This window comes from Symphodus melops (assembly GCF_947650265.1).
Source record: "Symphodus melops genome assembly, chromosome: 14".
Classification (NCBI taxonomy): Eukaryota; Metazoa; Chordata; class Actinopteri; order Labriformes; family Labridae; genus Symphodus; species Symphodus melops.
In genome coordinates this window covers 15,834,660-16,411,375 of record NC_136704.1, presented here as the reverse complement: position 1 = coordinate 16,411,375, position 576,716 = coordinate 15,834,660, and the positions used below count along the sequence as shown (strand labels likewise).

At 41.0% G+C, this 576,716-nt stretch overlaps 23 protein-coding genes and 1 long non-coding RNA gene across 64 annotated transcripts in view; 10 read left to right on the top strand and 14 right to left on the bottom strand.

Moving 5' to 3' along the window:
* Positions 1-6,248: 6,248 nt before the first annotated feature.
* On the bottom strand, positions 6,249-47,361 carry LOC306834946. The gene is made up of 6 exons (XR_013780546.1): positions 47,171-47,361; positions 43,150-43,200; positions 35,574-35,684; positions 18,819-18,944; positions 16,738-16,909; positions 6,249-6,926 (listed from the first exon to the last, which is right to left on the bottom strand). It is a non-coding gene; the product is annotated as an uncharacterized lncRNA (long non-coding RNA).
* Positions 47,362-72,932: 25,571 nt separating this feature from the next.
* armc1 (armadillo repeat containing 1) lies at positions 72,933-80,774 on the bottom strand. Of its 2 annotated transcripts, none has more exons than XM_079361275.1 (7): positions 80,467-80,774; positions 79,668-79,879; positions 78,880-78,971; positions 76,878-77,070; positions 76,223-76,339; positions 75,766-75,840; positions 72,933-75,086 (listed from the first exon to the last, which is right to left on the bottom strand). In XM_079361275.1, the coding sequence occupies exons 2-7, from the start codon at positions 79,827-79,829 to the stop codon at positions 74,889-74,891; spliced, it is 837 nt and encodes a 278-aa protein (XP_079217401.1). In that variant the 5' UTR covers positions 79,830-79,879; positions 80,467-80,774; the 3' UTR covers positions 72,933-74,888. The 2 variants fall into 2 exon arrangements, with proteins under 2 accessions (XP_079217401.1, XP_079217400.1); XM_079361274.1 differs by having other exon boundaries at positions 80,537-80,771.
* A 664-nt stretch (positions 80,775-81,438) lies between these two features.
* On the top strand, positions 81,439-87,204 carry mtfr1 (mitochondrial fission regulator 1). The gene is made up of 8 exons (XM_079361269.1): positions 81,439-81,543; positions 82,759-82,865; positions 83,161-83,259; positions 83,954-84,084; positions 84,562-84,791; positions 84,948-85,203; positions 85,355-85,535; positions 85,955-87,204. Exons 2-8 carry the CDS (start codon positions 82,830-82,832, stop codon positions 86,000-86,002), a joined length of 981 nt encoding a protein of 326 aa, XP_079217395.1. The 5' UTR covers positions 81,439-81,543; positions 82,759-82,829; the 3' UTR covers positions 86,003-87,204.
* Positions 87,205-87,366: 162 nt separating this feature from the next.
* pde7a (phosphodiesterase 7A) lies at positions 87,367-107,927 on the bottom strand. 5 transcript variants are annotated; one of them, XM_079361250.1, is made up of 13 exons: positions 107,845-107,920; positions 106,808-106,904; positions 95,718-95,778; positions 92,690-92,779; positions 91,887-92,050; positions 91,726-91,789; positions 90,607-90,803; positions 90,345-90,476; positions 90,159-90,250; positions 89,894-90,038; positions 89,631-89,727; positions 89,415-89,495; positions 87,367-89,316 (listed from the first exon to the last, which is right to left on the bottom strand). In XM_079361250.1, exons 3-13 carry the CDS (start codon positions 95,722-95,724, stop codon positions 89,042-89,044), a joined length of 1,344 nt encoding a protein of 447 aa, XP_079217376.1. In that variant the 5' UTR covers positions 95,725-95,778; positions 106,808-106,904; positions 107,845-107,920; the 3' UTR covers positions 87,367-89,041. The 5 variants fall into 5 exon arrangements, with proteins under 5 accessions (XP_079217376.1, XP_079217374.1, XP_079217372.1 ...); XM_079361248.1 differs by having other exon boundaries at positions 107,841-107,918; XM_079361246.1 differs by having other exon boundaries at positions 106,808-107,927.
* Positions 107,928-114,837: 6,910 nt separating this feature from the next.
* LOC306835317 (uncharacterized protein) lies at positions 114,838-116,207 on the bottom strand. Its single transcript, XM_079361786.1, has 2 exons — positions 116,123-116,207; positions 114,838-116,018 (listed from the first exon to the last, which is right to left on the bottom strand). Exons 1-2 carry the CDS (start codon positions 116,177-116,179, stop codon positions 114,957-114,959), a joined length of 1,119 nt encoding a protein of 372 aa, XP_079217912.1. The 5' UTR covers positions 116,180-116,207; the 3' UTR covers positions 114,838-114,956.
* A 3,429-nt stretch (positions 116,208-119,636) lies between these two features.
* On the top strand, positions 119,637-125,584 carry trim55b (tripartite motif containing 55b). Of its 5 annotated transcripts, none has more exons than XM_079361357.1 (9): positions 119,637-119,726; positions 120,992-121,030; positions 121,510-121,679; positions 122,123-122,300; positions 122,939-123,034; positions 123,752-123,985; positions 124,105-124,127; positions 124,542-124,666; positions 124,747-125,584. In XM_079361357.1, exons 1-9 carry the CDS (start codon positions 119,703-119,705, stop codon positions 124,917-124,919), a joined length of 1,062 nt encoding a protein of 353 aa, XP_079217483.1. In that variant the 5' UTR covers positions 119,637-119,702; the 3' UTR covers positions 124,920-125,584. The 5 variants fall into 5 exon arrangements, with proteins under 5 accessions (XP_079217483.1, XP_079217485.1, XP_079217482.1 ...); XM_079361356.1 differs by lacking the exon at positions 119,637-119,726 and adding an exon at positions 120,343-120,695; XM_079361359.1 differs by lacking the exon at positions 120,992-121,030.
* A 1,169-nt stretch (positions 125,585-126,753) lies between these two features.
* crhb (corticotropin releasing hormone b) lies at positions 126,754-129,260 on the bottom strand. The gene is made up of 2 exons (XM_079361799.1): positions 128,046-129,260; positions 126,754-127,717 (listed from the first exon to the last, which is right to left on the bottom strand). The coding sequence occupies exon 2, from the start codon at positions 127,695-127,697 to the stop codon at positions 127,188-127,190; it is 510 nt and encodes a 169-aa protein (XP_079217925.1). The 5' UTR covers positions 127,698-127,717; positions 128,046-129,260; the 3' UTR covers positions 126,754-127,187.
* Positions 129,261-146,573: 17,313 nt separating this feature from the next.
* rrs1 (ribosome biogenesis regulator 1 homolog) lies at positions 146,574-147,923 on the top strand. Its single transcript, XM_079361263.1, has one exon. It carries the CDS (start codon positions 146,645-146,647, stop codon positions 147,674-147,676), a length of 1,032 nt encoding a protein of 343 aa, XP_079217389.1. The 5' UTR covers positions 146,574-146,644; the 3' UTR covers positions 147,677-147,923.
* Positions 147,924-149,979: 2,056 nt separating this feature from the next.
* LOC306834941 (uncharacterized protein) lies at positions 149,980-153,744 on the top strand. The gene is made up of 5 exons (XM_079361277.1): positions 149,980-150,291; positions 150,542-150,573; positions 151,037-151,204; positions 152,106-152,191; positions 152,877-153,744. Exons 1-5 carry the CDS (start codon positions 150,225-150,227, stop codon positions 153,118-153,120), a joined length of 597 nt encoding a protein of 198 aa, XP_079217403.1. The 5' UTR covers positions 149,980-150,224; the 3' UTR covers positions 153,121-153,744.
* Positions 153,745-158,445: 4,701 nt separating this feature from the next.
* On the bottom strand, positions 158,446-167,077 carry mybl1 (v-myb avian myeloblastosis viral oncogene homolog-like 1). Of its 3 annotated transcripts, none has more exons than XM_079361234.1 (16): positions 166,643-167,077; positions 164,218-164,317; positions 164,049-164,120; positions 163,718-163,810; positions 162,859-163,079; positions 162,562-162,763; positions 162,409-162,477; positions 162,030-162,140; positions 161,071-161,292; positions 160,597-160,962; positions 160,359-160,498; positions 160,123-160,237; positions 159,902-160,018; positions 159,673-159,777; positions 159,059-159,217; positions 158,446-158,734 (listed from the first exon to the last, which is right to left on the bottom strand). In XM_079361234.1, exons 1-16 carry the CDS (start codon positions 166,663-166,665, stop codon positions 158,609-158,611), a joined length of 2,241 nt encoding a protein of 746 aa, XP_079217360.1. In that variant the 5' UTR covers positions 166,666-167,077; the 3' UTR covers positions 158,446-158,608. The 3 variants fall into 3 exon arrangements, with proteins under 3 accessions (XP_079217360.1, XP_079217359.1, XP_079217361.1); XM_079361233.1 differs by having other exon boundaries at positions 158,447-158,734; positions 160,597-160,980; XM_079361235.1 differs by lacking the exon at positions 162,030-162,140 and having other exon boundaries at positions 158,447-158,734; positions 160,597-160,980.
* A 2,019-nt stretch (positions 167,078-169,096) lies between these two features.
* sgk3 (serum/glucocorticoid regulated kinase family member 3) lies at positions 169,097-179,978 on the top strand. Of its 4 annotated transcripts, none has more exons than XM_079361251.1 (17): positions 169,097-169,357; positions 173,641-173,823; positions 173,985-174,068; positions 174,184-174,256; positions 174,358-174,433; positions 174,620-174,695; positions 175,027-175,076; positions 175,175-175,232; positions 175,597-175,680; positions 175,777-175,908; positions 176,528-176,640; positions 177,167-177,203; positions 177,531-177,617; positions 177,866-177,961; positions 178,159-178,314; positions 178,526-178,615; positions 179,108-179,978. In XM_079361251.1, the coding sequence occupies exons 2-17, from the start codon at positions 173,728-173,730 to the stop codon at positions 179,276-179,278; spliced, it is 1,479 nt and encodes a 492-aa protein (XP_079217377.1). In that variant the 5' UTR covers positions 169,097-169,357; positions 173,641-173,727; the 3' UTR covers positions 179,279-179,978. The 4 variants fall into 4 exon arrangements, with proteins under 4 accessions (XP_079217377.1, XP_079217380.1, XP_079217379.1 ...); XM_079361254.1 differs by having other exon boundaries at positions 169,097-169,366; positions 173,644-173,823; XM_079361253.1 differs by having other exon boundaries at positions 169,097-169,372; positions 173,644-173,823.
* Positions 179,979-180,137: 159 nt separating this feature from the next.
* Positions 180,138-190,255, top strand: mcmdc2 (minichromosome maintenance domain containing 2). The gene is made up of 15 exons (XM_079361242.1): positions 180,138-180,323; positions 180,424-180,554; positions 180,641-180,700; positions 180,870-181,065; positions 181,245-181,367; positions 181,474-181,575; positions 182,647-182,775; positions 182,938-183,187; positions 183,273-183,478; positions 183,579-183,736; positions 184,434-184,610; positions 184,690-184,829; positions 185,145-185,254; positions 185,432-185,618; positions 190,117-190,255. Exons 1-14 carry the CDS (start codon positions 180,227-180,229, stop codon positions 185,596-185,598), a joined length of 2,046 nt encoding a protein of 681 aa, XP_079217368.1. The 5' UTR covers positions 180,138-180,226; the 3' UTR covers positions 185,599-185,618; positions 190,117-190,255.
* Positions 189,697-191,368, bottom strand: tcf24 (transcription factor 24). The gene is made up of 2 exons (XM_079361278.1): positions 190,024-191,368; positions 189,697-189,891 (listed from the first exon to the last, which is right to left on the bottom strand). Exons 1-2 carry the CDS (start codon positions 190,459-190,461, stop codon positions 189,784-189,786), a joined length of 546 nt encoding a protein of 181 aa, XP_079217404.1. The 5' UTR covers positions 190,462-191,368; the 3' UTR covers positions 189,697-189,783.
* Positions 191,369-191,964: 596 nt separating this feature from the next.
* Positions 191,965-197,883, bottom strand: ppp1r42 (protein phosphatase 1, regulatory subunit 42). 2 transcript variants are annotated; one of them, XM_079361271.1, is made up of 9 exons: positions 197,740-197,883; positions 196,445-196,648; positions 196,193-196,359; positions 195,951-196,089; positions 195,049-195,165; positions 193,334-193,451; positions 193,044-193,175; positions 192,891-192,931; positions 192,526-192,712 (listed from the first exon to the last, which is right to left on the bottom strand). In XM_079361271.1, the coding sequence occupies exons 2-9, from the start codon at positions 196,574-196,576 to the stop codon at positions 192,707-192,709; spliced, it is 852 nt and encodes a 283-aa protein (XP_079217397.1). In that variant the 5' UTR covers positions 196,577-196,648; positions 197,740-197,883; the 3' UTR covers positions 192,526-192,706. The 2 variants fall into 2 exon arrangements, with proteins under 2 accessions (XP_079217396.1, XP_079217397.1); XM_079361270.1 differs by lacking the exon at positions 192,891-192,931 and having other exon boundaries at positions 191,965-192,710.
* A 2,246-nt stretch (positions 197,884-200,129) lies between these two features.
* Positions 200,130-205,266, bottom strand: cops5 (COP9 signalosome subunit 5). Of its 3 annotated transcripts, XM_079361267.1 has the most exons (9): positions 205,176-205,262; positions 204,749-204,878; positions 204,297-204,531; positions 203,324-203,452; positions 202,870-202,935; positions 202,637-202,722; positions 202,331-202,442; positions 201,462-201,610; positions 200,130-200,416 (listed from the first exon to the last, which is right to left on the bottom strand). In XM_079361267.1, exons 2-9 carry the CDS (start codon positions 204,835-204,837, stop codon positions 200,326-200,328), a joined length of 957 nt encoding a protein of 318 aa, XP_079217393.1. In that variant the 5' UTR covers positions 204,838-204,878; positions 205,176-205,262; the 3' UTR covers positions 200,130-200,325. The 3 variants fall into 3 exon arrangements, with proteins under 3 accessions (XP_079217393.1, XP_079217394.1, XP_079217392.1); XM_079361268.1 differs by lacking the exon at positions 204,749-204,878 and having other exon boundaries at positions 205,176-205,266; XM_079361266.1 differs by lacking the exon at positions 205,176-205,262 and having other exon boundaries at positions 204,749-205,125.
* cspp1a (centrosome and spindle pole associated protein 1a) lies at positions 205,227-215,957 on the top strand. 7 transcript variants are annotated; one of them, XM_079361228.1, is made up of 27 exons: positions 205,227-205,286; positions 206,015-206,091; positions 206,176-206,273; positions 206,365-206,445; positions 206,994-207,095; positions 207,249-207,613; positions 207,722-207,799; positions 208,489-208,580; positions 208,663-208,759; positions 208,871-208,928; positions 209,198-209,526; positions 209,614-209,738; positions 210,632-210,707; positions 210,883-210,994; positions 211,174-211,321; positions 211,435-211,545; positions 211,698-211,738; positions 211,835-211,978; positions 212,076-212,228; positions 212,315-212,413; positions 212,521-212,581; positions 212,668-212,791; positions 213,671-213,810; positions 214,835-214,972; positions 215,044-215,078; positions 215,189-215,252; positions 215,781-215,957. In XM_079361228.1, exons 2-27 carry the CDS (start codon positions 206,028-206,030, stop codon positions 215,882-215,884), a joined length of 3,039 nt encoding a protein of 1,012 aa, XP_079217354.1. In that variant the 5' UTR covers positions 205,227-205,286; positions 206,015-206,027; the 3' UTR covers positions 215,885-215,957. The 7 variants fall into 7 exon arrangements, with proteins under 7 accessions (XP_079217354.1, XP_079217353.1, XP_079217356.1 ...); XM_079361227.1 differs by having other exon boundaries at positions 205,242-205,346; XM_079361230.1 differs by having other exon boundaries at positions 205,267-205,346; positions 206,018-206,091.
* Positions 215,958-216,984: 1,027 nt separating this feature from the next.
* On the bottom strand, positions 216,985-266,322 carry arfgef1 (ADP-ribosylation factor guanine nucleotide-exchange factor 1 (brefeldin A-inhibited)). 4 transcript variants are annotated; one of them, XM_079361211.1, is made up of 40 exons: positions 265,949-266,322; positions 248,623-248,653; positions 246,119-246,275; positions 245,722-245,868; positions 244,449-244,628; positions 243,904-243,957; positions 241,596-241,971; positions 240,919-241,047; positions 239,629-239,876; positions 239,151-239,284; positions 236,599-236,833; positions 235,583-235,682; positions 235,110-235,249; positions 234,901-235,009; positions 232,734-232,935; positions 232,533-232,644; positions 231,494-231,699; positions 231,274-231,358; positions 230,998-231,163; positions 230,552-230,703; positions 230,333-230,461; positions 230,077-230,235; positions 229,453-229,597; positions 229,222-229,312; positions 228,995-229,035; positions 228,678-228,847; positions 227,856-228,007; positions 226,626-226,798; positions 225,724-225,884; positions 225,308-225,438; positions 225,001-225,130; positions 224,460-224,595; positions 223,980-224,118; positions 223,641-223,713; positions 223,119-223,278; positions 222,891-223,030; positions 221,686-221,857; positions 221,285-221,423; positions 219,266-219,383; positions 216,985-218,239 (listed from the first exon to the last, which is right to left on the bottom strand). In XM_079361211.1, exons 1-40 carry the CDS (start codon positions 266,070-266,072, stop codon positions 218,030-218,032), a joined length of 5,856 nt encoding a protein of 1,951 aa, XP_079217337.1. In that variant the 5' UTR covers positions 266,073-266,322; the 3' UTR covers positions 216,985-218,029. The 4 variants fall into 4 exon arrangements, with proteins under 4 accessions (XP_079217337.1, XP_079217338.1, XP_079217339.1 ...); XM_079361212.1 differs by having other exon boundaries at positions 240,919-241,044; XM_079361213.1 differs by lacking the exon at positions 243,904-243,957.
* A 917-nt stretch (positions 266,323-267,239) lies between these two features.
* On the bottom strand, positions 267,240-280,973 carry cpa6 (carboxypeptidase A6). Its single transcript, XM_079361255.1, has 11 exons — positions 280,603-280,973; positions 277,477-277,552; positions 273,728-273,852; positions 272,706-272,820; positions 272,145-272,246; positions 271,954-272,058; positions 270,840-270,950; positions 269,527-269,617; positions 268,835-269,037; positions 268,575-268,659; positions 267,240-268,396 (listed from the first exon to the last, which is right to left on the bottom strand). Exons 1-11 carry the CDS (start codon positions 280,716-280,718, stop codon positions 268,182-268,184), a joined length of 1,344 nt encoding a protein of 447 aa, XP_079217381.1. The 5' UTR covers positions 280,719-280,973; the 3' UTR covers positions 267,240-268,181.
* Positions 280,974-289,265: 8,292 nt separating this feature from the next.
* Positions 289,266-374,967, top strand: prex2 (phosphatidylinositol-3,4,5-trisphosphate-dependent Rac exchange factor 2). Of its 2 annotated transcripts, none has more exons than XM_079361215.1 (41): positions 289,266-289,768; positions 304,723-304,794; positions 306,152-306,274; positions 308,105-308,209; positions 310,170-310,271; positions 310,841-311,002; positions 313,763-313,896; positions 314,806-314,909; positions 316,313-316,462; positions 317,031-317,172; positions 322,136-322,236; positions 323,241-323,344; positions 323,427-323,476; positions 326,841-326,916; positions 327,760-327,832; positions 329,153-329,295; positions 329,630-329,722; positions 330,668-330,816; positions 330,906-330,991; positions 333,386-333,522; positions 335,137-335,254; positions 335,866-336,050; positions 338,229-338,390; positions 341,685-341,907; positions 342,002-342,209; positions 345,261-345,440; positions 345,701-345,795; positions 346,338-346,420; positions 347,125-347,215; positions 349,373-349,501; positions 350,436-350,477; positions 351,537-351,634; positions 351,796-351,942; positions 353,940-354,042; positions 354,313-354,456; positions 354,554-354,668; positions 364,972-365,038; positions 365,435-365,625; positions 368,831-368,933; positions 371,683-371,750; positions 372,717-374,967. In XM_079361215.1, the coding sequence occupies exons 1-41, from the start codon at positions 289,631-289,633 to the stop codon at positions 372,760-372,762; spliced, it is 4,842 nt and encodes a 1,613-aa protein (XP_079217341.1). In that variant the 5' UTR covers positions 289,266-289,630; the 3' UTR covers positions 372,763-374,967. The 2 variants fall into 2 exon arrangements, with proteins under 2 accessions (XP_079217341.1, XP_079217342.1); XM_079361216.1 differs by lacking the exon at positions 289,266-289,768 and adding an exon at positions 298,631-298,816.
* A 412-nt stretch (positions 374,968-375,379) lies between these two features.
* Positions 375,380-426,925, top strand: cUnh8orf34 (chromosome Un C8orf34 homolog). 2 transcript variants are annotated; one of them, XM_079361829.1, is made up of 15 exons: positions 375,380-376,064; positions 386,785-386,860; positions 387,078-387,209; positions 389,192-389,311; positions 389,531-389,559; positions 390,492-390,655; positions 394,011-394,177; positions 405,242-405,377; positions 409,068-409,153; positions 409,276-409,349; positions 416,806-416,932; positions 420,624-421,114; positions 422,853-422,949; positions 425,623-425,661; positions 426,483-426,925. In XM_079361829.1, exons 1-15 carry the CDS (start codon positions 375,996-375,998, stop codon positions 426,488-426,490), a joined length of 1,815 nt encoding a protein of 604 aa, XP_079217955.1. In that variant the 5' UTR covers positions 375,380-375,995; the 3' UTR covers positions 426,491-426,925. The 2 variants fall into 2 exon arrangements, with proteins under 2 accessions (XP_079217955.1, XP_079217954.1); XM_079361828.1 differs by having other exon boundaries at positions 375,381-376,064; positions 386,716-386,860.
* A 3,423-nt stretch (positions 426,926-430,348) lies between these two features.
* sulf1 (sulfatase 1) lies at positions 430,349-505,643 on the top strand (the record flags this gene model as incomplete). Of its 8 annotated transcripts, XM_079361403.1 has the most annotated exons (22): positions 430,349-430,505; positions 450,448-450,640; positions 464,205-464,295; positions 469,169-469,387; positions 481,765-482,041; positions 482,387-482,626; positions 483,282-483,433; positions 486,120-486,289; positions 488,700-488,850; positions 488,949-489,124; positions 489,330-489,458; positions 489,862-489,918; positions 492,086-492,212; positions 494,079-494,292; positions 494,754-495,000; positions 495,097-495,193; positions 495,294-495,388; positions 495,558-495,626; positions 496,410-496,582; positions 496,762-496,904; positions 497,081-497,204; positions 500,775-505,643. In XM_079361403.1, exons 5-22 carry the CDS (start codon positions 481,867-481,869, stop codon positions 501,698-501,700), a joined length of 3,465 nt encoding a protein of 1,154 aa, XP_079217529.1. In that variant the 5' UTR covers positions 430,349-430,505; positions 450,448-450,640; positions 464,205-464,295; positions 469,169-469,387; positions 481,765-481,866. The 8 variants fall into 8 exon arrangements, with proteins under 8 accessions (XP_079217529.1, XP_079217534.1, XP_079217528.1 ...); XM_079361408.1 differs by lacking the exons at positions 450,448-450,640; positions 464,205-464,295 and adding an exon at positions 498,652-498,685 and having other exon boundaries at positions 500,775-500,932; XM_079361402.1 differs by lacking the exons at positions 450,448-450,640; positions 464,205-464,295.
* On the bottom strand, positions 503,981-541,313 carry slco5a1 (solute carrier organic anion transporter family member 5A1). Its single transcript, XM_079361417.1, has 10 exons — positions 541,205-541,313; positions 539,324-540,738; positions 519,712-519,844; positions 519,366-519,583; positions 515,116-515,280; positions 511,853-512,051; positions 508,271-508,430; positions 507,393-507,634; positions 507,238-507,302; positions 503,981-506,163 (listed from the first exon to the last, which is right to left on the bottom strand). Exons 2-10 carry the CDS (start codon positions 540,279-540,281, stop codon positions 505,706-505,708), a joined length of 2,598 nt encoding a protein of 865 aa, XP_079217543.1. The 5' UTR covers positions 540,282-540,738; positions 541,205-541,313; the 3' UTR covers positions 503,981-505,705.
* Positions 541,314-564,399: 23,086 nt separating this feature from the next.
* Positions 564,400-569,573, bottom strand: prdm14 (PR domain containing 14). The gene is made up of 8 exons (XM_079361778.1): positions 568,674-569,573; positions 568,415-568,468; positions 568,154-568,314; positions 567,798-568,068; positions 567,495-567,697; positions 566,916-567,017; positions 565,639-565,858; positions 564,400-565,178 (listed from the first exon to the last, which is right to left on the bottom strand). Exons 1-8 carry the CDS (start codon positions 569,278-569,280, stop codon positions 565,027-565,029), a joined length of 1,770 nt encoding a protein of 589 aa, XP_079217904.1. The 5' UTR covers positions 569,281-569,573; the 3' UTR covers positions 564,400-565,026.
* Positions 569,574-571,504: 1,931 nt separating this feature from the next.
* ncoa2 (nuclear receptor coactivator 2) overlaps positions 571,505-576,716 on the bottom strand; it is a 59,141-nt gene continuing 53,929 nt past the window's right edge. For all 6 annotated transcript variants that reach the window (XM_079360747.1, XM_079360752.1, XM_079360751.1 and 3 more), the window contains 2 exons: positions 575,826-576,027; positions 571,505-574,820 (listed from right to left, as the gene is read on the bottom strand). In XM_079360747.1, coding sequence (XP_079216873.1) covers positions 574,809-574,820; positions 575,826-576,027 — 214 coding nt within the window. In that variant the 3' untranslated portion in view covers positions 571,505-574,808. The remainder of the gene's footprint in view (positions 574,821-575,825; positions 576,028-576,716) is intronic.

The following is a 576,716-nucleotide window of genomic DNA, read 5'->3' as shown; positions in this document are numbered from 1 at the left end:
AATTTTGCATCCACCCAAATATATTTCCATTTCACCAAATTGACTTAAATGCAGTAGATGAATAACAACAAACCACAGAAAAAGATTAGATCGAAAATTTCATCCGTGATTTTTTTTTTTTTTTTTTTTTTTTTAAATCTGTTTTCTCAGAAACAACAACAACAATAATACTGTTCTGAACAGCGAACTATGGTTTTCTAGATCTCAGCTTTGTGTCAGTGTGGAGAGCCTTTCCGACAACAGGGTCATTACAGTGTCCTGTTTAATCCCATCATGCTCATGAATGCCACGAATCTTCACAGAACAGCTCTTAATCAAGAATGGGAATAATCAGAGCAGCTCTGGCATGAAAATCCTGTCAGCAGCTCAGTTGGGGGCTCATCTGGACTCTCATATTTAAACTTTTCAAGTAGAAATGCATTTGTCTTTCCACCTATAGGAAAGACAAACACTCTATGGTAACTGAGACTTCACAATAAGTATTAATTATGCAATATGCATTAATGCACAAATGACTGGAGCATTTAACCCATACTAATATTCATATTAACCCAGAGGAGGCGATTCCCCAGGGAAGAGACAGAGCCATATGCGTGGGGAAAACAGAACACACTTCCAAAGGAAGCAGACAAAAGCAGAAAAAGACAGTTTGAAGGCAAAGACAATCTTAAATTCGTTAAAGGGAAGACGTTGTCCCGCTAAAGCAACACAAGAGGAACGTGTGAAGGTCCTGGAAATGTTATTTTGGTGGGTCAGACAGGACTGAAAAGGGAACATCGTGAGGCTTAAGTTTCCTTTAGTGTCCACCAAACACAGCCAACAGTCATAGCAGGCAACATGGCTTCTATTCATGAGTCTAATAAAGCTGGATCTGTCTTAAAGGCGTTTACAGCCAGTCTAGGGGCTCATGAATAAAAGTGGAAGATAAAAAACAGCCCCTTTTCATAAACCATAAAATGTTCAATTTACCATATCAAGGGACAGCAGGGCGTCTACTCATACCGTGAATGTGATGAATGCCAACGATGATAAACATGAAAGTCAAAATATACATAAGAGTGTTGAATTGAAATGCCCTCTTCATATCAGTAAGAGTCCAAACTGGGGCGATGGATCCCTCCATGCTGTGTCAAACACTGAGTCTGGAGATATATGTGCTGCACCGACTGAGGCTCCAAATCAAGTGCTGGTTGGTAATTCACTTTTGTCAGGCCACTGATAGCAGTGTATAATGTTTTCTTTGTACCGTGTATACAGAATGCAGGTTCATAAAACTGAGCAACTATAGGACTTACTCGGGTTTAGTGTATTTCCAAGCACTTTTAAAGACTTGAACCTATGATAAGCTATGGAGGCACAGTAGTAATTAAATAGCTCTACAAACATGTGCTTCACATATGGAATAGTTTCAACTAAGAACCAATTTCTTTGTGACAATAAACCAGGAAACAGTGTTAGCTTATTAGAGAACAACTCAGTCTCCTCTCCTGTATTTAATGTTGATGTTTTTAAAAGGGTCTTGACTTTGACAGTGCAGACAGGTCCACCTTGCTTATTTGGTATTGTTCTAAATTTGTAGCCCAATTTTCAAAAGTCTGATCATTTGATGATCCCGGCAAAAGCTGACACTTAACTGAAGCCAAATAAATAAACTCTGTCCCTCTTCTTGGCTCAGTTTGATTATCTGGAGAAACCAGCAACAGTGCCGTCAGCCTGTTTTAAAAAAGCCGTGCAGCACTTTAAACAGCAGAAATCATGAAACTGAATAAACTTCATTTTTTTTATTGTTTTTAAAAGTCTAAAAGTTTAAAAACTACTATATATAACAATACCTTCACTGATCTTTCATGTTCATCTTTCCTGTATCTTCACCTGTTTTGTGTATTTTTGTTTCATATAAAAAATCTTGATTGGACATAGTCTCTCTTTCAGAGATTGTTTTCAGAATCTTAGAGATGTATGATACAAAAATCAGACAGCATGACTTAAAAGGCCATGACATGAATAAAACATGTTCTAGGCTTCGGACATTTAACCATGAACAAAACAAAAAAAAAATAAAGAAACTTCAGCTGGCCAATTTTCTTGTAATGAAAAAAGCTTGCTGTACATTTCTAATTGTATGTTTTGCTGCCTAATGAGCTCTTAATTCATTATAGTGGCATGTTTTTTTCTCTCTGAGGCAGCCTGGAGGTCAGGTAAACATATGGTGGCGTGTTTAGGTCTGAAAGCTTTAACAGGGTACAATAAATGACGTAGTAACACGTGATTATCCTCTCATCTGGAATACAATTGTTGAGTAACATCTCTAATATTCCAACTGCCTCCATATTAATCAGATTACAGTCCCAATCCCCCTAATCCCTGTTTACGGAGGGCTCCGTCTTTGGGGCCGTAATCTGATGTTCTTTTATTCTTCTGGGATTGAAACGTGTCGTTGCAGAGCGCAGTCATTTGTGACGTTGTTTGGACAGAGTCGACTGTTGTTGTTTTTTTTCACTACAACAATTCACTCTGGTTTTGAGAAAACAAACACAGGTGCACTGAACGAAAGTGCTTTCATTGTGCAAATATCAAAACAGAATAAATCACATTTGGAATGCTGACTGAAGACATTTCAGCAAGTCTTTGGTTGTTTTGGGACAAGTCGCACAAAAAAAACTAGATTTTCTATCTGAGTTTTAATCTGGATTTTAAAAAATGGGACTTAATTTGATCTAAATGATTATAAATTCATTGCCAAGATTCTTGCAGAACTTTTCATCGTTAGAGTCTGAATTTAACAGTGTATGATATTTCTAATTATACAGTAACACCAAATTAACTGTTGGTCTACTACGGCCTATTGCTAGACAGCTTTGAACTTTACATTCCTGTGACCTTTACGTTCAAATAATGTACCACTGTTTGATTAGAGCGGTCATACTGACACTGCAGCCTCTCTGGATCAAGTGAACAGACTATCAACAGTATTAAAAACTTCAGTCACACTGAAGTAAAAGGGGCAACAACTTGAATTTGTAAATGTAACAGCACAAGGCTTGCTGGGATCTCTGTATTTGCTGTAGGTCTGTGTGTGTATGAGCGTGTGTCTGTGTGTATGGGGGATCACTTGTCCTCATCAATATGCAGATCCCGAACCCACTCAGGGTTCATTAAAGCTAAAGTGAGGTGGATTTCATCTCCACTCTCCGATATTCATTAACTCTGGCTTCCAGATTGAAATAAAGACATGAGATGACACAATAAGAGCGTGAATCACTCACTGCTCACTTCATAGACCCACACACTCTCTCTTTGTTTCCCCTTTACACACACGCACACACACACGCGCACACACACACACACTCAGATATCCTGAGACAAATGAAAAGCTTGACCAATAGAGAGTTATAGTTGAAGCTATAAAGAGGTAACTGTCTCATAGAGCCTAAATGGTGTGTTGTGGTTACAGACAGCTACTTGTTTACGTGTTTATGAAACAACTATTCATTACCTGATTGCTGGACAGATTTCTGATTAGACTCTAATCTGAAGATTAAGATGCACAGCATACAAGGTTAACTACATAGTAAACAAAGGCATAAAAGCAATGAAAGCACTGACTGCTTCCAGTTCATTCACTGAATTTCAATCAATGGCACACTTTCTAGGGATATAGGATTACAAAGTGGATTTTGACATCAATGCGGAGAGAAAAAACAGACGACCTGCTTCCCTCTTGAAAAATCTGTCATGTTAGTAGAGCATGAAACTGTGGCCGTTAGTCTAACACTTGCTTGGCTGATCATCCTGATGTGCAGAGTGCTACTCCAGGCTTCAGTGTATCTGTCTGAGCAGAGGTCTTTAACAGCCATGAATGCCAAGCATGGGGGAGGCAGGCCAGGCCAAGCGTAACCAAGGCGGCCCAATGTCCTTGGCTCCGCGGCGGCCTTCACCTCACACTCCCTGCACAGTGAATTTTATGGCTAATTTCCGGCAATTTATCCTGGCACTTTCAGAAGAGACATTCCTGCGGGAATAATGTGCATAATTTGCATAAATCATCCTGATAGAATGCATATCAGTATGTCCCCCCCCCCACCACCACCATCACCACCACCCTGTCTTATGCTGCAGCGTTTACTTTGTAATCAAAACTGACTCTTTTCCAACAAGCGCATGCACAACAGCCATGAGAAAGGGGTCCCGAGTTTAGGCGAGTAATTACAGGGAAATGAAACAAACACAGAGGCTCTTGGACAAAAACTACATCAATCAATATAACCATCGTTTTTGGAAAAACAAACGCAGAACTGTTTGGAATTACCTTATTCAGCATTGGAAATATTTTAAAGTGAACCAAAAAACAAGTTTGTTGTGCGCTTGTAAAGTAACGCTACTATAAAAAGACCGCTACTGTCCGCTTCTGAAGTGCTACTGTTTTGTATAAAGCACAACAACTCTGCAAAAAGATTATTTACACTTTAACTAGGTGCCATTTAATCTGAGCTTTTTTTTTTTTTTTTTAAATCTTTCTTTGTCTTTTAAATTGCAGCTATGAGCCAACAGCCACAGTTTTGTCCACAGGCCTGATTTCAAAATCCTCCTCTGTGTAAGCGACCGGCTGTCTGAGGAGAAGAGACGGGGGTCAGCATGCTGCACCCCCCCCTTCCTTGCTGTGATCTAATTTGACGTACAGTGAGAACATGCATATTCTCTTGGACTGCCTTTGTTACTATAATCAGCTGTGGTCAGATCGACTGCTGGCCAAAGAAGTGTGAGATGAAGGAGGGAAACAGTGGACTGTTCAGCTGAGGTTTTAGATTTCAGAGCATTCAGAGACATCCGGCCTGATGGAAATACTCTACAACATGTAGGCTACAGAAGAGCTAGTGGCTTAACTAATCCGAACGGACACACAGGCAAAACAAAGCTGCAAAGGGAAAAAGCTGTGCACTCGTTACATGCATTAGATTTAGTGACTGACGGGAAAGAAGTTGAAGTGTGTGTTTTTGTGTGCATTTAAGAGAAGCTCATCAGAGTGAGCAGTTTTGTGTTGCTACGATTCCAGGCTCTTCCACTGGCCCTGATCCCAGAGTCTCAGATCAGATGGTATCACTGGTGACAACAGGACAGTCATCCGCCGGGTGGACGTTAATCACAATAATACAGGGCAGGCTAATCACGACTCACTGATCAAGCGCTAAATGACATGCCTGCCATACCCACTGTAACCAGCCTGCTGTAGAGGGACTTGCACACCAAGACTGGCCCTATTTCAGGGGGGAGGATGGAGGAGGAGGCGGACAGTGGTTATGAGGCTGGTGCACAGCCATCCAGACAATAATTACTCGATGACTGTGGTCACATTAGGAATCAGTCAAAGCAGATTAATTTCGACTGATAGCATTGGTCCCTCCTAAATGCAGATTTTCTTAATAAGAGTGAAATTGAGAGAGAGTTGGGGACTGTGAAGTCTGCTGTATGGGGGTCCTCCAATTATGTGGGGAGACTATGTCTTCCTATTTGCATGAATCAAACTGAATGTCAGTGTGCAGAATTAGCACGCAAATGTGTTTTTCAAGTGGCCCGGTCTGTGTGTTTGCATGTATAGACCTTATGTGCAGACACAAATAAGCCTGTGTGTGTATGTTTGTACGCCTGTTTGTTTGTGTGTGGTACAGTAGGCCTTTCACTAAATACCCAGAGACCCTGAGAATTACCCAGAGCAGAGAGGACAGCATCTGTTTGTGTGCTTGTGCCGAGCAAACAAGGCAATTTAGAAAACACCAAGGGAGCAGCTAATAAACACAACCTTATTCCCCCTTCCTCCTACACCTGGCTCTGAATAATGCACGCTGCAGTGAGAACGTCTGCCTGTTTTTGGTTTGATTATGAGCCTGTGTGTGTTTATTAATATGCCGAAGATTCTGCTTGACCTAACCAGGAGAGTCACCTGTAAGTTAGCGTGTATATGAAAAGGTGTGCATGTGTGTCATTTAGTGTATGAGCAAATGTGTGTCATAAGCATGTGACCATTCATCATCCTAGAGTGAGGGGCACACCAGTGCTGCTGGGAAATGGCAGGTCTGCATCCCATTATACCCTGGTGTCTTTGTCAGTTCTGCGAAAGCTGCGCCAAAATGTCTGCCCTGGATACCTGGCAACAGCACTGTACTGTACACAGAAGGTGTATGAATACAAGGCTGGCAGGGACTAGCTTCTCCCACAATGATGCTGGTCACAATGGCCTAATAACTGCATCCTTTACTTTTTTTTTTTTTAACAGGAAGAAAAAAATGGAGTTGACATCCGACAATATTTAACAAATCAAGGGAGCAATAAGGTTTAATATTCTATTAACTGGATTTCTTTTTGAGCTACAAACCTGCAAACTTGTTAAAAAGATTCACATCGTCTGTCCTTTTTTTCTGCTCAACTGTTGCCGTAAAAATGCTTTAATGACACCTGCAGATTCGCTCACCGCCGTCGCCACCAAGGATTCTGATATGTAGCCAATGTGACACCCAGTGAAACAATGCATGAGACCAGACACAAAATGGCCGTCCACTGCCAAACCACACATTGGCTTTCACTTCAAATCACACCACAGGACTGAAGGCTTTACAAGGCATTAAGAGGAAAAGCTCAGCCTCTCTACTGTCACAAACAGGTATATAAAGCCTTTCATGTTGTTTCAATGATCTACTTCCTTTTACCTGAACATATGGTGTAAAAAAAAAACAATTGTTTCCGTATCTCGTATGCATAGGCTGTGTTTTCTAGATATGTATTTGATCACAGCTCACAGACTGCTCTATGATCATGTTTGCCCTTCAACTATGAGCTCTTCAAGGTCTCCTCACCTCCTTGGTCACGTACCTGCCAGCCTCAGAAAATGGGCCTTGTTCCATCAGCCTTTGAGCCTTGGAGCCAAGAACATCCTGGAATAAAAGAGTAGGCGAAAATAAGTGCAAAAAGGGGAGATTATTCTGAGTTATTACATTGATTAGATTTCTAGAATGCTAATTAAAAGATGTTAGGACATGGGCCCAGCCAAGGATCAGTGGGTGCTAATAAGGACCATTAGGACTCTGTAATCTGTGCTGTAATGAGAGCGGTTTAAATGTTAAGTTTGCAGGGAGGAAAGTGGGGAGGTGGATGGACGGATGGCGAGCAATCCAGAAAAACCAATCCCACACCATCATTATAAGCGGTAATGGTGATGTTTCACAGCCTCAGCAAAAAAGATAGAATAAAAAAAGAAGATGAGTGAAATTCAATTATACCAAAGGGTTTTAGAACAATAAAAACATTTTATTATTAGACAATTATCAGAACAGTTTAATGGTTGAAGGTCACATGCCCCCCTGTCTTGTATTATCATGAGGTCTTTCAAAGTTACAGGGCAGTATCTTTTAACAGGGAACCATCTATCACACACCGCTGATTCTCTTTCTTCAGGTTTTATGATATACATACTTCACATGTTCTGCATAAAAGAGTGTTTTAAATTGTACTAAATTGTGTCAGGTGAAGAGTACGATGTCATTGTTTCTATGGAAATGTTCTGCCTTTTCATACCAATCGTATGAGTTTCATGAAAGTGAAGGTGAAGTAATTCACTTTTGATGGAGGCCTTAAAGGCTGCAAACTGTACTTATTTTCATAATCCAAACGTAAATGTATTTATTACATGTAAGGAAAAAGGATAAAAAAAAAGGTTTTTACAGCCAAGGTTTAAATACTGACCAACTGTCTAAAACGTTTTAATTTAATTGCTCATATGAATGAAACATTGGCGTTGAACATTTTAGACTGTTCAGCCTATTGATTAGGGTTAATTCATCATCATAAAAGGTTTCTGATTTATTTTCAATCAACTGTAGAGCAGACTGAATACAGCCTGAGGACTGACAGCAAACACAAAAATAATCATTCTGCAGCTAACAAACGGTAGACGCGTACAAGACAGACGGTTGAGAAGTCAACTGAAATGAGAAAGGTCGTTACTTATTCAGTGGATAGTCGTTATTAGTGAATGAGTCTTAATGACAGGTGCATCCCACTCATTTAAAATTAGAGCGTTTCCCTTTAATAGGCCTGCACATTTATCACAAATAATGAGTTGTGTTGAAAACAATCTGGTAAATACTCGGCCTAATGGCTCTTACAATGCACAGTGAGTTCAAAACAACAGACACTGAATACATGTTACGTCTCATGTTGGACCACTTCAAAGACTTCAGTCCCTTTAGGCCATCTTACAGCATGCTAACAGTCTGTAGCCACACTGCTAGTGAGGCACTAGACACAGTTTGCTTAGCTCAATGCTCATTAAGAGCAACGTTGATGTTTGGTGCGTAGTTAAAGTATTCATATTTTTGCCCAAATCAGAAACTGTGTTTCCGCATTCCTTGAACCTTGCATGATAGGGTTACTGATCGGGTTACTGTAAGTTTACCAAACTGACTTAGTAGCCAGCTCATGAATTAGCCTTGATCAAAGCATGTATTACTTGTATTACAATAGTTCTCTCTTCAGCTCAACCCTCTCAGCTGAATAAGATCAGCTCTCTTTGCTCATTTGACCAAAAACACAACATTTCACATTTAAGAAACAGTTTGGCCTGTTGATGAGGATAAACTAAAAGCATGGTTGGTAATTTTAGTAAACCAGCATGATTTTGAAAGTAGCAACCCCCTCCCCTCTGTGCTCTCTCAAAAGCCACACCCCTCACTCACGCACTATTGGTCCAGAAGCAGACCTCAGCTCATGCTTTGAGTGTGGGCTCATGCGTGCATGGGGTAGAGAATGATTAGGGAGACGGGAAGGCATGATTGGTTCATCAGATTGGTACCTCGTGGCAGACATTGGTCAAAGCTTTTACAAGTTTGCCACTGCTACAAATGACAGATTTTCTTCATTCCTTTTTCAGAGCACACGAGTTATTAATCTGTCTGTCAGGACCATAAGAATCCTTAAGAAGTGTATCTAGAGAAAATAACCAACCCTGCCTTTTATGAACAAAACGAAACTTTATCATTCTGCAGTCAACAGTACATTCGCTGATGTACCCTGCATTTGCACTTTTTATGTTTTCTGCATTGTCTGTGCTTTATTAAGTATGTTTGACTCTTCCTGCAGCATAAATTATCGGTCAGGTTAATACATACACATAGCGATATAAATGTATTAATCTGCTCATATCTGGACTAAAGTGATGGGCTGTTTGAATTGAGACTCTTCTTCAATCAGCACATCAACTTCCTCTACAGGTGATGACACATGGCACCACTAGGCACCAGATACCTGAAAGTCGCGTGTTTAACGGAGCTTAGGGCCTAACATCCAACCCGCCTTATGGTGCAGAGAAAATAGAGGCTGAAATTACAGCAGGGGTATGACAATGCTGATAGGCTATAAAACCATGTCATTTAATGTCCCCTCTCACTCCCCCTCAGCTTTGCACTCTGGTCTGCTCACCATTAAGCCAATTCATCATCTCCTCATAGAAGGCCATGAGACAGCGCCAGTCTATTAGTCACTCTCTTAAGGATGTGGTTACAAATCTGATCATCAAGGATTTCTGCCATATTAAACATGGAAGTGAGCGCTCAGACTCAATCTAAACAATGACTTTAGATGGCTGCTCAAAAAAAAGCATCTCTCTCTCTCTCTCTCTCTCTCTCTCTCTCTCCCTCTCCCTCTCTCTCTCTCTCTCTCTCTCTCTCTCTCTCTCTCTCTCTCCCTCTCCCTCTCTCTCTCTCTCTCTCTCCCTCTCTCTCTCTCTCCCTCTCTCCCTCTCTCCCTCTCTCCCTCTCCCTCTCCCTGGAAGAGGACAGTTTGAAAAGCTATGATAATAACAGCAGAAATTAAAATATGAAAACACTGATGTAGCAATAATGTTAGATTGTGTCTGCCACTTGAAGCCAGTTGTTTGATATGTCACTTTTCTAATGACCTCCTGAGAGAGGACTGTGATTTGCATTTGTGGTGCCTGGTCCTGTAATGGAAAAAGGTACAGCGGAGCATATTTTACCAGACCTGTCAAAGCCACTCACGCCCCTCTGCAAAGCACTCAGGAACTTCATTCCATCGCTGCCCTTTCTCACGGCCACGCTATTAAATTGACTATGACAAAATTAGCAGACCTAGATTGTTTGGACACACTTCCAATAGAACAGGTTTCTTTTTTTTTTTTCTTTTTTCAAAAAAAGTAATCAAACCCAGGAACATCAAACACAAAGTCTCCTTGAAAGTTGTTCAGTCTCTTCAGTGCAATATTCACAGCGGCCATAGATTTATGTAATCGTGAGCTTGTTAGGAAGATTTCTCAGGCCTATTGACAGTGACGTGCACTCAGGGTTGGCAGAGGTGACATCTCCGAAGCACAATTCTGCTGCACCACCACGCAAAAGCAATTAAAGATCTATATTCCCAGACAGGTCCAGACTTCCCTTCTATGGAGGAGGAATACATGCGGTCTAATGTCTTTATTAACATGACATGCATGTCCCTTACACCGTCTTCGAATGACAATCACAGGGTCAACATGAAAAAGGGGGGCAGCAATCAGTATAATCACGCTCTGAGGACAAGACTATGTTGACAAGTCGGGACCTCAGAAGGCATTTTCCAAGTGTACAAAGAAGATGATAAACACCCCACAGCAGAGTTTTTATAACAAAGAAAAACTGAAAAAGTTGTAGTTATGAGAAATGTTACCCCTGCTGAAAATTAGGAGGAGAGCATGATGGGTAATTAAAATGGTTCAGTTTCAGTTGGACAAGCACTGCTCAAAACACACCACTTACTCATCAGCAGTAAATGAATCTCGACTGGCTAAAGTAATTAGTTCAGACTATTAATTACTTTAATCACCCATTATCATGTAGGCCTTCATTTTAACATGTTTCATGGATGTTATAAGCTTGTAGGAGAGCCGTTCAAAGGGGATATTCTCGGAGGGCTAATTACTTTGTGTTGTAAGGATAAGCCTTGCATTTATCTATACGTCTTTACAAATCCCATTATAAAAGCTAAAAGCAAACGATGAGCAAGAGTGCCTTCAAACAATTCAAAATGATCTTCGCTTCCTGTGGAACTTGGCTTCTATCAAATGAGTTCCAGCTTAAGATGTCAATCTTAGAGAAAAAAAGGTTAATCTATTTTCATCTTTATTTTAAAAAAAAAACTGGAGATTGTAATTCAATAAACATTTCTTAAACTTAGAAAATAGTAAGGAACTATTTTCAGATGTGAATAAATGCACTTAAATTTGAAGTGACAGGATGGTGTGTGTGAGATCTGCTCAGTAAAAAACAACTGAAAAAGGGAAAAAGAATACTTTTATTAGTTGAAACTAATCTTTGGATTTGTACTTAAATGGGCTTTAATGAAAGCAAAATTATCACCAATATATAATATGTATCTTCTTAAGAGTTACATGTATAAAAGAAATGACAGTGTGGGACGCTAAAATATAGGAAGTAATAGTCAGTCATAAAAATAATACATCATGGTATCTGATTGACGGAAAAATATGAAAGTCTCCTTCAAAGTTTAACTGCATTTATTTTTAATATCCATATATTTTGCCGGCGATTTCATAATTGTATCAAACTAGTCAGGATGAGGAAATACTGCTGTATCAAAATTTTGTCTCATCTCATGTTAGATGCAGATGTAATACAACCCATGTCTACCGCATTGAGTTTTTCAGGAGCCTGATATTCCAGCCCTCTGTGAGCTGGGATGAAATGAGGATGGGGTCTGAGATGGAGGTAAACAAGGCGGCCCAGCTCCCCAGCTGTGAAGGTGACACAGGGACGCTACACGCAGAACAAGCCCTTTTGATTAATCACAGGATATTTACTAGCTCAGATCTAATCAAGGCCTGCAGGATCACAGGCTACATCATACACGGCCCAGGAATTTACAGAGCAGAGTTAACCTGTCACCTGCCACTGTCCTCCTCCTTACACCTATAAACAGTGTGTATAGATGGTCCAGCGGTTACACACCACAGGCAGGCGCACTGATATAGCCGCAGAAGTGATTGTTTTATTTCTGCAGAAACAATATAACCCGCAGTCAGATACTCAACACATGTCGTTAGATATAAAACCTTATGGCAGAGGGGAGAAAGAGCCATTTATCTCAAGGTGGTCGCGGTAATGGGACACAAGAACGTGAGCAGTTTTCTCACCAAGTTAACTACAGCGCTGTGTGTGCAGAAGCCTGACCTGCCAGCGTGCAGCAGCGGGATCGTTATATCTTAAAGAGGACACACAAACCAAAGACTACTACAGGATTATGGGCAAAAAGGGTTTAAGATATTTTCACCTCTGATGGGCTATAAATATGACTTTAACAATCATTTCAGCACTCAGAAAAAGGCTCCTTTTCAGAGAGAACAGCTGGTCACATTTACCCTCAATTTCACAACTTATTCTTTCCAGAAGACAAAATGATTTTACTTTTCTGTGTGGAGTTTAAAGGCTCAGATCGAAAGTTCAGCTCTGTACATGGTTGTCTTGGGAATCAGTTACAGCTAAGCTACACACAAATATGGGGCTTTAAATACATAGTTCAATTTAGCAATTTCTAGCATATACAGTATAACGTTTTGTTTATTCTATTAGGTTTCTCCGAATGTCAATGTTAAAGTGCTAAGTTGGTTGAGATCCTAGTAAATACTTAAAAGATGCTAAATAAATACTAATGTAAATGAAAATTTTGATAATCGTCAGTTTTTGTATTTATTATTGGTAAACTTTCAACTCTTGAAGCATGTTCATTCTAAAGACAATGGTACATCTGTAAACAATTAAAACTACTGAGCTACAATTTCTTTTTTTTTTTTTGATTGAAGAAAACGCAAAGCACAATTGCATAGGCTTAAAAACGCATCAATGGGGTCGCCGGTGGTGCAGCGGCAGTGCGCCATGTATTGAGGCTCAGTCCTCACGCGCGGGCGGCCCGGGTTCGCGTCCGGCCTGTGGCCCATTTCCCGTATGTCTCTCCCCACTCTCTCTCCCTGATTTCCGACTCTATCCACTGTCCTCCCTCTATATAATAAAGGCATAAAAGCCAAAAACAAATCTTAAAAAAAAAACAAACAAAAAAAAACGCATCAATAAGTCCCACGATAATGAGTAGGAACAAGAAGCAACATTCCTTTTAACCTACATGTGTTGCTTCAATAGGCTGACTGGAAGGATTTCTGTTGCCAATGTAGTTGCAGCCGACTTTCACAGAAAATGTAGCGTGTTCATTTGTTACAAGCATGCATCTGCAAGTGCATGAAATGGATACAGACATAACCTTTAGAGTGACCTGTGACTTGTCTTTTGTTGTTAGCACATGTACATGAAGAGACAGGTGCAGCGGTCTTAGTGCTGCCTGTGTGTTTATGAACAGCCGGGTAAAATGTGGTCTGCACTCTTGTGTTGCCTGGAAAATGTCACTCCGCAGGGGGTTTTGTCTCATTTCAAAGAGGTTTAAAGAGAACTCTGACAGCACTGACACAGCAAGACACTCGGTGTTAAAAGGATGAAATATGAGTACCAATGAAACAAGGAGAATTCTAGAATGTGTTGTGCGTACACTTTTGTTTCCCTGATTGTTTTAAATTGCCTTTGTCCCCCATCCATACAAATGTGAAGGAGCTCTCAGCGCTGATTTGAGATAAAACCCTTTTGTTTGTGTTGAATAACAAGTGATCTGTGGTGTTTAAGCAATAGATCACTTAGCGCTATTGAGCCAGATCTCTGCCGCATGAGCCCCGGACAAATAGTTAGTCTATTAGATGAGAGCGTTTTTGTCATTCCCCCCGTCTCAGAGATATTTCCTCAGAGTGACGAGCCACATTAGACGCCAGGAGGAAGAGTAATTTCTGTGTCACATCCCTTTAGGCCGACCTCGCTGACAATCACCAAGAAGAGGGCGTTCTCACGAAAAATTAATCACATTTGCCTTTTTAATGGCATCCTTCGACCCTCTGCCAAGAATTCTCAATCGTCTTTCCTGCCGTGTGTTGCTCCGGCAGCTTTGGTATCTCGGGCGGTGACAAAGTGATTTCAAGGAGTGTATCAATACTTACATCACCCCTCTGGCCCTCACTTTTCACTGTTGACACTGCAGCACTCGGAGCCAGGCCGAACTGGCAGAAGGCCATCCACTTCAGAGATAAACATGGAGAGATATGCAGCGCTGGATTTGAGGCACAAATACATCATGTTTTAAAATAATAAATTGTTATAGGGAGGGCTCTTAGGGTGAGAAATCTCAAATGTCTTCTTTAGCATGTAAAAACATAAGAAAATCTTTGCTGTAGGTTAAGATGAACTGCATGCTTAAGTGATAAACATCAAATAATCGATCTTTTGACACTTACTCTGGCAGCATCATTTTTTGTTTGTTTTATACAATATCTTGGACAATATTTTGAATAATTAGTTTTAATACGTGTAAAGAATTGATTTATTTTCTTAATATACAACTTTCTCATCTGGTTCATTGATCCACGACTCTGTGATTTTCCATAAAAAATTGTGTGTGTTTGAAACTAGCACTGACATGATGAATAATAATGTATATTTTGTTAAAGAATACTTATCCATACTTAACACTAGCGGTGGGAATAGCAGGGCCTATGATAATATAAGTGGTATGTGGTTGACGAGAACTTTAAAATCACATTACAGAAATCCAGTGATAGTTGATACAGTATATCACAGACTAATCATATAATGCATCACAATATCTTATTAACTAAAGAATAAAAAAATCAGAAATTTTATGTACAATATTGATATTTGGCACCAACAATTTGATACTTGCATCATGCCAGTCAGGATGACGATATATTGCAGAATCAGCATTTTGTCCCAACTCTGCTGCTTACTTCTTGTTCTAACTTGGAGACGAGGCCAGAAGGAATTGATGGATCTGAAGCATCTCGCTGTGCACCGTATTACAATTACGGCAGCAACAGAATTTGAAGTCGATTTTTGTTGATTCTCCAAGCAGTGATCAAATAGAGTTTAAAGTTTAAACACGAAGAATCACTAAGAGTTAGCAGTATCATAAACTTCCACTTGAACGGTTTCAAAGAACTGGGAGAACAAATGACTTGGTTTACGTGCACAGAAGTCGTTGAACTGTCTCGCTCTCTCAGAAAAGACAGGAATGGTTTCTGCTGCCATCAAATATTCAGACAGACTTGTAGTTCTTGTGAGTGAGGAGCCCTGTAAAATGACTGGGAAACAAAACACTTGTGGTAAAACAATGTTCTGAGGACATTCTGTCAGATTCCTCTCTCTTTTACAGATTTCATCACTGAGCTGCTGTGGCGTAAATGCTTTAAAACACTTTGACATTACGTGCTGCGTCCAGAGACTCTTTGCTCCTGAATAATGAATCTCCAGTATGTTCCGAACAGCTGTCTTCTTGCAAGAAGTTTTTTTTTTCTTTTTTTCTTAAGGCTTTTGGTCACATCTCAGGTCTTTTCTTAGAAACTGGCATGATTTGAGAGAACGCACATTTTTTTATCATCACAACAACACCTGACCAATAAGTGGTGCTTTCACTAACAACAAACCTTGTGATTGGCCAGGAAGCAGAGAAGTCACCTGCATGCTCCACTCTTGCTGCCCCCACTCTTCATATTTAATTCAGAGGTTGTGTATTTCTTTATGATTGCAACATCTGTTTGCTCCCAGTGCCAGCTCCCTCTGTCAGCTACCCTCTGTTCAATAATTCCTGTCCTGACCCCTAAGAGCCCCTGACATCACTGCAGCGGCTGCTGCTCAAACTTCACCGGGACCAGACACAAAGGGACAGGTGCCTGCCACCAAATCATCTGGTTTATAAACATGCATCACCTACATCACTGGCTCTGTTGTTTCTGGATATGTCAGCCAGATTATCTCTCTCTTAAGAGAAAAGTATAACGAACACATTTTTTAGAAAAATTAGTAATCTACACGATTATTTCTCCTCTGTAGAGTTTTAGATTTCACATGACATAAATTGGCAGCAACCAAGGCTTAAATACCTGCAACATGTTTGTGTGTCACTTACATGGGGGTGGACAAACCAATGTAAAGATCTGTGAGATTGAAAAAACAACAACACAGAGGCAGAGTCACCTGAGCTCAAAGTGAACGAGTACTGCTTATAAAAATGTTTTATGTCGAGGACCAGCAGTGTTGGAAAATGTGGAAGAGCAAAAAACTGCAGTTCCTCAAGTGTCCACCAAAAGACAAGGAATCTCTATTAAAGCCCGTATTTAAATGTAGAATATACGTTTGGGATTTTTGGGCCTTTATTGGAGAGATAAGAGATAGAAATTAGGAGGAGAGAGTGGAGATTGACATGCAGGAAAGGAGCCACAGGTCAGATTTGAACCTGGGTCACCCTCGTTGAGAACTACAGCCTCCATACATGGGACGCACACATGAACCACTGCACCACCAGCGCCACAATCCGATAGCTTTTAAATGGACTGTGCTCAACAATTGAGCTCCATTACACAAAGGCTATTGTGTGCTATGGTTTGATATCCTCTGATATAACTTCACTATAAGTAGAGGGACTGCATTGACTGTGACAGGTTAACCTACATCAGATTCAAAGCTTGTCAACACTTGTGACTGATCAAAGCATTTTGTCTGCTTTCTCAGTGTGATCCTGCTTGTCAGAGACATTGAAGGTGGTGGGGTCCATAAACAGATGCTACCCACTGACCTTAGGAAACATGGCGGAGGGGCCAGATGTTCGGATGACCTCACAACCTTGGGACCAGCTGATGTGGCAGTGATGGAGATGAGTACTGGCAGAGGAAACTGATCTAGTGGCATCAGAGGTTCTCGTTTTCCCACTTTTTTTATGTTGGTCTTAACCCCCGGAATGGGCAATCCTGGAAGGCAGGGAAAGATGGAGGACGGGGAAGAGAAACATGTAAATAGTCAAGAAAGAGAGACACGGAGAGGGAGAGAGGACTGGTCAGTGGTTTTGACGGTTGTCAGAGATGTTGAGTTCAGCACAAACCTTTGCCAGAAGCTATCATGTCAAGGCTAAGTTAGCTGAATGAACAAGAACAACTCCGGGCCCTGCCACTTTAAATCTCGCTCAAAATTCAACAGCTGTTTCTTGAACGAATGCAGATGCAAAATAATGATAACAACGCCTGCTTATAGCTCCTGCTTCGGAGTAAACGATGCTTCTTGACCACACCCTCTGCACATGGTGTCTCATTAGCTCTGCTGTAGCTCTTTTGGTGATTTAATTTTAGAGGCAGCGAGGCAGGGTTTGAAAAAAAGTCTATGCTCTAACAGAATTATTACTTTAGAGCTAACTATTTATTTCTTTAATCTTTAAACACGTTCCTTTTCCTTTCCGTTTTCACTGCCATAACAAAAGCAACCAGTGAGCGTACACAGCTGTCAGAAAACAAGCATCACATCTGTGTAATAAATATCTACAGTTGCTTCAACATCATTTCTCCTCAAATCAACGCCTGTGCTTGTCTACTCTGGCATCTGAAATTCTTAACATTTTGACTGGGCGCATCTTGGCTCCAAGCATCTTCACTCAGCTCAGAGAATGTCTTTGTGCCAAGGCCACAGCCTGTGGCAGTTTTCCTAGTGACGGATGAGCATGTCAACATGTTTGTGTGTGTGTGTGTGTGTGTGTGTGTGTGTGTGTGTGTGTGTGTGTGTGTGTGTGTGTGTGGTGAAACAATAGGCCTCATAAGCTGTGAGCTGTGCAGTTACGGACAGAACTGGCACTTCAACCAGTCAGTAACCAAAACAAAAATGTAAAGATGAGAAATTATTGCATGGGAACATCTCATTAAATATTAATACTACACAACAGAAAATGCATATACATGCACACAAACGCACAATGCAAGTGTACTGACTTCTTGAACATTCTTCCACAGACTGGTACACAGAACTTGGCCTCTCACAGATGGACTGATAACACCACTTGTTGTAATTGCTTGCTGAATAACAAAGCTATCTAAACATCCGCAAAGTGCCTTTCTCCCAAAACACATTCATGAGCAAATATGGAAGAAAGCATGTTGTTATCTGCCCAACAAAGATCTACTTAAACTATAATAGCATAGATAGTGTGAATACAATAAGTGGTGAGCTGCAGCAAAAGAAAACTGCGACATGTGGATCTAAATCTGTCCATCCTGTCTCCAGGCCTGTTGGCAAAGGGCAGCTCAGCTGTAGCAGGCAGATTGTGTGAACAGGGGACGACGAACATCTCTCCACAGGCCATACTAAGGTGTCTAATCCAGGAAACACTGTGAACATACACCCTGTGGGCTCCCACGGTCCACTGCAGAACCACCACCCCAGAATTCACTGGAACAAATCCTCCATCTTAACAAGACAGTTTTTCCTCTTAATGAGCCATAAAAGTCGAAACTCTTGATTTACTGAAACGATATTCTGAGCATGGTGAGACTTTTTATGAGTTCTTTCACATTTCAGTTTTTTGAAGACTTTTAAGATGTGTGACTTTGCAGTTACAGTCTGCCTAACTAAATAGCCAGAGGGTATCTTTTAAATATCTTTATTAATGTCCAATGAGAATCTTTAAAAACTCTGATCAATGATACAAGGTGTTAATTTAGCTTAATAATTAGATGGCTCATAACAACTATGTAAAAAAAATCTGAAAAACTCATGTGATGTTTGTTAAGCATTTTTCTTTTAGAGGATGATTGCACATCTCTGGTATGTGTTTGGGAATTTATATTATCTGTGATAAATTTAAAGATAATATTTTTACACATTTCAGCACTTTACCTGAAGAAATATAGCCAGCTCGCCTGGGAGTGCGTCTGCTGTCCAGCACCTGTCATATCGGCTGAGTGTCACCCACATCACAGGGTGTCGCGCAATGACAGCTCCCAATGTCTGCAAAGATGAAGCCTGGGGAGAGGAAAAAAAAAAAAAAACAGGACAGATCGAAATTTCATACTCGGAAGTATATCAAAGTGACTCCTGTCAGCATTGCATCAAAGCGCAGAAACAGGAACTGTTCATTTTTACAGTAGGACTGTGTGGAGGGGGTTTCTGGGGAAACAGGAAGGGAAGGTGAGGACTGTAAATTACATTGGGTGACTTACAAGAGAAATGGTGACAATGAGAATCACCTTGTCAAACTCGGCCATTTTGGATTTATGACAGCTGAGTGAAATAAGTGACAGAGGCTGAAGTTGACTGTTTAGACAAACCTGAGTGATTTTTACGGGATCTGCTTTTCTTATCTCATAAGCTGCGATGCTGATGTAAACCTAACATGACAGTGGAATTCTCCTGTTTGTAGTGTGCTTTATCATACTTTGTGGTTAAAATCTAACATCTTTAGCTTTGTGTATCCACAATGGTCAAGACAACATCTGAAAAATGTTGTCTTAATGTCTTTATGAAAACCATCTCATGAAAATGAACACTACAGAATACAAGGTTTCTATCAATAATACAAGAGCTTAAAACAGAGTGATAATTTTTGGTAGTGAAGAAAACAAGTACAGCAGGCACAAATGAGATCCAAACATAACATAAAACAACATGGACAGTTACCATGGGGCAAGCCCTTTTTACTTAAGCAGTCTAGAGAAACAAGAGTGTGCGCCTTTGCTTGTGCAGGCTTTTAGTGCGACAAGACACACAGATATGACTTGTGCAGTGATGATAAATATTAGCAGGCTTCAGGCTAAGGGAATCCAAGGGAACCAAAAATCAGTTTTTGTCCCAGGGCCAAACTCTGCACTGCACTGTGGGCCACTTCTGATTTCAGCACTAGCTGGTGTAACGCAACCAGCCATGCATTAGCATTGGCCCTGCAGTTAGAGCTGGCTCTTAGGATCCTGTCACCCGAACTTATCATACACTCTCACACGCACACACACACAAACGCCCAGACACTCACATGCAAACATGCGAGAAAGCAGCTCATTTGCTTCAGCAGTAAAGCAGACACTAATAGGTTTCATACCAGTCTCTTTCTGTTTTTTTTTCTTTACTGAAGCACATCAATTAGAGAGGTTATGATATTTTTTAAATTTCCGTTAATTTGTGAATCGGCTGATGGGGAGTACCAATCCAGTTCAAGCTCTAGACTCAGAAAACAAGTGCAGTTTACTATAAAGCCCGTACTGATATGGTTTGCTTTTTATTTGCCTATGTATGACAGAACTTTAAATATTCTATTGACAGTTTGCTGTCAGACATAATTGGGAAAGAGTATGAAAATAAACATATCTAAGTACAACATGTGTTTGACATTTCTGTTTTTGGAATCTGCTTAGGAGAGTTAGAGGAACAGATTTGTAACTTTACAACAGTAAAGCTGCTGTATTCAGTCGCTTTAATGTTTCTAACTTATAGCTGCTTGTTTTTTTAATAAAAAAAAGGACCTCTACATTCAGATCTGGATTTATAGGAATAATAGGGAATTTCTTACCTAGAAATAGGCAGAACAAATTTTAACTGAAGATAACATTTGCAGCAGCTTGACATGCAGTCTCTAATTAGTTCTTCTTTGATATCAGATTTATAAAACACTGTGTTGGGATGCTGGCCAGACTTCGTGACAACACTCAATCTGAAGTCCTTAGCAGCATCCCCACGTTTCGAGCATAGGAATGCACTATCAAAACTACCCTCTTATAAATGACACAGTATCTCATTCAGACAAGGGCAGTGATCTCACGGTGTTCGGACCAGACAAACCTTGCACAGGACCAACCAACAGCAGCTCTTCACACAGTCAGAAGAGACTTTCTGCCAGAGAACATAAAAGCCTGAATCTCCCCGTTTAAGCAGCCGGCCCATCTCTCTGGGTACTTAGAGGGGTGCCTGAGCTAGCATACAAAGTTCAACAACTGTGAAGAAGGAACTATTAAAGAGGACACACAAAGCAGTGACCTTGACTGACAAGTGCTCTTCATTCTGGCCATAAACAGCAGTGGGGCCTGATAAGTGTTCATCGGTGCGGGGAGTAATGACCTATCCGTCAGCAGCGGTTGGGCTGTGTGAGGTAGTATAAATGGAACATACATAATGTACAGCAATAATACCAGCACGCTCACAGCCTAATGTATTATCATTATTCTTGGGGACTAGGGGTTTTTCCCCCTCCCCGCACCCTGCGTAGTGTGCCTCAGTGCGGCGTGTAAATGCCTTCCGGCCACAATAATTTCATTCTAATCTTTGTTCCGTATTATAATTTTCATGATCAGAAATACAGCGGGAAGCAACGCCACGTTTCTATCAAGGACTAAACAGAACACAGGCCATAACCAGAGGTTTTATATGATTGTATAACCCCCGCTCTTAAAGCACCAGTCAATTGATGATAAGAATGGAGAAAGCTGTAAATGCATGTGATGTCCATCTTAAACAACATTATTACAGTCTGAACCAGCCTTTGGCAGGGCAGCTGTAACCATACCAGACACAGTTATCTTCTTTTAAGAGAATATTAGAAAATGCAGAAAGTGTTCCACATGGACTTAAAAATAAAACTAAGTTTGGAAAAAAAAAAGATTCCTAGCATCTTTGTCAAGACTTTCATCCTGACCTGGAAGATGTAAAAAGAAGGTAGAAAGTCATATCTGAACACAGACTTACACCGATGTCTTACAGACTTACAGATGGGGATTCACTTTAACCCACATTTTTAAAAAGGAAGATTGTAACGTAAATGTATTTTGAATGCTTTTAAGGGGAAAAAACATTGTATTTATCTGGTATAATTTCTTGTATTTATCAACATCCCAATATGTATCAGTGTAGTATGATAGTTTGCAAAATTACCTCATATGGTTTCAGAAAGCTCCCCCATTACAAGATCATGTGACATTGCACCAAGTGGACTTTTCCCATTCAGAATCACAAGTATGATTTGTGAATAAACTCTTTGGATGTGGAAGAGTTGCATTACTAAACCTGCAGAGGTGATATCTAGCAGACAGTAATCGCCAACCTTCTGCCACTCAAAAAGTGATGCAACTTATGACTGCCAGCCACTACTGTGTGTAATACGAACAGATGACTTATTGAAATATGTAACACCTCTAAAGCAGATTTTCTACAGATGATAACTGTAGAGACCAGAGTTGGGTTTTTTTTGTCATGGACAGTAATCAAGCTTATTTTAACTTGTATGTTTTACTATAAATATTGACTTACTTTTGAATCAAGCCTCACGTGTCCACTTGAGGGACAGCAGTTTTGGGTGCTTCAGTGCCATCTTCTTTTTCAGCCATATTTGTTTGCCCTGGTGACACAAGTCTACTGAAAGTCAACAAACAAACGTAGCGCAAAAAGCGTAAAAAACAGATGCCAACAAAGGCCTGGGGGGAAAAAAACTACTTAACTGTATGTGCACCCACACTGTGGCCTGCAATGACTACAGAACTGTAATTGATAGTGTAAAAAGAATGCTATGACAATAAAAAGGATGTTGTCAGGGGTCAGTGTGGGAGAAAATATATACTCAGTAAATCACATCGAAATGCTGAAGTCAGACAGCTGTCATTCAAAGATGAAAAGGGTTCAAAAATGTAATGGCAAAATATTCACAAACGTATTGGTTTTTTGTATTTTTGTATCTAAAATGAACAACGGCACTGATGGTGCGAAAGCTGCATTTCCAAAAATGATCAGATCCCAAATTGATACCTAGCGAAGCTTAATTCTGTCTGGAGCCTAAACTGATTGTGCAGACACCGTTAATTAACAGGCGCTTCTGAGGCCTCCCACACACATACTGCATCTAAGTCACAGCCAATGTCCTGATCCAAAACTCCTCTCTGCTCTATAGAAACAAGGATATGCAGTGCCACTACACAACCCATCATTCCTGCAACACTTGCTGCTTGTTGCAAGAGAGTATTCTTGGAAAATGAAATCAACTCCATTATAAATACATGAACAGTTGTGCTGCATTTCCACGAAAACAAAAAATCCCTTCTCATTATTTTTTACAAAGAAACAGCTCCTGTATAGTTCATGCGTTATGTTTTTAATATTTAATTAAGGGAACAAAGGCCTAATTTAAATGTGGTGAATATTGCGTGTTTGTGCATATCGTCCGGCCCAGGTATCTATACAGAGCAGAACAAAAATGAAGGATGCCTCCAAAGCTTGCAGACAGTAATCTTCCCTGTGGAGGTCAAATCTAACATGGCAGGTTAGTGTCTGTGGAGATTGACAGCCTGGAGAAATACTGCTGCCAGGCGCCCACAACGCACAGTGACAGTAAACACCTCCCAGGAAAAAGGCTGGTTACCAAGCCTTATAGAGCGACTGTCAGAGGGCGCCAGGCGTCAGAGCTGCTGCCGAGTCCTCACTGACAGACTCTGTCAACCTCTCTCTATCATATCCAAGCCGTCTCAATAACATGAACATCAAACTCTCCCAGGAAGTATACAGATCCAACATGTGTACATTCCTCATCACATCATTTAAAGGCTATTATTATTTCAGAGACAGTTTGTTAAAAGATTCACTTTGAGCTGAAAAACTTTCATATTTTTTCAAGAAAAATATTTTTGTGACCATATATGGTCATTTTAAATAAATTAAATGTGGGGGTTTTTTTTAGACACCATAACGACTCAAACTAAACTAAACATGCACGATTGATCGCTTCTTCATCTGCAAATTAATGTATTAATCAAATGTGCAGAGGCTGACGTTTGTAAATATTTTCTGTATTATTTTTTTCATGGATAGCTCCGTAATTTTAAAATGATTGGTCTCATATTGAACATAAATCCATTCTTCCTACCGCAACCCAAAAATATATTTATTTTTGAAAACATTCAGCAAATCATGTCGCTTAACTGAGACATCAGCAGTGCTAATATTTCTAGTTGCCGCCATTAAGGGAAAAACTGAATACTAAATAATGAAAATATACTGTAAATTATATCTTAACATGATTCAACAGTATTTCTTACAGAAATTCTGTGCAGTGCTTAATTAATTAAAACAGAATATCATCCAAGTCAAGCAGAACAAGAGAACTTTTTCAAAGAAAACTCTTGAGGCATCACATCAAGAAATGAATAAAGCATGTAAATAAATAAAAACTGCACAAACACTTTCATGTTCTTGTTTCTTGTTCATGTTTACTGGGCTTTGCACGGTAACAGGAAAGCAGTACAGCAGACAACTAATTGCATGAAATATGTTATCTTACAGGCTTGTGCTGTCTGCCTTTCATAAACAAAGGCTGACAGATCATGCCCTCAACCAGTGACCCTGCTGTGAGCATATGCACTAATGCAAGGTCACACTGGAGACTGGCCACATGAGGAGAAAACAGACCTACAATTTGCCTTCTGAGCCCGACACAGACACACACTACTGATTTAGTCATCATGCCCTACAATAAAATGTCAGTGTTTTAAACGGGGTCCTTTTTTCATTAGCAGCTCTAATAAATGGTGCTTCTGTAAAATAGAGGGAACCTTTTATGTCCGTGTGAGGAGAAAATGATAAAAGAGATATCACTGCCAGAAAATCTGTTGTACGCTCAATGTCAAGGGGGTTTCGCCAGCTCCCATAGTGCTCAGCTGTGTGCTAAAGCATAACAGACCCTGATTTTCATAATGGCAGGTGGCCATCTTTAGAGGCCTCCATTAAATAGATCTACATTCAGTAGCCGCAATAGAACAGTGGCCAGCTCCATTTAACAAGATTGTAAATACACATTATCCTGCCTTATATTCTGAACAATAACTAAAGCTCTGGTTCAACAGTAAATCAAGAGGGCTAAACAGTCATACCGCGGGCTGAGATTGGTCTGATTGTAACTATTGACAGAGGGTGAGTGTTGATAACAAATTGCCATTTATTGTTATTACCGTTTGTTTATTTAGTCAGTCACTGCACAATATCAGTTGACTCTTTAATACTCTGCAACAGAAGCATTTATTTATTAAGTATTTATTTAGTCACTGAACCTTAACTGTTCGTTTGTCTGATAAGCTATTTCTCTACTCATCCAATGAAGGACAACTGTTTCCAAATGTACATACATATGTATAGATTTTATTTGTACAGATTTTTTGTTAACGCTCCAATTGTTGTAAACAAAGTTCTATTTTGTAATTTTACACAATAATAATTAAGTGCCTGTCTGTCTATTAGCATGATGTAGGTTGTGTGGCGGCTGTGGGTAAAGGCGGCAGATAAGACTGGCAAACAGACAAGAGGAGCAGACCTCTATTCTGACGCTTTTCCCCCTCATCCCCTGCTTGCCCTTTGTCATGCACCCTCCTCACCTCCAGAGCTGTCACTGGCTTGTCAGAACCAATCACAGGATGCCATGCTGTCTGCCAGCCATGTACCAGTTTGGACAGGATGACATCAAATTTCTGGTGCTACGTGTCAAGGACCATATGAAAACAGATGTCCTCATTACTGGGTTGCCTTTGCGTTAGAAATACTACATGCCCTTCTATTCCTGGGTGAGAGGATTAAGAAATATTACAAGATTAATTTTTTAATTAAACATTGTTCTCCATGTAAGCGCCGTCATTTAAAAATGCCTCAAAATAATTATAACAAACTCATACGCAGTCTATCATGAAACACTTTTTTTTTTTATTCTTAAAATTTGCACACAAAAAAAATAAATTATCTAATAACCTCGGAAAAAATAAATCCACAAGCAATCACATTGTGATAAAACAGTGACATGTCCAAGCCTGCCATTATGCATATATGAGGCCCTCTGAGATCCAGAATGACAAAAGTAACTTTATTGAATGGGACAGATCGCTGCTTGTCTGACTGACTTAATCTGTTTGATTGAGCAACGGGACGCCTTCGGCTTCACAAGTCCTTCAAAGGCCGCAGATTCTGAAAGTGTGAAAAAAAGAGGGAGGAAAAAGGGAGAAAAAAAAAAAAAAAAAAAAGGAAAACACCCCTCCACACCCCTTCTACTGCAACACACACAGACGCCATAAGAGCTTCTGGAGGGTTTATTTATTAGCTTTAAACGTCTTATCCACTGCCTTACCACCCGAGCCCTTTCAGGTCATCACCCTCTGACAAAGACCGCAAGCCTGGAAAATCTGTCAACTGTCAGTGTCATTGATTAGAAGAACTCTGGGCAGTTGATGAGGCTTCATTGAATCTAACCGTTGAAGAGAAATAAAGAGCAGAGTTTGTCTGACAATAACACTTCTTCTGCAAATTTCCTCCTGCCTCCAAAGCATGCCAAATTACAGAGTCATACATTCATTTGCTCGTGCTTCACGATCTCATTATGGGGATCTAACTTTCCACTCCTCCCCTTTTTCTTTCACCATGTCATGCCAACACAAAGCAGAGCCCGGCTATCATTGTGCTTGATCTGAATTTTATTTAGAGCTCCATATGCTTCTCCAGCCTCCTCTCACAGCCTGGTGTTGCTGCTTGGCCTCTCTTGGCCCGTTAACCATTAAAAGAGGGGCCACTCTGTCACCACGCTGCCCATTGTGGGCCGTCGAGGTTAAGAGACAAAAGTGTGAGATCATGAATGAGTGTTTGGCAGTCTATTGGAGGTTTCCATTTACACAATAGAAGTGAGAATTCAAGCAACCAGTTTGAAGGGGAAATTGGTTGTTTTGTCTCAGCTGGAGTGGTTCGATTAAAAAAGAAGCCCCCAATCCTTGTGGTGCCATGGGTATGTTGAATTTGTACATGGCTTCTCTAGTCTGTCTCAGTAAATGCAGCTAGTAACCTAAGCAAGGCTCCTGGCTGCTGTAAGCACCAGACACAGTTATCTACACATGAGACCACAGAGGAGCTGGATGAGGCCCCACAGATACTACACACCTCACAGCACGGAGCAGACTGCAGTATTCCCCCTCCAACCGTCTCTGGGGGTCTCCTCTGAACACGCATTTCCCCTACACTTTCTCCCCTCGAAGTAGCCAAAGCTGTGTCTCTCAGTCTCAAGGTCCCCCCTTAGTGACAATTTGTCCACATCAGAGAGCCGTCATCCCTAACCAGATCTGACTCGTGACACACAGATGGGGAGGGGCCGGGCATGAACAGTGCTAGCGCTGGGTGCCTGGCTGCCCCGGGGCTACAGAAAAACGCCATGCTCAGACTGCCATGTGAGAGAACACAACTGCTTTCTGCTAAGCTCTGCTTTACCACCATAAGCTCTACCAGCCCACAGCCTGTAACACTGGGCATCAAGGAGAAAGAGGAGGCAATAATAGTATGAAAAGGAAAGTTATTTATATTTGTACACCCACACCAAGCAACATTTTACATACAGATCTGAAGTGCTGGAATTCCAAAGCTTTGGGATTTCATCAAGTCATATCAGCATACTGTTTGTCATTCAATTTAAAGCCCGGAATACGAAGAATTGTTTTCCACACAACCCTCAAAAACTCTTAACCATCTGCTGTTACTGATCTTACCAATTTCTACAAATGCTAATAAACTGCAAAGGATAATGCACGCCACTTCATTAAACCATTCACAGCAAGAGGCCACTTTCTCAGCACAGACACAATAAGTCTGTGACTAAACAGCAAATCAGGTGAAATAAGCTTTGCTTTGTGACACAAACAACAGACCCTTTCAGCTTCTCTTCCTTTTAGATCTGGACAAAAATCTTATTTGGCGCCTTCAGGCAACTTGACTCCATCTACTTGACTATCACTGACCAAGGGCTAGAACACAAGTCTTTTAAGAGGTCATAAACTTTTTTTTTTTCCTTAAAAAAAAAAATAAAAACCTAAACAATGTTACTCAATGTTTTATTTCTATACAAAAAACCCTTTATGGTAATTAGATTATAATGCTGACATATGCTGGCTTAGTGTCAGGGGATATAAGACACACACGCTGCACACCCTCTCACCCCCCTCTGCACGGCTTGACCCTGTATCCTAAAATCAGCCTCTCTGTTCCGGTCAAGTGAATCAGCCAGGGAAATGTATGCAATTAGGTCATGTTGGCCAGTGTAACACTTACAGGGGGCAACAGTCATTGTCAGTATCTTAATAAATGTTAGAAAGAATAAAGGCACAGGGGTGAAATAGTCGAAGAGAATCACCTTACTGAACAAGACAACAGAAAATAAAGCACACAGAGCAGAAGTGATACTCTGAATGCTAGAAATGATATACTGGTGCTTTAATTTTAAATTCTTAAAAAGATACTGTGGACAGGAAATTGTTTTGAAGGTGTGCCGTTTTGAAGCCTCCCCCTTTAAAACACATCTGCCCAGTTTTTTCGTACTTTCCCCCGAAACAAAACTAATTCACAGCGCCAAAGGCTCCAGACCAAGCGCCACCGCCATGAAGCCTAAATGAATCGACATTCTTCTGCTGTTTCCTCTCTCGACTCAATCTTTTTTTTTCTTTTTTTTTTTTTCATGCTTCCACTCTCCTCAGCCCTGCTGGCTGCTCTCACCTTTCTCTCCTGGCCCTCTGGCCCCCATCCTTGGCTCCGGCTCCTGACAACCTCACCCACTGAGCTACAGATTGGCTGGCACACAATGCCCCAGATCCTCATTCAGCTACACAATGCACTCACCAGCTACACACCTTCTCTTCTCTTTAACTCTCTCCCCACATCCCTTCTGTCCATCCTGCCATTCCCCCCCCACCCATTCGCTCTGTTCATTTAATTTCCTCAAGCTCTCTCCAAGTCCATCTCTCGCTTCTGTGACTCGGCCTTTCTGGCAACTTGGTGGCGACTGGTGGTCCTACAACAGAAACCATGCGCCTTATTCCGATGCGGGGCTGCTTGAGCGGGACGAGCCAGAGCTCACAAAGCCACCGCCGAGCAAAACAAAGGTTGTGTGCTACATCATTCAAACTAGGGCCACTCCGACAGCTGCCTCCGCCACGCTCACACTGACAAACGGCCAGAAAAACAGATGGTTTGTGCATTCATGACCAGTTTAGTGGAAGCCCAGGAGTCACCCCCATTCAAGGGGAGGGTTTTTGTCAGCTTTTCCATAATAAAGCTTTTCAGTCTGGTAGAAAATTAGAATGCATTTTAAAATTGTCACTTAATTATTGAGGTCATGCCGGCCCTGTGGAAGAGAGGGGGAAGAGCTGAGGCTCTGGCTTTGTGACACATGACTGATCTAAAAAGATGGGCTGCCTCATTTCACTTTTTAAACCCTGCCAACACATTAACATACATTTGTCAGTTTGCGTCTGAAAAGCAGATGCATTGAATATTGGAGGCCAACTATCCTCCAAGGAGATGAAGTTCATCATCACAACATCTGATAAGTATTGGCATTGAAATTGTACGTCTCACAAAAAGGGTATAATATATACAAATATTAGTTATAGTGTAAGTATATCTTACTGGAAAAAAAAAAAAGTATCGAATGAACTCGTGAAAGAGTTAGAAACAGCAACACACCCGGCAGGTGGAACACTTTTGCACTTAAACACTTGCGTGCCGTTTCGTTGTTGGCACTCTCGCATCATGCCAATCAAAGTGCCACAAATATGCGAGCACATCTGCACCCTAATCGATAGCAGATGAGCACATCCAACCATCTGAATCTTTAATCGCCTTTGCTCTCCAAGACCTAGAGGGTTGATCTGTGGCACGGAGGAAGACGGCACAGGTTAGTGTTTGGTATTTTTCCTGTAAAACTGTAGTCTTCGTTTTGTGTGTGAATAAGCAGGAAGTAGTTAAATAAGGCATTTACATGTATATGAGACTAAGTCAACCACAATAACAGTGTATGTCATATCATTAAAAAGAGCTTAGCAGTTTGTTTGAAGCACTGAGGCGTGAACCATACTGGGCTTCTGAGCATCATCATCAAGCTCTTGGCAACACACCCCAAAAAGTCATCTCCAATTGAAAGAGGAAGCACTCACCATGTTGCACTATATCATACACAATACTGCTAACGCAAATTAGTTGCAGTGCCAGCCAAAGTGACACTGACTAAAGTTAGTTTGTTTGTTCCCCATATTAAATTAGTTGAGCGTCTCACAGCACCCAGAGATAGGGCCTAACAATGCCGGTAGAGAGCGGCTGAGCAGATATGAATTAAAGATAACATCAAGCCACCGCAAGTCTGCCTGTGCTTGGAAACCATCTGGACGTTCAATATTACATCCTTGTCTACACTTTTCACGCTGATCAGGATCAAAGTTTTCTGACGGGTCTTCGTGATGCATCACACCCAGATGTGGTCGCTGGGCAAACGCATTTGTTGAGGTCTCACTCTCATTCTGAGCAGTCATGCGATGTTCCTTCAAAAAAAAAAAAAAAAAAAAAACCTCAGAGAAGTCACAGATGGGACACAGAAAAGATAAAAGGCCTCTTTCTTTTCACCTTAAATGTGACACAGACATCATGTCAAACTCTTACTACAGTGTTTTAAAGTAAAATAAGGAAATCATCAATCAAGAATAAATATCAGGAATATTAATTTCTGCTACATTTGACCTCAAGTCAGAGGTAGATATTTGTATCATGAAAAGCACTGCAAATGTGTATTCCCGAGTTGGTGTGAATCTTTTTGGCATAGACAATTCACATATAGACCGCGAGCATTTAACTATCACATGATCTAACATGTTGTGATCTTATTCATAATCATGTAGGCTGGTCATCATTGCAAAGGACTGGTAAAGTCATATTAACATAATTACTGTCATCATTAGCATAATTTCTGTTCTACTTTGTCCGTGTTACTTACTGTGATGTATAGTACAACAGCCCTGTATAGACAGCCAACAGCATGCTACACACCAAGATCACAGCAGACCACACATTTTTGTATTGACCTGTGAGGGCTCCACACACAGCTCACAGAATACAAACACACACAGCTCACAGAATACAAACACACACACACTGTATGGAGCTCAGTGTATCTGGACAGCTTCTGCATTGTTTCCACTTAAGCACTGCCCTCCTCTGACTGTCCAGGGAAGTGCACACATCCAACAAAACTGCTCCACATCACCGCTTAAACTTAGTACATGTCTGAAGAAAAAAGTGACTTGAAGACTTGGTTTTAGTACTTGCAGTCAGTGCACAGTCTGTCGTTGCAAGACCCCTCCCCATCCTGTTCCAGCCCCCACCCATCCAGTGCCATTTGTTGTTGGACTGCACCCCTTTGGCAGCGGAGAGGAATCACTTCCTCAGAAAATGATGTGGGAGGTGTTCAAAGATAGACACTGACAGAAATCTGCCGCCATTGCCAAAAGCTGGCATTTCCACGACACGAGCAGGGGCTCTGAGACGATCCTGATTTCATCAAAGAAATGTGACAAATGTGTGAAGTTGGAAAAAAATAGTCATAGGATTAAATAAATACAAGCTAGAGGTGGTTATGAACAACTTGGAAAATTAATCACAGTATGTTGCTAACAAAATTATCTTTTAACAGGAAAAATATATCTCTGCTGCCAGCACAGCTTTTTGGTTCCAGTTTCATTGGTGTTGATATACTTTTAAGCTCAACCAGCTGGTAAATAAATGATGCTCAAAAAAATGTTTTCAAGCCAAAGAGATACATTTTCCATCTTTTCAAAGTCTGTACAAACTGCTTCTCCAAGATTCCAACCACAACCAGCCATAACAACTAAGCAGAAAGTAATTAAACCCTCAGCAGCATTCATGAAAGGCATCAGCTCCCAGTATGATATACTGTACAGGCCCTGGCAAGGTGATCTCACTTCTCACTAGCTCCTCCAACAACTCTCACCATGGCCATCACACACACAGACACACACACAGCTGCTGGGCCCTCCCAAATTAATACCCACAATTGAAACCGTGACCTGCAGAAGGCAACCCCGACCCTCCGTCCCAGAGCTTCTCAGTGGATCCGCCCCCCCCTAGCGTGTGGCTCTGTCTGTCTCGCCCCCTCCTCCTCTCCTGCCTCCCCCAAGACTGAACAAGGACAAGAGCTTGGATGGGAGTGAATACGATTATCCCAGGCACAATATGTTGAAGTGTCAGTGTGTGCGTGTGTGAGAGAAAACATCAGTGTTCTGTTTGCTTTAGTAAAAGAAAAAAAAAATATTGTTACACCATACAGATGACTAGAATAATATAGAGCTATGAATATCAATTAAATTAGAAGTCACTTAACAAAGCAACACCTTTAAATTATGAATTATTTATTATTGAGCTAGAGTAATCAACCCTGTTTGTAGCCGCCTCTTCTACTCGTTCAAAAGTAGTTGTGTTGGTTGTCGTGAAGGACAGAACAGCGTGTGGACATGTGGAGCAAAGCAAGAAGTGAGGAGGCTCGACAGAGAGACAATAATAGACCTTGTCTGTACAGTCACCAAATGGTCACTGCTTGGTTAGCTGTAAGCCCCATTTTGGGACCTTTGGTTCCCATATTTAATTAAAAATCCATTATCACCTCTCAGCATAGTGAGCAGCACTACAGCCCAAAGTCTCCTCAACTGCACTCTTAATTGGTCTTAAACGGCCAAATAGCCTTTCCTGCAATTAGTCTTCCAGTTCTCTTAAAGGAGAAGTCAAGAACATTTCAAAAGTAGCTCATGCCTTCATATCAACCGTATAAAATAGACGCCTGATTGTGTTTCAACATAACAATTCTCAAATATCCGAGACCTTGTGGCAGATTTTGTTGTTTAGGTGGTGCATTAATATTCTAAAAGGCGACGCTGCCAAAGCACCTTGAGCAGATGTACACAGGCACACACACTGATGGTCTGAGTGAAGAGCTGCTTAGAAAGCAGTGCAAGAGACAGAAAGGTGTATACAGAACAATATGATGGTGGAAGAAAAGATTGAGAGGGGAAGAAAAAGGAGAAATATGGGTTACAGGTAAAGTAAGGATTAGAAGAAAAAGAGGAAGAGAGAGATGAGCTCTCCTTCACATCCCAGTGATGCTCTCCTTCATTGTTACAGCCACGAGTGCAGCCAGGCCCCAGCTCCCCTGGCAGAAACTAAGTGGCTTGCTGGCATATGGTGCAACCTCCATTTGAGTGCTAAAAGCTGGATATTGTTTTTGTGGAGCAGATGTTGGCGGGCATGGCAAAAGGCACAGCTGACTGGGCTGCACAGCTGGGAACTGTGTCTGTGACCCACATACAGGGGGAGCAGTAGTCAACCAAGAGCCACTATCTTAATGGGGAATGGAGAGACACGTTATCAAGTTTGTCCCTTTAGTATCTGTAAAATGCTTAGAGGTGGAAATGAAGTCTGTTCAGCTAGTATTGTACTGGCGTTTTCTACTGTCTACTATTTCATGATAGTAGAACGTTTTTGAAGAAGCTCTACGACTTCTGTTATGTGCAGAGAGAAGCCTTTGTCATTACTGAGCACAATCAGACTTAGATTTAAGCGGGGCTTTTTCCTTCAACTTGTTTTTCAGAGAAAAAAGACAAAACAACCTGAGCTCTTTGAATGTCTCCAAAAAACACAGAATTTCAACCATTTCAATTGGGATTAAATGAGCTTTCATGCCGAGATTTGAGCTAATGAAAACGAAACGAGGACACTTAAGAGTCCTGACCGATTTCCCAAACCCAGAAGTGTCCCAATGCCAAAAGTGGACAAATGAAGATTATGCTCAGATTATAATAAGGATGCCAAAGCCATTATCCAGTCTACTTTGACAAATGTTGTGCCTTTCTGGGAGCAGATGGGACCTAGAGTTTGGGTGTGGAAACAGGCAGAGTATCCTTCACCCAGTTGGCGAGAAAAGAGCAGGATAAACGGCAAGCAGGGACGCTGTCGAGACTCCCCGATACTGCATGTAATTATTGCATGAGTGCTCATCTCAGTGAAATACTTTCATTTAGCTGAATTAAAAATCTGACTGATCAAACAACATAAATACGAGACCATTAATCTAATTTATTACTATGTAATCCAAAAAAAAAAAAACCCTCTCTGTTTCAGCTCTGCTCAAAACTGTTTGAATATCATTTTTGTGCACTTTGGAGGGGGGGAAAAAAAAAAGTGTAAAATGTCAGCAGGACTTGCCCCTCTGCTCGTCTGTCACTCAGCGCCAGGCAGCCGATGGCCTCAGATTGGATAGAGCACTTTGGCTGCAGCTACTTAATTATGAGAGTGTTAAATGCCGTATGTTGAGGGCTGGGGGAAAACAAACTGACCAGAGGCTGCAATAAAGGCGGTTTCCCCTTGTGAAAAAGGATTAGAATGGCCTGTCACTCAGCTGGGTCATGCAGAGCAGAAGCACTACTTAAAAAGTCATTTAGAGAATTAAGATGCCCCCAGTTGGGCCTTCAATGAGGAAAAAAAGGAAAACAAGCTAAATAAAACACCAAATAAATAGTCAGCACAGCCTTGAGGCAAACACTATTTTTGTTCCCAAGTTCTGAATCTGTACCAGCTTTGGGTGCAGCTTGACTCAGGAGCTTTGAAGTTTTCTGACATTGTTTAGGTCAAGCGGCAACATTTCAACTTCTGCGCGCTTCTATATCTGAACGTGGAGCAGCCTAAACTGAGCAGGATACAAAGATCATATCCCGGTTACTGAACACTGCGACTGCTGCTCTTCACAGAAGCTCTGACATCAAGCTGAATGCTTTGACAGAAGTTATGAATACAGATCAGACCTCCTAACTGACAGGCCTCTTCTGATGGACGCTCAGGGGGACTTCTGGGACTGATAAGACGATTTGACAGGGAGATATAGAAACCTGCTACGATGGAAAAGGTGGACAGCGGGCAGGTGAGCACCAGCTGGCAAGTGTGTGAGCAGTAAGTGATGAAGCTTTTTACAACAGCTCTTATCAAAACTCAAAAGAACAAATTTTGAATTATCAAGATTTTACAAGCTTTACCATGTCTTTTTCATTTAAAGGATTGGGCTTTAAGATAGTTACTGTTTTGGATGATTGTACACGTTTTCTGCTTTGTCAGCTATTTGAATTTTCTTTAAATATTAGGATAAAGTGTAGATGTGCTGATGAGTTAATCAGAAGGTTGCTGAACAAACCTCAAATCGTATCACAATAAAAAAAAAAAAAAAAAGCTGTTCTGGAACATTTAATCTTTTTTTCTGCTTGACTATAACGAGTTGCTTTAATGAGAAAAAAACAAAATTAGAGACACATGAATAAGGCTTGATTATTGGTGTTTTGTGACCAATGTTTCACTTTTTCTCTACCCAAGCTATGACACATTCTTCTTGTATGGTAATATTTATCTTGCTCATCACTTGATTTCATTACATATTGTATGTGAATGTACTGCAGAAGTTTCTCCATAGACTCAGTGTGCCATGATGCAATGTGACAATGCGCTGTGCTGAGAGTGACGTGCTGAATCCTGATCTTCTGTATGAGTCAGTCCCACCCTTCCATCTCTGGAGCAGGCCTCAGCGCTCACGCCTCATATCAGCCTGACTTTGATGGACACATGTTCCATCTATGCTTGGCAGGACGGTCTTTTGAAGCAACTCAGCTAAAATGGCAACGACGATTGAGTCGACAAACACACACACACACACACACACACACCACCCAGACCCGACACCCAAAAATCACAGTTATGCACTTGTGCTGTCAAACAGAAACTAGTAGCACATACCTTTATTTCACAGGTGGATGTTCTTCTCGTCGTCCAGATGAGCTCTGGAAAGATGTGTGATGTGTACAGCGTCTTCATGTTTTAAACTTGACACTAAACCGGATAATCTATCTGAAACAGAAGAAGAATGAGGGTCTTCATGCTTATGTGTTGTGTGATGTCATACGAGAGATAACATCTGGCCAACTGTCTAAAACCGTTATTTAATTTGATTTGATAATTGACGTATATGCACTATTTAAGGTTATTGACCAAGTGCGAATGTATTTCTAAGTCACTCAAGGATTTCATGTACTGTGTTGTTACACTGTGGACGTGAAATGTGTGATTTGTGCATCATTAGAAACTGCAATGCAAGCCGTGATGTTAGTAGGCTTTTTTTAATTAAATTTCTGGTGCACCTAAATACTGCAAGAATACTTTCAACTGTGGCAACCATTGATAAACCTTTTAAAAAAAAAGTCACATGATGACAGAAGTTTTATAGAATACACTTGGTATGTGGATGCAGAGTCTCTCTTACATGCAGCAAATGTACAGTTAGGTTTCAGTGATTAGAGAAATAAATGCAAGGTCGAGCAAAAATTACTGGTCAAACTTGTGTTGGCCATTGCGACTTTCATATATTAACTGATATAAGATGATTGACAGACACTTGAAGTCTTCAAACTTATCGGTACTGGGATCGATTGTGTTCATAGGCCATACATGCCAGCACATCACCCACAGAGTTCAAACTCTTTACACTCTTCAGGCATGGAGGCACACTTGACTGAAGCGAGGCCTCCTCCTCCCCCTCCTCCTCCCAGACAAAGAGAGTCCTGCACTACGTCTGTGTCAGTCTGCTCATCCCATTATATCCACTCTGCTGCTCCCAGTCATCAGCTATGACGAGCCTTCACCTGAGATGACAGGTGACTGTCCTGAGGCAGCACAGCACCCAACAGGGGAGCCTTAACCTGCCAACTATCTGTCAGTCCCCCAAAACCAGCTCTGTCATGTCATCTCCTCAATGCCAATCACAGTGACACATCAAGTTTGTGTCAGGAAACAGTGTTGGAGATAACAATCTAATAAAACATCGCCCTGAGCCAATGGGAAGAACCAGGCAATTACTATGAGATTGAGATGATCATGTAAATGTTGGCAGGACACATGCAAACAATTACAAATAGGATATCTTTTCCTAAAGCCTCAACTCCTGCTTTAATTGCTTAAGCGATAAAATGGAGAGGTGAAGAGCCGTGAGGGCATATTTCTCATTTTGAAAAGATGACAGAGTCGAGAAGCAGGCCAAAAAAGGATTTCATCTATAGAGTATCATGTGAGGTTTTCCATTGGTGTCACAACACAGAGATGATTGTCAGTCTAATCTCTGCAAGAAAAAAAAAATGTTGCCACAAGGTCATTATAAGTACAACATTAAATATTAAAGAAACAACTCATCTGCATCAACTAGATTTCAATCACAGTCCCATAAAGCCTCTGCAGTCTTTTTTGTTTTTATCTCATATAATTACAAACCTAGAGGGTCCTCACGACTATAATCAAACTCCATGGAGCATTTTAGTGTTTGTCACCCCTCTCATTTTTCACTGCAGAAATGTATCATTTGGATTCACCATTTCTTAGTTTTTGGACAAAGCAAATGTTCTCAGCAGCCTCTAAAAAGTCCCTGAGCATTCCCCCCCCTGCTCTGCACCAAAGGGAAGCGCTCCAGAGCATGGAGTAGCTTTCAATAGCTGAAGAACCAAGTACATACTTTGCTCTGCAGTTGGTGGTGCAGAAAAGAAGTGTGAAAATTTGAAATCCACAAAAGGCTGAAAAAAACACGTCCAACAATGAATGAACGAATGCTAGTTGTTCAGTAGCTGACTGACGTGTAAACAACAAAACGTGATGTTTAGGTTTACACATTGTTTCCACTGCCTCCAATTTGCAATAAATATCTGTTCGTAGATATAAATACTAAAACTAAAGTTTGCTCTCTCAGAGTCCAACGACAAAGTGTCAGTGATATCGCAGCTCATAGCAATACAAGTCTCTGTTTTCCTTCTGACTCAGATTCATTTGTGCAATGGTAAAGGTTGCTCTGACCTAGCCCTGTAATCGCACATTTTTGAATGTTAGGAGGGGGGAAGCAGCCAGTGCCATATGGCTAACGATCACAATAATAAATCAATTCCAGGCACCCCGTCATAATTTATCTGAGAAATTGTGAATTTTTCCATTCAGTTGTTTCCAGTTTGTTGTCGAGGCGTTCCAGGACCTCATTTAAAAAGTGGCATCGAGGAGAGTGGGCAAAGTTTTAACCAACTGCTGGGGTTTTACATGGGACTAATCATGATGCTCTGATTGATTGAAGCTCTGTTATCAGTGGACGCTCCCCCCACCCATATGTAAATGAGTAACCTTTAGGAGGGCTCCGAATGGCAGCAGTGGCAGATGGGCAGTAACTGTAATGGGTTGGAGGTTGGCTTGAATAAATATCCCATAGTCTGGAACTTACCTAGTCTCTACAGCGTCACACCCGGCTGCACGATACAGCCCACCACAGGGGAAAGACTCAGTAATCAAAGTCATAAAGGTAGAGACCAAACAAGAAATCAATTAGTTGATGAGCAAATGTGAAATCATTTGGAGTATTCATTGAAGATTTTTATTGTGACTTGATGCTGGTATTAAAACTGGAATTTTAGAGCCCATAGGAGATGACTTATCAATTGAAGAATGAGTTTGGGATTGGTAAATACTGACAAAAAAAACCCCACTATTCAAATATGTCAAGCTGGCTAAGGAAAAATGAGTTAGTAATTTCACTGTTAGGTTTTAGTGGCAGCTTTATCATAAGTTGACTATGGGGAAAATGGGGGGGAGGGGCGCGCTTTTATGTTATATTCAACTAAAGTGTGATAATGTTCAAAATACTGTAATGAATATTTGCCAAACTAAGCCAACATTCAAAACACAGCTGAAATAATAACGACAACCTTAAGATAAGTCTCAAAGTTACCAATGACAATGGGAACCATTTCCTGTTCTTTTGATGCCTAAAAAAAAGGAACAGGAACAATCAAACATACCGACGATAGGGAGAAATGTCGGCCAGGTGTTACACAGAGGAAAAAAAAAAACAATTCAAATTACAAGGCCTCTTAAATATAAAATTGTGCAGCCTATTACTCAGCAGCGGTACTGACACCCAACATTTACTAAAACAGAAAAAAGGGCCTTCTCTATTCTACTAAATAAAAAAAAATTTAAGTGACGATTGTTCAATATGTTGTTTTCCACATTGGATTTCAGAAAAGAAAAGACCTCAGAGCTGAAGTATCAAGAACATTCATAGAAATGTAGTGGAGTCACTTCTTTGAGAAGCTGTCAAGTAAAATTTTCAATTTTCCCCCTTAAAAACTACTCCAGTAAAGAACAGACACTCACAGAATAATCTGAAATGTACTCAAAACATTTGCCTTGGTACTGTCCACCACTGAGGCAGAGGGACTGGGCTTGTTTTGGGCACCTTGCAGCGCACAGAGCAAATGAACAGCTCAGATTCAGGCCCCACTGTGAAGCAGAGGTGGAAACGTTCATTTTCCTCCTCAGCTTTAAATTAACATGACAGCCAGTAGCTTCTTGCTAGCTCAAAAGTGAGTGATTAGTATTATCGTTTAAATTGTAATTTGGCAGTTAATTAAAGTGACCTTGGTTTCTATTGCTGCATCCGTAAACGGGCAACCAGAGTGCCGTTCTGTCTCAGCCGTCTGTGAGGCCGCAGTCACCGGGGCCCATTACAGGATTAAGTCACCCCGATGACAAAACCAAATTAAGCAGCTGTCACTGCATACCTGCAGCCCGGAGCTTAAGATGATCAACTTGTGACCGGTCGGGGAGCGGAGGCTTTTCTTTCTCTCCCTCTTCCTATTATCATTTTGTAATTCATGATTAGTTTGAATGTTTTCTTTTTTTTCCCAGAGTGTCATTCAAAGCGAGATGTTAAGACCAAACTGCATGAAACTAGTGGAACAAGGCGTTAATGTTTGATGAAAAGTCTGTGACAACCTCTCTGAAAACCCAGTGGGGTGTGTTTAACAATTAGTCGCATAATTCTGAGTGTGGAGAGTTATTCACTGCTTTCCCCGAGTCAGATTACAGCGTGCAAAATGAATAATTTAACAGGAGTGCTCATGTTTGAGATTCCCGGTGTTTAACATTCTCTATACATTTCTTTCCTGAGGGAGGGATGAGATGTGGACTGAGGTAACGTTCATATTCACCAGAAGGAGAATCTGCTAAGTAAACGTAAAGATGGTGTTATGCATTTTTCATACTGTAAAGTAAAAATAGCGCATACACAGGATGTGAATTATAAACATGTGACCATCCACCTCACAGAAACATCTAAAATGCTGTGATCCTGCATACAGTACTATATTATATTATTTACATTTCAATGCTTTGTGTTCTTACTACAATCATCAGACGGCTCAATGACTTAAGTTCATCACTTTAAAAAGGGAACAAATGCGATTCTTGATTTCTCCCAGGTCATCATTCGACGACACTTTGTGAATCCTTTTTTACACAATGCATTTACACATGCATATCTTTTAAACCTCAGGTAAATGTGGCTGAATGGTCTCTGTGCAGGAAGATCATTGTAGGGCAGCTAATCTTTGTTAGTTTTGTTTCCACGTTATATTGAAAAGTAAAAGATGTACATGATGTCAAAGTGCTGACTTCAGCTTAAATTTGAGGATGTTTACGTCGACATTGAAGAAAATTCTGCAATTGAATAATATCAGACAATAACATCAAATAGTGAACAAAAATGAAAGCCAACATGTCTTGTGTCAAAATAAAAGTCAGAATTTACAGCTTATTTTTAGATCTATTCAGCTGACCATTGTCCTTAAAGTATCTGTAAGCACTAGTATACATGATAACAGCCTCATCTATGGCATGATAACTGTGAAGGAACTCCTTCAAGCGAGACTCAAAACTCTATAGAGAATCTTCCTAATGAGGAGCCCAAACTCTCGTCATGATTTAGTGGAGGTTGTTACAGGTGGCTGACTGTGTGGAGGGAGGGGAGGGGGTGTGTACGTGTGCCAGGTGTCAGTGGTGGTGGTCGTGTTGATGGGAGGGGGATCACAACAAGACCTCATGATAGAACCGGCCCATACGCACTGACAGCAGGTAAATTATATGTCAGAAAGGTCTGCATTTCAATCCTTGCATATTTCCAACGGGCAGCGATGAAAAGCCTCCCTGCAGCTCTGCCTGCAAACACTCTGATTCGGTGCTAACTGTTTTTGATTAAAACGTCAGTAAGGCTGTGGGCTCCTTTCATCTCATGGGGCCCAAGCTGTCTGTCTCCTCAACCCCATCCACCCCCACACGAGCAGGGTCCTGCTTGTGACATGGACGAGCATTTATCTACTCAGAGGATCGTGTCATATAATAAGCCCCGTCTCCAGAGAGCATTTAGCCTGATAGGAAAAGCTGATTGGGACAAAAGGCCCCCTGAATCTCATTCTGGCCCCCATAGTGGCAAGTGACTGCAGAGGTAAACACATGCGTCTGTGGACAAGGAGGGAAGTGCAGAAGGAAATACAAAAGAGACCATGGAAGAATAAAAAAGCAAGGCAGCTACGTGTAAAGTTTTAGGCTGATGGACAGGAAACAAATGCAAATAGCTACATAATTCCTGTGTAGCCAGTTATTAATGTTAAACAACTTCCAGGCAAGACTCGCTTTGTCGTGCTACATTTAATTACGACTACAACATAAGTGTGATAGGTCTTTCTGGGGTCCATAACGATATGGCCCTGATTCATCTATGTTCTATGGAGGCTTTATTCTGGCTCACTTCTGCGGTATGAGCCCGAAGAGTTAACAAACATTTCTTTCAATTCAATTCAACAAAAAAAAACTTCATTTGTTCCTGGGGAGCAATTCAGGGCACACAGAGCAGCAAATAACGACAGTGCAACTATACAAAAACATTTAACCTATCAACAAGAATAAAGTGTAGAAGAAGACTAAGTGTCAGGGTGTTAGTACAGGTTAGAATCCAATCACAGAGTTAGATACGAAGAACAGCAGAGAGGAAAGTGTCTAGATGTTAGTACAAGTTAAAAACACACAAGTCACAGTTAGATACAGAGGACAGCGTCGACGTGAGATGTAAAAAGACATGCATGTATCAGATGTGAACAGGTGTATATGATGTAAACATGCAGTAGACTGTTGAAACAGGTATAAACAGAACTGTAGTGCAGAAAAAGATATAAGTGGACAGTGATCGGACTAAGATGTGATCAGACACAATGCATATATGTAATGAACAGATGTGAAAGAACTATAGTGCAGTAATAGAGTATAAATATAATATACAATTATAAAGCTATATGCAGATACTAAATAATGAAGTGATAGTGATGCATGTCAGGAAAACAGCAGTCTAAATATATACTAGCTCTGTGTAAACAAGATGAATACTGAAGAATAAAGTGACCATAGTGCTATGATGGATACAATATAAGACCTGATATCAGACAGAATAAAGTGGAGTAGTGCATTAAGACCATAAATGAACATAATCAAGTGGCTCCAGACCAGTAGGAACATAGTAACAGAATAAATATGTGGAGTAGTGCAACAGACCAGTGTAAACATTATAAACAGAATGATTTACTTGTAATTTCTCTCATACAGACTCCATATTCACTAAGTTAGGAACATTAAATATCAGGAGGTACATTTTCAAAACAAACTAAGCCAAAAGAAACAGGAGTCTTATTCCCAAATCCAAAGCTACTGTATATTTCTGGTTCTCTTAACTTAAAATGACAGCAGACTGCTGTTAAAACTGAGTGTCTTAGGCATGGACTAGAATCCTGAGCTTTCATGCCACATAAAGAAAGCTCTGCATTAGCCACACACAGAAACACTGATGAAACTGTTTGCATTTTAAAGTGCCTTAGCTTAAAGGTACTATCTTTAAAGTTTATATTGTACTGCTCTAAGAACTGGGAAAGACGCTGCAACAGAACTTTTCCTAAAAACATAACTCGATCTTCATTCATGGACAACACTTTCAAAACATGTTTAAGAAGGCTTTTGACGCCCGTTCATCTCCAGAGAACTTTTCCAATCTTTGTTCAAATGGTAGATACAGAAAATAAAGGTTCAGATCCCGTCCTCTTTGTTTTACCTCCTGAATCACACTACTACTGATCTTTTTACAACAGATGTCAAATGTTAGAAACAAACGTCAAAGATCTGTTCTTTTGTTTTCTTGCTGTGTTGTTCTGCTCTGCAGGTGTAAAGTAAGTAAAGTTTAACATGTGGATGTCACAGATCGACCTTATGACCTAAATCATACATCTGACAAAAAAAAAATTTTATTAAAAAAAAAAAAAAAAAAACCCACAATTTAAAAAAAAAAGGCCCAAAACAAACTTCAAAGATGAAAAAGGTAGATGGTAGATGGATGTGGCTCTCAGCTGCGACAAAAGAGAGATATGAACTGGTGTCACAAACAACTGGGTGTGAAGATTGTAACACTTACCCGCAGCAGGCACATGAGGCGGCTGTCTTGTTTGGCTTTGTTTGTTTGTGCCTGAGAAAAACAGAGAGGAGAAGGCAGGATGGTCAGAGCGAGCAGCAGCTGTATCCACAGATGCTCATGTAAAAACATCCTTATTCATATGTTCCCCTCCACTTGTTTGTTTCCTGATAATTTAGCCCTTCAGCTGATGGAAGAAAAAAAACACTGCTTTGTTTTCATACTAACAAGCCAATTAGCAATCATTACACATTTCTACTCGGGGTGGTCTACAGGTGTAAACTGGTAATGATTTAACAAACTAATTGCTAATCTCTGATTCCTGCGTATGGGTATACATGTGCATGTGAGAGAACGTGTGTAAATTTGTTCATAAGAGCAATACGCGAAATCCTGAGCCACCACTGTATTTATCTTTCAGCATTCACTCTGACCCGTCTCCTCCTCTGTGTAATAGATTTGAGTGTCCTGAATAGGGACAAGTGTGGAGGAAGAGCAGGCACAGTGGGGAGGTGGGAATTAGAGCAGACAGGAGGCATTGACACCAAAAAGAGCTGTAAACGGTGCTCCTGGCTCCCCAAGGACAGTCTGTCAGGCTGTGATCACCGGTAACGCAGCCACTAGAGCGAGACCAGCGGCAGGGGAGAGGAGGAGGAGGAGGGAGACGTTCTGCACACATGCAAAAAAAAAAAAAAAAAAAAGTTAACATAAGTACATCGTAAAACACCTCAGTATGGGAGAGCCAAGGAGTAGACAGTCTGGAGACTGTTTTTAGATGAATTACAAAGCAGGAGTTACAGGGAACAGAATGAGGGTGTAAATTGCAAACCAACGTAAACTGCAGGCGCTAATATGGCTAGCAATCTCAAATAATTATTATTAGACAACAATTATACAGTGTAATTATGACACAGCGTTAGACAACAACAATCACTGTTTTTAGCATTAGAAATAAATAGAGCTCTGAGAATTGCAGCGCAGGGTGATTTGTGTTCAATTCAAGCTGACTGATCTCAATGCAAATTAAGTGACTTCATTTTGACTCTTTAATTTTAGAGCTTGCTGAAGATCTAAGTATTTAGGAAAGGCAACATAAGTCATAAATTAATTAACTTTTGAAGCTGGCTTGTGTTGAAAGTTCCTAAAGTTGATATTTTAAAGTCTGATTATTGACAACCTCACTGCTCTTAATTAGAGATGGGACAGAACTGATAGTTATTTTTTAAATATTGGACTGACGTCGCTGATATATTCTTCACTCACAGTTTTGCTTTGAAGACATTCAGACTGAACTGAAAGTGCCCACATATTGTCGTTACAGCGTTCAGGCGAGATGGGACAGCTCCTTCTTTAAGACCAAAAGTACAATTCGTGCACTTCAGTTGAACATATTTCATTTGAAAACCTGACAGTTGTTGTTGCTTCCCGTTTACATATGAAGCCAGCAAAATGAAATGATGGGTTTAATAAAGCTTTGTGCTTCACACATAATCCAATCAAATATAACACTATTAATCATTTATTTGTATATTTTGGAAGCGGTATTAATATCGGACAGGAATAGAAAACAGTGGATGGGTGCATCTCGATTCTAGTAGAAGAAGTTTTGTCAAACACTCACTTGTTCAAACCGTTTATTTAAGTACAGTGGACGGTTGATTTGCTTTCATTGACTTTTTACTGTTGAACTTGTTCAAATCAAACCAGGTGAACAAACCTTGTTTTTGAAGGTCATAATGATTATGATCCATCTCCTTATGTTTTACTAAATAGAAATAAAATCAATACATTTGTGCTTTTAACCACAAAAAGTATACAACTATACTTTGCTAAATATCATTGAACTGAAACACGTTTTCTCACATGAACTATTTCAAAAAAATTTAAATTTTAAAATGTTTTAAATTTAGCAATAAATGTTTGTCTTTTCTAAGAACCACACTGGATGTGCATCTTCCACCCTACATGTTCATGGTCCCTACCACTCTGTGCACTATGGCCTCCATCCATATGCAGGTTCAGCTGGCTTGGGACAGCGTGACCCTCACTGCTGAGTAGCCCAACAGAGTCCCCAGGGTCAGGCCCTCTGTTCGAGGTCCCGAGGGACTAGCCCCCCCTACCCTTTTTTACCTGCTTCAGTTCATATGTGCAGCTATGGCCGCCATATGTGAAGCTGTAGGAAAGCAGATGCTGTTTTTCCACTTGTGAAATCTAGTTTTTGGAAAGCAGTCAGCACGTTGATGGCCAGAGTCGAGTCAGTCAATGAGTGTGAAGAGGTGAGGGCATGCCGAGAGGAGGCAGCAGGCTCAGTCCTACTCTGCTGAATGCTTACTCTGCATCATCTGATTATCACTGTAAGGATATGCTGATGTTGCAAAGCGGTGGCATGGCATAATCGTGTGTGTTAACACTTGGATACGCCATTCAGGTACATAAAGTACGGAGATGCACACACAGCATTGATGTGGACCTGTCTGTATCCGAGCAGAGCCTTTGTCAGTCATCTGCTGATGCTGATAGACAATACGGGGGTGAGGATGCGTGTCAGAAAAGAGAAAAGCCTGAATGAAATGACAGACTCTCTTCCTCCGCCTCCATCTCTCCTTGTCCTCACACATCTCACCCACAGCAGCCTGGGAAGCCATGACGAGCCTGACACCTGTCAGTCATACACTCACAGACAGGCTGGAGAGGACAGCAGCATACACAGCTCCACATGTTACAGCAGCACAGCACTGAAACTCACTTTACAACTCATCCACACAAACAGCCGCTACTGTGGTTTACTGTGTGGCTGCAAGGTAACCAGTAAAAAGATGATTGTTTTCATCCAGACTAGTGGCACACTTTCAGAAAAACAGGACACGACGATAACAATAATGGAATAACACTTGGACAATTTAGCTATTTTTATAGTTTATCAACAGCCTGAAAGCAATAACCCATAAAGACGCACTATGTAGTGTGTTTTGATGTGGAAAATAATGATATAATAATTAAATATAGTGCCGCCTTGAAGTTTGAAAGGTTAGATTTCACACACTTAGATGTCACAGCTCTGAAAAAACCAAAGACATTGACTTCCTTCTGGCGACAAAATTCATTAACAAACCTGATGTATACAGCACGCACAGTTCAAATGGAGGACATAAATTTCAGCCTGTGGGGCACAACGGTCGCATTACAACTAATCAACTGCTCTCCTCATGCTCTTCCAAAAAAAACCTTCCTGTTAAGATGGGTGGGAGCAGATAAAGGAAAGTATGATGCTTTATTTCTAATCAGCATAAATTACAAGCATCCATCAGGTGAGTCTCAAATTAAAATCCTCATCTGACAAAGCAATGAGAATTGTGTGATCCCACTCATGAATCAGAGTGATTTAATTTGATCATATAAAGACCCCAAAGCCAAAAATTCCTCTCAGGGTCAACCCAATTGCCCTTCTTCAAATTTTCATTATTAGGTTTCTGAAGGGAACATTTGGTTCTAAAGTTTAACAGGGTTCAAACTTTCGGCACATTTTTTGTCTCTCAGAAAAGTGTGCCCAAAGAAAAAAAAAGCAACCAAAACATTGCATCTAAACACTTATTTGTCTGTAACATAGAATGCAGACTATAATTATTTACTGCTACTGAAAATGACACTATAACATACAACAGCAAAACCAAGTTCTACAAGTGGACAACATGACAAAGGGAGATTAATATAGATTTGTAAAGGGTAAAGTAAACCAAATACTTCACTAGTTTCACTTGAATTCTACCACAAAAACAACACAAGACAAATGTTATGTTTTATATTTATCTTTACAAGATGTTAAAGTTTGCAGGTAATCAATTTTTATCTGGTGTTGGGCGGGGGTCAAAGGAGGCTCATCCTCGGAGATGACATACACAGGCTTACATGCGGTCCCTGCTCTGTAGCCTTCTCAAAAGTGTTTGGTGATTAAAACTATTAAAAGTCAACAACATTTAAGAAGCAAAAAATAGACAGGAGGAGAGGTTATTTGTTGGAAGCTTACCTCTCTGCGATCGTTTTTAATGGACAGTGTTGAAAACAAGAGCTCAATCAGGCTGCAAACGTCTGAAACGGCTCCTCTCTGTTAAAACTAGTCGGTCGTTTTCAAACTAAGAAGTTGTCCACAGAGTTATGACACATATTATGGTCCCAGACATTTCAGTCAGTCCGCCAACACAGTGTTCTACAAGCACACCTGTGAGGTAATTTGTTAGCCACGCCCATTTCCGGTAATTTAAACCATCATGAAAAAAAGAAACTCCAGCCTGAATATTAGTTATTTTTAGACATTTCAACCCGCAGCTGTTGGATAATGTTATTTGAAAAATTATCTTTTTTTGGTACTTAGTTAAAAAAAATATTTTTTTTCCTGCAAAGTAGACTAACTGAGCCAAAATAAAGTATATCCACAATTAAAGCATGATAGGCTTGTTGAAAAAATATTTGATGCTCTCACTGAAAAATGACTCATTGACAATGAATTATTTATAATTATTCTTTGTCTCCTCTTCTTACATTCTTAATTTTGATTTACCATTTGTACTTTTCATTTGTTTTCATTGTCAACCACAATCAATTGCAATGGCTTCATATTGTCAAATTTTACTTTATTTGTCCACCTTCTATTTTTCCCAACCAAAAATTCGAGGGGGGTGACATTATTTATATGTACATAGTCTATCTTTTTTGTGTGTGGTAACATGGTGGTGGTGGGTTACATTTTGTTATATTACATTATGTTTTATAATTGTGTTTTGTTTGGGTTAAAAAATCAATGAAGTAACCTTGAACAAAAAAAAAAAAAAAAACAATAGTCCCATGACCGGTTAACCCAGTTTTTCATTTCCTTACGCAGCCAGACACAACATTAAGGAGTTTGCCTGAGACTTAAGCTGTGTATTTTAGTTGGTGCTGATTATGAGGCTTTTTAAAATGAATTTGATATGACAAATATAGTTCATGAGGGTGACATCCAAGTCTCAAAATTACCTCTTACTGTTTACATTTTTTCTATGATTATGCATAGATGGAAATTTGAAGGAAGCTCTTCAAATGTGTTTCTTAACTGAACTGAAATATTTGGTACTTGCCTAAAAGGTTTTCATTATAACTATATGATTATTGTTGCTGATATTTTCTGCTAGGCCTATCAAGACTTAGTCTACATGTATTTGAAAAAAACTCGGCCCAATGGAAATGCATTTTGACTTATAGCTCATATATATCCGTGCATAATATAACCAATACAGTGTGTTTTAGTATCATTATATTAACCTTTAGTAAAATGACTGGGGCACTAATGTCCTTGCAGTATAGATAGCCACTGGTCCCAGATTTAAGACTGGAGTCAAAGAGCACACTATGGATATGAAACCTGAAAGCTCTTTTACTGCTTTTAATTCAACTTACTGCGCTAATTAGTGTAATTGATCTAATTATTAGTTTAAGTGCACATATTAAACATTTGTAAAAATGTTTAAAAGTAGATGATTAAGAGTACTCCAGGACACCTCTATAAAACAGAGGGACTACAATGGAACTTGTCCAATTAATGAAATACGTGTGGCAATTAACTAAGTGAGTGTTAAAAAGCTGCAGCGTAAGAGAGGACAATTTAGGTCCTTTCATTTCATTAGAACTAAAGAGGGAGGATGGTCGAGGGTCTAAATCCAGATATACAATGTAAGATAAAAAAGTGCCTGCAGCTGAAATAAAGAAAAGAGGAAGAATAGACCGAACAATGCGTTAGAAAGTATTTGCTAACAAGGAAATGTACTAAACAAAATATGTAGAACGTGTGGAAAGACATACATGGACACGTCTACTTTTGCGAATGACAATACCCTGGGCTTATTCTGAACCTTGTGGCAGGAAGTTCAAAGACAAGAAACACATCCAATCAGGATGGCCTTGGAAGCAGCTCTGCATGCCTAGATTAGTTTTATTGAACAGATGGCGTTTCAATTTTGAACTTTTGCACTGGTGCAAAAAAAGCTTGGAGAGTCAGGCTGTTTTTCTCACATCACTGACAGAAGCTGCGCATCAGATGAAGGGGATGTGTGAAATAGCATTCCCAAGCATTTGTGTCTCCATGCTCAGGACTCAGACACACAGACACAGACACGGTGCGGAGGATGGACCATGCTGCTCCATCAGATGTTAAAACAAAAAAATATCAAAGAAGAGCAATTCAGTATAAGCAATCCGCTACATACACATCTTATGTGTATAACTCATGTTATAGTCATGAGTGCATTATATATAGTGCTATCCTGTTTTGTCTAGTCTAGTTCATGTGTGCATGTAAATGTGTAATTATACAAATGAATAGAAATCATGGGGGTCCTGTCATATCAAAAATAGAGTACCAGTCGGTTATTTAATGCCTCGCTCTGCCACCATCCGCTCTTATTGCCCCACATTAGCAGCATCATGTTCTCAATTTTCCCCCAGTAGCATTGCTCGTACTGGCAGCCATCTCGCCCACGCCGGCACGAGTCGAGAGGACAACTGGAGAAAGATCACAGTTCAGGCTCAGTCAGACGGAAAATATGGAAATCAGGCGGTGGACGGACGGACCGCTGTGTGTTCCCCCTGTTTCAGCAAGCTGCCACAGTTTGACTGACAAACTGACTTTTTGAGGGGCCTGTGCCCATTCCAGTCAGAGTTTATTGAAGGTGATTTTGATCTCCTCCATGAGGCCACAGCAGTGGTGCTGCCATCTGTCACCTTGATTGCATGGCGGCCTCTCTAGGGGGAGCGCCATGGCTCCTGATCGTTTACAGATTGCGCTGCTTTCGCCTCCATAAGGGCCACATGCACAGGGCCAGATGGTGAGCATACACGCTTATTATGAGTCTTTATCTCTGTGCAGGAAGGAGTGGAACCATTAGGCCTCCCTCAGGATCTCCACTCCTCTCTGCAGCCATGCTGTTCCTCCACAAATACAGTCCTCTTCTTCAGCTGTCACTGGCCTACTATAACACACACACACACACACACACACACACACACACACAGCATACAGGACCACTTGTCAAAAAACAAACACAGATCTACTCAGGGCATGTGATGGTTGTGTTAATACATCTGCATACACACACAGACTCACACTAACACCTGTTTGTAATCCTGAATAATAGGAAAATATGGCATGTGGCAAAATGTTAGGTGGGGACAGGGGTTGAAGACAAGAGTCTTACTGGTGACATGTAAAAGACAATGCAACATTTTTTACATACTAAATGTCACACCTTTATGTCCTATATTGACAGTTTCCTGCAGGTTAAGGGCAAAGGCTGCGTGACCTCACATGTGATCAACACAGATTTGTTGCTTCTGAAGGAGCTGCATTAAGTGCGCCTGAAAAATGTCATGATAAAATAATCAGAGCTGTGCAACAGAGTCTGTGTGCACAAATGTCCACTCATGCGTGAGTGTGATTCAAACAGATCCAGCCTGGTATGAGACATTGGCAGGAGGCTGTTGTCCCTATCCCTGACATATGTACTGCATGACCAGGAGGGTGAAGAGTATGTTCAGAATTAAAAAGTGACATGTGTAACGTCATCACACATTTGTCATGCTCCTTTAGAGTCTTAAAGTTCAGTAACTCTATCGCCGCTCACTGTTAGGTAAACTGCGCGATTTTATGGAAGGCAAAATGGAATTCATAATTATTCAGGCATTTACGGTGTAATGCTTTGATGAGCGTTCACTAAGCTCTTCATGAGAGGTAATATCCCACTTGATCAGAGATTAACAAAGAGCATTTCAGTGCACGCTTTAATGCAAAAGGCTTAACTGCTTGAAGCATGGCTTCATTTCTCTCAATTACATCTGATTTAATGTTTGGATACCCTCAGCAAAGATGCACTATTCAAGCGCAAAGCTGACCCAATGAGAAAAGAAATGCTCCCTTGAATAAATACACGTTAATGTTGCATTGAATTAAAAAACAACAACACAATTCCTTTGAATGAGTACAAGAATCTCACTAATTTGATGTTTGTTTGTCAAAAGAATGGATATCAACACATAAAGCAGGATCTCTATTGTCCTTTGCTGTCCCTGATTTTCTGTCCTGGGGCGATGCGGCAATGTGCTGCACTTTTAGTACAACAGCCGGTCATCTGCGAGGGTAAGCCCCCTCGTCAGACTCCAGCACAGTGCACAAACTGACATACTCTACGCCAGCCTGTGGTCAGATTTCAGCTCAGGGCAAAGCAGAAACGCTGCATGGACACAGTCTGCGGCATCAATTTGGCAAAAAAAAAGGCAAGGCAACCTTAAAAAACACCATAAGTACATACTTATGTCAGTTAAATTAGAAACACATTCCCAGTCATTTTTAACTTCACATATATAAAGTATCACTGCTCCAAAAATATTCTCTTTGTAGTCTTTGTATTAGAATAGGCTATAGAAAGTATTAACCCTTACCACTCTGCAATAGAAATAATCCACCATGTGCCTTCTTTGGTCCTATTGTGATGCAATATTTTAAGTATCTTCAGTTGCTTCATATCCCTGAACCTCCACAACATAAGCTTTCAAGTTAAGTAAGCCAATAGATGACAATGAAAGCAAATACAAAACCTGACATGTTTTTCCTTCACTTAGCAGAAATACAAAACGTATTGATTACTAAATTAATGAAGTCTTCACATTTTTAAATCTGAGAATATTCTCATTTTAGGAGCAGAGTGCAATGGTATCTCCATCTCACTAGAAATACAGTGCATAATTAGACATTTGTGTTGTTGCATTGTCATATATTGGTGTATCTTCAAAGTCTTATGTCTCTAAAACCTGTACAATGTAAAGTTTATTTAGGTTTTGTAGGTTCTAGCTATTTTTTTCTTTTTCATTTTAGCCAGACACACAAACTGATTTCTTCAGTTTCATTTGGTTAAAACATGGACTGCATAATGGCACCATAATGTCGCCACAGTAAACATGAAAATAATGGCTCATGAAAGAAGGTCAACGGGGCCTTTAGGGGGTGTACTGTACAGAGCAGCACCTGAACCGGACCCAAGTGCAGATCGGTGGGGTATCATGGAAAATGCCACAAGCATCCAGCCCTCACAGGCCTGTCACAGACTGAAGGTGTCACCCAGAAAACAGCAGTTAAATTAACCTCGGTGGGCTCCAACCAAACACAGCCTGCAGCATGCCAGCACAGTCCAACTGAGCCTTTTCTCATTCTCTGCCTGGTCCAGAAAAGCTGTGGTGAAACAATGCAGGGATAGTATTGGTAGAATGCAGTGAGGCGATGGGAAATGAATCCAAATGATTGATCACAGTGTTAATACAGTTTCTTTTGTTGTTGTTTTTTGCCACAAATAAAGACAAGTAAAGAGGGATAATGCGTACGGTCTTTTTGTTTCATTTTAGCCAAAGTTAAAATATCTACTCCATGAGACAGAAATACTGAAGCAGCATTTTGCACTGAACCTGGAATTTTCAACAACATAAAAAAAAGACTTTTAGATTTATGAGCAGGTAATTGCAGAGCTATGTAAAATACGACTTTAAATTTACAGTAAGTTAACAGACTAAAAAAAACCTGAACACACAAACAGTAATAGAAAAAAAATTGACATAAAATCAATATGAAAAGAAAAAAAAACAGCTGTTGGAGCTTATAGTATTATGTAGCGTCAAAATGTTAGAGAGGCTGCTGCAGAGGTCACTCTATAGCCTTTCTAACCTCCAGGCCTCACTAAGGTGTAAATTCTGACAGAAATCAGCCAATAACAGCCAATTTCAGATGAATAAGATCCAATCAATGTAAAAAAAAAAAAAAAATAGAAAAAGATGAAAAATCCATTCCTCACATTGCATCAAATATCTGTTTTAGAGGGGATTTCGTGGCCAAACTTCCCTGTAATTGAAGAGGCTATGTTAGACCCCACAGGAGAAATAGCATCAGAGCACACCAGAGCTGAGTTACTTAGAAGAAGCTTCCTCTTGTTTGTCTTGGAATTAGCTCTGAGATCACATACGCACACACACACACCCATCTCAGTACACACATACTCACTCTCAGCCTTTTTCACCCTTCTGCATCAATCTGTTCCCAAGCTGTTCCCACATTTTGGTGAATTTCCCAGGCTTATTCCTTGGCACAAGTGGATAGTGGGGCTGATTACTTTAGCATGAACCCATCAAGTCTGTCCAGTGTTTGCATGCTCAAAAACCCACCTTCTTCTTCACGCTTCTAAAAAAATCTAAATGCTATTAGTGCTGGGTTGCAAAATATCACATCAGCTTTAGCTTATTGACCATTTACATAACCAGCAGACAGATATAAGTGATAATCGACTCTTCCCAGATGCACCAAGACAGCACTCTACATTTATCCTTGATACGAAAAACTAGCAGCAACAAATCCAAACCTCATTAAAGAATATAAATTCAAACTCTATTCTGGCACTCAATCCCATGCATGATTTTCTCCCTCTTTTTGTCTCATAAATTACAGTTCTGGTGCACTGTGCAAATATTACCAAGCTGTAAGACAGCTGTGCCCCATTAAAATGTGTTATGGTTGCTGATTTCCTACAGCACATGGTCATCTTGCCAAATCTACAGCCAGTAATTAGCGGAGATGAAATGTTTAATTGTGCCTTAATTTTGATAAAATTTATCTGTCACCCGTCCTATAATCAGGCATTATGCTCACAAATCAACGTCAGCTGATTTAGGCAGGGAGACATTTACTAACTTGACAGACATGTGGAGATGTCACTGGCCTGATCTCCCTGGAAACAGGACGATATGTTAATACTGATAAGACCACAGTGGGGCTGTAACAGAGTATAAACTTCTACTGCAAAGACTAGTGATTATACAGCTGATTATGTATGTTTATGTGTGCAAACATGCAAAAGAAAGACAATTAACAGATAACTACATGTGTAGGAAAACAATATCTGTATGTGCTGTTTGCCTCCATGTGAAAGGACAACAAGAAGGAAGCATGTGGGTTATCTTGTCACAGTCACAGGACAACAAGGAAGAAAGTATTCTCTGACAGATGGATGACAGGAGCGCAAGAGTGGGAGAAGGTCAAGATGGGAGATACACAAAGCCTTCCACACTGACTGGGAGAGAGTGTGTGCGATTTCTTAGGGTGCTAAAGCCTGCAGGGCTGCCAAAGCACGGCCTGGGCAGCCTGAGAGGGGCTCTCCCGGGGAATACAGAGACTTGAGATGAGGCGGTGGAGAGGAGTACTTATTAGCTCTGACAACAAGAGGACCACTGAGGCTGAGAGTGATGGGTAATGGTAAAATTACGGATTCATTAATGGCTGGATTACTGGGAAATTGTTGAACTGCTCAACCAAGTAGACATTTTTCTTCCGCTCCAAATTTGTTCAGTCTTGTGCATCTTTGTGTAAGATTGTCTGATTTCCTTTCATGCAACATTTGTAACACTAAAGAGTGTCATTTGATATAAAAAAAAGTATAAACATCCTTGTGCATTTATTGTTATATGAAATCTCAAAGTATACAGTGCATGCAACCTTGAACTGAAACAAAGCGTGTTTGTGCAGTAAGGACAGCAGCCGTTTTGCATATTTATGACTAATGTTGTCCCTGAGAGAGTCCGCCCCCTCCCTGGGGGCATTATGGGTGATTATTGTCATCTCAGTGCAGCCAGTTATTCACCAACATGCACCACATAAAACACATCATTACAAAGGGCTGCTACAGGAAATGAGATATGGGGCAGGGCTCCAGGAGCGGCCCTTTTCTAATCACAATAGCCAACTGTCACCCTCTGCATCCGCTCGTCTGCCACAGCTTTGAGCAGTGTGGAAGGATTTCAGTGCAAACTTTTGAGTGGATCTGCAGTGGTAGGACATCCTGCATAACATGTGGCACCCATGATAATTACGGCAGAATTAACACAGGCGGGTTTATGGCCCTTCTGCCGCCAGGAGAAGGCTGCCAGATAGACACAGGCCTCGTGTTTGATCAGCATACTTGGGTCCAGACGCCCACCCGTCTCTAACACTTCTCACTACAACAACTGTTCTGGAGGAGAGGACCACTTTCTGCAGAGCTGCCTGTCACAGACCCTCTCATCCTCGCAGCACAATCTGAATAAATTGAGGACAGTCCTAGGAAACTGGCAAATTACAAACACAGAGTGGCCAAATGAATATTGTTAGTGCTAGACTTATAGGCTACATTTCAACTCAATATTGAACCAGCAAAGAGGAAATCTTATTTAGAGTTTTCAGTGCCTAGGCAAATCAAGATGTGATTTTTTTTTAATAAGAAAAAATTTAAAACTTTTCCTGCCATGAAAAACAACCCTAATAACAAAATCAATATGAATCTTTTATTTAGCGCCCATTCATAACAAATGTTATCTCAGGACACTTTACAAAAAGAGCAGGACTAAGTGTACTCTTTGTTTGATACACTGAAGACAACCTGTAAGATTATATGAACGGCAGCCTGATTAAAAGAACAGAGAGGTCCCTGCCACAGAGGACATTTGAGCATTTTTCCATATATATCTACAGTAGCGACTGAACTTGATAACCAAAGTCTATCAAAGCTTTTAGTCCTTCTCACATGAACTCCATGAAGCACCACTACAAGGGAGGAGACATCAATAAAGAAAAGCCGGCCACCCTCTCGTCCTTGATTTCTTGGTGTTTTGTTCATGGATTAAAGACGAACGTTTTTCATTTGCATTTTAAAACAGCATGATCAAAAACAATTACCCTCCTCCGGATGAATCTGATCACAGGCCTTGGTGAGCACAGGCTTCTTATGGCCTTGTTACACTGACAATATTTGAAGTTTCCTGCAGTAACTTCATTAGGCGTATTTTGTCCAGAATTAGCGGAGCGTGCTGAAAATTGCTAATGACAGATGTTTCTCCACACTGTCACACTCCTTGTATCATTTGATTTGGAAAGCAACATACGGTGTTCTGCTCCATCAGTATGTCACAGACTGTCTGCAAACAGCTGGTCATAACTCAGTTCAGTGAAAACCATTACTTTCCAATGAAGCCCTGGACATGATCCAAATTGGGTTTTGGCATGGCCTCAGTAGCCCCCATGATGCACTGCAGCTCAGTATTGCAGGTACATGGATGAGAGGAGGAGGAGGAGGGATGAAGGGAGCAGATGAGGAGGACCTCTCTGAGCTCTCTGAAAGAGGATGTAAACTGACAATAAATACAGAGCATGAACAAAGAATGAATTAAAGCTTAATTATGAGCTTAATGCTGTGAGGTTATAACATCCTGTGGTGTCTTCTTCAAGAGTTTGGTAGCAATGGGGCATCAGGGATATGTTTATTCGAAATAAAAGAAAAATGTAAATGGTTAAACTATAGCTCTGATTATTTAGTTAACTCAATAGATGTATTTTTAGCAACTAAGCTAAGGTGTTGAAGATACACATTCAATATGTTCCCTCAGTATAAATTGGAGATGCAATATATTTTCATGGTAGCCTACTTTGTAAAATGCAGTTAAAAACAATAGTTGAATGAACCTGCCTTATTAATATACAGATACTAAGGGAATTGCAGAAAACAACATTTTTGATAATCAATTAGATCTGTTCAAATCTTTGCTAAATAAAAAACATTAAAAGACAGTCAATGCATCAGGCGCTCGCTAGCTTGAAGCTAACGTCTATCTACACAATTGAAAATTTAAAAAAATTTAAAACTTTATGTCAAAACACACGAGTTCCACATAATTTGCACTGCTCTTAAATACATATACTGCATAGGGTTAGCCTAGCTTAGGATAAAGATTGGTAACAGAGATAAAGCTAACCATGAAAAAACTTGTACTTTAAAGCAACAATATGTGGGAATTCCAAATGGCCGCCCATTAAAGTCACTTATTGTGAAACGACTGCGACCTGCTGTCTAAGTAAACAGGCGAGTCTGTGGACATGGGAAAAAAACGACTGTTTTAAGGTAGAAAAGTTACATACTGTTGCTTTAAAGCTAAATAGTTTACACACTATATCCTGTGAATTTTATTTCTTAGAAAAAAAACTATTAGTTTATTTAGTTTCAGTTTATTTAATTTGGAGGACAAATTATTTAATTTCTTTTAATGGCCTGTTGCAAACCTAGGCAGAATGGTCTTTGCTATGTTAAAGCTAAAGGGGATCCAAAGAAACAAACAAGCAAGCTGATCTGCCACGTTTCAGCTATGTAGGTAAAATGAGGGTAAATATCTATTGGATTTAGTTGTTTTTTTTTAATTTAATGGAGACTGGGACATCTCATCTCTTTCTGCAAGAAAACAAATATCAGCAACAAATTCCTGAAAAGATTGAACTGAGAACATAAAATAAGAAGCTATCATTTAGAGCTGTAGTGCTCTGAACGGTTCACTTAAAGATCATTAAGCCATGGTCCAGTTTGTACTGGTACAAAACTGCATCATATGTTGGCTCTGAATATTCCTTTATTTAAAAGGTAAAGATTTTTGGTGTCTGGCTACAAAGACTGTTGAGTGCCAGGATATCTCACAGCTCAGCTGCTGCCTGCATGCAGCAGAAGTGTTATTGACACTTCCATCTCCAAAGATAAGGCAGTAATGACGTTCTGTAATTCCAGTCTGGGTGTTAGTCACTATTTGGCCTGAGTGGTAAAGATCTCAACAGCAGAATAGCATGCTGACAGCATATGCTAAATAAATCTTAAATGATTCATTTCAGCATCTTCCTGTCTTTTAACTCACAGTTTGAACCCTAACCCTAAAAAATGGAGGATTAAATTTTGTGGAGCATACAATTAAAAATATGATAAATATTTTAATAAACCATATAAGCCCTACTTATCAATAAGTGGTTCATATAATTTAATGTCACTATCATTCATTGCACTCTTAGTGTTTAAAGGGTCAGAAACACCAGCACCCAGGGGATACTCTCAGCTGCAACATGAAGCACTTGTATTTAGTGTATCAGTTCTGTGACCTCTGGCGATATCTGGTCCCTTTATCTCCCCGCTGACTGTATAACTGTGTAACTGTTTGGTTGCAAAAATGACAAAAAAGAAAAGAATCGCATTAATGAAGACAAATGTGTGAACTCGGTTGTATGAATGTGGCCTTTCTAGTCCCTCTGGATGGTATTTGTGCAGCAAAGGCCTGTTCTCTCAATCATTGTAATAAGGCTGATCCCAGTCACAGATTTGACAGCTCTGAGGCGAGGCTTTGCCCTCGTTCTGAAGCACAACGTTCAGTGCTAACAAACAGAGAACTGCAGTTTCAAGAGAACGCATCATAACTTAACACAAGCAGGGCTTGAATGAAAACAGCTATGCACAGCAACTCATAGAAACAATAACTTAGTTTTGAATCTATTTGAGGTCAAATTTGTCGGATTTTAAGTCAAACATTTTTTCCTGCTGATGCTGTGGTGGCTATCTCACATTGACTTCAGTTTTGTTCTCTCTTTTGATATACAATGTGCTCTGAACGGTATTGTTATATCTGGTAAAGACACATAAATATATGCAGATTTCATGATGAGTATGTGTGTAGTTTCTGACAAATTAAGGAGGAAATGACAACCAATAAACAAAATGTAAAAGAAAAACAAAAAAAACTGGATGATGGGAAGAATATTATGATTTATTTAAAAGCTTAATTTTTGACAAAAATAACATGTTTTATTGTTTTCCTCATAAGAATCATCACTCTCATAGTTTTAAAGCTTAGATCTACACAACGATGTACTCATTATTTTCAGACACACCGCAAACAATAAGGAGCCCCACATTGGAAGTATGTACATAGTATAAGTTGTACACTTGGTCCCATTATCGCTGCTCACGAGGTTTGAACCTTTCACTTCTTGTATTAACTTCTGTGAAGTGTAGCATGATGTGCTGTTGTTTAGCCACGAGGAAGTACACAATGAGACATCATTTGTGTTTTTATGGTTGCATAAGCATCGAGCACACTATCCACAAAGCCTGTTATGTCCCTGCTTTTAATGGGATGTTGTTTATTTGTAAGGAGTCACGTCTAATCGAGCGTCACCTGGCATTACACCATGTTTGTGAGTGTGGTGCACAGATACTGTACCTCTCTTGTTTTAAAGGCTCTATGTTAAGTGACAGCACTAATAATTCTAACACAACTAATTACCTTTAATAAACGAGATATTAAGTGTCTCAGTGTGACGATCCTCGTCTGCTATATCCCCTGACCCAAAACTGACAATTGTGTTAATTGGATCTGATGAGGTTAGTTGACACAAATTTATGTTTAACTACATTAAAGTGAAAGGAGGAAGACATCGCCCTCAGAGTCATCAACTCAATCAGCACTAATGACTCTAATGCTTCTTTGAATTTAATACTTATCACACACTTAATTGAGACTCATAGAAAAGGTGAAGCAGGGAGAATGTGTGAATGTGTCATTTTACATTCTTATATTCGAAACAGCTTTAGAAAAACCTTTCCCTTATAGAAATCATTTAGGAAAAGCTACAGAGATGACATTTTTATTTATTTATTTGTTTTTTTAGAAATTTCTTGATGTTATTTTTCTTTCTCTTGATATCTTGACCTTCACATTTCCTCCTCTGTTGTCTCTCATGCTTTAAGTGCTCACTTTTCCATCCAACATCTCTTCAGCCCAACGCTCTAAGGCTCTTTCTGATCCTCCATAAAACAAAAAGTCACATTTATCTCTATAATTGGCCTCAGCGTTTAAGTGGATAATACGGTTATTACTGCATTCTTTGTTTCATTTCTTCCCCTCCACCACTCCCTCCTCTCTTCCCTTATTCTCTCTGTTTTTTCTCTGAAACTGTTGAGCTGGTAAGTTCAATGCAGAGGCACGTATGCACTCTGGAAAGGTAATCTAGAAGCCACTTGAGCCATGACAAATAGGGACAGCTGGCCTAATTGAATCATTTGAGCTAAGACAGCTCAACTTGGTTATCCCCTCTGCAGCCCACACTGATATTAGTGCGGGAATCATTAGCCATGAAATCATGTCTGCTCCCTCTGACTGCATCCTTTATGACATGACAGCCAGCCCAGCCTGTCTCTTTCACTCTCACACAGAGAGCAACCCTTCATCACAAACAGGCAGAGGTGGAGTGGGATGTCTTTCTCTGGACACTTGTTCTTGTGAAACGATTTCATCAAATGCTATGTTCAGAGATTTTGTTGTTACTTGACAGCGTCACTGTACTGCTAAATTACAAACATGTATCTGATTCTTCTCAGGCTCATGATGTTATCCTGCCATCTAATGTATGTTTCCAAAAATAGACCTATTGCAAATAATCAGAGTCATGAGGCATCATTGACATGTGGCCAACCAGATCCTTTTTTCTTAGAGTTTGCCACAACCTAAGAAAATAGTAAGTTTCCTTTTGTTTGGAATACATGTAGATTAACCCTAGTTTTTATAGATGTCTTCATTGTTAGGATTCAGTCTTTTTAGTGGTAAAGTTATGTAAACTTTCCCAGATATATGATGGTTTTTTTAAGATGAATAACCTTTGCGATATAATATGTCTTGATTAATATAGTCTTGTTCACTTTCACTCTTGTTACCAGATAAACATGCAGATGAAACTATATCGAGGTGTGAGAGGCTGGACTAGAGGTCCTTGCCTTAGCTCTGTTTTACCCGACACTTCAGTCAGTCAGTACTAATCCTTGAACTATACTTTCCTAATGAAAAAAATAAAATCCTATCCAATCAAGAAATTGTTCATTACTGTGCACATGATCGTGTGCATGTGTTGCTTTTGAAGACGTTTTGCTCTTCTCCTTTGAAAATAAAAAAACTCAAACGTTTTGACTGACCTCTCACTTCGTAGCCCGTCAAGAGACACGATTAAGATCACTCCTGAAGACCATTTGAAAATAAAGCAATCTGGTGGTCATGACGGGCTCCAGGAAAATATCACAAGCCTCTAGATGCAGAAAGGGGTGCCACGTTGTCTGATGAGTGCATGAATTAAGAATTAAGTGTTTTAACATCATCAAAGGTTTTTTTTGTTTGTTTGTTTGATCATTTATATTAGCCAAAAAATGGCTAAGTACTCCTTTCATTGAAACTAGATTTATCAGTCTATCCTTTGGTCATGTCGTTAAATATGACGCACAGTGAGTTCAATGGATGTGCCCCTTTGCCAAGCGTAATAATGGACATCCATCCCAGAGTAAGAACGCCTAGTTTAATGGAGCTCAGACTGGGGATACTGTGCAATGTTCAGGCCCATTTACCTTTGACTCACATACCATCGGGGTGGCGTGACCCCAATGAGACGCCTGCTTTCCCCAGGTGGCAGTGAGCGATGCTCCTCAACAGCATCAGGGACGCAAGGGACCGAGGAGATCCTTTTTTGCCCAATGGGCTGAGCTGGAAAAACAGACGCCCACACAGACACACATTCTTACGTACACATTCATTCAGTTGCATCTGTTACACCCTCAGGGTCCCCAGGCCTACTTTCAAGGAAATTTGGATACAAGCAATTATTGAGGGTTAAGGAGTGACAGGTCTATTCCAGGTTAGAGAAGCAGGCTTAAAATGGTCTGGAATCATTGCTTGGGTTGAGGCAGTGTGCAAGGCTAAGTGAGCTACATGTCTGTCTGCCTCCATCATCCCTCCCTCGGGGCTTTTTAGACGAGCGCTCTGCTTCTCCCTGGATGTTTACACATCATTAAGGTTCCCCTGTTTCATCCCTGCTCTGTCTTTTTAGAGAGCAGGGCTGCTCTAATCTTAGGTAGGGAAGATGACAGTTTCTGGTCAAGCGTGAGAGAATGAAAGGAGAGCTGCAGAGGAAGCAGCAGAATCCCACAGACAGTAAGAAAACACTTCAGATCAAGTCAACGGGAGCTGTTTTTGAAGTTTTCAGGACAAACTGGATCACCAGATTTTTCAATAATTGCAACAGAACGACCGATTATAACTAAGAGAAAAAGCTTGAATGGGAAAAAATAATGTAAAAGAAAGAGGGGGGATGCCGACAGATCTTAGGACTTCACACAATTGTACAGCTTACCAAGTCTTCGTAAGGATTCTGTAGCTCTTACATATTTTATGTCATCTTCTTTACCATTTTGCAATATTTTGGGAACACGCAATTAATCGTCATTATTTGTTTTCGCAAATGTGCCTCATTAAGCTGATCAAGATTTTTTTTTTTTTAAATCAAAGTAGCGTAATCAGTGATTGTTTGCATGCTTTAAAAAGAAACTTTAGAAATCTGACTTCTGGCGGCAAAAAAAGCAGCAGCAGAAAAGTCTGCTGTGTGGCAGACACGTTAGACAACACTGGTAATGAAGCATTGGCAGAAAGTGATAATTATTTTAATTAATGATAATGGTTTTAATGATTCAACATTTTGGCTAATTGATTATGATTGATTGCACATTACTAAACAAGGAAAGTGAATCAGGGAGGTAATCAGGGAGATGACAGCACAGGTCAACACTACAGCGTGACGGAACATACACTACACATGCTAATCAGACCCAGAGAGACTCAGAGAGGGAGAGAGAGGCGGGCAGATGGAGGAATGGAGGAAAAAGAGAACTGGCTCTCTTGTAAAGAAATGCAGAGAGAAAGTTAATGCAGTAGATTATGCAGAAGTTAATATTAGCATTAATACTTTGTGTTACAAAAAGAGGAGGATAGTGTTAAAACTGGATTTGGAAAGATGGACTCTTAAGTCTGAGTCTGTTCTTGTTGATTCAAGATTTAAAGCCCACACTTTAGGAAATTCGCATTGTGTAATGTTTGTCTTAAGTTTTTATTAAGGGATGAGGCTACTTTTTGTTGATATTGTTTGTCAGGTTTGAAATACAAAATGTCTGTAACATAAGGATACATTAAATATTCAGCATAGCAGTATGTTTTTGTGTCCAAAAAAATCAATGTAGACAACATGAACTCTTTTATGTTTGTTCTTTGTTTTATGTTACAAGATAAATTAAATACGTCGTTTCTCTCAATTCATTTTTTCAGCTGGATTTTTTTTCTTATTTGCAAAGGCCGAACTGTTATATTTGCAGAGGACCTTGTTCTGCATCTACCGTAAGTATCACTGACATTCATGCCATCTCAAAGCCACATGAAGTTTTATTTGTCAGGGAGGAGGCATGGCAGCCTCATTGTATCACCCTGTGACCAATTCAGTGTTTATTACTTAAGAAGGGAGTCAGTCTCTTCTCCTCCATCATGCAGGCACTCGTCAGAAGGATTGCTTTTTTTCGTCCACTCCACACTCCACCTCCATCATCAGCTGCCATTGTCTAAGCCACTAGTTGTACCCCACCCTGAGCCCATGACATGCAAATCGGTCCCCTTGATTTCACTTTGAAGAGACGGTGAGTGGAGTGGTGGAGCGTCCTGCCCTCTGCAACCTTCCTCCTCCTTCTCCTCCTCCTCCTCTATCCCAGCCCACCTCCATCCCCAGCTCTCTTCCTCTGAGTGACTCCTCAGAGTGAATGGATTGGGTTCGAGTTTAATTAATGAAATGTATGATAATGTGATTTCTTTAATAGAATGACATAGTCTAATGGTGTTTTGTGATTATGATTAATATAGTAGTTTGGGGGGGAGAGAACAGCAGCCAAAGGCTAAATGAGCACCTCTTCTTTCCAGTTCCAGTCCTGGACACATTTCAGGTCTGCTCTGGACCTCAGAACAGTGCTTATCTCTGTCTTTTAGGATGAATAAACTTTGTAATTTACTTTGTCCTCTTTTTGCCAAAGCTTAGATAAGAAGCTCAATGCCACCAAAGGTAAATGTGAAGCTTTAAAGCCAGTAGCAGTCACAGGAAAAGATTCTCGTCGTGAAGAATTGACTTAGCGCTTTTCACCAAAGCTTAGAGGAGAAGATCAATAGCCTACTTATTTACATTATGGCTGTAAGGTAAAAATCTAACTGTAGCAAAACAAACTGCTTTTGGTCAGAAGATTTTTATCCTCAATTTCCGACGATTTTACATATTGCTTTTACATATTCTGAATACATTTATTTGGAGTCATGCTTCTGTACAACATCCTGCACTCTCTTTTTATGTTTTCCAGCAATTCTTAAGAAAATTTTAAAAAAGCTCAATCAAAATTAAAGAGCACTTATTTAAGCCACTAAATGTTCACTAGCTCAGGGTACATATATCAAAATATATAGTTTTATTCAATGGTACCTTCCTGATTAAATTCAGGAAAATAATTTTAATTACAATTACACACAAAGGGCCTAATTTTTAGTTAGAAGTGTTAGAGCTTCTTGTTGGCACCGCAGTGGTTTTCTGGAGTCTTTGTTGGTTGTCTGGTTACCTTAAAGTGACAGTGACCGTGATTTTGATGCCCTTCAGCAGAGCCAGGCCAGCTGCCCCCCCACCCACCCCTTCTTTTTAGTGTTTAATAGAAACTAAGCTTAGCTAAGTTAATCACGTTGTCTATAAAAAAGACGATTGTTTTGGTCGTCTCATCTGACAATCAGCAAGAAACAAGGCATGTATTTGCCAGAATGTCATAATTCTGAATATTTTTATTCCCCTTATATGTTTACAAATCTGTAAATAATTTTCTCGACCAGCTGCTTCTGTTACCACTATTGCTGTATGAACTAAAATGTTGACATGTAACATGTAGTATAAACATGGTGAAGATTGATGCCTCTAACTGATCGCTGATGGTTCTATATGTCATAAATTTGTAATGATCCCAATGGTCAAAGGTTACTCGTTTCTCTCTTCGATGCAGACTGGTGAAGTGGCAGTCATGCATGACTCATATTATCCTTGAAGAGATTAATGTAGCTGACTGAATGAAGAGGGTAATGATGTGGACATAGGCCACTTATTTTCCCTTAACAATGGGACTAACTGCTTGGGTTTTGTGAGGTGTTTTCCTTTGTTTTTTTACATTTTCAACCTAATTCAATTTAAGTAAAAAATACTTTTCATTTAAACTTTTCAATGTGGAGGCATGAAAGGTCCAATCCTACAGATTTTGAGCTTTAGAAGTGACTCCTTTCTTTTGCAGTCAGTTGAAGTTGATAAATGAAGGTTGATGTTCTCCTTCGATCACATCCACCTGTCTGAAGGTTGTTTGAAGGACAGAAGTGAAGCGCTCGTCTCGAGAACAGGAGGTTTGAGGGAAGTGTTCCTCTGCAACCGTTTGTCACTCTGATATTTGGTAAATGTGATAATTAATACTGTAATTTAACTAAACCCACTCTGCAAGGCCTGTAATTAAAACTGATGCACCTACTTAGCACACCAAGCATCACAGGTGGGCCCAAATTAATCTGCAAATAGAGCTAAATTGCCTGTGCTTAGCGTTTTCGTCAACGTCACTCACTTTGGGGGGAAATATGTGTAATTAATTCTGATATAACAAAGTCATAAATTTGAGGTTAAATGCAGCCTTGACAACAGACGCGGTGACAGCGAGAGACCTCATCTAGTTGTCCCAGATGGGATCCAAGACTCTGCTTTTCCTCCCCAGAAACTTGGCTGAGACTTCCTCTGACAACAAGAGCAGATTTAAAGATAGAATCATCTTTGCATACACTCTCAGTCTTTTTCAATTCTTGTTAAATCAAAATGAAATACAGTGAAAGCTGAGTTCCGGGCAGCAGGAGAGAAAATGAAATGATGAGTTCTGGATGGGGGCCAAATAATGAATGCATTTTTGATTTTGACTTGGACTGAAATGAAGCTGCATTTCCAACATTTTAAGATTGTTCTCTGTGCTAAACTGGATCCAAAATTACACGACAGAAATCCCAAACCAAATGATCGATTTAATATTGCCTTTGTTTTTTTTAAAAATGAACTGTCAATAGGTATTCTTTTTAAAGATACACAAGTTTTGATAATTTAAAAAAAATATTTTTCAAACCTTTTATTTTGTTCATGCAATACCCCAAGATCCGTCACGCGACCGATTGACAAAAAGTTTAAATCATCAGCATCCAAAAGGACACTAAATAAACACGGAGAATTTAAAATAAAAGTTAATTATTGATATTAAAATGCATATATTTTCAAAGACTTTGCGCTCTTCCTCCTGGGTTTTTGTTGCGGTTGTTGCAAACAGAGTATTCTTGCATGCCACTATTGTTTGGAAAATGGTAAATTAAACGGAACAACTGAGGAATCAAAGAAATAATCACATATTTATGAATATTTGATACGGTCGTGGCAAATAAGTAAAGTAATTAGGAGTTTCCATAAATTAGCAAATTGTTATTTTATGTTAATGAGAGATCTTCAGCTTTTTTCCCCTCATGAATAATTTATGAATCCACAAAAAGTTTAGCAGGGAAGGAATGAGGAAGTGATCACACATGTGCAGAGACACAGAAACACACAGCCTTTCCCTTTGTTTTGTTAAATTTGTCACTTGATATTTATCAGACTAGAAATGGCAGGTTTTAACAGTTGAATGTACAATGCAGCCGGCTGTGGAGTTGTTTTTGGAAGGAGAGGTGATACTGGCATTAAAAGCAGACACCACAAAAGCCTGTTCATGTCACAAAGAAGACTGGACGATTCTATTGTAAAGGTGGAAAACAAAGAGATCTTGCAAAAAGAGAAAAAGCAAGAACAATTAGGAGATCTAAGAAAATAAAGAATTAAATGAAAATAAAATGAAGTATTTGAGAGGATAGCACACTCGAGAGCAGGGAGAGGTTCCACTATAGGGGTTAATCTGAAGGCGGAGTGGGTGGGGCAGGGAGGGCAGCGAGTCAGAAAACAAGAGCAAAACAAATCTGTGATCTGGAACTGGGAGAGCAGCCACTCAGGAGGGATTAATGAGAAGTGGGAGGCTGTGAAATTATGTGGCCTTTGAGTGGTGGAGAATGGCCCTAGCAGAGCATGGCCCTGAAATGAGGTGAGACAAACTTCACCTGATCCACAATTAACGGCATCATGCGGATGGTGTGACACAGGGTCACAGCAGGGGGGGGGGGATGTGAGAGAGAAAAATCACAATTCACTTTGTGGCAAATTATCATCCTTGCAAAAAGGGCAGCCATCAGAAACCAGGAGTCAGTGAGAAGAGGAGAGGATTTTACACACCTTGTTTTTTTTAAGGCAGTGACAAGGATGAGAGCAAGCTTGTTAGAAAGATTTATGCTAAATAAGGACAGACAGTGGCGGGGGATGGAGACAATTAACAGTGTGGGAAAACATAAATAAGAGTGAAAGAGTGAGAGGCAGAGCAGGGAAATGGGTAGAGTTGATTGCACAGAGGGGTGAGGAGCAATAACAGGAGCACGAATGATTAAGTGGTGTTAGGGACTAAGAACACTTGTTTGCAAGGACAATCTTTGTGTGCTTTTGTTGTCTGCCGGCCGCCTTTATCTTTGTGTAATTCTCCGTCTGATGAAATGTGTTTAAAGAGATGAATTGGGATCGGAGGAGCCGTCCTGACATGATTATGAGGGATTCATCTGCAGCCATCTGCCACCGTTATGAAAGGGGGGGGGGTGGAGGGGTAGAGAGAGAAATGGGGAGAGATGGAGGGGAGGAAGAGGAAGGAGGGGAGTGCAGACCTTCTGTTCAGCAACCCTGCCACAAACCCACCATTATTACACAGGCCTCTGGCCTGCAGTTTAACATAAAGACTTGCTTAAACCCAGTGTGTGCATTCAAATTTAAGAAGCAGAAAATGGTTGTAAAGCACATGCACTCTTTGCGTTACAGGCACCAAATCCCGTAAAAAAAAAAAAAACATCTAAAAAGCAAAAATTGAAGTTTTGATGCACAGAAATGGTAACTGTTCACCTTTAAATGCCATTACATGAAAGTTAATCATCGAAGGATATTTTCAGGTATCACTGGTTTTACATTGCGACTTGGATATGGCACCTTCACACTACATCATATTCACACACCAGTTGGAGGAGAGGGCACAGCAGATGGGTGCGTTGCTCATCACAACGTCCACTTGTTCTAAAGGGGAAAGCGGGGGCCTCAGACAGCATGTCTTAAGTTGTGTAATAGGCATTTTTAGTGTCACATATGAAAGTCACACCTCAAATTTTTTTTCTCAGGTTGCTTGTTCTTTCTTTCTTTTTTTTTTTGGAATGAAAGATTTGTTCGCACAGCTCAACATCCATGTGGATAAAAGTGGTGTATAAGTGAATTGTATAACATAAACCAACATGATCACATATAGAGAGGAACAGACATCTAGATTTATCACTTTTGGGAGCATTGATGAGTATTATCTTACCGTCTAATCTGTCATCTGTTGCAATGGCAGCTGGTATATGCAGTTTTTCCCAGTTATAAAATCAGACTCTGTGTTATTTCCCTCTTTATACTTTCAGTTTTTACACTGACAGCTGTCTGCTTTTTATGATCACTTGTGTTAAAATTCCCCCTCAGTTCTCATGTTTTTAAAGCACCTATTTCATATAAGTCTGAGCCATCACTTCATATTACAGGTCAACGTTATGGTGCTTAATTATGTGCCGGCTGCTTGGGGCTCCTAATAACCTGTCATTGAGGGGGAATTTGAATGTCACACCATATTGTTGGCCCCTAATGGCAGCAGGCAGATCCACTGATGAGCCGTTTTGGGACAATTACAGCGGATAGGTATTCAAATCACAGGTCTGGGTTAGTGTGGTGGACAGGGGCTCACGTGTATGCATGCACACACACACTTGTTGTATCTTGACCCTGCAGCCCACCTCTCCTGACACAAAAGAAGACAGCCCCCCCCCCTTTCTGCTGAAACAGTTTAACTGCAGCCTGATCGTTTTTATTATCCTCCTAATCCAGATATCAGCGATTTCATCAAGCTGCAGGAAGATATGCATATCATGAATTATTTTGACACTGGGACCTTTTAATTTTCGCCGGCAATATTTCATCCCACCAATCAGCGCCTGGAGTGCTCGTCTGCGGGAGGATGGTGAAGCGGTGTCAGAGGACGAGACTCCCTCCGGCTGGATCCAAATCATCCTGGGGACAATAATGAGCTGTGGCCACAATTATGAGCTGCAGCCTGTGTGCACATGCATCTCATCAAGAGCCCCATGCAAGCTGCTGCACGAGGAGCAGCAAGTGCAGAGATATACAATGCCAGACTTATGCAACATAGAAATTATTTTGATTAGAAGAAAAAAAAGATATCCACTGAATTGTTAAATTCAGGTCCTGTCACTTTAAGTAGATAATTTAAGATCTTGCATTTCACTTCTGGATCTACTGCACCTTAATATCAGAATTTATTTTGCTTTACTACTTTCAATCAAATGATACTTAAGTAACTTCACACCGTAATAGTAGTGGAATGTTTTTACAGGCCAGCACATACTCATTTTCTTTACTTTTTTTTCCTCCTCTCATTGTATTCATGTAACTCTATGTTACTCTAAAGTATGGCTTTTTAGATTTGTAGCCCCTGTAGTTTTTTTTAAAAGTCAGTTCTTAATGAGATGTTAGAACATGTAAACATTTTCTATCGAATACTTCAGTAGCGTATATATATCATATGTGTGACAGGGGGGCTCTTGTTGTATGTCTAATTTTCCTTAAAAACAACAACTGACTAAGATTTGAAGGATACAGACTACTTGTTTCTCCCTTGTTTCATTGCAGATACTTTGCATAAGCAGCTTACAAGCAGCTTGATTTTAAACGAAAGAAAATATGACTACAACAGAACATTATGAAAGAGAAACACATGTGCAAGGATTATCAAATATGTGTAAACAATACTAAGCACTACATTACAAAAACATCACTAAAACCAAACTGATCTTTTAGTACAAGACATTTACATTGACGTAGCCTACCTAACACTTAAGGTTAACAAAAGCTGACTAATAATTTTTAACACGCTTTGGGTTACCAAGTTGTTAGAAAATCCATTTGACCACATTAAGAATAATCCACTTTTCAATAACGTATCACACTTTGTGATCATAAGACTCAAGTAAAGACTTATAAATAGCACTTACATATCTACACATGCATGTTTACTTGTCTAATTCACTGCAGAATATTCTGTTTTCTCTTTTTCTACATAAAACTCTTATTTCAAAGGTTTAAAATAAAACAATGTTAATATATGTTGCACAGTTTAAAGGTTAAAATGTCGATTACGACACAAGTTAAAACAAACTAGCTGCAGCATCTTAAGCTACATACACATTGATGCAGTTGTAATAATGGTGTTATAACAGCTTGTAATGCCACACTGCCTGTGTCTTAATGCTTTAACGTTCTAACTTGATGTCTAGGCCTGCATTAGAACCTATCGTAACCTATATTAACCATGCATTAGGCTACTATATGACAAAAAATACACCCCTGCAATATTTCACCTGAACCAAATTAACTCATAGTAATGGCTAGTGTAAGAGAATGAACCTTTTATAATATACAGGCTAAAGGTTGACATGTTAGAAAGTGCTAACTCTTGTTCCAATATACAAATATTAGACATGGTAGGTTTTTCCAAATTCCACATCATTGAGCAACTGTTTCCATTACATATAAAAAGAATGAGGATGTATTAAGTTTCATTGCACATTGGTTCATGTCTGAGTGTGATATGTGGACTGCTTAACTTAATACTGTGTCTTTACCCAGCTCCCTGCAGAGAGTGTATTACGTGAGCAAATTGGATGCTCAAACAGTCAGTCCGTGACCTTCCCTCATCCCGGATGTTGACCCCCGTATAAAGAGAGACATTACATCTCGTTACACAACAACACGGCACCAGCGCTCCACTGCAGATAAAGAAAAATGTCTCAATTAAATGTGCACCGGAGCCCCCCCCCCTCGCCCCCCCTGCACAAGAGTTATCGCCGCCCCCGTAGCGCTGATCGCTACACTCACACATCCTCAAAAGTTATTTGACATAAATTGCCGGAGTCACATCATTTCCTGCCACACCGTGAGCGGGATTTACGGCTGATCCCATTGACTGGGAGCTGAACCTCCAATAAAAATCCTCAAGAGCCCGCGAGCCCGTGAGACGCACCTATCGCCCCTCCATCAGCCCCTTCCCCATCAGAACGCAGATTAGCCATGCAAATACACACAGGTGGGAGGATGATACCGGCAGCACATTTATGCACATGTATGCAACTGGGCTGATATGGACAGCAATGCACAGGATAGGTTGATCGTGTCTTATCTGATGGAGGATGGAACAAGGGAAATGGGAAGGTGTCTTACCCAAGGAAGTCAAGAAAGAGTGAAAGTATTTGAGGCTTTGAAATGTAAAAGTAAGAAGGAAGCGCCACTGCCATGTTTTATTTAAATTTAATTTAAATAAAAAACGTTTTATATATATATATATATATATATTTGCATATATATATATATACACACACACACACATTAGTGCTCAGGCATTGTGCAGAAAGGTGCACACTGTATTAATAATTATCTGATAGCTATAGAAGCCAACAGGTATTACAGGCTTTAGTGTATGTCACCAGATGGAAATCTTTTTATAGCACTGCTCTCAATGGCACCAAGAGTTTTAGGTCATCTCATTACAGACAAGTGTTTACATCAGATTATATTCTGGAGCCCACACTTTGAAATCCTCCACCCTGGTCAGGTTTACTGTCACTCTCTAGTGGTGAGAAATGAGAAGTTTGAGTTCAGAGGCCTTGGAGGCCTCTTCCAATTCAAAATCTAGATGGTTGATATTTAAACATCTTAATTGGGCTACAGAGGTATCTTTAACAAAAAAAAGTTTAATCCAGGTTTATATGCAGATCAAAATTAATTTGATACAGTTGAAAAGCTCCAGAACTGCTGCTGTCAAACATGAGATGATTAACACTGGAAAGAATTTAAATTTTTTGTAAATAAAAATGCACCGACCCACTTTGTTTCCCGTTTTGATACAAATGTACCGACACAGATACAGAATCAGATATTTTTTTAATCATAATTAAAAGTGTTATTCTTCATGTTGTAAGGACACACAAAGATGTAGTAACCCTGGCATTGTATTGTGCGGCCTCGCAGGAAGTAGTAACAACTGTCAGGTTTTCAAATGAAACACTTCAAACTTAAGCGTAATAACTGTACTCTTGATAACATAGAAGTAGCTGTTCCACCTTGTCCAAACGTCTTGACGGAGACGATTTGTGGACACTACAACCTGAATGTCTTCACAGGAAGACTTTGCGAGCGGAGAATGGATTGGCACCGTCAGTCTGATATCTGATACGCAAATTAAGTTAATATAGGACCCAATACAGATTTCATTTCCGATTGGTCCCATCTCTACTTGTAAATGTGTTCTGATCAAAATCAGATTTATAAAATACACTACATGAAGACGTTCCAGATGTTTGTTTGTTTTAAATGGCCTGAGCAGATTAATAACATTTTGTCTGAGTTGTTAATAAACATGCTGTTTAGTCACCTTCCATCCAGAGATGTCAGCAGGGCAGTGAAGGCCTCCCCTCCAGCTTGGCACAGCATTTCATTGGAGCTTCAGCAGCAGCAGCAGCAGCAGCATCAGTGGCTTCAGGGCCTCCAGCTGGGGCTGGCTGCAGCCTCTGCCTGCCTGCCTACCAGCGCCACGGCTGGGGGAAGGTGGTGGGAAGGCCGCAGGACCGCCCTGAGGCAGCTGACTTATGCACCAGTGAAAACAACTGAATTTCCACTCTCTGACATCTGATGGGATGCAGTAAGGTGTGGAGCGTTGTTGTAATCACTGCACAAACCACAGATCATGATCAGAGCCACAGAAATGAAAGCACCAGAAAAGTTAAGATTTTAAGTTTATCATCATTTGCATGAACAGTGTAGTGGAATCTACAGTTTTAAGATTACATTACATTTGAAGACAGACACATGACGTCTGTGCACATGAAGTTACACATTTGAGGACTTAATTTGTGGTTTTGTCAACCTTACAGATGTGGTTAATGAACAGATAAGGGAAATGTTCACTTTGATCAACACAAAGACAGTTCTAAGAAACAATGTTCAAGTATTTCCTTACAGTATGAGCTGTGAAAACAAATCTTTTAAATGAAATTACATGATGGAACTTCAACATCGTTTTTGTGCAAATATGGGAAAATAAGAATTTTAATACTGATGAGCCAAACTTTAAACATAAGATTTGTTCAAAAAAAACATTGTTTTGATGGCTGATGCTGAGCTTTAATCACTACGTTGAATGCAAAACACAATATTATTGCTTTTGAAGAGAATCCTGACATTCGATTCAGGTCATTCCTCCACCAGTTTGATCACCACCCACTGTACTGTCTGAACAATACAAAGTCGCCTGGTCAGCATTGTGTATATTTATTATGAATGATATTTAAACGAGTCAGAGGAGCTCATAATTTAACCTAGTGTCACTGGGGGGGGTGTAGGGAAAAGGAAAAAAAAAAAAGCGAGTTAGCTTTGGCTGCTCCAACCTCTAATTCTTAGAAATGCAAAATGAGTATGAAAAAAGAATCCTTCACATGAGCTTTGGCGCAATCAGGCACCTTTTACTAAATGCACAGAAGCCAAAATTGTTTGCGTACTAACACTGATCATGTGAAAGCATTAGTGAGTCCTCTTTATCTGTGTGTGTGTTGGTGTGCGTGCACCAACGCGATCTTTGCTGTAAGGACACTGCTGGCCAAACTGAAAAGTGGACAGGGTGACTACAATACTGTAAAAATATGACTGGGCGTCCAGGTAACAGAGCGGGTCTTGACCATGCACATCTACGTTTGACTCAAACTACAAGAGAAAAGAAAAGCTCATAATGTGAGATCGATGGGCTGAAAGCAGAGGTAGCCTAAAGTCTGTGCAAATAACACAAGGAGCTGTCAGTCCGTTTAAATGAGTTCCACTTTCAGTATGCAACAGTCCGATGCATGTGAGCCAGTGGCTGACAGGGCTGCGGCCTCCTGCTGGTGTCTAAGTTGACTGTTTCTACTGAAGTGTCATCTGTCAGAGAGCTAAAAGCTTGCTGCTGCTGCTGCAGCTCAAGGAGGTATCAGAAGCACAAAAGTTAGTTCTGATCTCACCATAATTCGCCGTTCATTTGATTGAATTATGAAAAATTAATATTAAGTTAATTTTAACAGAAGGCACAAACAATAATTTAGGATCTAGGCATCACACGAGATTGGCACAAAGACTTATAGCATGCTAAATTTAAAAAAATGTAGGCGGGGAAATGGTTTCATTTTTAAAATTAAAGAATGAAAAATAAAAATATAGAGCAAAAGAAAATGAATGACAAAAAAAAAAGACAGCAGGAGGAAAGCAAAAAAAAAAAATCATGCAAAACTAAATTAATGGATCTCCCAATTTTCAATGTACTCAAAATCAGCCTCAGAAAAATTAAATACGCCTGCCACATGTCGGCTTTACACATTTCCAGAACGTTGTTTGGTTTCGGCTGATGCAAAGTCCTCCGGCTATGTCTTGTGAGTTACATATGCAGCTAGTATATAGTTGTGCACACACAGCCAGTACAGGGATTTGTAGCTCAATATATACACAAGTTTAAGTTAATGCAGGTTCCACTTGCCAGTCCAGTACTTGTTGCACGTGCACAGCTGGAGCTCTGCGCTCTGCAGAGGGAACTCTACACTAATGTGGGGGCCGCGAGGCAGGGCTTAGTCCAGGTCAAAACTGAGAGAGGCTAAGACTGCAGCTGGATGGTACCTTAGAGAGAGCCAGGGAGCAAGGAAAGGATTACAGGAAGTGGTCACCAGTAAAAGGAGCGCGTCAGGAAGTTGGCGGCCGTGCTGAGCCAGCCCATGCCGTCTGTGATTGAGCCGACCCGCGTCACTGCCTTGTCCTGCTCCTGGGACGGACTCTCCTCCTCTGGCAGGTAGTCTGGGATGTCTAAGTTTTCCTCTACAAGTACTGCGTCTTCAGAGTCCTCCTGGAATGGAACTATCTTCTGCACAAATACAGAAAAAAATATATATAAATATTTGTGATTTTCAAACAAATAACAGCAAAAACAATAATTTCTTTGTACAATACTAAATAGTGAATTTGCCAACCCAAAAAACAGAGCTGTTGTTCAACCACAGAGCCAAATAATCATCATCTGGAGTCAGATTATCTAACTGAGCCAGGTCTGACCCCTGCTGGCAACATTATGTATGACAATTAATGAACCTGTTCTAATTACTTTCAACTATTTTGAGCCCCAAATATTAGGAAAAAATATTTTTGTTGCAGATTATTGTAAAACATAAATGGATTTTTGAATCCTTTATATTGAACAAATTGAGCTTTTTTTTTTTTTTTTTTATCACCGTACAGTTTTGGTGGAAGCACCCAATTGGAAACACACTGTTGTAAATGGTCTAACTGGGATGGCAATGTGTTTGGCAAAAAAAAAAAAAAACAACTAGCCTAAAGGCTTGAGGCAGAGATGTGACTTGCTTAATCACGTCAGTGTGAATAAGTCTCAGCCACGGGCAAGGGTGGCTACACTCGCTGTACAGAGACACACACGACAGTGAGCACATTTACGGACCAGTTCTTCAGGATAAAAACCAAGGTGAACAATACAGATGTTTTTTTTTTTTGTTTTTTTTTTTAAATGTTCTCACATAAGCTATCCTTACCTCTCCTCCATTCTCTGTCTTCACCACCTGCTGAGCCGTCATTACTTTGGTTGAATTGATTGCTGTTCCCAATGCCTGAAATAAAACAATAACAAAATGCACTTTTATGATGCTCAGAATCAATGGTCATTATTCATTACAGCAATTTATAGGTTACTGTGTATTGTGCAAGTGGATGGATGCAACAAGTGTTGAAGAGGCCGAAAGTCAAGCTGAAACACAAAGTGCACAGTGAAGTGTTTGTGGTATTCTGGATTTAAGGCTTGGACACATAAAGTTGAGACAAGTTTTATTTGGGATTGAAAAATGAAAGCCTAATGATTTGGGTGCTCGTTCTGTAAATCAAAATTTGCGATGTGGCGAAATAATGTTCAATTTTTTTGATGTTGGACCTCAGCAAAAACATCGTACCCCCCAGGCTGCTGGGTGATTGCTGCACTGGGAAAAGACAACTTACATCAGCTTTAAGGTCAGAGCGGACCCTGACAACACATCTCTTCACAGCCATCTGGAAGGTGAAGCTGATGACCCCCCGAATCTTCAGCAACGCGTCCTCACAAAGGCTCCTTCGAGTCTGACAACAAAAAGGGAAAACAGATATAACGTTAATCAAATCGGCCAAAGTGTCATCAATACGTTTCAACGTAACATTAAACTGTATTACATAAGAAGAACGGAAAATAAACCTTCATTACATCAAATGACATTAAACAAATCTAAAAACATTCTAGTACTACATAAAAAGTCCCAATGAGAAATGCAGGTTACATGACTACAGTTCCCAGCTGGCACAGCGTCATGTGTTTCTGCTTTAGTGATAGTGCTGCGGCCCACCAGAGGCCGTCTGTCTGCTGTAATGTAATCTGGCTAGGTGAGAGCTTCCCACAGAGCAGCATTCAGGTTCCATCTCAGTGTCCTGCTGTTCAATGGCTGACATTTACAACCTGACCCCTTCCTCCCTCTCTATCCGATGCCAGATAGACACGGCTAAGTTACCCTGACAACGCTGTCATAATGACAGCAGCAAACACAAAGTGCCCCCCCCCAAAAGAGATTTTTTGGGGCATTAACAGACGATCACTGTGTCCTGAATGCACTGTGCTGACACTTACAGGGTCATCCAGTCCATCGATGTGCAGCACCACAGTTTTGGCCCTCTTGTTGTTGGAGCCCAGGAAGAAGTGGGCTTTACGCTGGCAGGAGGCCGCCGCTGCCTCGGCCTGCTCGGCTTCTTCTTTACCAGCTGACTGCAGGATCTCATAGATCTCAGACGCCAGCAGTTTAGTCTCCCCGGGTGAAGTACTCCTGGTGTGAGAGAAGATAAAAGCGGGGTGAGGAAGACCAAACTAAAATGAGTTAAGTCGTTTGATTCGTCAAAATGGGGATTACGTAACAAGAACAGTTTTATTTAACCAGCCAGATGTTGGTATCATTGATTGATCCTCAAATGTGGAGGTTAAATTTTGTGCACGTGTGAAATGCAATACTACTGTGCCAAAATATTTACTTTTACAGGCAAGCTAGAAACACACATGCAGAATCAGAATAAACAATGTCAGCCTCTGTGAGAAAAGGAAAAGTGTGAATTGTGCTTTAAAAACTGACGTTTATACAGAAATCTGTTATCTGAATGTCCTTAGTGATCCTACACTAGAGAAAATGTTCAACACTGTCCCTCTTTATATTCTATGTTCACTTTAGAACCACTGAGTGGAACAAAAGACAATGCTGCAATCCCTCACACGTCATTCAACTCATAAGCCAGGCCTGCATCAGGGTCTTGTTTTTCCATGCCCTTCTAAGGAAAGCAGAGCTGAGTGTTGTACTGGGATGAGGATTTGTTGAAGTAACCCATATAAGGTCAGTTGCAAATGCAGATATTGTTTGAGGGAGACAGAGATTTACCTGCAGGCGATACTGTTTTGTATGTCAACAAGTCATCTCTCCTTATTAACCACATACGACATCAGCTGTCTGGCTCGGCTGCCCTCTGGGATCCTGCTGCTCTGGCACCACGAAAGCATGTCAGCCTTTCACCCAGCCAAACACTCTCCTAAACACATTTATTTATCACCTCCGTGTAATGAACGAGTGGCAACATCTCCCTGAGCTTTAGGTCTTAATATGTTGAAGGAACAAAAATGGTATTCACACCTGTTAGGTGCAACTATGCTGCACGCTCCCCCCTCAGCAGTGTGTTCCCACTGTGCCCGGCTATGATCGACCTCTAACCAAAGTCAGAGCAGAGGGAGCTGCTGCTTTGTTGCTGCAGGGCTCGTCTTCATGCCATTCATGACAAGCTTAAGTGACTGGCTAACTTCAGGGCAGGCGAGAGCTTTGCCAAAGGGAAAGAAGGGACACAAAAAAAAAAAAATCATACAAGCGACAGCCGACCACTTGTACACAGGTCTATTCCTATCAGGGTGTTAATGATGAACAGCAGCTTAGCCAAACGGCTATGCACCTACGGGTAAGAGCAGCTATCTAACACCTCCTAAAACCAAACCTGTCTATCACCACACACACGTGAACACAACATGTTCATCATAACCCTATGAAAAAAATATACCCTGGATTTTGTTCAATGCCAGAACCGAAAAGTCAATATGATAGAAGAACAGCACATCCATGGAACTAACACTACAAGAGCCACTAATGATAATAATAATGCTGAAAATATAAGTAAGTGTGGAAATTGAGCCACCTTTGCAAAATAAACTGCTAACTCCATGACAAAACAAGAGCAACTATAAGCTCACATCAGTAAGAGCACGCATGTTGACTCATCCAGAAATTGTACAGAGGTGGCAAGGTGAATTAAAATCTCTGATATGCAGAAACAGCGGTTTTAATTGAAACCCAACCTATTCTGATTCAACTTTAATCACAGTCATCCTGACCAGGCGAGTGGAGGGCATCACTCTGACAGGAAAATCTGCAGACCGGCACAATTTATCCGTGCAAAATAAAAGAAATCCTATGTTATGGTTTTAGGTAAAGAACTGCACTGTGAGCATGTGTGTCTGTGCACAATTCTGTGTGTGTGTGTGTATGTGGGAAGGGGGGGGGGGGGGGGGGGGGTTCGAGAGTGATGTGGTAATGACAGAGACTTGCTTCTGCATGACATTCTGCAAACTCAGCATCATGCCCAGTTCGCCCTTCATCTTCTCCCTGTTGGCTCGACATTCTGCCAGGTAGCGTACGGCCTGCAAGGACAAGAGCAACGGTTATCCTCCCGAAAGCTGACGGATCCTTTCTGATACCATAAAAGAGATCAAAAACTAATGAGCATGTGCAACGGGGAAATATTTCACAACTGAGATCCATACACACACACTCTTGACTGTGCATTTACACGTCACTGGTTACTGTCAAGGAGCAACTGTTACATAAGGCCACTTCAATGTTTACTTACAGTAGAAGTCATGAACTGCACAAAAGAATGGTGCTACTGAATATGAGGAGAGGTTGCGATGTATATTTGTGTTGTTTTTACAAGAAAAAACAGACAACAGATGTCACCGCTGTGTTACGTTTCAAATATGTAGCTGCTTAAATGCCACAACCTGTCACCTGTGACAGTAGACTGGGGCACAGCAGAGGGGATAATGACCTTTCGCTATCTCAGCTGGACAGTTGAGAGGATGAGTGTGTGTGGGGGGTATAACATGAACACCTTCATCTCATAACCATTAGGGTTGTCGATGAAAACAAATGTAATCTAAGCGCTTCTGAGAGTTAAGTAAACTAGAAAAGTGCTATACGAGCATGTTCTGTTTATCTTTTAAAAATGTTGAATTTGTAAATTCACTGAATGCAACAGTATCTTTGTTGTTATCATAATGGTTTGTTGGTGTTTACAAACGAAGAAAATATATTTATAAAAACATATTGCTGCTCACCAATAGTGCCGAGTAGACGACCTGCGGGTTGGGGTGGTCCAGAAACAGGATGAGGCCTGGCAGACAGCCTTGGTCTTCAACTATGGCTCTTCGATTCAGGGGGTCTGCAGCAAGATCTCGCAGCTGGTTCACCACAGTCAGGGCATCCATCTCCGCACTCATGGTGCCTCTCGTCTGGACGTCACACACATCAAACCAACCTCATCCCTTTACTGTGGGGGGGGGGGGGGGGGACAGGTTAACCAGGGACTGAACATTAGAGGAACAAGGGATGTTTCAGTTTTATCTTAAATACAAATCTATTAACTTGAAGCCTGAGTTCAAACATAAGTTGACTAAAATGTCATGAAAAGTGTCTCTCTCAGTTCAGTGATCTTCATGAAGTCAAAGGCTGATCAAAATATGATTATATTTAAACATGTAAAAGGGCTACTCTTCACATGTGAGAGACCTGAACACATTTTTGACATTTTATATCAGTAACAAACATACAGTGACATCAAGATTGTGGAAACGTAATTCATATCCAATAATTGAAACACTAAAACAATATTGCTGTAATATAGAATACAGTATAAATGTAAATGTGCAATAAACTTTAAACTGGATGATAAATATCAGAATAAATGTAAAGTTAACACACTGACCCTTTAAAAGGTGTTTATGTATTTAGCTTAGCGTGCTGTGTTTTAACTCAAGCTTCGCCTCTAATAAGATCACATTATTAGTATTAATATTATCATCATCATTATTATAATATATAAAGCTCAAAGACCTTTTCTACGACCCCCAGCCTCACCTCAAATCACACCCTGTGCTTACAGCAGCTAAGCTAGGCTAGCTAACGCTCCTGGACAATGACAGCATACCTTTCTTTTTTAGTTTTCAGTGAAAATCATGAAACGAGCCCGGCTTGGTTCGGCTACATGAGAAGCAAGTTTGACAGGCGTAAAGACAGATGAGTCCCAACTAATTAATAAACAATTAAAAATAATAATAATGTCACCACCGCTGGGCTGGGCCTGCGTCCCTTTCTTTACTATGCTTCCTTAGCTAGCAGCTGTGTGTGCTAAGTGTTTGGGTTTTTTGTGGGTACAGCTGTTTTATGCTTCGGGACGTCACGGTCCTCCTCAAAGATCTAAGCAGTTTTGTCCCGCTCCGCCGGGATGTGTCGGGAAATACATCGAACATACACCAGCTTTCTGCGATATGATTGGTCGGTAAATAATGATTGACAGATAAATCCCCTTTCGCCAACAGATAGTTGTTGGTGTAAAGCCAAGTGTGATTGGCAAATCTGTCTGTCAATCATCGGGGATAACCAACAGTGGTGTTGCATGTTCACAACCTAGCTCGAGTTGCTGCATTCATGTGCCGCTCGGATAGTCCCACGTCTCCGAGTTGGAAGTCGTTCTTCTTCCTTCAGTGTGTTAAGTGTTTTCAGTTTATTAAATCTGAACAACAAACGGCGTGGATGCTACGAAGACGAGTTGGGATGTCTCTGTTACAAGTTTAAATCGAGCAAACAACTGATATTGTTATTAATAAAAAAACAGGTTATCTTAACGTTAACAAACATATTTTACGCCTCATTTATGACAAATCTGAAGTCAAGTTGGCAAGTCGGATACATTCTTCCCGAGTTTCCCAGTTGTTGTTCCTACTTTTATCTGCCTTTTATTTGCGTTTTACAACTCGGAACTTCTTTTCCCCACGATATTTCCGACACCACTTGGACGCACCATAGTATTCCTTGTAACCCAATTGGTTAAAATGTATTCCCTGGTTCCGCCCCCGATCTTCCCACACTGCTCCCGTCTTGTAGAGAGTCCCGTCGGGTGACAAGTTGGAAAAAGTTGTCGAATTGTCAGTTTAGGTAAGTTTGTTCACATTTTAACAGCTCTTCTATTACATCCACGTGACAAACCATTAGAGACGAGAGGTTAACCAGAGTTATATTTATATAATTCAACATATTTGAATATCCTGAAAGAGTTAACTTGCCTGCTGTCGTTGTTAGCCTCCGTTAGCTTTTCACTGCGTGTGTTATAAGTCAGGTCCACTTTATTCGAGCTAAGTAAACGCATTGCCTAGTAATTAATCTGATACGTATTTACACCCTTAACCGAGCTGTGATTTTTTAACTTGTATAGGTTTGAGATGTCATTATTTTAGATGTGAAATTAAAAAAAAAAAAAAAAAAAGACCAGCTGGAAAATGTTCCCCTCTCTAATCATCTCCGCACGGTGAGAAATAAACTGCGATGCGTTTGCAATGTTTACAGTACTTTGTACGCTGAAATAATCCAACTATATCAATTAGTTAATTCCTATTGTGTTATAATGATTTAACAAGTCAAACAGTATAAAAGTAAAGTTCAAAGTATTAAGATAAAGACATTGTAACACATTTATAACTTTGGGTCAATTGAAAGTTTTAATTTCTGATTTGATTTTTTAGCTGTTCTTGCTTTTAAAATTTTAAATAGTTACAATAGTTACTTTCACTTTATTTTGTCTTGCATGTTTGTTTGCCTTTTTCCCCCTTACTTTCCTTTTTTTTTTTTCTTGTTTCATTTCTTGCTGTTGCTCGTTTTATCTGGATCTTGTACCTCTGCGCCATTGCCAATGAAGCTTCTCCCTCAATGTGTTCCCCGAGGATTAAAATAAAATAAATGAAGTATTTATAAAGTTACATCTCTTTGTAGTTTCTAGCTGTCCTTTCGTTTTCCCCCAACCTTCAAACACGTATGGTGCAGTTTCACTCTGACATGTCTTCAATAACAATAGCATTTAATGCTGCATGTTTTGATTGTTATTGATATCAGAATAAATTGTATTTACTCTGCTGCTACATTGACAACCTATAACGTTTCCACTTGTTGGGAACAAAGATTGAAAAAAGTACAACTTGACTGATCACTTATTGGCATCAACAATGGCGTTGTTTAAATAACTATATAGCTCTCAAAGAGAGTATCTCAAGCATCTTCAAAATGTATGTATGGTGCAGTGTTGTGACATTAATCTCCACTTAAAGTAATTGTGGAGTTGTTGTCTCATTGTTACATCTTTCTTGTGTTACCCTTTAGAGAAGTGTTTCGTGATGAAGCCTGTGGTGTTGGGGCCCGTGTCCGCCTGTCCTCGTGAAACATAGTCAGAAATGAGTCAAGACGATGCATCGATTGAAATGGACCTGGTAGGTGACGAGTGCGAGTTGATATCTGACTGACCGAGTGTCTGCTGAATGGACCTTTTTTAAATAAGTTCAACAAATAAGAAGCCGCTGTCTCATAGAGGTCATGAGTTGTGTCTCAAGTTCTGGCTTTAATATGAAACGCTTGCTGTCACGGCTACGAGATTTTAAGAAGTACCACTCGTGGATCAACCCAAAAAGACTCATAAATGTAAACGCTAAAATGTAATAGACGTGCAAGGTTTTACATTTCCTTTTAGTTGTGATTAAATGAAGCACTTCCTCTTGTTTTTTTCAGGCTTTTGGATCAGCCAAGCCCTATGGCTCCTCAAGAAGCATTGTGAGGAGAATAGCTACGAGTCTTCCTCTGAAGCCCTGCCCCAGAGTTCACTTCCAGGTGAGTTCGAAGCAGGTTCTGTGATTGTCTAATTTCCCGTTTTTGAATTTTCCAAATGTCGAGCATGGGACAAGTCTCCCTTGCTGTCGGTACGCCCCTCTCACTGAGTCATACCCGTGTGACAAGAAATCCCACACCCTCTTCAAACGTTTGTTTACCTCTGCTTTTCTGACTGTTTTCATTTAAGAACCATAAACACAGGTCTTATAGTCAGTAGAGCAGAGAGAGTTTGCACTGACTCTGTGTTGAGACGTTGATTGACTTTTAATGAATCACACTTTTCTGTTCTTAATTCATTGCTGTGATTTTTCTAAACCCTGAATTGCTTCTCTTTGCCTTTTCTGCCTCCTTCAACCCTGTGCTTTCTCTCTTCTTCTTGTATTCCTTTTCCAGCTGCCCTCCCGTAGCTCTGAGGAATGCAGTCTGTCTGCTTTAGGTCAGTTTGTTCGGCAACCTTCGACGACTTCGACTTGATTATAGACCTACACAGCTATCTCAACCTTTCATACTCATCAGCTTGTAAGGAGTGTCCTCCTTGTGTTCACCTCCTCCTCAGTCTTCTCTCCGAACGACCCTCATGTCTCTGTTTTAGTAGCCGTCTTTGAATATGTCGTTGTGATGCGGTGTTGTTGTTTGTCCTGCTTGGAGCTCTTCTCTAAAACTTCTTTTGACTTGGCTGTCGTCTCTCTGTTAGCTTCATCCATACAGCGAGGATGCTGGTCTCCTGATTGGTGCCCGGAGGCAGAACGGTTTGGTGGCCTCTCTGGCTGATGTCGCCTGGATCGACAGGGATGAGGAGGAGGATGAAGACTTTGGCAGAGCCAGGTGAGAGTGGGATTTTATTTTTTTATATATATATATATATATATATATATATATATATATATATATAATGAGGCAACATTTTCCAAAGGAGATGTTTTAGATCCTTGTGTAAAAACTTTTTTTTTCTCCTCAAACTTTGATTCACTACAGTAGAATACATTTAAGATGCTGAAAATGTAGACAAGAGACGACGTATAAAATTAAAAACATTGACTCGAAAGACTGACTCGATAAACTTTGTAATTATCCCAAACGTGCAGTAAACAGACGCCTCTCGCCCCCCCCCCCCCATTTCATTAATCTGTTTTAAAGAATTTCTTATTTTTCCTCATGTACTTATTGTCTTGCTTTTTATTTTCTCATTTATTAAATCAACACAAACTTTGGTACCAGCGTGTTCTAAAGACACAGTTAGACTGATGGATATTTTAATCACAGCAATAAACATGATATTCTCTTTCTCCTGGCTGTGAATAGACCAGGCGTGCCACCAGGACTCCTGTTCCGAGCCCGGCAGCCTCACCCTCACAATTTTATCCGTCGGAATTCACTACCAAGCCTGCATCAGAGGCCTCCGGACCCCCAGGGGCCAACAGCCGCCAACGATGAGGCGTTTCAGAAGATCAGCGCGCTGGAGACAGAACTTGCCAAACTGCGAGCTCAGATAGCACAAATTGTGCTTGCCCAGGAAAAAAACCTGCAGCCAGGTATTTGTTACGCCGCCCTCCTCGGCGTTGTGTGAACTGGCTGTCTGGCTTTAGTTTGTGGTGTTGTAGTTCCATATTTTTTCCTGTAGATGGCAGCATAATGTCAAAAATCAACCAGCTTTAACGTTGGTCTTTTTTTCTTTGTTTTTGCCTCAGCTGCTTCCACAGGCGCACCTCCACCCTCTGGCACCCTGCCTCCCCCACCACCACCACCTCCCCCTCCTCCTCCTCCGCCGCCGCCGCCGCTACCCTCAAGTCTCCAGCGGACATTTTCTACCATTGACTTGATAAAAGAGCGCAGAGACAAGAAGACAGAGGGCCAGACGGTTCTTGAACAGAAGCAAACGGACATCCCAAGCATGCTGGATGTATTGAAAGACATCGGCAAAGTCAAGCTGAGATCAGTGAAAAGGTAGGAGCCCCGCCTCCAAAGTAAATCAAGGAAAGACATTCTGAGAGATTTGGAAATGATCATATGTGAAGATTTCAGTGTTTTAAATGAATAGATGTTCGTCAGAGCGAAATGACTTTTAAATATCTGGAACGTTTGGTCACTTCTCCAGTCGTCCCGTAGAAGACGACGCCAAGTTGAAGTCCAACGAACCGATAGATGCTGCATCTCTCATCGCCGAGGCCTTGAAACGCAAGTTTGCCCACCGCCATCGACACGACAGTGAGCGAGACGACGGGGAGGACTTCAAGCTTCCTGCTCCAGAAGTGAAACCTAAAACCCAAAGCCCTATGGTAAAAAAACACATGACTCTCTGATCAATGCTTTTAAGAAATAAAAGAGAAGGAAAAAAAAAAAAAAACAGGGAGGCAACAAAATCAGCTCTTCAGTTATTCCGAGACGACAAATTGCACGAACTGTGAAACACTTTGGTCCATATCACAGCAACACAAACACAAGTCTAGGTGTTCTGTGTGGGATCACCTCTTGTTCTTAATTGTAAAATAATGGCAGGAAAACTCCTTTACATTACAAATATGCAGTGATTATAAATGTGTTTTTTTCCCCATATCATCATAAATATGCGGTTGATAAAAGTGTAAAGTATTGAACATTTAGACGTGGAATCAAGCGTTTGTAATTTTGAACAATTTTGTCCAAGTGGTTCTCTTACCACGTCGTTGACTGTATCCTGTGTTCTCTCTGTTTTCAGTTCGGGCAGCACATGTTGAAACAAACTGGAAAAAGGAAGATGCTTTGAGAAGAGGATTCTGAATATGATTCAGGTGTACTGTGGACACTGAAGTGCCTGATCAGAATACAGGCTGTTTCAGGGGAAGGGATTACGTCGCCACCTCCAAGTGTCAGTCATCTTCTCGTGTCGTGATCAGTGATCAGTCTGACCATCAGTTTTTGTTTTTTTTTTGCACTTTTATAACTTATATTAGCGTTCATTTTTTTTTTCCCATTTTATTTCCGTTTGAATGTTCGCTCACAAGTTAGTGTCAAAGGCTTGACTTCATGTTTGAGCAACACTTAAACCTTTTATATTCTCTTCAATCATTGTGGCACACAGCATCACTGGTCAGCTGTTCATTCTCAGTTTGTAGGTGTCCATGAAAACAGAAGCACTTTCTTACTCGTGGAATAGTGTGCTGTGTGTCGTTGATATTTTTGTCAAGACTAATTTATGATCAGATGTCTTTATTTATGTTGAAGTGGATCATTATGATTTTAACAGGTAATTGTGTTGTCTATGTGTCTGTTTTATAGATAAAGTTAGGTTTAAAAGAATTCTTGATTTTCCGTTCAGTTTGTGTAACTTTAGTGTGAGTTGCCAGTCTTGCCAGGGTCTAATACTGGTTCCACAATATTTCCGTCCCAGTTTAATTTTCAGTGTTTCTCTTAAGTTGGGAGTCAGAGCCAAAGACATTCAAGTGATGTGAGATTTAACCTTTCAGTGCCAATGACCTTTTCATTTTCCCTCAGGACGGTGCTTTAATCGCGCGGAAACAGACTCAGCATCAGAGTTCATACATCTAGTTTATCAAAGGTGCAATGTGTTGTTGCTTTATCGCTTCATCTTGAACAAGATTTACTTTTTGTCTCAGAGTAACTCTCCCAGAACGTTTGTTTCCCAGATACACATCAGCATAGCAATGACACATTTTTGTAGTAAACTCTGTATTACCAACCGTTCAGTCCAAGGGCGCCCACCGTGTTATCAGTATCCCAAAGGTCTCTACTATGTTTCTGTGCCAGCGATCATATTTGTATGTCTCAGTTTGAAATAGTGAACATATCATATCTAAAGGGTGTTTCAGGCATTATTCTGTTGAAAGTGACTGTCTTCAGTTCTGTTCACTATAAAAGTGTAGCTGCTATGAGATTAGTGTTACTGTTTGTAAACGAGGGAAGGTGGACGAGGAGTGTCGATGCTAATAAAGTGATTTAAAATTATGATTCATGTCATCTCAATAAAAGTTTGTTTGTTCTGACTTGCATCGTTTGTGTGGCATAGTGAACTTTCAACCTTTGTTTTTAAGAGTTAATCTTAACATGAAGGAGAACGGTTACCCTGTAAGTGTGACTTTGAGGATTTAACCACGACATTCAAAGACCAAATTGTCAGCAACAGGTTTTATTATTCAAATCTTAACTGCAACAAGCATGTATCAAAAAGTTCAATACAGCAAAGCCTTTACAAAATCTGGCTCGACACTGAAGTCATCCCAAAAAATGGCTGTCACAACAAATTGTAAACAGTTTTTATCAACAGTCTTACAGCACTTACAGCAAAATACAAATCAGCGAAAGTAAGAAAAAGCACCTGTTATTTTCCAAAGTGTTTCAACACAAACACGTGTCACTGTACAGAGTCAAAGTCGACGAACCAAACACGAAGAAATGGAATGTTCAAAGTCACTCGACCATTTTGTTTCCGTACAAAAGAGAGAGAGAGAGAAATAAAGAAAAGGACAGCTGGAGTCGTTCCTCACAACAAAAATGCAAAGGGATCGGACAGTGCATTCAGAGACAAGCACACCATGCACTTGATGGGAACAGGAGCTGGTTTGGTCACTTAGCATAGTTTGTGCATAGTAATAAGGCATCAATCAAGCAGTCCTTTAGGTTGCATGGAGCTGAGAGAGACATTCTGCAGAGAGGGAGAGGTCCCATCAGTAGATCCCAGGAAAAAAAAAAAAAAAAAAAAAACGCAAACCTTGCTTCAACTGCAGTCACATCCTCTCCCTCTTCATAAGAGACTGGCAAAACCCTGAGCGAGTCGAGTTGCGTTGAGTGGAGTTTCCAGGTCAAGATGCATGTGCAGCGAATTTCTGAACTCCAGTCTGGGAGGGAAGTTCCCCCGAGTTCAACCAGCACTGGAAGATTGATCAGAAGAATAAACTAATTATCTACAATACCATCACAAGGTGTTGTGGAGAAGTAGGTGCACGTCCAACACCGTCATTATTCAGGAGTGCAAGAACACATAGTAGCACAGGCGGAGTTACTTATGGCATCTGGTGTGTTTGAATAAGGTTCTGCTCATGGCTTCAACAGTGGGATGACGGTTCAAACGAGTGGTTCTTCACATCTGTGCTTTGAAGGCAAACCGTGGAGCCGACATAATTCAGTTCAAGGGAAAGAAACAACGAACAAACAGGGAGATGCGTAAACAGTCTTCATAGAGGCAGCAAAAAGACTGGGCTTGTCACATTTTTTTTTTTTTTTTGATTTTTTTTTTTTTTTTTTTACATGAGGAAGAATCTTCAATACGAATGCAATCTTAAAGTCTGAGGAGGGTCAAAAGTCTGAATACTCCAGTAGTATCAGTCAATTCAGATCATTCTTCAAATCTTTGTTTACAAATGGCACTTCAAAATACCAGAAAAAAAAAAAAAAAAAAAAAAAAAAAAAAAAGTCTTCAGTTCTCACACTGCTTTCCCCTTAAGGTTCACTGACAAACAAAAAGTGGTGTGTTCAGTCAGTAATGCCAAAACTACAGTGGACAAATAAATAAAACAATGCAAATAAAAGAAAATACAGCAGTAGCCAAATGAGGTATCTATGTATTGCTCTATACCAACAAAGAGGAATTAAAATTAAATAAATTAAATAAAATCAGTGGTTTATCAAGATGAGAGGCAAAAGCAAATAAACATAAACAAGGTGTAAGGATCAGGTGGGGCGGGGCTGCAGACCATCACATGCCCCACCCGAGCCCCAGTGTGTGTTGAAGCCCTGAGGCCGGGGTCAGGGGTCAAGGGGTCGAGGTGAAAGGGCCCAATGAGGGGTGTCAGGATTCTCTGCTTCCCTGAGGTATTTCTATGGAGCTGGTTCCTCCTGTGGCTGTGTTGCTGTCTCTTCGGGCGATGGCAGCGGCGGAGTTTAATGTGTTGGTGCCGGCTGTGCTAGGCTCCGCCTCCTCAGAGACAGAAGTTTGTTCCGGTTGGAGGCCACCCCAGCTGGCCTTGTTCAGCCCCATGTGGCCCAGCATGGTCTGGGACAGACGCGTGTCAGAGAAACGGGCCCACTCTGCAAACAGAGGCTCAGCCACGTACGTCATGAAGCCTGAGCAAGAGGAGACAGAGGGCAAGATCAGGGCTAAATCTTGGAGTCGAGCTTCAAATTAAAGCTGTAATAAAAAAATACAGAACAGAAACACTTACCCATTTGAATGTTTCCAACTGTGTTTGCCTCTCTGTCACATAGTGGGCTGACTTCAAGTTTGTGCTTCTTCTCAATGTCTCCTAAGAGAGCATGACATTTTATAAGCTATGTATGGAATTGTGTTCCACCATTACAAACATTGAGACACTTTGAAAAATAATAACAAATACAAAATGAACGAGGAATGAGAATACAAGGCCGCAGAAATAGATAACCTTGCTGGAAGAACTCCTCAGTGACTTTCTCACTCCACTGTTTGCTCAGCTCCCAGGGTCTGCAGGGGTTACAGATGTCTGCACACTTCAGAGCCATCTGCACACGTGTAAGGAGGGGAAAAAAAGTTTAAAGCTAAACTGAGGTGCAGAAACTGTGTGTGTGTGTGTGTGTGTGTGTGTGTGTGTGTGTGTGTGTGTGTGTGTGTGTGTGTGTGTGTGTGTGTGTGTGTGTGTGTGTATGCGTTATCGATGAGGTAACAGACCTGCAGGACGAAGTGCCGGTGGCTGGCGTTGCTCAAGCACAGGTTGTCCTGGTCCAGGTGCAGGCGAAACCTGGATAGGTAATCATTCTGTCTGCTGATGTCTGTGGCCAGGATCAAGGAGCCCAACTCCCTCTCCATGTTCATTCTGAGGGGTGGTAGAAAAGTACTTTGAACTTACTGTGGTAGCATGTTGAACCGTGCACAGGTGCTATATCTGGTGGAGTTAGAAGAAAAGTGCTTCTCGTGTTTTCTGTGTCAGACTGACCTGTCCTCAGCGGGAAGGTGGGAGAACAGGCCCGTCTCTCTGAGCAGGCCAACTGCTGACTTCCAGTGGTGGTTTTCCAAAACGGAGGTATTCTGCATATTAAAAGACACTTTAGGCTCATAATTCCTTTTCACATTAAGTGACTTCATTAGTGAGTTCTGAAAGACAGCTTAGGAGCAGTTTTACCCTATACAGTGTAGTTAGGTAGTGGTCAGTCTTTATAAGAAAAGGCTGGTTGACCCCAGGATGGTCCAGGTCATGTGTGGCGGCGGCTAGGATTCCCAGCAGGATGTCGCAGGAGGTCAGAGACTTGGCGAGCTACACATGCAACAGGAAGGATACAAAAAAAAGACAACTCTTGAAATTGAGCACTTCAGGGTCTACAAAAGACACGTAAACTTCAAGCTTTGCAAAACTAAAGCCAAAGCATCTTGTTTGCGCGTCTCACCATGGGTTCCCGCAGGTAGCAGTACATGGCCTGGGTGACGTCTGCAGCGTGGACAGCGTTGTGGTAAGGGTTGTCTCTGTGGTAGTCCTCCTGGACCATGACCAGGAACCTCCAGAGTTTGACCATGTCCATCTGGAAGAGCTCGACCAGGCCGTACTGGTTCAGCAGGTGGAAGGTCAGGGTGATCAGGCTGTTCCCTGAAAGAGAAGACAAGCGCACAGTTATCATTTGGATTTTGGATTTCCTCATTTGTTTAAAAAAAAAAAAGGGGGGGGGGGGTTTGTTGTCAGACGTTGTGTTGTAAAAAATCAACAATCTGTTGATCTTGGTGCACTGCAGGACAAAGCTGTTTTTATTTTTTTTATTATTTCATGGTGTTCTCTAAATCTGCCTTGAATACCCATCTTAATTTCTCCTTTATTTTATCTCCCCAAATCACATATCTTTGTGATTTCTCATCCCTTCTTGCCCCTAGTGCATGGCGAATTTTCATGTCTTGCAACCCCTTTTCCAATTTCTTATTATTGAGTTACACAGCAAACATCAAGACAGATGTATCGTGAGCACATCGAAAACTGAGAGCGCACTCTTCTCTCATCTGAGTCATGCACTTTTTCCAAATATAACATCTTGTGAGACGTCTTTTGGTTGGACACATGTTTTCCTTTTGATATGCTGTTGGGATGGTGGTTGAAAATGAACGCACTGGAAAGGAGCTGCTCTTTGTGGACTGTAACCAAACATCACAGCAGCACTAGAAACATCAACAATAAATACTCTCCATACACTTCAAGTTTCCTGTTGTTTTCTTATGATTGTTGTAGATGTCACTTTTCAGTGACTGAATTATTATTAAGTAAATCTGCCCACAGCAAATCCTCTCTGTCAGCTTGCATCCAATAGATGGCACCCTTGGTAGCACATTCAATCTAAGACTGCTTAAATGTGAAGATCCTCGGTCAAGGATCACTGTTGTTTCTTGAAGGCTGCTATATTCAGTGCCTCTTACATTTTAACATGTTAACTTCTTAAATGTATTTTTTTTCTGTCCTTTGATGCCTTGCTGCAAAACCAATTGTCCTTCGGGAACAAATAAAGCTGAACTATTTGAAATCATACCGTTTGTCAGCCTATCGAAGAGGAAAATGTCAAAGTTCCACGTTCCGACTTTTTCCAGCATGCACTACGAAAGAGAGAAAATAGAAGCACAGAATTAATGACGTGAAACGAATCATATGAATGTCGTATTATGTTGGTGCATATAAAGGTGGATGGCATACTCTGGCTTGTCCAGTGTAGTCTCCATCCAGGAGGTGGAGGGGGATCTGCTGCGGGATCCCCCGCAGCAAGCGAGACGAGTGCAGGTACCTTTGGAAGCTGAGAAGCCTGTGGACCCTCCTTTCAGGAGCGGAGCTTGCTGATGCAGAGCCACATCCCAGCCGTGCTACAAAAACACATGCAGAAATTGGCAGAGGATGTCATATTTTGAGTATGTACGAGTGTTGTTTTGGTTCATGTTTATTTTACAAGCTCATTAGGTTCAGAGATTCACTTGGGTTGCTCAAACTCTGCGGGGATCTGACACCGACACGCACACACACATATATACACAGAGTCGCTGCTGACACAGCCGCCCACTCGTAAGCCGCTCGTCTGGAATCACACAGCAGACATGCTTTGTCAGTGGTCTCTCAAACACACAGCACACACACACACACACACACAAACAATAGTTCTGTCTGAGTAAACCATTGCTGCAATCCGGAAACACGTCAGCATGAGATAGGATTACTTGTGGGTCAAAATGTCAACACACGCAAACACATGCATGCACTTACACACGCACACACGTACACAGGCACATGCACAACCTCATTGCAACAAAGTTTGTTTTTCACGAAAACGAGTGTGAACGTGATCGAATCACACCTATTCACAAAGCTTTGATCAAAGTTGACAGTACACCAGGCCTTCATCAGCATCTAATAAACTGTGTGTAAACAGTGAACAGTTAATCCGGATGGACTGAAGCAAACAGAGAGTTGACTTATAGACGAGGTCATCAGATGTGGCTCATACTCACTGTGAAGAGTTCGAAAGTCGATGCACAGGTACGGGTGGGAGCTTCCTCGTTCCGGTTCAAATCCCACCTGACTTCTCACTCTCACATCTCCTAGAAGAAATCAACACTTATTTCCTCAAGATTCAAGCTCCTTCTGAAGAAACGTGTCCGAATACGTAAGGAGAAGGAACGAGTATTTAACAAATGCTTTCCATTGTTTGCTGGAATTTATTTTGCATAAGAGCAACGAAGATGAGCTGTACAAGGGACAACGTACATGTTGCTAATGATAATGTAACATCATAACAACAATAACTGGAAGTGCGTGTGAAATTAACAAAGCAGAAATGCTGCCCTGTTTTAAGCGCGCCTTTGTTCCACTAGCTCTGTGGTCGGCAACCCGAGGCTCGGGAGCAGAACGCCCCGCTCCAAAAGACTCTTGTTTTTTATCTTGTGGTTTCAGAGTATTTCATATTCTCTAACTTAACAAACTGTGCAGCCTTTTCATTCAATTATTAGACCATTAGGATTTCTTCAGCCTATGTATTTCTTCAGCCTCAATGTGCGTTACTTCCTGCCTCTGCGGCCGGTCGAAATACAGCATGTCTAAAATAGATCATGAGTTGCTCCCATCACGTTCCTTTTGATTGTATAGCTAACCACTGCTGTGGTCTCAGACAGGAGGTGAAGTGTACATACATCTACTGAACTTGCTAATAAAGCCTATTAAAAACTCATGGGAACTGTAGTTGCGGCATAGTTACACGCTAATAGAAACCAAACTATTCATATTTGTTGCAATAAGGAGGTTTATTTGTTTCTTGTAACTGACAGTGTGAATATAAAATGAGGATATCATGCCTTTTATAAGTGATGCAGGACTTCACCTTTGTGTATAAGGTCCAATGTCATAAAAGAAATAAGGAAGATCCAAATGTTGCCCTGTCTAAATAACATTGCCGCTGGGAGCTGAACCTTGTCCCACAGCTGTAAACATTTTGCCTGGATGCGGTGCGCACACTAGTTTTCTCTTTCCAATGTTGTAAAGCTCATCATTTCGGTGCTCAGAGCGAAATAAAACAAGCCAAAGATGTGAGTTTGTAAACACCGTTTTGACCCAAATCTAGTTATCCATGTGCCTGCACAGTCACGCACACATACACACTCGCAAATGGCCTGGAAGAGGATAGTCAGTCAAACAGCTGAGCATGCGATGCCATGTGAGGACAGTCGGCTCTACCAGCAGAACTCAGGGCGGGATTTATAGTCCATCAAAGACTGTCTCTAGTCAGGCAGAGGATCGGGACCAAACAGAGGCTGGTCTGCTTGTAGATTGCAGTCAGGAGCAGGGAGAGCACATAGATGGATGTATGGTGTGTCGTTACAGGCAACTCTCTTCGTGCTCATCTGTAGCAGAATGGCAGTTTTGCAGCATGCCACTATCTGATTGTTTCTCATGTGCGTTCGAATTTTAATCTAAGCAATCGCAGCGATTATTTCTCAAAAATACAAATGTTACTTACTTGGAAACAGCTGTTTACAAACTAAACAAGCTCCTATCGAAATATGAAAAACTGAGAATTACTATTCAGGCACCGTGGTCTTTACATTATGATGAAAGGCCGGATGTAAACCTGCAGGACATGAACGTGGAGATGGAGAGAGTGAAACTGTTCTTGACATTTTACGTGTGTGTGTATGTGTGTGTGTGTGTGTGTGTGTGTGTGTGTGATAGAGTTTGTCATACATCTGTCACATCTGCAAATGCATGTGCTGTGGCTCAACACGTGTTTATGTGTGCGCCTGTGTGACCAGTGTTTTTTTTTGTTTTTTTTTTTCTTTCACAGTCACAGGGTCCATGTTTCCCCTGATGCATTAGTGCTGGTGCTCAGGGTGGGGGGGTGGGTGTGTGTGTGTGTGTGTGTGTGGGGGGGGGGGGGGGGGGGGGGGGGGGGGTTGGATGTAGGTCATGTCATTATAACTGATGTGGCAAAAGCTCCGAGTAGTGCTATTTGAAAGCACATCAGCATTAAGTTGGCAGACTGAACCAACCCTGGCTCGAGCACACACCAGTCTGCATGAACGTGCCTCTCCTAACACTCCAATTAATATAAAAACCCATCGTCACAGACGCTCTGTGCTGCTGACGTAGGAGCCTGCAATCATACAATTGAAATGATTAAAAAAGCTGAAACGCCTTCAGTCGGCACGATAAACCGCTGTGACTGTGACAAACGCACGTAGCAGTCAGGGGTGTTATCAAGCTGCGGAGAAATACAGTACCGGGATATTACGTGAAAGCTACAGTAAACATAACAGTCAGTAAAGCCTGAAGCCCCTGCTGTTTAATGCTCCCTGCATACTCACTAAGCTTCACAGCAGCAGTCTAATATCTATGAACCACACTGACAGGAGAACACTGTGAGGAATTTGACTCTTTCTTTCTGGCTGCTCACTTCCAGCTGACACCATCTGATCTGTGAATCAATGTGGGAAAAGACTGCGCGAGGGCTCAGTCAGTGTGTATGTGGGACTGAAGTTAGTGATACAACAAGCCTCTAATCGCTCCCCAATAGCTTCACTGATCAGGAGGGGAAGGCTACCTCCAAGCCTTTGAGTCCACGTCCCTGACAGAGCAATAAACCCTGAGTCCTCTTATCCAATTTCTAAACTGCAATCTCATTCGGGCTTGCTGAGGACAAATGGACTGAGAGATAATCAAAACAAATATTTTTACATGTACTGTAAACAAATCTGATCAAACCTTTAAGACATGTAAAGAGATGGATTCAAAACGCACAACCCTGTTGTGATTGAGCGATTACTAAAAGGCTACAGATTGAGTGGATTCCTCGTGCGGCTTTATAATCTCTACATCCCTCACTCCATCCCTTCCCCATCTTGCGTGCTTTTAAGCCGCTGGGTATTAAGAAATAAAAATGAACATGGAAGAGATAAACCCCTCTGATGTCTGGCAAACGTGAGTTGTGCGTGTCTCTGCTGCTCAGTGCACGTGCGCTTACGGGATAGAGAGCGGGGAAACACTTACCTAGCATACGAATGTACAGCGCCGTCTGGTCAGAGCTGTCGTACGAGATGGCCCCTCGTCTCTGAATGAGTAAGAAAAAAACCAAACATCATCAATGACTTTCCAAGGTTTATAAAGACATAATACTGTATTATTACAACAACCGCACCAATGTTTTTGGTTTGTCTGAAAAGCACCTCAAAAACAGAAGAGCAAATTGTTATAAATAAAAAGTGCATGTAAAGTGGAGGGTGGGGAAATGTTGCTACTGTGGGTTCTAATCTGCTGTGCATGTGTGTACAATCTGTTTCACTGATAAACACGTTCCAGCTCAATGTCATCAGCTGAATACGGGCCTTACACCCCTGTTATCAGTGTACACACACACACACACACACACACACACACACACACACACACACACACACACACACACACACACACACACACACACACACACACACACACACACACACACACACACACACACACACACACACACACACACACACACACACACACACACACACACACACACACACACACACACACACACACACACACACACACACACACACACACACACACACACACACACACACACACACACACACACACACACACACACACTTTGGGCCCCATCAAATGAGCTTGATCCGCTCTGATCTGACGTCAGCACGTCATTTGAATGGATTTGAATCCGTGTTTGAATATCATGTATTTGCATTAGCTGATGAGCAGGATAGAGATCCTGTCCACCATCTTCAGACTTAGCAATAGATTGATGTTATGTTCATATCTATTATCAAGTCCGTCTATTGTTAGTTTAAAACATGACTATGTAAAAATAAAAGGCTCAATTGTTGTGATCTTCTTTTCTTTTTTAATACAAATAATACAACCAGATGACGCGTTCATAAAAAAAGAAAACACACAGCAGACATCAATTGGCCAATCAGAAGTTTATACCGACTCACTATGAGCACTGAAAGTTTGCAGTGCAGCATAACACTAACACATAACACATAATGACATTTCAGCTCCAAAGTTGGTTTTGGAGCAGGAACAAAACCGTAATAGAATTTATTGCGGTTTCTGGAGTACAGGTGTCCTCAGACATGCAAAATCAAATACTGTTGTATTTGTTGTGAACAATGGTGCCACTGTTTACTTTGGAATTGGAAAAAGTTGCGGAAATATGAATGAGGTTTGGAGCAAAGAGGGTCTGTTTTGTGTCCACATTGTCTGAAACAGTATCTAGTGTGAACAGTCTCTCTGCGCAGGAGGCAGCTGCAGCAGCAGAGTCTCCACTGGTAGCTGTAGCGGGTAGGACTGTGGTAAGTGCATATTTGCTCTGTCGACAGACAGCTGCTCCGGGCTACACTGAGGTGTTGGCTCACCTCTCCATGCACTCGACACATCCTAACCCCCATCCAGGCCGGCTCTCCGCTTTCCCTTCTCTGGCTACCCTTATCTGGTGTCACCCATTCCACAGGGAGTCTGTCTGACTGGCCGCTCGGCTTACGGTCCTCATTCTGTGACCATTTTAAGACGACAATCAACTGGTGACACCACAAACGCATACATGCTATAGAGCACATGCTTGTGCATACTTAACTTCATATCCTCAGGATCATTGTACACACACACACACACGCACACACAAACACACACACACACACACACACACACACACACACACCTGACACTGTCTGTTCTCTCAGGCTCATGACAGCCGCCAATCCAAAGCTAATATTTTACTGGCTAGCAAACAGCTTGACTCACGGTGGGTAATCTACAAAGCTGTATTTTAGTGTCAACAGGCCTCAATGTTTACACTACACACATACACACTTTGAGTGTGTATGTGACACAATGTGTGTATGTAAGGGGCTTCTATTAGCTGTAGCGTGTGTGGGAACTGTGTATAGCTGGCTCCAGAGCTGGGAATGGAAGAGTGACCAACCCCTGCCAGCACTTGCTCAAACAAACCTTTTGGCCACAGCTTGCTGCGCACACACACATTTAAGTGGACACTGGCATGTGCTCCATGTGTAAGCTAGTATGAAGGGGGCATCAGCGCAAACACTTTGTCAATGTCACATTCCCACTGTAGACAGAGGGGAGAGTCACGTTTTACCCTTGACGAGGCCCGTCCACAACACACACCCCCTGCCACGCCTCACAGTGTCCAGTGCCAACAAAGAGACACACACACACAAAAAAAAAAAAATCCAGGATGGTCCTGTTGTGGTCCGACATGAACTTAAGCTCCTTTTTAATCTTTGTTTTTGGCATTCATGCTTCACAGCTGAGGGTGAAGGGAAATAAGGGTGACAGCCAGAGATGCAGGATGTCAAAGTCAAACACTCATGATTCATTAAAGATAATTCAGCAGTTTGTCCTTTATCGAACAAGCTATTCATACGCTTCATATCATACGAAACACTCGGAATGCAGGAATGGTTAATCTTCTTTTTGAAATGCCTCTTTGTGTAAGCTGCCAGTATTTTCTAACATAGTTTTTCTCTTCGAATGTTGTGTGTTAGAATCACTTCGGATCAGAACTTGGTGGGTAAAATAATGTCCCATTCTGAGAATCTGTTTTGGATTTCTTTGAAACAGCATGTCATGCTTGTTGAATTCCTGTTGCGTAAGGGATTAAGACATTTTATTAAAGGCTAAACAGAGGCTGACCACATTTACACAAGCTAAGTTGCTACTTCAACAAATGACTTGATAAAACTTTGCTTCCTTTTTTGTCGTTTGATAAAACCTACCTTCCTATACAGTAGATTTAGACTTTTTTTTTTTTTTTTAATGTTTTGATCATGGTTGGTCAAAGCAAAGGTATCTAGTTTAAACGTCTGCCAGTTGTTCTTCAGCTGAATTAATAAAAACAATGGGGCTATGGGTTATTAAAGACAAGGCTTGGTAAAAAAAAAATGGCTGCAATATCTGTAAGAAAAGTTACTAAATAGATTCCCAAGTGCAGGGATTGTTTGGTAGATTTTTGTGGAGAGACAAATGAATTTGACATTTTCGGACAGAACTGTTGGATTGCTTCTCTTCCCCTCGGTATTGTCATGGATTGTGTGTGAATGGCTGTTACTTTCCTTTTGACCCATCGCCTCTGGTAACAAACCCAAAACAGGGCTATGATCACAATTTCTACCAATCTGTTGCCCTATTTGCAGTTTTCTCCCCAGTACAGACTCGACTTGGGTATGAAGAGAAAGATTTTTCTCATTTGGCTCCATCAACCCCTGGACAATGAAAGCATCCATCGTGTAGTTTATAGGCTTCTTCGTGGTTTAACTCCCCCCCCCCTCCTTTGTCTGGTTTTATTAACTCAAAAACTGCCACAAACAGGACCATTAAAGGTTCAGCTTGGAAGGACTGTTCAATCCCACTCAGCAAACCACGCTGTCTTTTCCTTCAGAGTATATTGTTGCTTCTAGACTAAAGAACACATGTTAATGGGCTACATTTAATTCTATGATGCCAAAAACATTTTGTAAAAAGAGACTGCCGATGAAAATTTGCCTTTCAGACAATTTGGTTACATTTACATCAGTCTGAATGTTGATTCATGTACCCTTTCTAAAAAAAAGGGCCAGATTTGCCAAGCCAGATGTGCTGATTTGTCGAGCCATATTTAGTTACCCTTGAAACATTTTCACACAATATTTTGGCTTTATAGTCAAAGAATTGCCAAATTGGAGCCACCTTAAGATATGATGCAGGCACATAAGTAATATTTAACAGTCACCATTCTGCAGTGGTGCAATGTTCTGTGTCCCACACGGGGAATTCACATTGCGTTTCAGCGTTGCAGAAGCACGGTACAGCAGGAGCTCCACACACACACACACACACACACACACACACACACACACACACACACACACACACACACACACACACACACACACACACACACACACACACACACACACACACACACACACACACACACACACACACACACACACACACACACACACACACACACACACACACACACACACACACACACACACACACACACACACACACACACACACACACACACACACACACACACACACACACACACGCACGCACACAGTCAGACATGCACAAACACAAGGCGCTGCACTCCGTTCAAACCGCCTCGTCCGTACAACGCCTCTGTTCCATCGTTCAGATTGAAGGCGAAAAAACCACAGGTCATACATGTCTTCAACTAAACATCATCAGGTTGCAGCCAGTAAGTGGTTGCTTGAAGCAGAGACACAAGAGAACGAGGCAAATTGACTTTTGTTAGGACTTTAACAGTCTGCTCATTGTGCTCTGGCCATTTTCATCTGAGCTCGTTTCCATCGGGCTCCGTTTCTTATCGTGGTTTATTCACACCGCTCGGGGTCAGGACGCTCATGTCAAAAGTCCTGACAGTTGAGTGAGTTGTGAGTTAGACCAGGCCTTCTGTGTTTATCCTTTTCTGACTCCTACAGTTAATACGAACGTCTGTTCTAGAGATGTTTGCTTGATGCAAACAGATTGATGCATCGTGTGTGTGTGTGTGTGTGTGTGTGCATCAAAAGGGCGGAGGCTGATATGCAAAAACTGAAATTCCAAACAGCTCAGTGGCTTTCTTCCAAACAGGCTCTCTTGTCATCATAGCATTGTGATGAGCTGATATTGTAGTCTGACGCCCAATGAATGGCATTCAACGGTCCAGTGCACTGTAAGGCATTCTCAAACTTCCTTTCCCCCCCCCCCCCCCAAAATGCACAGACAACAAAACCGGTTTTTCATGATACCTTTAAGCTTTCATTTGGATTCGAGCCAAGGACAGGGCTGTTTTAGATGCCGAGGAAGCCAGCAATATTCCTATAAACTGACTTATCAGAAATAAAGCAGAGCACACACTCGTGTAAATTCCCAAGACAAAAGCAGCTAGACTCAGCAGCACCATTTCATAAACTGAAAGCTTCCTTCTGAGTTATGGCCTCTTGCAGCGCTCGGCTGTGTGGGACGTGCACATTCCAGTAACTGAGTGCTAGGCCATAAATGTGGACAGGTGTGTGTGTGTGTGTGTGTGTGAGAGAGTGTATACAAAAAAAAAAAACCCTAGATGGAGTCTACCTGTTGTAAGAGTGTTTTATGAGAACTGTCCACTCTGACACACTCCAGCTGCAGTGAGTTTTGGAGGAGCAGAGGCCTGGGGTGAATTGGCCAGGTTCCTTCGCTGGCGGGTGACAGGATAGTGGCGACGGCAGAGAACAAAGCAGTATGCTTGTCTAGCAGTAATATATCTGTGACCGATGTGAGTCCCCCCCCCCCCCCCCCATTTGTTCTGGCTTGTCTTAAAATGATTTAGTCCTTCTTTAGACAGAATAAGTGGCCTTGTATAAATGTGCCTGTAGCTCTATGATAGAAGTGGAGTTAACGGGTGGGGGAAGGGGGCTTCATACTCTAACAGGCTGTTTGCCCTGCACAGGAATTTCATTCGTTTTTTAAACATCAACCCCATGCTCTAATTGCTTCTCTCGGCCTGCTTGCTGCCCCTCCTCCCTCGGATGTCTTAACCTTCCAAGGATGGCAAACAGAACTCCAGCCAGTGTGCCTCTGAACAGATATTTGGTGTTAAAAAACATCAATCAACGACCATCCTATATGATTAATATTCAGGCAGAGCAGCTGGCCTCTGACATTGTGTCTGTAAGTGTTTTGATGTGTGGAGCCACATTCTCATGGCCGATTGCACTCGACACTGCAGCACGAAAACAAAACGGTCATGTGATAAGAGGGGCCCCCCTTACAAAGAAAGACAGAGAGACGGGGAGGGTTTAAATGAAGACAGGCTGGAAGGGACAGCTCCTGTTTATTTACTAAATAATTCACATCCTCGCTTTAATAACAAACAAAAGAAGCCTGGCATTCCAGCTCATTGGCGCAGGCTTCTCAGAAATCCGGGCTCTGGCACGGAGAGAGTTAAAGCTTTTGTGAAAAGGTTGTGAAACATCGAGCTCAGAGTCTGAACGACTCCTTCAGCATTCTTACCACATCCTGAAACTACGTCATTCCGACTGCACTGTGTAGGAAGACAAAAAAAAAAAAAAAAAAAAAAAAGCCTTATCGGCTCAGTTCAAAAATCAACATAGTAAGTTATTTGGAGTGCAGCACTGTAGTGTGATGGCGCTCAGCTCAGAAACATCCTTAGTGTGGATGAAACACGAAGCGATATCTCCAGGCCTGACGCACGGGCCGATCAAGATCTCTCTAAACATCTGAAATATGAAGGAGTCACTCTAGGGTCAGTGGCCAACATACTGTGGCTGATATCTCCAACTGTGATATGATGAACAGCAGGTCAGTGTTTTCCTCCCGTGATCACTGAAACCATGTGACCGCACAGAGCTCATCAATACCCTGCATCTGTTAATTGATTCATGCATCCCCCCCCCCCCCCATCTTCTGTTTTGAACGAGTTGTCAATTACACACTCCTGTCAGAAACATGTGACTGTGTGTGAAATGCATCTAGTACAAAATCCTGGCAGCGGGCCAGCCACATGGCATGAACAATGTAGCCTCGCCGACTTCTTTTTCGGAGACGTTTACAGCGATGAAAAGAGGCTTGAGGTGAGAATGTGCACATTTTGTGCTTTCGCTGTGACCTCCTCCTTGTGTCGTCCTTTCATTACGCACCAATCTTATTCGGCCCTGTGTTTGTGCCTTCCCTCCAGCGAAAGCAAAACATTCCAACACGATCACAATATACGAGCCGAAATTCAAACGATCGTCTTCCTCACTTTTAGGAATTAGTCAACAGGCAGGCCAACGTGCATTGTTCGAAAACAATGGAGGCATTGAAAAAAGATAAATGAGACCACGTATTAATGCAGTTGCCGTTTTCAACGCCTCTTCAGCAGCATATTTACTCCCAATCAAAAGCATTCCCCAAACACAGAGGGGCATATTCTTCTGAGGCTGCTCAACCCGACTCTTTCGCCCTCTGTTTACAAGAGGAAATGTCTTCATCTGTGAGGGTAAAAAAAGGGGGGGGGGGCCTTCAGGATAAAGAATAAGAGAGGGAGAGCTTGTGAGTGAGCAGAACAAGATAGCCCAAAGAAAGAAAAAAAAAAAAAAAAAAAGAGAGACTGAGACTCTGGCCATCTGTGAGTCTGGCTGCGAGCCAAACCCCTGCCCACAGAGCCCAGGCACATGCCTAACTGCCTCTTTCTGCAGTGCTAGTCCAGAGCTGCTTCCACAAACAACAGGCCTGTGGAACCGCACATAAAAACACAGCAGCCACCAAGGACAAACGCACCCTTATTGTCATAAATAGGGCCAGAAACACAATATTTGTTCAAGTGTAATTGCTCTGGGGCAAAGGCTGAGTGACGTTGCTGTTCGCGAATGCATGTTTTCCAATTCACAAGATAAAATGACTTTGCCGGCAGATCCATGTTCAATTATTGAACTTTTTTTTTTTTTTTTTTGCACAAAAGAATGAAAAGTGGCCGTAACCCCTAGCATATAAAAACAGTGTGATTAAACTGTATCACCACAAAAATTACATGCTGAACTTTCTTCTAACACACTTGACCCCACACAGGGCCCGGTTGTTGCAAGCCTGATACAAAAGCACACACGCACACGCACACACATACACACCTCACGTTTGCCGATTTAAAATGAACTCTGTCCTACTTATAAACTATACTTGTAGAAATAAACCTGTGAACCCAATCAAGTGACGCAATAACTTCACATGCACTTATATCCACTGGATGAGCGACCTAGCATCAACCTTCGATGGGTTTATTTCCTGAGGTTTTGTGACCTCTCCAGGGAACCTTCCTTTAGGGCTGACGCTTGGGAAGCAAAGTCCAAGAAGCATCAAAGAGTGTGACAGCGTCAGGCTCTTAGATTAGTGTTAAACGTATTCTTAATTTACTATTTTAAAAAGTGATGATTGTGTTTTCGGATACTGAAGACAAGAATGTAGTGCATAGGAAGGTAAGTGAAGCTTCTCTAGTACCAATTAAGCCTGCAAAAAAATTTTTAAAAGTAATAATTAAAACCATATCATTGTTCAATGGTGCGATAACCATATGAAGTGTGATAAACATCTTTAACATATTAAAGAGCATGTGGACAGAACTCAGTTTTTATGTCTTTTTGCTGCTTTTCGTGTTCTAAATACCTCAAAATGTCTCTGCTGGATTCAAAGTAAGTCCAAATGATATTTTTGTCACATACAGATTGACAGCAATGAATCCGAGGCTAGAAGATAGCTAGGTTAAACTTCATCTGACTGATTTAAGCACACGTTACACTCGGGCCTCTATCCAAAGTATCGCGTCGAGTGTCAGAGCAATGATCGTTCACATGATCTCACTTCGGGATTCAGACTTCTACAGTGTGGTTATTTCACCGGCTCAGATTGTAATAAGGGTGAAAGTGTGCCACCCTACCAACCAATATGTATTTAGTATTGGGTACTGCAAGTATGCAAGTCAACTTTTACCACAACATGTGATTAAAATAAACAATTTAAGTGCAAGCTAACGCAGGTGTTGTCTTTGTTTGTTTTTCAACGGCTTCTCTTTCAATGGAAGGCTACCCAGAACTGGCCGACACTCATGTCTACGCATCAGAATCAGTATCAGAAAGGAAGAAGGTGGTACTGGATCATATCTAGGAAAAGCACATTCCATGAAATCTACCAACGTCACTAATAACCCTGTGAAGAAAGACCAGTGAGGATGAGCGCCGCTGCAGGCCTTTGATAACCATGGGTTGCATTAGTGTTTGAGGGCTTCCTGCGATGGTGTAGCAGGTTCAAAGCGGACACACATGGGTGGTTATGTGGTGCACAGGCTCGCACAAAGCACTAATGGACAGCCCATTGAAGAGGACACTCACACAGTCAAAGACAGTGACTTAATGCTTAGCTAATGTGTTGGCAGATGCCATGAAATGCTCTGGAAGTTTCTGTTCATGACCAAACTAGCGGGACGTGAACCAACAAAAAAGAAAAGAAAAAAAAAGAAAAAAAGAAGAGGAGGAGAATACACCCTGCTGCTGTTGTGAAAAACTACTGAAGCAAGAATGTGGATGGTTTTTTTTCCTATTTCAAAAACTGTAACGTAGAGTTCAAAATGAGTTCATTGACTCATGATTTGATGTGCACCTCTTCTCAACAGACACACGTGTGTTGCAGTTAGTCAAGCAGGTGAAATGGACAAGGGCCCTAATGGAGAGGACATCATCTGATACACATGCTTACACACAACAGTGACTCAGTGTTTGGCTAAGTCATAGGAGATACATTATACTGCTGTGGTGCTTCTTCTGTTTACACGAGAAACAAACAAAGCGTTGGCTCACAAAATGATGAATGTCGTTGTGGCCTATCTTTATATTTTCTGTCACCGCATAGTAAGAGAAGTAAAGGCAGGCTTACCAGAGGCACATTTTTTTTCAGAGTTCAAGACAGAGAGAAAGCAGGAAGTGAAGTATGACTCAATGATTTATGTTTCTTATGTCAATGTGTCAAGAGATGTAATAATAAATAACAGAGAGACACGTTCTCTCGCACAAATGTAGCCAGTCCCAGGGGTAAAAATGTTTTACTATACACACCATCAGTGCTGGCTAAAGTGTAATCCAAGAAGGGGTTTATCTGTGAGAAAGACGCAGAAATTCAAAGTAGTGTGAAGACATGGCAGGTTGGTGTGTGTCTTAGATGCAAGAGATAAGAAAATATGTGCTTCTATGCAAGTGAGTGTTAGGGCCTAGATATCCAACAACCACCTGCAAGATTCCAGTGGATTATTTACATACAGTGCATCCGGAAAGCATTCACAGTGCTTCACTTTTTCCATACTTTGTCATGTTATAGTCTTTTTCCAAAATGGATTCAATACATGTTTTTTCCACAACATTCAACACACAATACTCGGCAGTGACAAAGTGAAAAAGGTTAGTTTGAAATTGTTGCTACTTTATTAAAAAATAAAAAACTCATCATCCTTGGGATGTTTCTACAACTTGATTGGAGACGATCCGTGTTAAATTCAGTTGATTGGACGTGATTTGAAAAGGTGCACGTCTGTCCCACAGTTCACGGTGCATTTCAGAGAACAAATCAAGCCGCGAAAGGAATTGTCTGTAGACCTCCGAGACTCTCGAGGCACAGAAACATACAGACTACAGAAACATTTCTGCAGCACTGAAGGTCCCAATGAGCACAGTGGCCACCATCGTCTGTAAATGGAGGAAGTTTGGAACCCACCAGGACCTTCCTGGCCACCCGGCCAAACTGAGCGATTCCAGATAAACAACCGTATCTGCAGTACTCCACCAAGCCTGAATGCCACGGTCTGGAGGAGACCAGGTATTGTCCATTACCTGGCCAATACCATCCCGACAGTGAAGCATGGTGGTGGCAGCATTATGCTTTGGAGATGTTTTTCAGAGGCAAGAACTGGGAGACTCATCAGGATCGAGGGAAAGATGAATGCAACAACATAGAGAAGCATCCTTGATAAAAACCTGCTCCAGGCGGCTCTGGACCTACGACTGGGGTGAAGTTTCATCTTACAATGACCCTAAGCACACAGCCAAGATAGCCATGGAGTGGCTACGGGACAACTTTGTGAATGTCCTTTGAGTGGACCAGCCAGAGCCCAGACTTGAACCAAATTGAACATTTCTGGAGCGATCTGAAAATAGCTGTGCACCAACGCTTCCCAATCCAACCTCATGGAGCTTGAGAGGTACTGCAAAGAAGAATGGGAAAAACTGCCCAAAAATAGTCATACACCAAAGACTTGAGGCTGTAATTGGTGCGAAGGTACATCAACAAAGTATTGAGAAATGTGTTTTTTTTTAATAAAGTAGCAAAAAAAATCATTTTGTCATATGGGGTATTGAGTTTGAAATGTTGAGGAAAACAATAAATTCAATTTTGGAATCAGGCTGTAACATAAAACGTGAAGAGCTGCGAATACTTTCTGAATGCATTGTATTTGCTTGAAATTGATGCTGGTTTTTAAGGCTGTGGGATTCAAAGATGATTAAAAAAAAGAGACATGGCTTTTTTTTTTCCTTTACCTGTGACAGTTGTCTTGGATCGGGAGCCCCAAAGAGAGAAGAGCTGGAGCTGAAGCTAATGGCTCCCCTCCGGCTGAGGACATGCTTGGGAACCGGCCTGTCAAGAGGCAAAACCGGCAGCTGATAACATACTTCCATTGAATAATCAGGGCTGGATCCGGATCAAAAATGTAAAAAAAAAAAAAAAAAATGTAAAAAAAAAATGCTATAACAGATACAATGTGTATGAAGGTAAATTGTGAACTGGAAAATTTCCCCAAAAGAGAAAAAAAAAATCTGTCAATATAGTGGAAACGATCTGCTATCGAACAGCAAAGTATGTGTGTTCATTAAAAACGACTCAAAACTTGTCCAGATCGCCTTCATTGATGCCTCTTCTCATCTGCCTCCACCGTGTTTTACCTCCTTTGGTGTCATTCTGTAGGGGGCAAAAAAAAATCATGCTTCTGTTGCATTTGCTCCTTCCCTTTTCATTTTTACTCAAATCCGGGCCCACGGACGACGAGACCTTTTTGCCATTTTCTGGGTCTTTTTATAAAATCGCTTCCTCATTTTAAGAGCGGGGAGGAGGGGGGAAAAATCGTCCGATTGTTTGCGTTTCGTTGCTTTAACCGATCCGCATATCCCGAAATGAAAACAAAAGACACACGGCCACTTCCAAAAAAAATGTCATCAACATATCATAGTGAACGCGGATGAGGAGAGGCAGCTCCAGGATGTGAGTCCTTATCAGCCGTGGTCGGGGAGGTTTTCTCTCATGTAGGCTTACACCGGTTTCGAAATATAATCAACATGTTGGGCTTTTCCGTCTTTTTTTCTCCACCAGCTGCGTGATAATGAAGAAGCAGTTGTCTAATTCACGGCTGACCGTAAAGCACAAAGTGTCTGGCTCAGAAAGGGAAACCCCGACGTTCATCTCATTCACTGCGGCTCCGGTGGCTTTAATGGAAAAAGTAATGGCAGGTGACGAAAACTATCAACCAAAAAAAGCAAAAATTAAAAACCTAAAGTGTGTAAATCCCCCTATACCTACCTACCTATCGTCCTAAACATTAGCCTACTGTATGGTTTTTAAAGCGCACACCACCTGCCAGAGATGGTGCTGTTGGAGCGAGCTAAAAAAAACGCCCTTGTCTAAAATAGACCAATGACGTTAAGGCAGCCATTCTAACCTCAACGCTGATTGGACAAATGCGCGTACATCGTATTAACCGAGTAATTTGGTTGGCTAGGCGACCAGGGCGATCCCAAGACCTATATGAGCAGTCGTTTGCAGACGGCGTGGACTTTCTCAAGGGTATTCCTCCACAACGGGGCTTGCCCAGCAGCGGTCCACATCATTGCCTGTGATTACCTGACTCTCATGACTCATACTACTTGTGAGCTAAAACTCACCGGGAGTTTTAAATACAAGGGAAATACTGCAAAAAAAGGTTGCAGCTGTGTAAAGATGAAGCAGTTTTTCCACCGTATGACTGCTTTTGGTGATTTACCAGCATATTTGATGGTAAAGTAGGCCTATGTATGGATTTTTTCATCGTTTTATCTGCATCCATTGTTTGAGTTTTCCCCCAAACAAACTGGACCATTATACTGGACCAAAGCAGCTCAATAATAAGGTGTAGCTGACCTTATGCTGCAGCCCAGTGTATCATTGATTGACCAATAAACACATAAAGCATTAACAGGACCAGAAAATCGACTTTTCTCTTGGAGTTTCTGTTCCATGCCCATGTGCTGGGAAACAAAAGATGTGTCATGACAACAGTTAGGCTCAGTGCAAATGGAGGCATAATCCTCACCCTCCCGATGACTATGGGTCTGAGTGTATCCCCCTGCATTCATACCCCCCACATAGAAGTCCTGCATCCTTTCCTGGCAACTAAGGCAACACTACAAAACCCAACAAATGAGTTGCAGACAGCAGCAGGGGTGGAAAGAATATACTGAACAGCTAGCTCAAGTGGAGTAACCCTGTACATTTACTTTAGTTTTAATAAAGTCAATGTGGTTGAAACTACTAAATAGTTATTTTGACGGAGGGATAGCAGATAACAATTACACACTGTTCATTCATTTATAATGTAGACAAAGATCTGTCTGTTTTATTTGCAATGTGATTTAAAAAAAAGTTATTTTTTACATTTTGAAACTAAAAAACGGATTTGAGAATGCAGTCATAAAAGTCTGAGTGAAAAGGGCCCCATAACTGTTTGTGTACTAACCTCGTAATACAACTCAAAATTAATTGAATTTGATGTTGACAAATGTATCCGCTGAACTGTAAATGTAAGTGGTTGATGTGCAAACCTTGATTCTTAAAGCCATTCAGTGCAAACAGAGCAGAGAAAGTCAAACACACATGGGAACAGTTTTTGCATTCACAGTTTACAAACCTGATGTTGACAGACAACTCTGAAACAGCCTGACCAGACTACACGTCAAAGACGTGTGTGTGTGTGTGTGTGTGTGTGAGCAGCACATCTTTGACAATCACTTTGCAAAGTGTACAACTTGGAAACGGATTTTTAGAATTTATTTCTTCAATAACCCCTTCCCTTTTCTTGTCATGTTCACAAACATACAACACACCGTCACACACCTTTGCAACACGGCAGCTGTATTTAACCGCTCTATAGCATCTGCCTCAGGAGCTTTAAGAAGGCAGGTGAGCAGCATACCAACTGATTCCCCTCGGGGTCACAGTACAGTATCTGCTTGTGAGGCCTCAAAGGCCCCACTCATCTCTGGAGACGGATTGTAATCCACCAGGGTATCTCTAAGTGAATTACCTGTTACTCTCTGAAAATCCTAAGCGTCACATGAGACCTTAACTATCGCTTCAATGCCCCCGCAGCTGGATGCTTGAAGTCCTCTTTAAATACAGAATCTCTGGATGATCTATAAACAAGAATCCTTACAAAACTACTCAAACACGTGCGTGCAAACAGGCTTTACTGCTTTTAAACAACTGTCCATCTTTATTGTCTGACTCCTTTTTTACATTTACAGCGCAATGATCAAGACCACTTGCATCATAAATAATATGCCCTCGTCATCATCAGTATAATTTTAATAAAGTAGCATACTCTTGTCTTTAATGTTACAGTAATTGCACAACTTTTGTTTTGTGTATCTAGAGCCATCTTGTGGTGAGAAATAGTACCTACAAGGACACTGATCCAAACTGGATTATAGGACAAAAATTTTTTTTTCATAACAATGCAAATTAAACAATATCTATTAAGTGAACTTTTAAACAGTGTGACTTATTCTTCTAACTATTCAGAAGGTGTTTATGGTCAATTAAACTTTCCATTATCTAAATTTGAGGCAACTCCACTATGTAAAAACCAGCCAAAGAAAAACTTTTTTTGTGGTAAGTACCTTTTTTTTTTTTAAAACTTGTATACGTGAAATAAATAAAAGTTCCTTGTTTTTAGTGTAAACTATTTCACCTCAAAGTGCTAAACTTCTTGACTGAGCCATAGATAGCCCTGATGTGTGACAGCGAAGTGGCTTTATAGAAAAAGAGCACTCACCTGTTTTTCTTCATGTTATTCATATAATAACAGAATAAAGTATCATGAAACATAAAAGTCAAAATGCAACAGCATACCCATAACCACTATGTAAGCCCCTTTGGTTAGGCCTGAGATGACGTCAACATTCAGAACAGGACAAAGCTTCCCTTCCTCCTACCACTAGATAGCACTCTTTTATTAAGTTTAAGACCAACAGGCTTCAACACTGCTCTTAAGGAGAAACTACAGTATGATGCTTGTTTGATTAACATGAACATGCTTTGTGTTAAATGTTTTATTTTGGATTAGAAAATAATTTGATGCCATATGAAATAAAAAGAGTAGCAGCAGATTCCTCAAAGATAAATGTTCTCTTATAAGAGGCTCATTAGATTGCACTCCAGGGGGCATTTGTTACATCTCTCTCCCTCCCTCATGTGGTGAGTAATTGGCCAATCCCAGAGGATCATAAAACATCTGTAAACTATCGATGAGAGTACAGTAAGTATGCCTAACAATCCCACCATTCTACATGTTTACAGCACCCTCAGAGGAACCTGCTCAATGAAGGCTCTTGGCGTAAACACCTGGCTGCTGATGGTGAAATCCCCCTGCTTCACAACACTTTTAATCGCAGCGTTAAACAGCCAACAATGTGGACTGCACTTCTCATGGCTCCGAGGGTGTGAGAATTAAGCCCGGTTGAGAGGAGCACTTGCATGCTGAGCGCATCTCAGTTTCCCATGACTATGAGGTGCAGCAGCGCCTGTTAAAACAGACTGACGTCTCTTTTACGTCATTGTATGGGAGAGGATGTTACATAAAATTCCATAAGGGAATCTGGCTCTTTTATTTCATCTTTCTTATCATCAAGTGGCTGCATGTCAAATCTGAGGGTGCACACTGTATTATCACGCAAGTCCTCTATCTGTTACTCTACCTATGAATACACTGGCTTACATCATGTTAAAAACAAAAAGATTCTTTGTGTTAAAGTTAAACTACAGCCAAGTATGGTTATTGGGCTAACGTATAAAAAAAGTTAGAGTGACTGTAGCTGTGGTGTTGATGTGCATTTTTGTCCTCGTTTTCTTAGTGCATCACTGTGAGAATGGTTTGTAAGCTTTACAGAAAACATTCAAAACAAAAGACCTTAATGTTAGATACAAAATACTAGGTACTAATTTCTAGAGGCCAAAGCAAACTTTACTATAAAATGTCATTGGAATAAAAGCTTCTCTCATTTGATTTGTAGAAAACCAGAGTTAGATTCTTGGAGTGTGAAGACAATCTTGACTGATTTCCATTCTTATAATTAAGCAAATTGTTGCTGCTTCTGAAAGAAATCATTTCCTCAAAAGTTTATGAAAATGTAATTTAAGCAACTGACTAAAATATCAACTGATCCCATTTACTACTAAAGCTTTATTTTTAGAAATGTAACTTGAATGCCCGACTTCTTTTCTACATTAAAATCTTACTATTTTAAGGCAATAAAAAATGACGCTCATCTTTAAATATTCATCACAAACTAGTCCATGCAGGAAAAGAGTTTGCTCACACATCAATTCCATTTTACTGTTGAAATAAAGTACCATAACCAAAAAAGCCTTCTCTACACACTTCTTACAATTGTTCATTACAATCTTGATTTACTTTATCAGTTATTGTAGGTTATATTTCTACAGGATTACATTTGCAAAATAGTGGAACTTACTTTATTTCAGTATTTCCATCCCTAAACACGTCTCCAGTTATGTTTATAATTAACAGAATTTTATTTCAGCGGCCTTCCTCAAAAATTGAATTTGTCTGATCATGCTTGCAGGGGAAAAAAAATCCAACTAAAAGCAGTGACTACTTACCATCTGTATGAATACAATATGACTTCCACCGAACTGAAATATTCATACAGGAGAACAGATGGCACCCTTTGCACCGCATCTTTTTCTGGTCACATGTACACCTATATCTTGCTTACGAGCTTGTAGACCTTTACATGAAGGGTTTTCTGCAAGTGACTGTGTCACGCTTCCTGTTGTGTATTTTGTGGCTTTAACTGTACCTGCAGACCCTCTTTCAATCACATTTTTTTTTGTTTTTTCTACACCATACCATGTACCACCACAAAGTAAAATAAAGGAATAGAGTCGGAACATAACGCACTTTTCAAAGTGGCATCTTCTGTTCAGAACTTCACAGCATCGTCTGTCTGGCATTCAGACTGACCTTTCATTATTGAGACATTTTAGTGCTGCTCTTAATTTGTCAATCTTCAATCTCATTTCTACCAACAGGCACTGCAATATTAAGAGTCAGACAGTAATGGCTTAATAAAAAAAATAACTGTCTTCAATCACAAAGGCATAATTCAAAACATCCATCTGCTAATTTACCTCATTTGAATTCAATTTAGGAAGCAATCTTAATGGTGAGCATTTGAGCAGTCCTTTCTTGTTAATTAACATGTAGTAATAGTTTACAGACGCTCGATGAGTACTGAACAAAGTGGTGCTCTCAGCATCTCACAGCAAAGAGGAAACGCATGTTACTTATTAGTTTAGTTTATTAGTTTAGTTGTCAGGGGCCATGTACAAAAAAACATTAATCACACAAAGAAAAGATGCTTCGTACCAGATTATAGCAGTTTGCTAATTTCCATCTGCAGTCCCCAGGCATGTCAACACATACACACACAATACAATAAAACATAGAAAATCATCTCACAATACACATATGCTAAGACTCCACACAAAGGCTACATGTAAAATAATGTTTGCATCGTTAAAGTTCAAATGCTAAATATTAAGAGGAAACACATGCAAGAGAATAAAATCAATGAGAGCATGATTGGTTATTTATAATCTATTTCTTAATGTGTCCTGAGAACAGATGAAGGTTCATATGTGCTTTTAGTTCACGGGGTTTGTAGTTCCATTCTTTTATGGCTTTGTATGAAAAAGAGGACTGACCGAATGCTGATCCTCTCTTAGGGACTCTACACTTTATCAATTTATCATTCGACAATGTGTGATGTCATGTTTTTACAGATTAAAGTGTTTACAGTCACCAGCTTTATATGAAAGTGACAACTTTTTTTACTCTTATTTTGTATATGTCCTCAACTTTCAGGCGTTAACTTGGTACATGTTAATAGTGTCTGCTGTGATTCCTAAATGTAGTTTGTTGTCCCTGAAATCACAGACAAACATATGGACAAGGATAAATATGGACAAGTTAAGAGAAGATGGGCCTGGAAAATGAAAGTTGTTTAATTTTAGGGATATCAATTATCTCAAACAAATAATTCGCCCCCTATCTTGACTAATTTTTCTGAAAATTAATTTCAGTCATGAACACCCTGTACCTTGGGTTGAACAATTAGTGTGGATAACAAGGCAATAAAGAAATTTCTACCAACAAATGTCACATTAACAAACCAACAAAGATGGTGGGAAATAACTAAATTATATGTTGGGTAATGGAAAAAAAATGTTCTCCTTCGAGCCGGATTCGAACCAGCGACCTAAGGATTACCATGTACCCGCTACAGTCCTCCGCTCTACCAACTCCGCTAAAGCTGGGGAACAATAGACTGTATGGGGGGGGGAAGAAAGAGGAAAGAAGGGGAAGAAGGGGGAAGAAGAGGGAAGAAGAAAGAAGAGGAAAAGGAAGAAAATGAGGAAAAATTTGAAATAAATTAGAACTCTACATTGTCCTTCTGAGTCAAAAAGTTACTCCAAGTCATTCTTTTTTATTAAATTTCAGAAATTACCCAAAATTATTTGTTTTTCGTAAGGGGGAGAATAAGGAAGTTTGGATCTGAAGATCAGCGGTTCGAATCCTGCCTGGACCAAAATGATGCATGTTTTAAGTTGTTCATATGATAAAGTAATTTAAAATCAAAGCACTTATCCGTATCTAGTTTGAATTAAATCAATACTTCATTCTATTTAGCATTTATAATGTGTAAGAAAGTGATATTGTGTTTGTTTTTTTGTCAGAAGTAAAGTGGTATACAATTCAAATATTATAGGAATTGCAATATTATTATTCTATTACTGTGTCATACTGCTAGGCAATAAGTGAAATGAAAGAAATGTAGCAGAAACACACATTTATTGAAATATATACAAGTTTTATATACAAATTGAAAAATTGAATGAATTCTGAATGAGATAGAGTTTATCTCTTCTCTGCCCTTTTCTCCTTGATGTCGTAGAAGCTGGGGCAGCAGACGACATGCTGGTGGTGGTTGAAGCTGGGGCAGCAGACGACATGCTGGTGGTGGTTGAAGCTGGGGCAGCAGACGACATGCTGGTGGTGGTTGAAGCTGGGGCAGCAGACGACATGCTGGTGGTGGTTGAAGCTGGGGCAGCAGACGACATGCTGGTGGTGGTTGAAGCTGGGGCAGCAGACGACATGCTGGTGGTGGTTGAAGCTGGGACAGCAGACGACATGCTGGTGGTGGTTGAAGCTGGGGCAGCAGACGACATGCTGGTGGTGGTTGAAGCTGGGGCAGCAGACGACATGCTAGTGGTGGTAGAAGGCTGTGGTCTAGACTGGCTGAGAGTGGTTTGCTCCTGCAAGATGAGTGTGGGGTCAAAGCCAGAATGAGACAGAGTTTATCTCTTCTCTGCCCTTTTCTCCTTGATGTCCTCAAGCCACTGCTCCAGTGGCATCCCAGCAGTGGACGGACAATAAATGTAGCCACGGAATTGGCTGTGGCCACTTTCTTTATTTCTTGGCTGGTGGCACTTACTACATTTATTGTAATTAACAGTGCGGTTGTAGGGCCTCGGAGTAGGGGTTGGAGGGGGAAGAGGGCCAGCAGGGACGATAGGCCTGGCAGAGGGAACTTGAGGCACAGCGAAAAACAGGAATGGGCTTTGGGCAGGGGCTGGAATAACAGGGGCTGTAGCAGAGGCAGCTGCAAATAACTGTCTCTGAAAGGGCGCCTTTGGCCGGATGGGATGTTGACTGCTGTTCTTCCTCTTTGCCTGTCCTGCTGTACTAACAGGCAGATGATATGGATGCTGAGGGAGAAGCTGCTGAGGGGGAAGGGTAGGGCGCACAAGAGCTGGTGGCAGAGGCACAAGTGCTACAGGCAGAGGGGCAGGCAGGTTGACCCCCTGCAGAAGGACTGCACAATCCTGCCTCTTCAATCGGCTGTTGTGCCACTGGGTGAGGGTGGTCTGATTCACCTCATACAACTGAAGATTAGTGTCCTTCATCACTGTACCATTGTCCCGGACCAGCTGTCTTATTTTCCTATAATCTTCAAGGATCAGCGTCCATCTTGACAGGCTGCTGCCCTTTCTCAGCTTCTTGGGGCTCTTGTGAAGCTGACATAGTCTAATAAAGATGGCCTCTACCAGGCGACAACAGTCAGGCCACTGAGCAGGGGATCCAGCTGACCCAAGGACATAGCGCGTCATGCTGTCTGTTCCTGGTGTGAATTCGGCCTTTTTGGGTGACCTGAAATACCCCGTTTTTAGTTTTTCTTGGTGCCTCGCTGCATAGATCACCCGCTGCTGGTCATAGGGCAGAAGGTCTTGCCACAACCCCACAATGGTGCTGGTCTGCTGGTTGGTGAGCGTTAGGGCAGTCTGATTCCTCAGCCCCACCAAGAACTCTGCCAGGTTGTCAACATGCTCCATTCCTGGCATGTTGTGCTCATCAACCGCCTGGAAAATATTATAATATTAAAATATAATAATTCGGAAATTGGAAGGAAATCTAAGAAACAAATGTGATACAGAATGATGCAGTACATTACACAAACACTTACCAACAGTTGGTCAGGTGAAGCTGGAGTTGCACCTGATGCTGGGGCAGCAGACGACATGCTGGTGGTGGTTGAAGCTGGGACAGCAGACGACATGCTGGTGGTGGTTGAAGCTGGGGCAGCAGACGACATGCTGGTGGTGGTTGAAGCTGGGGCAGCAGACGACATGCTGGTGGTAGGAGCTGGGGCAGCAGACGACATGCTGGTGGTGGTTGAAGCTGGGGCAGCAGACGACATGCTGGTGGTAGGAGCTGGGGCAGCAGACGACATGCTGGTGGTGGTTGAAGCTGGGGCAGCAGACGACATGCTGGTGGTGGTTGAAGCTGGGGCAGCAGACGACATGCTGGTGGTGGTTGAAGCTGGGGCAGCAGACGACATGCTGGTGGTGGTTGAAGCTGGGGCAGCAGACGACATGCTGGTGGTGGTGGTTGAAGGCTGTGGTCTAGACTGGCTGAGAGTGGTTTGCTCCAGCAAGATGAGTGTGGGGTCAAAGCCAGCATCTTCAAAACCCTCATCCTCTGGTTCCTCCTCAACAGCCACATCCTCCAGCATTTGTTCCGTCTCCTCCGTGTCAGGATCAACATCCTGCATTGCCCTTCCTGTCTGGCGGTACAGGTAATCAATACCAATCAGCTCTCCTGGGAAGGAAAAGAGAATACAGAAGTATATAATTAAACAGATAAATCAAACAATTCTCAATTCATCATGATTTTTCTATTTTGATCTCATTGAGTACAAAAACATACTGTTCAAATTAAATTAAACAGAACCATAAATAGTCAAACACACTTTCATCATAGGACTACAAAGTCAGCACCCCAGCTCCTGCATACTGATCAGAGGGGACCTTAATCAATCATGTCTCTCTTTGTTCTTCCCCTATTCACACCTCTGCTGGAGACTCCTCCCTCCTTCCCTCGCTTCAAGGATCTGTTTACTGTCCCCTCTCTTAGATCCCCACCAGCAGCTTCAAAGAACAGCACCCCCCCCTCACAGCCCAGCTTCCTACTGTCACTACCAGCCAGGTACAAAGCGAACTCTCCAGACTCCGACCAGACCAGACAACATTAGCCCTATGATCATCACACATGTTAATTATGATGGGAAAGTTGCACACACCAGTATACACTGCAGGGGGTTGGAAGGAGGGGCCAAGTTTCCTTCCAAACACCTTGAGACTGTAGGTGTTGACACAGTGCACAAGGTCCCCTGAGTAGGTGAGGAGTGAAGGCGGTTTGACAGCCAGCGCTGCAGCACCACGGTCCTGATTCCACCTGTTCAGGCCTTCCAGGAGGTACAGCTGAAAATTCAGACTGTTGGCACTTGTTCCTTAAAATAAAAGCAATACATTTTTAATTAATACGGTGAGCACTGTGTACAACGCCAGGAGAAACATTTTATGCTAAATACTTTATGTCAAAGAGCTAGGTGACTGACCTGGAATGAACCTGGCCAGATGGCAGTGAAAGGACTCCAGAGATGTTGAGCCCCTGGCACACCTGTAGGTGGTCAGGCTGATGCCCTCCTTGGTGGATGATCCCGTCTCTGTGTAGAGAGGAACACCTGGCTCATCCTGGATGCACTTGACGTGCTTCCTCTGCTGCTCCCAGATGATGGGCATTCTTTCCCCATCTAGGAGTGGCACACCAAGGAAGTCACAGCCCTTCTCCCCCATCAGCTCATGCAGAAGGAGGTCAATCAGAGAGATGGTCTCCTTCTCTCCTCTTGTCCTTCTTCTGCAGTAGAGTGCCAGCTCACTCTTCTTGATGTTCTGGTTGACCATGTCGTCCGTGATGCCAGGAACACCCTCCCGTTTCAGCTGCTCCCTCTTGACCCGGCGCAGCAAGGCAACGTCTCCTGCATCCCACTCAAAGATGCAGCAGGACAGACGAGCCATGAAGATGGGGTAAAGGGGATGGGCATCTTTGGTGCATCCTGATGCCAGCCGGCGCATGAAGTGGTAGATGTCAAGCTTCACTACAACGTCTGGCCATCCACCAAATCTGGCCTTTAACTTTGTTTCCTCCCCATCCTGCTTACAACAACCACAGTCCACATACAGGAGCTTTGGAGGAGCCACAAACGTAATAACAGAATAAAGATTTACCATAGCCATAGTCAAAGAGGGCCTTTTAGGACTCTGCCCAGGTCCAGCTAATGCTGATGGTGAGGATGAAGGAGTGGCGCTTGAAGGGCCTTGTCCTTGAGCAGTGCCAATCATAGCAGTGACAGAGACTGAGCTGGACGGCTAAAGATGTATAAAAACATATGAAGTCATTTGAAAAAAACAACAAAACAACATAACTAGAATTTGATGTTAGTTTAAAAATACCTTAGTATTATGGAAACCGCAGCAACATGTCCGTGGCCCCCCAAAGAGAGATGCCTGTCCTCTGAGCTGCACTGGGCATTTCTCAATCTGTAATATTTCATGACAAAAAAAAAATCAAGTGCTTATTTAAAAAAAGGGGGGGAAAAGCCTTATCATGTGTGACTCTTATTGCTTTATACAACTATACCTTATCATAAAGTTGATGCCACTTTCTCTGGCGGGGAGCAGGCCTGTTTCCTGCATCCGAGGGCCAAACCCCTGAAGCAGCGAACCTCCGTAGACGTGACATCCACTCCTCGTCAGCCATAGCCCGGTGTTTTTTTGTTGCCATCCATAACCAAAAGAGATCAAAATTAATATCCGAAAATTGCGCCCACTGTCTGATTCCCGCTCATATTTTCTGTTATTCAGTCATGGCTAATATGAAATACAATTTCGCGCCTTCAACAAACAAACTCCACGCATCTTCTATCAATACATTTTTACGCATTAGCCTCGTTAAATAGGGCAATTCTATGATATATTGCGTTTTAAGATAAAGTGGCTCTCTGGACACCTGACGATACAACGAATGAATGAATGAATGAAAGAATGGCGATGGCACGGCAAAAATACGATAGAAACACAACTTCGGCTCTAACTAAGTCTTACAGCAACAGCTATTTTAGTGAATAAACACATACACTGTTTCAAGCAAGGTGCTCGGCCGCCTTTTTACAAGTTATGACGTTATTACACTGTCAGGTTAACGTTAAACTTGGATGACAAAGTTCGCTAACTAGCTAGCGATCTTTCCTGGAAACGTTTAGCCGAAGTAAGCACAACGAACGATCTAACTACGGAAAAAACAATAGTTTATGTGTGACAAGAATTTGAGGCATCTTACCTTGAGAGACAAAGTTCCGTGGATGAATGGAAATCTCCGGCGATGTACCTGCGTTATAAAGTGGGCGCGTTGATGGAGTAACTTTATGGGCGGGATGCCGAGGCAAGATTCTAGCTTGTGATTGGCTCGGAGCAAAAGATGGAATGCCAGCTTCTGATTGGCTCCGAGCGAAAGATGGAAAGCCAGCCCGGCGATTGGCTAACATTTTTGAAGAAAGATGGAAATGGGGCGACGCGATTGGCTTAGAATAATGAAGAAAGATGAGAACAGGAGAGCGTCGAAGGGAGATAGGCGACATATTGTATCTTGTTTATTTTATTTTTTAAGCATTTATTTATCAAAGCGTACGTGGTTAGCTTGAGGGGATGCGGGTTACGCGTCCGGTCCAGGTGTACATCGACTTTGATAAACGTGTTCCGGCTTTAACGAACCTAATTAAATATAGCCTTACACATACTTATAATATAAATCTATCTTTTGAGTTGATTTCGTTTTCGTACAATTACATCCTGGATTTATTCAGACGGTCGGGTTTGACTTAGAAACTTGTTCGGCTAGCTTAATTAAGTTAGCTAGCTCTTGTTTTGTCGGAGTCCCACGTGTCCATGGCTAAAACTTATTAGCTATAAAACTGTCCGTGCTTTTCGTTGTCCCAAAACGTATTAAACAAAACCACATAAAAGCATTATTTTTACTCAGAATACTTATTTGTTCATGTTTCGATGAGGAATTAGCTTAAACGAGATCGATATCCACATAGACATTTCCGAGTATTAATATTTAATAAATATATTCTTTCTCCAAACGTGCTTGCTAACAAGTGACGATATACAATACAGTCCGGCGATGTTTCAAATATTAATTTGACCACTTCCATAACTTAAATTATTTTAAATTTCAAAAAGATGCTAATTTGTCCTAGCTAGCATGTTGCAAAGACCGTCCAAAAAAAGTTTGCAAATCAATTTAACCAGATAACAAAACCTCACAATCCTTTTCTTTTTTTTCGTTGTTCTTGTTGGCCAGTATTGAACCATACCTGCCCATCTGCTAGATGTTAAACGTGACTAGTTTTAATTTGCATTACGTCATGCTAGAGGTCAGTAATGTATTAGTATGAACTATGAACAAATTTCCTTTGTTGTGCTTTAAATTCTAAGAACAGCTGATTATCCACAATTGCCTTATTAAAAGTTACATAAACCAAATCATTTCTGTTAGCCTAAAACACCCAGTAATGCAAAGTCTACAACTATCCCTTTAACATAAAACAATATAGCATACACTGTAGAGAGGCCCACCTCCTCATGCAGCTGTTCAGTTGCCTGCTGCTCTGCTCGTTTTCAAATATGGGCAAGGTAAAAATGGCAACCTTTGACGTGACAGCATGAGCTTCTAAAAACAGAAGTGACAGCAGTAAGATAGGAGCTCACACCCGCTAGGACAAGACAAGCAGGGCTAGCCTTCAGCATAGCTTTCAGAAAACGGACTATTTACCAGCTTGCGTGGCTTTATCTTTTGTTTTGCGTCTGTTGAATGTTTTGCTAAAAGCGTCTCTTAAAAAATGAATACTATGGACAACTTGGAGAAACAACTGATTTGTCCCATTTGCCTGGAAATGTTTACAAAGCCTGTGGTTATTCTACCCTGCCAGCACAACCTTTGCAGAAAATGTGCCAATGATGTTTTTCAGGTAATAAACTCAACACAATTATGTTTCAAGTATTAAATGGAGAGTTTGAAGAGACAATGTTGTTATGTATGTGCAGCTCCAGGCTAAACATACATGTCATTTGGCCCTTTGAAGCTTTATAAACAGGCCCTACATGTGTGATGTACTGAAGGCCAAACTAATAGCTTCAGGTGTGTATTCTTATATGTCACAAAGAGTTTACGACTCTTAGATTAGAACAAACTGCATTAATGAATATTTGAACTCAGAAAATATTAAAAACTTGAACTTAAGTGTAAAATTATATGTTCCACTTTAGGGTCAGAGCAATGTGATGTTTTCACAGGTTGCTCGTGTTATAATGGATCTGAATATGATAGGTAAACAGTACACAGCTGTTAGGTCAAACACTTTAACTCAAATAACTAACAAAGCTTATCTTATTATTATTAAATACTGTGACATCACAATACATGTGGATTTTTAATTGTGACTGACAGGCCTCAAATCCATATCTACCAACAAGAGGGGGCTCAGTGACGTCTGGGGGCCGTTTCCGATGCCCATCCTGCAGGCATGAGGTGGTTTTGGACAGACATGGCGTCTACGGGCTGCAGAGGAACCTGCTGGTTGAGAATATCATTGATATGTTTAAGCAGGAGTCGAGCAGGTGAGACCAATCGGTTGTTTGTTCAGTTGTATTAAAAGTGTCACCGCTGCTGATTGTTGTGGCCTCAGAGTCAAAGGCCTGAGGAGTCGAGTGTATGGTCAAAAGGCTTGTATGAAATAACATCACAGTGTCATTATTTAAAATTACAAATTTAAGTGGAAGAGGATTGACAGTGTTAATAAAAGTATTTTTTTTCCAAATTAGATATCATCAGAAATCAAACAAATAGCTATGCACCTGCCCCCTCTTAAGTTTAATGTTGATGTATTGATTCAAGTGTACACACTCTATGTGCATGTCCTGGCAAGACGGATGGCTGATCAATAAACAAGTGGGATGTGTACCTGTGACATTATCAAACTGACATGACATGTCACATCAATATGCACCGAAACACAGAGCCTTGACTGGAAGATCAGCTGTTTTCCTTTACACCTCAACAGCAGCAAACCAGCTCCTGAGAGGAAGGAAGAGACACCCATGTGTGATGTTCATGAGGATGAGAAGATTAATATTTACTGTGTGACCCACGGTGTGCCAACATGTTCCATGTGTAAGGTATTTGGAGCTCATAAAGACTGTGAGGTGGCACCCATCACCAGCATCTTCCAGACTAAGAAGGTGAGGCCTATAGATAGATAGATAGATAGATAGATAGATAGATAGATAGATAGATAGATAGATAGATAATGTGTAATAGTTGTAACAGTCATGTTTTGATGTTTCGCTGCATGGATGCCGTCCGTTCCTTATCAGTGTGGCCAATGGGTCACTATTCATATCTCGTTTTTATGTCATCTGTGTATCCCGTGGTGAGTGGTTGCTCAATGACCAGATTACCTCAAATGTAATTTAAAAAAGTTGCAGAAGCATTATTTTGTTTTAGGTTGGTGGGTCTCAGAGATTACTTTTGGAAGTGATCCTTGGTTGGACTCCAGCCATCAGCCCTTTCTCGCGTATCATTGTCAATCTTTATTCCAAATATTTCTTGTCCATCTACAGATGTCCTTTCAAATAAAAGCAAAAAGCAAAAAAAATATTCTCTTTAAAAAGAGTCTGCTTTATTTTAACATCCAAAACCGTCTACATGCAAGATAACTTCTACTAAAAGAACTACTAGAATGAAAAATTGAAGTTTGTTAAGTGTTTACATCAAGGCTACATTTAGTTTTCTACATTAACATGTATCATAACTTTGTTCCGGATTTAAATCATAGTTGGTCTCAGGTATTTACTCAGCCGTGTTCCTTGTTCCCCAGACGGAGCTGAGTGACGGGATCGCCATGATGGTTGGTAACAATGACAGGATGCAGGGCATCATCAGTCAGCTGGAGGAAGCCTGTCGTGCCATAGAGGTCAGTGTTCAAATGCTGCAGCTACTGGCGGCTTATTCTTCCAGCAAGCCCTGCTCTGTGCACACAAATGCACCTGCACTCACCTGCATAGATGTTCAAACAATTGTAATATGTCCTTGTAGCTTCCACATGTATTGCTTTCATCCCTCTGTAAGATCTAAACGCAGAAGTGGAGAGAGGAAAATATATGTTTAGATGCCTCTTTCTTTCTCTCTGTTCACACATTCTGAGAGTGTGATCTTCTCCATAAGCTTTGTAGGACATTAAAAACAAACATTGTAGTAGACAGAGGGAGAAAAGGGTTTGTCTGTTGATCCCATTCCATCGTCAGGCAGTAGAGAGGAAGCTGGAGTGGCTCCAGGTCCCGTGGTGTCACCCTCAGTGTTGTCACACAGGACAAACATGCAGATGAGCTTCCTTGCCCTTCCTACACATATGGTGCCACCAGAAGAGCGGAACACAAGAGGACACGAACATTTGTAGTTCATAGTATTTACATGACCTTACACAGATAGAAAGAAACAAAATATCTCGTAATTTTCTTTTGGACAAATCTTTGCTTTTGAATATTCTTTACTCTGTTCAACCTGGAGTTGCATTTACATAATTTTCCCACCTACGTTGGTGTTAAAAGGTGAATATGGCAGCCCTTTCAGAATGCATAATCTATTCCTGTGTGATTGAATGTGCCTCTGCTGCTTATTCATTCATGTTTAGGAGAATGGTCGGAGGCAGAAGACTATTGTATGCGAGAAATTCGACCAGCTGTACTCTGTCCTGGAGGAGAAGAAGAAGGAGATGAGTCAGAAGGTGACGGCCGAACAGGAAGAGAAGTTGAACTATATCCGGGGTCTGACCAGGCAGTATGGAGACCACCTGGAGGAGAGCTGTAAGGTCGTGGAGAAGGGGATCCAGACTATGGAGGAGCCAGAAATGGCGTTATTCCTGGAGGTCAGAGTCAATAACAAACTGCATTGGAGATTCTAGCACTAACTCACTGTTAACAAAGGTTCCAACAAAAAAAAGTTTTATTTATAAGGTCAATCAAAATGTGCTCTTTGTCTTTTCAGAACACAAAGCCTCTCCTCAAAAAGTGAGTACACATTTTCATGCATGTAAACGGACAGCTTTGAGGTACAAAGATGAGGCTTTGCAATTTTAATGTGAAAATGTTTTCCGACTTTACACCCTTTGAGCGGTTGCTGGATACGCCCCATTTTTAGTTTCATTTTCTTGTTCGTATTCTTTGTAAATGATTTCGCAAACAAATGCACACCTGCACCTACGGATTAAAACACACACCTTGTGAAGCATGGTCACACTTTTCTCTGTCGGAGCTTCAAATACAAGTCCGGACGATGTGGCTAATGTACATTTTTAGACTGAGCCATCTGATGAAATAGTTTGTGGGATGTGTTAAACACCCCTAACTGATGATACCTTGTTTATGAGGTGTCACATGAGATTTCTCCCCCATTAAAATGCAAAATGTCACCTTCGTTCGCAGGATCGCAGAAGCATCGAGTATAGCACATTTAGACAAAGTTGAGCGTGGCTATGAGAAAATGGATCACTACAATTGTGACTTCAAGAAAGAGGGAAAGGCCCTGCGCAGCATCGACTTCATCCAAGGTGATGGATATCTGTATGTGGTGGAATCCTCACGTTTGTTGTGAGCTTGACATTTATTCCCTTTCCCATTCTTTCCAAAGACGAGGATGATGAGGACGAAGAAGATGAGGATGGAGAAGCAGATGCTGAAGAAGGAGAGGGGGCGCAGACTGTTTTGGGAGGCAGTGTTGATGCATCCGCCTCCGACCAACCTTCTGTCCCCCAGCAGACAAACTCGTCCTCTAGCACAGCCAAGAGCGCAGCCTCAACCTAGCTGTCAGCCGACCTCCCTGACTGAACCATAACCAGGAGCAGGATGAGTTTTGCTCTGACTAAATGTTGATTTCAGGTCAGTTGTGATACGTTTGCTCCCCAGATTGGGGAACACTGAGACAGATTTAGATCTATGCCGAAGGGAAAGTTTGACTTGCTGAGGTAGATCTAAAGAAAGAGACGAAAGTTTCATTTCCCTTCTGCCTCTGTATTGAGATAGTGTTAGTTTGCATCACTGCATACTGAAGGATCTTTTTTCTCTGGTAACGTATCAATTTTGTTGTTTGAATCTTTTTATTTTTTTCAGCACATTGTAAGGTGTAACAGTGTCGAAACCTTATTTCCAGAACAAAGACATGTTAATGCATTTTTTTTTATGTCGCTGACCTTTTACCTTTTACAATATACTGCGTCATTAGAGATCATTTCAAGGTTTTCCCGCCTGTCATATACGTTTCTACAACCACTATAACATAATGAGAAGGGTAGCAGAGTACCAAACTATGACTGTGACATTTCAGATATTCATACATGCATAAGCCTGTATTATGTGTGCTGTTCTTTGTTGTTAAACACAGGCATATTTTCCTATTGTAGTAAAAACACCACATTTGCCCCATTATGTTTAAGCATATAACGTGTCATTAAAGCTGAATTGTGCAAACATGTAAGAGGTTTTTTGTTGTGTAAATGAAATTGATTATTAGTCTGTAGTTTCAGTGTTATACCAGGTGTGTCGCTGTACTTTGGACTGAACTACTAATGAAAGACATTTGGTGTTAGTGTGGTGAGTGTTTCCGCATGGGCAAAGGATGGAGACTTTGCTTTGCACCCTCCCTTTAGCTTTTCTGGACAATGTGTTTTTGTTTTGTTGTTTTCCTTGTGTCAAAGGAAATCCATTTGCTATTTTTATAGCTTGTTCAGATATTTTGGAGATATCTTTTTCTACAGCATGGTGTTGATTCATTTCTTGCCCACAACCAGCTTCACTTATCAGACCTCAGCGTTCCAAGTGCTGCCAGTAATCCATCAGCCACCTTGCAATAGTCTAACCTTGCTGTGACTCCACTATTGTAGTAGTCCCCCAATGAGTACCTACCATCTAATTACTGCACAGGAGAGCAGAATCCTTTACAAATGGGCTCAAAGCAGCATTAAGCCCCCAAGTTGATAAGTGGGCCAAATAGAACAGGATGACTCACATCCACAGCTCTTGTTTAGTTTACTCTGACACTGAGGGTCAAGGATCAACTCAGCATGCTCACACACACACAATATCTTTCATACTCCTTAGCAATTAGTGGAGCATCCATCAGCCATGTGTGGTGGTCATGCTGCCAAAATGAGAATATCTTCTGGAGGATTAAGGGGTTTATCAGAGCCACTGATGATTTTATATGTTCTGCACCTGCATGACTGCAGGAGCTCTTACAGCATGAACACCTTTGACAGATTATTGTTCTTCCATCTCCTTTTGTGTGTGTAAGGGAAGAGGCACGGTGTGAACCCACGACTTGACTCCAGAGCAATGCCATGGTTACACTATATAATATTTTTATATTCACTAAGAAAACCTTTTCTCTATAAATCAATATCTGTGTAGGCAAGACTCAAAATGCAGTTGCCGTTTATGCTCCCTCTAAACTGTTAAACTTTATTTTATTTTTTTTTACCTCAAACCAGTAAAACTATATTTTTTTTTCCCAGAATTAGATTCCATAGTGACACATTATGAATCTATGTGCCAGCAGGTTAACAACATTGGTGGATAAAGTAGCTGGGAAGTTTCTCCTAGTTTCATAGGAGTTACTGCCTCATATGTAAGGATATCCACAGAGAAGTGTAAGCATTGCTTTGAACTTTTTATTAAAAAATATAAATATCAGACGTTTTCTTGAACAGAAAATGACTGGTTGCACATAAGTTTATTAACAAACATAAATATCATAAATACAGTGAGTCAGAATCTAAAACAAATGCCCATTTGGTAAATGCAGTGTTCCATGTCTTAATGAGAAGTATTTAATCTCAAATGTGAAGAACAGTGCAATTCTACAGATTTGACACCAACATTAAAATGGCAAGGTACAATCGGATCTTTAGTCAAGCCCGTTAAACGCTCCATTGTTTGAGGTTAAAGCTATAAATAATAGATTGATAAAGCAGCACTATATTGTACAGAGCATGTTTTGTGCTGATGGTTAAATATGAAAATAGAAAAAAAGGAGAAGAACAGAAAATAAAGGGAAATCTTTGGCGGAGTGAAAATTCATTTCCCGAAGAGCTCCATCATTCTTCTGTTATTTTGCGCTTGTTGGGCCAGCTGTTCCGCCTTGGACATCTCCATCATCTCCCGGAGCAGGTGGAAGGTCAGATCCAGAGATATTGGCGGATCCTCGGACCTCCTTCCCCTCTCCATCGAGTCGTCACCGCGTTCTCCGAAGCCGCTTATAAGCGCCCTGATGTTCCCAACTTTCCCTTGTAAAAGACGCCGCGTCAGCTGCTGGAGTTGCAACGCTCTGTTGTAGATGGAAGGGAATCCTCCGGGATACATGGACGAGGAGGGGAAAGAGTTAGAGTCCCCGTTACCCAGTCGGATGAAATACTCCTCTCCGAGTCGCTCCAGGATGGGACCAGACTGCTGCTGCTGCTGGGAGTTTTGGGTTTGAGGTGCTGGGACGCGCAGGGTTCCGCCAGGGCTCTCAATAGCCCGACATTCGTAGCGGGGTAAGAAGGCAACAAGCAGAATTACGGTGGTACCAAGTAAATTGAGCTTCATGTCAGGATATCAACAGGAATCTGAGAATAAAATAAAATACAAAATTATTTTCACGCTACATGCAATAAATCTCAATTCTCGTGAAATATGCTGCGTAAATTGGACTTTACGCACGGAAAAGAGAGTTAGACTATTATATCCTGCAATCTCTGCTTGTTTCCAATACCGTCAAGCAAGTTTTGAATTACGGAAATATGATCCAGTCTACCTGTATAAAAATTCGACTAAATTGTTTCATTGTTTTTATTTAGAGTTAAACAGTACCAAAAAATAAGGTTTTGATATCTGCCCATGAAAGGAAATGCATAAACTAAAACACAGATTAAATTCAACAAAAGCTTTTCATACCTTCTATCTCTTCAGGAGGTCCAGCACAGCCTTCAAGGTTGCCAGGTATTAGTTGGCAAGATTCCGCCCTCCTTCACTTCTTTGAGGAAACAAGTATATAGTTACTTTAACAGTTGATGCTGAATGGACTTATATAGCCAACCTCACTATAAGTGTCGCGCTCCAAACCGAGATTGAGTCTGCGCGTTCTTGCATGGGTGTAACGTGAATGGACGCCTCTGACAAAGTGCTTTAGTTTAGACGAGATGAGTCATATGTGAGTGTGCGCGCGCGTGCACGAGCGTCTACCTCGGCGCTTTCTGAATAGCCCAAATAGGTGCCACACCTGCTGGCATTTTCACTTAAATTAGTTAAGTAGTTCAAACTCATTGCGGAGGGTCTTGGGCTCTATATAGAGGGAATAGTTAAAGTGAGAGGTTGTAATTGTGCTTTTTTGTCTTCCAGCGCAGTTTGAGCTCATCTTAAGAAAGAAAAAATGCATAGAATTAAATTTTATGTATTGCATGAAAACATTCTCTTTGAAATATTTAACTCTTCAGTTTGTTAGTTCTGCAACATCTACAGTGCCATTGTCAAGAAATATTAATAATTAAGACACTAAATGAACTGAAAATGTGTCCAATATGTGCATGTTTAACAGAGGTATTTTGGCACAATCTGCAGGACTGTCTTTGTTCCAGCAAACAGCACCAAATGAATGATTACAAAGCAGTTGACTTGTGTTGTGTTTAGTGAATGTGAATCTGCAAAAGAAAAAGAAAAAAACAACCTCATGGCTATGTGAGTTTGCATTGTCACCAAGTGATTCATTGTCTGCTGCACATTTACATCACTACTTCTGCCACCTCACTCTTGGGGCCTACAAACGATCCATTTCAAGAGGAAGGTTAAATTAAGTATAGATAAGACTCTCAAACTTTTTGTAAATGAAAGGAGAATTCTCACTTCTCTGTTTACTTAAGTGAGTGTGCAACAATAGTAATGAGGAAAGCTATCTGTGGATTTATAGAGAGTAAAATACCTAAAATAAATCATGAACACTAGTTGGCACTTTTCCAGCCAAACATAAACCACACGTTTGTCTCTTTCCATCAAATCTCTTTCCATCATCCTTAATAGTAAATCCATTTCACCAAGAGCCCATGTAGCCCAAGGAGATAATCCATACATGCAGTCAATGCAGAGGACAAAGTGACTTTCAAATACTGGGCACTAAGGTAACACACACCCCCCCCCCCCCCCCCCCCCCCCCCCCCCCCCCCCCCCAAAAAAAAAAACAAAAAAAAAACAGCTTATTTTAGTGAACCAAAGGGAAACGTTTGGGAAACGTTTACCAAACATAAGAAAGATTTTTCTTCAAAATATCTTTATTCTTCCAAATTCTAAATATTATTCTTGGACATTTTAAAGCTTAGGGGTCAGAGTGTAATCGTATGTCCACCTAATCACTCTTCATGCTGCTTCAGGGGCAGGTGTCAGGTCCCATCACGAGGGATACATGCGAGCTGCCATGAATAGAAAGCATTGTCAGATGACAAAGTGGCTGCTGCTTGTGGTCAACTCATGTCACCTCATTTTCAGAACACTCTTCCTGAGGAGAAATCCTCTGCTATGACGCCACACCGGAAGAGACTCAGGCTTAAAATGCTGTATCCTCAATTAGAGTCAGATGATTAGATTAGATTCGATCAAATTTAACAGCGCTCCACTGGGACTTTAGGACCTTTCTACCTATAATGACCTTTGCCAAGGACCTCTTTCTGAAGATAAAAAATAAATAAATATGGGTTTAGTGGAATACAAATCTGTGGAAACTTCTCCACAACACAACTCTTTGGCAGCTGCTTCTTTTAATTGATCATTTGCTTTTCAAATTTTGATCAGCTACAAGGAGGGATAGCCTAAGTGCTTCTCACCAAAATGTTCCTTTCAAAATAATTGGACAGCTTTTTCCAAAGGACCGAGGCGTGTTTTTTTAAATTCTTCCAGGGTGCTAAGTGTCTTTGACAAACTCATTTAAAAAAGTAGGGTCACTCAGGCTGTTTAAATCAGTTTGAACAGGTAGAGACTTTAAGACCAGGGCCTGCTCTCAGACCATCTGACCTCACAGTGCTGTAGCTCAGGCGTGTTTCTGCTTTTATAGTGCAGCAATATAACCTGTTATAAGAACATTGTCTAATAGAAGTGAACGCTTGGCCTTTCATGTTCAAAGAAAAGAAGACCAAACATTTTACAGAACTGACATTTCTTCTTTTATAGATGAACACAAAACCAAACAAAGCATCCACCCAACCAGTCCAATAGAAATATCAAATATAAATGTATAAATATGTTCAGTCATGGCAGTGCCTGGTTAATGGACTCAGAAATGAGAAACAAAGCTGCGGGCCAGTATTCTTCAGGGTAGTGCTTAAAAAATAAGCTCATTGGAATTTTTGTAGTTGACAATTTCACAAATGAGACATTCAGAACTGATAAAATAAAACAATCTTCTGCAGCTTTTGAAGTGCTCCCCTTTTAAAAATTCAATGTGGGCCAGCTGGCTTTCCTGTGCTTCTCCTATGGTTTGCATGCAATGTATCAGTGTGTAACCAGCCTGCATGAGAACGTGTGAAGCAAAGCTGTCCATAATGCAGAGAATTCCCCGAGGGCCGCACTGTCTATTTGAATCTAACATGTGCAGCTCTTAAGGTGTTAAACCAGAGGCTTTTACTAATGCTTGTTCACATAGTGGATGCCAATCTCCTCGGGATCCTAGGAGGAAAATTACATCGATAAGGACATCATTTAATCGATTTATGGGTCAGATCCTCGTAACATGACAAGAATGTTCATTTTAAACAAACAAAAAAAGGAGATTAAATATCTTTAGGACTCATATTTAATTTGTTTTATAACAAACCCTGTTAAAGCACCAAACTAACAATTTCCAATCCATCCTTGATTAGTCTCTTACGTTTACACTTTCTATGACACACATCCCCAACATTTTGAGGCTGTTGGTCTTTTTTTTAAAAGGTCACAGTTGTATTTATATGTATTTTGTTCTTTTAAAAAGCCTCAATAAATTCCCACAGCAGCTGCACTTTTTAGCAAAGGTTTATCAACAAGTGACATAAGACACACTTTCTGTGCAATGTGAAAAATAAAAAGCAGGCCCTGGACAGAGAAAAGAATCGTTAAAGAAAAAGTCTGTTTACTTTTGGTTTAATTTACAGGAAAATACATGTTATTGTGTACACTATCTTCAAAAAAGTACGATACTACTTACAACATTCTCGATAAAGGGACGGTCAGAGGCTGATGTCCTAGGGGCGGGCAGCCTGGGTTCGAGTTCATCTAGCGTCTTCTTTCCTGCTGTATCCACTGTCCTATCTCCAAATAAGGCATAAAAAGGCCCAAAAACTAAACTTGAAAGAAGGAGATCCCACAGAAGTTCTGTTTGGGTAAACATTAAAAATTGTTTGTTGTGAATAGAGGAAAGGACTAGAAATATTTCCTGAAAGGCCACATCACTTTTCAAACATCTGGGTTTAAACAATGAGAAAACAGTGTATACACTGAGTTGTATCATTTTTAAAAATGTTTCTACGAAGCAACTAGAAAATGAATTTCCCAGTACTTTCAACGATGCAGAATGTACCCCTCCCAATTTAGCTGAAATGCCGTGTTCTCAGCTGCTGTTTTTATTACATTCATATGTCCAAAGAAATATTTATATTATGTTAGGATAGGCTCCAGATGTTCTGCTCCTGTGCTTGATTTTGTTGAATTAAATACTGTTTTATGTCAGTGAAATGTGACATTTAGATGACTTAAAGTGCAACTCGAATGCATGGCAGCAAACGTCCACTCTTGGACTCTGACTTCTCCATAATGTGACAAGAATAACCGTCTCAGGAGAAATCTGGGGCAAAACCATTCTTCCAAAATTGTAACCCAGTTTCCTTGGACCCTTGGACCAAAATGTGCTCTTTTGATGTGCTTCAATTTGGACATATAATGTTGACACTTTCTTTCTTGTGTAATCTTATGGCTAAGTTTTAACTCATTCCAATCAAGTATTGTTCTCATGATACCATCTGTCAGTTTAATGCACACTATTGAGTCTGAAACGTGACAGAAGAACAAATGGACTTGGGGCCTTTGTTCAGAATGATGGACTGATACTAACAGTTACTACATGGACAAACAGGTCAGAAGTCAGCCACAGAAAGGAAACATGTCAAATGTTTTTCTTTATTTCAGTCTCAGCTTGTCTCTGAGCATCAATGACCTTAAAAAAACATCATTTTTTTCCTCCAAAGCAGCTAATTTCATATCATGCAAGAATGGGTCTCTTTCCATCTCTGCGGATGTCTGTCACTTTAATCTCTCTTACAGCGCCCAGTGCAACGCTCTGATATGTTTACACAAGAACAAACATGTTCATGTTACCAAACAAACTAGCCAATATTCAGATTGAATAAATTGTTATGCCTGATATTATATAGTCATTTATTAAAGAAAATATTAAGCTGTAAAACTCTTCCCGAAGTGTGTTTTGTTTGGAGGTCAATACAGTCAGCTGTGAAAGATGTACGATGTATTTATTTTCAAGGGGAGTTTCAATGAGAGAGAAAGAAATCAGTGTAGGTGGAAAAGCAAGGTTGATTCTTCTCATTTTCAACCGAGCATATGCAAGAGTTTTTTCAAACAAAAGCCATAGTGGTACAGCTCAGCATGAGGATAGACAAGACTGGATTCTAATAACAGACATTAAGAATGCCTAAAAGAAGTGACAAATTTAGTTTGGTTAGATCAGTGTTCATTTTGCTCTCTTCATAAGTGAAATCCCTGAAGTAATATTCTCCTTCTGAGTGATATAATTCAACCAGTTGACTGAAAGCTGCACATTTCTATGACAATTCTTCCTTGCCTGTGTTGTGCACACATGGGTTTCTTTCTTAAACCCATGTGAACAAAACGTCTCAGATGATCGCACAGCATCTGCTCCATAGCACACATAGAGGAGTGAATTAGACATGATGCAGAGGCCAGTAAAGATCCTGTGAAGTCAGCTGTGTTGGTGCAGGATCATATGCATTGTTGTTTTTCAGAAAGTGCATTTTAAAAAGCCTGATGAGGAAAAAGATAAATCCAGCCCTTCTGTGACATGTTTTAAAGAGGAAGCAAAAAGAGGTCAAGCAATACCTTTACAGCCCTTTCATTAAAAGAAAATGGACCTGCCCACACATATTTAGCCTTGATTTTGTTCATATTGCTGCATAAATTGATTAGATAGGGGTTGATCCAATGGAAATATGTTGTACATGACTGACCCCCTCATTCATGCTTGTTTTACCACAGAGTAAACTATGACTCATTCTTTGTTTTCTTCACTTCGTTTTACTGGTGAAGATCAGAAATTGTCTGAGGGTTTCCTACAGGAAGTAAGAAAAGTATTCCTCTTCTCTAATTGTTTGAGTAGGTGTGTATGTTCCAACTTTGTCTCTGATCATCAGCGAGAAGCAGATGATGTGCCTCTTTTTGTTCACAGGCACTGAACATGAAGAGGCACAGGAAGAAAATAAAATAAAACCCAGACAATTTTGCCAGACAGCAGCACTCCAAATATATCCAATAAAAGCAAAAGAAAATATATAAAAAGAAAGAATACATTAAGCATAAAAAAATGAACAAATTCTGTTACTTTCGACACTCAAAATGATTTGAATGAATAAGATTGTCATGGCGAGAGCATAAACCATGGCACATAATCATTGCAGGACTGAACTTTGATCCCTGTGATTAATTCAGCTGAGTGGCTGTAATTTAAAAGCTTCCTTCAATCAACTGACCTAGTCAAATATAACTAATGTAATGAATCAATCCTCAGAGATACACACAATAATCTGCAGCCCTCCTGTGTGGGGAGCCCTTCAACAACACCACAGCAGTGATTACAGTTTGGATGTTTATGATTAGAGATATAAAAATAACATTAGTGGGCTTCAGTAAGGACTCAGTGAACGTAGATGAGCTGGTCTTTTCTTGCAGAAGCACCAGGATGAACAAGAGTGGCCTTGTTTCCTGAGATAATAATAAGACACCGACTCTGTGCCCGGAACCTAGCAGTTTTTGAGTACACTTTATTCAATGATGAGGAGATAATCCTATCATTTAGAAAAAAAAACTGAGGATGTGTTGTGATGTCCCTGAGCTGTTATTTTAGAAATCAGTTAAAATGCTTGAGGAAAGGACACAGACAACAGGGCTGTAAAAGGTCAGTCATCTTAGCAGGAGGCAAACAAATACAGGAATTTAAAGTCTTAAACTGACAGACATGTAATGTAATAGCTTCCAAATTCACTCACCAACTTAAATCACTCCAACATAAAACACAATCACAATCATCAGTTTAATAAAGATCTGTTCATGTGTGAGTTGTAGATTTTGAGAATAACAAATTCAGCAATTTGAGTCAAACACAACCAAAACACTGACTGTACTCTCAATGTTGATCATAGATCTTTTTCTTATACCAAAACACTGACCACATACATCAGGAAATTTCACTTTTGACTGCTCTCTTAATAAATATTCTGCTTTGACTTGTTCGGCCAACCTTTAGCGTTTCCTGCTGGTGATCCATTAATCCTTATAGCTGTTGTTTTGTTCTTGTTGTGTTTCATACAGAGCAACATGTGTCAAGACTGAGATCTCTGCAGCCCTGCATTTCAACTCAGTTGCCTATTGTGGGTCTCTGTCCACCTCTTAACATTACCCTTTTGCCTTTCTTGCATGAAATTTTTTTTTTTTTCCTGCTTACACTTCTGTATGTAGTCTAAGCCACTAAAGACATCCTACCCCCAGCTGCTACAAGGCCTCTTTGTTGTTAGTTTTACATTACATTTTTTTACTATTCAAAAATGGTATCCTTACAATTCATTTATTTTTCTTTAGATGTAGTCTCAATTACAATATCTTTAGGCATGAAAGTTCAAGTCTTGAGGAGAAAACCTAAAACAAAAGTTTTCTGATCATAGAACAGCTTTGACTAATCCTTAAGGACTCAGTTAACAGGGACTGTACTCGGACTTGGATTTGATGTTTGGCTGAGATGATCTGGTGAAATTTCTGTTAAAGCTCTTATTACACCCTGTTTTTAAAAATAATATAGAAATGAAGCTGAAGTTCAAGCAGAAAAACTGTTTCATATTCAATTTATTTTCATTAAGTCATTAATTCATCAGTCATTATTTATTCCATCTCCATCAAAGAAGTACCTTCACTACCCCTCCGAGTACATGGAGACATCACGATGGAGTCTAATCGCCAAAGACATTGCATATTTTCTTTTTTTCCAAACTTGCAAAGGAAATAATTTTTTGATCATAGCCAAGTCTCTAAAATAAAGTTATTACTATACTTTTCTGTTAAGATATAACAATTTAGATAACATTCAACAATTCCTCTCATTCATATTGCAGCATCTTTTAAAAAACACAATCAGTGAGTCAGTTGTAATAGTTTTAGTTTGGTCTAAATAATGAAGAAGAAAAAAATTTATTTACTCCCAGGCCAACATATTGTAACTCATTGTAGTTTTACGTTCTTATCTCTGTGTGCAGAGAAAGTATTTTAATTATAGAGGTTACAGGGAACAAGTTTTCCAGGAGCTTTTAGTCTGGTTAGTGCACTGCCCTGTGTCCACTGTTTGAAAGCTGCATTTTGTAATTAGATTGTTTGTTTTTTTTTTTCGTCTCAATCCCTCCTGATGTGTCCAGTTCACTGGGCTGTGCATACAACTCCTACGCAGACGATTGTCAACTCAGGTAGGCTTCCCCAAGCTCCTTGACCCCTCTCCACTATGGTGAGCAAGGATTGCATTAGCCACAGTTATGTAAACATTAATTAGATGAGGGATTTCGATAATGGCTCAACACAAATCTTTTGTCCTGCACTGCACTGAAGGCTGTCGCTCTTTTCTTTTTGTATCCCTGTGCACATGGACGTATGCATGAGTATGTGTTCATATCATGACCACAACAATGCATTCTTTACATTGATTTACCTCCAGCACAAATAAGATGAGTTGAGATTTTGCAGCCATCTGCCTCATTGAGTTGTGATATAACACTGAGCCGCAGGGTGGACATAGTTTACTTTAACTTGGGTTGGCAATGACTTTCAAACAAAGCAGAAGAAACAGGAGCCTAACTAACCACAAGTAGGTTGTAGATAGCCTGTAGCCATTCACACAATTACAGTGGAGATGCTGCTTTGTTACATCCCTCCTCTCCGCCTGTAGCGACATGAAAAGAATCACAGTACGCACTCAGAATCCGTCATCATCCTGACACTGAATCCTCATGTTTTATTTGGGCGTACATATGGAGATGAGGCCTTGCGGCTGGCGCTCATCGTCATTGACAACATGTTTGCAGGGAATGAGAAAATGTCTGAAGTCTAAATGAAATATAACACTTAAGAAAGCTCAGAATGAACCTGAGATTAAACAGCGCTGATGTTGTTTAGTTTTACTTGGAGGTGCTTTTTTTTTTTTTTTGGAAAGAAGTGTGTTGTACTCTCATTTTAGAACTTTGTGAAATTGAAACACCCATTATAAGACCTTAGCAATGTTGATCATCACTAGTTTTATCATCTTTCTTCTCATCACTGTGAGCCCCACATATCAAAACCTCTGCCTCTCATCTTACCCGGGAGTCGAGATAAAATGTGATCAGAGCAGGAGAAACGCCTGCGTCACACTTTCCTTTGAAAACAGATTCAATCCCTCTTCCGATGCCGTCACAGTCCAATTTTTATTGAATAGAAAAAACCCTCTTTGAAAGATGAAGGTGGTGGAAACCCGCTTTGCATGCAGTGGTCCAAAACTTCACGTAAAGGTTCTTTGACTTTCAGATCTTTTTTTTCTCAGGGTGCAGCTTTAATGCCATCCACCACTTTGCGCTCAGGTTTTTTGGATAAAATTGGTTTCTTAAAGGCAGCCCTGCCATACGTTTGAGCTTTGTATGAGCTGAAGGTCAAGTTTTCTAGAAAATGAGTGACAAAGGTGCTGGCTCAATTGAGTGGCCACATTTGAGGCTGTACATTGGAGGCACTTAAGTGCTACACTTTGAAGGGTCCATTTGTGACTCCTCTCTGCAGACGCACTTTGTCTTCTTCTAGTACCTGCTGTCGTGATTTCTGCTAGGTATCTCATGTTTTTATCACCTTAATGCTAATCGTTTAAAAAGGATGTCTTCTGCTAATAGGCAATGATATTCAATTGTTATGTATGAATTCCATTTTTCAAAGGATGTTTTGTACAAAACTTGCAAAAAACCTTAATTGGCTTTTAAATGCAAATAAGGGAGGGAGCTGGAAGTTCACAGTAGAATAAGCCTCTACCTTTTTAGTAGAATCATAACTTATTGATCTGAATATACTGTCAACTTTAGGAATGATTTGTCCTGCAATTTCACACAGTTTAACACAAATGATGCTCTAAAATCAAATGTTATTTTGGGAACTACTGGTGTTTGAGTATCTCAGCCCGAGACGCCTTGAGAAATTCTTCTAAATTGTTTCACTTACTCAAACTCCAGGGCATGTGGGGGATTTCATTTCCATATCAAAGCGAGCATACCGGTGCTTGAGGGTCCCCGCATAGATGTATGTGATCCATATTATTTTTAGCGCAGGAATTTCCCTTGGGATCCTGATGCTGTTCAGCATCTGTCATGCTACGAGAAGAGGACACTTGGGTGAATGTAGCTTGCAATTAGCGACTGTTGCATCATGTCAGGCCAAAGGGGTGCAGGATGCGTGACCAACATTTAATCACAGCATTGATCTGACAACTTTTTGGAGAACAAAGCAAACGCGCTGACAGGAGTCACTTTGAGAGGCGAAGTCATGAGAGCAAGAGGACTATGTATTAAGGTAGCTGAAACAGAGTGCTGAGTAGAATATGGTCAAACAGGATAGTTAGCATGCCAGCGACACACTGTCACTTTGTTAGTGCAAGCGTCAGTAGACCTGAGAATGAGAGGAGCAAGGTGACTTCTGCCCTTTTGCTAATGAGCACTGCACCTCTGACTCATTAAACAACATTGACTGATTCAAGAAGGGTAGCTCACGTTGAATAGCGCAGTATTCCCTTGTGGGTTCTTGGAATCTCTGTCTATTCAGGCTGCATTGCTCTACGTGTAGCATAGAAGAGTGAAGTCACCTACGTAGGTCACCTGCTGTGGATGTAAAGTATATAGGTTAGGAAGGGATGAATGGTTTTCTCTGACATATTAATGACAAACATCAATACCAGGGTTCATTTGTTTTGCTTTCGTATCCCACCAGATCCCAGAAGTTGGCTGTCCACTGATGAGTCTGCTTCTCCTGGAGGTTTCTGCCTGTTAAAGGAAGTTCATCCTTGTCTCTGTTGCACATTGGTGGGTTCGAGATGATTATTTTCAAATAACATAACAAGTGTTTGGCCCAAACCTGATCCTTATATAAAGAATCAGAACATTTTGTGTGATTTGGCACAATGTAGTTTAAAATGGATTGATTGATTGATTGATTGATTGATTGATTGATTGATTGACTGATTGATTGATTGATTTAATGATTGATTGATTGATTGATCATAGAAATGATGGTAGAAACCACAAGCCAAAACTTGACCACTCAAAACTTTCCAGTGTTGGTTACAAATGATGACGTCCGATTGACTCTTCAAATCCCCCTTGAACCATCAGCAGTGTCTGACCTGCTGCCCACCAGAGAGAGATGACAGCACTGCCAATTTGTCAGTCAGAACGCCTGTTTTGTATAAAACAATTTCTTTCACTATTACTTTTTTCTTAACATTCCCCATGGTCCATTGCCATCAAATCAGCTGGCATCAATTTGAGGAGCACTTAGCAGCTAAAAGCCTTCTTATCTTTGATATAGCATGGGAAGGGGACGTCATCAGGACAGCTTGCTCTCTTTTCATGAAGCACACTTCACACAGAATGATAAGGGCTCATTAAATTGCATTAAAATCAGAGCTATATGCTACAATATATGTATGCACCTTGCCGAGCTGCCATTTATGAATTAAGTGTACAGTTTTCCCTCAAATATTGTCTGTTTGGTTAAATTCTTCCTTCTCCCTGCAGTGAACAATTCCCCAGAGGAATTAGTTCTTGTCTGCATTAATTAAGCTCAGTATCAGTCTAATTATGCGCCAATGTGCACCTACGGACTAATTAACAATGGATCAATGAGGGCCCTGGATCAAGTAAGGGCCTAGCACTGAGCCCCCTCATTATTGAAGCTGCACCAAACCTTCAACGAGGATTTCTTTGGCTGGACCCGAAGGGCTGAGTGGCACAAGGTGGCAGTTTTGGCAAAAGTTGGTGTTTTCTCCCCTCTGTCTCTTTGTGTGTGTGTGTGTGTGTGTGTGTGTGTGTGTGTGTGTGTGTGTGTGTGTGTGTGTATGTGTGTGTGTGTGTGTGTGTGTGTGTGTGCGCGCGTGTGTGCGTGTGTGTGCGTGTGCGTGTGTGTCATCTTGTGTGTTTTGTTACATCTGATTAGAAGTGTGTGAAAAGTACCGCAGGCTGTTAATGAAGATGACAAGCTATTTTAAGAAACTCCACAAGTCATGAGGCCTGGAGGAGATTTAATATGATTATGAGGCGAAAGACTTGAGAAAATCTGTTACAGCACAAATTTAACCACCATGCCTCTGCATTGCTCATGTAAGTAGTAATTTGGGTCCAATTTAATGGAACCATTTGACAAATTGAGGTACTTATTTGCTTTCTTCCAGCGCTAATAAAAAGACACCACTTTCATGTCTGTTTATTTAAAAAGAAATCATGATGATGATGAACATTAGCTAAACTCAGAACAAAAATAAAAAAGGCTGTGTACTACTTCAAATAAAAAATAATTTGTAAGCCTTAAAACCAAAGAATATTACTGAAAACGTGGTTTTAGTGAAGTTTACAGGTTGCAGATCCCACGGTCCCATTGCCTCTTTACTGCATGGTCAAACAAACCACATTTGTGGTGATATGCAGTCTGCAATCAGCTTCAGAGGCTTTGAGTCATGCTAGCTGTTTGATGTTTAAATAATTTACAACCTTTAGCTAACTGGCCGATGGGAGTAGCTTCATATGTTGAACACAAGAATTTGAACCTCTCATATAACCTTTTTGAGTATTCATATAAAGATTAATTTTAGCTGTAAATATATTTTTTAATGAGCATGAATGAAACATACTGAGCTTTGCTGCTAACCTCAAGTGGACACTTGAGGAACAGCAGTTATTTACACCTCTGCCTTGGTCACACTTCAAAAACGGAGGTTACAACTCTCTACTTAATAGCTACTTTACTTAATAGCTTTATTATAGTTGCATAAGACCACTGCAATAAAACAGAAAATACAGTCTATTTAACACCCCATTTTAAATCCACTACTTGGCAGAATTCCCACACTTCCTGAGAATCTGTAAAACAGTTCACCAATTTACCGTATGGTAATAATATGGAAAATGAGACAAAAAGCTAAATGTTCTGGAGAATCATGTGCTGTCAGTAAATAATTCAGAACTCTTAAAAACTGATGCCATTTGTTTTGTTTATTATTTAGTACTTTTTTCTTTTCTTTTTTTAAGAAAAAATAAAATAAAAGGAAAACAAGATTTTACAGGCCTAAATCACAATTTTAATGTGAAGATTAATAGAAATATTATTACAATTATCTTTTTATTGCCTCATAGTTTATTACTCATACTCTACTTTTTTAACACCATGATATTCTTCTAATGGTAAACGTCTCTGAATTTGATACTGATTAAAATAGTAATTGGATGGGTCAAATATGCTTTAAAGGTTTATATCCCACATCCTAAATGATTTTTAGTGGGGAAAAAAGATAATTAATACCAAGTGTCAGCTGTTGATGAAGGAGACAAAAGTGTTTTAGTCATTTCATCATCACTCTTGCAAAGTTTTAAAGGAACTTTGTGCAAGCCCTTGCTCAACAGAGAACAGGGCGTACCCAATGATGTCATTGCAATAAGCCCCCGCAGTGCTGCTGAATACCAAACTGAGGGACGACCTCTGGATGTTGCCATGCCACCAGGCACTAACCTGCTCTGTCTGCGTTCAACAACCAGCATGGAGCCACTGCTGCTCACACACTGTCACACAGACATGTGTCATGCACTCACTTGCAAGACCATATACCCCCTAACACACATATTGTGGTAATTTGGTTGGAATGATATCTCAAGGACTCTTCCCTCTGTGTCCTGCTGGTTCTAGGAACCCAGCCAGGTTTCGGGGAACAGATGAACTGTTTCACTTGTGTCAATTGGACACACTTCCGGCAGACGACAGCTGGGTTTCCTGCTCACCTGCAAACAGATGTTACCTGGCTTCAGGGAGCTGGGTAATACCATGCAACAACCTTTTGAGATGCTAGCAATTAAACTCTTGCACAAGAACCTTTAAACTATGTCTGATTGACTGCAAACTGCTGCTCTCAGTATTTGAGTAACATTTTAATGCTTTTATGCCTGTATTTGTTTCCTGTTTATTCTTTTTGTGCTTATTGTGAAATGTTTAATTCTATTTCTGTTGCTGTTATTCAATTTCCATATGAAGATTAATAAAGTTATCTGTCTATTAACATATTAAGCCAGTCTATACGTGCCAAAAACTGCAGTTCCTGTATTGACCACTTGAGGCTGTTGCCAAAACTGAGACAAATACCCATAGGCTTCACGTTACAATGAACAAAGTGATGTAATTTATCAATCTCATTTTGTGTTGTTTGTGCTCTTTGGGAATTTTTTCACACTAACGTTTGATAAATATATGTAATATATATTGCATGGTCTTGCTCCTCCTCTACACACTCTCTAATTCAAATATGGTCACTTTTGGCTCCAGAAAACCAACATGACAGTGGTACCATGCTTATGATGACGTTTAAAAAAAAACCTGTCAACAAACCAATGTCAATGTTGTGTTTGTGGTCCATTTTTTTGTATACTCGATTGGTAATACCTTTAAGCCCAGGCACCTCAAAATATGATGCCCTTAGTCTTCCCCTAAACCCCCCCCCCCCCCCCCCCAAAAAAAAAAGCATACAACACAGTTTATCCTCTGGCTTGACCTTCTCAGAGTGCAAGATGAGATCACATGTGGAGCATATGGTAGTTTAGCAGCTGTGAGGCATTGCACACAGCCAAATGGTGTTTCTGTCCCAACGCCGGCAGCAGATCGATAAAGGCTCCGACCTCAACTGTCAACCAACTAAACTCTCTTCACCAGGGGACGCTTATCACACTTTGGCCACGGACACAGGAAGTGGTTACTGTAATCTGCAAAAGTGCCTAAGCCTATCAGACCACAGTGCAGTCATGTGGATTTTTTTTATATTTACATGAGCAGCTTTGTGTTAACTTGGACAGGCAGTACTTTTCATTGATTCCAGTCTGAGAAATCATGTCTCGTAAAGCTGTTAGCAATATTTACCACAGTGATAGACCGACAGCTCACTGTATGTCCAGGGAACATTTCTAAAAGCCGTGGTGAAAAATTTGTTAAACGTTTAAAATCATCCTCTGCATTTGAGTCACTTATTTTTTCCTGTATATGAAGCAGATTCACCCAGTAGTCTAGCTTTCACAAACTCAGCAGGGATGTGTAAAAAAACATCTTCTCTTTCATCCAGCCAAGCAGGTCAAATCATTTTATGTAATAATACAGAGACTATAAATACAGCAAACTGTCATCAGCTAATCATGCCTCATTTACGCCAGGATGGTGCTGAGATTAGTTTGCACTCCTTCCTTGTCTTGCCCTCTGGCACTCGCACCTTGTCTTTGAGGCTAAGAGGTCAACTCTTGAAAGAAAGAAAAGAAAGAAATCTAAAGCCTCCAGCCTGTTATTGCATCAATGAACGTCATATCTTTCCCTCTCATGATTCATGGATCTTGATGGCTACCAGTCAGCAGATGTTTAAGGATGACGATGAGTGGGAGCCCACAGATCATCACAGAGCTTATGTTGTCTTTGCTCCCATGCAGATGTTACAATAACTTCTAATACAAACCATTGGGCTGAAAAAAGCTGATCGCTTTAAAGAAGTCACAAAAAGGCAATATTTTGCCCACTTATGTGCACTTATTCAATGAATAGTCTACATTATGAGACATGAATGGTCTTTGTCGTCATTTACATAAAGCAAACTGAAGATCCTTATGGGTCTGTTGCTGCTTAGTGAACCATTCATTCATAGAGAGCATACGAATGTGCAAAGGTCTCATAGTCGTCATCATATCTCAGTTATTTCAGGACCTCTTTCACACTGACTGATGACGTCTGGGAAGAAAATTCAAGGGCTATTACCTGGATGGCAACCGTTTAAGGTTGTAACTGAACATGTGCGAGGAAGTGTGCCTTAAGATGTTTTTCTTGTGTGGGAGAGGTTTATAAGATAAAGAGTGAACGCAAACACTTCAAGGACATTGCCTATTGCAAATACAGCTGCATAAGACGCATGTGAATAAAATCAAAGTGAAGCCGTGATCAATCCATTCCAGAATAAGCAAGATTTTTAGGAATGTATCTATTTTTATAGTGTTTATTTTAACTATAATCAACCACAAAGGGAAAATCCAATGATCACCTCTGTTTTCAAGGCCAAAAATCTATCTTGCTTCATGTTATAGCTGACATGAATCAGAGCAAAGAGTACATTACAAACGAAGACTTCAAAATTGTAATTCATGGTAAATCACACAGAGCCCAAGGGGAAATAGTATTGCATAGACATGTTTTAAATGTTGCATTAGATGACCTGATATTTTCAGTTTTTTGTTGCCCTGTGGGATAGTTCTGACCTTGATGGCTTTATGATCGCTGTTTGTTTGTTTTTTTTTGTTTCTGACACTTTTTTATATCTTCTCTGCAACAATTTTAAGGCAAATGATTTACTTTCAAACAAAATCACTGAAAGCCTTCAGAACAAAAATACAAAATGAAAAACATCAATTAATATTTCAGTATGTTTTACTAATGTCTCTACATATCAGTTTAAAAAACTAAAAGTGATCTTTAACTGGACAACAGGTAATGCTTTGTGTGATAATACTGTCAAATTAGTGCATCATTTAGTGTGACAACAATTTAATTCTGAAAAGGGTCAACCCTGCAATCAAGAACTGTTACTTCGCTATTTGTATTTTAATGCTTAAACTTTAATTGATTTTGAAATAGAGAATACGATGTGGTATTGCTTAGCTTAAAATGAAGTCCACCACTATTTAGTTGACTCTGTTTCAGCTCCACTGTAAACTCAGGTGACAACTGACAGATTAAAAACTTCCTTTTAGTCAAAAACTGCATTTGTTTCGGGATCTGGTGGGCGGGGTGGGGGGGGGGGTTTCAAAGAGGATTCGGTTCCACAAATAGTGAACAAATGAAAATATCAAAACCTGAAAAGAGAGTTATCCCATGAAAGCAGCAATATGTTATTGAGAGAACTATTTTTATATTTATCCTTTAAGCTCATTTACAAAAGGAGCCAATGGCTTTGCTCCATGGTCACAGCTCATATAAAGAACTTCATCCTGGCTGTGATAAAAAAGAATCCATGAAAAAGTAATCCTGTTTGGCCAAATTCACACGGGTTTTAAAGTCAGCAAAAACCCTCAACACTTGTGAAGACAGTGGATGACACAGGCAGTGAGGAGCAGCAGCTAAGTGGCCTCCTATGTTTAAATTGGGTGATTTTAGACAATATACATTCACGTCACTGAGGACCTTATAGCCTTTGTCAACTCAGGATGGGGACATTGAGCCGCTAATTACTCATTTTCTTTTCACATCTCCAAACACAGCATCACTTGTGACCTTATCTCTGGGCCTGTCACATTGTTAGCATTCACATGGCAAGTGTGGAGATGAATATAATTACTTCAGCCCAAAATAATAATACCATCGTCGCTACAACCAGTCAATCGTTAAAGGCCCACATTGTCCTCCTCTTCCAGTTTAGATGAGGACACAAATAAAGGTTTTAGATGTATGAGAGGATATAAGCTGGAGCAGGAACGATTATCACTTTTAAGAATTGCAATACTACTCCATAACTTCACAGTAATATGAAGTCAATTTATTTGTTATGATATAATGCTTTGACTAAAATGCCTGACATAACTTTTAGTAGAGGAAATATTCAGGTTTAAAGGCCTCCAAAGAATCATTAATTATTTGGTTTGGAAAAACCCCATTGCTCTTCTGTGTTCTTTGGAAAATTAAAATTATTAGTTAACATTATGCGTCATGTGTCTTGCCAATATCCGAAGACCATTCAGTGAATCGTAACACAGGCAACACCTCAACAAGGACTTTGAGGTGGAAAATGACTAATTCAAGGTCTCATCTTTGTTTGAAAAAAAAAAAAACTGAATTTATTGTAATACTGGTCTCTTTGTTATTATTATTATAATATTGAACACAATAACTGTATTGCACGAGTGTGTAAAAAGAGCCTTTGTTTGCCCATAATTCTAAGGGTTACTACCTTTATGGGTACCATCAGCCCACATGGGGCCCAGCTAGTTTGGGCCCCAGATGGGAGAAACCTGGGTTGCCCATGTGGGTCTAAGCTAGGGCCCATGTAATGCCCACCTTGAGCCCATATGGGCTTGCCCACACAGGGCCACCATGGAACCCCCGGACAAAATTAACTGGGACCCAGCTGGGCCGCCCAGATGGGGCCCATTCACCAGCCCATATCTGACCCACATGGGCCCCGCATGGGTGTGTTGACAGGGTCTACTGCCTGCCTACTGCCCATGTGGGGCCCAACAACGAAGCCCACTCTAAGCCCATGCCCATCCAAAGCCCAACCAGCCCAAGTGAGGCCCATGTGGGCCCCAACTGTATGTGTTTGCTGGGTATTGATGAAACTATCAAGAGTAGTAATCTAGGTCTAGGTTAGCAATATAGGTTCTGAATTAATATTTAATGTAAAATTGTAGAACTGGTTTTCTTACAACTTTGTAACATTGAGAAACGTCACACAAAACCAAGCTGTTACAGATTTATATTTTCAGAAAGGTATTTCTCTTATTTCGCTGAGGGATTTTTATGCCTACATTGAGTCTCATTGTACACATAGCCCTGTATATCTGTAATGATTTTGAACCATCACAACTGGCAGATAGAGAAACAAATCATGGGTTGATTATGCACGCATGTGAGGGTCAGGGTCAATGTATGTATGCACAGACTCTGAAGTTTATTGAAGACATACATACCAGTGTTTGTATGATGGTTGTTACTGTCTTAATTTTCATTGTTTTATATTTTAATATTTGTTTCTTTATGTAGAAAACATATTAGCCGGTTTGGGCAATATCTCTGTCGTGTGATACTTAAAAATCTAAAAACACCTAAACAAATCAAATAGATTGTACAATGTCGCCCTCTTGTGGCGACAGGCAGAACTTCATCACCTCAACTGTGACCCGGAAGTCATTCGATGTGTTTTTCTCTTTTGCACGTGTGAGAACATTTAACGGCACTTCTTCTTCAACATGGCGGCGTGCAGTGTGGAAGCGCTGCTGGCCAAAGCTGAGCAAGAGGAGGCAGAGAAACTCAAAAGCATATCTGTCCACAAAGAGCTCGACCTGGAGTTTGACATCGGAAACCTGTTAGCGTGTGACAAAAACCGCATCGAGGCGCGTGAGTTCAGAGAGCAGAAGAAAGACGAGTTCCTACGGGCGTTAGCGCGTGACAACACGCAGCTGCTCATCAACGAAATCTGGAAACAGCCCACAGAGAGAGTCCAGGAGGCGATAGTGGTCAAACTACCGGACACTGTGACACCTTTGCCTCGAGAAAAACCACCTCCGAAGCCCAAACCTCCCACGAAATGGGAAGAGTTCGCCAAGCTGAAGGGCATACAGAAGAAAAAGAAGACCAACCTAGTGTGGGATGAAACTGCTAAAGAGTGGAGGAGGCGTTGGGGCTACAAGAGGGCCAAAGATGACACCAAGGACTGGCTCATTGAGGTACCTGAAACCGCAGACCCCAATGAGGACCAGTTTGCCAAACGTGCCAAAGCAAAGAAGGAGAGAGTGGCGAAAAATGAATTCAACAGGCTGAAAAACATCGCCAGGGCACAAAAGGTCAAAATCCCAGGAGTGGGTCTGACCCCTGTAGCCCAGCAGTCCAAAGACGACCTGACCCGGGCTGTGAATGTGGCCAAAACCTCCACAGCATCCGTCGGGAGGTTTCAGGACCGCCTACCTAAGGAGAAGGCCCCTAAGAACCAAGGCAAGAGGAGGAAGTTTGAACCCCTGATTGGGGATTTTTCAAATGAGAAGAACAAGCAGCTGGAGCTCCTGAAACAAATGGACAGTAAGAAGCCAAAGCTGAACATTACCAAGGCTGTGAATAAGCAGATGAGAGAGGAGGACAGAGAGGAAGCCGCAGCTAAGTACAAGAAGGGAGCAGGAAAGAAAGGACGCAAAGGAAACATGTCTGGAAAAGGCAAAGGAAAAGGAAAGGGTGGAAAAGGAGGTAAAGCTGGAGGGCCGAAGAGAGGAAAACCTGGGAAGCGCTGAGGACTGTAAATATGCAGGACGTGTTTTGTTGCTCATCGGCATCAAAACATTGGACTGGACTCAAAAGATGCCAAATGAAATGACTGTGGGGTGTCATGTTGGGACACATTGCAGGACTTCATTGTGTTTATTAATAATCAACAAACATGTAGATGCCTGTCCCAGTCTTCTTGGAATAAAACTGATTAATATTTTTATTATCAATGGAAAAAATACTCAAATTAATAAAAACAGACAGGTGATTATTGTTCTGTTTATGTTTCTATTTAATTCATATTACACATTATTCATAAAATATTTAATTCTGAAGAACTTCAAAACACCGGCTGTTAAAACAATGACATAATTACCTCAGAGACTGTTGTAACTTAAGTGAAAATATTTTAATACTTGGCTCAACTCAAGTAAGTCGCTCAACTGGCAAACAACTCAATCGTGCACAAACAGAGTGTTAGGAGAGCTTCTATATCAGTACTAATGGGATCTCTCTGGTCCAATTAGATTGCTTGGCAGGAACTACAGGTTGTCACTTACTACAAAAGTCAACTGTAGTGAGTGCCTGCTGCAGAGTCTAAAATAACATGCCACAATTTACACTAGAACTACAAGTCTTTAAATTGTCAAATTAAATTGAGCCAAGTTGTATTGGTAAAAAAAGACAGCTTTGTGTCTGTTATCTCAAAGTATCTTTTGTATAAAGCGTTTTTCTTTGTCACATGATTAGAAGACATCTTCATTGTGTCAGCTTCCTTTCAGTGAACATTAATGCTTTCAGATATGATTGAATCAGAATCTGCAATCAGATCTGAATTTTTTTGATCGAAGAAGTCAGTTAATTGAAACAGTTAAAAAGATATTCCCAGAGGTAAATCACTATTAAAGTCTCTCTGAGCTAACTTTAGCAAGCACTCATGGTGTATCTGGATTGCCAATAAGAAATTCTGATTGTGCCTGACCTGTTAAAGACTTCCCTCTGATGGCAAAACGCGTCTGCACACTTGAACGCTGTCTAAAGTTTTAACCCCGATTTAATTCACATATATCCAATTAACTATTGTGATGAATATTTCCCCTAGATGTTACTGCAGCAGCAAACAGTTCAGCCAAACTGAGGTCAGTGGAAGCTTTTCATTAAAAGATTAAACAAATGGAGTGATCAAGAATGATGTAACAAGTGTGATTTAATAAAAACGTGTATAGCTCAATGTTAGGTGCCTTTTATTGGCTGCCTTGGAAAATGCTTAAATATAAAGGTGGACAGACCTTGTGAGTTTTCTTCTTCCTCGAAGTAAACATCACATTCCTTTCTAAGCTGCTTAGCTTTTTAGTTATGTAAGGGCTTTGCTCTGGCCTTGGTGTCTAGACTGGAGGCATCACACTGAATAAGGAGCAGTGAAAAGAGTTACCGACAGCTACAATCGGCATCACTGATCCATTTAGACAACATTTCTGTGCATACAAATCTGATTAAAGTACTTTTATAAAGATCAGTATTCTGTTATCAGAACTCCAACTGATGGTTTTTGACCTTTACATATTTGAAATGACCTGTATTGAAGGAGAGCCGGAAAGGTTGCAACCAATTCAAGTGTTTTTAAGGAGAGATAATGAGGTTAATTATCTGCCTCATCCTTTTACAGGTCTTATCTTATCTCTTTCAGAACAAACACACTTCTCCCTTTCAGATCACTCAGCTAATCCATCGTCCTCTACAGGATGCCAACCTTATTTCCTGCTCACATTGATGACGGTTAATAAAATGCATCTTTATCCTAAGCAGTAAAGGTTTATAAGAAAGAACTTTTACAATAGCTGGAGATCTGCAGCAAACATCCATCGTTCAGATCTGACTATCTGCCAGAGTGAACTGTCATGTTATTGATGGATGCTTTTTAATCGCTGACTAAAGCTTATAGCCAAGCTCAATTGCAACAGAGAGTGGAAGGGTGTGTGTGTGTGTGTGTGATTGGGGGGGGGGGGGTTGTTAAAATCACCATCTGTTGAGCAGTCCGCCAACCCCGTCCCAAGCCCATTCATCTTTGTCCCTGCTCACCCAGGCCACTGGAAAATAGGACACAGTCAATAACCTAAAATCAATCAAGCTCCTGTTGATGTGGTAAAATTGTGAATTCCCATGTCAGGCAAGCAGTGGCAGTAGCCCCCAAAACTTCTTTCTCATTTGACCAGATGGTCACAGATCAATAGACACTGGCATGAAGATGAGGTGCCAAGCTTGATTTTTGAACTGAAGACTGCTGAGCTTAAAAAAGCTGTCTGGTTCAAATTAAAGCCTGAAAATCAAGAAAACCAAAGTGTTCTTCATAAAATCTAAACATTTTCTGCTACAAACTCAAATTTGATTGGTCATTAGTCTTGTGTTGTGCATGCTTGTGTGTGTGTGTGTGTGTGTGTTGTCCTCAGAGGACATGTTATTCCTTGTGTCCTGCTCCAGTCTTTGCTGCAGTGGATTAGTCAGCTGCATTTATTTAAAGGTAGTGCAGAGGGAGTGCAGGAGCTGCGGTCAGTGTGCGATTGTCAGATCTTGAAGATGCAGCGCATCTACATGCACAGCAATGAACACTTTGAAGTCTTCACCACCGTCCTCGCTCCACAAGGTGAGTGGAATCATGCTTGCAGTGAAGTGTAGCGTAGCATGACATTACATGCGTTGTTAGGCAGACAAAGAAATCGGTGACAGATGATTCATAAAAGATGCAATGGATTTTTGTTGACTTTCTACTGTTCATTTACTCTTTTTATACTTGAGTGCATGCTTTTATTTTTATGAGATCTATAAGCAAACTTGCAGCTATACAAATTTCTAATTACTCTTGCTGATGCTTTTCCACTCTTAATGGAAAACAGCGAGGCCTCGATACAGAACAGAAGCTGAAAAGGCAAGTCAAACATTCTCATTTATTTATTCACTGATCTAACATGCAGGATGAAACATTTATCTCTGTCTGTAGGTTGCTTATTTAACATCACAGAACGGACATGTATGGCACTTGAGAATAATTGATGTGACCTTGATGTTATGTAAAATCAATTTTCTGTGGCTCCATTATGACTTTAATTTGTCTAACTCCTCTGATAAGCATACACCATGTTTAGGAGGAACAGATAATGAAGAGTACAACCAGATTTAGGGTTTCTCACTACCCAGCAGTTAATCTCTGGGTCTTGAACCATAATCCTCTTCATTCACTGAGTGTGACGTGTAGTGTGCAGAGAACACAGATAGGAACTGTACCTTTTACCTGCACATAAAAAATACAGCAATCTGTGCATTATCTATATTTAATATGAAATGCAGAATTAGAGCTCATATTTTATTGTAATCCTCACTCTGTCCATTAGATGGTAGTGGTGCACAGATACAGGCCCCACTGGCCTGATGAGCTGGAGCTGACTCCTGGTGATGTCATCCTGGTTCTGTCCAAACATGAGGAAGAGAGGTGGTTTGGGCGCCTGCAGGATGGCCAGCGGGGCTACTTCCCCGCCTCCTGTGTGATGGAGCTGAGCCAGGTTGGTTGGCTGCCTGAATGAGCTCAGCGATGCAGCATTACTGGACCGTGTTGTCGCTGCTGCTAAATGTCAGAGGACAAATTGTACTCAGTTCTGTCTTTACGCTGCTCCTTCAAAACAGCGTTGGATTTAAAGATCAATTCACATCTAATCTCTCAATTAACTCTTTCGAATAAGCAGTGACGTCTAACTAAAAAAAATATTTACGGATGATTTTGTCCTCCAAAATGAAAATCAAATAGTCTCTTGTTTTATAATTCCACATAAATACTTCCATGTGGCACATAAAATGCAGGTAACTCACCTGTGGGAGTACCAATCAGCTTTCAAAACCTGCTGTATAATCTAATCCGTTTCTCCAATTAAACAAAATAAATCTGATGATGTCACAGTGATGTCATCAGTGTTGTCCCACTTTTTTGGCTGGAAATAGAACATTTCTAATTAACATTCAGCGTCATATTATTATGTAGCTTTTTGTCAACAAGGAATGGATCATCATTAAAAAGGTATTTTGTAATGTATCATGCTTTACAACATCTGTCAAACAAAAACTTGTCCAGTCCAGTATGTGTTTCATTACGTTGATGGATTTGAGATTCATTTTTAGAAAAAAAAAATTCTTAATGAATTCTTTTTAAAGCCAGAGAGATTATAAAGACGCTGGGAATGATTCAGTTCTGCAAATAAACAGATCAAATGTTTGTTGGTTTTTCTAATGTCTAATTACAAAAGTGAACTAAAAGAAAATATAGGTCAAATTAAGGGAAGAAAAAGTTTGAGGTGTCTACTTGACAATTAAAGGACTTGCAGAGAATTATAAGACTGTGAAGGAGAAAGTGTTAAGTTTATTTCAGGACCTCATGTAACCTTTTTAACTCAGACACGCTTTTGTTTTCAGATTAGCCTTCCCCCTAAAGCCCTTCGACGCAGTATCTCTCTGAGAAGCTCATCCTTCAACATGGATTCATGCAGCAGACAAGGAAAGTAAGTGTACAGCTCCTCAAGAAGCAATACCAACTACAACACACGACCCCTTAACAAGTGCATGTGTACATATAATACATACACACACACACACACACACACACACACACACACACACAAACACCCAGCAGCTGTTCCAACACTGAACCTCCACACATCCCCCAACTCAAAATCTCATCTCTCCTCTCCACCCAGCACCCCTGAACAGGTGGCCCCTCTCATCCCTCATTAGTTGACAAAGCACACTGATTACTAACCCCCCCTCCATACATATACATGCGAGAGTTCGCACACACACAAGTCTTTGCATCGAATTGCGTCAGAATATGAGCATTAGGGGAAAACAAATACTTTGTAGTTTTCAATTTAAAAAATAATTTTGTGGCAGTTTGCAGATTTTTAAATCTTTATGTCAGCAATCGATTAAATTTTCCAGCAAATGTTGTGTTCATGGGTAGTTTATTTGAGTTTATTTGACAGCCTGCATCTTAAATTGTATACACACACACTTACACATGCATTGCACACACACACACACACACACACACACACACACACACACACACACACACACACACTGAGCCCTCTGTACAGCTCGGTGCCTGTCTTGTCTGCTCACGCTGGAATTTGGGTCATGAGGAATAAACAGGGCCTTTGTGTTTGTTATTTCCTCTTTGTCCCCCAGCGGACACATTCTGCAGGCACACAAGAGGGGGAGCAGAGGAGGTGGAGGAGGAGTGGGGATGGATGGGGGCCAGAGCGAGGGCCCCTTCCTGGTGCGGAGGCCCCAGATCTCTCTGCCTCAGCCCGAGGTGGCCTCCCAACCATCTACACACAGATCCCCAGGCTTGCTCCACAGGATCCTGTCAAAGTGCCGGAAAAAGAGTGAATGCCAGGGAGCCACCAATGGGGCCTTCGAGGGCGACTAAGAGGACCTTGTCTTTGTCCTGGGTGGCTAAGCAGAGTTCATGTTGGTGTTTCTGCTTTAGGGGAGAATATGGATGAATTGAGGAACTTCTAAAATAGAAAAAAAAAACAGTCCTGAATATCCCTGTTGTACCATATCAGGTGTTCTGGACTTTGCTGCTTTTTTAGATTTAAGAGATTAAATGGTGTGCAAACCTGTAACAGTGATGTCACAGAAGGTATTTTGCCCTTTACAATTAAGGGACTCTGCCTGGTGGCACTGATTGGGGGGCGGGTCCATGAATGCAACATGCCTGTGAGTTTTGAATGCATAGAGATAAGATGCTGCTCTATTTAGAACTTGATGATATGATCAAATGCCAGGCGTTTGCTTAAAACATGTAGAATTCCAATCATGGTCATTTAAAATTACAAAACCAACTTTTTTGTTCAACATAGGAGACCATAGGAGCCAAATGTAGCCTTACTCCTTTTGATGCTGTTACCTAAAAGATGTCATTTGAACACTGTGTGCATTTTTTTCCATTATTTTTGTTTAGTTATTCACACACAACTGTAAATATGTATATATGAAGCTACTTAATGTAACATTTTGATCATAAATGTAGTAAATGCTTACAAGCCAATATTTTGGTTTTTGTGTGTTACCTCATTCTTAAGCCCATCTGAACATTTTGGGTCTCCCTCCTATTTAACAGAGCTTAAGAGAAAAAAAACTGTGAAGCGAGAGGAAGTGTGATGGAGGCCTGCTGAAAGCCTTAGCAAAGGGGAAGGATTGTGCCTGTTGCTCCGGCAACGCTAAAGCAGCTCTCAGATGTCACATGTATACATCGTCGTCTTCTTCTGTGGTGCCTCCCAGCATGTCCTCAAAGCAAGGTCTCTATAGGGTGGGCTGTAGAGAACACAAAAAGCAAACCTAATCCTAACCTTGGCCTTGACATCAGTGAGGGAAACACACTCCTCCTCCTCCTCGGGCCACTGTTTGATATTCACTGTTGTATAATCCTTTGTAATAAAGACTGTAGGAGGCAGTCACTCTGGGGCCAGTGTTTGGGCAGCATGTCTTGCACAGAGAAGGGTGTCAATGTAACAAAGAGAGACATGGGCACTGGCTCTCGGAGCAAACTGCGATTTATTAGGCCTAAAGTTACAAGTTTGTGCCTAAATGGATTTTGAACTGTGGTCCAAGCTTCTTTTTATACCTGGGAGTAAAAACATGGATAAGTAGTTACTCGGGTTGTTAGATATAACTCATTCAAATTCAGATAAGGTCACATTGTGGACACTGTTCATTTTACGATTTTCTTTAAAAAAAATAACAGATCAACAGTCAAAAGGCATCCTGACTTACCTCACAGTCGGCTGTCACACACAAGTGGAAACTGTGACCTACATAAGACGGAAAGGCCAGGGTCCAATTTTAAAACCCACACACACACTCACAGTCCCAGGACAGTGGACTCTCCCGCCTAAAAGTGTTCTACCCTTGCTGTGTTGTGCTGAGAGTCTTTAGGGAGCGATGGGGAGGGGGGGAGGGGGGAATAACAGGGGGCATGCCAGATGACTACTCTGTCAGCCCGATAATGGGCTGCCATCTGCTGTCTAGCATACACAAAGGCAAACAGTGTGTGTGTGTTTATGCTCTTGCTTTTGGGTGTGAGTTTCGAGGAAGGTTTTCATGTCTTTAGTGGACACAAAATATAAACAAACTATGGCTATTGCGCCTGTATTGGGTAATACATTTTGTAGAGCACACTATCCCATGTCAGTTGTTTTTTTTTTATTGTAGATCAATCACATGATCAGCAGAATGTGTATCAGCAACCATCATGATGATTGTTTTTTCCCCCCAACTTTCTTTAGCAAATTTTCAAAGATTTTTTCCAGGTTCTCAATTGTAAACATATTCTGCTTTTCTATGTCATTATGATTGTTAATATCGAGTTTTATGGTTTGGGGCTCTTGGTTGTAGAAAATGGTAAAAATCAGTTAAATTTGATGGCATCACAAGACCTTGTTTTTTTTACGAAATGTTTTGATAGTTTACAGTCTAAACAAGTAATCAATTTATAGTGAAAATCATCTACAGATTAAATCTAAAATAAAAAGAAAGGAAAAAAAACAATTCTGATATTAGAAATCTCAGAAAATCAGACGTAAATGATGTCTACAAAAGATGGAAGTGTCTGTTTGTCATGAAGTCACTATAATCTAAGAATAGCTTCCCTTAAACACACACATGAAGCATAAGGTTGAGGGTCTGCTGCCAATAACCAATTAAGAGGCAAAAGGTTTCTGACATCTTTCAACTTTGAGAGCGGGTCACCCGAGAACAAAAGACCCTCTTGTACGAGAACGAAGGGAAGACAGATTGATTAAGGCGACATGGCGTGCATGCGGCGCCGGCGTGTTTACGTGCACATTGTTTGTATGCATGCTCACTGCTGCTCCTTCAGCATAAGGCAAGTCGTCACGTCCTTGGCCTCCCTCCGTTTGGGGGCAATTGAGTGAATGGGTCTGTAAAAACCAACAGGCCTCAGGACAAAGGAGCCCGGGGGCATTAAGTCATGGGTGAGTGGGCCCCTTTAGGGCCAACAGCTGACCCTGTGGAGAGGCCTCTTGTTCTGATGGAGGGGGCTCGTGTCCCCTGGACCCCAGGCCAAGTTGACAGCCTCCCAACATATACATACACACATGACAGGAGGTTCCATCTTAAACCTCTCTATCACTTTTAAAGCCCTCAACTTGACAATTCACCTGCATGACTGTCAAATGCACCTGAGGAAAACAGCCAAAAGTGAACCGATTTTCCCCAAGAACATTTTTTATTTTTTTCAAAGATTCTGTTTTGGCAAGAATTCAACAAGTTGCAATGCCTGCTGCGACAACTAAATGATCAACAGTAATCTTTATAATGGGAAACACCCCGGAAACTACAGGCACATTTGTACAGGGATAATTGGCAGTGAGACAAATCCACTTCATTTCACACATAAAAAATATAGACACAGAATACACTAGCAGTCGTGCAGCATATGCATTTATTATTTTTTCCATATTAAGAACACCATTACAAAGACAGTTGGCAGGACTTCTAGGGTACCTTAGTTATGCTCTGATTTCTGAAAATGCTACAAAATACAAAGTGAGTTATCTGTGATTCACCCTCAATTAAATAACAGTCCAGCATCTTCTGTATTGCTCATGCTTAACTACAGTAGTGTATAACAGCTGCTAGTATCCTGCATATGTTCTCACTTCCCTCAAAACCTATGACGTCACATGACCAAATGTTAACAGAAATAGTAACTTGGACTTCACAAATGGAATGTACAAACCAACAAACACACAATATGACACATCGTGTATATACAGGTGAAAAACATCTCGGTCTCTCGATTCAAATACAAACTTCTTACGTGGACGTTTGAGAGTTGCGTAGATTTCTGATCTTTCCACGTAATCCCCTTGACAAGATTCCCTTCTTATTCTCACTCTGATGCTTAATGCCAGATAATCCAGATTATAACTAATGCTGGATCTACAACCAACGTTAATACCAAGAAGACCATTTATAGCTGTATCGATACTTCAGCAGATTAGAGAATGCTTCATATCGGTGTGGTTAAAAAAGGACATCAGCCTGTTAACATGGAAGCACAACGCAGTACGTTATTTCAGAATTCAAAATGTGTGCATATTTACATGTTTTTCTGTTCTCATACAGTGTCAAATAATGAGGAGGGGGTTAGGGTTTGCATTTCAGCAGGATATAAAGTCTTTGAATTCGTGGCTGCTGCAGAGATCTAATTTGTGTTCTAAAAGGAGCGTCTGTGTTTTGCTGTGATTTTTGAAAACCGCCATCGGTGTAGAAAAGGCTTTAAAGTACCGTAGTGTAAAGCAAACATCTCTGCAGCAGAACAGGAATAAAGATCAGGATCAATTTGAGCAGCAACGTCAGCATTCCTTACAAAACGGAGAGACAACAATCTAACACAAAACCCACAAGCAAAAACAAAGCACAAAAAAAAAAAGGACAAGCGCTACATCATCAGAACGAGCAAATATTTAAAATTATATGAAGAATAAAAAAGTGCAATTTGTCTATGATTAGAGGTCGGAGATGGAGTCCTGCTACCTAATGGCAAAGAACACATTAAAGAAAACAAAGGGCTATCTATATGTTACAAGATGACAGATACAACTACACAATGATTATAGAGCGTGTCTGATCAGAATACAGAATTAACACATGAAATTATTGGCAGTGCACGTTCTAACATGGAGTAATGAAACTGAATGGTAGCCCGATCCTGATTTTGAAAGAGAAAAAACAATAAAATTCTTCAATAATTTCTCTTAAATGATTTTGTTTTAGAAATAAATAAATTATTAGACATTAAATAAATAAAACCTACAGCCTTCACATAACAACTCAATCCTTCTTGACCAGATGTTGTTTTTGTAGAACACTGATGATATGAAAACTGGTCAGGAAGTGTTAACGAGACATTAACAAACCGACCCAAACAATGTTGACCACTCGTCCTCTATTACAGAGAGAGAGAGAGAGAGAGCTGCTTTAGAGCTACAGAGGGTTTTTAGGCTGTTTTGTCAGCAAAGTTAAACTTCTTAGAAACTCACGGTGTCCGATTTATATTAAAAATCTAAGCTTTCGAGCTGTCAGATAATAAATAAACAGAAATAAACATTCAGGTACCCTTCCACTTTTAAGGTTCTCGCACATGTACATTACAATGTAATACATTCAACAGATGTCTGGACGGACACTATGGCCTTAAATAAGAAACGCTGTCATTTAAAAAGATACCCTCACAAGTGCTATCCAGTTTGCCCTTAAAAACACTGCTCCTGTCTCAGCAGTAAACTCAAGTCTGTAGTGCAATACTGACAGCTTCTTATCCTCATCCTCAGAAACTTTACATCACTGCAGACAGGCATCCAGCGACATGACCCTGCTGTCATAAAGAAATACGTAACCACTTTTATTTTCTGTCATTTGTAAAGCAGTTATTGATACTAAATGCTGTGTCATGTTAAAAGCCCATAAAAAGCCGATTTAAAAAACAAAACAAAATATGGATGTGGATATAAACAGATCATTTTGCATGAAGTGATGCAGCTGATGCAGCTATGTGGCAGTTTAGCGGAACAATAAGATAAAAGACAGAACACTATCATCACAGGCTACTGTATGTGCGTTTGTTTCAATATTACTGTCTAGTGCAGAAAACAAATCTAGCCCTTTTCATATCTGTACAAAATGTTGACAAGTTGTGTTTTTTCTAAAGAACAAGCTGAACCTACACAGAAAAGAATGACCTAGAGATGTGACGAGCTGTTCATTTTGTGGACACCCTTGGCAGTGTATTTCTACTTTTCAAAGTTTGAAAATAATGTTTTCACTGGATTGTCTCTTACAGGGTCAGGACAGAGTGTGGTAGTGTTTCCTGTGCAGCGGGGACGATTTTAAAGCACGAGGGCCCTTGAGGTAGAGCCGGACGACGGGTAAGGGTTCAGGTATTGGCGGGCCTGCTCTGTCATGATCAGCTGGTCTTCCGTCTTCCCATAAACCACTGCTTCCCACTCACTCACCTGCAGACAGGAAGAAAAAAAAAAAACAATCATTGGGGAGTTAATTTACCAAACTATTTTTCATAAAGTTGTAAATTAAACCATGGTTCTCAATAAGTTCACAGGCTCTAATGGTTCACTTATTCTGCTGATCAATTATTGGCAGTAACCTTCAAAGACATGCAGCAGATGTATCCAATTTGCCAGCAAACAATGCATGTTTTGAAATACTTAGAATTCAATCATTGGAAATGTTCAATAAGAAAGAAAATGCATTCAGCATGTATGTTCATCCTCGAGGACGCACACAGCTCATCAATATAAATTGAATACTCTCTTACGTACCTGTGCGTTGGCATGTTTTGGTGCTTTGTTCGAGGCGAGAAGCTTCTTCATTCGAGGGCTGGTGAAGCGATGAGGATCGACTGGGACCAAGGAGGACTCTTCTTGTTCGGGAATCAGGCTGATCAGCGAGGAGCTCATAAGTAGGTTTTCATCTGACCCCTGCAAACGAAATGAACAGAGGAACTAGAGCAAACTAAACAAGGAATAGTCCTGCTTTGTAGAGAACATGCCAAAGGGGAAGGTCTTTTACCTGCTCTGTTTGTAAAGTGTCTCTTGAGATACCATTTGTTATGAATTGACGCTCTACAAATAAAGTTAAGTGACTGAGTGAGTCATGATGAGCTAAATTCACATTAGTCTCATTTTAAAGTCGGGTCTACCATTACTGACCGTTTCATAGGTTGAACATTAAGTTGTTTATTGATGTTTATGAAGTCTGCATTTAATATCAAGACTTCATAAACTTACAGCACAGCCACAGCCTAACATGATAACCTACCCAGATACCTTTTTTGTGTTTCTACGGCCTACTCATGTCTACACCAGTGCTAGTTTGCTTCCTCATCTGAATACAGGATCTGCACCTGTAATTAAAAACCAGTATGGTGACTTACTTGTGCTTTGTTGAGCTGCTCTTGAAAGAGTTGGACGTTTAGGCAGTCTTTCCCCCATGGGTCCAACACAAGAGACTTGCGCACCTTTCTAGCTGGGCCATCAATCTGAAATTAAAAGTACCGTAATACAAAATAAAGAAAAGACTTAGAGGGTAAGCAAGCATTGGTCAAAAGAAATGTGCATCTTTCTTTATGTCATAGAGAGCAGGATAGTGTCTGCTACACGTACATTATGCTTCCATGCTCTAAAGTCTGGCTGGACGTCAGCTCTGTTAAAGATGTCCGCTCCCGTCTCCTGCTTAAGAACTTCTCGAATGTCTTCTTCAAGAAACGCCAACGGCTGCGGCTGAAAACACCGTAACACGTGTAAATATGACACCGAACCACAAACTGTACGACAGAAGAAATGAATCAAAGAATGAAAACACACAATGACATTAGATCTACTACCTCCATCTTTAAAGGCCCATGCATTTTCTCTTGGGCAGCCAGAGCATTTTTAAAGGGAGTCGGAGTCCTCGGGGTTGGAATCATGACAGTTTTACGGAATTTGGGGGTGCGTGGACTAAAAGTAAAGAAAGAACAAAAAAAATAATCAGATCAATGTAAGGTTTTTCTTTTGGGAAAGGTAATCAAAGCATAGCAACCTTCAGTGGCATTTATCCTGCTTAGATATATATGCTTACCTATCATTCTCTTTCTGGTGCTTGGGTGTAGTTTCTTTTTGGAGCGGCGTGTTCAGGAGACACCGTTGTCCACACACAGGAGTTGAGGTGAGAGCAGGGTTATCCAGATTTAGATGCTCCACCCCTGATATGTTGCAGAGCTGGGGAAATAACACGATATTTTAGCCACATGCTAAGTGCACCCTCGGTAAGTCTACAATATAAAAACACACGTCAGTGAAAAATATATTTCATTTACTCGTGATGGGGTGAACGGCAGTAACTTTGTGGGAGTTTTCTTGGGAGAAGTCGAGATATTTTCGGAGAAGGAGGAACAGGCTCTGTTGCACAAAGGAGATGACTCCCCCTTCTCTCTTCTCCTCCTCCTTCCAACTGATGCTTGGGTGAGTTTTGATGAGTTGATAGGAGTCAGGGAAGGGACATTGTCCAAGCTGAACGGAGAACAATTCTTGTCCTGATCAGAGACGGCAGTCTGAGAGTAGCTCAATGAATTGTTGAGCGTCCTCTCTTGCAGGAGAGTGTTGTATCCTGCCTGGTTGTGCTTGGGAGGCGTCGTAGTCTCAGACAAATCTAAGCCGGTCACATCACTCCATGCGACTGGATCCTGCAGAGCCAAACACATCTACAGTAGATTTTTAATACATTCATAGCTTTTACGAAACATCATGCATTCAGAGATACAAGTGTGGCTAGTCCAGCTTTTTTCACTCACTGAGTCGATGAGCTCCATGGTCTCTGCAAACTCCGGTATGGTCTGCAGGGTGGAGAGCACAGTGCTGGCCTCCACAGCGAGGAACTTGCTGGGGGAGACGGGGAGCGGCGGTTGAGGGCCCCTCCAGGACCGTACCTCTGCTTGCTCCTCTATGCTGCTGCTACTTGTGGTCAGTGTGTCGTCTGAGACGCTGTCGGACCAGGCCGAGTACTGCTCCAAGCTCTGAGGAGGCAGGAGGAGACCACGGCGGTTAGATCTCTCTCTGTAACATGGACGGTGAAGTATGCGAAACGCTGGCGATGCCACTACAAGTCAATCCAATCTTCACCATTCAATCATTGGATATGAAGTCACTGAATGACTTACAGCATGATTATGAATGGATAAAGATGAATGGGAGAACAAAAGAGGAACAGGAGAGTCAGAGGGGAGTGCAAGACTCAAACTGCTGGCTGAGCGTGAGCACAGGGGAGGAGGAAGGCAGCAGGTTCATGTTCTGAGCTGTGGTGATGAGGGTGGGTGAAACTAGGGGGGGGGACCAAGCACAGCTTCAGGCCAGTCTGTATGAGTATTGCAAGATGGGAAGGCGGTTACTATGGTTACACTACAGCAAATCAGGCTACAGACACAGACATGTGCGCCATTCTCTTTTTCAAACATATACACTGCAAAAAGTCCAGCACACTGAGACATTCAATTTTGAGTCTAAAACTCTTTTCCCTTAAGAGAAGTTAAGGAAGCCATTTTTTATTAACATGTAAGTAAGAGGTACACGTAATAAATAAGACTTGTTTCTTTAACTTTCTTTGATTCGCTTCAAAGACTCATTGTTTAGTAAAACGAAACATTTAAGGCTTTAAAATGACCGTTGCCAAACTTTTTACAGTGTACGTAAGCTACAAACACACTCAGGCTATGCTGACTAGATACGCAAACACACATTCGGAGTGTGTTCTTACACATGGAGCTCTGCACTGCACTTGTCGTTGGACTTCGCTCTCTGCTGACATAAGCAGCAGCTCAAGCTCCTTTATTCTTTGCTCTCTGTCGGGATCATCCAGGCAGGATGGCTGAAATAAACAAACATCGGGGAGGAGAGGTCCAGAGGATAGGAGGAAAAAAGGCAGTTAGGAAAAAAAACAAAACACAGATGAAAAACAGACACACACACAAAAAAAGGAGTATTTAAGACTTCCCCCAAAAGCAGAACATACGTGAAATAACAGGACATTCAAGGGTTTGGATTTGAAGTCCAGTGTTAGCAATCACAAGGATAACTAAAGAAAGCTCAGAAAATAAGGAATGTGATACATGCATGCAAAATAAGTGCAGACTCACCTGTATGAATCCTGAATTATCAGCGAGACTGTCCATCAAGCTGCGAGGGTCATAAGGATACCCCCCTATCTAAAAACACAAATAGTCATTTTCAAATACACAGGAATAAAGAGAAGAAGAGCACATGCGATGGGATCTGGAGAGTCAGTGAACCTGATTTGATCCGGGTACGGGCAGGGGACTGCGCTCACACTGCTGGGCCTCTGTTGGAGTTGAAGGACATGGCCTGTGGTGGCGTCTCTTCGCTCCAGCGTGAGAAGAAGTGAAACTCTTGCAGCCGTCTTGAAGGTACCCCTCGTGCTCCACTTTCCTCCTCATCGTGGAGTTCCAGTGGTTCTTGATGGAGTTGTCCGTCCTGTTAGAAAAATAAAACCAAAAGCATTTTCGGTTATTTTGCATTATTCCACAAGAGAATTCGCTCCCTGCGACACACACACAAGATCCTCCTACCGTCCGGGGAGAAGCTTGGAGATCTCTGCCCAGCGGTTGCCCAGTCGTTTGTGGGCTTCATAGATGATTCTGTCCTCTTCCTGAGTCCATGAAGACTTCTTCACCTCTGGGTTAAGGTGGTTGTGCCACCGTTCACGGCACTGCTTCCCAATTCTGCCCTGGAGGTGCTTGGCGATCACCGACCAACGTTTAGGACCATACTTATGCACCAGATCTATAACCTGAGAAACATCGACAAAAGACAGAAAGTTGCTGAACAGTTTTTTTTTTCCAAGTCTGTTTAAGAAAATGATATTCCACACACTGCAGAATATACTTCTCGTGTCCTCAACATAACATATCTCCATGCTGTTAGGAAAGCTTTAGCTGTTCATTCTAGGCTTAAACATGCAGTGATGTCATTACTGGCAGTCCTCACTGTTATTGATAGGTCTGTTAGGGTGCCATGACGGTGAAGGAATGGCAATCCGTTCCTGACATCCTGAAATCTATTGAAGGAATGTGTTGTTTATTTTAGAGCTGAGGAAGATGTTAGAGCTTCAGTCTAAGTATAAATAAGGGCTGGGCTCTGAGGTAGAGACTAGGAGGGTCTGTGTTTTATAAGGAATGACGTAGTGGAGAAATAACTGCAAATTAGAAGAACAAAAAAAAAAAAAAAAAAAAAAAAAGCTTTGGCAGGCTAAGAAAGTTTGGGCGGGATGTGGGCGGGATGTGGGCTTGAGCTGCGAGGCGTTGCATCGTGTTCTTCTTCTTGTAGCGAGCTGATTTCTCCCTGCAGCATCCTTCTGTCTCCACTATCGTTTACCCATTAGGCCACGCCTTTTTCCATTTAGAACAGGAAACTCCCAGCTCCCCTTACCTTCTGATCCTCCTCTTTTGTCCACGGTCCTTTCACCAGCTCCGGGTTGAGCACCTTCTGCCAGCGGTGCTGACACTGCCCATCTGTCCTCCCCTGTGACAGACACACATGAAGCACAACACCTCATTACACCACACCAACAACACCTTCTCCCGACAGCTTTAAATAAGGCCTCTCCAGTCTACGACCATCCTGGTTAAAAGATCAGATTAGTCATGAGATTACTAAATGGTTTAAATGATCCATAACAATGTTAATGGGAAGAAATTGACCAAGACAGCATGATGCATTACCATATGACTTTCACATCACATCATTTAGACACACTTACAGGAAAGAAGTTCGCAATTAATTTCCAGGAGTCTGTTCCGTGTTGCTCTACAAGTTTTTTCAGCTTTTCATCCTGAGAAAAAAAAAAAAAAAAAGGAGAGTGAAAACAATATTCCTCAAATACATCAAGAGTTTCCATTAAACTCACTTAAATAACCTGCAGAACTTACCTCGTCCCGGGACCACTTCACTTTGCACAGGGTCTTTTTATCTCTGCTGTTTTCTTTGCTCTCTGGATCTGTGGAGTGCAGCTCTTCATCCTCATCATTGCTAGAAATAAAAAGAGAGCACCGATTGAGCAAGATGACGTAATAACAAGAAAAAGTGATGGAAATTAATGAAAGCTTTTTGTCCTATTAACAAGTCTGAATAAAATTCAAGAAAGGACACACTGGTTACCACTAATTCTAAAAAAAAACAAAAACTCATCAGATTTCAAGTCAGATTTAAGCCCACGAGGCAGCATTTCAATGAAAATACACAGATATACAGTTGAAGTAGAAAATATAAAGGAGTAGATTAAACAATCTGACAAAGACCTCGCTGATGTAAAATGAGGGATTCACAATAAAACAGCAGGAGTCTAAATGTGAAACAAAATAATATTAATAAACAGACGAGGTATTAGAGGAAACGCCTGCTTTTAATATAACTTGTCAGAGTAAAAGGAAAAAACAGAGAGAAAGAAACTTGTATGACCGCATACTAAGAACACAAAATTCCTCTGTACTGACACAAGAAGTTGGCAGCTGGCATTGTACTCCTGTGTTCCCATAAAACTTGCTGCTGGGCAACACTTTCTTTGTGGTATAAGAGAGGAGTTTAATAAACGGAGGAGAAATGAAGTTAGCCGGTCCAGAGAGTTGTTAGGTCTTTGCCATCAGAAACACACACATGCACACAAAAGGGGAAAAGTGCTCTCCTCAGGTAAAGTGTCAGACTGTGTATCAACAGTTTTCTAAAGTGAGCAAGCTCGAACGTGGCGACTGACTTCTAGTGAAGCTCGATTTCCTATCAAGGGGGGAAAAAGGGAGTCTGAAAGTGAGTCTGAACTGGAGGCTGTTCAAGAAGGAGGTGAGTGAGTGAGCGGGCCGGAGGAGAGGGAGAGGGGGAGATCCTACATCAACAGGCTCTTTCACCTCCAGGTGTGTGTGTGTGTGTGTGTGTGTGTGTGTGTGTCATGAAGGAGGAGGCAGTAGGATGAGGTGTGGTCAGGGGACTGGCAAAGTACTAACGGTCCAGTTATTCAAAAAGTTTCAAAAACAGGGTTATATAACCTATTCAGATTTGGTTAAGCCCATTATTTACCTAGTTTAGTTTGAGAGAAAAACTATATATGTACCTCAAAGGGTGCAAAGGGAAAACATGTTGTATCAGCTGAACACACCACAGTAAAAGTAAAACCAATAAACATCAATTTACAAAGCAATCATTGTCAGATTATGTTGAACTTGTAAACTTCATCTGTTACATGATTTATTTTCCCCGGGTCAAAAGCTGAGCTCATCGTTCGTGCAAAGGAAAAAAAATAATTTAATAATAATAATAAAATAAAAAAACATGCACTCCAATGTTAACCTATCTCGATCATCAATGACCTTGTATTAGATACTGTCTCCTCCCCCCAAATTATATTTTAAAAGAGATATAAACAAGAATACTCAAAATCCATTAAAGTGATGAGCTGGAGCGAAAAAGTTCCACAGATTACTAAAATGTTCAACCATTAAAGTCGATATAGAAATCAATAAAGTGAGTTATCTTTTAAGATGAACGCTGTGTTTTGAAACATATAATCTTAAAACCTTGACTGCAAATTAGCAGTATTAATTTGCAACTGGCTGCTTTTGATGAAGACTGAAGAGGCAAACAATATAAAGGAAAAAACAATGAAACTGAGCCATCTTACCACAAAGCCTACAGTTATCTCAAGTACTGATTTACTTTACTTTTTTCCCCCTTTCTTTTTAAATTAAAACAATTACCTTAAAGACTAAGAATTGTTATAAGAACGTATTATCTTATCTTATATATTTTATTTTTGTGCTATTTCTGAGGGGAAAACATAAATCTGAAGTTGAAGCTATACTTATTGTGTCTCTAATCTGATTGGCAGGGCACTTTCAAATAATTGTTTTCCAATGATGCTGCTTCGCCTCCCATCGATAGCAAAATAGTCAATAATGTGACAGTTCTTTGTTATTTGAGAAACAATGGTGCAAAGTCAAATCATTTAAGAAATAAAGAACTTTAATGACAAGCTGTATTTTTCCAACTTAAACCATATTAAAAGCGCTGTTATTTATTTTCAGGTCACGGTAGGTTAATAAACATCAGCATGCATGTATTATTGTATTATCATTGCAGTATTATTATTACACCCCCCCCCCTCCCCCAGGTGCAGGTGCACGTGCAGGGTAGGGAAGTTGTCAATAATAAAAACCTGATGTAGTGTGAAAGCTAACGCTGTCTTACCAAAACATGGATAACAACACTTGCTTTACTTACTTAGAGGTGCATTGAAGCGCAGGTGACCGTGACATATACAGAATAATGAATCAGCACTGTATTATTATCATCATTGCTGGTACTCACCTGTGCGTCTTCACCTTGTCCATGACGGTCGGTAGGATGGTTTAACCTTTTTCAAAGACAAGCCTGTGTTTCGCAGCTTAAAAAAATCCCATATTACTAGACGTGCATCCATAGAAATCGTTGTTAGTCATTTCTTGTTTCCTCCAGCATCTAGCTAGCACTGTTCGGCTAGCTAGTGAGCTAACTTAGTGTACAGTCCATAACATTACGGTGTCAATGTAAACGCCCTTTTTACTGCAGATAACATTTCAAATGTCCTCATGTGTCACTGACTTCTAAAGATGCAGTATCGTGTATAAAAAGTCGATGTAGAGTATAGGAGCACAACACATTACTTTCATAGCTCGCTCTTCCTCTCTATTAATTGTCTCTACTTCTTTCTGGCATTATCATTTTTGTCCATCCCGCCGATTCTCGCGCCCAGCCCTCTACACAGGCGGCCTCGACTCTGATTGGTTAGATCCAGGGCTGCGATAAAAAGGGAGTAGGTACTCAAAAATGATAGGTCAGAAATGAGGAGATGGGTCGTGTGTGATTGGCTAGAAATGGGGAGTGGTTCAGTTTTATTGGTTATAATGTAAAAGGAGGCGGGCCCTGTATTGAAACGCTGCTCTGTCACGTTTTTCAGTAGAATGGTTCTTTTCATTATGGAGGTGGGGCTGCAAGTGTGGTGTGGGGGCTTTCAGGGGCCCTTGAGGGGATCTAAGCGCCACAATTTTACTTTAAGCAAGCGCCAATCAACGTTATGACACTGCTCTATGATGTTAGACGTATTTCGTTTAGTACTAATTGTTTGTTTCGTATTTTACATACCAGGTGATGCACATAAATTGGCCTATCTGAGGTTATTCTAAGATATTTTTTTCTTCTTTTTGATTCTAATATGCATTGTAGTTTGCATAATTTAGTTATCTTGCAAGACATAAGACATATGATTTTAATTTAAAGCACCATGCAGATAGAGATGCATACGACGTTTTAGAGAATGTGGAAGACACAATGCATAATACAATATAACTTTGGCTTTAGCAGCGCCTTACTTTTTATCTCGGTACATAAAGCAGCTCCTTTAAAACGAGCTTTGCTGACACCTTGTGGACAAAGCTTTTGCATCTGTTCTTTTATTTGATGTAATTGTATCATGCCAAGGTCCTACAGATGAAATTAACTCTGGTGCAAAGCATCAAATGGCATCACGTGTATGTTTAACGAAGTCCCTTTATAATAATAAATAGGCCTACATGTGTACTGCATATTGGTTAAATGCATGTAAAGTCCAAACAAAGACTGCCTGTATTCCATTTCTGCAGACAGCCCTAAACATTAATACAAAATCTCTTTTGATTAATCCTTTCCATAAAATATACTGGATATTTAAAATACAGCCCTTTTATTATTGTTATCACGTTGTCGTTGTTATAATTAATATAGTCTGTCTGGATTTTGATAGCAGATAGTAGCGACTGCATTGTGAAATTAGTACTTTAAAAAAAAGTGTCAGTAATTCTGAGAAATCAAATTACAATTTTTCCTTACCGGTCGTTCATTTTTATTTGATTAAGTTCATTCATTATTACGTTTGTTATACTGACAAAGTCATAATTAATCACACGCTGCTCTCAAACCATTCATTGCTTTATTCTGGCGCTAAAATATAACTATTGTTGGATTTTTAAGGTATGCTTTTCTACCATTAGGTGACACTGTTTGACTCCTCAATGTTGTCATTCATGAGTTTAAAAGTAGATGTCAAGTAAACACAAAAAGACCGGAAATAAATGATATGCTTCACAAAATAAAACCAAAAATTATCTACTAACTAACTAAAAACAACCAAGTGTTGTCAGTAAAATTTCCTTATATGTACGTACAATGAGATGTATATAAAGCCTTTTCAATCGGGACTTTTTTATGTGCAACAACTACATGTTATGACATAGATTATTTAACAAGATTACGGTATGTAAAGATCAACTGTACAAAAAACCTGCACAACTAAATGTATTAGATCTTATGAGATAAAGATGATCCAACTGTTCTGTTGGGGCAATCAACAATATAAACTATAATGCCAGATTTCCTGTTTGGCAAATGCCCCAGGACTTCGACTTTCAGGAGTCATAAATGTTTCATTATGAATCCCATATTTGCTTTGTAAGCCAATGCTCTACTGAATTATAATGTCAAACGCTCTTCATGAAATCAGTCGAACAGGTGCAAATTAAGTACCCTACCTGTTGTTTAAAACCTCTTTGCTTTAAGTGTAGATGAATAACTTGCCAGTTTGTCTTATTCTTAAATGCCACAGGATATCGAGTGAACTACTTTTCCTGGAAACTGCATTTTGTAGCATAACGAACATTTCTTTACTATGCTTGGTTAATAATTTCTTTGGTGTTATTTTGAAAGGGCGAACCGGATGCGCACCATCGTATCACCTGCAGGCGGTGAGTGACGGCTGCTGTAGTGCGGTCCCGTGACAAATTTCATTGGAACTTTTTACGGCCGGGAAGACTGATGTTTCCTGTTTCTCTCACTTCACAGACGCTTATAGACAGACACACATTATTACACTTTAGATTTGTGGTTTGGGGACATTTTTTACAAAATACAAGTGTAAAACTGTTCGATGTTTTGACTGTTTTAAATGCTTTAAAGCGAAACATCCCCACACTGGACCATCGGAAATAGATGAACACATCAACATACTGTACGGTACGTGATGTTCATGTAAAGCTCACCGTGCTCTCCTCATCATAAAGTGACTTAAGCTGGCTGTTGCTTAACTTTAGACCAGCATTTTACGCATCTAGGGTAATGGATGTTACAGTAATGTGTTTTTAGTCCAAGTAGTACGTATTTTGACCATTACATTATTGACTTCTTGCCGTTCAGAAACAACAGTAAACGGAAGTTAATCAAAAGCAGAATAGTATCCTGTAGTGTAGAGTGGAGGAAACCTGAATATTTAGTTATTGTTGTAAAGGCTCTGGGATGTGTCTACAGTTTGACTAACACACGGAAGCTTGTTAGAGCATGTCCAAACTTTCAATGTGTGTGTGTGTGTGTGTGTGTGTGTGTGTGTGTGTGTGTGTGTGTGTGTGTGTGTGTGTGTGTGTGTGTGTGTGTATGTGTGTGTGTGTGTGTGTGTGTGTGTCTTGGCTAGAGAAGGTATTCTTTTTCCCTGTTATAGTACACGTGATCTTTGCTGAGATTTTAAAGTAGTCCTGGTGTAAGTACACAGGTTGCCTAAGGTAAAATAATGATGATCTTATCAAAGGGCTCAGCCTAACTTAAACACGCATGCAGCCTTATTGTTCATGTAGAAATTAGGTGTCAAACCTCAGACTGTCGACATTATTCTTGATTCAACAGGAAGTGATCAACCATTTCTCAGCTAAATTAATGTATTTCCTTCTTTGATGAACTTACATTAAGGCCAGCTAACACCATACTACTTAAGAAAAGAAAGATGTTTGTATCGAACGTCCTCTTAAAAACAATTGGTACTATTTTCTACTGATGACATTTTCACTCAGTTTCATGAACATGGACTTATATCTGTTTGTTGAGTCGAGGAGGTTCACAAGTTGAAGAACATGTTTTATTTTAGCATCATACATTATCTGTGATACAAATGGCAAGAAAGGTGAAATGTTTTTTTTAATTATTTTTTGAAAGCTCTGCCTTGCATGCTTGCACTTGTAGAAGTAGCTTAGGTCTACTAATCTAAAGCTCTGTAGTCTCATTTGCTCCTGATGATGAACCTGTAGTTTTTTCATCGCACACTGTTTCTGGAAGGAAGTGAACTCCACAGTTTAGACACAGGGGATGTCTGTGAGCCGTCTGGACGTTCAGGTTAGGTAAGGAATTTTGTCCAGATGCTGGGGTCAGTTGCACAAACTGCATGGGGTTGAATGAGTTCATGTCCCTCACACTTCTGCAGCTGCACTTCCTCAACCAGAGATCTGTCTGTGTTGCATTACAATGAGACAACTTCAAACATGACGATAAATGTGTTGTAAATGTTTTTAATCTTAAATGAAGCATCACATCAGGCACGAGTTGGAGTTTAACAGAAAAGATGAATCTATATGCATTTACAGGAAGTTGTTTTTAAAGAACCCTTTTCATAATAAAGGTTTGGACTGTCTGCTTCTTTGAAATAAGTTACCATACTTTTTCAGGTCTTTTGTGTGGTTTTGTCTAATAACCATGGCTTTCACATCTTGTTAGCCATTGTAAGCTGACTTCTGCTTTGTTTTCAAGCTAACATGACAGCCACACACACACACACACACACACACACACACACACACACACACGCACACTCACACACAAAGAGAAAAAAATGTTTACAACGTCCTCATAGGATATCCACAGGCAAGGATGTGTGTGTGTGTGTGTGTGTGTGTGTGTGTGTGTGTGTGTGTGTGTGTGTGTGTGTGTGTGTGTGTGTGTGTGTGTGTGTGTGTGTGTGTGTGTGTGTGTGTGTGTGTGTGTGTGTGTGTGTGAACTAAACAGGAAGAATGCTATTTTTGATCCTGTGTAGTAGTCCAGCCTGTGCCTGTCAGCACAAGTCAATTCATGTTGTGTTGTGCATGCAGATTTACACTAGAAGGCATAAACTTCATCAGTCTCAATATGCCCTGTTATGTCCACGTTTATTTTCAAATGGAAAAAAAAAAAAAAATCCTCATGTCAGTTTGGGTGTGGTGAGCAGCAGCATTCCATATAAAGGAGTTGCATTATCAGCTGAAAATGTAGATTGTAGTTCCCGGTGTAGGTTATATTTTTCAGACTTGAACAGAGGGATTTCTGGAATGTTAAAAAGCGAGTTCTACCCCACTGACGTTTAGAGTCCATTAACCATGAAAACATGTACAGATGTGAGCCAGCACAGGGAAATACCCAAATATTTGATTGTGTACCAGGGACAGTCGCACAAACTTGTACGAGTACTCCTTCTCTGACAGATGGCTGGTTGAGAAGAAACGTGGTTGGTACATATTTATTTTATGCTGGGTGTTGATTTCCCACAGTATCCAGACTTTTTTTTTGTTGTAGTCTTTTTATTCATGTTTTTCTGAACAGCTTTGATCGTTCATTTGTTTTGTATGGCTTTTTCAAATGTTGGATGTAAAAGTTGGCGTCTTTTATTTTCTCAATTGTTTTGGTATTTGTTATCTCTGTGTAAAATGTCAGGACTTTCCTGAACTAGCTAAGCCCTGTACAGATTTAAGTTGTCTGTCGAGACAATCTTCAGTGAACACCACTCCAATGAAAACAGAGCCCAGTTTGAATTAGTTTTATATTTTTGAGAATAAAGGTAACGACTGTAATGCCAGCGTCTTTGTGAATTGTCTTAATGATCGTGAGGGAAAGTGAAACTAACAGAAAGTTAAAGCCGAAACAAAAGAGAAAATAGAGGCTTGTAAAGACGAGGGCATGGAGGTCCTTCTGAATGCACACATGCATTTCAAAGAGGGCCGCTCTTTTGCCTTACCCTCACCCCCAGACGTGAACAGAATGACTTATCCCTTCAGGATGCATTCAAGATCAATACGCACACGGAATTGGTTGACCCGAAGCAGGTTTTTCCGTGTGTTGCGAGCAAACAACAGTGAGAGTAAGAACGGTTGTGCCTCGAAACACAAAAACGACTGAACAAGCATCACTGACCTCACCGACCAGAAACAATGGACAAGTCAGAGCAGCAGACAAAGAGCTTTGTTGTAAAAGAGAAAGACATTACATAACTCATAGAGAGGAAAAGAGATATTCCCTCTCAGTGTTTACCATTTACTTGTATATACTTTAATATAATGCCTTGGGGAGGTTGTATTCAGGAAACAATATGTCTGCTGTGTAGTATTTGACTTTTTGAATCAGCAATGACCTTTTTCCTTTTTAAGGGAGCAGAGGTTTCTTACTCCATCTGTCTGAAGAAGAAGTCTATTATACCTCAGCAATGAGCTATATTTCCCTCTTTAAACGTTGAGGAAGAGCGACTCCAGGGGTCTCTCTCTTGACCTATTGTGTAACTCCAGCTTCAAAGAAAGTCTATTTAAAAATGCCTTTCTACTGACTGGAACAAGAGAGAATGTCACAGACACAGCATGAGTGCGCTGGTGTGTGAGTGTAAGTGTGTGTGTGTGTGTGTGTGTGTGTGTGTGTGTGTGTGTGTGAGCATGTGATGCTCTATCTAGATGCAGAGAAAATGACTTGTAGTTCTCATGTCAGGGAGGTAGATAAGGAAGCAGTCATTAACCAGTTCTTTCTTTGGGGATTTTTATCTGTTGAAATGTTCGATGAGAGGGAGGGTGAGATGTTCATGCTCAGAGGAAGGAGTTAAGTGACTGCTGGGTGGAGGCTGTAATGTTGCAGCTCAGTGACCTTACTGTTGTTGCCTGTGCTCTCTTGCTACAATCTTCAGCCCTCCAGATAATAAAGAAACCACTTTCTGAGTTTTTTCAACTAATTTAAAAGCCAAAAAAAAACCCTTAGTGTCTATGTCTATAATAACTGCCCATTAATGTTGTGTGTAGATATGTACATTCTCATGTCATAGTTTTGATAACCTAACATGGAACAGAGATAGAAGGACTTCTTTGTAAAGCCATTTGTGATGCTGCGTGATAGTTCAGGTGACTGCTTGAATGAAGCTGTTTCCAGAAACCTCGACTTATCTAGGAGGAAAAAAGAGAAAGGATTTCATTGAAGATCCAATCCAACTGTTGAAGGCTTTTTAGAAGCTCTTGCTTTTGATCAACCAGACATGTAGTAGTTCAAACATCAGAAAAAAACCCAAAACAAAACTGACTGAAACATCTCAGACTGAAATGTAGACTGAGAGTGAGAAGATGACCACTTTCACTTCCTCAATAACAGACTGCTCTTCTTCTTCTTCTCCTTCTCCTACTTCTTCTTCTTCTTCTTCTTCTTCTCCTTCTCCTCCTCCTCCTCCTCCTCCTCCTCCTCCTCCTCCTCCTCTGCAGCAGTGACCCAGGAGAGGAATGGGTCAGTTACACACTTGAAGCCTTATCCTGAGGAGGACACATTACTTTATGACCTTGCACCTTTGAATGCTGAGCGCTCTCAAGATGGAGGAGCAACCCAGTCAGCCCAGTGTGAGCATCCCCTGCCACAACGAGCAGAGGGACAAGAAAAAGCGTTACACAGTACGTGCAATACTTTTTTGTTCTCATTCAATTTACAGTTTTGAGTAAAAGACAGAAAACATTTGAATGCTTCGTTGCCATGAATCAAGTGTTTTTATTCCTGTATAATGAATCAATTGACCATATTAGCGTTTGATACTACTTGTGTTTGCCTTTTGCAGGTTTACAAAGTACTCGTCAATGTTGGTCAGCAGGAATGGTTTGTCTTCAGGCGCTATGCAGAGTTTGATAAACTCTACAACATAGTGAGTGGTGGATCTGTGTCTGTTTGATTTTCCTTGAATTTAGAACAATTCTACCACACAGAACATGGACACTCCTCATCAGTCACCTAATTTCCTTTCTTATCTTTAAATGCAGTTGAGGAAACAGTTTCCATCTATGAACTTGAAAATTCCTGCCAAAAGGATATTCGGGGACAATTTTGATCCCGGTAAGTGTGCAAGCTGAGCTGGTGTAAGCCGTGCACATCAAGAAATATTCAAAGTACGTTCTTTACTTTTTTTTTTAACAATATTTGAACCTGCCCAATAGAATTCATCAAGCAAAGAAGAGCTGGGTTGCATGAGTTTATAAAGCGACTCGTCTCACATCCTCAGCTCTGCAACCAGTAAGTGTTGCTGTTCTTTACTGTCATTATTTCAAAGTACATCTTGAATTGATTCGGAAGAAGAATAGCTTCAGCTGAATGTTTCCAGAGGTCTTTCGAGGTCAGGGTTTTTGTTTCTGCTTTATCATGACTCCAACTGCTTTGTAACTGATCTGATAACTACTTGGTCCCGCTTCAAATGTACAGTCCAGATGTGAGGACCTTTCTACTAATGGACAAAATGCAGCAGTTTTCCGACGCCTCTGAGGATGAGGATGAGAAAGTAAGTCACTAATCCAGTCACTGTGATCGATCACTTTCTGCTTTCTTCATTTCAATATTTCATTCCCCACTGACTGCATCCTTCCAGTTATTGTGGAGTATTAAGGCCACCTCTGTTTGTGCAATGCTCAGGCTGTGTCACAGAGGTGTTGATTCAGCCTTGTACACCAAGGTGTGGTTCATACTTTATAGACTCAAAATAAATATCCTCAGTAAACAAGTTTCTTTTTCGTCATTACTGTCACACACCAATAAGGATTGTATTCGATGATTGGCAGGGATACAGTGTTGCGGCGGGGTTTCAGTTTTTTTTGTTCTCTGCTGTTTGACAGACTAACTCTACCTCCAGAAACATCAACCTGGGTCCCTCTGGAAATCCACAGTATGTTAAACTCTCAAAAGCACTTTTAGAAAATATGTCTTAGCACAAAGCCTTGCTGTTTTTATACAGAAAATAACATGGTGTCATTTCAATTCCAGTGCCAAACCCACAGACTTTGACTTTTTGAAAGTCATAGGAAAGGGGAGTTTTGGGAAGGTATGTAAACAACTCCACTCAGGAATGTAATGTCACTTTCTCTTCCTCCCCAGTGTGAGAATTATCATAGATCTGTGAGAGATATGGTATTTTCTTGGTGTTTTTTTTGTTTTGTTCTTGATCAGTCGTCTTCACAGTTTTATAATTTAACAACATTATGTTGACTGGTATATTTATTTTCTACTTCAGTTACTACAGTTTTGTTTTGCGGTGTCTGGCAATGATTTTGTGTTGTTTTTATCTCTCAAATTTCAGTTCAGCATGTGTTCGCTTTTCCCCACAGGAAGTGATAATCACTTCAGAATGGACTTTGGTTTTCTCAACGAAGAAACGTTCAGTTGTCTCTTTGCTCTTTCTAATCCAGGTTTTCCTTGCAAAACGAAGACATGACGCAAAGTATTATGCAGTCAAGGTCTTACAGAAAAAGGTCATTCTCAACAGAAAAGAGGTAATTTTACCATCAAATGTGACACTGACAATATGAATATTACAAACATGCACTTGTGAATAATAAGCGTTTCATCATATCACTTCTTCCAATCAGCAAAAACACATCATGGCGGAGCGAAATGTGCTCCTGAAGAACGTGAAACACCCTTTCCTGGTGGGGCTCCATTATTCCTTCCAGACAACAGACAAGTTATACTTTGTCTTGGATTTCGTCAATGGAGGAGAAGTGAGTTGTTTCAGTCTTGTGAATAATGCGCTCACACAGATATGAGTCACAAGGTCAAGAAAAGCCGAGCGCGGCAGCAGAAAAGGAAACATATCAGAAATGGAATCAAATTACTGAAAGCAGCACTGTAGCGTGTTTACACACCTCCATGTGTGACGGTCTTACTGGAGATCATGATAGTAACTTGTACGGGTCTTGACTGTGACCTCCCTTGTTGAACTCCTTCTGTGCTCGGCATGTTTAAAGCTGCCCTGTGTGACTGACTACGTGAGAGTGACTAACTAAAATCTGTGTACAAGCAAATCTGCATCATACCCTTCTAAATAAAACCCATAACATGTCAATTAAATCAGATCAATATTTAATCTGCAAAGTCAGAGTTATTTGTATAATAACTGAATAAAGGACTGGTATACACTGGAGTGGCTTTAGGAACATTTCATGACATGGATAATCGTTTAATTTTCTTGGTATGCTCCAACCATACAGTTACCATGTTCAGAATCAGAATCGTTTTTTTATTGCCAATTACATTTACATATACAAGGAATTTGTCTTGCTGTATGTTAATACAATGATTAAATGAAAACCTAATTAAATGAAACATGTTCTTTTCTAGCTTTTCTTCCATCTTCAGAAAGAGCGGACCTTTCCAGAGCCCAGAGCAAAATTTTACATTGCTGAAATGGCAAGTGCACTAGGATACCTGCACTCTCTCAACATTGTTTACAGGTATGTTTTGGGGGTTTATTTCAGCTAGTCAGTCTATGAGAGCTGCTAACATCTCAAACAAAAGAGAAATTGGACAATAATTTAACACAAAGCTTTTTGTATGAAAATGAGCTCTATGAGACATTGATGCCATCTAGTCTGCTGTACAAGGACACTAAGTTGCACTAAGATGGACTATCTGACACATGTTGACCTTGTGTGTGTCTTCGGGGCAATGATTGATGATTGATTTGTAAGGGGGGAATATAGGGGGTTAACTACTTTAAAACCTAAACACATTTTACATTTATTTAACAGCAGTGTTATGGCTTTTTCACTGTTATCACATGATTTATCTTTATCGCTTTGCAGAGATGTTTTTGCATCTGCATTTAAATCAAAGGCAAACAAAAGTTTACTGTAGTATATTTTTTAACTATGTAATTGAAACAATTAAGACAAAAAAAGAGTTTCACTTTCTTTGGTGGATATTGAAATGTTTATCAGGGGTTCTAACTTTAGATGTGTTTGTGTTCATTTTGTCCAGAGATTTGAAGCCAGAAAACATCCTCCTTGACCATGAAGTAAGTTTAAAGGGTTTTTTTTTTTTTCAAAAATAAAATTGCAGTAACCATGATTACACCAAAAAACGTAACAGATACAGCTCAAATGTCATCTATCTCCAGTCATATTCGTGCCATATCCTGTCCATGCTGGAGACACTGTGTGTAATTTGATTAGGTCCTACTAATGATTTTCCTGCATAACCTGATTGGGAGAATGAGGGTCTGACTGAGCTGCGCCACAGCCAACATTCCTGTGTTACAATAGAATCCACAGTCCCAAAGGATAATGAGCTGCTTGTGTAGCACAGGTGGTCTAAAAGTGTCTCTCTGTTCCTCTCTTTAAAGGGCCATATCATTTTGACCGACTTTGGATTGTGCAAGGAAGGCATTTCCCAGACAGATACAACCATGACTTTTTGTGGCACGCCTGAGGTATGACTTATTTGTTCATATTTCTGAGTACTAAAAAATGCTTCACAAGGGTGTTCCAATGAGGCCTGCGTTACAAAAAGTGGAGTGAAGTGTGGTTAATAATTTTACAGGTATGAGTGTATTCTGTATATGAGAATAGTGCTGTGTGTGTATGCTTTAATAAGCAAACATACTTGTGGATATACATATGTTTGGTACATTTTAAGGCCAATGTTATATTGTTCCATTTGTTTGCTTTTTCCATCCAGTACTTAGCTCCAGAAGTCCTGAGAAAGCAGCCATATGATAATACGGTAGATTGGTGGTGTCTGGGTTCAGTGCTGTATGAAATGCTCTTTGGTCTGGTGAGTTTAAACTTTGAACTCACAGTTTCAGTGATTGTTATTCTTTAGTTTAAAACCTTGAGTGCTTGTGCTGACACATATTTTCAGTTTGACTGTGATTCGTTAAAGCCAATTTAACTATTTGTGTTAGTGCTGCACCTTAGTGTTGGGTTACACTCAACTGCATGCCGTTTCTTCTCTTTACTTCTTTGTCCCAGCCGCCATTCTACAGCAGAGACACACATGAAATGTATGACAACATCCTCCACAAGCCGCTGGCGATGCGTCCTGGTGCGTCCAGCACAGCCTGGTCTCTCCTCCAGGGCCTGCTGGAGAAAGACGGCACACACAGACTGGGATCCACAGATGACTTTGTGGGTGGTTTAGTCCAGCTACAGACACTATATGTACAACAGAATTTAGCATTATGTGGCTCCCTCTGGTGGCCAGCCTGTGAACATCATGTCACTCTTGTTAACACAGATTATTGACAGTTATTGATGTCTTTTATCAACTCACATTTTCAAGCCAACTTCTTTAAATGCTAATTGATGGTAAGTGTGTTTATATATTCCTCATTTTCAGAATGAGATCAAAGCACACAGCTTTTTCTCCTCCATCAACTGGGATGACCTTGAACAGAAGAAGGTCCCTCCTCCGTTTACACCCAATGTGGTAAATACATTTCTTTCTTACATACGTTTCTTACATACGACTGCTACCAGAACATAAACAAGTACCCCTTGCCGTCCTTAGACACAAAAAAAGTAAAATAAGTTACACATGTACAGTGAATGCAATTCAATAAAATACAACATAAAAAAGTATTCAATGAACATTGCTTTTGTTTGTCAAGTTATTGTACACATAACACTTTAGCGTAAAGGTGCTGTATCAGTGGATGTTGCAAAATCAGTTCCTTCTTATTTCATGGGTAATGAAACACATTTTAAAGGACATTAATTAATGTAAGAGCAATATAGTGTTTAATATTTACTTTAAAGCAAAGTGATCTCATTTTTATTGATGCCTTAACTCTTTTATCCCACTGTGAAGCACTTTGTATATTCAAAATTGAATGTAACTTATTTTTTGTCAAACATTTAACATATACAATGAATGTTGACTAACATTACAAATGCCCCCCTCCCATTTTTGTTTTTGCAGAGCTCTTACTGTGATATCTCAAACTTCGATCCTGAGTTCACAGACGAGATGGTCCCCAACTCCGTCTGCTGGTCTCAAGATCACTCCATAGTCAACGCCAGTGTGATGGAGGCTGACGATGCTTTCGTGGGCTTCTCCTATGCCCCTCCTTCTGATGACTCTTTTCTATGAAACATTCCCAGTGAGGACTTCATTTGCCTTAACCATCATAACTTCTTTTGACTAAAGGGAAGAATTTATTCCGTGGATGAACTTGTTCTATGATGCCAAAGCAAACACCTGAGAAGAGACAGCACTTATATAGATTTTTGATGGAACAACGTGCCAGAAAAGTAATTATATTTTACCAATTTGTATTTATATAAATATATAAATATTACTAAACAGACGATATATTTTAAGAAATAAGGACAGATATCCTCTATTAATGTTGTTTTTGATGGTTTCTATTATGAGACTTTAAACATAAAACCTTAAAGATATCCCTGAAATTAAACCAACACACAATTAACTGAAACTTGAAAAGTTCACTATATTTATAATCACACCATAAGAGGGTTAGATTGAATTGTGCTTGTCCTTGTAATTACTGTAAAAAAAAAAAAACCTTAATAAATCCTGTATCGTATTCATTTAATTAAGCTGGAAATGGGGATTACTTGAGAGACCACTAAATAGAGAATTATGCTTTATAGGTCACATTTGTACAAAAGATTTCTTCTTCAGTTACCTTTCAGATTTCTATGGTTTGTTTTATTGGATTGGATAATTGCATTATGTACAGAATTAGGAAACCCACTATTCTTTGCTTTACCTTACATTTTAACAAGCCTGTACTCCTGCAAAGAAATAAAAAATATACAGAAAAGTGCTCTCAGAGTGTCTGTGTATTTTGTACGTTTTTAAACAATTACGACTAATATATTGATGTAAATACATGTATAATAAAATATTTTAACAGATATATGAATTGCATTCGCAACACAAACAAGCTTAGATCCTTCGGGCTTGTTCTGATTGGTTGGTAACCGTCGCGCGCCAATCTGTAAACTCAAACATATCCAAGAAGACATGCTAGTTTGCTTGTAGCTGTGTACACATTTGTGCCGTTAAAAAGAGATGGCTGACATTTTGTCTTTGAAAGAATCAGTCCTTGTTTATTTAGATAGAAGCGGTGGCCTACATAGACTGGCCGAAGACTGCAAACGATTTAACGGTGAGATAAGGCCCTGTGTGAGGACATGAAAAACAGGCTAACACACCAAAAGTGCTCCGCTAGGATTTCATTTTCGACAATGTTTTTCCACTTCCTCCAGACCCCCAACAGATCGAGGCTGTTTACAGGTTTTGTATTAGTGTGCATCCAGCTGATGTGATGGAGGTGGATGCTGTACTGGGTGAATGTGTTCTGTGCGATCCTCTGAAAGCTACATCTTTGTTTCAGTCAGTGAGTGAAACTTTGTGCTATCTGAAGGAATTATTCACTTTCATAGTAATGTTGGTTGTTTTACATGTGCCTTGTTCCTCGTTCAGGTTTGCTTCCTGGCTATTAAGACACTTTCACTTGTTGAAAAAATACACACAGAGAACCAGGTAGGGCCCAATGGTAAATGCCTTCCTTCCATTTGTTTTCTGTAAGAAATTAAAAAACAAAAAAAAGCTGCTCAACTTATGACCCTTTAAGTCTATTTCTGACACTAAAGTGAATTTTATTTTAAACTGCAGTTGAGTAAATATGTTTGATCTGATTGTTCACTTTGAGGTGAATGTAATCCTGAAGCTGACACACCTGCCTCCATTCCCTGAGTACAACCTGGACCTGGGTAGTTTCCCTCGTGGGTATGGTCCCATGAGACCTGTCTCAATGGAGGGTCTGGTCATTGCCATGACAAGGGTCACTAAATATACTCAGGGTGCCAGATTCCTCTGCATTAACGAAGACTGTCCCTGCTCTACAGGTACCACATGAAACATACATTGTTACTTTTTTAATTCCTGTCCTCTAGTGTTTTTTTAGAACAGGCCGGGTTTGAGCTTTTTACTCACGCAATTTTATTTTTCAAGAAATTCTCAGAGGGTAAACATTCATTGTCTATCGGTGTCACATTTTATTTAATTAACTGAATACTGCCCATAGGGTTTCGTTACATTCGTGTCCATGCGCCTGGTGCCACAGAATCAGCTACCGTGAGGAACGACTTCAGCTGTGTGGTCTGCAGCTCCCCACTGAAAGAGGATGTGAAGTTTAGAGTACTGGGAGGTGGGATTGTTGTAGTGTGTGAATGTTACTTATTGTACATGCGAGAAGTGAAAATATCTGCATTGTGATCATCTTTATGTTTGGGAATGTGTCTTTGTGGAGACAGACAAACAGCTTGTGGAGCTTATCCATGTCAAAGCACTGGATGCTCTTAGTGCCCTTCAGAAAGGAGCCTTCAGATATCAGTCTGTCACTCTGTTCCTCAGAGGTAAGTCTACATCAGGTTTGTCACAAGTGTAAAGGCTTCACATTGTTTAAATTAAGGTCCACTCTTTAACCATGTCCCATTTTGCTGAAACATTTATACAGTATTTGTATATACTACATATATATATATATATATATATATATATATATATATATATATATATATATATATATTTGCAGCAACATAAAATGCTTTGATGGCCTATTTCATCTGAGAGGTGGGAGTAGTGTGGCGAATGCATAAGCAGAATGCATTCTTACCCACCTTATTAGACAAGAATAACAGCCTTAAACAAAAACACATCAGCAGAGTAACCTAATCCTGAAATAGCAAAGAATCCATCAACCAGTTTTTTTTTCAGCATTAAGTAACCATGTCAAGACCCCTCTGCTCCTCCTCATTGACTGTCTGACCAGTAGCTGACAGCACTGCTAACAAATTTGTTTTTGTATGCACTAGAGTAAAGAAAGAATAGAGTCACTGGGATGAAAAACTGAGTTTTAATTTGCTTTGAAAATGTAAAGGAAATGATTTTCCTAAAAATAAAATTGACATCTACAATATTTCCAGCCCTTTAAATGTAGTGTAATTGCTCACATGTACACACAGTCAGATGTATTAAAGTGTGTCTTTAATTTTCTCTAGTGTTCTAAATGAGTCCCACTCTTAAACACTAACTGGGAGAGAGTTCAAATAAATAGATTTTTGTGCAGCCAGCCGCACACTGTGCCATATGGTGGGATATTAAGTGTTTCTGTCCCCTCTAATAACATTGTCCAGCCAGTACCCATGAGAGTTTAACAAATCTCAGCACCAAGATTAACATATTCTGTTGACCCAGTCCTGTAGAGGAATTCAATACACTGAGCTCCCGTTACTAAATATATATGTTAATAAGTGCAAGGAACACTCATTAGCCAGTAGTGCAATACGCACACAGAGAAATCTTTGTTCTAAAGGCAGCACTCTGTGTTTCTCTTGGCAGTGCTTTGAAGGTGGCATGCATGTTTCTTCAATAATCACCCTGCTGCACAGAATCTCCCCTTTGCTTTGTTTCCTCCATTCATGCAGATGAGCTGTGTAAAACGATGAGAATCGGTCGACTCTACAGGGTGTTAGGTATTCCTGCGCATGTGCACCAGTGGCCCACTATTACCTGGAGTGTTGAGGCAAATAACATCCAACCATGGGAGCCAGAGAGTAATGCACGACTTTGTTTGACATGAAATCCTGCTCCAGATTTATAGAAATTCCTCTGTCTCTGGAGTAGTTATACCAGAAATCAATCTGAAGATATCTTGCTCCAATGTACTCAAAAATTCTTACATTTCTTTCATTGTAACATTTTGATGCATCTCACAGCTCTTCCAACAAGCCCCCAAAAAGTCAGTGACCACGTCCAGGATCTCTTGAAGGCCACAGAAGGTTTTCCCTGGAGGTTCTCTGCAATCGTGGCTCACTGCTTTGGGTTGCATGTGGCTCCTCAAGGCCTTTATAATACCTTAAAGCTGGGCCTTCTACTCAGCTTGGTGCAGACTAGAGCAGGTTCAAACGACACATTCAACAACTTGGATCTCCTCGTTGTCACCACTGACACTCTCATACTAGACAGGTGAAGCAGTAATGAGTGTTACAACCTTATTTGAAACCTGAGATACTGTCCTGCTCATTACCCTTCACCCCTGTGTTTGTGTTAGACTAATGACATACAGCCTGGGCCTGGCGTGTCGTGGGGTCAGACATCAGGCCACAGGGGAGATGTTTGCATCTCTATCCCGGGACGAACATGGGACAGGTACTGCTAACATCCATGCTGGCTCTGCCCTGCTAGCCACTGGCGGTGTGTGCATGTTGGGAGATCTGGGCTGTTACAAAAAGGACAGACTGGATGCTATTCAGTCAGGTGAAATAGCCAACGTGTTTATTATTTCCGCTAACGGTTCATATAATAATTTCTGCGAGTTTTGAAGGCACTGAACTTGTGTTTTTTCTTTTTTGCTCAGTTCTGGAGAGCAGCACAGTGTCCGTTTTCATCCCTGGGAAGAAGTATGGAGAGGATGCTGATCAGCAGTTGTCTTTCCCCGTTCAGTGCAGCTTCTGGGCCATCACAGATGCCTCTCGACGATCGGGCAAGGCAGACTGTGCTGTACTGGGAGCAGCAGTGGGTTCAATCACAACATAGGGTCATTACGTAGTGCATGATCTGAATTCAAAATCAGGACTGCATTGATTGAAGATTTTTGTTTTTTTACAAGTGTCATTATGCATGTGAACTAATTGCTTCTGTGGCAACTTTTTTTCTTTCAAATAGATTATTTCAGTAATTCAAGGCAAATCACATATGTTCAGCTTTTCCAATTACTATTTAATAGAAATACAAATGATAGTTACACAATTAGGATAATTGGTTGTGTATTTTGAGTTCAAGGAGTGCCAAACTTAATTTAACGCAGATGGCATGTGCTGATAATCGAGACATAACAGGAAATAGAAAATGTACTTTTCTCAAAGGAAGTGCCCTGCCCAGGGAGCATTAGATCACAGCTGAGCACTTCAGAACGATCGTTTTGTTTGAAGATTAAAATAAACCGGCCATCTGCAGGTATCAGAGACGCTTTAGATCACTGGTTCTCAATTTGTGTAGCCTCAGGTCCCACCACCTTCCCCTCAAGGAGAAATTGCAACCCACGTTTTAGAAATGTTTCCACTCCTTAGATTTCTTTTCTCCAGGTACACATACACAGCCCTCTGAAGACCACTGCATCCACCAGTTGAGATCCACTGACTGTTGTTAAAAATAACTCTTTAGCGACAGTAAACTTAACATCTTTCTGATGCCCAGTTTTCTCTTTTCAAAGGAATTGGGTCCAGTACCAATCCAGCTGGCAGACACTTTTGGCCTGGTCATTCAGTGCAGGGACACGGGAGAGCAGGCCCTTCTTGCCCAGTCTGTCCACACCCTACAGCAGGCAGTACAGCCAGGAAAACCCCTCTCCACATCCAGCTGGGAGTTTTCCACTCAAGACTACCAGAAGGTCAAAATACGCGTGTAAAATACACTGCTCTGACTTTGTTGTGACACTGACTTAGAATTATCTTTGATCAATTCACCAGCTGATAGCATATGCTCAGACTCTTCAAGTGGAGCTCAGCCCAAGAGCAGAGAAAGTAATCCATGGTTACTACATGGCCAGCCGAAGAGTCCGGACACAGAGCCAGGGTGTCAAGATGTCTGTGGCCTCAGTCAAACTACTGTAAGCCAGAAATTAAATGCAGCTTTAATATTCTTACATTGCACTGTTCATAAGTATACATTATGATCTTGACTCAGTCAACTGTAACTTCACTAGAATCCACTAGGTGGAGGGCTTTTGTACCCTGAGATTTTTCATTTGGTAATGAAAAATGTTTAAGGATCTATTTTGCTGTGCAGACATTTACTGTGAAGCTAAATCTTTCAAATTAATCATTTTCTGGCTACAGGACACTTGTTGCATTGATTTAAAAAAAGTAAATCCTATTTAGAATGGACTGACCGAGACAAACAAAAGGGACTTTATTTATTTAAGGGTCTCTTTGGCCGAAGCTCACTGCAGGTTGTGTCTCAGAACTCTGGTGCTTGAGGAAGATGCTGTGATTGCTGTGCTCCTCTGTGAAAACTCCGTTACCCTAAAACACGGTGAGTCTGTAAGAAATACGACCTGGTTTTAACGCACTTACTAGTCAGATCATGTTATGAATGATTCTTACGTACTCTATCCATTTGTGATTTCAATACTGTAGTTGACTCAAAGCATTTGGTCAGTGTGTTAATCAGGGCCGTGTTCAACTGTTCACCCATGCCTTCTTTCTACAGGGGCCTCTGCTCTCATTATTCCACCGGACGCAGTGTTTCCTTGTTACCTGGGAGATGTGGATGGTTTGCACATGAGGGACACGAGCCTGGATGAGCTCCACCAGAATATCCTACACTTCATCTACGCCTACGCACCAGGAGCAGACTCATACATAACTGAGGAATAGAGCTTTTAGGTGCAAAACAGGTAGGCAGCACAATCACCATTAACCCAAAACAATTATGTTTGTTTATTCCTTTTGTTACTTGAAAACAAAGCCTTCGAAATGTAAAACACCAAAACGCAATTGTGATTTACACAGTAAGCTGAACATCCATTAAGACAAGATACATTAGGGGAAAGTTAAAATCAAGGCAGTTTTTTTTTTTTTTTTTTACTGATTAACAACACAATATACATGTTAAAAAAAAAAAAAAAAAAAAAAAAAGACTAATATCTCTAACATTTCTCCAAATTGTGATCCATCAGCTCTGGAACATCTGTAACAACAAAAAAAACATTAAAATAAAACTTACATTAAGAGAAAAAAAAAAAAACATGGCAGTGCACATGTGCCAAGACTGGTTTGGATGCATACCTCTCAAATGAGACTACTCCACCTTAGAGGCCGTTGTGCTCCATTACCTTGTATATTAAAAAAAAAAAAAGTTGCATTAAATAATCAGCCCGAGTGTGAAACGTAATCTCTATGGTTCTAATTTGATCTTTTAATTCAGTTATTCACATTCTCAGCAGCCCATTTTGGTCTGATGGGTAAACGGCGAAAAGTTGAACTCATCATAAAAAGAGCAAAAGACGTGCCTTCTTAACCAGAAGCACAAACTGCCAAATTCATTATTTAAAAATGACATTTACTTACCACTGATAAGATTGAGAAACACTTTAGAGGATTTTTGTTCCAGCGCAGCGCTGACAGCTCATCTGTAGGAGATGTAGAGGATTGTTCAATTTGCCCTTTTCATTCATAGCAATTCCATAACGAAAGAGGACATTCCCTTACTAAATACAACAACTCAGAAAACATGCATTGAATAAAGACCCTCATCTCAGCAGTCCTATAGACGGTAAGGTTAAGGGTGCAGCTGGGAATTCAGTTTTCAAATTCTCACCACTCTGTTGTCTGATGGGTAAACGGCATAGAAAGTGAAATCATCATTATTCCAGCAGCAAAACTGTTTTTACAGGTTACACTAGTTGAGATATGCCTTTTAAAGTAATTTTACCATTTCTATTTTCTTTAAAATGTAACCGATACCTTTTGAAAAGCTACTCCACATAGCTGGCCTTTTCTCAGATACAATTGCATTAACTACATCACGTGACGTTTGAGCAATATCAATGCACAGTAGTACAAAATGTAGCAAGGCACTCACCTCTTGATCAGCACAAGCGACAGCATCTGACGCATCTCCTGTGACCACAGCGTGACATCTGAGGCCAAGAGGGAAACATTAAAGAATGGTGAGAGACACATTAGTGATCCAAGTCTTTGTTTTAAAAGTCAATAGTGATCCGATAATGCTGGCTTTTCAGTTAGTCACAGTGTCACCATATTGTTGTCTGATGGGTAAACGGCAAATTGTGAAGTCATCACTAAACCAGCAACAGATAATTTTAAAGCACACAAATACTGTTATGCTCACCTTCATGTTAACACTGCGAATAAACCAATATCATCCATCTTTGGAGCAGTTACTGGACATCTGGAAAAAAATAAAATTAGAAACAGCCCTTTTTCATTTTAAATCAAAGTTTTATTTAGCATTCTTTATATGCAATTATTGAACCAGATCTTACCTCGTCATGTGTCCCACTCATAGATTAGCCTTCTCATCTTCACCGGCACATCTTTAAATAAAGAAACAAACGATCAAAACATTGTTATAGTCGGACACTGAAGTCGAAGTGCATCCCTCGAGTTTTAAGACACGTTCATCACTTCTAATTTTCTCATCTATCAAGATCAGTGTCATGAAGTTTAACTATCAAAGCTCATCTGTAAACGCTACTCTCTGGAGTAAAGTATTGATTTCAAGCTTGCCTTACTAAGACGCTCTCAAGCAATAGCCAATATAGAGAGGAAAGATGACTGATTACTTTGAGGTCAGAGGGTTCAGCGAGATACACAGCTTGGGAGCATGGCTAACCTCGGATGTTTGAGGACGGGTTCAACAGCAGGTCACGACCTCTGCCATGACCTCAGGCCCTCAGAGAGAGCCATGGGGACTTTCCCTGCTTAATTAATGGGAGATCGCAAATCCCTGACCAGCAGCTCTTCTGCTGACCTCTGGACATAACCAGATATGGACATTGTTGAAAGAGGCTGAATGACACAGAGGGCGCGTTTCCCCCCTTTCATCTGTCTTAAAGATGATTTATTGCCTCACCTCACTTCAGGGACGACAATAGTCTAAATTGAAACATCGAACCAGGCTTACCAGAGGTTAATGATGAGGCTACCAGGGAATTTAAGGTGATAATTAAACGACCTTAAGACAAGTTCGCCACATATCCATGTGAACAAACTGAATATCCCAACATTGATCGATATTTGAGAGTTATTTCAGTCTTGTTTCATATTCACGCCACATCTTATGCGCCTCTTTTTAAGCCTTTAAGGGTATAGAAAATAAATACATTTGTCAATTAACAATTAGCTTCTAAATGTGCGCAATTTACAAGTAATACGTACAATCATATATTTAGAGTTTGATGTACATGTATCCCACCTTTATGTAAAGCTCCTCTCTCCCACGTGGCGGAGATTTGAGCTAACATTAGCTAGGTGCTAAGTGCTGCTTCTCCTGGACATAAACATTTGGCAAGCAGGAAACTCGGCTGTCAAACAGTCTGTATAAAAAACATCTAGCTTTTTCCTACCTTTATATTGAAGCTCAGTCATGATGCAAGCTTCTGATTTTGCAGATAATGATGACGAGGTGCAGGGCTGTGCTGCTGCTCGTGGCTGAGAGTCCAGTTGAAGAGGACGGATTTCCGGGTCCGTCCTCCTTTAAATGCGCCCTGAAGCTGCGCACTGCACATCATGACGCCCACAGTAGAGCACGCGCACATTATCTATTCTACACCATACTTCTTTGGAATGTAGGCACACATCTAATAGAAAAACGACCAAGAAAAGTCATTTCCATCATTGCATCAAACTAACGAATAAGTAAATCTAAGGTGGCTATTCAGCTCAGTGCAGATAAAACTGATGGTTTTTTTTATAGCTACTTTATTATTAATACAACCAAAACCTCTCAGACCTCCATCATATCCTTTAAACTTAAATAAACATAGTTTTGTCGATTTTTTTTGACAATTATGTTTTCTTATCAATGTAAGTCTAAGAAAAGTCAAGAACATTGAGATATTTTATGAAAGTCATTCAGGTAGCTTCATATAACTGTTGTTTTAACTGAAAAAAAGCATTTTATAACATTTTAATTTGAGGAGTGGATTTTCTAAATACTTAAGCCATTAATCTGTATCAATTCTAGTTTGCTTTCCTAATGTTGCAACTGTGACCAGCTGAAACAAACAGCCTTATTATACACATTTAATGTCCCTTATAAAGCGTTTTGCTTTAGTTTGGGACCGTTTAGGTATTTATTCTATTAACTCTATTTTTGTGTTGTGACCCAGTTTTAAATAAATAAATAATTTAGCCTCATGCTGTATTTTTTACATTTATTTATAGCTTGTTTGGATTTCTGTTATTCTCACATGGCCTGTAAGTAAATATTAAGTGTTGATATAATTAACATTAGAACAAGACATGGTTATTCCCTGAAAACCTCGTTTTTTTATTATTATTGTTTTTAAAAAAGACGCATATTTAAAGAGGTAAATAAGGATCCTATTTCGATTATAGTCGTCACAGGAGACTCGTCTTCTTTCACTGAAGTCATTTATTCACATTTACAACCATGCATGTTAAAATAAAAAGGGAACATGAGACGAAGAGCATCCATTGTTGACACTCTGACAGACCACTTCACATGACAGATGTCGAGTTATTCACACATGCATTTAGTGCAAAAGTCTCAACTGAAAGTGCACAACTCAAGCATGACGGGCTCGTTACCCCGTGGAATTTACAAATATCATACCTGGGACATGTAGGGAGCTGCACAATGCAGGGCAAACAGGATGAACCAAAACAACAACAGAGAAACGTCATGTCTCTTCAAAATCTATACAATAGAATTAATATATTAATTTACAACGTCTTCCTATTGGCAGGGTTTTAGTTAAAGTCACATTAGGTATTCTACACTCATAAGGCAACAATAAACAGCATGGACTCATGCAAATGTGAAATATTGTCTTCCAAATGATTTTAAGCCTGTTACTGGGAGGTGGAGGAGGAAGGGCCTTGATTCTCTGACTCTGAAAGATTTGTGTTGAGGAACTGTCCGGATGCTCCGACGTACAGTCTGGATCGCATGGGCCATTTCTGTGGGTGACATTTTATTTGTTAATCAAAAACAAATAACAAGGAAACGGATGTATGTCTATTTTTATTTTTATTATTATTATTATTATTATTGTTGTTATTATTATTATTATTATTATTATTACTACTGACCTTGACTGGGTGCAGGTAGCCGTCCCCCTTTAAAGAGTGTAATGCCTCTGTTTGTTTTGTGTTCTCTCCCTCCTCTGCTCCTTCCTCCTGTAGTGTTCGAGTCAAATGGGCAATATAGGTGGTGGCCAGTATCAACACGTCGAGTTTGGACAACTTGGTGTCCGGTGGTACGGACGGCAAAGTCCTTTGGAGCTCCAGGAACGCGGTTCTCAGGGTCTGCACTCGGCTCCTCTCCCGCGCTGCGTTAGCTGCTGCCGGGCGTCCTCTGCCGCCGAACCCGCCGAGCCCTGCGCTCTGCATCACCCTGCCGGCCCGCTGGAGATCCCGACGACGCCCGTCCGGACTGGGACTGGAGCTCGGACTGGATGCAGGGCTGTCATCCACCACCACCCGGGAGCAAGAAGCGTTGTCCATCCGGAGCGTCTGTCTTCCAACCATCCGGCTGATCTCACAGACCTGAAGAACAGTATTTATTCAGACACATCAAGTCACTTTAGTTAAAACTTGTCTAATGTGCACCTTTTTCAACTTAAGTTATAATCGAAAAATAATTTTAATGCACATTTTGGGATTATTATTTTTTGGGAATATATGCCAATGTCATTTGCCGTTTAACAATACTTCGAAAGAATATACACATGTGAATTTACTTTCTTTCTGTATCATTTATTTATTAAACTGTAATTCAAGATGTCTTGTCTGAAGTCAGTCATTATAAATATAAAAAGCATATAGTTTCAAGTTAAACACATCCAACGTTTATCCTAACAAACAAACTATTTAAATTGATTATTAGTTTAGTTGTCAGGGACCGTGTCCAAAAATAACACGAAGACAAATAAAAGTGATAGCAGTTAAAAAGTTGCTGTCAGGATAAAATGTTTTTGACACGTCTAAGTATCTTTAGCACAAATGAAGCCCCTGCCCGGCATAATGCAAAACTCAAACTCAAACTCACAAAACCAGATACTGATTTGTGGTTGTTAAGACATTTACCTGTGTTATCTCGCAGAGACGCTGTCTCGAAAGCAGACATACAGGCGATCTAAAAAAAAAAAAGAGCTCCAATAGAGATGTTTTACTTCAATGCAGAAAAGTCCAGGATGCGTCCGATTTCTCCTTTTAAAGGGGTGCGTCTGCAGAAAGAGGAGCGCAGCGGTCCCTGCACGCTCATCCAACACCTCACCTGTGTGCGTAAAGGTCTCAGGAGCCTTTCATTTATTGGATACACAAAGCGATGGATAAGTATTTCACTGCGGAGTTATTAATCACGTGCACTATAACACTCCCCACTGTGCAGAAGACTGCTCTCCCCTTTCTTAACTTCTCTCTGTCTGAGGGCAGCAGAGGCTTGCTTTCTACGCCAGAGGCAGGACTCTCCTCTCCTTTAGCTCTCACATGCGGTGGGCCAGACCCCACTCTAATTGGCTGCGGAGCTGACCCTGTATTTTCTTTATGAGCCTATCCAAGTGTGAAAGAAAGTTAGTCAAAATCGACTGAAAATGGGCTCGTCATTCTCCCGACTAAAAGTTAGTCTTTCACAGACGCTGTTTGCAGTAGACAGTGATAAGTGTAAGGCGATATGCAAGACATTTGACTAATTGCCAGTGTGTCTTGAATTGCAAGCTCATTGGAACAGCTAATAAATAAATCCCAGCGCTGCAATCAACAGGCAGGCATTGAGGAAATTCTTGTGAGACTTGTAAATTAATCACTGTGATTTCCGAGGCTCCTAACGGTGATGTCGGCAAATTAATGAAAGGAATTATTCATATGTATATCCTCGAACTGTTCTTAATAAACATTGTTTTTGTAAGGATGGAGTAACGGCATTGCTCTGGGCCACTAATTATTTGGAGAAGTAGAAGAAGGTTAAGGCAGCTTGTTTCCATAATAACCCCGCATCTTCCTGAGGTTAAACACCCACGTGGCTCCTTAAGACTCATTCAAACATTTAATGATGACAATAAACACATCCGGATCATTGCTGTACTTGCAATGAGAGAGGACAGAATCATTTATCACCGTTGTTTAAACAGACGGATGTATTGTTAGCATTTGATAATATAAAACCTTGTAACTGCAGGATAGTGTTTAGGTTGTGCCACTCTGCATCTCTCATTCACTTATTTACTGAAATTCATACAGATGAAAAATCACACACATCTCATAAATTGTAAGACTAGCAAAAATGAAAGATTGAGTTGGATTTTATTTTCATTTTAAATTCTCAGACCTGAAACATGAATAAATAAATCAGCTGAGAAAGTGAGGGAAGAAAATGTCCAAGAACCATTTTATTGTAGTTTTAGTTTTAAAATTCCCTTCTGAACAACAATACATTACAGTTGATTTGATTACTTAAAGGACTTTTGTCTCCCCCTGTACAATTACTTTACAAATGTTTAATGACATTGGCAGCGGTGCTAATCACACAAAAAAGCAAGTTATCACAAGATGGAAGAATGACAGACATTGAAATAAAAGGCACACAAATCAATAATGTTTGTAACAATAACATAACTTCTACACTAAAATGATCGGGTAGTTAAAGTGGAGTGATTTTTAACTGAGATCTGTGTGAACGATGACAGCAGACCTAAGAGACTTCTGCAGTTTCCACCTTTGCACATTAGCTTGACTGTAGAGGTGAGCAGGATGCGGAGCCAGACCTGCGTTAAAGTCACCTGGAACAAAAACAAAATCATACAGTAAGAAAAAAAAAACTTTTAAATGTGAAAAATAAATAGCTTAACAGAAAATAACTGTACTGTCTTTGAAATATAATGAATGCTTTTTGGACATTTCTGTTTGACTTGTGTTTTTAGGATGTGACTGTTTCTCAACACTGTGGCTATTCATATAACATAGTTGTTATCACTGAAGTTATTAATGGAGAGCTTGCCTGCTATACACATAGATGATGCCATACAGTCAGTTACCAACAGAATGATTAGGAACAATATAATTACAGATCTTACAGTGGATTGAAAAAGTTACTGATTCATTTCACAGCTTACTTGTTAAGGGGTAAGAGATCATCAGTCCAGTCAACAGTTGGTTGTTTTTGATCTTCTTTGCCTCTTTGGATGCTTTCCAGATAATAAGGAACTTCCTGGTTAACTCATTAATTTCCCGTCCATCAAGAATCTCTAAATATTCAAAGTAAACAATAAAAAATACATATGACTAAATTATCATTATTTTTATTATTAGGTGCACAATTAAATTTTAGCCTGGCTTAGTCAGAGGAGTAAAGTGAACTTTCATATTAGAATGGTGTTAGGTAAGACACAACCTAATCTCTCACCCAGGCTTGTGCACACAGTTATCAGGCGGTCTCTGTACTTTGCTTTTTTACACACAGGATTTCCACTCAAATCCATCCGAGTCAGCTCATGCCAACAGCCGAACACTTCCTCTAATTCCTGAAAATACAAAAAAAAGGGAATAATACTTTATCTGTTACGTTCATTTGACCCTATAATAAGTCAAACTAAGCACAAATGTGTCTAATGGTTTGCTCAGTAACTAAACAGGAATCAATGTGCAATTTAATTCTCAACAAATACAGGGTTTATAAATTATATAATCCCCAACCCTGGATTAACACCAGGAACGCTAGAAAAGCTGTGGTGTAAGTGAATGTTAATGTGAGGTACAAGGGCCAGTGGAGGCGCATAAACAACACATCAGTCCATTTTAATAAACAGTGTCACCGGTGTCATGTAACTACAAGTTTTCTCCTGGGGCGGTGAGAGGCTGGCTCCTCCAGCCAGTTGCCTGCAGTTGTATGTTTATCTAAAGGCACATTAATCCAAGCCTGGAAATATGAATACTCTCTGGACACGCTCTGATTGTTCATTGCCTTCCTGTCTTGGCCAAAGCGCTTCCACTTTTCCAGCTCGTGCTGCAATCAGTTCAGAGGGGACCCCTGAGCACCGCGCGCTCCCAGGCTTTGATAAATGATCGTGTCAGGGCCGTCACTCAGAAGGCCCTCACCGAAGAGCAACCAGCGCCAAATTGCCCCCCACACGGGGGCGTGGAGAACAGCGGAGGCAGGATACTCACTGACTTGGCCGACTCTCTTGCCTGGACTAATGATGGGCCAGTTATGAACCTGTATTTGACCAGGCCTTCGATTCCCCGTCCTCTCTGCCCTGCACACAGCTAACGGCCTCCAAAGATGCTCCCCATTTGTCACCCTGGCCGACTGCCTGTCATAATCTATTTTAAAAAATCTATAATGTTTTCTCTGGATTCTGAGCAAATGGTGCAAAAGAAGGGATTGATCCTTAGGAGTGCTGTCTTGCAGGATCGATAGTGGCAGACGGGTTGTATAAATTATAGGACATATCTGCTATGAATGACACGTGGACAGCAATTACCTGCACCAAAGTTCTCAAAGGAAAATTCACCTCAGTTATGAAGAGCCTGAAGTCATCAACATTTTCGGTTCATATATCAATTAAAACAGGGAGAAGAATCCGAGAGAGGGAGCTTAAAAAACCATAAGGTCATCTTTCAAGGAAGTCTGGGAGCATAAATCATATCTGTGCTTTAGATGAATCTCTCATAAAGTTAAGTAGTGCTGGTTTAGGGTATCAAATAGAGGATTCTGAGGCGGAGAGGAAAATTCAGCCTCTTAAGGAAAGAGAGAAACTTATGCTTGTTTAAAGCTGTCAGCAAGAAAAGTCTCCGGGGAATAGCTCGCTGATTTGTTGAATAATTCTGACCCTGTGCAACTCATGGAGACTGGGAACCTACGGCAGGATTTGCAGGATTTGGTTTTTTTGAACTCTGTTCTCCATATCATTTCACACATGACTTCAGAAAGCTACAGAACAACGTGAACGTCGACCGGACCAACTAATATGTGCGGTTTACTTTAATACACCATGTCATGCAAAGTTGCTCTGATGCAGCACAGTGAACAGTGTACAGGCAGTTCCGTCTTCTTTTGAACTCGACTGTTAAAACCGAAATTTGCTGACATTTTTTAATTTGATCTTATTGTATATTCACCTCCATTTCGTGCAATTTATTGTCAGCAGCAGAAAAATGCTTGAGCTCCTTCAGTACTGCCAGGTCTTTGATGCCATCGATGTTGTTGTTGTTGATGTTCAGGACATGAAGGGATTCCTGTGCAAAAAGAGAACAGACTTCAAAAAAACATTTAAAGTCAATATTTCAAAGTCATCCCCAAAAAATGTTTTTTGTTTTGTTTTTGTCTGTTTGTTTTTGCGGCCAAATGTTAATCCTGGCAGTTATTAAAATATGCAATGATGCATTTTCACAGTAAGAGGCAGAAGATAACATGACTAATGTGTCTTTGAAACAGTATTTACACAGACATTATGGAAACACATCACAGCACTATTGTTAATGCACAAATTACACATTCACTTTGGAATAACCATATAAATTTGCTCTCTTTTAATACCTACTAGGATTTTGTCAAAATCCGACTCTAGAAATTGCATATCTATATATTCATCCGGGTTTGAAGTTCTATAATGGCACGTTTATATAGGATGGAACTCTTTAAATTTGCACAGCAATTTCTTTAATTATCCAAACAAACAAGAAGCTGAGACTTTTGGTGTGTTTATCCATGGCCTGGGCAGTAAACGAAGTACAGTAAACAGACCTAACTGATTTGTCAGACCAGAGAGAGCAACAGAGGTCTCTTTGACATCATCAAACCCAGCACAAGATATGCTCTCACATGGATCACTGGCCTCGGAGAAATCTGAGATCTCTTCAAATTGGATGTGATAACCTACCACAGTGACACCCCACATGTATAATCTGCATCATCTGTATAAAAAGGTAATTCGGCTTTCCTCTGACCTTTTGATTGTCTAAATAATATAAAATTCGACTGTGCAAAAAATGTGCACGTCTCATACTATCTTTGTACATACAGCAAGAGAGAGGAGAGTCCTGGGGCCAAGGAGCAACCTTTGCCCTGGTGCCAGCCTTTGATTCTCAAGGTGAAGCTCCTTCAGCGCACAGAGATTCTCTAAGCCATCCACCACTGTGATCCTGTTTCCCCCCAGATACCTACAGAGCAGGAAAACCACACACATGTTCAGACACACCTAAGATTTAAAATGAGTATCCTGGCACCAAAAACCCCAAAATCACTTAAAACGTGTCTACTCACAGTTTGGAGAGCCTCTGTAGAGTGAAGAGATTATCTATTTTAGTGATGTTGTTGTTCTGCATATACAGATGGGTGAGGTTGGAGGCAAAGTCAAGGTTGCAAATGTGTGTGATTTGATTATCGTAAAGGTAGAGGACAGTCAGGTTTCTACACATGGAGATATCACCCTGGAGATAGAAAAGCATGTGTAATGGCATACAATAGAAAGAAATGCACAAACTTTAAATGTCTGCATGAATTATAGCTACTTACAATGTCTTCAATATTCTTTCCGGAGAAGTGGAGGTGGGTGAGGGCCGTCAGGTACTCTGGGAAGGAGAGGCCCCTTTTCTTTTTGAAGTGGTTTTTAGATTTAGTGATCAGATCGAGGGTCAGACGTACCATGTCGGCTCGTCACAGACACTGCTTTAGAGAGGGTCCTTTTCAGCACCAGCCAAGCATTCAGCCCAGAGCTGTCTGTATGGGAGAAAAACAGACACATGGACACAACTCCAGCATTTGATCATAAATGACACGCAAAGATTAACCTCTGATGGAATTTTAAAATTGCCTAAAATCTACTTGTCAATTCACAAAAAGGAGATAATTAATGATAAAAAAAAGCGTCAATATTCTCCTGGAAATGTGCTAAGAGGCCAAAGGTTGGATGACATCTCAACTTAGTGTTGTAATTAGCGCAGCAGATTCCCAAAGCTGACTGATAAGAGCTTACACATCTCAACAAAATAACACCCATGGGGCTTTGTTAATTAGCCCAACCTGACTTTTATATATATATATATATATATATATATATATATATAAAGGGACCATGTACAATATTAAACATAAATGTTGCCATTTGATGAATTTTACAAGAGTCAGCCTAAAGCAAGTAGCCTATACTACATGTACTGTATTACCTCGGCAGGTGATAATTTGCACCTTGATTTTATTTTGCAAAAAGGTGTAAAAACATGTGAACTCTACTGCTGTCATATATATATATATATATATATATATATATATATATATATATATATATATATATATATATATATATATTTATTTTTACAGCTGTCAGCATAGTTAGTGTATAGTTCAAATATGGTGGCTGGGTATTAAGGCGGAGATGTGTGACAGTATGTCTTTTACACATATCATATCAAGACATCACACCGAGGTTTTAGAAGACAGGAGAGCCTGATCAATAAACTCGAGCTGAACTCTGGACAGCAGCTATAGACTGAATGAACACATCTCTCCAGGGACTTGAGGACAACCGTTTATTACTGTCAGAGAAACTGCTTCAACACTTGAAAGTCCAGGTGCAGCACACGAGGGACAGGAAAATACCTCCAGTTAATTTGATGCACGCAGCAGAAGAAGGCCCGGAACAGCAGTGGATATAAAAATGGTAAAAATAAATAAATAAACAAATAAGAAATGGTAAGGGTGACTTCATATCTAGCTTGAAAGCTATCGTTAACAACCACACTGAGCCTCAACGTTCCTCTATATTTAGTACATTTGAACAACTGCAAAATACTAAATAACATAACTCCTACCTTTCAAGGTATTCAGCCAAGTGTGAGACTCGTTGTTGCTCAGCAGCTCGTTATTAATACGTTTTGAACGAGGTGACGGCTACTTGTGCGTCTTTGTTAGCCTCACGTTGTTATGGAAACCACGGAAGCCATCTTCGAAGCAACTCGTCATTGTATTCAAATCTAACACCTGTTAAAACAGAAGTAAACAAATACATTCATCTTCTTCGAGCCCTGGAAGTGATATTTTGGTTATCGTCAAACATTTACAGCTGATATTACAGAAGTATTGATTTACAGTAGGCCTATTAATAAATACAAAAAAGTATGATATTCTTTATCAAATTTAATTTATTGGATGTTCTTTTCAAATGCAAGCAACATATAAATAAAAGGAGACAGACCAATTGTGATATGGACCAGAACTGAGTGACTCCTAATCACTGCACTGCTGTGTAATGCAGACTTGTAGCTTGTTGTTTCATATATTGTTTAGTAGCTAGTAGCTTTAGTAGTAGAAACATATCTGGCCAACAAAGCTGGTTCTGACATGTCTATGTGTAAAAATGTTGGTTTATAGCAATAATTTGCAGGCACTTGTGCAACATTTCTTCAAGCTATAGCTATTATAAAGGCAACAGCATTCCTAATCAGACCCAAAGCCCCTCTGCCAGTGACTCCTGCATTGCTAATCTCTATTATGTCAAGACCTAGGTTTCCTGTTAGAGAGTGACTTGCCTCCACTTATGCGGGAGCACATGGCAGAGAGGAAGTGCATGGGGCAGCTCCAGGCTTGTGAGCTGAGTTCGACTTCTTCACACATGTGGCACAGGGCATGTTGAATTAATCCCCTTGAGTGACAAAGAAAACACAACATCACTAGATCCTAGAAGGGTTAATAGATTTTTAGGGCCTAAATACTGCAGTAACCCATTGCTATTAATCATGGGCCACATCAATCTGCTGCTCTCACATCAGATCAGTCATTGACAAAGCATACTTCAGCGCCTTATTGTGTGGACAGAAAAGTGCAGGGCATTCCAGAGCAATCTGTAAAAACCTCTTTATCTTAATGGGGAACATACTTTGGAATTTAAGAATTGCCAAATGTTAGAAAAGTAAGGTAAATTAGATGGGTTATAGATTTTTGGCTATCCACAATTTGACTTGATTAGAATTTACATAAAGGTTCCTATTCCACCTTTAGTCATGCATACAAATGTCCATCTGGTGATAATCACAATATTTACATGTCCAACGAGTTCAATATGTTTAACTGATTCTTGAATCACCAAGAAAACCCAAACATTAGATGAAAGTATTTCAGAAATGCATACTGCAAATACTTCCTCAAATGTGCGACAGTCATGCATGTAATACATTTAAATATTTGGCAAAAACATGAGCTGTTCAATAGACCGCATGTGCAGATAACATATTCAAAAATGTCAAATTTTCTAAATCACATGAAATATAATCGAATACGTTTCCTTTATAATCGAATACGTTTCCTTTTCTTGAACTTCTATACTGAACACCCTTCAATCTAAGACATGGCTTAGATAATGGTAAAAGAAAATCATTACAAGAAGTGGTGCCAAAACTCATGCACATGAGCAAAAACAGTTGCATCCTGAGTCCCACTGGGAACGTCCCCCCTGCAATACATGACATCAAAAATATACATTTAGCCATTATAATACCACAAAAAAAGACTTGACACAAACCCAGCCCAAACGCTCTGTCAGTAAAAGAACGCAGACTTGGAGATTGTCTGCTTCGATGAAGAGCAGACGTTTAGGCTGAATAGACTCCACTGTGTACAGCTTCTGTTTCTGCGCTGCATCACTGCCACGCCAAAACCTGACGAGCTGGCCACTCTGCCCGAGTGTCTACCACCTCAAGCTAAACGGAGCTATAGGAGTGACTCCGCAGAGACTTTTCACACTTTGCATTCCTGTTGAACCTACGCAGAACCCTGAGTTTGTTGTTTCCATTATGTAACCATGTGACAGGCTGCTTTTGAAGGACTGGTCATAAGTCATGTTGTTGGTCTGCAGAAGAATAAAGGCCCTTCATGCAAAAAGATTACTTTACAATTGGCAAAATATCTACATAGGACTCAGTGTTGAGGTAAAATGTCCATGTTGTACTACTGGTTTAGTTTTCCATCTGTAATATATATATTTTTTTTGCATATTGCCGACTACAACAAAAGAAAATTATTAGATTAAAGAAATGAAATATGTGCTGGTGGTTCAGTTGTATGGTGCTCCCACCCTATGTACAGAGGCTGACCTCCAAGCGAGTTCGAGTCTGACCTGTGGCTCCTTTACCACACATCATTCACCAATCTCACTGTCCTAACTCTCCAAAATGCCCCCCCCCCCCCCCAAAAAAAAGGAAACATACAGATTCAACTCATGTTTTATTTTTGCAGAAGTCGTGCCTCTATAATCTGTACTTATAGGGCATAAAAAGAGTTTGAATTTAAAAATCACTCCCATGAGAAATAATAGATACAATTACCCTTAGCATATACACACAAACAAGTGCTAGACATGCACAGTAAATCTAGGCGGATTCCAACTCCTCTGCTGTCCAGCTTTAATTGGCAGATGTGTTGATTTGATTGAAGAGTTTGTCCTTGATGACTTGTGACATCAGGCCATGAATGGCCTCGATGGTTGTCTTACAGCTGAAACGAACCATAGTAAAAACTGGAGGTTAGTTCAATAAATGCAGAGATATTTCAACTACACTCGCATCAGCACACTTTCACAGACAGCACAGCGCTTTGTTCAGTTGAGGTTATTTTAGTGGGCTATATAAATAAACTGTGACTTGACGACAGTTAATCCTGTATTGTAGGTGAAGTTTCATTATTCATTTAGAGTAAGATTATATCAGAGATGGCTGACATTAGTATAAGAAACAGATTTAGTTTAGATGCTCTTTTGTTTGGTTGAATCATTAAAATGATATTCCATTAAAATAATTAAATAAAATTACATGTTATAGTGTTCTGTTTTTATGCACACTCCTGGAATAACTGGAGGGTTACAAATCTAAATAGACTACAGATCAAGAAATAAGTCATTAGCAGATGGACAGATAATAACCAGAAGATATTTTGATAAACCAATTGTAATATTAATCTCCTTTTTGTCAAGGTTATAACTTAATTCTTTCTTGTTTTTCAGTCACTGTAAATCACATTTGATTTGTATTAAAGGTGCAATATGCATAAAGCTTGATTAAAGCGTGCTTTTACAAATAAGAATAGAGTGATGAACATATTTTGAAAATTTTAATTGTAAAAAAAGAAAATCTTTTGCCGTCTGAAATAAAATAAAAAAAAATACAAATTTCAAATGTAATTTCATACAATAACAATGTAAGCAATTGCCCCACATACCGTGGTATCTAAATAATATTGGTGTAAATGACCTGAAACTTCAAACCTTGATTTGAATTATAGTCACCAAAAAACAAGGACAGGAGATTAAAAACAACAAGGTTGAGTTGGCCAGTAATCTGTCAGAAAAACCAAATACACAGATTATACTAAAATCTATACCACAAACCACTTTCCCATCAGGTTATGTACTTGCAGTGCTTTCAGTAGAAGTGTGAAAATGATTCAGAGCCAGCGAACTTACATTTAATGCCCAAAATATTTATAAATTATGGCTTAAATTTTACTATGCAGACCTTATTTTCTGGATGAAAAAAAGATGTACCTATCTCGCGTTGCTTTTGCCAGTTTGTCCTCAGACTTCCTGTCATGTGTGTCCAAGCCAAGCATGAAGCTTCCCCTTCCCAGCTGGGCCTCCGACTGCTCCAGCTTCTCTGACAGGTCAAATACCTGGCCCGTGGTGTAGTCCGAGTTCTGACCATCCAACAAGCACACACACACACAAACATAAACACCCATGCATGCACAATTTGCCAACAAAAGATAGAGAACAGCTTTTCCTCAAAGAAAGAGAAACGCGCAGAATGGCAACAAATCTGTCTAACAAGCTGCGGGAACACTCCGCGTCTCGTGGTGAATGAGAAGAAGTCGGGAAAAGTTTGCTTAAGGTGGGGCCGTGTTTTTAGTGGACAAGGTAATTAAAACACAATGACACAGGGGGCCCCTGACGAGGGTGACAGTGTAGCAACTGACAAAGCCTGTCACCCAGAGAGCAGCTTGTTCTTGACATGTAGTCAATTCATCTTCATCCCGAATGCCAAAGAGCTCGCTGTTTGGATAAGCCTGATGCCTATTTAGACTATTTAGTCAAGCTCGGGACAGGGTGACTGCATCCACAATGGGAATTCGCATGAGGGGCTTTCAATCTTTAGACTATGGGTGGAAAGAGATGATCCACAACGACATTATCTGTATCAATGGAGTCGGGTCCAACTTTAACATTTAAACCTCAAATTAAGCTTATTACTTCTATCAATAAACAAGGACTCCTGGCTAATACGCAGTAATAAATCACAACATCACAAGCAGTTGACCACATGTCTCCATGAGTTATTGAGTAAAAATTAACCATAAATCAAAATGTCAAACAATTAGCACCCACACCCCCTTTTTTTTATTACACTGCTTACATACCGTGAGGAGACTTGAGGAACTTAAGGTATTGACCCAATATTTATTCCAAAGGAGTTCCAGTAGCTTTCTATCGAGGGAAGACTTGAAGTAAGTGACCTCCAAAGCATAATACCTAAATAAAAAATAAATCAGGGAAAAACACAAGTGTGGTCCAGAAAACAGTTATTCATGTATGAAAGTATTCCAAAATTAAACCTAAAAATAATAAAACTATCTAAAAATAAAATGTATGTTTTGGTACATGTTGGAGGCATTCTTGAGACTATAATTAGTGTGGTTATAAGAGATATATAAATTAATACTCACTGTTTACAGTGAACACCAAAGTCTTCAATCTTGCTCAAGGGGATCGTCTGATATTCTGACGGCCCCTCATCAGGAGGTTTGTAACCCTGAAAATCAAAAGAGGGAATAATGAGAAACAACAATAAATCTAAGTGCATCTCTAACATAACCAGATCATTTTCGAAACAAAAAATACAAATATCATAGTACAACACATATCTAAAAACTACAGACATATGCGGTCTTTGCTGTACCTTTGGGTAGGTCCTGAAGGCGCCAAGGTTGACTTTCCCTGCTGAAATAGTACGAGTCGGGTCGATCTGTACAGAGCAAGATACAGTACAACAGGAAAGCAAGGTCAGGGGTCAAACTAATCTCTAGGGACCACTCGAATCTGGCCACCAGGAGCCTTTTACTACGGCTGTCAGTGTACTGAAAATACACACTTAGTTGTATGCCGCCCATGGCATTAAATGAAGTGTAAATAGCATATATGGTTGCAATAGCAAGATATTCATCAGTACTGCACGGAAAGCGACAGTTCATACATCAATAATCTTGCCCCCTTCTCAGCAACACACACATGTACTTGTATTGTGCTATTCAAAGAGTAAAGATTGTACTTCTTTGAATACCAGCTTCAAGGGGTGCAAAAAAAAAAAAAGATGTAGCATGAAATAAAAATGATGACTTTATTTGCAAACTTACCACAACGGCAACAAATGGCTCCTGAAATTGCTGGTTGAGCATCTGAGTGCTGACATCGATGCCTGAGAGCCAGCACCCATAGCCAGGGTGACTGTGGTACCAGCCAATAGCGTTCTCGAGCCGGCCGACCTGTAGGATTCAAGACACATTATTCAAGGCATCAGATATGTTGTTACAGAAGAAAACAGACAAATTGAGAAGATCACATTTTATAAAAATAGATTTAAAATATTACCATAGCTGTTAATATTCTATGAAGTGCATTATTGGCGTGTTTTTATAAATATATTCTATTATATATTGGAAACAGAGGTAAAGTACATAACCCTCATAGTGGCATTATCAGAATTAATTACAACAATTAAAGAATAATCTTATCAAAGACTCACATAAATAAAAATATTAGACAACGGTTATTTAGGATATAAATAGCATTCTGCTCTCCCTGTTTGTGCTAGTAAATATTGTGCAATCGATAAAAGTGAAATAATATGGACCATACAGTAATCTTAATGTATGCAAATAAATGTTTTTTTTAAATAACCAGTCAAACCTATTGTTTTATCTAATTCACTAAGTGATTCCCTTCTTAAGATAAACGTGTAGTATTTGTAAGAATGTAACCTAAAACTGCCCTGCCTATTATTTTGAAACTGTTTCTATAAAAGCCTAATGCATCTAAATGTTTTTAAGTGGTCTGTGTTAATGCTCACCATATTGATCCAATCTAAAGACACATATTGGCCCAAAAACCCTTCCTGTCAACATTATAGTAAAATATAAAGTAATGCAGACTCACATACAAACTAGAATTAGATTTTTGGTTAGAGTCGAATGCATACATACAAAATGCAATATTTATTTAAAAAAAAAAACCCTCAATATAGTGAAATATCAAACTGTTTGTATGAAGAGCTTGGTTTCTCTTCTTCAAACATGAAATTCAAGAAGTTCCCTTCAATGGAAGTCCTACCTGTTTGGCATTTTCAATATAAGCAGCCATGTACTCGTAGGCTGCAGCCTGAGCGTTGACTCGAGTTTCTGTTCCCTCAACGGGCAAGGCAAAGCTGTCCATGATGATCATGGTTTCACCGTCCACCTTCCCCAACATCAGGCCCATCACCTCCAGGTTTCCCCCGGACCTTGCGTGCATTACCATCTTCAACAAGGCCAACGCTGAGATTTTGCAGTACTTGAAATAGTGATGACTAAAGAGTCAAAGAGACACATGTTCAGGATGATATGAATGAGTGCATTTACCTATATTCACAACACTGCTGTTTACAAATAAACCAATGCTAGTTTTTTAGCCAAGCTATCAAGGGCTATCAATTTAAAACACACAATAAACACGACACCAATGATTTAGCTTTACAAAAACACAGAAACCAACAGCGTAATGCGATATAAGTGACCTATACTTACTCCTTCGTCCACGGCTTCGCAGCAAGGATTTCTTGTTGTTGTTTTTTGTCATATTTGTAAATTTCATCTATGCTCTGAACTTCCTGCATGCTGTTAGTTAGCTCCCATGTTTTCTGCGCAGTGCTACTCCCTGCCATAATGAGCAGTGGACAATGATGACAAAACAAAAGTGAGTCGTTGAAATACCTATTTCTGATCAAGAAAGCGAGTCAACTTTATATTTTTTACGAAGATTCTGTTGACGCCGTAACAGAGCACAAAAAGCCGTGTAAGTCAGGGAGCCATGACAGTGGATCAAACCAATAGGAAATGTTCACACTAATCGTAAAATAATTGCTTGATATGCGTGTTGTATGATGCATGTCATGTCCTTAAATTAGTATGTCATTTTAAAAAAGTAATTGCATTACACTGTAAAGCATTTTACCTCAGTTATCACTTATATGAAAACACATCCACCCCTCTGGTAGAATACATGGTGCAGTCCTGGAAGCACCACAACCAACCGCTGGGGACACACTGACACCTAGCGCCCTCTGTAAGAATCACATGCACTAAGCCTTTTCCTTTTATGTCTTTTGCACTGCAGTTAAATAAGGTAAGGTCTTCGACAAATGACCACAAGACTGCAACTTTGATTTAATTAATGATTAAAATAGGTTTTTTAAAGCCTGAATGCAAGGTTCAAGGGGCCTTTAGTTGTTGCGTTCAAACTCCCTTTAGTTACTATTGTTAACTAATTTATGCCACAGAATCAAAACATTTTCAAAAGTCAACCACCGCAAAATACATATTACTAAATAGTTTATTTCCATTATAGACAGTGGGTATGTCTGGTCTCAGCTAATTTTCCTCTATTTTAAACTCTCCTTCTTTCCTTGTGTCTCTAAGGAAAACGTGTGTCGTGGTTTCCCATAGCAACCAAATGATGCTTTGCGCCATGTTGATCATTTTAGACATGAGCTAGCCAGATTTGCCAGATGATATCGTCTAAATTATGCATCGTATGATATTATTACGAGTAAATTCTGTAAACACGGCTAAGCTTGTTGAGCTTTGGAACAATGTAATATAAATACGAAGGTAGGTAATTTTTTAATAGCATGTATAGGAAGCTCCCAAAGATAAATATTCATTGAGGTGGGATGAACCACTCATATTCATATTGCAAGTCTCAAGAGTATGAGAGTATAAATGAGAGGATGACTAGTTTTACTGAAGAGCAAATTTATTGGATGATTGACAATAATGTGTAAATGTTTATAGTAGAGTGCTGGTAATGCAAACAACATTGGTGGACATGCCTCCAGCATCAGCAGCTCAAGGAATATCACCTAATGCAGGTATTGTATAAGTAAGGATATATTCTTTCCTCAAAAGAATAATATCTTATGTTTTATGTTCAATTTATTGTTTTAACTATGCAGGTTGTGAATTAAGTTTGCTGCTGGGAACTGACTATGAAAGGAGGAAAAGTAAACTGCAGCAGGAGCTTCAAATAGACTACAAACAATATGTTGCCAAGGTCTGTTGATGTGCTCTGAAACAACCTTTTTGAGATGTGTTTTATTTTTACTGACTCACCATATTGTCCTTTTTAATTTTCTTCTATATAGAAAAAGGACACAAGAGCTAGTGAACCTTGTCTGCAACCCCAAGGTCTCTCTTTACCTATTGCTGACAAAACATCAGTTCAGGTGGGGTTTTCTGTGAGCACTGTTCTGTTTGTGACAAAACAGGAGGGATGTTGTACTCCTATCAGACTGCAGTGGGTGTTTAAGCAGATACGAAGAGTTGATTGTGGAACGTTTTGTTTCACATTATTGTTATGTGGCCCGGTGGCCTAATGGATAAGGCATCAGCCTCCGGAGCTGGGGATTGTGGGTTCAAGTCCCACCTGGGTCGCTCTGTTGTCAGCCAAGCATCACAAGTGATTAATATTTATGAAGGAATATCATGATCTGTGAGCTATGATGAAAAAGAATCAAAGTCCAGCAGTATGTGAAAACAGTGATAGATAGATAGATACTTTATTGATCCCGAAGGAAATTCAAGATAAAACAATGTAGTATTAATGATACAGGTATTAGAAAATAGACACCTTCATGAGGAATTAAATTTATATCACAAACAAAATAATATTCTGTAATATCTGTAATGAAATGGTAAGCCACTGTATGTAGCTAGTGTTGTATATTTAGTTGGAAATATGAAAAAGACCGCTTTGAATTTATTCTTCTCACAGGAAAAACTACGTGAGGAGAGGAAAAAAGAATACAACCTATACCTACAGAATCAAGAGCAAAACAGAAGGTTGAGGAGGGGTGTACCTCATTCTGCTACAGAGGTAATACGAGCATGTTGATAGTTTCTTTTTTTTTAAAAAAAGGTAATTCCACTCAAAAAAATGCTGAGCTCCCTCTAAACAGGGTTTGTTCGAGGTTTTTCCTATGCTATGTGAAACTTCATATAAAAACAGTTTTTGCATTTTCACTTTCAGCCTAAACAGAACCGTCATCAACCATCAGGCGCTGTCTGCATTTCTCCTCCAGCACATCCTTCTCCGATCCCAGACAGGCATAGAAGTGATCACCCTGTTCCCTGGGAGCACAATGCACACAGAAGAGATGCTGCCACTCTTACTGATGCAGCGGAAAATGGAAAAGGGCAAGGGACTTTGGCACCAGTCCATCAAGGGCGAAAGCGTTGGCAAGTCGTTCGAACAAATGAGCCTTATAACTCTGACGAGGAGCTGGACACTGACAAGGAGGAGTTGGAGTTCAAACACAGAAGGAGGCATGGCAGACACACTCCAGAGCCCGAATACAATGGCGAAAGGAGGACAAGAGAACGCAGACCTAACAGGTGTTGCTTTTTTCTGTTGTTAAACTTAAGTTTACGTAGACCGATGCACAGAGGGTTACGTATGATTATATGAACCTTCTCCACCTGTCATCTCTCTTTTAATGGCAGAGCTCCTCAAGACATCAAGGAGGTGGAGGCCCCTTGTGGTACTGACCAGAATGACGATGACTTGTTTGGGAAGTCAGAGTAAGCTAAGATTAAGTTCTATGTTGGCGGCACAGACTGTAAATATTAAGGTTGACAACATGAAGATTAGGACTGCTTAAAGAATGATTCTTATTTGGAAAAGTATTCACTCTCAGAGGAAGTCAATAACATCCTCCATGAGAGTCACATTAATATTCTCAATCAATAAAGAAATCTGATTGAATGACTCAACACATGGCAGGTATTGATAATCGCCACCATAAGAAGTCATTGCTCTCTGGCACTCTCCTCTTTTATTGTTTCCTGTCTTGCCATTAAGTTGAGCCTCACTGAGGAAGCTGTTATGTGTTGAGCAGTGATTGAGGGTGAGTGTTGGCCCAGGTCCAGGCACTTACTCAACCCAGTTTTATCTCAGAACCTGGATTGATTCCAGCATGACGCTTCACTCCCTGTGTCCAGAAAACTGTGCAAGCAAACTAGGATTGTTACATGGTGTTGCGTATGTAACACGGTAGCTAGGTGTGGGAAACTTGAATTTCCCTCAGGATCAATAAAGCTATCTATCTATCTATCTATCTATCTATCTATCTATCTATCTATCTATCTATCTATCTATCTATCTATCTATCTATCTATCTATGGGGAACTGATCGCTGTTAACCTTATATCCTGTCTGTAAATAGATGAGTCTTGTGTAGTGTCAGGATATGCCTATCTGTGTTAAATAGTCTGAAAATGCCAGACAAAATGAGGACCACTGCAAGATCAGGATCTGCTACCAGCCCCCAAAAAGCACAGTTTGCTACCGGACTATTAATAGGTAAATATACTTTTTATGGCATGATGTTTTTCTGCCTTTATTAATGACATTTGCCAGTTGAAATCTCTCTGTTTTCATAAAGGAGCAACAGAGGACCAATCAGTCTCTCAGCAGAGGAAAGAACAATATAAACAAGAGCTGCTGAAACAAATGGCAGAAAAGAGAAATAACAAGATCAGGTGAGTTTTCACGCTGATTCAAGGAATCAGCATTTGAAAGTTTTACTGCGGGCACATCCCAGAGAGTCAACAAGACAAGTGATGGGATGGTTTTTTTTTTTTTTTTTCCAGGGAGAAGGAGCTTGAGCTAAGGGTTGCTGCTACTGGAGCCACAGACCCTGAGAAAGAGGTAGAGAAGGATAACAAAACCTGAATGTGATTCTCTAACTGTGCCATCTTCAGCTAAATCAGAGCTCATCACATGTATCTTGCCTGCACTTGCTGCTATAACTTTCATACAGTAGTTACTTGACAAAGTTTAATAGAAACAATCCAGCAACTAAGTAAACACATCTCACATTTAAACGATTTATTACTATTATATAGGCAATATATTTAATTGTACTTAATCTTCAACAGTTTCCTTCTTTCTTTTGCATGTTGGATATACTCTTACAGCCTGACAGAATTAAGCAGTTTGAGGCTGTAAATCTGCATTATGACAGGTGGAAACAAGATATCTGCAAAAGGCCTGGAATAGATCTGGAGTCCACAGAAAAGGACCCAAATTTACAAGCTAAAAATCCTAAAGCCACCGAGGGCGCAGAGCAGAATACTCCCCGAGGAATGTCCCACATGGACCACAAAACAGCGCTCGGTCAACTTACAGGAAGGACTTTGACTGAGTCAGGCACAAGGGCAGCACAAGGTGTCCCTGCATTCAACTACTTTAATGAGGACTACCAGAGGTACTTTACAAACATGCTGGGAGAAACGGCCATGCAGAGGTAGCTTACATGTATGTTCATTTGCATGAATAACTATAGTAGATCTGCTGTGATTTAATTTAAATGCTTGTGCTTTTTTCCCCCCAGGGTTCCTGCTGTTCCTCCTCCTGACCCTCCCATTGTAACAATTCATTACAAGACTCCTTATGATGCACCGTATTACTACTATGCCTCCAGGAATCCATTAGACCCTAATCTTCCTTACTATCAGAGTAGAGTATCACAACCATTTTCTTTTAAAGTTTGTTTTTTGTGACTTTGACTTTTAATACAAATCATGTTACCTTTGCATTATTGCTAACCATAGTACTTAAAACATTTCCATATCTGAAACAATTTCACTTTGTAAAATTGGCAAGTGTAATGTAAGTTATATGCATATTCGTGTGGGACACTTGTATGGTCTAATGTCCTCACAGTCCGAAACCGACTTGCAAAATCTCGCCGTTTCAATTTAGAGAGCAGTAAATCATGTTGGATTAAATAAGCTCACAGGACCATTTGCTGTGTTGCCACTTTATGGCCATATGAAGGGCCAAAAAGACTCATAGAAATGTTTAATTCAAAATTTACAGCCGAAATGATATTATTACCAGGCACGCCCCAGGCACGCCCCATGTCCAATAACAGCTGGGATTGGCTTCAGCCCCCCATTATAGGAGAGATAAGGAATATGGTTAGTGGATGGATGGATAGTATTGTTACTATATGTGGCTGTATAGTTTATTGAAATGAGTTCACCTGATCCAGCGACTGATCAATTTCATTGAATGACGGGCCTGCTTGGTTCCAATTATTTTCTTCCCATTTAGATTTTTGTGAGAGCAAACTTTTTTTTTTTTTGGCTTTTATGCCTTTATTATAGAGGGAGGACAGTGGAGAGAGTCGGAAATCAGGGAGAGAGAGTGGGGAGAGACATGCGGGAAATGGGCCACAGGCCCGACAAGAACCCGGGCCGCCCGCGCGTGAGGACTGAGCCTCAATACATGGGGTCGCGCGCACTGCCGCTGCGCCACCGGCGACCCCCAAACATTTTAATGTTGGAAAAGAATGCACAGATAGTTTTTAATGTTGTTTGTATTGATCATCTTGAACATTTTTAAAGATGTTGCACCTGGACAGGAGCAGGCTGTGAATTTCTACAGTCCTCCTCAAAGACCACCTTCTCCCAGACCCACCAAGTCAGTGCACATCTAACCCTCTTACTTCTTTCAGTTAGTGTGTAATATATTAAATAGATAGTCATGAGATGTTTTTTTTCTCTATCTCAGAGAGAATGCAAAAATGAATTTCAGTCAGTCGGTCCCTGTTGTACACCTGCCTCATTCAATGATCATTTGATCTCTTTGCTTGTAGAGCACCTGATCAGCGCAGAGAAAGCTCCCTGAATGTCGGAGAGGTTCTGGCAGAGAAATCCAAGCAGAGGAGAGAGAGCGTTCAAAGCTACCAAGAAGCACTCAGACAGCAGGTATGACATCTTATACGCAAGGCATCATCGGAGTGCACAAATGCTTTTTAGAGCACTCAAAAAAGTTTGAATGACAGTTAGCGACTAACATGGGACAGGGGCTTTTAAGCAAAGTCCAAACAAGCTTACAAACATAATTTGATCCGACTTTTGAAAAATCACGTCTTGTTTGTGTCCAGATCAAAGAAAGAGACGAGCGCAGAATAAGAGAGAAAGAAGAGAAGGAGCGCTACGATGCCAAAATAGAGGCTGAGTTGATGGCAAACAGTCCGTGGGGGAGAAGTGGAGGAGGAGCTCCAATCAAAGACCAAAACGGCAATCTTATAAGTGAGTCAAGAGTTTTTTTCTGTTTTAACAGTACCTGCCAAACCTAAGATGTTTTAACAATGAATTGTTATAAATACTTATAGTGCGACCTATAAATGTTTCCATGCTTCCAGGCAACCTGACTGAAATGCACAAGGTCAACGAGGAGTCATCTAGGAATCCGGTATACAGGAATAGTGGACATACACAGAGCTTTGTGATGAGGAACGTGCTCTCTCCTGGAGGTGAAGCCAAGGAGCCTCTTTCCCATCGACTGTCACTGTCACTATACCAGTGATCAGTGCCTGAAGAGGGTTGTGCCGTGGTTGTGTGTGAGTTCTGTAAACCATGCTCTACTTTAAAGACAAAACGATGTGTGTATCTTTTGCACTTACAGGAATCACTGAGGACAGATATAAAGACGAGCTGAAAAAACAAGTAAGAGCTGGGCCACAGCCTTCAGTCTTCGCGACAATCTGCCTGAAGGGTATTAATCAAACGAACAAACTAACAATACTGAATAATTATCAACAGATGGAGGAAAAGAAGCGAAAACAGGAAGAGGAGGAAGAAAGGATGAGGATTGTGGAGGAAAAAGAAGAAAAGAGACTAAAAGATGAACGGGCTCACATACAACGGGAATATGAGGAGGAGCAGAGGAGGCAAAATCAGGTGAAGGTGAGGAGCGCCTCTTTATTGTTTTTTACAGTGAATGCGAGCACCTCACATTTGGCGTCACCTGTGGTAGAAAACAGTTTTTCTCTACTCGCTGCAGCAGAGGCTGGAAAACCAAAGTAGGATCCATGAAGATCCTAAAACAGACCACAGGACGCAAGAGAAGGTGATGAGGAGGGAACAAGAGATGGATAAGAAGATGTTTGAGAGCAGCAGACACAGAGAGGAGAAACAAGCGGTTTTGAGCTATGAGGTGCAATAGGCCTGAAAAGTTATGGGTACCTTAGTTTGCAGCTTTATTTAACATCGAATGATGTGATTCTGCTCGTGTATCTGTAGAGAGAGCCATCTCCTCCAATCCCAACCTTGCAGAAGAAGAAGGCAAACCAAGTGGCATCCAGACCCTCCTCCGTAACGAGCCAACTCTCCCCCAGGACTGTATGTCACAAAAAAATGTTGTTGTTTTTTTTGTTTGTTTTTAAAAAACATCCAGGCTGTTAATTTGTAGATGTAGGATATAACATTGCTCACACTGTTCCTTACAGGAAGGCTCTATGTCTGCACCAAGCTACCAAGATGCCCCTGCAAACATACCCCAACTAAAAGGTAAGACTGTCTTGCCTAATCTGTGTGAACTGTAGCCTAATAAATGATACATCCGATCTAATGAATTTCCCCTATGCTTGGTTCAGATGGCCGGCAGGAAGTGTTCAGAGAGCTGTCAGCCCTCCGTCGGTATCTGAGGGAAAAACAGGGACAACTGGAGGCTCAGCTGGGCGACACAAATTCACAGAACAGTAACTACACTCCCAGCAGGTATTAAACGTACACACCCTGAGCAGCAAGGCTAATTTTCATGCAGCATGCTCAGAATAAATTAGATGCTATAATTTTCTTCCGATCTTAAAAAAGGCATTTAGTGAACTTATTAGAAATGCTCTACCCCTTAAGGTTTAATTTCCCCTAATACAGCCACTGATACATGAAGGTGAAGACACAATACTAATCCGGTCTCGGTTAACAGCAAATTTAATTTGCTATTAGTATTTAAGGACATTTTCTTGTGCTCTGAGCTAATGAAAGCGACACAGGTCATATTGGCTGTCTTCTAATCCCCGTTCACATTTGTTTCAGGGACTCATTACTGCTGTGATGTAACAATATGGTCCTCGAAGGGACATTTTCTTTTCATTCGTCTTCACATAAGAAGACCAGTCTTGCTCAACAGTATTAAGGCATGAATTATTCTGATCACCCAGAAAAAAACGCATGATAAAGTGTGTAACTAAGAGCCCGACTCCCCTTAAAAGAAGGCATCAATGCCCTACAAGCTACAACTAAAGTGTCTGTTTCTTTTCAGATACGTTTTTTGTTTTTTTTTGCAAATCTTTAGAGAAATGGCTTTAAACTGCAGCCAGTATTAAAGCTTTCAGTTTCTTCCAATATAAGCTGCTTACTCAGATGCCTCCAGCTTTATGCCTCATGAAAGCTTTTGGAAATGCTTAGCACACACAAACCAGGTGTTACATCCTAAGTGTTTGAAAACAATGCTCGTGTATATATCCTTCTGAAATGAATCTTAATGGCTAAGGCTGTGTATCCAGTGGAAATTAAAAGCCCGGTCATCGAGCAAAACTATACAGTATGTGAGAAAGTTTGTTATGGTGCTAATGTTGGCCTTTCCTCTTGGCTCAGGCCCAGAGGACGACCCAGAGTGGATGCTTTCGAACTGTCACACAGGCAAGATGCTCGACCGTCGACCAGGAGTCCTTCTTCTGGTGCTGCACAAGTTCATCTGCAAAATATCAGGGAGTTCAACCAGCTTAGATACAGAGGTAAAAAACTGACTCTTAAACTGATTGAAAGCTGGTTTTCATTTAACATCGTACTCTGTATGCCCAAAGTGTTCCCCAGACTGCAGCATCGTGAGCAGTGAGCCTCTGACTGCCTGTGAGTCAGTAGATGTCACAGAGTTTCCCCAGCCACATAAAAGGTCACACAATGCACTGCAGAAAAAAAAGCTTCTTTTTCATCACTTAAATAAAAGTGATGAACTGAAAATAATCCTTTCATGTCAAAACAGTTTATTCCATTTAGCTGCAACCAATTGGACACTGCTTACTCTGTTTACACTGAACTAACCACATTGTCCAACCTTCAGAAAACATTTTAAAAAGCTCTCCTGTAATAGCCTTAGTCATTGTGTACATGATGAGGACGAGGACAACTTTGGACTTTGTTGAGCATCACCAGTCCTCTGTGCCTCGAGCTACACTGCAACTTTAATCTTGTGAGGTCATGGGAGGCCTCAATCAGCAACAGGCCTTTTTGGCAGCAACAACTGAGAACTTACTGCAAGCGACCAAGGAAATGGCTTTGGATGGTTTCCCAGAAAGTTTCTGCAGGGGTCTGAAAAACTGAAACTTCCAGCTTCCAACAAATAAGAAGAAATGCTACTTTGGGACCAATTAACAAAATCACCTCTCAAACTTCCACATAAATATTATAGATGAATGCCACCCTTAAATCCAAAAACTACATTAGATTAATATTTACACATAGCAAAACTGTTGTTGCAGGGGCGCTGAAGGTTCCTTGTACAGAGGTTATAGTCTTTGCTCCCAACTTCCCTTAACATTTTCTGTCTCGCTTTACGCTGACATAAAGAGAAACGATCTTTTATACTTTTTAGAGTACTTGTTTCTCACCCTTTCTTCACTTTATTGGATTTATGTTTTGGCAGTTTTTGCCTTTATTGGAAAGGACAGCTAGTGTGTTCACCAGATTCTGATTGATTTTTCTTTATACCTGGGCTAATGAACTGCTAATGCTGCATAACAGAGATCCTTTATTTATCAGACACAGAAAGTAGTGAGGGGCTCCGTCACATGTATCCTGACCCACCCACTGATGCACAAAGTCTCGACATCCAGCAGCAGGCACTTCTTCGAGATCAACAGCTCAAAATCAGCCGTATGAGGAGAAAGGAGGAACACGGTGAGCACACATGGCAAAACTCTCTTCAGCATTTTTACCTTTTTAACTCATTACCTTGTGCCTTCATACAGATTACTGGGACCAAGAAATGAGAACCTATCATCTTGTAAGTGATCTTAACTCCGTAAATGCATTACTATAACGACCAGCTAGTTAAAACATCAAGCAATGTTTGCATTTCTGAGGGGGGAGTTTTTAATTTCTGTGTTTTCTAAGAGGAACAAACCAGGACGCTGTATCTACAGAGACTCCATATTACCATCTGAAAGTGCTTTCATTGGTAAGCCTAGCTAAACACATAGTGTTTGTTAAGACTTCCTCTGTGCTTATCCGATTTCAAGTATGAAGAAAGTGTTAACATCATCGGGGACACAATGTGCTTTTGGGCTTTTTTTCTAAGGCTGCATTTTCTACAAAGGCTTGGGAGGTCTGCTACACACAATACCGCACCAGTGCAGCCACTCTTCCAGTCTAATTTAGCTCTTTGTGTTCATGCCAGGATAAGAGGAGCAGATGCCAGCTCTGGTCACTGTGTTGCAGCTGCCGCCAGAGCTGGGTGCAAGGCTCACAGGCCAGCTGCAGGGTGTTGATAGAGCAGTGCCAGCCACTGGGACAGGGGGCAGCAGAGACATTTTTAGAAAGCATTGTGTACAAGAGGATGCCTTTGAAGAGTTTCCCCCCCCCTCTCCTTTTCCATCCCATGGCTTCCATATTCAGGATTTTGCCAAGCGGACTGTTATTATTTGATGTCATTTTACACTTTTTCAATTTTTCCCTGTGTCACTAATCTCTGTTACATGTTTGTCAGATGTTTACAATGGAGATGTGAGTGAAGATCCGGGTCATCAACAAAGACAACCAAAAGAGAGGAAATCAACACGTCAGAGACATGATTATGATGTATGGTGCTGATCAGTAAAGTGTGACTCATTACAATAGGGTGTGACCTCTTAAAATAGTGCAATAAACAAGTTCCATTAGTTAATTATGGTCAATCAGTTCTTTCTGCTCACTTTCATGTTGTTCAGTCCTTGGATCAGAGGGAGCGTCTCGCTGGTGATCACACCACAAGATCAGGTTAGAAGAAACTTACATCAGAAGTTTTTAAACAAGCAGTGTGCCTATCACACAAAAACACTTTATACACCTTTGTCTTGTGAATGAGCAGAGGGTTAGACTAATTTAACTTCAAATTGTCAAACTAACGCTTCACTATTACTTATGGATTTCTGTCAGATTCTCTGAGTAAGAGATGACATGGATCTGAACAATTTAAAAAAAAATCATGACAAATAGTTTAAAAATAAAATTGTAGAAATGAAACCTTCAAAAAATATTGCACATTTGCTGAATTGAATGCATCCTTTCACGCCATAAAAATGTGTGATGGATGACCTTTTGTACCCTCCAGAGGGGCTGTCTGGTGATGAAGCTGATGTCTTATCTCAGCGCTCGACTCTGGAGAGGGGCGAATCTGTTGACACTGTTGCCACCGAGCCTTGGCTGCGACCTGGCACCTCGATGTGATGCTGTGAACCACACAGGCTGCAGAGAAGCAAAACACCAGGATGGATCCTCCATCCTGACTGACATACAGCACAACGTCTATCGGATTGTGCCAAAAAACATAAATGCACTAAAATTGTAAATGCACTTCATGGGAGCGTTCTCTGGATGTTTTCAGTAGATGTGTGTGAAGAAACATTTTTGGAAAAGGCTGGATGATGTAGCCTCAGCAGCCTAGAAGACAACAGATTCTTCCTGTAGAAATATTAAATGTCTTGTTTAATGTATGGCAAATTTCTCTCTCTTTGATAAAACTTGCACTTTGAACCCCCATAGATTAGCTCTAAATGTCTAACAACATACACGTGTGTGTGCATGTTAATGAAGATGTTAAAATTATACTGTTGAAGTAAAAACGTTCATATTTGATTTTGTCCTGGGTCGTTATTGATAGAGATCATTAAAGCAGTTTAGTCATTTAGAAGTCACACAATCAGCTTTTCAAATCAAGTTCAAAAACTTTATTGACCTAGAACCTGATTAGAATGCCAGATGATGTTTTGTACAGAAAGTTGTACATAATCTTTTTTGCAACATAGAAAACTTTACATTGCTGTATCATATACATTTTGATTTTCTACATCCATGAGCAGGAATGCATCCCATTCATACTTAAAGCACAACTAACTTTTCTCATTTTTCTCTATACATATAACTTTCCCCAAACAAAAACAAAACAAAACATTAAATATATTATTAACTTTTGATTTGTACACATGAGTGAAAACTAAACATAAAGACAGACTAGTGAATCAAAAGCAGCTAGAATCAGGTCGCTCTCTTACCTTCCAGTTATCATTTACTGTATCTCCTTTAAAAACATAACATATAAAATGGAATAATTTAACCCTTCAATTTGCGAGGTCTTCTTCAATGACAAATCAAACTGTATCGGACAATCTACAGGAGATGGTACAGTCAAATAAATTATCACAAAAGTCAAATCTCCAGTGCATTCAAAAAGAGATCAAGTGCAGCAAATCCAGAGGAGGAAAACAATAAAAATAAATGAAATCTAGTGTTATAAGATTATGTTACATAGCGGCAGATCTGTACAACTAGTTCCATCCAAGAGGCTATCGATGCTAATGTTAGCCATCTGCTGTGCAGACAGAAAGATCTTCTCTATCAATGTGTCATCTCATAGTAACTGAATATGTCCTTTTGCAAGTTGTTCAAACCTTGACTTCTTAAATATACAGTAAGAAGCACAAACATGTTTCCTTCTGAGGAGATCAGATATGATAACTGTCAGTCGTTTATCAGTAGTTTTATCCAGTGGAGGCATACTCTGTCTGTGTTGTTAATGTGTACGTTTGTGTGTGTCTGGTGACGGGGTTAAGGGTGCAGGTGGGTGGTACCAATTAGCCAATGTAAAATCAGCTACGTAAAGTCTGGTTTTTCAGAATAAACCACGTGGAGGGACCTCCTTAGATCTCAGCTGTTGGTCTCAAGAGGAGCTCTGTATTCCAGGCTGTCTGTGGTGCTGCATCACTGGGCCTTCTCCCCAGCCTCCTCGTTCACCTCCTCCTCGACATGTGCCAGCTGTGGGATTGCTTCGGGCTCAGGTAGCTGTGCAATGTGAAACACTTGGCCAATACGCAGGAAAAACTTTCTCAGAACGGCCCGGAGCTCCGGGATCAGGTCGAATTGCATGATCTCACACAGCAGAGGGTAGTACCTGGAAGCGTGGGCCTTAAACTGAACGTGGAGGAGAGAAGAGGAACAGAGAGAGGGTGAGGCAAAGAAAGAGGCACAATTACTCTAGTGCTACACAGAATAAAGAACACTTTTAGGAAATTCTGTTTTAATATAATGATTAATATTTAGTAATATGGGAAAATTGCATTTTATTCCTGTTAACTTTTGATTCCTTCTCCTTGATCGTTACACTTAGAGGCAGGGTTTTCGAAAACGAGCATGAGTTTTGCTAGTTTTGAAAAACTAGCATGATTATGAAAGTAGCATCCTCTCTGTTCTCCGTATTCACTACGATTCACTCAACCTCCTTCCCTCTGCGCTCCCTCAAAAGCCACGCCCCTCACTTACATGCATGAGCACCATTGGTCCAGAAGCAGATTTCAGCTCATGCTTTGAATGTGGGCTCGTGCATGCATGGGGTAGAGAGGCTGTTTGAAGTTTTTAGATGTTTACAACAACTAAAGAGGATTTCCGTTTCTTTTTCCGAGCACATGAGTTATTAATTACTGCCAGGATCTAAAGACAATTACAACCAAAATCTTAAAAAGTATCTGGACGAAACTACCTACCCTGCCTTGAAGCAAACAGAACTGGGGTTTAGTAAGCTGCTCTTATGAAGGCCAGCGGGGGAAAGTGACAGCCTGAGAATCTTTAATGCTTTAAAGCAGATATAATTAATGAAAGGTATAAATACACTCACAATAAAGTGTACCGATGAATGTTAGTGTGTATCAATGATGTGAGTTGAACTTTTATTTTTCCATTAGCAGCATGAAATGTAACTTCTACCATTGTATGAATTTAATTGAAAAAAGTTGTTCCTTTTTCATATTTATTGTGTTTTATAAATGAAACAAACTTGGTTTTGGTTAATTAAGGATTTGTTTAGCCAGTTAATTAAGTTCACTCTGAACTGTTTTGATGAAGAAAATAATGATTTCTCTTTTTTTGTTGTTTTCATTTCATATGTGCCCTGATTTCTGCACGGACTCAGTAGAGGTGTTGTGAAGTGTTCCTGCTCCTTACCCGTTCATCGCTGATCTTCAGCACCTTGGTGAGGAAGAGCAGCAGCAGGTTGGTCCAGGCCTCTCTGTGGCTCTCTGAGGTCAGAGCCAAGAAGTACGCTACAGCCTCACTGCATACACTGCAGGAAGGGAACACGAAGAAAGAAGCTATTCAGAAATGTCCTTAAAATGAACACTGAACCCAGATAAAACAAAAACTTCATAACAGAATTAAAAACACATCCACTTAGGACCCCGTCGTAACTACAGCAACAACAAAGCATCTGTCTCCGTGTCTCCAAAATCGCCCTTATCGTGATGAATATGATGATCACTGTTTTGGCTCAGTAACTGCTAATTAAAGCCACTGACTGAGGCTATAACAAACATAATTAAAACATTTATTCCTCACAGTTTGATCTTGAAGACAACAGATGCAACCTCTGAGCCGTCTTCTCCGACCCTGAGGCGATCCTTTGACTTCACCAAAATCTGCCTTCTCGCCCTGCACTAATCAACCCTGGCACAGAGTCTCTGATAAAAGCGTGTGTGTGTGTGTGTGTGTGTGTGTGTGTTGTATATGTGTGTGTGTGTTGTATATGTGTAATTTAAGAAAAAATGTGTTTGTTTTTTTTCCTCATTGATGACAGGATGACGTATGCTTAGGAAAAAAGGAAAGACAAAAACAGGCAACATGACACATAATGTCTGAACAATGAATTCCGTGCTAATTGCATAAAGTAGGCACTTCCTCTACCTCTTTCCCTCCTTTCTAATCTCTCTAAGCCAATTGTTCAGTTTTATCTTGGTATCATCAATTCCAGGAGGAGAAAGGGGACGACGGCTGTGTGTGCAACACTGGATAAAAAAACACTGCAGTGACAGCAGTGCTGACTGAACAATGGAACATCAATGTGATCATTCCTTTGGATCTTTACAGCACACGGCGTCAGTTTCAGAGAACTGCCAAGCTGTGCACGCTTGTGTGTTGATAGTGACATCAAATCAAACTCCTCCAGCTCCTGTCCTCACACTGTGTTTCGATTCCTCCTTCCTCTGAGGTCAGCACTGACAGTTCTGCCTGAGGAAGTGTGATTTCTATATTAACACGTTACGAGAGAGTGATGGTGAATGTGTGAGAGACGTGTCGGCCTCACCGTAGTTTAACCGATATAAGATGCCCCTTAGCTCAGAGAACATATTCATGTGCTGACATGCACATACAGACTAAGTGGGGGAGTGAACTAATGAACATTAGACCAGAATTACATTTACAGCTGATTGGCAAAGACATGCTTGATAAGGTGTTGATTGATTCTGCAGGATTTTTTGTAAAAGGGAGAAAACATATCTGAAACATCTTCTATAACTTCAACAGCCCTCCGGATTATTAAAATCCTCTTTTTAGTCCGTTTTTTTTCCTTCTGATTCAAGTGAGGTTCTGTTCAGGCAACATTAACAGAAACTATTCCAACTGTTTCTGCTGTTTAATATTTTTACTTTAATCAAAAAAATACTTTCCGTTATGGGGACAAGAATGCAGAAAGCATCACTTGTGGGATTTGTGAGTGAAACAAAAAAAAAAAGATAAGATAAGGATCATTAGATTCACCTGTTTAAGGAGTTTAGACTGCTAAGCCTGTGAATGTGGGGGGGACTGAAAAATGATTCACTGTGCACTTCAGTCATTTGCTGTGGGCTGATTGTGGTCGAGTCATGTGGAGGCTGTGGGTTTAATGTGATCACGAGTGTCTGAACGATATGGGAAGAAGGTTATCTCTGTTAACAAATCATTTTTTTCTCATTTCATTCGGGGAATTTGGACGGGATGACACACAGAAAAGAGTCCTGGTGGGATAAAAACCAGAGCTAATTCGATCAGAAATCACCCTTAATGTGCACTCCACTAGGGCACTTAATGGGTTATCTACAATCATTATGAGTCTCAATGAAGGCAGCTGAGTAGGTACAATCTCAGTGTCTATTACTGCTAAAGGATCAGCAGGTGCAGTTAGATATGAATGTGTCAGGCGTTTCTTACTTGAGCAGCCGCCTCTGGACTTCCTCCCAGGCGTCCTGCCGACTCTCGTCTGTGTACATGCGAAAAAGGATGCGCAAGCCGCACGCCAGGCTGCTGGTCTCCTGCTTTAACAGGTTGGGCTTCGATTTTCCTTTGAAACCTTGAAGACAAACGTATAGATACACACAGTTATAGTCACTCACAGACCTTTAAAATCTGTCATCTTTTATGAGGAATTGTCCTCCGCACTGGCCCAAGAAGCAACACAGCACGAGGTAAAGTCACAGTCAAACTCTTAAAGCTGACAGGCGACGCACACACGTCTGGTGGAAGTCCTGTGTAACCCAGCGTACAGCTTCCCAAACAAACATAAGGCAAGCAGAAAAATGATGTGGTTTTCTTTTTTTTTTTTGTTGCTCTACCTGCTTTCCACAGTAAAGTCCTCTGCTCGTTGTTGGAGTTGAAGGCCTTGGCGAAGCCGTGTGACTCCAGCAGGCAGTCTAACAGCTTAAAGAGATGCTCTGAGGTCAGGTAATGATACATGCCATGGTTCTGGGTCTCCACTGGGATGTCTGCCACATACGCAGCATCCCGCTTCACACACAAACACATCAGACATTAGACACAGATTATCAGCTTAAATAGCATTGGTACAAAGTACGGAAATAGACTTAAAATTAGGGGTTAGCTTTTAAAGCTGAAGAAAAAAAAAAAACTCTGACAAATGATTATGTAAATACCGTAAATTCCGGACTATAAGCCGCTACTTTTTTCTCACACTTCGAGCACTGCGGCTTCTACTCCGGTGCGGCTAATGCATGGATTTTTTATGGGGGACAATGAGCTTCTGCCGCAAAAACATTTGACTTCGTCACGTCGGATCTTAATATCAGTCATTTTGCGCTTCATGCACGCACCCTCATGATGGAAAACACACGGAGAAATACATATGATGTAGCTTTCAAGTTAAAGGCGATCGACCTGGCTGTCAAAGAAGCTAACAGAGCTGCTGCACGTTAAGATGACACTGACAGCGACAACAGAGACTGAGGAAGTGAGTAATGAAGTCATTCTGAGGCAGTGAATGGATGGACTTTTTCTTGTGAAATATATTACGGTCATCTTTTTCATCAGCCGTGTTACAGACACCGTCGGCTAGGCTTCGTATTGTAACGGTTCATGTTGTAAAGTCTGTAGTTGATAATGTGTTCATAATTCCGATTATGTGGAGAGTCAGTGAATGCACCAGCGAGAACGTGTTGAGTGGCTGTATGAGAGAACGCTGGGAGAGAGAGTTGGATTGTTACGGCAAGTTATGTGTTGCTCTCTGCTGTAAACGGCGTGGTCACGGCCGACAGTGATCGGGTTAAGTAAAAGTTATTATTTGAACGCTCTCGTCGTCCTTTAACGTCCGTACGGACGCTACAGTATTTGCGGATGTTACCGGTAGCCTACGTCTGTGTAAATAGCTCTTGTTATAGCGTGGACACCTGCGGCTTATAATCAAGTGCGGCTTATATATGTACAAATACATTTATTTACTTATTTTTAGCCGGTGCGGCTTATATCCAGATGCGCTCAATAGTACGGAATTTACGGTACACCAAAGAAAATGTTGTGTTTGCACCTGAGCTGCAGCAAAATTCTCAGCATCTTCCTTCTTACTGGTGGCAGGAAAAAACACGATGTTATCAATCGTCTGGATGAGCTCCAGCTGCACCACACACTTTATCAGCAGAGCAGAGAATAAACGCTGCTCCTGGACCTCTGTGGGACAAACAGACGGATGTCCATCAGAAGACACGCACACACACACGCACACACACACACTCTTTCAGTAGAGTGGCAGGCCTACTTGTTGGGGTTCTGCTCCTGGAGCCGTCCTCTAACATGCCTGAGGCTGAGCTGTGCTGACTCTGCCGACGGCTCTCAGAAGCAAATCTGTCCGCACTGCTGATGGAGTGCTGGTCGTCAGAGCGGGATTGAATATCTATTGACTTCTGGGAAATTGAGTCCTGTGTGGAGTGGAAAAAAAGTCACTGCAAAACTTTACACATAAAGTACTTCAAATTAGACATACACAGTTAAGAATAATCAGAATCCTTCCATTGTCAACGCACAGTGTGCAACGAAATGATACCAGCATCCAAGTATACAGACAATGTAAAAAGCAGAGTAAAAAGTAAAAGGCAGTAGTGCGTTGTCAGCTTTAAAAAATAAATAGATAAATCAGGCATAGAAAATAACATGTTTATCATTCCTGGCAGTAAACCTCAAAGAGATGTGATATGCAAACAGAATAGAATAAATATGACAAAGAGCTTATGCTACCGAAATAAATGATGCTTTCACACTGAAACAGAAGAGTTTTCCTCACCAGCTGTTTGTCTGACAGGCTCTGTGTTGTCAAGTGTTCTCCCTCCGCTCCAGCTGGTCTCCATGTTAACAGCCTGAAAAACAGTTTACTCAGTAAACCACATTCAGTCCTGGACAGAATAACAAACCACTTACGACTTCTAGACTAGAAAGTCATGTGATCTAGAAAAGTCATCATGTCTTACATTAAGTCAAAGTCTTTGTTGATAAATGTTCAAAGTTCTTTAAATGTAAGTGGTATTATATATATAAAAAAACAACTGATTCAATTTCACAAAGGATTCTTGTCTTGCTTTGATAATAAGGTGGTAAAAAAAAGACAAAAGGTGCAGCAGCTTACGCATGTGGGATTGTGGTCTTGAAGATGTCCAGCATGCAGTTACACGTCTTGTCCCAGGTCTCTGGAGAGAACTTCTCTCCATTCAGGATGACCACATTCTCCAGACAGTTTGTGCCCGAACGGGCAAGCTGCTCATTATCTACAGGGGCACAGATGATGAGGGAGAAGAAGTCCAGCAAAGTGTTGATTAAAAGGTCTCAAGATTTAAAGTCTTTTAACATGTCTGCCATTTAAATACTTAAACAATATCCCCAAAAACCTATAAAAGATTGTTGATTATTTGCTGGGCTGTTGTCTTTTTATACAGTTTATGGTATACGTCCCGAAAGCTAATGCTAACGCAAGCAACACTCCTCATACCACCTATTATTTTGACTGCCATGACCTGCGTCAAAAGCAAAACCCCCTTAAACATCTGGAGCCAAACACTGGACACAAAATCTACCGAAAAGACCTTTAGACAAAACACAGCATCCTCACCTTGTTGCACACACCAGTAGAGCTGAGCCAGAATATCATCCAGCAGGACGTCATTTAGAGACTCAAAGTATTGAGTGAAGACATCACAGATGGCATAAAGTGCATGGTTACAGGTAGTGGTCATCCATTCTGCTTTCTAAGGGTTAAAAAAACAAGCTGTGTTAGACATTTTTAATCTATAGAAACTGTATAAAAAATTTTTTTTTTTAAAATAAAAATAAAAAATTCTGAGAGGTAGTTTCAATAAGTTGAAGAAACAAGACCCCTGAGTGGTCAGAAAGTTAAGTGCATGTTTTAGTAAGCAGAAGGAGCTAAACGTAAAAGAGACGGTGGACGTCTACTGTGTGAAATGACATCACCAGCCCAGCATGCCAGCGACCCCTCAGCCCGTTTTTAGGCTTCACTTTGGCACAACAGAGGAAGACAGACACTTGTCTCCCGTCTTTATATTCGGCTATATCACCAAAACGTTCGTCGTATGTGCTTTGAATTCCACAAGTATAGGAGGTGAAAACAGCTGTTAAAGGATGATTTTGTGTACCTCGGTCTGTTGTTCAGGCAGCTTCATGTTGTCGAAGATCCTGAAGACGATTCTGAACAGGTCTTGCCACCAATGTTTCTCAAAAGTGTGCCCGTACGTCTTCATCACCTCAAACATCACCGTCAGCCCCCTGCGAAACGCACACAAAACGCACACAGACTTTGCCTTTTCTTGTTGCTCCAGCTGACATTACCACACGCTTCAAGTCTTGCTTTTCTTCTCCTCGCCAGCGTTGGATGTGCGACCCTTTAAATGATGCCAACGATCTAAGCCTATCAATGCAAGGCTTAAAGTAAATCCCTCCTACCTGGTCCTGACATCCAGCTTACACCTGTTGATGATGCAGGAGAGCTCGAAAAGGATGGGGAACCACCCACGCACCCACACACGGTCCTCAGGCGCTACATTCATGTCATCACTGGTGTAGTCTTTGAAGGCCTGCCAGAGAAACAAGAGACACTGTACCATCTGTCTCAAGGGAGAATTTTCACTACTAAGCAATAACACACATTCCTATGAATGATACGAGTGTGTCTTATAAGTACAATACCCACACGCAGTCTGTCATGCTCTCCTGATGCACAGATTCTCCTCTTAATCATTTGCCAAAGCCTTTCTCCAGACACACACATACATTCTGTCAACAATATTTATTTCCTATAAAAGGTGATACATGGTTTCACCACTGCTTCTGCAGAAACCAAAACAATGCCTGGCACTGACCTGTGGCCTCTCGGACACATACTTGGCGCAGTGTCGGATGAGACGGATGGCTTCCATGCTCGTGTCGGGGAAGGAGGCATTACAGGCGAACTCGGACAAACACTTAACGGCATCTTGGAAGGAGTCGATGGTGGCCGCAAAGTGCTTTTCAAATACATTCGCTTGGAGACGCAGAGAGAGAGAGAGAGGGGGGGGGGGGAAAGAAGGCAGAATAACAAGAGGGGTCAATGAAGGGAGAGATGAATAAAACGCTGATGACATCAACAAAATGTCAAATAACCTTTAGAAGTCAGCAATAGAACAAGCCAAGACCATATTCCTGAATAGTCCTGAATTTTCCCCTTGGGGATCAATAAAGTAATATCTGATTTTATACCTATTTAATTATTATTGCTGATAGTGACATCCTTTATTGGAGCCATTTCTAGTTCAAGTTTAAAAAATGTGTCATTAATAAAAAACAAAAATAAAGAGCCAATTAAGTGAAAAACGTGCAAGACATTTTTGAGTTTCATTTGCAATAGAGATAATTCCTAAATTGAAGTTTTTGTTTACGGTGATGTCATGTAAATATTTCTTCCAGTATTCTTGAATACAATACAACCTTTGAAGTAATGTAGGCTTTTAAAGTTACGCCAGAGCTTTTTTTTCTTTTTTTTTAGATAAATCTAAACAGTAAGTGAATGAAATGCATCATCATCATAGATGACATCACGCAACATGAGGGCAAGAGAGAAGACCACCTAAACTTGTTGCTGCAAAAGAAAGGAGGGCTTTGGCTATCGCCCATAGATTTCAACCTGTTCGTACCACAAGTCCTCTCATGGGAGGTTTATTTTTCCAGACGGTTTAGTTATTACATTCTTAAATCTCCGGTGTCTGTGTATTCTGGTTTTACTCACTGACGATGTGACCAGTGGTCTGGAAGGCCAGCTCTACAATGCTCTCATCCTGGTCTGAAGCAGCCAAGTGGAAGACAGAGAAGATGTTTTTCCAGCCTGAGCGGATGTTTGCCGCCTGTGAGTTGACCATTTGGGCTATACAGCGCACCACCATGTCTCTGATGGTGGGAGACCTGGAATGAAGAATAAAGGAGGAAGAGGACGACGAGAGAAAAATTAGAAAAAAAAAAAAAAAACAGGGATCAAAAACAAATAGCAAAAGGCAAAAGGGCAGAAGCACAAGAAAGAGGCCAGACGAAGAGATGATTCAAGATGTCGCTCGCCTCTTTGTGACATAGCGTCACTCTCTGAGTCAAGTATTAGAGTCGACCTATTTGAAGGAAGGACCTCTTTATTGATGTCAATTAACTTAAAAAGCTTTTTGATAGCATCCTCCATCTCAATGTTTGTCAGATTCATTCTTACAGCTTTGGCCATTCTCTGCACGATAGGTTTTTACAGCAACTGTTGCCATAGTGAAGAGCACTCCTAATTACTCTGTAGACATGAATGAGCGAAAAACTATTCCTCCACTTAGCATTGCGCACGCACAAGCGCACACATGCACGCACGCACGCACGCACACACACACACACATACACAAAGAGGAGGGCAGCATGAGTGAGTCTAATGGACACTCTGCGCTGCAGGGTTTACATGGCTGCCTGCCATCTCCTTTCAGCCTGTTCAATCAGTGGGCAAAGTTATACTCACACTGCTACTCCTCATTCACATGAATGAAAAAGGATGCTGCAGTAAAACAGCTACTTTTTGACGCGCCGCACGCAGACATTTGCACGAGTCAACATTTAAACGCACTCATTTGAAAAGGATAGCGTATCGAATTCAGTGAAGAACGACGAGGACGGAACAAGTGGAAATAAAAGCTGTTTCCATGAATTCACTGAAAGGCATAATGCAAACAGACTGAAATGGGTCAGTCAAATGTTTGCATGCTGCTTTTCTGGGGAAAAAACAAACAACTGCTTACTCATGGCTTTAAAAAAGACAAAGAAGGAAGAGAGAAAGACAGAAAGAAGGAGACAGAATGAACAACAGAGGTGGAGAAGCAGCAGCTATGAAAGAAACTGTAACTCAGAAAATGTACAGTACTCAAAGACTTCGCACTGGTACTATAGCTTTACTGTACATTGTAGAGGAAACATTATTCAGAGACACTTGTCGTTTTACCTATTCTTTTTCATGATGTGCTCAAAAGGCCTAAGAAAGTCTTTCTGGAATCTAAAGTTGGCCAACTCCCCCTTCTCCAGGAATTTCATGGACAGCTGCCGGAGAGAGTCCACAGCAAAAATCGCCACATCTTCATTTGTGTTACAGCCAACCTGTACGAAAAGAAATATCTACTTCAGCAAAGGCACACCATCTATTTTAACACTTCATCTATGACACGTTTTTTTTTTTTTTCAATCAACAAATGAAAATAGACTTTCAGCAGGTTATCTGCTTTCTACATAATGGATGAGCATTTCACTTTACACATTCCAAACCCGAATGAAATGAAAATAAGCTTTCAATACAACAGAAGGTGTGAGAGAAATCAACAGTTCTCTACATCAAGAGCTGATTCACGGAAGCAAGCAGTTTTTGTGCACACTAAACCTGTGAGAATGAGACAAGAGAACGTCGTCTAACTCACAAAGCAGGTTAAATGCAGCCGAAATGCACTGAAGGGCAAATAGGGTCCATATTTTAAGGAGCCTTTTTGCATTTGTTCGGCGTACTTAACAATTATGCAAATTGACCTTTTGGAATAAAAAGTCTAATCCACAAACAGTGAAAACAGACGCGCTCGGTGAGAGTGTAAATTCTCCTACATGCTGAGAGTTGATGGTAACTTAAGCACATTTTTATAAAGGATGTCAAGTTGATGTGCGATTCTTTGAGCTGTTTTCAGCACACAATTAATTTATTTCTCCACAGAACTGAACTGTATGTACAATATGTGTTAAAAAAAAAAAAAAAAAGTTTCAGCTCCATGTCGTCCTCACCCACCTTGTTAAAGTGGTCGCCAATAACCTCCCAGATCCTCGACCACTGCAGCCTGATGCGGCCCATGTTGTAGTAGGAAATCTCGACTATTTTTTGCAGGCTGAACATGCGTGGGTGTGTGGGCGAGGCCAGCTCATCCATGGACACAGCACACAGCCAGCGCACAAAATCAACTGCATCGAACAAAATACAGACAAGATGTTTGCAATAGGGCAAAGAAAGGGTGCTTTGTACTGGCAAAATGACTCAGAGCGATCAGAAATAGCTAAGATGTACCTGTCCTTGGAGCAATGAGAAGCGTAGTGTAAAGCTTGACTCACCTATTGCGTTACCGTCCAGTCTAGTAGAACCAGTAAATATCCTGCAGCAGAAAAATATGGGACAGTAATTAGATGGTGAGATGTAAGGCAACATGCATTTGCATGTTTATCAAGAAGCAAGAAAACAACAGGGACAACACATTAGATTATTGAATATGACAAAGTGTGCTGCGCTGAGATAAAAATCTTTAAACTTTAAACTCAGTCCATCAGGCTGACTGTAGTACCTGTCCACGGCCACCACCACACTCTGAGAGCTCGTCTCTCCGATGGACTCCTGAATGCTTGCAATCTGCTTTCTGTCCACTGTCCCTCCAACTACAGAGACAAGCAGAGAGGATTACATGTTTAAGAGCAAACATCAGTTATGAAAATACTTTACAGTCAAAGTGCGTACACAAAAACAGCCCGTCAATAAATAAAGAACAAATGATGTGGGTTCACTAGCGAGAGCTAACCTAGACCGAGGTACTCGTCGTTGCTCTGCTCTTTTGTGGTTGTAATAAAGCCTTCTTTACTCCGCACCGTCCCTGAGATGTAGCGCGCCTTCACCCCTGTACCTATCAGCTGAGCCAGCTCCAGCTGACTGATGCACTTCATGATCTGAGAGAAGAAGAGACAGGGCGGGCATTGTTTAGAGTAAAAATGCAATAAAGTAATAGAAATGTAAAAAACAAAACAATTTGAGACAGAATGGAGGATGGATACTGCAACGCCTGTCTGATAGGTAAGGTCCACACTAAAAGGCTCCTGACGTCAGAATCAGTGAATGCAATATTAATGAACTCCCAGGAAAACGTTTTTTTTTTTTAATTGTTTTAAGGGCAACAGATGCTGTGTGTTTTGAACACAATAGTTTTAGGGTTGTTTTAAGTTATGAGCCACAGGAGGCTGCATTAATTTGTTTTACAACTTTTAAATCTAAGAAAACCACTCAAACATATGTGATTTGGTAAATTAAGCCAATTGTGGCTGACTGTTTAAATTAGTGAAGGAAGATATGAGGAAAACAGATACAATGAGTTTATATACAACACAGTTTTGCGAGGAAGACCGTTTGTAGCTGAAAGAGAATAGAAAACCTCATGCCAGGAGTTGCCAAGGTAGTTGCCGTCAGTGTGTGCGACAGTGATGAGGGTCTTGATGGTGTCGATGTTCTTCTGCTTCATTTCTGAGATGCCCGAGCTGGCGGTCAGCAGAGTGAACCTCGCCAGGGCCTGAACATATGCATCCCTCTCCAACTGTTGCCGAGACAAAAAGACAAGGCACTGTGTCGAGGTGGTTTTTTTCGCCAGCAGACACATTGATACGCTGATCCCTCACTTCCTACTGCAGTACCTGAATGGAGAAGATGCATGCAATCCTGATTGCAAAGCGGATTCCCTCCAGACACAGTGATGCCACCTCAGTGTCATCACAGTCCTGAAGCCCAACGCTGAAAGCAGCCAGGAAGGGCGTCCATGCAAGCTGAAGAACGAACAAAGAGGCGAGGTGATTAACATGTCAGTAAAACCGTACAGTATACGTCTTTGTGTCTCTCTGGTAGCTTTGTTTGACCTTGAACATGGGCCTGACGTGTTCAAGATGTGTCGCACTGGTGAACGGAGCCTGGACGTGGCTGACGGCCTCCATCAGAGCTTTTGCTGTCTTAGCCATCTGCTCCATCTCCACGTTGTAAAGCAGACGTCTCTGCTTCTCACTGGCCACACCTGAACAAGAACCCACATTTACCAAATACATACTTAAAGTGTTTTATCAAAAAACAAACTATTTGCATTTCAGGCCATGCAATAGGATTGCTTGAAAAAAAACCCATCTAACTGGAAATACCCAGTTTCACATTTCATAAGGGATCCCCCAAGGTTCAGTTATGGGCCCATTTTTTATTTATTGTTTAGAAAAATGCAGCAAACAGCCTCGGCTAAAAGCTGTGTTTAATTTCTATGGTGATGATCTTAGTATGTCGTTATATCTCAGAGACATCACATACTAGGGAGACTCACTATGCTTATTGGATTTCATGGTGAGCTCTTTCGTCTCCTTCATGGCGATTTTTTTCCCCGCAATCTCGTCGTAGATGGCTGAGAGGTATTCCTCGGGTAGGTCTTTGCTGTCGTTGATGCCGCGGTTCATCTTGATGTATTGCTCTTTTGTCATCTTGTTCTTCACCTTCGCAGACAACAACAAGGATACGGGTCAAAAGCTGCTGCTCTGAGGGAATGACAGCTGCAATGACACGCTCCCATAAGGCAGCTGCCTTGCTGAGGGGTAGTGCTTACCTGCGGACTATGAAGGTCTGTTGTCAACATAATGATTGAGTAGGCAAGGACGTACGCTGTGTCGGCACTTGCAAAGAGTGTTTGCCTGTAAAATTAAGGGGGAGGGGAGGATTGGGAGACAAGGAAGACATTAATAAAATGACATTTTGTAAGTGGGCAACAAAAGCTCAAATTCAGCTCTTCTATAGTCAGACTCTTCAGATACAGGACGTAAACCCACCCCTGGTTGCATTCAAGGTATCTTGCTGCGAATTTCTCCATGAGCCGGTCGATCTTTTGGGCCTCTCCAGGGAGTCGAAAACCCTCCAGGAACATCCGTAGTGCAGAGACAAAGTCTTTGCCCTGGAAGTCCATTTGATCTACATAGGCGTACATCACCTCTTTGTTGAAACGGTCATTATCCCCGAGGAATTCTCCTACTTGAGTCTAAGAGAGAAGGGGTGACATTTATTCTAAAGTATTGCTATGTAACATGAAAAAAAGATGAAGAGTGTTTAATCCTGCTGAAATATCTAAAGGAAATGCTTTTGCTCAACAACTGGTTTTAACTACGTAAGAACTCAACTTTGTTTTTTCCAAGCACTTATCTCGTAAAAAGACAACAAAAATGGATTTTATACAAAGATCAGTGTATATTTCTGTCTGTCTTCCACTAGAAGCTGTACTTTTGTGGATTAGCTAAATACATGTTAGACTTTCATTCTTTCAACAGTGTTTTAATGCCACTACATCTAAGGGCCCTTGTATCTAACAAGATGCTATAAAAGCTCTTTAATGTTGATTACTGCAATGCGCAGACACCCTTGAGGTTGTCCATTCAAAGCAGAGCGTGCTGCTCATTAGAGTTAAAATCCACTTGCTCTGGTTGAGAGTGGCCGGGGTTGCTGTTTTGTGTTGTTGGACAGAAATAACATTGTTGCGTTTTTTGTTTTGTTTTTTCTGTGTGGTTTTGCGAGATGATATCATGAAGTGAAGAGCAGAGTTGGTTTGCTTGCCAAGAATGTTGATGCTTCGTAGCTTTGCGTCACTAATGGTACTGAAGACTCAACAAACAAACCAATCAGATAAAGTTGAACATGCTGTGTTAATGCAGACTACCAGACACAGGAAGGAAGCATCTCCTATATCTTAGACTTAGACAAAGGTACAGCCTAGATATAATACTTACATTAACTGAGATAGATGCAGTTATAAAATCAATCAGGTCTTTTAGTCTGTTAAAGCGAAGGCATGTACTGAAAAAGGGGGTGATATGTTACCGAATCAAGCCTCTCTTCCTGGTGCAAGAACTGTGCAAGGTCCTCTGGAGTTGTACCCAGCATGCCTTGCTCTTGAAGGTACTGGATTCCTCTCTTTGGTTTTTTATTGAACCTGCAGACGAAAACACACATTACAGCCGAGTCATAGTCAGAACCAATGTGCGCTAGAAACGGCTTTTAAATGATGTGTGGACAACGCACAGGTCAATGCCCTGCTCGATGATCTCTTTCTGCTGTTTGAGGACCTCAAACTGCTCCGGGTTGTCAGTGCCAGACATCTGGGTGCTGTAGCTACCAATGCCAGACGAGGCTGTGGAGTCCAGAGAGTTAATGCTCCCATAGCGATTTATGGTCTCCGGGGCCTTGGTCTCTGTGCTCTCGTGTTCTACCGGCTTTTCTTGACCTGAGGAGCACAAAAAAAAAAAAAAAAAAAATACAAGATGAGACAACCTAGAAGGGATGAAAAGTGATGGGAAAAAAAGTATTTCTGTTGTGTAGAGTAAGAAGTAATCCCCTCAAACCATCGGACGGGTGAGAGTTTTTAATTTAAAGTGTTAAAGTGGCTAAAAAATAAGGAAACTTCAACATTGTTCTGCAAGAGTTTTTTTTTTTGTTATCAGGGAGGGGATGCACACTGGCATTACTCACATGCACATCAAACCAAAGTTTTCACTAACTCCAGGAAACAAACTTATTCACACAGCGCAAGGACCGAGCGTTACATGCAGCTACTGCTACAGCTAACATGAGGACGAAGGAGAAGACGCGTTTCCGCAGACTTTGAATCTGTGCGCATAGAACGTGCCTAAACATGCACGAGACGCCTGGAAAACACATGACAGAGTATATGAAAAGCAGAAAGAGCCGAATATGGGACCTTTAAAAGGGATCTGCTGTTTGCAGCTGCTGGAGCAGGTCCACCCTGTAACCCTGAGCTCTCAGTCGGGCGTCTGATTACATATCGGAAACTTGTTAAAACATTCAGGACGGTGTCACGGTAACATGAGCTGAGCTTTTATTCGTCGGGCTTACAGAGCACAGAGAGGAAAAGGGAGGAATACAGAGAAAAGGGATAGAAAGGAATCTAAAGTTGAAGCTGGTGAAACACTGATTAGTAAAATCAAAAGACATTTTAACAAACCTGTGTTGACCATTAGTTTACCAAAATCCATATGTAGTAGTTTTGGTTACTATTAATGGGTTTGACAACAGACTATTTTAGAACAAACACACGTTATTTAATGCAAAACAAGTACCAGACCTTCTAATCCACAACAAGCATGAAAACACATCTCCTCATCACAGCAACACTTTCTAGCAAACACTTCTTTCTCTTCTACATTTTTACCTGCTCTTGCTTTGTAGTCAAACCAAAAAGCGAGAAAACAAGAGACAAAGAGTGAAGATGACATTTTGTATTTACAGGATTCATTGTTTTGGATTCAACTCGAGTGCACTCCCACTAATAAGGAAAAGAAATGATATCTGTCTAAATACTTTAAAGCCATCAGAGCAAATGAATCATTCGAAATTCAAATTCTGGCCGATGAGCTCCCGCTGGATACCTTTGAGTTTTGAAAAGTTTGGGTGAGATAACACCCCTGTGCGTGAGCTCAGCTGGCTATCTTTGACAACTCAGCCCGGGGCGAGCTGGTGGATATTTCCTGTCTCATCTTTCCAGCCTTTTTACTTATACTTAGTTTGAGCTCCTCCTTGAGAAAAACAACCGACATGCTCGGGTTGGCCAAAGACCCGAGATTCAGTCACACAGAGTTCACCTTTTTTATCTTTAAAATGTTGGTCTTATTGCTCTGTTTCAGTCTGACCCAGTGAGCATTATCTCACCGCCTCCTTGGGCTGGAGCTGACCTGATGAATGCCAAGTGTCAATCCTGCAACTGATTTGCAGCTGTGCCAATGGATGCCAGCTTTATCTTTTTAACTCCAGTTAACCTGGATGATAAACTGCTGCTGAAGGAAAGAATAGGTGTAACCTTTACAGGCTCATCTCTGACACAAACCGTCAACAACAAGGGTTCTTTTTTTTTCCACAGAAGGAAAAAGAGTTTTTAAATTTCCAAAATCAGCAAAACATAACACTCTAGGTACACTAATATCATGTGTTTGTAAAGGTGCATCAGACACTTCTAATCACATCTTTGTATTAAAAATCTCTTTATAGACAAACCAAACCCTCTGCAAAAATGACTGAACACTTTCTCTTTGAATTAAAGTCATTCAGCACTTAGAAATATTTCTGTGTTTCATTATCTCACTTTAAAAGACCAAAGCAGTGGTCATTGTGTTGAGTTTAAGTTCAGGATTGATAGCTGCGAGCTTGATTACATTCCTGCACATCAGTGTCTTACCAAGGCTCGTCTGGGAGTTGGGGTTGACGTATTGGTCTTTACTCCATTCCACCATACATTTCAGGATGGAGACTAGACATTCAAGGCCTTTCTTTCTCAGAGTCAGCTCCTAGAAAATAAAAACAAAAAGTACAATTATAACTGTAGATATTTGGGGGTAAAAAAAAGAAGTAAGGGGGGGGGGGAGAGAAGAGAAGTACATGCGTCACCTGTAGGGGTGTTGTGCCGAGCTCGTGCCCCCCACGACCCTGTGCAATCTTTGAGAGGTCATTGACCAACCGCTCAAATATGTTAGCAGCATTCAAGTCACAATCGTAGTTCACGTAGATGTCCACCACGCTCTGGGCATCTGAGAGAGGGACAGATGGGACACAGATGGTGATTGTCAGTGAGAGAAGTATGAAACAAATTAAACTGTGCTGATCTGCAGTGATGGATGAAACAGTGCCCATTTTAAGAGGTTAATCATAATAATGAAATTACCTTCAGTGTTTAAAAATACGCTACAGGTATGTTGCTGTATTTAACCCAAAAATAGTTTGCAAAACAGAATATGTATATGTCTATATATATGACTTCTCTTCAAAATGTCAATTACTGCATAAATATCAGAGGAGGAATACTCATCTGTGCCACAAAAGGATTTTGTTCCTCGTTTTAAAGTAACAACAAAGAGACCAACCTGCACATATTCTGGTGAGAGTTTGTATGACCATCCACTTGTGGTCGTAGGAGCTCGTGGACGTCTCAAGAATGTAGAGGAAAATCTCTTTAAAGAACACCTGCAAGACAGAGTGAGAAAAACACCAGCAGCAGTCAGCATGACCAACACAACAGCAGGTGGGCCAACATTATACACTCTGAAACCAACTCCTCACACAATCCCAAACAACCAGTGGCAGAAAGAAGGTAGCGCAACCCTGTATTGCGCAGAGGTGGAGGAATGTTACAGCACAGTGTGAGAAACCACGTCGCACATTCATCACCTTTGTCGGCTGCCCGCAGCATTTGGAAAAGGGTACCAGTGTGTGAGTGTTAGATGTGGTGTTCTTCCGCAGGGAAAGACCAGAACAGAACTACTGTGTCTGTTAATTTCACATCTTAAAGCAGAAGAATTCACACCTAAAACTTGTTGGAGAAGGAGCGCTGAACGACCTCCGGTGCTTGTTATACGTTGTCCTGAAACACGTGCACTTCAAGCCATTGGTTTCCTAGTATTTCCCTGAAACACGTTCAGCTGCAGGAGAAGGTGAACAATGTTTGCTTCTTATCTAGAGGTGGTGGGTGGATATAAAAATATAGCAAATGTGCTATGCCAACTGGTTCCTCAGTTTTTTTCCCTGAATTTAAATGTTGAAAAAAGAACTGGAATAAATTAAGAAGAAAAAAAAAAAAAAAGGTGACCAAGTGTGACTTTTGGAAATATGCACGGCTTCTATTGCATCACACTAAAAGCCTTTGAGTGGAAATATGTGATGGTCGTGAAGAAGCTGCAGAGAGGGGCTTAAGTAGATGAGAAGTTTTTATTAATGTTTTATGTACTAAGCTGCTGACTCAAACATTTTGAGCTCTAATTCACCCCATCAGGGTAAACTCACGAGTGTCAGCATGGAAGTGGTTGTATTTTCCACAACAGATACACATGACATGACTTTTAGACTTTGAATTTTCTTGACCAGAACAATATTTGTCCAGTACCTCGATTTGCATTTTGAGGTGCGTCTTGAAGTGAGACAGCAGGGTGAGGAAAATGGAGAGCGAGAGCTCGAAGACCTCTGGCACGGAGGAGACGCCGTTCTTGGACAGGGCCACGCACAGGTACTGCTTGATGGCGTTGATGAACATCTCGTTAGTCTTAAAGATGGGCCCGGCGTTCTGCAGGATGGAGAGGAGCAGTTGGAGGGACAGGACCTTTGAACGCAGCTCGTGAGACCTGAGGCAGAAGGGAGAGGAGACAATCACAAAGTGTTTCAAGAAGGGTTTATGTGTGTATGTTACCGTTTGGTGCACACTAACCCCATGTGAATAAATGTGGCTCCTGAATGAAGACAAATCTGAAGAGCAGTAACATTTTAGTGAAACAATTCCTCCAGTGATAAAAAGAAAAATCTTGCTAAAACTGAAGCAAAGGGACAAATTATCCGTCCTTTGACAAAGTTTTACCTCAAAGACGCAGCAGTGTAATCCAAACTGAGACCACATAATACTGTAACGCTCTCCATTGGAGAGTTTAGACTTTCAACAGCCATCAAAGAAAATACTAGGGCGACTAAATCAAAGCTTTTTATTGCATGTGGAGCCTCTGCTTGAACTGAGCTGCGTTTCTGCAGCGGGAGGACTAAAAAACTGGAGCTCAAAAGAAAAAAGAAAAAAAACATTCTTTCTGCTACTTTATATGCTGAGATTGGCTGCCTCTCTGCAGTGTCCTCCATCTCTGGCAAGCAGACAAAGTGGGATTCATGTGGCACAACAAAATCGCATATTTAGTGCGAGTGCCAAAATGTTTTACTTTTTTCCCCTCCCCATAGAAAACGACTTCTGTCACAAAAGCACAAATGCATTCATATGGTAAGTTTATAAATAAAACAGCCTCACACGTGTAAGAAACAGACATGATATATATATTAACTAATTAATCAGATGCTGCCCAATGTGTATCAAATTATTACAATTTAGACAATAAGCAATGGTAACAGTACAGACAAATGAACCTCTATATGCATATATACAGTATATATTATACATTACCTACAATTCAACATGTGCACACAATACTAAAAACAGTGTAATAATAACTTGTTATTTTTCGATGAAAGCCTGATTGATACATTAATACACATTTATATGAAACTCTATTTTGTTTAGATTTCATATATAAATGAATCCACAACAGATTTTTTTTGTAGGACAAACAATTACAGATGTCTCATAGCAAGCACATAACATTTGCTCTTGCAAATAGAAAATGTGTTCCTTTTGATCCACCTTGACAAAACAAAGTCCAGATAATGTAATATAAATGAAGTGTGTGACAGAGAAGCCTTGTTAGAAGGCTAAAAGGTTTCTGTCACATCAGAGCCAAGGTAATTGACATAGCCTTTATCAACAGGAACAAGAGTTGTCTGAGCGTTATGTCTTTCTCAAAAACAAAGTGAAAATAATAGACTAAAAAATAGAGGTCAATCAAAACGTAAGCAAACACATTGAGTCAGTTTTCCTACAGATGCTGTGTGAATCGAGTTAAACAGAAAACCAGATGCAGGAAATCCTGTTTCACAGCTCTCAGGGCCAGCCAATCAGAAGCCTTTAATGCAACCAACCAGGGCATGCATGGTCAGAGGAAATATTGAATTATCACACAATCAGACTTTTTTTTTTCTTCCAACATTTCTGGTGAAACAGGAAACTGTTAAAAGGGGAATGATGAGGAAGTGATCCAGAGAGGGCTGAGTGATGCCTCATTGTCTTCTTCATCACCGTTTCTCACAACAGCAGTGCTATCACTGGAGCTATCCTCATTATAAAGCATGACTCATGTCTATTCTTATCGCCAACACACTCACACACAATAATAACCAAAGCAATGGAAGAGAAAGGGGGGCAGAGGAGCTGGAGTAGCATACAAAAATATTCCACAAAGTGTTCTTCGCAGATTTGAAGCTGAATATGATCTTTATGAATTGTTGTTTTGAAGAAGGAAAACTGGAATAATTCAGGTTTGTGAGTTAGATCAATTACCTATCAAGTATTAATGACAAATCTCTGTTACATCCTTAAAATAGCTCATGGTGAAATGTTCCTATTTTAAGATAAACTCTCAGAAACAAACTATAGATTTTGTTATTATCAGCAAAATCTGCAAATATTCTAATTTGGAAGATTTGTATTTCAGATTTTTGAAGATGAAAACAATTTAAATAGTTGTTTTTAAGATAGGTCGAGCCACTGACAAGGAAAATAGCCAATCTTAGCTAAGGAATCCGATTTCCGTGGGAGAGGGGCAGTGCCAACCCAAACCTTCATCCTGACTCACACAGTTATTGTAACATCGTCGTTGTTATCTTTCATTTCGGAATAATACTCGGTAACAAAAGTTTACAAATGAATTAATGACAAGGTGTCTGTGTAGGTTCTCAGTCATCCAGGTCATTTTAGATTGGAAGCTTGATCCAAAGGCAACTGGACAATTAATGACAGGGCAAATAAAACAAAGTTCCCATCTTTGCACACCACATTGAGTTCACTCTTACTTGGGATCTGGTGGTCCGTCTGACAGCGGTTTCATAGACAGCTTGCAGAGTGAGCGAAAGACAAGGAAGGCATCTTTCTGGAGGATGTGGGAAAATTTTGCACCTGGTTGCTGTCCGGGTGCTGCTCCCGATTCCTACAGGAAAACATACAAAATATCAGCGTCTTATTTCACCCACATACCTCCTCATTATATTCCTTGTGGTCTATTCGATGATTAACCTTGGTTAGTCATAGTACTCACAGCACGACTGTTGACAGAATTATTCATTATTTTGCCTTTTGATTAAATAAAATATTTTGTTCCCTTTGACACTCAGCCAGAAGAGATATTTGACAGGGCTGAAATTCTCCACGATCAACAGTAATTAAATATTTTTTGACACATGAACTCCTGCTGATTCTAACGAGTAGATCCAAGTCAGAAAAGCAGAAGTTATTTTTATCATAAGTATGGAACAACTCTGCTCCGTCTTTTACCTGAGTGTCGTTGGACGAGACAGACAGTCGGTCGTCAGGAAGCGAGGGGGTGAAGCTGGCAGAAATTGGCGTGCCGGGGATGCCGTTGGCGTGGACGTGCTCACTGTCGCTACCCAGGGTGCTCTCGTCTTCCAGTGAGCTCTGAGTGCCCTCTGTCACCGCTTCAGCCGGCTCCGACTCTGTGGGCTCGCTCTCCCCGCTCGACTCTTTGCTGTCAGAGCAAAGGTTGGTGGGGTCCAAGCAGTGTCCTGAGGTGATAACAGAGGTGGGAGGAGACGGATTAACAGGGTGACAAAGATACTTCATCATTCCTAAAACATCCTCGAACAGGGCGACATATTTTAAAACTTCTTTATCTTGGAGTTTGACACGACAGTCTTTTCAGATGCAGAATTCGTAATGGCAATGACAGCAGCAAATGTGCAAACTCCACGTTTCTGCAGCATTTACTAAACCTTCAGGTTAAGAGAGGGTACTACTATAAAGTACATTAAAGCCTATTTGTAAAAGATTCAGCCCAAGGGCAAAATTCTACTTCAAACGGATGCCCAAGCACTATTTTTGAGTGCCCAAGTTAATAAAGCTTCTTTGCCTCCTTTTTGTTAACAACTACAGCAACTTAAGAGAGCTGGATTTGCCTTAAAATTCTGACAAAGCTGCCAAAGAACTGAGAGTGTATTTCTTAACATCGGGCTGTGTTTAGAGTCTCCTTTTATCATTCCAGACTCCGAGCGGTGCTTTTCATTTATCCAACAAGGGCATCAGTCAAGAATGTATGGGACTTGTTTATTTTGTTAGTTAGGTGCACTTTCACTCCTCTTCATAAATGCATCTGTGACAAAAAACAGGAGGAGAGTAACAAGCTTGCATGATCCACATATGAGCCACATTGTGCCGATCGTTAAATGTGCAGTCTTGCAGCTCATTTTTTCTAAAGTTCTTTGTGCGAGGATTTTGATATTTCGCCGAAATGTCAAAGACGGCAGACAAAGGGAGAGGGTTCATAAGAGCTGCCCTGAACAAAGAGCAGAGAGGACATCGTAGATGCAGTACTTGAACTTGCTGTTCACTCATCTGCTTATTCACTGCACTTGACAGTAACTTTAAGGTCACTTTTTACAAGTACTCCATTCTTTGGAGCCAAAACAAAAATTACATTTACAATTGTATCATCGAATAAAAGTGACTATGAGCCAAGGAAACATTTAGAGGACTGCTGCCTTGCTCTCAGAAACAGATCCACATTGTTAACGTATATATATTCTCTAGTGAATGCAGAACACATCTCACCTCCTGCAACAGTATTGACCACATCCTGCAGAATGCTCTGCACAATTTCGTGGGCTTTCTCTTCATAGTTCGGAGTCTCCTCGTCCTCCTCCTCGCCCGCCTCTGGGTGCTGCTGGGCTGCTGCTGCTGCGTCGGGAAAAACACACACAGTTTAAGTAAAACCCACTCGTCCATATATTTTTTTTTTAATAAAAGGTGCAGAGGGAAATCAAAACCTGCAATCTGCTGAGCGCGGTGCCAGCATGCATAAAGTCAAAATATGATCGACAGACCATTTTTAATCCCGCCTTTCATATTCTCTACCAGCTCTCTCAGTGAATGAGACACTGTCGTGCTGAATGTGGTATCAGATGTTTTCTACAGTAAACAATGACTCCAGCCACTTTCTCTTCTTTGAATGAGTTGCATAAACGATAAGAGGAATCTTTTATTAGGAGTGTTCATCGTGTTTGCTGAATAAAAAGTATAAAAAGGTGTACCTGCAGAAGATCCAGTAACACTTAAAGGCTCAGTTCAAAAGAAAATATCACTATTTGAGGAGACTTTTTTTTAAAAATATTTAAGGTAAATGGGAAAAGATGCAGATTGTTAGTGCAAAAATCAATCTGTCTCCTCTTGAAAGACAATATTTAAAAAAAAAGAAAAGAATGTACAATAAAAAACAAGGGCAGGCTTACTCTGTGCTGCTGCAGTGGCTTGATCCGCTTCCGTCTGTTCATTTTCAGCCACGCAGAAATCAGAACCATTTTCTGGATCTGGACTCTCGTAAACAGGCCCCCGCTCCTCCTGCTCCTCTCTCTCCCTCTGCTCCTCCTGATCCCCACTCACAGACCTGCTGCTTCCCTCCAGGGCGGGTGTTGAGGGAGTGGACGGGGCGGATGGGATGTTGATGCTCGGAGTTGTAGGGGTGACAGGCCCGTTGGGCTCCTGGCTCGGACCTTTAGCAGGCGTATGGGTGTGAGTCTGGAGCTGGGGGGAGTCTGGCTCCGTGTGCTGGGCGACAGGGGAGTGTTGCCGGTGACGCTCCCGCTCCAGCTGCTTTGCTTCCTGCAGCTGGGAGCAGGCAGGCAAAACACACACACACACACACACACAAAATAAAAATAAAAGCACAAAAACACATGTGCATAAAGGAAGCACACACAAAAAGTATGCAAGGGAAAGCACATGCAACACACACACACATACACACAGAAAAAGACAAGTTAGGACAATTTTATCAATTTCAAAACAGCCATTACAAGTGTGTAAAACCTGTCTAGATTCATAAAGTGTAAAAAAAAAAATAAACAAGTTAGACAATCCAGATGCCTTGGCAGAAAGCAATAGTTCCTTGATATTTCTAACATCTACAGTGTGTGAGCATTATGGAAAACTAAATGAAAACACAGCTCACTGAGAAGTAAGACATGCGGCTAAAACAATGAGACAAACATGGTGTACTTGATTCATGCTGGTTTCTATTTCAGTCCAGCGGTAGCAGAAAACTAAATCTTTCAAGGAAAATGGCTCACACAGCCATGTCCTGGCTGACGTGTCATGGCTGACATGCGTTACCACTGCTTCTGATATGGAGTGTCGCATCAGCTGGAAGTGGGTCACAAGGCAGTTTCACACGGCCGAGGCTCATTAGACTGTTGTTAAAATTGCCCCATTTCTGATAATAGTTTACTTGAAAGAAACAGTATGTGTTGTGTTTGGTTTTTGTTTTTTTTGGTGCATGATTAAACACTTTTGATGGTACACACTTCACTATTACACAGAGAACACCAAAACAAGTTCCAAAAAAAAAAAAAAAAAAAAAAAAGACAGCATACAAATTACAAGCAGTGGAAATTCTCTCAGCCAAGCCAAACTAAAAACAGCCTGGTGTGCATTTCAAAGCGAGTGCATTTGTCTATTTGTCAGGCATAAATGTTAAAGACAACAAATTATAAAATCCAGTGACTTGTAGAGGGAGACGCACGGTAACTTAAGAGAGAGTAAGGTACAGATGGAAATTTAAACACACAGTGACACATTTACAGAACGGGGGTGATAGATGGCGATCCTTCTGTCCTTGTATGTATTATTCTAATTAACCATATCAAACCTGCTTGTTTCAGTGAACATTTAAATGTTTCTTGTTGTAAACACACTTCTTTCATTTAAGCCTTGATTTTCAAACCACCCTTCCACCAGCTGTTTTACTCTCATTCAATAAGCCTTCTGTTGCTGTAACATTTCAACTAAGCAATAAATTAAATGACACGGCACCCTAAATGAAACAATTAGTATTGAATATTTAGCAAAACAGACGATGACCTCGGCTGGAGGGGACAAACAAACTAAGCTCATTACTTAAATGCCACCTCAGTCGGATATGGCTGAAGCTGAGTGAGGGTGAGGTGTGTGTGTGCGTGTGTGTGTGTGTGTGTGTGTGTGTGATCACACCATGCCGAGCTGCAGTCAGGGGGAAACATCTACAACACACCAACATAGAAAGTGGATCTCCCCGTGCAGCTGCACAACACAACAATAGGCCTCTGCCTCAAAGTCTGCCTTGTCTCTCTATCTCCATCCCCTGACTGCTTCTTTCTATTTCTCCAACTCTGTCTAACTCAATACCAGTCGCTCATTGTTCTGAAAGAACTATATTAAGCCTTTGGAGAAACAAAACAGAACACAAAGCTGTCGGGATTGAGACGGCCATAGCTGGCCTGCGATAAAACATTCACCACGCCCAGGTGTGGATGTAAACTAAGATGTAAATCAGTGCGGGGAAAAGCGCAATGATTTGTGGGCAAGTCAACAAAAGCCAAAGCAAGCATATGGTGGCAAAATGACACAGCAGAACCTGCTCCTGTGCGGTGCAGGGAGCAAAGGAAAAGCAAACGGATGAGTGCATGAATGGATGAGGAGAGCTGTATGCGCAAAACACAGATACACAGAGAAGAGTTTAAGAGTTTGGATCAGGCAAGTTCACGGCAGTCCTGCACTCTTTACCTGGCGGTCACGCTTTCTGGAGGCCAGAGACCAAGATAGCTTGTGATTTGTAAGCTATGTGTCCAAAAGGGGAAGGAGGGAGGCAGGTAAGGAGGGGGGGGGGGGGGAGGGGGGAAAAGTGTCATTCAAAAAGAAAAAGATGACATTAGAGCAAGCTTTTGTTTTGAAGGCAACACCTTAAAGTGTCCCTCGCAGAGCAAACAGTAATCTTTACTGAAATCAGGAAGATGAAGTTTGAGTTCACCAAGCACAATGCTTTCCCACAAAGAATTTCTCTCTCATTATAACAGAATCCATTTTGACTCCATGTCCAAAACAGTTTTAGGTGTTGGCAACTCATCGCAGCACTTTATTTTTTATTTTTTATGTGCAATCTCGCTGATTTCTTTGTCCAAAAAGAGGCAAGATTTGGCTTTTTTTGTCAAATTTCAAAACGACTAACTCAAGAAAAAACATTTCCTCATCCACACTTTCACGTCTTTTCTACATTCAAAGCAATATATTAGTTATAAGTGAATGCTTGCAGAAAGGAGGGTTGCACATACTGCTTGATTTTCCATGCGTGCAAAAATGACGTTGAGCATCTGCGTGAGTGTGGCCTTGGCCGTGGTCTGGTTGATGAGGTTCTTGCTGGCCAGGTAGATGTTGTAACAGGTGCGGACGGCCTGCAGCACGGTGCCCTCGTGGATTTCTATGTGCTGGGAGGTCACTGCTGTCAACAGAGCCTGGGAGAAAGACATTGGGACAATTGTGAGGTTTACTAGCTCCATTCATCTTACTGCAGTAAAACAAAGTCAGCTGCAAAGAAATAGAAATCACAAGTGCAAAACCTTCAGTTTCTAAAGTAGACTCAATAAAGTCGATGTCAAGTTCTCTGGATATTTTACAAGTCAGTGTTATCAAGAGTCCTAATTCTTCTTCCAGGTCCCACTAACTGTTTGTCAAGCTCAGGACCGAGCTACGCATGTCAACAGTGGGACTCATTCACAGATAAACCTTTGGTTGAACATGTCTGTCAATGGAGATTTATACAAACAGATCAAATCCGTAAATGATGAAAAAAAGATCAACAGTACATGTTTTTACAGCCTGAAATTCTATAGAATAATAACCACTGTGTGTTTTATCAGTCCTCCCTCTAAGGCCAGGTAAGAGCAGCAGACACTTCTGGCAGGGAAAAAAGGCCAGTACTACAAACACAACTAAAAGTCAATGTATCTAATGTAGACGATGGGAGAATAAGGGGTCAGTGAGGAAGTCTAAACTCTACACTTATCGCCCAGTCGGAAATAATTTCTTTGTAAATAATGACAGTGACGCAAATAAAATGAGTTTCCAAATGACACATTGATCCTTGAGCTTAAACGATGATTGTCCCAGCAGGATTGTGTGCACTAAACGAAAAACAGCTATTAAGTGTTTTCAACTAATTCAATTCTATTTGATTAAAATGAACGTCATGTCAAGTATCACAAAGTTACGTTAGTGAGCTTTAAAAGAAAGTTTATGATCGTGATGGGGGATATAGCATTGTCAAGTGGGTTAGAGCTCCTTTGAGAAACTTTTGGTTTGTGGATATTCGTGACCCCGCAGACAAAAATGTTCAGATCTCGTCCTGTAAATGTAGCCGTTTGTTTGTTTGTTTTTAGCAAAAATCTCATTCTGCTTTCTTTGTTTAATCAGACAAATGTGTGACTCAAAACAAAGTTGTTGCTGTTGTTGTGGGAAATGAGAATAAACCACTGTTTCTGCAGCAGCAGCTCCTCCTCAGAGCCTTACATGTCTGTGTCGTAAACTATGCAGTTAAATGAGACCCACCTTGATAATCTGTAGCTGCACGCCCTCGTCCGTCTGCGGCCCTTGGAAACAGGCGCAGATGGTCTCGATGATCCTGTCGATGAGCTTCTTGCCTGGGGCCGTACTGTCGGGGGCGCTGCCTGTCAGATGGCCGTACGCTATCAGCTTCTACAATATACAGACACAGGCAAACATCAACACAAACACATGTTATGACACTTGAGAACATGACGGAGAAGTCTTATTTTCCTGATTATCTTATAAACTACGTGAAAGAAACTTCCATTTAGATGTATCTTTTTCTCTTGCTTGCCTCAGATAAGCAATAGATCTTTAATAAAGCACAAGTGAGGATCCCACAGGAAAACACTCCTGCAAACATTTGGGTGTCTGCGATCCGAAGTCTCCTTCTACTGACCTGTAAACAGTCGAGCGAGGTGATGACGATGCGGGGACATTTGGACTGACATGCCAGCTCAAACGGCAAGAAGTACTTGTCGGCTTCAATGAAGTTGGTCTTTGATTTGATTGGCGGTAAAGTGCTGGAACCTGATTTGCTATCTCCACTGGGCGGACTAGAGGAAGAACAAAACATGGACACACACACACAAAAAAAAAGCAAAACTTTGAGATAAATACAGTGATCACACGGTACAGTCTGTCAGCCTGACACACTCGCACTCCCAGTGATATCTCAGCATCAAAAAAAAAAAAAAAAAAAAAAAAAAAAAAAAGGTGAAGACGGGCATGTTCCAGACTACAGAAAAAACCCTTTTTCCAATCCATATTAAATTAACTCACCCTCAAACACATCTTGCTCCTCTGAGAAAATGCAGTGTAACAAAATCTTTAATGTGCAGCCTGATATTTTTTTACTTGCTCTCTCAGGAAGGGGCATTAATCCCTGAGGCTTGTTATTCAAGCTCAGACTTTGCCACGTGTTCGTGCTGACAAAGCACCTCCTACACCGGGACTAAATCTTTATAAAATGATGCAGCTATTTTTTTTATATATATATATTTTTTAAATACCAGAGGCACGGCCATAAAATATGGAGTAATTCTTTCAGCAGCCATGTATCTACAGCATCCCCACCACACCCAGACTGCACAGGCTGGGACGAGAAGAAGCGAGACAGAGAGGAGGAAGGGAAGGAGACAGAGGGATAGGGAGGGGTTGTATTGTTTATGTCTTGGCGATGAAAAAGGATGACTTCAGCTCTTTTCAGAGGGACGACCTCACTAAGTATAGCAGGGCACAATCGGAAGAAAAGAGAGAGGGAGAATGAAGTGTCTCGTAAGGGAAGTGGAGGGGGGACAAATTGGTATAAAGCGGGCGATTTGGAAACAAAGGAGGAAACAGGCATCCGATAGCATGAATTACAGAGGAATTAGAGAGAGATCAAGAGATCCTGGAAAGGAACAGAAAATGGGATGTAAAGAAAAAAAGAGTAAAAGTGGAAAAAAAAATAGTCAAAGAGCTTTCTGAAAACAAAAAAAAAGGAAACACTCTTAAACAGGAATTAGTGAGGGAATAACCTGCTGTAGAAAAACATAAAGATAGAAATTAAAACATTCTTTTCAAAACCTTTTGGACAACCACATCAAAGTGGAGTTGTGTTTCTTTTACAGGGTCATGAGTGTAATTTGACCCTCTCTCTGTATCGGTCTCTGTCAACTGTTGTGCTGCTGTGAGTCTGCAGGGAGCTCTTCTCCTCTGGATTATTCCTCAACTCCAAGCTTAATGTCAGCAGGCCTGCTCTCTCCCTTATGATCAGCCCAACGTCACACTGAGCCTGCTTAGAAAGCACAATGTGGACATTAAATGTACTTCAGTATGACAGTGTAGGACTACATTTACATTTTACTGGTGGAGAATTTTCATTTGAGGCCATCGTTCAGATTTCTCTACAGAGGGAATGGCTTTTTATGCACTAATCAATCCATCAGTATTACTACAGTATATAGGAGTATGTGTTATCTGGTATTTGGTTCAGGTGATATATCAACCTGGGAAAGGGTAAGTAGGTGTTTGCATGGGTTAAACTGCCAATCAGGCAAGCTAGCAAGCTGACATGCAATGTTTTTACAATCACCTCACATCTGCAGCTTCATACTAGCTACTGGCTACAAGCTACTAACTTCATGCTAGCTTTGAGTGATCTTCTTACCAAAGTTTTGGCAAGATAGTCATTTTACAAATGCATTTTTCCCACAGCAGAACTACATCTATTGTTCAATGTCAAACAATCTCTGACTGATGTCAGGGGTCTTTTAGGTGTTGCTTCATCGTTTCATTGGTTTGACAATGAGGAGTCTCCGAAAGCACCGCAGAGAGGCTGAAAAGGTTGAGTGGTAAAGTACCTGAGATGAATCTAAAAGCAGCAGCATTTGAGTGAGTTGGGTGTGGCTGCATCAAATCTTTGATGTACAAGTCCAAACCTTCAGGGTACAATCTGAATGAAGGAATTCGCTAATTTGGAGAGAATGGATAAGATAGAAATATAACAGGATAACAGGCGGAGGGTGTGAGACGGGAAACGGTGAGGGACAAAAATGTAAGATGGATATAATGGTGAAACAGCAGGAGGAATAAAGAGTGGGGAAGGGGATTCATTCCAAAGCCCACGTTACTTAGCAGCTCATACACGGGCACACCAAATCTAAAGACACACACTCACAAAAAAAGTTGAGCATTAGGCAGGGGTTTGTGAAGAAAGCCAATATTGAGAAGGCAAAGAGCTGCTGGAAACAAGCCAGGGTGTGAAACGAAAACAAAAACACACCAGAGAGGCTGCAACCCAAAGATACACACCCATACTTAGCACACACACTATTTTGGAGGAGAACAGACAGTCTTTTTTTTAACAGAGCCTGATGAGCCACCATTGCTTAACTGTGCTATAATAAATCAATTTCTTACCTTAATTTTTCTGATTCCTCTTTGATTTCCTCTGAAAATCGAAAAAAAGAAAGGGGATAGACGTTAAATTAGTCAAGCATGAGCATTGGAAAATTCAGCTGTGTTTTACTTAGCTAATGATACCTCGGGGAGTTAAGAACAGTTCAAGCCTAACAGCCAGGATGAGTCAACGTATTTATGAAGGACGCCGGGAAAAAAAACAAAAAAAACCCTCATCTGAAGCATATTAAAGCAAAACTTAAGCGCACACACAAATCATTAAAAAGGTATTTTCAAAGTTCAATCTGTGTGTTTGCAGGCAACCACCAACATACTGCATCTCCCAGAGGATTCAGCTATATGCTATACTTTGCAGACAGTTGGAGTAAATATAAACACACATAAAATATTGTAGCTGTAAGAGTAGAGTGAGAGTGTTTAAATAGACTTGGGATCAAATTATTCAAGCAGAAAAACAAGTGGAAGGGGTTTTCTTTTTTGCCTAAATGTCACCCTTGGATAGATGTGTCGACATCCCAGCGTTGTACAGAAAAGAGCCTTGTTCATGTGTTGCCTCAGCTGCAGCTTCACCCAACATTTGTGTTTATTTCACAGATCTACCAACATGAAAGCGGTTTTATGAACTCGCTGAGCGCTGGCACAGAAAGGCAGGGGGAGAAACAAGAGAGAGAGGGACACACTGAGGGAGGGGAGAGATAGAGATAGAGAGAGAGAGAGAGAGAGAGAGAGAGAGAGGGACACACTGAGGGAGAGAGAGGGAGAGAGAGAGAGAGAGAGAGAGAGAGAGAGAGAGAGAGAGAGAGACAGAGAGAGACAGAAATAGAGCAAAAAGAGAGGCCAATTGGTACTAGACATTAAAGGGGGGCTTGAACGAGAAGGCTTTTAAAACACAGTGGCAATCGGCAGAGTCCTCACAGAATTGAACCAGCCTGCAATGTTCGGGGGAAAAAAAAACTCGGTAATGCATCGACAGCCCAATTATTTCACTGCTGGAAGGCGAACAGTCCTTTCAAAGAAATACACTTGGCGAAAATATTTAGCACGCGATGCTCTGTGAAATTCAAATAATTCTACTCTCCATCGTCTTAAACTGTACTAACCATGAGGGGAAAAAGTCACAAGGACAAGAAGAGGCAAGAGCAAATGTCGCTTTTTGATTTGGAGCTGATTGATGCAAATGTATGCATTCGTTACATTCATGCAGTTTCTACAGTCCCTGAGGATCCAAATCTGACATGACAAGATCCAAGCATGCATTATCTTGTCATCTCTTCATGTCGTGACTCTGAGACGGCTTGAACGGGATTGTGGACCTCCACCAAAGTCACATCTATTTCCTTCTTCTGTTGAGAAGACGAGGCAAGCAAACCATGTAGAGACTGAATTGAAGCGTCTGATTCCTTCACAATAAAAGAGAAAAACAGCACAACGTACAAATAACAGAAGCTGTAAAAAAATGAGTAGCATTGAACACGTCAGGAGAACTTTATAGATCTTCTCGTCTGTAATGTTCTGCATTCTTGCATTACAGGTGAATCACTCGCCTCAGGAAATGATCAACGTGATCACAAGAGAGCATTAAACCGTCTTGTGCCGAAAAGCAAAAGGCTAAAGAACTTTTTTTTTTGTGGAGACGCCATTGACACTGCTCTGCATCGAGAACTGTAGGCGAGACTGTACCTGTTAGTTTTCTTTCCACAGAAGCACGTTAGCTAACATTAGCCTCAAGGCTGGAATGTTTTCGGTTGCGTTTAAACACAGTCAGCAGCTGTGTCTCCTTCTCTCTAATTGGCTATTATCTCTCTCAGGACGGTCCAACATTTAAATGTTTACATTTTCATTTAGTGTGACTTCTTCGACTGTCTTTGTGGTGCTGCAATACCCGGATTTCCCCTCTGGGGAACAAAAAAGGAATATCTTATCCTAATCATCTTGAATTCAAATGTTTAATATGTATTATTAGAACAGCCAGTCCCAGGATTGCTGGGTAGATCAAAGTTTGATATTTCTTGTTCTAAGAGTACTCTTGTAAAAATCAGACCATAGCAATACCTTTGCAAAACAAATACAAGTCCTAGACACCTCATGTTGGGTATTTCTTGTTCTGAATAACCAAAAAGAAAAAGCTTTCACACTGTCAAAATTGCCCAATGTTTGGTATCTAAACATTGCCAAATATATTTGTCCATTTTAAACGGGGAAAAGGAGTTTGTGACATCTAGCTTTTAACATTTGGCTCTGGATAAAACAAACCACTACGATAATGGACACTGTATAGTTTCAATACACACAGTCTTAAAATAGTATCAAGTTTTAAACATTTACAATATTAGATGGGATAAAAGCAGATATACCAGTATGTAGTAGTATGTAGTTTGACGTATGAAGATGAGTGGATATTTGGACTGGATGTAGTAGTAGTGTTTGATTCTTTTCTACTAGTTCTCTGCTGATCAAACTATCTTATAATGGCTTCTTGAACTAAAATTATTAGCCACCAATCAGCTCTTCATCTTTCCTCACCAAAGTGAATAATTGGTACCGTCTAGTCTTTTACCTCTCCCAGCTAGTCATTCCTCTTAACTCAACTAGCAGACAAAAAAGCAGACATCACAGAGGTGGGCCCAAGAGAAATGAAATGCAATGTCACGCTGTATGCTGCAACGAAAGCCAAAGCTGTACATCCATCTTCATCTGTTAAAGTGTCTGTGCACGTCTGACGTCTATAACATCAAAAATACAGCAGTACTCCAGAGGTCTCTCTTCCAGGATGTGTGAAATTACAAACTTGGACTGACCCAGGCTATTTGGCTTTTAATATTAGCTTCACGTCATATGAATTCTGCAGCCTGGGGTTATCAGATTTATGCAAATACAAACTCAAGTCAAACAAGAAGACTGCAGACAGGCAGACAGTTTGATGGGAAGGGTGGGGTTAGTCATATTGAATGTGCAATATGACTGTCAGGGAATTAGTTTGGTGTGTCAGGAGTGTGATGATGAAGAATTGTCACCAAAGGACTTAAATGAGGAACCATGGCAACGGTTATCAGAAAGTACAGATATATATATCTATATTTAGGTACTGGATGCTCCTGGGATGGGGCAGACACAAGCTGAAATGAAAGCTGTGGAATCACATCTGATCTGCCAGATAGTAGTTTGAAAACAAACATACAGTTATTGAGTGCAGCAGACAGACTGGAAAAGCGATGACATATTTTTGTCGGCCAACCCGGAATTATCTTTGCTATGGGCTCGAACGAGAATTTGCCCATGGGATTTTTGCATTGGATTTTGGATCATTGCAGAAAATAAGCTCTGTGGCAAACACATGTTTCTGACGTGTAGCTGTTTTTGTTCATCTGGACAGTCGTTACATATGAACATCACTTTTTTGAAATTTGAAGCATGTATGCGGCTGAGAGAAGTAAAAAGCTAACGTTATGCTACAAGCTAACTACACTGCGAACAGTTGATTTTGACGTCACAACGTGCTTCATCAATTTATTCTGCAGTTTTCACGAGCTAGCGAAACTGTAGCTTATTAAGTTGTTTATTAACCTAATATTCACCAGACGACTGAAAAACATGAGTAGAGGTTGTCAGGCTGATTAGTGAGACTTCTGAAATTTTAAGACTTAAATGGGTTTTGTTTTTTTTCAATTAAAAAGTTAAGTTAATAAAATAGGATTAAAAGATAAATTATATAAATCCTATGGTGAAAATCTAAACTTTTCTGAAGCTTTTCATCTGACAAAGGAAATCAGGAGGAGAGGTGAAATAGCTTAGCAAAGCTATTGTGCTGAAGTTCATTGAAGCAGTTCAGCTTGTTTTTAGGTTGCTTGTTTCTGCAATGTACTTAGCCAGAATGTACGAAAATAAAAGCAACCATATCCCTACTAGAGTTAGTGGTATTATTCTTAATACTCAATTACAGACTTGACTTTTGCATTAATAATTGAGCATCTGGTGAGAATGAAAAAGCTGGCCCACAGGATGCTCCTCTTACACACTACCTTTACCAAACCTCAGCGGTTAGTTGGTATACATAAAGCACCAATTTCCCTGACCAGATACATTAGAGAAAAGGCAACCTGCTCTCTGGTGACTATAGCTGACCACACCTCAACACAAAGCCTTTGAGAGCTGCATAATGCATGACAGCCGCCTGCCAAAGCCTGAATCGCCTTAGCCATTTCCATCATCTTCAAGGTAATTTTTTCTCTCTCCTCTGACTTTGACCAAAAACCTCATGAAACATTACATATCCCCCTTTGGACAGAGTCACGTTAGTGCCACATTTGTTCTTTCATCATCAAGAGACAAGTAATGGTTCAGCTTTATGGGGGAAAATAGCTTTTCCTCTCTGGGTTACTTAAGCCTTTGGACTACTGACATCACTACTGGAGCTGCAATGTCCACAAAGGCTAGCTAACTTGTCCAGTCCTAAAGGCGAGCCTTTTACTCTGGTCTGGGTTTGCATCCATTTAAAGTCCCACAAAAGCTGACATCAAGCTAGGGGAGGTCAGTGAAAGGCTGGCTAATCATTTCTCCACTCTGCTAAGGATTGGGCATAGTCTAAAGCCTGGAAATAGGCATGAGTTGGCAGACGGGTGATTCTGAATGCTAGCAATTGAGCAGTAAGGGAATGTATTAGCATGCTCCAGTCTGATATTTCCTCACTGTTTAAAAGATATACAGCACCTTAATCCTCCAAATGGGGAAATGGAACACTTCCTGATTTTCAGAAAGCATAATGTCCAACATTGGCTACTGTATTATCACACCATGACACATTTTTGTTTATTTATCCAGGAGAAGTCCCATTAAGGTTTAAAACCTCTTTTTCAAGGGAATCCTGCAGAAGACATGACTGATTATGTGTCAATGCTTCCAACCACTACAACAAGATTATCTAACTAAATACATTCTTCTTAAAAGCATATTTATTATAGGACATGCCAAAGCCCAGTAAAGACAAAACTGAACAAACCTCCTGTGTAGACTTCTTAAAACAAACATAATAGCCTGGCTCCCTCAGTACGACAAAGTCAGACATACGACACCCACATGACAAGGCTGTCTGTGAAAAATACATGAGATGCTGACGACCTCAAGAGAAAAGCTCCAGCAGCTCAGCCCGAAGTCATCTCACACAAAACAACCAAATGCCCCCTCTGTCAGTGTAATGGAGCACAGTGATAATGTTGCACTTGCATAGGGGTAAAAAAAAAAAAAAAAAGGTACACACGTGATGAGAAGACAAAAGCTTTATTAAAGTTCAGAAAGATAATCACAGTTTCAGGAGACACTTGTTGTCAGTGAATTTGACAAAGGGAAAACAGGTTTCTGCTGTGCTTCAATAATAATGATACATGTTTCAAAAGAGCTTATCAATGATCCCTTGCAGTGATCACACTTGCAGCCAGCTCGAGCGAAAGCTGATCATGGCTTAGATATCAAGTACACAATAGTGTAGTCAGCCTCTTACAATGCAAATGTGCAGCTGTAACAGATAAGGCTGATGAATCAGCAAGGGGAGTATTTGGCAACCCTAAGCTAAAAGGTTTGAGGCAGGATTGCAGAAGGGTTACCAGCTCAAATCCCTTATATATCTGCAGAAAAATCTGAGCTGAGTGAAAGAGGAATGCGCTCCACTTCTGCAGCTAGAACTACCAAAGTCCCTGAAGTAATGGAATTTACACCCTTTGACACAAATGTAATTTTATGTATGAGGAGGAAACAGCAGAGTGGGGTAAACAGCATGCACATTCATTAAGCCTCTTCTGTATATAAAGAGAGGCTAAAAGTAAAACATCTTAATGAAGCATTTCATGAAACACAACCTCCATTAACCCGTACAAGCATGTGATGCTTCCATGATGCATCACATCCAAGTCCAGCTTATTCTCTATACAGCTTGACAAAACAGCCTGCTCCCCGTCTCTCAATGCTGACAGGAGCTAGCAACAGCCAGGGCTCCATCCGGCCTCACTTAGTGGCATGACAAAGCATTCGTCAGCCAGCAGCGGCGGCAGCAGAGCACCCTGCTGGGAGTGTCCGCAAAAGGGATGACAGGTCCACATAAACATTAACAGTGGAAGTACAGGTCCTTCGAGATATATATATATATATATATATATATATATATATATATATATATATATATTCTGTGATTTGGCTCATGTTATGTGCAGAGCATTAAGTACATAAAATCAGAAACACGGTTTATTGCAGAGTTGGTTTACACTAAATGAAAAAAATAGGAAACACAGTAGACAATGGAGCTGCAGCTGTCGAGAAACAAGTTCAGATATATGTATATGTATGTATGTATGTATGTATGTATGTATGTATGTATGTATGTATTATGTGCAGTGAGTGAGTGGCTTGTTTTGGGTTTGGCCTTGGTGACCGCCACCTGACAAGGCATGTGTTGATTGACATGACCGCAGGAGAGGTGGTGGTGCACATTGACTACAACATATGTTCTGAAAAAGGAAAAAGTGCAGCGGCGGGTTTGAGACAGACAAAACCAAAAATCAAGAAAACGCATCAGAAACTTTTTTTGTTTTCCGAAACTCTATTTGTCCCCGTGGGGCAATTAGCGCAACAAGCGTTCGACCACAGGAGCAGCGAACTGCATACACCCTGACAGAGCAGGGGGAGCAATTCAGGGTTAAGTATCTTGCCCAAGGACACATCGGACATGTTGCTCGCAGGAGCTGGGGATCAAACCCTCGACCTTCCGGTTAAGAGATGATGACTCTACCCACTGAGCCACAGCCTCCCGCAACGCTACCTTATAATTATCACACTTTTGTCCCGCATCACTTCAAAGTTAATTGAAATTAAATCATTGTTCCAATATCAATACCACAATCAGAAATACCCCGATACAGCCTAAAATGCAGTATAAGGCATCAGCGAGTGATTTGCTGTTTCTTACAGTATGCATTTCACGTGCATACGGCAGTAAATTTACGATACGTTTAAAAATATGACACTGTTAACAGAGCACAACTTAGTGTGGGACCACGCACAGTCTGTCTATCAGAAATAATGGTAACTTCTCTACAATCAGTGATGTTTCCATTGTAATGTTTTTGAAGCAGTAAAAGTCAGGAACAGACAGTCTGTCGAAACAGGAAAAACAACAGCTGCTATCCAATTAAAGCCGTACCATTTAGATGGAAATTTTATTCAAAGCATAAACACATAAACACACAGATAACTTCCGAACACAGTTTTAAATCAGCGGATCATCTGTGGTGTGGCACATCTTCAAAAAGGACGTTAAAACAGAGGCAGAGCGACCATTAGATCCACCCAAGGGAGCTCTGCTTGCAATGCTGACGCATGCTGTCAATCTGCATGTCGCCCTGCAGCTGTCTTTGCAAAGCTGTTTGTAAGGAAGTGTAGAAATTAAAGAAGGCACACCTAGACAGCCGCAGAAACATGATATTTCAGAAATATGTTCCATCTGCTCATGAGAGAGAGAGAGAGAGAGGCAAAGAGTGGCTTTTGACATTGTGTTCAGCAGGTAGAGTCCGGTAATGATTGGCCGAGGGGGTTACACGGCTGCACACACGCCTTGGCAACTATTCCTGCTGACTAAAGCTGTTGGATCAACACTAATTTAATAAGTAGACACGCTGCCAGCAAGACTTTCACACACGGGATCAAAATCAAACATGAACTAATACAACATTAAAAGAAAGCACAAAATGTGCACTGCTACATGCACACAAAACAAAAAATCCTGGAGAGCTTCGCATGTCAACAATGAAGAGACAGCAGAGTCTGCACTGGCCTGGCTCCATCGGCGATGCACTGTACGTCACAAGACCAGCAGCAAGAAAACAGCTCGCTGGGAGGTGACAACGGGTTCAGACGTGGAGCCAGGAGAGAAATGGGAGAGCGAGAATGAGAGAGAGAGAGAGAGAGAGAGGGGACAAGGACGAGGCTGGGATCCAAAACACATCAGCTGTACAAACCTATCTCTCTCCAGCTTCACGTGTCGGAGTGTGTTTGTAGATGCTCACATTACAAGACTACAAGAAGGGAAGCCAGGGCTCGTTTTAATACTGCAGTAAGAAGTGTTTTGGTTATTCCTGCGCGTGGCCTTTTAAATTGAAAAGGCTGTAGAACAGAAGGACTAGAAGACAGGAAGAGAAGGGGAGAGGGCGAGAGAGAGAGAGGGGACATTTTGAAGGATTTGGAGTCATCCTTATCATGTCCTGTTCTTGCGGGTCACATTTTTGCAAGATGAAAACACAGACTCCGCCTTAATAAACACACACACACACACACACACACACACAGAAGTCATTTACGGATTCATTTTCCTTCACCTGAGCGAGGCACCGGACTCTGAGAGAGGCCGGTCAGCCTATTGCAAAACCATTTCCATTTCAAAGAGCCCGACCTTAACTGTCTGCCATGTATCCCATGGTTAGCTTTAACCCCTCTGCATGCGGCTAATATTCCATCTAGTGCCTGTTTTGCTTTTCCGTCAGATGCAAAAAGAAAAAAAAACAAAAAAACTAATTAGGCAAGAAAAGGAGCCTCAGGACCCAAGACGGACATCAAATGTGGCTTTATGTTCATGCAGAATGTAAATGTTTTATGTCTATTCAGAGTCCAACATCGACCTCATTATCCAGGCCGCAGACATTTATTTTAATGTCTCTCGTGTATAAGTTTATCATGCAAAAGGATATTAAAATAATCTGCAATAACATAATGTCCATTGGGATAATAATAATAATAACAACACAGTAGCTTTTCACAGCTAATTTTGGCAGGTCTAGGGAGGAATCTATGTGTAGGTGTCCACGACCATCCGAACGCAGATAAACACAGGGTAACTGCGACCACAGTGGAGAGAGCCTGAGAAAAAATCTGCCCCCTTGACATTTCATTGTCATGGCTGAAAAGGAGGGGTTGCACAGCGGTAATTATATTTGGAAGAGAAGAGGGAAACACTGTAAGAGGTTGTCTGGGCTACCTAATCCTGTGAGCGCTCATGTGTATGAAACATGCTTGTACGCTCGTTATGCATGTGTGCGAACCGACCGACTCCTTCGCACTCGTATACGCCTGTCTAATCAATAGTCTCACTCCAAATGGCTGATTCCAGGCACTCTTATTCCAGCCAGAAAGTCACAAAGCACTCGGCCTCCACAAGGCCTTGATTACTCAGCTGTCGGCTTTGTTATTGAAATGAATTCATCTCTATAACTCGGCGGCTGATGCATGATTTGGCACTTTTTCTGCTCTAGCGCTATGAATTGCACGTTCCGTCCTCTGATATATAAGGGGTTATGATGATTGTGCAGGACTATGCTGCACAAGCTGGAAATTAACGGCAAGGCAGTGTGATATTAATATGTGAACTGAGCTGTATCCTCCTCAGTTCATTCAGCTAGACTCTCCTTTCTGATCCAAGCTGCCTTCACATAGAGTCCTAGCGTGCTTAGCAGTGTGCTTTCATGGAGTGACAAAGAATAAGTGCTTTTTGCAAGACTTTTACAACCAGTTACTTCATTTAAAGTCAAGCCGAGTTTGGAATTCCCCTTTTAATGTGTAAAATCATTTTTTACAAATACATACACTGTTCATATTTGTAGGAAAGGGGTTTTGTTGCCAACCTTTACAACGTTAATTTCTGACACCTTCATATGTGTCCAGGTATTAAGAGCCCTTCGTAGCCCACAAGCTATACAAGGTGTTTTATGTCCCCTGTTATTATACAAGCCCCCCGAAGCATTGCTTATGTACATACAGGCACTGCACCAGATTCCAATTTTAGCTGGGCCTGTTCATAACCGAAATAAAAACTGTGTTATACTAGTTTCTACTTTTAGAGACCTTGCTTGAGATTTTCCTCTGAAAAATGTATGATACTGAGGCGGCGTTTTGTTTACATGCTGAATAATCAGAAATACATCAATGCATGTGAGCAAATTGCCCAAAGTAATGCACTGTTTATTTGTTGCTATGGATTGTGAAGCACAGCCATTTAAATTCTCTTTAAGAAAAAAAAGAAGCTCTTTTTATATGAGCTGGGTTTATTGTTTTTATAGATGTATATACAGTGGGTACAGAAAATATTCACACGCCTTTAAAAATTTCAGTCTTTGTTTCATTGCGGCTATTTGCTCAAATCAAATGTATTTATTTATTTTATTTCTCATCAATGTACACTCAGCACCCTGTACTGACAGAAAAAAACTGAAATGTAGACATTTTTTTAGAAATTTATTACAAAAGAAAAACTGAAATATCACATGGTAATAAGTATTCAGACCCTCATATTTAACTCGCATGTTGTCCATTTCTTCTGATTCTCCTTGAGATGGTTCTGCTCCTTCATTGGAGTCCAGCTGTGTTTAATTAAACTGATTGGACTTGATTAGGAAAGGCACACACCTGTCTATATGAGACCTTACAGCTCACAGTGCATGTCAGAGCAACTGGGAATCATGAGGTCGAAGGAACTGCCCAAGGAGCTCAGAGACAGAACTGTGGCGAAGCACAGATCTGGCAAATAATTTCTGCAGCACTCAAGGTTCTGTACCTAAGAGCACAGTGACCTCCATAATCCTTTAAAGGAAGAAGTTTGGGACAACCAGAACTCTTCCCAGACGTAGCCGTCCATGCAGCCAAATTGAGCAATTTTGGGAGAAGAGCACTGGTGAGAGAGGTGAAGATGAACCCACTCCGGCTGAGCTCCAGAGATGCAGTAGGGAGATGTTTTTTAGCAAATGGCTGCAATGAAACAAAGACTGGAAAATTTAAAGGGGTCTGAATACTTTCCGTACCCACTGTATTTATATTTATATATATATATATCATACTGGGAATAAACTCTCACAATTATCTCCTATTCTTTGTTTTGTCCGTTTTTGTTATAATCTCATTAGGAAATTATTTAAAGGGGAAATATCATGAAAATCCACTGTTACAGTGCACATTTATTTGGGTAACCTGAGTGTCTATCGACCTATTGATCCAGTCCTTTGTTTGGGGTCTGCTTCAGTCTTACCACACTGAGAAAAATGCTCAGTTTCAAATGTTCTCAGTTTGTGACATCACAAGTTGAATTCTGCTAGGCTCTTGAGTGATGTCTACTGGGAAAACTTGGGGGGGGGGGGGGTTCATTGCATTTAAAGAGACACACACCAAAACGGATCGTTCTGACAAAGCTGGTTTCTACAGGGTCACAAACCTCCTCTGGTGCTTGACTCATGTTATATTTGGACCAAAGCACAACACAGATGTTTAATTTAGTGCACATGGGATTGTTTGAAAAGATGAAAATGGGTATAATGTCCCCTTTAAGAGTTTTAAACCAGACTCAACTCTCTCATTAGAAGCAGTGTCAGTCACTATGGATGAGATTGAGGAGAAATTGATTCTTTAACATCATTAAAGTCATTAGCGAGTAAGTCAGTAATTCATTTAGGATGCCAGTTGCAGAAATGGGTCGGCCCAGGCCCATAATGCCAAAGCTGTGCACAAAACTTAAAAAGTTGCCTCTGCCAATTTTAAAACATTAGACTTAGTTTTTACAGAATCTGCCATGTGGAAAAAAATGGATTTCACTGAGGAATCTGAAGCTGACAAACAAAGCTATCAAGCTTTCATTATAAAAGTGAAGGCCTGCATATATTTCTTTATTGATGGATATAAATGTAACTGAGGGTTCGCCGAAGGCCAAACAAAGACTCAAAAGTGAGACATTTCCACCAATGCTGCCTATATAAATACATTCTAGACATCTTTACAATGGAAGTGAACCGTTCATGTTGTATATACACACCTATGTGATTTAAGTTTAACACAGTGGAGCAGACTCTGACAGACATTTATAGCTGATGGCTGCCTGCTCTCATGCTTATGTTCTCATCCCCACTAATGCCTTCAAGTTTCATAAACAGGATATACCTGATGTGCCCCTGCTCTGCAGCGTGGAAATCTAAATGAAGCTGCCTCATTTCAACTTCAGGCTTGATAAACGTCTGCCAGGAATATGAGGGATGCTGGTAAAAAAAAAAAAAAAAGGCTGTCAGATGCACAAATCAGGAAAGTTTTTGTGATTCAGTCAGAGTACAGACAGTCTTGAGGTGACAGCTGCCCCACCCCCACCCCCATTTTTCGGGGAGTGGGTCCTTAGGAAGTCATGGTAAAAACCTTAATGAACAAACAGGATCATTTATAGCCTGGTGCTTATCACGGGTGAGCATGTGGCGGCTGAGGTGCAGCTTATCATGAAGGAGCATGTGTTTGTCAACCTGAATCAGAGGAACATTTGGCCTGTTGGGTTTCTGATTGATGGAAAGGTGGGCCAGCTTCGAGTTTGGTTCAATAGAACAGCTTGTTCCCTACTGTTGATATCATCTACGTCTAAAGCTTTAATTAAATGCACTTCTGACTTCAGAAAATGGTTTTCCACAATGTTTACCACATGCCGAAATATGAGTGGATTCTCTCGTTGTGTTTATTGTGAACCAAAGCTTTAAATTAAAGTATATCCAGGTTATAAGGAACATAAAATGATGTGAATGAATTTATAGATGAGGGTTCGGAGTTAAATAGATTTTAAATTTGACAAAGCATGATTTTTATCATGATCTAATAAACAGGTGTGTAATATTTCCATACACTTGATGTTCTGATCTGTCATTTGTAAAAGAGAATCTATTTAGGAAACTGCTTAAAACAGGAATCTCTATTTCAGGGTTTTCTTTGTGATTCACACATACCTTCAAGGTATCTCTTCACATTAAAACAAACAAAACAACGCTATCCTTCTGCTATTTCAATTTTAAGTAGAACAAATATGTAGTCAAGAGCTTTCATCCCTATGACCACTTAAAAAAACTAGAGAAGTCACAATAACAAAACTAAACACAAACGTACTTCCATTCAAAAGCATTTAAACAAAACTAGACACTATGTTTTGGAAGAAAGGGAGAAAGTTAATTCAATTGGATGACACAGGACCAAAACATCAAATAATAGAAACAAGCTCTACCAATAGAGCCTGCCAAGAGTCAGTGAACCTTGTCCGCATAGCTGCTAGCACCAAAGTGATTGTAATTTCAATACTCATTATGACCGGCCCATGTTAAATATTCACATTTAATGAATGTCAAACTCCTCAGACCATCAGGAAAAGACACACCAGGCACTCACACCGTCAATATCTCAGAGAAAGCAAGCTGACAAGCCAAGACTGCCAAGTGGCAACAATAATGCTTCAGAAAAAAACAACAAACTTTCTGGTTTAACATATAAACACTGCACTAAACCTCTGCACCCCTATCAGCAAGCTTTCTTAACCAATGATGCTGGGCAAGTCAACAGCTTTTTCTCCAGTGTAAAGGAGCAGAAGAGAATGTGTTCCTGAAGAATAATAAATGTATTACTCTGAAAGTCTTCAGAATGTTCTCTTAAGACTCGGTGGCCAAAACCAGTGACAAAGCATGTAAGGCTACAAGTAATGCATGTTTCAATTATTGATTCATCTATAGAACAGTAACTGGTTTATAGTTTAATCAATACCTTGCTATTAAACTCATCATTAATGAGATCCCAAAATAACTTGCACAAATTACTCTTATCCCACCAACATCCCAAAACCCAAATACATTGAATTTACTGTTATCAATTCTAAAAAGCTTGAATTAAAACAATTATTCAATAATCCAGATTGTTGGTGGTTAACGTTGCCTTCGTGTGATGAACCAGCTCAGATATAACCAACATGATGAGCACGTCCATTAGGAGGGCTGACCAGATCTTGTGACATTAGAACCTGACGACATTTCTCATCAAGGTGAAAAGTGTATGGTGATTACAGTACATAAGACGCAGAGCAGCAGCAGTTATGAAGATTCCCCTGCCATGTTTAAGTCAGTTGTGTGGCGGCTAGTGGAGAATTGAATTGTAGCAATGAGCATATAGATGTGATACACTACTAATCGCGTTGAGTTACATTTTGAAGTGCTGTTAAAATGCATAGTTTAAATCATGGCTCGCCAAGACATGAACCAAAAACAAAACCAAGGACATGCTGAATATATGTGACAAAGCCACAAATCATCACGTGTGCTGTTAACAGAATACTATGTGCACATAACAATAAATGGACGAATGCAAGAAAAAAAATGCAGCTGCTAAGGGTTTCCAGGTTGTTGTGACCTCTATACAGCCGTGTTTCCACCGAGCGGTTCAACTCGGTTCATCTCGGTACAGCACACATTTTGTGGCGTTTCACAGCGTCTGTTCTTTCTTTTCCTCTTCTCCCTTTCCTCTCTCATAAAAAAAATAAATAAATACATAAATCAGCGACAGCGGTCATATTTCACCCAACATAAAGGGCACACGTTGGCTGTGGAAATGCAAACAGGCTCAAGTTTTACTGAACCAAACTGTCCTGATCCATACCAGACCGCTTGGAGAAAACGGGGCTGAGCTGACCCTCAGAAGGGAAAAGATAATGAGCAATGTGCTCAGCAGGACTCAACTCCTAATAGGTTCATTGAAACAAGTTCTCACTCTGGAGTGCTAGCTTGTACGGACTCCTAGATTGAGCTTGTTTTCATACACAGTATAGTCATCTTCTAGGTAGCAGCCATGCCCCAAAACTCTCCAGAGTCCGAAAGGACGGGTCGGTTTTGAAAACAATGATCATCCACCAAGCCAGCTTAGCAACAAGCCTGCAACACGTGATACCATGGAACCAAAGCCTCTATGTTTGTGTATGAGAGGAAGTGAGCACAGACACCCTGAGGGCCTTTGATATTTTAGTTACCTGTCAGTCTAACTCTCTATCTGTATCATGCTATCAGACAGCTCCTCTCAAAGAAGCCAAGTGTGGGATACAAAGATAATAGGACCCTGGCCTGCACCTCTTCAGGTTAGAAAGTGTGAGAAATCGAGATGGTATTCTTTTTGGGAAATTGCCTAGTGACATTTTGATCCAAGGGAAAGGTCAGTTACTGTCTGGTAAAGGTTGTCTCGCTGAGCCTTGTACCTTTTCCCTGTACATAAAAACCCTGCAGCAGTAAATACCAGTGGAGGATTCATCCAAAACCTAAGTCGGCTTCATCTATATATAAATATACACACGCAAGCTGACATCTGAGTGCCAAAAGCTTAATAAAAAGTCCTTCTTGTGTTATACAAGAAAAGTCACAATACGTAGTTTTGAACAATGTCAGTGAATGACAGAAGAACTTTTAGTGACAGCAAAGAGAAGACTCTGGCACAGGCACTCTCTCTGAGATGTCTCCGAGCCCCAAGAGCTGAAGGGGATTATGTAAGTCACTCAGTATACTGGGTCACCCAGTCGTTTTTTGATATGCACTACTACTGTAGAGCTGTTACGCTTGTTGCAGAGATTCTCACTTCGTAGGTTTGAGGTGTACGGCTGAGAGTCGGTATGACAGACAGTTTATTATAATTAATTCTACTACTTGGTGTCTGTAGCACAATGGACTGGACAACTACTGATTGTGTGACTGAATAGAATCAAATAGAACCAAAGATGTTAACTGGTGAATTGTATCTATACAAAACAGATAGATACAACCTGGAGAAAAAATATGAGGGTGCACCATAAATAGTAAATAATTAAACTACTGGTAAGATGCTGCTAACAGTCAGAAATGTCATACTATTTTACTTGTAAGTGGTTGGACAACCTACATTTTAATAAAACAAATAGGGTGAGTGACTAACTCCCTCACAATTGAGAGAGACAGTCACCTAACATCATCAATGCTCTGATTCCCAGGAAAAGAAACACTCCCTGAATAAATCACTGAGGCCGCAGCATGCATTACTATTTTCTTTTTGAATCTATTCTTGACAGAGCATCACTCTATCAATGAAAGCTAACCTCCTGAACCAAACACTGTTTTCCATGCTCTTACCACAAGTGGGGGATGGAATATATAATTTGTGTGGGTGGGTTTTCTTCTGAAAACAAAAGAGCAAGCTTTGACAAACACATCCGGTGTATTTAGCCTTTGGGCTCTTGCATACCCAACAACAACTTAATGAGTTAAACAAGAAAGCAACTGTCCAGGCAGGTAGGATGTGTAGCTGCAGCACACCATGGACTCATTGTGTTTTACTGGTAGTCTCAAGTTACTCCCTTTGCATGACAAAATCTCGATTGTTCCATTACAGAGAAAGGGAAAAAAACATAGGGTCACTTTAAAAAATAGCCCTTTTGAAGGAAAATTCGTATGAACTTGGAATGTTAACTTTAGAAATGGTTTAACTTCCTTAAAAAATGTCACGTGACAAGTAGTGACCCACAAGGTCGTATTTCGGCAAAAATGCACCTGCTCAGTAGCTTTCGTGAAGTTACCTCTCACGGTTAATGTAAAACCGGACGTGAGGTGACATCCACTTCACAATAAAAGCGCAGTCACTCCGACAACAGCTCGCATAGTTTCTCTATCATTGACTACAAGTGTGCAAGCAACGCAATTACGAAATGACTTATTCTTTTATCCCTTTCTATAGCATTAATGCTTTTTTCTGTGTTGTCAGTGTAGTTTAAATTATTATTATTTTTTATTCGACCGGAAATCATCTCTCATCATTTCGGAAAACTTGACGTTGCTCAAGCATAACAGGCGCTAAGTATATGTTACCTTTTGCTTTCGCTGTCCCAAACTCACCTGTATTTAACAACAGAATAATAAAAACGGGCAGAGCTCCGGGTATTCAGTGATTAGTCTGGTTAAACAAATATAAGATGTAACAAAGTAACAAATATGTCCTCCAACACTCCCTATACTGAACGGGCACGGCTACGTCTCTGGAGTACCAGGAAGAGACAAACAACTCACCTCTATGAGGTTAAACACATTTAAAAAAGAAGATCAGACAATAATTGTTGGCATAAGATGACTTTTTAAGATAGCAATATGGATACGATTGATATAAATAAGGGGGTGTCGCCCCAAGAACTTTGTTTTTTGTCCGGTGTTCGGCCTGTTGTCACATCACCACTAGTTTCGCAGCATCGGTTCGACACCCACCCCTCCTGCACCATTTCCGTGTTTTATCCGGAATCATTTCCATGGAGCTCGTGCCACGTCAATTAAATACGTAGGGTTTTTGCTGTATTATAACACAAGACAGTTGCACATCCAGCAATAGTGAAACAAGCTGAGTTGCTAAATGCTGCGACACTGTTGCAGAATAACCGGTTAATAAGTGAAAGGGTGCATGACGTGTCTAAATCAATGACTCCAAGACAGTTCAAATGTGATGCCAAAACAACACAACTTACCTAGTGCCACCTCACAGGCTTTTCGCAGTTGTGAATGGTGAGCCTTTTTCACCTCCTTGTCGGCCAGGATCTTTTCCAAAGCTCGTGTGAGGAACATGTTTTTCGTCTTTTTGCCCTCAAACATGTCGCACCGGAATTTGGGGCGAGGTGTGCCTGGTCCCAAGGGGGGGCTGCAGCTCCTCGACTGAAGAGGTATTCCTTTACAAATGTCAGCCGCAGAGCCCCGAACAGACAAACATAAATAAACACAGAAGGTGGGGTAAATCCCTCAGATTTCCACTAACGACCTGCCTCCTGCGCCATGTTGGAGAGAGGAAGCGACGTCACGTACGCTGAACAGAGCGGCCGCAGTGAGGCAGCAGGGAGAGAGAGGAGAGGTGTCATGAGTGTAGTCTTACTGCTAAGCTCTTTTACACACACACACAAGCATACATGTCCGCTCAGTCGGCCTATGCACAGAACTTAGCAAAAACATATTAAAGACTTGACTAAATATCTAAAAAAGTGCACATTGAAGTTTCACTATTAATATAATCTAAATGGGCCGGGGTGCTATAATATAAGCCTGCATTGAGTATACGTTTTTATTTGTGATAACATGTTATTCTTTTTCATCCTGTAGGAATATATAATAATGAAAGATAACTATTGTTTGATGATGCATAGTTTTATATAGCTTAATACTAGAAATGTGGCAATCAGTTTGTTAATGTCACATTGCAAATGTCGTATACCTAATCAAGCCTTTTATATGCATGCACTGTGCCTGGTGCCTACCCACAATTTACTGAGGTCAAGTAAAAATAAATGAGTTGAGTTGAGTTTTTTTTTGTAGATGAATAGTTTAAAAAAAAAACCAACACCCCCCTCCGCTTACAAAAAAATAGAGTTTTTTTATGTAGTTGAAAAAAAGTAACACTCTCCCCTCACGAAAAAGTTTTTTTTATGGTCAAAATTGAAAAAAACACAACACCCCCCTTACGAGAAAACTGAAAGAAAAAAAATCGTCAAAAATTGAAAAAAAAAAAAAAAGTAACAGCCCCCCCTTTTGAAAAAGTTTATATTTTTTTCATGGTCAAAAAACAAAACAAAACAAGTAACACCCCCATTACGACAATTCAACCATTTCTGAATCTGTAAATATGAGCAGAGCTGCAGACTAAGAGACCAACATAGAAAGAGGAGAATGTTTAAAATGAAGAGCAGGATTACAAATGTTCTGCTCATAGTGATCCTTTCATAATGAAATAGGTCAGTTAGATGAACACCATGACTTCAAGATTTTTGAACAAGACAAGCATAAAACACAAACATGGGCTACATCTGCATAATAAAAAATCTTATCGTTTATGGATTCACAAACTGAGATTTAAAAACAATATTAAAAGTGACAATATTTATGTTGTTATAAAACATTTGTTCATTAAGTCAGATCAAAATACAGTTGTTACAATGTCACAAAAATGAAATAACCAGTCAAAAGTAAAAAATTCGGACTCGGTCACTGATCCATACCTGAGTAATAATGACACAGTAAAGATACTGAAGTGATGGGGCAGTTCCCGAAATTCAGTATGAAAAAATGTAACAAATTAAAAACAATATGAACATGTCACTAAACCTACGATTGTCATGTGGCATATTCAAAATCCATAATGGTTGCAGTAATAAGGCATTAATACATTAACTTTATGTCTGAAATCTATTCTGGCACCTGTAAGACTAATTTTAAAATTAAAAAAACATCTGTAAATAGAGATAAAAAGCTGTATTTATCAAAAACAGTTCTTGCGTAGAAGCTGTTAAACATGACATATTGAAACCTGTGCTGTTGTATTATTACAAGTGTTCACATGACCATTATTTACTTTAGGTAGCTTAAAGTATGAAAATTACATTAATCATGTTTTAAACTGAGAAAAAAAGAAATTGCATGGGACACATGCTCCACTGCTCTCTGTCTCTGTTCGTGGGATCTTTAGGTACAATATATAAACAGGATGGTCGTACATAGGATACATGGTTTCACACAAAAAAAAATCCACCGCTAGTTTATATCTGCTAAATTAATCTTATCAGAAAAGGAAAATAAGGTGAACAACCTCAGAAACAAGGAAAGCAGATTAAAATTCATGCTTTGCTGGTTGTTCTCGGCTGATAATATCTGGGAGGAATATGAAATCTCTGAGGAATATGAGGTACTGAGATAAGTAACCTGTGAATGGCAGTGCGGTCATATATATGGAAATTGGTCCCTGTCTGTCTCGCACTTCTTCAACAGACCTGATGCAATGGCCTTCACTGCTCTCATAGTCTCAGTGCAGGTCGGGTTGATCAGAGATTCAGGTAGAAGGAAGCCGAAGTATCCCGTGTCCCTCAGCTCAAACGCGAATGTATATGGAATCCCGTTTCTATATGCCCAGTCTATGGAGCTGCCCGAGCTCACGTCTGTGGAAAAGAGAAACAAAGAGTTACTGTACATGTACTGTGCATGTATGCATTAAGCTCCTCCCTAAAGGTAGGTTTACAGAAAAAAATGAGAAATCATAATACCGGTTTTGTTTTCTGAATCTGGAAGATCAACCGAGAAAATTCCTTTAGATGAAGAGTAAAGAACTGTACTCACACAGAGTTGTTGAAGCAGGTCCATATTTGTACCTTACTCCATAAGCAGAGTAGAGGGCTGTCACTGCGTTATGAGCTGCTAACTCCTGCATTGACAGCATGAGACAAGTTTACATACATACACATATTTTATACGTGTCCTAAATGCAGGATTTTTTAGTCCTTTCCAGTCAAGTTACTTAAGCCTACAACCATACAGGAGTCTGCTGGGTAATGAATTAGAAAATTATCGACTTGTTGATTCTTTAATGAATGTCTTACCACACAGCTGAAGTTGGGGATAGTGGCGTACTTGTAGGAATAGGGGTAGAGCAGCATTTGGGCGTAGGCGTGCATGGATATATAGGCTTTGACATGTTTCTTGTGCTTGCGCAAGAACTTAACAACAGCCTTGACTTCGGGTTCAGACTCAGGGAACGGCCCGCAGTAGGTGTCGTCACAGGGATGTGAAGAGGCTCCTTCCTCTGGAGAAGCACAAAGGCCATTTGTTAATCACAACAGATCGCAATGCACATTACTTTTTGCACGTACAGTAAGTTCAATATTTGTTTCATCTTTTTCATTGATGAGTATTAACCCTCACAATCCTATAGTCTGTGCTGCAAGGCTACAATAACAGCATTGTGAAGTTGATACTGTGCTGTCTTTCTTTCCTTTTTCTGTTTTCCAACCAGTTTTTTTCTCACAGCAAGTTCTCCAAATGTCACAATTGAGCAGTCAAATAAGGGCAAAACTTGATTCCATAATTTCTTTCTGCATTACAAACTCTGCATCAAAAACAGACTGTTGTCATGACATAAATATTTTATCCACAGCCTAAACACATTAACTGAAAAAGCTACAACAGCAAGAGACTACAAGGATTCCTTTCAAAAGTTGCAAATGTTCCTGCCCACATGTACTGTGTGTGTTTCCTCCAGAGTTCAGCTGAAGTTCAGTGCTATAAAACTCACCACACCATTTCACCTTCCAGTTTCTGTTAGCGTCCACCCCTCGGCAGTGGAACTTGTGATTTCTGGACCTTGTTTTCCTCCAGAACCGATCCTACCGGTAAAATAAAGACACTGTCATTTAATGTCCGCTGGCTGTCAGACTCTTCTAATAAATGGAACGTCCTGCCGTCTCCAAAATAATTCATCTGTCACTCGTGAAGCTGCATGTGGTTGGTCTGTCCTTTAAATAACAGGTAATAACTAAGGGGTGCCTGCTCAGAGTTTTCTCCAGACTTGAATTTCAATCTAACAGCAAGTGGCTGATTACAGCCTTTGTAGTCGCTAAAAGGCTAATATACTGTAGATGGAAAGACCCATCAGCTCTCACTATTTTAGACTGGATATCAAGCACTTGGAAAAATAGCTGAACTGGAAAGAGTCATATACAGCAAAATAGATGCTCTGCATAAATATGATCAAATCTGAGGCTCTTTTCTCATTTTTATAAAACCTTTATCTGCGATTAAAACTGTTATTGAGTCATAAATGGAACACAATTCAATATAATAATAATGATGCATGTATAGGTATGCTGTTGTGTGTGTATGTTTGTATTTATGTGCACATGATGAATATGTGTAAAGGTGTGTGTATACATGTGTGTGTATATATGTGTGTGTGTGTGTGTGTGAATATAGACAGATGCGAGTATACATATTCATATATTTAAAGGAATATGTTAACAGGCAGGAACTAATAAAATACCATATTATTTAACAATAAATGTATACAGGTAAAACACTTGCTCTTTAAATGTGGAAAATGAACAACATATGTCACTAGGAGGCTCACTCTAGACCAACCCTTTTAAATATTTGTGAATATTATGCACATGGTCCTATGTGTTATCTATGGCACCAAGTGGCCTGTCATTCCAGAGTCTATTTTGACAACATTGACTTTTTTTCTTCTCTTTTACTTTACTGTTTGTGTAGGTAAATGTATGCACGAGACCGGGAACATGTTTGGGGGAGGGGGAACTTGCAGGCAGGCCTGGGAACATCCAGCTTCTGAATAATCTATGATAAGACTTGTATTTTTCTCATTGCCTGTTGCTGTACCCAATTAAAACCCTTCAATAAAAAGAGATTTAAAAAACGGTAGTAACTGAGTAACTAACTGCATTTTTGTTACTGTTATTTTAACTTAAGTGTAGAAATGTTTCAGATTTAAACCAGAAATATGAAAAATATTTGACTCGTGCTGTTTGAAAATTAGCCCAATCGAGGGCAACCTTTAGTCTGTATTGTGTATGTAAGAAGAACGATCAGTACCGTGGTCCAGCTGAAATGATATCCATCCACGTTGAAGACAGGCATGATGTAGAAGCTGAGCTGGTTGAGCAGCCGTCTCATCACAGAGTCATACTGATACGAGTTGATAGCCTGAATTTACAACATTAGACAGCATAACTATAGAGTAAATTCACTGCATTCAAAGTAATATTGAGTTGTGGTTCATTTACATGTAATCGCTACCCCCCTCTCTATTTTTTTGCAACTGTCTGTTACTCCATCAGTTCTTTTTCTGCAAAGCTGTCGTGGTTTTATACTTGTGCTGTAGATGAGGATTGCAGTAAGGCTATCTGGGCTCTAGGCTAATACTGCTGATATACCTGCCCTTTAATCAGTCCTAGGCATGAGGCCTGTGTCCTATGCCTAGGACAAAACAAAATTCATCAAAAATGTCATCCTGACATCTCCTGGCCAAACTTGGATACTACATCACAGTGAGCACACAGACACTGAGGGCACCACAGCAGTGCCTGAGAGGTGGTCTGTCACCTCTCCAGCTACCAGACCAACTTCTATATTTGTTGGTCCGCATCTGGACTTGAACCGGCCCGTAATAGCCTAAGCATGTTTTACTTTGTCTCCTAATGATTTTGTTTACATTTAAAGCGTCATATCAGAGAAGTGCCTGCAAACAGAATTACTCTCAAGCGCAACTAAACACTGTTTTATGAATAGTACGCTTTGGTTAACCATCAAACAGCTAACCTTTAAATGCTTCTTTATAGCGACATGTAAAAAAAAAAAAAAAAAAATTCATTTGGTTTCCACTTTTGACATTGTTGCCTTTGTTCAAGCATTTAAAAAAAATATTGCCTGTTGTGTACAACTGTGCAAGAATTAAAAAGAATAATAAGAAACACCGTGACTCATGTAACAAAAGTCATCTTAAGTTTTTCCATAGCTGTACTGTACATGAACAGAAAACAGATGTTCCTGTTTTGCAGCAGACGCCAGAGATAGATTGCTGCAGGTCAAATTTTAGATAAGCATTCTTGTAAGAAAAAAACAAAAAAACATTTTAAACATGAAAACAGGTCTAACTGTGTTTCCAACTGTGTGTTTTTTTTACAAAACAAATCTTAATCAAAACTACCTCTTTCACAAACCACTGGCAGAAGGCAGGTCCTATCCACTCTCTAGCGTGGACGCCGCAGTCGATCCACACAGCTTTCTTCTGATGGCGACTTTTCTTTCCTAGCTGACAGGAGACAAGCACTTTCCATTTGACTACATGCACATGTGCATGCAAATGTGTGTCTTTGCATATCATGCCTTCTCTCCAACCTGAAGCACATAAAGCGACCTTCCCTCATACGACTTCCCGATGGAGAACATGTCAACCAGGTCTGAGTGGGTTCTGTTCATGTCAAACATCCATTTCTGGATCTTAAGGGAGAAAAAAAGTCATTTAAATATTTGTTTACAATATTTCAAACAGTAACCAGGAAGATATTTAATTTATTTGATAAGCACTTAAAGTTTCAAGCGACTGAAAGGGAAAAGATAACATGTTGATTAAGTACATGTCTTTGTCTAAATAAAAGACTTGTGTCAATTCTGAAGAGCTGTGCGATAAATTCCTGCTGCTTTATAGCCCCCTTTTATGAACCAAAGCTGATAAACTGAGGAAATATAACACTCTCAATATTTTGGAGCGTCAGTAGTTGAGAGTATGTCTCTATTGGTGCAAGAGTAACAACTGCAAATGGAGGGAGAAACCTGAGGATTGGAGTTTTAAAAGCACCTTGAAGAGGGTATTACTTTACTGTGTGCATGCATTAGAAAAGAGAGCAAAAAAGAGAAAGAGGGAGATGAAGGTAGGTAGATGTTGGGCTTCACATCTACCTCTTCCAGTGAGTGGTACACCTCGTAGTCATACTGAGACTCTGACCTCCTTCTGCGAGACGAGCGGTATCCTGTCTGCTTCTCAATTTCACTCTGTAGATTGGAGATAAAAACCCTGTGGACGGAGATAGCCAAGCACTGACACACCATAACAATAATATCTAAATATGTGAGTTGAGTCAAGGAATTGCAGGAATTTCATTGCTGTGTAGGTTTTTCATTATATCGGCTTTTGTGCAAATACATTTATTGGTACTACTTTTAGTTTAGTTTTAGTTCTTCTCTGTGCATTAGGACTCAGTGTTTATCAGTATATGTAATGTGTTGTAAACTGTCTACTTTGCTCCCACTCAGACCAACAACTGACGATGTGATCGGTTTTCTTAGCACCTATGTGGGCAGCTTCTGAAACACACTTCTGCAGAAGGTTCTTATATAATCATTTCTATATATAAACTACCTCAACACCTCTTAAAAAGATGGATTATTTCCCTAATGTGGAAATATCTGATGTCTAATTTCCGAAACCCCAGCCACAAACCAAAGGCTGTCCCCTGCAGTGTGAAGCATTTTAAAATATTCTCAGCCAGTCAACACAGAGTAGGGGGGGAAAAAACCTCATTCTCAGATCTGCAACTCCTCCCTCAGGACAGAGATGACAATGGAATTCTTTCTAGCCGCAGCTGCTTTGATAAAGCTCCCATCATTTCAGCGTTAATTTCGATGAGGGATGGGGCAGAGAGATGAAAGGGTTGTCTGGGAGCAGATTGCGAGAGGGGCTCAGTTGTGCTCTGTGTGTGTTATTGTGTTACCCAGCTTTTGCATGTAAACTACGACCAATGCTGCATGTGCAAATCGTATATCCCAGCAGGGAAAATCCGGGTAATTGCAGCACCGTTTGGATAACACATGGGTTTCAGGGATGTACAAACTCTACTTACTACTTAAGGTTAACAAACGCTTACAAGTACACAAACAAGCATGCATGTACACTTTAGTCTATACTGAATTACCAGTCTTACCTATAGTGAATATGCTCGTGCTTTAAGCGTGCATGTAAACCTCGCGTGTTGTTACGTTTCACATGGACATCCACTGTGGCATTTTGTCTGATAAGAGTAGCACTGTTGGGCTGCCAAAGGTCCACCTAAAGGATCACAACAAATGTTAGGTCACCGGTAACAGAGACAGAACCTCTTTGTAATGATAAAATCCTACATTTAGGTAATAATAAATAGCAGTACAGTACAATACAATATACTGTATATCATGAAATAAAACATTGTCAGAAAATTCTATATAAAACCGTTCAAAGAAACAGCTTACAGGAATGTTTAATTTTTAGTTAATCAAGAAAAACAGGCTATAGGCAAAGATAACTGTGACCGCGAAGCTGTTGAATTGAATGATTGTAACTTATAGTCATTAATGATAACCTTGTCACCCTTTAAAAAGTAAAACCTGAGCAATTAACACTTCTCTGATCTTTATCTTCCAGGGCTGGAGTAAAAGGTGGAGGAATCGGTGTTAATGGGGCAAAACTGATAGGGTCTGTTAGCTTTAGCAAATGGGCTAATCTAGCCAGCTATATAAACACAGACTGAAAAAATAACAGAGAGAGGGAGAGAAGCTAAAACAATGGAAGATATCAGTATTCTTTAAACAAAAAAGAGCATCAACACACCCATCGGTCCCAGTAACAAGAACGCTGTTTCAGAGTTTTTTTGTATTTTCAGACGCATGTGAACGTCTTCAGCTGGCTTTCATTCACACTGTAGCAGACATGCAGGCCTGCACACATGCTTGTTAATGTGTCAATTGCTTTAATAGTTTACAGAAAGCACACCAGATTGATTAAGTTTGTTATAGGCTTGAATAGAAAGTCTTCAACAGAAATACTTGGTGCCCTCCAGAATGAACCACTCTCCATATGCTGCAAATCTTTACAGCGTTTCCAATTAAAGTACCCCAAAATGTTTCAGGACTTCTACTCTGTAAGCCACACAAATCCAAAACACAGACTGTTTGCCGAAATGCCCTGAAATATCCAGGGTCAGATAACACAAGCTCCCACTGACAATTCTCAGATATTAACATCTTTATGGCTGTATTTAAAAGCTTGAAACTCTTTTTGATTCTTGTCTTTCAGTGAGCACAAACCTAATTTGTCTTTTTGTGGTTAATTTAATTCTCAAATGGGTAGAACAAGAAAGAAAAGTTAGCAAAATAAAAAAAAGCTTGCCTTCCTAAAGGCAGCTGAGGTCAAGCTGCAACTGGGTGTTTATATAGAAAGTCAAAGAAAACAAGTTTATAAAAATAACGAAGTAATGGGTCTGCCCATTGTTGGTTTAGCTTTTTATATGATGTTGTGCAGAAGCAGGGAAACTGAGTCAAAGGGGAAGACACAGAAACAGAGACAAACTAGCTCACATCAAACACAAAGGTCCAATAGGTAATAGGGAAAATTAAAAACAGACAAGAGAAGGGAAACAAAGCAGAAGTATACTAAGTACTAAGTACTCAGTAATTAAAAAAACACTAAAGGGCACAGAAACTGAATAAAGACAAAGATAAAGTACACTGGGAAGGTTAATGAAGACTTGTATTAAATCCTAAAGAAAATTCTGGTACCAGGCTGCATCAACATTACGGTACAAAAGAAGAACATATAATCTACCGTACATGAAGTATGAAAAGCAAAATGTATTATAAATTATGTATAATTTAAACTGCATGATGGTAAAATGCAAACAAATGGTGCTGAAAAAGAATCAATAGAAGTACAATAAGCTCAGCCAGCAGCTTAATAACGAAGCACAAAGACTACGAACAGCTTGCCTGGCTCTGTTAGGTTATAGCACTCTTATATGATGTCTTTTGCACATTTAATATGATGTTCGGGCTTGCTGTAATCAATGTGAAATTGATTCTGTAACAATGCTGCTCAAGATAGGACCATGATCTTCAGTTGTAGCTCACAAAGGTGAACACTATAGATATGCTTTTATGGATGTGGTCCATCACCAGATAGTAGCCACAGATCTGAATCCGTCCTGCTCGCTGTATTTAACAGGCAGTATCACATGTCCTGTTTTAAGTACGGTCATGAACATGTTCTCCATGAGATGAAGTGGTTGTAAATCATGAAAGTAAGCATTAACTTTTAGTGAAATGTATTGAACTGCTTTGATTGACATTGTTTTGTTGAAGGTGTTCAACATATGTTTAATTTCTAGGTTATGTAAAGTTCACCCGTCAATCTAACAGTGCATCCTGGACTGTGAGGTTTACTTTCAACTTGTAAAACCTGTTAATGTGGATAAGTTCAGTAAATTAGACTCTGTTTAGTAGACTGGACCAGATTGTTTCATGTTATTATTGATCTGTTTTGGTGCTTTCAGGAACGCACATCTGATAGATCAATCTTTGGAATAATCAACTGTAAGTGTTTTGAGTAGCAATATTTAACAGGTGAATGTTACATGTTTATTACTCAGCCATGAGCAAAACCTAAACTGTCTTTTTAGCCTGAATCTGACTCAATAGTCTAGAGGCATGACAGTGTGGCCAAGCGACTGAAAACTGAAGTCCACAGCTGTCCAAACAGAATCTGAACCTGCCTTGGTTGGCCTTGGATCATTGGCTGACCAGCAGCCACGGCTCACCACAAATCATAAAAATGAACTGACTCAAATTTTTCATTGGCTTTTATTTACCCTGCTCACAGCTTTATTGCTTCTGGACCACCTAACAAAAATCTGACTTGAAACAAAACACATGAATTGAATTTATGTTGATGAGGCATGTAGCCGCATAAATACACACGCCAAGCAGACCAAATCAAGCAAGGCCATAAGAAAGTCTCTCGAATGACTTCAGAGGATGTTCAATAAGTTTTCTTATTGAACATCCTCTCAACATTGCAAAATCATAGTCAGTGACTTAGTTCTTTCCAGGAATAAATACATCAAGCAGCTGGAAATTGATCTTGCTCTTTGAAAGCCAGATAGTGGGCCTCTTGTAAAGATTCACATGAATATACAGTAGAATGTAAGACCTCTCACGATGCAATGAATGAAATTCTCACCCAAAATTCAATTGCATCATGCTTTAATGAGTCATGAAATTTTTGCTGTATTTTCAAACTTAAACAAGGTCATATTTGCTATTGTTTTCCGCCTTTTTTTAACCTCATATTTCTCTTGGGTTTCTGACTGAAATGTATCCATAGTATCCTATCTACAGTATCTTCGACTCACAGACGGAGTATATCCTCACTGTGACAGATTGCCACACTCGGCTGCTCCCCAGTCCTCTGTCAACTCCCCCCCCCTCCCCTCTCCAGTATTAAGCCTTACTCTGTCTGTGACTTGCTGTTTCACTGTCATTGACAGCCCAATGAGGGAGTGTGTGCTGGTGTGAGAAAAATAATAACAGATATATTTTATGTGGCATGTATGAAAGAGAAAACAAGAGTGAAATAAACATATTTTAAATACATTCTTACAAAACGTAACGAGTCTTACATCGTCCTTATGGAGTCTTACTTTGTTTAGATTAATATATACAGTACACAGGAGGGGGGACAGCGGCTGTTGTCAGATGTAACACATGTTTTATGTCATGCGTTTTTTGTAAGCTGCTACTGAATGATTTGAATTTCCCTCTGGGTCAATAGAGTACCAACCCATTCATATATCTTTCCATACACACATGTCAGAGTAGTGAGTGTGTGTTTAAAGGGGAAAAAAAGAATAATTTATTCACTGACCTTCATATGTCCCAGAATTTTCTTCAGAGTTTGGACCTGCTCAGCATCACTCGGAGAGATCCTGAAGACCTGATCCCTGTAAAAACAACAGCGATCCTCTAAGTGTCCATTACATGATCAAAGTGTCCTGAATCCTTTTTAATGGCAGTAAAATTCACTCCAACAGGCCTTGGATCCATTTTCTAAAACATTGGGGGCCATGCAGTCACAGGTAAACACAAGCTCCCTTTGTGCCGGTTGAAGTTGGCATTTGTAATAGCAGGTGTTTGGTGGAGGAGTGGGTCGGTCGTCGTCAAGGTCAAACCCTAATCAAACAATCAGTAAGAGACATCATTAAAGGATTTTATTTCAAGTTTCCAACTATGCAGGGGACACCGGGAACTGTTATTTTGGGGATACTAGAGATACAACCATGTGACAAAGCTCATGTATCAAGAGATTAAAGTATTTTACTTCTCTAATATTTAATTATTCAGAATATCGAATAACCTAATCATAGTTTAAAATGACACAGCAATTCAATTCTGCTTGAATCTGATCTCCTTTTGCATTTCAATATTTTTGAACCCACTCCCAAAAACAACTCTAAAGACTTCCCCTCACTTATCACCTTCAAGAAATCCATAAAAACTCACCTCTTCAAGTACAACAGGTAACAAACTCTATTCCCATCTTCCATTTACATTTCTTCATGAATTTGTTTTCACTGTTTTCGTCTGTTTATTCTTTGTTAAGCATATTTGAGTACCTAGAGAGACGCTATAAAAGTCTAATGAATCATTATTTATAAAACACAATGATGCTTGTGCCGAGCCTTTTATTTATTTTATTTCATTAGGAACAAAGATGAATCCTGCAGAGTAAAGTCCATCAGTTATTGTGAACATAAGTTGATTTGGTTGTAATTTCACTTAAAACAATGATCAAGCAGTGTAGCTCTTAACAAACATCTCATTGTTTGAAGAGCCTCTTTACTCTTCTGCCTAAGGATGAATTTGACATAGAGCACTTAAAAGCTAACATACTGCTAAGTTTACATTGTAGTCCCTAAACTCTAAGTGATTGGTTCCCTAAGGGTCTCCTAGGTTGTATATGTATATGTATATGTCCACTTTCATGTGTTTCAAACCTCTTTCTTCCTCTCTTAGATTTATTTCAAAGAGCTTTTTTTTAACGTGCCACACAGGAAGTTGGGCCCCTCCAAACAAAGGTAGCAGCAGGCGGCAGGAACAAAAGGGTGTCCCATGTGAGTGGCCGGCCACCCTATTAAAGTAACCACATTAGCTGCCCAACACCTGCATATTTCCATGGCAACAACAATGAAAAGAGATGAAATCGAAGTGAGGTGGCAGTTTATTTGCTTTGGCGTTTATTGTTGGGAAGGTATGAACATAAGGAAAGCTGAATAAAGATCCTATGAGTTTTTAGCTGATTGTGTAACCGAAAACAACAATGATTCCTTTATTAATGAGTTTAAAAAGCAAATTTGACCCTCAACAAAGCGATCCGACTATTTCCAAATAATTATTCCTAATGACTGAAACTCGGAAGTGATAAACTGAACACGCAGAGACCGCCTTTATTTCCTATTTTTACAGGGCGGATTCTCGTTTTCATGATTCTCATGATTTGAAAGCAGGAAAAGATTTTCTTGCAAAAAAACAGACACTTGACAACTTCTGAAAAGAGTCGAGGTACAGCTTTGTCTCGGGAGGTCGCAAAATCAACACAGATGGAAGTACAGTTAGCTCCATAATTCATCTTAGATTTCAAACTTTGAAAATGAATCTTTTAATTTAGTATACTCTGTTTTCTTTAATATAAGACACATGATTAAATTTCATTGACCAAAAAAGTAAAACTCTATTTTTGTTTTCATTAATGGAAAATAAAGTTCTTCCCCTTGGAATAACTTTAGACTGTAGAACTGTGGACCAAACCGAACCAGATCCTACTCTTTGTTTTAGTGATCCTGCAAGACGATGGCAGGATGTTTTAGTTTGAGTATTTCCTTGGCAAAGGCGTTTTACTTTGCATCAACCAGCTGCAGGGCTTTCTGAGCTAAAGCTGTCCTCAAGTTGACTGTCTGTTGATTCCCACAGTGGGACTCTCTGCAGGATGGAAGCAATTTGCTTTATAGAGCAGACTCAGTGAAATGATACTTTAGACTGAATAAATCACCATTTCTGCAGTTTTAGCATCCAAAACCTGGTGTTCAAAATAATGAAGTACTCTTTTTATAGCTGATTGTTTTTCTTTTTTTTTCCACAATGGAAGTTTTACAACTGTAAAGGCTAGTAGTGACTGATTCCGGAGTATATCCAAAGTATGTTGTTTGACACATAAGAGGTTTCCAGTTGAGGTGGTCTCGCTCTGCTCCTGCTAAATTACTTCTAAAACATATTTGAAAAAAAAGTCCACAACGAAAGACGTGCGTTCTGCACGATAAACTAAATTACATTACATGTCCTGCTCCCATGGTCCCTTTAAAAAAAAACATCTATTTGCTGTACAAGCTTCAAATTCCAAGGTGAATACTGAGTATTGCTTTTTTAAGAGCAAAGTAAAGAGGTGTGTGTCCTATATTCAGACTCGTAAACATGCAGATGGTTAGGTATGCCAGGACTCCATCAAAAATTACTGTTTTGACACATTTGCACTCTCTTGTGATACACACTTGTAGAAACACATGGCTACAGGAAAAGGGTTGGGAGCAGCTACCCTGTTGAAGATATAATTTTGAAATGAATGCTTTGACTGGCTTCTGTTGCAGGAGTGACATCTGTGCATATAATGGGCAATCTGAACGTCTCTCTGCAGCACAGCACATCAGATTCAGTCCTATCCAAACGCCATAAGACAACAAGATAAGTCGATGTTGACATGAAAGCACAATATTATGTCTCAAACTGGAAATATGTCACATACTGATAAAAAAAAAAGAGAAAAAAGTTGGAAGATAAAAAAAACACGTTGTTTGTTCATTCTGTTTGCTGTAAGACGAGATAAAGCCCTGATCTAGGATAGTCTCTGTAGAAAACTTCTCCTGGTAGCCATGGTGCACTTTTCCTGCAGAATGAGAACTTTTTAGGAGCCCCTAGAAATGAAGGGGGGGTCTTTACTCACCCTGCGTAGCGGTTGTTGTACAGATGGGCACCGACGGTACATGGCACGTTGCTGCAGATTATCACACAAGCCAGTAAAACTGAGGCGCGAACTGCGCTTCTGAGGTCCGACACCATCCTTGGCCAGCAGATCAAAGCCAAGAAACACCAAGTATGCAGCTGCACGGGATGCACATAAACTTATCTGAGAAATGAATGGAACTCAGAGGACTCGCTCCAGCACACCATCAGCAGATTGGATACTTGGTTGTCGCCGCGCGCTTTTGGGTAATTGTTTCTCTTACTCTGACGCAGAAGGTGCAAAAGGTGCATACGGGAAGCATTTGACACCTCTTTTGAAGCTGTGGAGGGCTTGCAGGGTAGCAGCCGACTTTTAAATCGAGGAGGACCTGAGTCACGTGATCCGGTGTCGGCAAAGTTGGTAACTGGATCCCCTGATCACTGCCGCGCACTCAGTGGATAATCTAGGCTTTGTGAACAGTACGGTGACAACATCTGGCTGATCATTTTACGTTTCTTTATGTTTATGAGATGCACGTCTTCGGTTCAGATGGAACTGTTTTTAAATAATGAATCTTCATAACTCGAGAACAAAAGGCTCAGTCTTCAGATCTTTGAATGAGACCCCTTTTTTCTCTTGCGCTGATCAAATATCGTATAAATAAAAGGGAATTCATGTTCCTCTGAAATATGATGTTCAGTCCAAAAGCGCATGCATATGATGCAAACTCAGTTAAAACGGTCAAAAAGTAGCCATCCTTTTCTCACCAGTTTTCTAACTATTTTTGTCTTAATTTGACTCTCGAAACAATAGGATATCCTATTTTTAAACCTTAGATTTAAAATGTTTCCCCTGTGACTCGAAGGTTTTTATTTTAAAAACCCCACATCCTCTATTTAAACAGGTAGAACATCGACCAAACTATAAAACAAAAAATACACATATGATACATTTTCTCAAAACTGGTCAAAAAGTGTAGGACTACAGACAACAATTAAACTTCAGGAGCTGCAAGGGCCTCCTGCAAAGCCATATAAAAGCATGTTCTACTTTGGACTGCACCAACCTGAGGGATTTGGAGCATTTTATTGTAGTTTAATGTCTGTTTTTGTGAGCACAAGCTGCATAATGTCCCTCTTTCAGCTGAGCACCTGTTATGGGGACATTTTGGCTTCCTCCTGTTCAAAATCAACAGGAAGATGCTGAGGTATGCTGTCCATTAATGCTGTGGCATTATATATAATCTGTGGTTAAGCGCTAAAACAATTTGACAATTCCAGGTTTTAAATAGAAAAACAGGAAATCTGATAATTTGTTATCAATCCCATTGATCAGTGACTGAATGTAAATTAAAATTGTTTTTGGACATTTGACACTTTTCCAAGAATAAACAATAGTAAATAAAACATAAGAAACAGTTTGAAATTTAGCCTTTCCTATCATATGCTGTTACACATTGAAAGGTAAATACAGGCATTCAGTCATAGATAATGATAACATGAGGTAGGAGTTAAATGCTAACATTAGCTGTTGTAATTATTAGCTAATGTGTAATTTAACCTCACAAGTGTCTTTTCAACTGTTCAACTGCATTAAATCTTAGAGCTGTTGTAAATTGTTATTTTGTGTCCACAAATTTATAAGATTTACAATCTCAAACACTGCAGTGGGACATTATAAAACCTTCACGCCCCTTCGACGTAAGAGGCAAATGGCCGCTGCCATTAGTTAGCCTTTTGGTGGAAACCAAATTTGACTGAAGTTGGAAGAAAATAACACATCCTGAATATTCATCCAATATAGAGTTTTGCACATGTACTGAGCCATCAGCTCTGTCAGTGCTCTGGCCTGTCTCCACCAGGAGTCTCTCTGTGCAGCTTTAGGTAGCCCTCCCAGTTATTCCCGGCTTTCTGTGCCTGTGTTTGATCCTCTACTTATCACCCAACACAGTGATTAAATGTCTAAGTCAACCGCCGGCCTTTTCCTTTTGTGATTGCATGGCAGCAGCACATTTTTCACATGCTTCTCCCCAATGTCAACAGTGCACCACCTGTTTTACACCCAATTACTGTACAACAGAGCCTAAACACTCCCTGCTGCCTCTAAAACAGACACAGACATTACAGCAGACAGGAAAGGAATGCTGGTTTAGACAATATCCGCTTCATTGAGCAAGAGATGTTAGAATATTGGATTTAGGCTCTGAATTATATTGTTAATCATGATAATGTTTGCAGAACATAGGGGCTCAAACAAGCAGAGATACGTATGGTTTGTGGCTTTAACTTAAAAAAAGATGCTCCCTGATCCTCTTGTATTTGTTTAAATCCCAGAAAACTTCAAAAGATAAACTTAAACCTCAGAGTTAAGCGCAGCATTTCTTGAATTTCCCTCGGGATCTATGAAGCATCTATCTATCATGTATTTATCTAAAGACTTGTCTTTTCAGGCGTACCTGGTGTATGTTTGGTATGTTATATACATTCATGCATTACTCAACCAAAATCCCCAAAAGTCTATTTTCTGTTAAAGTAGTCCAAAAATAGTTCAATATGAAGAAAAGACCAAGGTGTGATCCTTTACCTGACTTCACACATATTTAGCCTTTTGTGAAATTACATACTATATATAATAATAGCAACATGTTATAAATCCTTGGACCATTTGGTGCAACAACAATTCAGTTTGTTTCCTTTTCCTCTATATCCTAATTAACCCAAGAATAAAGTTTAAATATTTCATGAAAAACAAACCTTTGCTAATACACTTTCTTTTTTAATAAAGCATAGATATGTGCAAGACTGTGAACACGGAGGAAGTAAAGTAAAGTGTTTTCCATTTGTGAGGAGCTCTTGAGCAGCAAATTAAGTAGGATTAAAGGGAGTAAAAACATCTCAGCTTTTAAGTGCAATAAAAAAACGTCTATCCATTGGGGAAAAAATCACCAGTAAAAAAAAATTGCAATGAAAAGCAGTAGGCTTATAGGGGGGGGGGGGGGGATATACTGACAGAGCTATTTTTCAGAACTAACTTCAACGCAGAAACTTGAGTGTTTTTGAGCAGCAGGATGGCAACACACAGAAGCATATTCATAAAATGCTTGCTTTGCACTCTGTGTATATCATGCTCAGGGATTTGTGGGCAGAGTGGTAACAGTGGTATTCAAAGGCTGTTTGGCTAGCTGGTCTTTTTAGTGTGATAGTTTGGGCACTGATTTGTAGGCTGAGGGCACAGAGGGAGCCGGTTTGGTGGTGTTAGTGTTGCTTTTAACACACAGGAACGCAGACTTAGACGCTGGGTGCTGCTTTGGGATCTGGTCAGCAAAAAGGAGAACCATGCATCTCTCTAAAGAGTTGATTTTAATGCCAAGCAATCTTAGAGTGGCATCAAGGTGCAGTAAATCAGCATGTTCCTCCCTGAGTGTGTGAATGAGCTCTTTGATAAGGGTGCAGTCTTTGGGAGGTAGGTCTGCTGGGCAGACTGCTGGGGCTAACTGCAGCTCTTTGTGGTATCTTTAGGCCCTCTGGAGGATATGAGAGTCCCAACTGACCCTGAGCCTGAGTGCAAATCTTTGACCTTCGACTCTGAGAGTAGAAGCAAAGAAATGGAAATATGTAGGGGCCATTTGGCAGCCAGAATAATGTTTGTCTCTCAATAAATTTAGAGGAAATTAATCTCAGGGAAGAGGATCATTGCACTGGTCCATCATCCTATGGATATGTGAAGCTTTGCTTCGGACTTTTATTCAATTACAAATCATGAAAACTTCAGTCAAAGAGACGGAGGAGAAAACCCAGAGTTAAGCTATTGTTAAAAAGTTGAAATGTTTAATCTGCGGTCTTTCATAACAAAGGCACATTTAATCGAATCAGGGAATTAAGTACACTAAGCCCTACGAAAGGCAAAATAAAAGCATAACAAAGACCCCATGCATACCTTATGCTGTGGGCAAGTTAGTATTCTGCTCACTTGGACATAAACCGTGTAAGTTACTTGATCCAAGTTTCATAAAATGTGTAAAATCGATAAGAATTTAATGTTTTAACTGTATAATGAAATTGTAAGTCATCCGTAGTTGTAATGCTTAATTAAACGTGTGGTTTTTGAAACTTGCAGAAAGTGTGCATCAATGTTTGTTGTAGTTCATTATCACCACGGGATGGCAGCAAAGCCTTTATTTCGATTCTGCAAACGTAAAAAGAAGCTTTAGAATGAGGGTGTTACAATGGTCATGTAGGCCTAGGCTACTGCAAGTTGTTTGTGATGACTTGGATTGACCAGGTTTAATGTTGGGGTGCCAGTCAGAGTCTGACAAGGTAAAAAACATTTATACAAAAATAACCTCCATCAACCTGCACAAAATAAATCAAGCAAGAACCAGGAATAAATTGGATTAAACACCACAAAAAGTCACAAAAACAATGAAACGAATCAGCAATGCATTTTCCAAAATATATATTTTTACAATACTCATCGACAATGCAAAAAAACACACTGAGGTGCGCAGCGTGCGTACGCGTATCTCAGTCTGTCTGTTATTCAAAGTTCAATCCATTAGGGAAAAGTCCGTTCAAGTATCCAACAACCCCACCGTTCAGTCCAGTACAAGGTAACCACAAAACATCCACTCAAACTCCGCTCCAGGGTTTAACGCGGCCTCAACACAAAATCAGGAAATAAACTCAAAATATCCAGCGGTGCAGCAAATAACACACACAAAACAAAAATACACACCGGGTAAGGTACCGACGTTTTTAAAGTTAGTCAGTCAGTTAGAGTCGGACTGGAACCGGCATCGCCTGACTCCTAAAACAGCTGATCCCACTGGGGAATAAACACATCCAACAGGCAATCGTCCCGACGGAACTCCAGCGACGAGGATTTAAGACACAACACACTTTATACAGCTGCCGGGGACTTGCAAGCATACAAATGGTCTTCGTGGAGGACGAATTATTCAAACTGCGCGGGGAAGGATGAATTATTTTCATTGGAGCAGGAGATGAATGTGGGTGGATGACGGAGGAAGGTGTGTTTTAATAGTAAATTGTGTATTAATGTGATTCTGACTTTGCGGGCACGATTGTGTTGGGCCCCTAGGGCCCTCCAACCAGCATCCATATTTTTTTTCCAGCAATAAAGCATGCAACATTTAGCAGGGCATTGAGAGTGGTTGCTTTCAGATGGGGAACTATTAGGGAGGTTTCATTGCGAGATTTGCACATTTTGAGGCAATGCTGGTTTAAAGTTTGTCAGCCGTTGCAATTGCCTGCCTGCCTATTGACAATCAGCGCCTCCTAAAATGTTATAAAAACCAGTATATATTGTTGACAGTAATTATTACAGTGAAGATGTTTAAAACATCTCTTTCTGAAGCACTTTGTAAATACCTTGATCTAAAGAAAAGTGCTATACAAATAAAGTGATCATTACAGTATGCTTATTATTACATTCCTATATCTCCTACTGCTATTCGAGCATTTGTAATAATAACAATAATAATAATACATTGATTTTGTAAGTGCTTTTACAGGAGCTCAAAGGCACTTTACACATGAAAATCACACAATGTACAGTTAAAAACAGCAAAGACAGTATAAGACAGAAAAACAGAAAGAAAAGAAGGGAAAGAAAAAAGTTATGTATTAAAAGCCAATTTAAAAAGGTGAGTTTTGAGCATGGTCTTAAAAGTGGGGAGGTGTGAGTAGGACCAAATTAACCTTCGGAATTTAAGTATTTCTCATTTTGATTAAATGTTCAAAAAGAGCTCTGACTTATTTGTGTTCATTTTACAGAACAGAGCATTATCAAGCCGAACTTCAGCAGTCAGCAGCAGCGTTAAACAGGTAAATTAAAAGTTAATTCCACGCACCAAAGTCATAGGCAAAAAAAATCTCATCTGTGCACTGTAATGGATCATATAATTATAATACAAGGTATAAGGTAAACTCAAACGTGACATCAAGGTTCTTTACTTTTTAAGGACCTCATCTAAGTACAATCATTGGCAAAGCCAGGCTCACTCAGACTTCCAGGGATTAGTTAATAAAAAATGGCCAATTATGAGGCCTGTTTGGTGGAAACCCAGATTCAGCTAAATCTGTATTTAATTCAATACTACAGCCCCCTCTGGTGGCAAACGGATTTAGTATAGCACAGGAGTTTAACGTCAGCGTTCAGTACTGCATTAAACCACCAGAGTCTACTACATATCAAGATTTGCTCAAATTTAACAACCACGTCCTCGTCTCACCTCACAAAACTGACACTTACCTGTAATTGAGACATTAAATCCCTCTATCAAATAAAACCTCCTCTGGTGCAGATAGATTAGGGCGGTCGGTTTATTTCCTTTTCTCATGAAAGTCTTTTAATAGACACAACAAAATAAGCAGAGATACATAAAACATGTAGTGTGTTGCTTTTTCTCCAGAATGAATTATATATGAATCCCTGCTGGTGGAAAATTTTAACATCTGTAATTTTCTGCATAATATGACTCCTTAAAATTGCCTTTTAAATGGGAGAAATGAAAGCTGGTGTGTGTTCATTTGTTTGTTTTTTTAACCAAGTGCAAAAATGACTCTGTGTCCAAAAAGGGTAACGCTTCAGACTGCCATGACTGAAAATCACTGATCCTTCATGTCTTTTTGTGGGTGTTTTTGCACTTCTGTCATTAGTTTGTTATTTTCTCCCCACACAAAAACATTGCCCCAAATACAAAGTAACAACAGAGTGAGAAGTGGATGTTTTCTACAAAGCCTGTAGTGGCTACAGGATTTATATATTACCAGCTCATAAAGCTGTGGCATAAGAGCATCTGTTAGCTTCATCAAGACAGCAACCTTAAATAAAAGAAAACAGGGAGAGGCACTTTGCTTCAGACATTTAGATCAAGAAAATTGTTGCAAGAAGGTTTTTGGGTGTTTAACTACTTTTGTTGTTTTTCAGTGTGTCTAAAACGCTTAGAAACAAAAATCTATCTGCAGCTTCTGGGGCAAGAATGGATTTCCTGTCATGTAGAAACAACACAATATGAGGTTTTTAACCCTGAGATTTTTAACTTTTAGAAAAGTAGAGGGAAAAAAGTCATCATTACTATTATTAAGTTATTCTTTTTCAGACCTTTTGTGTAATAAAAAGTGTGATGAATTTTTCATTAATCATCTCAAGTAAACAGTCTGTTGAGATTTGTGATGAAAAGGACTTTTAGGTAACATGCAAAATCCATCTGTAATTTACTCTCTCCTTGCCCCAATAAGTTCACATATGTGTATTGTGTATAAATATTGTGTTTATAGACACACATTTGTAATTATGTAGATATATATGCAGTGGTCTGCTGGGGAGGAGGGAGCACAGACAGAGACAGGAAGAGACTGAACAGACTGGTCAGGAGGGCTGGTTCGGTCCTGGATTGTCCTCTGGACTCTGTAGAGGAGGTGGCTGAGAGGAGGATGTTAGTGAAGCTGACATCCATCATGGACAATCACCACCTGCATGACACTGTGGGGTCTCTAAGCAGCTCCTTCAGCAGCAGACTGAGACACCCACCCTGCAAGACTGAGTGCTACCACAGGTCATTTATTCCATCTTCAGTCAGATTGTTTAATAGCATCACTGCCTCATGACTCTGTATAACAATCATCAATATCATTAATGCTACACACCGTGTGTTTTAATACCTGATCTGTCTTTCCACGAGCGAAAGTGTACATAGTGTTTATGCCTTGTATTATTTAAAGGGATACTTCACCCATTTACATGAAGCTTTGTATCATTAGAAACATGGTAGTAGTGTTGAATGGTCGTGAATCCAGCCCTCATTTTGCCCTGAGACAAGAAAAATGTGTTTTTCTTTGCTTGAAAGTTTTCTTCATGTGATGCAAAAAGCGTCATATTGCATAAAAAATAAATACATAAATATGTCATTTTTTCTCATTGTACTTCCCTTCTGGTCCCATCTATTACTTTTCACATTTATGTATTAATTGTTATTAGGCAAATCAACTATATCATGTATTGTGTTTGTGTGTATGGGTGTATGTATTAGGGGTATGTCTAAAAACTGGTTAGTCCATTCTTTTAGTTTGTCTGTTTACTTGTCTGTTTAACTGTATGTTCACTTGTTTTTTCTGATAGATTTTATTTATCTCTTCTCGTGCACCATGTGGAAAAGTCGGATTATAGATTTTATGTTAAACACATCTGTCAAACAGCTTCCAATAAAAGTACATGATATTAAAAGATACATTCATTCATTCATTCAAAATTATATGCTACTTACTCCAGTTTATGAACTGTATTGATTAAGTTTGTAAATAGTGTCTTGTACAAAGTTCAAGAAGTTATCTAAGACTACTACGATAATCCCGGAAGTACTGTTATTGCCATTTCACATTAAAATGATAAACGTTGTCAAAACAAGTTTTGTACTGAATGACTTCTGCCGGTACACCTCATCTACAGTAATGTATTTAGTTTCCCTCGCTGTATTACCGTAAATCTAGATTGCTCCAATTATGTTATACACAAATGTGTTAATTCGGTTTCCGTTTATCATACCTGTTGCTCTACTTTTATTTTTTAAAGAAAGCAGCCGGAAGTGTTCGGATGTAGTGTTGGAGCTTGACGATGGTCCTCCTCTGCGTTGAACGCTGCTGGGAGGCTGTACTCGGATGAGGTGTGTAGGAGTCACATGGACACAAGCTTGTAGCCACTGTCCAGTGTTTGTCCACTCTTCTGTGAGACTCTGTGTGAAACTGTATCCTGTCAGTGTGTTATTTAAGTCAACTTTTCACTTATTGTTTTTTTTTAAATTTTATTTTAGCAAGCTTTTAGTGCGTTTTCATCCAGCATCCGTCACTTTTTTTTTTTTTTTTTTTTGGTGAATTTCCACTTCAGAGACCTTGGCGCTCCCTATGTTTCAATATGCTGCAAACTCTACATTCTCGCATCTGAAACCTGTTGTGTGATGCGAAACTTTCCCCCAGCCGAAGGAATTAAGGTTTGAATAAGTTTCCTCACGATGAATGAGGAGAGCAGAGGTGAGCACAGAGCAGAAAGCGGGAAGGACCTGGAGAAACAGCTCCGCTTACGAGTCTGCGTCCTAAATGAACTTTTAAAGACTGAACGGGATTATGTCGGGACACTCGAGTTTCTCTCGGTGAGTTTTGTCAACAACCTCAGCCAAACACGGCACACAAACACACAGTTTAACAGAAAGTAACGAAGCCCCCCCTCGAGCAAACAAATAAACACAAACAGCTTGCCTGTTTAGTATGCATGGTGCATCTCAACTCTCCCACAAGTGTAAGCGAACTGCGTGCTACTCATTCTGTATATAATAAGAGAAGAAGTTTTAACATATACTCAACTCGTTCTGTAAATATCCCGAACTCCTCTTTTTGCTGGGGATATTAACTTTTCAGATGTAAAGTGTGAAATTGGGAAAGCAGGCACAAAGAGGCATGGCACAGCCTTAGTTCCTTCACAGCTGGTGAGATGTTTAATCCTCCACTCAGCCTGACTATAGGCTGTTAGAGCGAAGCTTTTATTTCTTATAACTAATATCAGTCATTTTGACAAATGATTTCAGACATTTACATTTTTGGACATGTCTCTATATCAATTTTAATAATTAAGTAATTTGACGTCTGTGGAGGAAACAAACTGCTACAACAATCTCTGTATTTCAACTTCTACATCTGTCAACAGACGTGAAACCTCTCTTCCCTAGCGTCACTATTCCATTCATGTGATGACCCCACTTCCCAAAACACCATAGAAAACACTGCATAGTGACATTTTTCTGCTTCCTTTGCCAACTTCTGATCAAATCCAGGCGTGTGGAGCTCTGCCAAGGACAGCACAGGTGGACTCAAATGAAAACCACTGAGGCTGGCAGTCAGCTGGCGGCACAGCTCAAGCTGCACATTGAGCTTTACGCAGGGTTACTGCATTACAGGAATGATATGCTGTCAGCTTAATGGCATTACATAAAGTAATATCTTACCTAAAAAAAAAACAGGTTGGTGAGGGAACCTTTGGAAACATGGCCAGTTTGTATTTGAAATCTTTGAAATTTGTGACTGTGATAATCTCATTTTAAAAGAAATGTTAGTTGGAGGTTGAGGATGTTAAAAGTGACAAAGCTTGCAGTAAAATCCCTTGTACAATGTGCTGTTAGCCACTGGTTTGGAAGTATCCCATTTAATTATTCTGTGCAGTTTCAGTTTCATGGTGCGATGGGAACTTTGCAAGGAAGTCCGGTTAGTGTTTCCCCAGACCACATGTAAGAGTGTGTACACACTGACCTCCCTCCCACTCCCCAGATGTTTCCAATGGAGGACAGAGGGACAAGAAGGGAGGGGATCTGGCCTTTCTTAGAAGTGGCATCATTGGAGAAATGGAGGGGGCGATTAGATGAGCAACTGTGTTCTTTTTTTTTTTTTTTTTTTTTTCTTAGAAGAGGAGGGTGTGTGTGTGTGTGTGTGCAGCCACCCCTCCTTCATCTCCCCTTTAGTGCTGGGACTTGGATTCCTTTCAGAAGTGATGGATCCTTACAAGGGGACTCTGTTCTGGGACGGATGCATCCGACCAGATTGAGATCTGACAGTAAATGTATTGTTGGTTTAGCTGCATATCAAAGCCAAACGATTTCCAGTTGAGGAAAAAGATGCAAATTCAAAAAAAGCATGCAATGCTCGAAACAGAGAACCATGGAAATGCACTTAACATAGTGGAAATCTGCATTAACAGAGAATGTGCTGCAAAAACACACAAGCGCTGCAGTATTGAAAAGGTTGACAGGACTCTGACAGGACTGGTCTATGGGACTGTTTATTTCCAATTCTCCCTCATAAAGTACATCTCACATAAATAAATACAATGGAGGCCCGGAGCACGTCCGTTGTGAGGTTGAATATGCAGTGTGTTTCTTGATACGTTTGCTTCTGATGCTTCTGATTTATGTGTATTCTAAAGCACTTTATTATTATTTTTTTTTGTTTCGGTTGTCGTGTTTGTTTCAGAATTTTTTCACGTCATCCTAAAATGCAGCCTCCTTTTGCTAACAAAAATCTCAGCACTCGTTTTAAGTGACTCGGGAGAGAACAAAAAGTGACCTTTATCAACTGTCTTCACATCATGGAGGTCTTTGGGGAGACACTTGGGGAGGATCAAAGGCCGCCCTACCAGGGAGACGGCTGCCTTTCATCTGATCAGCCATAAACACACCTCGTTGCATCCTCATGTGTCGCATTACACCCCTATAAGTTTCTGCCCGTCATGAGGTCAGGATGGACAACTCAGCCCCCCCCTCTCCCCCGAGACTCCCTGGTAGGATAATCCAATTGGACGCAGAGTACCAGCAGGGAGAGTGGGAGACTGGATATTGCAAGAAGGGTAAAGGGTAGATGGGGGTGGTTTCTTCTCTTGTAAACCATATTTCCTGGAGGAGGAATTCCTCCGAGGTTAGGAAATACTGGGGAACAATGAGGCTCAGTTCAGTATAGCCAAAGTTTAACAGTGGAGCAGAGATTGCTCCTGCTGATCTGTGGGACCCAGAACACAATGCATCTCAGGCATACTTCACTCTTAAGGTAGTGGAAAACAACTCGGAGAGAGCGAGGACGATTAGAGCACTTTGTCCCAGGACAGCCTATTGTCTGGCAGCACCTCACCTTCTGTGGGAAAACATTCCGACTGCATCTTGAAGGTGTGAGGATCGGAGGGTCTAAATGTGACTTTCTTTGGATTGGAGTTTTCGAAAATGTACGCAGAAATCTGATAGTTGGAGGAAGACCGTAGGGAAGCCGTCTCAGGCCTATCTTACATAATGAGCGTTTATAGCCTGATAGTTTGTGGCAGTGTTTATCTTGGACAGCTACGAGCCGGTATAATGACAGTCATTCTTAGAAATGTCTGAATCAGGAGAACAAATCAAGGCACAATGTAAACAGCGACTTGAAAAAAAAGTTGTTTTTCTTTCTGCACTTTTTAAACAACAGCGTCAAATAGAATTACTAAACTATTTCTGTGCTTCTCATATTTTATATTTTATTTTTTGCATGATAAGCATTAAGCACATACAAAGAAGAAGACGTTTGGACATTGGAGGGGACTTTCCATGTCCTGATCGTGGAGAGAGATTGGAGCCACAAGTGAACTGATTTATTTACAGAAAGAAACCCGTGTTGCAGCGTGTTAAGTGATCCCTCAGCTGCTGCCTTCTTCTCTCCAACAAAAGCTTGTTGAGCTGTGACGCCGTCTCAGGATGCAACGTTCAAAACACGTTTAATCCCTTGCATAAAGACTGAGCTGTAAGACACGGAATAGGAACTCTAGTATTGGTCATTTTAATAATCAAAAGGAAGTTTATCTGCATGATTCTTTTTTTCTTGTTTATGTGGAAAGGTGTGTTGGTGTTTGGGAATTGAGCCTAATGGAGAAAATGGCCCCTAAAATCTTTTTATCCAAATGTTGAAGTGAACACTTTGTTTATGGAGAATCCAAATCTCACATTTAAATTTGTTTACATCCTGTATGAGAGAGTCGAGTAAGCTGAGAAGCAGTGTTCTTTTTTTAAACCGGCTACTTTTGACCTGTGGGCAGTCCTGACAGAGGTCAAGTCAGGGGAGAGCGTTCATATGCTGCGGACAGCGCTGATGACCTCAAAGGTCACGACCTCCTGCTCGTTTCCCTTTCCTGGCTGCCAGTTTTCAGCTCCCTCTCACTTTTTTAAAGGAAGCAGGGACAGAAGATGCTGATTGTCAACTATGGTCTGATTTGATAAAAAAACAACAAACCAAACTGTGTAAACAAGGAAACCAAAAGATTTCTGTGAGTACGTGTGTGGTTGTTTGAGTCCAGTGTCAGGACAAATATATAGAGGCATGTTGTAATGATGTGTAATTCATTGACTCTATGTACAAAGTCATTGATTAATCCAAATGTACATTTGAGCCAAAATACCCTGAAGGAGGAAGCTGACATCTTATGCTGGTTACATCATTTGGAGCTCGAGTGGAGAGAGTAGAAATCTGTCTGGTGAAGCCGCAGTGTTGGCATTCCATTCATTCCAGTAACCCAAACACACATTGAACTTACAGATAAAACAGCCACGACCCCTCAGGTCAGATCCCGTTCTTGTGTTGCTTTGAAGCAGACACTCAGCGTTATGGAAAGTTGAATAATTCCCATTTGATCGGTTCGCTACGTTTTTTTTTCTTTCTTTTCTGCTCCGTTAATCTGGAGCACACGGCGTTTCACAAGCTGACAAGCTGACAAGCTGACAAGCTGTCTGTCCTCTCTCACAAAATGCAAGTTTACATGCGAGATATTTCACGCCCCTGTTACAACCTTGTCTGCAATGTGTTTGTTCACCGGGATTGAAGGCATAATGTGGGGGGGGGGCAATTTATAACATCGGAGCACGAGAGAAGGAGCAGGACTCAGTGTGTGTGTGTGTGTGTGTGTGTGTGTGTGTAATGTGTAATGTGTGAAACCTTGTGTTTGTGTCGCTGTCGTCTGTTTGCGAGGATGCTGGGTGAAACGGGGCGAAAGGAAAAGTTATTTACTGTATGTTTACGTTGGTGTAATGACTCTAACTCTCTGTGATCCAGCGACCAGAGCAGATAACACGAAGCTGTTTGAAAAGCTCTGTAAGTGACCGATTGGATCAGACCGTCTATATTTAACATACACACTAACATGAAGCTGGTCAGTTGCGGTTACGAGACTGAGGGCGAACGCTAAGAGACCGCCTCTGGCCATTAGTGTTGCTTACATGAACTTGTCTCCGCGATTGGCTGCATTTAGTGATAAGAGCTGTTTCGGCCCTTTTTCTTCTTTTCCCCTTAATTACCTGCTTTTACTCCGAGCTGATGAGTGCCCGTCCTTACTGTTACTCCTTCCACATCGACCTCCTGAACCCGGCGACCTTTCACACACCTCTACTCTCTCCTCGTGCGCCTCTTCATTTCTTCCCTTCCCCACTCTGTCTGTAAAAGTTTCCTGTTAACACCACCGGGCTCGAGCCGAGCGTTTCCCCTTCGCTGAACAGCATCTCGAAACACTTCATAGCGTCTGAGTGTATTTTCTATTTCTGCTTTCATTTAACTCCGTTAAACACGACCCTGTCTGTTCGTTGTTTCTCTCCTCGACTCTTTCTGATTGGATTCGTTCAGCTGTTTCTCTGTCGGGGGAATGTTGTGTTTGTCCTGTTCTGTCACGCACACGCTTTTCTTTCTTTTTCACACCAATGACACCGCACACGCTTTAAGTGTGAATGTAATCGATCTGTCTTTGTTCAAAGTGTATGTTCATTTCTGCTTTGTGTTGTTGCATTGCCTCATATATATATATACACGTGTGTGTAAACTCTTAACTAAAAGATGTCTCATGCTGAAGACAAATGATGGCGAGGATTAGCTCAATGACAGCCGAGGCCTGTCCTGCACGGCGTCCTGTGTCAGCCGTGGGAATAATCGAGTGGGATCATCCTTCATCTGTCTCATGACTCATTTCGATACGGCTGAACTGAAGCTGCGTTTTGCACGTCTTCCGAAAACATTTCAGCCACTCGTCTATTCCAAAACGTTTAGTCACATTCATGCCCACATCGTGTTTTATGCAACTTTGGCAGAGCGTAACAAGAAACGTGGACTATGTTCGTGCTCAAAAAGCGGCGTAATAACGTAACTTATCATGACGTTAGTTTCAGTTTCTTCCTGTTTGTGAGGATTAGTGTTGAACCACTTTCATTCGGAACGCTGGCTTAGTTGTTCACTGAAAACCAACTTGTTTTTTTTCCATTTTTATTTGCCCAAGTTCTTGTGACGCTTTCATTGTTAAGTTAATAGTTCACCATAATGAATGTAAATTTTAATATTATCAAAGGATTGGTTCAACCTTTTAAGACATGAACTTTTTCTCTGTGCTGCAGAGATTCAGACGAAACAGCCATTGAGCTTTCCGAGCATACAGACCTGTTCGAGGGATAAGCAGCCACTTTGGCCAAAAAAAAACGAACGCAGGGGGCTTTATGTGCTCGGCTATGTCTCAGGTTTAGCTAATGTATAGTGACCCCCATGTTTAATGTATGCTATGCTACACTAAGCGAACCAGCTGCAGACTAGCATCATTTATACAGTGAAGAGAGCCCATTAAACTTCCCTTCTGACGCGTTTTCATTTCTTTAAGGCTTGAAATTAGTGCAATGCATTATTCAAACAAGTAGCGATAAACTGTGTGCTTCTGCTTTCTGCTCTTTTCTCTTCCTTTCACTGCACACTGCCTCCATAGTCCTCATGCAGCTTACACTGTGGAGAGTTTCTTTCGCTTTGTCCCAGGGGCCATTTTTCAAGCAGGATTTCCTTCCTTCCTTGCTGGCACTCCCGGTCTTTACATTGTGCTGCAAGTTTCCTGCTTCAACACACTCGCTCTCTCTCTCACACACACACACACACACTTCCCCCTCCAGGAGGGAGGAAAGGAGAGTTTTGCCGCAGGTGCCCACTTGGCAGTATTGGGCTTAGTTGCGTATAGAGAAGAGGGCTGTAAGGACCCTCGTACTGAGTCTATGGTGTGTGGATTCAGCTCAGGAGGCAGAGGTGGTGCTGTCTTGATGCCCAGAGGAGAAGGCAGCCTTTGATTTAGCCAATGCCAGCTGCCAGGTCACATGGGACTTACGTGCCAATAGTAGAAAAGTGGCGGGACTACTGTAGACGCAGGGATGTCCAACGGAGTGTGAAGGGGTCATCGTCACAAAGGGGCCTGTGTTTTAGCTGGTACGCTTTAATGCAGGGATCACACATCTGTTAACATCAGTAAACCTTCAGTGTCGGTTGAAACCTGCTTCAGCAATGGCGTTCATGTAGATTTGCAAAGAATGAACCAATAACACTCTTTGGTATTATTAATCCCACATAACAAGAGCAGCTGTCGCTACACTTTTAAATCTGACTGAAACATTTTTGATAGAGAGTCCTGAGAATGGGGGTTTGACAAGTTTCTCTGTAGTTTCATCTCTAACTTTCCACGTCATTAGTGTCTCCATATATCCTGCCTTTCTGGGCTCTGAGTCTATAAACACCCACAGTGGCCCAGCCAGACATGATGGAAAATTCCATTTCACTCCCAATTATTTAATTAAGCACTTGAATGGGATTTGTTATACGGCTCTGAGAGTTAGACAAGTGGCCCTCTGTCCCTCGGCCTATCTCGTCTGCACACATCCTTTCCATGTGTCTCTGTCCGTCTGACTCTTTCCATTTCACTTCAGTCTCTGAAACAAGTTGTTTTGGACTCTAAATTACACAATGACTGGATTTATTTGACTGATATAAAATAAATAAAAATAAGGCCTCTCCTTTACATTCAACATCTTTTTAGAGTTTTAGTGCTTTAGTTCTGCCTGTGAAGCTGAAGGGCCCTGCGCTCGCTCGTGGTGGATTTTGTTTGGTCTCTGCTAAATAGCGTAAAGAGGAAAGAGTGCTGTCTCGACCCAATCTACATCCAGATGTGTACATTGATGACGTCACAAGAGAAGCTATGAGGGAACATGGAACTTTCTGGAAAATGAAGCTCCAATGAGTCTATATCAAGCTGTTTTGCTCCCTCGGGGGGGAAAAGAAATAATTAAGCTTTTTTTTTTTTTTTTAAACCTGGCTTTAAAGCCTTTTTTATTCAGCTGTAATAATTGACATTTTAATATGGGCTTCGATGGAGAGTTCTTGGCTTTAACTTTAATCCAATCACTCTTTTCTTCTCAGAAAATGAGCTAACTATGACCGGCTCCGTAGCTTTTTGTCACTAAATAATAAATGACTGACGGACTAACTCAAACACTCCTTTAAAGTAAATGGTTTTGTTCATGCTGATGTGAAAGAAAAACCTTAATCTATAAACCTTTACACTCATCGGTATGGAGCCTTCGGCTTTGTCCATTCTCAGACAAAAAGAAGACAGAACCCTGGCAGACGGGTTATTTGTACCGGTGGGCGTGCTTTGAGTAGTGCTTCAAGGAGAGTGACAGTGGGGTACAAACTGGCTCGGTGTCTGTTCACTTCTTCATCGACAGTGTCCGCTTTCTTAGCGTGACAGAGCCTGGCTCTGCAGGTTTCCTTTTTTCCCCTGCCTGTCCCGCTGAGATAGACGTCTGTGTGTGACAGTCATGCTTGGAAGAGCGCCACAGATTGGCAGACTGATGATTCTGCTTAGTCATCCTGCAGATCAATGCATGGTCTCCGTGTGCGGCTCTGATGGGAATTGCCAGTTATCCGTGGGTAATGGTTTGCTCGGTTTCACATTGAGGTTGGAGAAGCATCAGTAGCTGTCTCTTAAGTCTAACGCTCATCTAGTGGAGGCTCGTTTTGCTGCTTAATATCCAATTTCACAAGTCAAAAGATTCCTCCTAATACGCTGAGGATAGCTGCGGTTTACAGTGCTGTGATGGGTGAAATTGAACAAAACTACAGCCTGTCAGGCAGCTAGTGTAATGGACATGACCACAAGCAACATTTTATGCTCATATGCTCATTTCAATCCAGTGTCAATTGTGCACCTAGCTCACCAACACTGAGGCACAAACATAGTCAGTAATGAATCGCTTCATTTCAGCTATTTGTGTATTTCCTTTGCTGCCTGGATCACTGGCAGGTCAAGAATGACATCAAAGAGAAAAAAAAACATACACAAATAAGTTTTAGGAGATCTTTGAAAGCACATTACTTGGATGGTAATAATAGATTTTCAAACCAGACTTCCCGATCATTTTTCACCCACAAGCATCACCTGAAACAAACAAAAACCTTTGAAATTAAAAATCCATGAAGTCCCATACATTTTCCTCAAAAAAGCATCTTCTACAAGAGTATTTTGTTGCCTTTTGGGATTCTTTCAAAGATTTTCAAAATAAAGCGTTCCAAGAGTTCCAAAGACAAACGAACACACTCTTGGTTCTCTTAGTTGTTAATGAAAACCAGAAATCCAGCATTGAGCCGCGCAGATGAGCCTTAATCGCCACTCCCTCCAAAGACATATTAACATTCCCCACTGTATGGTGTCTGTTTCCTGTATACATTCCAAGCTGAGAGAAGCGGGATGAATTTGGAAAATTAGTGGGAGGTGTAACTAGATTGGAAGCCCAGGATGACTTTTGGACGTGTCTCCGGGACTTGATGAGGACAGCAGGGGCCGGCTTCTCTACAAAGTGAATGACAGACTCTTGACTTGAGGACTTCTGGTGACGGTTCAGTTTGTGCTTGCCAGGAGTTATTTTTTTATTTTGTATTAGTGTGCGTCTTTGCAAGAGATTGAACCCACCAATGTTGATGTGAAAAGCATTTCCTCTGCGGAGGAAGCACAGTGAAGGCAGTGTATCCTCCCTGAAGGGTTTGTCGTGTTGAGGCCAAACAAGGCTTGTTTTTCACCCTCCCCTTCTCACCATCTCTACTTCCTTATTATCCGTTTATTCTGCTGTCTCTCTGTCTGTTCGGCTACTCTTTAGTTTCCTCACAAGCACAATGCAGCAGCCCTCACGTGCACGAATCACACGGACTCAGGTGTTTCCGGAGCTTCCCCGAGGCTTCCAAGCTGCTGGCACACCTGTTAGCTGCTGTTTTTAAACGGTTAGCACAGTGCTTTACTTTTTGGTCTGCCATCCTTTGGGACAGATGTATGATGAATGAAAATGAGACGCTCACTCAAAAAGACAGTTGAGTTAATGAGCATACTGTCACAGTCTAGTGATTCACTACAGTAGGCTTTTTCGTGCAGAAGTTTTTTGTGTCTCCATCTCTGGCTTTGAATAGTCTTTGTCTTGTTTTTTTTTGTGTGTTTGTTAACAGGAGAGGATTCTTTTATAGATACTGGACTAGGATATATTAAAATACCCATTACCCATACATGATAGTAGTATTATCTCCATCCATTGAGTTCAAGATGCATGTGTTTGTGTTGGAGTGTTTGCCAGTTCTCCATTCAGGACAACAAAGCAAATTAGTGAACCAGCCGTGTACAAAAGAGGCAGTATGTCCGATAAAACTCTGAGAAAGGCCCATTTATTCTCCCGGAGTTCATACTGGTCACCAGTGCCAATGAACCCAGAACTGACCCTTTGCAATTTTAGAAATGGATCTCACAAAGCAGCAACTTTGGCTGCAGAGTAAGCTTTTAAAATAGTGCAGACAGAAGTGCCATTTCCTTCAATTGTCCTACTCCTTTAAAGTGGCAGCTTCAGTCCTTTTAAATTCAGGGTGATCTGCTGTTGAACCAATCGATCAGCTGAGACCTCGGGTGGTTGTTTGGCATTAGTACATCAAACAGGTCCCACGTTCCTTTAAATGTTTTAATGTGAGTGCATTAGCAGATGTTTGAGGCTCACTTTGTTCTTGATTCAAACTCATTTCTGTTACCTGGGAGCAGCTAGATGGACTTCTTTTAATTTTTGTTTTTATTCCCAGTGTAATTCACTGCATCACTTTCAGAACTTTTTAGTACACTTCTCCACGTCCAGTGAGATTTATGTTCCCCTCATCCGTCCATTCTGCATGGTGTGGCTTTGTAATGTGATGAACCATTTGCTTTTCATCCCCCTGTGCTCTCTCCATCTTCTTGTCCACTCACTTCATGTTTTATTTTATTTTTTAAATGTACTTTTTTGACATACCCAGATGCTCTAGCTTCGCAATTGTATTATACACAGACTTTATTTTGAAGTTCAAGAATGTCCTTCATTGTCTCTCATTTTTAGTGTTTTATGTGTTTGAGGGAGCCAGAAGCCTCTGTTTACGCAGAAGTCCTTGTGTGGTTTGTCTGTTTCACTCACACAGAGATCAACATTTACAGGAGGGGAGACCAGCCTTCCGTCGATTGTATCTGTCAAATTATGTGAAGAGATCCTGGGGGGGAACGGGGGGGGGCAATATTGCATAATGTCCATTCACAAAGTATCCTGAACTAAGTTGGGTGGGTCTGTTACACCTCTACATACATGCATACATTACATACATTTACAAAGAGAAAGGTTCCAAACCATATCTCACAGACATTTCTGCTATTAACAACTACAGTAAAAGGATCTCTGTCCTCATTCTGGTGCTGATGGTTTGGGTATGTTTTGACCAGAGAAGTAGGCCGTCCCACCTTCGGTTTTGGACGCCCCTCGGTTTACCAGGCTAACAGGTAACTGGTTCAGAAATGACTGAAATAACTTCCCAACTTGAAAAGCCTCTGGGTTATCCTAACAAGCTTGACCATGTAGAAACGTTGTAAAATGACTATAGGATAAATGTTTTGTTTAAGTATCGGCTCATTTTGCCATCCCACACTCAAGTCTAGGTTATGGAATACGTACAAAAAGCACACGTTTTTGGGGATTAATGAAGGCACATATTAATTCCTTGCTGCACTACAGCATCAGGTAGTACAGGCATCATTTCCACGCTTTCGTTGCTCACAGCATGTTATCCGGTGTTGATTAATGGCAGGTATGGCCTCATCCAGTGATTCGACCAATCCATTCATCACACCCAGCTTCTTTGTGGAATAATGAAAACTTTAATGGGGTTTTAATGTGTGGTCCCTCCCTGAGCCATCACTGACAATCAATGTGATTATACCTTGGCCTCAGGGAACAAAGTGACTTTCTGAGAGAGTTTTTTTTTTTTTCCTTGTTGATGCATGATTAGGGTAAAAAAAAAGGAAAAAAAAGACTATTGTACAAGGAGAGAAGATGACGTCTGATGCAGGAAAAAAGAACAGCCTGTGGCTACTCGAGCACTTCAAATGAGCGAAGGGGAAAAGTTTGTCGGGGTGAATGGATGCCTTTTTTTTTTTTTTTTTTAGAACTTTTCTTAATCTGCCAATGGAAAGAAGACTGTTATAAAATCTCTGCAGTTGTCCAACTCTTTTATTGTCTTTGTCTCCTCAGTTCATCCTTTTGGCATCATCCGTCTTTTTCTGAGTATCTTCGAAGCATATGGCACTGATAGAATATTCCTGTTGGGAAAAGTAGGACTGTGAAGCATATCCTTCTCTGTTCTAAAATCTCATCACCAACGGCTCCTATTCAGCTTGAAAGTGCAATAAAGTCTTTTTGTGATTCAGTTGAAGCCAGTGGTCTAGCATGCTGGATTCCAGCTAGAACGAACATCCAGTCCTAGGGAACAAAATGTGCCCAGGAATTCAATGGTCTTTATAGAGTAAATGAACAAAGACAGCAGCCGTGGCAGAGGAAAGTAGAAATGCGTTATGTTAAAAATGGACTCTGAAAACATGTTTCGGAAGTCCGGTGAATGATCATTGCCTTTCGGTACTACATTTGAATGACTAGTACCACACTGGATTTGAATCAAACAGGATGTTGCAAACGAGCTGCGCCTTTTATTTACAGCCGTGCTGTCTGATACTGAACCGACCTGGATGTGAGCTTGTACTCACGGTCACCACGGTTATAAATTCAGTCAGTCTGTCAGTTTCCCATTCAATGTCCTCGGAGCTGCTCCACTGAGGCCGTCCTGGCCGTCTCTCTCTGGAGGAGACATGTTGAGTTTCCCCAAATCAAGACGGAGCCATCGTCAATTGTTGGAGACAAACCAGGACAGCGTCTCAGATGGATGTCTCAGACCTTTTGTGTGACAGAATCTGTTTTCTTCTGTGCTATTGTGATCAACTACATGAGAGAAGGCTTTATTTTTAATTCAGTCCTTACACGATCACTTTGATGCCCCAAATGAAACAATTTCTTTTCTTTTACTTTCTTATCTTTTGGGAAGATAACACAATTCATTATCTTCCTCCAATCAGATTAAGAGTGCAGCCTGCACTCCATTATGCCACTTTTTGTTTACTTCTGCAGCTCGGCTTCTCGTGTTTTTGCTGCGGCGTCGCAGATGTAACAGTATAATTAGTGCTTTGCAGATACAGTGATTATTTCCTGTTCAGTGGAATCTTCATTATTAAAAGTGAAGTGATGGACTCCCTAATGAGCCCATGTTTGATGTTACACATCAATGACAGGAAGTGTTTTTTGTAATGCAAATGAGCACCGCTTTTGCGTCGCTAAGGTCCGATACTGTAAGCCCTGTCAGGCCTGTACAAGGGCCTGTCTCCGTGTTTGTACATTTTAGACTTGCTAATCAGATGCTAATGCTCATGAGTGGCAGAGTTGGGAGGCAAGACAGCTACAGAATGGTAATCAGCATGAACTTGGCCTCAAACAAAGAGGCTGATTATTTATGCTGCTTCCCCCCCACCACCACCACCACCACCAGCAGCCCAGATCCAAGTATGTACAGTCCTTCTACATTTCATTTTAAAGTGTTACTTGACATCTATATAATCTAAATAAGATGATTCCAGTTATTTCCTTAATGTCTGCTTTTTTGTACAGTACAGAGTATTGCTTTGTAATACCATTATAATGGCTTTACCATTCATTTAGGAAACCACCTATCAGCTCTTCATTAATCAAATGAAACGTTTTAATACTCAGGTTGCAACTGCTCAGTGACATCACAGCTTCAAGGAGTAACGCTTGGCTCATCCGCTCATTAAAGTGAGCTGTTTACATGCTTTGTGCTCGTATTATGTTAGCTTGCTCAGGTCGGGCTGCCTGCTGTGTGGCTGCATAGGGGGACAGATGGCGTTATGGCCCTCAGTGGGGCGGTAAAAGGGATGCTGATGGTTAGGTCAACTGCAAAGACAGATGTAACTCCCCCCCCCCCCCTCGCACTCGCCGTCCCCGAATACATCCTGCTGTCTTTCCTAGCCGAGCGTGATCATGTTGGTCATGCGTTTGTTGGAGCTGCTGTTGTCGGCTCGTGTCGTGCTGCACCATGACGTCTCTTGGATTGTCGCGATGCCCTCCTTGCTAATTAAGTTGTCTGTCATATTGTGATGGTGTTGTGACTTCACTGGCAGGCCTGATGATTGAGTTTGGACAGCTCTAATGCATCCTGGGAGCGCTACTTTTTTACTAAATGGTGTCATGATTGACTCACTTGGAATCAAACTGTTGGTTAAAATCCCTTCTCTGCCTTTCTTTTCTTTTATTCAGCTAATTTATCTTTTATGTTGTGAATCTCACCAAAGTATTTCAGCAGACAGGTTTGGCATAATAAAATCAAAGCACATACTTTATTCTAGTCACAGATCTCATCTCTGCTTTTATCTTACTTGGGTTTCAGGCTTTCATTCCATTAGGGAGATATATAGAGTTAGTGAAATGACATGGGGAATGAAAATAAATGTCCGTAAGACTAAACCCACATTACACAAGCTTGTTTTTGTGATGTTATGCCGAGGAAACATTTGTCTTCTCACTTCTTCTCTCATTCAAATTTGACAACAACGTGACCATCGGGGATTTTGTTTTTGTTCCTTCAAATCAAGTTGATGAAGCTGAAATTCAAAGCTATTAAAAACAATCTCTCCTACTTTTAAATGAAGTCTTTTAGATGTAAGCCTCGCTTCGGATTCCATCACAGCTTCCCTCATCGTGAAGTGCAAAACAGACATCAATCAAATCGATCAGTTTGTTTTCCACAGAGCTTTCTAGTGAAGATTGATTAGTGTCTGACAAACAGTGTTCAATGCCTTTCACCTATGAAGATAAAGAGTCTTGTCTGGTACCTGCTCTTTATAAGAAAAGCTTTCCTCTCAGGCAACATTTGTAAAGTTCCTTATTCTTTCTTAGTCACATTTTAAGAATACATTCGATGCACACCTTCTTAATTTGCCATTCTCACAAAGTGCCTTGAAGCATTAAATAGGTTGTCCGGGGCTTGTGCAGTGAAGCAGCCTGGGAAACTGCGTCTTCAGGGAGCTAAGAGCACTTCCCATCCATCTTAATTCAAACACTGTTGGCCTCTCTAACTCCCATCCCCAGCCACTTAACACCACCTATAAAATACCATGCACTGCAATTATTCTATTTTTATTCTGTCATAGTGAAAGATTGTGTTTAAATTTGTTTAGTTATTCATCGTGATGGTTTACCAAGTGTTGCAGCTGCACACAAAGCCTTTACTACTCTTGTGTTCATCTTGTTAAAGGCACGAGTTAATCTCATCCCGGAGCCAGTCGAGAAGTGTTAACGGCTGCTTTCATTCTCAGGTGTTTCTACATCGACTCAACCAGTATGCAGCCACCAAAATCGACAAGAATATCACGGAGGAAACGGTCAAGGTGAGGATAAATCTGTGAGGAACGGGAGTGCATATTTATGAGGGAACGTTTCAGGGCAACTGATTATGACTCAGTCAGTGAAGAGACCTGATCCAATCAAAGGCTGAAAATAACACCACAAGCTAAATAAAGTGTCTGTTTTTGTTTTGGGATGCTTTGTCGACCTGAAATAGCACGAAGAAAGACAAAGTGGGCGATCCAGGAAGCAGCTGTGAATATAATCTGTTTATAACTGATTCCGTCTGGAGGATAATAAAGGATCCTCTCTCACAGTGGGGGGGGGGGGGGGGGGGGGGGGGGGGGGGGGGGGGGGGGGGGGGGGGGGGGGGGGGGGGGCGTGTCTGTGACTGTTTCTGTATGTTTGCTTACTTTTGATGGTAAATACGCTTTCAGTGGATATTTACTGCATGCGCCCTTTTTGTGAATGTGTCTCTTTCTGTTGGGTTTTGTTTGGAAACATGCCACACAGAGAGGACTTTGGGGGAAAAACGTGGGTTGATATCAAGTCAAGTAAGCAGGCTGTGATGTCACAAAGCAGTTGAATAACATCCTACCATTGGACCAGAAAAAAAACACATCAAATTTAACCAAACTTTTAGCTGTTTTTAGTATCACTCAGGGTTATATTTTGCCTGAGACCATCCATAAAAGTTACCCACGAGCTTCTTTCTCCATCCAGAGTCAGCCTATTGTTTTGTCCTTTTAATATCACCACGAAAATGGCATCACAAAGGGCAGAAATAAACACCACATAAAGGGAAAGTTTCCACTCAACAGATCTTAAAAATGTGCTTCTTTTGATGCTTCTTTGCTAAACCATCTTATATTATCCAAAATGTAATAATCAAAGTAAAGTTGCCTAATTCAAAGAAAACCACACTCTTTCTTTGGTAGTCTCAGAAGTTTCCTTCCTTCGTCCCTTTGACCACAACAAAGCAGAAAATGCGGAACTATTGATTCAGGGCATTTTAGGCACACCAATAGCTGGCGGATATACCACCCAATTTCTAAAAGTATGGTGAAATATAAATAGAAACAGAATATGATGATTTTTAAAACGTTGGAACCGTGTATTTAATTAAAAATGGACAACTACAACACATTGAATGCTGTAATTGAGAAATGTAATCGTTGGAACTATATGTCCATTTTGAATTTGATGCCAGTAACATATTTGAAAATGTTGCTGTGTACAGAAGCATAGGGTTACCCTTTTACATCACTCTGTAAGAGTTTGGGAACCGAAAAAGAAAAAACGATCTGTCATTTTGTAGAAGGGACTCAATCATTTTGGAAATAATAGTTGTGCTCATATGCAGCCAGACAATCAAGTGTCTTTCCCCTCCTTTTTTCTTAGGTGTTGTTCTCCAACATTGAGGAGATTCTGGCTGTTCACAAAGACTTCCTTACCATGGTGGAAGAGCTGCTCCAGTCTGACCCTCACGCTCACCATGAAATTGGGCGCTGCTTCTTACACTTTGTAAGTTACACATGCTTCCCCATAGCCGCCATTTCTGAATCCTCCCCGTCTTCCAATTTCAGTCTCATCCTACCACCTTTTGACAACATGTCTCTTTATTTATCCAGATCTTTTTCAATGGAGACATCAATGCAATCAGCCCTTGCTAGACTTTTTTTGTTCACTGGAGCCTGTGAGCGAAAGAAAGCCTTTTTTAATTCAGATCTTTAATGCAATTGTGCCCATGAGATCTGCAGAATGATAAGATACGCCACATGTTATCGATTTATCTCTCTGGATTAAAGAAAATAAGTGAGTGCACATGTGTGATATGCTCTATACGCCTCTGATATACCGCCCGTCCCTGCTATATATCACGTTTCTTTGATGCAGAGCCTTGAGGCGCACTGGCATATAATAGCTGTCAAAGTCTCATAAATCTTATCATCCTTCTTTTAGTCCTAAGGCGACTCCTCTGCCAGCATGGTTGCTCATGTAGCATCGAGCAACAGCTGATACAGTCGAACGCGAGATGATTTAAAAGTACAGTTAGCTTTCAGAGGAGTTGACCTCATTGAGTAACCTGAGTATTATTCACAGCATTTCTGAAAGCCAATGATTTAGGACTCTTAATTCAGTTTTGAATTGACCATATGAGTTTATTGAAATACATATATATTTTTTATTTTTCTTTTATTTTAAAGACTTTATTAATCCCCGAGGGGAAAATTGTGGTTCACTGTTATTTTAGAGACATGCTTCTCACACACACAGGCATGAATCACACACATGCACAAGCAGGACCTGTGGTCATGCATTAATGGAGGGATGTCAGAGTGCGGCGGCAGCTTTCACTGGAATTGCCCTCTGAGCTTGTGGGGGTTTGGTGCCTTGCTCAAGGGTACATCGACAATGCTCGAGAGCTACCTGACCAAGTTCCATATTTTGAGCCGGCGACCATCCGTGTTCCAACCCGAGTCCCTATGGACTACGCCACTGCCGCCCCTTGGACATATTTTCTTTCTCTTTCCTTTCTTTATTCCCGTATTCTCAGTGAATAATTTTCACTTTTTAGTTCCTTGCTGATGCTCCTTCAGCTCCAAGAAATCTTGCTTTACTACATGAACATAAATATAGCGGGACAGTGGACCTGCTCAAATCAAAATTCATGCCACCAAATTGGCTCACTCTGAAAAAAAAGTCCCTCTATTTATTTCTGGAGTACAGTGGAGTCATTCCCCAGGGCCAAATAAACTCTCATTTTGCAGGTTTATAAACCTACTTCCTAGAAAACATGATTCAAGAAGAAGGGCATACTCCACAGTTAATCATGAGGTTGTGTTTTCCTAAGTGCCCCCGCTTGTTGTTATGGCAGTTATGTCTCTCCACATAACCATCTTTGTCTTCTGAGGCAGATTAGTGTGGCTGTAGAGTGTGGACTATTTTTGGTGCTCTGTAGTGACTACGTAGTGAGTGATTTAAAGGCTGTGTGGTCTGCTCCCATTGCTGCGTCTCAAAGACAATGGAATATGAATGTCATGAGAACTGCTTTGGTGGAAAATTGTCTCTCAGATGGCTGCAAGACATATGAGGGAATATGTTAGGAGCCCCCACACACTTTACAGTGCACATTATGGTTTTCATGATGGGGAGGAGAATAGCAGTATGTCTACTCTCTGTTTTGTCCTCCTTTTCTTCCAATTTTGTGATGCATGTGTCATTATTGAATTCTTATGTATTTCCTTTTCAAGCTTAATTTCTTTTTATTGCACCTTTTCTCTTACTCCCTCGCTGCTTTTCCTTCTGTGCCTACTTCTGTCTGTCTTACCTTTCCTTTTCTTCCTCTTGCAGAAGAGCCGTTTCCAGATTTATGATGAATACTGCGGGAACCATGAGAAGGCCCAGAGGCTGCTGCTGGAGCTCAATAAGATCAGGAGCGTTCGGACATGTTTACTGGTGAGAAGGGGCTGTAAACATGCAGATAATATACACTCTCTCTTTTTCACTTAGCCAAGTTAAGTCTCAGAGGATCACGGTGAGACTAACAGTTCATCTCTGTGTTTGCAAATACATTTTATCACATGTTGATCTCGAATGCTTCAATGTATTACATAATATGATGTTGAAGCAGAGTCAAAAATGACCTTGGAAACAGTACTTGCACAGGAAAGAATACCTTCACATTGTCTTACAAACCCTCAGTCACCCAAACACAGCAGCTGAAGAGTGTAAAAGCCTGTACTCCATGTTCCAGTGAATAACAGCTGGTGTGACCCCCCCCCCCCAATTGGGGGGACTCTCTCATCATGTCGCGCCTATCTGAGAAACTATCACTTCAACTGGGGAGCATCATGTTGCTAGAACATAAGATGATTACATAGCAGTGAGAATGGCAACCCAAACTGTGCTAGCTAAAGTAAGGGTTATTCATGATTTGTTCGAGTGCTAATGGTAACTGTTATGACACAGCTGTTAGTAGAAAACAAGTTATAAGAGTTTATATTTCAGGTAAAAAACAATTCATGACATGTACTGTAATTCACTAGCTACTGTTGGACAACAGCCAACATAAGCATTCAACATATAAGCTAACAATTCTGTTTGAAAGTGCAACACTTACTGTACTTATAATGTCTGCTAGCTTACAGAAGTGTGCAAGCTGACATTGTTTTATTTAGTCATTTGTTAGATGCTAATGCTAGATGCCGTGACATATTGGATTATTAAATGGGCCTTACAGTATGTCATGCTAGTCCCCCCTTATGTTTCAAGACCTCCATAAAAAGAGAGCACTTTGAAATAGAGATCTGCAGCATGGATAAACACCGAGAAGAACGCGAGTACAAGCACAGATTTACTCTTATTGATTGGCTGTTTGTTTGGTAAGGTTTGACCTTTCTTATGACTGTCATTGATGAAATAGTAAATCAAGCTCACACATGCACATCATGTTCACACCATCAGAGAAGAGCTTTGCATCTGATTTATTGTCAATGTGTGCCTCTCATCTAGGAGGCCAAAGGAGGCAAAGATATTAATTGACTTTGATTTAAAAAGGTCTTTATAGCTTTGACCTTTTTGTGACATAGCCCTACATCAAAGCTAAATGGGTCTTGAGGTACCCTCCGACCTACACTTAGCTATGGGCTAATACACCTTAGGTCAATTCCAAGGCCTTTCACTGACCAGGGTGGGGGTATCTGCTAACATGCCCTAAACCTTTGGCCTTCTGGCTGCGACAACGACTAGTTTATTATTTACAATGTAACTCAGCTCCTCAGCTAGAGCAGAGATAAAAATGAGTATTAGCCGCGGATCTCGTAACAAGTAACGCAAACTGAAAGAGTCACTTTAATCGACTGAAGGCCAAGTCAACGACTTCAGTTATTCTAAATGAAAAACCTGTCGCTTAGTTCACACTTTGTACAGATATTTATGTTGCCCAGAAGATTAATTCAATACAATATGTCCTTTATTTAGCTTAAAAAGTACCTGCCACAGATGATATATCTGCCTCAGCTGTAAACTGTAATCAGAGAGCTAACCTGCGAAACACAGTTTCTTATTATGGTAACAGAAACACCAATAATATCCAGATTCACTCTTTATGTTACCACAAGGAAAGTCTTGAGCAGTAAAATATCACGTAAATGCTCATTGGTTTTGGCTTGACGAATATGGAAAAACTTGAAGAGTGCTTTAGTCAGGAAGTCTTTTTCTGGACACATTTTAATTGGCCAAGCTCACTAGAGAAAGCTAATATTTTCTTCTGACTGAACTTTCATAGAACTTGTTATTTAGAGTAAAGGGAAATAATTTTTAATGTCTGAAACCGGCAAAGATATTTAAGGTGTATTTTAGGCATCTCACATAGCCACTAGCCTAACTTTGTTAAAACTTCTCTCCTTTCCTCTAGAATTGCATGTTACTGGGAGGCAGAAAAAACACAGAGGTCCCACTGGAAGGTTACCTGGTAGCTCCAATTCAGAGGATCTGCAAGTACCCACTGCTGCTCAGAGTGAGTATGGTCTCTGGAACGCTAACCCTGTATTAAAGCGATGCCACACCCGATGTGCCCTCCTATATAGGGCACCTTGCACTCTTCTTTTCATGCTACACCACCTGGTCATTAGTTTTGGCAGTCCCTTTCTATCCACATCAACCTCTGTCTCACTAATGAAACACGGATCTCGAGGTCTGACACCTCCTCCTCTAAACTGACACAAATATCCATCCCTGGCTGCAGATATATCCAGAACAGTGAAAATCAGGTCCATAGTAGCTGACATGTCGAAACTCAGTGTTTAGACTGTGGAAGCAGAGATTGCTATCACCAGATTGTTGCATAGAGTAGCAAGGGATTTAACCATTCAAGTCAGGAACCACTGTGAGGTAAGCAAATATCAGGGGAATGGGAAATACACATTTTATCTCATGCTTTTAATGCTTTGAAAATTATTTTTCAGAGCTAGATTTCCTACATATGTGATTTCAAGTCTTTTAAAAAGGATGAGATTTGTACGCCTCTATTGTCATGTACCCATTCTTTTGTGTATTTTTCTAAGATTGTGGTTAATACATATGCAGGAGCTACTGAAAAGGACCCCAAAGAAGCACAATGACTACGCCCTTGTACAAGAGTCGCTGCAAGTGATGAAGGCCGTGTGCACCAGCATCAATGAAGCCAAGAGACAGATGGAGAAGTTGGAGATTTTGGAGGAGTGGCAGTCCCACATCGAAGGCTGGGAGGTGGGCCTCAGTTAAACTGTGTTCTCTGTGTTGCATGTTTTAATCTCAACCAATGACTTCAGCTTAAACCGGCTGCTTTTACTTCTGGCTTGCTTGTAGCTTTTTTTATCGCCTTAAATACACAGCTGAGTGTTTTCCCCCGCCAAAGCTCAAAGTCATGACTTATTGAAAGCCACTTAGCCCCATGCAAGCAATTCAACAGGAACAACAAGTGGTGTGACTTTTGTATCCCTTTAAGCTTTCTTGTTCTATTTGGGTACAATGATTTATATTCACAATAGCTAGATTCTTTCCTTCCTGGATGAGGCTACTACTGTCTACGTCATGTTTTAGGGTGACAGATCCAAATCCAATCATCCTCAGGTATGCCGCGTGTCTTAGGTCTTTCTTCTACTTCAGTTTTCTTCTTCAGTTCTGGGATGCCATAATAAGGGGTCAGTTGGCATTTTGGTGGTCGGAGGGGAAACAAACAGTGAAGACTATGGTGAGGCGTTAGACTGGGAGACCTGACTTCATGCAAACCGGACCTTGACTCTTCCTGGACATATATAGACTAATAGACATGTTGATTCAGCTTTTCACTTAAGTGTAGATACTAAATATGTTTCTGAATACAGGACTTTACAAGATGGCATGATTGCACCACCTTGCATATGACCAAGATGTTCAAGTTTCTGTAAATATGATGTTTTTCAGACACTGACAGCTTCCAGTGTTATTGGATTCAGGTTTGATACTTTTAGCTTGATAGCAAATGTGTAAACTTCAATTCTTTGGCAAGGTTTGTAACTTAAAGACAAAAAAACAAAAATCTTCCTCCTTGAAGAAATTGTATGGGAAAAAAACTGCTTATTCAATAAGATGCATTCTTTGTTTGAGTTGTACACCAATGCATCATTATGTAAAAATCAAATAAAGGACAAAGGACAGGATACATTCCCACACACTTTCATACAAGAGTTCAACACGTAAGGATAGTGTGATCATAAGAGGCTTTGCTTGATGTTGTCGTTTCTCATAGACGACATGGTCCTGGCTACAGCTTCTCTGCAGTTTCCCCTCAGCACTTTCGTTCATTGTAAACATGAGCTCATTCTGGAGTAAGCCCGTACGACTGCAGCATGCCAAGCGCTGCAGAAACAGGATGGAGCTCGCAATTAGGAAAGTCGAAAAACTAGAGAGAAAAAGAAGAGAAGGCTAAGTGATGTTTGCTTCGCGCTTCACTGTGTGGGTGTTTGAGGAATGATGGATGGATGAGGAGCGATTTGTAAGAAGTGCTGTTTTTTCCATCTTCCTGCTCCTCCTTCACCTCCTCTTCAGTGCTTGTTAGCCCTGACCTGCTCCACAGCTGGCTGCCCTCAGGGCATGCTGGCAGGTTCACCTTGCGTGGGAGAGACTGGGCGATGGCTGCTCGTGGTCACCATGGTGACAACAGCCAGTATTTGGTCAGGGCGATGGTTGAGAGTTGGTTGGTGTTGCGAGTGTCTGTGTTTTGTAACTCAGGACTATATAAGTATTGTAATTTTAGATCAGTCGGTTGGAGTTTTCAGATGTGTTTCATTTCACATTCTGTTCTCTTGTTGCAGTTTCAAAGGAATTCTTAAAAACGACTTGAGTTTGCTTGATTTGGAATCTTTTTGACCATACTTTGTACATTGCATATTCTGCTTGTCATTTAACAGTGTTTATCCTTTTCTGCAGTTCTTATGTCTGGTAGTTGGCGATAAAAATACAGGGTTCAAATGAAGTTTAAACAGATAACTTAGTTTAAGTCGTGTGCACCCTGAGGAGAAAAGAACAAGAGTGACGTAAAGTGTGGTAGAAAGATGCTGCAGACAAACAGAAACCTAATGAAGGGGACAACAAAGGAATTAAGATGACTGGGGCTTCATGTTCATGAAGCACAAATGAGAAGTGTATGTTCTTCTGTTGAGGAAATGCAGGTCTAAAGTCCCTTGAAGTGACCAAGACAAGCCGGCCTCTCCGTGTCTGGTCTGCACATATTCATTGGCTGCAAATGAGTTTAACATCTGGGTAGGGGCTGGGAAGTTAAAAAGCCCTAAAAAAAAGTGTGCAGGAAGGAATGGAAGAGATAAAAGAATAAACTGGTGAATCAATAGGAGGAGAAGAGAGGGAGAGACGATAGGAAGAGGGGAAGGGAGGAGGAAAATCCAAAGAGACGAGAAGAGAAAAGGAAAGAAGGAAAAAGCAGGGTTAGGTTTTGGCCCGTTGATGTCTCCAGCAGGAGGAAATGCTTAGCACATTTTCCGGCTCTGTGCGTAGGGAGTTATTTTTAGCTCTGAGGGGCCGATCAAACGTGGTCCATAAATTCCCAATGCCGGCAAGGTAAGGGAAAAAAAAAAAAAAAGACGGCTCGCTTTATCACTTGCAGCAGGAACACCAGAGCAATGTGGTGACCAGGCGCGACAATGCAGCACATAGTTTGACTGGACGGGATGTTGTTGTAGAGAAGCTATTAACTGCTGCACATTTTAAAGTCCCTCAGCAATCTGGTCCGAGGAAGCAGGGAGTGTTTTTACAGACCCCTGAGAGACAGAACAGGAAAGGCTTTGCTTTGTAACCCCTTCTCCTGTTCAGACACTGTGATCACTCAATTGTACAGAAATCATTTCCAAAAACTTATAGAATGAAAACTTTTAAGAACTAAAGGATTTTTTTCTATTTTTTTTCTCCTGAATATCCCCTTCATTAAACTCTTTTTAAGCATCTTCTTCCTTTTTGTTTTTTTTCTGTCTTCAGGGCTCAAACATCACAGATACATGCACGGAGATGCTAATGCACGGCGTCCTGCTGAAGATCTCAGCTGGAAACATACAAGAGAGGATTTTCTTCTTGTTCGACAAGCTGCTGGTTTATTGCAAGAAGAAAAACAGGTGTCTGGACCTTCCTTTATTCACATCTCTACAGACAAGATCCACTGAGCTGTACAGGGACTTAAATTCTAATAACCGTGTGTGTTTTAAGAGACACATTTTGTTTACGCTCATTTCTTATTTCCTTGTCTCTGTACTCCTGCTGTGCATTTGAAGCATTGACTTTATAAATAATTTACTTATAGCACTTCACTCAGCTTTCGTTTTTAAAAGGGAGCCGTGCACTGTGGGACCTTTTTTAAGCGAGTGGGTTGAAAAAGAAGCTATGCAGTAGAGGAGCTGTGTGAGAGAAGGATTTGGAATCTTTTTTTTTTTACATGGGGGGGTTCACAAGAAGAAGGCACGCGATCGTGTTTGATCTTAATGCAGATACGTGCACCTTTCTTTGCACACAGGTTGTAGATGAATCTTTCAGGTAGATTCAGAGGAAGTGAGTAATGTGACATCTATTTATCTGTAGGGCAGGAAACTCTCAACATGATAGCAAACCATTGTTGTGCTTGTGTTGATAGGTGCTACTCGCACTGATCCAGCTCCTAAAATGCAACCATGACAAATCTGTGTTTTTGTTAGCTTTGTTTACATACCGCCAACCAAGCTGCCACCTGCTTCGATTTGCTTTTACTGTACCTGCTGTTTACAGTGTCATGTCTGCAGGTAGTGCATGAAAGCACATCTATTTACCTACTGAAGATAGATAAAGGAAGAACATGTTCTCCCTCTGCATCCAACAACTGGAAACATTTTCGTCACTAAATTTGGTTACACACAAATAGAAAAAAACATCAGGTGCCTTTAACTACTTAGGCCTCTTCTAAAGTTCTTGAATTAATTGAGACTAATTATTCAGTAAGTAATGACGTGAAATGATCAAACCTTATGCTTGTGGTTGCTTCTCTCTTTTTTAAGGCGTTTAAAAAACAGCAAGACGGCCACAGAGGGTCCTCGGTACCTATTCAGAGGGAGAATTAACACGGAGGTGATGGAGGTGGAAAATGTGGATGATGGCACAGGTGAGAAAGAAACAACGTCGTTTCCCTCCTTGTTGGATTCTAGTCATGTTGGCCGCATGGGTTTAAAATGGGCCGTAAAAAGGAATGTTGACAACATATCGTTGGCTTCAGCCGCTGCACATCTGTGCGATTTGGGCTCGCCGAAGGAAAAACAAGATTTACCTTTAAACATTACTGAAGACATCTCAAGTTACATATCCTTTGGGCTGTGCTGCTGCTAGCACTTGTTGAACTCTTGCTTTTGTGTCTCTTGGCCTGACAGAGCCGCTGATTACCATTTATATTTGTAGAAGCCATCATTTCCTCTCCAGAGGCCCTGGATGGGCAGTAATATCAGGTGTTTTTGGCGAGAGAGGGATACAGAAGGCTTCGGTCTGGTAAGGCAGAGGGAGGATAAACACATGTAGCAGGCGGCGATGCAGAAACTCTTGGGTGTTCTACACCACAGGCAAGAGATCTCAATCTGAAATCCAGCATGACAGGAGTATTCTAGCTCGGATTGCTATGTTATGAAAGCACTGCGACTTTTTCCCAGGCACACATTTTCGCTGCCCTGAGGTTGAAAACGCCCTGGAGGCATACCGTGTGAAGGACACCACAGTGTAGATACTTTTAGATGGGATTATAATTGATGATTGTGATGTTTGTTTTTTGTTACACCCAGAACTATGATGAGGAGGTATTTAGAATCCTCCCAAGTGATCAGTAACACAGATTCAAGAGTTCATTTCCATTTACTCTGAGTTTACTTAACATTCACAGCATCTGCATTTCAATATCAGATGTGGAACATAAATAGGCTTGGGGGAGTTTTCTGAAGGTTCAGTAGTTAATAATGATGGCGGATAATTCATCCTGTTGCTGTGTCCCCTCATTTATCTCATTAAAGGAGGAAAGCGATAATCAATAAAGCACTCAATAGAGAGACAATGTAGGCCTGGCACTGGAGCTTAAATAAATGAGTGTAGAGTTGATGATTGAAGACAGATTACGTTATTCCTGGCAGCTTTATTGCAGATGTTGTATTTGAAAAATAGATGACACTGTACAATAGAAAAGAAGTCTTAAATCTTCATATACAATGTTGTCTTTCATCGTTTCATTGTTCATGTTTCATCTTCTGTTCCTTATGAACGATTTCCCGTTGTTTTTTCTGATTCAAATTCGGACGAATTTTATTGACAGGTTTAATGCGGTATTTCGTGTTTACTGTGAGCCCAATTCTGTTTACAGTGGCATGATCAGTGTGACCACTAATTGACAACCCTCCCCTCCAAACGCTGAACTTAAAAAAGGTCTGAAAAAAAGAAAGTGCCTTTTACTCGTTCCACCCCTTCGAGAGGAGAGGGCTTTATAAAACTAGCCGAATCAAACTCGTCTTTCTCTCCTCCTCTGCCTCACAGCTGACTACCACAGCAGCGGGAACATAGTAAACAACGGCTGGAAGATCCACAACACGGCCAAGAACAAGTGGTTTGTCTGCATGGCCAAGACCCCGGAGGAGAAGCAGGAGTGGCTGGAGGCCATCATGAAAGAGAGGGAGCGCAGGAAAAGTAAGAAGGCGCTTTGGTGGATCAGTATCAGGGTGGGAGGTGGAGGGGGGGTTTATCTTATTTTAAATGCAGTCAGTTAGGGGAACTCATTTCCTGTGAATTTTTTCTTTTTCTTCTGAACATCTGTCTTGAATCACATAACTTAGAATATTTGCTGCGTATGGGAAAATCAATACAGAACAATTTGACTTGAGTAATTGAAAAAGTTGGCCCTGATCACGTTTGGCATGTTCATATAAGAGTGAAAGAAAAAGCAAGTATGTGTATTGAAGAATGCGCTTTTCTTTTGCATGCATGCATGGTTCTCCTTGAAAAAGTCATATTGAATGCAACACATTTTCTGTTTCTGTTTTAGTCATTTTGAGTTTGTGTATAAGAAATACATTTTCGGTGTGTGTCCTTAACCTTGCCTAAAAATATAAGCAAAGACACCGCTAACTAGCACGTTACACAGTTAACATAACGCTTCTTTAGCTTGTGATCGATGTCACATCTGAATGCGAAGGTCAATAGTAGTATGTTAACGACCAGCCTTGTTTGCACCGTTCCTCCCATCTCTGCTGCACAGGTCTGAGGCTCGGCATGGAACAGGACACGTGGGTAATGGTGTCAGAGAAAGGAGAGAAACTTTACCACCTCATGACCAAGGGCAACCTCATTAAGGACCGGAAACGCAAGCTTACCACCTTCCCAAAGTGCTTCCTGGGAAGGTATGATTCTTGCAGCTTAAAACAACCATTGACCCCCTGAGGAAGCTGCTGATATCTTATTCTATGTATTTCAAGACCTTTTATGTAAAGCATATACTGCACATAGGCCTTGTGAAAAAGAAGGGATCAATGCATCTGCCGACAGTGGATGGTCATATCTTCAGAGCAGCTAACACAGAACAGTCGTGTCATATAGATGCCTTTCTCTCACCCTGCTTTCATTTAAAGTTGGTAGGGGTTTCTAAAGACAGCAGCCTGCGAGAAGAAAGCCTCGCCGCTTTCTGTCCAGGAGACTGTGTGTGTTATGTATATCTGCAGTCTCAGTCATGGGAAAATTAAATCCAGCCAGATTTAGCCCATGAATCTTATTTAAGGATTATTGGTGTGGTGTCTGGGGACGGATCAGCCATTGAATGCCGGTCATAAATCAAAGAGAGATATCCCTGTGCAGCTCAGCTGACTGCCCGCTCTCTTTCCCCTTGCCCATGTTAGATTACAATAAGCTCTTTGCAGTGGAATCAACGAGTTAACTGCAGTGGAGGCCCCATGTTGCCAGAGGGCAGCTGTTCTTCAGTTCATGTCCTTGAGTTTTAACAGCAAAGGCCATTTACATGTTTAAGCATGCATAAATTGATCTCCCAATTTCATTATTTTGCTTTCTTTATAGTAGATGTAAACATCTTGTTGTCAGATCAGGTTTTCATGCAAGTCAATGAATAAAATAGGTACCGTAAATTCCGGACTATAAGCCGCTACTTTTTTCTCACACTTCGAGCACTGCGGCTTCTACTCCGGTGCGGCTAATGCATGGATTTTTTATGGGGGACAATGAGCTTGTGCCGCAAAAACATTTGACTTCGTCACGTCGGATCTTAATATCAGTCATTTTGCGCTTCATGCACGCACCCTCATCATGGAAAACACACGGAGAAATACATATGATGCAGCTTTCAAGTTAAAGGCGATCGACCTGGCTGTCAAAGAAGCTAACAGAGCTGCTGCACGTTAAGATGACACTGACAGCGACAACAGAGACTGAGGAAGTGAGTAATGAAGTCATTCTGAGGCAGTGAATGGATGGACTTTTTCTTGTGAAATATATTACGGTCATCTTTTTCATCAGCCGTGTTACAGACGCCGTCGGCTAGGCTTCGTGTTGTAACGGTTCATGTTGTAAAGTCAGTAGTTGATAATGTGTTCATAATTCCGATTATGTGGAGAGTCAGTGAATGCACCAGCGAGAACGTGTTGAGTGGCTGTATGAGAGAATGCTGGGAGAGAGAGTTGGATTGTTACGGCAAGTTATGTGTTGCTCTCTGCTGTAAACGGCGTGGTCACGGCCGACAGTGATCGGGTTATTAAGTTATTATTTGAACGCTCTCGTCGTCCTTTAACGTCCGTACGGACGCTACAGTATTTGCGGATGTTACCGGTAGCCTACGTCTGTGTAAATAGCTCTTGTTATAGCGTGGACACCTGCGGCTTATAATCAAGTGCGGCTTATATATGTACAAATACATTTATTTACTTATTTTTAGCCGGTGCGGCTTATATCCAGGTGCGCTCAATAGTACGGAATTTACGGTAGTTCCCCGAGGGTATGATTCTCTCTCAATGAACGCATATAGAGGCTTTGATTTTAGCATCTTAGATTCCTATTCAGTCTACTTCAAAATAAAAATGGGGGGCATGATAACTGAGATTTAGAACCTTGTGATCTTTAAATGATTGCTTTAGTTCAATGTTTTTTTTTTTTATCATTTCGCCAGCAAGCTTTTTAGTGAAAACTCAGTGAGATATCACACCTCTTGATCCCCTCAGCTTGGAATAAAAGAAACGCAGCCTCAATTCTGAGTACTGCTCCTCACATTCAACACAAGTTACCCTTTTGCTATAATGTACTCAGCACATTGTCTCAGCACACTGTCAACACTTTGTGAGGCCAAGGAGGTGACAGAACTGGATGAGGATAATAAAATCTATAAACATCTGGCTGCAGTCAAAGAGTTCTCCGAGTTTGAAATGAAAATAGTCTGTGGTGACCCAAAGTCTTTTTATAGAGTGATGACACCAGAGGACACCAGAGGAATTAAACGTTTTCATGAGCCAGTCTTGGTTGGACATTATTTCTACTCTGCGCCTATCTTGATTGTTGAAATCCCATAACAAATTTTCCTACTTAACACTCTGCAGCATTTCACAAAGAGCCACTGATTGATTTGTGTTTTCCATTTGTTTAGATTTTTATAGAGATGTTCTGACTGGTAATAATCACACTAAAAATCAACAAAGATTAAACAGTCATCTCAAAAATCCCTGTTATTTTAGAAGCATTAAGAGAAGAAAAAAGAAACCTACCAAAAAGCATACTTGTGGCCATGTTACACATCATGGTGGTTTGGAATGAGGGGTTACTTTCTCCTTTGGACCTCATAGACAACACCAGATCCCTTGCGGTCTGGAGGAAAAATGGATCTGTCAGCTAAAAAAGGATCAAACCACGTTGAGTCTGAAGAGATCGTATGGTGAGAAAGCAGCTCAGAGAAGCTGCTTTTGGAAATTTATCGGCTTTTACACCACTCGTCCAACACCTAGATGACCACTTGTGGGTGAAAAGACGTCTCTAGCTCCTCTGTACTTCCCCTGTCTAAGAAGACTTTGAGGATGGCTCCAAGTAGGCACAATTGGTGAATTGGAACCAGGATGGTATTTTTCTGATGAAAGCCACATTTCCTATGGCTTCATCTCAGCCCACTCCTTCCATTGTGAAAGGCTTTGCTTTTATTCTCTTTCCACGCCTCCTCTTTCTGTTTGAAATTGTTTAAGGCCGAAGGCTGGACTCATCCTCCTCCCCTTTAAGTAGTATAATCGTATTTGTGGTTTAGTTCCTGTGACAGTGTAATTCATCAAAGGAAATGTGTGTGACAGCCACCTAGCGTGAAGTCATCATCCAATTTTGAACTTGGAATAAGCAGGAAAACAAAGAGGTTCGGAACGTTAGTCTTTTCTACATGTGGTAGACAAAAGTGTCTGCTTGTTGTGATAGATGTTGATGAAAAAGCCTTGAAAAGAGTGCAGTGAAAAGGTTTGACATCCTGTAAGAAATGCCCTTTGTCTTTGTCAGTCTTTGCTCTGCTTTGTGACAAGGAATAAACCTTTTGCTCTTTTAGCGTAGACAAATGACAAATCTAAGCTGAAAAGAAAGGCTGCTGCTTTAGCTGCTTGTAGACAGCATTTAAAAAAAACATCACAGAGTTAGATTCATGTATCAGCCAACAATCTGAATTGTTCTATAAAAGTAGATTGGACCAAAAATGTGTTAGGCTACTGCTTTTGCATGGCTTTTGAAAAATTGATACTATTCTGAATCTGTGTTCATGGACCAGCTGTTAAGCTAATTTTAGCATGCTGGTTGGAAAGGGGAAATAGTCGGCTTGGCTGTTTTGAAAAATTAAAAAAACACAGAATACACACAGTGCTTATTAGTGAGCTCCAAAGGCACAACTCTGCCTATGTTGTTAGCTGTTAGCAGACAGTAACAAGCTATCTACTTCCCATCTTCAGTTTAAAATAGCTAAAAAACGTATGATGTTGACTTCATAATTAGTAGAACTATGTGACTGGGCCACACTTTTTGCTAGTCTTAAGCTATTTTAAGCTTTGTTTTCCACTGAAAGTGTTTTTTTGTCACTTTGACATATTATTGAGAAATTTAGATATAAATGTAGGTTAGATGGAAAAATATATAGATAATCTACAGACCAGCACGTAATATATTTCAAAATGATTAAAAAGAGCAATGTGACGTTGTGACATCACCAAAAAGAGATTTTTCGCTTGTACATTAACAAATATGTGAATTTTCTGACTTTAGAAGCTAATTTCGAGGCAATCAAACGCTCCCTCACTTATAGTTTTGGGTTAATTGACAAAATACATCATTCTTCGTGCCAAATTAAGTGAAACATGTCATGTTTGTTAGACTTACACTTAACAAACATTTAAATTATGAATTCACGCAGTTAAAAGTCTGAACCTGATTTGGTCAGTTTTTCCTGCTCCACATGTAGATTTAAATAGCATGTAGGAGTTTACGTTTGGTTTCAGTACGGAAGTTAACAAATTGACTTCTTGTTGCGTTTATATAGTGTTTTTTTCCCCCTGTGGTTGGTTGCGGAGAGAAAGGGCGCCAGGGATGAGTGGTTGAAGAGTGTAAAATATGGGACGGATGGAGGACCAGGAAGTGGAGGTGGGGGGTTTGGCACGACGCTGACACCAGACCACCTCCGGCATGGCCTGAAAGTAAACTATGAAGAAATTCCAGTGGTGATGCTGGCTATGTTTGTTTGTTTTTTTTGGTTAGAAAAGACACAGGAGACGTATTCAAAGAGGCGACTGGTTCCTTGCATATGCTATCTGTCTCTTTGTGCACTTGAATCACTAAATCACGGAGAATTATTCACTTCGGCTCATTCAGACCATCAGAAGATCTGACTTTTTTGTGTTTGAAATGACCCAAAGCAAAACAATTCTTGCATTTTTTTTCAAACTGAGCTTCCAAAGAAACAACTACATCCTTTGTTTTCCAATAGTCTAAATTTAGTCAACACAAATAAAGTTTAAGTGGACAAAACGAAGTAAAGACAGCTGTTTTAACAAACTGATGCAGACCCCAACAGTAAATAAATCCTCCTTTGATTGCATGAGTAGTGTTTGTTTCCTCACTTTAATCAATTTAGTGTAAATGTTGTTTGTGGCAACTTAACAATACGAAGTTCTGCATGTTAAGATCAAAAGTCACAACTGGTTCCTTATTTACAGATTAGCTTTCTCCGCTTATCACACACATTCTCCTTAACAACAAAGGTTTAACATGTCCTATGAGGATTTTGTACGTTTGCTGTGTTATGCAGTAGTGTCTGTTTATGTTTTTATGCCTATGTTGTCTTTTGCGTGTTCCCAGTGAGTTTGTGTCTTGGCTGATGGAAATTGGTGAGACAGGAAACCCAGAGGAAGGGGTTCACCTGGGTCAAGCTCTGCTGGAGAATGGCATCATCCACCATGGTTAGTTCTCACAATTTTCGACTTCCTTTTTTTCCTGCCTCAACTTGCTTGACAACATTTTCTTTTCATACTAAAGCCAGGTCTAGTGCTGTCTAATTGACCTTTTTTCTGCACAGTTCAGAGCTTGCCTGCCATTGCCTCACCGAGCTTCTTTTCCAATGAATGTTCCTCATTCAAAAAGCAGAGTTTCACAACACTTTTACTTTCCTGGCATGTGCCTACAGTGCAGTTGCAGCTTTTTTTCATTTATGTCATAGCAGGTGTCCCATTTGAACACTCCCTTGACACAATATTTAGGTATGGGTGTGTAACTATTAATCTTTTCTAGCCGTTTTGTTTGTGTTATGTTTGCTAAGTGGCTGCGCTGGGTCTTTTGGTTACTACAAGTGTATTTCCTGCATGAGGCTAAAGCTGGCTAACACTTTGCAGTTATACCAAACAGTGCATACTGCTCTGCATGTATTTTTTCCTCAAAAGAGTAGGGCCCCAAGCCAAGTTGTAACTTAAATCACTCTTGGATGCTTTATTGCTTCCTCACAGAGAAATGAGATTGGGCTGCAGAGCTGTTGCTGACAGAGAGGAATAGCTCAGAGCTCCTCTGAGTGCTCTCTCAGTGCAGTGAGAAGTCCCCATGTGAAAAACGATAGAATATCTTTTCATAAAAACATTTAATGGAACCCGCACGGCTGCAGCCAAGAGTACAGAGGGGACTGTTATTACTTTTAGGAGGGTCCTCGACAAATTCCCCTACAGCAAGAGGAGCTTGAGCAGCTGTGTTATCTGTGACCGCTCTGTATGAGGTTTGCCTCTTGTCTGGAAAGCTTCTTTCACCACGCAGCACTGCTTGGCATGAATATGTCTTTAAACCTCTTATGCTTTTGAATTTGAAGCAAGATGAATAATGCTCCTTGAGGGGTTTGAAAATTTTGTAGCTTGTTTCTTTTTTTCTTATTCTGGCAGCATCTCTCTCGGAAACTTCCTCACATTGAAAACTTTCTTTTTAGTCACAGACAAACACCAGTTCAAGCCTGAGCCCGTCCTGTACCGCTTCCGCTATGACGACGGCACCTACCACCCCAGAAGTGACATGCATGATGTCATATCAAAGGTAAAAACAGTGCAAAAATACAGTTATATAATGCAATATAGATCACACTTGTGACTGTAATATTCTCACTCCTGTTTCTCAGGGTGTTCGACTCTTCTGCCGCCTTCACAGCCTCTTCACTCCTGTCATCAGGTAGGACACCTTTCCCCCTTCACACAGGATTGCAAACAAGTCAGTGGGGCTCCATTACCTCAGCATCTGGCTCTTACGTCCTAAAAATAGCTCCAAGTTAAAGCACGGAGAGTAGAGAGAAATATCATGATGAACTATGAGCTCATTGTCTTTAAAGAGGATGTGACTTATGCAGAACTGGCACCGATGTCGATGGAGTGCAGTGGGTGACAGAGTTGGCTCGGTCTGAAATCACAGATGTGGTGAGGAAGATCGAGTCTATCAGACGTTACAAGTAGTTTGAGTACGTTTGGGCATGTTTGGGCATTAACACAGTGATGAGTCCCTCACGCTGCTTTGAGATTTGATTTTTTAGCCTTTAAGTGCCTCTTGGTAAGTCGCTAGTCACAGATACCAGGTCTCATAGCAAGTCTGTAAAAAACATGTGGTATGTTTGTATGTTCAGAAAAGGATTAGTGTGTGTGAAATAAGTTGTGTGTTTTGTGACAGGATAGTGCACCGTCCTTTACTTTTCCCCCTGACTAAATTCAGAGTTGCAGGTGATCTCTTTTCCTTGGCTGTTTTGGTCACATGGCACAGGCCGTTCATCACAAATACAGATCAGCCGTTTTCTTTTATAACACTCTTGTCAGGGGCCATTCAGAGGCAACACGTTGGTTTTACACATTTCAAAAAGAGTGCTCGACATCGATCATGTGTTTCAAAATGCCAGCGTAGAGTCATGCTGTTGGAGGCAATCATTGATTCCTTCAATGTTTATGTCCAAAGTATAAATCAATTGCTTTTTTTTTTTACAGCGCCAATTTATAACAAATTTGATTTCAAGACACTTCATAAAACTCTTTGTTGTGTTATTTCCACTAATCCATCATGAGCACATCACTTGGCAAGATTCAGCAAAGGTACAGTGGCAAGAAAGACTTCCTCTTAACAGGAAGACCTCGAACAGAACCAGACTCATGTTGAACAGCCATCTGCTCAGGTGTGTGGAAAAGTGGGTTCGAGGGAAATGCAGGAAGAAAGAGACGGATAGAGACAAACGGAGCAATATGTTGTTGATCTGCGACGATGAACAGGATTGTTTTATAGCAACAATGTCAGTAATAATGGTAAAAGTATTTGTGGTATCAGCAGGTAGCATTTGAGTATGGTAATAGACTGATCAGTCTAATATTAACATTAGCAACTGTAAAACTGATGGTTAGTTATAGAGGACTCACTTTAATGTTGATCATAATGATAAAAGATGTAAGGCTGATTCAAAGTGTGTGACAGCAGGATCATTCAGCATGGATGTAAGAAGTCACTTTAACCCTTTAACAGGTGCCTTTTTTTTAATACAAATTTGGCACATCTCTTTGTCCAACTGAGTGAGAACAAATCAATCTCATTTTATAGGAGTAGTTCCCTGGCATGCTTCAGTTTTTCATGTTAAACACAGCGGAACAGTGTTTGAGGTGGAGGCGCCTAATGCGTTTTACCACAAAGCACTGGTTGTAGTTTTCCTGTCTGTTTGATACTGGATGTTGAATCGCCCAATGAAAAGCTTTAATTTCACACCTATAAAAACTGTGACATAACTGCAGGAGGCAAACGGATTGCGCATATATTCCGGCACAGAGGCTTTTTTTTTTTTTTTTTTTTGCATTTCTATTTGATCCAACCACTGAAAAGCCTGAAGTGATTTTGTGTGTAAGCATTCAGTCCGTCGGCATTTGTATTGAGGCCAAACCTCTTGACGTAAAAACTCTTGTCTGTGTACAAAAGTTGTGCGTCGTTAGCCAGCATATCTGTGCCGTGTATTTTCACTGAGAGCCCAGGACAATGCATCACAGGGCCTGGGAATGCCAGAGTTTAATTGGAGCAAGCAGCCCTTGCCTAATTAGGTATAATTTCCTGGCAGGGTGACAGAGATGAAGTGAAGGGGGGGGGGGGGGGGTATTGCACAACCCCTTCACTCCTATAGAGCTTCTCCTACTTTCCACTGTACACAAGAAAGCTGGAGGAAATCTTCTCTGACTCTGCAGTTTGCAACGTCTGCTATTGGCTTAATGCTGTGTTTTCAGGCAAAAAGATGACAGTGGAGGTCACTCGTGTATTATCTTGACGCGGGGTGGAAAAACTAAACTGGCATATTAGTTCAGCAGCAGGGAAACAATGACGAGTTGTCTTCATTATGCTGATGGCTCCTCCGGGAACTCAATATGTGTGGGTACCTGTGTTGGTTTTCTAAAAAAAAAAAAAAAAGGGTTCTTATTTATCAGGACTAAAACAGCTGATTAAAGTCTGATATTTTAGCATCCTCTGCGTAATATTTTCTAGAGAATGCTTTGCAAATGTAACATTTGCCTTCATCATCCATTTTGTCCATGCCTAAATGTCAAGGCAAACTTTCCTCTTTGGACAGCGAGTTTAAAAACCACCTCTCTGACCTTTCCCTCTTTTACTCCTCAAACTGCTGTTTCCTCATGCCAGACATATGGCTGCCCTCCGGACCGCTGTTTACCACCCATTTCTCACTCTGACAGCCTCACTGTGCACAAGCCGCTGTAGCCCCAATCACCCTGTTTCTAGTCTGTCATTCGGTGGGGGTGGGGGTGCCTCTTTCCTTTTCTGGTCAGAGTGGTTTATGCATGGCACGGCACAACAACCCGGCTGATACCAACACAGAGAGCAACACAGGCTGTCAAAATGAGTTAGGAAACAGAAAGTTCCATTGTGCATGAAACAGGGCAGCACTCGGCCTCTCACGCCGGTCTCTCTGAAGAGCCACGGACAGCTGAGATCTGACTTGAACTTGGCTCACATGTCATGTTTAACTTGTCTGAATTGTGTGTGTGTGTGTAATAGGTGTGTGTGTGTGTGTGTGTGTGTGTGTGTGTGTCTGAGTGCTTGCATGTGGTGGAAGTGGTGGAGTGGTGTAAGTCACGGTGGTTCTGGACTTTCCCGGCCCCTTTGCGTCCCCTGGGAGGGCCCCTGTGTTCATGGGAAAGTCACGGCTCCATTTAAAAAAAAAAAAAGGCATTTCTCTGGGGTCCGAACAGTGAAACAGATGAGCACGGGGCACCCCGGTGCAAAACACTGCAGGAGCAGTTACCAGCCGTGCTCGGAGGAATGCTGTGTTGCTGTCAGCGACTGTCAGAAACTCACTTAGATTTATGATGCAACTGCCAAAGCTTGAAAAGTGATCACGCTTTGATGACAGTCTGAATTATTAATCCTCTTTTAGGCTTTGCGTCTAAATAGACCATGCAGTGACTTTCCTCAATGCTCAACATATGCTAACGTAGGACTTTCCTATTTTGAACTTTTGATTTAATTTTCATATTTTTCCAACATACTTTCTGCTTCAATGTCCACCCAGGGATAAGGACTACCATTTGAGGACTTACAAATCAGTGGTGATGGCCAACAAGCTGATTGACTGGCTCATAGCACAGGTAAGCCCTGAAAGGGAGCAAATGGTATCATACATCTGCTTTTTGTCAGGAATGTCAAACAACATGCCAAATAAATGTTTTGTATGAAACTTGTCCAAAATGGACATGACATGACATATTTCACTGAAAAGATGACAAAATAAACTCTGTTTTACAGATGTTGAGGCATATAACTTCCAACATCAATTCCATTCTGATACATGTCTTTTTGAGGTTCACGTTAAATGTGCAACAGAGTAAAGAAACTGAGATAACAAAGCATTACTTGCCATCAGACTAGAGGCCCGCAGCCGAGCCAAAAGGAAACAAAAACGGAAAGCAGAATTGATCTGGCAGTTGAGCTTTATTAACTCCGACAGGAAGCTTTGAGGTTGACAGATTGATAGTCCTGTTCAGGATGACAACAAAGAAATGAAATGTATATGGCCAGCGCCACACAATCAATAGCAGGCATCACATGTTTGTGTGTGTATATAAGCATACACGTATGTGTGTGTGTGTGTGTGTGTGTGTGTGTGTGGTATAGTCCATATGAATGAGTTTGACACAAGCCTACAGAATCAGGACTTCAAAAGCTGTCACACTCTGCTGTCTAGACGTGATGTTGGCCGTGTTTAAGAAGGATTGCAGAGTTGCTCTGCAGGCCTTGGGCCTTTTTGACGCAGGGACAAATGGAGGGTGTAAACCGACGTTTTTTTTTCAGAGCACGTCCTTTGTTCTTCCTGTCTTTGTACCGCATCTTCTTTGGATTAACCTCTTTGTCTTATTCAATGTATGTCCTCTTTATTCTTTAAATCCTCTTTTCTTTGCATCTGATCTTTTTCTCCATGTCGTCTTGTGCAGGGGGACTGCAGAACCAGGGAGGAAGCATTGATCCTGGGGGTGGAGCTGTGTGACAATGGCTTCATGCATCACGGTACGGCACTAAAGTTTTCGGCTTAGCAAACAAAGTTAGGATCCTCTTGTTGTTAACCGAATGTGGAATCCTCTTGTTCATCGTCCTAATGAGACTTAAATGTCTCAGAACACAAATACGCCTTTTCCATTTCGCCTTATAATTCCCTCCACACACTACAGGAAAAGAACATTTTTCCTCTGCAGTAAATAAATTGGTATGCGTTTATGTGTTGGTGGTAAAGGCTATGAATGGATTCATGCGTACTGTCATTAACTTGATGCATACATGTGTGCTTAAGACTTATGTAACCAAGGGTTCTTACATGGTTTCCTTTAACTATGAGAACCTGGCCCAAAAACATAACGATATTTGTCAGCTTAAGTACAAAATGGTCAGTCGCCATGGTTACGGTTTGTTTATGTGCACTAGTTTTTAACTCTACGCTTTCCACATGCCAAAATCCACATCATACTCACTACAGTATGAGTCACAGTTTGTCTCCCCTAACCTCTGTGATGTAACTTCACCAAACTACCCACAGATCAAACAGCACACTACAAATTGCCGCCCCAGTTATGGAAAATAACAGTCTCAGTCATCAAGCTTGCTTTCACTTCCACAACCATCAGGGTAAAAAAAACAAAAAACGTTTGTACAGCAAATTATTTGGTCTGACAATTCAGCTATTAAAACTGTTGATGCTGTCTGGTCTTGAGGGCAATGAAGTGAGAAAATGTTAAAAGGAAACTGTCCCTCAGGGCTATCTTTTCAGTTCAAAACTGAAATATTTGTATGCACTTTATGTTGTTTTATATCTTCATCTATACGTCATGGAGCTAGAACTTGCTTTGAATTCTTCAGTTTTTTAGAAACAGACGTCAGTGCTGTTTTTGCAGCCCATTGACTACTATATGGAGTTTATATTGCGTGCATTTACAGCCTTTTCAAGCATACAATGGTTTCCATTTATTTCCTTACATTTGTCAAGTCTTATTACCATTGTCAGACTTACTCAATAGTTTGGAGCTATTGCAGAGAATCCTTTCCCAATGAAACCGCTCCTGAAGATGTATTGTCAGGAGAAACATAAAATAACCCTTGCATAAAATACTTTAAACTTCATTGTCACTTTGATGGATCGCACAAATAAATAAAGTCTGTTTTTAAATTTTGAAAGAAAAGAAAATTCTCTCAAAAAAATATTTTTTTATGGGGTAGTTAAGAATCTTTTCATCTCACTGGTATGACACTTTAAGACCTTTTTTTTTTTTTTGCGTAACTATGATTCTCTCAGAAGGTTTTTATTACGTTTGCTTGTTCCATGTTTACCTCCATCAGTGTTGGAAAAAAGTGAATTCAGAGACGAGCCTTTGCTATTTCGTTTCTTCGCGGATGAGGAGATGGAGGGTTCCAACACCAAACACAAGCCGATGAAGCACGACCTGAAAATAGTCGAGAACGTCATCTCTAAGTCCCTCCTGGTGAGAGCTCACTTACATTCAGTACTCCTTCGAACTCTTCTCTCCGGGAGCTATGACCTTGCTAGCTTGTATCTACAACTCAGAAGCAAATCAAAGTCACAGTAAATCATTATGAAGTGTGCAGCTGTGAGAAGGAAAAAACATCAACACTGCAAAAGTCTGTTTTTTTTTTACATCAGTAAGCATTCTTTTAGGAGGAGTGAGCAAAAACCACCAGTGTCGCTGTCTGTCTGCACTGTCTTTATCTGTGCTGTGTGTGTTTGTGCAGGGTGGAATTGGGTTGTTTTGCTGGCTTGGGTTTTTTTTGATGGGAGATGTGTCGTGTTCTTTTCAGATAAGGCCGAGTGATGGAGGCTACGGCTTTACCCTGGAAGAGAGAAACAGAGTCCCCATCATCAAATCTGTGGAGAAGGGCTCCCCAGCTGAGGTAACAATGGACACACTGTACATTTTGTGCAACATGTATGTGCCGTTTCTTTCGAGCAATACGTACAAAGAGGAAAGGAAATCCCCTTTTTCATATTAGATGGTGCATCTCTACAAATACGACTGTGTCCCCCATTAACAAATGTGTCTGACCTTTAATGTGAGCACCTATCGTGCAAGTTTCCTTTATCTCGGTGAATCTGCTCAGTCCATCTTACCGTGGAGAGCAAATTCATGTAATTGCTGTTGTAACAAGTTAGGGACAAAAACTCGAGGTTGATTTTGGCTTAACAGTTTCCGGACCATGCGTCTTTCTGCGTTATTGAACTTTTTCATAAAGAAGTTTCAGGAAAGACGCTACCACTTCCAAGCAGATAAACCGCAGCCAGCAGAAGCCATGTGTTGTCATGTGGTTGTGGTTCAACAGCCAGTCAAAGAAAATAAAACTCTCAAAGTGTTTGTTTCTAAACTGGACCTACTTTATGATAATGAGCGCTGATGTTAAAGCAATTTTAACCACAAATACAGCCCAGTAATTGACGCCATATTTTGAGGTCTCCTTTGGTGTTTTTGCTTTTGATCTGATACAGTAGATGGAAGTTGCATGGAGCTGTTTGAAAACAAATGTGATCAATCTGAGCACACGACCCATAATTCCCTCCAGCTGTGAAGTAGCTGTGAATGCATCTGAACGGTCTGGATTGCATATTAAATATAAAATCTGGGCCGACGAAATCCGCAACCTCTTGTTACATACTGAAAGATAAAAGATAAACATTATTCGTCTTCTCTAACTTGTCCTGTGAATGCCTTTTCTTGTGCTTCATAAACACCCTGTTGTAGGCTGTATTGATGTTTTTATGTCAAACACAGTTTACCTGAAGCTAAAAAAAACCCCGCTGCTCCATCATCTCCTCTTTTTGTGTCTTGTATTATCTGCTGTCAGATGGCTGGCCTGGAGGTGGGGAAGAAGTTATTTGCTATCAATGGAGACCTGGTGTTCCTCAGGCCTTTCTCTGAAGTTGAAGTTCTCCTCAGGCAGTGTTTCAACAGCAAGGGACCCCTGAGGGTTCTGGTTAGCACCAAGCCAAGAGAGTAAGGCGGAATTGTAGTACAATCAAAAATGGTATTGTCTAAAGCCGCCTCTAAATCTGATTGACTTTTTCCCCTCTGCTTGCATTCAGGACGGTGAAGATCCCAGACTCAGCTGAGGGTTTGGGTTTCCAGATTCGTGGATTTGGTCCGTCTGTGGTCCATGCTGTTGGGAGAGGTAGGGAACTTTGGCTTATCAGAAAAATGCGTTTTATCTACTCTCTGTTATTGTGTCCCAGCTGGCAAACAGCTGCCACGCTAGTTATCGAGTTCATTTGTGACTCAGGCAATTATTGTGCTCATTCTTTCCATGTGGCCCCATTGGCTGATTAATGCTGCTTCTGAAAGTTGGAATTAGCTGGTAATCTTTTCAAATCAGAATCAAAATTGTTTTCCTATTGCCAAGTAGGCTCACATACACATGGAATTTGTCATGATGTTATCGAGGCATAATGGTAAACACATGCACTCCTGAACATTTCTAGAAAAAGAAATCTCCCCGAGTTGCTTTTTAACAAATATTTCGTACATTTGGAGGCTGGAGGAAGATACAACATAAAAGTGACACAGTGGGAATTATTGTCATGTTTTAAACGTATCGAAGATAGCAGACGGAGCATCGGCCTGCAACGGTGTAGAGATGAAGCTAACTGGATGTATTCGATGTAAGATAACCAACTTGCCATGCATTCTACTTAAAATGTAGTGACTTAGTAAGGAGCTTAAATGATAAAAACCCTGATAAATTCGGTGTGATAATTTGGGCACAGAAGCAGCCCACCTGGAAAATTACAGTAGGTGCAGTGCATGTGTGAAAGAGGCTGTAAACATCTAAATGAGTAAGTAATAGGTGGATAAAAGTAAAAGAAGTAAACAGCAGTGCTTCTACTGCAGAGAAACTTGAAGAGAATGACAAAAATGATATACTTCATGTAGCACTGTGATGGAAAAAGGCTGCAATATACTGTATGTCTTTGGTGTCTCACAGTTACTACAGGCTACCTAAAGAGTGGGCCTGTGTTTGATGGAGAAGCACTCGGCATTGTTCAGTCTTGAGTCGTTTTCTCCTAACACAGCATGTGTTAGTGGCACTGTTATCAGAGCTGGCACAAGATAGGGTCCTATCCGAAAACAATCTGTGGCCTTGTCTCGCTGTTCTCAGGCGAATTGGATCTTGTTTTCTTCCTTAAGCAATCTAACTGAGATAGCAGGGGAGAAGTGCGCTGTGTATGTATATGTGTGTGTGTCTGTGTGTGCTTGCCTGGGAACCCTGCTGTGCGTTTTAAGTAGATGCTCTGATCCTCTGACACAAAGCTGACGATGTAGAAGGTGTGTAATCCCTCTGACTGTCATAACAGCTGCTCTCTCTGGGTGTCTGAAGTCGCCACTCGCAGGTTATACCAATTAAAGGCCGAGAGCCTGTGAAGTAGTGACACGAGAGACGTTTGACACATAGACTCACCATGGAAGAAATATTAGGGGGCAAAAGATTCTATCTTCATGATGAGTTTCTCCCTGTAATGTTTTACGGCACATCTCAATAATAACTTTTTGGTGTCGTATCAATTTGACTTTGGATAGTGTGTTCCCAAACAGGCTTCACGCCCTGACTTTGACCCTCCTTTCTGTTTTACCCTTTTCTCTTTTCAGGTGTGAGTATGAATTAATTCATCATAGTCGTTTTAAAAAGTAGGCATTTTGAAGAACTAATATCAATATTTGATGTTTTGATTAAATTGAATAGAGTGTGCGCAGATGGAAAGTGATGAGTGTAGAAACTAAAGGCTCGCACATCCTGCTCGGTTCGGATCTTGTGAGCTGGGAGTAAACCTGTCCCAGAGGAGCTGAGGAGTCTGGATGCCTCGTCATGATACTACTACTATTTTTAAGCATGAGGGTGTCATTGTTATGAGGGATTTGTTCTCTGAGCCCTTAACCTTTCATTCGGGCCCAAGTATCTTGTGTTTATTTTAAATTCTGTGTCTTGTACCGCACGTCCTTGAAATCAAACCGTGTCTGTCATGTCAGCTCTTTTGGAGTTCTGCCTGTTTCGCTGTTCTTTTAGCCCAGTAGACCTGTCCATTGATACACTTTATTACAAAGATAGTCAAAGCTGTAGAGAATCTCGAGCTCAATAATACCATTCCTAAATACTTGGAGGAATCCAGATTCAGTATTTTGCAATGTGAGGAATGCAAGCTATGAAAACAAATGGGAAGGATATTTTGTCTGCCGTGTACTTCCCACTGATAGCTGTAAACCTTGAAGTTCTCTTATGGTCTGAATCACATCCCTCTGAGAGGCCCTCGTCTACCCCAGATAAACAACATCCCATCTCTCTGTGCTCTCTCTCACACTCCTCTAGAGCTGCCAAAACAGGAAACTAAGTTGTTAATACATAGTGTTAGAAGGAATGTTGTTTAACCCCCTTTTGAGCTCCAGGATGTGATCGTTTTTTATTTTATTTAGGTAGTGCTGGTTGTTCCACCGTGATTCACGTGGGTAAGAACTTTCAGCACTTGTTGCCCTTGACCCCGCTCCTTACTTTGTGCCCGACTCTGTCTCACGCCAGGCACAGTGGCAGCCATCGCCGGCCTCCACCCGGGCCAGTGCATCATCAAGGTGAACGGCATCAATGTGAGCAAGGAGAGCCATGCCAGCGTCATCGCTCATGTCACCGCATGCAGGAAGTTCAGACGGCCCACGCAGGTGAGGCAGGAGAAGAAATACAATAAATAAATTATAGCAGACACCAGACGTTGCACTGCAGTTTAAAAAACTTTTATTCTAGGGGGGAAGAGAAGGGAAAAAGAAAGAGGGGGGATTTCTTTTTTTGTCATCGTCAGAAAAAAATCCCCTGACAGCATTCTTTTCTGCAATTATGTTAATTTGGTTGCACTTTCATTTCCCATCATTCCCGTTTAAGTATATGACAAATGGTTGGAAAGTTATGTAATACAACTAGAAAGAGGAGAAGTGTGGGACATTAGGGAAAACTAAACGACCAATCAGAAACGAGAGAAGGACTAGTTTACTGTGTGAGAAAAAAAATAACAAGACTTTCTGAGCTCCTGTTCACCTTCTCCTCTCTTTCTTTCCCACTCTTTTTTTTCTCACTCTTTCTTTCATTCTCTTGGGTCATTTCTCAAAAATAATACTAGTTTTGGCTCCTTTAGCTGACCTCTGGCTCACTGCATTGAGCCTGCTCTGGGAGACTGGAAGGCTGCGGGGAGAGGTGGGAAAGGATCTGGGGGTTGGTGAGATCCCTGGAGGAAAGGAGGGAGGGAGGAAAAAGGGTCGAGTGATCGCCAGCAGATTATCGCACAGCGGGAGAGGGCACACTCAGTCCACCTGTTGAAGATTCTGTGAAACCAGATCTCCAATAGTGTCTCGCTACAACTGAGCCCTGTGGGGAGTTGAGACTTAATGAAGCACTTCAGGGTTCCAACACTACTGGAGATCTGGTTTACATCAAGTTTGGACATAGAGGAACCGCCCTCTCCGTCTCCGTCTCTTTACGTGTGTGAGTAGTGTGTGTGCGTGGTGGTACACGAGAAGACCACAGACCAGTAGGCAGGCCCAGCATGTAGCCTTGGCAAAAAAACCCACTGTGGGCTGGGGTGTGGAGAGGAGAGAACAGACACAGACGGATAAACGCGCACAGAAAAACACACACACGCATACACGCAAGCAGGGCTGTGTTGCACACTGAAGTGAGTTGATGAGATTGGCATGAGTTTGCGTTTGCGGTCGCACCAAGCACCATGTTCCCATATGTTTGTGAAGGCTTGTCACTGCTTTGCTATGCCAAGCCAACTGTGACACTGTACTCCGTATCTGGGCAGAATCAGCTAAACATGCTGCATTGAACCCAAACACACACACACACACACACTCACTCAAACCAGAGCTCTGTGTTCAGTTTATTTATTTAGAGGCCACCTTGAGGGTGACATCATGTTTGGCTGATTTATGTTGACAGCTGTGTGTCATTGTCACTGTAAATCTTCTAGTTATTTTTAAGTGCAAAAAAAAGCCAGACATTTTTTATGTCAAAAACGGTATCAGTGTTGCCACACAAAAAAACAAAACAAATCGCTATGAAAACACTTATTTCATAAGGGTAGTGTGTATGAGACAAATTTGTCCATCAAAAGTTTCAGGTGAACTTTTCCAATTTTGAAGTTAGTCAATGTGTGGGAGTTTACTTGGAAGTAATAAAGTTGACTGTAAAAATATGTAATTGTTTTTCATGTATTTCATAATGCAAGATTGTTTTGTGTAAAACTTCTAAATGATTGTCTTTATTTTGCTCTTGTGCAGCAAGATACCATTAAGTGGGTGTACAACAACAGCGAAAGCGCCCAAGAGGACAACAAGAAATCGAACCAGAAACCAACCACTGAGGAGAATGGAGACGGTTTTGAGTGTAAAGTAGAAGGTGACCACATGCACACATTCAAACATGAACACCAGAATTACTCATCTGGGGGGAAAAAAAAAATTCTACTCAAGGTGTCTGTGGATGTAACGCAGCCTTGTTCACGGGAACATGAACACGTTGGCCTCCCCAGTTAACACAGAGACTGAGCTCCGAACTGGCTCATCTGGACTGTGTTAGTCTGAGAAAATCCGCCTCTTCTGGCTCATCAAGTGTTAATTCTCTCCAACAATTTATGGATCCCAATGAGAAAGTAAAACAGGAAAGCTATTCCCTTCCTAGCAAACAGCCCGGGAGCAGGATTTATTGCTCTATTAAGCCATCGAGTTAGTGTAGGGTTGGTTAACTTCATACCCTTTGAATTGCTTGTCATTTCGTTGGGTGATGGAGGGCAGCCTTATGTGGAGGGTCTTCCCCTGAAATGAGCTGCAGATTTGTGAAGCCTCCTACAAAGCAGAGCGTGTGATGATGAAAACATGAGATTATTTGTGTTGATCACAGAACATGATCACTTAATAACTTTCTCATGTGTGCTGCCATATTTACATGCACTTTAACTGAGAACTGTTCCCCCGCTGTCTCTTTGGTTTCTTGTCTTTCTACAATTACAGAGGTGATGGACAAATTCAACACGATAGCAATCATAGATGGGAAGAAGGACCACGTGAGTCTTACAGTAGACAATGTCCACCTGGAGTACGGAGTGATGTACGAGTACGACAGCACAGCTGGTATCAAGTGTCACGTGCTTGAAAAGATGGTTGAACCCAAAGGATTCTTCAGCCTCACTGCAAAGGTATTCTTACATTGAGATGATTATAGGGCTTTACGACATACGACTCATGCTCTTATCCGGATAAAACAGATCAAAACTGTAATCAGAACATTAAAGCTCCTTTCTCATTCACAAACACATACTGGCTAGTTTCCTGTGATGTTAATACTTCGAGGAAATTATCAAGGCTCGACTCCACACAATAAGACTCCTTAGACCCGGGTGGCTTACGTCGATGAAGGTTCATACATCAGATGAGAAGGCCGACTCATTGAGACATGATTATGTCATCAAACTTGTGGACTAACAGTGTCATGCTCGAACATAACTCCCATGACATTCCAAAGGCTCTGCAGGCCTATATATTCAAAAAGATATTACCATGATCAGGGTCGTGCCACATTGACCCACCTAAAATAATCTGTGACGTCTAGGATCTTGGAGTGAACGACAAGTTCTCCCAGACATCCCTGCAGATATCAGAAAGAGCTGTTGACACTCTCCAAGCTGTCCTCGGTCTCTAGACATCAGCAGCAGTGAATTAACACTACACATTAATTAGCTAATTACAGAAATTCTTTAACAATATGATTGTTATTTAGCTAAGAAGCTCAGAATCCACAAATTACCTTTAGTCTAATGTAAAACCAGCCAACAGCTAGCTAGCCCTCAGCTGGCTAGCTTTTAAATGACACAGTAAGAAATATTTGACTTCGTAGATATTGATAACGGTAGCGAGCTACTGGTGATGTTAGCTAGGAATTGGCTAAATGCTTATATAAGCGCTTCGTCATATGGTAACTCATGTAAGGTATCACATGTGTTGTTTTACCCTAACCGGGGCCCAGTTTCATCTTTTGGTGAGGTTCGCTATAGAACAACATTTTCACCAGAAATAATAAAACCCACAAAGATTCTGAACATGAAATATAGGCGCAAGCAAATTTCCCTCGTTTATTTACCGTCTGATGAACATCCAGAAACATCAGTGTTTATGTTTGCTGTTTTCCATTCTCAGTAAGGGATAAACAGCACTGTTCGTGTTCATCATCTCAGAACAACAGTGTTTTGTGTGATTACAAAGAACAATAAAGATAGAAACAAACCACTGCAGTACTTCCCCTGGTCATCCTTTTGCATTGTTTATTTTCCTGCTGTTGTAATGAAGTCCGAGGAGAATATTCACTCCTAAAACAAGCTTTGTCATAGCATTCTCCATCAAGTGGGAAATGTTGTATTAATCACACAGTGAAGTGAGTTGGATACTTAAGTACATACTGTTCCAGTCATCAGCTCTCCTGCTGTGTAAATTGGGAGGCTTGAGGCTAGTTAGAAGTGACAGCTTTATTTCAGTCGTGTTAGTTCCCAGCTGTGTTAAGTGCAGGCTTTTTACATCTCTGCGGCGAGGTTCAGAGAATGATCATTATTGATTTAAGATATGCAGAAGAAAGAAGATTCACTCAGACGCTGTTGCACACATGCTCGCTTGGAAAATAAAATGATGTTTGGCAACATCTTTCTGCTACATCCCATAATGAGTAACATCGCTCGTCATGGTAAATTAGTAGAGATCAAAAGTTGGATTCTTGTCTTAAACTGATGTAGATTTACAGCTCATGAGTTCAGAGGGGTTTGAAAAGCACCCTCCTTAAATGAAACCCATTCACGCGCACAAAAATATAAACTTGCCATATCCCCTCCGATGATGAGTAGTTTCCCATTCCTCAAAAGTGAAAGTCATTTTAGTATTATTATAAACATCTGCCCCAGCAGTCCTTGATATCCTCTGAGATCTTTGTGATGTTGAATTTTAATATCACTAAGTCTCTTCCTGCGATTGCATTTCCTCCAGCGGGCACCTCATTAAAACAGCTCAGAGATTTCTGTCTCTCTTCCTCTTCATATCTAATATCTGATCTTTAAAGACTTAGTCTACATACGTACAGCATATGTACCCCAATGTGGCTGTGTCTCCATGGATTTATGAGTAGCACACATGGATGCTTAAGTTATCCAAGTGAAGCTGCTCATGAAATGCTGCAGAGGAATCGGCCCTCCAGCTGAATTGTATGTTAAATTTCAAAGAAAAACAGCTCGGTCACACATTTACATCCCATTAGTTGGTTCAGAAGGGCTTTTAGAGGCATCTGTGTATCAGTTAATCATCTCCGCCTCGTGACTTGCCCTCTCTCTGACCAGATCCTGGAGGCACTGGCGCGTAATGATGACACGCTGGTGCAGATGTGCAGCAGGTTGAGTTTCAGCTGTGATGTGATCCCCGCGGAGCTGCAGATTCGCTTCAGCGCCATGTGTGGGGAGAGGGTGGAGCACATCAACCGGCGTATCACAAACTACAGAAAGGTAACTATCCTGCAATCAGAGTTGGGCACAGTTAATCAAAAATGTAACCATTAGCAAAACATGAACTTCTGTAACAGTTTGAGAGTTAATTATTTTAATAACACGTCACAACAACACAAATGATTAAAAAACAAAAAGATTTGGATTTGGAAATGTCTATAGATTGGAGATTTTGTAGGGGTCATGATGACTTAAAAAGGTTAGAATTACACTTGTGTCTTTCTATTAAAACTTTGAAAATAGCCTGAATTTCCATTCTTCTGATTCAGACTATGTGAACTATTTCAAGACCCAACCAACACAGCAGCCACAATCTACACATCTGTTAGAGTCTAATGTTAGAGTCTCTAACAGTTAGACCATCGACTTACAAACACGCCTGTTTCATTCTTCTTAGCCTGAGGTTGGATTGTCTACTCTACTCTTCTGCTCATGATCCAACAAAAACGCTCCCCTTGCATCAGCAAGGAAGTCCCCACAATCCAAATACAGTCATGGATTGAATTCAAACAACTACTTCCATAAAAATCCACAAATGGCTTCAAAAACTTTAGTGCTGTTTTCTATGTATTCATTTCTGCACTCTGACCTTTGGTTTGACACCTCATTTGACCAATCAGGACCTTCGTCTCACTGCTCAAGCTGTGTGTTTCTGCACAGCTTGGAAACACAATCGAGTTACACTGAGGAGTATAAAAACAGGCAGCAGCTGGTTCTGAAATACCACTTTTACGTATTTCTATCCCTGCGGTTCCAAACTGGTTCTCGTCCCTAAAGAAAGATGCAAAATCCTAGAGGAACAACTCAACTTACATGTGCCAGGACTGAATGTCTGTGGCGGCAAATCAAACAACCTTTTTGGCATGTATGTTTATCAGTGTGAGTCTGAAAGTCTGACATTACTAACTGATTGGAACAAACAGTTTGCGGTGACAACAGTAAGCCTTAATGTTCAGCGTGTCCTAATGTGGGAGGGGCGTGACACGAGGTAGCAGAGGGAGAGGTGAAAGGTTTTGTCTATTGGAATGCTGCAAACCGCCACTTTAAATCATACATTATGCATGCGTTCAGAACCACATTGGCCCCTCTCTTTGTAAGTCTCTTTACAAAAAAAAATATGTCAAGAAATGTACACACCAACACTCATCGTGAGGCTCGCTGTAGGATCAAACCTGTGCTCGAGAAGTTGACGCTCTATCCTGTTGTATCACTGTAAACGGGGTCGAATCGACCTCCTTCATTACCTCTGAGAACGAGACTGTTTCTGTGGAGTGAACTGGAATTTCTTTTTGGGTTTTTGCATTTACATATCAAGTTGTGAATTGCAACTTCAGATGGAATTTCTTTGGCAAGTGGTGCTTAACTCTTGGTGTTATCAGCAGCAGCAACACATACTTTTTGAATCCTACCCGGACTGTGATTAAAATGAATCAGCTGTATTTGTACAATTGTAAAGATAAAGTGAGGAATAGTACAATGCTGAGACTCGTAGATTTTCCTGAATGAATGTTTCCTGTTTTACCCCTGCAACAGCATCAACCTGTCAGCTAGCTCTAAACAAAAGCCACAGGAAACAAATTATACAAAAGTGTCAGTGTGTGAAGTCTGTTGTGCTAAAATGTAATCAGCTCTCATTGACCTGCATGTTGAGAGGAAACATTTAGTCTTTCATTAACCTTCAAACTTGTCATTGAGTTTGTGAATATGTGTGCAATATGTAGCGTAATCCAACTCTCTGTTTATAATTAGCTCACAGCTGGTTTCTTGACAGAGCCGAAGCGTTTTTCATCACTTCTCGTTCACATCTGTAAGCGTGTGTCTATAGGCCAAACATCCCGATGCATGCGAGTGTGCGTGAGACGGGAAATAGGAAAAGATCTGACTCGACATGAGAGCGGGGCCTTGGATTAATTACCAGTCACTTATAAATAGCCCTGCGCAGCCACAGCCGGGACGTTTGTTGTGTAAGATCCCCCTCCTGCACCGGAGCATTCCTTTCACACAGACCCCGAGAGAGGACGGAGGGGGCGAGTGAGAGAGAGAGAAAGAGAGAGAGAGAGGAAGGAGGAATGAAAGAGGGAGCACACAGTCAGAAAGAGAGAGAGAGAGAGAGGAGGGATGAAAGAGGAAAGAAAGGGGCAGAAAGATAGATCAGAGAGCGGTACAAGAAGAGATGTTAACCTGAGGCCTGGAAAACGAAGAACTCTAGAGACGGACAAGACGGCCCCAAAGGAAGGTCAGCTCACGGTTCATCTGGAGAAAATCATCTCGCTCTGAGCAGCAACTTCATACTCTCTAAGCACCAGGGAGACATGTTTAGTTTCACATCCTTACTTATCATATACATTATGCTATTCTGGACAGGCCATGTTGCTAAAAAAAAAATGTATCTGATGGATAATGAAGCATCTTCTGGGTTTTTATTTAAGACAGGATATGAGCTCTGTGATGAAGAGTTCAAGGAAAGTACAAGCACATTTTCCATAGAACAAATATGACAGTGATAGTTTGTATAAGCTCTACTGGATCCGAGCAGAGCCTCAGACTTCCTGTGCATTGTGTTAGAAAACAGAGATGCTATCTTGTTGAACACTAAGGACGTTTTTTGTGTACAAAAGGGCCGAGGGGAGGTCGTTCCAGAAAAAGATCCACAGCATTAGTGTTGCCCAGGTTGTTTGAAAGCTTAATAAGGAGCAGAGCGCACATGCTTGTCAGTGGAAAGTGTTTTAATAACTTGGAAAAATAAAGTCCCAATTCCTTGTGAACATTAACTGTCATTCAAAAGTTTGTAGATCAAAACTGGAAAAAAAATAAATTCTGTGATCATATATAAGTGAACAACATGAGCTGCTTTACACCAGTTAAACTCAATTCATTTCAATTTCAAAACACGTGCTATCATAGGCGTCTGGAGTTCTTCACATCTGTGAACAATGGTGATGCTGTGTGTCTGTATTTTGTCTTCAAATCGGGTTAAACATTTGAGCTGCTGAATGAAGGAAATATTTGTGTCGGGTGTTTTCCATCTCAGCTTTCCTTCACCCACGAGCTGTTAAAATGTGACAATAGACAGAACATGTAGTGGACTGATATCCTGTAATGTGTTTCTCATAGAACCTTTTATTCTTGTGCAGATCAGGCACATATCATCTGTGTAATTTAAACATCTGTAACCTGCCTGCTGTACATTCCTATCCCCTACATTTGATTACTATTGACTGAGCCCCACCAGCCAGTGTCACCCTTTTTGCCTTTTTAACACCTGTGTGTCTGTCTGTTTCTGCTGTTCCATAGTTTGCTCGAGTGTTGAAGAACAGAGCGTGGCCCACCTTTAAGCAGGCCAAGGCAAAGGTGTCCCCCCTCCACAGCAGCGACTTTTGCCCTACAAACTGCCATATCAACGTGATGGAGGTGTCCTACCCAAAGACCACCACTTGTCTAGGAAGTGCCTTTGGTGTGCAGTTGGACAGCAGGAAAAACACGTTGGAGAAGGGGGGACGCAAAGATGCAGAACAGGGTTAGTTAAGAGAAGGAGAGTGAAAGTAAAGATGCCTTTTCATCACCATGAAATTGCAGACTTTTTTACTCATGCTTCTTTTGTGTTTGCTCAGGCAAGCTGAACCCGATGGTGAATGTCCAGCACACTATCACCACCATGGCAGCCCCGTCAGGTCACAGCCTGGGCAGGACTGAGGGTCACGGCCTTCGCTTCCTGCTAAGAGAAGAAGACCTGCTCACCCTAGATGCCTACCAGAAACTTCTCTACAAACTCACCACGGTTGTCAAGGAGATGGAGACACATGGGGCCCATATTCATGAGTGAGTGGCTACATACTTAGAGAAGGAAAAACATCTGCACCTGTCCGCTTAGAGAGTCAGGTGTTTACTTGTTTCTCAGATTCACAGTTGTCTGGAAATCATTCTTTTGTGAGTCTAAGTCAAATTTGTTGTGTTTTATGGGCTGGACTTTAAGATTATTATTACTTTTAAATTTGGTGGACTTTTAGAGTAAACTGTCACATCACTTTTTGTCTCTGGTGGAGAAAGTTTTTCTCCTTTTGATTTTATTTGAGACTGAAAATGTCTTTTGAAACCAGATTGCCTCATTTAACAAGCAATAACTTTGAGCAGTCTGTTTGGTCAATGTGTTGCGTCTGGATCTGGCTAGGCATACATTGTGATCATTAGTCTTGCACCTGTGTGTGTGTGTGTGTGTGTTTGTGTGTGTGCGTGCGGGAAGTGGCCGTGTGAAAACAGAAACTTGAAGCCAGCTTTCTCTCTCGTATGTGTGGACAATTTGTGCACAAAGGTATGCAAATGTATCATTTAAGCCCAGGATTTTCAAACCATGTTGTAGGTGTATGTTTGTGTGTGTGTGTGTGTGTGTGTGTGTGTGTGTGTGTGTGTGTGTGTGTGTGTGTGTGTGTGTGTGTCTGTGTGTCTGTTTTCATCAGTTTTTCTTGGTTGGTCACTCATTCTCAGCTTGGTTCATTTTTTAGAGCCACACGAGGACAGGGTTCTACCTCACCAACACTCAAAACAGAAACTAAAAACTCAATGAGTGAGAGGGTGTGACATCAAGCAAGGTCCTCTCTGGAAACGCCATCGACCAACATTGGACCACTGATGCGTGCATGCACAGAAACACTTTACTTTCTTGCTTCAATAATCAAAGAAGATCTTCATAAATGTGTGTGATTTTGTGGTTAATAGTTCTATAATTAGAAGTCTTCTCAGCTAAGGCACCAGCATTCGGAGAAGGAACTGAAAAAGTCTCCAAACGGCGCTGAGCTGTCTCCTGACCAAGCAGTGCTAATAATGAGTCAAGTTCACAACGGGCTTCTTAATGGCCGCGTCTGGACACATTTTGTCATGCTGCTATCGCTGCCAATTAGCGCTGCCTTTTCCGCGCATGTTCCGATGGTCGGAGGCACGACTAGCGAGGCAATAATGTCCATTACAATTCGACATCTGTTTAAACGTGAGCACACACACACTCACACTCACACTTAAGGAGCTTGTTGAGAGAGAGTGTATGGCTGGCAGAGGGGCTAACATTGGTTTTCTTGGTAATATTTGTAGTCTGTTTGCGTCTGAACCTGACTACTGAAGACGGTCATTAGTGCTTGATTTGTGCACACACCCCCTCTCCTTTTTCTTGTCCCATTTCCTTTATGTCTTGCTCTCTACACACCCGTCTGCACACATGGTCGTGCTGACAATCTTCACTGTCTTCGTTTTTATTTTTTTTTTTTTTTTTTTTTTGGTGTGACTGATTTTGACAGCACAACCCTATTATGGTGTCGTAATGAACTGAAGTCGCCATATTTATGAGGGCCGTTTTGTGCATTATGTCAAACTCAACCGCCTCTGCTCCCAACACTAATCCAAGACAGGAATTTTACAGTGGATGCGTTGAAGATAAGACACATCCTTTAGTCATTAAGGGGAAGACAACAAGCAGACGTAGAGTGGCGTTACATAATTTTTTTGGCACCGTTTTGTGGAATCCATTTAGTGGACGGGGTCACAGACGAGGGGTCACAGCTGTGTGTGGACGTGCCATGTGGCCTGCTTCATGATAGCAACTTCTCCCTTCCTAGATCAAATAATTACCCACTTTCCGGCTCCATTTTCACATATTTTCCTTATTCCTCCACTCATCGCAAGTGCCAACCCAATTGGCAGGGGCTTGAGCTATGGTGTTATTTACCTTGGTGCATATTAAATCATGCAAATGTCCTGTCATGACCCAGCTTGTTGTCTAACTTTGTATTCAGATACTCCTATTGAAGCATTTGATGTGTGATGGTTTATTTGTCAAATTTGTACAAAGAGCTTCCTGTGAGAGATTAAGAGATCTTTTCTAATTGTCAGAAGTAAGCAGTGGCGTACTTCACCCCTTTTTTCCCCTCTTTCTCTTTCCCACTCTTTTTGTTATTCTCTTTTTTCTTGTTCCCCCCCAAAGGCCCCAAACTGTGCTCACGTCTTTACTCACCAATAACCAATCACAGAGCCTGGAGAGCTTCGCCATGGCGATGGAATGCCACTCGGCTTTGGAGAGGCATTGTGATGGCTCCAGGAGTGGTCCATTATGAGGGCATGTCTGTGGCCTGTGAATGGGTAGAAAAGGGGGTCAATGGAGAGAGAGAGAGAGAGAGAGAGAGAGAGAGAGAGAGAGAGAGAGAGGATAGGGGTAAAGAGAGGTGTTTCAAATAATCAAGAGGCAAAATAATCTGAGTTGCATTTGGGTAGCATGAGGAAGACAGGTTGTTTGTTTCAAGGAAATGTACTTAATGCTTGAGTTATGACACAATGGAAAATTGTAAGCGGGGCACTGAAACTGAAATTAGGCTGACATGAAATACAAACATTGCGTGTTAAAGTGAGATAAAAAAAAAAGTCAAAGCCCAGCACTTTTTGGAATATGGCTCTAAATGCCACCATGTGTTGCTGCAACTGTAAAAATATCCCTGCTGGCCTCTTCCTGTTCTTCTGATATTAGTCTAATACAACCCAGGCCAGAGAGAGGGGAGCTGATCTCTGCAGCGTATTGACACAGCTGTACTGATCTACATGTTTGAACCTATTAATACGGTGTGGGTCCCCAACCGTCTGAAGCTGTCGAGCGGAAGCAGAGCACACACAGGTTGGGCTTTTGTCTGGCTTGCTCAGTCAGCTGTTGGAGCCCACGCGTATATAAATTCCATTCGAAGTTCAATGTGTTACGGTGCTGGGATTCTTGTAAGAGCTTCCTCGTCTGATCAAAGCAGTCGCTGTATCCTGCTTTGTTAAGAGTGTTAGTTTTGGAGACATCTCAGAGCGGTTTTAAGTAATCTCCCACTCCCTCTCCTTGTTTTCCTCCATCAGCCTTTTATCGTCCATTACCCACCCTCCAGCGTCAGAGGCGAGGACCCCAGAGAGCTACATATCAGCAGAGAGCGAGGGGGAGAAGGGGGAGCGCAACGGGAAAAAGGTGTGCTTCAACGTGGCAGGTGACGAGCAGGAGGACTCAGGACACGACACAATCAGCAACAGAGACTCTTACAGGTGAAGACACAACGACAGTCCATAAGACAGATACTACCAGTTTTCGAGAGCCGAGAAACAGTTTAAGAAAGGATTTAACTTTTGATCAAATTAAAAATGATCCATCTTTATAAAAATCGGTTTTTCATAGTCTTGAGTTGCAATATCAAGTTGTATTCTTCAAGCTCTTGAAAAGACTGACACAATAAGAACTAAATTGTATTTTCTGCTTCTTGAAATGTCTCTTCTATTCTAACATTTACCTCCCTGTTTTCTCTCAGTGACTGCAACAGCAACAGAAACTCCATCGCCTCCTTCACCAGTATCTGCAGCAGTCACTGCAGCTCGTACGTTCACAGCGATGAGATGGACTCAGGTACATAAATTCAGTATAGCATCCTGGGTAAATTCTCCATTTCATAAAGAAATATTCCATATCCACACTCAGTACTCTGTAACTATACGTTCCTACCTGAGTGCATTAATTATTATCTCTCATCCACCATAATGCTTAGAAATAGCACCCTATGTGACTGTATTAGGGATTACTATATATCAGTGTGCCTCATAGAGGGTGATAATGAAAAAGGCTGAAGTTGAATCTGATTTGCTCTGACAGGTGTTTGGCCTCAGTTCTCAGCTGGATTTGTCATTAACGTCGTTCACAGCATCCTGTTCATGTTTATCCTGTCACATACCGTGCTCTCTCTCACTTACAGTCAAAGCTCTGCACACACATTGCAGATATGTGTACTGTTAGTGTTCCCGCTTTCTTAAACCTAAAATGTAGCAACTACATATTTGAAAGTAAAAAAAAAAAAAAAAGAGTCCGGATTGTCATGCGTGCAAAAGGACAACAGTGTTTCATAAAGTACAGAACATGACTAACAATAACAAGTTGTTACCAAACCTCTGCAGGAGATGAGATGCCCTCCAGTGTGTGGCTGTCTCATGAGAAGCAGAAGAAACTCCACAGCTTTCTGGAACATCTGTTTAGCCAGGTAGGTCATCTACACAGAAGTGATTGGTGTAAGTGGAAAAAGCACAAGAAACTAATTTCAAATTGTCTTAGAATATTGAGAACCGATTTTCTCCACAATCACTTCATCCAGTATCCAGCAGAGGAAAATCATTCTCATCTCCCATTTTGAGTTGTTTTCTGTTCTAACGTAAATGTTCGTAAGTTGTTTTTTTTTTTTTTTTTTGGGACATATTTGAGAGCAGGAACATTTTTTGTTGTTGTGCTTTTTTTTTTTCTTTAAGAGTCACAACATCCTTAAGCTGACCCATGACCTTTCTGACACCTTTAAATCAAAGGTTGACCATATCTGATTACGCATACACCCTATAACTACACATACACAAAGTGAGTCCACCCTCAAGCAGTTTTATAAGGATGTTCCCATCTGCAGTGGAAACACTTAGCTGCCTCTGCACTTTTTGAGCTGCTTCCTGCCCTGTGTTTTATTGTAGAGCCGTTTCCCCAGTTTTGTTTACATACTGCATAGCAAATTGTGTCCCTTGGGACTCTGTCGGATTGTGCGTGTTGGTGTGTCGAAGGGAGGGTGAGAGAGGCAGGTGTTGGTTATATTTGGGCAGCATTTTTTATTTTTTTGCTTCCCTCCACATACTTTTGAATTCCAGGCTCAGAGAGGAGCTTTATCGTCTGACTGCATTCAGCTTGACCCATGTCCTTTTTCTTCAGGTGGACTCCATCAGCAGCATGCTGAGGGGAGCGGTGGTGGCTCGGGCCTTTGAGCAGACCAAGGGCTTCACACCTGGGCGAGGATTACAAGGTAAGACACTGGGAATGTGATGCGGTTCATCCTCTCTCAGCATCCCTTTTCACCTCTAATTACACAGTGCAAGAAGGAACGAAAGAAGAAGGGAGAGAAAATAAGCTATAAAAAAATGAAAGGAAAAAAAAAATGTAGACGTCTAGTTGAAAAAACATCTAATTTTCTTCCGATTACTGTATGCAATTTTTTTCCTCTGCTTCGTGGGCCATGCTGGGCCGCACAAAGGGACTGATACAAGAAAGATAATGTTGTAAAAACTCTGACTCTCGACCGACAGTGAAGGAAAACAGAGCACACGCTGAGCCGCCTGCGCACATGGGCTGTAACTTCCTGTTGTGTTAAAAGTGCGTGCGGGCAGATGTGATTGAAGAATTGAGAATGTTTTGTTGCAGGATTCCTGCTTGATTCCTGATATTTTCTCTTCCAGTCATTTCTTTTTTCCCCTAATGTATCCCTCTCGCTTCCACTCTAAAGCACTTCATACTGTAGTGTTGAAACAGCACCACTCAGTTGCATACTTATCTCCACTCTACAGTTATTGCAGTGCTACTTACCACTCAATGGAAAATGTGACCCTGACACAGCTCTTGTGCTTGTGTTTCTTTTGGATAATTTGCTTCTAACTATGTTTTTCTGCCACCTGACCTCATCTCGGCCTCTTATATTTACCGCAAGGTCTATTGCAACATTTGATCTCACATGAAAATGTAAGAATGTTGAAAGGGGCTGAATTTAACTTTAGCGTTTCCCACAGTCTGCAACTATTCACAAGCTTACGGTTAATCCTGTCATGACTCATTTAGAAGATAAGATAGAAGAAAGGCACATGCAAAAATAACTGCTGCCGTTCTTTCTTTTCTTTGATGAAGTGCGACACTCAGGGTGCCAAAACAACAACTTTACACTTTAATATGATCTCTCTGCTTTGTTTTGTACTCTGATGGATTTATTTTCTACCTTTGGATGTGACTTTAAATGGCAGATTTTCCAAGTTATTCTGCATATTGAAATGAGATACACTACCCAACATCTTGACCCATTTGGCTCGCAGCCTCTCCCCCCCCCCCCCATCTTAAACTGGCTTCAAGTGAGCACAGATTGAACAGAAAATAGGTCTGCTCATGTACTGTATGTGTGTGTGTGTGTGTATCTATGTGTGTGTTTGATGCTCAAATGCCCTCAGGAGAGAGGTGAAGGCCTTGATCAGCGCTGATCCATCTCCACTTCAGTAATGCGTGTGGTTGATAACAGAGCAAATAGGATTATCTAACAAGTGGAGCATTCCTGCATCTGATCTCTCTCTCTCTCTCTCTCTCTCTCTCTCTCTCTCTCCCCCTCCCTCTCTCTCTCTGGCCCTCACACTCACAAACACACACTCCAAACCCTCCTTGAAGTCTCTATTAAACAACCAGCAACAACTATCGCAGATCTCCTCTTTTTGTCTCCAAAGTAAACTTTGAAACAAACCTTTCTGTCTACTTTTAAAAAAAAGGGGGTTTACTTCCATTTGACAGACTTTTACACTCCAGTTTTGCAGCTGCAAAGACGAGGAAGATTAGACTGTAGGTGGTCTGAAAATGCAGCTCTGCAGGATGAGCTCATCAAATAAGGGGTTCTCGGTCTGTCTGATCGACAGCATTTTTAAATTCATTGGGAGAAATGGAAGAAAAAGAAAAACAATGTGAAGAGAGAATGATTTAAAATGTGTACAACTGGAAAAGGAAGTACAAAGAGTTTGTCTGAGATGGAGTTACAAAAGGAGAGCGTATGCAGATCATGTAAGAATTTATTGCCATCTGTGATTTGCTTGTTTAGTTTTTTTTCTGAAACGGTTTATTGACTGATAAATCACTCCCTTAAATGAGTGAGTTATACTTTCAAAACGTTTCTGAGGTGCTAGAACAGACATTTTATGTTCCCAATAAACATCCATGAATAGAGAATGACTCGAGAGCCAGGGAAGGAGAGAGGAGAGGACAAAAAGAGATCCATGAAGATGAATGTAAACGCATCAAACTAACAAACAGTCCTCTTTTTGTTCTGAAACGCTGGACGAAGGCAGTTTTCTGCATGAATCCCCTTCCCCTCTGAGAAACGTGCCATGCTCTCACACTAAGGTAATTCTCTTTGTCTGTCTGTGTGCGTTTCTGTCAGAGTTTCAGCAGGAGATGGAGCCGAAGGTAAACTGCAGCAAGAAGCTCCGCCTCCACGTCAAGCAGGATCCGTGGAACCTCCCGAGCAGCGTTCAGACCCTCACACAGACGATTGCTAAATATGTTGAAGGTCAGTGTGTAAAACCTGCACACACAAGCAAACGCAAACACAAGTCGTGTCCTTTTCCTGCATTGTTTCAGATCAACCTCTTGTGGGCATGTGCAGTATTTATCAAGGAATAGCATAGCAGGATCGAGAGTTAATATTTCTTCAAATTGCTCAATCCTCCGGTGCGTCTCATCTAATTTATTGGATGTAATAATGCCTCTTATTGCAGTTGTGTGGCTCCAGACGATTCCCACATCGCTAACTACAGTATAGGTTTCTCTTTAAACTTTAAACATACTATAAAACTGTCCTCGGATACATATAAATCAAAGCTGACCAGGTTATAGAAGCACAAAGCTGTGAGATTTTCTTATTATCTAGATTGCAACTGCTGCCTGGTTTATTCCCAATGGGAGTGTGCAGTTTTGTGTTTGTTGGCACACGTATTAAACACACAGATATACGGACATATATATGTACATACAGATGAACCTGAGCAAACAGCCTGGACCCAAGGACAGCCACATGACACTCCTGGGAAAGGTGAGCTAGAGGCCATAACAGACAGAGAACAAATAAACAGGATTAATATTAATGTGTAGCCTGGCCTGTGTGCACCACTTCGTCTTTTTAAAAAAGAAAAAATCTCTCCACATGATGACTTTTTCATGCAGTGCAGCGTCCTGCCAAGCTCCCCGCTCTGATATTACTCTAAACAAATATGGATTTATGTTATTATCTTTGCCTGTGGCAGCTTTTTATGAAGCTGTGTTTATTTCTTTTCTGATATGTGAAGATAAACAGCTGAGGAGATGGAATCATAGTCCCATTTATGATGTTAAGGGGGGTTGAGTTGATAGTATAGGTCATGCTATTGCTGCAGAGGATTTATTCTCTTTGGGAATTGATGTCTTTTGCCTCACTGGATTATTTTTATTTGTTTTTATTTTTCCAGAGGTAAAGACACGGCTGCTCCTGGTCTTACTGCAGTACACAGGTTTGTGTGATGACGAATGAAAAATAAATCAAATGGCACATCATTGACTAGAGATAGTTTCATGACGCAATTTCTAAGCATAGCATACATCATCTGCGAGAAAAAGAATGATCTGTGCTGTATATTGTTGTTGTTGAATTACACTAAAACAGCCAAACATCCATTTATTAAAGACAAAGTGAATACAATACATGAAACAATAAGAAGCAACAGTTCATCCAAAATGTTTTAAGAAGCACGCAGAAGCCTTAAAGCTTCTGTGAGGAGCCGATGATGAAACCATTTAAATTAAATATTGATGGCTTTATATGGCCAACAGACCCAAACGAGTCCATCAGCATGAAGAGTGTTCATATATCGAGTGAGTTCTCACTCCTGTCACTGCTGCAGCAGAGTAAACGATAAACTGCACGCTGCAGAAACAGCAAGGTTTTTCTCTCTCTCAGCAGATTCTCTCATCAGTGATAGATTGGATTGTTTAAAAAAAAAAGCAGGAGGATTATTTGGTTAAAAAAAGAAAAAAAATCCTACTTACACATGTCCAAGAAAAAAATCAGGAAAGAGATACAACTTTGTCCAAAAAGTTTCTCACAGGAGCTTTAATATGGACTTGAACAGATGCAGATGCTCATGAAAGTCAGTATTAGTTTTCGCTTCAATTTGTGTTCCACACACCTCAAGAAACGACAAAGTCTACAGAACATGGTGGATTTGGATTGGATTTTTACCTTAGACTGTTTGTAGTAGGATTGGTTTAAAGTATTTAAGCTTGCAGTCATTCTTCATAGCACTTTAATAAACTGAGAGGTTTATTAACTCAATATTAATCAACTTTCAGGGGGTTATTTCCACTCACACATACCTGTTATTTGCCCTCAGTTTTTTTTTCCTGGTGCAATATTAAATACCAAGAACAAACGGCTGCCAGTACCTTTTCTCTTCTTATTTAAGGCCTGTAGAGCAGAGAGTTTAGAAGTTCTTAAACCATTTACCATTTTCTGTTACCTCTTTTTACATGGCTTGCCTTTAAGCCTCACTAACTCTTTGTGTCCTCTCTAGACTCTGAGATCCAGCTGCGTAGGGACATGGTGTTCTGTCAGTCTCTGGTTGCAGCAGTGTGCGCCTTCTCAGAGCACCTACTGGCTGTGTTAAACCAGGTAATGTTGTATAGTTTGACTTTTGATATGAAAACATACTTTTAATTTGCTCATTGATAAAGGAAACCTTTATTAAAGCAAAAGTAATAAGAATATCTTTTCTATAGCTTTGATTGTTTACCGCACGGTATCTACACTATTGACTTTTTGTGTCATCTCAGTTTCACTATGCAGGAAGGGAGTCAGACCAAGACAGCTCTGACCCCCAGGACCTCCAGGAGGCTCAGGAAGCCAGTCGCCGTTGGCTAGAACAGATTGCCAGTGCTGGGCTTCTCTTCCACTTTCAGTCCCTCCTCTCCCCAAATCTGGTGAGAACGAATCGCGCTTCATCTCATCGTCTGCTTTGACAGACACGCTGACAACAGAAGTGTTTGTCTGTGTACACAAAGACTGTGCACAGACTTTCAAAGGTTAATTAAAACTAGAAAAACATAGAATACCAAATGTTAAAAGTGATCCACTAAAAACACAAGCCACAGGCTTACATGCAGAATATGAATAATGCAACATTCAGTGTTGTTGCTCTGCTCTGTAAATCAGTGTGTGGTGAGCTTTAAAGCAAACACCATGGGATCTTAAAGGCCTAACTTTCAGGCTGAAATCATTAATAAAGATGCTCAGTTTTTGTCTGTTAGATGTAAAAAACAAAACAAACTGCAGAATGTGCTGAGTGTAGTGTACAGTGTGTCCACAGTGACTGTGCAGGAATGTGGTGTGAATCGTTTGAGGTGAGCCATCATTCACAGATCCCACCCGCTGGCCTCCCACATGTTCCACAAACAACAGCTTCACTGTCAACTTACTGACTCTTGTTCATCCTGCCACTGTGTTTGGGGATGTTCGCTATGTACCCCCACAACCCCAAAATAAGTCAACTTCAAGATTCAAGTAAAAAAAAACAACATTTACTTTCACTCTACAAACACACTTTTGTCAAAATTGATTCTTTTAAAAAGTTTAAATATGAAATCAAAATAATATTCTAAAATAAAGTATCAGAGTAAAGAATCATGGATAAAAACAATAACAATGATTGTTTTAAAATGTACATCAGGTCTGAATATGTTCAATTAAGGTAGTCGCTGTAAACATTCTCAAGAAAGATTGGTGATTTAAGACCATAGCAAATATGAAATACCAGTTTTTCAAAACTCGGTAAGAATTGTCATTATTGACAGTGAATATTGCATTGATGTCTTTTTATCACAGAACATTTATTTATTATAGGTTGAAAAAATAGCGCCCTCATTTATGATTGTGCCCATAATCTATGATTCTGACAATGGCGGACGTTTGACTTACTAGTAAAAATTGTGTTTACCGTGATTGAGGATAAAAGAAAACACACACTTTTCACATTTGAGAAGCTGAAAATGTTGTCATGAGACTTAAAAAGGATCTATTATCAAATCTTATTCTGACTTGACGAGCTGGGCTGCTATATTGCCTGGCGGTTAGTTAGCTTTTATTTCTGTCATAGATTATTCCACGACTGTTCTTCCTGTCTCTACCTTTTTCTGTCGCTTTCTCTTTTCTCACCAAAACATTTGCCTCTCGAGTGTCCATGTGGAAAAAAACAAGGACTGAAAGTACCTCCGGGTGATTTCAGTAAAATGGCAGCAGGCTCCTGTTTGGGGCATCACTAGAAAGAGGTTTGGGTTTTTGTGAATGCTGACTGTGTGTGTCAGGAGGCTGTTTATGTGACGCTCTTTTAGTTAAACTTGCCCACACACAACAGGCAGGCGTTTCTTGGCAGTTGACGGCAGGTTTCCCCTCTGTCACATTTGTCTGCCTTTTCAAATGCATCTCCAGGAAAATAAAAAAGGGGCACTAATCCTCTTTCACCACTGCCCTATTTATCCCAATGCATTTGGAGGAAGTGGGAGGAAAAGACTGAGGAGTGCAGAGCGAGTCAGGATCTTAAATGTTTGAGTTGCTATCTCGGTGCCCACGAGCAGATGCGGTTTGTTTGTGTGCGAGGATGCTGAGTGAATGTTTGAAAAGGGAAAGCTGCACACGTTCACACAATCACTGATGTAAACAAACACAAACGAGCTCAAGCAAACGGAAAACAGACGAAGCAGACACACGTCGTCATGTCTGCAAACCTGAGCAAAAGGGAGTTTGTGAGCATCTTGCTTTGTTGCACAAAACCTTTGTGTTTTTTTTGTTGTTTTTTTTTTTTGCTCTTTGAAAACAAGTTGTTCATTTGATTTCTGTGTGTAGCTGCTTTTACTGAGCAACAAAAAAACTTTCTCGTATCTCTTCACTCTTACTATTTTTTTTTTTTTCTGTCTCTTCTCAGACGGATGAGCAGGCCATGTTAGAGGACACTCAGGTGGCTCTCATCGACCTTGAGAAGGTCACATTCTACTTCCAGCAGTTTGAAGGGGAGCCTCTGGTGGCAAGTATGTTCACTAAGGATATTCTCACCTTTAAACCTGTTTGTCAAGCATTTCTCTTTATTTCCTTTCAAAAACCACAAAATCGAGCTTTAAAAAAAGAGATTTGAATAATATATAAACCCTCTCTCTCTCTCTCTCTCTCTCTCTCTCTCTCTCTCTCTCTCTCTCTCTCTCTCTCTCTCTCTCTCTCTCTCTCTCTCTCTCTCTCTCTCTCTCTCTCTCTCTCTCTCTCTCTCTCTCTCTCTCTCTCTCTCTCTCTCTCTCTCTCGGCAGACATGCCCATGTCATACCAGGTCGAAGGCACGCGTCAGACCTTAAAGGTTTGCTTCTACCTTGAGAGTTTCTACTTCTCTCAGCTGCCTCACAGACTGAGAAATGGTGGCGGCATCAAAATCTACCCTGTGCTCTTTACACAAGGTAGAGTAAGCCAGCAGGGATGAAACACATTCTGTAGACGATTGCAAACACTGTTTACATCGAGTCTTCATCACTTATACATTTGCTTTGTCTGTAGCACTGGAGAGTATGGAGGGCTACTACTATAGAGACAACGTGTCAGTGGAGGAATACCAAGCCCAAATCAATGCTGCATCACTGGATAAGGTCAAACAGTACTACAAGAGACTGAGGTATGTTGGACACACAGATGTTACTTTGAAAATAATATCAGCTGGATTGGAAAATGAACACACAGTTCTAATCATGTGAAAGTACACATACTTTAGTAGCAGTTTTAGTAAAACCTCTCAAATGTACTCTAGTTAAAAGTAAAATGTGACTCCGCATAAATACATTTTATCTTTTGGATGGAAACCTGGTCATAAAGTTCATGGTTTCACAACATGTGTTGATGCAGTCAGATGAAGCTTTAGCTAGCTCCCCTCAGATGAACTGGTGCCTATTTAATGCTGTAAAAAAATGAAGAAAGTAGAACGTTCAGATATTTATGCAAGAATGTGTGAGGTCAAAGTGGTTCTATTTTAATGCATACAAGATTAAACGAGAAAGAGCAAATAACAAATAAGAGATACAACAAAGTAGAACACAGTTCACAGTTAAAGTTGAGAGAGGAAACTTATCATGTGACGTTTTTTGTTGGAAAAGGAAATGAAAAAGACATTTAAAAAAAACAAAAAAACAATTCTGACCACATCCATTACTACCCTCCACCGCCTGTCAGTCTGTCAGGGTTGACTTTCTACACCCAGCAGGTCCTCAAGGTGATTGGCCAAGAGGCACACAGCAGGAATGTTTTATGATTGGTTGCGAACACACACACAGCAGGGGCAGCAGTGATTGGATGAGAGTGCCCAGCGTGTCACCAGAAGCTGATGTAGTGCTTCTGTACAGCCGCTGCACTCGGTTACCTCACACCCCATTGGTTTGCAGCACATCTGCGGTCCTCTGTGATTGGCCCGGCATGGGTAATTTAATGAGGTGGAGAGCTGAAGAAAGAGACACTTCTGGGAGTTGAAAATAAAGGCTTTGCTTTTATTTAATCTCCTGAACTCAAGAGTGAATGTCAGACTTCGACAGCATGCAGGCTGAATATCAATGAAGTTTCATATTAGATGTCAATGTCTTTTATCAGATACTAAAACACTTTCTGTTTGTAGAAGTAGAAGAAGAGTTCTTGTGAATGCACAAGACACTGTAAGAATATATTGCTAGTATCTGGCAGACTGTAATTAAGGAAACTGTTGTTTTTTTGTTGTTGACTGTAATTAATATAATTAAGGATTTAGCTTTGGAGACATGTCCTAAAATTGTTGAAATTCATTGCGATCTGAGAATATTATAGATTAAAAGAAATCGAGTCCCACAGTGATCCTCCCACTCTGTTAATTGAACACTCTGTTTTCACAATAGAAGAGCTTTTCCGTCTCTACGGCCAATGAACCACAGCTTCATGCTTTAACGTTATAGACCACTACAGACGTGTTCAGTGGAGGGACGACTCTTGAAAAGTGTATCTCTTTCACTCTAACTTTGAAGGCGACGAACAAGTGCGGCAGACAATTAAGCTCATAGTCAAAGTTGATCTTGTTCTTTGGGGACTGTGTGCCGTTTGGGTCGGTGTAAAAAATCTGCAGCTTGAGCAGTCATGTGTCACATTGTTGCCCACAACAAGGCATTCATTTACTGGGATTGTTTGTCTGCTTCCCGCCGAGGGATTTTAATTTGTTCGTAGTGTTTAGTTGAACAAGGGAAAACCACTTCAAGCTTTCATTTGGGTGTGCAGCAGCACTAAATTGTGCTGGCTCATTTAATCTCTTACATGCATCAGGCCGTTTTATCTCTCTTTGTAATGATATTGTTTGTGCGCATGATCTTCTGGGATTTCACAGCCCTCTAACAATGGAGTATTGGCATTTTGTGGCAGCTATTTCAATTTATTGAGTCTTTGTTTGCCGGCTGCAGCGAGGACTTCATCATGATTTGTCTCTGAAATGTCACTATTCTAACAAGGGGACCAGATTGAGGTTTATTATGTGCACAGTTTTATCAGCGCGCATGTACAACCTTATATTTACCTTGAAGTTATCTACATCCTGTGCAATGTGTCGAACTGGAAATCATCCTTGTGATTTAGGTTAGCCGGTGTTTTTGCATGATCCACGAGTCCTGTACATGTCTGCACAGTTTGACCTGTTCAGAAGGAGTCTCATTGAATTGAGCGCAGAGGCTCCAGCGGCAGCGCAGAGGCTCCAGCGGCAACACGGAGCAGATGTGAGCTGACAGGCGAAGAAGTGAGCCCGGTGCTGTGGGGAGCTTCAGGGGTGCTGAGTAGAGGTAGTGTGCTTCAACACCCCTCAGATGAAGTAAGACGCGGATCCTGTCGAAGCCTGAATTTCCCTTCTCTGACTTGCTGTCACCAAAAACGGCAGAATTATTATTTCTCTCAAACCCAAATCCGCTCCCTGAACCCTTCAGATGTTTTTTTCTGGCCTCCTGCTGTCTTGACTGCTGAACTTGTTACTTGTTGTGTCACGCTGCTCTGATGTCACACTGTTACGTAGCCGACGCTGCTGTCACCATCCGGCTGACACGCTGCCTACCCTGTCAGGGTGCAGCTGGCTATGGAAATGCAAGAAAGATGAGTGTTATACAGACCAAACTGTAGCGTACCTTATCGAACTGAAACAGGCCGCTTGGTGGAAACAAAGCTTTATTGTCCAAAACCCAAACATGTTCGTGTTATTACAATACATAACAGAAACAATATTCACATTCAAGGAGCTTGACTTACTAAATATTTGTTGATTTTGCTTGTAAAGCAACAGTAATAATAGTTCTTTTGAATGGATTCATCAACCATTCACTTCAGCTGTTAGCTGTGGTGCATATGATTCAGTGTTTTGTTTTTTTATTTCAACTTTTTCTTACTCGTTTATGTGCACATGGGGTAGGACCATGTACACTTACATGTCTTTGATTTCCTCCTTTTTTTCTTCCCCACTCAGACTATTTCCACGTAGAAATGGTAGTAAATGAAAGTATTCCCTGTTTGGTTTCAGCGCTCAGTGCTGCACTATTAGAAGCAGTTGTCTCTCACGGGGCTGCCATGTTTTTCTGTCGGCTGACCACAGACCAGCCCGTGATGTCACTCCGATCTTCGTCGCAGCGCTCTAACCTCAGGCACCTCGTTATCCTTGGAGTTCTGCCATGGCAGTGTTGGGTGAAAGCCACACTAGCCAGAGACTCACTGACAGACAGAAACGGAACAGAACACGCAGCAGTGAACTGGATGAACTGCAGCGCACGTTTTCATGTCGTCAAACCCCCCAAACACTTTCCCACCTCAGACCCCGGCGTGCATGTGGGAGCCCTGAAAGTTTGAAGTTTTGGGATTTTCTGACTATTAGCCATGCATGAGGCAGCATAATGGAGATGTTGATTACAATAATGGTATTAGGATCATTTATGTTATAATAAATTGAAGAGGGAAAAATGTTCATTATGCTGTGGAACCTCAAGAACTCTAATGTCATAAAAAATGCTTCTCTGTTTTTTCTCTGGGTTTGTTTGTTAATGTTGTGTGTTTCATAGTGAAACTCAGAAGCACGTGTGTTTGTTTTTTTCTCTTAAAGAATAAATAGGTTTGTTTCTGTTTTACTCATCAACAGGCGCCTTTGCACCTTTTGGCATTTGACTTGTTCACGGCAGTAATACAAACATTGCAAGGCGTCCTTTAAGATTTCCCTGCAGCCTCGCTGTCTCCGACTCGCGCTTTTTCCCCCCATACCCACAGTATTATACTGTAAACCCAAAGTGCTGCATGAAGTCATTCCAGTCTCTCTGTAAAACATCAACTCCCCGAGCCAAATCGCAAGCACATGGCTGCCGCCACAGGAGTCAGCAGTATTTAGAGGCAGAGCACGAGCCCACATTTTCAAGCTGTCATAAACCATCTTAACTGACATGTGCATTTAGGAAGACGAGAATTGAAAACCTGACATGCACCAGTTTACAGTAAGTCATCGCCTTTGTGTAGTGGAAATCTCTTGCAGGTTTCTGTCATTCAAAAGTTGGGATATATTTTTCTTTCGTTCACTTTAAGGGTTTTAAGTTTTTGTATATATATTGTTTGACAAACTGCGCTACACTTTTGCTTACCATACAGCCAGGCATTTCTCAGTAGAGGAACGCATCATATAAAAAGATGAAAAATGAAATGCACCAAACAGAAACGCTCTTTTTCCTTTAGGACTCGGTGAGAATGGAAGAGAGGAAATTGAGAGGGGAATATAGATCGCCAGAGCAGGTTGGAAAGATGGAGGGGATTTCAGTGGACGGATGAGCATGATGGGCTGAAGATGAGAAAGTGCAAAGGAGGAAGAGTGCAGAGTGGCGGGGGAGAGGGGGGGGGGGACCAGAGCAGAGTCTGTAAATGTATAATTCAAAGGGAGAGATTATTGCAGGCTTGTGGTTTCATCTAAATGTACTCTTATTGATGAAAACTTTCAGGAGGGAATAGGGTTTCTCCTCTGGCATGCAGCCTTGGTATTAATGGAGGACTCTTGGTACAAACATGTACAGATATTGGAGTGAGAGTGGCACATATAGCTAGTTGTCTTCAGCCGTATCACATTTTTATCATGCCTGTGTATTGTTTCAGGTGTAACAGTAACCTGCGAGTGCTGGCAGACACGTTACTAGAATCACTTTCTTCTGGCACGGCTGTCACAGAAAGCTTGCATTGGAGGCGTTAGGCTTTCATTCCTAATTAGAATGTATTTGGCAGTAGTGAGGAAGCGTTTGGCACCGTATTTCAAAGCAGTTGTATAATCTCCCGACTCATTGTAGATGTTCGTCTGATTAAAAAAAAAAAAAACTTGATCTATGTGGATATTAAAATTCTACACCACGTGACAGATAGGGTGTAATGAGAGCGTGGTGGCTGAAAGATGAGCACTAATCTCTGATGTATGGCACTGTCCAGCGACTGGAACGGTGAAAACGATAGCCTCCAATATTTCACGCTTTGTTAGGTAAACAGTCATCACAGCAAAGCTTCTGGATTATTTGTGTTGGCAGCGGTTGCTTTCCGAACAGCAAAAAGGGAATTGGTAATCACACCTCTGTTGATAAAGCTCAAACGTTTGATGCATCGAGGTCAGAGTTTTAGTTTTCAGCACAGTTGCAAACACCCTCACTGCCTCCTTTTGCCTGTGTGGCCCTGTGGCTGAAGCAGCAGAGATCGATCCTCTCACATTGTTGAGATTTTATCGACTGTTAAGAGTGTAAATAATAGGAGTTAAAGTGCTGCATGCACATCAACATGATCAATGTCATACGCTAAATAATAGTACCGGTGCCAATAAGAGAAGAAAGGTATGATAGAGACTCGAATTGCAACATCTGGTATCAGGGCTGTACTGAACTTTCTTAAATCCCCCCTTCCACCTCTAAAACATGGACTTTTTTTTTTTGCTTTTCTCTTCTTATGAGAACTTATTTCTGGTACATTTGTACACACGAGGAAACAAAATCAGCTCAATGCTTGTGTGGACTATAATGTGAGGTAGCAAGTTTGATATGTCCAATATTTAAATGTAGATGGCAGAATCAATATCAAAACACAATAAAAATACAGGTACTCTATTAGCTGACCGGGTGACGTGCTCTACTTTGTCTAAGGCTTTTAAAGTCTTCTATACATACTGTACATGCACATGTCCACTTCTACATGCATTCAAACAAATAAACACAATCAACCTTCTATATCCATTGATTCCACCTCTTATAATAATAATAATAATAAACATCTTGATTTACAAAAAGCTAGATGACGGGCTCTGCATGAATCATGATGTTTATTCTCCGAGGACACGTCCACAATATATACTGATCTGAACACAAGACAATAAAAAGTGTGACACGAGCTCAACTTATTCAGCATTCCTCCGTTGTGCTCCTGTTTCACAACACCACCACAAATCTGCAGCTCAAACAGAATAGCTGCCTTGTGTAATTGATGGAATCTGTCTCCTCCCATGGGTGAAGCTATGCAGCAATGACTCCATAGGAAAAGATACTGCCGCAAGTTTCCTCATCATCCATGAGCAATGTAAGGTTTGCAAAAGCAATAATATAGCAGTGCAGCAAGGTTGCTAAAACGAGTATTTCTCATCTGTATCAAGTGAAGAGTTTGTCCTCGCTGAATGAAAGTACTTATTGAAGACTAATTAATGATATATCTTGAGTTTCAACCGGGAAACAAGAGCTATTTGTTCTTGTATTATTTCTTCTCGACCCAAACAGCATTTATTCTCTCTGTGTTCATCCAGTTTTGGAAGTGATGAAAATGGTTCAGCCTTCGCACCTGCAAAGGGAGTCCCAATCCACCACAGCTCTGACGATGGTAGTCGGGCTTCATTCTGCTCCAGCTAGTGTGCACTGAACCTCGTCTAATACAGCCTAGTGAGTCTGAGCACCAGGGAGTCAGGTTCTTTTTTTATCATTCGCTTTGGATTTTATCCTCCAACTGAAATAATGACGTTGAAAGATCTTTTGGCGAATTTAAAAAAATGATGAAAAAAAAACCTTCACAAGAGGCCAAGATAACTTTGCATCTACTTTTGTGTCATAAATTTGTTCACCATTAAAAACCAGTACCTACACTATTATTCATTTTTATTATATGCAGTAACAGCATGTGTATTCATTGACATTGATTTAGCCATAATGTATCTTAGACTCATTCTGACACCCTGACCCCATTAACACTAATCTTCTTTCTGGTGGAGAGGCTAAGACAGCTTTCATTGACATTTTAAGAAACGTTACTATGCGTTTAAAGATATTTAAAGATATGTGGTGGACACACATATTATATAAACAGCTCCTCCTGGTTGCTTCCCTCTTAAACGGAGGTTGACGTATAGCCGGTCGTTAGTATTTCCCTGGAAGTGTAAATAGGAAGGATGCAGGGGGGTAAGGATATGACCTCCAACACCCTTCACACACACTATCTATCGGTGTCATTGCAGAAGCGTCACCATGTGGCATGTGGCATGTGAGGGCTTCAGGAAGCCCTCTTTAGCTCCCAGGCAGTTCCGCTTCAAACTGTGGGGGATTGTGGGGGATTTAATAATGTTGAGTATCATTCATCACAGCTGCGTGAGTGATTTACATGGACATGCATGCACCTCTGCAGGGTCATATCTAATGCCATAAATCCCAGACACTTTATTCATGTTCTCATGAGTGAACAGATGTGAAATCGAATCAACAGACTGATTTTGGCACTCTTCTCTCGAGGTATTTCAAGGATCATTTTTGTCCCCTTTTGTTTTACTTTAAAAGGAGGATGTCGTGCTAATGTGCGGATTCCCACGCTGCTCCTGTGAAAACATCTGGGCCTTCAGATCGCCTCTTTTTTTTTTTGGTGCTGCAGCTGACAGCTAATGCTCCTGTGTTGTTAAAGGCCTCAAGTGTCATACTGTCGTGAGGAAAGCTGAAACAAAGAGAATTAAGCAGTGAAATAAAACCAGCTACACACAGAGCAGGTCATCTCTGGCCTGCAGCCAAGTCCTCCATTAGAGTCTCATGTAAAAAAAAGAGAAAACCTTTTGGCTGAGTGTGTGTGTGTGTGTGGGGGTGTGGGTGGGGTCCGAGCAAAGAGCTACGAACAGAATGTAACTCTAGTTGTCTTTCAGTAGGGAAATACTCTACACAGAAAAAGTAGAATAAAAAGCCAGACCTTGTGCAATTGTCGGTAGTTGGTCAGAAAAAAAAAGACTGAAAAACATGTTCAAGGCATGCTATATGTCCTGACGTTCAAGCAGCTTTTTCAGCTGCTTAAATCTGTGAAGTGATTGACTCCCCGTTGGTTTAGACCAGGGGTGTCCAAAGTGCGGCCCGGGGGCCATTTGTGGCCCCTGAGTGGATTTTTTGTGGCCCTTGACTTCAAATCGAAGAATCAGAAGATTTTGGCCCCAGGCCTCATCAGATGGCATATTTCGTTCTTTTTTTTTTCTTTTTCATGTTAGCGAGGGAGACCTATAAAAGCCTGACTATTCTTTCCAAAAAATTAGAACACAACAGTTTCCCACTGCAATTAGTTATTGTGCATTTACATTATTTTTTGAAGAGGTCAAAATACCAAAAGTTCCTTCCAATATTTAAAAAAAAAAAAAAAACCCTGTGGCCCGTGAGCGATTCTAACGCGACAATTTTGGCCCGCAAGAAAAAAAGTTTGGACACCACTGGTTTAGACTCTTTACGTGAAGGTGTGTGTGTGTCTAGTGTTGTGGTTGCAGAGAATGTGTGTGGGCTAGAAATGTCATTTTTCATCCCTTATTAAACATTCAAGGTGCTCAGTTTCCAGACCTTAGAGAAAAAAAAACAGCAGCTCCTCTTTAGACCACACATCACTCGTCGTCTGACAATTATTTTGTCATTAGGGACCTCCAGCAGAGGCAGCACTGCTGCTCACGCTGCAGTATTTTTAGAACCACTTTTACAGCAGGAGGATGGTATAATCTGTGACCTTGCTTCTGTGCAAGGTCAAGACAAGGTGCTTCTTATTTAGTCTGAAACAGATAAGCAAATGGGTGCAGATGAAGTAGAGTTTTGCAGATAAAATGAAGTGGACTCCGTAAAAACTGATTCTATTATAGACCTCTAAGACAAAAGTCTGAGCAGCTGACTGATAAGAAAGAGAGACAAGGGTGAGTGGACTCACAGAGCACAGTTGACATAGATGGATAATGGTACCGTACCTGTAACTACAATAGGAACTATTTCAGTGCAAGGTTTGATTTGCAATATATTTCTTTTGTGTGATTTATTGTTTTTTATCGCTTCACTGAATCTCAGCTCTCTTTTTGTTTGACCTATCAAGAGAATGATGATTTTGTTTTGTTTGGAAACTTCTGGATCAAACTTATCGTTCAGTAAGTGCTGGTGTTTGTTTTTCACTCATTTTACCACACACGTTTACACGGACAGGATTTTACACACATACAAACACAATGTGGGTGCAAGGTATTTTACTGTAGAAACCTTAATGAGGTTATCAAATGTGTAGAGGTTTGAACTGTCCACCCTCAACTGAACACCATCCTCTCACCCTCAACCCGAGTTGTTGTCATTGTTTACTCTCTAACGTGCGCTGCACTGAGGAGCTGAAGAGGTGTGTACTCGACACTGCTACAGTATGAAACACGCAGACTTGCGTGAGCATCTTGTGAAATATAAGGCCATCTTGAACCAATTACATGGGCTGTTAGCTCCATCTGAACCCTTAGCCAACGTCGCTCGTAGTCATTTAGTAGCACTCAACACAAGGTCAAAGGATAATTTGCCGGATGGGATTAAATACCTGGAAAGCTTCAACAAGTGAGACACAAAGTGGACAGGTTACTCATCCAAATCAGAACAGATTTATACAAGTGAACTGGAGACAAGCTGTTTAAAGTATTATGCATCGCATCATTAGCCAAAATGTAGGAAGAAAAAAGGCCGCTCACATGGAGGCTTAAGGGCCTTTTCCAAGTTAAGGAGATGTGTTCTAGTTTGGCAAGGCATATCATTAATGTTGTGTGTGTATTTATACTCAATTACAGTAAAATCTTCAAACAGGGTTGTGCTAACTTTACTCATGTCAATCAGAGTGAATACACTTATAATGAATGCCTCCTTGTCCTGGTTTTAATCAGACTGAATGCAGATGACTGAGCCCTGTTTCACTCGCTCTTGTAAACATTCTTCCTCCTTAAAATTCAAAAACAGAAACACACCCGCCTCTTTTTTTCCCAGTACAAGACATGGATACTGTGTGGATGCCCGTGTGTTGTACATAACGATCCCTTCTAGCAATAATTAATGGAGTATGTGATTTTATTGTGGTTTAATGTGTTGTGGTGATTCTATTTTAAGCACACTGCTGGATTACTGGGATTTGATGGAGTCTCAGACTGCTGAGTTTGCATCAGTAGCACTCCACTTCAGATGGACTCATTGCGGCATACTCCAGTATACGTCCTCTATGTCTGCACAGTGACACCAGTGCAGTGCTGCCCCCGGTGGACAAAGTAGAAAAAATTCACCTCCAAATTGACTGCACTCCATGAATGAATGAGGCAATGGCATTTGGAGTGATGCCCAGGACAGAAGATGCTTATTCTGTTTTTCTGCTGAGCTGGACCCAACTTACTTTCATGATTGATAGTCAGGTGATGGAGCTCCATTTTGAGCAGGTGGCCTACTTTTCCCAGAAAGGCAGACAGTGATATGATGACCTAATGATGCAGGGAAAATGACGCCATAGTGTGTTTTTTGGGCAGGAGATACTTTAGATACTTGTGTGTGTGTTAGTTAAATACATTTTTCCTTTGTTTTGTTACTTCTTTATGGACTCTGTTTGTCATTCAGCTGTGTGCTCATATCTGATTAGATTAACACTGTATTTGTTTTTTTGCCTAGGGCTTTCTATCTGGATCAGTCCAACGTGCCACCCAGCTCTGCACCCAAAGCTGCCCTCATAGACAAGGTAAGATATAGTCACAGGCTGCATTCATGACATTGCGGAAACATGAATTACATGATTATAGGCTAACTCGAGATGCTGTGTTGTGGAAGTGCTTGTATATGTACTCAAATGCTAAATACAGCCCATTGATGAATATTTTTATTTAAAAAAATATTTTTATTTAAAAAAAGTTGAAGTTGCCACAATAAATGTCTATGTCATGTTATCTTCTACGCTCTTTTAGTAAACCTTTGAAATTTTATTTTTCTATTGGAATAATCTTAAACTACCCATAATCACATGACAATCCACAGATCTACTCTTTTTATGCATTGCTTTGCTCATAAGCGATTGGCTTTTTTTTATTTTAACCATTATAACCCCTCACTAAAGCCTCTCCCTTTTGTTTCTGCTCAGTTGATGCGTCCCCTTAACGCCATGGAGGAGCTCTACCGTCTGATGGAGAGTTTTATCAGTTGTCGCCGGACCGCTGCCTGTCAGTACACCGCCTGCGGGGCCTCTGGAGTTGGGCTGCTCTCCGTGGCATCTGAGCTCTGCTCGCGTCTGGGAGCCACACACATCGTCATGTGCAACAGCGGAGTTCACCGGTAAGTGTGTTGACACCGCGTGAACCGCCTCCAGTAAAATTATGTCTTATCAGACAGCTCTTTTTGCAGTTTTACTTTCTCTTTCATCTCCTCTGCATAACTCTCTTCTCACCTCTAACAGCCGGGTTTTATGCACCTTCTCTTATCACCTGTCTACACTGCTCTCCTCTCTCTCATGGTTTTCTTGTAATACACATTTTTCCTCATTAATTACAAGCAGGATATTTTAGTTAATCGGGCTCATTGTTTCTCAGGCCTTCACGCAGGAAGGAGACAGGTCACTTACTTTCAGTTTCATTTAATTCTATATATGGCTTCCTAATTCACCTGCTGCTGTGGGCTCCATTCATCAGTGCACGAGGACAGAAATATCCGGATCGTTTGTCACCCCTGATCCTCGGCTCCAGCTTTCATCTTTAATCTCTTACTCGGCTCTTTCCCTTCACCCGCCCACCCATCTCTGTGATACCCCTCTTCCTTTACCCTGTGACAGTGTCCATATCTTTATGGCTCAGCTGCACACACACACACACACACACACACACAAGCGTTCATGCGTTTGCTGGATGTAACTGATGGCTTGATAAAGTGTGCTGGATGGAGCCGCCTGGTTGCCTGAGCTCTAATAGAAAGTTCCTGTCTGTGAAATGACTGCGGCTACTTTATTAACCCACAACCTGTGTGTCTGCATATGTGTTTGTGTCTGTGCAGGCATACACACTAGCCACAGCTCATACATATAGGCAGGAGGCAAGCTAGAGAGGCATGGCAGAGAAGGGGAAACTGCTTGCCATATGTAGGATTACTTGTGAGCCCGCTCTCTGCGTTAACACTTCTTTTTATTCAATTATCTGAAGATGAATGGGATTCATAGAAAATCTGATGCAAGACGCCACAGATTAGTAATCTGCTTTTAAATCAAGGTTTCAATGATTCGTTTTTCCGACTGACAGAATATAAATATAATGCTCACAAACCAAATTCACTGCTTTTCTTTATAATTCCAAACAACTAAATGTTTAAACAAAATGATTCTCCACATTTCTCCTGTAAATGGAGACCCCACAAATTAAATCTGGTATAATTGAAAACCTATGAAACCAAGGCAGTAGATTAGTAATGTGGAAATTGCATTATCAGTGTGGCAGCCTTCTCAGGCACTATTGATTGGATTAGTTGACTTGACGGATGAGTTTTAATAACAGTGAAAGCAAAATATTTTTGGGGGCCTCAGCAGTTTGCAGCTCCTCTATTCTCCATGTTGCTTTGTCCATCAGCCACACTGAAACTCTCCTTTAAAGAGGAGAAAAAGGAGAGTCCACAGTCAGACCATAGACTGTATATGTTTAGCTCGTTGCCCAATCATCACCCATTGGTTTATTGGCTTCGTAGATGAAGATTCGAGCTCGGCATTTGGCTGCTGCCTTATGCGTTTTCTGGAGTCAGAATTTCCATGAGTGGCCAAGACTTCCTCATATTACATCAACAGTGGAGGTTTCCGCCTGTGTCTCACAGAAGACAGTATTGTAGTATCATATCCGAGCTGCTGACCCGCTAAAAGACTTGACATTCCTGCCCTTGTTTTGATTATTTAGGTCCAATTTTGTAGTTCATTACTTTTCCGTCTGCATCTTCTCTGTCAGTCATTCCCTCTCTTACTGTTTGTTGCTCTCTTTTTTTCCCCTTCTCTTTTATCTGTACTGACTTGGCTCAGGAGGAGTGTAAATGGGATATGAGCTGGAACAACATGAAACAGATGGGTGTAAATCACCTCTTACTATCTCACCAGCCCTAATGAGAAGAGAAACCGTGCAGCCTCAGATTTCGTGCAGCTCCTTCATCCTGCTCCAGCTGACAAGATATTTAAAGAAACTCTGTGGGTGACTCTTTTCCCCCCTCTCTCCTTTAAGCTCAAAATGGGTGCTGAAAATACTCCGGGGTGGACATCTTTGTGCACATATGGTAGATGATTGTTGAGTTCATTGCTTTTATCACTTTATGTTATGCTATTAAAGTTATGTAACTAAAACTCAAGGGGACTTTTAGATCTTGATTTGATCGAGACATAGTTATGACTCCTGGCAGCGTTAAGTCCCTCATGTACTAGTTACTTCTTTTATACATTTTCTCATCAGCGAGAGTTAAACTGGAGCATGAGGGAAGGCGAAATTAAACAAACAGCTCAGATGTCTTCGCAGCCTCATGACAATGTTACTGAATGAAAGCAAGGCTCAGAACTTTGGACAGTTCAATTTGTGGAGAAAAGGCCCTGGATCGATCTACAAGTACAGCTTGTTATCATAGAAAGGTCACCAGCAGCCTCAACACCTGTCACTGGCTCTCTGAGGATTTATCCACACTCTGCCGTCTTCTTGTATGTGTGTGTGTGTGTGTGTGTGTGTGTGTGTGTGTGTGTGTGTACGCACAGAGTCATCTAATGAATCACAGAATCACACTCATTTTACACCCATCACACTCGTCTGGCAGTGCGAGTTTGTCGCCTCTGCCACAGGAGACTCACACACTCGTCATTGGAGCCATTTTCACTTGGCTGCAACTGGAAGAATCATAATGGTGATGAGAAAATCTGGGAAGTTTCCTCAGGTGCAAAAAGTCCAAGATGAGTTCTCTCTTTTTGCTTGGCCTAAAGCAGAGATCAGGAGGTTTGTTATTCTCCTTATGCTGCATGTTCTCTGGCTGTGGGTTACATTTCAGTTGCAAGTAAAATGATTTATTAGAGAGGAGAGGCGCCAAGGTGAAGCAGGAGGAATTCGATGGCAATGACAAGTTGTCAAGGAGGGCGCAAGAAAATGTACGCAGGGAGATTCGATATGGTGAATTCTGCCAGAGATTCATCATATCTGGATGGAGCCCAAGGTTTGGGTTTGGGGATGCTTTTGTTTTCCGTCGATGTTTGTCTTGTTTTCAGCCTCCATCTGTTGCAACGACTGTTTTTCTGTCATGAAAGCATGAGGAGAATGAATAAATAAATATTGAGTCAGAAACGGTACATTTTATTACCATCAATGTTTCTATGGCGTCATATACAGGCTGTAGCCTATGCTTTGATAGTACAGCTACTGTGTATGTTTGTGGCAGAAGAAGACTGTGTATAAAACCACAGCATCATGTATTACTTAAGTGGAAATGGTGGAAATGTACAGATGGAGAGTTGACCTTATTTTTCCCTCTGTCTGACCAACAGCTGCACCCTGAGTGTGACACTGGAGCAGGCCATCCTGCTGGCTCGAAACCATGGCCTCCCCCCTCGCTGCATCATGCAGGCCACTGATGTCATGAGAAAACAGGTATTTGTGTTTTCAAAAATATATTTTAAACACATACACAGTATCCCACTGTATTTCTTCTCAGCCTCTGATTATCACTACGGCAGTCTTGTGTTGTCGTCCCTGCAGTGACATTTACACTCAGCAGAAATGTAATTTGTAAAGGTACTATGTGATGCAATTTGCGTTTATTAAAGCCTTTGCACTACAAAAAGCTCATATTTGGATCTTTCCCCATCTTTCTTGGTCTGTTCACGGACTGATGTCTATGTTAAGGACATTCAGGAATGTCCACCATGTGTCTGGCCTCTCTACAGTTTTAATGTGCCAACAATGTATAAAACTAGCTTAGCTTAGTTAAGTTAGCTTCAAAAATTAGAAAGCTAATGTCAACAAAAGACCAGAGCCCAGCACAACACAGAGTTCAATATAGAGACGTTTATCTACTGAAGACCCTTTGGCCAAACCAGATTGTAAGTGCTGTTGTTGGGAAAACTAGCGTCCTCATTAGCTGGGCTTTTGTGACATGTAATACATCTAATTGTGTTTGCTAACATTAGCTTCCTGAGTAACTCTAACAAATTGCTTTTAGCTTAAATTTCAAAATACTGTATAAGGATTATATAAACTAAGTCATCCAGACACCTGAGTTATCAGATTTCTGGATAGCTAGCTTTTAGCAAATTACTTAATCAGTGTACAACATTGTTGCTAAAATACAGCAAGGTTCTTTGCTAGCTTGTGAAATTGCGAGAAAACTGCCACCTGTGCAAATATGTTAACTGTCCAGCTTTAATGGTTAAAGTTATTAACTTAAGGAAACAGTAGATCAATAAGTAATGTTATGTCTGTCTATCATTTTGAGTCATATTTCTGCACGGGTGATAGAAGTGTGCGATAGTGTCCATGCCCAGAAATCATTCACTCTGCCTCTATCTGTATTGAAATTTCCTGCGCCTCTTCCCCTCTTTCACCCTCTATCAGAATTCAATCTTATCAGATATGCATTCACTGCAACCAGAATATGAGACACACCAAATGAGGCAGATTGGTTGAGAGTCTAGAACTTGTTTTTTCTCTCTGCATGTCTCTTTTGGGTCAAGGGAAAAACAGCCCCTTACTTTGTCAGTGCATACATGTATCCACACTACAATAGGCTCTGGCCATTACCGGATGTTGGACTACACCTAAAATTTTCATTAGAAGTGCAGTTAATAGTGGTGACACTGCTGTTTGCAGTAGAAGGCGAGGATAGTCAAGGGGCTGAGTTCTTGCGGGAGGAGAGGCATTTAATTTCTACTCTCTGAGGTTTTGGGCTACCAGCCAGGACGATGCAACTCAGTGTATTGTGTGACCTTGAGTATTACTGTATGTGGCTGGAGAGCAAATAACTCCATCTTTTGGAGGACGTGGTTTGTTGTGATGGGCCATAAAAATGTACAGTTTCTGAAATTTGCTGTCGTTTCCTGATGACGCTGAACTATACTGAAGGTTGTGATTATTCTTTTCATCAATGTCTTTCATTGAACATTGGGTTGATTACAGCTTGATATGTGAACTATCACAGAGTCATTACCAACTTGTACCGTAAAGGAAGATGACGTTGAGATCTACTATTAAACTTTAAAAAGCCATTCTTCTTGAAATCTTGATTCTGTCAATAGAAACTTGATGCAACATGTTGAATTAAATTGCCCGGGTATTATTATTTTCTCTTTCTCATTGATGTCCATGCCATTGAAGCCTGAGCGGAATATAAAGTTTTAATTTCAAGTGCAGGTGCATCATTACTAAACCAGTCAGCTACTAGATTCTTCTTATTAAGTACTGCAGAAAAGTGAAACCATGTGAAAAATGAAAACATCTAAATGCAGCCTTTGAATGCATAGCTTCAAGCTTCATCAGCATTTTAAAAAAACAATCAGCAAATACATAGGGATCTGCCACTTATATATTTACCTCTTGGATTGCTTTAGTTTTTTGTGTGCAGTACTCTTCCATTTCAACCAAACTGCTGCTGTAAAAATGTTGTTTCCCCCAAAAGTTTATATCCTAACTCACAGGATCTACTCTGATTGCCCTGTCCTTTAGGGGCGTTAGGGGGCATCTCTGTCTGGATGCATCAGAATGGGTGGCTGTGATAGGTGTCAAATAATTGCTGATGCTATCCTACTATCGGGTTTTGTCTCGTGGCAGACAGTAAGATGTGAAACAGCAGAGAGGTCAGCTAATGCACTTTTGAACAGTCATTTGCTCAAAGAGGAGATGCTGATGGTGACCTCTTTGGGATAATGATTTGATATCTGTTTTTGCTTGCATGTGCGCCACAGAGGGAAGGAGGGTGCTTTTGTGAGTGCAGGTGTTCATGACTTGAAATTGAGAGGCTGAGTTGCCTCCTTCCCCGGCCCTAAAGTTGTGGATTTGCCGACTCTGTGCTCAGCCAGCAAAAAATTAGGAACATTAGAACAGAACGGACAGTTTCCTGACTCATAAAAATGTTACTCTACACAAACACGCACACACACACACACACACACACACACACACACACACACACACACACACACACAAACCGAGGAGAACCATTCATATTCCAAACGCTTTCAGCACACTTTCAGTTTCTTACAAAGACTATTTTGCGTAATGTTCGTTTTAAATCCACATCCTTGCGTTTGTGAGTTTCTTTTTTAAGCTCCTCTCGTATTACGGTCATTGCAATTCAACCTGAAACCTACGCGTCATTAATCTATGATTTCTGTTTGCTTTTTAGGGAGCAAGAGTTCAGAATTCTGCCAAGAATCTGGGCGTGAGAGACCGCACACCATCGTCAGTCCCAAGGTAAAACTGCAGTCAAGATCTCACTTTGTGGTGAATGATCTGCAGAAAGTGAAATGAAATGAAAAGGAATCTCAGCTTGTGTTGTTTGTTATAGCTCATTAACTTTGAACCACTTCTCATTAACACAGATCTTTTTGAAACGTTTTGTTTTCATTTTTGCCCCTTTAAGCCAGTCATTTGTTTACACTTAGGTCACAGAAGCATCGAAAGAAACTTTTAGAGAGAAACATTTGATTCCCCAGATATCATTAAGATTCTTTTCTCTTTTGAAATCATGGTGTACTCAATCGAATCAGGGCTATTTATACAATTATATAATCACAGTTTATAAGCTTCTCAAATGTTCATTTCTGTGAAATAAGGATTCAGCCTCTTTCCAAAGACATGTATTTGGACAGTACTAGAGGCCTCTGATGTGCTTTCTGTGCAGGACAGGGGCCAAATGGTTCCATTAGAAGGAAGCTCCCTGCACTCAGTGGCCCCGAGATGAGGACATGGACTGCCTCAGCCATTTGGCTCTGACATATAGGCTTCTGTGTGACAGGCAGCCCTCTTGAACCTTTTAGTGAAATTGACAAATACAATTAAGGAGCGGGATGATTAGTGTTGAGACATTGTGGTCGGAGAGCAGAATCACTGCACTCCCAGTTGGTTTATGTCATAATTGTTGCAGTGTGAGTAACTGCTGCGGGACAGTGAAGTGTGTTTTGGGATCATGCATTCAGATGTTAGTGTGATTTTACCCTGCAGCCATGGGAGGGGTGCAATGGATTATTTAAACTGCAGACGAGAGCAGTGCCATATTGGGATGCAACATTTTACTGTGATTAGAAAAAAACATGAAAGATAATTGTGATTTCCACCTTCAGATACAGCTGCTCTTTGTTTACACATGTTCTGATTTACAACTACTAGAGGCTATAAATTATTATTAATTCACTTTTACGTGTATGTTTCTCTGACCAGGTTGTACAAGCTCTGCCAGCCTCCACCCCCAGATGGTGACCCATAATGCATCTCATCAAAGAAGATGATGGGGAAACCCTGAGGAGCTTTGGGCTACCTGTAAAATCCCTCCGCCAGCCATAAATACAAAAAAGTTATTGGGTCCACTTTTCTATGTCAAGAGTAGCAGGCTTACATGTAAATAGAATTTTTAAAAACGTAAATAGTATTTTTAATACTTTATATTTCCCACTGTTGAACTGTGTATGTGGTGTTTTTGCTTATAATGGAACTGAAACCCCTATGATTGTATGGATAAAAGGTATACACAGATACCCTAGAATTGCAGTGAAATCGGCTCATGTGATTCAATAAATCCCTACAGTTCACCATCTGCATAAAATGGGCTGATTTAACAAATACAGTTGCAAGAAAAAGTATGTGAACCCTTTGGAATTACCTGGATGTCTGCATAAAAAGGTCATACAAGTGTTCTGATCTTCATCTTAGTCACAACAATAGACAAACACAGTCTGCTTAAACTAATACCACTCATTTTTTTATTGAACACAGCATGTAAACATTCACAGTCCAGGGTGGTAAGTATGTGAACCCCTAGGCTAATGACTTCTCCGTGAGCTAATTGGAGTCAAGAGTCAGCCAACCTGGGGCCTGCACTACGAAGCAGGAGTTGAGATTAGCGAGGTAGCTTCATGGTTAACCCTGGGTTTTCAGTCCTACGAGGGTTCTATTCTTACCTGGGTATATTGCCACGGTAACTTACCCTGCACACCTAACCTGCCCTGGAGCAGGTTATGTTGGAGATAAGAGATCAAACTGTGAAATTCTCCGCCCACTGACCAATCAGTTCTTTTGATCATGGAGCTCCCGGAGCACTACATGTGTCCCGCATGATTTTACACCAGGCTATAGTTTGTTAAGTTAATGATTATTTTTCACTGATATCCTTCATCCTTCAACAGAGACTGAAAAAGCGCTGGAGTATTTTAGTTGTGTTTTTAAGATGTACAATTAGGAACAGCTTTTTATGGCTTTGAATTGTATTTTCAAAATAATGTTGAATGTCTCCATGCAGCTCTGTCTGCGATCGTCAGAGCTGCAGCTGAAATAGAACTTCTCAAACTGTTCCAGTCTCCTCTTTAAAGAGTCAGATCAACACATTCAGTTCAGAGAAGAAACAGGAATTATTAGAGTCAGTTATAAGGTGAACTCACGATGGAACAATATATAATAAGCTTCACTCAGGGCCTGGACAGATGGCTATCATCGACAGAAAAAAATGAAACTTCAATGTCTTGAAGTTTATCAAGACATACTAAAGAAAAACTTAAGGCCATCTAACAACCAATTGAAGCTCAACAGAAGATGACTGATGTCACAGCCATCTTCTAGATAGGACAGCGGATAAAGACCCAAAGCACACAGGTAAATGAACAACAGAATGGCTTCAACAGGAGAAAATACACCTTCTGGAGTGGCCCATTCAGAGTCTTGACTTCATCCTGATTGAGATGCTGTGGCGTGACCTCAAGAGAGCGATTGACACCAGACATCCCAAGAACATTGGTGAACTGAAAAAGTTTTGTGATGAGGAATCGTACAAAATTCCTTCTGACCATTGTGCAGGTCTGATCTGCAGCTACAGAAAACATTTGGTTGAGGTTTTCGCTGCCAAAAGGAGAGCTAACCAGTTGTTACTGTAAGTGCTCACATACTTGTTCCACCCTGCACTGTGAATGTTTACATGTTCAACAAAAACATGAAAACATATAATTGTTTGTGTGGTATGAGTTGAAGCAGACTGTCTATTGTTGTGACTTAGATAAAGATCAAAACACATTTTATTAACAATTTATGCAGACATCCAGATAATTCCAAAGGGTTCACATACTTTGTCTTGTAACTGTATATTGGGTCAAATTGGAGGTCAAATTAGCCTTTGATTTGATTTGCTTTTCTTCAGCTTTGACTATGATGCTGTTATCAATCCTCTCAGTATTGGACAACCATCATGAATATGTTTTTGAACTTCCCCTGTGTTTATTTTTTTGTAAATATTCATATTTAGTACGTTTATGAGCTGAAACAAGTAATGTTTCCCATTGTCTTTGGATTTCTGTGACTGTTAAAAGCATGCATATGAACATTTCCGATCAGTATTACCATTATAGATTTTGGGAAGTAGAGTTAAGAACTATATTCTTTTATGTTATAAGGACATTACTCAGGATTAAAGTGTCTATCTGTGTTACTTGTTATTGGATGTATCATTGTAGGTGGATCTGTTGCTCACTACTATGCAAACAAACAGGTAATAAGTAATAAACTGCAACAATAAGCTCTCTCTTTTGAGTCCAACATACTGCAGCCTACTGTTTGTTGTTGCATACATTTGAAACTGGTTGCAGTCTTTTGCTGCAGATTCTCTTTCTTTTCCGCTCCACCAAAATGATGTGATAGGTTATGTATTTAATTTTAATTTTATTAATTTTATTTAATCTATATAGAAATGTGAAAAAAAGGTGGAATGGTTTAAATTGACTAAAACACACAGCCTTACTTTGGTTGTTAACATTTATTACAACACCTTTTTTTTAACAAAGTAAGTACCAGTCTAGAAGAATTAATTTAAGCAATGCAACACCTTTTTAAAACATTAACTTCCTCAAGTGACTCACTGGTAACCTGTTTATCAGCGACATAACTGTATAATTTTCCGTAAAACTATAAACTTTCGTCTATCAACTTTAAACTTTGCTAGCTGTGATTGGCGCCACATGATTGCACCAGCGGTAGTTGTCTCTGCACGTGCGCACTTCATTAGTGTGGACGTGTTCCTGCGCGTGCAGATGCATTACAAGCCGAGGGGGGAAACGGTGGGCTAGGCTGAGCCCCGCGGATAAATGGGAGTGGCGGCGGTGGCTCTGTTAACACTGCTGGCAGCCAGTAAGCGGAAGATTTGTAATCTCTGTCAGAGAGCTGCCGTGCCATTGGTTTCTACCGGGAAGCTGCCGCCAGAGAGCCGGAGAGTTAGTGAGGCGACAAACTGGGGATGGTCCCGGGCTGAGTCTCCAACATGAGCCGGGCTCAGAGACGCCTGCTTCACACTGCTTGACTCAGAAGCCGCCTGAACTCACCCCGGGCTCCACTTGGAGGCATTTTGTTTTGTGTCCTCTTCACATTTTGGTCGCCGAGACGAGTCGTGAAGGACGAATGACACCGGCTCACCTCATGATTTCTTCCTGCTGAAAGCTCCTGCGAGGCACAACAGTTTTCTTCATGGCGTCTCCACAACAGTCAAGAATTCAGTCGTATCTGGAAAAGAATAAAATTGGACCATTGTTTGAGGTTAGTGTGAGAAAAAAAGAACTATGAAGTTCTCGTTTTGTCCATTGAAACGACTGCTCCTTAGCACCATGCTTCATTAATTAGCCTTTGGTTATGTTTAACGATGAGCACATATCTGAGAGTTGTCACTCTGGAGTTTCAGGAGATTTGTTGAACCAAACCATTTCTCTCCACAAATATATCACTGTAGTGTACAGATTATTATTAAAAGCGACATGTAACATTAGGAAAGATTTTGGCATTTTCTTTTCAAATCCCTGAACGTCCCACTGCGCTCTGTTACAACGGTCTGTTTTACAGTAACATGGGGGAGTTGTTGGCTCATTTTTTTTAATAATTTTTTTTATGATTTCCATCTGTCATTTGCTCTCCAAATTAAGATGATGTTCCCTATCACTGCCTCACTCGACATTGTCACAGTTTGTTTTAGTTGTGGCCACTCAGGGGGAAGCCAGTTGTAATTCATAGAGCAAAGCAGGGCTGGCTTTACTGCTCGTTCTGCTACAGAGGACACAGCATGTCTAACTACCTGTGTGTGTGTGGATCCAGGGGTGTTCTCAGTGTGGCATCCAAGCAACCCAGGGGAGAGCATGACTTCATCCCTTGTTTGCTATTGGATTTCTTGCTGAAAGCTGGTGTGAGGCACAATCAAAAAGAAGACAGACATAACTGAGTCGGCTTTTGCAGCAGGTCTGTGAGTCTGGTGGTACAAAAGGGTGGCTGTATTTGGCCCAAAGCAATATTCACATGCAAACGACGTGTTTCACAAAGTGCTGATGTTTCACTTCAGTCTGTAGTAGCGACAAACACACACGCACGCTGGCTGCATGTTAAACAGATGTAGTGAGGCTCGTTTCAGCACCATGGACAGAGACCCGTGCTCAACATTCATTCAACAGCAGGAAATGTTTTTTTGTTTTTTTTGAGGCCACAGCGTCAGTGAGGCTCACCCCACACAGTGTGTGCTCTTTGTTTGTTTTTCCTCCTTCCACCTGTCTCACACCTTCGTTTTGTTTTCTGTGTGTTCTTTATATTTTTGGCTGTGTACACACTTCATTTAGGTCTCTTTTATGTAAATATTGAAAATCATTAAAGGAAAGGGCTGATTAAAAACATGATTACGCTTATATAGTAAAGATTTAATGCCTTCTGTAGTGTGTCCTAAAAACACAATGCAGAGTTTGTAGTCTGACCAACAAGGACATGGGTCTTTGCTGAGTTGATTAAAGCATTGACTCTGGATGGTGGTGTGCTAGTCTGCATTGTGCAGTAGAGATTTTCATTGAAAGCCGACAGATTGGGTTTTTTTAAAGGGAGAGAGGTGGAAGTTCAGTAAAGTGTGTGTGTGTGCATATAAAAAACTCTCTAGTCCCTGGTCTGCCACTCTACTCATGAGAAAATGATGAAATGTGCACCTGAAAAAAGCCAAGGCCATGACATTGTTGTCCAGAGGAAAACCCATCCAAGTGCATTCAGTTGTGAAGAAACAAGTTTTTTTTTAGTTTTTTTTATTTATTTTTTATTATAGCAAGAAAAGAAATCCAGGAAGAAACACTGAAACTCTCCTTGTAATGTCCCTTTTCTTGAAATGTGATTTTACAGAATGCCATAGCAGAAAGTTGTATTGCTATTCAAACTAAAAGACACTCAATACTATCTGAATACAAGAGCAAAATCAGGTACTGTATTTGAAATGTGGATTTATTTATTTACCCATATTCATGACAAGTTGTTAAGCTCAACAATGACAACTTTGCTTCATTGGAAGTACCTTTTTTTGGGGGGATTTTGTTGCTGCTACATTGTGAGTCCTTGGTCATTCTAGACCTGAGGTGGGGTATGTTGTTGTGTGGGCACTTAGCAGGAGGATAGCACACATCTGATGCCTTCTGCTTGTTTTTGTGCTTTTATTTTGTCACGTATATGTCACTCGCTTGTCGAGCTATTGCAGCGAATTTAGAAAAAAAGAAAGAAAGCTAGCACACACAGCAAGGCGTAAATTGGGGAAATGGCTGCTTTTTGGCGGTGGCCTTTATCCAGGCTGAGGACGAGTGTGTGTTATGAAATCCTCAGGCTTTGGGGAAGTTTTAGCTTGTGGCTCTTTAACGACCGCTTCACAAGCACAACACACATTTCTTCACTGCTTTATTTGAATACACCTGAGACACCCGAAGTGTTGGACACTTCTTTTCAAACAAGGTTTTTCTTGCCGATCTCCCAGTAGGCCTTTCAACTGAAGCTCATAAAAGTGTGACACTAGTGTTTGGTTGTGATCCGATCTTCCCTCGTGGCGGACACACCAAGGTGTCGCCACGGAGCGCTGTGCCCAAGTAACCTCCTCGCAGCACGTCCACACGGCAAGTGAGACCATGTTTCCTGGTCTGTATTTGTAAAAAGTTGCCATTGATTTGTCAACAATGGTAAAAGGAGCCGAATCATACCTTCTATGATGTCTGTTTCTATAAATCAGGCCTTTATTAATCAGATGTGTTAAACACCCAGCATTTAAAAACAGACCCTACTGGAGAACAATGTGGTTTTTATTATTGTCATAGCACGTTACCAAACATAATTTACTATTATAATACTGCTAGTTGGACATTTCCACATTTTTTTTCCTAGGTATTCAAAGCACTCTTAGAGCCCCCCCAGCCCCCCCCAAATCTCATCTACACTAAATGAGCTCCCTGCATCTGCAAAGCCCCATCACTTCCTCCTCATACCGCTCACACACAGCTGCAGTACTACACAGGCTGAGAAACAGCGAGCAGGGGGGGGGTTCATTTACTCACCCTGATGAGACACAGCTTATGATGTGCCATAGAATTGATTCCTTTCTCTCCCCCACGCTAATGAAATGGTTGCTCTGTAGAGATTGCGAGCTGAGTCAACACCGACCGAATAACCTCCAAAAAGTGAAGCAGCCTTTTATAATAATCACAGTAATTATGACTCTGTCGCTCGGTGTCGGCCTCTTGTCTCTGTGAGTAAACTGATGTTCTTTTTAAACACCTCTCCTTCTGGAATGGGGGAATTATAGAGGTTAAAAGGATTAGAATGTTTGGATGTACTCTGTGTGCTCAAACAATAAGAGGAAAATGATCACTGCAGCTAAACTTCACAGCAGGTTCAACGCAATTAAAAGTAAGTCTATAAATGTCTTTAAAATCGTTGTATTGTCAAAGAGGATCTTCCATATCTTTGTGCAGAGCTTCTGTTGGTTCAGCGTGTGTTACAGCAGCAGCGAGTCGAAGTGGAGCAGCGTGTATTTCTTTGAGCAGCAGACTCTCATGTTCCTCCCTGCTGTGATCAGTCAATCACATCTCAGGCTCAATAATTGTTCTGTTGGAGCAGTGAACCCACACATCATGAAAGTGAAGTGTAGACTGGATAAAAAAAAAACCTGAAATTGGGATTACAGTCAAACTGTCTGCTTTGTGAGAGAACTGGTGTCCTTGTCCATTAGCTTTTCCTTCAGCGAATCTAACAGCTTGAATAAAGGTCTGATTCAACGCTTGGTTAACTTGGAGTGATGGACTGCAGTGCTGTCTTTATACATGAAATACATGGATCAGGTCTACAGTTCAGTTTCCCTTTCTTTTTAATGTTGCACTACAGAGCTGCAGCATTCCAGCCATTATTCAATGTCAACATACGTTATTTGCTTCATCTTCTTAAATACAGCTTTTTGTCTTTGTGTGATATACATATACATATATATATATGAAACTTGACTTGATTGTATTATTATTAAGCTTGGATAGTTTAATTAAAACAGATTCAGATAAGGTATATTAGTGTGAAACTGAATTTCATTGAACTGGAAGCTCACTAACATCCTACTAATTATTTTGGTATTGTATCCTCCCTGAAACATCAATTTCCACATTTATTTTCTTAATTCAGTTCTTGTATTTTCATTTACGCTTCAGGAGACAAACCTCAGCTTGGTGAGGAAGAGCAATCGAGTGCAGATTCATAATACTCATTTATTGGCCAATCAGCACTGTTTGTATTCAAATAGTCAAAAGTCACTTTGCTTGGGTGGAAACGAGCACAGTGACTGGCAGTAGATTACTGAACTCTTACTAGCACCATGATGAAATCCTGCTCTGCAGCATTTTGTATAAATAAATCAGATACAGTTTCCCCTGACAGATTTCTGCCCATAGTAAAACAGCTTCTTAACATTTTATTGAAAACATTATTAATCAGAAAAAGAGTCGGCAAATGAATCGGCAACAGAGCACATTCAAACAGGTCCAATATGGAATGTCAAGATTAACATCTTAACTATTAACTTTGAGTTAATCTGACTCAGCAAGAACAGCAGATTTGAAATCAGCGTGTTCACTTTAAATCAGTTGGTACTGAGTCTGCAGTTTGCTTTTCTTTCCCACTGATACCTCACATTTTTGTGTCAAGATTAGAGTCAATAAGTGTGTGTAACAGTGTTTCCACTGTTGGTGTCGCTGCTACAGTGGAGTTACATGTAAACGCTGTCCTTCCTCTCTGAGGAAACCAACGACATTCATCCACTCAGGAAAGGTCTACCTGCTCAGCTGTCTGGTGTTTTAATTCTGCTGTGAAACAATGCAGTACTGGAGGAGGTCAGTCAGGCAGGCAGGACACACACACTCCTACACTCTCTCACACACACAGACACACACACACACACACACACACACACACACACACACACACACACACACACACACACACACACACACACACACACACACACACACATAGTATGACTTATTGATCCTCTCCCTTTACAGGTAATTTATTCCACTTTGCATTAGCAGTTCTCTTGACGTACTGTCGTAGCAGTTTGCTCTTTATGTCAATCTCAGTGAAAATGTTACTTCTGTATGCGTTATTCTACCTTTGTCAATTTGAGTCAGTTGATGTGTAATTTACATAGTTTTTACTATTCAGGCAAAAAGTAGAATTTAAGACATTTATCACAGAACAATCGTGTTTTAATCTGACACCCACTCACAGAAATCAGAGTTCAGAGCAGAAAGCTGGTTCAGCCATAGATTAGAGGTTTTATTACAAGTACAAACACACCTGGGAACATTTCTGTCTGTCCGGGGTAATTCATCATCAGACTACATGTGATAGTTAAAACCCAGTAATTCGTTTCACTCGTGGCTGCTTTGCTGTTACATTTATTGATTATTTTATGTTAATGTCGACGCAAATATGCAAATATCTGCAGAATGAAGTGGATACTACGAAAAAGCTTCTTCTTCTGTGGCGGCGCTCAATGGCTTCATGAAAGTAAGTGAGTCACCTTCTATCCTGATGACCAAGCACAATGAATGAAGATCGAAAATAGGATTAGAACTCCTGCTGAGTTGATCATCCATATTCATGCTGGTGGGTTAACGAAGCACGGAGGCTCAGTTTAATTTTAAAACACTATACTATAGGGCATGCTTAAAGTCAATACATGACACTTAAAGTGAAATGATTTACAGTTTCCCATGGTACATTTTTATGATACCAGAGGAGAACTGAAATCAGTGATGGTGCACTTTATGTTTAGCATCAAACTTCAGAGAGAAACCCTTCCTGATTGGTTAAACACTAACACATCCGCAGTCCTCATTAGATCCCTCACAGGTGTGTTTTGGTTTCCATCACGGACATGCTGATGGTCTTTTCAAGGTTGGTGATTTGATGTGACAGATGTACGGCCGTGCATCGGTTAGCACGGCTCCCTCTCGGGCGCGGTTGAAGTAATAATTACAAGACAGGCAGCCCAAGGCCAGGTCGGTCCTTGGGGAGTTTTAGAAGGCGCTGAGAAAGGGAAAGCAAAGGATATCTGAAAGTTCAGGCAGGGAGATGATGAGGGAAGTCCAATATGGGGAAGATTTAGAGCGTGCGACTGGGACGGGGCCAGGGAGTGAGTACGGGAAACAGAGTGAGAGAGCACGGTGGGTGTGTTGCATGCTAATAAAGTTATCATGTCCTCTGAGAGCCTGGGGATGCTGCTGTCTCACTGCTGTGTGTAACTGATCGCCTGCTGCTGCATCGCATACACACATCCTTGTTACTAACTTTATTCTATAACTATACCTGTTCTTGTTCATGTTCTTACATGTCAGAGCGGAGTCACATTGATGCACTCACATGCCTCAGATTTACCCTTCAAAGATTTCTCTGCTGTAATTGTTGGTCTTTGACCATAAGAAACCACTTCTAATACAGTTAGAGTGATGGTGGACAAGATCCTCAATTCTGTGCTTTCAACTTCAGGTGTTGCTGATTTAACATCATCAGGCCGTCTGATTTTATAATTAAAAAAAAAAAAAGAAGAAGATGCTTAAATCATTGAAGATACTCCCATTGTGCTGTGGACCAACACAACCAGCCGAGTCAGTGTTTATTTACATTATTTTAAAATGTTTTAGCCAAACAATGTGAAAAACGTAAACAAGAGAGTAGGAGTTTAGTCGAGGACCACTTGTAGTTTGTAGAGTTAGTGGTGAAGTACATCCTGCAGGTGATCGACGGGAAAAATCGTCCTTGAACATCTTTAAGGACGTAGTGGTGTTAGAAAAGTTTCACCTATGAAGTGATGCGTAGCTTTGGCCATGGTGGGGTCAGATCTGGACATTAAGCATGAGAGTGAGAAGAAGACGTACAGCTGTGGGGGAAAATGTTCCTTTTGATATCTAACAAAGCTTTCACTAAACTTGTTTATATTGACAAAATATAAAAAAAAAAAAACGATTTTTCCAGTTTCCAGTGGCCTCAAAAGTAAGAAAATCTGGAGATACATTACTCACATAAACTCATTTTAAGTACAGTTTTCTGTCAGCTAATCATTTCCATTCATCGAAGATAGCGTACCAATCCGTTTCATTTGGTAGTCTGCCTAGAGCAATGCAACAGGCCGTTTTAAAGCACAGGATGTTATGGCTACCGTGACGGAAATGAACTTGAGGCAAACCTTCAGGAGGGAGGGAGTGAGGGAGGAGTGAAGGAATCTTTTTGTCGTGTGTGTGTGTGTGTGTGTGTGTGTGTGAGCAGTGCAGATAAAAGCTTCTCTCTCTATTTGGTAGTAGCTGCCTGTTTGGGTGACATTGCCTCTCTCCCAGTCTCCTCTCCCTGCGTGATCTCTCCTGCTCCTGTCTGCCTGCTTATTCAAGGTTTGGATCTCTTCCAGCGTCGTCTCTCTTTCTCTTTACTCTTCCTCACCTGTATCGACTCATCACGTCATTTTTTCGCCAGCACTGAACTCTTTTAGTGTTTGAAGCCCGTTGCACATGCGCACAGATGTTACCTCAAATACCCTGTGATGTGACTTTGTATTCCCTTGGCCAAACGGCAGGTAAACCAGCAGCTGTTGGCCTTTACTACGAGGACAGGGAGCTCTTTTGGGAGTCCTGACAGAGCTGCTGCTGAATTTTAATCTTCTAATATACGAGGACAAATCTGAGGAAAATCTATCTGAATGCACAGCTGATCAGGGAAAGCCATCCCGAGGCAAACATTTCATGTTTTGGAAATGCATGCTGTATATTTCTGCAACTAACTTTTAATTTCACTAACACAGTATATAGACATGATTGTCTTGCTTCCAGATTGTAATGAATAAATTGCCTACAAGAAAGCCAGTTTGTAAAATGCTCAGTTGCTCCTCACACGGCTCTTTACAGCTCAAACACTTTGTGAAGCGTCGGTTTTATTGAGGTGGAAATACATCAACTCAAAGAAAAAATAAATGAATAAGAGCGTCAACCAAGTTGCTCACTTTGTCATTGTTTTGTTTTTTTCCAATTTACTCTTTCCACGCTTTATTCCACAGCTTTTCGTTTAATTTGTTATTCCTTCATTTCTCTCTTCATTTCCTTCAGACCACTGTGAAACTGCCTCCGTTGATTTCTCCCCTTGTCCAGCAATCTGCCACCCAAACTTTACCCTGTTTGCCATCCGCTCCTTTCCACCTTCAGTTTGGGGAGTGAGTCAAAGTTGCAGGGAGCATCAGAGAGTATCATGATAGTCATTGTCCCCGGGGGAAAAGTCCTTGAGAGCGTTCAAGGACACAGTAGTCTCTTGGCTGGGTGACGGCTTATCAATGATGGCCGCCAAACTACACCGCCCGGGGCACAGAGATATCACTGATCTGCACTGATATGGATCTTTATGTCTCTGTACCTAGCGCCACCTGTTGGCCTGCATATACTACAGCAACAGATTCAGAGGCTGACGGACACTTCTTATCTTTCTCACACACACACACACACACACACACACACACACACACGCACACACACTTCAACTATGGAGGCTGTTTTGCTGATGCAAGTCACTTCCAACCACATAACGTTAAAGTCTTGTATTTTGAAATGTTGACCCACATTTGAGCGTACATATCACTATGGTTCCTGTCAAAGGAAATAAGATGATGAGTCAAACGGTATGGGCTTTTCAAATAGGACTCATGTTATTTTAAGCACCTCATTACCATAGAAAGCGAAAAGCGTCAGCCACGGTTACCTTGCGCCGATGTAAAGCAGACTTATGTTGCATATCCACCATGAAGATATTGTGGGATTTGTTGCTTATAGAATGTCTCTTTGGCTTTTTTATGATGATATGGAGCTATGGTGAAGGACGTAAAAAGTACACGGGGTGCATTAGCTCATTCAGCGGCTTGTGTCGCACTGGATGCAAAACACTCCAAAGGCCACGCAATCAATATAAGTTGGCACAAAAGGGTTTTACAGTAGATACGTGGGCTGAATGCAGATGTGGCCACATGTGCTGCCCATCCTACACCATGAATACACAATATCGGTCCATCTGTTTTTGTGGTTGACTTTTTCCTCATGGATCCGACTAATCTAAGCACAGCATTAGTGGTGTAACACTCTCAGTGTGTGTGTGTGCGTGTGTGTGTGTGTGCCGTTTCCTCTGGGAAACACAATCATGAAAATCACCGCTGGGCACTCATCCATAAAAGAACAACACAGCTGACTATTAGGACCTGGAAACCCTGGGGTGTTTAACAGAGTCCTGCTAGTTTGGCTTCCTGTTTAATGTACCAAATTACAGCCTTCATTTATAGACCTCATGTTGCTAGGTAAGTTACATTGCCCACAGGAGCGGCTCTGCAGTAAATACAACTTTAACATTTGAAACACCGTTAGAGGTTTTAACAGTTAGACTCCGGCCACAGAACTTTAGAGATGATTAACTCAACTTTTAGTGAGCTGTGAATTATCTTCCAGCGTTTTCTCATATCGTTTCCTCAAGAGCTTTCAGATCACTTTGACTTCATGTGGTAAGCAATGGAACAAGGTTTATACGGTCTGCGTAGAAACATTTCTGCACTCTCACCGTTCACAAGCTATTTGTAGCAAATGCTGCTGTAGACACTGGGGCTGGGCAGGAGGGTCCTCCTGACCATTTACCTGATTAGCTTTCCACACGCACACACACACGCGCACAGCGAAGCCAAAGAAATCCAGCATTAATGCACGCATCAGTGACCATCTGAAGCTCCTCTGAAACACGCGTACAGAAACACGAGCGTTTCCACAAGGGCAAGCACATACCAGTCACTACGGTGATCCGTGTCACTGCACACAAACGTGTATACAGTATGTGCTCGCCGCACGCTGATCTTCACACATGCACACTTCACTTTGTCCGTACATCACTGCCAATTCACCGCAGTCCACTAATGACCCGTCTCTAATGAGTCATCCTGAAGTCGGCCTCAGCTGAGTTCTTTCTCTCATACCGTATCATGCCAGTCAGTGCAAACACACCCATGTACTCGGCTTTGTGCTGATTCCACTCTACACATCAGATTCAGACAGACATCTATTCCCTACAGCTGTAATAAACAACCCGTTTTGCATTGGTGCTGATACAAATGTGGGGAATGCTGTAAAAAAAAAAAATCATCTATTTTTTTTTTTTTTACCTCGTTTTCCTTTTTCCTCCATCAGCACACTTTGAGTCCACCCAATGACTATTTAAACTCCCTAAAGAATCTCCATATTTCATCATAACATGTTTATGCAAACGTTCACATTACATTACTTTTCACATCCACTATGTGCCGTTTATCTCTCTCAATAAGTCGAGTATAACTGAATTACAATGTTCCTTCATTCATTTTAGAACTATGACTTTTTTTTTTTTTCAGTTCCTCCATCAGGTCCAGCACACCAGTCTCTGCTCACTGGATATCGTTAGAAGGAATGTTTTTTTTTTTGTTTGGCAACAACATTTTGTGTGCACAGTTTGATCAAACTCTGCAGTGTTTGTTTCCTTATTTTTGTTTCTTGGCAGCCCGGATCGGATTCTAAGTTTCCTGACATGTGTGCTACTAATTGACACAGAAGGGAAGTGATCACTCTCTTTGGGGATATGTTGTTGCAGTGCTTTTGCCTCGACGTCCCATTTTTTTAGGATATTGACTAAATTATTTTAACACTTTGGTCGGTTCTCACGTCCCTAGATGGTGAGGATTGACTAGAAAACAAGACTTGCGCTGCTTGTAGGGATTGATTGTCTTTTTCCACTTCCTGGTTGTGGACACTCTGCTGGCCGTTCTCTCTCAGTGCTTCTGCAGCATCTCTTTGATCTAACCGCTCTCTGCTTTACTCTGCTCCTGTAGGAGTTGATGACCAAATTGATAACTGAGACTCCAGACCATCCAATCCCTTTTCTCATTGATCACCTGCAGACCAAGCAAGACAGCCCAGGCAAGCTGCACAGAGCTCTGTCAGGCTCCGCAGCACTGTGGGCGCAGAGCTCCCCAGGTCTGTACCCACAAATGCACTCACACGCTATGAACACACACGCCGACAGAATGAGACATCTGTCTTCTTTTACATTCTCTCCGATATTGGCTCAGAGACAGTCATTAGTCCGCATCTGCGGCAGAGCTCGCAGAGTAAACTTGGCTTGCGTTCATGCGCTTTAAATTTGCATAACAGTGGCATTGTGAGCAGAAATGATGACTCTGTCTCCTTACAGAAAGCAAAAACCCTCGCAGGGAGCACAGCAACTACGAGAAGCCATGGCAAATTCACCCGAAGAAACCGAAAAAATCCAAGAGTGACCTGGCTATGTCAAGTATCTCTCCTCCTTCACCTGAATCCAAGTCTTGTAAGTGACCCTTTTTTGGTGTCAAATTCTTTTTCTGAATTTTTCCTGCACAGACACATAATCCACTTTTGAATATGAAGCTTTACAGTTTTGATACCTGTTGTATCACTGGTATCCCAATTACACACTCCCTTGACTTTAATCTCCATTTTTAATTTGATATAATTATATCTAATTAGAGTTAACACAGTCTATAGTCCAGGTTCCTCCCACAGCCCTGCAGATGAGTTCATCACTTTTTCACACACTTTCTGCTGCACTACTACACACTCTGAAGACAAATTGTTCATTAATGCTAAACGAATGCAGATGAGGAGATTTTTCTGGTGCTAACTTTTTTTAGCCTAGCAATAAATTACCTTAGCAAAGTATGACACTTGAGACAATGAGGATGGATCAAATGGGGAGCAAGCAGAGAAATAGTCTACTTCAATAATTTAACACTGTGCTCTGTCACTGCCAGACCAGGGCTATTTTAGGCTGCGGTCGAGCATTCCTCACAGAAGAAAATGAAACTATGAGTGCACAAAACGAGATGAAAAAGTGAAAGTTAAAAGTCCAAATAAAGTACACAACGCTCAACACACCGAGGTGTTCTTCTCTTAGAAGCATTAGCAGCATTCCTGCTCCCACCTTAAAGCCCTCAAAGCTACATTTAAAGTCAAGTCACATCAAAGATACATGTGCGCGTTTTGATTTGCAGAGCTCATGAAAAATTGAAATCAAAAGAACAACCGCTCATCATTATTGTAACATGTTTCAAGAACAACAGTAGCGTTCATACATACAAGCTGCAGTGTTTCCTTTAAAATGCTTTCTTTATGTTGGTGTCGTCCACTTACACTAAGTCATGCTTTACTGGGCAGCCGAAGTTAGAACTCATTCTTTACACTTAATGAAGCAGCACCACAACACAAAGAGGCAAGCAGAGAGATCCTCTCCCAAGCATGACTTTTTTTTTTTTTTTTTTTCCTGATGTAATGAAAGATTTTTTTATTTTTTTATTTAACGAGTCTCCATTTGGCTGAAAACATTTGCTCTGTGTTTATGGCTGCTGCAATGCCAAGCAGCTTAGTCAGGGTAAACAAGGGTGGAGGATGGCAGATTGTAACAGCAGTGCTGTCAAATATTCACCAATGAGATCGTGTGTGTGTGTGTGTGTGTGTGTGTGTGTGTGTGTGTGTGTGTGTGTGTGTGTGTGTGTGTGTGTGTGTGTGTGTGTGTGTGTGTGTGTGTGTGTGTGTGTGTGTGTGTGTGTGTGTGTGTGTGTGTGTGTGTGTAAGTAGAGAAGGGTGATCCTCACTCTCTGCACCTGTCATGACGTGTTTCATTCAAGCATGCGTGACATTTACTCAGAAGTCGTTGCATTCAGTCCTTTTCAATGAGTTCGTCAAAACCAGTAGACAACCAGTACACTTGTTTGTCTGCACCTCATGTCAGCCCACATTATACAAATGATTGTGTTATTACAAATGCAGCTGTTTTAAGATATGGATGAACTACAAGTAATCCATGTACGACAACAGACTACACCTATTCCATGTTCTAAATAATGACTGAAGACTTTATGAATTAACCATCGTGCAGAAGCTGAGGGACGCTGTCAAAGGACGTGGGCAGGATGTCAGTATGTGGGTCACTTCCTGATCCTGTGAGTTATTTCCAATGTTGATCAAAGAGACTGACAGACGCTGTCCCCTGGCCTCTGTCCAGTGGGCTCTATGTGCTCCGGAAAGCGGCACGGTGCCTTTTCTGCCAGGGTTTGCGTTCCATGCCATCCTGCAGTTCAGACAAATACACATCAATACACATGACATTTATAGATCAAACACAGTGAATACTTTACAGTTCAGATCTGTGACAGCGTGGTTGTTTGTTTTTTTTCTGTTCCCAATTTTCGTTTGATCAGACTTCTTGTCGTTAACTTTATCTCAAGATGAATAAATGTTTGTGTCTTTTTTCTTTTGGTTTGTGTTATCAAGTGCCACGATCTATCGAGTACCCGGCCTGGGACTGGAGGGAGAGCAGAGACTTCGACGAGCTAAACCACATCCTGCGGGAGAGCAAGAAGCTGGGCAAGGCCCTGGAGAGTCTTTCCCGCAGTGAGTGCAACACCGAGCGATGTTTAATACGCGTTAACATACGGAACTAAAGAGTAGGCCTTTCTTGTAAATGTCACTGTAATTCCTGAGAGGAAACCGGATCAAGCAGCTAATCTTACAAGCCTGCTGAGCTCAGAAGCAGTCTTAGCTGGGATTTCAAAGTGTATAAGGTACTTCTCTCTGCGCTAAACCTTTTTTGCTTCTCTCTCCGATTTGCAGGCATCGCTATCTCTGATGAGCTCGATCAGGTAAGTGTTAGCTACAACTGGCTCTTTATTGAAACCCTGCACAGATAAAGGGTTGTGGGTTATAGTGATGAGAAGACCAAAGATGGCTTCATGCTCAACGTAATCGTATCGTATCGTAGCCGTTGTATGCTGTACTCGCGTCGGTCACTAATCTGTTCATCTATCACAGACGTAAAGCTTGAAGTGAAAACCACGTGTCATAACTTTCACTTGGTCGAAATGGCAGCACTGGTCTTTTTCTGCATTGATCCGCTATCTCATGAGAGTGATATGAGAGAGTGATACTTCAGTAAGCATCTCTCTCTCTCTTTCTCTCTCTCTCTCTCTCTCTCTCTCTCTCTCTCTCTCTCTCTCTCTCTCTCTCTTTCTCTCTCTCTCTCTCTCTCTCTCTCTCTCTTACAGTTTGCATTTGTACTTTGAGCCCCGTCTTTGTCCTCACATGGCCCCAATTCTCTCCCATCACAATAGTGCGGCGGCTGCCCAGGCTGGAGACACAGAGCGATTTGTGAATGATGTGTCTGGCTGAGGGACACAGCATGTTTTGACAGGACTTCACTTTCTGCTCGGTGCAGCAGCACATGTCAAACGTCCTTGGCTCTCATCCTAGAGATTGTCTTTTTGTTCTGTGGGATGGGGCAGGGAAAGAATACCAAACAGCCGCCTCTGATCATGCTGAGACAATAGTTTGTGATACTATGTGGGATTTAGGGATAGACGGGCAGACGTATCTTTGCTGTCTGATTTCAGCGTGGTTGTAAATGTGTGCTGACGAGCTTTGGGGGAGCTGAAAAGAAAGGAGACGCGTCGAAGTTTTATGCTCCAATCTGATCCGCTTTTCATTCAAATCTTCATCTTTGTCTCTCTATCTGCCGTGCTCAGTTTATTGTCCTGCCTCTGCTCATTTCTCTTTTGTTTTTTTTTGTTTTTTTTAGAACTTGGGAGGCTTTAACTCAGTGATGCGCCCGCGGGTGGTGGGAGAATGGGTTGGTCGGGAAGAGGAGGATGCGGACCCGCTCGCTGCGGAAATGCTGCACCCCCCTGTCCCTCGAGCTAAAACAGAAGTGTGCTGGAGTGGAGATAGCAGCCCAGCTGGGAGGTCAGTGATCCACATTATAAACCTGTCATAAACGTGTACGTGTGTGTGTGTGTGTGTGTGTGTGTGTGTGTGTGTAACTTGTTTCAAGATAAAAAAGTTATGGTTCACAGTGCCATTGGTGGCTCTTTAAAAAGTAGAAGGTGGACTTCTCGCTGTGGCTCCTGCTGCCTGAGGAATGCCCATCTGAATGTGTTTGATAATCCCATTTCAAAGGCCCGATCAAACAAGCCTGCCGTGATGCTGCTTCAACCCAGTTTCAAATTAAAGCTAACCTCATTTCTGGGCGCTCAAGGCCAGAAGAAATTTGTGCTCGGTACTTATACATTCTGACAGTATGTCAGCTTAATTTGTTGGTCTGTTAAATCATTTGTTGCCCATACTGAGAAAGCTTTGCACATTTTAGTTTTTATTCACTTGTTCACTGTTTAAGTTCCAAATAGCCTGGAACAAGCGGCATGTTTTTGACGAGTCGATCACATTGCAGAGGCTGTGTGACTTTGTATAAGGGAGTCACTTGCACTTCAGCTGCTGATGTGACTAATTAGAGGAGGATTGGATATAAAACCATAAATCATGTGCGAGCCTGAGCTGACATACCCACAGTGTTAATCTTATTAGGTGACTGTATGGGTGGATTATGGGGAGAAATCACTTAGTTAGACGTCTGAGCTGGGTGATAGTGGCGTGTGTGTGTGTGTGTGTGTGTGTGTGCAGACTCAAAGAGCTCCGCTGTGTGTGTCTGTAAATTGGGGTGTCTTGTGTTTACCTATAAAAGGTGTGAAATAACTCCTGCGTGTGCTTGGATTGGTGCAGCGTCTCAAAATAATTACAGCCTCTTCTCTCATCAGCTGGAGGAGGATTGAGCTCGTCTGAGGGATCATTTATATTAACTCTGAATTGCATTAACAGGGAAATTGCTCCCCCCTTAGATCCGGTTCTGGGATTGAGACACTTTCAGATCCTCGGAGGGACAAAGCCCAAAATAGTCTGATCTGAATAACAATAGCTTTTTTTAGTTCAAGGTTAAGTGAGGTACACATGTGCAGACCAAACTCTCTGTAGAGGATGAAGAAGAGTTGAGGGAATTGGTGCCGAAGGACTGTAAGACAAGAGGCAGAGTTTGTGCGGTGTAACGGTTATGTGGAATCCTTCTTTACAACAGGAAAATGAATTGTTGTACTTTGGACTCAAATTATTTAAGCAAACAAACATTTGGATATGTGGACAGGATAAGCACATGTTTAGAATCAGTGTGCAATCTGGATAATATTGAATACAAAGTGAAGTACTAATAAACCTTCCAAAAAAAAACTCAGCTTTGATATGACGAATGAAGTAGCTCACATCACTCTCAGAACGCACAGTATTATCAACATATTAAGTTTTCTTCAGTATCAAATGATTCACTGAGGATCGTTTCCATCCCACTCCTGATCGCAAAAAGGAAAAGCTGATACATCCTTGACACGGCCTGGGGTGGTTTTTGGTAGCACATTTGTTTTCTATCATTTGAGTCGAAACAGATATCCCAATTGTAACTGCAACATAACCACTGAATTAAAATCCAGCTCCAATGGGATGTTTCATATACAGTAGTTGAAAGTTTGAAAAGTGTTGAATGTATTTGATCTCATTCGTCCAAACAGTCCATCTTCTTCTTTTTTTTCTTTTTTCTTTTTTCTAAAGGGGCTTTACTTGTTTTCAATTTAGACTTTTTTGCCCCTGTCTCTCAATTTAGCAGCCCACCTTTCACCGAGGAGAACAAGGAGATGTGACAGGTGGTGATGTTCCTCTGGGTTATTTCTTAAACAGTGCAAAGGCTAACTTGGAGATCAGATTGAACTGAGGCAGAAATCTCTTCAAAGAAATTGTTCATTGTGGCGGACTGTCTGTTGAGATGGGGCTCCATTTACCCCCGTCTGTCAGGTCCAGAATTACTCACCGTGTTGTATTAGATTTTGTTTTAACTCACTTTTTTCTGCAACAACATGCAAATGTTGTTTTAATTTGTTTTAACAAAGTCAAAGGCATAGAACAAATAGACAGACAGGGTAAGAAGGTTTCAGTGATTCTGCGCATACGTTTAGTATGAGCAGATTGAACAATCACAGAAACACCATAAAGACACTGAAGAAGTATCTGTCATCTCACAACCCTTCCCCATTATCTGTAAATAGAAGCCATTAAACTGAGATTAACATTAAATAAATACTCTTCCACCTCTTTAATCCACCCCCGATGGGATTTCATTTTTAATTCAAATTTAATTGATGATGCTGCAGCAGCCAACTTTCATCATTGTAACCATTTCTTTAACCGTATAGAAAGGAGACCTTGTTTCCATCCTCCATGTCAAGGCTTTGAAATAGGCATCCTCACCTCAGGAATCTGAAGGGAAGCATTTGATTTCGTACCAGCCATGTGTTGTTTTTGATTCAGCAAAAGCCTGGAAGACCGCCTGAGAACCCTTTGGCTATGGTTACTACGAGCGCTGCACTAAATAGGAAGGAATTCAGCAGAAAGATGGTGCATTTCTATAGCTGCTTATGTTTGTGAATGGCTTCAGTGTGTGTAAGAAAAAGCTCTTATGACAGACAGATCAAATAATAAAGAACACATTGTATTGGAGAAGTGGGTTATTATTTTTTGTACAAACATTATAAGGATTTTATGAATAAAAACTGTGCCCTTGTTTCACAGTTTGCTTGAATGATTAAAATATTGTATCTATTTTCTTCCTGCTTATTTAGTCATTTTCTATTACATTATTGACTGTTGACTTAAAAATACACCAAACCCTTTGACAACCTTGAATTCCCTTCCTGGTGATATATCTTCAGGGCCGTTTTTCTAACCTTACTTTATTTTCTACTTATGCTCTTTGGTTTGTGTGATAATTACTTCTCTGCTGTTGCTCACCTCGTGGCAATTAGCCCTTTTTATCCGCTCTTCTGCTTCGCACTTATAGCGAGGTGTTCTGCACCTGCACGCTACTTGAAATGATTGTATGGTATTTAGTCCCTAACAACCACAACATTCTGCCAACAAGGACTTTAAATGTTGGAAAATCTGCACGACAAAGATGACCTCGAGTAATGCCTGGCCTTTGCTACAAGCTTCACAGATTTAAGTGAAAGCATGTGATTATTTTATGAGCACATTTCTTATAAAATATGCACTATATTTATGGGAGTGTGTCCCAGTATTTGAATTTTTATTTCTGAGGGTGAGCTTTAGGTCTTTATATGGAGGAAAGTAATTTCCATGTGCATATGTATGAACGTGTTTTTTTTTCATTCTGGATCGGTACAGAAAGGTCTTTGAGCTTGTACTTCCTGTTCCTCTTCCTCCTCAGCCTGAAGATGGAAACAAAGAGCAAAGGGCTCAGGGAGCAGCAGCAGCATCATAAGAAGCTCCTGGCGGCCATGTTGTCCCAGGACTCCTTTGATTCGGTCCACAGCCCTGCACCCTCGATCGCAGAGGAAGACATGGAGGACGAAGATGAAGCCATGGAGCTTCTAGGTAATGTTTTCTGCTTGTACACCAACTTTTACCTCCACTGAAAAAAAAATGGAATCACATTGGAGGAACATGCGGGGTTTCCGTGTGCGGTTGCCGACCATTCATTTATATTTCAATAATCTTAGAAGAGCTTCATCTCAAAAACAGCTGCTGACACGCACCAAGAACCGCCTCCTGCAGGTGATGATCTTGTGTGTGTTTAAGTATACGTGCAACAGTGGGTACAATTATCCTCCGTTACATTTCATGTATAAGGGTTTGTTGTCATTGTATGGTGTGCATATTAGTGTTTTCACTATTTATTTACTTTTTAAGTAGTGTTTGTAAAAATGGCAGTTAACAAAAAAAAACTCATAAGCTCTCCTCCAAAATGGGGTTTCTTACAGCGCCTGTGTGTGTAGTGACTCCTGGTTTTGGTAAACAATGAAATGTAGTTCATTTACCACCATTTATTTGGTCAAATATGTGCACATTTCCTTTACAGATGCAATGCAGCTCTGGAATATTTGGATATAGTTTGTTCTCCTCAGAGGCTTCAGACTGCACAGAAATAATCGGACAAAGAACTGATAGTAGAGCCGGCATGGACAGATATTTCCTCCTGGCGTGTTGATGTTGTTGCTACTTCTACATCTCTCACGGCGGCTCTCTTTTTGTGCTTTCTTTATTTCCCTGAGGGAAAAGGAGATTCTTCATTTCAGAAAATTAACTTTTATTTTGCACTACAGTAAATGATGTATGTGCTGTACTAAACAACACATTACCGGAGCTTCCTGTTTACACTGACTGGAAGAATGCTCTTGGGTTTTTGGTCACAGATTGGGGGCTTTATTTTGACTTGAGAACAGCAGAGTAGCTCCTTTTCTAAAGATTTGAGGTCGAGTGTGCGCACGTCTGTGTTTGTGTGCGTTCACAATCCATCATACCGTCAAATACAGTTATAAGAAGGATGAGCAGGTGACGAGGCAGGTAACAAAGCGTGTGACGTGAGGTCTTACTTTGGCTTCGTTCAGCGGCCTGACAGCTCCTCACTCGTCTGTGCACAGGTTGGATGTAACGCCTCACGCCACACTGAATTTGCTGCTCGAAATATTTTCTGGTAGAGGATTCGTTTTGTTGTCTCTATTATAGATGACATCCCTGCAGTGAAAGATAGCCACACAGCAGTCACACAGTAAGAGGGGTTAGGAAGTGAAAACTATTATTATGAACACTGTCATAAAAGAAGGCCAAAGATGCACACTCACAGAAAAGCAGTTTCCTCTCTTAGAAGATAGAATCAGACTTGTTGGAGCCAAAACTTGGAAAAGTCAGCTTTTCTATGAATACAATTTACTGGTAATGTAAAGTCTCTCTCTGTCTTCTACCTTACTCGACAAACGCATGACAAGTCGTACTCCTTTTGAAGAATAACAACCTGCAACCTTTTCCTCTTAATTTCTGTCTCTTCAACATTGGGCCCAATTAAAGCTCTTCAGCGTCTCTCCTTACTCGTCACAGCTGCTGCTCTGTGCTGACGCTTCTCCAAAAGAATCTCCGTTGGCCTCTGCTCTCTTCCTCTGCTGTCACAGAATGAAGGCACTTGTGCTTGTTAGCGGGATCTTTCATCAGGTCAACCAAAAGGTCGCGTTTCTTTATTGATATGTGACAGGGCGACTTATGTTTGCACAGGCTAGATCTGACATTAATGAACATTTTCTTGTAATGATAAAGAAAAAAAAAAGAAAAAGAAAATCTTAAATACACATCTCTTCTGTCAATTGGAGTTGACCTTAAAATCCACTTGACTATTTCAAGTTGACATGTTTACATCAGATTTGCTTTTCTTTGCATGAACCAAACAAAGGTAGGACTTCAGACGGCAGTAATGGTGGAAGATACGACCTTCAAGCAAAATATTGATGGTGTGTGATGGCCCTCCCTAATCATAGCTCTAAATTGCACTCATATTCCCACAGTGGCTTTCACACCACAGCTAAGGGCTATAATTCAAAGAAAATAATACAGCAAGGTCATTTGTGATCCTCTGTCAAAGCCTGCCCTGGTCGTCTTTCAGCAGGGACTGTAGCTGAGCATCCTGCCTCTGTGCTCGATTTTAAAGCAACGCTAACTTGAGCGTGCAGTAGCCCGGTTCACGAGGTGAAATGAATAACCCTCAGGAGGATTGCTAGGCCTCATTTAAAAAGAGGGTACTGTCTTATGATCGCTGGAAGCCATGTTGATCGTATATTGATCCCTGAAGGAGCAATACTTCTTCATCTATGCTGCAGTCCACATGAAGGTTAAACATATGGTGCAATCCTGGAGCGAGTGCTTACTATTCACTGACGAGACGCCAGGCAGGGTGTAGAGTAAACTTTAAAAAAAAGTGTTTATCTTTTAAATCATATAATACACCAAAATGACCTGTACTTTTAATTTCCACAATTATGTTAATACAAATCTCTATTGATACGACTTTGTTACTTTCATAATATTACAGCTTGTCAAGTTTTATCAGCTTTCTTATGTCCAGATACCTGTATCACCTCTATAATCTATTTATTGCTCCTGATACTGGTCAGTATATTTGCTGCCTTGATAAATGGAAAGTTATCACCTCCTCGCAGAGGCAACAATTGAGACGTCTTACAATCTAATGTTTGCAAAGGAGGCCCTCTACTGGCTGAGCAGTAACATTACAGCTGTCTTTTGTAAAGTCTGTTAACGGGCCTTGAGCCTTGGAAAAGAAATCAACATATTTCACTCATTAAAATGTGAGATAAGACCATTGATATTGAAACAAAGGGTTTTTGATGCAGCTTTCTGGTACTGATGACTGCTGCTCTCAGATAATGTTCAAGTTCTTCACACAAGACAGTCGTCTCGTGAACACATTTGAACGTGTATCCACACAGCCCAAATAAAAGCAGTCATGTTGGTGAGAAATCTCATTTCTATGAGTTCAAACCTTCAGAGGAGACGATGAACAATGAGCATATTGTGTTGTCAACAAAAACGAGGCAGAAAATGAGCCCTTGTGTTTTCCTCTGTGTAAACACGGTGACATCCGTTTGGGGGAATAAGGTGTATAATAAAAGCAGGTTTAGAGGATTCAAAGAAGTTTAACAGCCAATCTCTATTTCCATATTGAGGAGAGGGGTTTTCCCAACTGGATGTTTTTTTTTATGCCAGCACCTGGATATGGAGCTCCTGAGAATGAAATGAATAAGATCCTCTTGGGAATGGTTTACATTTCTGCTAGCAAAGGTTTCAAGACCTTAAAACCAAAGACACGGCTTAGAGGGGATTTGTTTTGTTCATTTTGTTCCAAATCCAAAATCAGCTCAGGGCAGAAGTCTTATTGATTCTCTTGCTGCTCTCAAAGATGGCACGGGGTGTTTGCCCAGTTGTTTTCATTAGTTCTGCACTCAATATTTACCACGACCGTTTTGAAAATGAACATGACTCACATGTCCTTTTATAAAGGTTTGGAAAATATTAAGATTCTGTTCTACGCTGGGCGGTTAAACCACAGTTTGAAATGATCTGCCATCAGAAACAGGCCGAGTTCAGCGTGTGGGTAGAAACACCCTGTTTCTGGCCTCGCAGTGTTATTTTAGAGGAAGTTAATGAGGCCAGTTAACAAGTTGTCCTCTGGGAAAATATGGAGAGGAAAACTTTCACAGATGATGAAAAGCAGCAACTTCATAATCTGATTGTGTTTGTCGTATGTAAAAGTATGATCTGCATGCCTGTGGGCATATTATTGTGTTGGTTTTACTGGACAAACAATGACCGTTTCCTTTTTTAACAGCCCATGGTGGATATTACTCTGTAAATCATTTCAAATTGATCTTTATGTCTTTATACTCCCCTCAACCTGTTAGCCTCACAGACACTTCTGAATTGAAATATTAAAGTTCAAATGTTCTTGAAAATATTATAAGACAAAAACATTAGGACAACCTTAGAGGATCTGAGCAGAGTTTAGAAGAGAGGAAAGTCAACTTCTTCTCATTCGCTCGCTTATAAAAGCGGAAGGGAAATAAAGCCTCTTTCAGTGAAAGAACGTCAGGCATCAGACCTCTCTGGTAGGACTCCTGAAAGAGGAGAGCAGGAGGTGAGAGCAGCTTTACCTGCTCGTGCGTATTCACAGTGACGCTGAGGATCTGATGGGGACAGGATGAAGGCGGGGGAGGGGGGGGGGATCTCTGTCACATCTTTGATATGCAGAGTAAAGCATTGTCTGAAGTTACATAGCTCTATGTGTGGCTCTTTTGTTTGAGGATGTTATCTTTTGTGATCATGTAGTAGGATACAACTGAGATTTGTATCAGAGAAGTAAGGGGGGAACATGAGTCTTGTCTGTAAAACACTGAAATTCAGTACAAAATGTGACCTCTTTACTCTTGAGGGTTCTTAAAGGTTCTATGCGCTAATCATAATCCTGTTATAGTACTTTTAATGTTAAAAGGACAAAGCTGTGTCGATAGCGTCATGGGAGATCAAAATGAATTCTTTGTTGTGACCTTTAAGAAAAGCTTAGTTAAAAAAACCCTGTCATATTTAGTTAATCAAAACGCTCCTTAACTATCAAAAGAAAATGTCGCCCCATCTCTGTTCTAGTTGACAGGTTGCCATTGTAGTGACATAGGTAGCATGCCCAGAATCATACGCAGATTTATTGATATTTGTTTTACCCATAGCAACTCCCAGTCTTTGCCTGTTTTGCGTCTCAGTGGTGAAATCATTTAAAATCTTGTGACTGATATCATTGAGCAATAACAATGATAACACGTCTTCAGAAGCCAATGGGTGCCGTCACTTAGACTAGGTTCATGTTTGTCATCACCATGTTAGCATGTTAGCCGTAACAGTGCTGCTCATAAACACAATTTCACAGAGCTGCTAGCATGACTAGCAAAGGAAAGTTGTTTCATATCCGGAAGTTTGAACATTTACTTTTTTTTTTTTTTTTAAGATTTGTTTTTGGCCTTTTGCCTTTAATGATAGAGGGAGGACAGTGGATAGAGTCGGAAATCAGGGAGAGAGAGTGGGGAGAGACATGCGGGAAATGGGCCACAGGCCGGACGCGAACCCGGGCCGCCCGCGTGTGAGGACTGAGCCTCAATACATGGGGTCGCGCGCACTGCCGCTGCGCCACCGGCGACCCCTGAACATTTACTTTAAAGCAGATTTTTTTCACGTTTAAAACCTTATCAGTATGCGAGTCAAGCGTTCATATAAGTAAAGTGCATAGAAAGAAGTAACGCTGTGTATACCAGCTTTATGTGATTTGACCTGGAGCACATGTACCTGTGCGTTTGTGTGTCTCTGACTGCAAAGTTCACGTGGTTCAAAGCTCTCTTTGTCAATACTCCTGTTGGCCAAAGGCAGAGGATGGAGTTAGCAGACAAAGCACGCACATTCTGATACCAGCACATGCACACACACGCATAGGCGCACAGACACGCACTACCATCATGGCCCAAACAAAGACACAATGGTTACCCTGGAAACAGTGTAAACCAACAACAACAACACAGTGGTTACAATCATGCTGCATTGAGAGAGGATGACAACATATATTTCAGTGGTGTGAGTTGCCGTCGCGCTAAATCTTAAACTCATCACAAACTTAAAGAGGTTTGGGCGGGTTTAACCCTTAACATTTTGCCGCCCCGACGGTGGGAAAAAAAAAAGTCCCCTGTAAAAGTCTTAACGGCGCCTAATTTGAAGCCTGTAAAAAATCTCCATGGTGCACATGGATACAGTAATCGAGAGGCAAATTGCTGTGGTATTACACTGGTCTTACTGGAAGCAATTATCAATAGCCAAGTAGACTGCTGTGATCATACCATAAATATAGCAGAAGTCACTACGCAGAGCATGGCCTATTACCAGCAGGCTTATGTCTCTCTGCTGTACCTATGCCCTTTAGATGAACAGGAGATTCTCTGGATGGACACAGTGGACAGACAGAAGCAAAAGGTAGCAGATAGACTCTAAAGGATGATAGGTAACTTGTGTGAACAACAGCATTGTGTTGATAGTTGGCCAAAGGCCCCCAACAACAGTGTTGTGTACAGCGTTATCTAAGAGTGAAAAAGGTTACATCAGCGTCCTCTGGCTCCTGTCTGCTGCAACATGAAGAGCTATGGCACAAAGAGACAAGCGAGTTATGTCATTTTATGGAGTAGTTGGTGTGTAATCAGAAGTCCATTGTGTGTCTGTGTGTGTGTGTGTGTGTGTGTGTGTGCGTGTGTGTGTGTGTTGCTGTATCCATGTGTTTATAACAAACAAATAAGAAAACAGTCATCTCTGTTTAGACTTCAAGGGAAGAATTCTTCTAACCGCATGAATAAATGAAGCCATCACTCAAGTTGAACTACGTTTGTTTAAATCGCTCGACTTTCATCTTCATCTTGAGACTCTTCTTGTACAGACACATTCCTGATTGATGGATCCTTAATCCTTCATTAGATTCACGAATATGAACTGTAGGTGGCAGCCTTGATTCTGGCAGATATTTACCACCCAAATATGAACTTCAATTCAGATGCATGTTTAGCATCAATTCCAAAATTATACCCAACTTGAGCGTTCTAATACATCATTGCATCAGACTTTCACTGACGTCCTAATCTCTGCAATACTTGCGGTGAAAGCGAGTTAAAAGGAGGTTTGCACTGAGGTCTGTGATAAGACTTTCCACCGGGCCTCAGAGCTGTGATGTTCCTCTGCTCCATCTGATTCTGATCAGGGTTTTTTACTGCCACACTCGGAGCTTGCGGCGGCTCGGAGCCTAACAGACATATTTTAAGGCCTGGAGTGGAGGAGGGCGCTATCGAAAGCCGAGACATAATTATGAAATGTTAAGTTGGAATATTGTTTTTATTACAAGCCAAACAAATGCGTCTCTGCCGCGACTCACATCAAAAGACGTCTGACGACTGGCTGCCGAGTGGAGGCTTTGTGCTCGGGAGTTTAATGGAAAACAAATGGCTGCTCGTATATGTGAAGTGTGAGGTCTGCAAGTGACACTGTACGTGTTGGGTCGAGTATGTGCTGTGCGCCTTTTTAATCTCGACTATGTTGCTCACACATGTGGGTCTCTGTGTGTGAGTGAGAGCAGCTTTCGACTGCGGCACCGCAAGAAGTCAAAGCATCTATCACTTTTTTACAGGCTATTAATTAGAGGCCGGTGTTATGTGGCGAGACGTCGTCACTGCTCATGAAAGAATGGAAAATTCAATTATTTCACTTGGAGACAGGAGACACAATAACTCACGGCACTTGATGAAATTCCTTGGATTTGATGCGGGAAATGATGAAGTGTATTCGTGCGTTCCCCCCCCACCCACCTTTTCACATGTGGGGTAGCACCGTAGACGGTTCCAGCACATACATCAGTCAACACGTCACCCAGGAAGGTGCATATTAAGCTGTTCGTGAAGCTATTTACGACTTCAGCTTTGAGTACAGTCTTATGAAGAGCAGCAAAGAGTCGGTGAGTATGTCGATATCTAAACAACATTAAATTACACGGAAACTTGGAAAAGAGGAACACACAAACCCTGTATCTATCCTCCACTTCTTTCTTGCTTTACTTCAAATGAGTGATTGCAGCAAGGAATTCCTCATTGCTCAGGCCCTTTTGTTGGGATTGCATTGCTGGAATAGTTTCCATCCCCTCCCACTTCCAACTTACACACACACACACACACACACACACACACACACACACCACTTTTATTTATCTGCCATGTCTCCTCTTTAGACAGCGGGGAGCATGCATGGCTGCCCCGGTGCCCAGGGAGTGGAAATGTGACAGAGCTGATGAACGGGCGAGTGTGGACAGATTGTTTGTTGTGTCTAGATGGAGGACTGCGATGCTGTCGTGCGCTCAATGAAACTGGTCTTACTGGAGACTGACTGTAAACCTATCATGGTGGTATTGTGTAGGAGGTGTACCAGAACCTATTGTGACCCTGGAGAGTTTGTTCTCAGTCATGTGTTTGACTATGTAGACATGGAAAAGGAAAAAAAAAAAAAAAAGGATTTTGGATTTCAAAGAGGAAAGCAAAGATCGCCATCTAGATTAGAAGCAGTCTCACTTAAACAACATACATTGAAACATTTTTAAATGCTGATCTGGACTTCTCCGTTTCTGTTTAGATCACATAAATCTCAGTTTCTTGTGCAAACAAACAACTTTGTGGTCATCTCGTTGCCTCAGAACATCAGGACACAGTTTGAACTTATTTGTCAGAATACTTGTGTGCTTGTAGAAGCAGTCATTTACAATGCTATCACCCTAACACCGACCAGTGAGACACACATTCATCTCTTTAGCGCTCCGTCGGGCCTTCTTCTGACACAGTGTGGTGTCAACACAGACATCTGTCACCTCTCCCGTTTGCCACATGAAACGCTCTGTGAACTCTTTTAGCCGGCACAAAAGAGCATTTGAATAAGAAAAGAAAAAGTTAAACATCAGACATTCTGCAGCCAACATTTCTAATTCATACAGTTTAGACATTCAGCACTAAGTATTTTACTCACAGAAATCCTTCATGTTGGCTTAAAGTTACTCCTAACGTTCTGTTTACTGCTGTGACTGTTGATATCAGCCAGGAAAAATGTCCTCTATTCAGTCATCTAACCAGAAAATTGAACTTTTTCAAACATTAAAGATGTTGTAGTTTTAATTAATTTTAATTTCCTGTAAAATATGTACCCAGAGCAAGTCTTTGTTATTCTCTTTGACCTCTTTTAGTCTCTGAGATTAGCCCTCTCATCCTTCATGCACTGGACTCTTCCTCCTCATTGTTGTCTTATTTCTGACTTGAGAAGGGAACAAGTCCAGCAGACAAAAGCGAGCGCTGAGGTGACGAGCAGCTGTGTACACTGAGGTCATTTTTCCCCTCACATGGTCCGAGCCGCTTGCTGTTATTCTTTTTCGGTGTTTGATGAAGGCTGCAGACTCGCTAGGATGTGTTTCCCAGTGTTGAGTCATGATTTGTTTCACAGAATATGATCTGGAAAAAAAACCTCTGGCATGTCACATGAGTTTGTCACCAAAAGAAGGGAGAGTTGACAGAAGGGTTGAAGTTGGAATGGACAAGAGAAAATAGAAAAATGTGAAGGCCGAAAATCGAGCTGTTCCCACGACCAGCACAAACTCAAATGGCTGATGGCTCTTTATCGACCCTCCCTTTTCAAATGAACACTTTGATGAATAGGACATTGGATATTGCTGCTTAAGGCTTTTACTGGAGCGTATCAGTCCTCCTCCAAACACTTGTTCTCAGGAAGTCTTCTTGACAGTGTGTTGATGTCAGAGACAAACTTCCACATGTTGTAAATGAGATAAAAAGGCAAACAGAAAATTAAAACTTTTATCAGACAACTATTTGGAATGCACTTTTCATTTAAACAGATGCTGCTAAAATACTGTCATAGCGCCCCGATCTCTTTGAACATTCATAATCCATCTATTATGATATTCACAGTCACAAACCCAACAGCTGTAGAGACGTTTAAATTAGAACTACAAATGTGAATGATTGTGTAGCGTTAGCAACAAAAAACATTTCACACACACTACTATCAAAGCTAATTCATTCATTCATTCTTTTTAAGTTAAATAATGAAAGAAAATCCATGTATGATAGACATTGTAGCAAAGACCACAACCACCACACATAGATAGAATCACACTTCAGCGTATAGGTTTAACATTTTCCATAGATTTCCTGAGACCCAAAGGAGACAGGTGACGGGGTGAGGGAGTTCTCGTGAGGAGAAGTCATCACATCTCATAGAGCTGCTGAGTCACACATTCTCCTCTTTCAAGGTGTGAGGCCCGTTTTTATGCCCCCCAACCAGGAGACCAAGTAAATAGAAAACTATCGATGTTGGTTTCAAATGACTTGACGCACACATACAGAGAAGGACACAAAATGCACTGAACTATGTGTACCAGAGAAACAATGGCAGCGAGCTAGACAATACACCGTATGTCCTGAAGGTGATCTGCGTCATTGGCGAACCTCCGAAATACTTCTGGTCTGATGGGAAGAGTGAGCCAAATACGTTCGTGGTGACCTTTCAAAATGTTCTGTGTGATTCAGCACAGAAATGTTGAAAACTCCCACTCTTTTCTCACTGTCATAACACGCAAAGTTCTTCAATATGTTTTATCTCTTGAGGATTCACTTGATACTAAAAAGGCCATCTGATTCAGTCTTTGATCCCCCATTATATCTCATCCACCAAAACAATTTTCCGTTTTGACAGACAACAGTGACATTTGTCTGCTACTCTTTAATAAATCTTCATGGGTTACACTTCCATATCATGCTAGTCCAGTCTGTGAAGGAAACGTGTTTTTGGTTGAAACAGTATTACTCTGATAGCTGATGTTCCTGTTTAGTCTTGTCTCTCATCCAAACATTCAAATTGAATTCCACCATGTGGAGAAGATTTCATCCAAACAGGGAACAGCTGTTTTTTTTTTTGTTTTTTTTTAAAGCTAAAGCAGATATCCTCAAAAATTAAGACAAAAAGACAGTTTATTCAACATGCTCTGAACCTGCACCTGTTATCGCAGCATATTTTCACATTTAGCATTTAAACATTTAGACTTCTTTAAAGTCAAAGGGTCTTTGTGTGTGTCTTTGTGTTCAGTGGCACATGGAGAGATCACACAAAACCCAACTTTCTTGCTCTCCGTTTCCTTCTTTTTTTTTAACTTGCTGGCGCCGTTGTTTTTAAATGTCCCCTTTCTGTTTCTGTGGCGCTGTCATCAACTCCTCCACATCTTTCTCTGTGACACAGTGCGTTGTTGTGTTGATGATGCAACTTTTTCCCTCCCTTGTGCGTGTGAGGGAGCTCAGCAGTGAGGAAGTTTATTTACTGTGATGTGCTTTGCTCGCTCCCTGGCCCTTAGCTGACTGTCATCACTGAGCACCATCACGACAACACTGAGAACGAAGTATGATTAATGACGCTCCTCGACTCTCTCTTGTTTCCTTGGTTTCTTTCTCCTTCCTCTGTCTGCCATTCTGTCCTCCCCAGAGGACCTGGATGACCTGCGGATGGAGGGTGTTACGGGCTTGGCACCATCCGGCAGCAAGTTCAGCCAGGGCCGCAGCTCCTACCAGTCTGAACCACAGGCCAAAGTTACTCTCAACATCTGCTCTAGATGTGCCAGGTAAATGTTGTCTCAGTCTCTTATCTGGGGATATGAATCATGATGTTTTGTATTTTTATTTTATTTTTATTTTTTTTATCTGTAAAGCCATTTAATTCCTAATCAAACAACATTTCGAGACATTTCATTGTTGGTTTCTTGCAGATAATTAAATGAGAGGTCAAGTATCCCTCACTATTTAAAAAGTATGTATTGTATTTGTTCAAGTAGGATCTCAAAGAGCCACAGCAAGTCACAAAAGAGCCACATGTGGCTTGAGAGGGTCTAAAGGTAAAAACTCCCTGAAGTCTTTAATCATGATGAGGCACCAGGCCAAGAAATACTTCCTTTTTAAGCCTACATTTTTTCCCTTTGGATTTCTCAAGTATATTGAACAGGATAATTAATGACTTTCAGATGGCAGTCTGGATTCCTCCTAATCAAATCTGTGTTTTTCACTCTTCTGAGCATGGCTAACCAGCTTCTGATTGTAGCTTCATATTTACTTGAAAGAGTTGTACTGTTCTCATCTAACTGTCTCTGGAAATGTAACCCCCCCCCCCCCCCCCTGCCCCCAATCTGTAAAACAAAAAAAAGCAAACTAAATGTTAAGGCACAGTTTAGCATTTGTATTTCATAGTGTTAACAAAAAATGTATTTTCCTCATTTCAGGTCACGAGTCCTTCTTGTGCCCTTCCTTCCTCTACCTTTCCCTCTTGTTCTTTATCTGTATCGGAGGTATCAAACCTCAACCGTCATTACAGAAGAACATCTCACAGCCTATCTGAAGTGCATGCCAGTGTTGCTTGTTTTCACAGATCAGCCTGCACACTGATAACTGTCTCCATTATCACCCTCTCTCTCTTTCTTTTTATCACTGTTTTCTCTGGTGACACATTTCCTGACCCCTCAGCCCCAGTCTGCTGCTCACATTTCGGAGCGTTGGGTGCGAGGCCACAGACAGGTGTGGGCAGGACTTCTTCTTTGATGCCAGTCAAAGATAAACTGGTATCAGTTCGATGCGACGCCAGACTTGCATCTGCCTGCACGGCCTCCTCTGTTTGGGTTTTGGAATTTGTTTGTTTCCTTCTCTTCTTTCATTCATTCCGCTTATCAGCTTCACTCCACACACAGGCTGTGGGATGTTGTCACAGGTTCTGCAGGAGGATGAATGGTATCAGTGTATTTTTTTTTTTTTTATGAAGTTTATCACTTGGATGTTTTTAAGCTTATAGTTTATACCGTGGACTTATCATAGAGTCCACTCATCCAATCAGCAGAAGAGGAAGGCAGCATCTGTATCTGGAGTTGATTTTGGGCTCCCAAGTTTTTTTACATGATTAAAATTTCAGACATCTGTTCTCCTTCTTTGTCTTCCTCTCTTTTTCTTGTTCAGTCCAAATTCTTGTTTTGTCCTCTTTAACCTGACCACAATGTCCTTCCCAAGTTTTATTGGCAAAGCAGTGGTGGTCATTTGTCTTCATTTTTGGTGAGTTTTAGGGCCATAAACTGATCACCAAGTTGGAATTGTAGCATCCATGCAGAGTTCATGCAGATACTCATGGACACAGCATAAAAACCTTACTTGCATGTCGTTGCACAAACACACACACACATCGGCTCCATAAACAGCAGATTGTCAAGGTTGAGGTCAAGGAATGGAAGTCCTTCATACTGTGTGTATTAACACGGTCTGGAAGGGGTTACCAGAAACACATTTCAAACATGTCTGAATGGGGCCGACCTCAAAACTGACTCCTCAGAACTGTAACACATGTGGCCCACTTAGTGTCCTTGTGTTTTACACCTGCATGCACCACTACTGTAAAGATTTAACTCTGAACACGGGCTGTTGTTTTAACTTTCAGTGAATTTTAGAAGTTAGAAGTGTGTAAACTGACAGTATTGATTGGAATCTGTCTTTTTTTTTTTCACATAACCTCTAAGAAGAGCAAGCCTTGGCCCTGTGTGTAGCTTCTAACAGTGACCAAAGTTGGGCTGGCATTCCTCACATACTCATCATCCCTGAGGCAAACATACATATTTTTTTTGACATGTGAGCGTTTATTGGTCAGTGAGGTCGATCACTCTCTGCATTACACTTCTCTTCGTAAGCATGCACATTTTTATTTCCTTCTATCCAAAGGCCGAGGCAGTCAAACAAGACCGAACCACTTGGCTTAACCCTGTACCAGCCAAAGTCAAGGAGAGGTGACACCTCGACAAGTAGATTTCTCAAGTTATTAATTTCTAGCCTCAGTCCAGTTAGTTACTGCACACAAGATCCACCTGTAATATTTCAGGCCATAACTAAGCATAACAAGCATCCAAGTCTGCCTTCTTTGTGAAATGTTTTAGATCAGGAAACATTTTTTGTTAAGATGTATAGTTTATTTCCATTAATTTGGTAAACTCATTTTCAGTTCTCAAGCTGTAATTCTTCCCAACATTTTGACCTCTGCCGCTGTCCATAACCCCCTGTCCTCACCACAAAACAGTCAGGTCCTCCTGTGTGGCTCCTAACCGACAGCAGCAGGTCAGGAAACGTGCTACTTCCCCTTGCTCTCTGCTGGTTGGTTGGTTGAAGTGTAAAGGGCCGTGTGGCCTGTGTGATGTGGGCATGTGTCTTTCTCTCCGGCTCTCACCCACCTCCTTGACGTTCCAGATTGGTTCCTTTCATGGCTGCCACCAAACTCCAGTTTGCAAACGCATCACAGATCTCAGGCACAGTCCGGAGGAGTTGGCGATGAGTCCTGAGGAAATGATTAGATCTCCACAAGCCTCATTGGGCTTGTCGTTCTCATTAAATAAATTATTTTCATACCAGGAATGTACTGAGGGAAATTAAGTCAGGACTTGTGGCTATGAGTAGCATTTGTAAAGAGAGGGGGCACAGCCTTTTTTTATTGTCCTCTTGGATCCTTTTTAATTGCCTTTTAGAGACAATTAAAATATGTAAGAGACAAAGAGAAGGATGTAAAAAAAAAGCAAAGTAATCGAATACACTTCTTTAAAGCTTGTTATGCCTATACCGTCATTGTAGAGGTAAAATAGAAGGGGCCCTGCGGCTGACATGAAATGTTGTGCACCATTAAAAGCAAGCTTTGTATTACATTAATAGTTGCACAGATTACATCAAACTAGCATGCAGTGGTGCATACTTGCAATAAATAAGGACTTTAATAACACATGCTTCAGAAAAATAAATACTAATTTCTTCTATCAAAGCACATGCTTTAGATTGAATACATGTAAATGTTATTTAATTTGTCTTTGTCTGGTTAAGGGGGAACTATTCCTGTGCCAGTTTTATGTTTAACTTTTTTAATAAGCCAATTGAAGCTGCCATCAGACAACTCTACTGTGTACAATTTGTTACATGCAGAGTCTCTCCCTTAATGAATAAGTTTGTTCATTTCCAGCTCTGTGGAGAGAGGAAACAGGTTTCTGTCACTCTCATGCCCTTTTTCTTTTTGTCTTCTTTCAATCATCCCAGGTTTTGCAGGAGAGATTATAAACTCACCAAACACTTCCTCTTTGTCTCATCACCTCTGACTGATCCAGACTATCTTGTCTCAGTGTAATCTGGGATTCAATTTCCAAACATGCATTTCAGTGTTGTGGCGGAAAAATCCTGATTACAGAGATTATTTAATTCCACTTAATGTCAGACCTGTACACAAGTATTTATCTGTTACGTGTTGCCTCCAGGTTGCAGGGAGATAACCTATCAGACGGGAGACCTGAAGACGAGCACAGAGCCCACGTATCTGAACAAGCTGTACCTGACATCTCCTGTAAGTTGCACAAAACACCTCAACATTCAGCAGGTTATTTTTGTGTGGTTTTTAAAGTGTTTATAGTCTCACACGCTTCTCTGTCTTCGTTTTTTCCTGTTTGTGTGCGTCACGTGATGCAGCTCCATTGCCCGGGAAGGACACGGTGGCAGGACGGCTGCAAGAATGCGAGGCCTTGTCTCAAGTGGCATCCTCTGTAAGTTTCCTATATCCATCCCCCAACGATTAAGATCATTTTACAGCCATCAATTCTCATGTGCTCAGCTTCTATTGTCCAAGAGAGAGCAAAAAAAAAAAAAAAACACCTCAAGCCTCCTGTTTATAGAACAAGAACCAAGCAAAAGTGATCCCTTTTTTTTGCAGGCATTTCAGCTTACACAACAGAACAAGTGATATCCTAATTCGAAAGCCTCCCTGTATCGCTTTGCTCCCCTCTCAGGGCGATTGTGTGCAATCTGACGGGTATAAATGAAAAGAATATCAAGTGACACAACAACAATCGAGGTTGATTTAGAGGTTTTATACAATAGACCTAAATATTTATGGGCTATGGGAGTTTTGCTGGGCAGAGGAGGCTTGCGTGATAGCTACACATGCTTCAGGGCAGAGACCTTATGTGGCACACTCCAGCTTTACACAGGGGCAGACACTCACATGCTGTTAATAAAGCGATCAGCTTAGACGCCGCTACTTCTGATAATAATTAGCTCCTAAAAAGCTCAATTCCTTCTTTTATAATTGACCAATCTAAGTGTTGGACACAACGTTTTACTGCATTTTAAAGAAAGAGGTTTGGAGCCAAGGCTTTGCTGCGTGTGTGAAGCAGATGCAGAGCGGCTGCAGACTAACTGGGAGCAGACCTTAAAGTCCAAAAGCACTGTTGAATCATAGGCTGAAGAATCATGCAAGCAGAAATTAGTTAGCGTAGCTTTTTAACACTGACCTACCATAGTTTTTATCATTTACAGGATATGCCTACTCACTTTGTTCAGGACATTTATCTGTCCATCCATTTAAAAAAAAAAACATATCTCAGGAACACCATCAGTCAATGTCTTTGACTTTTACACAAATGGCAGTCCTCTGGGACTAGAGGTTAAACCACTGACTTTTTATCATAATAGACAATGGCTTAATTTTTAGGGAGCTGTCATGTCGTCCATCTTTTTTATAAAGTTTATGGGAAGGACTGATGAGAATCTGATAGTCAAAAAATGTCCTCTAAGTTTCCCTGTGGATAAAAAAGTTAACTAAATCTATGACAATGGTCTTTAGTCCTTTTTTAACCCCAAAGTTCAGCTGTAGCGCCCCATATAGCGAGGCTTTGCTCCTCGCGCGGGCGGCCCGGGTTCGCGTCCGGCCTGTGGCCACTTTCCCGCATGTCTCTCCCTGCTCTCTCCCTGTTTCCGACTCTATCCACTGTCCTTCACTATCAATAAAGGCCAAAAATAAACCTTTAAAAAAAAAAAAAAGTTCAGCTGTAATGTGACATCTTGTTGTCATCAAATATCTCCTGTCACTTACTTTAGGTAAACCAGTTTTTGTATGTGTAATGACTTAATAATAACTAGGGGTAGGACTTCATTAAAAAAATAATCTGATTAACTCAGGGCTTTCAAATTAATTAATCAAAATTAATTAATTAATAATTAATGCATTTTTAGTGTATCACATTTTAAGTGTATCACAATATTTGCCCTAAAAAGCCACACTTCTCAATCTAAATGGATTTCTGTGGATGAATGAATGCAACGCATCCAACTTTACTTGCTCTTCAGTTTCATAAAGCTGTTGGATCTTGTTAGAAATACTTTTTCTGCACAGCAGCTTGAAGGTTGGATCACACGTTATCTGTAGCACAATTCCTTATCTTCTACCACTAGCACATGCCATTTTCTTGTAATTAACACGTTAAAGTCCCACCCCACCATAATAACAAATGGGATTTGTAATTGCTTGTTAATTTAACTAGTTCATCTGTATTGGGGGGAAAAAACCCTCTAATGCTTTACTGAACATTGCAGGGGGAAAGACTCTAAAGTCCAAAACATCAGAAGAACTTGATTGTGTTCATTATGTCATTATTAATGTATGTCCAGACTTTAAAAGTGTTCTTTGCAATGATACAAACATGTCCAATTATTTCTCACTTGTTGGTTAATTTGGAGAACAGGACTTTTGTTACTTTTTTCTTGTCTTAGAAATGTTGAGGTCGTATTTTAATTTTAGTACATTTCATCATGCATGGCCGTCGTTAACTCAAGTCTGCCTTGCTTCGTACATTGCTCATGTTTGGGCAGTAAAAGTTGGCGATGTTGAAAAGTAAACACTGTTAATGGTTATCATTATTACTTCGACAGGGCCCCTTTCCTGCCAGCTCCTTTAGGTGATAATTGCTCCATAAAGACAAATACTTTCCTAAATCAATCCTCAGCACAAACCCTGCAGCTTATTCTTCCAGGTTCTCTTGTGAGGGTCCAGTGATATGTTGTATGGGTGTTAACCACGTACAGCATGCCAGGGAAAACTGTTCATTTTTACTGTAGAACCACGATAATTGGTATGATGCAATGCCATGTGTACAGTCAGATACAAGGCAGATCCAATGTGATGGTTTGTTAAGTTTTCAGGGGGAAATGTCAGTATTTCAGCAGATACATCCCATGGCCTCTATATCTGACTCCAGTGTGCCCTCCTCTGCATGAAGGGTTTTCACTGACATGGTTATCATCTGAGCAGCTGTTTGGGACTTTAGATTCTATGTTACTACACTTTTTCCTTCAAAAGTTTGTTGGGTAATTCCCACATTTTACTTATTTTACACTTATGTCTTCTGCGTGCTGTGCTCTGAGTTATTGTTGTTAAATGTGTTGTCATTGTTGAAAACATTGAGCTGTCTGTTTATTCAGTGTGTTTGGAGTATGAAATTCCATTTTAAGTTGTTTTTTGTTTTTTTGTCAAGAAAGGAAAAATGTCCTGCTCTGTTATAAAGGTAATGGTGCAATGGATTAAACTTGAATGTGTCCTGGAAGATGTCTGCTTGTGGATATGAGAAACAACTTTGACTGGTTATTATGTTTAGTACAACAGAAATGACACTGATTTAGTGAGCTCTGCTAAATATTGCATTAAGTTGATAATGTGATGACTGTCAACCATGCAGCTTTTGTTTGTCAATCAAAACTATAAAAACAATGCAGCTGCCATTAAACACAGACTGGTAGAACGTTATATTTTCTTGCAATAATCCTCATTTGCCCAACACTGCTTTTCAATCCCTGTTGTTACATAACTGTTCTTTTTTTTCTCTGTTTGTTGTTGCTTTATGACTGAGAGTTAGACACTATGTCATACAACCTGCCTGAGTAATGCTTGGATAAAAGTCTAACTGTGTTATTGACAATATCCTGTTTACATTTGGCAATGCTAACTCGTTCTTATGGCTGGTGAGCTTGTGAGCTCAGTATACAGTCCATAAAATTCATTAGGAGTTCCATCTGTGAGCCAAAACAACAGGAACTCATTAAAAGGCAAATGTTGCTACTCTCATATATCCCATCGACTCCCACAGCTAAGAGAGCTACCGAGGAAGAGGCTTTAAGAGCAAGCTCAGCCCTCTAGAAAACATACTGTGTCTCATGTGAAAGTCAATTTTAGTGGATCAACATCTTCAAAGATATGATTGAACATGAAAAGGAGACAAAAATTCTCCTTTGGGCACCACGTTTCAAATCCGACCTTTAGCCCCTTTTCTGCATGTCATTCCCCACTTGTTCTCATTTTGTCTCCCTCTCTCTCTCTCTGTATACCTGATATCCGCCGCTATCTGCTGTCCTGTCTCTCCAATAAAGGCATAAAAAGCCCCCCCCTCCTCCCCCATCTGCTTCATTTTATAATTTCAATTTAACTTTATTTGTAAGGAACCATGTGCAATGAAAACTTAAAACATAATGTAACCATTTGATGCATTGCACCAGAGTTCATCTTAGGCTAATTTACATCTGCAGTCCCTTGTCTTAAACATTCCCCCAAATCTTAAACTATGAACTGTTACGACATGATTCCTTCTTGTATGTTTGAAGGCTTTGTTATCTGTTAAACCAAAAACATTTTTGTTTGATTAGAATTAAAAATAACTCTGCACTTTTAATACACAATGTTCCCTCTCACACATGTGCAGATCAAATCCTCATGCAGAGGAGCGCACATCTGCCTGCATGTTCCGTGCTTCACTTTGACATCTACTCATCCTTCGCCTTCGACGAAATCAGTCCTAATCAAGCTGACAAATCTAGGCAAAGCTAAAGTGGTAGCCATGCAGAATTCATCAAGGTGAAGATAAATGTAGAAGTCTCATTCTGTTGTAATCACACTCATTCCTGTGGGAAGTGCTTCAATTATGGATTCAAGAGATGTGCAACCAAAAGGCAGTTTAATCAAAAAGAGATGAAAGTTGATTTTTAGATAGTCGCTGCAAAATGATAAAACATCAAAATAATACAGTGTTTTTTTTTAGCAAACAAAGTCCTGATTTGTAGATGTAAAGGCCTGAAAGGCGTGCGTGTGTGTGTGTGTGTGATGAGTATTAGTCTCCATGCTTCTCTTCCTAACCACTATAAGGAAGTCAATCAATAGTGCTTTGCAAAGCCTCAAACCTCCAACTCAGCCCAGCCATGTCTGAGGTCTGTGACTGCATGCTCACAACCCCGACAGCTCTGGTACGGGGGGCAATGTTGGACCTATCCCCAGATTGTGGTGATTATTACTGCTGACCACACACGTACATGTATAGCTGCACACATGCAGGCTATAAAATATTGAACTCTAGGACTTTCAATCTCTCTCTCCCTCTCGCTCTTTTTCTTTCTGTTTTGTTTGCTCTCAACATGGAATCAATTTGAGCAAGAAGCAAGACCCTTGTTTGTTAGTCAAGCAAAAGCATCACCAGAGGGTTTTTCCCCTCTTCTCTTCTCTCTTTTTGTTTTGTCATTCTGGGAGGGAGATTATACAGCTCGGGTTCTACACCACTGACATTAATATACTCATAAGTCATTGTAAAATCATAGCAACTCTTTATTTCAGAGATGAAAAGGCTTTGCTTCTCATCTCTTTGTCTATGAAGATTAAAACACTGATCCAAGCATGCAAACAAAGGGAGAACAGTGTTTATTCATGCCGTATGTTGTCGCTGATAAGGACAACAGCTTTTTTCAAGCTTTGAGAACCCATTTTCATGACATCCTCCTGTCATGTCGGTCTGTAAGCTCATTTTTGTTTATTTATGTGCATTTATTTACTGCCAAGCCGTGCTGTTTTGCACATGATTTTGCACATGTGCTATTTTGATACCCTGTTTATGTTGACATCTGCCAGCTGACTTTCTAAATGTGTGTGCCCTCAACAAACTTCGTGTAACAACACTCATATTTGGATGCTAAATGTCTGTTTATTTACTGATGTAATCGTGGGAGGTGAATTGCTTGCAGTCTCAGAGTATCCTGTTTGTTTGTCCAACTATATAACTGCACAGCAGCAGCAGCTTAAGCCTCTGTCTCTATGATATATGGCCCTGATTTAAAGTTCAGTCTTTGCTGCAGTGGACAAAGGAGCTGAAGGTCAGCAGAAATGTAAATGTCAGACAGTGGATCCTCATTTATCAACTGCTCTTAATTGTGCAAAACTGGGCCATCCCAGTGAAGTTCTCTCTCTCTTATTTAACGGTTTAAAAGAGGGGTGGGATTAGTAATCAATATGGGATTATATTTGTGTCCTTGGTTGTTATTGATACTTGTGTTTAAACAAATTCGGGCACTGGTAACAGATTTTCCAGCCAATTTCATCACATCAATTCATGACCCCTCACGGTGGCTCTTGTGAGCAGAAGTCAATTGGCCAAAGGAGAAGTTGAAAGGAGAAGAAGTTGACAGCTGCATGATGTCAGACAGCAGTGGAAAGAAGTTAATAGATGAAGCGTGATAAGGGGTGAAGGTTTCACCAAAATTTAGTCAATATGTTACGTTGTAAAGGAGGGGCTGGAATAGCAGGGTTACTCATGCTATGATACAATATGATATAAATGGCCATACAAAAATAAACGTGAGATAATACCCTGAAACAGTAAATCATGTAATGATACAACAATATTAATATTGAATCTGCTGAGAGCTAAGAGCAGAACCAATACCGCTAAATACAAATATATACATTAAGTGCAATAAATGGTTATAAAATAAATATAAAAAGAGTATTTCTGACTAAAATGTATTTCATATCATATTGTTTTTGTATCAGGGGTAACCCTGCTATTCAAACCACTACTTTTAATGCAATGACTAACAGCATGATAAAGATAGATCATGTGCATTTGACAACTTAAACCATCAATCTGTTGGTGGCCTCGTTGTAGGCGCTGAGAAGACCCAGAGAAAAAGACAGACCAGATGATGTCATGCTGTTGGAATTAGGGGGAGACACCAACAAAGAGCAAGCCCTAAAGTCAGGGAGCGGGCTCAGTTTTAATGTTCAGCCTGCCTCGCTGCTTTATGAGGACTATAATTATGGACTGGCTTGTGGTGCTGAGGTTCTGCTGCTACAGAACGCCTCAGACAGGCCCAGTGATCAATGGTATAGACCTGAGGAATCATGTTCCATCATTTATCAGAATACAGAAACTTATCTTGTTTCTCATCATACCTCTTGTGCAGAAACAGACTTTTAAGCCCACTTTGAATCTGGCAAAGCATAAAATAAGTACCCTGTTATATCCCAGGTTTATCTTTAAGTGCTGTTGGAAGACCACACTGGATGTATATCACCAGATCTCCCAGAGCTGTACTCTGTGTCAGCACTTTGTCGAGCGAACTCTGTCTCTCATTAAGTGCTGAGCGCATAGGTGATGTAAGTGCTGGCATCAGAGGTATCATAACTTATCTAGTGTAAACCAAACTTACAGGATGTGGAATTAGGGCTGACAGGTTTTATTTCTCACCTGTGCTTGAATCTCGTGTGAGCCTGGCGCATTGGCTTAACGGCTCCTCTGGCCACTTGTGTGCCGTCAAAGGAATCAAGCAGAGGATTAGGCACACTGCCATCACAGGACTTGGCAACCTGAGTCTGATAAAGAGGCCTCTTTCCAAATGATACATGGAACCGGGAAGAGGTAGTGACGAAACGGGTCAAAGCAGCCACTTTAAGTGATCCAATCTGTCTTTTTCAAGCATTTATTTTATTGTTATTCTTTGATAATACCAATGTCACATAGTCTACAAAACGATCCCAACTGGCAGATTTATTGTACATTCTGGTTGATATTTGCTGCTGTCAGGCTCTTTGCCAGCAGACTAGTGTACGTACAAGCTCCTATAGATTTACTGATAGTTACACAAAAATGCTCTGAACCACTACTGACAGTCTTGCATTCAGCATTCACTTAACAGAGCTCACTGCACGCTCTCTGCTTTCATCTACACTTGCTGTGGTTTCTTGTGTTTTTCTAAAGCCCATAAAAATAATAATTGGCCCCTTTTTTTTTTTTTTTGCAGCAGATATGGCTCGGATATTTCCAGCAATGGAAGAAAATTATATAAAGAGTTAATTGAAGGGTTTGTCGTCTAATATGACTTTTTCTTTCTTCTGTTCTCCATGCTAACTAGCGTCAGGCTGTCTGGGAGGCTGATCTGAAGGCTGTGCGAGGTGGGAGCTCTGTTGGGCAGACGAGCCTGCTACTGGGCGACTCCCTCTTTTCTAAAGAGCTGGAGAACATGGGCAAACAGCTCGCTGGTAGGCTGTTTGTTGGTTTGCATGAATATGTGTTGATCCATATGTTTCTCTCTTTTATTAGTGGCTTTAAGGATGAAGAATAAGGCTGAATCTGATATCTTTATGTGGAATAACACACTACATTATACATATATTGACACATACACAAAGTCTTTAATCAACACACTTGTCCTTTAGAAATGGTTTTACGCTGCACTTGTGAAGACTGGGAGGTGGAGAATTGGGTTAAAGAATTTCCTGGCGGGGTTTTTTCCCCAAAGACCTTTCCTGCTTAATTAAAAACAGATCTGCCTCCTAAAATGTGTCTGAAAACTGAAAAGGAATTAAAATATTTCAAACATGCCAGTTATTACTATCAAATCCAGCTTCGACAGGTCCAATCAGTAACTCAAGCTCTGCTGAGTCATTTGGACAAGATCCTTGTTCGAATGATTTGGCCGACTAAATGGAATTTGTGTGGCCTTTTGGAAATGCTTAATGCCTAATGTAGATCATGCTCTTCTTTGATATGTGTGACGTCGGGTGACTCAAAGGCTGCTTTTGTTGTCATGAGGATCAAATGATATCCACTTGTATATCAGATGAAAGCCTGGAGTGGAGGCCAGAGGGAACATTGCCATTTACCATCATGTGTCACCCACTTGTTTGTGTATGCCTGTCCTCCTCACATACCACACTTATTTGAAGCATATTAATCCTGCTCATTGAACTCCTCACTGTGTTTCCACCTCCTCCCGTCTTCTCTGCTCATCTGCCGGTGCTTCAGAGCCACCAGAAGAGGAACATTTGTGTTAACAGCACACTAAATGTAGCCCCAGAGGTCCTCAGATGGCATTAATCTCTAGTCGTTTTACGCTGAGTTACTGATTATTACGAGCAAGGGCTCCCACCGGGCAATTCAGTGAAGCTGTTCAACGAGCTAATTTGACTCTTTCAAGTCTTTATAAGCCGCTAATACTTTCCATGTCTTGTGCAAGAGTCGAGCTTTAGATCTTATGTTGTTACTCCAATTATGTGGTGTGGAAATCACCCTTTGTTTCTTGAGTTTCTTTCAAATCAGTTTTTTTAGTAATAACTGTTTCTGTTGTAAGATTTTCTACATTGATGCAGATTTTTTTTAAGATATTAATTTGGGGAATCTGAACCCAATTTTTCCATTTATTCAAACCTGCCAAACTGCTCAATGCATTAGTGGTAAATTAAGGCTTTCGCTTACATAAATAAAAACGTGTAGCGTTTCAATAGTTTCCCTGACGTAGAGAGTGGAAGTACAAGCATACACAGTGGATCTTACCAAGACTTAAGTGAATTAATTGCTCAACCCGAGGACGATCTTTTTAATTAATTCATCTGATTGCTCTGAGCCTGTGAATCAAACAAAGACAAGTGGTATGTCATTAGCAGTTCTTTGTATATTTTTAGAGGAGGGGCATAAAAACACTTGCATGTGCTCTGAATGGCTGCATAGCGTGCTGTGGTTTTGTACTCTCTCAACACGTGCAACCTCAGCTTGATCAAAGACTAATAGATTAGATCTGTTTCTATTTCTTCTTGTCTCCTCTTCTCCATCTCATTTTCTCCAAGTCTTTCTTTTTTTTTCCACATCTTTTTACTTAAAGATTGGATGAAAACTTAACAAAGGTTGGTAGCATATGGATTTTGATGCTACCTCTTTGAACTCAAGGAGCTGTCATTTTACATCAGTGTCTGTGAGATTGGCTTAACTATTTTTTTCCTCCCCCTTTTAAAACAGAGAATTTTAAAAGTTAAGCTGTATGTGACAGGCAGCTCATAAATGACAGGAAGAGGTGGGTCGTGACTCGTTTACAGTAAAATCATGAGTGGAGCAGCATTTACGTAAAAGGAGAAAGACTTTCACAACAAACACATGTGGTGTTTATCATCTTACCGGTAAATAATTTGAGATGGAAATATCAACTGTATGGGAACAGATTGCTAACGAACATGTCCTGTTTATGTTGCGATGATAACACTGGCGGTGGCGTGGGCGGTTAAAGGCTTTAAATGGAAAAATCCTCATATCTGGAAGTTAAGTTTTGTCATTTTATTAAGTTTATTTATTGTACCTCTCCCCAGGAGGTCCGATGGTCACAATCTACTGTAGCGGTTCACGCAGATTATCAACCTGATAACTGCTCCTCATCTTTATGATGCAAATGTATGAATAAAAATGTTCCTTTCACGTGATCAAAGCTGATGAGAAAAACATTTGTTAAGGAGTGAGTACCAATAAAGAAAAGGGATAGGGACACCAAATTGGTTTTGCACCAGGCGGATAACGTACTGATTCCTGCTGTTAAACTGGGCATGTAAATATGACTTATGGCTTTTTGGAGCCAGTGCCTAAAGTGGATACTCCATGATCGGCAATCTTTTGCACTTGCATTGGCTTTGTTTCTCAACAGCGGAGGTTGCAGCTCGACTGTGACATACTGCAGTCCTCCCATGGACACGAGCTGATGTCATGATATACCCCGAACACCCCACAAAGTTAATTATCCTTCAACTTTCATTTAAAAAGCTGAGCTACATTTATAGTTTCCCTTCATATGATTTTAAAGAGGTAACATGTGTTGAATGTAAAAAGGTTAAAGCAACACAGACACAATGTCATGCTGTACACATGCAGGTCATCGAGCACTAAACAGTTCGAGCTCTGCATTGTTTCTCGTTATAAAGTTTCACCCCGTACACTTAGAGCTGATTTAGCACAGAAACAGCAATATAATTATGCATGTCAGAATAATGAAATGTATTGGAACCATGCAGGACTGTATACAAAACAGTCTGGAGCAGATTTTATACCAGCTGTCCAAAAGTTGCGTTTCAAGTAGCACGGCAGACGTTTCAAACATGAAATACTTCAAGAATATTTGTCAGGGGACAGGAGCATGTGCTTCACATTTCTAAGTGGAAAAATGTTGTTTGTGTAGGAAGAGAGCTCAGCTCAAAAACAAGTTAAGTAAAGTGTTGTGAAATATTTGTCATGCCTCTTGTTATTTACGTAACGTCACTCGTATACAGTTTTCCCAAAATATCCTCTTCAAATGATAATTCCCAGACTCGTTTGTTGAATCTTCATTGCCAGGATCTTGTATAAAAGCACACCACATGGAAAAAGTGACCCAGATGTTCAATGCAGACGTTAGCAGCATCACTTTTTTTAACGAATCAAAATGTTTTTGAAACTCCCAAACAAAAGTGTTTTTGTCATGAAGAGGCCTTTATTTTTTTTCTAATCACTCTCTGTTCTATGTCAACTTGGAACCTTTTCTCAAACAGGAATCTGGAGTCCCCCACAACTCACAGGGTCTATAAATATTGTCATCATTGCCCAGAAGTAGGATTAAATCAAGCTGTCTCACCCACTTTAATGCTCGGTAAAGTTTGTGAATCATCAGTCTTGTAAGACATGTGCTAACCTCATAGTGGAGCCTCTGAATATGTAATAAAGAATCAATCTGACTCTCACTTGGAAGCTTTCTCATCTACCAGAATCAACCAGAGTCATCCTTTTGTTACAGTCATTATACATTAAAAAAAAAAAAAAAAAATCTTAAACAATTAAATGTGCAGCTTCAAATGAAGAACACGTCATCCCATTAACTACATTTTGTGCTTCTGACGTCTTGACTTTTGTAATCTTTCATCTTTTTTTCTCTCCCTCCAGAGGTTGAAAAGGACTTGGCCAAGCTGGCAGAAGTGGGGAAGATGACCAGCCGGAGCACCAATAATTCGCACAGCAGCCTGCTCCACTCACCGCTACGCCACAGAACACTACCCGACACACTTCCTCTCCCCAGCCTGCTGTCTAGACCTCAGTCTCCAGCCAGCAGCCTCTCAGGCAAACCCTGCGGTGTGGGCCTCCCTTTGCTCAGCCCGAAGTCAAGCTCCCTGGTCATGGGTCGTACTCAATCTCCCAGCAACCCCAGTAGCCGGACTCAAACCCCCAGAACACCCAGCAGGCCCCTCACGCCAAATAGTTTGCTGACACGCTCCACCTTTAACCCTGGAGCTCATAAAGAGGTGACCTTCAGGAGGTCACGGAGCCGCCCTGTGACACCCACATGTCAGCCCGTGCTTCCTCGCCCGCTGCTCACCCCGCCTGGACTGAGCACGACAGACACCCTTGGTGCTAGCCTACGGGCCTATTTGTCTGAGGTGAGATCCAAAACTGAAAGGTTTGGCTCTGTTTGTGATAAGCAACAATGACACAAAAAAAGCTCTAAAATTGTATTTCAAATAAAAATAAAAGGCTAGGGAGAGTGTCAGATTATCTTTCACCGTAAATCAATTCACCAGGATTTCCCTGACGTCATCCTCTGTGAGCAAAACAGTGATTATATTGTACTGCAGGTTTGCAAATGTTTAATTGTAGTGAGTCAGACAAAAATGGGATTTAGTCAATATTTTTAGGTAAAGTAACATATTTGATATGACGTAGCGAGAGCTTGTAGGAAAAACTAGTTAACTAACTTACTAGTTTTCAACAAATTACAAACTAATCCTAATGCTTAGCTTACATTAGCAACCAGTATGAATTTATGGCTTTGATATATTTTGTAACTTCAATTTAACAGTTGGTTTAATGAAAGACATTGTATGGCTCTTCATTTACCTTCTGGTCAGAAAGAACATCTCGTTACATGCTTGTGTTTTACTTGAAGTAGTAAGGAATTAGTTATAGCCATGTTATGACTTCTAGCCATCAGAGGTCTTTTACATAAGATTCATCCAGTAATGAAATAGATCGAGTTGAGAACACAGTTTCAAACACATATAGTGAAGTTGTCCAAAGCTTTTGGTCTACAAAATCTTGGGACCACAAAATCACTCCAAGTTTATTGGAATGTTTCACTTTGCTGAGCGTGAACTTGTGAGTGTCAAAGAGGCTCAATGCCCATGTAAAAGTCGGCTGTAGAACACATGAGACACTTTACACAGAAACATTATGACATCAGAACACACAATATCACACATGTACACACCAGAACACTAACACACAGGCTTCATGTGGGGTTTAGTGCAGAGTCATGGAGGTCTGTACAGTAGTATGTCTTTTCATTGTGGAAAAATAAGTCTGGCATAAAAGGCGACCGCTCAATAGGATTTCTTTGTTATAGTCCTTTCATGATTTACTTAACGGGGACGCTGTTAAATATGAGAAGGCCTTATTAACAGTGGGCAGGATTTTTGTAGCCCCTCTCTGTACTCTTTGACAATTATTGTAGTTGACACCTAGTGAGATTATCCAAGACACCAGTGCACCCAGTCTGCCTTTATTGGTGCCAGCTGGTCCAATGGAGAAGGGCTAAAAGGAGACCTGTACAGACACCACCAGCAAAACACCAAAGAAACAAAGTTAAACAAAGCTCCTTTTGTAAGGGGACACTTTTTTTATTCTGTAAAAGATGGATGAGGATAAAGAAAACGTTTTGATTAGGGATGCTTCGATTGTATCTGTTGAACATCAGTGACAAACATCAGTCCGTCGGCAAATGAGGTGGCACGCATCAATGTCCGTAGTGGATGGAAGACAGTATGCTGACCTGCTGATTCAGAGCAGAGGTTTTTTCTGGGGAAAGATGACTCCTGTTGGACAAACTCTTAATTTTCTTTTCATGGTCGAACAGGAAAGAACTATATATATATTCAGATCTGATGTTTGAAATGTAAAACTACTAAATAAGTCCTTGCAGCTGGATTGAGTGCTGAGTAGTTGTGGATATGTTTTCGTTAGATCATCTGGAGTATTTTCAGAGGGAAGGTATTTTCAATCGACCGGTTTTCTAACAAAATGAAGTCTGTCCTATCACATGATCCATATTTTCTTACTTCAGAGTATGAGTTGCAGTCTGCTAACAGTTCTGCTCCGTCATGTTGTCTTTCTCCACACCAGGATGAGTTTTACCAGCAGTTACAGGCCATCAGACAGCCTTGGCATATTCCCAGTGACACAGACAGTGACATCCTGGAGCCTCCTGAACAGGATAAAAGTGAGTCATCTACCCTCCTCGTCCTCCCACATGTGTTTATGATTGTTTATAAATGGTACGTTTAATATTCCACTCAGTTGCAGGTAATTTCTAGAAGCTTCTCTCTGTAAATGAATGCTCTTATTTGACAAACGGCCTGTCTAATGTTTTCCTCCCGTCAGTATTTTTTCTTTGTAAAACATGGGGCTCATTTCTTTCCTGTCACATCCCTTTACAACAGTTAGTCATCACAGCGTTTAATAGCTATAGATCATAAAAAGTGAAGATTAATTTGTAAGAATTTCTGTTAAACTTTCAGGATGAAGCACAGACACAGATTTCCACATCTCACAGTTGGGTGAAATCCTGGGAGGTTTCATTGGGGGGATGTAAAATTTTCTTACCTGGCATCATGAAGACAACATATTTCTATCAAGAGATAGATATATATATTGTAGATATGAATATTTCACGCTCATATGCCATAAACCTGCAAATAGTAGTAATGTGGCTGAGATACAATACAGAATATTACTTTGGCTTTAAAAATTTCAATCAGACTTTATTGTTTGGCTTCATAAATCACATGAACATGTATAAATATGGACTAATTGAAGCTCTCTAAACTTTGTTAAACATATGGTAATACTTAGTAAGGATTTATTGTAACAAAATAAAATGTAATGTAATATTATTATTAGTCTGCAAACAGTAAACATTACTTTAAGAGCACTACTGCTGTTATTTCAGAGGGTGAACAAACAGTATGTTGACATTGTGTTTCTTTTAGTCATTTAGACAAAGGACTAAAATTATAAGACAGTAGTACTGTTGGAAAAGCAATGTGCCAATCGAAACTTAAAAAAGGAAATTCCCCGTGAGAGGAAGAACAGGCTCAGAGAATCCAATGTTAGGACTGAACAATTTGATTACTTAGAAAAAGGGTCTTCAAAATGTTGATATTTTTCTATTTTAAACGTCCAACCGACTAATATCGCTCCCACCACTAGTAGAGCAAGAAAGTATTTTTAAGTCCTAAAAGGATGCATACTAAGAATTCAGAAATGTTCACAAATTACCTTGCCATCTTTTCCCAGTAAACAAAGCATCAGGACCAGCTATTCAAACGGAAAATCAAGTGCATGTGAGACCTTAAAAGACAGATTTTTATTGACGTTATTATGAAAGAATTCCAGTCAAACCCAAGTGAAAGATGGAAAATGGTTGTCACATGGAAATAAAACACTTCTGACAAGTTCCCCGAGAAGGGGGGTTGTTTTGCCAAATGTGTATTTTTCAAAATAAATGGATACAATTTTCTAATAGCCCCTGGGGGTCTGCTCTCAACCTTGGCAGTAGTAATGACATGTTGAGTGAAGATAAAAGCCACACGTTAAATTAGAGGTGGCTCAGATACAGGGAGAGAAAAACAGACAGAGAAAGGAGACTCAATAGCCACAAGATGCGACAAAGCACTTTCGGTCGTGAGAGAGGGCCAACAGGCCGGTGAGCTGAAATCTGGTTTGTACTGTATGTCTCTGAGCATGTGGGAGTGTGTGTGATATTAGTCGGGGTAAAACATTGGATATTGTTTTCAGAGCCCCCCCTCACACATCCAACTTCTGTTTGACCCATGAAATATGATTGAATATTATATTGAAAGCCGGCCTTTTCTAAAAAACTGTCATACACAAACAGATGAAAAAAGTAACAACCAGAGAAATCGTCCACTGTCCTTAGAGGCTTTCCAATTACTTCAGGCAAGAAGAAAGGCAACGGACTTAACAACTGATATTTATTTATTTAAACCTCTGAAAAACAGGAATGTTAACATGTTTGCACATAAAAAAAATTCTTTCGGTGTTTGGTCTGGACAGGTACTGGTGTTTGCATGTGTGTCTATGGGTATAAATGAATACGGGTCCCACTTTAATAGGGCAGTTACACCCTCCTCCCAGTATCACAGCAGATGTGTCTGAGCAGGCGCCAAGTGTATGGTGAGAGCTGAATAATGGGTGAAAAATACATAGCTATTTCCTGTTATTCGATAAACTTCCACAATGCGACAACCGCACTCACCACAATGGAGATGAAAGCTGTCTGTCCTTTTTCTCACTCCTAACCCCTTTTGTTCCAAACGGATTTAGTGTTCCCCTTCAGCACCACTAGTGAGTTCAACATGGACTTGTGCCATGGAAATACATTAGTATGCTGTAGTACACACTATGCTGTTATATTATTTTGTGTTTAAAGAGATTTTACTTATTAATATACAATTAGTGTAACATAGTCATTGCAAATATGTATCATACTTCAAGACCAATACAGTACACCTCACTTTTATGCTTTTAAAGCTACAGCTAGTTTGCCTAGCTTAGCATAACGACTGGAAGCTGAGAAACAACAAGCTCTTTTCTTTCCAGAGTTAACCAAATCTTCCTAAAAGAAACTCCAACACTCAATTTTTAACACATCATGTCTTTTTTTATTAAATTAACAAATTATAAAGCACTAATTGATGTTAATAAACATATATATATATATATATATATATATATATATATATATATATATATATATATATTAGAGCTGTGTCTCTTTGTTCAGTTAGCTCTTCGCAAGACTGTAGATATATTTTTCTTAGAGGAAATGATGCTACCCTACATGACACATTTTGTCTTATTTTATTTACAGGTGGTGCTCGAGATGCCAATAAAAGATCAGTGTTTTCAGGTAAGAATCCCAAAGACGTAAAGGGTTAACAATCTTAACCCCATAGAGACTGACTCACTTTAGAATGGGAGGTCTAATTTCGGTCACCAGACATCAATTTTGAAATTGTAAGCGACTGCCTTAAGTTTAGAGAGCCACAATGTCTGTTAGTGACCTCAATGGAAGAGCCACAACACGTTATCCAAATAATTATCATTGGGTGACTTACTGTAGCAGCCTCCACCTTCATTTATGGTCCAGTCAATTACGCGCACAAGCTAAATAGAGGGCACAGCAGTTCTGAAGTGTGATTGGTTGAGGTAGGCCATGTATGGAGACAGGGACGCTGTTGCCCTGTTCCATGAAGTCACTTTGGGTTCTGAGTTTACACGCAGCAGAAAGAATCCACTCTCAGTATCAACATTAAGAGAAGGAGAAAGTCTGTCTGGTTTGAGGTCGTCTGCGGCTCTCCTTCTTGTGGCTCTGGAGGTGCCCACAGTTCCCAGCGTCAACGTGCCAGTCTGGAGGGAGATCTGACAGCAGTGGCTGCTGCTGCTTGGCTATCAGAGTGGCCAGACTATCACCATGGCAACCAAACTCAAAGCTCGTTGTTTAAACCACCCCGATCACTGGTGTTCCTAGAAGTAATTGTGAAATATAGTGGTTGGAACCATAACTAGGCAGCACTAGGGCCTCATTTTCCACCTCATGTTTTTGCATGACATGTTTGAATATTAAATGGCTGCTTCAAAGCTATTGCCCTGTTATTTTTCTTAAAAGTGGTTAAATGTGTCCGATTTTGGTTTCTAGGAGACTGATGTTTTGTCTTTCATTTCTCTTAGGCCTATAGTGATGAAGACCAGAGACATCGATCTAATCAAACTATTATGCAAACCACTGGACATTTTTGAATATGTGTACAGAGACAATTATTTTTATACCTCATATGAATGAAAAAGAAAAAGATTGTATACTTTTTCACAGATGTTTCATAAGACATTCTACTGTAACTCTATCACAAAGGATAAAACATGATTACTTCAGAGTATGAAATATAACATTTATTTTTGTTTGCTCTATAGCATGCTATTGTACTTCCATGTGGAGTCAACAAACAGATGCATTTTGTTGTTGACGTACTTTTTTCAAGGTTTAGAGCATATTTACATTAGGAGAGCATTTATTGATATGCACGGGTAAAGATGTGTTTTTAAAATAGAAAATAAGCAAGTTGTGGAGGGAAACAAGGAATGTGTTCAATCAATTAAAAATAAGTTAATGCCAATGTCCTGATTATTTTTTGTAGCTAATGTTTCCTTTTTTTGTTCCTCAAGAATGTTTTATTGCAAATATAACAACTCTCTTAAGTACTTATTTAAATGACTGAACACAATAACCATAAATCCAGTCTCCACAATGCGATTGACTTTGTGTGACACGTGCTGTGCTGCTGACTACATTGCTCCTGTGCTTGACTGAGCATTCATTGGCTAAACTGTGGTTGTCTGAGTGTTACACAGGCAATGTCAGCTCTACAGACCAACTCACACACACATCTCCACACACACACACACACACACACACACACCATGGTCACACTCTCCAGCCTGACGCAGTCTGACGATCCCTTCATCGGAACCTTGCTCAGTTTTGTGGTATCCACCAACCCTTCAGTCTGCCTCACTGGATGTGGTCAACAACTACTCAACCCTTCATTTCTTTCATGGTTATTCCTTTAAAAGGATGTGTGAAAAGACTAATCATTTAAAACCCCATCCTGTAAAACATGCTAAGTGGATTAATGTCTTGCTTATTTCTGCACGTCATGTGCTCATTGGAAAGGGATGTGGTTTTTAAAGATATGTTGAAGAATTCTTAGGAGTCACAGCAGTGCCTTGACTTTATCTTGATAGCACTATGAACAATATTTTCCTGTCAGTGAACGGAAATGACAATTTTCACATTTCATTTTCCATTTTCGCTTTGTTGTTGAGGACTGATTGCCATCTGTTCTTGTTCTACATCGTTCGCAATCTAATTCAGTTTATACAATCAATATTTTCTCTGAGTTCATGTGTCTCCTGCATGCTTTCATTTCTTATGTCAGCAAAATATCAAGGCCAGAGGAGCTGTGGGATATAGCAAGACAGTTTGTGAGTTGAAGACTTGAATTACTGCCACAGATGTCACACAAAGACAGTGATCTGATGCCTTCCCTCCCTCTGTGTATCTGTGAATGTCTCAGTTTGTTGCAGCTCATGAAGACTAAGTGCAGGGACAAATACTGATACCTCTTCTTGACAGTTACAATATCACATATGGATAATAAATTAATAAGCATATACCTTTGCCAAGAGAGATTTGTCTTATAATTAAAAAGTAGAGATAATAAAATTAATTCATAATCTCTGCAGTATGAAACCTGTTATATGTTCTTAAAGAATGTATACTGTGAATACTTTGTACACCAGGCACATTCAAGCAACTGCAAGGGCCACCCAGGAATTGCGGTAGAAATCACCATACTTACTGGGAGATCCGGACCACCATCAATGACCAGCAGACTGACCCAGGTCTTAATTTACAACTGAACAGACTGGGATTTACCCGGACGTACAGCACATATAAATCTATGGTGGAAGTGAGGTATGCTTTGAAGGCATATAAAGTCAACGTCATTCCCTGCATGAACTGCAAAAGCCAACATTTTTATGTCAAGAAAAAATCTATCTGAATAAATAGCTATTACCACTATACTGTATATGATAAAGGAGAGGCTCCCTTCTAAACCATTTGTGTGAGAACTATCCAGCAAAGCTACCAGGGAGGTTTGTGTGGCTGCTTTTCATGGTAATCTAAAACATAATCAACAATCTGGATTTAGTTTTCTATGTTCATTGAAGTTAACTTCATGTTTCCCCTCTCTTCTTTAGCTGTAAACTTCTCCAAGTCTGTCAACATGAAAGTTTAAGTGTTTCATTGTGATGTTATCTGAAGCCAAACTGGAGTTTTGCAACACTAAAATACATACAGGCTACTACTTTGTAGTGTAAAAATAAAAAATAAACTAAGTCTAAGTTTTACTTCCACAGTAAGTTGTTGACTCTAGGCAAACTCTTTTTTTTTTTCCATGTTCCCAATTGGCACAGAACTGTTCTGCTCCACTGGAATGATTGGTTGTACCATTACTTCAATTATAATCTTTGTTGTACCAATAGATTTTGGGGAACTCCTGATTAACATTTTTAATCAGAGTTTTTAGGACTCTAAACATTATCTGCATTTAACTGTCCAAAAGTTATTTTCAGATCATATTTAATAACGTTTAACTTCCGGTTGCAGTTTCGAGTATTGAGACCCGAGAGGCATGCAGGTCGGGGAAACATCACTTGACAGGGGAACCAACTTCACCAGAACACCGGCGACAGACTTGTTTAGAAGTTCATGTTGGAAAAGTCTTGAGAAAAGCAGCGGTACGGCATACATTTTAGGACATCCTCAGGTCTCAGACGAAGGTGTCAGACCTCAGACGAAAAAGCATCAGTTCTCAGGAAAACCTCCGTCGGGTGTCAGACCTCAGACTAAACGGCCTCAGATGAAACTGTCTCAGACTAAACGGCGTCAGACCTCAGACGAAACGGCCTCAGACGAAAAAGCCTCAGACGAAAAAGCCTCAGACGAAACGGCCTCAGACGAAAAAGCCTCAGACGAAAAAGCCTCAGACGAAACGGCCTCAGACGAAAAAGCCTCAGACGAAACGGCCTCAGACTGAACGGCCTCAGACGAAAAAGCCTCAGACGAAAAAGCCTCAGACGAAACGGCCTCAGACGAAAAAGCCTCAGACGAAACGGCCTCAGAAGAAAAAGCCTCAGACGAAACGGCCTCAGACTGAACGGCCTCAGACGAAAAAGCCTCAGACGAAAAAGCCTCAGACTGAACGGCCTCAGACGAAAAAGCCTCAGACGAAACTGCCTCAGACATATTTATTTTATTTATTTTTAAATTCGAGGAGGGGGGGTGACTAAACGGCCTCAGATATAATTATTTTATTTATTTATATATTTTTAAATTGGGGGGGGAAGCGGAGCGTTGCCGGGGAACATGAAACGTCATCAAGATGCGACCACAACAACCCTGGCGCGTCTCTATGGGCGCGGAATGAAAACTTACTTACTGTATTTTCATTCCGCGCCCATAGACGCGCCAGGGTTGTTGTGGTCGCATCTTGATGACGTTTCATGTTCCCCGGCAACGCTCCGCTTCCCCCCCCAATTTAAAAATATATAAATAAATAAAATAATTATATCTGAGGCCGTTTAGTCACCCCCCCTCCTCGAATTTAAAAATAAATAAAATAAATATGTCTGAGGCAGTTTCGTCTGAGGCTTTTTCGTCTGAGGCCGTTCAGTCTGAGGCTTTTTCGTCTGAGGCTTTTTCGTCTGAGGCCGTTCAGTCTGAGGCCGTTTCGTCTGAGGCTTTTTCTTCTGAGGCCGTTTCGTCTGAGGCTTTTTCGTCTGAGGCTTTTTCGTCTGAGGCCGTTTCGTCTGAGGTCTGACGCCGTTTAGTCTGAGACAGTTTCATCTGAGGCCGTTTAGTCTGAGGTCTGACACCCGACGGAGGTTTTCCTGAGAACTGATGCTTTTTCGTCTGAGGTCTGACACCTTCGTCTGAGACCTGAGGATGTCCTAAAATGTATGCCGTACAGCGGGCTTTCGCTTTGCAAGGTTTTTCTCGAATTTTCTTTGGAGGAGAACGTTGAATAATTAGATATAATCAAATGTTACCAGCGAAACTGTGTAACATAAAGGCCTCAAGGACGCTTAAAACAGCTCCATTCAAGTTTCGAGAGAAAGGACGTTTTAAAGGTAAGCTCGGCCAACTTAAGATATGTATTTGTATTTTGTTCTTTGGTGATAAATGTCGATTTATCTCATGAACCAGCCGGCACATTTATCCAAACATGTTGTAGAGTTTACTGAGCTTGTCCTAATTCGCTGCTGTTTTGAAGCAACAATTTATACACGTCACTGACGTCACGCTAGTTAACACTCTGTGAAAAAGGCTCACATATTTACGAAGATGAACGTAAGAGGCTGCCATGAGTTCCATGAGACTGACAATTTAAGGTAAACTAGCTTCTATAAATTGTTTTGCAGAGCTTTTTCTTGGCCCATGTTGTTATTTTGAGCAAAAAAACCCCACCAATGACTTAAATACTGTATTTTATATAGTACAATAACTGTGCATACATTTCATTGCTAATTAATATGGCCTTTTTTTAAGCTTTGTTGTAATAACGTCATGAAACCCACCCCCAATAAACTGTGGGTTATTTTTTGCTTTTGTTTGTTTATTTGTGTAGCATTTAAGATTAGTTTAACATGTTGGAAACACATCTCAAATCTCTTCTGGATTCAATCATAATCTGTTTTAACCTCCAGCAGCACAATGAGAATAGTCCTTCACCATCCTAACTCCAACATTGTAGTCCAGATCAGGGGTTCCCAAAGTTTTCAGCCCCTGACCCCCAATGGTGCTAGACACTGGGGACCCCCATTGTCTCTAAAGGTGCAGAGAACGATCTGACATTGCACACAGCCATGCACACACAATTAGGCCTCTGCAAACACGGGCATTAGAACACCAAACAATAGCCCAAGCACCATCATATATATTTTTTTTTAAATATTAAATATGCATATTCCATCTTTAATTGTTTTTGGATGGAATATATTGACCCCCCCAGTCTCTCTCCTCACTTTGGGAACCACTTGTCCAGAAAATATCTATCATTGTGTGGCAAGTTGATGTTTGGCAAGACTTGTTAAGTGATGAAGGACATACTGTCTGTACATGGGATGTTATTTCTTGTCAGATAGTTGTCCTAAAAAATTCCAGTTGTTTACTATATGACAGTTTATTGGATTTACATTTTACAGCTTCACACGATATAGTAGTACAGGCATTAACACTTTTCCATATGGATTATTGTGTCAGTCCAAACTTTTTTTATATGATAAATGACACGGAAATGCCTTCTCCTCTGTGGTGTGTTGTGTTTGAAAGCAAAATATTACTTCTTGGATCAGCCGATGCTTTTATGATCCTTTGGAACCTCGTGTATTTAATGTTGTTCCAAGGGGTCGTAAAGGAAATCCAGAAGGATTACACCATGGATGGATAAACAGGAATCCTGTTGTGATCTCTGGCTGATTGTGAGGATTTTTTGTCAAATCTTTGCGAAAGTCACAGATGGCTCATGAGTCCCGAGAGTAGTCTTCACTCAAAGATCCAAGTGTGAGACCTCAGCGTAGGAAAGCAGTAGACTGATCTGTCCTGAAGTATCTCGCTCGTCTTTCTGACAGAGTCACTCCTGGTTCTTCTCCCTGACTGCGGTGTGGTCACTGCTCCAGATGCACGGGGAGACTTTCAAAGACTGGCCTGGTGTGTGTTACAAATTGGTGGGCGTTGTGGTGGGTGAAGCTTAGACCTGGGTCAGATGACTCACCCAGACCTAGATCCAGTCTTTCGGTCCAGGGAATCTTTGTGCTCGTATTAGTCTTGTTTTTGTTTCGAGGATATAATCTTGGTCTGGTGGTTCGGCATGTTTTGGAAACGTTTGCGTTTGTTTGTTTGAATGCCTTTCATTCCTGTTTAAAATGGATCAAAACAAAATAGTGTGGCATGGAAAAGAAAGCAATCGTAACCCGATCAATTTGTCTAGCGGCGTTTTGTCCGACATTGAACTTCTTTAATCCCATTAAAAGGGCCTATACGTTTCCTCCAAAAATCTGCTCTTGTTTCTGTCTCACATAGAAGTGAATTTATTGAGGCTGCGCATGGCTTTTCAATAAACCTGTGATTTATTACACAATCTCAAGAAGTTTAATTCTGTCTGCCAGCACACTTGTTGGTACTTCTTCCAGTTTTATCAGCGCTTTCATGCAGAGGATGCTGCATTCGATGTATCTGTGGAGCCTCAGTCCTAACTGTTAGTTGTCACGCCAAATTTCAAGTCGATTGCCGATTTCTTTTGTGACAGTTATCTTAATCCAGATGGTGCACAGACCATGTGTTTACTCATCTGTGTGAGTTGCCTTCAAACATGATCAGAGAACACTCAACCAACATCAGTTCTCCCACCAAACGCTAATTGGATTCATATTCCAGTGAAAGCATGTCTTGTCACTGTCTGCCTGTGATGAAGGGGGGAGATAAATATTTGTGGGAAGATGGTGAAACAAGGGTGAAATGAAATCATGAAATGTCAGATTTGCTTTGCAGGATTACTTCGAGTGATATTTGCATTTACAGCAGCTGTGTGAGTGTCCTGAGGATGAATTAACTTAGTAAACGTTGACATCATGCTAATCACTTTAGACACATTTTCTTTCTTGATATTGCCAAATAGTGACTCATCCAGATGACCTCCATGAAACAACATTGATTTAAAGTGTTCTTTAAGCCTTTAATGATTATATATAGTTTACCCATGCTCCTTTCCTTCTGACTGAAACATATTTTTAAACACTTGAACTATCAGAATTTTAACCGCCAGTTGACCTGCTCAAACTTTTAAAACAATAACTTCGCAAGCGGTAGGAATAATATTCAATAATTTGATTTGGCAATAAATGGCTTTTTGGTCATGTCTGTGTTTCATCAGTGCTCCAGGGGACAACATGCAGGAGGAGGGTGGAGGAGGCTTGAATGATGATGGCCAGCAGGGAGGACAGGCGCTGTGTGATGGACTCTGTCTGTACTAACGTCATCTGAAGTTTGACCTCTGGAAGCTCATCGCTTTCCTCTCCACTGTATCATCTTGAGTTTACTCGTTGCATTTTGTTGCCTTACTTTTTGTTCCAACTTGTCATGATATTAGTTTTAAATAGCTGCTGATGGTCAAAGGATAACTGGCTTGTCGGGCAAACTAGAGGAAATGGTAGAAGACAGATTAATAGATGCAGTGTGAGTAACTTTGGAAATGTTTTTTTTTTTCTTTTATTTTTTCTTCAATCACCGAGATGACGCTGTTTCCCCTCATCAAAGTGTCATGCTGCCAAAAGTTGGATCCCAATTTCCCAGCAATGTGATGCAACATTGAATTGTTTAGGATTCATGATCTATGAGCTGCAGCCAGGCTTTACTGACCAGAATATCAACAAGTCATATTTGTTGTTGGACTGGGTCATGATTTTTCAAAGAAGATGAAGTCCTCCTATTTTTTTTTTTTTCTACATAGTTTGAGTGAAATCCTGCCTGTGAGTCATCAGCGTTTTTGAACTGGCTGTACAAAATGATTTCCATTTTCCAGGGTTCAGCGTTGCGACTTTGAACAAACACTGAAAGGAGCTGTTGGCCTATAGTGGTTGGTGTGAGGCTATAGTCCTCCAAGTGATTGGGTGTCTTAACAAGTTGTCCCTGTTAGCTTTTGTCCCCCACCACATCAAGGAACCGCTTAAATGTCCTCCTTTATTAGCTCTTCCAATCCGAAGGCTGTGCTTAAATGTACTGTTTATCCAAATTGAGTACCTCGGAAACCTCAGCAGGTTGGTCACACCACAGGAACAAAGTTAAATCAAAAGAAAATGTTGTGTCAGAGGGTTACCCAGCAGGTAGTCCGCCTCAACCCTCGGCTATGGAACTTTTTTCAGCCCCACTGTGTTTGGTCTAATAAGTCGAGACCACAAAGATGTGGAGAAGTGGAAATGCTGCAGTAACTTGCACGTGTGGGTCTTCAGATTTCGTTTCTGTAGCTTGAAGGCACACATGCAGATTTTATGGATCATGATCTCATCGGTGTCAGCACAAGGTCAAACATGAACATAAAATGGATTTATTGGATAAGAGGCTAACACTTGTTTCTGGTATCCAAAGCAACTATAGGTGCTCAAACTTTAGAAACATCATTGTGATTCTATAGAGTGAATAAAACATTTGTTATGAGCTTTTATTGAGAGCATATGCCTCGGTTTTAGAGCCTGTTAGATTCAAAAGTCTATAATGTAAAAGTCCCCGAGGGATCTGTGCACCTGATCATTTGGTATAGCCATAGAAAATCTCCTTTTAAGCTGAGAATCCACACAGTAAAGAGCAGTTATCAAATCATTCAGCGCTGAAACTAAATATGAGCCGTAAACTGTTTTATTAGAAGAGAAGATCACAGACGCTTACTTCTCTTTTCTTCTGTTCTGTCTTCTATCAAATTGTCCCCTTTAACCTTCTTTTGATATACTCCATGTCACATTTTGGCCCATCTCATGCTCTGTGATTGGATGAATAGACTTCATTGAAAACCAAAGAGTTGTCGGGCTCGTCCATAATTTCAGGGACAGTTTAGCTCATGGTTGGACTGGGTGTGTTTAACTTTCATAGTCTTTTAAGTCCAGGCCAAACAATGAGGGTTTTGAGGCTTGATGCTTGTTTCTCTGATATATTTCCACCAAGCCGAGAAGTGGCGGGACTTGCCAACAATTTTGCGTAAGAAAGAAGAAAGAAGAGCAACTGGAGAACAGAGGAGACAGTGAGACAGAGTGTTGAAAAGTGGACGTTGTAAGCAGCTGTGGTCTTTGACTTAGATCTGACGAGTGAAGACGTGAGGAGGTTGAACTGTGACAGGCCTCCACAAGAGGGCACAGAAGGAGGCTCACTTGGTCTCCTTCTGGAGGGATTTTGATGACATGGCTTCTAGAAGAATCCTTGGTGTTGAGCCCCGGTCTCACTCTGGCCCTTCATCTCCTGCTGTTATAAATCACATGTCTAAATTCTGCTGAAAGACTAGTTTTGTGACCATGTCCACTCAGAAACACAACTTCAGTTTCTGACTGTTTTTTAACTCTGGTGATCTGTTTGGCTTCTGTTTGGAGAGTGAAATCTCAGCAGAGCTTTTAAGCAGACGGGTTTAGAATTAAGTAGTTGAAATGTGAAAATCTGCTGATAAAAAAACCAAACAAAAAAAACCAAACAAACAAACACAGCAGTCTCTCGTTTAAACAGAATCTTTTTTCGGTTGCAATTCTGTGCCAGAGACAACTACGATGTTTGGAGATGTAATCCTTTGGAAATCAGGCTTAAAAAAAAATCAAACATTTGAAGTGATGAAAAGATTTATGAAATTGATGTATTGATGTGCTAACTGCAGTTGCTATCTAACAAACTAAGCTGAGGTTTAGCTTACTTAACGTTAGTTGTGTGCGTTTTATGCAGATGACGGCCTCTGATTTGTCAGTAAAAATCTTTAAATGAAAAGTAGATTCATTCAAATCATTTCGTTGTTCTTTTTGCTTCTGGCATAGTCAGTGAAAGACTGGAAATCAACATTACAACCTGAAGGTGTAAGATGTGAAAGACATTAGTAGAACACTCATACTTATAAAGGTTGTTTTTTTTTCTACTACTCTTCACATATAGAACATCTGTGCATCTCTGCGTCTCTGAGCAGGTTGTGTGTCTGGCCTATGAACCGACCATCACGGGATCACCTGGCCCGCAGTGCTTGTTGTCAAGGCGCCGGAGCAGAGGGCTTGTCGAGGTTTGATTTACAGGAGCATGTGGTCTGGGCTGCTGTTTGTCCTTGCAGTTGGTGTGCTATTACACAGCCTCCCACTCTGTAAAGCCCCATATGGTGCAAAAGACATCAGAAGTTGTCTTACTGGGTCTAAAGTGAAGCTTGGAGTGAAGATAGGATTGAATAGTTTAGTCCTCTTAAACTCCATATGTATCCATTAAGGACATCATTTTATCTGTACGTTTGATTGTTTGTGGCATGACGTTAAATTGTATTATTATAATGTTGACTGTTTCACATCTCTGTGCAGCCATTGTCCTGAAAGGTGAAAAGCCATTCTTTATACGAAGAAAGGTTTAAACTCTGAATAGCCAGTGCTATGCTATTAGCCTCCTTTCCCCCATAAACCTAATTGATACCTAAGGCTGGTGGTGAAGTGTAAACAGACTTCAGGCAGCTGCTGAGACAGCCATGTGACTCAGACAGAGCAGCCACCCAGTCCATAATGTAGTGCAGTGTGGATTGTTCACTCGCTCTTCTGTGGCTGTCAGGGCCGAACAGAGGCCAGGAGACAACCACACAAAAGAAATATTTGCCCAGTGTGTCCGAGCAAACTTCCCAATTGGAGGAGCCAACTTTCCCATCGCATTTCTCCCTGTGTGTGTGTGACGTGTACGTGAAAGAGGAATAATGCCCTGAAGGAAGCAGCCTTTGCATTTAAAAACAGCATTAACAACCAGCGACCAGCTGTTCCATTAAAATATGACCTGGTCAAATCTAACAGCTGAGAATATATGATGGTTTTACAACCAGGACATTTGTTCAATAAACATGGCCGTGGCAACATTTTCTGAAAACTTTTAAAGAGGAATAATCAATATTTAAAAATATTTGTCTTAGACCAAACTTTCTTTAAGAGTTGTTTATCAGCAGATCTTAAATGTTTTTTTAAACCCATTTTAAAGAGTTTTTCACGTTCTTCAGAAAAGGCAAGTCTTTCAAATGATTACCATATGCAAACATCACATACATCCTCATTGTGCCACAGTTGAAGGCTTGCCATTTAAGCAAATATTTTGTTTTTTTCTTCTTCAAAGAACCGTGGTGAACAGATCTCTCCACTCTTTCCTCCTGTCTCTATCTCCAGGCTTCTCAGACAGCTTTGCAACCAGCTTCACAATGAACCAGGAAGTTCTATATGTGCGACTTCGAGAACGTTTATCTCTCTCAATTCGTGTGTGTGTGTGTGTGTGTGTGTGTGTGTGTGGGGAGTCAAATGCTTTGCCAGTTTGAAGTGAAAAGGGTTGCCTGGGTGGTGAAAGCAAGCTGTTTGCTCATGCCCAGACCGGCAGAATGGATGAGGACACAGATGGGATTTCACTCTGGTGGACTTTTCTTCTGACCAATCCTCTCTGTGTTTGGAGAGACATGGAAACCTCAGATGGAATGGACAGGCATCTTATTGAATGAGGGAAGACTTAAAGCCTTTACCCAACAAGGGCTGAATAGGATGTGAGAGACAGGCAGCAGAAGTCGTGTGAGGGTTTGTTGAGATGAGGTCAATATAATGTGAATGGCCCATGCCGTCACTGTTGCTCGCTCTCTCCTTTCGTCTTTGGAAATGAAAACATGTTTTTTTCGATACTCGTAAACCTAACAACAACACGCATGTGTCCATGTGGTGGATTGATATGAAACGGTGGTCTGTACCATAGTTGTCTAATGCAACTCAGGCGCGTCCGGGCCTTGTCCTCTGAGCGGTACGTTCATAAAACTTCAAAGCCCGGTCGAAATAAATCATCTGGGCTTGCTTCTCTCCACGCTGAACACTTGTGCGTTTTCTCACAGAAACCACGGTGGGGAATCACCAAACAGCAGCAGCACATTTTCCAAGGGAAACAAAACGCTCATGTCCGAGAAGTGCATCCATGCAACGGCTCGCGTCTTAATCCACGAGATATCCTCGTTTGAATTTGACACGCTGTCATCGGGGTGACAGTGCTTAAAGAGATTTTGCTGGACTGGTTTGTTCATCTCTCGGTCGTAACATACCATGACCAGAAAAAGATGTAGGTCAATAAATTCATCCTACCTTTGCTTGTTCGTCTTCTTTTTCTGCTTTCTACCAGAAGTTCCTTCATTTTGTCAGTCACCTGCTTCTTTCTTTTTGTGTGTGTTTTTTTTCTCCTCCAGAAGCTGAATTATCAAGATGTGAGCTCTTCTAACATTTTTTCTTCTGCGTTGCGTTTCCCATTTCTGAACTTGTGTAATGGCCGACACAACACTGTTCCTGTACAGGTGCACTTACATCAATGCTGCTCTATTAACTACTCTCTCTACCAGAAATCCAAGGACAAGAAAATGTTGAAGGTCTGTATCTCTGAAACTTGAATTTATTGCCCTCCTTCTATCACCTCTTTGAATCCATGCGGGCAACACAGTGTGCAGTGCTGTTTAGGCCACGGTTTCAGAGTGTCAGAGGAAGAAAGATTTTGCATGAACAGTATTTTTTATTTTTTTATTTTTTGCTAGTTGAGGAATCAGGTCAGTGAATATATTCTTGTAGGAGCTGTTATCAAGTCTCTGATTCGATGCTGTATCACAGTCAGTCCTGATTCCGGTTATCTACAGTGAACCACTTAATGCAACGCGAGGATTCTCTCTAATTCCCTCGGTGCAGTCGTGACTTGTTGACAGGTGTCGCCTGACCTCGGGTGAAAGGTCAGCTAAGTTTCCATGGCAATACAGGTGTGGAACTGCTGGTAAAATACTTAGACAGAAGGAGCAAACAGCAGTTGTTGAGTACGACTCTGACTGTAGGAGCCACGTGTATTTTCACCTCAGTTGATTATTTCATGTATTTATCTCCTGATATGGGTTGAATATTTTGTCTGGTAATTTTCAGTGGACGTGGTGGTGAAGAATATTTTTACCTGAATTTGGGGGACTAGACAAAGAGGTGGAGCGGGTCTGAAATAATTTCTGTTGACCATCGTCGTTATTAAGGCCGAACGATTTTAGGAAAAGATTGAATTGCAATTTTTCTGGCAGATTTTTATCACTATTTTCTTCCAATCAAGCTTGTGCAATGTTCTAAATATACAGTAACATTTACAAACACGCCAGGAAATTACATCATACCAGTTAAAACTTTAAATGCCAGAAATTAATAGAATAAGATTTATTTATTAAGAAGAAACACACAGACAGTGTCAGTTTGACAGAAATCTGGTCATAATATATAATACAATATATATCATAATGATATATTTTACCCCTTTGGGGTTGCCGTAGGTGACGTAAGTTGCAATGCATGAAGAATGCAATAAGAGAAGCGATAAATTGTTCAGCCTTAGTCGTTATCTTTTGATCATTTCCCTGTATTCATCATCGTCTACTTTTTAAATATTCGGGATGTGACAACCTTACACAGTCCTTGTTTTTTTCTCTTTTTTTTTTAAATGACTCGCTCTGATAGTTTCAAAGAGAAACTAAACAGTCCAAGAACCAATGGCACAGAAGTGATGCAAACATGCAGGCCTGCCATTACGTCTTCCATCCATGACAAGAGAGAGCGTACATTTTCAGAGATTGAAGAATCTGTTAGTTCTTCAGTAAGACGTGAGTCCTTTCAAACACCGCTCGACGGCTGAGGCCACAGAGTCCGAGGTATGTGAGTGCTGGTGGAACAGATCTTTGCTTCAGAAGTGCAGAATGGCCACATTACCATCAGGTTAAACCAACACTGGGAACGGGAATGACGCCAAGATCATTAGAAAGAGAAAGAAAGAGCTCTCGGCAGGGTCAGGTTACATGTTGTCGACCCCCAGACCTGCTCTGAACCTGCCTGTCAGAGGAGGGGAGGGAGTCGGAGGAGTAAGAAAACGACTGATGACTGACACAATTTGACACACAGGCTTTGCTCAATGGCGTCCATTCAGCTGGACGCCGTTGCTTACTTTGGCGTTGGAGAAGAACCTAATGAGATTTGATGCTTCTCTTCGAGGGATCGGGATCTCCAGCCGATGGGTGCGTGTGCGCTCTCTTTCTTGTTTGGACGGCGAGTTTTCGATTTTCAGAAAACCCAACTATCCGGGGATATGGTTTCCTCATTATTTCTGCAATTCAACAGACGACATTCCAACTTCGTCAAACATTGTTGTCTTTGGCCATTGTTGTCTGGTTACACCAAAGCAATAATGCATTCGGGATCAACGTCGTGTCAGTGACTCGTCAAGGCACTCTGCGTTCAACACAGAAATGTCTGTGGCCTGGATGTGACATCATGCAGAGAGGTGAAGCCAGCGCCGGGTCAGGCCCTAATGAGAGCCACAGAAGAGTCATTACAGTCAGAGGGAGAAAGTTACACTGCTGAGAGTAGAAAAGCCACGGGTGGAGCTAACCCCCCCTCCCCTCTCAGTCCATTCCTCATCCTCTCCTCCCCCTCTTCACCAGCTGGCTAACAGATGGAAGGACCTGTTGGCCAAGAAAGTGAAGAAGAGGGGAACGTGGGCGTGAAGGGGAAGAAAACTCATTGACAGATATATTGAAGTACAAGCACATCGGGTGTATCTTGAATCAAAAACTCGAACAGCATTTACACGTTTGTGTGTCTTAACTGCGTGACAGAGGTGACGTTCGGCGCGAGTGGCCAGAAGGGTTCACGCCATGTTAGCGTTTGGTGTGTTTGTTTACAGGGCTTGTGAAATGTAGGACGTCAGATTGTGCGGGGGAGAGTGATAGGAATATCAAGAGGATGGTTAGAGAGAGTGTGTGTGTGTGTGTGTGTGTGTGTGTGTGTGTGTGTGTGTGTGTGTGTGTGTGTGTGTGTGTGTGTGTGTGTTTTATGGTCACCCTCCAGGCCCATCAGAGAGGAAACCGCTGGGTGTGGTGCGATCAGCAGGGACTTGTCCTCTTGGATCCACACTCGCACCACCTTCTCCGATATCGGCTGAGGGTTCCCTCTGTCTTATTGAGTCCAACATTTTGAAGCTGAGCACACAGGTGATGGCAATGAAAAGTCATGTCCCAGTTGAGCTGCTTTTTCTCTTGGCTTTGCTCTCACATTTGTATCCTTTTTATGATATTTCTATAGCTCTGTCAAACGTGTAAAATGTTCTGTTTGCGGTGAACAAGCTGTCCAGTAAAATGAGTCACTTCATGTTTGGTTTCGGAGATCAAAGCATTTTGGATGTATGACATTATAAAAGCTGTTCATTGAATATGTACACTTTAAGGAGTAATCACGTGCACATTGTGTGATATGAAGTCTTTTGAAGGAGGCTCCTGTCACATGATTGTGTTGCGTTTTGCTTTCGGTCTTTTGCACAGCTGAAAGTGAGAGATTTTATCGCTTCTTCTTTCGGGCACACTCACGATCCTGCACATCAAAGATTTAACAGGGAAAAGTAAAGACATGCTGTGTCCGACTTTGTCATCTGTTTAATCTTCAAGATCTGGTCTGTTTTTTGTTTTTGTTTTTATCAGCTGCTCCTGTAAAGCCTTGTAACATCAATTGTGAAATCTGACCTGACAGGTGATGTTATTTCTGTTATTTCCTGTCTGACAGTCGTCTTAAGACTTCTGTTTTCTGTGCTGCATGCAGAAGCTCATAAACAAGGACAATGAATTTGCCGCCTCACACCTTTAACACAATGTTTGTGTCCTGAACAAATATCTCAAATGGACACACAAAATGTATTCTTTAAATTAATGAAACGCAGTCTACAGTTGGAAGCACGCTCTGCTCATCTTTTGGAGGATATTTCAGGGAAATCCTGAGTGGCTTTCCTCTCGGGCTCAGCTCAGTTTTCTTTCCCCACAGCTCTCAGGATATTTTGGCTGTCAGTCAATCTCAGCAGGAGTTCACCTGTATATATGCCGTGAGGTGGTTTGCTTTGGTTTGACTCGTGGCTGCAGCACATTCTCTGGTGCTGCACCCAGCTTGGTGTCTATTAGGTTCAGAATGAAAAAAAAACAAAAAACGTCATTACATGTTTCCTGGCTTGGCTTGGTTAAAATACCTTTCAGGCCTGTTGCATGTCAAATCTTGGCATCCTTGGTAAGTCTGCAAATCAGCTTCAGACGAAATATTTTCTCCACTTTCACATTCTTCAGGGTTTATGTGACCCTTAGTTGATCGGCAACTTCCTTTTTTGATTGACTGTTTTAGTATCTATTTAGATGAATTACACTGCGTCTTTCACACTGTTGTAAAAATGTAGCAATTACTGTCATTGCTGCGTCTCACTTCCTCTTGCCCACCCTCTTCACCTCCTACATTGCTCTCTGTTCTACTCCTCTTTTCTTACAGCCCTGTAGACTGTAAAATGCAAATGACCATGTCAGTATCCTCAGGTTGAGTTTGAGTTCTGCGGCGAGGAGCAGACCTGACCGGACGGGGACAGCTGCTCCTCTGTGTGAGAACATGCTCGTCTCAGGCCTCGCCTCGGGGCTTTACTGTTCTCTTCCACCATGTTTTGTCCTGTTAGGGAATGAGGCACAGGGCCCATTCAGACTCAACAGAGCTCCTGCTGTTGTCTGCTTTTTTTGAAAGAGTTTGTCCCAAACGCTCCACGTCACCTTACCATTCAGAAACGGACGTGTATGAGCAAGGCTGAATATAGCTCTGTTTTAAGGGCTCCAGACTGTTCTGCATCTGTCTTTATTGCTGTCTGCACTACAGGCATCCTTGGAAAAAAAAAAAAAAAAAAAAAAAGACTTCATTTTTATAATGTGAGAAACATGCTTGACTGGAAGTTTTGAATGCCTTGCTGAACGGCCAGGAACGTTGAAGTGAGTGTGCTTTTGTTCTGTGCAAACCTGGAGCGTGAAGATGGATGACATCCTGTTGAGGCTGATCGACTCACTAATGTGTGGCACCTATGCGCCTTGTGTTAAATGTGTTGTTTGTTTTTTGGGATCAGCGTGCGCTAAAATTAGATTTATATCCGTCTGAGTAGCAGTTTAGAAGTCAGTCCCCGGAGAGTGTGCTAAAATAAACTGTTATGCCCCTTTGGATCCTGAGGGAGAACTCATAAACCCAGATTCCTCTTACGACTGAAATCCCCTTGTCTCCTGCGGGGGAAACATAAATGGAAAAATGCAGGATATATTCTTTACTCAAGGGTTGCTTTTGTAAGGTGTAAGTCCTAACACATCATGACCTAGAATCACTGTCTGCACCGGCCGAGGTTTAATTTGCGCCCGTGAAAGCTTGCTTTAAGATCATTGTGAAGTTCTGAACATGTGTTTAAACTTGAATCGTGTTTGTCCATTCACAGAAGCAGACCCGAATGCAATCGGCACGTCTTAAGCCCCATGAAAGCTTTTAATTAGTCTGAGCCCGAATAGTGCTGTAAGTGTGAGTGGAAAATACTCACAACACGGCTGTTTGTGCTGCTGCTCACATGCACACGACTGTAAGGAAATGCACAATTACATTTGGGCCTATAAAGTGAAGGGGCCTGTTTAATCGAACATTTAAAGCTGCTTTTACGCACGTTAACGAGAGAAAGGGATCGACAGCAGGCTGAACGTGTCTGCTCCGCAGCGATGATGATACAGGCCAGGTACAGAGCAGCTGAGTCCCTTCTGATAAAATCAGGAGCTGCCTGCAGTTATTGGAGTCTGCCTTTCCTCCGTGAAGTGTGTCGGTTTAAAGACATAATCGAAGAACCTTTATGAGCCTTTAAGTCCTCAGCCGAGACGTCCTATTCTTGCGTGTTTTCTCCGTCACTTGTTGGCACCCTTGTTCTCTCTGTGCAGTCTTAAGCTCATACACTTAATGTGTGTGTATGTTGTGTTCTCTCTTTTTTTTTTTTTTTGTTCACAATCAACATAATTTTGAAAATATTTGTAAAAAGTGTTGGAAAGCGTTTGAAAAAGTGCAGCTGTGTTTACAGAATCTATAAACAGAAAATTCCTAGTATACCTTGTAAAGTAGTTTTTGACTGGTCTGTTCCTCTTAATGCACTGCAATCATCACTCAATAAACTCGTGAGCACTTAGATAAGCACCAGAGGATCATCCTGTTTCTCTTCAATTTGACAACGACGTTGAAATAAGTCCAGAACCTGAGTGCTCGTAGGAATCATCAGCAGATGTTAAAACCTTAAATCAACGTGTCTGGCCTTCATCGACAAAAACGCTTCCCTTTGCATGTTTTTTTTCCTGACTTAGCCTGAACGTTAAAGTTAAATGCTGTTTAGACCATGGCGACTCTCAGTTGTTCCTTCCCTGCCTCTGAAGCCACAGCATGCCTTAGAGCACAAAGAAGCATGACACTTAGATTTCTGTAACATCAAAGTTCTTGCTATTTGTCTCTCTTGTTTCTTATTCCAGTTTATAATTCCAGGTTAATTTGGAATTTAAAAAAAAAAACTGGATGGAAAAGTTACCTGTGCAAATGTGATTTAAATGTTCATGTTGTCTACTTTATCCAACTTGCAGTAAAGGATGTTTCTATTTAGGGAAAATAAAAACATTCTCCCTTTAGAAACCTGTAAACATGAAAGCCTTTTTTTCCTCCTGTTCAAACATTGGTGGTTTCTCTTTTTCCATGCTGTGCAACCAAGGGAAGTATGGAAGTCTCACATCGCATCCTTTTAGAGCGTAGAAATTCAGATTCCTCCATAAAGGATTAAGGACATATTAATATTTATTAATAAAAATCCAGCAGAGAACATTTGAAGCGGTTCTTAGTTGGTGCGGAGACATTTCACCCATCCTTTAAGTCAGCTTCCTTGTTCCCCAGCTATTATGATCGACTCAGCTAGTGCCATGTCATCAATATATTTTCCTTTCCTCTTTCAAGTCGGCGTTGGTCCTAAATGGGTCCAGCAGCCTCGGCCTGTCTGGCCTCCCTCCCAGGCCCACTAATCAGAGACCCTTGTGTATGCTTGTCTTGCTTATTCACAGCCAGCCAGGGAGCTCTGCTAATTTATGAGTCATTTCCCAAAGAAAACATGCCGCCTCAGCAAGTCCTGATATGGGACAGTTTAAGTGAGATTTGATCACTGAGACAGAGGAGGAGAAGCTAGTGGAAAGTAGATGGAGTGATGTCTGTCAGGCAATGAAAAGGATTTATGAACCACCCCCCCCCCCCATGACACTAGTCACCATCTGGAATGATGGCAGTGAATGGGTGGTTGGAAAAAATGAAGAGGCTGGTGACACAACGAGAGATGGGAAGTGAACGGTGTGAGCAAATGTGGGCCAGCCTGAGGTGCAAGGGGATTGGTGCCCAAATAACACCAAGGGAGCCAAAATACAATCAATTGGTGCAAATCGCCGAGATCTCAAAGTTTTAAATATACACCATCTGGTGATTCGTGTAGATCTTGGTCCAAAGTTTTGTGCCAATCCATCGAGTAAAAGCTGAGCTGTTTTATGAGAGAAATAAAAAAAAATTAAAAAAAACCTGATTAGGAGGGGGAATCAAAGGATTGCTAAAAAAAAATAGTTTGGCCAATTCATTCACTAATAATACTGCAGTGTTTTTAAAATAGAAAATATTGTCACTCTACTTTATGTTAATAGGTCTACTTGACCTCTCTCACCTGTTACGACAATCGCTGTTGCTCAAAGAGGAAGCTATGGACTGTTATTATAGTGTGTTTTTAAAAGTGCATTAAACGCTCTTTAGGGCTCTCTGTCCGTCAGCACTTCTCACATTGCTATGGTATAAAGTAATCCTGTCATTAGATCACTGAAATGTAAGGCCTAAAGCTCTCTTTACTATTACTGTTATTATTTAACCACAACTGCTTCACAGCTAGAGCTCCTTTTTTTTTTTAAGCAGCAAGGAAATAATTAGGCATTAGCAGTGGTCCTCCTTTGAAAAACGAGCTCGTCGCACTTTCATAGTTTTAAAATAGAGAAACTCTGGATGGACTTTAAACTTTGATGTCTGTCTGACAGCTGTAAACTATAGTTCAAAGGGAGCAATGAGAAAGAGCTGAATTCTTTTCTTGCGGCGGGGTGACGCTTGCTCTTCAAGCCTCGCCTTCTCCCTCATTGTCTGTCAGAATCCATCTGACTGTGGTGTAAATCTGTAAATCTGAACCTCTTCACCCAGGCAAACATCTAGTCGAAGTCTTTATGTATCCCAAGGCTACAGAAACAAACAATTTAAAGCATGTCTGTTTTCCGTTACACGGGAATTATGCATGGGCTATATGAGACGGACACACATTCACCGTCAGGGTGGAAGGAGGGCTTTATTGAAAGGTGCGTTCAATTTCCATCCCTTTCATTTATTTGTCAGATCATTATAAAGGATCTGCTCGGAATGCTTCACCGGGGTGTTCTGAATTTAGCTGATTTAATGGTGGAAATTGCAAACTGCTTGTTGTTTGTTTGACTTTCGGTCGGCTGGTTTGGTCTCTTTTTGGCAACCGTCAAGTTGAAAAGCCAGCAGGTTCTGATGAGCTCAGATTTGAGAGTTCATAGTCAAAGAATATGAGTCACTTGTCAAATATTGTTTACACGACGATGAGGTTACTCTCCTGATGCCTGACAGTCATCGAATCTGTCCCACAATTCAGTTTGTGCATCAAGTGACCACTACAACAAATCCATATAAGACACTCATCGAGTTAATGAGTCATAGCAGGAAGAGAAATACTTCTCCTTTTGTGGAATGTTTTCCTGTGCAGTGTTTTTAACCAGTCATCCCGAGGCTCGAGCGTTAAGTCACTGCATCGCCATTCGTTTATGAGACAGGCTGTGTGTCTGTCAGTAGAGCCAGATGTTTTCTGAAGCCCTTATTAAACAGAGAGCATATTGTCATAGAGGCAGTCAATGTGGGAGCGGGAAGAAGAAGAAGAAGCAAACGATCTTTTCAGATGGCAGCAGTGGAGTAGTTTTCAGTTGACGCCACACTTTTCAGAAGCACTGCCCTCACGCCGCTTTGTTCTTCTGTTGCGGTCTTGTTTCAAACCTGGAAAAACAGGTGTTTTTCATTTATGTTTGTTCTTAACGGAGTCTTTCAGTTTACCGCCTGTCTCCCACTTACCCTTTGCTGGGAGTCACTGTACTCTCTACCTTTTTTAGCAGCTCTCCTCTGTATAAACGCCGATTCTGTTTCTTTAAGAACAACAAGAGTCATAGTCAACATTTATTTTGAGATTTACTGACAAGCACAAGGAAAGCATTAACATTCATCGCAGCTGTTTACAGCTGGTAGAAAAGCAACATGACTGATCCAACCCCACCCCAAAACTCCCTGCACCCTTCCACTGGTGCTTGTGCCTATCATGTATTTTACGCCCAGGATTACCGTCTAGTTTGGCTCCTGCTTTCAAAGGCTCAGTTGGAGAATCACAGCAAAAGTGGTGTTAAAACTTTGGCAAGCAGCATAAAGACAACAGCGTCCTGTCTCATAAAGCAGCATGACGCGGGTCAGCCACAAAAAGCCTTCGAGGACATCGCTGCAGTGCACGAAGTTCACTCAAACATCCAGACTGTGTGCACGCCTCTGCTTCTAAAATACACATTTTAATCAAAATCCTCTGATTACAGAAATTCCAAAAAATGTGAGTAACAGCAAGTTTAACAAAACATTTTTTTGCTGAGTTTAATCTGCACAAAGGATCGGATGTAGGTAATGTCTTTCAGACTCAAGCCGTCTGTATGTCTGTATAGCCTCTCATCTGTCCATAGAGATCATGGGTGGGTCATTGAGATGATCCAGTGTTTATTCTCTCCCATCACGTTTTATCACTCTTTTATTTTTAAAAAAAAAGTCATGTTCCATCCTAATAGTGAAAGTTATTTCTTAAAGAAAGCCGATTGACAGTCACTTGATCTGCACAATGTTTAATCAACATTGAGATCACATTTATTAACCATAAATATTTAGTGGTTTTAGGGGTCATTTGTTTAGCACATATTGCCAGGGTTGGACTGGGACAAAATTCTGCCCTGTTTTTTTTTTTGGGGGGGGGGGGGGGGGGGGGGCACACCGACACCGACACCGACACCGACCTTTAACGACTGGCCAAACATGACCCAGCAGCAGCGGGTCCAACATACACCCACTGGTCCACTGTTACACAGCATCTATACTCAAGCAAAAGTATGTAAGAAATGAATCAAACATTCTAGTGTCCAGTATTTGTCATCAACCGTGAAGGTATTTTATTTAATGGGAATTATATTTTAGCTTCATATAAAAGCTTTCCCCAGGTAAGGTTAACGGTTAAATAATGGTGTCTCGGTAAACTGTTGCTTAAGCTACTTTATTTCCTGGTTGGAATTTTAAAAATACTTTAATTCTGAAAGAGAAAATAGGGGAGAGGAAATAGTTCGGGGAAGAAAGTGGGGGATGATGTGCAGAAAATGTTGATGGTGGAGCTCGGCCCTGGGAGTGCCATGAGATCTGTGGCCTTTGCACATACAGTAGAGTTCACGCTGCTATGCTAAACTGGCATCCCAGAGGGTGAAAATGATGATCCAGTTTTCATTTGATAAGTATAGATTGATGCGTAGAGTTGTTTTGTGATAGACTTGACCTTGTGACAGGACATCTACAGATTGGATTAAAGCTGCTGTGCATCTTTTCGAGTTCGAGCCAAATATCCCAGAGGTGTCCAATGTAAACAATCATTGTCAAGTTTTGTAAGTTAAATTATAAACCAGACATCCTCTAAAGATATTCATCACCATTTACTACATTCAGTTTGGGACCTAGTGTAGTGGAGTTGCTGGGTGGTCAGGCACCGACTGTATACATGACATGTTCAAAGAAGCAGATGGACGCAGCTTGGTTGTTGATTTATTGCTTTTGACAACCAGCGGTTCTCTCGAAGGAAAAATATGTCTTTCCTAAATTTTGGTGTTGTATGTGCTGGTGGCCCGTATCTTACTCCCTCTCCAAGAAATGTCTCCTTTAATTAAAATAATATGAAGGCACTTTTCTTAGACAATAATCTTGAGGGCATGGGATTAAAAAGTCCCATCCATGCATGCGACTTTGTTAACATGTATTTTGGCGTAGATTTCCCAGTGATATAGAAAACAGAATATTTACCACTCATACTACTAAATGAATCTGAGGTTCATACGAACTACAAAACATGAAAAAACATTTCGAGGATGCTATAAAAGTCACTTCACAGCCTCACTTTGGAGGTCTGAGGTTTGTGGTGCTTTTCTGGGTCGGCACATAATGGATGCAGCAGTGACAGACATCGCTTGAGGTATTAGCATGTTGGTGTTCCATCATGGCAAAGTCAAGATGGTTCATCCGCTACCAACCGCACCATTTCTAATGGGCTCTGCCAAACCCCGAAGCAGAGAGGTATTTCATTTTAAAGAGATTTTACATTTTCTTTGTTTGTCACAGATGAAGGATGTCGTTTTAGAAGTCCAAACTATCTTTGCACAATGAAGTCATCTTAAACTGTCTTCTGAGCAGTCAATTTAAGAGCCTGTCCTATCAATGGGTTAAATCCAGTCAGTTGCATGTATGTGTAAAGTGAAACAACTTTATATGTCATCGCTTAATCTTATTGTGAATAATTAATGAATTCATTGATGGAAACCCCTCAATACTTCTCACCACATCAAACAACTTCAAGTTTAGCTGCTTTTACACGGTGATGTCATGCATAAAACAAATGTGGGCCCACGCGCCTGTAATGATGTGGTGGGAATGATATCTTCTATGCAGCGATAGGGAGTTTGATTAATGGTCTGGAGGAGACACAACGAGCAGATGGTATGCTGATCTCGTGTTTTTGGTTAGCATGTTTGAGAGCAGCTGTGAGGCCTGTGCTTATAGCAACGCGTGGAGCGCAAGGCTGTCATTAGAACGAGCACTTTAAACGGGTGATGGAGTCAAATCTCTTTGTGCTGTCTGGAGACAAAACCCTGCTTATGGGTTGGATGTCTGTCCTATGTGAGCCTCCGATGGGTGGGCAGAAAATTGACAGGAGCGCCAATTTTTGAAGGCAAATATGGCTTGAGTGAGAGCAGGGACATAAAAGGACACTTACTTTTGAAGCTTTCAGTGGAGTTATGACCCTTTGTGTTCATTCGGTGTCCTGTGCTTTACATCAGAGGCATTTTACAATGTACAGGCAGTACTCTTTCTGTACATGATCTTCACAAAAAAAGGGCTATTAGCTTTGACATTTGTTGTGTAGGGACCATTATTATGTAGGCTTAAAAGCCCTGTTTGAAAATGAGTTATTTCGAAGAATTGATCTAATAGTGTGTGTCGTCTGTCAGGACAGGGATCCATCCTGATAATTGCATTCAAAGCCTTTTTTTTTTTTTTTTTTTTTTTTTCTCAGATGGAAACCAGGCCTTTCTCTGGCCCTCTGACTGGCTGCTGTATGCAACACACTGATTAGAACTGCGACCACAGAGACCTAGAGGAGCCTTTTGAGAATCACGTGAAACTTTTCGAAGGAAGCTGAAGAGGCTAAAGTCCACTGGAAAGGACCTCTGGGTAACATCAGCAAGACAACAGCAAACTGAGCTTGGGTAATAGTTGTCAAAATGGGAGGTGAAAGAACTGCTTCCATCCCATCCTGACATTGTTCATTAAAGACGAGTGAACCACTGCCTAAATGTCATGCATGTAATAAAGATATCATCGAGGCAAAATGTCCAGCAAATGACTCCACTTCTAAAGGACAGAAAACAGGCGTACAACGCCTACTGTATTTCACATCTTGACCTGAGGATGTCAGTCATGTGATGCTATTCATTATAATGTGGATGCTTTGGGAGCATTCTATCGAGTTTTGCAGGTTTTAAAGGCAGGTTGTTGTTTTTTTTTATGTCTGCAAATGTTAGAATTGTTGTCCTGCCCTTGGGCTGACCTCTGATTTAAACATGAGTGGCTGAGGTTCTGTATTCATTGCTCTGTTGGTTGATCTTCGCAGTGTGGCCCCACTACCAGCTGAATGGAGACTCACTGCACGACCACACCGCTTACTTGTTTTCTTGAATTTAGGAGTCTTTTTAATTCAAACTAAACTTCCTGTCATCTTCATGTACTAAATGCTATACCACCCTTTTCTTGAATTGTAAGACATTGACATACCCAGGGTGGAAAGCTTTAAAAAAAAAAAAAAAAGTTATGCTCTCCGCCTGGTACGTGCCAGGAGTTACTTGCAGAGCCTTCTGTGATAGCTCGCAGCACAGAGCATGAAGGCGTCGACACATCTTCAACAGTTGTTCTCCCTCATCATGTTTTCAGAAACGGTGGTATCTTATTTTAGTAAATGCACCTCAGAGGTATTTTTGATAAAAACTACTACATGGTGAACAGATGTCACTGAAACTGGCTTAGTTCAGCGTTCTTTCAGTATGATATATGGAATTTGCCATTTAAAAAAAGTAAATAATTTAGTCGTAATCCAGTAAAGTATTTATAATTATAACAGCTTGTCCTCCTTAAGCTAGTGTGTCTGCTTAAAGGGAAATGTCATTGAGCTAACATGGCTTAGTTTGTTGATTAAAAACTTCAAGGTAAACTCCCACACACTGTCTTACTTACTAACATTTATTGGAAACAGTCTCCTTCACAGCTGTCTTTTGAAACAGAAGATTTTTCCTATTTTGCTATGTTGATTGAACATTGTGTCCTCTACGTGCTTTCAAACTGGAACACACATTCTGATCAGTCATAATAAGAAGAATCGTTTGGATATTCTGTGAACCAATGAAACAATTTGTTTAGCTGGAGTTAGACACACTGATAACATTTTAACAGTTGGCTTCCTTTAATTTGTGGTATCATTTCAAGTGGTGCTTGTACCTGTATCTCACACATACCAGGTTTCAGGTTGTAAGCAACAAGCAGTTTAAATCTGAATACCAGTAGATGCTGATGGATGTGTGTATGTCAGTGTAAATAAGTAAAAGTGATTTCCTGGCCAGGTCCCCCTGGTCCTCATCTCCTGGGCTCAGGTTGCAGCTCCCAGATGGTGCCTTAATCTGTAGGTCCTGCTCAGGTCACTTCCAGCAGAGCCAGGTAACACGAGCCAAACTCATAACCCCTCCATCCTCGAGAAAAGTATCCACGGAGACCCCGACCTGCAAACTTTAATGTCCTTACCTGTTCTGCAAACTGAGCCACATGGAGCTCGGTGAGCTATGATGGAGGGTTAACTTAACTGAAGCCTATTATCTACACGAGCTGCTGCTGTGCGTTTAAATCCCTCTCACTGTGTGCTTTTGATGACCAAGCCTGGAACCTGGACCTAATGGAAAAGAGCCTCAACGTGATTGTGGTCAAATTACCTAAGATGTTACCTCATGTAGTTTTAAGATATCTCATCAATTCCCACTCACTCCCACCTACCCTTAGTGAGTGAAGAAAATAAGCACAGCAGGACTTTAACCTCCACTACGATATGAAGAAGCCTCCCATCTCCTACTACTTAGATTTAATGTCTAATAGTTTCCATGTCCAGATATCAGTGGACTCGACAGGATTGTGTGTTTTAAAGCAGAAAAGCTACAGCTGAAAAAAACGTTTTCATGTAAACCTGCAAGGTGTGAGTGAGCAGCAGACCAATCATTTTTCTGATTCAAACATTGAAAATTAACTCCTAAATCAAAAGATGTTGAATGAGTTTGCTCCTTTTTGAAATCTTACTAAGTAACAACTGAGTGGAACTTTTGCTATGTGTTTGAATAACTATTACTTTGTCAGGTTTTTTTTTTTTTTTTCAACTTGGCCTGTGTTGTGTTTGATAGTGAGCGAGGACATTCCACCCTCTTCTGGATGCGAGAAAACACAGAAGACAAAAAGGGGGCGCATAAGGTGTGCTTTCATCCACTGCTGGCAAAAGACCAGGGTCTTGTTCAGGTAGCAACTTCATCACCCCAAGGTCTTTAAGACCTATACATACATTTTTCAGTACCAGTTTTTTTTTCTCCTGTCATAAATGTATTGTGAAAAGAACTGATGTTGATGTTTATAAGAAGGTGCAGACGTTTGTGCTTGTCATTGTGTGTTTTCATTTTTTCCCACTGACCCTCAAAGGATTCCAGTGATCTTAATGAAAGCAATTTTCATATAAAGACGCCTTTTAGCTTTGGCTTCTTTGCACGAAGGCGGGAGCATTTTGGACTCAGCGGCTGTGAGGAAACCTGGCCTTTGAAGTAGCCTCTGGTTATTTTTCTGCTTGACAGATCAGAGCAACTGTGCAGAAATCAAAAGGGAAGTGCCCAGCCGCCCCAAGTAAATGGTTACTCCGGACTGAGACAGGACGTTTTGAAAGCTAATACGGCTACTGCTGAGTTAGGGCCATCTGGACAATTTGCCCCCTCCTTCCAAATTCTTGAAAACGCAATGCGTAATAGAGTGACTTTGTAGGCTGCACTTGTGAGCAGACCTGTGTTCGGTGTATCACATGACTCATCAGAACTGACTGCTGCACACTTCAAGGAGTGTGAAAGACGGACTTAAAAGCTGAGACATGGTTTGTTGCTAGTGAGGTGTTGACCAAGGCTATCCAGGCATGTCTGTCCAGCCTCCACTCCGAAAGCAGGAATGCAAGTTTTGGAAAAAAGCATGAAACCAGCACATTCTGAAGACCCTTCTTAGCACCTTGCACAGTTCACTTTCTCTCAAAACAGGAGGTATTGAGAGATGAGACACGGCTAATTTAGCGAAGTAAGTTGTGCTTCTCCACCAAGGAAAATCTCCCGGTGTGATTGTCCCTTAAACAGGCCAATGTGCGGGGAGAAGAAAGGGATTTCCAGCACAGCAATTGCATTTTATGTTCCAATGCCCCCTGGAGGGTTTCAAAACAACCTTGGGGGTTAAGAGCAAAATCACTAAAAGCTGTAACGCCACAACTGATGTCTTGTCAGGTCTGTTTCTCATTGGAAGGGATCTTGGGTGGGGATGAGGTCTTACATGCAGGGCTCCAAGTTGCAAAAAAAAAAAAACAACGCCACATTGGCACTCAACCTCACATATAGATTACACATAAACTAAACAAGGTGGTGGATGAAAAAGAGAAAAATAAAATGTTGTATTGTCCTTTGCAACTATGGAAAACAAATATTAATGATCCTGATTGTTTTATGGAATGTGTAATGTGCCCCCTTGTGTGGCCCACATGTGGTTACTTTGTCGCAAAGTTCTGCTAATAAATTGACCACAAACTATGTTGTATTTATTTCATAAGAAGGATCTGCAATCATTTTCAACAAGCAGAACTTGGAAATACAGTTCTACTTTTAATTCAGGAGATATTTGGACTTCTGTAGATGATATACACCGTGCTCATACAGTATATAACAGTAGAAGATAGTTGTCCTTATCTACCATTTGTACTAAAATACACAAATGATCACAAATCACTGTCGTAAAGAGAAAAAACAGATTTACATATTTGCATGGATGCAAACATTCACACACGCATTCACCTGCTTATCTTGAATCTCCCTGGCCTTGGTGTGTTATTATTAAAACGTGTTTGTAAGGAAGGCATAATGCATGCGTGTGTAATATTATTCTATTAATGAAGCCGTGTAACCCTAACCCTATCTGCTTTGTATATTCCAATGTGGAAAAATGACCTGTTTGGACAAATTAAGACTGCATCCTGTAATGTTTAAATATATGAGGGCTTAGTCATGTAAATATACTATGGTGGTGACACCTCACATTTTTATGGGTCAGAGACCATGAACATACTTAAAAGTCCAAAGCCAGAAGATCCTCATAAGAGACTGACTAACACTGTCACTGTTATGTTGTGACATTTTACACATTCATTTAGTTTTCATTTCGCTTACAAAAAATGATTTGAACACATTCTCTGTTCGTTCAGCCTTGACGTCTCATACAGACGCTAATATGTTGGAGCTGATAAGACTGGAAATGTTGTCAATGCAGAAAGTACGATGCTAACTAGCGCACCAATCCCGTACATACTGTAGGCTTCTCTGTAAGTACAGGGCTATGCAAACCTAAGGCACATAGATTAGAGGCAGAAGTATAAATCAGGCTTAAGAAATTACTAAAAAAAAACATTGTACCAGTACTAAAAATAGCAGTGTGGTAATTGACATTTTACTAACAAATCTGTCCAATTCACCATTTTTCTTTGAGTTTGAAACTTTTAAACAGTAGAAATGAATCTTGAGTTAGATTTGCTGTGATAGTTACCCTTGGGAACTCACAGTACAGCATCGAGTCTTTAAAGTTAGTTTGACTTAACACATTATAAAACTCTGTTCACCTTTAACAATGGCAAAAAAAAACAACACAAAATGTGAAGTGATTTAATTAGCATCCAATGTATCTTAATTCAACAGCAGTCTCATACAATGCACTTTAGAAAGCCTTTTCACTGTGCAATATATATTATTGATGTCATGTTTTTCTTGTGCAAAGTTGTTTATCTAAACCAGTGGTGGGGATAATTTAGTGTTGTTTTGATAGAGCTCCTTGTGGCCCTGCTGGCCCTCGACATCTGGGAGGTCTTTGAGGAAAGGAAAGGAGTTAGAAGAGGATTTGAGTAGAGGTTGATTTATTTACATTTTGAGCTTAACCTTAGCTTCCCTTTACTTCCAGACCTCTCAACTCCCAAAGACACAGGCACAAAACACACCAGTGAACCCGGGAGATTAATGCGGGAGTGTAGCTTTGGATTAACAGTTACATCTGATATCTCTGACTGAAATGACTCTTCGGGATTCAAGGTCTGATTCTCTTTATTGTCCCACAAAGGAGCAATGAAGACCTTCATTTTGTTACTGGTAAATACATTTTTAATGTGTTTTTGTTTTGAGCTGGGAATGCAGTCAATAAAACACAGCCATTTGTAAAGGTGAGAATTTTCAGAAGAGAAAAAGGCTTCACTTAATCTTGCTGCAAACTGTGTTGTAACTAAACTTAGAAGTATCAAACTATTTTTATATTATTGTGTCTTGTAGGTGATTTTGTTAAAACCAATCCACTGCTGACAAACACCAAGATTGAATTCTGCAACAATCTGATAGTGAGGTGTCTTCACTAGGAAATCAGTCAGTCTTACCCAGGACTCTCTACAGATCAGTGATGTGCAATAGATAAGTCTGTGCTAGGTCCTATTTTTTTTTTTTTTAAAGAAAGACTGCCTTAGGGCCGAGTTCACACAAAACTGAAGGCTGATATCTGATAACCTTCTCCTATCCAATGGATGGCCAGAACAAACTTGCCAATAATGATTGGTATGTGTTTAAGACTGAGCCCAGAGCTGATTCTGATGTGAGACAAAAACACAGCTCCACAGAGTCTCTGCAGCACATTTGCAAAGATTAGGTTAGAACTCTCTCAAACCATCCTCTTATTAAAAAAGGAATTGCCTGATTTTTCCGTTGATGAGGCCTATTTTGGAGAGGATTAGGGCAACATTGTGGGGATTGCTGTTGTGTTCTGTTGCTAACATTAAGAGGATGTGAAGCTTTAATACTTCAATATGTTGCGCATTAAGTCTGAGTAAGTTTGCCTCCCTCGGGGAGTTAAACATGTTAACAGATAGCAAATTTTACTCCAAGCCCAAGTTTTTGCATATCTGTTAGGCTTCACCGCATGTTTGCAGGAGGAGAACAAATCAAAACAGGGTGATGTTCTGTTTTTATTAAGAGATATTTCAAATTAGCCCAGGAGGTGGAATGAGGTATGAGAGCTTTCGTTTCTTCCCTACTGTATTTAATTGTTAGTATTGCCTCCCTGTTTATAGTGTCTCACAAACACTGACTGCTAAAAACAATGGCAAGTTAGTTCCTTTTGTCTGTAGCCCCATTTACACAGCCTAATGCCTCTGTAAAGCCTCATCATCTGTGTAGAAGGTAAAGAGGCAGAATGGTGGGAATCAGACTCATGAAATCCTTTCTTTTTTTATAATTATACTTTTTTTATTGTGTTTTTCCATCTTTAACAAACAACACACATGTATAAATAATGTACAAATTTCAAAGCAGATAAAACAAGCAAATAAAAAACTAACAAAGCACAAACAAAAGCGGACAATATAAAAAAAATGGAGAAAAAAAAGAAATCCTTACTATTAAAGGCCATCTTGTGGGCTTTTTGGAGATAGTAGGGTTGGCAAGTAGAGCGTTCATTCCCCATTTCTCCACGACAGTATTTTTCTTAAAGCACAAGTAAACATCTGAAGAGAGGCTTTCTATATTTATCAGCTATAGATTTGTTGTTCAAAGCCACTTCTTAAATTTGAATTAAAGTACCGAAATCAATCTTAAACTTGACCTGTTGTCCACTCAGTCGTTTATAATCCAACAGCATTTTCCTGCTCTCCATTTGTACCGGAGAGATCTCCTGAAGACGAGGAGGATTAAGTGAGAGTCCATGACTAAAGTGTCATACTCCACTAATCCCAGACCTCTTTGACATCCAAAGCCCAGGTCGAAGGTCATGTTCCTTCCTCAGCCCCCTGACTACATTGTAATGTGTTTAGGGTCAGTTTTATCCGAGAGGAACACAGTGGATCAGGTCTTCCATGACTTGTTGTGGAACATGTAATGCTGCAAAGCCTCTACATCGTGAGGATGTAGATTTATTACCCTGACTGCAGGTCTTATTTGTTCTATTTCTGTATTAATAAATAGTTATAAATAGTTACATTTTTTATATGTTTTCGATGGCTAAGACTTGGATGCCTCAGACATTTCACTCCAAAAGTTTGACTTGTTGTTCAACACACTGGCACCACGCACATATCTCGACCAAACACTGGCTCAGCCCATTGTGTGCCTGTGAGTAATTTTCAGTGCAGTGGCCTTGTCAGTCAAACAGAGAGCACAGTGTTTTATATTCCGGGATATATTTGTGAAGTCTTAATTGTGGTAGCAATGACATTAAAGTGAAAGCCCTTTGACTTCCTGCTGATCCAGATTTCTACATTTTTGGAGCCAGCAGTCTCGTTTTCTTTGACTCTGATTTTAAAGCTTGAGGTTGGGATTTCTATTTGGCTGCTGATGCAAGAAGAACAACTTGCTGTTTGACATGGAACACAATTGTGAAACGTCATTAAAGAAGACGCCAAGAGCATGGGGTTCATATGGCAAATTTGATCAAGTGATGTGGGAAAGTACTTAGAACACATTATATAGTTTCTGCTAAACGTTTTGACTCGACATAATTGTGGCTAAGCTGAATATCTTTTCCTGTTTCCCGACACAAAAGGATTGGACCTGATGTGTCAGGAAGTTTGGAGCATATCTTTGGCCACTTCTACCTGTAGTTAAACACCTCATCTTTGTGATGCTGTCATCTTCCTCCTCAACTCTTCTGGCTATATCCATGGAATAGAAATATCCCTTCTCATTTAATGTTTCTCAGGCTCCTTGTTCAGCTGAAACCTTCATGGACATGTGGAAAACAGAAAGTACAACAAACTCTCACATAATACAGCTCAGGGATAAAAAATGACAGAAGATAAACATGACTAATACATGTATAGCCTTTAATTAATGGAAATATGAAAAGGTTTTTCTATCTTGTAATTACCTTGTGTTGCTTGTTGTGGGTCTTTTTTGGTGGGGAGGGGCATAAAGTATAACTTTTTATTGTCGTTTTTAGTACAGACTGTAAAAAAAAAATAAAACACTTTTTATGCCGCTTTTCTCTTTTAATACCTGAATGGAATTAGACAACTGCTGAAAACTCTTTCACAGCTGTGATGTTTCTCATTACCGGAGCATGTTTATCTAAGCCGTAGACTCTAATATTTACGACTGCTTTAATTCGGTCAGCGTACAGTTTTGATTTCACCATCAGCTCACGTGGCGTACAGTATGTTTCAAGGGGTCCATTAAGCCGTCAACATGTTTTATACCTTTCTTTCTCCTGTATGGTTTCAGCATGTGTGACACCAAGCCGAACACATCCATCACCGTATAAAATTAGACCAAAAAAAAACAAAAAAAACCCTTCTTTTAAGAATTTAAATTGAGCCATAATGCAGAGTACAGCTGCAGGATTGTTGAGCTGTTTCAGAAACAAAGACCCCAGAGTTGATAGGGTTTGTATAGGGCATGAGCTTTACCCTCTATTGAATGAGGTTTTTATGTGTACATAACAAATACATCTTACACTGCTGCCATGTATGCCCAGAAATGCTCAGAAAGCAATAGATTCTGTTTCCAAAAAAATGTAAAGGTTAATATTGTCATGTAATGGTGGAGCCGATAGCGCAGCGGCAGCGCGCGCACCATGTTGCGAGGCTTTGCTCCTCGCGCGGGCAGCCCGAGTTCGCGTCCGGCCTGTGGCCACTTTCCCGCATGTCTCTCCCCACTCTCTCCCTGTTTCCGACTCTATCCACTGTCCTATCAATAAAGGCAAAAAGGCCAAAAATAAACCTTTAAAAAAAGACACTACACATCTAGCTATCCCTTAGACTACAGTAAAACACTGAAATATGTGTATATCATTTTCAAGGCAAGAACAACAGAAGTTGGAAAGGGGACGGCTCACACTCCAACTGGAAGTGACGTTACATCAATATTTTCGAGTTCAGACTGGAGGATGATACAGGCCGCATTTATAAAACAATGTGAACGGGCCCCAGAAAATTTGTATCAGAGGAAATAAAATCCAAATTGAGCTTTAAGGCCTGCAATGTAAATGTAGTTAGTAGGTCAGTTTGATGGTGTCTGTGCCATGAAAATGCTGCAAGTTCTTGCAAAGTTACAGTGGTGGATTATGGGTAAAAAGTGCTGAATGTTTACAGTTCTGATACAAATCCTTCTACCTCCCACTTACTTCATCCTGTGCTGCACCGGCTTCAGTCACCCCTTAACGGATGACCGCTGGATCCTTTGGCCATCTGGACCCAGACAGGAACAGGAAATGAAGACTGTGGAATGAAGAAGGGTTCTTTTTTAGGATTTGATTTCCAGAAAAAGAAAATCTGAGCACCCCCTTTCACAGTTTGAGGCTCATATTTACCTACCCTCTTTTTTAGAGCTATAAAATATATATTTAAAAAATGTATGTATTATGTCACTAAAGTAAGTGATAGGTTAAGTTAATCTATATTCATGATTGGTAAGTATATCTGATTTACTCTGAACAATAGAGCTTAAATCATTGAAATATGTATTTCAGTCTTTTTAAACATCTTGATCCCACTTTGAGATAAAGATGTTACAGATACATTATTTATTTCCCCCTCCACTTTGCAACTTCTTTTCTATTCTTGATTTCCTCTAATCCATCTTCTTCCATCTGTCTTTTTTGCAATGTTTTTTTTTCTTCTGTAATTTAATTCACTTTTCTCTTTATGTTGATCAGATATCTGTCCCTGTAGCCTTGGATTGTGTCCAGAGCACACTGCAGTGTTTTCAGTCGGTCTCTTTGCAGAGATCAGCAGGAGGGGTTATATGAGGAGCAGTTAGACTTGAAAACACAGGTTGCACTTATTGATCCTTGTATCTACCGTTCTCATCTTCAAGCATATAAACTTTTTCTTTTTTTGTGACTGAAATATTCACAAAACAATGCCCTTTTTCTGCTTTTTTGGCCTCTTCCTTGTGGCTGAGATTCTGTGCTCCAAGAGGGAAGACGAGCACTTTCGAGGAGGATATTCAGAATTCCTTTACTCTTTTTCTGCCCTCTGATGCCCCTCTCTTTTCAGGAGTGGGTTCATTTACATGACTCCATAAGTGTCATCTTAGAGAGAAGGGAATCTTTCTTAACAGATTTTGTGATAGATGTGATTCCACCTACATGCAGCATATCTCTCTGTCACATAAAATAGAACAATGTACCCCCACAGCCATATTGCCCCTCTCAATTCTCTGCCCGTTATAGAACCCCAGCCCCATCTCTGCTCATGCATATTCAAGCATGCACACACACACACACACACACACACACACACACACACACACACACACACACACACACTATGAAAGGCTTGGCATCTCTGCTAAAGGCTGGTCATGAACATAAGAGCTGATTGCCAGCCAAGCAGGACAGTTACAAAGTGGAGCATGGGAGGCCTCACCATGTTTGCAAAGATCTAAAGCCTCTTTCTCCAAAGCTTTGTTTGCATTTTGTTAGCTGCAGCAGCTGAACAGTACACAGAAAGCCTTTTCTTACCCTTTCTCTGTCCACTCCTTTTCGCTTTTCACTTTTTCTGACTTGGCTGCTTTCTGACAGTTGATTCAATTCCTGTGTACTAAAGGAAATGATGTGCTTAATTGGATTAAATGGAGTTTTCTTCAAATGACTGCTCACCCACCCACACAGCCCCCGACTCTGTATTCTCCTCTGGGATGGGCTGTCTGGTACATGTTTCCAGACTCCATAGTGTGCAGGGTGAGCATGAAATGGAAACCTGGGAGCGTGTTACCGTTAAATACGATTAAGTCATAGTAATTATAATAGATTGATTTTGAGGCTATCCCATTTAAAATGTACATGACCTGAAACAATGTCTTTGCACCTATCTTCCTTTTTGGCCCTGCCGCTTCCTGTGTAAGTGTGAGATGCGGCACACACACAAAGTAAATCGATGTGAAAATTGTTGCGAATGTGGGCCATCTTTCTTTCTCAACCAAAGAAATCGGGTCTAGCAGTCGAGCATCTCTGCTTGCCATCACCATTAGCGTGCCACTTGGCCCAGGTTTATAGAGACACAGTAGTGTCTAAACTCACGCAGGCATCACTGGAATTTGCACCTGTTGGCTCCTCGTCTGTCCTGAATGCTGTCGCTCTGACTCTCTCTGTGACAAAAAGAAAACTTAATCACCTAGAGGATGACCACAAGCCTGAGACTGTTGGTATGGAGATGTTGATTTAAGAAGGAAAATAGGCAGGGGAGCTTGGCAAAGGCTATGTTTGCTACCTGTTTTTAGGCCAAGGATCCCGTTTGTTGTTTGGCCCTCTAGTGGCTTATAAACATCCCAGTAGATGTGCAGTTGTGTATCAGCCCTTCGTGTAACTGATTTCCTCCTAAAGAGGGGAAGCAGAGTCCAGGGCACAGATTAAAAGGACTCTTTTTCCACCAGCGTGCGAATCACAAATCACATAATGGCCAAGTGCTTCCTGTCTCGCAGGAACCCAACAAACACCCTTCTAAAACCGCTGCCACATCCATGTGTTTTCATCTCAGTGGGCACAGAAAAACATAGTTTGTATTCTAATTAAAGTAGCATGCACACCAAGACTTCCATGTGGACACCAGTGCTTCTGCAGATGTCTATTAGCTTGCCAGTTAAGTCTCCGTGCCTCATTATTTTTGCTTTCTAATTTTCCCTTGTTTTTAGTCACTAAGATCAGCGTGACTTGCCTTATTGATCCCCATCATCAGTTGAGAAGTTAAATGTGCCCTTATCGTGGCCTGAGGCCAGTGTGAGGAGATAATTGAACAGCCTCTCTGCTCTGTGCAAATCCTAATTCAGCCTCTCAACAGGCCACTGGAAGCATGCTTTATAGGATTATTTTCAACAAGGCATTTTGAATGTTGTAGTGCACATAGACCTTCCTTCCAACGTACAGCCCCCCCTCCCCTTTCTCCTTGTCCCTGCCTTTCACCTTTTTGCTGAGAGGATTAGTCGGGCTTCCGGAAACGGAGCGCCACTTGATGAGAATGAAACTTCCCAAAGCTCCTCAGGGACAGGAAGGCGCTGGACACTGGCTTTATGACAACAATAACTGAATTCTTTCAATATCATTTGGGACTGTTTTCAGAAGTTAACAAAGAGTTGGCCTGTTTTTGCACAGTATTTCAGTGTAAACAAACACTTTTGAAGCTGTTTTTTTTGCTACCCAAGAGACTGAGTGGAGTCTGTGGAGTCAGAGGGTATGGAGGGAAATGATTATTTGTTGAATGCGATATTGTTTGGTGGTGTGGAGTTTGTTGATTTGTGGCTTTAGAGGAACTCTACTTGCAGGGTCAATGATATGCTTTACCAAAGCCTTTTTTTGGTTTACCTCTAATAAATCTTTATGGAGGCCAAAAATAACATTCTCAGTAGATTTAAATATACCTTTGGTTTTTTGACAGTTCAAGCAAAGGGTTCATATTCTGGTGGGGCTTAATCCGATTTCATATGTTTCGTGACAAACATTTACCAAATCACTCCCTCTTGTCAGTCTTTAGACCAGATTGCTCTTTTTTTCTCAACCAAAGAAATCAAGTTTAAAAACGTCAAATACAGAACATGTTGCATCTGGATGCAAATGTACACATTTTCTTTAATTCTTAGATATTACACAGAAAAAGGAAATTTACTTTCACAAACTGACATGATCAATGCTTACAGATGGTAAATATACATGAGGTTGAGAGTTTTTGCAGTACATCAGAGGTGTGCATAGAGTGATGAGGAGCATATTAAGACAGTAATTTATAAGAATAATCAATTTATTGAATGTAGTTAAAATAATGATTGTAGTATTCAGACTAATATTAAGAGATTTGGAGCCTCACAGGTCGACAGCAACAATCCAGAGGAGCCTATGAGACAACAGAGTTAAGGAACTATCAGGAAGATATATGGTTAGTAATTAAAGAAGTACTTGAAGAGTTAAAGGTAATTATCTGCAATAAAGGAGTGAAGAAGTCTCTGACCTCGAGCCTCTTAAACCGGAATTTGAGCTGCAGCATGCCTGAATACGACATTGCATTCACATGGATAATAAGGGGAAAAACATGGCTATTTTATCTATAAGTATAAATATAGGTAAGATGTATGCATGCACAGGTAGATAGCATTAGCTCCAATGTTTGTGATGTGTTTATTTTGAATTCTCATCTTGCATATCGAAAAATGGGATTAACTTTGCAATCTTGGTAGAGATATTGTGGATTTGAGTCCAACTTGTCTCAAACTTTTTTTTTATAAATTAAACAATCGCAAACCAAATGAAGACATGCTTCCTACAGGGAGAAACACACGTATAACTATTCCTATATCTGATAAAGTATGATAATGGTAATATCAAAGAGAGGCTCAGATTCTTTGTTCCTTTTTTGACCCTATAACTGTGTCTTCCTCATCCTCAGAACCCTCTTCTGATTTGTCCTTATCTAATGTGCTTGCTTCTGCTCTTGTTTGACAGGATGGACTAAAGACAACAACTTGTTTTGGTAATGCAACACGTGGAATTCAGTTCTCTTACACTCTCAAGGGTCCCTGGGGGTTTTCATGAGGTACTTGGTCACTACATGATCGCCTTTGTCTGATGTGGCAGAATGTCTTTCATCTTCCTCCTTGAACCCAGGGAGAGCGATCAGTATCTCCCCCGGTGTATCTATCTCATTGCTGACAGCATTGGTTCCCAGCCATTTAGCAATTTACTGAACCTTAAGGCTATCCCAAATGGTTTCCGTTATCCCGTGATTCCCCAGATCAGGAGCATGATAGGATCGGCTTCTCTCACTGTCTTTTCCCAACTTTCTCAGAAGTTCTCAGAAGCTCCTAATCCTGCTTTGAGAAAGCTCTATGGGTGGTCTATCAGATTTGTTCTATATACTATCATTGGACTGTATCATTACTCTCAACATTAAACATACTGGAAGATGAAAAAGAGGCCTGCTACTGTTTTCAGAGAACACAGAGCTAAACTATTTTGAAGATGGATTTGGCCAATATTTGCAACAAGATGTGTAAGACTTGTTCATGAAGAGTCTCTGTGTGTTCTTAAATCTCTCTGGGAGATAGACTGAGCAATATATGCTGACAGTTGCAATTAGGAAAATCTGGATCCACTTATATTTCCTTTAATGCCAAGAATAAGCTTATACAGGCTGCATTATTCCTAAATGATATATCTTTAAGTTGGTATATGTTTTCACCTGTTCATCATCACAAATAAAACAACCTGTTTGATATTTAGATTGGATATCTAACTAGTAGTTTTCTTCAGATCTGTAGACTTTAAGATCAGGACTGTCATTTGGGGAGTGGGGAATAACTTTGTTTTATGAAAATATAGCCACTTGATCAAAATGCCAACGGTCTTTACTCACTGATGTTTGGTGACCATGGTTAACCACCAAGTGAACATCTGCTATTGAAATGTTAGCACATCTGGCATTCAACCAAAGTCTGTTGGTGGATGTCATTATTAACAGACCTCTAAATCCTATCATCATCACTCAACACTTGATCTCAGGTTACTGTTAATGACGTCATTATGTGTTGGTGTATTCCCTTTGGTCTGCAGCTCTACCTGTTAGCTGCTTGACAACAGCTTTAGTTGTCAGCCGTAATGTTTATTGTAGCAATGATTTTTTTTACCTTTTAGGTAAAAAAAAAAAAAGAATACATTGATTGACCATGCAAGTCAGTGTTTTGTTGAACTATTTGTAAATTGAATGCTCCTCGCAAACAAAGCATGTCAACATCCCCAAAAAAACCTATTACTCTGAATACAAAGATAAGGTTAACAGCTAATGTAGCTATTTTAAGTAACTGAACTCCAAACCTCTCAAACTCTAAAATGATTTCATAGTTAAAGCCTCCTGTGAGAAACTTTCAGTTTGTGTTAATTTTTTTGGTGCCTCCTGTCGACAAAGCAGTAACAAACCTTTAATGCTTTCTTCATCTTGTCCAAAACAGACAGAGGTGGTGTTTTTTTTTTGTTTTGTTTTGTTTTTTTTCAAACCTGCCCTGTTTTGGTTTAACGGTGAATATTTGCTATGGAAAATGCAAAAAGGCTGTTTCTTCAGCGTGCTGTAAATAATCCTCATGTATGGACCCCCACCCCTCAAGCAGTGGTTATAGGCTTAAACATATATAAAGAAACAACTAACCTAGAAAACAGAAGCCAGCTCACTCTAGCAAACAAATACTTCTTTCTGTAATCCTTATTTCATAACGATGTACCTTATGAGGTTGTTCATTTGCATTTACCACACAAGTATTGGTTGTCTCTGGGGGGGTCTGTCAGTTTGCTTTCTTCAGGATACTGCGGCAGATCTTGCCATGTCTGCACGGACTTGTGGTTTTCATGCGTGTTAAATCACATAGGAGGAGAAAAACGGCACATGTATGACACAGCAGGAGGGTGGCGTGAGGAGAGCTCCCTCCACATGCGTGTGCTGCGTGTTCAGCTGTCACTGGACCACAGAAGCCCCCCCCCTCCTCCTCCTCCTCTATTCTCTACTTTCTTTTCTACTTGCCTTCACCCCTGCTGCCCCTCTCGCCCTACTGTATCCTCTCAGTCCTTCCGTCTCCTGCCTTTCATTTCTCCTCATAGCCGTTTATATTCATGACCAACTGTGCGTGTCTTCTCCTGCTTTCCTGCTGAATCCCAGACATCCCAGGCTCCCATCCGTGCCTCTCTGGCATGAACTCAACATGACACTGATTCTACCTCCTGGAGTGTAAGGGGTCCTGGGGGAGCCACAAGTCCCTAGAAACAACAAAACTGTGTAGTACAGTCTCAAAGCACGCCTTGTTTAGTGGTAGAAAATCGATGTCTTCTTAAACATACGCTCTACCCCTAGTGTTAGCGGTTAATTAGTTGGTCATTGACTCCTGAGTATCTCAAAGGGATTCTAAACAGCAACAACACAAATCCACAGCACGTTATCACAGGGCATGGATAGCAAGGTAGTACCTATGTGTTTGGTGTTTAAAAACACTGTGCAGCCTGAGCCAGTGTCACCCCTATGATTTCCACATCATGGCAGTGTCCCCTTAAAGCTCCAGCTTGCACTCCATACTGGCACAGAGGGCGGATCACAGCTATGACACCCCTATGTATCTCATTCAACCAGAGTGAATGGGGCTAGTGAACCGAGTAGCCCCCCAACACTGGCCTCTGCCTGCACCTGCAGGTCCAACTGATGGTTGGAAAGCTGGACGGAAAAATGGGGGAAGCAGTTCAGAAATGTGAGAATCAATTTTTAAAGTAAAGCTCCCTGCAGGTCATCCAATCATTTGTAAGACGGAGCCATGTTATAGACCTCCCTGTACCCTCGCGTTTTTGTTGCCGTTGTGCCCATCAGCAGAAGGGAAATTGGAAAGAGAAGTCATGGGAATTGCATGATCTGTGATTGCAATTGGTTAATGAGCAAATTCTTACTCTTCAAAGTTTCTTCACTGGAAATGCCTGATACTTGTTTTCCTCACACAAACTTAGCCTGATAACCTTTTCTGGCTCAGTGGATTTATGATGTTTACAGATGTGCTCAGCTTATGAAAAAACAGACCCTCTGTCCCAGTGGGGCAGCAATCTTTAATCCAGTAAAGAGCACAGGGATTTGGTCGCCCCTGGCCTGCCTGAAGGCTCTTTGGAAACCTCTCGGCCGTGAGAATGGGGGCTGGGGTTTCGAGGTGTGGGTTGGGGTGTGTGTAGCCATGCAGGAGGGGCTGGGGACAGTCTTTGTGAATTTAGTTAATCTAATTTGAGCTCTTTCCCCCTAAGGCTCTCTCTTTTCTCCCTCATTGCTGCCCCTGTTGCAAACATCAGTCCAAGCTGGAGAAAGTTTCATGTGTCCCTGGTGAAAATAGGCTTTGTTTAGTTTAATTCAATATCCTCGTATGTAAACCTGAGGGGAATATAACCATGACTCTCACTGACAATCTCTATGCAGTTGTTTTGTGGTGGCTAAATTAAAATGGAAACATGATACGCATCGGAGAGCTCAGCATCGCTATACTTACAAATTATTTCAAGATAAAACTCATAGTTTGAGATAGCTTTATATAGAAGGAAGTGACCCGTTTAAAAAAAGTGAGGTATCAAAGAAACTTATAATTTACCATTGATTAAGAGTCAATTTGGAGACAATCAATGTTCTGCATTACTCTCAGTCTGTTAACATGTTTACACTTGTATTATCAAAGACTTGAAATAGAGGCCAAGGTGTCAATGCTGCTCATTGAATGTAAATGACCCACTTAGAAGCCCTTCCTTTGGTGTTTCACACCTCTGATTAACTCATTGTGATGCTGTCAGATATCAAATGGGCATCAACTCATTAGGGTCGCCTTGAAGTAGCTGCTGAATATCATCAGGGTCCTGTAATCCTTTTTTAATGGATCAGTGAATAGGACAGGTGGTTGAACAAAAATGATTAATTGTGACAGATTTTCTCAACAACTGTCGCCTGTGTGATGTGTGAATGAGTTGAAAATGATTTGATTCATTTTACATGGGAACAGTTAGAGTTTCTATGGTGAATGTTCGCTTTATCAGTGCGCTCCCATCAAGCCGTAAACCTGTAACCCTTCTTATCTCTGTTTCTTTCCTTTTCTGTCTCCCTCTTTCCTGAGCTTTGTAATTTCAGTGTCTTTCCCCTCTGCCCTCCTTTTTTTTTAACTTAAGGCAATAGGTGGTGAAGGGCAGGAATGCAGCTGGGGGACTGTATGGATTTATCACACTAAGGTGTGAGGGTTGCTGCCTGTGCTTCTGTGCCTGGAGATGTAACAGTTGAGTGCCAACAGCACTCCCACCATGAAGGCAATACTGGATTTTATTGCTTTTTTTTAGTTTGATTCTTTAGACCGCATACTCAGCAGCTGCAGAAGGAAAAGGAGAGGAGTTTTTTTTTTTCATTTGTTTTCAATCTAACAATTGCTGGAAAATTGTTATGTAACATTAGCAGAATATAAATCTCAGTTTATCTTCATCTCGTGTTTATCTCTTATTTTGCCACACAAACATTCTGTCGGTCCCTCTCTGCTCTTGCATGCTCTCTCTCTCTCTCTCTCTCTCTCTCTATCTCTCTCTCTCTCTCTCTCTCTCCTCTTGCTCTCCCTCACCCTCTCTCCCCTCCCATTCCTTCTCTTTCCACTCCTCTCACTCTCCCTGTCCCTTCCTCCTACTCTGCCTCTCGGGTTACGATGACTGGGAGTTTTCTTGCTTCCATCTCGTAGAGTATCTGTGTATGTGTGTGACTGCATGCATGCGTGTGCGTGCGTGTGTGTGTGTGTCTCCCTCAGCGCTGTGCTGTGTCCTTGTCCCTGCCTCCTGGCAGCAAGGAGCCACCCAGCAGCCGGACTGTGATTGGGCAGGGGAGTGGGGTTCTTGACACAGTGCGGTGCTGACTGCTTCAGGACGTGTTTCAACAGATGGTCGAGGTTAGAGAGTGTCATCACATCGGAGAGAGGATTAGAGGAGAGAGGTTGTCTTCCAGGAGCTGTGTGGTCCCCCCAACTATTCAACCCAAAATCCAGCTCCAAGACAGGGACGAGGGAGAACTGCTCAAGAAACTGAAGAAGCAAGAAGAAGAGGAATCCTTGCCTTGCCTCTCACTCACTCGGCCGGCACTCTGCTCTCCTGCCTTTCAGGTACTTTCTCAGAGTGTTTATTTTTTGCCTCTTTTCTGTTGTTTACCACTTTTCCTCAACTGCTCTTGATGCCTATTAGTTTATTTGCAGTTTACACAGTTTGCAGTAAATGTTTGATGCAGCAGGCTGTCAAAGTGGGAGTCTGTGAGTGTATTAAGTCTGTGCTGCCTGCACAGTCGCTCTGTGTACTGGACTTCATAGTTTTCCCCTGAATGACAGGAATTCCCTCCATCGCAAATTCCTTAGTCTCAGGGGATTAGACAGCAGCACATTCCATTAATGTCATTTTTTCCCCAATTCATAAGCAGCCATCTGTTAATTTCTATCTCTGTTTATGCAGGATGTTTGAGAGTCGAAAGCTAAAAGATTTAACAGTTTACTGTCAATAAAAAGAACTTTACTCCATTATTAACAGTAGTCAGTTAGGGCATCCCCATGTTCAGTTTTACAAACATCAGTTTTGTGTTTCGCTCTGATGATCCCTTCTGACTGAGTAATTCTGTTTTCAGCAGTGATGAATAGTTTCTTTATTTTTTCTGCCATCTGCTCTAGTTGAAAGTGAAATCCCATTTTATCTAGACTTCCATAACTCAGTGCAGTAGTTTACATTCCCTCACTTCAGTCAGACAGGATACGTTTTTACATAAATCTTATTCAGAGTGCACTTCTGGCACCCTGTGTCAGTTTATGCTAAATGGATGAGCTGCTGAAGAGTGTTTTCCGGACAAACTGTCAGAGCTCAGCAGAGACTCAGATTGTACACCTCACTTCAGCCATTGAACTCCAGTCAAGTGAGAAGGGAAACTTGCCAGTGGAGTGGCAATATGATGTATAGTACCTATGCTTAGCTCAAGGCACTTTGCATGTGGGTGTATACAGCGTGTGTGTGTGTGTGTGTGTGTGTGTGTGTGTGTGTGTGTGTGTGTGTGTGTGTGTATGAGGTGTCTGCGAAGGAGATTGTGCAGCTGTGAAAGGCAGTGTGGACAGCAGCCGGGCTGAGAAGAGAGGTGGTTGTATGGGTGAAAGCTGCTGTTGTGTGGATTTCTGTTTACCTAGGTAAACCAGCCGTAGCTACACTTCCTGCTTGTTTCTTCAAGTATTAACACAACCGCCAATATGCGGTGGCAACAGTTGCGTTAAAGCCAGTTAAAGTCATGCAGAAATAGAAGATCAATGAGGTTAACAGCTGAAAGGTTTGTGAGAGAAATTAGGGAAACATTTGTATGAGACACGAGAACCTTTTTTTTCTGGGGTGGGGTGGGGGGGGGGGGGGGGATTTTTCATGCCTTCATTGTAGAGGTAGGACAGTGGATAGAGTGGAGATAATGGAAAGATAGCGGAGAGTGACGTGCAGGAAAGGATCCACAGGTTCGACCTGAACCTTGGCCGCCTGCACCTCCAGCGCCCAATGGAACAGTTTCTTTCTAAAATTCAAATAGAGTGGCTGTCATCTATACATGTATACATTGTACCAACATTCTCCAAAATCTTCTTTTACCAAATTTAACTTTCCCTCAAAATCCTTTTTGTACATTTCAGGTATAGGTCTGATATAAAAGCTCATCTACTTTATGGGGGGAAGTGAAAGACATACGAATGTATTTACTGTGTGTATAACAAATGTTTTCATCTGTTCTGCTATTCCAAAGAAACTTGTTATTATAAATGGAAAAAAATATGCTGTGGTTTTTTTCAAAGCAGCTTGTTTGTACCAGGAAAGATCAGGGGCCAGACTGGCTTACATTGCAAAACATTGAACGTGCCAGTCTGTATTAGTGAATTGAAGAGCTAGAGAAAAAAGATGAGGAGGCCTGCCTTTAAACTTTCACAGTCGACAAGACGGATCCATAAATCTTCCCTTCACTCTCATTTCCCCCAGCAGATTTTAGATTCAATCTTGATTACCTCAGCCAGAGCATAGCAAAGCAGCTTTGGGACGTTTTAGTAGAACTCAGCGCCGTCTGCCAGCTCTGAAGAGAGGGAGATCCTTTAAACAGTTTAGCTTCACTGTGCTACAAACAAGAGCGTGAGCAGCTGCTGCAAATAATTAGGTTCTGGGGAGTAGACCCTCGCCAACACAAACGTTGTTCCAGTAGCAGCTCTGCCATCATTGAATGTGCTGTGGTGAATGTGTGTGTGGGCGTGTGAACGCAACAAATGAAATAATCTGGTCTCCTGATCAGTATGATGAGGAAGAAGCAGTATTTATAGTAACAATATTTGTCTTATCTGTATGTTGATTTTTTTTTGTAAATGCCAACCACAGTGAATCAGAGACGGAAATCCTGGGTGATTTCTCACATGCCAATAAACAAGGTCAAAAACATTCATAGCACACTCATACTGTTAAAAAGGAAATTACATGCATTCATTCTTGGTGCCACATGTCTACTGGAGGTAGTACTTTAATTCTTTAGGATTTTTTTTATATGACTTCAAATTCTGCTATAACAATAGGTAGGGCTCATGGTCAGTAAAAAAAAATTGATTGTGTTTTAATGAGAAACTGTGAGCTCTAACGGTTGGATGATTCTATTCATCTATACTGAAAACTGCAATCAAATTGAACAAGCCAACGAAAGCAAAGATGCCGAAACGACAACAATTTTCTGAATGTTTCTACATCTTTGCTTTTGAAGAGGAGAAGATTATTGGTTTCATGCCTTTTGATCCCTCTGGTTGTATCGTATCTCTGTCTGTACTTTCCATAGATTGTGTGTTCTCTTGTGTGCGAGATGTTAAGAAAGATTTCCTAAGCCACCCTCTCCTCCAGCACTTGTTTATCTCTTCAGCTTAATGATAGTGTTCCTCACGCTCGCCTGATTGCATAGCAGCGCTGGAGTAGATTGCACAGACCCATCAGTGCAAATGACCAGTATTTGAACAGCGAGCATTTGGCATGTCTTTTTTTTTTGTGTGTGGGATCTAGAAAGGCTATCTTTAGATGAGTCAGCCACTTTCTCAGTTCCTTTGTTGTCCTCGCTGATCAAACACTTCCACTGTTTGGATACACTTACATGCAGTCTTCAAATGTGTCCGTGACTTTAAAGGAACATTTCTCCAGGGAAATATGACTTGCAAATCAGCTCTTTCGGGGTGTCGGGGGGGGGGGGACTCACAATAGCACCCTCATGTGTTTGTTCAGCCCCCTCATTTGAGTGGTAAAGGTCAGGGCACGCAAACATCACAGTCAGCTCATCTTTGGTAGGAATGCCAAATCCTCAAACCTCGGATCCACTTGCACACAATGAAAAGAGCAGCGAACTGGATGTATACGCGATACTTAGGTTTCTTTTTCAGCATTGTTTCTTTTTCCTTCTCTCCAGCCTCTACCCTGATTAGCAGTTAGGTGACAGAAGGTATATTTTTGAGAAGAAAAGCTTCTGCAAAGCCAGGAATAACCTCTGCCCAGGTTCTTATCATTTTCTCCTGAGAATAAATAGTGCAAGAGATGATGTGGGACTCCTTTGGGGCTTTATTCATTGTAGCACACTTTCAGCAACTAAGTGAGAGAAGAGATTTGAATGCTTCTTCTGTGGTGTCCAGAGCTGCTTTTGTTTAAGTGTCACTGCCTGTAGATGCAGCATGGGCTTAAGAGGAAGAAAGAAAAAGCTAGGTCAAGAGAGACACAAAGGGCAAAGTGGAACAGGGATAAAAAGTAGAAGAGGCCAAGATAAGGGAGAGGGAGGTGTGAACATTTGATAATAAAAAAAAAGAGGACCTAAGAAGTGCTTTGAAGTGGACACAAAGATCCAGTGATCAGAGGCTCGTGCTTTTGCCCACGTTCTTGGTTGTCGTCCGCACGTGTTCGCATTTGAAACACATGGGCACAAACATAATCTTCTTGTGACACAGGCATGTACAAAAGAGAAACAGAAAGGAAAAAAAAACGTGTTTACACATACACACCATCCATAAGCTTACCCCCTCCACCCTCCACCCCCCAGAGAGCTGCTCTGTCTCTGCTTTGTCATCTCTCTTGTCCAATAATCCCCTCCCCAGGGAGAAGCAATCTGTTTTAGATTTGAAAGAGAAAGGGCTCTGCCTGTATCACGTACAATTAAGCAGCCGTCAGAATGCGTCGGCGTAAGTTTGGAGGGAGAAGTGCTGCCACTGGGGGGTGTCCCTTTCATCCACCGCTTTTCCAGAATGGAGATAATGGGGTGGGAGGGTTAGAGGGATGGGAATGAAGGGGGGCAGCGGGAATGAATACATTTCCTCACCCCTCTATCCCGCTCCACAACTCGACTAATAGAAGCCAGCATGCGTTTGTTTCAGCTCTTCTGCTCCCTTTCTTTCCTTCTCCCCCTGGAGCGGGCAAACACATTCAGCTTCTGCCAGTGCTCGGCTTCTCTGCCCGTGTGTGTGTGTGTGTGTGTGTGTGTGTGTGTGTGTGTGCAGAAACACTTAGATGTGTGGACTTGACCATGTGCTACCGGTAGCCCGCGGTCCTGTTTGCCCTTACTTGAACACTTTGTGGCTTTGCTGTGTGGCTGCTGGTTATTCAAGGAGCTGAAGTATTGAGGACTGAGCAACTGTGTTTAAACCGACAAGGTCCTGCATTGCATGACAGCGTTATCTCCGCTTTACTTTCCTTGAATCGCCTGCAGCGAGTTCAACCAAGTTCGGCTGGTGTCTCTTGAACATGCTGGGATGATGTGTCGACTGCATTCCTTCAGCTTTGGCTCAAACGTAAGGCATCGAAGGATTTGGAGCAGTAAGCTTCCTGTTTTATTTTTTGTAAACTCATTTTATGTTTAGTTGATAACCTAATTTAGATATTGTACAATGCAGGAAGATATGGATTTTTGGCCAGGCAGGATGAAGTTAATTGAATAACAAATGACGTTACTGCATGCTTTGGAAAGCCTCACACTGAGCCAGAGGCAATGGAAAGGAGAGCTCCCCTTTGTACAAATTACAGGTTACGTGTCTGTCTGAGTTGAAGTCTGACTGATTCGTGCTCTGACTGTTTCACTGAATGACTAGTGCTCATACAGAGTATATGATTTCCAAATACACACTCACTCGCCCAAAGGCGTTGGTTACAGAGGAGTGCTGAACAGGCACAGGTGCAATCACGCTAATGCATTTTTATGAGTGGTATCATGTTGGTGTGTCACAGCCATGGAGAAGTTTGTTTATGGCGTCCAGGGTCACGCAGGCTGGTTCTCATGGTCTATGTTTGTCTATGGTTCCCAGAGAATATGCCTACACATGTTCCACATTTTAAGGGTGTTTGGTTTCATGTGCCAACAGCAGCACTATACTGCTGACTGAGCTGCGACCACGTCACCCTTTGAAGGAATCTACCTTATTCCTTTTCTTGATTATCTTTCAAAATTGAATCTGTTTGTTCTCTGAAATTAATACACTTTTAATCCAATTATTCTTTGAAAACTCATTCAGTTTACTCATTTACAGCGTTGTTTTTATTAATAGGCCTTTAAGTGTTTTGTGATAGTAAACATAATTCTGGTAGCTTGGAGAGTGACCAATAACTACAAAGTCATTGGCTTTGTATTCCTTGAAAGGGTCATCAATGATTGGTGTGTTCAGTTAAAAACACATGTGTTATCTTCACTGGCAGAAAAGCTGTTTTACTTATTTCAGCTGTTTACAGTCACCTTATTATCTGTCTGTTTGGAATTATGTCATAACAGTTCATTTTTCCCAGAAAAGCAGAGCTTGTTGAATCTGAAACCCAGATGTTCTGTTTACCTTTCTGTGTTTTCTTTTTTTTTTTTTTGCTGTTAACATAACTCTGCCTGTATTGACTTCAACATAATTATCTTCAGTCAGTATCACAAGTCAACATAACTCTATGTTTATTAAAGTGGGATGCTGAATGGTTTACTTGAGTTAAAGGATTGATTGACTGGTAAATGGAAAGCATTGGCATTATGCTCAGCTCCCTCTTCACCATGAAGGTCCATCATAACACCGCCGTACTGTTGATGCTGCACCAATCCATCTCAGGCTCCATTTTACCCTTGCTCATGTCGAGATCAACACCGTAAGATACTTGAACTCATTCACTTGAGGCAGGGACTTGCTCCACACCCAGATGGAGAAAACTACTGTTTTCCAGCAGAGAACCACAGCATAAGACTTTGAGGTGCTAACCCTCATCACGACTGCTCTGCATTTGACTGAAAACCAAACCAACGACTGCTTTAGTTGCCAGCCTGAAGAAGCCAGCAAAAAGCAGAGATTCATTTCTGACTTCTCCAAACTGGAAACCCTCCTCGCCTGAGATCCTGTCCATAAAAATCACAAACAGAATTGGAGACAAGGGACAGGCCTGGTGGAGGACAACAGTCTTTGTGCTGAGAATAAAGACACCGATTTTACTTTGGTCATACAGAGACTTAAAAACCCACATCCTTTGAACTCCATATTCCAACAGTACCCACCACATGACCCCTCAGGGGACACAATTGAAGGTCTTCTGCAGGTTCACAGATCAAATGTAGACCGGATCAGCAAACTCTTATGCCCCTGTAAAGTGCTTGTCCACTGTCCCACAGCCAGGATGGAATTTGCATAGTTCCTCCTGTATCCAGGATTCCCCTTAGTCACCATATTCTTACTTCTTATTTGAGGGTGTGCTTTTTGGGGTCGGGAGTTCCTGAACAAATCCCTTTCAGCGCTAAACGATATCTCCAGTCCTTGGTCTGTTTCTCCTTCTTTCTCTTTGCCACCATGCTGCTGATTTCATGGAAAGGAAATCAATCTCTATTTGTGACAATTACCTCACTGGAAACCCATTAAAGCAATTTGCCGTCGCTCTCTTTTGTGGTAATAGGAATAATTTATCTGGGCTATATTTGTCAAGTCAAAGAGACAAGAAAGCCACCCGTGAGCGAGCAATATGTTAAAACCAAGATGTTCTGGTCTCGCTTCGGCTTTCTTTGGAGCTTCCACTGCCTGATGGTGTGTTTATGATGGGAGTGTGGGTTTTGACAAGAGAGTGGGCTGGAAGAATATAAATGATTTTTGTTCATCGGAGATCATCTATCAAAAAAGCTTTCCATTCATAACTTTGAATAGATTCAACAAGAAAGCATTGGCTTGAGACCCGTATCATGTAACTGTGGCTGCTGATCCTCTAATTGTGATTCCATGTTTTCATATCACACTATAAATCAGATAAGTGGTTCTACTTTCATTCACTCTCTCCTTTCTCTTTTCTCCATACCTATCACTCTTTCTCTCACCCTTTCTCCAACCCTCTTGAATGTAACATCTGCTTTTCCACTTGTGAAAATTTAACTTGTAAATCAAACTTCCTAAAAAGAGTACAAGTGAGACATGTGCATTTAGTGCCAAAATATGTAAGATTATAAAAATTATTCGGCCCATTTGTAATTTTTTAGCACTTTTGACACTTATTTATAATAGACTCAGAAACAGGCAGGCATGCACACACAAACAAATAAATCCAGGTAGCTTAATCCATTTCTAAAATGATCTTTTGTTTTTTAATTATTTCCCTGTTCGGGTTCTTAAAAACACCCTCATGGTTTCCCAAAGACCACCTGGTAGCCCACAAGCCTTCCCACAAGCCTTCCCACTTTGAAGTCTTTTGGACCAGGATTCATTTAATTATACATTAAGATACATCCGTAATATTGATGGGGTGGCCTGGCAGCCTTGGCACTACAAAGGGTCTCTTACCAGGTCCAAAAGAAAAACGAGGGGTTCCACTAATAGCGGCGCATGCACTCACTCCAGGTTCACATTTCACTGAATCGAGCCCATTCTTCTTCATTAAAGTAGCCTGCATTGTACCCCAAACGCACCACATACCAGGTGAAGGGAATCATTCCAAGCTTTAACGTCTGAACTTTTATAGCTGTAAAGTCGATTCTGGATGTGCTTGTCAAGGTGAAGATTTGTGTAGCCATAAACATGTTAATACAGTTCAAAGAGCCAGTTATCTTCCTGTCATGCTTCCATTTTCTTTTTTATAAATCCAACACCAATCTGGTCATTTTGGTCAAACATGTCTGTGGAGTTAAGAGTCAGAAAACATCAAGCTTTTTCCAGGTGCATACTCACATACTGGGTGCACTGTGACAGGGCCCGTCTTTGGCCTGCTTAGTGTGGGCATGTCCTGGTGGATGCAATGTGTACTGTGGTCCCTGACACAGGCCCTCCTCAGTGTAAAAGGCCCTTGTCCTGTACATATTGAGCATATTTTTTACAGACAGAATAACATACAGAATTCAAACTATGCCATCAGACTTTAATACCCACTCTTTGCTTTTGTTCCTGTGTAACTTGGCTGCCTAATAGATAGACTGTGCAAATTGAGAGGGAGCGAGAGAGAGTGGACAGGAATAAGAGGGGATTTAAATAGCTTTGAAATGGCCATTGTCCTTAAAAGTAAGGCCCTTTATGATTGACTGATTCACTGTAGTGGAGCTGGCATCTGTTTTGGGTTTGACTTGCATCTTGTTGGGGGAAGGTAAACCCCCTCACCTCCAAACTCTTTATTTTCACTCTCACATAGTGTATGGATAGAGAAGCATTAGAGGACAAACGTGCTGCTTTAAGGGAATCACGAATTCATAGCTGTCATTCAGTATGCTTGTTACTGAAGAATTCCCTTATGTGCATCTCCTATTTTTTAAGTGACTATTGATAAATGCATTGACCGCCAATGCTGACTGAACAGAATCCAAGCCATATGTACGCTGTTCGCCTGATGAAATGAATACCCTGGCCAATCACGAGCAGGCATTTACTAGACTTTTGTTACTTTCATTCTCTCTGTACTGAACCCCCTGCGGTTCATATGTTCTCTTCCCTCCATATTTCCTCTCTTAACCCTTGTGTGTGGGTAGCCTCAGGTTGCTGAGGTTTGGTAAAACAAGCTACCATCAAAGTCATATTACCACTAGGGTCAGAGGAGGGTCAGGGTGCAGCAGGGTGTGTGGTTTGAGGCCCTAACTGGAGGGCACAACTGCCAACCAGCCAGACTGCCCTGGATGGTTACACAGGCAACAACTCTATCATGTTCAGCTTTACTCCGTGCACAAAGAACAGCTGTCTGTGCAGCCATACCAATCACTGAGCAATGCTGCATTTACCAAAGGAGGGTAAGTAAAGAGTTGTTCTCCGCAAGTGAAGGAGGAAAAAACTTTACTATCATGAGAGATTATTAGGGTGTTGAGGTGTGCATCCCTAGTGTTGATGGCTATTAATCTGAAAATTACACATCTTTTGTATCTGGCAGCTGTATGTCTGAACTCCATAGTGGTCTTTTTGTTCCATTCCTTTGAACCCCTGGGCATTTAACCTCACATCCCTCCCCAATATTCCTCCCACATCTTACCCATAATGAGTACAGTAAAGGCTCATTTAAGGGTCATTAGTGCTAATCCTCTAAAACAATGAGGACGGAGAAACAATATTCTCCCTAGTCCCCTGACTATGTCCAAGAATAAAAATCTCTTGTCTGATCCACAGATGTGTAGAAGATGCCTGTTCACTTATATCACACTAAATGCTTGGGATTAAAAACAACTCATTCACTATGAAAGCAAATGCAAATGACTTGAAACTTATTTTGTAGCCTAATTTAGATATTAAAAGTTAGGATGAGAGGGTCAGGGTTAAACCTAAAGAATTTGGGGAGGTCTGCTTTGGTTTGCCAAAGCTTTCTAATTTATCCTGTGTTACTTATTTCACTTGAATTGTGTGTGGCAACTCAAATTATCCTCACCATCTGAGTCCGTTGAAACAGTGTAGTTATTGATACCACTATGAATAACAACATTAGCACCACATGGTTTGGGTCCTTTTTTTTTTTTAAATGAACCTTCTTGTGTGCATTCTCATTTCTCTCCATTTGCCATGCATAATTGAATTTCTGCTGGGTGCTAACATTGCACTTGTTGGCTGGCTAGCTTAAAATTGATTTCAAGTTTCCCAATGCTCGACAGAAATAGAATTTTGTCTCGATCTGGATTGCATCTATTGTTCCTGGGAAGCGTTCCCATTTTTGTAGGAGGACTTGGACCCTCACAGTAGGAGAATATGTTTTTGTGTGGGAGAAAGCCTTTGTGTGTGAACGTCTGATGAGTTTCTGTGTGTCACCATATGTTTGTACTGTAGTTTGTGTTGTGTGCGTAATTCACTGTGAGGTTTTGTGCACTCTGCCAGCCTGCGCTGGAGGGGTGTTTGTCCAAACGGCGCCAATGTTTGCACAGGGCTGTCATGATGACTGGGTTGGGTGACCCAGACACTGTCCATCTGAAACACTGGACGGACCAAAGTGCTCTTAAATCTTTGCCTGAAGCTCCATTGGAGACAACTTCTCAAGGAACACCAGATGAACTATTCAGCACAGAGAAGAGAACATCACTCACCTTCCTAGCCATTTAAATGTGCTGAGAGAGGGCGTTGTTGTGGTTGTATCTGATGTGCAGGCAAATATTTATTCAATCAGATAATGTGTTTACAGATGGGGTTTTGTTAACTTGTGCATGTTTCATATTAAAGTGAAATATATAGAATAAAAATCATCATATAGTATGTAAGGTCATAGATGTGGCAATAATATCATATCTTAAGCTAGGATTTATTCATTGTGCATTTTTTTCTTTATCCTTTTCAATCAGCATACTTGCTTTCCTCATAAATGCACAACATATTTAAACATACTTTAACCTTTTATTGACCTAGATTTAAGTTATACAAATGAAAACCAATGTTGATACATTTTCATAAAGTTGTGGCCGGCTGTTTAATCTGTAGGTCTTGACCTTGCACAGAGCATCAAAGCTAAGCAGACAGTGGTCTGCACTAGAGTAGCTGAGTATCTTTGCAAAGATATAATGGTGCTCAGTCAGTGTACAACCTAAGTAATAATCCACAGAGTCAGCCTCCATACCAGCTATTAGTGACTTTATAATCATCGGTGTTAAAAATCCCAGATCTGTGCCTTCCATTATGAGTCAGGCGTAAAAAAGGATGACTTATTTTAGGTGTTAGTTCATACTCCTTGCCAGTTGGCGCTTGTCCTTTATGGTAGTGAGGGGAGGGTGGAGCTCCACAGTAGGGTTTGTTGGGCTCAGGTGTTATAGACCTGCCATTTGTTTTCAGGCCATTAACTCACAATAGTGAGCAGTAAGGTTCCACTCAGCAGGATGACTGCTGTCCATAAGGCCATTTTTCACAGGCCATGATGGAGGACTCATTGGTCAACGTCATAGTGTATCTCACAGCCACAAGCCATTCTGTTCCAGGCTATTGTTATGCTATTTAAATGATAGATGCATACAGTGGATTTATTGATTAATGTTTAGAATTTATTTGCTTTAGTGTGATATTTCTTTTTTCTACACCATAATAATCACATCATATCTATCTTCTTATGTTGGAGAGTTTAGGGTCAGCACAGATTAAACATAAATCCCGATGTAAAGGAAAAATGGATTTGCAGAGTCTTTTTGACCAACCATGACTTTGTAAGTGAGCAAGAGGCTGCAAAGTGCTAGAATGACTCAGTGGTTCTCTGTGATTGGCGACAGTGGCACTGGGGTTAATGTAGCGGAACCCTCTCTCCACCTCCTGTGCCCCCTAACCCCTTCCCCCCTAGTGTGGTCCCATCCTCCCCACTGGCCCTCTGTCACGCTTGACTCAACAGGGGTGACTTTTGAGTGACAGGTGAAATGTGCGCCATGATTGGTTCACACAGGAGAGTGGCTGTGGGTTTTGAGTGCAGGCAGCCAATGGCACAGTCTTGGCACAGCTAGCTGAACAACAGCTCTCTGGTACTATTAGAGAGTTTCCGAGTGTGAGTGTGTGTTATCGGATACAGAAGGAGAGAGTGAAAAAACACAAGAAAAAGTCCAGGGATAATATGAGAAAAGGCCTGACAAAATGAGACTGGAGGGATCCTCTGAGGTAAAAGCAGTGTTTTTAGATCTTGTCTGTTGTTTTGGAGTCTTCATGTGTTTTATGGGTTGCTGTGATTCTTGTTTTAATTGCGGGTCAGAAGAAATTACGCTGAGGGATTTTGTTTTTCAGTGGAGAATATTTTTGAGGTTTCAGCCAGGATGCAACATATGTTTGAACTGTTTGGCAAGTTCTTTTGTGGTGGACCATCAAGGGCTTAAGTGTGGAAGGAACTTTTTGGCTCCTCTGTTAATATATTAACTGTTGTTTAAGGGTGATTTGTGGCCCGATGCATAAAGTGTTTCTAAAGTGAATCGGTGTAGATTTTTCTAGAGGAAATATCGGATTTCCCTGACTGTCTTTCTGAGAACTTTATACAGTCTTTCTACTATTCCACTTTGTAAAAAACTACCCCATGTTTCTTTATTTAAAATCACTGTATATTTCTCTTTGTGTGACTTTCACAGCTAACCACAGCTGCGAGAGCTGCACGGGTGTGAGTAAGTGGCCTGGCCGGACCTCTTCTACCCTCCCGCCTACCCAGCCTGTCTCTTGTCATCTCAAGCACCATGCTGGTGCGTTGGCTGGCTTGGATGGCCCTGTTATGTCTGGACTGGGCCCCAGGCAGCTGGGCCTTCATCACCACCAGGGCCCAGGGGCTGAGGGGTCGCATCCAGAGGGACCGCAGAAACATACGGCCAAACATTATCCTCATCATGACAGACGACCAGGATGTGGAGTTGGGTAAGGCTGGCACACTTTCTGGTCCTCTGTGAATGTTCTTTTTACCATATGTATTACTTTAATTTATGTGAATAGCTCTTGTGTTAATGCTGTATAATGAACTGCTTTGTCTTTGAGGACATTGCAACAGGACTTGTGGGGCTTTTCTCCACACATTAAATATTAAATAGAAGCCATTAGCCAGTGCCGGATGGCCATCTGGCCAGTAACTGCTGCGTTATAATGAATAGCCACTCAGAGAATCTAGAAAGAAAATGAAAATGTGTTTGTTCACAGGAAGAGACCCAAAAAAACGTGTCATGCTGTTGAGAATGCATAAAAACAAATAAATATCTGCTTCCTCAGGTTCTTTGCAGGTGATGAATAAAACTCGTAAGATCATGGAAGATGGAGGCACAAGTTTTACCAACGCCTTTGTCAGCACTCCGATGTGCTGCCCGTCTCGTTCCTCCATGTTGACGGGAAAGTATGTCCACAACCACAACACGTACACCAACAACGAGAACTGCTCTTCCCCTTCCTGGCAAGCTCAGCACGAGCCTCGCTCATTTGCTGTCTACCTCAACAACACTGGCTACAGGACAGGTTAGTAAAACAAAGACATGCACTCTCAAGTTTTTTTTTAACACTGTCCTATGCAGGATAGTCAGAGTAAGAGTTTGTTTTTAATCCATAAAGACCTCTAATGCATTGCTGTTGAAGGTTTTCCTGCTATTTTATAAGAAAGTTTTAAAGTGTTAAATAACTTTTTCCTCTTAGATACTGTCAATCACCAAAAGTTCAAATGTGCCTCTGGACCCTCTATATTAGATCAGTGCAAATTTATACAGTTAGCCAGACTCCACACCACCCTGCCTCGCTGTCTGCTGTGAGAAATGCAAACACGGTGATCTTGCCAGGTTGCTGTCATGTTCCCTCAGACAGTGTCTGCGAGAGTGATGGGCAGGCTTTGGAAAGGGCAGCTCAGTGGGGTCCTGTGGGCTGCAGCGTGGCCTGCGGTTTTCGAGCCGATGCGTTAGCCTGCAATTAGCCTTCCATGGGACAGCCTGGCTCCTTGCCCAGCCTATCCCAGAATTCTCTGCAGCGAAGCCAGGGAGAAAGAAACAGGCAAAAAAAGTAATGTGTCACACAGAGATAGAGTCATAGACGGACACAGCAGGGTTTTACAGGTACAGATTTTATGTGAACAAATCAAAGATGCTGAAAAGACATGTTATTTTTCTTTTCTTCTCTTCTGTAGGCTTCTTCGGCAAGTACCTCAATGAGTACAATGGCAGCTACATCCCACCTGGGTGGCGCGAATGGCTTGGATTGATAAAAAATTCCCGCTTTTATAATTACACTGTCTGTCGGAACGGTTACAAGGAGAAACATGGTGCTGATTATGCCAAGGTATTTGTTTCCATCACTTCTAAAGAGGAACCATTAATCCAATCCCTCATTTGTTTTCCCTTCATGACCTAATATAAAGACTTTGTCTGACAAATTGTGGGTTTCATTCCACTTCTAAATACAGACAGCAGAGCACTTCACTTATCTTGGTGTTGTGATCCAAGCAGACAGGAATTTTCATTTGAGAATTAAAGGGAACGAGTTGACGAGAGGTGGCGTCTTCTCTCTGCTGCGTCCTTTTATTACGACGCACCTTGACTCTACATTTAGACGTTTCAAAATTAAAGTCTATTTATGAGACGCAAACATTGCCTGTGATAAATATTACCCTGCACTTGTTTTTAGTCTCTCTGACTGTTCCCCCCCCCTCCCCTCACTTTCTATCTCACTGTGAAGTTTTGCACAAAGATTCTACGCTTTATTAACACACTGAGAAAGAGAGAGGAAATTTCACTTTACCACAGTCTGACTAGAGATAATCACTGTGGTTACACTGTCTTTTAGTGGCCCTGGATGGCATGGGTGATCAATCTTCCCCCAAATGTTTTTGCAAGAGCTGTCAGTTTGTTTTTGCATCTCCATGCCAACATCGTCCAAGGTAGCTTTTCCTTTGGCACACAAGGAATCCATGAGCAGGGTTTATAGTTTGGATACATGTCAAGTTTCAAGACTGTCTTCCCAAAAGATGTGCAAACAAATGTTTGGACTGCTACGCCCCTGCCAACTTGGACTAAGGTGTAAAAGTACTCACAAGTTGAGGCCCAGGTGTTCACATGACATGAGCTTGGTCAGCAGATTATGGTTTATAACCAAATGGATACACGATTTGCAAGTTACTGCCAAAAACCATCAACATGGCCCCATCAGGGCAAACACACCTCCTCTTTTTAGATTCACACAGGGTGAGAAGTTTATGGTTCTCCGCATGTAATGGACCTGGCACACCGAGACATTGAGATGAGATGAGGCACTCACTCAGTGATTTCATTCAATTAGGTCTCATCTGGTTTTCCATCTGTAGGAGGATGAGTTCACTGAGGTCAAGGTTTAGTCAAAAAGTTTTTTTGTCAGTTTTTTGTGTAAGAATGGGATCCATATGTTTTTGTTCTCCACTACAACAGTTAATATGGCACAATGCAGCCTGCTTGATCAATTACATGTTATGCGTAGTTGTCTAAAATTTTCCACTGATTAGAGTTCAGAAAGTTATCCCTTCAAACCAAAATCGCCCTGCTTCTTTGATGGCCGAACAATGCAGGCTAGACTTAATACAGTATTCAAAATCTAAGTTTCAATAGATGAATGTCTTTTTTGAATTAAAACATGTGTGAACAAGTTGGATTTCTTTGGTTGCCCCTCTCTATTCATCGTCTCCAAAAGGCTGTGGGAAAAGTGATACTCTTCGCCTCCTTGACCATTTCATAGCTGTTGGCAAGGCATTCCCTATGACACTGTCACTTCCTTTCAACCTCCCAGACCCCTAAGCAGCATTGACTCAGTTTTTGGAAATGCAGTTAACACAGATAAACAAGTGCGGCATTGCTTTGCTCTGCCATGTGCGCACAATCACCAGCCTTCATTGGCATGCACATCCGCCAGGTCTTTAAAGCTCTCCGGACTATAAAGCCTAATAATAGAGACAGGATGAATCAGCCAGACACACTTCTGACATTTCAGGGAAATCACCCTTTACCCTTTCATTCTGAACCTGGCACTCCCTTCCGCATGTTGTATGCCAGACAGCAGAATGCCAAAACTACAGGTAGAATGATTGTTCTACTTTTGGAAACTTGGCAAATGTATTTGAGATTTCTGTTCAGGGTGTGACCTCCTGTATATTTAAGAAAAAAAGTCTTCAACACGCCTGAAATAAAGATAAATGTCAACGACTGTGGCTACTTTGATCTGGCAGTTTTCAAATTTCCGGAGTCTAAGCTCCTTAAAGCAAAAGCTACTTTTGTTGTTTCAGCTTTGCCAAAGTCACTTAAATTTGAAAACATAAGTCAGGAATCTTACATCTTCTCCACCTCCTTTTATGTAAGTGACCTCCAGAGTGTTTCCACATGAATACAAGAGGATTCAAACATTGTGAGCTTGTTTTGTTTGTGATTTGTGTGTTCCATCATTTCCCAGCATGGATAGCTGAGAAGGAGGGAAAAGACTTTTTTTTTTTAAAAAGGGACAAAGTGAAGTGAATTTACATCGGAGAAAGGGAACGGATAGCCTGCAGTGAAGTACAGACGGTGGGAACTGTCATAACAACATACCATTTTAGAGCACCAGGCTCCTCTCACCATCAAGTGGTGTCACATTCAATCGTGCAGAGATCCACTGATGAGGCAACAGCCCATATACCGTATACACATACACACACAGACCAAGTACACACTCTGATTTACACACAGGCAAGCTGCCAGCTGTTGACTCGACAGATTGGTAATGTAGTGTACTCAATGGCCCCAGTTCATAGCCCCGCTGGCTCCTCTCCATTTATTTGAAAATGACTGGACAAGGGTAGGCAACATGTCACGGTGATTGGACGGCAAACGAGTTTTATCAAAGCTCATGTTGTTTCGTATGTTCCCCAATTCCACCCTCTTTTTTTTAACCCTCTGTAGCTGGGATTCTGAAACCTGCAACACCTAATAAATCCTGTTTATTTGAGATATTTGCTCTCTTTTTCCAGGATTATTTCACAGATTTGATCACCAACGACAGCATCAACTTTTTCCGCATGTCCAAGCGGGTCTACCCTCACCGCCCTGTAATGATGGTCATCAGTCACGCTGCTCCACACGGCCCCGAGGACTCGGCTCCACAGTACGCTGAGCACTTCCCAAATGCTTCACAGCACATGTAAGTTCCATGCAGACTCAAATTATCGCACATGCTCAAACACATATGCTCATCAGGGTTCCCACAGAGGAATTTTAACGCTGTGAAGTAAGAAAAAAAAATAATGTTGAGTGCCCAGTTTTATAAATTACATACCCACACATTCGTGCATCTTTTATTTGCCCCAGTACGGAAATTTTCATGTTAACATCCAATTAGGGATTTTACGATTTGGTGTACCTGACATTATTACAATGCTCCCGCCCCTTAATCTCCAGTGATGACAGGTTGCTTAGAAGCCACTGGGGTCGCTGACTGGGCAAGTGTGAAACCAAAATGATTTATCATGCAAGAAAATTTGGGGCACGTACCAATAAGAAGATCAGTGTTGGCTTCTTTTAAAAGAGCGCTGTGCTCATGCCAAGCTAACATTGGCCTCCCTAAAGTCTCACCACTAAGTTGCAGCAACGCTCCAGCACTCTCTCCTCCTGCGTCTCCCAGTGTCATCTCTTGCTTTCTAATTCCTCGCCTATCTCCCCTTTCCCTCCCCTCCTGTGAAATTCACAGAAGACTTCCTGTCCATTTCATTCAGTTTTCTCCCCGAGGCTCTCGGGTCGATAGGAATGCATTGTGCGCATCTCAGAACACCCTTTGTGACATATTAATTTATTTTTAGCTCAAGCCTTCGGGGAGTGGGGGTAGAGCCAGGGCCTGTGAATGACTAAAGGGGTCGCCCCAGTGATTGTGTGTAGGTTGAGTGTGTGTGGATTATGTAGATTAGTTACTGTGGTGGTCCAGGTGGTTGGCATGGGACGGCGTTTGTTTCGGTGCTTGTTGAATTAACATTTTCACAACACATAAAAAAAACAAAACCATTGGGAGGTGTTGCAAAGCGTGTTTCTTTATAGAAAGCACTTAGGAGAAGTAAGGTTTTGTAATGTGATCTCTACATTTTCAACTTGCCAATGAAAGTTGTTTTTGTTGTCTGATCTTCCTGCTTCTGTCCAAGCAACAGATGAAATATACCTCTCACTCACAATGCACAGAGTTGGGAAGAAGCATTGTGGCAGGGAAGGAGTTGCTGCCTCATAAATCATGTGGTGTCTGTACTTTTGACAGCAACAATAGCAGGGGAGGTTTGATGTTAATGTCATTAACATTCCTCACTGAAGGTGTCTCTTGGATCCGAGCTGAGCGCCTGACTTATTTTTAAACACTGGAGATGTTCTGCGGTTTTGCGGCAGCATGTCTCTCCGTAGCAGGGAGTGAATAGAAGTTATTCCGGTCTTAGCTCAACAAGTTGCCTTAGGGAATGTCGCTAATCCTCATGTGGGATATGTCCATGCTAAGTTTTGTAAGGTCAGGACAGGAGGCATTCTTGGGAAAACAGTGGGCCCTGGGCTCCTGTTATCCGGGGATAATACCACAAAACATGACCTATGTGTGACAGGTGGCAGGTGTGACCTCTCCTATGGACTGGCTTGATTTTACTGACCTCTGCATTCCTGGTTCCCTGGTGCCCAGGGCCCCATACCTTGGTGGCCCATTGCCCAGAGACTAGTCCCTTTGTGGGGCTTATTAGACCGCCTGGCTAGGTGGGTGAAGAGTTCAGCCTGCTCACAAAGCAGGCCTAAGGAGACGAGAGCATAAGGCAGCTCACTCAATCAGGGCATAGCAGCTTCCATAGCCGGTCTTTGTTTAGCATCTAAGTCTTGATACTTTTTTCCGACGTTGTTTGGACAAGACAATGAACATATCCACTTCTAACAATCTCAGGAGAAAATAATGTATTGTACAGTAGAAGGGAGTGTATTGATTTTATCAAACTACAGCTCTGACTCACAGTGTATTATTCTGTGATATAATGTGGCTTGTCTACGTCACCTACTGTCTGTCACTGTTCCTTTACGGTAGACACAAACAAGACTGCTTTTTTGTCCACTCATTTCAAATGACCAGGACATATGGGATTTTTGATCCAAAAGTTGATGCAAACATGACTTTTGGGGAATATTATTTTCTTTAAAATGTGCCAACCCTCAACTAACTTGTCTGTGCCAAGAGCGCCGCGGAGACTCTCGTCTCTGTGTGAAGAGAGAGATGGCTGAAGAGAGGTGTGGAAAAACAGCAATGCTGCCTACTGCTGAGTATTCTGACATTTCCTTTACCAGACAGAGCAGCTATTGACGTGTTTAGAACGCAGTGAACAACTGTGGCACCTGTCCCTGAGCAGTAGTTTGTGAGAAGTAACAGACAGGTGTTTTTTGGCACCTGAAATGGCATCCAACGTGCACCCATACAGATTTTCTCACTGATTTGCGATCTCAGCAGACGCGTAGTATACATGTTAGTATGTCCTATGAATCCTAAATGCAGACGGGGCTTTTTTCTACTTTCCTGACTCTTAACTCTGTCATTTTTGCCCTCCTAGCACCCCCAGCTACAACTATGCCCCAAATATGGACAAACACTGGATCATGCAGTACACAGGCCCCATGAAACCCATCCACATGGAGTTCACCAACTTCCTCCATCGGAAGAGGCTGCAGACACTCCAGTCTGTGGATGACTCAGTTCAGAAGGCAAGTGACTTTGAAGGTGTCTTACAGGCATGCTGTCACTGAAAATACCTGGGTTATCCATAGTGTATCTTCTCATTGTCAACCGTTTGACCTCCCAGGTTTATGAGATGTTAGAAGAAACTGGAGAGCTGGACAATACTTACATCATCTATACAGCTGACCACGGTTACCACATTGGTCAGTTCGGATTGGTCAAGGGAAAGTCCATGCCTTATGACTTTGACATCCGAGTGCCATTCTTCCTGAGAGGACCAAATGTAGAGCCAGGAGCAGTGTAAGTCTAAACAACCTTATATGATTTTAACATTACATTGCCTCCACTTTATAAAAGGTCAATCAGGATGTGTACTGGGTGTATCTTGATATTTTTCTGTCAGTGGTTATAGTGTTATTTTAATTTGTTTCAATTATTTGGCTTGGTTATGTAATGTCACTGAGTGTCTGTCAGAATTAGATCTTAAGGGCCTGTTTTTCTTCAGAAACCCTCATCTGGTACTGAACATAGACCTAGCTCCCACAATCCTCCACATTGCCGGACTGGACACGCCTCCAGACATGGATGGAAAGTCCATCCTCAAGCTGCTGGAACAGGAAAAGACTGGCAATAGGTCTGTATGGATCCATCATGGCTTGCTGTCATGGATATTATGCACAGTAATTGCCCAGTTTGCTTAATATATGCAACAGTACTTTTCATTTACAATTATTGAGCAAATGCATATTTCTAGAGCCAAAATAGTTGTGTTTTACTCCAGCTGAGCACAAAGTAGGTTCAGGGCAATTTGGTAGATTTTCCTTGGCTGGGGGACCCTGGCTTGGCTTTAATGTGGCTCTGCTAATAAGGTTTCCTGTAGAATTTGTTTGCAGATTGAATCAAAATGCAAAATCATTTATCTTTATCAAGCATGTAAAAAAGCACAAACTGACATTTTAAATCTCTATCTGACTCTTGAGGAAATCGCTGCATAGGCCTAAGACTTTCTATTAACTTTGTGCGTTTTGTTTTCATAGATTCAAACCCAACCGGAAACCCAAAGTCTGGAGGGACACATTCCTGGTGGAGCGAGGGTAAACTGGACCTCTATATTTCTTTTCCACACTACATACACATCCAGCCTATTGCAGAGCATCGAGTGTCACAAAAACTTGACGAAACATTTCAATGAACCAAGCTGTGCAAGGCTCAGTGCATGTTCCCTCTTCCAGAAACGCAGCTGCTTCTCTTGTTATCTGACAGACGTTTCCTGACCACAGTCGGCCTGGAATGAAAAAGCAGTGGAAGAGGTTTACAATTTTGAGCTGTAAGGTGAAGCTAAGAGCGGTTGGCAAGTTATGACAGTTCATGCAAGAGGCCCGAACTTTGTGTAACAAGGTCGTTTGATCATTTACAAGAAAAACAAGCAGTCTTTGTCTTCCATGGAGCCTTTCATATCAAGCCCTTTTTGGGGGGTAGAATTAGCCCCCTTTTCTTGAGACAGACAGACAAAACTGTCAGTAACGTAGAGGAAATTGACTCTTGCTAAATAAACAAAGCCTAGTAGGGATGAAGTTACTTGAGGAAGAGTGGAAGACTGCATCCAGTCAGAGGAGATGTCACCAGCTCCTCAAGTGAGAAATGCAGCAGCCCTACTATAGCCAATGCTTGACTATTTCCCAGAGACTGTTTTCTTGTAGTCCCTGCAAGTGCATACAACATGCTATCAAAAACCTTATAAGTTATCTATTCAGCCTCTCCACAGCTTCCAAATAATATGTTGATGATGATACCTCTAATCTAACAGGCATGTTTTATTTATTTAAATGTGGAAACCTTAAGACTTGGTAAGAAATAATCCCATACAACTATTTTTTTTATCAAAAATAAAATATAAAAATAAATATAGGAAGAGGACATAAGGACATCAGCAGAAAAGGGAGAGAAGTGAAAGAGACAGTAACACTGTTTGGGGCCAGATTGTGCTGGCAGCTTGTGCGATGATACTGTATTCTACAGTAGGTCATGTTCTCCCACACAGCTGCTGTTTTTCCCCAACAATCATTCCCTCATTCCCTCAACCTTTTTATTATTTTCTATCTTGGCTGTCCCATCTCTTTTCCACTAATATTGCTTGTTTGCGACTGCGTCAACATCTGCAGACACGAGAGTAGAAAAGAAACAGTAGTTGGCTCTGCTGCGACTCATGCAGATTGGTTTCCTGCTGGGCTATGTTTGTGCAACACAAGAGCTGGCCGCTCTGTGGACCGCTGGGTATGAAATGAAAAGAGTGTGGCCCTTTGACCTGTTGGGGCTTTAGCTCTTTTAATCCATTCCTCCATTAATCCACACTCTTTATAACGGCTGTCTGCTCGTGCGCTTGTCTCTAAACGCTGAGATTAGCCTCAGCATACACACAAGCAGTAGCTGATTTTTTGGTATAGTTTTCTCACGTGTTCAGTGATATTCCCCAGTAACCTTGTGCAAACATACAGTATTATGGCTTGGGGCATGTGAATGGCTGACAGCTGGAACTGACTATCCTGTCTTTTTCATAATGCAAACGTCAGAGAGCGACACTGACAACAACTGCTAGCTCTTTAATCATAGTTGATAGATGGATAGATAGATAGATAGATAGATAGATAGATAGATAGATACTTTATTGATCCCGAGGGAAATTCAAGTTGGGTAAATTCTAAATCCTACAGCCGAGCCGGTGTGTGAATACTGGCTGTTTTCCTCTAAATTGGACTGGTCAAGACAACAGGCCTTCTTTTAAAGGAGACAGGTTGTTTTGTACTTCGCAGTTGCCATCATTCTGTCCGCTCGTCGCAAGCAGCCAGGCCTTGTTGGCAGAAAGTTAGGGATAGAGCAGAGGACCCAAGGAGGGCGAGTATGGCCTGAGCACAGACTCAGCTCGGCCTTGTGGTAGTAGCAGAGCAGAAAGGAGGCAGTTGAATGTAATGCCAAGCCGAGGTCAAACAGCTTGGCCTTGAGCTGAGCACTGGTGTGACGCAGAGCTCAGCTCCGTGCCCAGACCCTCCGGCACACCACAGATGCTACATAACTTATCCTTTCACTGGCCATGACCATGAGAAGCACACAGAATGAGCTGTGACAGAAAGTAAAAAACAGGAAACTCTTAAATTGTATCAAACTTTACTTTGGCTGCCTTAAGTTTTAGTAATACTTTGTGTGCTGGCTCCCTAAATATGTCCTTTTGTTGCTTATTTCCTCTTTAATTTTTGTGTGCTGCAGAAAGATCCTGAGAAAGAAGGATGACTCAGTGAGCACTCAGCACACCAACAGCCTTCCCAAGTACAAGAAGGTCAAAGAGACTTGCCAGCAGGCCGAATTCCAGACACCCTGTGAACAGCCAGGACAGGTAACACACCTATGTGCTTACATGTGCACATTTATTTTTAAAAACGATGAGTTCTCTTGATATCCTCAAAATGAGGTGTCTTTAGTTCTTAAATGTTTGACTATCACTGTTGAAGGGACATCCATGTTGACTGCTTAACTATCCCATAGAGCCACAAGAGCAGCAGCCATTTAAAGAACATCCTTTTGAAAAGAGGAAATACATAAGTGGATCCTTTTGAACTGTTTTTCTGTGCATTACTTACACGTATTATCAGCAATGGAGCACTTGTAATAGAGATAAGTTCTGAGTCAGTGTAAACTGAGTGTATGCATCCAAAACTCTGCCCTGAGCATGTGTACACATTGTAGTACTTATATTTTAAAATATTCCATGACCAGGTCATAAGTAGCCCTTGTGGCAGGCCTCATAGTGAGCAGCCTTAAAACCAGAGGAGGTTTTTTTTACCGCTTACAAACAGCAGGCAAGTGTCTTATCTTCATTTCGTTCTAATCTGTTCATCCAGCTTCTCTTCTGTTATTTACATGCGAGGAGGAAGAGCAGGGATCATTATCAGGGATTACAGAACATGTTATGCCTTTTCAAGGACAACTACCCTCCCTCTCACAGTGAACCGAAGCATTTGCAAACGTCAAGAGTTAATGATTTGGATGCTGAATCTCTGCCTTGAATGTGACTTCGCGTACGCTGAGAGAAGTTTTGTTTTCAAAAGCCTGAAAGGTTTAAAGATGACCAAAATGATCTTCTAAGAGCATATTCTCTGTGGTGTTTTTGTAACAAGGCTCCTGCTGTCCTTTAGAAATGGTGGGTGTGATAACATTGTGAGTTTGTTGTGGGTTCACAAGATTTACTCACCAGGGACATAGAAACCTCTGTGTCTGTATGTTTTTGGGGAGAGTGTGAGTGACATGTGGTACTTTGGCTCTTTTACTTCTATGCTCATGTTTCAGCTTGCATGGTCGTCCATGTCTGCCTCTAACCAACCTCCCCCTCCTTCCGCCTCCTCCTTAGTTTCTCATCCGTCCCTGGAGTCGTGCTGCTGCTGCTTTGGTACTGTTGTAGCTTGAAATTACTCACAGGACAGAAGGCGAGGGGGAAGGACACAGAAAGACAGAGATTGTTTTCATCCCTGAGTCTTAATACATCTCTCTTTCTCTGCTGACATAACGGCTCTGCTGATCCTGTAAGCTCTTCCTCCCAAATGAAACCTGACCTTCTACATTGCTCTTTGTTTGGACCCTCATTCCCACACTCACTGCTGATCATTTGCACGCCACTCTGCAGATGTGTCTCTTCCGTTTAAACGAGGCCTAACCAGTGCTGCTACTCACATCAATCAGCCTGGGGTTTCTTAAACTTGTGCGACTGGATGTTGAGAAAGATGCAGAGGATATAATATGCAAGTGAGTGGATGTGTGTTTATTCCACTGATGACGCACTGGGTTGCTGTGAGAGTTATAGGGGTATCTTTTTTTTCTTTTTTCTTGACACCAGACAGTCCCAGTTCATCTCATGCGGTCGTTTTGTTTTATCTGTCCTGCTGCTTTTGGACGCCATTCTTTCCCTCAGGCCGAGATTCGCCTGATATTTCTGTAAAAGGAGACTCTAAAGTCACATTATAATACAGGCTATGCTTGAGATTAAGTTATTCTGATTGTTAATGTCTAGAACACTGATCAACTTAAATATACACTTTTACCATGCTGAGGAAAGATCTGGGATTATGTCAAAGATACAAATCAAATACACTTTTGGTTTGTTCTTGTTTGTATAAATGTCCACATTTGAATTGGATTTATGTCGAAAAAAACTGAAGAGAGAAGAAGGAATTCATGTGGAAATGTTCTCTCTCCTTTTGGTTGGCAGAAGTGGCATTGTGTGGAGGAGATCACAGGCAAGTGGAGAATACAGAAGTGTAAAGGTGGCTCAAAGGAAGGCTCCAGGAAGAGGGCGCGCAGCCTGAAGCCTCGCAGCAGTTACGACAACAGAGAAAGGGGCTGCGACTGTAGTGATGCTGCCTTTAAATCCTCCAGGGCCAACCGGCGCTCCCACCGACAGTTCTCCTCCTCATCTGGCCAGCGTGAGTGCACATGAATCTGTTATTGCTTCATCTAATATTGTTTTAGAGCATGAAGTTGTGTAAAGTCATGGAGGATTGTGTGCAGGTTTCTTTTAGCTATCTCAGTCCATCAGTAAAGAGCCATGTCAACATGCAATGATTTGTTTCTTAACTTATGACATTGTATTGATGTCTGTCTCTCAATACGAGTTTGAGAAAAAAAGAAATCTGCAAAGGCTTAGGGCTAGATTTCCTGCACTGGATTTTTTTAAGCTCTAAAGGGAGACAGATGCGCTGAAAGAGCAAACATCCTGCAATAAGTTCTTTAATTTGTTCTGTGTTTCCCTGTGTGTGTGTGTGTGTGTGTGTGTGTGTGCGTGTGTGTTGCTAGGTTTATGGATCTGAGTGGTTTGTTGCCCTCTATTGGTGTGGGGAAAAATTACAGCTCCAGAAATGTAACAAGCAAAAAATGTGTGTTACAGGTTATCGCCCAAGGTTTGTCCACACTCGGCAAGCTAGGTCTCTGTCTGTAGAGTTTGAGGGTCAGATATATGATGTCGACCTTCAAGCGGACGATCAGTCAGCTGTCCGTCGCCGTACCATCTCAAAGCGACACTTCAACCCCGAGGACCCAGAGTTCGATTTAGGGACTGATGACGCTTCAGAAGAAATGCTTGCAGACGACACAAACGCTCTAGGATACCTGAACTCTGTGAAAGTTACACACAAGTAAGAGGGATTGCACAATAATGCACATCTATATATGCTGCATGTCTGTGAAAGGAGCAGTGGATGACAGGTGTGCTCCTTCTGCCTCTGTTTCAGGTGTTTTATCTTAATGAATGACAGCGTCCATTGTGAAAGAGAGATCTACCAGTCCTCCAGAGCCTGGAAGGACCATAAGAGCTACGTGGACCAGGAGGTGAGTGAACACACATGCATCTTTTTTTTTGTGGCCAAAGATATGTTATACAAGAAGATAAAAGATAATTGTTAAATATTTGTCGCACATTTGATTGCAGATTGAAGCCCTTCAGGACAAAATCAAAAACCTCCGCGAAGTGAGAGGCCATCTGAAGAGGACACGACCAGACGAGTGTGACTGTGGAAAGAAGGGGTCAGTCTTTAAGATTTTACATTTAAAGTCTCTCTCTTTCCTGCTTTCTCCATACAGAATGTAATTATTCTGAACAATTTTTACACCTGATTCAAATCCCTTCCCCAAAATGCAAAGCCCGAAAGCTTTGTGTCTGGTCCTTAGTCTCTTTCTCTCTTTATAAAACCAGCTATTATAGCAAAGGGGACAGAAAAGCAGAGAGATTGAAGAGCAGGAATGATCAACTCCATCCTTTTAAGTGAGTTATTCTTCCCCTTTGAATTATCTTTTTGTCCATTTAGTGTCATTCCCCGTCCTCATAGATTAACACTCATCCTAACTTTGCCTGATGCCCATCTTATGGCTCATGTCATTTAGCCAAACATCAGTAAATATCTGCATGGTCATTGCATGTAATATTTAAAGCACACCTTCATTCAGATAACTTTGTTGTCCAAGAACAACCCAGCATGTGTGTGGTTTGTGTTTGTACTATGATGTATGTATTCCTCTTGAACACAAACAAGTTAAAAAAGCATTTTGTCTCTACTTTTTTCATTCAGTATTTAGTCCTTGAATGGATTAATAATGACAGAGCAGACCTGTCCTGTCCTGTGTGTTTGTGTGTGTGTGTGTGGGGGGGGGGGGGGGGGGGGGGGGGGGGGGGGTCTCAAAGTAATGTAGTTGCATGACTTAAATGTTTCAATCAGTCAATCCCTCAAACAAAGCGATCAGCTTCCACCAGGAAACATTGGGAACACATTATGCCAATACAAAGCAGCTGTTTTTTCTCAGAGCCTGTTCTGTGTTCAGGAGGAAGATGGGACAGTGGCTAGAATATCATCCAGAGAAAAGTGGACAAAATAAAAGCTTAAACATGAAAGTAAACAGACTGTCATACCTTGGCATCAGTGATGCCTTCTGGAAGTCCCCCTAAGACCTTCCACTGTGTGGTTGCTGGCAGTACGGAGGGGATGTGGGCTGATGTCATCTTTGTGTTGTGCAGTTCGTTTTTCAATTTTTTACGCATTTTGTCTGACAGGGAGGCTGCGCATGAAACTGATGGACGTTTGCAGTTGTACAACGAGATCCGGAGGAGGAAGAAGGAGAGGAAGGTGAAGAAGCGGCAGAGGAAGGGAGATGACTGCAGCCTTCCTGGTCTCACCTGTTTCACGCATAACAATGACCACTGGCAGACTGCTCCCCTCTGGTCATGTATGTATTCTCAGACTAAGTTCATCACAGCGCAGAACAATGTCCTTGAAACCTGTTAAATGTAGAAAATCTGCTTTTTCTAACGTCTACCATTTCTTTATGACCTCAGTCAAATGCTTTTTTTTATTGTTAGTAATTTTCTGTTTAACTGACTACAATAAATCGCTGTTACTGTCTAGTGGGGGGATTCTGTGCCTGCACAAGCTCCAACAACAACACCTACTGGTGCCTGAGAACCATCAACGAGACCCACAACACACTGTTCTGCGAGTTCTCCACCGGCTTCCTGGAGTACTTCGACCTCAACAGTGACCCTTACCAGGTGTGTGAACATCTGTCAGCAGCCATTCAGCTATGCTCCCTTTCTCTCTGCATTTTTTATCAGTCCCTGCATCATAAAACTAGCTACAACAATATGTACATAGTGACAATACGTACCCAAATATGATGTGATTCTTGAGTTTCATTGTTCTATTTTTTTTTTTCTTACTTGTGCAGCTGACCAACGCTGTGTATGCAGTGGATCGGGAGGTGCTGAACTCTCTCCACGCCCAGCTCATGGAGATGAGGAGTTGTCAAGGTTACAAGCAGTGTAACCCTCGCCCAAAAGGCCTGGATACAGGTAAAAAAGAAAGAGTTAATATTTGACCTGTCCTAAAGTGTTGGTTCATGTGGACGTTTACTCTGGGTAGTGGAAGTTGTTATGCATACGATGACTGAAGCAGAATTTGCACACACAAGTGTAAGAGTGAACAGAAGACAGGATTTAATTTAGATTTAATGAACTTTCTAAAAACGACAAGCTTAACTGTATGCTGCAGGAATATCCATAATGGATGTATTTCAGTCTACTCTTCTGCTGTGTTGTGAGTCTGTTTCAGTCCCAGTAGTGTGTGTTTGCACATATCTGCATGCTGCATGTGAATGGGGATGATCCACTCAGTAATGTTTGCTGAAATTTCAGGTGGAGGTCAAGGAATCACTCTATATCATTTGTTCACTGTATTCTTTACACACTCTGCACTTTCTCTCCCAGAACAGGAACTTCATCTCACTAGAATGTCTTCCTCTTTTACACAACCCAAGTGTTTCCAGTTATTTTATGTTACAATAAAAAATGAGACCCTGTACTTATTTCATTTGTACGTCCTGGCCTTCAGCCTCTTTGTGACTCATCGACTGTTGGAGATGTTATTTTGAGGGTGCTGTCACCAAGGTAATTGAGGCTGTCATTTTATTTCTGCTCGTCATGTATCAGTGTTAAAATCTGCTGTTAGTATTTTTGCTACAACCACAAGGTCCAAGCACCCTTGCAGAGTGCATATACCTTACAGAGAAGGAAGGAAGGGGTTAATAAGTAATATTGCTATGATGACCAAAGCATTTAAGGTTGAGCAGCAGCTTTCGTGTGTGGCATGAACAGGCTGCGTTGTTTATGTCCTTAGGGTAAAAAAACGTAATGTCTGTAATTACCAGCTGGAGAGTGGAGCGCTGGAGCGGCCAAGCAGCTCTGAGAAAACTGATTGTGTTTCGGCGCTGGCACACCGGACTTGTCAAAGCGGTGCCAACACACGTCACATAGCAGCCTAAAATCTCTTACTCGCACTGACTGCCCTCGCTCATGTGTGATGCCAGCTCCATGAAGCGATGAAATTGCTGTTGTGGTTACATCAAGTGATGTTTTTGTTGGAGGAATAGATTATTAAATTTTAACTGGCCTCATGACATGGATCTCGCTGCAACTTGCTTCTATTTATGGCGTGTGACTCAAGGTTATCCAGTCAGGTGATAATAGCGGCTGTGTATTTTACTTTGAAGGGGAAACCTGTGTTAAACTCTGCACAACATGAGCCGCTCAATTCTGATCCTCATCTCTCAATCCACCACTTTGAAAACCCTCCATCAAAATCTCTTTTCTCCTCATTCTGTTCATCCAATAATCACATTCGTCCCAAGGGAGTACTAGCTGTGCATGAAGACATCTTAAGTGTGAATGATCTCTTTATCTCCCTCCCGTATCTCCTTGAATTAAAGAATTAACAATCGATTGCTTTTATTTTCCCGATCAGGAGGTAAAGAAGGAGGAAGCTATGAGCCACACAGGTATCCACCAATTTTTGTTTCTCTTCAGCGGCTTTTTTCCTTAACACCTGCATGGGCCGACTTCGCCTCATTCCCACTAATCCATCCATCCATCCATGGAGTGCTGGCGCTTGATCTGTGGCTGCATGCTGGGGACACGCTAACAAGCATAACAGATGATTTTTTTTCTCTCTCATTAAAGCAGCTTGTTTTTTTTGTCACCTCTGTGCTAAGTATTTGTCTTCACTTAAAACTGCTGGGTCATGTCAGTCTGCAGCTATTTGAACATATAATCAGCAGCCCACATTGTCTCTGCAACAAATGTCATATTTGCAGTTGCTTGAGTCAAAATATAGTTTTAAGGACAATCACATTAGCTATTCTTATGATAGCATGGCTATAATTAGTCCTTTAGTGAGGTGCTAAGTATGTGCTTCTACTTGAGACCCAACCTAGCATCAAATGCACGTGTATGACAACGCATGATACTGTATCATCCCCTCACTCATTCTACATGAAAGCATAAAGGAGAAGTTTGACATTATGGAAATACTCGTTTTGGACTTGCTTCCAAGAGCCTAATGAAAAGCTCAATAGCTTCTCTTGTGTCTGTATGCTAAATTTAAAGCGCCAGACAACAGCTGATTAGCTTAGCTTAGCTGAAAAAAGAACTTTGAAATCAAATAGCCTCTTTAATTTTGTTGTGTTTGAGTGTTTTTGTAGGGGAATCAGGCTACCTATTTCCCCTGTTTCCAGTCTAAAAGTATGGTTCCATGTAGCACACAGCTGGAGCTACATGCAGGGGAAAATGATCTTAGCTAGAAGCAGAGGAACACTTTTTTGTTTGTACAGGAATGTTAGGCTAGTGGACCTTTTTATTGAATCCATTACATACATGTATGAGGCTCAAACCAGAGACAGTTAGCTTAGCTTGGGTTAGCTTTTCAAAAAACTGGATGTTGGAAAATATTAGCTAGCTTGACTCTGCTTTAACATGTTTGTTTTTTTTAAAGAAAGAAAGACCATTTGCGTTATCCATTAGTCAAGTTGCTTTTTTTTTTTTTTACCAATAATTTAAGTTTTAATGCTAAACTAAGCTAAGCTAACTCTACCTTTAGTGTAGTTTCTTTTCACTTTCAGAAAGAAAACAAATAAGAACATTTCTCAAAATGTCCAAACTATTCCTTTAATATCACCCTCCATGCCATGTCAGCTTCATTAAAATACAAACCATCACCTCAGTTCTCCAGTTTGTCATGAGTCACGACATTCATACATTTACTCATGGCCATTAGCTTGTTGTAGACTGGACACACGAGTTGCTGTGACCTCTCTGTCCTCTCAATGACCTCTGTCTCTGACACCTGCTTACCAGGCAGCAGCAGCACCGAAAGTGGTCAAAGAGGAGACCAAGCCTCTCCTTCCTGTGAGTCCCTCAGTCTACGTGCAACCATCTCCATTCTCTAGCTGCAGTGCACACAAGAAAGCTGATCTTGCCAGGAAACTTAAAAGAGCACACTGTGTTTCTTTCCTAATGTTTGACTTACAGACATTAAACAGAACCCTTGTTTAGCCTTTTTTGCTTTTCGTTTTGTTTTCTGTGGATACACCGTTCAGCAGCAAGCTTTTCCTTTTTCCCTCAGCATCTTCTTGGTTTTTTATAGTTGTTCCTTCTCCTGTGAAGTTTTTTTTTCCAGGTTGCCTGACTTTGCAAATTTCATTCGAGTCAAGTCCTTTCATTAACTGTGCCATCATATTTTCTTGTACAGCTCAGTTTGTTGGTCTACTATTATGGATCATTCAATGTTTTATTTTCTGTCTGATGTGAATTTTTAAGGCAGCATGTGTTTGCAATACTCATGGCTTCAGCTTATTGTGGGTGCTGTGTTTATCTAGTTTTTCTAATGCAACTTTAAAGTACAGTATGGGTGCCTGTGTGTATGTACGTATGTGTGTTGTGTGTGTGGCTTGGGGAATCAAACCCCACACAGCTGGCTGCTGTAGTGAGAGCAGGAGGCTGGGCATCTGCATGCTCTCAGTAAACTTGAAAAAAGCTCCCTGCTCTTCTACTTCACGTCTTAAAAATGTTTTGTTTCTCTCTTTTTGGCAGCACACAGCCCATATGGGACGGACGACAAAGTTAAGCTGCCGAACTTCACGGACGAGGAGGTGAACTGGCAGGGACTGGAGGATCTGTATAGCGTAAACGAAAGCCTTTATGAATTAAGGCCTGACTACAGCCCCAGCCCAGACAATTGGGCCAACTTCCAGAAGGATGTAGATATTATATTTGCACTGCGTCACGTTTTAAACAAACTCAACCAAACCCAAGACCCTGACGACTCCACCCTGCCAGAGCTGGGCTCCGGGGCCGGGGGTGGAGGCTTCGAAGAGGGCAGCGGTGAAGAGTCTTCCTCAGCCAGCAACGTCTGGCCAGGACTGGCAACAGAGGACCACCCCCCCACCCCCGCCCCCAGCAAAACTCCGCCGGCACCACCCACACTGGAATGGAAACTGGAATCTGTCAACGACCTTCCTGAGAGACAAAAGGAAAGAACTGGGGGGTCTCTGACGTCAGGGTCACTGGCGACTGCATCATCAGAAGGTCCAAGTAGAGGCGGGCTGTTGTTCAAAAGCGACATGTGGGCGCAGCAGCTGGAGGAGATGGAGGGAGACATGTTCAGTGGGAATGGAATGACTGAGCTGGAGACACGACATGACACACTGCTGCGTACTCACAACAGCCTGCAACTGCAGCCAGCAGTGGAAGGGGGCCCTCAGGGTCTCAGCCTTGGCGTGGACCTTGAAGAGGAGGAGGACATTTTCAAGGCGCAAGGCTACCTCCCTTTCTTCCCACAGACACTGAGGCCCAAGGTGCAGACCAGCACCCCTGGGAGCCCCCCCTCCTCACAGAGCAGCACCCCACAGAGTGCGGGGCATGTACTGCAGGTGCTGCCTCAGACGACACTGCCCCTCACCTTGGACTATGAGGGCAGCGGCAGCTCTCTGCCTCATCCCTCTAATCAGACCCTCTGAGGCAGATGCAGGTGATGGCAAGCCAGCCAATGAGCTGCTGGTCGCTATAGAGACACAGGGACACAGTGATTGGGAGATAAGCATGCCAAGAAAGAAGGCATGTGAGGCCACCTCAATCAGAGGTGTATGAGTATTGAAATAATTGTTTATTTTTTTAAAGGTGCCTACATTTAATAGTAAACAGTGTTATGTTTTTAAATATATATTTAGAAAAAAAAAAGCCTTAATGCAGCTGAACTTGAGTGTTGAGATTACAAACGGTTACTCACACACAGATAACACAACATAATGTTTTTGATATATTTTTATGAAAAAAGTGTGAGTGGTAAAACCAATTCAAATGAATGAATGGTTAGCATTAGCTTTAGGTAAGCTCCAGTCTTTTAAAAACAAATCTATCATCATAAATCTGCCCGGGGACAGGATGCTGAAAAACCCTGTTTTATCACTTACATTAACAAGGTCAACATTGGACCCCAAATGCACTTTTAGCTTGGTCCTCTTCTCTTTGTGGAGATGAACTTTAATTCCAATTATTTTTCTTTTTTTCAATTTTAAGAACTACTGTGTCACTTGTGAGAAACATCAACATGAGTAACACAAAACTGTATTTATTAGAAGCTATTCTAAAATGTGTTATTTGATATATTTTATAGAATTTTCTCTCCTGTCTTTCCATCTGCTTTCATTACAAGTCTCAGATGTTTAGACAATCATGGGTTTTAACAGTTATCATCTTAGTTATTCTCCTACATCAAGAATGTGCATTTATGTGTCTGTTTGGGAATCATTGCACCAGCTTCATGCTTGTCACCATAACCAGTTTGTATTTTGTTTTAACATCACTAAAAGCATCTGCGCTAATTAAAAGCAAACGTTTACAAAATCACCTCAGCTCTAGGAAGTGTTCATTGTGTAACTTTTTTGGGAAATAACAGCAGCTAATCATGTGGTGTACGATGGAGTTCTTTGAATATGTGGCTCATGATCTCTTCAGCCAATGTACCTGCACAGCCTTTATGAAGGGGTTACTCTGTCTGACAGCACACTGTCACAGCTCTGGGTAAAAATGTGATGGTTCTAATGTTAAACTGGTTCTACTAAAAGCTGATGCTGTCCTCTTTGTCTCAACAGTGTGTGCACGTGTGTGTACAAGTGTTAAAGTTTGGTTTCAGGAAAGCCATGAAACTTTTCAGAAATAAACCCTTTCAACCTTCCCAGTGATGTTTCAGCTTCAAATGTTGATCCTTTGAAGGGAAGACATTAAATCAGACATGTTGATTTCCTTTTTTTTTAATACAGTTTTTAATGACAAATATCAAGTATTCAAGGCATTTGTAAACCAAGTGTTCACAAACAACTATTAGACTTCTGCTCCTGAAGAACTAAAGCAATTAAAGCTCGACTTTCAGAATGCAGCTTCTGTTCACTTTCAGTTCAAATACTGATGAAAGAAAACGGGTTAAAGCAGATATGTACAGTCAACCTGAAGTGGTCAGTGTCAGCAGTAATCCAGGCATCTGAGCAGCAGGTTTACAGTACAGCCTTTAGTGTGGATATGCTCGTTTGGAATTACTGCATGATTCTCTGTCCTGACCTACCAGGAGTGCACCGCTCTGATTGACCAAGAACGTAGTTTTTTTCCCCACACACATTTAGAAACAAATATGTTCATTTGTATTGAATCAGTCCAAACTCTCATATACTAACACTTTATATTTAAATGTTTACAAGATTCATCAATACTGTCACGTTGTCTTGTTTGAAGACTGATTAATGTAAGGGGACGGGCAGAGAATCATTACAGATAAGCAGGGCATTATGGGTAGAAAATCTTGTTCACCCTTCTGACAGGAATATATATTAAAAAAAAGCACTGCCATATTCCAAGTCCCTCCCCACATGACAAAGCAAACACAACCCTTCCCCTGTGATTAATACTGTTCAAGTACGGAGACACAAATGAACCCTTTGATGCAGTTTAAAGTCTTAATTGTTATATTCGTCTCCACTATGGCAGGTTGTTAGTTCATAAATATGCTCCTAACTATGTGTGAGCTCTACAATACGCTTCATTTGCTTTGTCAGTATTTACACAATGATCACTTATGATTATGTCATTTGAGGTACTAAGTCACAATAACACTAAATCAGTTACCACATCATAACCTCTACCTGGCAGAACAACAGGAATCTTGGCCCAAAGTTCACTTTTAAAATACTTTCACGGCTTCCATTCTCCATTCTTTGTGAAGTAATAATAACTAAATGACAAGGTGATCAGAATATTAAATAAAATTACTTTATTACACTTATTTTAATGACAAATTGGTTTAAAAATGTGTGCACCTAATGTGCATCTAATACTGAATTAAGGTTGTTTTGATCACATCTTACCAACAATGTCATTTTTATCTGCCTCTTTAAACGGAGGTCAACCAAAAACATACTTAAAAAAAAAAAAAAAAGAGCCCAAGGTAAAAGAAAATAAGAAAACATCTGCCCTTCTCAGATTTGTGCTGGTTAGAGACAGAATCTCCAAATAGAACTTTTCTGCAGCTTTAATGTGGTGTACAGTAGGTCATTAAAAAAAGCTAAGTTCAGTGCAGTGGTAACCTTTAAATATGAACCCTTTAACTCATAACACAGTAGGTCTGATTAACAGCAACATTCACTGGCCTTCACACAATCTTCTCTCCGTCCACTAGAGGGCACCAAACACCCAGAAATGGAATAATCAGCGCCAAATAAGTTTCGCTGATAAAAAAGTTGGTTCACTGTTGTTCAGCATGCTTTCTGCATTTTTTTTTTTTAATCTAATCTACTAGATTACTACTATTTACATCTAATGACCATACACATGGAGAGGCCATTGCACAAAGCCAAAATGATGCATCTTTTTCGATTTTCTAATGTTACAATAGATACAAATAATTTAACTTTGAAGAGATTTAAAAATGGGTTAAATTTGTTAAGAAAAAAGTACAACTGTGTTGCGTTTTCTGAATCTCCATGTCTCTAGTTTCAAGTACAATCACATGTTAAGGACTTCCAGTAGCTTCAGCACACGGTTAGATATGAACCCTTTCTTATCTCTCTCTCCTGTTTGTCGTTACGCTTTGTAACAATAAAGTAGTGTCATGACAATAAAATAAAGATATCAAGCTACCTGACGAGACGAGACTTATCACTGAAGTCGTTTAACATGGTACCATTGGGGCTTGTGGGCTTTGAGCTACATGTTTACCTTTCAAGGCAAGGAACTTTGTGTTCATCAACACAAAGCTGAGGGAAACAAAGCAGAATAACGTCGCTCACTTCGAGGACAGGGACTGGCATTTTCGGTAGCTAGCATGTAACCTGGTAGCTAGCTTTGTATACTGGACTGGCCAAGACAGCCTGAGAGGCACTGTTACGAAAATATGTGAAGGGAATAAAGACGTGAGAGGACAAAATCAGATGGATGGAATGGCTGAAAAAAAAAAAATATGATATGTTCAGCGCTCAGAAAACAAAACAGGATTATTGATTAGCCAACAACACATTGATCTGAATGAATGAGGCAGGGAAGACAGAGGAGTTTCAGACGTAGAATAGAGAGAGAGCTGTACAGTACTGAGAAGGGAGGCGCTGTACATTGGATCTTGCATAGTACAGGTTTGTCACTTGTGCTTTAGATGTCTGTAAGGAGATTGTAATGCCCTGCCTGCAAACAGTAGCACCATGTGACGTCTTTACATCATCCGAACCTTGAGGTGGAGGTCTGACTGTCTGTGTGGCTGCAGCTGATCATATGCTGAGAGTCAAAGGTCATCCGTCATCCTCCTGTTATAATAAACGACAATGAGCAGCCCTTTAGGTGAGGCGGGCGCACCTGTGTATCTTCCTGTCAGTTGGGGAGCAGGGTGAAGCCAAACCAGGCGTCTGATTGGTGCGGCGCAGACACTGTGGCGCAGAAACAAACAGAAAGGCACACGTCACGATGTAGCCCAGGCTTTGTGGCTCTCAGACATGGGCGGAGCCTCTGTGGTGATGTGGTAACAGGATAGGCGGGGTTATTGCTTTAAGGGCATTGCCATGGCAGCTGAGGCTACTGTGGCCACGGGTGAGCAGCAGGGCGGCTGGTTGGTCGGCCCGCGGCGGGATGAAGATGGGGCAGGAGCGCGTGCGTGCGTGGCTCTTTTGGCCACCGGCATGGCAGATGAGCTCGCTGACGGTGCCCAGTGGAGGCAGGTGTTGGCGCCAGCGCTCGTTACGCTCCTCCTTGTGCTTAATAGAGTACCAGGTGAGGAAGATGAAGATGAAGCCGACGAACTTGAGGCTGGCAGCCAGGCCGAAGTAGACGAATCGGAAGGAGGTTACGTCGTACTCCCAGCAGGAGCCGTGCACACCGCAGTCCTGCTGCCACAGCATGCAGGTGGTGTCAATGACAGCACCAAAGTAGATGGGCGTGGGGATGTAGGCTGCAAGAGGAGAGAGACCAAACTGGTTAACAAGACGGGTACCAAGTCCAAATCCTAAACGTTATACTAGTCTTTACTCTCAAGTGTATTCAACTTTGTATTCATTAAAGTCACATGCGCAATCTCTATTATATAAGAAGGTAAGTCACTGAATGTTTCCTAGAGTTTTACTACACTCTAGCTGTAGGTCGTCAATCTGACCTGATCGAGAAATATTTCAGGTTTTACAAAAAGGTGTTTTGTAGAAGGATGCATTTTTATCTTCACCGTGCATTTGGTGCAATAACATGGTAATAAAACCCTGGGACAAAGCATTCATTCTTTTCTAAAGCCGCTTTTCTCTTTAGGAGTCCAGTTCATGATAGTCAATTAAGTCCTGACATAAAGTACAGAGATATTGAGTACATGCGGCACTTACATTCTACCACTAGGTGGAACCAAATCACCAAGATCCGAACTCCAGTAATCCACTGAAGGTTCACAAAATATTTGAATGTATTTCAAATCAATACAACCCGACTAGTAAGGAAGGACTCAGAGGGATGAAATCATTTGTTTAAACATCTCTCATATCGAGTCCACAAAAACCGAACCTTATAAAGAAGAATTTTTAAAATGGATTGCTGAGCTGTGGCGCAGGATTGCATCAGATTGGATGAAGAAAACGATTACTCATTATTGAGACCAAACTGTAAGAGTCTCCTCCTGACCCTGAGCTCACGTTGAGACGGTTAAAGAAAAATGACAGCTTTACGTTCACGCAGACACACCGAGCAGACCAGAGGCAAGTTAGGGCAGCGCTCATGAACCCTGAGGGCTGCACTAACACTTCTCTACATCTGAGTTCAAAGAGCTGCAGCACTGCTCACTCTTCAAATTGTAGGATGTTAACATGGAGAAAATTACAGCCAGAAGGTTATGGACCAGCTGACAAACCTAGACTATAATAGCATGATTAGACTTGCTGCATGAAACCTTTAAATAGTAAAAGTGACTCTTTCTGATTAAAGTAGAAACTATGTTGATTTGATCAAGATTTCAAGACATTTGAAAGTTTTGAACATTGAAGCTTACCAAGAGTTCGGAGCAACACAAACTGCATGCCAAGAGCAAAAGGCCTCTCCTGTTCATCAACAGACCTGAGAGAGGAGACAGGAAGTGTAAATGATGCAGAGCCAGCGTCCAAATAAAGGAGAGAGCTCATCCTTTAGACTCATTCCGCCTTTTACCTGAGCGTGACGATGATGGCGGAGGGCTGGGCACAGGCGGTGATCAGAGTGACGATGAAGAGGAAGATAAGGAAAGGGATGAGGGTGTTACAGGTGCGGTCGCACTTCCCCGACACAGCGTATCCGTTCTCGTTCAGGTAGGTTTTAACGATGACGAGCTGCAGCTGGTTGACCTGACCGCCGGAGGACGGCGTGATGACCTGTCTGCTCTGCACGCAGCCGCAGTCTGTGTAGTTCCTGATCTGTGACAAAAAAAAAAAAACTGCCCGATCAGATGGGAGTCCCCTGGAAATGCAGTCAAGGATTCTTTTGGTTCTCGATGATCTGGTGGTTATAACTGAAGTTTGGACGATAAAATGTTAGAAATTTGTCTGTCGTTAATTCTCACAGCTTCTGAGTCCATGCTTTTAAATTGAGTCACAGCTGAAGCTCCTGCTGATACACCCACAGACTGGGTGGCTCCACACAGATTTAGACATTTCCTTTCCTCTTGTTACTATAATTTCCTACTTGCGATTGTGGCAGGGGTCCGACACTTCCTGTTCTTTGGAGAAGAATGTGAAGTGGGTGTATGCAGCAGGTCTTTGTGTGTCCATTAAGATTCATGTCTCCTTCACCCGACTTCACCAAATTCCCATTCAATGAGCCTTTGTTTGTTCTACTTAATGTATAAACGGCTTGACAGAAATCATTTCAGACTGAACAATGAATTTGTCGATGTAGCGGGTACACGATTTTGTGTGTGTGTGTGTGTGTGTGTGTGTGTGTGTGTGTGTGTCTGTGTCTGTGTCTGTGTCTGTGTGTGTGTGTGTGTGTGTGTGTGTGTGTGTGTGTGTGTGTGTGTGTGTGTGTGTGTGTGTGTGTGTGTGTGTGCTCACCCCTGTGCTGTCGTTGCCAACAGTGCTGCATCCAGCCAGACACGGGTTAAAGTAGGTGATGCCATCAGAGCCGCAGACCGGAGCGTACTCGTGGATCCTGCAGCCACAGTTCACGTTACAACTGCCCGTCAGGTTCCTGTGGGTCATCGTCAGGGTGGGCCTGCACAGGTGGACACACAAACGATGTGTTAAGAACAAAGAAGGAAATCACAAAACTGCCCTGTGAAGCCTGGAGTGTATAAGCACTGTATAATAGTTATTACAAAGCAGCGCCTTCAATCTCATCAGTGGACCGAGTTTTTCGACCATTTCAAGACCGGATGTTTCAAGATGTTCAATGCAGTCACAAGACTGCTTCATTTCTCCATGTTTGTTTCAGAGACACTTTTTAATAAATCAATATTGAAAATAGATTTATAATATATATGTTGCATTTTCATTCCACATTTCTGGAACACAAACGATGTCCAGCAGTTTGTCTTGTCCTGCCTCGTCTTTCTGCACGGCAGCGCTGCAGGAAGTTTACAGGAATCAAAAAAGCAGAACAATGTCGTATAAGATGGTGTTTTAACAGTATTGAAATCTAATTGTTAAAATCGAGTATTTCACGCGAGGTCAATAACTTACTGTAGTCTCCGTCTCATTATTCATCTGCTGCACATCATCATTTTAATAAACTCTAACCTAGCCCCGCCCCCTCACTTCTGTGACGTGTGATGATAGACGGACGGAGAGGAAGTAGCACCTCCAGCTGCTCCACGGGCAGTGTGGGAACAGTTGCTATAAGCCAAACTGGACTTTGGCTTGGCCTGAAGCGGGAGCAGTGGAGCGAGTCCTGGGTTTTCTCTGTGAGGCTTCGCTCTGAGCTCTGCGGAAAAGCCACGGACATGCAAAACTAACAGTGACGGGACATGTCCCTCTGACTGTTTCATTTGTTTTTTTTGACGCCAACTACGGATATGCTTCAAAGAATACATTGTTACATAAGCAAATGCAAACCCACACAACATGGGAGATTAGAAAAACCTCAGTTAACAATCATTCCTCACAGAAAAGTGTCGGTGATCTCTTTTTGTATTGGATGTCACATTAGGCCTGTCCTGACATAAACGTGTCACATTCCAGACACTGTGTGTGTGAGGGACAGACACACACAAAAAAAAAAAAAAAAAAAAAAAAAGCATCAACACTTTTGGATTTCTGAACTCACTTCACTTTTGAACATGTCCTTTTTATCTCAGACTTTCCTTTGTTCAGCCCAAAAGATGTTGGGCCTCTTCTGAATCTGTTTGCACGCTTGCAGCGCTGCACGCAACATTTCTGATCACGGCGTAGTTTCATCGGGAGAGTCTAAAAGTCAGCCTCTGTTTTTAATAAAAGACAATTCTGCAGGAACATTATATAATGCCATCTCTGAAAAGATTAAAGTCTGTCAAGCCCTCTTTTTTTTAGTCATATTGTCTCTTCTGTGTCTAAGGGGGGGGGGGGGGACAGCTGAGTGAGAGAGAAGACGGGTGACACAAAGGGTGGGTTTGAGCTAAACATTCCTCATGTGGGTGCCACCAGTGAGCGGTGAGCAGCGCACTTCATAATGAGGAGCCCCGCCGGCTCACACGTCTTGTTGACCCTTCTATCAACAGCGGCTCAGACAAAGACCTGTGTTGTTAATGGGTCAGCTCTGGGGCTTTAACGGGCACGCCGACTATTTGGCAAATAATCACTTTGATTAACATGGTTATGTGAAAAGTACATTTCACACAGATTTAGCAGCTCCACCTGTGTGCGGTCGAGGTTTTAGGAACCTCTCAAACAGAAGACATGACATGCTCATACAGCCCACAACAGGGAATCATCTCTGATATTGAAATATGTTTTTTTCAATCTTGAAATCTTTAGTTTGTCATTGATTTTATGAACACATTCAATATTCAGTGTGGTGAGGTCAGTCACTGATACAGTAGCGGTGTTTCCTACCAGGTCACTTCCTGCATGGTGCCTCAATGTTCCAAGTCTGTGTGTGTGTGTGTGTGTGTGTGTGTGTGTGTGTGTGTGTGTGTTTATTGAGGTGTGTGTGTTTCTGTCTGCGAGGCCTGACACATGTGACAACATGTGGTTTGTTAGCCGGCTGCTGATGCTTCGTTGAGAAGGAGGTGCAGATTCAGAAATAGAGGTGGCAGAATGATTCACTGGAGCCACGAGAGCAGATGCTTGTGTTGCTAATTAGTCATTCTCACTCAAACAACACGCCACAACGAATGAGGATGACGGGAGCGATGACAGCGTCCGAGCCACACGGCCTGCTCCTGTTTGAATGGAGTTTGGCAAAGACTGCATTTAGACTCGCATATTAAGTTATATCCAAACATTCAAGTTCACATCCATGGGTGTTTCCCAGAGAATGACACTGTAACTATGGCCTGGGAAAGGAGTTTGTAAATTTGAGATATTAAAAGACTGCATTACCTCATTAACAAAATGTCAAACAGCCAGGGTTGGACTGTGGCAAAATTGGTTTAATGAGACACAAAATGGCAGAGAACATCTCTTTTTGTGGTTTCCCACTTAAAGGCAGGGTAGGAAATTTTCTCCAGATACTCTTTTTAAGATTTTGGTTGAAATTGTCTTTAGGTCCTGACAGTAATTAATAACTCAACTAAAAAAAAATCTGTCATCCTTAGTTGTTGTAAACGCGTAAAAACCTCGACCAATGTCGGCACTCGACCACATTTTATTCAACCAATGAAGCAGACTCTCGACTCCATGCATGCACAAGCCCACATTCAAAGCATGAGCTGAAATCTGCTTCTGGACCAATGGTGCTCGAGCATGTAAGTGAGGGGCGTGGCTTTTGAGAGAGCACAGAGGGGGTTGGGTGAATACGGAGAACAGAGAGGATGCTACTTTCAAAATCATGCTAGTTTTCGAAAATTACCAGCCCTGCCTTTAAGCAGAAGACAGAATTAAAGAGGAGAGATTGTCCAATTGTTGTTGCAGATGGTTTGATTGTCTTGGACGAACAAAATGTTTGACCTGATGTTTGTTTGCTTTTCAAGATTTATTTTGGGCTTTTAATCTCTTTGTTACAGAGACGGGAGAGTGGTAAATTAGGGAGCGAGAGAAAGAAAGAAAGAAAGAAAGAAAGAAAGAGGAATGATGTGCAGGAAAGAAGCTACAGGCCAAATTTGAACCTGGGCTGCCGCCTCGAGTACGACAGCCTCTGTACACGGAGTGTGCAAACTAGCCACTGGGCCACCAGCGCCCTCGGACCACATGTTACGATAAAAAATTCCCTCAAGATGTTCCAGAGATTTAGCGTTCCAGTAAATGGGAAAGACTTGAGTCACATCATGCTCCATTTCATACATGCACTCCTTACAGTCTCTTTAAAAAAATTTAAAAAAAAATTCAGATCCCTCTAATCTTCTGTAGTCTTTTTTTTTTTTTTTTTTACATGTGGGAGATTTTTCCTGTCATGGCATCATCACTTTGATCAAAGTTTTGTCCAGCTCTCCAAAAGTTGGCGATACAAAGGACGGACAGGCTGTTGATGTTGGCTCGTAGGAATAAGGAGCTCGTCCTTACCCGGTGGTGTAAGGTATGTTGATGCCTCCTAAGTTGATGCTCTCGCAGCCGACGATGAAGAGTGTGGAGAAGCAGAGCAGAGACACACCGCTGCAGATCATGGCCAGCTTGGCCGACTCTCTGGCGCCGAGCTTCAGCTTCTTGATGATGTAGCCTCCCAGCACGATGCCCACCCCGGCACTGGGTACGATGATCAAACCTGCGAAAGAGATCAAAGAAAGGAGGAGGGTTGTGTCAGAGAAATTAATAAGTGTTGAAAACAGTACAGAAAGAGAGCTACTAATTTACGTCATGTGAATGTCAACGCCTAATTAATGACTGTAAAGCATGATTGACTCGATGGAATAAGTTCTGACCTTCAGTATTTCAAATCAGACGGAGAACATGATAGAATGCTTCTCAATATGAGACTTTATGATGTCTTGTTGTTGGACACGTATCTCAATGTGAGCCACAAGTCAAAGCAGGATGTAAAAAATGATGTAAAAAAGGCATCAATGTGACCACCCTAGGCTGCAGGCCATCAGTGATTCAGATGAGGCTGCGACACGTGCGCTCACTCTACTAGAGCTACTCTAATGCATGAAGAAGTGTCATGGTGCAGGAGACAAAGCTCGGGGAGGCTGCACATGGTCAACCTCCAGCCTGACCGAAGGTAAAGTACTTGACGGCGGGGTAATGAGCATGATGCCTGCAAGGGGGTTAAGAGTCACCAGAGAAAGAGGATCAGAGAGATGTCATCACATCAGATGTAAGCCTATCTGAGTGGAAGCATGTTTGTGTTTGTATGAAACACAGTGAGCTGGAAAAAAAGTCAGAGAGTCATTGAGGACGCTCAGTGAGAGTCAACAGACAGCTGTAACAAAATATTATCCTGGAAGAGCATGTTTTAGTTAAACCTTGTGCTTTCTGCAGGATTAAACATGTGCACAGCCAAAGCACATTATATCAGAGTGACACACACACACTTAAATGCTACACAAATTTACACATCTTATCTGGATTAGTTGCAATGCTGGCAGAAATGTGAGGGAGTTTTCCTGTTATAAGATAAATATGTCATTGCTAATCTGTTACAGCACAGCTCTTAGATGACAGAACGTTGCCGTGGGAGTACGAGTTGTTGCAGCACTTTTTGTCTCTTGTGGAAGGAAAAGCCTCGGACAAACAAAAGAAGTTAAGAGAATAACATTGAATAAGAGTGCATGCTTGAAAGGAAAAGGGTCTGAGGTTGGAGAAGTCACAGAGTGCTCAGACAAACAGGCAGAGAGCAGCAGCACAGGGAAAGTGCCAGCTGAGGGAGGTGTGTGAGATATGTTACATGCTATTTTTGTATCAACGTCTAATGAGCATGTAGCAGTGATGGCTCTTTACCTCATCCCGACACACTGTTTGCTTCTCTTTTGTTCTGTACATACATACATACATACATACATACATCCATTATGGGCTGTATATGATCAGCATCCTGCTGCACCCGAAAAAGAGACTGAACAAAACAAAGTTGTTGGTTTTAACACTTAAAAAAAGACTATATAGCTCTATAGCAGAGTGGTGCTATAATCCCCCCCCCCCCCTGCAACACAACAACAGTCATTTTACTTGTAGTTAAATTGTCAATCTAGTTTTGAAGTTCTCATAAACTGGCTGGCTGACTGCTTTTATTTCCACACATTTACAACAGAAAGTTAGGGAAGGACTTGTGATGGGTGTTAAGGTGATTTTAGTTTCCAACAGGCCTGAAACGTTCAATAAACAAGATAGTTTTTGTTCTTTTTTTTTTTTAAATCAGCAAAGAGAATTTTTTAAGAAGCAGTCAAACATTATTTTGCTAAATCATTAAAAAAAAAAGATTATTTTTTTAATTCTCTGAACTTAAATCTTAAACTTGTTTGTTTAAAACCGTGATTGACATGTAAGGTAAGGTTGATATTTTTCTGATTTCCTAAAGGTTTGATAAACACGTCTCCAAAGATAAAAACATGTACTGACTAAAACAGTGAGAGTCCGTACAGAGTCACATGTGCTGACGGGCACGCTCCTTCTCCTGCTCCTGTACAACCATCATCACGTCCAAACAGCTTGGCATCCTTTGGGTAGCTATGGCAACTGCACCACCCGTTTGCCGTTAACCCTTGTATCCTGGCAACAGGCAGATGAGATGAGGCAAGGGTATTGTGTGTGTGTGTGTGTGTGTGTGTGTGTGTGTGTGTGTGTGTGTGTGTGTGTGTGTGTGTGTGTGTGAGAGTTTGTGTGTCTAGAGATGGCCATATGTTAGCTTGGAAATAATTGGACATACAATAATGCAAACACCCCCCCCCCCCCCCCCCCCACCCCTTCACAACATTTAGTCAGTTCACACAAACACGCTTGATATAACAATGATTCTACATGATGTGTTAGTGGCTCTGACTCAGACGTTGTCATTGTAAATCCTTCATGTTGTGAAGTGTGTTTTCATCAGTCCACAGAGAAGTGTGTGTTCAAGTCAGGGATCTGATGAAAGATCACCACTGAATGAAAGTCAGCTTCATGAATCAGTGTGCTGCTCTGCAACTGTGAATCACCCCGTGAGCACATGGAGAGAGGCGAGTCTGCATGGCAGCATAAACTGGTACACAACAATGGTGCATATTTGACACGTGGATGCGTCTTTTATCCTCAGGTGGAGGTCCCATAGAGTGAAAAAACCAAAGAAGGAAAAATAGCTTGAAGAATAAACCATTATTCACGTTATTAAAACTGAGTGTTTTTGTAAACGGTAAATGGACTTGGGTTCTTCTAGCCTTCTGACTAATCAAGGCACTTTTACACCATATGTCACACCTACCCATTAACACACTGAACTTTTAATATAGCCATTCTCAAAGCAGTCTAACCACACCCTGATAACGGTGGCAACAAATGTGCTCATGTTCACGTTTATGTTGTGTGTAGTTATTAAATATCCATGTATGTAGAGTCTGTTCAAACGGTACAGATATACAAACTTACATCGTTGATGTTTGCTTGAGCACACGTGGGACCTCCTTAAGAAGCTTTATAATAAAGAATGTGGTTTACTTGGCTGATGCTGTTTTTCAAATTGTTGAAAATAATTGAGGATCTCTTTTTAAATCACGGTTAAAGTTTTTCATTTCTCCAACAGCATCATTGACTTGAATGACTCACAAGACAATGCAAAAACATGGCTGGGTAAAAAAAAATGCTGAAGTGACAAAAGGTCAATAAAAGGAGACAAATTCTGAATAAAAAAAACTTACCGGTGTAAATGCTGGCGTTTGACGCGGGGATACCAAACTGTGACTCAATAAACTTGGGGATGAAAGTGATGAAGGCGGTGACGATGGCACACTCGGCCGTGTAGGACAGACTGACAAACAAGAAGGTCATGTTGCTGAGGATCCTCAGCGCTGCCTTAGGGAGGTCTGAGGAGGGAAACAAGACATGACAGAGATCTTTATTATTGTGTGCAGTAATTAACAAACCATCAGACTCTTGATGAGGCTCTCACTCCCACACTAACTGAACTCGACGGATTCACGAGAAGAAGAACGATCATGACTGAAACGCTGTGAAGGACAAGAGGCAGAAAAAGGTTCATTTGTGAAACAATAAAATTGAAATGAAAACCAAAGCCGACAATAGAGAAGCTTTAACACCACCTTCAAGTGTCTCAGAAACACACAAACATGCCTTCAGCCTTGACTCATTAGATTTGGTTAAATCCTTTGTTTCACACAACAATGCTTCTGCAAACATCATAAACACATAGGCGCTCGAATGATGTCATCGTCACTTTAACACAACAAGATCAAACATGCCCTTCAAGTATTTCGGCCTCAGGATGGTTTCAGTGTAGTTTCATTATTATTTCATTTTCATAACAGTTTACATGGACTAAATCTAAATGATGAGATCTCTACAGTCCAGCACTTTGTTTGCATACAGTCAGTCTGCTCTATTAATCCCCACAGATCAGACCCAGATGTCAGAGGAAATGTAGTAAAGAACTTTTTTTCCAACTAAGAGCTAAGCTTTTTACTTACAGCCACATCTACAGGACGTGTGCTTGCTGCCATGGCAACTCTTCAGACTAAGTCCTGATTCAATGCTTTTACATGTCCATCCATTAGAAGTTTTTAAATTTTTAAATCTGTGATAAAGTGTTTCACAATCTACGGTTTATGACTATGTGTTTTGATATGTTAAGCAAGACAATATGAATCAATATGTATTATATTTAGATTACAGCACAAAAAGTGTTGTAGTAATAATAAAAGAACACTATATGGAAGAAATGATGTAAAAGACGTTTTTCATTAATCTGAACAGACGGCTCTGTATTTGTATTTATCACAGTCCCATTGCAGTAGAGCAAGAGGTAAAGTGTTTAAATACACAACCAGAGCGTCACATACTCAAACTTACATTCACATAGTGTCTCATCGTCTCTGCTACGACCTCCTACAGATCGATAGGTGAGCTGAGTGAGTTACATATTTTGAGGCGTAAACAGGGGCACAAACAAACATGGAAGCTGGAAAACATTTAAAGGGTTTTTGCTGAGACAAAGCTGCATCCCTTGTCCTCACACCTGATAGAAATGAATACCACATGTAGGCTTTACTGTGCCAAAAAGCATGTTTCCATGTTCTACAACAGAATCTAAACCAACAAGCTTTCTGACCCTCATCATACACTCTTGGTACTGAATCAAATGTCCACCGATGTGAAGTCTGAAAGTTTGAAAGAGACCGCTACATCGGTCTGCCAAGCTAATAATCCCAACTGCCTAAGTACGAACACAGGACTATTTAAAATGATGATTGAGATTGAATTACATATAAAGAAAAACAGCATCAGTTGGCATTCATCTTCTAAGTTTAGAGACAGCCAACTATGTACATCTCAACATTAAGTCCTATCCCATCATCCAGCTACGTGCATAAACAGGAAACATCAGGAGTGGAGACATGTATTTGTTAATTGACCTTATACTGGAAAAGTTTATATTAAAACGCTCTTTCAAGAAACTCAAGGTTGAGCTGCAGAACGTCGCTCTCAGGGTTGTTTTAACACATGAGCCTGCATTTCTCCAATCACTGAGGTTGTAGAACTCCAGGTGCATGTTTGACAGAATGGGGTTCTCCACCGTCCACAGGGACCAACGATTCAAGCTGCTGATTGTCTGACCAGCAGATGTACTTACGTTGGCTTTCATGATGTTTTAAAGAGAACCAGTGAACCGTCTCTATCATCTATGTGCATTATTGAATCAATAGAGACGCACTTCGATCAATATTGAAGTGAATCCATACTGAATTAAGTCCTGGCATCTTGACAACACCCAGCACTGAGTGAGACTTTAAACGTTGTCTGCAGCAAAAGAGAGAAAAGAAAAGAAAGGAAAGAGGAAAGAAAAGGCAGAAACTGATCACGGATCATGCTGACTTTTGAAGAGGAGTTTATTTTGATGCTGGCCGGTCTCATTGGATGTCCCAGTGCCTCGGTGTGGGGATCGCCATCTCTGTACTAATTCAACTAATCCTGTTGTGGGTGGGGACACTGTTAGCATCTGCCGGTCTTACCTCAGATCAAAGGTATGAATAAAATGGTGAAGCTAATTACTTCATTCCTGGGGAGTGGGCCGTAATCTTGTCTGGGGGGGGGGACACAGATGGAGCGGTCCTGTTGGCATCTACAGCAGCTGCTCCCTAAATCAACCAGCCCACTGACTTGCATTATTTGCTTCTTTCTTCTTCTTTTTTTTTTTTTTTGCTGTGAGGGATTAGCTGATGAATGGGTCAAATGCTTTCATCCATCTGCTTTAGTGAAACATTGATCTTTCAGCAGAGAAAGGTATAGGTAACAGCATAATATCTGCAGAATAGAGAAAGCTGCTTCAAGCTGTGTTTAAATCCATGAAGACGTGTAATACTTGTGTGCAGAGGATCATTGCGAGCTTAGACTTTCTAAACCCAACATAATAATATCACAAGAACTGGAATAAATCTGTAGTTCTAACACTGACGTATGAAAGCGGGTCAATAATTACTGCCCTTTGCTCTTTTTCCTGAAGTTTGTGAGAAATGTGTTTAAACATTGGTTCTGGATTAATCTTTTGAAGTGAGTATTGTACCATCTTAACCGTGTGTACTGATCACTCTGACCACTGGTTTGTGCTTTAGAAGACACCATACAAAAAGCTTAACTAGGGCCCGAAACACTGACAGGGCGAAGGACCCTGATGTTTCCCAAAGGAGTGTTTTTATTCGTCCACAACTTTGCCGCCATTTTTTAATGGCCTGTACGTGAAAACTCACAGCTGCAGTTTTAATTCATCTGTATATTTTAAATCCTGTGAGTTGTACATGGCTGCAGTTAATCATCTATTATACCTTAAAGCCGAAGAAATGCAAAATCTAAAATAAAGTCATGAATTGCAGTCAACAGCAGTTGGCCGGGAACATTTCTCATATAAAGTGCTTAAGTTTGAGTCCATGACTGAAGATCTCAAAGGCAAAACAAAACGCCACTTCAGTGCTGCTTTCAGGAAGTGCTGAATATGTGCTACAGAAAAATGCTCACTCCTCAACAGAAGGACACACGGCAACAAAAATACATCCCAGACACAAACACTGAATGTGCGAGAGTGTGCACAACAGCCTGAAACATCCTGCAGGGACACGCTAAACAGCAGGAGCGCTATCATTGATCTCAAGAAGCTGTACTGCATTCATGATTAAGGGTGTGTTTTTTTTGGGGGGGTTTTTTCTGCTGTCGGAGACAAAATCGTGTCAGGGGAACGCACATAAGCATGCATCGATGAGTATGCGTTTATTCAAATCCATGTTAGTATTCACGTTGGTTGGTTTGCATAAAATAAAGCGAGTGAGAGCTACGCTGTCTGTTGTAGATTTGCTCTGCTGCGGAGTCTGTCTCCTCCTGTGTGTGCAAACGTGACTGAGTTCCCTCGAGAGCTCATTTAAGAGAGAGCGAGCAGAAGAGAGAGCCGTCTGATATTTTTCTCTCAGTCAAAAAAAAAAAAAAAGAGGAAACTAGGATATACTGGAGCAGAAATCAGGGGGCTCTCCCGGGGAATACCCGGAGTTTCCTGATAAACCCTGGCTCAGAGAGGACATTAAAAATGGACACAGGTGCACAACAGAAAGCAGCTCGACATCAAGCGTGCATGAAAAATAGTGTCCTTGTACAAGTAAAAGTTGCTAAAATGTGAGTCATGGAGCAGCAGTAATGTGATGAATTGCGTTTCATTTAAAAAAGTAAATGCAACCTGACTTTCACTCAAACAGCCAATGTCTGCTTCATCAGTCATCTGTGTGGACAGCGTCCTCCACAACAAATCAATAACATCTTTAAAAGAGATCTCAATGGAGCGCCCACTTTTCGACAGTGACTAACCCTGCTAATTGATTGGATTACGAGCCATCAATTGTTCACATTTCTTTCATGTAGCTAATATGTCCTTAGGTAGATATTGTTTTCACACCTTTAATGTCCTTTCCAAAGCCCATGGAGGAGGAGACATTCTGGCCTTTGCTACTGGACTTTTCCTTCATCATTTCATCGTCACTGGACACGTCCCCGGGCGAGCCGATCTTTTTCTTTTTCCTCTTTTTGTGGCGAGGAGGCAGCTTTTTGGGAAAGGCGAACATGGGAAAGATGACCAGGAGCATGGCTATGGAACACAAGAGAAAGCCGCTCCACCTGATGAGAAGACAAAACAAGACAAGACGGAATAGATTGATCGTTACAGGAAGGAAACATTTATATTGAAAAATAAAAAAATAAATAAAAAAAGACTCAGACAGTCATACAGACAGATGCATATTTACCAGTTCCCAACAAAGCGAGGGTCACTCTGGTCAATGTTGACGACAGTTTTGGGGTCGACGTAGAAGCCGATGAGGACGCCTCCCAGCAGGTAGCCAGCTGCAGGTCCCAGAGCTCCCATCACATACATGATGGCTGGAAGAGACAGACAGAGCCATTCAGAAACATCCCTAACAGCACAGTCTAAAAAAAACTGCTCTAACTGCAAATACTTGAAATAAATTGCAAGGTTTTTGGAGCGAATCAGCTTTATGAGCTCATTTTAAAAACAGGAAGGCTGCCCTATGTTTCACAGTGTTAACTTTCCCCTCCCTTCTTCATTGCAGCTGTTAATAACCCACAGGTAACAACCTGTGACTGTTTAAACGAGACCTGAAGGAGCTGTTCATTACCACTGACGCGTCGCCCACCTCATTCACAACACCTGCGCTGGAACCAGCGGGGACTCTCCGGCAGCCCAGAGGTCATTTCTCACAGCTTTTGAAGCATCTGTGACACTCGACCTTAAAGGTCTCACGGTGACCTGAGGGTACACACTGCACCTCTCTTTAGACCTCAGAGTCAGTGAGGGCTGCAAAACATTAACCCCTGGGGAATCTCAGACAGCCACAAAGGTGAGCGAATCACACTCCGTCACTTCCCCACAGGAAGGGAAAAACTCATTAAAGTGAGATAACCTTAGTTGGACAAGTGGAAAAACCTCCTGCAGACATCCAGCAGAGATGCACGTCAAAGCCATTTTACAGCTGTAATCAGAGGCTAAAACTTTCTATAATTACACCTGGAACATTGCCTCAAGCTGCGAGCGTGTGTGTGTGCGTGTGCGTGTGCGTGCATGCGTGCGTTTGACTGAGGGGAGGGATTAGCTCTTTATTAAGGTTGTGTGTGTGTGTCTGTGTTTGTGCACATGCATTTAATTGATTCCATAAATGACAAACTGAACAGCCAGAAATAAGACACCCAGCGAAATGCTCTTGTTCATTCTCCGTTGATTCAATCACTCTTATTACACTGAAGGACACCAAGTCAAAACAAACTTGGGAGACGCAGAAATTGTTAAATGAAAGTTGCCTTGGACGAATGAAGATTTCATTTTCCCCATATTTTTCAATCTAAACGTTTTGGAGATACTGAAACCTAGTGGTATCTTTTTGCAGTCACTGTTCTAGACTGACTTCAGACCCATAAGAAGCAGTGTGTGTTCATCTGTATGAATCAGCTGTGCGTGCACTGGTTCCCCATGTTAGACTGAAATGTCTAACCTGAGACCAGAGGAACACCTACTCTCTGCAAGGCTACACAAATGCATCCTGCACACACACGATTCTTTGCAGATGGCAAAGTATGTTCTGTCAGAATGGAAGCTTAAAAAAAAAACAAAAAAAAAAACAACTTTCAACAACTCAGCCAACATTTGCATTTGTACACCCCGAGGGGCTCATCTTCTCCTGTCCTCTTACTTTCTGTACATCCCTTCCACTCTACATGCTTCCAACACAGCACAAACATGCATGTTCACTTCTGTTCTTTATTACATCAGGCATCTAATGAAAAAAAAGCCTACTGTGGTTAGAAGGGTGGGGGGTGAAACATATTGCTTTAAGAGAAAAAAGGCCCTTCATAAATCGTGTTATCAGCCTAACGCACACACACACACACACACTCCAAATACTGCAGAGAAAGGCAAGATTCTGCACATGTACATTTGAACTTGACATTGGATATGTAAATAAAACATGTATAAGCATGTGTATGTTGTGTGTGAGCCTGAAGCTATAAATCAACGCGAGCAGCAGACGTGACTCACTTTTCTAAGCACCTAAAACCAGGTGTCCATCCTTCTTTCACTTCTCCAGCCTCTCTCTTTCCCCTGCGGATCACATTTCATCTTTTTTCATCTCTTTCACTGCGTCATCTCATAACCGACCTGCCACAGAGTCACGTCAGCACAGCAGGCTAACCGTTAGCACAATGTAACTGGATAAATCCCCCCCGAGATACCATAAACAACAATACAGAAGGCAAGGACAGCGGGAGGTCGTATCTTATGTCCATCTCAAAATGAAAAACATCTCGCAGTGAATCACGCTTTTGTGCTACACTGCAACGTGAACATTTGAACATGATGAACTTAAAGTGGGGTCTGTTCTCCAAACCGTGTGCTACACTGCAGCAATGTAGCACTAAAAGTACAGAAAAGTATTTTTTTTAAAAACTATAAATACAGAACACAACAGTAACAGAAAGGATGGCCGTAACATCAGATCTTTAGGACTGAGTTTAAAGATTCACATTTCCTGCCTGACTGAGCTTTGACTCAAACTGAGCTTACAAATGAAATGTCGACTAACCCTGAGATTATTCTGCAGCTTTAAGTGCTTCAAAATTCACTAAAAAATAGTGGACCTGACAAGTGTGAGTCAGCTTTTACTTCAACAGGATTCCCAGCTCAAATTATAACTGAATTAAAGACTGACATTTTGAGACATGAAGAAAACTCTATTCATGACTCACTCTCAGTCCCTCACTTTGAACACTGCAGAGCCTTCCTTTACGCTCTCTGAAGGCAAACATGGCTTAAATGGTGTTTGGTTGGGGTTTTTTTTCTTGTAGTGTAGAATTTTACTGTACTGTTTGGTTATGTGTACCAACTGACCATGTGGCAAATGAGTTTCCCCGCAGGATATTAATAAAGTTTCTAATCTAATCTAAAGGTTGGGTATCAAGTTTGGTCCTTTGATTGTCCTCCACTCTCCGTCCTCCCCTCCGTCCAGGCACCCAGGCAATAACGGCCATATTTTATCCCCCTTGGGTGATTGTGTAAGCGCCAGCCTTGCCACTCCATCCATCACATTAACAGCGTTCTGCCTGGTTGGAGGACATAGTGGGGGTCATAAACTGAGCCTGATTCAATGCCCTACACTGCCCGCTTGGCACCAGGCCGTGGTATTGGGAGATGAGGGGGATTGGAGGCTTTCGTGGCTGTGCTGAAGGGCGGCAGGGGAAGAGCTGTCGGACTGAGGAATATGCTGGCACAGCAGCGGCGCTCCATCACATGCGCGTGCTGTGGTGATGCACGTCAGCCGAGCGCAGGAGGTGCACCACAGGCTCACTTTGTTCAACTACGCAATAGACCTCTAGCAGCGGCAGCACGTGAAGGGCGAAACAGTGGTGGTTTCATATGGCTATATCGACACGTGTCGGGGTAATGGATCAGGAGCTCTCAGTCGCAGTTATTGGCTTTCGCTTCTTATGTTATACAAAGTCAGCAAATCAACCAACGACAAACATCCAGCCTGACTTTCAATATGTTACGGTGATTTAGAGCTGACTTTGTTATATGCATTAGACACACTTGAGAAGATTTAAATTAAGATGAAGTCGGAGCGTGTAAGTTACCCTGTCACAAACAGAATCTAATATCTTCAGTAATGTATAAATGAGGTTTGAGGAAAAAGTTGATTGCACAAGCCGGGAATGTAAAAAAAAAAGAAAAAAGAAAAAGTGTATTAAAAAAAGAACCAATCAAGAAGCATCAGAAGGATCAATTTCAGCTCGGTGGCTTTAATGTCAATCAAGGTCAGTCTGCACTGCGTCTCGTAAACGCACATGAACACTTACAGTCCTGCACGTGACGGCGAGGCGGGGGAAGTCCAAGAGCATCAAAGGTAACAATGAGGGATGGATAAGGTGAGAGAGTCAACGGTACATCGTTGACCCTAGTTTAGCGGCTCAGCTACGGTAAGATGTGATGGATGAATGTAGTGATGTCAAGGAAGAGAGAGATTTACTGGGACATAATCCGGGACTCAACAGGAAATTTGGTGGCATATAGAAAAGAGGGAGAAAGAGGCGGTGACGACAAGAAAAAAAAAAAACAGATCAGGGAGGGGGGAAAAAAATCAGAGAATGGGGAGAGAGGAAGTGGAGTTATTGAACATAAAACAAATGAGTGACAGAGAGAGAAAGAGAGAGAGAGAGAGAGAGAGAGAGAGAGGAGATAGGAGGAGGCCGGCTGCAGTCTGTGGTGACTGATCCTGCTTTGAAACAGTGTTAAAGCTTGCTCAGCAACATCCCTCTCACAGCTAACCTTCAGGGACCAGTGCAGCTCTGTTGTCTCAGCCTCGCCTCCTCCACACTCTGTGAGAGGCTCCGTGCTCAGGAGGCGCTGCACAGACTCCTTCAGTAGACACGAGTGAGGATGAAACGGGAAGAGAAGAATGAGAGCACAGAGCAGATAAGGTCTGAGACAGAAGCATGATCAGCAGACGGTAAAAACTCCCACTATTACATCTGAGGAGTGTCTGTACTGCAGAGGTTTGTACTCGTTCTGAAGATGTTTATTTTTTTCAAATAATTATCAATGGTCCTTTTCTTCTTCTACAGGCCTTCAGATTTCATTAAATCTAATCTAATATCTTCTAACCTCATATACTGCGTTTACTGTTGTCTCGACTTAGTTTGATTATTATAATGTCATATTCCTTTTTCATTTTCATTTTTCTAGATCTCCGTTTAAGAATCTATTGGACTGTTTCTTTATTTGGATATTGAGTATAATCTTAATTATAAGTGTCTTAAGTGCTTTGAATAAAGTTTGATTGACTCTTGGACCTTATATAAAAAAGAAAAAGACCAATAGAAGCAACAACTGAGTTTGGAAAAATGCTTACATTGTTGAATAATAGCCAAATGTTTTTCAGTTGAAGGAAAAGATGCATCTCTGTGGTACGAAGCACCGAGCTGCTTCCATAGTTGTCTTAGCTGTGAATGGACTTTCCGGCATAACAATAACACGGTGTCCGTGATGCCTGATCCCCCCCCCCCCCCCTTCGGTTCTCCTCACCCCTCACCCCTGAGATGCACCCAGAGAGCTACAGAGGACGGAGGAGAAGAAGGTGAGGCGAAACGGACCTGATGAGAAAGCACATTGGCCCTAATGAAGCGGCTCCCCTGTGGCCAAGCTCATTACCCACAGTTTAATGATTTGATTTTGTTACGTGAACAAAACACAGGACAGCACTTTCGTCGCCTTGTCAGAACATCGCCAGGCGAAAAAGGTCGACATTGTAACTCTCACAACAGAGGAATCGTCACAATCAGACAATGCGTTAATCATATTCGCAACCCCAAAGTAAATTAAATTAAAATGTGTATGAGGCTGGTTCTGTTTACGTGCAGACCGGATGCTGGAGCTTTGATTCATTTGGGGATTTGTTTCTCTTTCACTGTCACTCTCTTGCAATAAAGGCTGCTGAGCTATGAGCCTGGCTCCCGCTCTCTGGCTCCAGACTGACTTTCAATAAATTATGTTGCTCTCCACCTGGCTATTTGCCTACGGAGCTCGATCAGCCTCCAAACAAGGCTGGAATAGGAAGGCTGGCAGCGACACAACGACCTCGGATTTGCATGCAGTGCGTTACTCTGTCTGTCTAATTGAAAAAAAAAAATGAAAAAAAAAACACCTCCAGGTTCTCTTTTCAGCCTAACTCAAGAGTCATGTTGATTTACGCAGCAGGACACATCACACTTGTTTTATGTCAGAAAATGATCAAAATGAGCTTCTCTGCTTTTTTCCACCAATCACATTCACTTTACGTGACGTGTCAGCGCACACTTTTCTCACACTGCACAACACAGTCGAGCTCACTGTCTTAAGGTGTTTGGGCTGCAGGTGACAGCTATTCGATGGTCCGTGTGGTTGCTGCTGTTAGAAAGAGAACAAACAGAGAGGGACAGCACTCATCCCTGTGGCACGAGGGATCAATTCAATCATGTGACCTTCCCCGGTGCAGAGACGAGAAGAGAAAGAAAGAGACAATGAAACGTGGGAATGACGGCATTGTCATGTGGACTTGCTGACAAAGCAGTGTCTTCTTACAAGTCCTAACCTTACGGTTTTACCCCGAGGGCCCCACACACACACACACACACACACACACACTTCAGAATCTCTTCCCTGAATCTATTGGGAAGTGGAACACTTGTGTGGAGCCTCTTCTTCATGTTGCATCATGTTCTCGCTCTCCACGCTACGGGTGCATCACATTGATATGTGAAGTAATACTGTAATAATAATAATAGTAATAATAATGCAGAGTGCAAAAGGGCAAGTTGAGCTGGACCAGGACTCTGCAGTCACTGGCCAAAGTATTCTTCTTCACAGTGTTCCTTACATTGTGATAGAAAGACAGCCCACACATACTTGACTCTGTATCAGGCATGAAGAACTCATCTCCTTGACTCAAATGTCAAACATCTATGTTAAGCTAAATCTCTCAGACAACAAACAGACAGTTGGCTCCAAACGCTATATAACTCTGCTGCTACTGTAATGGGATCTCTTACACATGCATGTATTACAGCTTCACAAACCTAAAAGAATTACTCTCACATGGTTGACAATTCAAAGATAGATCCACAAATTCATCAAGATGAACGAATCCATACACGTACTATCAATTATTTATTACAAACTGAAACAATCACAAGTCACAGGACGAGCCAATCCCAGTGACACAAGCAACAACAGCACTACAAGTTAAGAGCCCTTCTCGAGGTCCGCTGGTTGTGAAATCCCTATTGATCACATCACATCTGTAAACTGTGGTACAGCAGCAGAATCATGTAATGCCTTTTAATCATGAAACTGGAGTTACTTCGATGTATTCTATTACTCAGAAAGGAGGATTAATGAATTCTATTATCTAATGTTTCTTTCAGAAATGGGCAGAGAACAGACGAGCCGGATGTGTTTGCAGGTTTGTGGGGTTATTCTGCAGGGGTGGGGGGGGGGCTTGGTTTTATTTCCATTTGATTTAATGAAGGTACAACGCAGGATGGTCGAACACGACTATATGTCCTGTGGCCGTCGTCTGTCGGAAAGGATTTAATGAACTGAATGAGAAGTTTTACACACGAGCAGCCGTGCACAACACATCCCCGTTCAGAGACGGGTTTACCTGCACACATTTTGCCAATCAACAAACCTGTCACATCTGTTCCGTCACTGCAAAGACTTTCAAGTACCAACGATTCCCCTTTGTGCAGTCTCAGGTAAGTGACTGTTCAGCGTCTCTTCTCCCACTGCAAAGTGTTACAAAACTCAAGCGAACATTCCAGTCAGCTCTTAGAAGAGGAGATTTCTGTACATTTATTTAAAGTGGTCCTGAAATAACCTTCAGACAAGTGATGGAGAAACGTCTTCACTGGTGCCATGGCTTCGTCTTCTTACTTTTTAAGTAAGAGTAAGTAGTTTGGACGGAAGTGGGATGAAAACAAGAGAGGATGAAAGAGTCAACAAACAGGTTGGTAGCAGGGTGAAGGAAATGAGTGACATTGAAACCTACATAAATACTCCAAATGCTACACTGACTTCAAACTGTGTTCATGTAAGTGACACATAATCGTGTCTATTGGATTGAGAATAATGAAGCTGTTGGCAAAAGGGCTCTACTTTAGCAGCCCTGCTAGTTAACATGTGTAGCTGTCGGGCTCCAGGCGGCTACAAACAGGTCAGGACGGGACTGTTCTGCCATGTGTCGAGCTGGCAGATATTGTCTCTTCGATAATAACGTGCAGATTTTACTTTGCAGGCGCACAGCAGTTGGTGAAGCGCTCCCCGTTTGTTTGGCCACCCAAACAGAGAGAAGCCTCGGCAGCAGGCCTATAAATATGCCACTGCGTGTGTTTGCATACAATTGGCAGTAAACTGTGCGTGAACACGACAGACTGATAAAGAGAGTCTCTTTTTCAAATGCAGCTCTTCTGTGACTCTTCACTGCTCGAAAATAGTTGGAAAAAGAAAACATTCAGTTGCGTTTCATGATCGGAATCGTTTGATTCTGATTGGTTAAACATTCAAAGCTTTGCAGTTCTTCTGCAGCAGACTGCTGCTGTAAAGTTCAGAGCACTGGTCCGACCTGGACCACACGGCGTCATGTTGGTTTTGCATTTGTTGACAGTAAAGTGTCTTTGAGGATGCTGACTGGGTTAGGGCGCCTCAATCACATGCTTCACTTTAAATCAGCTCCATCACACTTTAGAATCAGCTGAAGGTTTAATTAAATGTATAAGAGCTAACAAGTTTAACTTCGTTACAGACACTGTATTCTAACAGACTGCTTCTCAGTAAGAGAAATGATACATCCATGAAATAATTGGATATTTTGATATTAGTACTGTACATTAGACCTTATATATTTAGCACTAACAAAGACCTGGATATGGAGTTTAACTACACCTGATTGAAATACATATTATCTCAAAGACATCCAAAGGCTCATGCTTAAATGTTTGACATGTGTTTCCTATAGAAATCATATCTAACATTTCTTTCCAAAACAAAAATTAATTGATTTTTTACTGTTTTAATATCTACTATTCTGAAATATGGAAAATATTGCAAATAAAGAAAAACGCTTCTATAGTAGGTGTATCCGTGCATGTACTCTGGCTGCTATGTTCATATTCATAAAAGATGTAGTAGTACAGTAGCTGTCTTTGAGAGCACATGCAGTTCCGGCATCCCGCAGGCAGAACAGTGGGTGGTAAAAGGCTACGATAAGAGTCAAGTTCAGATCATGCAGTGGAGTACAAGGCACACAGAGATGCAGGATGTGGTGAACATCTTAATGGATTAAGAGCACAACTTTGATCCTTGTGTGAAGACGGTACAGGCTGGTACAAAGTCTGGACTTCTGAGAACCGAACAAACGGCTACATCAAAGCACTTCTTACTTGGAAATCAATCAGCGGGCCACCCATCAGCCTTTGGTACCACAGACGTTCACTTGGTGCATTCTTGTTATAAGCCCCTTAAGCACGGACATGACTGGTCACAAGGGGCGCCAAGAATTTGATCAGCAAGCTCCGACTTTCCCCATCTCCCCCCCCCCCCCTCGCTACAGTACAGCACACTGTGACCCAGTGACCCCTGTCTCATCACATGATGCCATGTGCTGCATGACTGATGATGCCGGGTTGAGATACGAACAGGGTCGGTGAAGAGCCCATTCATAAATATTGTAAAGATGCTGCATAAAGCTGATCATCATGCATCATGGGGTGCCTGTATCGGAGTGGCAGCGCACACGTCTCCATGTACGGAGGCTACAGTCCTCACGCAGGCGGCTCGGGTTCGACTCCGGCTCGAGGCCCTTCCCCCCCCACACCCCACACACATGTCGATCCCCGACACTATCCACTTTCTCTCTCAAATAAAAGGCAGAAAAGCCCGAAACACGTTTTGTAATGACGGTTTTTGTCACCACAATTCTCCTCACTGCAGAGAGGGAACAGAATATTACATTTTTATGAAAGCTGTTTAACTTTCCGCGCATGGGTGTCCTGAGCTCACGTTGAAACAATCAAATGGAAAAAAAGAGAGGACGAAGGATTTTTTCTGTTTGTAGTGACTCCACAGCTCCAGGAGGGATGTTACAGAACAACGTGAAACGATGCTTGTGCCAGTTAGGAAGATGCGTTTCCTGCAAAATGAATACAGGACAGATGCAAGAAGGGTCTTCTTTATCGTTTCTGACCAGCAGGTCCACATGTCGTATCACTGACCTTCATTACTTACTTTAACACACACACACAGTGTTCCCAAGGGACACCATTTTTTCCCCGAGTAAAACTTTTGTGTTTGTCAGAGGACTCACAAATCTAACACCAAACAAGCATTTTTTTTCTGCTGATTCTGATGCTGGCCTCAGGCTTCTGGGCCTGCACGGACAGCAAAAGAATGCATATCTGCTGTTGCTGACCTAACCTGAAGGGTAAAAGGGCTGGGGAGTACGGCTGACTTCAAAGAAATCTTAATAGCAAAGTCCCCCCCAAAAAAAAATCAGCTGGGAAAAGAAGGAAGGAGAACCCAGCCAGCGGAGCGTATCAGGTCACTATTCAGCTGCTCGCTCTTCAAATGCTGAATTTTAAAAATCGGCCTCTAAATCCATCACTGTCAGATGGAGAAAATACTCTGGTATAGAAGGAAAAAAAAAAAGAAATCATAAAGTCTGAGCTAAGAGAAAAGCGGAGGATGTCAAGTAGGCCTGTGTGTGGGTTCTTCATTGAAAGTTTACTGTCATTTACCGCATGTTGAAAAACCTTTTCTCTGTTAATCTCTGTTATTACTCATTCCATATTCTGTTTGATGCCGAACTTTATTCATTTCACATCCGATCTCACTGCATCCGGATGTTTGCGGTTACATTTTTAAAAGGAGCACTGCCGAGTTTTGGTGGGGAAATGTTCAAGTTGGAGAAGCTGAAACAATTCTGAACTAAATACAACAACAAGAAGAAATGGCTCCCTGTAAAACTGTTTCAGGTTTAAAAGCTACCAGGAGAGTTACGCCCCCCGCCCCCCCCCCAACTTCTCACCTCGCATTTTATCTTCAGACAGTGTTCCAGAGAACACATTTTCCTCTGAGGACAGTCTGTGTTTAGAGATATGAACAAATACAACACAATCTGTACACTTCTCCAACGTTCAAATTTCCCCGACAAAAAACTACACAGTGCACCTTTAAATTAAGTATTTAGTTTGATAAGTTTTGCACAACTCCTTTTCAGACTGTTCCATTAAAGTCTGAATGCCTCTGTGTGAATGAACTGCTTGTCAGCTCAGTCAAGGCTCGTTTATTGTTCTCAGTAAAAGTCTATCACAAGGCAAATCTGATAAAAGCCTGTGGCTAACAGCCCTGTGCGCAGTTTCACTTCTGATTTAATCAACTCAAACTGAAGGCTGTTGATATGAGGGATGATTCACATTGGACGTCAGCGCTCTATTATATTTGGTTTTCGCCAAAAACACCCAGGAGGTATTTGTGTGCACAAAAGCAATCCCACTTTGTGGGAACCTATTCCAGTGTTAGAAAATGTTATTCATCAGGACAGTTTGAACTCTATTTCGCCGAGTCCTCTCTGCAATCTCCCCTCGTGACAAGCCAATGACACCGACACACTTCTCTTTGACTGGCTCAGGGATGGGATGTCATTCAAAGGCAGCGCCGAAGAGAAATGTCCTAATTCCTCTGCGCTTCCTCTTTTTAATATTCCTGTTATGTCTTTCACACACTGTCACAGTCAGTAAATCCTTTAGCTCTCTACTTAAATGACTTATTCATCACATTTGTGTGGATTTTCTTCCTAATCCAACTTTCTTTGTGACTCGTACTCCTATTCCAACGACATAAAAGGAGCTAATATACTGTATAATTAGTCTTACATCCCAGAGTAAATGCTTCAAACTTATCATTGAAATGGGCTTTTTGTTTACTTCTGTTTAACTGTTTAACTTCTGGTTGTGTGAAACTTCTTGAGACACTGAGGGGGGGGGGAAAGGTGCAGGTAATGACGTAACTTTTAAAGTATGCAAAAACATGATTGAGAGGGAGCAAGGACAGGTGGTCTCTGCTGTTTTCCCCTCAAACATCCCGGCCTGTGTGTTTGGATCCGTGGTGAGATTCAGCAGGCAGAAGAGGACAGAAAGGGAGCAGACTGTCGAACTGTCAAACAAAACAAGTTATTTTGTCTATGAAGACGAGGAATATAGAGTACATTTTTAATTTAACATAAATATATCCAGTTATCAGGCCTTTTTGAGTCATTATAGCTTATCTAAGTGTCCCTGTACTGTATCTTTTTATAGTTAAGGAGTTCTGATAGAAACTAAACTTCAATCCTTCTTGCCAAAACACAAGCAGGCACACACACACACACACACACCAAGTGAAGTGCTCCCAAATATAGTCCCTAACACACAAAGTCGCTGTGTTTGTCTCTGTTTAATGTTCCTGCATGTAAGAGGCTGCGATACAATCTTTCAGCTGTGAAGTGGTCGTGAATGGAGCATCTGGGCCGGGGTGTAGAACCACATAATGCTCCGGGACTGTGTGCATGTGTGTGTGTGTCTGCCTTAGAGACAGAAGCATGGGGCTTCTGGGTTATTTTCCCACAAGCTTGCACCTGCAGCTTTTCAGCCTGCACTGACAGACATGGCACAGCAATCTGGTGTAACATGCTAAGGCTGCTGCACCCCCCTCCCCCCCACCAAGGTCAGCCAGCACCATAAATTTGGCTGCTTTGACAGACCATCCTCCTCTTTCAAATCCTGCACCACACACTCCTCAAAAACAAAATTCAACAAATAGAAATGTTTAATCTTGATCCGAAAATATGTTAAAAAGTTCATATCATTAGCAACAATACTTAATGCCTACAGCGACGCATGTGGAGGGCACAGCTTTCACTCACACCGTTTTAGGAGTTAAGAAAAGATTGAAGTCAGTGTGCTGCAGCGGCGGCGACGGCGCCTCTTACACGCTGTGACAGATGTGCATGATGTCTTCTCTGCAGTCTCCTCGCACCCGTTTTAATACTGCTGCATGCGCGCAGCAAAACTAACTGTACAGTTTTCTGCAACATGAAACCCCGCCTTCTGCCTGCTGCCAACAACTCCCAGAGCCCCCGACTGCAGGTGCTCACGACCCCACATGCACACACATACATGCTCACAGACAGCCCCAGATACAACAGCTGCTCTCTCCCCTTCACACACATACTAAAAGGGGCTGGCAACGATTAGGGCCTCTAATGTGCAGAATAAACGGATGTTTGAACAAAGATTTATAAAATACTACTGTGGACTTCCAATCATTTCTCAAACAGCCTTTTCTTCACAAAAATAACAGAAGCAACATCCGGTCAAAATACTGCCTCCCCAATGAGCTGTAGCACCGTTAGCCTGTTACCCTGCGTTATATAATGTACGACCAGCTTAATGCTACATTTACTGGAATAACAGAGCCCGGCAAAGCTGCTAAGACGGACAGTCTATGAGACGGACAGATGAAATGTGTACAGCAAGAATCCGTCCCAATCTGCCGGCCTGGTGTGCGTAAATGTGTCTGCCGCTGAGAGGTCAGAATATGTTCGGTGCCATCCGTCTCCCTCAAGAGTGGCTGCTCCTGTTCCTCCTGGAGGCTTAACACAGATGGGTCTGCTATATAGAGTGTGTGCAGCCAGGACCGTGCAATAACAGCTGAAGGTCAGATGGGGGGGGGGGGGGGGGGGGGGGGGGGGGGGGGGGGGGGGGGGCAATGTAAGGAAAGAAAAGGACATGTCAGTGGATACAGACGGAAATAAACCAGATACAAAATGTCAGGAGATTTCTTATCAACTGTTTCTCTGCTGTTCCAGTTGTCTGGATGTCCATGGAGAACAGAATTTGTTGACATAATTGTCGTATTTCTAAAAGAAAAGTGTCCTCAATACAGCAGCTTTTTTTGTGATGCACATATTCTTATCTTTAAATACACAACAGCTTTTCTCCAAGCAGCAGCCTTTCCTGCCTCGTTCTCCGTCTACAGCACACGGGTCGAGGAGAACAATAGCCTGTCCGTTACTCCGAGGGGCGATATTTTATTCCCCTCTGAAGCAAACGCTCCTAGCTCCAGGCAGAATGAGCGAGAAGGTCGCACTGTGCTGAGCAGATAAGCTACACGAGAAGGAACAGCAGGGTTATTGAGCGTGACGCGCGTTACATGCTGAACCAGGTCAGAAAACGTTTCATTCCACTGAAACTCTTCTCTACGTTTCGAGGAAATCCATTCCTTAAAAGTCCATCCAGTGCTGATAGCCATCACAGGACATGCTGCACCCCTGGCAACAGATAAACATCTGGTGATTATTGACCACTCATTTCCTGACTGGACACAACAGGCAGAAAGGAAGGGCATGTTTCTCCACAATGCTAATTAGCTTAATTGGGGAAAATGCTGCAGGTTTTCAAGTGCTTTCAGTCCGTTCAGATGAAGGCAAAAGGACATTTGTAGCAAATTGGAGACTATATGATTTTACAGCATAGATATGAGAAGTATTCAAGCTGTCCATCTAGACAGAGAAAATGCTGTATTTTTTGCAGATGAAGATGTGACACCCAGATATTATGAATAAGATGTGACCGATTCATTAATGAGTGAGACGCTGTGATTTTTCCAAATTGACCCACACACTGCTCAGGTGGTCATGCATGCAAACCCTTAAAGGCAGGGTTGGCGGTTTTTCCAAAAAAACTAGCATGATTTTGAAAGGAGCATTCCCTCCGTGCTTTGTCTTCACCCAACCTCCTCCCCTCTGTGCTCCCTCAAAAGCCACGCCCCCTCACTTACATGCATGGGGTAGAGAGGATGCTTGATTGGTTTAATAAAACGTGGTCGAGTGCCGACATTGGTCGAAGTTTCGAACAACTAAAGATGACTGATTTTTTTGGTTTTGTTTCTTTTTCAGAGCATGTGAGTTATTAATTACTGTCAGGATCTAAAGACATTTTCAGGCAAAAAACTTAAAAAGAGTATCTGGAGGAAATGACCTACCCTGCCTTTAAGATGTTCATTTCGGATTCATGGTTTGTAGCCAAATATTCCACTAGACAGAATATCATAAACATTATCCTCCTAGCCAATTCTAAATGTTTAAATATACAACACTTATATGAGAAGTAAAACAAACAAAAAACACAGCATTTGTATGTGAGGACAGTTAAAGAACTTCAAAGCCATCTCAGGCCATTATTCAATAGTGTCCTAAACAAACAAGAGCCAGGGATGAAGGAGGACCAAAGAGCCGGCATGAACAAAGAAAATATCCATTCCTTCCCAACATAGCTGGAAACAAAAGATTTCTCAGCATTCCTGCATCAAAAAAAACAAAAAAAAAAACCTTGTGGCATTTCCCCAGGAACCTTCCCACACTGTCCAACAATTCAGCACCAACTCTGAAATATGGCCACAGACTATGGCCAATGAGGTCAAAACAATGACTAAGCCACATGCTGTTGTGGTTCAGGGCCCTGCCTTAGGAAGCAAATGTTTCCTGATGGTTTTATATACCGTATTCCTTCAAGCGTTCTCTTTCTGAACAGTGAAAGAAGACAACATGCTGCTTTGTTAGAGTAGTGCGTTTAGAGTCATGAGCGGCACGAGCACCTCCTCAGAGTACTCGTCTGTTCACAAGGAAGCCGTAGTAGTAGTAAGAGCAGTCTGCTGCTAGAAAGGTGGAGGAACCCTGAGGGTCTGTGTGGCCAACGGGAGCGACTGGGAAACTGGGCTACGATATCTAAAACCTCCTTGAGAACAAGCCAAGGGGACAGTGATGAAACAGCACAGGTCTTCTTTCTATATGTTTGCCAGCCTCTGATTGGGGGGTGGGGGGGTGGGGGGAATCTGATCTAGCAGCTTGGACGTGCAGAGAGAAAGAGAGCAGCTTCTCCTGGGACTTGTGCGTTTGTGTCCGTGTGTGCACAGTCTCCATTTGCTTTGGTTGCCGAGCGGTACAGGAGGACGCGCATTATAATAACATGGACTGAGCGTGCAGAGAAAAGGAACGCACCTCTGCTGCTCGAGTCCCAATAAAAATTAAAAAAACAGAGTGAGAGGACGGAACTATCTCTTCACTTTGCTGTTTTTCCAACACGATTTAGGCGAGAGACTGAGAGCAACTGTTCTTTCTAAATGTGTCAAAGGGAGAGAGCAGAGAGCACACCCTTGTGCTTACACAAGCATATGAGTGTGTGCGTGTGTGTGTGTGTATGCGTGTGTGGAGACAAAACCAGTGTTCAATCTGTCCCAGCGGGTGTTAAAGCTCCTCTCTTTCTGAACTGAGCACCACCTCTGTTCCTCCTCTCGGGTAAATAAACAGTCCTCTACAGAGCCGCTGTGTCTAACTGGAACTTTGGATTCTTGAGTTTCTTGACCAAACATTAATAATACACGAGCACTAATAACACGGACCAGAGCAGGGTTATCGTTTTCTAATCATTTGAACTTAAAGCTGGTTCAAGCAGAGGTACGAGACTGTAGGCCAGGATGAATCGATGAACCGATTAATGAAGCATGATGAACCACTACATGATAGACCCGACTCGTGTGTTGTTCTGCTGATACCAGCAGTCGATGTTGGCCAATAACTAACTCGCAAAATAACTCGTTTTTTGTTTTCACAATATCATAGCAATGTTCTGACACCATGTTTGACCCGTCCTGATGTCCTGGTCAAAGCTCTGGACAGCTCTGGCCTCAGTCTGCTGATAGCAGCAGCTGGAGCCAAATGTCTGATATCTTTAACAATAATATAGCAATTTTCAAGAGAAAACAGTAGTGGTCAGAATGAATCATAATCCATCTATATATTGTATTGTATTGTGAGGTACTTGCCAATACCCAGCCCTAATTACAGATATGTTTTTAGTATTGGTCCTTTTTTCCCTTCCAGTTCTGAATCTCCTATATCAGCTGTCGAATCAGTAATCTCTCACATTTTAACTGCTCAACATGATGTTAGGGCAAGTCGGAAAAAGTCCATGTCATCCAGGCGCATCTTCATACATTCATATGCTAAAGAGGCTGCAATGTCTTCTTAGATGAACAACTAATTCAAAAAAAAAAAAAAAAAAAAAAAAAAGGTAGGTCATTTTCGTAGTAGAGATTTTTTTTTTCTTTCCCAGAAATCGTTTATAACCTTTGGAGGTTAATGTTGACAGGCTATGAGAGCTCTAATCAAGCTGACCTCCCCCTTCAATAACAGCTTCTCAACATCATCAGCCAGTAAATCACAGAGGCTATCAGCCAAAAATTAAACAAACTACTGATCATTTTGATCTGTGCGTCATTGTGCTGCCAAAACACACCGAGCTGCTTACAGATTAGATGTTTCATTCGTCCTGGTATAAAATGCTGAGTCATCTTAAAATTGGATTATCTCCCAAGTATGGAAGATTTTAAAGCTCGGATCAAGGACTATTTAACTACTGCATGCACATGTTCTCTCACCGCAAATGATTACTTTAATGATGTGATTTTCCAAACTGTTTTAGTTTTCTTTGATGGTGTCCCAAATGTGTACTTGACGTGGACCTACAGTGCAGCTTTCTGGGCCAGGACCGCTTTGCAAAACAGATTCTGATTCTCACTGGGATTATTCCTGGTTAAATAAAGGTTAATAAATGTTGGAGACATAAGAAACCAGCGGAGACAATGAAAGAAAAAAGTATAATAAGCTTAGAATATGTTCAAATAAGGTCAAACTTTACTTCATTGTTAGACAACAATGAGCCACCTCCTTATAGAGGAGGACACAGACAAACGATCACTACAGACAGGACACGAATGGTATGCTGTTAATCTGTCAGAGTAGAAAGAGAGGGAGGACTGAAAAATGAGAGAGAGAGAAAATGTGCACACATTGGATACTTGGGGATCTGGAGCCAACTTCCTGGAGAAGTCATATAAAATCCACAAAAACCTTCAAACAGAACCTCAAGGCTACATTGGGTATACCCTCATTTCACAATTTCCTCCGTCCAAGTGGAGTAAAAGTTTAGATGCCGTTACATTACCATAGAGACGTGAGGCCAGTGTTGGGGAATGGGGCGACGGGTCAGAGGGAACGGCCCGATGTGTGTGCGTGCACAAAGATAATATCCTGACAAAACCTCTCTCTCTCTTTGTATCTCTCTCTCCCTCCCTCTCTCTCTCTCCCTCCCTCCAAGGGCACCAGGAGTACCCCAGTGTAAACTGCACTGTCCAACATAGCAGCTCCTCCCTTCTGAGCCAATTTAAATTGAAATGGGGTTTACATTAACGGGTTCTCGGGGGCACCTCGAGGTATGAGAAAGCCTCCTCGAGAAATAGGTAGCCTATATTCAGCAAATTATGTTTGAAAAAGATGGAATTGGCTTTGACGATTTCTGGGTGAATGGGTGCGGTAGGAGCCTCAATGTGCGTCCTTGAAGAGAAGGAGGAGAAGGAAACATTTAAGTGTTCATCCTAACACATCCGTAAATAACTAATCCTGATGCCTGAGGAATCCGTTTAAACTGAAATAAAAGGCCAGCACCACCCGGACTTTTTCACTTAAAATGTGTTTCTTTACAAATGAACCAAGAAAACGTCAGAGGATGTCACAGATAACATGTCCCCCAAATGTGTAGATATTAAAGCTCAAGTGCAGTTACCATGGTTATCTGAAATGTAAATCAAGGACTTTTCTCTCCTACTTATCTGCTGCCTCCGACATGTCAGAACATGTCTCGTTTTTGTTGTTTTTTTTCCCCCAAACTGTGCTTTGCTGGAACAAAGCTGAAAATCCTCTGAAAGCAGCCATCAAGGTCAGCCTGGCAAACGCCGCTTCTGATGGATATCTGGACGAGTGGATGTCTCGACTGTGACGACTCAATGAGCCTTCAGCGCACTGACGCTTGTGACTTCTCTCCCAGGGTGAGAGAGCACAAAGACTGTTTTTTTTTTTTAAAGGCTGTTATTGCCTTGTTTGTGCAGGTTCAATAGCTATGCTGCATTGGCTCCCTGTGACGCAGGGATCCGATCAATACTGGGTCTCAGGAGCAGCAGAGCTCGAAGCAAAAGGACTGAGCAGCTGATATGCTCTATAGGTTGTGTGGTGTTGTGGTCAAGGGCAGGTTACAACATCTCCATGTTTTTTGGGGTTTTTTGTCCAAAATAGTGCATTACTCTATAAATCATTGTGTATGGACAAAGGAGAGAGGGCAAGGTGAATCATCCTGGATTAAAGCGCTTTTCTAATTCAATGATGTAAATATTCAATAGACTTTTTATGATGCAAATAATCTTCATGTTGGTGAAAGTGTCTGATGATCAGTGGGACACCATACTGAAGGAAGCCAACCTCAATCCACATGCTGATAGCAAGATTACTTCTGCTATCATGAAGCCCTCTACAAGCTATGAAGAGCATGTGGTATGCATGTACAGACAATCATACTGAAGCCAGAAGAGCCCCAGCGTACCACATAGATCACAGGATACCTGTGCCCAAAAGTTGAAATGATTTATGACAGAATAAAGACGCCTGCCTTTCTGGCTTAACATAAGAGTAAGTGTCAGTACCACTGCCAGCCTCCTGTGCACACGCATGCACGCAAGCAAATGTAAGGACAAAGCAGTATTATGGTGGACACACACACACACACCTCTCTCTCTCTCTCTCTCTCTCTCTCTCTCTCTAGGACCATTAATCATCAGCAACCCAGTTCTGCTTCTGGCCCCACACTCCTCACGTGTGCTTCAAGCCCAAGGTTGACTTTGCAGTATCTGTATTTACCTCGGTGTGGTGCAGAGGTTGCATGCCATGAAGATTAAATCAAAAGGACAGAGGGCAGGATGGGATGAGTGCATTGTTGAACTTAGTGGGTATACACTCGTACAGATACCCTTTTAGAAAAAAACGTCAGCACGATCAAACCAGATCAAAGCATGCATCTAATTCTGACAAAGTGCAAAAAAAAATATTCTCTATTTCTAATTTAATTCACATCTGCAAGGATTCATCGTTGTACACCAGTAAGAGAATAACTCAAGAGCTCTGTATCAGTCAAACACGAGTGCAACGCTGCTCATGTCAAACAAGCAGCCACACTTCTCTGTTTATTCAAATTAATTCAGCGCATCTGGACTCTTTGAAGTCCGCCTGCTGTTTTCAGGATGGAACTTAATTCCTTCAATTTTTGTAAATGTCTGTCATAACGGGGGGGGGGGGGGCCTTAATCTAGCCTTTGTGTACAAACAGATTGCCTTACCCAGGTAGAGGGATGCATTTTCTTTCTTCACATTGTCGTCCAGGTATGTGGGCCCCAGGGTGTAGATTGGTGTAGACCCCATGCCCACGAGTATCTGGGCGCAGATGAACAGAGTCACATACAGGTTGTGCTCGTTGCCCTCCTGATCTCGAGGGCAAGATGCTACATCCAGATCTCGCCCGCTGCTGTTACCGCTTTGACAGAGACCTTCATGGCCCGCTGAGGAGTTCATCTCCTGGATCTGGTATGGGGGCGAGATGAAGTGTGGTAGGGAAAACAGCGCTGCCCCTATAGCGATGACCACGCCACCGACGGCCAGCCACCGCGGTCTCTGACCTCTCCCACCAAAGTACGAAATGAAGACCACCACCAGCAAGCTGCCGATGTCAAAACAGCTGACCAGAAGGCCAGACTCAGAACTGCGCAGGCTGTAACGCTTCTCAATGGTGGTGATGACGCTGCTCAGATAGCCCGAGACCATCAGTGACTGGATGAACGTCAGGTAGCACATGCAGAACAGAAAGCAGCGGGAGTCACTAAGGATAACCCGCACATACCTTCTGGCTGGGATGCGGATAAGGCGGGTGAAAGAGAAACCCAGTTTTTTGCCACCAGAGCCAGCCGCTCTGTGGCCCTCCACAGGCAAAGAGCTGCTGAGCCCCACTAGACTCGAGGCAGACGGAGAGAAGTCCGTCCTGGAGGAGGGAGACTCTGCCTGGCTAAAGTCTGGACTTTTTGGCTGGAGCTCACTGCTCTCCTGCATGTCCGCACTAGTGTGGGCAGTGGTGACCAGCCTAAGTTCTGCAGTCTTTTGATCCGGCTGACAGGGTCCGTTGAGGATGGGTAAGCTTTTGGACTTGAAGCAGTTTTCTGGATCCGTGTACTGGTCCTGGAGTTCACAGATCTCCAGAGACTCAGACAGGTCGCTCCCCGTTTCGTAGTTGTCTGAAGAGGTCATGGTGAAGCTGGGGGTGCAGCTCCTGTCGACTCCTGACCGTGCTGAGATGTCTGTCAGAAACTAGCGTCACATGAGGACCGAGTGTAGAAAAGACTCTGCCCTGAAACTAGGACAAAGGTGGACCGAACCTCTTTAGCTATGTGCATGTTTTATTCCACATATAAGCAGCAGCTTGGCTGTCTATCATAGCTCAACACAAAAGTCAGCTTATGATTACAAGCCACTGAGATCTTGACTGAATACAGAAAACCATCACCTTTCAAGGATAAATGTCTGTGGAGTTAGTTATTTAAAAAAAAGTTGAATAGGTGTCTTTAAAAAAAAGGTAACTTAAGACGAAGTGGTGCTGTCTATACAGTGATGCATCCTTTTAGGATCCTAAGTGGATTTTATGGCTCTTTGCTAGATAGCAACCTTCATTCAAAAGGTTTCCTTTGTCCCATAGCTGTGCAGCATCCTAGGAAAAAAAGGAAACATGAATTAAACCATTGACAAGTGTAAATAGGCTAACACTAGCTAGCAACTCTGAAAGTGAACATATTTCTTTACCAACATTGATTCATGTTCAGTTCTGGTATTCTACTTGTGTCCAGCTCAGTCAATGTCGCTTAATTACAAGTCAAAATAAAACAAACCAGAAAATACAAACTGCACGGAGAAACATACCGGTGTTGTAGCGGATAATGCTAAATTAAAACCAGCTGTCCTTTGTCAAAACGAAAAATTAAACCAAGAGAACAAAAGACCACGCTGTCCACAAACGTCTCAGACATGACTTTCGAAAGAAAATCAAAGCGTTTCGGCTCGAGAAAATCCACAAATTAAGCGACAATAAGTCTTGCTAACGACTAATGAAGACAACAAAATATTATTTGACATAACTTCTAGGATCGACTGGAGGTACAGGAGGTTGTAATACTCACACAGGACTGAGGGAGGTAGCCTGTTGTTCTCTACGAAGCGACCACTTCAGTGAATGAAGTCTGTTTGACGCGTATGGTTGCTGCTGCTGCTGCTGCTGCTGGCAGGCAAACGTTGCGTTCATGAACAGTCAGAAATTGTGGCGTTATGAGTTCAAAGCTGAAATAAAGTAGGAGACGAGCCGTTACGGTGTTAAATTTGTCACATGCGTCGATGATATTGAGTAATGTGGTAGAATATTCAATTAAGTATTGCAGAAAGAATTTAATCGATACTTTAAATACGTGATTTTATTACAGATAAAGACTTAACGCCCTTAGTAAACGTCTGTTAATCAAAGTAGGTATATGCTTTCATTTTCTGAATGTATGAAAACAATACATTAATAAACATGCCTGATCTCCCTTGACGGTATTTTCACGGATAGAGAAACACACGCCAAATAGTCAACACAACTTTACAGCTGCTGGACAAAACCCAGCAAGGAGAAGGTTACATGAACGCAGCATATCATGGGGGGGGGACTTGTTTTTCACGGAAACAACTTTGGGATTTGTAGTTCATTTTATGAATCAGCTGTTCAATTAGCTTTCTAATTATAACATGTAAAACGGTGATGCTCGACAGCGGCTTTACACGAGCCAAGACGTGTTGAATGCTTCTGGGAATACTAGGATGTTCACATTTTGTTTTGCGATAATTTCTCCTTGTCGTTGTCTAAGGACTTCATGTACCAGCATGCTTGTCAGAGTGTATATGGTGGTTTGTCTAGTGCCCTACGTCATCCTGACAGCTGGGACCCTTGCTGACCAAGCAGTGATAACTGACTGGTCACAGGCTCCTGTAGACAATAGGCTCTGTGCCGACTCTCAGGTGCAATAAATAGAAAACATAAATGTCTTAAACGCATTTCACACATTTATTCATTTCAAAGAATAGTACCACCCATTGCTAAACAAATAAATCAAGTGATACATATAAAAATTCGAAACCCCACTGAATCAACCCTATTTAAGAGTTATATATAACGTCTACTCATTTCTAAAACTATGATACATAATCACATTTTATAAAAACATGATTTAATATTTAAATTATATATATACTGGTCATCTTGTAAATTATTTTTCTAATGGCTATCGCAACAACCCAGAGGACATAACATTAAAAAAATAATAATAATACAAATATGTTAAAAGGTCAATTGTGTTTTAAGGCTGTACTTTTTTTTTCAAGGGGACATTTTTACTTAAATAAGAACAACTGGAAGACATCCTCGCTGACAGAGAATAAGAGGTGCCGATTGTGTAGGTTTGACTCCTAGTGCCTGTCATAGGGATGGATGACTTTCTCCAAGGTCATTAATTCTTTTCCTGGACTATAGAAGGCATGGTGATCAATCCTACTCCTCCTCCTCCTTTCCCTATTCATTCTGACGCTCTATAGTTCCTCCTTGGAGAAACAGACATCTGAATAAAGCCTGAATGTCAATTCTCAGCTTCACTGCCCAAGAATGGAATATTTCGAGAAATATTTGTGAAAAGTGTATAAGATACATTTTTAAGGCGACACACAGACTCTGTTTTAACCCCCACATGGTGCAGCCTGAATCACTCCATCGTCTCTTCTGTATCTGAAGAGAACATCTGTATCTTAATTCAACAGAGAGACCAATAAGAAGCATCACAGATACCTCTGACAGTTGGCTTCAGTTTAGGACTCAATAATAATAATAATAAAAAAGAATCTCTCTGACTAAAAGCAGGCTGCTGGGTGATCAATAGCACAAACCACCATGAATACACAGCTGCATAGATAGAGTGGGGAGAGATATAATGAAGTAGATAGTGGAACTGATCATAATAGCAGGGATTTCCTAGCCCCTCCACAAGTAGGAATTATGTTCGCTAATATTGTTTTATGTGTTTTTATAATCCATCAATCTATCAATCTATGTATCTATCCATCCATCCATCCATCGATATCACAAATTTTCAGAAAATAATTCGCTGTCAGAACCTAATAAAAATCAACCACAGATTGACTTTCGCACTATATGATCTAAGTAAAGAAAAGCAAGTGTAGTGGTGCCTAATTTAATAGACAATTCTGTTATTGCAGCTGGGATAATATACAGAAGTTGAGTTAAAAATGTACTTTGTTCTTCAATTTGTAGACTACATCTCTAATAGGTTTCATGAACGTTTTTTTGCAAATGACAGTAGTAGATATCACCAACAGTGAATTTTCAGCATGAAGATCAACTCATCCTGCACTAATGTAATTAGTAAACTGTGGCACCGTGTGACACAATTAAATATATGTCTGAAACCTGATTTAGAAGTTACTGAGTAAGCACATGACGTTAGCCCATGACCTTCTTGAAACTGCCAGAGAGAGAGAGTTTGGGTGGCAATAGACCTCACAGACGACAGGAGCAGATCTTTCCAAAGGTTATTTTTACATGCCCTCCCTGAAACAATTTCAAAGGAGTACAATGCAGCTTTAGAAGTCTCTGCAATGGCACAAACAAACAGTAAGCATTTGTGTAGCAGAAAACCATATGAGAACCTCCCATGTGAACGATTGAACCAATATAATAGAGACTGAACAAGCATGCCTGCATTTTTAAAAGACGGGGTTGATACAAACCCTTCATTCACATTTTCCCACAACCACTGCCAGTAGTCATTGTTGTTCACAGCAATAAAAATACACAGTCTTATTCGAACTGTATGATCTGTTTAGGGGCAGAAATCAAAGCCACTTAAAATATCAATATTTGTAGGTAATGCTCAGACTACAGAGCTCTGCAGATAACAGTGATAACTGTGTCAGTGACATTGAAATTGTTAATTCGAATGAAGAACAGGATATATTTCGCCTCCTGTTACCCTGTTCGTAATGTAATTATATAATGATGGAGCAATTTATCGATTTAAAAGTTGGTTCCAAAAAAGAGTAAAATACAACACTGCCCTCTAGTGCACAATCAATCAAGTGCAATAGCATCAGTTTCTGTAGTGGGCGTGTGGTTCTTAAAATGACCACTAGGTGGTGCCTTTACCTTATTAATGTGTGCAATTAACAGGGGAGCTATTTTCATGTTTAAAAGCAATTCATGCAGGACAGTGGGAGTAATTGACAGATTCAAAAGCTGGTCGTGTAGTTTACTTTTCCCCCTTAATTCTGGTTTTCAATTCATCTTTTGTCTTTCAATCCACAACAGGTATACAATTCATCAGGAAGACACCATGTGAGTTCTCCTTGTGTCAGCTCATGAGTGATGACATCATCATCATCTTCATCATATGCATCCTGCTCCAACATTTCCAATGGCCTTGGGTCTGTCTCCCCCTGCTCCATCCCTCCCACACTCTTCCTGTTAACCATACCAACTTTATTGACATTACAGGAATCACTAATGAAACGCTGTCTGGTTCTCAGTCCACGGTAGAGCTGTTCAAGGGAATTACATACAAAATCACACAGACATGCATGTTCAGAAATAAACTGTCTGTTCCCATCCCCCACTGTGTACATTTACAGAGCAGCTTTTTTTTTCTATGTAGCCTTGGCTTTCATGATCCACCAAGTTACATACGGGAATTTGCAATAATGAGTGTTGAGGTGTTGCCATGCTTAACTGGAAGAGTGCTGCCTGGACTTCCAGGATACCTGCTTCATGAGAAAGCATAATTAACTGTAATTAATCAGTTATATTATCAGGAGACTCTTTATTTCAGAGATTGTTTTGGTGTCTTAAAAAAAGAAGTGAGGGGAAAAAAGTCAATCGTCTTTGACTGTTGCGCAATTTCATCAGCTAATGGTTTTACAGCAGCACTCAGACATACAGAAGGACTCTATGCTTGAACTATAACCCTCTGTGGTACACATTTATATTCGGCTTCCTGGAAAGACCTTCCTTTTGAATTAGTGGCCCTCTTTGTGATGCTTTCTAAGGTCAACATTCCTGTGTTGCAGACAGCCACCATGCTCTGTAGTCAGGACTACTCCCCAAATTAGTTTAACCATTCAGAAGGAGCCTGCAACTAGAATCTGCTGCCCAGTGAGTGACTGATACATATGAATAAGAGCAGCAGATCAGGACAGAAGGGTGGTGTTGTAATTGTGTTAAAAGTGCAAGGCTTCTCTTCTCTCTCCCCCCCTCCAAAATAAAGACCCCCGGTATAAGCCTGTAGAGGGCCCCTCACCGTGCAGAGCAATCCCAGCAGATTGGGGCCCATGCTTATGCAAAAGTCTTAACCCCCTTTCGCTCTATAGATCCCTCGGTCCTAGCTTGACCAGGACAGGTCACCCAGTGAGTATACTACGCAGGTTCCTCCATGACAAAAGCTCACTGAATGGTCCTTCCCTAATAAATCACAAGGACATTAACAAATATGTTGCTAGCTAAGAAAAGCACAACAGCTCCCTTCCCTGTAGGGATCTTTAACGCTGATAACACACAGATTCGATTGGCAGAGATCTCTCCTGCTGAGGGACCATTGGAAAACACTGGACTGATTATGGATTATTGCTATGCTAATAATTTATAGCCTAAATATTTATATGAGTAAAGGCTTAATAGTCGTGAAAAGCAGTGTAAGAAACTGTAACAAATGAAAATACTGTGCAAGACAATCTTAGGTATACTGTTTGTCAATATGTATGAACCTTTTTTTTTGCAGTTTTTAGAAATGGCTGATTGATTCATTCATCGATTAATATCATCAATGAGAAAACATAACAAAAAGAGGAGTAGATATTAAACATTAGTATTGTGAAAAACTTTTTGACAGGAATGAATCAGCAATGGTGACTTAACGCTATAGTCAACAGTATTACTTTTTATCAAAGCATCATTTCAGTACCTACAAAAGGGGTGTATATTATAATTAAATATACACCAAAAACACATTTGTCAAGTTAAACATAATGCTGTTACATAATAAGATCAACACATGTTGATGATGAGTGACTGTGTGTGGACAGGGCTTCAGGTTTGAGTAGGAAGGAGCAGAAGGGACTCTGAGTTTACTGTAAACAGGAGAGCTGTTTCGAGCCCTCTTTATTCCTCCTAACACAAATGGAAATGGGCCATACCTTCAGGGCTTTGTCCTCTTCCAGAGTATCCACACAGGCCTCACAATGTTAAAGGAGGGACTGGCAAACATTTCATATTCATGGGGCACAATTACCTCCATATGAATGGAATAATTGGCTCTTTAGAGGCTTAACTGAAGTATGTGTGCATTTTTCAGGCCCTCAGGCTGAGGTGATCAGCAATCTAAGCACGGGGTCTGCTCTATCAGCTGTTAGGAGAGAGGAACATTTACCTGCTGTGTGAATAAGAACATACAGGTCCTAGGCTAATTTGCCATGTGTGCATGTGTGAAGGATTCCTCTATCTCTGCATACAATTAAGACTGATCATTGAACTCAGTTTTAACTTCAATAATGTTACATTTAAACTCCTTATGTTTGCTTTTGTTTTTAATGGGAAGCATGATTGCCAAAGATAGCAGCTAAAATGTTCATTTCCATGATTGAGTGATACAAGCTGCAACAACAACTTTTAGGATGCAGGAACAGGACTCAACTGTCTTTTGAAACGTAAAGAAATCTAGCATGTTTTTATGAAAAATAAAACAATTAAACCTTAAGACATCATGAATATTTGTGCGTGCCAACAAATATACTTTTCGGTACTGCTTTTCATTGTAAAATGGTGACATGAATGATTACATTTCGGTGCCCCTCTTCTCCTCAACATTTAGACCCTGCATGGACAAGTCTAAAGGGGAAATCCCTTTCCTGTTGTTGTCATACCACCCTGACACACAGCAGCCCCTCAGAAGCCAGAGGTCCTTGAGCGTGTGCCTTCTTAACCCCTGAAGAGGATCCTTCTGCATTCATCCCACTAATTACCTTCCAGCCATGCTGTAAATGGGCCACTCCGGATAATCAGCCTAAGCTGGGAGGAAGGCTGGGTACAACGCCGACAGAAGGAGACATAGGTGGATCAGAGATGAAAGGAACAAGGACTTTTCAATGAAATTAACTGGCTTGTGCCAGAGGGCTAAATTTGACAAGTTGTAAAGTTTTGATGATGTCATCACTGATGCATATGTTGGCTTTAGATCAATGACTGAGCAACAAGTTTAGGTTGGGTTTCTTTTTTAATCATGTGTTTTTGCTTAAAGAGACATGTTTTATAATGTCACAGAAACTTTAAGTATTAATGTCAAGTATAAACATAAGGAGATTCAATTCCATTCAAAATACATCTGTAGTTGGAACTATATGTGGCACTGAGGGTTTGCCAAAACATTAAATGTATGTTATCAGCTGTGACTGTATAAGTCAAGCCATGCAGATCTGTCTTTTTTATTTTTTCCATTGAGCATTATCCATTTAAAGTCTAACTTGATGAACATTGGTCCTGCTGTTTATTTTCCAACAGTCCATGTGCTGTAAATACTCACTTTAATTCAAAATCTGCAGTAAAAAAAAAATAGTCCCAGATATAACACTGATTACTAAGATTTACAGACAACTCTTACAGTTATTTTGTTTTGCCAATTTAAAGAAATAATCAGGGAATTTGTGATTTTCTTTTAAAGATATTCTTTTGTAAAAAAAAAAAAAAATTGTAAGGTTTTGGTTGCTTGGTATGTTTGTGACAATAAAACAGGTGGAGAGCTTTACCTGTTGTGTCTTATTTTCTATAGTTTCTATTATTCTGTATAGTCTTTCTTTTCTGGGGTCCTTTTTTCTAAGCACAAAACCTGCAGGTCTCTCTTTCCTTGTTCTTTATCCTTTTTTCTGGATTATTCAAATGACCCCCCACACACACATCCTCCTTTACAGTAGTACGGTCCTTGAAATACAGCTGCTAATAGAGCAATGCTTTCTGCCCTGATCCTCACACACACACACACACACACACACACACACACACACACACACACACACACACACACACACACACACACACACACACACACACACACACACACACACACACACACACACACACACACACACACACACACACACACACGCACGTGTGCATACACAATACAGCGGTGTTTGCACTGTAATTGCTGCAACACTGTCTTTGTCTTCACGATAATCCAGAGGATCCATTGTTGGTCATACGTGCTTGCTCCTTCATTATAGCCAACACTCACCCTCCTCCTCGCCCCCCAAACTAACCCCATACACCCTCCAAAAGGCTGTTTCTCTTTACCCCCTCTGCCCCACACACAACAGAAGTGTGTTGCACCACAAAGGGGACTAAAAAGAAACACAATTAGCCCTGTGACAGTAAGACTCGGTGTGGGCCAGGAAGCATGCCACATAATGGGGCAACCTTTAAAACGATACTTTAATACAAACAGTGGAGAGTGCTGTCTCGTGGCGGGCCATTCTCATCTCAGCCCTTTGTGAGCGAGAAACAGGCGGTGATTTGTTTCATTTATTAGTTAGTCATTAATTGGAGGGGCACATTGCTGCTAAAGAGAAATAATCAGTGGGCTGGCCCTTTAATTGAATCCCATGCTAGTCAGTCAGTGATTGCCCTGTCAATGATTACATGGAAATCAATACACTGAGGGCAATTTGTATTTGATGTGATTATTTTATTCTTCTCGATACTGGTTCTGAAACCCCGGCTGATATGGAGTACTTTCCAAAATCAGACTGAAAGAAAACACATTAAAGGAAATACATTGAATGCATGCACCCTGCTGTTTTGCAAGCTTGTACTCAAATTAGACTCTAAACTAGCACAGGTTGTTATTTAAGATAAAGTAAGACCATCTTTATTAGTCTTCCGTTGGGGGAAATTAACATGTGACAACAGCTCGATTTTAACAATCATTTGATAATTGACCTGGAACCAGTTGATTATTGAGAGGATAATGAACATATTGGGCTAGATATTTGTATTAGCATTGGTATCATCTGTTACAGTATCATTGTTGGTATAGGTATACATTTAGATAATGGGACGGCAGTTGCTCAGTGTGCAGGGACTTGGGTTGGGAACTGGAGGGTCACCGGTTCAAGTCTGATGTGGACCAAAATATGGAAGCTAAGGTGCCAGACCATGTGATGTGTGATTCATGCCTGTGTGTGTGTGGGAAGCATGTCTCTAACATAACAGAGTGTGAACCACAATTTTAATAAAGTATATAAAAGAAAAAAAAAAGGAAAAAAATGGTGGTTGCATGTATATTTTATCATCTTGGTATTGTTTAGGTATTAGTATTGGGTGTGCTATCAACATTGGAAGCATATTAAATGAGCCTCTGAGGTTGTTCTTTATCGATCAGCTGATCTAGCTATCAGATATGCTAACAGATCTATGGAGGACTTGTGCTGTAATTGAGTTGTTCTCGGGGAGTGTGTGTGTGTCTGTGTGTGTGTGTTTAAGAACATGTGTTTGGTACATTGTATATTCTCATGGTAAGCTGCTAGAGGATAATCAGCACACTTTAGGCACATGGTGTTGCTTTTTTGTGTGTGTTTTTTATACCGCTGACCCAACTGGGAGATGTGCTCCATGTGCTAATTATGAGTTGTAAAGCAGGTTGTGATTGTGGTTGTTGGTTTGAGTCCCTGAGGGGGATCACTATTCAGTCTGTCCACTGTGCTGTATGATTAGAGAGACAGGGAGAGCAGAAGGGTTAAGATTAGGTTATGCCACATTCTATTATTGCAACAACTAAAGTACCAAGAGGAAAATATCTTTATGTCTGTACATTATTTTTATAATTTAGTTGACAGTAGAACTGGTATGCTACCTCTATAAATGTTAAATGAGAATTATGTCTCGATGATGTCTAAAAATGAATAAGCAGTCTTGTCGGTGACTTTGCAAAAAACAGTTTTAATATGCGTGTGGTGAGTCTGTATGCCATGCATCTGTGATCACCTGTGATGTTAATGTTACGTGTCAGCTCCTTCACCACAGCAGCCATTCACGAGACATACTGTACACGGACAAACTCATTAATTTCAGAGGAGCTGAAGGGACAGTCTAGTGGTCAGGTTTAAGGCTAATAGGACACTTGGGGATACAAGCACCAGAGTTGCATATAACAGTCACATTAAGTGACTGTTATATTGAAGCAGAAAAGAATATCTGGCTATTAGGTAAACATACTTTAAATACTGTAAATTAAGGTATTTATGCAGATAGCTGGGTTTATCGTGAGCTATTTTTAATTCTTTGGTGGGAGGCAGTAGGCCTCCAATTAAAAAAAAAGAATGGATCTGTTTTAAAACACTCCAACAACAAATAGCATATTCAGTCTAAAGAGGCGGCTATATGATGGTCTGTGGATATGTCATTTATTGCGAACTGTCCCTTTAAAATATTTTTTAAAGTTATTTTTAAAATCCTTTTTACTTTATTTGATAGGATACCTGAAGGAGACTGGAAATGATGGCAGGAGAGAGTTGATGAGAGGGTTGACATGCAAAGAGCTGAGGTGCCACTGCGATGAGGACTATTGCCTGTATACATGGGGCGCCCGACATAACCACGAGGCTATCCAACGCTTCCCTTTTTCCCCTTGAAAAAACACAAACTTACCCTCTAAAACACTTTTAAAAGCAGGAAGCCTTCAACATTTACATGACCCTGACCTCACAGAGACGCTCCAGTTTGTATAACTCACAACCATTAGCTCTGTGGCAAAAGTGAGGATCCACATCTCAATCTCTAAGCCAGGCCTGTTGCCCTTTATGTTTCACTGTACAGCCAGCCTCCTCTCTGCTGACACGACTGATGGCTTTTGTTCGCAAAGGAGCATCATTGCTCACAGCTGCTGCTGCAAATTCGCCCTTATCCATCCACCAAGAAAGGCAAATGAGCTCATCCTTTTGGCCTGTGTTATACAGTGGTGAAATATTGAAGATGATGACGGTGGTGATTATTGGTGATTTCCTCAGCTGTGTGTGTGATTAGAGAGAGGAGGGATTGTTGTTCTTTGTCTTGTTTATGCGTGGAAGGTCTCCTCACGGTGGGATAAATTGTCTGTCCTCAGGTCACTGTTTGGATCACCTGGCTGATTGTATTTCAGCTGTTCATTAACTAAGAATAGATTAATGTTCGCTACATATTTGGAAAAGAGTTATTGCTCTTCTAACGTCATTCTCTCTGTGCTTTATAAATGGAGCTGTGAGGTTCTCTATCTCTTTCCACAGTGAGCCCTATAGACCCCCACTCCTCCTCTCCCCACTTCTCCATGTTCCCTCTTCCTTTAATTACCGTCTTCATGCTTGATGGGCACTGATGACTTGATTAAGCCTGCCGTGTGCAGTTCCAGTCTCTACCCTGCTGATGAATGAGGCTAAAGCTTATTAACTTACTCATTCTGATCAATAAGTCGGTGGGCCTGAACACTGCAAGGACAGAGAGGAAGCAGAGCTGCTGGACTCAGTGACGACAGAAGAGCTGAAACCTGCACACATGATTAGTCTGTGTAACGAATCCTGCTGCTCTGAGGAGAGAGGAGCACAGGTGGATTGATCTTCTGGATTACTTTCAGTGGCAGAGGCTTTGGAGCTTTCTCTCAGCAACTTTCATAACATGGAGTCCTGTTTTCATTCAAATTGGTTGCTGAAAATTTTGCAAATATCTTTTTCCACTTCACATTGAGTGAAATTGATGAGGTATCCAAAATCACACTGCCCTAAACTAGATTATAGGCAAAATATGCTGCCGCCCAAAAAAATCCAAATCCAACAGCCAACTTGGATCAGACTTAACCTTGGAATCCGTCCCGACAAAATAGGCGTTCATAAATTGATTTATCTGTGAAGATTTGTTCTTCTAATCCCTGCAAAAACTTTGTTTGGTGTCCTGATAAAGCAAGCTTTGAAGGCTAGATCTTCATACTGTAAGCAATAGAGAAAGGGTGTTGTATTATAATTGTAAAACGTAGGCTTAATACAGAAAGAAAAATGACAAAGCCTATTGAAGTGGTAATTTAAGTAAAATAAATGAAAGCACAATATGCTTCAGAGTCTTGAGGATTTTGACTTTGTACCAGGTAGTTTAAAGTTTAGAGCACATTCCTCACAATGAAAAAACACAAAACTTAAAGTGCAGATTTGTGTTCTGGGTAACTCAGTTTTTAAAACTTGAATGTCAATTGTCTCAGTGTATTCTTTCAAGGCTTTACATTTTTACTGTATATCATCTACAATACTTCCTTTTAAAAACAGATAAAAAAAAGTACTTTTTATCTCTTGGGAGCACAGCATAAATCTTTAAAAAACTGTAAAAATGTTTTTTCATAGACTGACATCATTCTAACACAATTGTTATATATAAATGTGGGACATTTTTTCTATGAATCACTCAAATTCAATTGTTTTCAGTCAGTCCACACTACATTTAAAAAGGTGTTAAAGTGACTTGAGAAAGATATTAAAACATAATTATAAAAACACCCAAATTTAAATTTTTACCTCATTTATTCAATTTGACTTTGTGCAGTGAACGAGCTCTGCACGTTGCACATCCTGAACAGAAGAACTTTATATCACCTGCAGAGATTATGTCTAATTCCTAGTCTCCCACTGCTCCTTTATCCTCAGGAGGCCTTCTGACACCATCCAGGAGGCAGAGGATGGATGAAGGAGAGTTAAATCTTAACCTTATTCCCCTGAGGAGGCCTTTCAGCTCCACCAAGGCCTTTGAAACAAGAGGCTCATCATCGAAGCTAATGTGACCTCCAATGAAAGCAGTCAGTGTGTGGCCTACAGAGATTTTTGAAGGGTGACATCTTAACTGTTAATCCTTGAAATAGGAGATTATGAGAACATGAAGAAGGTGCCATGTGTCTGTCTGTCTGCAGGCCCATGAGAAAATGTTCCTCAAAATTCTTGATATCGATAATTTTTTCTGCTGCAGATTCAATCTCTATGGTTAAAGGTGCCAGTATTGATGTATTGTGGTCAGTGATACACACAACAAGCATTCAAACACACATAAACACACATGCATGTACGCAAGCACACACACACACACGCACACTGGGCTGAGGGCTGAAAGGTGTTTGATTCATTTTTCATGTCCGGAAAGCAGAGACTTCCTGTTTCAGAGAAGAAGCTGATCCCATATCCCTCATCTACACACCCGAGTGTCTGAGGACTGTTTCTTGTCTGTCGGGTCCTTAATGAACTAGACTTTGTAATATTAGCCTTTAGCTATTAGCAGCCCTGGCTAGGCTAAACAAGTCTTGGTGCAGGATAGTGTGTATTGACCTTTGTTTCCCCTCTCCTGGCTGCTCTATTTGGAGCATGTGTGCATGTTTAGGACTTCTGGGAACAGCCCTTTAAGAAGCTGCACACTGTTAATGTGGCTGTCGGTCGGCTCCATTTCAGAGACATTGATCTGCTGCGCCTCAAACACTGGAGTGCTGTGGCAGCAAAGCAAAAAAGGACTTTGTGAATCTAAAAAATAGAATTTTTGTGACTTTACCCTCTTGTTCAGTTGTTCGAAAGAAAAAAACAAACAGTTTTGCATTCCCAGAAGATAGAATGAAAATCTTGTTTGTTTAGGGTCTGAAAATGAGGTCATTAATTGACTCTATTTATTAGTGCTGTTGAGGATCTGTACAACTTATCTGTTTCACTTGAAGTAATATTCAATGGGAACATTCATGTATCACAATGCCATGTTTTTTTTTAAAGTACGTTACATATTTTTACATATATAACATTAATTAACATGAAATCTTTTGCTTTTTATTCCCGCAGCTGCTCTACTTACTGTGCTTACTTCACAAGCATGTCTGGTATTGATGTTTGACAGGTGGACTCGGCATAAAGTGCGAAAATGTTTGTTGTAGATGCAGAATCTTTCGAAGACCAGAAGGACTGATTTTTCAAGCAAATTTAAAAGAAAAATAACAGAAAGATGTTGCATCTAATCAAGAACTTGCTTTAATGTAACAGATGCAGGGTGTGTAGCTGAGGTTTATTTTTAAACAGAATCCTTGGTGAGGGTTTGAAATGTATGCAAAAGCAAATGAAATGTGCAGTCATTTTTTAATGACGAAAATACTTTGCATTCATTTAAATTGGTTTCGATGCTTCGTGAAACACTAAACATGTTATGAAAATCCCTCATCTATTTGATGAAATCCATTAAAAAAAGCTAAGGATATGTAATAGACATAGACCCAGACTCCAGGCACTCAGCAGGAACCAATAAATCCTGAAGTGAAGAAAATTCTTGCCACGGTCTGCAGTTTTCCTCTGATGAATCTGTACATTATCACAAATATAGACTGACTCTTACCGTATCTTGAGTCCGAGCAATCTACTGTGACTTCTTTTACCTCAGTCAATAAGACTCTTGTCAATAAAGCATTCTGGGAAGTATAGCTTGTAATAATTGAGGGTTAGGTTTTTTTTTCATTGCATACTTAGTTAAATAAGACAAACTGCTCTATTGTATCAGACAGTATTCATGAAGTTGAATTATTAAAATTACAAATGCCACAGGTTAACTGATATTGCTTTCATAATGGTTGACTGCAAAAAAAAAGAGTGATTGCCACCACTAATTAATTGCTCTGGTGTAACCAGATGAATCAATGGCCATCAGAAGATTGTCTGCGGCTGAGATATAGCTCATGTGTTGGAGATTGTTAAAAAAGCAAACAGATCAATGGAGCTCCACTTTTTAGGCTTGGATATGGCTTAGATATCTGTTCCGCTGCATGTCTTAGTGTGTGTGTGAGTGTGTGTGTGTGGTGTGTGTGATGGCCCTTCTGGTAACCAGAGGCGTAACACAAGCCCATTTAGCATATGGCTTCTTTCTTTTTTCTTTTTTTTACCACGGAGAGGTAAACACAGTGGGGAGGCTAGAGAAAGAGAAATAGAAAAACACCCTGCTCAGGCTGGATCTCCCTGTGGACACACACAGGGTGGACACACACAGAGGGCACAGTGTCCAGTTCCAATGACAAACTGAGGTCACTCTGCTCAATACAGGAAACCCCTTGTGTCTTTATTTTAATTCAACCTTTTTCTGACTAACTTTTTTTTTGGTCTTTTGCCTGGCTCTTGTTTTGTTGAAGTTTCACCTTTTCTTAAGTGTTTCTTTCCTGGTCTTAAATTCTCACTTTGTCCAAAAGTTTTTCATCCACAGTCCTTGCCTTCGATCAAATAAACTTTTTTTTTTTTCTTTTTCATTTGCCCTTTGGGTCATTTGAACGTGTCACAACACCAAAGGATGTTGATATCAACTGTCAAACCTTAAACCCTAATGGGGCTTTTTTAAAGTGACAATCTTAACAGATCAATGCACACGCATGCGAGTCAGATTACAAAGGCTGTCAATGACCACACGTGAAGGGTAGAAGGGGAAAAAAGACACTGGAAACATATCGAACAAAGTCAGCCATCTTAAAAGACAAAGAGCAGAGATACATGTATATCAGTGTGATTACATACCTGCAACGTTGTTTGAAGCATATCTTAGGTTTATTGTTCTGAAACCGTCCTTTGTCTGTGGGAACAGTCAACTTCTGCCTTGTGTTGGTCAAATGATGCCTTAAAACAGGATCTCTTTATGGGTGATCAGGATATTCTGTTGAGACAGAAAAAGAGTGTCTCCCTGTTAGTTTAATGTTGCTCCTCATCCATAGCAAAATCGTAGAGAAGGGTGAATTCTGCTGTTAAGGCACTGTAGGAGTTATTTTTTGTTTCTAAAGAAATAGAAATGAAAGATACCCTTTATGAATTTGGCTGTTTTTGTGTTGTTGTTATTACTGTTGGTTAATTATCATTCACATTATCAACTTTTTTAAGTTTGCCTTTGGATCCCAAGAAGAGCGGTTACTGCCTTAGTTTTAAAGGTATTTGAGATCTAAATCAATAAACAATGACCACATTGTGAAACATAACTTTCATTATTATTCCGCCACTTACTCCAGCACCAAACAAAACTAAATAAAGCAAACACAACGTTACTTATCCTAGTCTGGAATATTATGATGAAGATTATGATGTGAACTTGCTGTGATTGCACCATTTCCAGGTAGAAGTGTGTCAATAAAACAAAAAATAGAGGTAAAGATGATTCAACACTGTTACATTCAAACAGAATAACTCACCAGGGCGTTTCCTCTGCTGGAAATGCTTAAAAAAGGGGTGATGCAGGCGGGGTGTTAGGAAGTTAGATGCCGGGAAGAAGCAATAAGGTGGTGCTAGGCTAGAGACAAGCCATAAAGTAAGGCCTGTTAGGGTACATTAGGTGGAGGAGAGGGTCATAAGGCTTCATGAATGTTTCAGCAGGAGAGGGGGCATTTGTCTTCCAGCTCTACTGTCAAAAAGCCATCATGACTCAGTGTTGGGGGTGGGGGTCTGTGGCTGCAGAACCAAGACACTCTATTTTCCTGCGGCAGAGCACTTGTACACAATCACAGACCTGGATGGCCAATACACCAAGGAACACTCATGACAAACCAACAGAAGTACATATACTCTTAGCAGTGGTAGTGCACTCACTGCCCGCCTCATCCGTCACTCTTTTCATCTCCATCACTGTCAGAACACTTGAAGTTGAATCACTGCCTCCCGTCTCCTGGATGAGCAGGTTTAAAACCTCTCAGCTTCTGCGCTTGCTAATGTTTGGCGCCAAAGCATCAGGTGCTTAAACAGTCATCGAGCCCTGAGGTGTAGCTGCTAAACATCCACACCCTAGGGTCTTTCAGCCTTTGCTCCCCTTTGACCCTGCAGGCCTAAGGGAGCTGCCTCGGGGTCATGGTCAATTGTCCCGTTAACAATAGAAATGTAGCAGTGATAGCATCAGAGAGTAGATAACTGGGTGGTTAACCTGTTTTTTTTAAAGAAGTGGAAGGAAGGAGTGCACCCTGAAAGGGGAGGAAGTTGACCCTTACATTAAAGTTTTATTGATAAAAGTGACACAACTGACTTTGTCATAAGCTGCAGGTGTGTTCCTTTATCCTTCCATGCAAGACAAAAGCAACGTTCTGAAACCAAGTAACATCGGTGCTGCATCATCAAATGTAGAGTAAATTCATACTATATAAGTCACAATCAAACTTATGTCGACAGGAGATGAATTCATGTCAAGACATCTTCATGTCTTAAGAAACGGTTCTCGTGCGCGGTTTTCTTATCTTAAATTTAAAAATCGCTAAAGAGAGAGATGTTTCATCAGGCTCGTCCTGCTTCCACAGTGACACAGCAGGAGTGTAAGAAGTTAGAGATAATACATTGATGAACATTTAAGGTTAATAAAGTCTGCTTGCCAGAAGGAGCATTGACACACACTGGAGCCAGAAAATTTGCTTCATGCACATGGGTTGGCTGGCCCAGGTATCTCTCTCTCACCACCTTTGGTGTGTTGTCTTTGTTTAGCCTCAACAGCACAACACACATGTTCCACAGTCATCATTGCGCTCACCACTGATTTGCAGAGAGCATATTCTTCTTTTATAATGACTGCCTTAGTTTTCAAAAAAGTATTATTTAAACTACTTTAAAACTGTGTGGTCTCCCTCTTTGTTCACTTCACTGTGCTTTGGTTGTGAGGATAGAAAGCAACAGTGGACATATCAAATAATAAGAGGTTTTAGGCATGTACTGAAAGGGTCAATCCAATGATTTCAGACTACAAAAACCGCTTCCAGGCTTAATCCTCTGCATACTCAGACACCTACTTTTATATGCCGTTGGCCCACAAAAAATCGACAGTGATTAGTGCAGTGATTAGAGGATGAGAGGGGGAGCAGCAGAGGTGATAAGAGGAGGAGGAGGGAAGTAACTGATAAAGAAGTTGTCCCCCCTTGTATCTGTGCTATGTGCTTTGTTAAATGTGACTGACAGGCATTGATGGATATGTAGCTGACCTGCCCCTCTGTCCGTCTCTTTCTGCGTGTGTATGTGTTTCCACACATGAAACTTTGTTTTTCTGAGACCAAGAATGTGTAGATATTGTGCATTTGTTCCACTTAATGCACACTTGTGTATACTCATAAAATGTTGTTTTTTTGGTGTGCATGTTATGGCTTGGTTTGCAGGACTATAGTGCAGTGTGTGGCTCGCTTGTGTACCCTCATGATGATCCATGGGGAAATCAATCATCAGTTGTCCAGTGTGGCTGGTGACCATATATTCTCCAGGTTGAAGAGATGACGTGAACAAAGCGAAAAAAGACTTGAGTGCCAATTAGATATCCACTTTAAGAAAGTTGAAATCGGCCACTTCCTTCATTATAATTACTTGTTCTCAGAGTGCTCAAACCACAGTACAAAACATTCAGTTCAGATGGAAAAAAATATTTTCATGAGAATGACTAAATAAAACCTTATCCTGTCACTATACGGCAGTAACAGAGAAGGCAAACAGATCCATATTTGTCAAGATGGTGCAAAGTCGAAGTCTGCAATACATGTGTTGTGTTAGTCTAAATGGACAGCTTAGTTAGGATTAGTTGGACCAACAGCAAACATCTTTAGAGGCAGAGAGGTCACCTCATCTGTGCACGGATACGCATGTTGAAGGAGTACAGTGTCCATATGTTGTAAATCCTTCCCTTAGGTACAACACATGCAAGCCTTTCTTTAACTAGCAGGTACTAAATGTTTTTGAAATACAATCTATTTCACACGTGCACTACTGAACATTTCTTGAATATTTCAGCCAGCCCCTGAAATATTCCTGAGTTACTCTTTAACAAGTTTTCCCCACAATGGGAGGTTTTCCATGTCGAGCAAGTGGTGTTGGTGGAGCTGGGGTCTCAAAAGGCAATACATGACCTAAAAAACAGACCATTCCCAGTTTACAGTAGAGTCCACTATGATGACAGTCTATGCCTTAATATCAATGCTGCGTGTAATTGGAGGTATCCAAAGTATAACGGAAGCAAGTTATCAGGCGCAGTTAATCTGTGTTAAATCATGCGCAAAGATCACAATGGCTCCATACCCAATGTAGGATGTGCAGGACAACCTATGCAGTGAATATTCTTGGGCTTATGTTCCCGAATCACCTAAACCTAAACTGCCAATAGATTTGAAATTTCTTCATTTTAAGCTCTTGGAGATAATTCTTGAAGTGTACAGTATGTCTTTCTCTGGTCAGTAGAGTCCTATCAGCCTTCAATCCCAAGGTATCTCAGGGACTATTAACAACTCTACCCCCTAGGTGGACCATCGCTTGAGAAAAGACCATGACCCAACAGGGGGGAACCAAAACCATGAGGCAACTGCCAAATGCGGGAATTACATGGTTTGCCTTCAATTAGACCACACAAAGTACAAAGTTTGCATTTGGTTTAGTTGGTAAGACAACATTCAGCTGCTGCAACTTGTGGCAATTCATTAAACAATTTACAAATACACACGCACACACACAGATGAGCAAATTGTTGTGGGGTTGGAACAGAAGTAAGAGTTAGAGGGAGGGAGTTAGAGAGTACTGTAACAGTAGCCTCTCTGTTAGCTTCATCACCCACAGGAATAACAGTTGGTTACATACAATAGCCTTACGAATAAGACACATAGCTAGCCCACAGAACTATTGTAAAGCATGACGCATGGGGAGAAGAACCCTATCACACTTTCTAACATCCCGAATGACAAAGCTTAGATGTCAAGCTACAAGCAGCTTTGCTCCATTCAGCACTGATACATATGAATTGGTCTAAGAGATGAGCCCTGCAGCCCATGCGAGCTTAAACATTTCAGATTCAGCAAGGAAATACATTTTGATTCGACAGAAATAGCTAGCTGAATAACAGAGTGATAACGAGATAGCTACGAGATTTAGTGCAAGACTTCTAGAAAGCTAGCTATATCAAAGCTATAGTTAGCTAAAAACAGATCTACTAAAACTTTAATTTTAGATATATAGTAGATATTTTATTGGTGTTTTGGGGTGCCATGTGGTTGTGGCTGTGTGTGTGTGTGTGTGTGTGTGTGTGTGTGTGTGTGTGTGTGTGTTGGTGTGGGGGGGGGGGGGGGGGGAGTAGGCCAAAATATGTTGCCCCACGGGACACAGTGGATCCTCACACCAGCCCCCACAGAGCAGGATAAGGCCATCTGCCTCCTCACACATCAATCCTACCTAAAAGACACACAGACCCTTACACACACACCCTGAGTGCAGAGCAGCAATATGGAGAGGCTTTGCAGACATTGTTTGATCTGTCTTTCATCCATCCAGCAGCAAGCAAGCTGCTGAGCCTCTGTTTGTCTCCTGCTGTACTGTCCACTGTCCCTGTGGAAATCAGCAACCGATAACAACAGCTCCAACTGGAGGACTAAATGGAAGAACACTAGCTGATCAGCCTCATCTCTGAACACAGGGAACAGGAGGGGGCACAGCTCAGTGGACCCATTCAAACTGAAATAACTTAACAGGAATGATTCTTTAAAGGCAGAAGTTACTCATGTTACATGCCAATGCATCATCAAGGACTTAACTTAAATCAAAAGTAAAAGCAAGCCTTCAAAAACAGCAGAGTGTCACCAGAAGAAAAGATGCGGTAATAGCAAATTCTGCCTTTAAAATGGCTTTATTTTTTTGTCTCATGCCTCCCACGAGGTGAAATCTAAAAAGTATAGGAAATAAAAGAGAAAAATTTCATACCAACATCTTTTAATACAAAGTAAACATGGGTTAATTGCGATGATTAATTAGCAATAAAATCAAACATTTTATAAGCAAGAGAGATCCAGTGAGCTGTACTCAAAATGCAATATGTAACAATAATATTAAAAAATGACAAAGATGGTATATTCAACATCATTCTATCGGGGGGAAAAAGTGTTTACGCATTTATTTGGAGAACGATTATAGATTATTACAATCAATGAATAGTTCCTGCATAGTTCTCATTTAGGCTATTTCTCGCTCGCATTCAAAACTAAAGTGATTGAAAAGCGCTTTTTTGGATAGTTATAGGAAAATGGCTAAACATCATGGGAAAATAAAACTCAAGCCCCTAAACATTTAAAGAGCATGTTTTGAGGAGGCTAGTCAAATGACATCCAGTCTAATGCACCAACACTGCTTCTATGTATGAAAACAGGAAGAATAAGTTAAAGTCAGAAAAAGTCTTTCATCATCATCACTGAGTCGTTTATGTGGTCTAAGGCAGACTGAAGTCCAGATGGACAGAGAGCTGTGGGGTCTCACTTTATGAGTCCACTCAGCTGAGAGTCTGAGGCCAGTCTGAGAACAGAGGCTAGCCTCAACATCACACAGACAACAGTACACAAACACACACATGCACACGTGGGCACGCACACATGCTGACAGCTATTAGGAAATCAATAGCAGCTAATACATGAGAATATTTGACCACTCAGCAACACTAGCTTAGCAGATAGAGAGGAAAAGAAAAGAAAGGAGCAGCGAAGATGGAGAATCAAGATATTACAAAAGGGACAGAATGAATTGGAAGACAAGCAAAAAAAGTGAAAGAGGAAGACAACAGCAAAGGAAGAGAGGTGAAGAGAAACCAATTTGAAGAGAAGTGAAGGGAAGAGAAGAGAGGAGAGGAGGAACATTGGAGATATGATGGAGAGAGTAAAAAAGATGTTGAAAAGAGCAGAGAGAACAAAAATAGTAAATGAAAAGAGGAGGAAAGTTGAGAAGAGAAAAAGACGAGATGAAGGGAAGACGAATGAAAATGAAGACAGGAACAGAAGAAAGAAAGGAGAAAATATAGTGGGCATTAAAATAGATGAAAAGAGAAAAGAGGGGAGAAGGGAACAGAAGATAGGAGAAAAGTGAAAGAAAAAATAGAAAGAGGGGAGTGGGAAAAAAGGAAAAGAGAACTCTATTCATCGTACCATATTGGTAATAATATAGTATCCATGCATCTCGTCTTTATAGCAATAAACATTACTGAATAATCACAGTGTCTAATCCAGTTGTGGCTGAATGTATAATGTGAGTGTTATAAAACATCATAAAATGGTTTGGAGAGAGTTATGGCCTTGTGCCTCAACCTCAGAGGGACTAAACCTCAGCACAGCAATAAAACCCAAGCACTCTTATCATTAATATCACATTAATAAATAGATTAATCTGATGGATCGCCCTCCAGAGGCCCAGTTAAGTCATCACAAGGTTAAGTGTGAAATCAATCCCTATAACGACCCAGATAAAAATTCTCCCATGCCGGAGAGTTTAAGTCTTAAATCAGCCAATCACAGAGGTGCTAGTAAAACCAGTCTTATAGCGCGGCTTGCTAACAATCTCAGTATTTCAGCTCTGGCAGCTCATTCTCCTTGTTTCTCCTTCTGTCTTCCTTTTTTGTCTTTTGTTTCTTGTCCTATCCCTCTCCTCCGCCTCCTCCACCCCTCTGCTCCTTGAAGGCCACAAAGGGGAGTATCCTCTCTATTCACTGCAGAACCCTGGTGGAGGATCGGGGGTTGTATACGTGGGAGGTGAGGTTGATCTACACTTGTTCAAGTATCTATATTTCAGCTATTTGAAGGCAAAGGGAGGTTGTTAAACAGTCAGTAAGGAGGCGACCCTTGACCCTGAAGGCTGTTGTCCATCCGGTACACAAGATAAAAAAAGGGAGTCTGGACAGTAAAACTGACTTAACTGCTCTTTTCTTCACAGACATATCTGAAAAAATATATATACATAAGAGAGGAAATGTTATGCCCTTAAAGTGATGGAGACATCCTGTTGGTCATGCCTGTGAGAACAGAGGCCTGCATACAGGTACAGCCCTTTTGAAATGTTCAATAGTGAGAAAGAGGCTTCATACATGAAACTATATTCTATCTGCTGATAGATATTTCAAAGTATACATATGTATTTGGCTGAGCTATTTGGATGAGTATGGACTGTTGGATTTGATGAAGAAGCATAGTACAAATGTTCCATACTCTCTGATTGGCTGCAACAATTGGCTGATAGGACTCGGCAACTGCCTCTGCCCTGCCATTTCCTTGAAATCGCTTTTAGATGTGGCTGGAAGCAGTAGCAGTACCATAGTCCCTAAGTGGCAACTTTGGTTGTTGAAAAATGAAGCCAAGCTACGTAAAGTATCCATTAGTATGACCTAATCTCATCCACAGACATTTACAAGCAGCTTGGTGTTAAGTGTCTTGTGCAAGGACACGTTTACACGTGGCTGCAGAAGCTGGGGATCAAAGATCTGATTTAACTTTCTTTACATGTTTTTTTATGTGGTAATACTATCATCTAGATCTCATGATATGTTATTTCTGTTACAAAGTCTTTTGTCTATTTCTCCTCTCCCAGTGCTCGAATATGTGGCACCCACTTAGCGCTGTTGCAGTGTTGTTTTGTCTGACTGCATGCCCTCAGTGTGAAGACTGGTGACCCAGAGGTTAAAGGTGACAAATCAGAGCAGTGGGACAAAGACTTAAGACTGTGTCATCTGTCAGACCCCATGCTGTAGCGACCATCAGTACCCGGGGGGCTCTCTATGAATTAACCACAAAACACACATACATGCACCCATGTACATCCATCCATCCATCCATCTATCCATCTATCCATCCATCCATCCATCAGGCCATGTGGCACAGTTGGAGACAGTGTGAGGGCAGATGTCAGTCTTTGTGTGAGGAGCAATAGACCACCTTACTGCTGCACTCTATTGTCATTCATTTGGTCCTCTGGGGTTTGTTCACTTTTACTGTGAGGAGGACTACTGTCTCCAATTCATCACTGTTATAAATGAACAAACAGTACAGTGGATGCACACAAAGGGATGTGTGCACTGTAAAATGCAGGTCAATACATAAACACTTCAACATAAACATGTGCGAGAGTCTTCACAATGACAACCACTAATGTAGCTTATCTGAGTGATTAAATAACTTTGTAACTTTCTAAGTGATTAAATAACTGTGTCAGAGTGGTTACTGTGAAAATAATACAATGAAAATAAATAAAGTTAGAAGTATCCGTTCAATTTTTCTTGCATTTAAATATCTCTTCTCAATTCTTGATACAATATGTGATATTTTCATTATTAAGACGTATTGAACCTCAAATCAGTGGATGTAGAGATTTTAAAATACTTCTTCAAGCTAAAATGTTGGTGCTGTGTTAAATACTGTTGCCCAATGTTTAACTGAGATTTGGATGGAAAAGTATAGCTGAATATAAAAACAGAAATACAAATGACCCATCTTGCTTCCATGCGCTGATTTTTTATTATTTCTTAATTGTGAAAAAAGGCATGATGCACATAGAGGAAAAATCAGGACAATTTTGATTGCTAGGCTGCATTACATTACAGTAGAAAATATAATAATAATAAATTAAGACAATGTATAACATTTATTTGTACACAAACAGGCTCCAATCTACAATGACAAAATATAACATTGCTTTCCAAGCATTAGTCAATGCAAGAAAACATAATAATAATAATAATAATAATAATAATAATAACAATAACAATAATAACAATAATGATAATAATATAATCATGATAATAATTAATTACAGTAGGTTAAGACAATTGTTGCAGAGAGAAAGCTTTAAGCCACAAAACAACAGACAATGTATTTAAACACATTATAAATAGATGTAGACATATTTCTGTCTTTAAATAAAGATGAGCCTATTTAAATAGATCCACAGAACAACCCTTTATCAAGCAGCGGTTACATGAAGAAAAACTGAAGATCTTTGTAGGGCCTCGGTATTTATCTTTTACTAGTGTTCCAGCAATGAAACTTCTTGAGATATTTGTTGCATACATTCTGCAGACTATTATAGAGGAGGACAGAATGTTCTGAGAACAGTTTATATAAGATTAGTTCCAAGGCCGATATTCCGCATTTAAAACTGTTAACCCGGAGTAAGGAAAGTTTTTCTGTGCTTTTGGATTGTTGTTCAGTGCGAACACAGATTCCTCCTGTAATCCACTGCCCGCTGAAGACTGGAGAACCGTACTGTCCAGGATCTCTGTAGAGCAACAAATTACCCATATAAATAACCAGATGTTCAAGGCAGGGTACTGCCACATTTTTTTTTTAACGAGTTTTTTTTATGGAATAGAGAGAGAAAACCAAAGACTGCTAGAAAAAAAAATGCTATGAAAACAAAACAAAACAAAAAAAAAAAAAAACACCAAACAATAACATAGTATTTAGGCTAACAAACTGGCACAAAGAAACAATAGGATACATGCTGTCAAAAAACGGTTGCCATATTTGGACTAGAGTATAATAATAACTATTTGCACATCGATATTGTGACATAATTTAGGCCTAATTTACATGTTGTGATAGTAGGCCTATTTGTTTAGACCGTTAACCTAATTTCATTACACCATAAAAAATATGATTTACTCTACCAATTTGGAATATTAGGAAAGCTAATATATATATAGATTTTTTTTTTTTTAAATAAGCAAATGACTTACTTTTGTGGTTTTTCATGTGGTTCTGAATCTCCTGCTCCTCTTGAAAACCAACCCCACACAGCTCGCAGGTATACGGCTTGTCCTTGGCGTGAGTCCGACGGACGTGGCTGTCGTGGGCGGCGTGAGAGGCGAAGGCCTTCCCGCAGTGCTTGCACTTGAAGGGCCGCTCTCCTGAGTGCTGGCGGATGTGTGTGCGGAGGATACTGGAGGCAGTAAAGGCCTGGAGCAAAAACAGACACTGATTGAGACATTTTCTCCCCGGTAAGAAATGTGTTAAATGGAAAAGATTAATATCGCTGGTTTAAAGGATAAGGGTTTGATTGGGGTTCATAAACTGTAAGAAAAATAACCTTTATTTTTAAAGCTAGTCCAAGCGCACCTGTAGGCCTAGAGTTTGCCCCACGTCTCTTTTGTAGGCCTAATAACCTTGATAGTTATACAAATTATTAATAAAAACATTTTTTGTTAAACATATGTGTATTATTCGCCCTGAAAGTCGTTTGTCTCCATCGTCCATTTAAAAGACTGTAAACCTCTGGTTTCGTGCCGAAGAGCTTTAAGTGTCCAGTTGAGGAGAAAGGGGATTATCTTTAACAAAACCCTCTCCGGGTGCATAAAAAGGGGAGGATATTGAGAAAGAAAAGAATGAAAAGAACTTCTGCTCATTCCAGGACCGTAAATTAAAAGTTTAATCTCGGCAGACAAAAGGCTGGGCGTGCATTTAGCGATAATGAGCATGTTAGTGTCTCCGTGGCGCGTGCCCAGCACAGAGACAATAATGTGGGGCTCGTGCACCATGAAACGAGGAAGCATATCATGGATCCGGAATGCTGTAGGTTTTAAGCATGGACATATTGGTTTTAAAACGATAGCGGCGAGGAGTACGAAACTTTTGAGGTCTGGTCCTTTAGTATGAAAAAAAAGGAAATATTTTGACGCCTTAAAATATATCATCAGCTGGAATGTCTTGAATGGAAAACCGAGAACATTCTGTCTAGAACTACAAATTCTCTTATTATCGTCTTACTTACACAAAACTTTATCAGACTTTAAACTATACCCTGTAAACCAGGTAAACAAAAACAATGGGCTAAATCCCTATTAAACTGTAACAGTAAAGTAGCCTAATTCTTGTCTCCCCAGAACTTGCTGTTACACACAGCCCAGGCTGTTAAATAACCAGCTAACAATATAGCCTACACATTGAGTCCATGTTTTCATATTGAAAAGTGTTAAAGTGGAAATAAAGTTTTAGGCAAAAAATATAGTCTTCTTACCTTATTACAGTAGACACACTTGTAAGGTCTCTCTCCAGAGTGCACGCGCATATGTTTGTTGAGACTAGAAGACTGTGAGAAACTCTTACCACACACTGAGCACTGGGGGAAAAACAAACAAACAAACAAAACAAAAAACATCATTATAATAAAAAAATGATTGTCCCTTTTCCAATTTTAAATGTAACCTTTAACAGTTTTAACCCTGGTCATTTTTTTAAAACGACTTTTTGGGAATACTTATTTTTTTACAGTGACATTAGAATCATTTGGGGCTGCTGATAAGAAAGACAGAATGGTTTATTTTTCACATTTTCTTTGTTTTTTCTTCCAATTTTGTTAATTTGTTCTCCTTCAGATGACACATATTGCTTTTCACCAACTCGAAGACTTAAGGTAATTTGCTTCTTTTACAAGGCCCAATAAAACCTAAGGCATCTGTTTGTAAGTGACGCTGCAGGGAGCTGTTCCATCAGCACCACGCACACTTACGCACCCAACACAACATGTGCCTACTTATTAGAAGAATACCTGCATAAAATACATAAACACGTGTGCAAACGCACTGTTTTGCTCTACCTTATGAGGTCGGTGTTTCTCGTGCACATGTAAAATGTGGATCCTTAATCTGTCTCTCTTCTCGAAGGATCTGTTGCAGAGGTGACAGGGGAACTTCCTATCTCCTTGATCAACGCAGCGCGTGTATTTCAGGTGCTTGTCTCTGTAGTACTTGTAAGCAAACACTTTCCCACATCTGTCGCACTTGAAACCCTCACCAGAATCTGAGGAAATATAGTAAAAACGAAAAATAGAAATACATTCAGTATTTTTTTTGGGGGGGAAAAATGACATTAAAGGTGAAAAAGAGCGTAAGATTCTGACCTTCAGAAAGAGACACCACGTTGTTCTCCTCTCTGGGGTCTTTCAGAGTAAGAGGGATGCCGAGGAACTGCATGTAGCAATCCCCATACCACACCAGCAGCTCCTGCCCGGGCCTGATCTCTTTGCAGGCCTCATAGAAGATCTGACCCTGGACCTGCACAGCGATCAGGTTCTGCTCGTCTGGAAAGCGAGCACACTTCACCAAAGACATCCAGTTTCCTGATCCTCCTCTGCCGTCCACAAAGTGACTCAAGCGGCCGTTTTCAAACACCTTTAGAGTCATAATGTTTAGAATTAAATCAGAGCTAAAACACCTTCATACATATGGTAATGTAAGAGCAATTCCCACACATTACCTCCCACATTAAGGTGTTGTCATCATATGTCTTAATCTCGCTGGTGTTAACCACTTTGCCCTGGAAAGGTCCGAAGCGTGTGCCTTTCTGGATGCTGCTTTTGTCTGTGAAAACTCCACGATGTGTCACGTTTCCCCACGCTGCCTGGATGATGGTTAATCCTAAACACAGGAAAGAGAAAAAAAGTTTAGGATCTTAGTCAAATTAAAGAAGTGGAAGAAGAAGGCCAGTAACGTTTTTGAATAGAAACTTGGCAGTTACCCTCTGGGAGGTCGAGCGCATCTTTGTCCTGGGCGATAATGTGAGAGTCAGACACTGGAAAAGACACACAAATAATTAGGCTACATTAGGAATAAGCCTATAACTTCAACTCTGCATGCAACATACGGGTTAAGTTACTATTATGGAACAAGACAGGCGTCGATAACGTGATAATTAATATGCTTATTATTGCAGAACAAACACAGTCGTGTATTTCCTAAAACAAAAAAATACCCAAATACTGACAAAGAAGTCTTACCTGACTTTTCTGGTAGAGCCAGTCCGGATATCGCGTGACCCACGTTCCGATCCTGGTTGCCAGAGTAACCATACAGAACCATGAACAAGTCATCCTCGCTGAAATTATAACACGCGCGCGTTTTCTCTGGCGATGTCTCTGCACTCCGGAGCCGAAACAAAGTCTCTTTAGGCGGTGAGGACGAGGGGGCTGAGGAGGACCTCTCACTGGACGGGCTGCTGAAGTCTGAGGACAGCGGACCGGCAGCGTGCTCCGTCACCACCGCAGCCAACTCCTCCGGTTTGGAGTGCAGCGGTTGTCCCGGTAACATCTGGCTTAAGTAAGGGATCCCGGAGCTGTTCAACATGTGCTCGTGCAGGACTGAGGCGTGGTAGGGGAACTGGGGGGCTCCGCCGTGCAGGCTGAGCGGCAAGGACCCCTGGGTGTCCGATACAAGACGTCCGAGGGACTTCAGCGGGTGGAGGAGGCTGTGAGTCCGGGGGAAGAAGTCTATGTAAGGGTGGTGGGGGCTGTGGAAGAAGCCTCGGGCCGGACTGCCCTTAAGCATGCCTGCGTGGTGGCTCGTGTCCTTGAGGACTACAGGGATGCTGGACAGGGACACGGACATGATGGCACGAGGGAGAAGCAGTGGGTCAAATGTAGTTGTGTTTCCTGTGGAAAAAAAGAGAGAGGGTGTGGGAGAGGGATAAAGAGAAATGGAAGAAATCTAAAGAGGGAAACTTTACATCAGGAAAGGCTTACCTCACCTAAATCAATGACTTTAAGTTCTATGCCTTGATTCCTGAGTCAAAAATGGTTTATACCTCTAAAAACAAACTGTTGCCAAATTGTTGAGGTGAACTAGTCCAGTCACAAAAAAATGGATCCAGAAAACGTAATAATGCAGCCGAAGCCAGGGACAATTCAATTCATTCATTTTGACGTTAGAATACTCAATATAAAATAAGTAATTTCCCCTTTAAATCAGACCTTTATGTGGCTTGCAGATGGAATGACTGGGTAATTATTGTATTGTAATAAAAAAAAGCATTGCACAGTGAAATTGGACGGACGATTTTGCAATATTTCCAGCTGAGAGCACACACAAGCAGACACACACCAACTGTTCATCAGCAGCTTTAAATGACCAGCAGAAACATGGTTTGTTCTTCAAGGGGAGCGTTCAGCAATCAGCCAGTAAATAGAGAGACAAATCAGGGTCATGACACTCATTACTGAACAGTCGGCCGGAGCAGAGGTCAACATTAATGAAGCTTTATACGGACTTTACCGTGGAGGCTGGTCATGGGAAATACGGAGACATCAGCAGAATTATTGAGATGAAAATGTTGACGTGAAGAAAACTTTGTAATAAAAAATAAAATTGTAAAAACGAATTGTAAAAGTAGCAGAGTAGGCTTAGTGATAGCAATAACGATAGGATGACATAATTCGTGCTTAATTTCAAACTAGTGGAAAACTTGGATTCTCCTTAATATTTGTTAAAGTAGCTAAATATACAAATATCTAAAACATAATACATAATTATTTCAGTGAGTAGGCTACGATACAATTCCCTTTATATGAAAGGCAGTAATGTGAAGCTGCAGCTATATTTTTTTTTTTTGCAGATGAGAAATAGAAACTTACTTTGGTAGATGAAATTGGATGTTTCACAGTAGAATTGTCTCTATCATGTCCACGGGCTCCAGTTTGAACAAGCTGTATGATCAAAAACAGTACGCAAAATCTCCACAAAGTGTGCAGGGGGAAAAAAGAGGCCAGCAGGTCTAAACTTTAGACTGCGGGACCTTTCTCTCTGTGTTGTTCTGTGGTCATCTGAGGGCACCTTTACTGTACACGGTGGGATCTGCAGGAGATGCTTCCCTGCTCCTTCTTCCTATTGGTCAGGAGTCAGCCTCATGCATCTCAATGCCCCTCGGGAATACATCTTCCCAGGGACAACCCACCTTTAACTTCCCCACAGCAATCTGCTCTCTCTGCTACAATGAGGCTGACGGACAGAGGATTTCCCCTGGACAGCAAACGCACACTTGATGTCATTTTAATAAAAAACAAGGGCTGCTATGACTTGGATGTTGTGAGGAAGAGTTAAAAATAACTTAGCAACAGAAGTAATTTAGAAAATGAATAACACTGAAGCAATTCTTTATTTGAAGTGGAATCGTGCATTTAACAGCTTGTTCTGTTGGGTTATTAAATTAATAGGCCATCAAGTTTCATATCTGAGTTTTATGCTGTTCTTTTTTGTTTGTTTGTTTTTTAAAAACGATTTTCTTTATGTTAATGTGTTTAATGTTGCAGTAACCACGGGCTTCGGCTGATTTGTGTGGTAGCCGTCGCCCTAAACTTTAACTTATTTTATCACTATTAACCTCAAATAATTATGAAAACATAATAAAATGCATGAGCAGGCCTATTGCTTATTCCTATTCCTATTAATATGATGTTCTCAATTGAAATTAGCTAATACATTTCGCTTGTATCAAAACGAATGCTCGCTTAATGTAAAAGGATTCTAACATTTATTTAGGCCTATAGTCTATCTCTAAAACACTATTTTCACCTAGAGCTTACATTTCTGTTCATTATTTGGAGTGAATATAGGCTCCTATTTTTTATGTGCATGTAGCCTGTATAGGCTACTTGTTAAGTAAATTAATTGAAAAAATGACTGACAAATTTAGCACTTCGTTTTTTAGCTTAAAGCTAGCCTAAATAAAAAAACAAAACAATTTATATATGTAAAAAAAAGAGAGGAACACAACGGCCTCGATATGCTGAGAAGTTCTCTTCATTTCTTTGTATGTAATGAGACAACCTCGATTAAATACTGCAATAACAGAATTCTTTATTTACAAGGCAAATAGCATCAGCGAAGCCATATTAGTTCACAACTTGCATAACTGTGGTTTTAACTTCTCTTGTCTATCTAATTTTGCATAAAACGCTCACACACACTTGGGATACAAAGATGGATGCGGGTATACAGTGTGATTCATGTGAACAATGCAGAACAGAATATCTCGGGGAAAACACAACGCTAGGCTTTCTATAGAAAGTCCATATAGTATTTTACATATTGCTTCAATATCCCTACGTATCATCTTTTCCATACAAACGGGGTGGGGGTGAGAGAGAGAGAGAGAGAGAGAGAGAGAGAGAGAGGGGAGGGGGGGTAACAGAGTCTTCAACCCAACACAAAACAGCGAGCAATGATGAGGGACAGAGTCTCCAGCAAACTGCGAAAGAAGTTGAACAATGTTGCACCCATTCAATATTGTACACAAGTTATACAAATTTGTACAGACAGCGGTGTAATGTACAAGAACGAGAAAGGACGAAATCTAAGGCATTATGCTAGGGGTTTTAGCATTTCAAGGTTGCATCTTAGCTCTAAGAAATTGGCAGACAATACAAAAGGGCATTTTAAGTTCTTCAAAATAACTGATTAAAGAGGAAAAAACAAATGTTTAGTGGGTCCAAAAGCCTGGATATCTGTACGGGGCAAAATCATTTATTTGCTCCTGTCCTCATTATAAATGCTAAAAAATGCATTGCTACCACATGGCTTTAAATCTTTTTAAAATGTTGACAATCTTTGGAAATTTTGCAAAGGGCTGTGAATCATTCTTCAAAATGGCTCAAAAAGTCTTGTTCTGTACGACTGTATGATACAATCAAAACAGCATTTATTTAAAAGAGAAACGTGGTCTTCTGTCAGCCTGCAGCTGACCTCTGAAATCATGTCAAATAAAAGCTGAATGCAGACTATCTTTGTCAAAAAGTTCACTTGCTACAGCTTCAATTTTCAAATAGAACCTTATGATAAAAAAACCCTAAACAGAAAGAGAAGCAGCACTGGGCAACATCCTACCGAAATGCTGAAACGAGCATGGTGTAACTGCACAATACCATAGTGTCAACAGGTTGACAACACACCATCAGTCACATGTTTAGGCCTTAAATGACAATACATTCAGAATGATTCTCTACCTCTTTAATGCTGCAACATCTACATTTGACCCTGATAAGTGACATCAAAAATGTATATATCTTTTTTTCTTTGTGGGCCTATTAACATGCTAACCAACAGGTCTTCTCTCACTATGAAAATAAAAGCTGGTAGAATTCAGAAATCCAATTGAAAGGTGAGGATTATTTGGCTTGCTCCAAGTTTGTCCTGGGTTAAAATAGTCGATATAAAAAAGTTTTGTTTGAGGAAAAATGTATTTTTGAGGTTAGAGAGGATGACTTGCTTTGGTTCTTGTGAAGGTCAATCCAAACCCCTCCAGGGGCACAAGAATAGCAAGTCATTACCGAACACTTTATACTGCCTGAGGTCATAAAATATGGCTAAGTGTCTGTCAGAGCAGGTCTGGTGAGCCGTGCAGTCTTAACTCTGACCTCTGCGATAGAACAGTGGCTGCATAATCGAAACAGGAACGCTGTGTGTGGCTGCAGACTTTCTTGGTACAAACTGCAATAAAAAACGGTGTTTAATACTGCATCCAAACGTGGAGCAAAAATGTGTCCTTTTGTTTTCAGGAAACTGTACAAAAACAAAAAGACCAAAAAAACAACAAAAAAACAACAAGAAAAGAAACAAACAACCCAAAGTGTTTCTCAAGTAATCGTTATTGCTTGTTTACATCACACCGGAACAGTTTGCACCTAGCAGCTTGTATGAAGCACTTTTCACTCCAGACAACATAGAAAGCACACTTCTGTTATTTTTTTAATAATTGTATGGCTGTGTTGAAGTTGTCCTTATTTTTTTTTTTTTTGTGACGTTCTATGCTAAAGGCAGAGAAGCAAGCGATAATCTGTACACTGTATACACAGCACACCCCCTTACAAACCTTCCCTACCTCCCACCCACACCCATTTCTGCATCGTACCAGAACGTGAAAGCTCCCACTCCACCACCCAAAAAAGTAATAAAATAAAATAAAAAAAAGAAAAGAAATACCTGCTCTGCTTCAAGAGGCAGTTGTGACCAGACAGGGAAGGGAAACCAAACCCTAAGGAATAAAATAAATAGGAAAGAAAAATGTTTTTCTTATCGGTATGTACAATCTCTGTAGTTCATTTTTAAACCATATATGATTTTGACATCTTCTTCTGAAACTCCAGGACCAAAGCATAATCCATAATTCAGGCTTAAAGAAGAATCTTCTCAGAAAGAATACAACCATTACTGTTAAAATGATAAAAAAAAGTGCCTCTTTCACACTTTGAGAAATTCTTTTTTCTTGTTGCTACTAGGATAAAGAATCATCTACAATATTTAAAATGAATCTATACAGAAAAATAAAACTTAATTTAATACACTATATAAACCTCTTGACTAAATTAGTCTAATCATACAAATCTCCATTCCACTCAAACCATTCTTCTGCAGTGTTTTTCAAGATCAGTTTTTTTCAACCATATCTTCATTCTACATCTTATTTCTCACAAGAAAAATAAAATAAACAACTAAAATAATAATAAAATAAAGATCAGCAAAAAGGCAAAACCGGTTAAGTGTTCCAGCTCCATCCGTAGATTTGAACACAACTTGGAGTCTTTGCTGCCATTTTGGAATTATGGGCAAATGTCCCAAATGAGTGAGAGAAAAAAAAAAAGAAAAAAAAAATCAGTGTACGTCATTTTTTTGAGATGAGATTGTAAATGGCCGCTGTCCACTGAGAGGAATACATTCATCAGAACAAGGGATCCCACCCACTGCTGCCCCCTTTAGGTCAGTGTCCCCCCTGTTGAGGAGGCTTACAGTAAGTCACACTACGGTGAATGCAGCTGGACAGGCAGACAGACTGGCTCATCACAAGGCTCTCCTCCAGGAGGGTTAGGCAGGTTAGGACAGAGATCCACGATCCCTCCCCCCCCTCCCCCCCCCAGCCCTCTGCACACACTCTGGTGTCTGTTCGGCACGGGCTCCTCCGGGGACCGCCGAAGACACCCGGCCAGGGGGACAGACAGCAAACTCGGAGCTGGGGGTGGCATCCGGGGTCTGGGCCTGGCTGGTTCAAGGGGCAGTCAGGTGGTTACATGTTTGTACAATTTTTAAAGGGCTGACGTGCTCCTTGGACCAGCTGATCACTGAGGTTCAGGGTAAGAGCTCCATGAGGGTCAACAGTATTTCTGCAGAGAAACAACACATTTTAAGTCACGGCATGAACACACAACGGGAGCAGCACAAGTGTTTCTGAACTCGCAGAACTTCTTTGCAGTAAACCAGCAGACTTAAACAATTAGAAACCACCTTGGAGCACAGCATGGAGGCTAAAACAAGTCAGTAAATCACAAAAGTCTGCACTAATGGTCAAACGGTAAATAATTGAAATAATCTAAGTGCCAATATATTTCTGTAATCCTGGAAGGAGGATAAATCTAGTGACAGATATACTGGTGTGTTACAACAGTCTGAAGTGCAGACAATCAAACAGCAGCTCCTTGGTTAAATATTCATGGGCCTTTATTGGGCTTAAAAGCATCACGGACATCAACAGTATATTTTACATACGCAGCTAACAACACCAGGGAGACAAAGGAAGAAGGATTAACTCAGTTATCACTTAATAAGCACCAGAAATGGAGTGCTGAGAGTTGGACTTGTTTTCTCTGACTTGTTAATGTCCGTGGAGAGCGTGCAAGTTTGACCGATCAGGGTTTTATCGTTCGGTCAAGCAGCTGATTCGCCATAAATCCAGACAGTCCAGCATTTGCACATCATACAGTAACATCTATATAGTCTAAATGGTCTGGCTCTAAAGTGCCCGCTGCTAATTACATCATTGTCCTCTAAGTTCAAGTGAAGCATCAGAACTCCAGCTGGAGACCTGACATAAACTGCTGAGTAAATTATTCACTAGCACGCCAGTTCAATAAGTGTAGCCAAACACTTAGGGTCTTACGGTAACACAAACACAGAAGATAAGCAGCCCGGTGTGAGGACAAAGAATGATGAACCTTTTAGTTTTTCTTGGTCCCTTGACTGCTTTGTAAAACTGGAAGGGGTCTGAGCTCAAAGCTTTAAACTCTTAATACATAGTGCACGATGAGGATATTACTTTGAAATGGGAAAATTCAAAAATCGGCTTATTGTCCATGTTATTTAGATTGCTAATGTTTGCGTCTGGTATTCACCTGTTCTGTTCCCATGGAGGGCAAGCCGGGCGAGGGCCCCGAGGTCATGGACGTGACGCTCATCTGCCCGCCCATCTGGCCCATGCTGCTGGTAGCCATGTTGGCAGCCATGGAGACGTTGTTAAGGTTCATGCCGTTGCCGTTGTACATGTTGCTGTTCTGCTGAGTGAACTGCGGTGATGCCTGCTGCTGTGAGAACATACTGTGGAGAGGAGGAATGATCGGAATAATCATGAGGTTGGGAGAAAACATTTTGCTGTTGAAGAAGAGAAACTTAAGTACTGTAAAATTGCGTGTATAGGACTACATTTTAATACCTATGTTTTCGTCTAAAAAGATGGTGTCCTATATCACCATTCGACCAATATACTGGTCTATAGAGCGAGCGAGAGAAGCAGAGAACTGTTCAACTGGATGATAAATGATGACATTAAATGAAAAAAGTGCATTGGTAACCTGTTGGTGGTAAAAATAAAAAAAAAGAAGAAAATCTAAACATGGAACCCAGGACTGCTATTTTTGTTGTTGTGGTGTAAGACAGGTATTTACATTGTTTGGGTTGTGTGAGTATAGTATTGCAGTTCAGAACTGGAACTGTGACAACCTTAGGTGGAACATGGTTTTATACTGGTCACATGTTTTAAAATAAAGCAGAATTTCTCTTTTGTTTTTTTGGAGCGGTGTGTCTGTGAGCACAGTCTTCTATCCCTCCGTTCTCTTGTACATTTCATTTTGCCCACGGTTTAACGTACAGTAATTTAAGCAAGTCAAATGCCACAAATGGCTTTCTGTCTGAAACTTCACCAGCAGTGATAGGCTTTCAAATTAACTGCACAGAAGGAGTCCATTTCCTAACGGATGAATTAATTTACCTTTTATAGCACATAGAGG

Excerpts from the sequence above, each read along its gene's own strand:
- mtfr1 (XM_079361269.1), top strand. The coding sequence starts at position 82,830 with ATGAGTCAAGACGATGCATCGATTGAAATGGACCTG. Across the intron at positions 84,085-84,561 it reads GAAGACTTTGGCAGAGCCAG|ACCAGGCGTGCCACCAGGAC; the intron begins GTGAGAGTGGGA and ends GGCTGTGAATAG. Across the intron at positions 84,792-84,947 it reads GGAAAAAAACCTGCAGCCAG|CTGCTTCCACAGGCGCACCT; the intron begins GTATTTGTTACG and ends TTTTTGCCTCAG.
- armc1 (XM_079361275.1), bottom strand. The coding sequence starts at position 79,829 with ATGAGTGCGGAGATGGATGCCCTGACTGTGGTGAACCAGCTGCGAGAT. Across the intron at positions 77,071-78,879 it reads TTGCAGAATGTCATGCAGAA|GAGTACTTCACCCGGGGAGA; the intron begins GCAAGTCTCTGT and ends CTCTCACACCAG. Across the intron at positions 75,087-75,765 it reads AGACAGAGAATGGAGGAGAG|AAGATAGTTCCATTCCAGGA; the intron begins GTAAGGATAGCT and ends GTATTTGTGCAG.
- cUnh8orf34 (XM_079361828.1), top strand. The coding sequence starts at position 375,996 with ATGGCGTCTCCACAACAGTCAAGAATTCAGTCGTATCTGGAAAAGAAT. Across the intron at positions 387,210-389,191 it reads TTCACCTGAATCCAAGTCTT|TGCCACGATCTATCGAGTAC; the intron begins GTAAGTGACCCT and ends TGTGTTATCAAG. Across the intron at positions 421,115-422,852 it reads TACGGGCCTATTTGTCTGAG|GATGAGTTTTACCAGCAGTT; the intron begins GTGAGATCCAAA and ends TCTCCACACCAG.
- prdm14 (XM_079361778.1), bottom strand. The coding sequence starts at position 569,280 with ATGTCCGTGTCCCTGTCCAGCATCCCTGTAGTCCTCAAGGACACGAGC. Across the intron at positions 565,859-566,915 it reads AGTGTGTCTACTGTAATAAG|GCCTTTACTGCCTCCAGTAT; the intron begins GTAAGAAGACTA and ends TTTTTGCTCCAG. Across the intron at positions 565,179-565,638 it reads CCACATGAAAAACCACAAAA|AGATCCTGGACAGTACGGTT; the intron begins GTAAGTCATTTG and ends GTTGCTCTACAG.
- cpa6 (XM_079361255.1), bottom strand. The coding sequence starts at position 280,718 with ATGGTGTCGGACCTCAGAAGCGCAGTTCGCGCCTCAGTTTTACTGGCT. Across the intron at positions 269,038-269,526 it reads CTGGAAGGTGAAATGGTGTG|AGGAAGGAGCCTCTTCACAT; the intron begins GTGAGTTTTATA and ends GTGCTTCTCCAG. Across the intron at positions 268,660-268,834 it reads TCCCCAACTTCAGCTGTGTG|GAGTTAGCAGCTCATAACGC; the intron begins GTAAGACATTCA and ends CTGTCAATGCAG.
- sgk3 (XM_079361251.1), top strand. The coding sequence starts at position 173,728 with ATGCTGAGCGCTCTCAAGATGGAGGAGCAACCCAGTCAGCCCAGTGTG. Across the intron at positions 173,824-173,984 it reads ACAAGAAAAAGCGTTACACA|GTTTACAAAGTACTCGTCAA; the intron begins GTACGTGCAATA and ends TGCCTTTTGCAG. Across the intron at positions 177,204-177,530 it reads ACATCCTCCTTGACCATGAA|GGCCATATCATTTTGACCGA; the intron begins GTAAGTTTAAAG and ends CTCTCTTTAAAG.
- arfgef1 (XM_079361211.1), bottom strand. The coding sequence starts at position 266,072 with ATGTTTGAGGGCAAAAAGACGAAAAACATGTTCCTCACACGAGCTTTG. Across the intron at positions 241,048-241,595 it reads AGCCACTGCAGCAGCACAGA|CAGCAGCAGCAGCCCAGCAG; the intron begins GTAAGCCTGCCC and ends TTTTTCCCGACG. Across the intron at positions 230,462-230,551 it reads ACGTCAGGCCCATGTTCAAG|CTTGCATGGACGCCCTTCCT; the intron begins GTCAAACAAAGC and ends TTCGTTCTTCAG.
- crhb (XM_079361799.1), bottom strand. The coding sequence starts at position 127,697 with ATGAAGCTCAATTTACTTGGTACCACCGTAATTCTGCTTGTTGCCTTC.
- LOC306834941 (XM_079361277.1), top strand. The coding sequence starts at position 150,225 with ATGCAGCGCATCTACATGCACAGCAATGAACACTTTGAAGTCTTCACC. Across the intron at positions 150,292-150,541 it reads CACCGTCCTCGCTCCACAAG|CGAGGCCTCGATACAGAACA; the intron begins GTGAGTGGAATC and ends AATGGAAAACAG. Across the intron at positions 152,192-152,876 it reads TCATGCAGCAGACAAGGAAA|CGGACACATTCTGCAGGCAC; the intron begins GTAAGTGTACAG and ends TTTGTCCCCCAG.
- tcf24 (XM_079361278.1), bottom strand. The coding sequence starts at position 190,461 with ATGGTTGGAAGACAGACGCTCCGGATGGACAACGCTTCTTGCTCCCGG. Across the intron at positions 189,892-190,023 it reads GCTACCTGCACCCAGTCAAG|AAATGGCCCATGCGATCCAG; the intron begins GTCAGTAGTAAT and ends TGTCACCCACAG.
- ppp1r42 (XM_079361270.1), bottom strand. The coding sequence starts at position 196,576 with ATGGTACGTCTGACCCTCGATCTGATCACTAAATCTAAAAACCACTTC. Across the intron at positions 193,452-195,048 it reads ATAAATTGCACGAAATGGAG|GAATTAGAGGAAGTGTTCGG; the intron begins GTGAATATACAA and ends TTGTATTTTCAG. Across the intron at positions 192,711-193,043 it reads GATCTCTTACCCCTTAACAA|GTGACTTTAACGCAGGTCTG; the intron begins GTAAGCTGTGAA and ends TTTTTGTTCCAG.
- LOC306835317 (XM_079361786.1), bottom strand. The coding sequence starts at position 116,179 with ATGTCGTCTGCTGCCCCAGCATCAGGTGCAACTCCAGCTTCACCTGAC. Across the intron at positions 116,019-116,122 it reads CTTCACCTGACCAACTGTTG|GCGGTTGATGAGCACAACAT; the intron begins GTAAGTGTTTGT and ends AATATTTTCCAG.
- cops5 (XM_079361266.1), bottom strand. The coding sequence starts at position 204,885 with ATGGCAGGGAGTAGCACTGCGCAGAAAACATGGGAGCTAACTAACAGC. Across the intron at positions 202,936-203,323 it reads AGCCATTTGTTGCCGTTGTG|ATCGACCCGACTCGTACTAT; the intron begins GTAAGTTTGCAA and ends TGCTCTGTACAG. Across the intron at positions 200,417-201,461 it reads GCAAAAGCAACGCGAGATAG|CTGTAAGACAACCATCGAGG; the intron begins GTACATCTTTTT and ends GGTTCGTTTCAG.
- prex2 (XM_079361215.1), top strand. The coding sequence starts at position 289,631 with ATGAATGAGGAGAGCAGAGGTGAGCACAGAGCAGAAAGCGGGAAGGAC. Across the intron at positions 316,463-317,030 it reads AGAGAGGGAGCGCAGGAAAA|GTCTGAGGCTCGGCATGGAA; the intron begins GTAAGAAGGCGC and ends TCTGCTGCACAG. Across the intron at positions 330,817-330,905 it reads GTTAGCACCAAGCCAAGAGA|GACGGTGAAGATCCCAGACT; the intron begins GTAAGGCGGAAT and ends GCTTGCATTCAG.
- trim55b (XM_079361355.1), top strand. The coding sequence starts at position 120,902 with ATGAATACTATGGACAACTTGGAGAAACAACTGATTTGTCCCATTTGC. Across the intron at positions 122,301-122,938 it reads GCATCTTCCAGACTAAGAAG|ACGGAGCTGAGTGACGGGAT; the intron begins GTGAGGCCTATA and ends CTTGTTCCCCAG. Across the intron at positions 124,128-124,541 it reads ACAAAGCCTCTCCTCAAAAA|GATCGCAGAAGCATCGAGTA; the intron begins GTGAGTACACAT and ends CTTCGTTCGCAG.
- slco5a1 (XM_079361417.1), bottom strand. The coding sequence starts at position 540,281 with ATGACCTCTTCAGACAACTACGAAACGGGGAGCGACCTGTCTGAGTCT. Across the intron at positions 515,281-519,365 it reads CTTTGGAAAGGACATTAAAG|ACCTCCCTAAGGCAGCGCTG; the intron begins GTGTGAAAACAA and ends TTCCCTCCTCAG. Across the intron at positions 507,635-508,270 it reads TTGGCAACGACAGCACAGGG|ATCAGGAACTACACAGACTG; the intron begins GTGAGCACACAC and ends TTTTTGTCACAG.
- mybl1 (XM_079361233.1), bottom strand. The coding sequence starts at position 166,665 with ATGGACAAGGTGAAGACGCACAG. Across the intron at positions 163,080-163,717 it reads CAAAAGAGGAGGATCAGAAG|GTTATAGATCTGGTGCATAA; the intron begins GTAAGGGGAGCT and ends GATGTTTCTCAG. Across the intron at positions 160,238-160,358 it reads CACCAGAAAGAGAATGATAG|TCCACGCACCCCCAAATTCC; the intron begins GTAAGCATATAT and ends CTTTACTTTTAG.
- pde7a (XM_079361246.1), bottom strand. The coding sequence starts at position 106,945 with ATGGAAGTATGTTATCAGCTGCCGGTTTTGCCTCTTGACAGGCCGGTT. Across the intron at positions 92,780-95,717 it reads GCTGTACATTCGTATGCTAG|GAGATGTGAGAGTGAGAAGT; the intron begins GTAAGTGTTTCC and ends GATTTCTTCTAG. Across the intron at positions 89,317-89,414 it reads AGTTGGAAACATTCAAATGG|GCTTCATGACGTACGTGGCT; the intron begins GTAAGTGTTTCT and ends CCTCTTGCTCAG.
- rrs1 (XM_079361263.1), top strand. The coding sequence starts at position 146,645 with ATGGCGGCGTGCAGTGTGGAAGCGCTGCTGGCCAAAGCTGAGCAAGAG.
- mcmdc2 (XM_079361242.1), top strand. The coding sequence starts at position 180,227 with ATGGCTGACATTTTGTCTTTGAAAGAATCAGTCCTTGTTTATTTAGAT. Across the intron at positions 181,066-181,244 it reads AGACTGTCCCTGCTCTACAG|GGTTTCGTTACATTCGTGTC; the intron begins GTACCACATGAA and ends TACTGCCCATAG. Across the intron at positions 183,188-183,272 it reads GACACTCTCATACTAGACAG|ACTAATGACATACAGCCTGG; the intron begins GTGAAGCAGTAA and ends TGTTTGTGTTAG.
- cspp1a (XM_079361228.1), top strand. The coding sequence starts at position 206,028 with ATGCAAACAACATTGGTGGACATGCCTCCAGCATCAGCAGCTCAAGGA. Across the intron at positions 208,929-209,197 it reads CCACAGACCCTGAGAAAGAG|CCTGACAGAATTAAGCAGTT; the intron begins GTAGAGAAGGAT and ends ATACTCTTACAG. Across the intron at positions 211,979-212,075 it reads GGAGGCAAAATCAGGTGAAG|CAGAGGCTGGAAAACCAAAG; the intron begins GTGAGGAGCGCC and ends TACTCGCTGCAG.